This window comes from Schistocerca cancellata, chromosome 8 (assembly GCF_023864275.1).
Source record: "Schistocerca cancellata isolate TAMUIC-IGC-003103 chromosome 8, iqSchCanc2.1, whole genome shotgun sequence".
Lineage (NCBI taxonomy): Eukaryota > Metazoa > Arthropoda > Insecta > Orthoptera > Acrididae > Schistocerca > Schistocerca cancellata.
The window spans coordinates 232,016,115-232,592,830 of NC_064633.1; the positions used below are offsets into that span (position 1 = coordinate 232,016,115).

At 43.4% G+C, this 576,716-nt stretch overlaps 1 protein-coding gene across 1 annotated transcript; it reads right to left on the bottom strand.

The window, feature by feature from the left end:
- Positions 1–13,779: 13,779 nt before the first annotated feature.
- Positions 13,780–320,526, bottom strand: LOC126095192 (tetraspanin-2A). The gene is made up of 4 exons (XM_049909926.1): positions 320,334–320,526; positions 32,842–33,018; positions 22,936–23,121; positions 13,780–15,401 (listed from the first exon to the last, which is right to left on the bottom strand). The coding sequence occupies exons 1-4, from the start codon at positions 320,514–320,516 to the stop codon at positions 15,327–15,329; spliced, it is 621 nt and encodes a 206-aa protein (XP_049765883.1). The 5' UTR covers positions 320,517–320,526; the 3' UTR covers positions 13,780–15,326.
- Positions 320,527–576,716: the final 256,190 nt, after the last annotated feature.

Here is a 576,716-nt window from a genome sequence, read left to right on the forward strand (position 1 = left end):
GTTTATAAGTGAAGTTACATTTAGGTTTGCGTATTGGATACTCCGCAGAAGGATAAGCCTATTTAACGTTTTACTAATTGTTGTTATTTGAAAACTAAAGATAGGAGACAGTTATAGACACAGAAGCATGTTTCAGAGTACGGTACTTTATGTTGGACAAGCTACGTATACCGACAGGGTGTGTCTGTGGAATTTGCAGATGATATATTTTAGCTAAATAGACGTCAAAGTTAGACATAGCCGTGTCAAAGACACAAAGATATTCAGTTGTAGAACGAAAAGGCGTAATTTGCTAGATACTTCAGGTCTTAATATGACAGCTATGTTTACATTGCGACCATAATGTTTCAGTTTCTTCGAAAAAGCTGACCAATACGAGATTAAAATTAAGAAATCTTAGATTTTAGTGTTGCAGGGTCGGAAACCTACCGAACTGATAGAACAGTGGTAGCAAGTGTTAGCAGAGGTATCTCTGCACGGTACAACTGTTTGTAAACATTTAATATACACGTTTAAAAAAGACCATTCATCAACATTTTATTTCCTCTACAGTAATATTGTTAAGACGTTAGATATGTTTACGTTGCAACATTTACGTTTCAAAGGCCTCCTCGGAAAAATTTGGCCAACACGTGACAGCACTGTAACATTCAGAATCGAATTAAGGCACATTGGAAACAGTCAAACCGCACACAAACATCTATCTTGTATCACCACTAAAATTAATCTAGAGAATTGAATTTAATATGATGTACTGTTCACCACAGAAAGGAAACGATTGCGTTATCACACAGCCTGCACACAAAGCTTCCATGACGTAAAAATTATAGTTCGTTGCCAGTGGAATATTAACACAGGAACTGTGGGAATCTATGTGGTCTACATCCATAGGTCAGAACCCTTTTCAATCTCACTTCATTAATACATATGGCAAATGCACATATGGTAAATGAATCACAAATGGCAATACGCTACTTACACGAAATATAAAGTTCACATGCTTAAAAAATCAAAAAGATACACATAGAAAATAAGGGATCAGATCCACATTGGCATCCTAATTTAAGCTAATAAAGCAGCTTCTAACTATCACAGAAACATAAAAATCAGGCATATTCACTCGTGCATAAGCTCCCAAAATGTCACAACTTGATAGCAGTGTACTATTAGGACAGCAGAATTGTGAGTTAAAAAGCTCTGTAGCGTTGGGTCAGAGCCCTGTGGATAAAAAGTGATGTATGTATTGTTAACGCCTAAGTATAATGTGTAAGCTGATTAGATGTTGTTGCTTTTTTCAGGAATCTAGGCAAAATTGCACGTTTCTCACGTCTCATAACTTAACTTAAATTTCTTCAGGGATGGTTAGCCCATTATTAAGTAACATGCTGCAACAGTCATTACAGTAAAATCCAACAGAACACCTATGAAGAACCTTACTTAATGGTGAGGGTAGATGTGTCAGCTATATATTTTTTGGTTTTATACGATTTATCCTACATCTGACATTTGCTTGTCTCACAGGTGAGGTTCACTGAGAAGATAGTTTAGTAGGCTTACATGTTTTACCATCACACTCCTGCTGTGGCCTAGAGAGACTATGACACATCTCGATGTCAAAAAGGTAGGATTTCAGGTAGGATAGCGAATAGGTGGTTGTAATTCTAAGAAAAAAATAGCATAGACAATAGGAAAAGATTTGTAATAAGCGATATGTAGAAGGACCTATAGAGAATTATAGGAATCTAGTCAGTAAAATGCTTCTGGGTTTGAAGCCGCATTGTCAACTATAAAATTCCGACGTTTCGGCGACTGTTGCAAGACGCCTTCCTCATGGTGTACAGTTAGCAGTACACCCTGAGGAAGGCGTTTTGCAGAAGTCACCGAAACGTCGGAATTTTATAGTTGACAGTGCGGCCTCAAACCCAGAAGAATATTACTGACTGTGGCAACGGCAGCGGGAGTCTACGTTAACATAAGAATGTAATTCCAAGAGAAAATTTGTCGGATTGAAACAGGCTGGGACAAGCATACGGTCCTACTCTATTGCAGTTGAACTTGTACATCGAGGAACGAAGTGTGGTTATTTCGTAGGGTCTTAAACTCTATAAAAAACAACACCTGACAACAAGCACCACAGTTTCACTGGCACTGCGAAACAACTACAATTTTTAACAATAATTTAGAGTCTTCTGGAATCCGGGTCAGATTCTGTACAGAATTTGCCGTTGACTTAGTTGCCAGGTTAACTACAAAGTTTCATCATCTGTCTGTCTACAGCTTAAGCATATAGCTCTAAATTATGTGGAAATCATTCTCAAAATACGTAGATATCAGCACTTTTGCTTAAGAATCACAATGTGTTCTGTATCTCCACTTGAAAATGAGCCATATCACATCTACATCTACGTCTACATCTACGTGATTACTCTGCTATTCACAATAAAGTGCCTGGCTGAGGGTTCAATGAACCACCTGTCGTTCCACTCTCGAACGGCACGCGGGAAAAACGGGCACTTAAATATTTGTGTCAAGCCCTGATTTCTTTTATTTTATCGTGATGATCATTTCTCCCTATGTAGGTGGGTGCCAAAAGAATGTTTTCGATATCAGAGGAGAAAATTGGTGATTGAATTTTCATGAGAAGATCCCGTCGCAACGAAAAACGCCTTTGTTTTAATGATTGCCACTCCAATTCACGTATCATGTCTGTGACACTATCTCCCCTATTTCGCGATAGTACAAAACGAGCTGCCCATCTTTGTCCTTTTTCGATGTCATACGTCAGTCCCACCTGATGAGGATCCCATACTGCACATTAATACTCCAGAATGGGGCGGACAAGCATGGTGTAAGCAGTCTCCTTAGTAGACCTGTTGCACCTTCTAAGTGTTCTGCCAACGAATCACAGTCTTTGGTTTGATCTACCCACAATATTATCTACGCGATCGTTCCAATTTAGGTTATTTGTAATTGTAATCCCTAAGTATTTATTTGAATTTACAGACTTCAAATTTGTGTGACTTATCGCGTAATCGAAATTCAGGTGATTTCTTTTAGTACTCATGTGAATAACTTCACACTTTTCCTTATTTAGGATCAACTGCCACTTTTCACACCATACAGATATCCTATCTAAATCATTTTGCAAGTCGTGTTGATCATCTGATGACTTTACAAGACGGTAAATAACAGCATCATCTGCAAACAATCTAAGACGGCTACTAAGATTGTCTCCTATGTCGTTAATCTAGATCAGGAACAATAGAGGGCCTATAACACTTCCTCGGGGAACGCCGGATATTACTTCAGTTTTACTCGGTGACTTTCCGTCTATTACTACGAACCGTGACCTTTCTGACAGGAAATCACGGATCCAGTCGCTCAACTGAAGCGATACTCCGTAGGCACGCAGTTTGGTTAGAAGACGCTAGTGAGGAACGGTGTCGAAAGCCTCTTGGAAATCTAAAAATAAGGAATCAATTTTACATTCTCTGTCGATAGCACTTATTACTTCATGAGTATAAAGAGCTAGTTGTGTTTCACAAGAACTCGGATGTAAAAGAAAAAGTGCTTTGGGAGCTACCGCCAATGCACCATCAATGCTGCTGGAGAGAGAACAACTGGAATAAGGAAAAGAATCATAATAACTGCCACAAATCAGCAAATTCTGAGCAGTACTGCTAGTTTCTAACCTATGTAATGAAGATTAATTTATATTGCAAGTTCTAAACACGCACACATCCAACAGTACTTTCGGCAGTCAGTGCTAAAAGAGACTGGAGACAGTCAAAAGTGTATTTTATGCGATATCTACTGAATCCACTCGTTGTAATACTCTGAAAGAAATTATCCCAGAAGATTTCATAATTTTGAAGTCGGCAGGATATGTGTTTGATAGTTCTAATGAGAAAGATGGGATTACTGCAAATGCTTGATTCTTGTTTGTGTGGATTAAATCTCAAACTGTTTATACAGTAACATACTCTTTGAAATTTGTAAAGGACGGTAGAAAAGTGCCATAGTTTGAATGCAGGTGATTATATTTTGTCTCCCAAATAACTTCTACCACATATATGTGACGTTTCACACAATTTTGGTAGATGATGTGTTTCAGAATTATGTGTTTATTTCCAAGTATCAATACTTTTTTAAGCATATTAATGTTAATACACGGTCCCAAATTCATGGTGCTCCTGCTACTAAACTTAACTGTATAGGCTGAAAGAAACATTTTTGATGAAACAAAGTGAAATAAATCTGAAGTGTGAAGGGTTCTCCACTTTCATGTTAGAAGAGGCAAAACGATTGTGACCATTGCTGCATAGTTAGTTAGGAATATGGCAGCTTATGTTTTTATAAATATTTCTGGAATAATTACCAACAGTTTGGGCTTGTAATATAGCCAGCCTACTTTTTCTTAAGAGTCTAACACCATACCATCCGAGATATAGCTTCCACACTTCTTTATAACCTGTATCAGCAATATTTCTCTCCACAAATGGATAGCGGTGAAAGAGGATCAAGTGAACAATGCAGTATGTCTGTGGGATGCGGATACCTTCTTTAATATTACGGACTGTCACCACTATACTTTTTTAAAAGCCTACTTGACTACATATTTTAACCACCATAACACTGTCACAAAGTGGCTCGACATTGTATGAAGACGAGCCCAATGCTTTGTTTGTCGTTGTTATTGGAGAACATGTATAATCTTGTTTCTATCATAAATCACACCGAAAACAGCACACTCCTTAGAAGGCATAATTTGAATTTGCTTACATCCACGACAGGACCGGTTTGTGAGAATTTTATTGTGGTTAAAATATGCAATGAAATGGGGTGTCAAGAAAAATTAGAGAAGGGACAGTCTGTAGTATTAAAGAATGATTTATCATCCCATAGACATCCTGTTCTTTGGTGTTGAGTGGGCTCCAGTTAAAATTTCCCTAATGTATGTTCAGTCTGTTTTAAAAATTGCCTGGTAGCTTAATGTTATATAATGGCATGGCGTGCTATAGCCATGCGTGGTTGTGACACTTGTTGTAGTTCTTGTGTGTGTTGCACTCTTCTACTGGCAGGGGAAGAGGCAAGAGTTTTTAGGGGTAGAGAATGCCATGTTGAACGGTACATTCGATTTCACCACCACCAGAGGGCCTTCTTCAGTGGGATACCATGCTCGTGCTGCGAGAGTATGGACGGCACAAAGATGTGATCGCCATGAGTGCTGCTGTGACCGAGCTGGTGGCAGTGTGGGCGGTGGGGATCCGCCAATGGAAGCATGTGAAACTGGCTTCTTCTGGAAGCCAGCTGTATTGCAACAGGGATAGGGGCGGAAAAGACTGCCATGCATCACCAGGGTTGAATGGGCGTGGCGACCCCATATGTCCATAACGGCGGCCTAAGCAAGTAAGTATTCGGGAGGTTTGAGTCACCGCACAGAGATATACGAACGCGTTCTGCACGGAGCCATGCGTGAGGGCCTCGAGAATCTGTTGCGCGATGGTTCTGTCAGCTGGACGATATTATGCTCTGTGTAACCCACGGCCACTAGCCGGGTGAAGCTGTAGGTGTCTTTTCCTATCATGGTGGACTGCGTGCCAACTTTAGGTGAGAAAAGAGCCTTCTGGGTGTTTTAGTAGCTGGCAGTTTAACGTTGCCTGGTTTTATACGTCATAGAGTGCATTGTGTTGGTTATGAGTAGTGCATTGGGTCTATTTCATAGGAAAAATATTCTGTGCAGAAGTCTGGTAGTTGTGCGACAAGTTGTGCTTGTTTACTGGTGGCACAAAGGAGCACAGGTCTGTACCCTGGAGTTAGAGGAGTTCTACGTGTTGACTACATGCCGTAAGTGTGATTCATTTTATTCATCCTAAAATGTTTTGTTTAAACTGCACTGTGAGCATGATGCTAAGAATTCATCTTGTTTATTGTACTTTGTACATAATCACTTGTTAGCGTATCGTATACGATATGATCAAGATATATGTGTATGAAGTTTGATGGAGAGTTGTGCGTTGCTTGTTGCGATAGCTATCTGGTGACAGTAGTAGTAGCTGACCTATGCGCATTTACTGAAAGTTTCTTCTGATGTACAGTAAAGTAATTGTTAAATGGACTCCACGTCTGCACAACCCCCAGCCCCAACCGTTCTCCATATATTCCCAACGCCACAGAAAGCTATCGAATAGTCGCAACGCAGTTCTCCTCACTCACATGAGACCTGACGAAATTAAGTAGTTATGGTTCCACACGTGGCTACAGACGTTATGCCAATAGATGATTTTCAAACACATTTAGCTTTGTTAGCGTTTCTGTATAAGTTATCAAATTACTGTGATCTTCTTGTAAAGATGTAGGCGTACTGAGAAAGTTTGTTGTCATATGTATTTTCTATCAATCAGAGGATATTACGAATGAATTGTTAAGTATTCTGACATAGGTATGTAGGCAGTATGAATTTCGACAGTTGCTATGTTAGTCAGCTAGAGGCAACGTCCGCAGCTAGTGGTCTAGTGGCTAGCCTTGCTGCCTCTGGATCACGGGCTCCAGGGTTCAGTCACCTTACGGCACCCTAGCGACACGGATATCTTGTTTACGTCCTCGCCGCGCAGATCGCTGCCGGAGTTGTTTATCGGATTCTTCCGTCTTAGCGCGCTATATTTCCTTCGACAGAGAATGGCTTATGCCCACAGAAAATCGACACTGATGATTAGCTCTGCACCTGAATATGTCCGACCAAAAGCACTGGAAATCGAACAGTTTATCACAGATGAAGTCAAGATTGATTGCAACGATCTTGTTGGCATCCATCTGTCTATAAGTGAGCAGCGTGGTATACGTGAAATTGGTTAACGAAGACATATGTGACAAAATTCTAGGTCCAACTTGAAGTGGTCTTAAGTTCCGTCACTCTGATGGACACATCGGTGACGTAACTGTGGAACATGCAGGACTTGGACTGCTGACGATACCTGTATTTGAACTCTCTTTCGAGGTGCCTTCAGAGATAGTGGTATCTGCATTCCACCCTTGTGGAAAGGTGATTAGTGATACAGCTGGAAAATAGAGTACGACAGATCCGCATAGAGCTAACCAAACATTACTTATATATTGGTGGCTGCCGTGAAATTATTATTTATGATGGCCATTCGAAGACATGCTCGGGATGTGGCAAAGAAGGACACCTCCGTTCCAGTTGTCTGCAACGCGGAATCACACCGTTACCGCCTGGGGACCTTCCGGCCACGACCACTCCGACGACGCTACCGCTGACGTTTGCCGAAGTTCTCCATAACAACCCCCAACCGCGATCACCAGTGGCTCCTACTACTGCCACATCGTCGTCTCCAGTAATGCCTCAGGCTGTTGAGGACGGACCGACGCCCTTGCCTCCTCCGTCCGACATGTGCAGTTGTGAGCAATCTCACAGACAAGGGATGGCCTTTGACTCCATGGTTGTGCCTACCGATGATTTTGTGCCTGAACATCCGGATCACCAGGCGTCTTCGGACACTAAAGATCACGTGAGAAAGCAACGGTCGCCCAAGATACGTCGGAAACGGCGGATCGCCCCGTCTGACACCTGACGCAATCTCAAGACGATGAGGATCACAACTATCAAGACTCGCATTCGGGAGGACGACAGTTCAATCCCGTCTCCGGCCATCCTGATTTAGGTTTTTCGTGATTTCCCTAAATCGCTTCAGGCAAATGCCGGGATGGTTCCTTTGAAAGGGCACGGCCGATTTCCTTCCCCATCCTTCCCTCACCCGAGCTTGCGCTCCGTCTCTAATGACCTCGTTGTCGACGGGACGTTAAACACTAATCTCCTCCTCCTCCTCCTCCAACTATCAAGATGTTCCCCCGAAGGAAAATTCCGTGGTGGAAGCACCAATCTGCACCCTGTGGGAGGTACAATCATCTTTGCATGCACCAAACGCTGTACCTATGGACGTTGAATAGCAGCTGAGCCAGCACAACTCTTCTACCGCCGACGTGACGCCGCTTTCGGACTCTACAGGTACTCCACTGGACGCCCACCACCCACGCACCTTTGTGTGGTCTGACGATGTAGACGACGAAACACCCACCGTTGAGACAGCAGCGAATATTGCTGCTCCAACCCTCGACTGCTAATCGACAGGGTTACTGGATGGGGATGCGGAGCCTACTGGGACAACATACCTGTTCGCTGCTACTCTTCGTGCCTCCATGATCGTCCCAGTAGTCACAATTCAACGACAGGCTTACAGGATTGGCTCCATCAATGTCAACACCATTGGCAACCCTGTCAAACTACAATTGCTCCGTGAAATGTTGAGGGCGTCGGACCTCGATGTTCCCCTTTTGCAGGAAGTTCGCCTGGCGACGTTTCCTAATATCTATGGCTACGTGTCCTACCTCACGTCGTGTGCTGATGGTGGAAGTTGGGACAGTTATTCTTTTAAAGGAAGGCATTGAGGCAGACGACGTGATTTACCTACTATCGGGTAGGGCTCTTGCTGTGACTTTCCATAGTGTCCGAGTCATCAATATTTACTCTCCCTAGGGCACAGCGAAGCGATGTGAACGGTGGCGATTCTATTCAGAACAGGTCCCTCCTTTGTTTGTAGGCCGCTACAACCATATTACCCTTGGCGGCGACTTCAATTGTGTGTTATGCCAGAAGGATCAACATCCACATTTCACCACATGCCAGGAAGTCAAGCTGCTCGTCGATGAACTGAACCTCACCGATACTTGGGACGATGTGCATGGCGATCGGCCTGGGTATACGTACGTCACCAGCCATTCAGCAAGTCGTCTTGACCGTGTCTACGTTTCACAAGGAATCGTAACTGCCACGCTTGACGCTGGGTTATGGCCTGCCGCCTTTTCCGACCACATCACCTACATTTGCACTGTTTCGCTCCAGAGGCAGAAGGTGTGGTGCGGTCGAGGCCTGTGGACGCTGAATCTCGCTCTTCTCAAGGATCCGGAATGTAGGCAGGTCGTAGAGGCGACGTGGAACAACTGTGTGAGACGCCTTCCAGCGTATCCTTGAACACTCCGGTGGTGGATCGACTGCACCAAGCCTCCTTTACGTCGTTCGATGATGAATTGTGGTCGCGACAAAATACCGTGGCACCGACATACCATGGAATATTATTTCACAATTCTTCGGGAACTCTGAAACCATGACCCTCTGTTCAACGACAGGTTGAAATTCAACGTATTAAGGCGAAGGTAATTTCTCTTACGCGTCACCGCCTTGAAGACACAATAGTACGCGCAAGATGTCACGATTGTGTACTAGGAGCGCCCCCGTCCATGCATCATATTATCCGAGAGAAGCACCGGTGTCGGAGAAAGCTAGTCAACACCCTCGAGACGCCAGATGGTTGTCGACTGACGTCCCAGAATGACATCGTAAAAGACTTTGTGGATCACTACAACCAGTTCTATGCAGCAGAGGACGAGAACATGGCGGTAACGACTGATGTCCTCCGTTCCTTGACAGGTGCCCTGGGCAAGTCTGCTCCCGAGATTCTCACGGCGACAACTACGGCTTGATGATACAGGTTCGTGTCATGGTGACGCTGAGTGTATCTTTTAGCATTATTGCAATAGCACAATTGCGCTGAGAAGCTGCATACTATCTGAAACTTTCGTCATGGTGATGAACCTTCTGACTGCAAAGCAATTTTTGTTGGGTAATCTTGTGACGCCATATGGCCTTGGTCTATGGATGACCTTCGACTCTGCTAAGGGTAATTGCCGATAAGCTAAAGTGGAGGGAGTTTATAGGTTGGTTAAGACCTTTGACTGTGCTTAAGACGGCAGCTTGCTACTACCATGATTCACTCTATCGTACAAGTGTAAGACAGAAATCCTGGTCAGGAATGTAGAGGAGGACATCACAAGGACGGTTTTGTAAATAAAAGAGGAAAACGAAGTAGGATTGGGCTATATTCTGAAATTACGGAATACAAAAGGGTTCAACTGGGGACCGGTGTAAAGAACGACAGCTACTCTGTGTGCATAAGGGAATAGGAAAAGGGAGAGGTGGTGGTTCACGTCAAGTTCTGTTGGTGGCGGGTCGAAGAGCGCAAAGAGCCGGAGGGAAACGGCGCAAATCAGTCCACGGCTGGAACGCTGAGAAAAAAGTGCCTTTCTCAGTACGTGCGTACCAGCTTCTATATTTTCCACGTTGTCTTTCCTAATTTCTGAACGTGTTATTATCTCATTCATTACCATCATGTTTTTAAGTAAAGTATTCCTATCAATAGTAATCGAAATAATGTGGTATTCAAATGGTTCAAATGGCTCTGAGCACTATGTGACTTAACTGCTGAGGTCATCAGTCCCCTAGAACTTAGAACTACTTAAACCCAACTAACCTAAGGGCATCACACACATCCATGCCCGAGGCAGGATTCGAATCTGCGACCGTAGCGGTCGCGCGGTTCCACACTGTAGCGCCTAGAACCGCTCGGCCACTCTGGCCGGCAATGTGGTATTACCCAAAGGTACGTAGAGATACGAAAGTAGGAATGACGGAAATCTATTGCTCTCACCGCTGACTGGCACATCTCATTTTTGCAACGTTCGCACAGTTACTCTTCTCAGATATATATGTCTGGTTCTCATTTGACTGCTCGTTGTACTATAGAAAAACAGAGTGCCTTTAATTGATTAAAGGAAGACAATATTTAAAAAAAAGTCACTTCAGCCAGTTTCTTTTTCTAAAATATCATTGGAATTAATCAATGATGTCGCCTCAGCGCGATAGCTAACCTTTTCATTATCAGTCATACGCAATATAATTATTGAGGTTCAAGTGATATTAATAGTAAAATAAATTTAACTTAAATAAACTCGCAAATTCAAATTGAAGTACGATCTTATTCCGTTATTATTAGACAAAGCGTTAGTTTATGTGGGCTTGTTACGACGTTCGCTCTATGGGGACTTGCTTTACCGTGAGTCGCACCCCTTGGCACACAATTCCGCAGTGGTGGTTTTCAACAGAAATGGCGTCCCATACACGTTTTTCATTATTCGTTGGGTGTCTACCGGTGTTCGTCCTTCGGCAGCCAAGAAAAGAATAACAGTACATTGGTCCTGTTTGGACTTATCTGCTAATAACGTCACGTAGTTTACGTAGTTTACCACAAGCATATCCGAAAGACACGGATGTAAAACAATAAACTTTTAGCCAAGATCGCAGGAATTCTTTTTATTTCATGATTACCGGTTTCGGCGAAACTAAAGCCGCCATCATCGGATCTTAGGACACATACAGGTTACAACACCAAGGCAAACAATGGTGATGTTAATAGTTGTCTGTAACATGCAGGACTTACAAAATTGTCGTAAGTACCACGTAGGCGTCCAAGAGAGATGACATTATAAATGTTAAGTGTACCTAGCTTGCGGTTTAATCTGATGGAGACACTTAATATTTATAATGTCATCTCTCTTGGATGCCTATGTGCTACTTACGACAATTTTGTAAGGTCTGCGTGTTATAGGCAACTATTAACATCACCATTGTTAGCCTTGGTGTTGTAACCTGTATGTGCCCTAAGATCCGATGATGAAGGCTTTAGTTTCGCCGAAACCGGTAATCATGGAATAAAAACAATTCCTGCGATCTTCGCTACCAGTTTGTTGTTTTACAACCATCTATATCGTTTCCACATGAGTACAATGTGCTCCCTACAAGGCAGGAATGTCACAATAATCCCTTCTTACATGTTGGTGCTTATGTACCCCCATCTAATTCGTACTATGTTACATACACGCTTCAGCAAACGTCCTCAAAAGGAAACTTTTTGATATCCCCTGATACATATATTATTTGAAATTCAATTAAGAACACAGTGGAGAAAATTACTTGAAAAAGCAACTTCTTGTACTTTTTCCCCACTAATGTTATTTTTTTAGGAAATGATTGCCTTAAATGTTCTTGTACGGTTAGGCTTATGCGATATCAATGTGGTATAGCTCATCAGAGAGCGGGGAAGTAACAGTGTCATCCGTATTCAAGCCTTATTTCCACAGAAATTACTTTTCTGCTTGTGTCGGATTTCTGGAGATCATGACTGAGTAGCGATGTTCCATTTCATTATAGCTCTTCCTTTACGAATACGTTGCGAAATCAACTTTATGAGAGCGCCCCAGTACAACAAGTACTCACGCCGTCTCAGCGACTTGTTCGTTTATTTCAAAGGAAGACCTGTAAAGAAGAAATATGACAACTCTGGCGTCACAGCCTAAAAGCACAGGAAAGGCGGCGACAACATTTCTCCGCCGCCCCCGCGCCTCTGCTAAATGTTTACCGCAGCCATGACGCAGGTGTTTCGCAGCAGCCAGTGGCGTAATGTATGGAGGGAAATATTTCGACCATTTCGCCAGAACGTTGCTCAGGGGAATATCCGTATTTCTTCATTCTCAGTCGCATTCATTCTTGCTACGAATGGCTGCTGTTAAATGTTCAGCAGAGAAATATAGGGACTGGAAAACTTAAGACGACACTTAAAAGTACGTTACTTCCCTTTTATTTCTCTTTATTAAACAAAATATTCTACGTCACAGATACAAAAACAGTTAAAAATTTGCTTACATAAAACTATACCAGTAGTTATTGATACAAACACAGTCAATGTATTTGAAAACGGGTTGGATACTGAAGTTTTGAAGGAAACATGTGGTGGAGTGGCGTCGCAACTATTACGCTTGTTCGCATTCTGGTATTGTTATTCAGTCAAGAATAATGCAAGCAAAACATTATAAAGAAGTTGATGGAAGAAGGAAAGGAATTTGGTATGGTGTTTAACGTGCAAGTAATGGCGATACCTAAGAGATGAAGAGGATTGGGAAGTCACGGCCTAGGGGATACTGACCACTTACAATTACTGCGTAGTCAACGAGGGACAATAAATGGAAATTAAATCGATTATTTCCGTCGGAAATGCTGTGTTCAGCAGCAATAGGCAGTTACTGGAACACTGGTAGAGCTTAATTTTAAGAAACTAGCTCCTAAAGTTCTACATATGGAGTACTGTCCAGTACAATTGAGACCGTTGCATCTGGAGGAAAAAAGAAAGGTCGATATTTGAATTGTGGGTCGGTGAGTTATCGCAAGAAGACGTACTCAGAATACCACTAAAATGAATGTCAATAATAGCTGTTATCAACAAGGAAGTTTGCTGGTGCAAATAAATTTCGAGCGGAATGTATCTTGAGCTTCACACCAGTTAGAGGACAAATACTGACGGCCAAAGAAGTGAAATGAGCAGTTCTTAGGTCATTTGCCTGAAGGATGTAGTACTTTATGATGAAGGAAGAAGCAGAAAGAGGGGGGAGGGGGGCAATATGTGATGAAAAAGTATTAAAGTATTTATATGAGCATTTCCTGGATCCGCAACTAAGCACACGGTGTGGTAAATATAAAACGTACATGACCAATTAATGTTATCTCATTGTTTATTTCATGAGAAGGTATTTCCTTAATTTTTGTGACGAACACGCTCGGTCTCCATGTTATAAAGCTATGCATTCGCTACAACTGTTGACTTTTTTTAAAGTGTACCAATGTAGAGCGGGAAGCAACTCCGAGCAGAAAAGATGAGTCCAATTTCGGTCTGATTTATTGTTCGAATTGCCAGAAACTGCAGGGCGGTGGCGAGCGACCGCGAACAATCACACTGAGAAACAAAGGAAGGGGCAGTGTGTAACATATCGCAACTGAAAACGAGCGCCCGAGGACCAGTTGCTACCGCAGGGGGGGCGGAGGGGGGGGGGGCGGGGGGGAGAGCTGGGTTAGGAGTGCGAGTGCGCATACCGGTAGCGGCACCGAAGTTATTGGCCCGCTGATTGTAGCCCTGGAACAAGGTGGAATTCAAGTGGCCGTTCCCAGCCAGTTCCGCGCTCGACGAAAATTATTGCGAACGGCGGCGAATGAGGCACCTGAAGGGGCGAAATGGGTATTTGCTGAAACAACAAGGACCTCGCAGTCGTAAAGTGAATGGTATAGGCCGTAAAACAAATGCTCAAACTTGCAGAAATTAGCGTAATTAAAGCGCCGTCCTTCAGGGGGAGTTGTGCTACTATGTGGTTGCAGTAACTCAGACCCACGCTATGTACATATATGTGTCGATGCTGCGGCCGCTATACTGTTGCACTGACTAGGTGGAAGCTATGGGCAGAATTAATTAAGATGGATCTTTCGGACAACCGAAGACTACTACCTAACGACAGAGAAGGTGAAGTGGGTAGTGTATGTGAATGACAACGATGAGATATATCAAGATAAATGCTTTCTTGATGCGAGTATGAGGGAAGATTAGCTTGGATCATTTTCAGTTACATACACCATATCATAAAGGATCACACAAGATGACAGAATAATGGGGAACTATCAGTGAAATGTTCACAGGGAGGAAAACATTTGAAAATGGTGTAGCATTGATTAATGATAATGAAGAGGAATTTAGAGAAGGATATTCTTGGCATAGGATACTACATAATAATAAAGCTAAATGGTGTGGTATGTAGGCTAATTTAATCTCGTAAATAATATGCTGGAATATATGGATGAATTTCTATGCCTTAAAAAATCTGATACAATGAATGGACGTAGGCTTTTTGTTGAAAGAACAACATTCCCTGAATGATTCATACGAAATTACAGTATAAAAAGCCAGACTTCCAAAATACGTCACAAGAAAATTAAGGATGCAATTAATTGTGCCATTCCATTATTTTTACATCAAATATTGTACAGTAATGTGGTGTTACTAAAATTCATTCTTTCCAAGGTCTGTGAACATAGTAAAGGCTAAATGCTTATTGCCTGATGCAATTTTCTCAGTCTGTATCTAGCGTAAAGACTAAAACAAATAACTAAGAGAAAATCTATTTAAGAAAATGTGAAAAGAAATGTAAGCAGATAACATGAATACGTTTTTATCTGTCATCAGACATTATCTGAGCCAGTTACTAAACTATCCTATTCCTAGAAAATTAACTAAAGTGCCTGTTTACACATATTTAAAGAGTAGCGAACATACATGTATTTAAGAATTATCTAAAGTAAATGTTTATACATAGTTAAATTATACGAAACATCTATGTAATTAATAAATTTAGTTACATCCACACACTTGATCCACAATTTAGAAAAGGAAACATGTTATGATTTCATAGAAAATATATGATACGTGAAATACATATGTTAATGGCTGCTAAATAGCACATTTTCTATAACTGACGTATCGATGTGTGTAGACTGCGCCGACCAAACGCTGTATTGGCGCAAGGTTGGTGGATGTCATCTGTTAGCGCTTGAGAGCGTCTTCCTCTTCCTTTTTCAGTGCCTGGATCAGCGTAAGAGTCAAAGCACAGTTCAAAACCTGAAACAGAGAAGATAAAGAGGTTTAGCTGTACTTACTACACCAAAGGAGCAGCTAACTGACGGAGTGCACATTGCATTCAAGCCCGCGAGACTAGTCTATCGATTATGTACATATACCCATATTCAACTCATTCAGTTTGAGAGTATTTTTACTAAATGCTAAGATCCAGAGCAGTTCGTTTATTTGGCAGTAATATTCCCTGAACAAAATATTTATGGGCTGAGGTGGGGAATCACACACTATTTGAAGATGAGTCTTTTATTCATTCTGACAACGTGGTACATTTACAAACATAGTGACCTGTAGCGTGCGTAGACTTTTATTATAGGCAATTAGGTCGTAGAAGCTTATATTTAATGAGGTCTTTACCATTTAGTCTCGGTACTGGGGCAGTCCTATCTGTTACCTTCACAATCATCACACCAAATTGCTGAAGGACACAGACATATTTTTAAGTGGAAAAATAACATGCTGCATGAAAGACAAAATATAAAAATACTTAAATAATAACAAGTTAAATCACACTAAGCCATAACACAAAAGCAGCAAAAGGTCGCAAGGTCAGTAAACCTTTTGGAAGAAGAAATTAATAAAGAGAAATATATCTTTAAATAAACAACGAATAATGTAAAAATGGTCAAATCCGTAAACAGTTTGCTAAAACTCAGTAGCTCGATATTTACATATATATATAATTTTAGATAATACAGATAAAGAAAGCTTAATAAAAGAACACAAGATCACCGCGTTTAAGTACCCAACAAAAACTGTCCAGAAAGTGAATGCAATATTGTTATTTAATATATAGGGTTTCTAGATACTTAATAAAACATCAAAATTCGAAATGTTATAAAAATACTCGATATAAAGCACAGCATTATTATCTGATGCTACAAAAAGTAGGAAAGTCCCCAAAGAATAACCTCTCTACAGTTTGTTACTAGCCTTTTCTCATCTGTTCACATGCAGTAAACTGTAGAAGCAACCCAGAACTATTTGATGAATTATGAAAGAGTCATATATATGGATTTTTCTCAAATTAAATATCTTCTAATGCCAGTCCTGAGGAAGCAATAACTATGTGCCGCAGTACAACGGACCCCTAGAAAATGAGATACAATTAAAATTCTTTAAAACAATGGCAACAACTACAATAATGTATGAGAGCTAAAAAACTGGTTACACACTCATAAGCGTGAATCAAGTAGAAGGCTGCCGAAACTACGATTCAGTGGATTAGGAACTTAACATATAATAGGAACAGCAAATAATGGTGCCAGTTTATAACGTACACAAAAGTTACCAAAATGGATAACTCATCAGGAAGGAATTGATCGAGTAATTAAAGTAGTGTCCTTATGCAACCCAAGAGGCAAGAGTCATGTAGAGAAACCACGCAAAAGACGGGAAGCAGTGGGAAGCCAAAACAGGCACTTATCAAATACCTGTGCTGCAGGAAAGTAGTAGAAGATGAAGGAAAGAGTAAATGAAAAATGTAATGGAAGATTAAACAGGAACAGACGTGCTACAAACTCAAGTAACAGTGAGCTGACATAGAAGCAACATTTAAAGGCGAAGCAATGTAGTTGTAACAGCATTCCACGTTAAAAAGAAAAGACTTTTTTGCCTCAAGGCTGTTTTTATTGATATTTGAATCTAAATTGTTACGATCGTATCATTGTCATCACTGTAAGACATATTTGTTTTCCGAAACATTATCTTCCAAATTACATTGCCCAATAACAAAATAATCCATGGGTCTACTGCAGGGTATAGCTACATAAAGGAAAATTATTTCAGATATCGATTCTGTCGCCATCACCAGGCTCTTGTGGCACGAGCACCGTGTCTGTCCTCTGTACAGCCAGCAGAACACCTGTTACTTATTTTATTATAAAATACACAGCGGGAAGCTGAAGAACTACTTACGTCGCACGTCTTTCCCAGATCGACGAAGGTTGTAAACTTTCTGTTGACTTCAGGTCTGATATCAAAGGATGGAAGCATTGCTATTGCAGTTCCGTTTATTGCTTTGCCTTTCTTGAAGCCGAACGTTTATTCTCAAAAATTCACCGATTTTTTCCCTGGTGGTGTTGATTTATAACAGAATTGGTTTTATTGGCAGTTATTGTGATCACAGTAGTCCACAAGTAGCATCTTTGTTAAAAATGAAAGTGTTGTGTGTGTCAGCTTCGATGCCACTCTGTTTTGAATAAAGATCATCAGCAATGACGGCGTGTACTTCTGGCGTGAGGAGTTACGCTCTGCCCACTGCCTTATCAAAGAAGACGGAAATGTGGACAAAGGTTGAGCGTACCCTCTTCCCTTGGGGTGTGTAACTGCCTCTAAAGGTGGGAGAATTGGCAATGATTAGCGGCATTAGCACACATAAGGTAAGGGAAGCCACTGCATTAGAGACAATGTGTACGCGCAGAATATATGCCAGTCACTGAAAAAGTGTCATTATTATCATTGTATCGCTTGGTAAAGGACTTTGGATTACTTCTCCGTTTGGACCTCTACGAGGGGCTGCCAAGTGGAGGTTATATTGAGCAAAACTTCCAATAAGTAACGAAACTGGAACATTCTACAAGACATATTGTGGAATGGCAGAAATCTGAAAGCAGCAGGGAAGTTAGAAAATATGACTAGAGTAATGGAAAGTCTAAATTTAAATATAGCTGGTGGCCAGTAAAGTGAAGAGCAGTGGAGGTAGGGTGTTCGATTCAGACAAATATAAGGTAATGTCAGCAGTAGAAAATAGTGAAACAGGACTGGGAATCGTTATGAACAGCAACGTAGGTCAGAGAGTGAGATGACTTGAAGAATTCGTGATAGGATTATCCTCATCAAAATCGACAGCAAAGCAGAACCAACAAACATATTTCACGTATACATGACTTCATAAAATAAAGAGGGTGTATGAAAGCACTGAATCGTTAACTCAGTACGTAATAGGTGATAATGTAAAAATCATAAGTGCTGGATCGCTAGGCCAGGGGAAGGAATAGAAGACGGTGTCATGGGACAATATGAGATCGATAGTAGGAAATAGACAGGTGAGAGACTAATAGAGTTTGTAATGTCTCTTGCAGCGGTCTCTCCGCGATATTTTCAGAAATTTTATAAATTATGTAACTCAGTACATACCTCGAAATATCTCTTCTTATCTTACCGATTCCTAAACTTTAATATACGATGATTATCAATGCAAAGCAGTTTCAAGCGCTATTATTCCTTGGAGCGTCCATTTACTCCATGGAATAGCTTCTCTGCTATCTATGTTTTCTCTTATGAAAAAGAATGAGGAGTGCTTGCGGATTAGCCGTAAAAGAACGAAGATGTATATGTATGTATTGTTGAGCTAGTCGCCATCTTGATGAGATTCTGTATGAGAAGGAATGTAATACATGAACTAAACTAACGTAAGTGTGTTCGCGTATTATTTAACTCATTATTATTGACAGTGTCTGCTTACTACGCTGTGTTGCACCGGATCAGTGTGGAACGTCTGATTTACACTGGAGGAACCTGCCATTTTGTATGCTCAAGATATCCAGTTTATTACTTCAAATAAATAGGCTAACACGGTCTTACCAGCAGATCTCCGGTCTTCCCCGTGTGATCACCGAAAGTTAATAATTATTACAAATGTTTTTAGGAGATCGAATGACAATTTTCGTCGCACCGAGACTTCGAAATTGCTTCACTGCCTTATGGAATTTAAGTTAAGCTCAATTTAATCAGGATAGAACAGTATTGAACTGTGTGAATGTGATAAGCCTGCTTTGTGAATGAAAATTCCCTTAATATATGCATGTTTTTTACTATCCTGATCAGTGAAGCTAAATCAGGCCGGTGTGAGAGAGGTTTCTAAATTTTAGATCCCACAAAAGTATTAAAAGTTCTTCAGTAAATTTCAGCTAATAATTGTTAATATAGGGTGGCTCTAATTAAAATTTCGCTACCTGAACCAATGGAGACGAGAAACTAATTACTGTATGCGTAGCCAACAATATAGGAATGATATTCAGACTGTGTGCTGCAGGATTTGCGTAGTTAGTTGATTGGTTTGTTGATTCGGAGGAGGGGACCAAGCAGCGAGGTAATCAGTTCAAAATGGTTCAAATGGCTCTGAGCACTTCTTTCAGTGGTTTATTCGTTACTTCTCTCCAGGTGATCTTACAAATGTTTCGATAAGATTTGATTGCATATTGTTCAAAAATCGCGAAAAGGAGGAGATATAGTAGGAAAAGGCCTGAATATATGGGATGACGCCAGCTGGAGTACATAATGGTGAGACAGAGATTCCGAAAGCAGATAGTGCGTTGTAAAGCGTAAACAGGAGCAGTTATAGACACAAATATCAGATCACAATTTAGTAATGATGAAGAGTAAGACAACAATTCGGAAGAATTAGCGTGGAAGGAAGCGGAAAACTGGAGTACAGAGGAATGATGAAAAGCGTTCGAAGTTGTATGAGGCTGTAGATATTGCGATTATGAACATCACGGGAGCCAGTCTAACTGATGAGGAATATGGCAGTCACAGAAGCTGGACATACAAATGTAGATACAAGAGAGGAAACTATAAAAAATCACTCGATAATTGAAGAAACTCTTCAATAATGGATGATAGAAGGAAGCACAATATATTGAAGAAAAGACAGAAATACTGTAGTATCTGTCACTTGAGACTGAAATAAACAGTAAGTGCAGAGAAGCTAAGGCGAAATGGCTGCAGGAGATATTTGAAGATGTCGAAGGACTGATTCAACATATAGAAAAGTCAGAACGATCAATGGAATTGAAAACAAAGTGGACAACGATAAGAGCGCAATAGCTTTTATACTGTTAAACGCAGAGCAGGGAGGGGATAGGAAGAATGAATATACTGTTGGGCTTCTTCGCGATAGAGAAAATATCTGATGAAATGACAGAAGAAGAAAGAGAAGTCGATTTAGGAAACATAGGTCATCCAGTTTTATTGTCAGAGATTTACAGAGCTGTGGAAGATTTGCAGTGAAATAAGCAAAATGAATAGCTAAGATACCTTCGGAGTTTCTAAAATTAGTAGGGAAAATGACAACCAAACCAATATTGAAGTTGGTATGAATAAGAGTGGAGACATACTGTCAGACTTTCAGAAAATTGTCATCCTCACAGGTCCGAAGACAGCAAGGGTAGATTAGTTCGTGACTTATCGCACACTCACTTTTACAGCTCAGGCATCCAAGATGCTCACGAGGACTGATACAGCAAGACAATGGAAAAATCGTAACCCCTTCGTCGGATTTGTCCATCTTGAAAAATCGTTACATAATATAATACAAATCTGCGAATTTCGCAGAATAACCTGAAGGAAAAACATTGGTAATAATCAGTATTTATAGGATCCAAGAAAGAAAAATAAGACTGGAAGACCAAGAACCAAGCCCTCGAGCCTAAGACAGGAATGCAGTCTTTCGCCCTTATTGTTTAATCTGTACACCGAAGAAGTAAATATGGAAAAAAATTTGTTTTGTAAATAAAACTGCCTTTTCCTGCTGCTAGTTACTTTATTTAACCCATACGCGTTTCGCCTTCTCCTGTTCTAAGGCATCATGAGTAGGATCTATAACGATACAGTTCTGTTAGTTATAGATTATCAAACAGTTCACTTCGCGATTTTTTGTAAAAAAATTAATTACTTACTATATGCTGATCTACGTTTCCTCACATGTGGTCTGGAGGTTGCACTACCATTTTTATCACTACCACACAATCACATTTTTGTGTTCTCGCGTTCCACACAACCACTCGCTAACTGCTAATACACCCCACAACCCCCCAGCCCCACTCAAAAAAAACCTCGCCGGCTCTATCCCTCTCTCTCTCCCACTCATACACACACACACACACACACACACACACACACACACACACACACACGGTATAAACATCATAAATGGAAGTTAGTCTCGAACATATACTTCGTTAGGTTGGCAGCAAATAGGAAAACATACCAAAGAAGATGAAACACGTAATGGAGTCGCAATATTTACGCTGTGAAAAGTAGTGTACGACGAAACAGTTGTGTCGAGTGACAAAAGAAAAATAGTACGCCACAAAAAAGAGTGAGAAACATGGTAAATAGTGTGGGGAAGGCAAGAACACAAATAAATGATTGTGTGGTAGTGATAAAAATGGTAGTGCGACCTCCAGACCAGATGTGAGGAAACCCAGATCAGCAAATCGTAAGTAATTTTTTTTACAAAAAGTCGCGAAGTGAACTATCTGATAATCTATAACTAACAAAACTGTATCATTATAGATCCCACTGATCATGCCTTAGAACAGCAGAAGGCGAAACGCGTATGGGATAAATAAAGTAACTAGCAGCAGGAAAAGGCAGTTTTATTTACAAAAATTTTCAAATGTGTGTGAAATATTATGGGACTTAACTGCCAAGGTCATCAGTCCCTAAGCTTACACACTACATAACCTAAATTATCCTAAGGACAGACACACACACACCCATGCCCGAAGGAGGACTCGAACCTCCGCCGGGACCAGCAGCACAGTCCATGACTGCAGCGCCATAGACCGCTCGGCTAATCCCGCGCGGCTTTATTTACAAAACAAGTATTTATATGCTTGCTGCGGAGGATGGCCACACAAACAAACATGTTATGGAAATAAAAGTTTGAGGAGTGCGATTAAAATTCAGGGTGAAAGAGTAATAGAGATAAGATTCAGGTGACATTGCTACCCTCAGTGAAAGCGAGGAAGAATTACAGGACCTACTGAAAGGAATGAACAATCTACTGAACGCAGTATACGGATTGAGAGTAAACTAAAGAAGGCAGGAAAGTAATGAGGAGTATCTGAAATTAGATAAGCGATACACTTGACAAAAAACTCGGGACCACAATGAAGACGAGGTGAGATGTTTCCATCTCGCAAGTAAAATAACACATTCCGGTCTAGGCAAGGAGGGCATAACAAACAGAGTATGACATGCAAAGCGGAAATTCCAGGCCACAAGGAGTCTTTCAGTATGAAGCTTCGTCCTTATTGTGAAGTAGACATTTCTGACGATGTGAATTTGAACACAACATTGTATTTAAGTGGACAGTGGACTACGACAAGACCGGAAAGGAAGAGATTCGAAGCGTTTGACATGTGGGCTGTAGGTGGATGTTAAAAATTAGGTCGACTGTCAAGAAAAGGGGAGGTTTCACATAGAATCGGCGAAGAGAGAAATGTACCGACATTACCGAAAATAAGACGGGAAAGACTGTTAGGACAATTGTTGAGATATCTATGGAGCTCGAGGGAACTGTAGAGGCTAAAAATTGTGAGGGAAGACTGTGACTGGAATACCTCCGACAAATAATTAAGGAAGTAGAGTGCAAGCGTTATTCTGAGACGGAAAGGTATGCGCAGGAGAGGAATTTGTGGCGGGCTGCATAAAAAAGGAATTAATCTGACGAACAAATTGCCGGCGACAGCGAAGGTGCAGAGCAGTTAGGGGCTGAAGTGAGACTCACGTTGATGAAGCATACGAGCATGGCGAGCGCGCAGATCCAGGCGGCCTTGTCCTGCAAGAACCAGGTGAGCTCGTCGACGCAGCCGTAGAAGTAGACGTTGCCGGTGACGGTGTCCCGACAGCTGCTGGAAAGCGGCTGCTTCAGCGACATGTAGTCACTGGGGCCGTCCGCGCCGCAGCAGCCCACCTGCGAAAACAAGGCGGCGGTCACAGTCTAGGGGTTGCTGGGTATCGCTGAAGGAACCGTTTTTCACTTATACCGGTTTTCTTTAAACTCCAGTTTAACCTGACAGTGAAAACTGCTCAATGTACCGGGTGATCAAAAAGTCAGTATAAATTTGAGAACTTAATAAACCACGGAATAATGTAGATAGAGAGGTAAAAATTGAAACACATGCTTGGAATGACATGAGGTTTAATTAGAACAAAAAAGAAAACAAAGTTCACAAAATGTCCGACAGATGGTGCTGGACAGCAGGTAACTGCTACCGTGACACGTGAGAGTTACGTCGATATGTTACAGAATCGCATCATCCCCAGCCTAGCTGATAAACACCTGCTGGAACGTACGATGTTTATGCAAGATGGCGCTCCGCCCCCTTATTGCTAGATGCGTGAAAGATCTCTTGCGCCCGTCGTTTGGTGATGATCGTGTGCTCAGGCGTCACTTTCGTCATGCTTGGCCTCCCAGGTCCCCAGACCTCAGTCCGTGCGATTATTGGCTTTGGGTTTACCTGAAGTCGCAAGTGTATCGTGATCGACCGAAATCTCTAGGGATGCTGAAAGACAACAACCGACGCCAATGCCTCACCATAACTCCGGACATGCTTTACAGTGCTGTTCACAGCACTATTCCTCGACTACAGCTATTGTTGAGGAATGATGTTGGACATATTAAGCATTTCCTGTAAAGAACATCATCTGTGCTTTGTCTTATTTTGTTATGCTAACTATTGCTATTCTGATCAGATGACGCGCGATCTGTCGCACACTTTTTGAACTTTTGTATTTTTTTAGTTCTAATAAAACTCCATGTCATTCCAAGTATGTGTGTCAATTTGTACCTCTCTATCTACATTCCGTGATTTATTCAGTTTTCAAATTTTTGATCACCCTGTAAATGGTTTCTGAAGTAACCGATACTCGGTTTTAATTTTTGTCAGTTCCTAAGGTAATCGTAAACAGCGGACATAGACTAAAAAATTCTATGGTTCCCTGAGAATTCTGCATTATAAGTTTCAAGATATGTGAAATCAAAATATTAAATAAAATAAGAAAATTTAATAAAACTTAGGCTGTCACTTTTCTCGAAAAGTGGTAAGGGGTTGAATGTTACAAAAATATTATTTTTTTCCTACTGATTCTATTTTTTTATCTCTGCTCTAAAGTCATGTTTTATTTGGACATTACGAACAGCCCCATCAATGTCGTGTGGCTAGGGCCTTCCGTCGGGTAGACCATTCGCTGGGTGCAAGTCTTTCGATTTGACGCCACTTCGGCGACTGGCCCGTCGATGGAGATGAAATGAGGATGATTAGGACAACGCAACACACAGTCCCTGAGCTGGGAAAATGTCCGACCCAGCCGGAAATCGAACCCGGACCCTTAGAATTGGCATTCTGTCGCGCTGACCACTCAGCTGGCGGGGCGAACATTACGACCAGTTACAGCTACAGGATGAAAACAGAGATTGGAAATCTCTGCTATCTGTTTCCAAGGAAGAGAACAGGATAAAAGCATATACATATTCAGGAAGCAGGTCAGCAGTTGTCAATTTTTGTCATAAACTATAAACGAATTGTTAATTTTTGGGTTTCCTACTTGCATGATGTCACAAATTTCATGTGACTCTTTCCGTTTTCAATCTGTTATCAAAACAGAGCGTTTTACTTAATTTTTATCGCGGTTTTTAAAATACTTCCCGGTAAGTGATAGTACCGCTCTGTAATACAACCGATGGGTTCAGCGACGACAACGAGATACTGCCATATTGACCAGGTGGGGCGAGCCTTACACACTACGCATACACACGTATTGTCACGTAGGCCATAACAACAGATACGCTATTGTCTTAGCAATGCTATATCAGTTCTTATGCCATGTGTTCGTGTTTCTGTTCTAACTGCTGGCGCTATTATTAAAATAGCAGTCATAGCTCTTCCCATTCTGGCGGCCCGAGTGGCCGAGCGGTTCTAGGTGCTACAGTCCGGAACCGCGTGACCGCTTACAGTCGAAATTTCGAATCCTGCCTCGGGCATGGATGCGTGTGATGTCCTTAGGTTAGTTAGGTTTAAGTAGTTCTAAGTTCTAGGGGACTGATGACCTCAGAAGTTAAGTCCCATAGTGCTCAGAGCCATTTGAACCATTTTTCTTCCCATTTTATGTAACAAACCAGTATGCAAGCTGAATATGAGGACTACATCCGTTCACTATCCTTCACTCTTACAAATCCCTGATCAGCCCCATCTTCTGCTATGCCGATGTTGCAGTTACATCCGACCCACCCTAGTTCTATAAGTCTCTCCAGATCCTCGAACGACATGCTTTCCGCCTGACTTTCCACATCCGCTTACCTTCCCACCAAAAGGAGCCTTTACCAACTCATCAAATTCCCTCCTCTCTTCTCTCACATAGAACAACTCCGGACAATCTACGCCATCAGCAAACTCCACTCCTGAAATCGTGTCATTTTAGGGTTCTCCCACGCCTCTCCCTACAATATCCCACCAACGCTCGACCTGCACACCCTCCACATCCTCTCCCAAAGAAATTTCAACCATCTTCCTCTCCCGGATCATGAACTCCACCCCAAATTATAACCCTCCAACTAACTCTGAATTCGTCCCACCTCTCCATATCCCTCCCCGACCAGAGGCTCCCTCTTCTTCCTCTCCCCCTTCCCATGCCTCCTCCTTCTTCTCCTCCCAGTCGCTACTCACTCCCTTTTCCTTTCAAATTCACAGATCCCAATGCCATCTACCCCTCTCTCCCCGTCTCTCAACAACCAGCCCTATCTCCCTGTCATTGACACCTCTTAGTAGCCCTCAGTTCCGGTTCCCACCACTCATCTCTCTCCCTCTGTGGCTACTTTCCTTTTCGTCTAACATCACAGGGCAGTTCCCTTAGACTTTCGCTGAAAGTGTGCAGTACTCTGTTTTCTAATTGTCAGTATCTCTTCTGTGTCGTTCGGTGTTGTTCCAGTGTCTTTTCGAGTGTTTTTAGTACTCTTCATGTGGTCTTTAAACTCTGCTGTTTGACCCTTTTTTCATTACTGCTTTCAGCTATTCGTTCATCCAGCGTGATTACGTTAGTCTTTCATAATCGTCATATTTCAACACTGTTTTAAAATCATTGTCATAATGTTTTCATGTTTACAGGGTGTTACAAAAAGGTACGGCCAAATTTTCAGGAAACATTCCTCACACACAAATAAAGAAAATATGTTATGTGGACATGTGTCTGGAAACGCTTAATTTCCATGTTAGAGCTCATTGTAGTTTCGTCAGTATGTACTGCACTTCCTCGATTCACCGCCAGTTGGCCCAATTGAAGGAAGGTAATGTTGACTTCGGTGCTTGTGTTGACATGCGACTCATTGCTCTACAGTACTAGCGTCAAGCACATCAGTACGTAGCATCAACAGGTTAGTGTTCATCACGAACGTGGTTTTGCAGTCAGTGCAATGTTTACAAATGCGGAGTTGGCAGATGCCCATTTGATGTATGGATTAGCACGGGGCAGTAGCCCTGGCGCGGTACGTTTGTATCGAGACAGATTTCCAGTATCAAGGTGTCCCGACAGGAAGACGTTCGAAGCAATTGATCGGCGTCTTAGGGAGCACGGAACATTCCAGCCTAAGACTCGTGACTGGGGAAGACCTAGAAGGACGAGAGGACACCTGCAATGGACGAGGCAATTCTTCGTGTAGTTGACGATAACCCTAATGTCAGCGTCATAGAAGTTGCTGCTGTACAAGGTAACGTTGACCACGTCACTGTATGGAGAGTGCTACGGGAGAACCAGTTGTTTCCGTACCATGTACAGCGTATGCAGGCACTATCAGCAGCTGATTCGCCTCCACGGGTACACTTCTGCGAATGGTTCATCCAACAATGTGCCAGTCCTCATTTCAGTGCAAAAGTTCTCTTTACGGATGAGGCTTCATTCCAACGTGATCAAATTGTAAATTTTCACAATCACCGTGTGTGGGCTGACGAGAATCCGCACGCAATTATGCAATCACGTCATCAACACAGATTTTCTGTGAACGTTTGGGCAGGCATTGTTGGTGACGTCTTGATTGGGCCCCATGTTCTTCCACCTACTCTCAATGGAGCACGTTATCATGATTTCATACGGGATACTCTACCTGTGCTGCTAGGACATGTGCCTTTACAAGTACGACACAACATGTGGTTCATGCACGATGGAGTTCCTGCACATTTCAGTCGAAGTGTTCGTACGCTTCTCAACAACAGATTCGGTGACCGATGGATTGGTAGAGGCGGACCAATTACATGGCCTCCACGCTCTCCTGACCTCAATCCTCTTGCCTCTCATTTATGGGGGCATTTGAAAGCTCTTGTCTACGCAACCCCGGTACCAAATGAAGAGACTCTTCGTGCTCGTATTGTGGGCGGCTGTGATACAATACGCCATTCTCCAGGGCTGCATCAGCGCCTCAGGGATTCCATACGACGGAGGGTGGATGCATGTATCCTCGCTAACGGAGGACATTTTGAACATTTCCTGTAACAAAATGTTTGAAGTCACGCTGGTACGTTCTGTTGCTGTGTGTTTCCATTCCATGATTAATGTGATTTGAAGAGAAGTAATAAAATGAGCTCTAACATAGAAAGTAAGCGTTTCCGGACACATGTCCACATAACATGTGGTGTCACCGCCAGACACCACACTTGCTAGGTGGTAGCCTTTAAATCGGCAGCGGTCCGGTAGTAGACGTCGGATCCGCGTGTCGCCACTATCAGTGATTACAGATCGAGCGCCGCCACACGGCAGGTCTAGAGAGACTTCCTAGCACTCGCCCCAGTTGTACAGCCGACTTTGCTAGCGATGGTTCACTGACTAAATACGCTCTTATTTGCCGAGACGATAGTTTAGCATAGCCTTCAGCTACGTCATTTGCTACGACCTAGCAAGGCGCCATATTCAGTTACTATTGATATTGTGAATCATGTACCGTCAGGAGCGACGTTCATCATTAATGGATAAAAAGTTAAGTATTCCACCAGCTACGTCCGTTTTTCTAAATTCTAATTTCCTTGTCCTGTTCCAGACCTCACGCCAGCCTGCATGAACTGCATTTCGGCCTCCTCTAGTAACACGGTGTTGGCTCTCCTGCCAACCACAACATAACATATTTTCTTTCTTTGTGTGTGAGGAATGTTTCCTGAAAGTTTGGCCGTACCTTTTTGTAACACCCTGTATATGTCAGCGCTTAAGTATGTATAGTCCCCTACCTGAAGAGCCCGTATTGGTGCGAGGAGGGATAAAATCACAATATAGGCTACAACAAAAAGCCTAAGAACACGTCTGCCAGCAAAAATTTTTCAAGGTATGTAAATGTAGTCTCCAGTTCCGTTTCTTTTAGTCTTGCACAAAGAACATTTTCCTCAAATATTACATCATAAATCATCATAGGAGGTATTTCCCATGTTTATGCTCTACGTTACAGACCAGGATATGACAGCAAAGTCTCTCGAAACCGGTTGTCGAAAACAAGTTTTTTGCGATCTTGCTACAGAGAGATTTTTTAGGAATTAGTACAGATCCCTCTTAGTCATTTCTCAACATGAGTGAAACCTGGTCATTAAGAGAGGCAGGATTGGGTTACGATTGTGGACGGAGCCCGAATTAATTACTATTGGTTTGCTTTGCAATTTCACTCATTTATTTTAATAAATAATTTTTTAAAACAAGCCAGTGAGGTCGCAATCAGACTTTTAAGGCAAGTAACCACAATTACGGCTGAAGGCCTTTAACGCGAATAATGGCAATTATTTCAAATTTAACAAATACATAAAATACAGACAGCAAATAATTTCTGAAAACAACCCAATGTGGACGCAATTAGAATTTTTTAAGGCAAGTAACCACTATCATGGCTGAAGGTCTTTAATGCCAAAATGGCAATTATGAAATAATTTAACAAATATACTGTCAAACAGCTAATGGGATGGCAAAAGTTAATTATAAAAAGAAACAACAGATCCCCAAACAGGTGAGGCAAATGATGGTAACTTAATAACACACTAATAAAATAATACACAAGGGCCACTGACAGACGGTGCTCCAGGAATCGACCTCTGAGTAGGTCACGCCAAAAACACGCGAGGAGAAAGGAAGACAAGAGTTGCATTCTGATCACAAGATAGTAACTCAGTCTATTGGCAGTGTAACGAGCGACTAATGATAATCTTGGTGAGGCTACCTTACGTCCAACAAACCCATGCAAAGATGTAAAATTACGCCAAAGCCGGAACCGACAGTCTGGATTCCGCCCGCAGAATACTGTCCTTAGAGCGCCCGAAACAACAAGGAATGACTACCACCAAGGTAGAAGAATCGCCAACCAACCAACAAACACAACTGTCACCTCGCCCAAAGAGTACGTTGAGTTAAACCTGTGGCCCAAAACCACAATACAATAAAACCACAGTCACAGGAGAATCGGGAAATTTCACAAAGGTTTCTCTACGCGAATTGAAAACGCACTCAAATTAGCAGGATCCGGTTCCGACGAGGTCGTGCACCCTCGTGATCACAACCCTCTTCGATGAGGCAGCGCCCGCATCTCGTGGTCGTGCGGTAGCGTTCTCGCTTCCCACGCCCGGGTTCCCGGGTTCGATTCCCGGCGGGGTCAGGGATTTTCTCTGCCTCGTGATGGCTGGGTGTTGTGTGCTGTCCTTAGGTTAGTTAGGTTTAAGTAGTTCTAAGTTCTAGGGGACTGATGACCATAGATGTTAAGTCCCATAGTGCTCAGAGCCATTTGATGAGGCAGTGCATACACGCCCCCAGCCGTCTCGGCGCGTTGTCGCTCTGCCTCCCCAACCGAATACCACACTCAAACCACACGGAAGAAGCACGAGGTCGCCCCAAAGACAGGGCAGTAGAACTACATATCGATAAGCACTGCTGCTGCCACTAACGGCGAGGCAACGCTTACGAAACCGAGTGGTGCCAGTGAACACGAGAAGAAGACAACCATGCCAACTAAACGATACGGTCTGGCAGAAAGCTAAACACGGCTCCTTTTACCGACCTCCCGACTCAGCAGCATTAGTGGCACAACAACTGAGAGAAAATTTGGAATACATTTCACATAAATTTTCTCAGCATGTTATAGTCTTAGGTGGAGATTTCAATTTACCAGATATAGACTGGGACATTTAGATGTTTAGGACGGGTGGTAGGGACAGAGCATCGAGTGACATTATACTGAGTGCAATATCCGAAAATTACCTCGAGCAATTCAACAGAGAACCGACTCGTGGAGATAACATCTTGGACCTACTGATAACAAACAGACCCGAACTTTTCGACTCTGTAAGCGCAGAACAGGGAATCAGTGATCATAAGGCCGTTGGAGCATCCCTGAATATGGAAGTAAATAGGAATATAAAAAAGGGAGGAAGGTTTATCTGTTTAGCAAGAGTAATAGAAGGCAGATTTCAGACTACCTAACAGATCAAAACGAAAATTTATGTTCCGACACTGGCAATGTTGAGTGTTTATGGAAAAAGTTCAGGGCAATCGTAAAATGCGTTTTAGACAGGTACGTGCCGAGTAAAACTGTGAGAGACGGGAAAAACCAACCGTGGTACAACAACACAGTTAGCAAACTACTGCGAAAGCCAAGAGAGCTTCACTCAAAGTTTAAACGCAGCCAAAACCTCTCAAACAGAAGCTAAACAATGTCAAAGTTAGCGTAAGGAGGGCTATGCGTGAAGCGTTCAGTGAATTCGAAAGTAAAATACTAGGTACCGACTTGACAGAAAATCCTAGGAAGTTCTTGTCTTACATTAAATCAGTAAGAGGATCGAAACAGCATATCCAGACACTCCGGGATGATGAAGGCATTGAAACAGAGGATGACACGCGTAAAGCTGAAATACTATACACCTTTTTTCAAAGCTGTTTCACAGAGGAAGACCGCACTGCAGTTCCTTGTCTAAATCCTCGCACAAACGAAAAAATGGCTGACATCGAAATAAGTGTCCAAGGAATAGAAAAGCAACTGGAATCACTCAACAGAGGAAAGTCCACTGTACCTGACGGGATACCAATTCGATTCTACACAGAGTACGCGAAAGAACTTGCCCCCCTTCCAACCGCAAGTCTCTAGAGGAACGGAAGGTTCCAAATGATTGGAAAAGAGCACAGGTAGTCCCAGTCTTCAAGAAGGGCCGTCGAGCAGATGCGCAAAACTATAGACCTATATCTCTGACGTCGATCAGTTGTAGAATTTTAGAACATGTTTTTTGCTCGAGTATCATGTCGTTTTTGGAAACCCAGAATCTATTATGTAGGAATCAACATGGATACCGGAAACAGCGATCGTGTGAGACCCAACTCGCTGTATTTGTTCATGAGACCCAGAAAATATTAGATACAGGCTCCCAGGTAGATGCTATTTTCCTTGACTTCCGGAAGGCGTTCGATACAGTTCCGCACTGTCGCCTGATAAACAAAGTAAGAGCCTACGGAATATCAGACCAGCTGTGTGGCTGGATTGAAGAGTTTTAGCAAACAGAACACAGCATGTTGTTATCAATGGAGAGACGTCTACAGACGTTAAAGTAACCTCTGGCGTGTCACAGGGGAGTGTTATGGGACCATTGCTTTTCACAATATATATAAATGACCTAGTAGATAGTGTCGGAAGTTCCATGCGGCTTTTCGCGGATGATGCTGTAATATACAGAGAAGTTTCAGCATTAGAAAATTGTAGCGAAATGCAGGAAGATCTGCAGCGGATAGGCACTTGGTGCAGGGAGTGGCAACTGACCCTTAACATAGACAAATGTAATGTATTGCGAATACATAGAAAGAAGGATCCTTTATTGTATGATTATATGACAGCAGAACAAACACTGGTAGCAGTTACTTCTGTAAAATATCTGGGAGTATGCGTGCGGAACGATTTGAAGTGGAATGACCATATAAAATTAATTGTTGGTAAGGCGGGTACCAGGTTGAGATTCATTGGGAGAGTCCTTAGAAAATGTAGTCCATCAACAAAGGAGGTGGCTTACAAAATACTCGTTCGACCTATACTTGAGTATTGCGCATCAGTGTGGGATCCGTACCAGATCGGGTTGACGGAGGAGATAGAGAAGATCCAAAGAAGAGCGGCGCGTTTCGTCACAGGGTTATTTGGTAACCGTGATAGCGTTACGGAGATGTTTAACAAACTCAAGTGGCAGACTCTGCAAGAGAGGCGCTCTGCATCGCGGTGTAGCTTGCTCGCCAGGTTTCGAGAGGGTGCGTTTCTGGATGAGGTATCGAATATATTGCTTCCCCCTACTTATACCTCCCGAGGAGATCACGAATGTAAAATTAGAGAGATTAGAGCGCGCACGGAGGCTTTCAGACAGTCGTTCTTCCCGCGAACCATACGCGACTGGAACAGGAAAGGGAGGTAATGACAGTGGCACGTAGAGTGCCCTCCGCCACACACCGTTGGGTGGCTTGCGGAGTATAAATGTAGATGTAGATGTAGCCGCAGCACGGCTCATTAAAAGAAAATTCAATCTAACTTTAACGTAGTCCGGGGTTCGGAGTACAGCTTGATCCGAATTAATATTTTGTGATAATCCATGATCGGCTCCCTTTAAACTGGAATTTAGAAAAATGTCAGCTTCAGCAAGTGTCTGTGTGTACTCACGTTTTCCTGGATCATGTGCAGCGTGGAAGCGCTCCTGGGGTTGTTGGAGTCGGCGATGAGCGACCGCATGGCCTGCCGGATGAGCGGCTCTATCTGGGAGTTGATGGTGCTGAAGTCCAGCAACACGGCCGAGCCCGCCATGCCCAGGATGAAACCGAGCACCTGCGTGGCGATGAACTGCAACACACCAAACAGGCCGCCGTCAGCAGGACCGTTCGCATTTGGATATGAAATATCTTGGGTGAGGATGTCTTAGGTGACTATATTAAGTTTGGTTTCGGGAAAGGTAAAGGCAGCAGAGAGTCATTTATGTCGTTGCCGTTGATAATGGACGCATGACCGCAGAAAAACGAAAACCACTTCGTAGAATCGGTCTATCGACAAAAATCGGTCAACAATGTAAAGCAGGGTTCCCCAAACTATTTTGGACAAGTGACCCCTTTTCCAAAATGAACTGTTACCTCAGACCCCCATGGCCAAATTACCTACTTTTAAGATCAACCCCCTTATTCATAATGCACAAACTTGTCCACAGACTTGCCGAGTTTTTCATCTTGTACGAACTTGAGACTTTACATTACTACAACAATGCTATTTCCTACTAAAATATTAATTATTCTTAGTACACGTAACATAACATAAACAATACAGTACCTACCTATCTTGAAAGTTTTAAATAAGAACTTGTGTTAATTTAATGGGGGTCGATTTTTAGACCTCGTAGACCCCCAAAATCAGTTTTCGTTCATGTCGACCCCTAGGAAACCGATATCGACCCCAAGGGATCGATATCGACCACTTTGGGAATCCCTGGTGTAAAGTTTATGTGCTAATTTCCCGGAATAACCTGTAGCGAAAGTTGGGTATTATTCAGTATTTATAGGATCCAGGTAGGAAAAATAAGATTGCAAGAACGAAGTCCTCGGAGTAAAACGGATGTATGACGGTGTTGTAGTCTTTCACACTTGTTGTGTAATCAGTGCATGGAAGAAGCAATTACGTATATAATAGGTAGGTTCAGAAGTGTAATTTTTATTAACTTTGCTCTTGACTATCAGATCTTTCTGTCCGTACTTCCCTATATACTTTACGAATTTCCTTTACACAAAAAGAACCTATTAGGCGACGGTTGTGACAGAGACATGTCACAATAATTATTTGCTTTTTTAGTTTACTCACAGCGACTCTGAACGTTTCAGGTAACTGACTTAGTTTGTTCCTGCAAAAACCATTCGCTCTACCAAGTGTTATAGTATACTAATTTTTCGAAACGAAAAATTCTTTTCAATATCGTATACACGGCCATCACGCTTTTTGAAGCCTAAACTGTCAGCCCTTGCTGGCAACGTATAGTTTCAATCTTAGTTTTATTACGATTCACGAGACCGTACTTTGAGTCGATTTCAACATTGCTGCCAACCGTTGGTGCTGGTAAATCGTTGGCACACTTTTTTCGCATTTTTAATTGGTTGCTTTGATAGTGTTGGTTGTAAACAGAAAATGTTTTGCTGAACAAATACCCTTAGCAATATTATATAGTCTCATCATGTACTACACCTACATATTTATTGTCTAGGTTAATGTCATTATTTAAATATTTATTGTGGGTTAGAGTCAGATTTCTTACTATAGAGTATCTTTTATTTCGTTATTTCAAAATAGTTTAATATTATAGGATTTCAGAAGTTACCCTCTTCAAACACGCGTTGGCCTTCAGAGATTGGTGACTGCCTACGATTTTATCTTGTAAGGGGTACTCAGTTTTAATTTTAACTTTAGTCACTTTACAGGTAAAACAATCCTACAAATTTTGAAATAGGGATCTCATTTCCGTCCAAAACAAGATTCAGAGCTGAATACATGGTGGAAAAATAGTATTTACCTTCATTATATTAACTTCGTGGAGATAAATATCACTAATAAGATATGTTATTAGTCTCTCAACAAACGAAGAGTTTGAAAACCGCTACAGCAGATTTTTCGTAATATCACCCTGTGTTTCTGTATGAGTGACAGACGTATTCCAAAAGACATTGCACTCCACTATTGTCCCCTTGTACGGTACGTCGCAGTTCATACGAAAAGTGGCCTCTGTAGCAGTGTTTGTCAATCTCTCAGTATAGAATCTCTCTAATGTAAGATGTTTACTTTACGTTGTTTGTGGAGTACTGTAACTCAATGAAAAATGTTAAAAAGCACCTAAACTGCTACATGTTGAAACTGATAAAATATAGCCTACGTGAACAAAATATTACATACCAAAATGGATCATAAAAACATCAAATGAATCTAGACAATGAATTTCTGTTCCAACTTGAAAGAAATTTCAGCTGTAAAAGATTAGAGTATCACTCTAAACGTACAACATGTAACACATATCCCGGGCAGAGTGGCCGTGCGGTTCTAGGCGCTACAGTCTGGAACCGAGCGATCGCTACGGTCGCAGGTTCGAATCCTGCCTCGGGCATGGTTATGTGTGATGTCCTTAGGTTAGTTAGGTTTAATTAGTTCTGAGTTCTAGGCGACTGATGACCTCAGAAGTTAAGTCGCATAGTGCTCAGAGCCATTTTGTAACACACAGAATACTGTAATAATCCTAAGATGCACAAGTACTGTGATGTGCTGCCGTCACTGCGGGAATCGGTCAGCATAGCGTCTTAGTGTCGCTGCTCATTCGTTGACCCCACATACGATGTGCATTATGGTAAGACTAGACTGACAAGGGAGTCCCCAGCCCCCCTGCCGTCAGATTTTGTGGTAAAATGGCCTAGAGGATAGGCCGTCAAAGTCTGAACTCAGATCAAGCATGAACAGTTGAAGAAGGTGTACTGAACAGTGAAAAAAGAAGCATAACAGATACAGCGAACGGTCCAAGCTCAAGATGTGTAACATGGAACGAAACTCCAGAGCCGTGGTGTAGTTGTTGTGTGGTTTCGGTGTTGAACTGCAAAGTGGGAGATCCAGACTTAAATCTCCATCGTGCGCAATTTTTTTTTTTCACAAAATTATGATCTTCCCGTTCGGTCATTGATGTGTCTGTTCTCCTTCTCTACTCTTGGCAATTCTCATACTATACATTGGTTGTAATATGTGAGTCGTCATGTAGTAAGAACATATTATCGCAAGTAAATGTGATAAATAGTGAGAGCAGGAGAGATGCTTCATAGACCTCTCATACAAATGAAAACAACAAATAAACGGTTGTGAATTAAGTTACAACAAAGGAATTCAAGCAGCAAAACTTACAAAACGGAATGCATGTGTCATTACGTGTGGTACTTGTTCAGAACGAATAGGAGGTACGTACGTATATGGAGGTCGCTTCCTCACTCCTCACTCCTCACTGTAGCAAACGAACGTTGCACCGCGACACGGACACAGATTTGAATACAGCGAACAGATGCATCAATGACAGGACGGATAGTTCGTAATTTTCTGGAGAAAAAAAAAGTTGCACGATGGAGACTTCGGTGTTCAGTACCGTGAGCACATAACCACGACGCCGTGACAGATTCAAGTCGCTCGATGTACATCTTGAGCTTGGAACGTTCAGTATTTCTATTTTGCTTCTTTTTTCGAAGTTCAGCATATAGTTGATATGTGCTAGGATTTTGAAGGGCTATCCGCTGAGGAGGCTGCGATGGGGAGCTTCCATTGTGAGTGGAACTGCATTGCACCGGAGGGGCGCAGCACGACACGGCTCTATTCAGTACACCGCATTTGAACTGCAGCAGCGCGACAATACGTAGCAAGAACTGTATGTAAAATGATCGGCAACTTCTAAGCAAAGTGGACGAAAGTGCCATGGATGTCATAATACCTTCTTTGGTAAGCGAGGGAGAAGACTATGACTTCATATATGCCAACTTTAGCGACCTTAGAAAGAATAGCGATGTGTGGATTTCTTCATGATCAGTTTTAAAAACAAAACTGGTTACAAATACTTGAATATACCAGTCCCAAACGAATTACCAGGCCTCAGAATTCGATTGTCTCTCGTGATTCTTAGAGACGATGAGACCTTATCCACATACAATTAGACGACCAATCGAAAAAAGTATACGGTTACATACATAACAACGCGCGAAGAGTTTCAGAAAACGCTCTTGGAATACTGAGCCAAAAATTTAGGGTTTACCATCGCAAGATCTATCTCAGTATGGAACATGCAGGTAACGTGATTTTTGTCACTTGTGTCTTGCACAACTTTCTCAGAAGCTACACAGTGTTGTTTGAAGTAATACAATTACGAGACAGCCGGCCGGAGTGGCCGAGCGGTTCTAGGCACTACAGCCTGAACCACACGACCGCTACGGTCGCAGGTTCGAATCCTGGATCGGGCATGGGAGTGTGTGATGTCCTTAGGTTAGTTAGGTTTAAGTAGTTCTAAGTTCTAGGGGACTGATGACCTCAGAAGCTAAATCCCATACTGCTCAGAGCCATTTGAACCATTTTTTGAATTACGAGACATTTCTCATATAGCAGCCAGTTTCTTAAACAACGCTGTCCTGACACGGGATACTTTCAAAGATTATTTCAATTACAAGCATAGTAGTTTGGTGAGGAAAAGCGACTTGGTAAACGGGGTATGTCGTTGAAGAGAAAATCAGTAGTAAAAATATCTAATAATAGGCACGTAGGTCGAACGGAGAGCAGCGCACTTCGTTACAGGATCATTTAGTAATCGCGAAAGCGTTACGGAGATGATAGATAACCTCCAGTGAAGACTCTGCAAGAGAGACGCTCGGTACCTCGGTACGGGCTTTTGTTGAAGTTTAGAGAACATACCTTCACCGAGGAGTCAAGCAGCATATTGCTCCCTCCTAGGTATATCTCGCGAAGAGACCATGAGGATAAAATCAGAGAGATTAGAGCCCACACAGAGGCATACTGACAATCTTTCTTTCCACGAACAATACGAGGCTGGAATAGAAGGAAGAACCAATAGAGGTACTCAAGGTATCCTCAGCCACACACCGTCAGGTGGCTTGCAGAGTATGGATGTAGATGTAGATGCAGGTACTAAAAAATACAGACCTAATCGTCCGTTTCACAATTTGAAAACATGTTGGTCGGTTGGTTGATTTGAGGGAAGAGTCAAAGAAGCAAGGTCATCGGTCCCACTTGATTAGGGAGGGATAGGGAAGGAAGTCGGCCGTGTCGCCTGGAGCGAATCATGGAAATCACGGAAAACTTAAATCAGAGCGGCAGGTTTGAATCGTCGTCCTCCCGAATGCGGGTCCAGTGTGCTAACCACTGGGCGACCTCGTTCTAAAAACATGTAATTTGTAGGTATTCATACGCTATGTTCCTACCATATAACTCCGCTGCCGCGTATTGGGCTCTGTCTCATCCGATATCATACAAATAATATTTGGTCGCGTCGCGCCGCAGCGCTCTACTGCAGTGCACTTCCGCCCAGTGCGGTCTCACCATTACAGCCAACTATTCGTCAACAAACATATCCGTATGCTTTTATTTTAGTTTTAAAAACCAACAGCCTCAGTTGCACAGTTTACCTAGACTTACCTAGGTTTCAGTCGGGATAACCCAACCTTCTTCAGAATGAAAGTAACTACCATTTGTCAAGCAAAAACTACAAATCCATTAATTATCGCCAGACTGTATGAACTTATCTGAATCTGCCTCGGCCCCAATTCGCAACCGCGATGCGGCAGCCACGAGTGCTGTACTGGAAATGACCGAAGCGTCATGAGGCCCGCCAAGGCCGACACAATACCTTGCACCTGCGCATAAACTGTGTGATGGGTACTTGTTTGGACAAGACGCGAACCTAACTCATGACTTTGAATTTACTAGTAAAGTGAAATAAAAGAAAGTTACAGCTGAGGAAAAGGGTGTATACGTTATCCTGTGAAGAACCTACTTAGGTCGAATGTCCTAAACATTTATGAAGTATTCGTTGGTCATGATATGAAGAAGACATCACGTGCTTACAACGTATGGCCTGTCTAGGAAAATTTTGTGCTGAAGTATGAAGTTTAATCACCTAAATAGAACTTAGGAATGGGAAGGATAATATAAAGCCAACGTCGTCATTATTATGACTAGGCCCAAAAATTTTTTGAGACGTAAATGTCAAGCATTTGCTATTTGCTTAGCTATGGTTACAACGCATAAACATCATACTGACTTGGCACATAAATGGTCGAACTTATGAACAAGTCTACATCTAATCTGTAACATTCGGCAATACGGGACACATAAAATAGATGGTCATTACTCAAGATTAGTATATTAGCGTAGAGTCAATTCAAAATCAACTAATGCACGTGCCTGATTAAGCTTCATGATGAAGATATCGTTATGAGTTACAGAAAGTGGGGCCGAGGCAATTTCAGATAAGTTTTTACAGTCTGAAGATAATTTATGGGTTTGTAGTTTAAGCTTGACGATGTCCACTATGGACAAACTGTAGTTACTTTCATTCTGATGAAGGTTGGGTTATCCCGGCTGAAACCTAGGTAAATCTAGGTAAGCTATGCAACTGAGACTGTTGGTTTTTAAAATTAAAATTAATATTTATACAGTTGTTGACAGGACCGCGAAATGTTGAAAATATTTATATCCGTATGCAGCCCATCACGGTCTGTCGTTTACACAAACATGACGTTATTAAAAACGTAACACAAAATTAACTTTGTCTCTCCCGTACTACACACAGTACGGATACTGGAGGTAACGGAACTCGTCCGCTTGCCGGAGTTGACAGTAAACGAATGAAAATCCAAGGAAAACGAGCACCGGTTATTCAGCCATCGTGTGCGGTTGAAGGTTTGTGGATCACAGAGTCCACCAACGGAGAATGTAAGTTAGCAGAACAGAACTGTAATAAAGTTCTCATATTTAGAGTACGGGTACATGTAGTAGGGCTCCTATCAGGATATCAACCTCTGTAGTTTTCAATAATATAATGTTTACGTGTATGGTACACTGCGATACTTGTTGAAGGGGTATTGAGAAGAAGTGGATTACCGAATAATGAATACAGAGTGCTACGTAAAAAAGGGACATGTTGCTGTTCATATCTTCGTAACAACATATTTACAAGAAAGTCAATCTGATTAAAATTACTTGGTCGTTCATACTTCACGCGTTGGAGCTGGTTTACTCCAATCAGAGCGCTCAACGTCACAGCCGAATCGTTCGCCAAATTGCCACAACAACTGGTCTCTTCAATTCCAATTCCTTGTCTGACATTCTTTCTTGTGTTTGGACCCCGAATCGTTGGTCTGGCACTTTTGTTTCATCATACATACTAAGCACACTACATACACATACAGACACACAAAACGATGCTAATGAAACACGTTTCGCACACAGCACTAACTGAACACTACTCGATATTTCCGCATGAGAGGTGACTCAGCGTTACATATGCCGTTATCACAGTCACAGAGATCGGCTTACGTTAGATAACCTTCGCACGACATTGCGTTTTTAATGCTGCAAATCTTCACTGGGAATGGGTGATCACAGTCAAACATACAACAATGTACTTCACTGTTGTAGTTCAGCGTTATGGTTACCGAATCAAGCTGTAATGGCGAAGGTCATGGATTCGGACCTCGTGAACTATCGAAAATTTCTGTTGAATTTCTAAATCTAATCAAAAGCGTTTGATTAGCATTTTTATTCAGTTAAATGGTTTCAATATTTTTTAATTCTAATTTCTTGCAATTTTCATCATCGTATTGATTTTTCTATGTGTTATTACTTTTCTGCCATCATTCTTTTTCGTCTGGAATCTGCCTGTGACCTCTATAATTTGCAACCGAGGACCACTCATTGGTTGTGCTAAAGCGCAGCTAGTTTTACCAGGGAGAGGATAGTTCGAGGTAACCAATGATAGCAAGAAATTAGTTTGCTGTTAGCGCTGAAACTGAGCTTTTCCTGTCTTGAGTTTGCTGGTAGAGGTTAGCTGTATTAACCGTGAACGAAGTAATAATGATCTTAGTTCTGCCGTAGACTGTTGACTAATGCTTTCTTGGATACATCACACATTACGAGGTTGTGGTTGACTTAGGATATGAGATTAGATTCAGGGCTGCAAAACGTGTCCCCGGCCGCAGTACAATCATAGGTCACTTAAGATCAACTATCACGTAATTTTTAACGGATTATAGTTTGCAAATTTTGGAAATTTGTGGTAAGGTCTTCTGGGACCAAACTGCTGAAGTCATCGGTCCCTAAGCTTACGTACTACTTAAGCTAACTTAAACTAACTTACACTAGGGACAACACACGCACCCATGCACGAGGGAGGACTCGAACCTCCGACAGGGGGGAGCCGCACGGACCGTGGCAAGGCGCCCCACACCGCGCGGCTACATCGCGCAGCAACTATAGTTGTAGGTAATCAAAATTTGCTTCACACATTTCTCGTGAAATGTTTGGTGGAGCGAAAACAAGTTTCTCTAGAAAGTACACAATGGATTTTTTATCACTGTGAGATCTAGCTAAAAAAAGGGCTTGAATGTGATTGATCACCGGCCGTTGTGGCCGAGCGGTTCAGGCGCTTCAGTCCGGAACCGCGCTCCTGCTGCAGTCGCAGGTTCGAATGCTGCCTCGGGGATGGATGTGTGTGAAGTCCTTAGGTTAGTTAGGTTTAAGTAGTTGTAAGTTCTAGGGGACTGATGACTTCATATGTTAAGTCCCATAGCGCTTAGAGCCATTTGAACAATTTTTTGTGATTGATCAGGGAAATTAATGAAGACGTTATTTAGAGATTTGAGGATAACTCTAAGCCGAATTTTCATAGCCAAAATAAGGGTGGAAATTGGGAAAATGGGGAGTCAAACTGACTAAGGTGAAGTTAATTTATGCAAAAACAGCTTTAAATGTTGAAAAATAATCAGAATAATTAGGAAAAATTTAATTAGTGATTCGAGGAAACCATTTTTCCTAATTTTCATACCCAATCGAAGAGTGCAACATGGCCAAATGGGTTATCAAACTGACCATCTTAATGTGTAGCTAACCAAAAACGGTTAATTACTTGAAATTAATGAGGGTTATTAAGAAAAACATAATCAGTGATTTGAGGGAAAACTGAAACATTTCACAAACAGCATCTGATAGCTATGTGAACTAAGGACCTAAAAATTCATCTTTTAAACATCTAAGTATTTTCGCATAAAAGTTATATTCACCTGACTTTTACTCTCAACAACAAATTTTGAATGAAAGGTAGTTTTGAAAAATGATCAAATGTTTCGTGAAATAATTTGTCTAAAATTAAGAAATACAATGCCCAGTCACACCGCATAGGTCGATTTCGACGTGCAATAACGATTCACAGACGGAAGGTGGCAGCACTAGCACTAGAAGGTATGTAAAGCGTGTCGGGGAGACGTGGAAAACAGTGCAGTCGTGGTCCTTATGCGGAAACAGGGCCATTTATCTGATGCCTTACAGAGCATGATCATTGGCCCTTGGACCTAGTGTGGAAGCTTTTCAGAAATGGCTAAGTGTTTAAACTGTTCGCGTAGCGCCATGTTTACAATATACCATTCATGGCAAAATGGCACTTTCCAAAACCGGCGACGTGACAACTGTGTGATGCGTCACAGGCCATAGGTGAAACGTGAAAACTGCAGTCGCGGAGACGTGTACGGGCGAATAGACGTTGAGCCGTTGAATACCAGACCACCCAAATGAACCAAGGGGCTTACAATGTCTTCTCAATGACCGTTCGGCGAACATTGCTGTGTATAGACTCCCTCAGTTTGTGCGCGGTTCATGTACTCATGTAGATCGCTGTTCATAGGCGAATAACGCTGGAATTTACACGCCAGTCTCGGAACTGGTGGTTCACTGAATGGCGACAGGTGACGAATCACGTTTAATGCTCCATCAGACAGGTGACAGTAGGCGTGTATGGCGAGAAGCGTCTGAAAGCAAATAGCCTGCAACAATCGAGGGATCATTACGGGTGATCTCGTAATTCTGGAAGGCACAATGGATTACCACAAGTATGTATCTGTCCTCGGCGACCATTTCAGCCCAGAAATGCAGTCTGATTTCCTCCGGCATGAGGGCATCTACCAGCAGGTCAATGCAACATGACACGCGTCAGAGCGTACGAACGTAGTTCGAACAGTACCATGATTAGTTTACTGTACTCCGCTGGCCACCAAACTTCCCGGGTTTAAATGTAACCTAGAATGTGTGGGTCCATCTCACTCGGGCTGTTCGCCCCATGGATCCTAAGTCGAAAAACCTAGCGGAAGTGGCCACGGCACTGGATTCAACATGTCTTCACTGACTGTCTTCCTGCTGCAAAAGGTGATTACCGAGGCTTTTCACAGGTGGACACATAAAAGTGACTGGACAGTGTTTAACAGATTATGGGAAGATAGTAACATATGACACGTTTGTGAGTGGTGCTCGAAACGATGTACAGGAAATGACTTACCGAATGAGAACTTAAAGTTCATCTTAGAATATTACAATTTTGTACAGTACTGGACTATATATGTCTTGTGGATTGTATAAACCGTGCAGTATTATTTGCTGTATATGATATCGAACACCATTTAAAGACGCGTCAAATAATTCTCTAATCTGCTTTATTTTTTATTTTTACAAGGGTATTGTTGTGACTGAGAATTCGCAATTTTTCACAACACAACTTTTACTGATCTAAGTTCACAAGGTTGATGACGCAACCCAAAGGTAACAATAAAGAAAAAAGTCTCCTAAATGAGGCAAACAAAAGTTCACTTTTTATTTTCCACAAAGGTTCGTGGTAACACACTCTCACACTAGTAACAGTCCAATTCCGAGACGAAGACGTAATCTTCGACGGTTGCAGTACACGAGGTAGGCATCCAGCGTGAACTGAACTTCGGGATTTTTTTTCCTTTATTGGATTTCGATTCCCCCCAAAGGGGGCGGGCTGGCAGCAGCTGAGTACGCCGCTTTTCAGCCTATAGAATTTTTAAAAAATAAGAAGATAAGAAACAATAAAAACAGGCGATATCACGGTGACGTAAAATGTAAAAACGGCGGAAAATTGTGGGATATTAAAACATAAAACTAATGGTGGGCGATGATAATAACAGGAAGCAGAGAGGGAAAAAGTAGACAGGCAATTAAAAAAACACGGCGACAGTCTGAATTCTGTTCGCAACACATATAAAAAAGAATCACACTCTGCGACAGCATGATGTCCGTTCGGAAAAGACGCACAACACTTAACAATCACTAGGAAGACTGCACTAAAATGTCGAACTTCGGGCCTGGTTCTAGCCCGTAAATAGCTGTCTCCAGCCAATCAGATTTCGGCGTACTGATATTTCCTGCAGACCGTAGTTCGAGCTCCCCCTGCAGGAAGTAGTGCTCGGAGTGTCTGTTTCCATTATCTTGTGTGTAAATAGCCGGTGTTTACCATGCAGCTTTTGGGTACGCCTTTGAGCACAGACAACCAGTGGTGTTGCCGGGCCTCAGGGGCTACCTTGTCTCCGGTATAACAGGTATTACCACAAGTGGAGGCCACGTCGTTCGGCTCACGGAATTCCTTCAAACCGCTGTCAGGTACGACAACATTATATGCAAGTAACAAGCCATACTAGTTACACGATGTCGAGAAAATTAGAAGAAAAGTTCTGTGCGAAACAGCGTACCCGTGCTTTGCGACCGTGACCACTATCTGTAGGCGCTCATGTGGTTGCGTTCAAGCCTCGTAGTAGGTGGATCGCTACGCTGGGACCACTCACTTTTTTCTTCTTTACTTTACATTTTTGGAACAATACGCCTAGTCATATGATTTAGTACATACTACATCTGAAAAGTAATACACTGAGGTCATTGGACAACTCCTAATATCGTTTCGGACCACCTTTTGCCCTCAACTCGGCATGGCATGTACTCAAAAAGTCTTTACAAGTTCCCTGCGGAAATATTGAGTCATAGTGCCTTTACAGTTGCAAAAGCGTAGCCGATGCAAGATTTTGTGCACGAACTGACCACTCGATTATGTCCCATATACTTTCGATGAGATTCATGACGGGCGATCTGGGTGACGTAGTCACTCACTCGAATAGTCTGGAACGTTCTTCAAACCAATCGCGAGCAGTTGTTGCACGTTGACATGTTTGAGATCATGAATCGCTGCAAATGGCCTCCATGTAATCGAACATGACCATTGCCAGTCAATGATCGGTTGACTTCCATTTCTTGTAAACACAGCCCACACCATTATGGGGCCACCACCAGCTTGCACAGTGCCTTGTAGACTACTTGGGTCCATGGCTTCGTGGAGTCTGCGTCACACTCGAAATCTACCATCAGCTTTCACCAACTGGTAATCGGGACTTATATGAGCAGTCCACAGTTTTCCAGTCGTCTAGAGTCCTACCGACATGGTAACGAGCCCAGGAGAGGCGCTACAGGCGTCGTCATGCTGTTAGCAAAGGCACGCGCGTTGGTCTTCTCCTCCTATAGCCCATTAAAGCCATATTTCGGTGCACTGTCCTAACGGATGCGTAAGTCGTACGTTCGACATTGATTTCTGCGGTCATATCACACGGGTTTGCTTGTCTGTTATTACTGACAAGTCTACAGAGCGGCGCTGCCTTCGGTCGTTCAGTGACAGTCGTCGGCCACTGCGTTCTCAGTGGTGTGAAGTAATGCCTGAAATTTGATATCGTCGACCCACTGTGGATCTCGGAATATTGAATTTCCTAACGATTTCCAAAATCGAATGTTCCATGCGTCTAGCTCCAACTACCATTCCGCGTTCAAAGTCTGCAAATTTCCGTCGTGCGACCATAATCACGTCGGGAGCATATTCACATGAGTCATTTGATTACAACTGAGAGCTCCGCCAATCCATTGTCCTTTCACACCTTGTGTACGTGATACTATGGCCGCTTGTATACTGCATATCTCTACCCCGTGAGTTTTGTCACCTCAGTGCTTGATGAAAAACATGCATTTGCATAAACGTTTACTGTACCTCCAATGTTATTTCGCTACCTACTAATTTTTATTGTTATAAGATATATTACGTGGCTTTTAATTATATGTGCAAGCGCCTTCATACTTGTTCATATTTGATTGACAACGAACGAGAAATTCCTTCTCGTGAGGTTGCTGTTACACTAAGTTCAACAATACATCACTAAATTTCGGCACCGATATTTCCGAAAACCTTGTGTTACAGATGCCTTGTATGTAAATTGTCGTAAGAAAGAGAATTTTTTTCAAAATCTCAACGATCTTTATTAGAAACTCTGAAGAATCTCTGTGCACTTGAAAAACTGCATTCATTCGATGTAATAGATGCCGTTTTAATTTATGATTTTGGTGCCTGTCTGAAAAATATCATCCTGCAACTTACAATGTCGAAATCACATATTGTAAGTCATAGTATTATTGAATAAAGTTATTTTAACCTTTACAGTTGGCTTTCGGCTGCGAAGCGGAGTAGACGGAACTGTTAACGTCCTCAGCGCGGTCGGCCGCTGTGACCGAGAGGTTCTAGACGCTTTAGTCCGCAACCGCGCTGCTGCTACGGTCGCAGGTTCGAATGCTGCTTCGGGCATGGATGTGTGTGATGTCCTTAGGTTAGTTAGGTTTAAGTAGTTGTAAGTTATAGAGGACTGATGACCTCAGATGTTATGTCCCATAGTGCTCAGAGCCATTTCAGCTATTTTTGAATGCGTCTACGTGACCTTCCCGCTCGCTTTGGACGTCCTGAACGTAGAAAGGGAGCTTTCGACCATCTCAGACCATGTTGTTCATGTGTGAACGATCGACCTCCGACATCATACAATAAGGCGCAGTGGTAACTTAACGTTTTCTATTTACAGGAATGTCGAAGAATGGTGACGACCACACGGAAATCTTGCGAAAGACGCTTCGCACCTTACTCTTCCATTCTTCTGTGGTGGGTACATAGTGTAAATCCAACCCAACGCCACGCACTGGTCCAATATTTAAAGAAATAAGTGGCGCGGGATTAGCCGAGCGGTTTAAGGCGCTACAGTCATGGACTGTGCGGCTGGTCCCGGCGGAGGTTCGAGTCCTCCCTCGGGCGCCGGTGTGTGTGTTTGCCCTTAGGGTAATTTAGGTTAAGTAGTGTGTAAGCTTAGGGACTGATGACCTTAGCAGTTAAGTCCCATAAGATTACACACACATTTGAACATTTGAACAACAAAGAAATAAATGAAATGGCACCGAGACATGATAGGATTTTCTACATGATCATCCAGTACCTTTAAGGAGCACCCGCCATCCACGGAACGTCAGGCAGAGATTCAGCGCGTCAAAGCTAAAATTTTGGTTCTTTTCGACGCCGATTCGTAGTTGTCCGAGCACGATGCCACGACAGCGGCAGCAGGGAGGCACCCTCAATGCATCTTGTTGTCGCAGGTCTCAGATGGCGTCGACAAGCACTGATCCGTTCTTTTGATTCGCCACACGCTTCGAAGCTCACTATAGTAAATTCTATCGTGAAGAAGACCCTATAGTTGAGGCACTTACAGATATCCATCGCACCCTTTATGGCCAAGCGGCGGATTCGCTTGTAGATAACATCTCCACTGAAGACATCACTGATGAACCGCGCGGAGTGGCAGCGCGTTGTGAGGCGCCATGTCACGACTGCACGGACCCTCCCGCCGGACGTTCCAGTTCTTCCTCGGGCATGGGTGTGTGTGGTGTTCTTAGGAGAAGTTAGTGTGTAAGTCTATGGACTGATGACCTTAGCAGTTTGGTCCCTTAGAAATTCACACACATCTGAACATTTGAACATCACTGATGCGCTCGCCAAGCGAGGACTTGATGGACGACCAATAGAGTTTTATAGAATCTTCGGGGACTTAACGTTACCGAGATGGAGATAAATATACCCCTAAGATGCCACCACCACCGGATGTTCTGTGAAGTCTAATAATCCCGATACCCACATCCTCTGGAATCATGAGACCTGACGTCTATCGCCAATCTCTTTTCTCGACTAAGATTTTTATACGCCTCCTCGCTAAGTGCCTCTTTTTTTTTTTTTTTGGTCATTAGTCTACTGACTGGTTTGATGCGGCCCGCCACGAATTCCTTTCCTGTGCTAACCTCTTCATCTCAGAGTAGCACTTGCAACCTACGTCCTCAATTATTTGCTTGACGTATTCCAATCTCTGTCTTCCTCTACAGTTTTTGCCCTCTACAGCTCCCTCTAGTACCATGGAGGTTATTCCCTCATGTCCTAGCAGATGTCCTATCATCCTGTCCCTTCTCCTTATCAGTGTTTTCCACATATTCCTTTCCTCTCCGATTCTGCGTAGAACCTCCTCATTCCTTACCTTATTAGTCCACCTAATTTTCAACATTCGTCTATAGCACCACATCTCAAATGCTTCGATTCTCTTCTGTTCCGGTTTTCCCACAGTCCATGTTTCACTACCATACAATGCTGTACTCCAGACGTACATCCTCAGAAATTTCTTCCTCAAATCAAGGCCGGTATTTGATATTAGTAGACTTCTCTTGGCCAGAAACGCCTTTTTTGCCATAGCGAGTCTGCTTTTGATGTCCTCCTTGCTCCGTCCGTCATTGGTTATTTTACTGCCTAGGTAGCAGAATTCCTTAACTTCATTGACTTCATGACCATCAATCCTGATGTTAAGTTTCTCGCTGTTCTCATTTCTACTACTTCTCATTACCTTCGTCTTTCTCCGATTTACTCTCAAACCATACTGTGTACTCATTAGACTGTTAATTCCGTTCAGCAGATCATTTAATTCTTCTTCAATTTCACTCAGGATAGCAATGTCATCAGCGAATCGTATCATTGATATCCTTTCACCTTGTATTTTAATTCCACTCCTGAACCTTTCTTTTATTTCCATCATTGCTTCCTCGATGTACAGATTGAAGAGTAGGGGCGAAAGGCTACAGCCTTGTCTTACACCCTTCTCAATACGAGCACTTCGTTCTTGATCGTCCACTCTAATTTTCCCTCTTGGTTGTTGTACATATTGTATATGACCCGTCTCTCCCTATAGCTTACCCCTACTTTTTTCAGAATCTCGACCCGCTTGCACCATTTTATATTGTCGAACGCTTTTTCCAGGTCGACAAATCCTATGAAATTGTCTTGATTTTTCTTTAGCCTTGCTTCCATTATTAGCTGTAACATCAGAATTGCCTCTCTCGTCCCTTTACTTTTTCTAAAGCCAAACTGATCGTCACCTAACGCATTCTCAATTTTCTTTTCCATTCTTCTGTATATTATTCTTGTAAGCAGCTTCGATGCATGAGCTGTTAAGCTGATTGTGCGATAATTCTCGCACTTGTCAGCTCTTGCCGTCTTCGGAATTGTGTGGATGATGCTTTTCCAAAAGTCAGATGGTATATCGCCAGACTCATATATTCTACACACCAACGTGAATAGTCGTTTTGTTGCCACTTCCCCCAATGATTTTAGAAATTCCGATAGAATGTTATCTATCCCTTCTGCCTTATTTGACCGTAAGTCCTCCAAAGCTCTTTTAAATTCCAATTCTAATACTGGATCCCCTATCTCTTCTAAATCGACTCCTGTTTCTTCTTCTATCACATCAGACAAATCTTCACCCTCATAGAGGCTTTCAATGTATTCTTTCCACCTATCTGCTCTCTCCTCTGCATTTAACACTGGAATTCCCGTTGCACTCTTAATGTTACCACCGTTGCTTTTAATGCCACCAAAGGTTGTTTTGACTTTCCTGTATGCTGAGTCTGTCCTTCCGACAATCATATCTTTTTCGATGTCTTCACATTTTTTCTGCAGCCATTTCGTCTTAGCTTCCCTGCATTTCCTATTTATTTCATTCCTCAGCGTCTTGTATTTCTATATTCCTGATTTTCCCGGAACATGTTTGTACTTCCTCCTTTCATCAATCAACTGAAGTATTTCTTCCGTTACCCATGGTTTCTTCGCAGCTACCTTCTTTGTACCTATGTTTTCCTTCCCAACTTCTGTGATGGCCCTTTTTAGAGATGTCCATTCCTCTTCAACTGTACTGCCTGCTGCGCTATTCCTTATTGCTGTATCTATAGCGTTAGAGAACTTCAAACGTATCTCGTCATTCCTTAGTACTTCCGTATCCCACTTCTTTGCGTATTGATTCTTCCTGACTAATGTCTTGAACTTCAGCCTACTCTTCATCACTACTATATTGTGATATGAGTCTATATCTGCTCCTGGGTACGCCTTACAATCCAGTATCTGATTTCGTAATCTCTGTCTGACCATGATATAATCTAATTGAAATCTTCCCGTATCTCCCGGCCTTTTCCGAGTATATCTCCTCCTCTTGTGATTCTTGAACAGGGTATTCGCTATTACTAGCTGAAACTTGTTACAGAACTCAAATAGTCTTTCTCCTCTTTCATTCCTCGTCCCAAGCCCATATTCTCCTGTAACCTTTTCTTCTACTCGTTCCCCTACAACTGCATTCCAGTCGCTCATGGCTATTAGAGTTTCGTCCCCCTTTACATACTGCATTACCCTTTCAATATCCTCATACACTTTCTCTATCTGTTCATCTTCAGCTTGCGACGTCGGCATGTATACCTGAACTATCGTTGTCGGTGTTGGTCTGCTGTCGATTCTGATTAGAACAACCTGGTCATTGAACTGTTCACAGTAACACACCCTCTGCCCTAACTTCCTATTCATAACGAATCCTACACCTGTTATACCATTTTCTGCTGCTGTTGATATTACCCGATACTCATCTGACCCGAAATCCTTGTCTTCCTTCCACTTCACTTCACTGACCCCTACTATATCTAGATTGAGCCTTTGCATTTCCCTTTTCAGATTTTCTAGTTTCCCTACCACGTTCAAGCTTCTGACATTCGACGCCCCGACTCGTAGAACGTTATCCTTTCGTTCATTATTCAATCTTTTTCTCATGGTAACCTCCCACTTGGCAGTCCCCTCCCGGAGATCCGAATGGGGGACTATTCCGGAATCTTTTGCCAGTGGAGCGATCATCATGACACTTCTTCGATTACAGGCCACATGTCCTGTGGATACACGTTACGTGTCTTTAATGCAGTGGTTTCCATTGCCTTCTGCATCCTCATGTCGTTGATCATTGCTGATTCTTCCGCCTTTAGGAGCAATTTCCCACCCCTAGGACAAGAGAGTGCCCTGAACCTCTATCCGCTCCTCCGCCCTCTTTGACAAGGCCGTTGGCAGAATGAGGCTGACTTGTTATGCCGGAAGTCTTCGGCCGCCAATGCTGATTATTTATCAAAATTTAGGCAGTGGCGGGGATCGAATCCGGGGCATTTTTGATTATGAATCAAAGACGCTACCCCTAGACCACGGGTACCCCTCATAAGAGTCCTATTCCAGGTCCTGTCGGCTGCACAGACGTTCTTGGGCGGAGAGATACACAGTCACGCTGTTTACTATCTTTTATTATTACAACAAATATTACGCGGATTTTATTTCTATATACAAATTAAAAAGTTCATGGAATTCCTTCAAATTTGTCCATATTTCATTAACAAGGAAGTAGAAATTTCTTCTCGTTAACATGCCATTAAAGTACATTCAACAGTACACAGCTAAATTTCGGCACCGAAATTTATGAAAATGTGGCGTTATGCGTGGTTTTTCAAAATGTTAACGAGTTTTGTTTCTCCTTAGAGACTCTCAATATTCCGTGTTCATGCGGGAAAATTGCCTTCATGCGGTGTAAGAAATGCCGTTTTAATTCATGTTTTCTGTGTCTGTATGAAAAATATCATCCTGCAACATGTAATGTCGAAATCTCATCCGATGATTAATCGCACATTACCCTCATATTGTGGCTTATTTTAACTTTTTTGTATTGTTGAGTAAAGTTATTCACACTTTTATTTGTCAATGATAGACTTAGCTTTTCTAAGTCTGTTCCTCGTCCTTGAAACCTATGTCTGCAGATCGAAGCGCCCAATTGCAAAGCAGTTATTGGCACTTCACCAGATTGCAGGTATAATGAATTTCGAAAACCACGACAGGCATACATTTTCAAGAAAAGTTTATGGTATAGGTCGTTTACTTGTCGATAGTTACAAATACATTTTTTATAATAAAAATTAGATAACAACCAAATAACTTTGTAAAGATAACAAAAGTTCAAACAAATACATGTGCGACCCTCAATGGAATGGCAGTGACAGCCAGGTAGTTGCAAAATACAGGTTTATTGAACCTTGAGCATGCTTTCGAAAGTTTTAAAACTACTATCTTCAGAAGAAATTGTATATAGAATCACATATTATCTATATCCGATGTGTGTGTGTGGTTGGCTCTGCCTAAAACATGAAAGTATCATCCACTCAAACGCCATCTGAGAAACATGATTTAAAAATAATAGCTATCTACTATAGGCCGGCTGGTGTGGCCGAGTAGTTCTAGGCGCTTCAGTCTGGAACCGCGCGATCGCTACGGTCGCAGGTTCGAATCCTGCCTCGGGCATGGATGTGTGTGATGTCCTTAGGTTAGGTAGGGTGAAGTAGTTCTATGGGACCGATGACCTCAGATGGTAAGTTCCATAGTGCTCAGAGCCATTTGAACCATTTGAGCTCTCTACTATAGGACAAAGTTCTGCAGCAGAAAGCTACTATTCTTAAATCATGTATTTTAAATGTTGATTAGGTGGATGACACGCACACATGCACTAGACAGAGTCAACGACTCCCAGATCGGATATAGATAACACGTGAGTTTACCTACAACACCTTCTGAAGAAGACTTTTAAAAGTGACGAATCTATGGTCAAGATTAAATAAATACACTCCTGGAAATTGAAATAAGAACACCGTGAATTCATTGTCCCAGGAAGGGGAAACTTTATTGACACATTCCTGGGGTCAGATACATCACATGATCACACTCATAGAACCACAGGCACATAGACACAGGCAACAGAGCATGCACAATGTCGGCACTAGTACAGTGTATATCCACCTTTCGCAGCAATGCAGGCTGCTATTCTCCCATGGAGACGATCGTAGAGATGCTGGATGTAGTCCTGTGGAACGGCTTGCCATGCCATTTCCACCTGGCGCCTCAGTTGGACCAGCGTTCGTGCTGGACGTGCAGACCGCGTGAGACGACGCTTCATCCAGTCCCAAACATGCTCAATGGGGGACAGATCCGGAGATCTTGCTGGCCAGGGTAGTTGACTTACCCCTTCTAGAGCACGTTGGGTGGCACGGGATACATGCGGACGTGCATTGTCCTGTTGGAACAGCAAGTTCCCTTGCCGGTCTAGGAATGGTAGAACGATGGGTTCGATGACGGTTTGGATGTACCGTGCACTATTCAGTGTCCCCTCGACGATCACCAGTGGTGTACGGCCAGTGTAGGAGATCGCTCCCCACACCATGATGCCGGGTGTTGGCCCTGTGTGCCTCGGTCGTATGCAGTCCTGATTGTGGCGCTCACCTGCACGGCGCCAAACACGCATACGACCATCATTGGCACCAAGGCAGAAGCGACTCTCATCGCTGAAGACGACACGTCTCCATTCGTCCCTCCATTCACGCCTGTCGCGACACCACTGGAGGCGGGCTGCACGATGTTGGGGCGTGAGCGGAAGACGGCCTAACGGTGTGCGGGGCCGTAGCCCAGCTTCATGGAGACGGTTGCGAATGGTCCTCGCCGATACCCCAGGAGCAACAGTGTCCCTAATTTGCTGGGAAGTGGCGGTGCGGTCCCCTACGGCACTGCGTAGGATCCTACGGTCTTGGCGTGCATCCGTGCGTCGCTGCGGTCCGGTCCCAGGTCGACGGGCACGTGCACCTTCCGCCGACCACTGGCGACAACATCGATGTACTGTGGAGACCTCACGCCCCACGTGTTGAGCAATTCGGCGGTACGTCCAGCCGGCCTCCCGCATGCCCAATATACGCCCTCGCTCAAAGTCCGTCAACTGCACATACGGTTCACGTCCACGCTGTCGCGGCATGCTACCAGTGTTAAAGACTGCGATGGAGCTCCGTATGCCACGGCAAACTGGCTGACACTGAGGGCGGTGGTGCACAAATGCTGCGCAGCTAGCGCCATTCGACGGCCAACACCGTGGTTCCTGGTGTGTCCGCTGTGCCGTGCGTGTGATCATTGCTTGTACAGCCCTCTCGCAGTGTCCGGAGCAAGTAAGGGGGTCTGACACACCGGTGTCAATGTGTTCTTTTTTCCATTTCCAGGAGTGTATGTATTCTGTACCTGGTTAACTGTTAGTATCAATCCATTGAAGCTGCTGCATGCACAGTTGCTGAAGCGCAGTCGAGTTTAAAATCGTAAAGTACAGTGTACTTTCATTATATTACTTTTCAAAATATAAATTTCAAAAAAGGTGAAAGGGACTCGATCCTGCGATCCACGGAATCAGAGCTTAGGGTCGCAACGCACCGGTACATGACTTACGCGTGAAATTTCTCTTGTGATTTTCTGAAGATCGTGTAAGTAGTACGCCTTACTACTTGCACATTATGTTGTCCTAATCAGGTACTAAAAGAATGTGCCAAGTTAGAAGTAAATCAGTGATCCGAATATGGTAGCCTCTCCTTGCTAGACCAATGATTTGACAAAACGTTTGAGGATGATTTTTTTTTAATTTGTTTCTGGACGAGCAGTGATTTGCAGCGGTCAACACAAACGGGGCAGACAGCGCCCGTGTCGACTCTGCGCGAGTTCCCTGCAGCGACAAGTGCGGCGCCCCGCGCAGCCGCAGCGCCTGCACGGGACGCCGAGCAGCCCGGCGCCGCCGTCTGGTCCGGTGTCGGCGCCGCAGCGTCGCGACGCCCGCCGCCGCGTGTTTGTCTTGGCTGCGGAACTTGCCGGGCTGCGCTCTCCCGGCAAGTGGATATCCGACCGGAGAGCCAGCAACTGGGACAGACCTAGGCCACCCCGCCGTGCCGTACCTACTGCGATGGGAAGCCTGACCCAGATATTCTGCAACTTTCTGCGTCAACTGTTGAAGTCCTAAGGGGACCCGACCCTGGGTGCGCTGTGTTCTTATAGTCTATTCTCCCTCGCAGGACAGGCTGACTCAAAGAAAGTTTATATTTGATGTGGCGAAATGAAATAGAGGTTGAAATCTATCCACAAAATCTTTATTTTGAAATGTACTGTTTCGGAATTTATTAATGAAAAGTTATGTAAATGCAATCCAGCATGCCTACGGCACTTATTTAAGGGGGGACGACAGGGTGACGGTCGAAAAACATCGAGTGTTTTTATTGCTGAATTCGAACGTGTATACATTGAAGAACTACTGCCCAAAATATTATGCGGGAACCCCAAAAAGTAACGATTCTGTGAGCGTCTGAAGCCGAGCGTGTACGACACGCCATGCCGTTAGATAACCAGTGCTACAAGTCATTATCGATGTCATTTCCCCTATTTATAAAGATTTGAGTAAACCTGATTTGCTGGAGAGTTGTCTGGGCGGTTTTACTCAAAATGTGATATGCTCCAAAAATAAAACCTAGCCGAAAAGAAACCGTCAACATTGCTTCAAATTTGGTCGTATGCCTATGATTTTATTCAAATGCCTATAATTTCCCCCAAAAAAGATTGCTTTTACAAATCCCTACGAATAATTAAAATTACATCTGTAAGGTAAAGGGTGATATATTAATTTCATGTTTCAGACAACCACATCCGGAGTTTCAACGCCAACCGTCGATGTACCTCCTTTCAGAGCTACCTCGGGAAAATCCCAATTACACAGTGAAGATATTAATATTTTTCAATAAGGGAGTATCAATAAAAACTTCAATGTAATCTTTATTTATCGCAGCAAACCTCGCTTGTTAACTACATTCTAGTACTGAGAAAAAATCCTGAATTTGAGCACTATTTTCGTCCCTCACCCTGCCGTTCGCCCTTAAGGGGACCCGTCTCTGGGCAGGCTGTGTTTAACATTATCTTCCTCCTCACAGTTCGGGATATTTCGAAGAAAGTTTATTTTTGATGCATATGAATAAAGTAGGGGTTGTGGTGGTTAGTGGTGGTTAGTGTTTAACGTCCCGTCGACAACGAGGTCATTAGAGACGGAGCGCAAGCTCGGGTTAGGGAAGGATTGGGAAGGAAAACGGCCGTGCCCTTGCAAAGGAACCATCCCGGCATTTGCCTGAAACGATTTAGGGAAATCACGGAAAACCTAAATCAGGATGGCCGGAGACGGGATTGAACCGTCGTCCTCCCGAATGCGAGTCCAGTGTGCTAACCACTGCGCCATCTCGCTCGAAGTAGGGGTTGAAGTCTATCAACGTAATCTTTATTATTGAAATGTACAGTTTACGAATTTACTACGTAAAAATACGAGACACTGGTATGGCTACGGATATTTTCTTTCAATTGTTCCAGAGAAGTCAGACCCATCAGAAAAAAAATCCATGAGGCTCAAATATGGACTGCATGGTAGCCTATTTATGTCACCTATCTTGAAAATTCATTTGCCAGGGAAACTTTCACGGTATAGACGCAATGGACTTGCGGTGCTGCGGCTCCATCTTGCTGAAACCGTATTCTTTGGTTATAAACAGGAAAGTTTTGCAATTCAGGCACCAAAAAGTCATTTAACATCGTCACGTGACGTCACGGACTCACTGAAACTTTACGACCATTCTAGTCCTCGATAAAATACGGGCCAGTTATTCCTCGAGCCGACATCGAAGACCATACAGTAACTTCTGGCAATTGAAGGGGTTTCTCGTACTTCTGTTTAGAATTCGTTACACTCCAGTAGCAGCAATTTTTCTTATTGATATGCCGGTTCAGGTGAAACTGATCGCTGTCAAAAAACAAGATGTTGCTAAACGAAAGGCACTCAGTCACAACATCAACGAAATGCTGCCGACGTCTGGGATTCTGAGGCTTTAATTCTTGCCCTAAATGGATTTTGCAAGGGCACTGATTAAGGTCTTTTTGCATATTTCGGTGCAGTGACGATCTATGCACATTTAAACAACTTGCACGCTTACGAATGGAGAGAATGGAGACGTTAGTATCGTCACAAATAGACATATTTACACTCGCCAAGGATTCGTCTGTCCTTGATCACCATGGTCGCCAGAAAATCGGTTTAACCAGTGTTAACCCAAACATTTTGATCAATTCCCGGATGAGGGGAACATTTAGAGCATCAGTTACATTATACATTCTACGACCACTGCAAAATTGTCTCCATGCTAGAGTCGCCAAATCATTGTACAAAATTCTCGCACACTGAAGGCGCGGTTCGCTCCCGAGAAGCACTCCATATCGACTGAATTCCTAAGGGACAAGCAAGCGATGAACGTATCCCCACATTAATCCGATTTGCTGCGCTTGGGCAGAGTGCTCTTCAAATATAAACTTTCTTCTAGACACCACGTATTACTGATCTATGACGCAGAAGCTTCTCAAAATTAGTACAAACAATTAGCGTCATTAGTCGAAATATTTCTGAGAGAATTAGTTAGATATTGTAATATATTGTGATGGTGACAACAACATTTATAAAAGCTTAAAAAAAAGGACACTGTTTAACTGGGAAACGATTTTTGGTCATACTGACTGCAGAGCTTAGAAAAACAGCCAGGCTACAGACAACATCAAAGAAGTGTGTTTTGTTTCCATTTTCCGCTTCTGTTGCTAACCTGTGAAATGTATGCAAAACTTATTTTACCAAGAGACAAATTTAGTGCGGGAAAGAAAAACTGCAACATTAAGAAGGATTTTAAGTTTCCTTTAATTTTCATCTATGGTCACAAACTTTTAGTTAACAGATCTGCAGCAAAAAGGGGAAAAAACATAAATACACTCGCAGATTGTCTACAGCTTAAAAAGAATAAATAGACTATAATGAAAAGCACTACTGACAAATACACTCCTGGAAATGGAAAAAAGAACACATTGACACCGGTGTGTCAGACCCACCATACTTGCTCCGGACACTGCGAGAGGGCTGTACAAGCAATGATCACACGCACGGCACAGCGGACACACCAGGAACCGCGGTGTTGGCCGTCGAATGGCGCTAGCTGCGCAGCATTTGTGCACCGCCGCCGTCAGTGTCAGCCAGTTTGCCGTGGCATACGGAGCTCCATCGCAGTCTTTAACACTGGTAGCATGCCGCGACAGCGTGGACGTGAATCGTATGTGCAGTTGACGGACTTTGAGCGAGGGCGTATAGTAGGCATGCGGGAGGCCGGGTGGACGTACCGCCGAATTGCTCAACACGTGGGGCGTGAGGTCTCCACAGTACATCGATGTTGTCGCCAGTGGTCGGCGGAAGGTGCACGTGCCCGTCGACCTGGGACCGGACCGCAGCGACGCACGGATGCACGCCAAGACCGTAGGATCCTACGCAGTGCCCTAGGGGACCGCACCGCCACTTCCCAGCAAATTAGGGACACTGTTCCTCCTGGGGTATCGGCGAGGACCATTCGCAACCGTCTCCATGAAGCTGGGCTACGGTCCCGCACACCGTTAGGCCGCCTTCCGCTCACGCCCCAATATCGTGCAGCCCGCCTCCAGTGGTGTCGCGACAGGCGTGAATGGAGGGACGAATGGAGACGTGTCGTCTTCAGCGATGAGAGTCGCTTCTGCCTTGGTGCCAATGATGGTCGTATGCGTGTTTGGCGCCGTGCAGGTGAGCGCCACAATCAGGACTGCATACGACCGAGGCACACAGGGCCAACACCCGGCATCATGGTGTGGGGAGCGATCTCCTACACTGGCCGTACACCACTGGTGATCGTCGAGGGGACACTGAATAGTGCACGGTACATCCAAACCGTCATCGAACCCATCGTTCTACCATTCCTCGACCGGCAAGGGAACTTGCTGTTCCCAAAGGACAATGCACGTCCGCATGTATCCCGTGCCACCCAACGTGCTCTAGAAGGTGTAAGTCAACTACCCTGGCCAGCAAGATTTCCGGATCTGTCCCCCATTGAGCATGTTTGGGACTGGATGAAGCGTCGTCTCACGCGGTCTGCACGTCCAGCACGAACGCTGGTCCAACTGAGGCGCCAGGTGGAAATGGCATGGGAAGCCGTTCCACAGGACTACATCCAGCATCTCTACGATCGTCTCCATGGGAGAATAGCAGCCTGCATTGCTGCGAAAGGTGGATATACACTGTACTAGTGCCGACATTGTGCATGCTCTGTTGCCTGTGTCTATGTGCCTGTGGTTCTGTCAGTGTGATCATGTGATGTATCTGACCCCAGGAATGTGTCAATAAAGTTTCCCCTTCCTGGGACAATGAATTCACGGTGTTCTTATTTCAATTTCCAGGAGTGTATATGCATTTGTGTGCTTTACAGACTTCAACTACTGTATCCACCTTTATTTTATACTGTTCGATTAATTATTGGAAGCTAGTGTATGCCGACATTAGCGACATCTGGTGAACTTACAGCACAAACATCTTGCGGCTACTGTACGGCAGCTTGTTCCGAACACTTGTGCTATTGACAACATTCATGCATATGATGTTATTTTTATATATTTGACGATGCTGCTGCTGGTTTTGGATTTAACATTGGACGATGCCACTACGACTGCATTAGGTCTTTGTTTTTATAAAACAGGTACGCGTCTTCATACTTAAAGGGCACAAATGCATATATTTGTCAGTAGTACCTTTCTTTATGGTCTATTTATTGTTTTCGAGCTGTAGACAATCTGCGTGTGTATTTATGTTTTTTTTCCATTTTATGCTACAGATCTGATGATGGTGATTATAGACCGAAACCGGTAATCTGTTAAGAAAACGTTTGTGAATATAGACGTAAATTATTCGCGACAATGTCGCAGCTTTTGAAAGAAGGATTTCTGCAACATAAACGAAAGTTGGCGGGCGTGTTTCTAAAAAATGGTTCAAACGGCTCTGAGCACTAGGGACTTAACATCTGAGGCCATCAGTCCCCTAGAACTTAGAACTACTTAAACCTAACTAACCTAAAGACATTACACACACTAATGCCCGATGCAGGATTCGAACCTGCGATCGTAGCGGTCGCTCGGTTCCAGACCGAAGCGCCTAGAACCGCTCGGCCACAAAGGCCGGCGGCGTGTTTCTACATCTAAAAACTGATATCTATTGAGATTTCACGTCAGTCGCATCAGAATGGCGCTAGCAGAGTCACTATGAGGATGCAAATCAAGTTTTGCTTTAAATACACGCTGTGACGGTCGTGAGCGTTAATTACCTTTGAGATTTGACTTGGTGAGTTGATTTCAGTCAGGACTGTCTTTAAGGACTTGGTCAACACCTCACTGAGTTTTAACGAGGTCGTGTGAAAGGGCTGCGAGAATCTGGATGCTCTTTCTGCGATATTGCAGACAAATGAGGCAGGAATGTAGCCACTATACGTGGTTTCTGGCAGCGCTGGTCACGATAACGTGCAGTCGCAGAAAGACCGGGCTTTGGACGGCCACGTGGCACTACCAATAGGGAAGACCATTGTGGTTGATGTATGGCTCTGGCGCATTGTGCTGCATCTGCAGCAGCAGTTTGAGCAGCTGTTGGCAACACAGTGACACAATGAAGTGTTACAAGTAGGTTACTTCAAGGCCAGCTGATAGACAGACGCCCTGTATAGGTGTACTGTAGCGTCCCCAAACCACAGCCATTTGCGACTTTAGTGTTGTCGAGCGAGAGTTCATTGGTGGGCAGGCGTGGGATGTGCTGTGTTTTCTGATGGTTCGGAACCAACGATGGCCGTATGTTGGTTAGGAGGCCAGTTGAGGGCCTACAAACGACCTATCTGCGTGCTAGACGCACGGGGCCTAGATCTGGAGTTATGATCTGTGGTGCGATTTCATAAGACAGCCGGAGCATTTTCGTGGTTGACCCACGCACTGTGATGGGGCTTTGCTTTGTGCTTCTTCGTCACCCATTTTTCACCCCCACTGCCTTCCGTACTGTTGGCTGGTGGTTCTTAATCTCACACCACTGCTTATGATCCATTTCTGAGCTATTCTCTCATTCAACTAAAAGTCATGCCCTTTGGTATCTTTTACTTAATACGAAAACCAACTGTCATCTCAGCAACTCTGCCGACATTCGATAAATACGTAACGAACTATTACCAACAATATTTCTAGTAATGCGGAACTAGTTAAGAAGTCCTAAGCTTCGGACAGGTAACGACGTGTTATCATTTCAGGTGGAATACATAATTTATAACGGATATCATTTATTTTTGTTTCTGATGTAAAGAAGTAAAATTGTAAAGGAATTCATGTAAAAGTGTCCAAGGTGACCACCGAAATTCTGTTACGATTCATGACACTCCGCTCTAGCCACTATAGGCATAAGTGTTGTGATGTGCTACACGAAATTAAAGTCGTAACGATCGTAACTAACATTCAAAAACTGAGGTCCCAACTTGACAGTGTTAAGGGGCAAGTGTTTTGTCTTCGAAGGGTTACGGAATTTTCGGAATTGATCATATTAGAGTATTACAGTCGTAATGTGCTGAAAAGGTGAAACTCGTGACTCGATTAGTAGGCATGATACGGTAAGAATCAAATGTATCTGACGTAGTGTTAGCCGAAAATCCTTACATGGACTTCAGCGCACATATGAATCCTCAGGTGTTCTCAAAGCTGCTTACGTAAAGCTCATCCTGATTTCATTTCAAAACGGATAAGTTTAAGCTTTGTGCTGCGCCTGAATTACCGTCATTGTTGCAAAAAGGTTTGAAATTAACGGAAAATTTAACTAAATGAAAGGAAGTTAGCAGAAAGCACACCTCTCTACGCAGCAGCAAAAACGAAGAGAGAGAGAGAGAGAGAGAGAGAGAGAGAGAGAGAGTGTTTGTGTGTGTGTGTGTGAGAGAGAGAGAGAGAGAGAGAGAGAGAGAGAGAGAGAGAGGAACATATAACACCGAGAGGAAGTTAGCCTTTGCATGCAAGAGTAAAATTCAGAGTTTCTCAATTTAAACGGACCTTGGTGCGTTCCGCTGTTAACTCATAAAGGAAATGTATGACACCTGGTGAATCAGTTCGGTGGTTAGGTGGTTTCATTTTACGTACTGCTGGCGTGTTGTTATTAACTGTTGATTAAGATTAGCTTCCGGAAGATTTTCCAAATAATACGTCATTCGCTCTGAAGTGGTAAGGAAATGTGCGTGTGGCTGGCGCCTCCCGTCGGATAGATCAGTCTTTTGGTGGAAGTGTTTTTAGTTGATACCACTAATGATGGGAAACACACGACACTCAGTCCCTGAGTAGAGAAAATTACTTACTCTCCCGGAAATCGAACGCGGGCCCCATGTATGGCACTGTGCCACTCTGTGACTCAGCTATGGAGGCGGACCTGAAGTGTTAAAAAGGCATTTCACACTGCAATATATGGAAGTTAATTGAAGCAGGGAGTCTTGTTGAGCAATGTAATCAATCCTCACGTTGGGGCAGTGAAATTACAGTCCTTAATAAAAACAAAGATTTTTGTTCGTGATATTTTAACGGAGATGGCATGAGAAAATTTTTGGACTTATAGGACGTAGTAGCCTTGTAAAAGGTATAGGGGCTAGTAAAAAAGATTCATTCGATTCCACAAAACTATAATTTGTGCACGAATTAAGGTAGAAACTTTTGGGTGAATTTAAACCTTCACATCAAAACTCAAAGTTTACTTTGGTGCTAGCTGTAAGTTGACTGTCTATGTGGGTGCTGCCAGGCGTCCCCCCGATACAGCAGGCCCGCCCACGCAGCCAGTCAGAGACATGTCTTTGCTGATGAGAGAATCTTTGGCGTATTGTGGCCAGGAGTGACAGGTTCCGGTGGACGGACGGGAGTCGAAGCTGACTTGCAAGGACCAATGTGTTTATTTATTCGGAAGACGCGGCCGTGGTTTCCGGCGCAGGCATTTTTCTGTTGGAATGCTGTGAGCCGGCCTTTCGACACGGAGCGGCGTGGCTGTTGTTGCGGCGTGCTTTCCGATGCTACTGCTGTCCCGGGCTGCATCAAGCCTGTGTCTTTATCGGGTTCCCCGCTCGGAAACAGAGCCCCGAGATTGCCGACACTTACACTGCGGTTAGCATCTTCTGTGAGAATTTTCGAAAAACTCGACTCTGTCGTCGGCAGCTTGCTGTGTTGGAGCAGCTTGATGCCTGCCTTTCTGCGTAGTTTGAAGTTAGCAGTCATACGGCCGCACGGTGATCATTTGGTTTTTTTCAAAAGGAACAGCCAACATGTACTCATCTCTCTCCCGCAGAGCAACTGGTTTGCTTATTAGAGTTTGTTCCTCTTAAGAAAACTGTGGCTGCCCTGTTTAAAGTTGAGATTTAGTAACTGTGACTTCTGATTTGATTTTGAGGCCTAGACGGCAGGGCTCTGCAGTAAGTGGGGTCTTATCTTACAACTGTGTCGGATTGAGAAGAAAGGTCCGTTCTGCCTTGTGGCACCCACCCTGTTTGCACTTAGTAGCATAACCTGTGTTTTAACTGGCCACAGCCACCTTGCAGAACGGCCAGTAGTAGATTCTGTTCAATGCTCTGAAGGTTTTAACATTCCCTACGTTTCTGGTTGAATAGTTCCAGCTGTTCTCTTCTGAGCTGAAGAGCTGAAAACTTGTGTATACTATCTGGTTAGCCTTGAACTGTTCACATAGTGACGTTTAAGGTGCCTGATGGCTTCTTGAGGCTATTTTCTGAAGGCTACTTTTACATTTGTTAACTTAATTCTATTACTTTCTGTGTTTAATGCTTTAATAATTTAGAATTTTGCTGCGTCCACATTTGTATTTGCCTTGAGTGTGGTATCGTTGAGATGGGCCAAAGATTTACTCTTTTGGCCTTGCATAGTCTAAGAGACGTCTGCTATGTGTATTGACGTTAGGCCACTACTTTGCTTATCTCGTTGGGCCAGGATACTGGTGCCATAGATCTCCCTCTGGGGCTATCGTGCCGCCAGCGAGCATGCGCCAGGATCCGATGTCGGCGTGACCAATTGTAATTTATTCATGTTTGAAATTGTCGTGTACATAGTTCTGCGTAGTCAGCGCGTACACAAATTTCCCACTAGAGCGAGCCCCGCGAAGCACAACAGCGCAGGCGCAGCGCTCGTCCGTCTCCGCACTACGAGATGGCGCTGCCATAGAGACGGACCAAATTCTGCTTCCGCCTATCCGCGTATTAATATGTAACTTACCCAATGAGATTGCTGCTAACGTAGAAGCTTTTCTCCTCGCAGATCACACTCGCGCAGTGATACATGAATGCGCGAGGTATTATAACAAGTGTACAGACCTCCGATTAGTCAGTCTGCATTTGTCTGCACCAGTCTGTACCAGTCAAGTTTCAGTCTGCGCCTACTAAGATTATCATATTCCTGTACATAGCCATGAAGATCAATGTATAGACACTTTTGCCAAGTATCAGATATATTTGTGAGGATAAGATTAACGTATCAATACCAAAGGAACTTCAGATTGTCAATTATAAATAGCATCCAGAACCAAGTTAAGTAATTTTTATGCTTGTTATTATTTTAATAAATGTGTGTGAAAATTAATCAAGTTCTGTTTAATTTTGGTCACCGGCAATCTGCTACTCTAAGCGTGCAAATGGCATTTCTATCATCTGACCTAACGGCAGAAGATAAACATGCCAGGATAAGACCACGAGACATATTGCTGACACTCGCCTATTTCGTTAGAGCGACAAGTCAAATAATCTGATGGTGTGTGTACTGAAGGTCTTACAGTACGCACACCACAGATATACTTCCTTCTTGCGACAAGATAATCTCGAAACGTGTCTAAAGATTAGACTGAGACGCCAGTAATACTGTATTCCATAAAGTTTGTTGGCTCTAAAGAAAAAGAGACATTTATGGTTGGCGTTCTTTAAGGTTTATATTGTTCCAAAGAAATGAGATGTTTATACTTCGGTTTTTTAAAAGTTTGTATTGTTCTAAAGGAAAAGAGACATGTATGCTTGGACCTTGTAACATATTAGTAAAGAGTTCTAGTGTTCAACTGATTATAAGGATTGCTAAGTAACAAGCAATGTTCAATAAGTTTCTCAGCCCTTTACCTAAGATCTGTCTCTTGATGTCCTTTATCTTCGTATACCTCCTTGTAGACAGTATCACAGTCATCCAACTTATTCCCCAATTCGGAGTAAGCACCGAAAATTTCATTTTTTAATAAGACTGATCATTACCACACTGTCGGAAACATGGCTATTCACCAACGTTTCCTGCTCTTTACCTAAAGGATCTTCTACTATTACTTTATCACCATCACTCTCTGTAATTAATTCTTTCCCAGTTACCTCTAAGTTCATCTGCTTGAAAGTGCATTTCTTAACAACGAGTTGCCTCACCAAAGGATCTGCAGCAAGGGGCACGATAATTTTATACTGTACCACTGGCCTTCAGGGCCGCCTGATCTCAATGTTTAGTGGCCGATAGTGATTTGGATTCCCCAACCAGCCCCAGTATCGATATAGAGGGCAAATGAGAGAAACTAGGGAATTCATACCACGGCCACAGCTTGCCCCTGTGCCCCTGTGCCCCTGACGCGAGAACGGCCACAAATACCATGGCCCCGCAATTGTCAGCCAGTACTCGCTGTTCGATGGAGCCTTCAATACGCGACATTAACAGCAGAGTGTTGGCGTAGCCTGTTTGACATTTTAGTCCGGATTGCTTCCTGGACTGATTGTGCACGCTTACCGCTAGGCGGTCAGTCCTAAATCGAAAACAGACATAGACTGAAGCATTTTAAGTAAAACTGTGCAGAACTCATTAAATTAAGTGGGGTAGGACGTCAAACGGGACGAATTGGAGCAGGAGAGACACCACAGGAACTTTCAATTTCCACTGTCTATACTTTTAAAAACAAATTCATAAAACTTTGTCACAATAACCAGAAAGGATTCAGGAATTACCCTTATAGTGGGGGGAAGTTCAAAAATATAAGAATATAATTTATTTTTTTACATTTGTATTTCACCTTTTGTTCCCTTACCATTGGCTGCATTTGTTGCTATAGGTACACTTTTCTTCATAACTAAGAGAGATTCTTCGATTAATTTTGCGCAGCATACAAACCATACTTACAGGTGTATGGAACTATAGAATTTTCCTAATCTATTAAAAACTGTGGTAAAAATTTAGATAATTAACTATAAAATTTGAGTTTTTTCTAAGCATGAAGTTTAAAATGTAACAGCACATTCATTTTTTCATAAATTAAATAATTTCTAGACTTTCATATACCCGTAAGTATGGTTTGTATGCTGTGCAAAATTCATCGAAGAATCGCTCTTATTTATAAAGAAACGTGCACCTATAGCAACAAACGCAGCCAATAGAAGTGAAAAAATGATGAACTTTCACATGTAAAAAAAATTATTTTATAATTTTTTTGAACTTCCATTGCTACGATTGTGAATCCTGAATCCTTCCTGGTCATGTGGACAAAGTTTTATGAATTTATTCGTAAAAGTATAGACAGTGGAAATTAAAGTGTCCTGTGGCGTCTCTCCAGCTCCAAGACGGCCCGTTTGACGTCCTGCCCCCCTTAATAAGAAAAGGATGGCCTGATACAACACGGTTATGGATCAACCGCTTAGCAATACGTAATTAACAATAGGGATATCATCTAATTATAAACTGAAATAGGTTTCTATATCAAACCAGATTATTGCAGTTCTGTAAATTACAAGATCTATTAGAAGTTAAGAACACGGAATCATGGGCAGTAAAACATGAAAGACACAAAAGTCTTCACAAAGACTTTAAGGCAGTTGAAACATGTCAGATCATCAATTAATAAAATAATTGTGACTGCTGAGTAACTGCGTGATTGCGCCGAAGGAAAACTTAATTAAAATATGCATATTATGTTAAGGGATGAAGTGTGAAAAAGCCCTCATACTCCCCACGAATTTAAAAGGTACCTTATGGTTACTCACTTCCATCACCACACCTACAAATAATTCCTAAAACTGGTCACCTAGCGCGATTTCATCACACTCTGCAATTCGTGGAGCAGAACACTGCATGAGTCGTGATCTAATACTGACTGGTACACCGAGGAAGAATTCCCCACTTGCCGACCGCCGAAGAATCAAGTTCCTTATTCGTCCCTTCCTGTCAAAAGTGTTCGCTTCCAGCGGCCGGACAAGAAGTCTTCCCTCGTTGACCTCCGGTGAAGAAGTGATTCCTGCTGACTCCCCATTGGAGCAATGAACTCTTAACCGCTCTGTCTGGCTTCCGCTCTCTGCAGAAGAGTTTTATCACCAGCCATTGCAATGGACTCTACCTTGAGATTTTCTGGAAACTAATGTTCAACTCCTCTCCTCTGCTAAATTATCACTTCCAACCAGTGATAAGTTTCGTTACAAATTTTCATCAAATGCCTGGGCTCTCTATGGAAGGGCAGGACTTTCTCATTTCTCATCGTGCTGTAAGGCAGCTGACTTCCTACTCCACTCTATTCCAGGAAGGATATCCCGTCTCAGAAGCAAAGTTCTTTCGTCAACGGTAGCCGTCGACTGCATAGGCTGCCTAAATCTGCGAGGCAGCCCAGAGTCCAGAGATTTTCTGAAAAAGGCAGCCAGACCACACATAGCATGAGGTGCGCTACGTGAATCGCTATGCACCCAGCAACAGGACGGACACAAGCCCGCGGAAAATACTGTGGACCTACTGGCTTAGTGCTTAGCGGCATGGGTACAGCTGACCTCCTGGCTCTTACGCAGATAGGGGCCCTCGCCTTCAAGGACTTTACACGATCTCTCACCCGCCATTCATAAACAGAGCCCCCACTGGAAAACACGTACTCAAAGGCAGTTACAGAAAAATTTCATGAAACTTCCACCAGTAGGTACAGAGAGAAGTAAGATATTAATTTACGTCTAAATCCCTTTCTATTAGCGTGAGTACTCATCAGCTAACACGAATCAAACAAAACTCAATGAGACCAGAATGAGATTTTCACTCTGCAGCGGAGTGTGCGCTGATATGAAACTTCCTGACAGATTAAAACTGTGTGCCCGACCGACACTCAAACTCGGGCCCTGTAAGGGAGCTGTGAGGACGGGTTGTGAGTCGTGCTTGGGTAGCTCAGTTGGTAGAGCACGTGCCCGTGAAAGGCAAAGGTCCCGAGTTCGAGTCTCGGTCCAGCACACAGTTTTACTCTCTCAGGAAGTTTCATATCAGCGCACACTCCGCTGCAGAGTGAAAATCTCATTCTGGAAACATCCCCCAGGCTGTGGCTAAGCCATGTCTCCGCAATATCCTTTCATCTACGAGTGATAGTTCTGCAAGGTTCGCAGAAGGGCTTCTGTGAAGTTTGAAAGATAGGAGACGAGGTACTGGCAGAACTGAAGCAGTGAGGACGGGTCGTGAGTCATGCGTGGGTAGCTCAGTCGGTAGAGTACTTGCCCGTGAAAGGCAAAGTTCCCGAGTTCGAGTCTCGGTCCAGCACATAGTTTAAATCCGTCAGGAAGTTTCAAAACCCAACGATTTAACAAGAATTACGAACGTGGAACATTAGATGTGTCAGCCCAGCAATAGACTGCCACATATCATTACAACAATTTCACTACACTCTGGATTTTGCCTTCCGCTACCTGTTCACTTAGTGAACTCTTCCAGCATTGACCTCCCGAATCACGTGTTTCTTTCGGGGGTCTCAGCGCTAACATCACGTTCCATAAATGCAGAATAGGACAGACTACACAGTGCGTTGGTTCCCTATAGGATGCCTCCTAGTCTAAAAATTGTGCATGAACTGGAACACCATATAGCAATAGATGTGAACGCAATGATGCCAGGTATGTTCGCAAAAGTACGAGATGAGCTTAGCTATGATCCATACTTAAGTCATGTCTCCGATGAAATGCGCATTGAATATTTGCTGAAGATAAATGAAAACTTCCATCCTCAATGTAAATGAGAAAGAAAACAAAGCTGTACTGGTACTGTCACACACATTTTTATAATATTGTATGCACATCCTCATACTACATCAACACTGCAGATAATATTTAATGTCACCAGTGACTGCTAAGCTAATTACACCCTCTCTTCCCTCCCCTGCATTACTGTAAAAAAATCTGTTATTTTCTGTAACATTGGACAGTTCTTTCTAGCTGGTTCGCACAACGTAGAAGCTTACTTAAACATCTCAGAAACTGAAAGCTGTCCTCCACAGCATGTAGACAATGCTGAGTTTGCTTCTTCCCATCCTAGATCAACAGTGGGCTCATAGTCAGGGTATCTGCGAGTAGCCTGAAGCAACGTTTTCAGAAAGATAACATGTGAAGCCAGGTGTCGCCGGCAAAGCAGCTGAAGCGTCACGCCACGGCAGAAAGTTCATTTAAAATCCTTGGAATGGCCATTCTGATTCGCTCAAAATAACGATTTCTGTGGAATGCATGCTTTCCTGCATACGTCTGTGTAAGTTGTCTTCTGCCATCCTCTCAACTCTAGACCAATGATGATTGGTTTACCGTTAAAAGATCGGCGAGAGGAGGGGTTTATTTAACGTATTTACAAAAGTTTTATTGGTCAGAATTCTCGTGGTCCACTGTAATTCATCTACATCTACATCAACATGGATACTCCGTAAATCACACTTAAATGCGTGGTAGAGGGTTCATCGAACCATCTTCACAATAATTCCATATTATTCCAATCCCGAACAGCGTGCGGAAAAAACGAACACCTATATCGTCCCGTGCGAGCTCTGATTTGCCTTATTTTATAATGATGATCGTTTCTCCCTATGTAGGTCAGCGTCAAAAAAATATATACTCATTCGGAGGAGGAAGTTGGTTATTGGAATTTCGTGAGAAGATCCCACCGCAACGAAAAACGTCTTTGCTTTAGTGATGTCCACCTCAAATCCTATGTCGCTATAATACATAACGTGCTGCCCTTCATAACGTGCTGCCCTTCTATGAACTCTCTCTATGCCCCGTTGATCCTCTCTGGTAAGGACCCCAGACCGCGCAGCAGTACGACAAGAAAGGACGGACAAGCGTACTAAAGTCACTCTCTTTAGCAGATCTGTGTTACATTTTCTAAGTGTTCTGCCAATAAAAAGTAGTCTTTGGTTTCCCTTCCCCCCCCCCCTCCAACATTGCCTGTATGTTCTTTCCAGTTTAAGTTATTCGTAATGGTAATTCCTACCTACTTAGTTGAATTTACGGCTTTTGGATTTGACTGATTCATCGTGTAACCGAAGTTTAACGGGTTCCTTTTAGCACTCATGTGGATGACGTTACAATTTTCATGATTTACGGTCAATTACCAATTTTCGTACCATACAGATATCGTTATACTACCATGGGGAGAGCCAGAAATCACTTCTGTTTTACTACATGACTTTCCGTTAATTACTACGAAATGTGCCCTGTCTGGCAGGAAACCACAAATACAATCACGTAACTGAGACGGTATTCCATAACCACGCAATTTCACCACAAGCCGCTTGTGTGGTACAGTGTCAAAAGCCTTCTGAAAATCCAGAAATTCGGAATCAATTTGAAATACCTTGTCAATGGCTCTCAAGACTTCGTCTGAGCAAAGAGCTAGTTGTTTTTCAGAAAAATGTTTTTTTTTTCTAAATCTACATTGACTGTGTCAATAGACCATTCTCTTCGATGTAATTCATAATGTTTGAACACAATATATGCTCCAAAATCCTGCTGCATATCGACTTTAATGATATGGGCCTGTAATTTAGTGAATAATCATAAGAACTTAGTACCTTTTTTAAATCTTGGCGTCACTTGCGCAAGTTTCCAGTCCTCGGGTACGGATCTTTCGTCGTCGTAAGTAGCCATCAGTTTCGTATAATTGCAGGAGCAGCCAAATTTCAGAAAGACAAAACATACGTACTGCCAGCGGGTCGATAGGTGAACACATTTTTCGGCCAGATTACGGAGGAGACGGGACTTTATACCGAGAGCCACGTTTGCTGCCGAGGGCGAAACAGAAAGATATCTCCATATTACAAGGGAGTGCAAAGGTTGTTTTCAGCCACTTGTGCCATGGTTCGACTTCATAATTACAGTGTCTTGACCATTTATCATACGTTCCTATCTATATTTCAGTGGATAATTGTTATGTTGATGTTTCATAATAATATACAAATTTATTCTGTGTCTGTGTGTTTCTATTTTAGATGGATGAGGCTTTTCATTAATATATCCACGTGGGCTGTAGAACTCTTATTTTTCATGCTTGATTAGTCCACCCCTATCGATTTTCCTTCAACAAAACTCTATAGTTGAACGACTTCTTTTTTCACAAATTTGCGTGATTATAGGGAAGCTTCCCATCTCTATAAGTCACCAGGCATCAGACTTTAAGCATCTTATGGATATGATAAACTGTTCAACCGGCACCTCACAGTATCTACATTCGTGAAAAGATACTCCACCAACGACCTGTGGTTCTTTCAGAAATAAAAACCTTGCTGTGCTAATAGTAAGTTAAAACTCGCCGAGAACTTTTTCATTCATGCAGGAGACGTTATCACGTAATACTGGATGACACTTTTGAAACGTCCTCTTTAATTGCAGGACTCCAGTAATCCAGCGCTAGTTGGAGGACACAAGATAAAAATGAACGTAAAACATTGCCTGCTTCGTTTAGTTTCATTGGTGGGATTGACTGAAGGCATCTTTTGAAGATTTCTGTAGAGATAATGAGATGATATTATCGGAAAATTGGAATTTCTCAGCAGTGTAAAAATAAGAAGACATTCCATCAACCAGGTACTGAAGTGTGGACATTTAGACATAAAACGGACAGCCTACACTACAAGCCCGAGCAAAAGCTGGTACGTAATAAGGTACCTATTATCACAGTATCTACACCTATACTCCTAAGTCACTGCACTCCATAAATTTTCTTTTCATTGGCTTTATCTCTTATCTTCACGGGGTTGTATGTTAATCTGGTTTTGGCAGTGTTAGTGGCAGTGGGGGACCTTTGTCCTTCCTGTCACCACCATTGCCCCCCTCCCCCCCCCCGCCCCCCTGCCGGGGTATTCTGCGAAGGGATATGTGTACTGTGAGAGTGCAAGAACGTTTTGGAAATGTTTGCAAACCTTGTAACTGAGGCGCAACGTGCTTACCAGCCCACTGTTCACCCAATGGTATGTGCAAAAGCATTTGAGACGATATCAGTTTTCATCGACAATTTGCCGGATGGTTTCGATCCAAGGCCAGCGTGCCTTACTTATTCCGGAAGCGGGGTGTTAACGCGTACGGCTACCTGGGTGTGTCAGGTGTACATTTTATGAATACGAGGGCGTACTGAAAAGTAATTCTTTCGAATTCTTCATTCTGTTCTCAATATCAATTGAGGTATAACATGTCACCCATACTCTGTCTACTTTCGTAGTATACTGAGTGAAAAATAAGTGAAAACCCCTCTGAGCCATAGAATTCCGAATTATTGTGTTCAATATGGCGGTGTGTAAAGCAACTACATCAGTACGTGAGAAACGCCGTGAGGTAATGAATTCGAAGGGTTCGTCCACACATGGAGCACACTCTCCTTTATCGGAATATTGCCAGACTGCACACGAGCACTACGATATCAGTGACAATCCGACGCTTTCGGTTCACTCTCATCGATTATCCTTCACACAGTCTCGAAATGTTATCATCTGATTTTCATCTATTTTCAAAATTTCAACAACAGCTTCGATGCGTTCACATTAATAGTGATGAAGCGATGCAGGGGTAAGTTTGTAGCTCCGTCAACAAAGTCAAACATTCTAGTGTGACGGTATCAACAAACTGGTCCCTCGTTGGGAGAGTTGTGTTCGTTGCCAGGGTGATTGTTTTGAGTAATAAGTATGTAGACATGAAGAGTGACGTTGTAGAATGTTAATAAGTTTTTTAGATGTGAATTGAAGGTGGAGGATGGAGAAAGGAAAGGTTGGGGATTACTGATGTCTGCTCCATCGAGACATTACGTGGAATCAGGGACAATGAATCAAAATTGAACCGGACCAGGATTCGAACCCGGAATCGCTTTCTTACTAGGCAGGTGCGTTAACCATTGTGTCCCGTGTGTTTGGTATCGCAATTTCGCGGAATATCTCGGCACGCCTGACGACCGACCCACATTCCCACCGAGAGTCACCTATTCGCTGTTCCTGTCCATTTCCTCTATGCTCGCTGCATTGACAGGCCCGTAAGAGGGCGGAAGTACTTGTGCATCCACACTGAAGAAGGTGGGTTCATTGCCCATCTTGGTGAATCAGTTATTTGATTGTTCGAAAGAACAGATACCACGCATTCATATCAAGTTTGTTGTATTTAAAAAGCTTTAAGAATATTCAAATAAAACATTCGGAGGAATTACTTTTCAGCAATCCGCCCCTGGTAACTGAGTGGTGCCGACACGGTAGCTCAGCGTGTTCGGTCAGAGGATTAGCAGCCCTCTGTAATAAAAAAACTGAGTGAATGGATTAACGATGAACTTGAACAAGTGTTACGGGACGTCCGTCTCGAGCAAATACAACGACCAATAAAGAAGAAAATGAGATAAAGAAGAAAAAAAGTGGTCAGCGGGACGGAATGTCAAACCTAACGGCCCGGGTTCGATTCCCTGCTGGGTCGAGGATGTTCTCCGCTCAGGGATGGGTGTTGTGTTGTCTTTATCATGATCATTTCACCCCCATCGACAAGCAAGTCACCGACGTGGCTTCAAATCGAAAGAATTGCATCAGGCGAACGGTCTACCCGACGGGAGGCCCTAGCCACACGGCATTCACATTTTTACATTTACTTTTCAGCAAACCTGCGTATTACATAGTAGATCAAAATTTGCAACAAGGAGATTTGGCCCGACTTGTGGTGGGGAAACCGGCAAATATCAAATGGTTCAAATGGCTCTGAGCACTACGGGACTTAACAGCTGAGGTCATCAGTCCCCTAAATTTAGAACTACTTCAACCTAACTACCCTAAGGACATCACACACATCCATGCCCGAGGCAGGATTCGAACCTGCGACCGTAGCGGTCGCGCGGTTCCAGACTGTAGCGCCTAGAACCGCTCGGCCACCGCGGCCGGCCCGGAATATATCCATTGGTTCAATTCGACGTGGTTTAGTTCGACGTAGATGCCACTGGGCAAAACCTAAATCTCCACTGAGATCTAATGAAAGGTGGAGGGTCTCAGGTGGGTGAGTACAGCCGACGTTGACTAAAATTGCGAGTAGGTGGAGTCGCACATATGGATGAATATCAAGTTTTACATGCGTCGAAAGTAAGTTGCTATTAATTTTCCTGTTTTTTCGATAAGTGGCAATAACTTAAATCAAATGTCAACGCATGATTACTATTTCTCTTGGTACAGAAGTGTCTTCACGACTTGTAAGTTACACAAGTTCACAGCCGGCCGTAGTGGCCGAGCGGTTCTAGGCGCTACAGTCTGGAACCGCACGACCGCTACGGTCGCAGGTTCGAATCCTGCCTCGGGCATGGATGTGTGTGATGCCCTTAGGTTAGTTATGTTTAAGTAGTTGTAAGTTCTAGGGGACTGATGATCTCATATGCCCAGTTCCATAGTGATTAGAACCATTTGAACCGTTTTTGATGATTCCGAGACGCCTGGACACGTCCCTTGTTGAGAGCCCTTCCAGGAACAGAGTAACAATGCGGGCGCGATCGAAACGCGGTATTGACCTTCTAGGCATGGGTGAACTACAGACAACATGAGACGTGTACCTCCATCCTAGTGGAAAGACTGGAACTGATCGGCTGTCGGACCCCCTCCATCTCATAGGCGCTGCTCTTGCATGGTTGTTTACACCTTTGGGCGGGTTTAGTGACATCTCTGAACAGTCAGAGGGACTGTGTCTGTGTTACTTTCCTACTAGGTATGGTGTGCATCTTCCTTCAGCATAGAGCATTACACAACGGCATGACCGGCCAGTGTGACCGAACGGTTCTAGGCACTTCAGTCGGGAACCACGCGACCGCTACGGTCGCAGGTTCGAATCCTGCCTCGGACATGGATGTGTGTGATGTCCTTAGGTTAGTTAGGTTTAAGTAGTTCTAAGTTCTAGGGGACTGATGACCACAGCAGTTAAGTCCCATAGTATTAAAAAAAAATTTAAAAAAACTACTTCACAAGGTATTGTTAACAGAGATGATTCGCTGTTCTGAGGCAGATACGAAGAGCATAAGAACTTCTTTCTTTCTTTCATATATAATAACTTCTAGTGCTGGTCCTACCATAGTAGTTTTAATTTGCTTTTGTCAAGCTCCAGAGCTACCAGCTGACTTTCAAGTGGGCTCTTGGATAAACTGTAATGTAACGAGTTGTAGGCCCGGCCGCGGTGGCCGTGCTGTTCTAGGCACTTCATTCTGGAACCGCGTGACTGCTACGGTCGCAGCTTCGAATCCTGCCTCGGGCATGGATGTGTGTGATGGCATTAGGTTAGTTAGGTTTAAGTGGTTCTAAATTCTAGGGGACTGATGACCTCTGATGTTGAGTCGCATAGTGCTCAGAGCCATTTGAACCATTTTTGAACGAGTCATAGAAACGTTTGGAACTGAAAATCAGGTGCCAAGGTAACAAGAAAGCTGTGAAATCCAATACGTAACCAACACCTAACATTTTCGAAGCCCCACGAGATTCAGACACATTCCCCACGTGTGACTGGGAGACCTCTTTTCCGCCGAGACACGGGCAGGCGGGAAGCGGCCACGGCAGGGGCTGAGCCGCGGATGGGCTTCTCCACGCGTCCCCACGCGACGCTTTCGCCGCACCCAGCGTCGCCAGGCGCCGCTCCGCCTCTGAGACTGACAGTCTAATTTGGCTCACGGCCAGCGGACGTGCCTCGTGCTGCGCGTCGGCTCTCCACCGGGCCCCAAACTACTTGCAGTCGGTGGTAATTAATCCAGAAATGAGTTGGGCCATAACTTAAATCACCCAGTCCCTGCAGATGAATTAATTAGGCCGTCGGCGCGATTGCTGTGCGACGCACCGCTGCCGGTCGAACGAGAGGCATCACAGCTGCGAACATTCGAAGTGCGCACTAGGAGTCATCTGTCCTCGACGACTTCCCGGCCAAACAAGTACGTCTTCAAATTATGACTCGTAAGTTGAGTATGTTGTTGTGCTCTTCAGTCTGAAGTCTGGTTTGATGCATCTCTCCACGCTGCTTTATCCTGTGCAAACCTCCTCCTCACAGAATAACTACGGTAGGCTGCATCGTTGTGAACCTGCTTAATGATTTTTCTTTTGGTCTCGCTCTACAATTTTTAGCCCCTAACTTCCAATAGTAAACTAGCGATCCTGTGATCTCTCAGTATGAGTCCTGTCAACCGATAATTTCCTTTAATCAAGTTGATCCACATATTTCTCTTCAAATGTGTGTGACTTCCTAAGGGACCAAACTACCGAGGTAATCGGTCCCTAGACTTACACGCTACTTACACTAACTTATGATAAGAACACACACACCCGTGCCCGAGGGAGGACTCGAAACTCCGGTGGAAGTGGCCGCGCAATCCCTGACATGGTGCCTGAAACCTCGCGGCCACTTAGAGGGGCAATTACTCTTCCTCTCCCCCCCCCCCCCCCCCCCCGCCGCAATTCCATTTGAGTAGCTCCTCATTAATCACTTGATCTGTCGATCTATCTTCTAGCATTCTTCTGTAGCGTCAAATTTCAAAATCTTTTATTTTTGCCTGAACTGCTCAAAGTCCACGTTTCACCTCCATGCAAGATCATACTTGAGAAAAACAGCTTCAGAAATGGTTTCCTAACATTTAAATCTGTATTCGGTTTTAAAAAAATTCTGTTCTTAAGAAACGCTTCTCTTGCCATTGCTGGTCGCTACAATATATCCTCTCATCCTTGGGCATCATCAGTTTTTTAATGCCCAAATAACCAAACCATCTACTAATTTCAGTGACTCGTTTCCTAATCTAATTCCCTCAGAATCGCCTGATTTAATTAGACTACATTCCATTACCCTTGTATTGCTTTTCCTGATGTTCACTTTGCATCATCTTCGTGAAACCTCGTACTTTAAATCCTTCTCCAAATTTTTCATTGGTTTCATTTACTACTTGTTCAACGTTGTGATGGAATACCGTCGGGGATAGCCTGCAACCATGTCTCACACCCTTCTCAACCAATGATTCCTTTTCTTGTGCCTCGACTCTTATAACTGCCGTCTGGTTTCTGTATGCAACCCTTCGCTCCCCATTTTTGACAGCTGCTAATTTGAAGACTTCAAGGAGTGTATTCTAGTCGACATTATTGGAAAGCTTTTTCCAAATCTACAATAGCTGTAAACGTAGATTTGCCTCCTGTTCTCTACTACAAGTCGTAGAGCCAATATTATCTCGCGTGTTCCTACATTTCTCCAGTGTACAAACTGATCTCCCCCAAGATCAGCTTCTACCAGTTTTTCCATTCTCTGTAAATCATTCATGTTAGCATTTGGTATCCATGACTTATTAAACGCGTAGTTCGGTAATATTCACAACTGTCAGAGACTGATTTCTTTGGAATTGGAATTATTACGTTGTTCTTGAAGTCTGAGGGTTTTTAGTACGTCCCATGCATGTTGCATATTACGATGAACGGTTTTGTTATGGTTGGCTCTCACAAGGATGTCAGTAGTACTGAAGGAATGTATCTACTGTCGGGGCCTTCTTTCGACTTGGAACTTTCAGTGCTCTATCAAATTCTTCTCGCAGCATTGTATCTCCTGTCTCATATAGTCCTACATCATCTTTGTCTTCAAGTACATTTCTATTGTATAGACCTTCTACATACTCCTTCCAACTTCCAGTTTTCACTTCTTTTCTTAGGACTATTCCATGTGGGCTCTTAATATTCTCACAGCTGCTTCTCATTTCTTCAATAACCTCTTTAATTTTGCTATAGCTGGTATATATCTTTCCACGTGTTATTTAGGCTTCTATATCCTTACTTTTGTCCTCTAGGCATTCCAGCTAAGCCATTTCGCATTTGCTGTCAGTCCCATGTTTAGCAGTTTTTATTCCCCTTCGCCTGATTCATTTGTTGACTTTTTGTATTCTAACCTCACCTGAATTAAGTTCAGTATCACCCTCGGTATCCAAACATTTCTACTACGACTTGTCTTTTTACCTATTTCATCCTCTGCTGCCTTTACTGTATATGCCAGAAGACATTACAATCACTGCTAAGCACGTGTCTGAAAGTCACGTGGCAGGGTCGCGTGCATGTGACGCGTTAAGGAAAATATACACTCCTGGAAATTGAAATAAGAACACCGTGAATTCATTGTCCCAGGAAGGGGAAGCTTTATTGACACATTCCTAGGGTCAGATACATCACATGATCACACTGACAGAACCACAGGCACATAGGCAACAGAGCATGCACAATGTCGGCACTAGTACAGTGTATATCCACCTTTCGCAGCAATGCAGGCTGCTATTCTCCCATGGAGACGATCGTAGAGATGCTGGATGTAGTCCTGTGGAACAGCTTGCCATGCCATTTCCACCTGGCGCCTCAGTTGGACCAGCGTTCGTGCTGGACGTGCAGACCGCGTGAGACGACGCTTCATCCAGTCCCAAACATGCTCAATGGGAGACAGATCCGTAGATCTTGCTGGCCAGGGTAGTTGAATTACACCTTCTAGAGCACGTTGGGTGGCACGGGATACATGCGGACGTGCATTGTCCTGTTGGAACAGCAAGTTCCCTTGCCGGTCTAGGAATGGTAGAACGATGTGTTCGATGATGGTTTGGATGTACCGTGCACTATTCAGTGTCCCCTCGACGATCACCAGTGGTGTACGGCCAGTGTAGGAGATCGCTCCCACACCATGATGCCGGGTGTTGGCCCTGTGTGCCTCGGTCGTATGCAGTCCTGATTGTGGCGCTCACCTGCACGGCGCCAAACACGCATACGACCATCATTGGCACCAAGGCAGAAGCGACTCTCATCGCTGAAGACGACACGTCTCCATTCGTCCCTCCATTCACGCCTGTCGCGACACCACTGGAGGCGGGCTGCAGGATGTTGGGGCGTGAGCGGAAGACGGCCTAACGGTGTGCGGGACCGTAGCCCAGCTTCATGGAGACGGTTGCCAATGGTCCTCGCCGATACCCCAGGAGCAACAGTGTCCCTAATTTGCTGGGAAGTGGCAGTGCGGTCCCCTACGGCACTGCGTAGGATCCTATGGTCTTGGCGTGCATCCGTGCGTCGCTGCGGTCCGGTCCCAGGTCGACGGGCACGTGCACCTTCCGCCGACAACATCGATGTACTGTGGAGACCTCACGCCCCACGTGTTGAGCAATTCGGCGGTACGTCCACCCGGCCTCCCGCATGCCCACTATACGCCCTCGCTCAAAGTCCGTCAACTGCACATACGGTTCACGTCCACGCTGTCGCGGCATGCTACCAGTGTTAAAGACTGCGATGGAGCTCCGTATGCCACGGCAAACTGGCTGACACTGACGGCGGCGGTGCACAAATGCTGCGCAGCTAGCGCCATTCGACGGCCAACACCGCGGTTCCTGGTGTGTCCGCTGTACCGTGCGTGTGATCATTGCTTGTACAGCCCTCTCGCAGTGTCCGGAGCAAGTATGGTGGGTCTGACACACCGGTGTCAATGTGTTCTTTTTTCCATTTCCAGGAGTGTATAAGGGGAGCGCAAAGGAGTGAGCAATCTCCTAGCAACGATACGGGCCGTAAATGTGGAGATCAATTGACATATAAGACTTTGACAATGGATGGATTGTTATGGTCTGGCTTCTGGGAACGAGAAGCTCTGGAACGGTGAAGTTAGTCCGTTGTTCGCGTGCTGCTATCGTAAGCAAGTGTGGACGCGCAAATGTCGACAAGCAACGTTTAGTAGAGATTCGTGCGTCTGTGACAAGGTCTATACGAGAAGCATACAACAACTACCACCCTGATACCTTAGCAAAAGAGCTGGCAGAGAACCCGAGAAAATTCTGGCCCTATGTAAAATTCCTAAGTGGATCTAAGGATTCCATCCAGTCACTTATTGACTAGTTTAGTGTGGCAGATGAAGACAGCAAACCGTAGAGAAAGTTTTAAATTTCACATTCAAGAAATCGTTCACACAGGAGAGCGGTACGAACATACTGTCGTTTGCCCATCGATCAGATTCCTGTATGGACGACTTGGCGTGGAGAAGCGACTGAAATAGTTGAAAACAAATAAGTCATCAGGTCTGGATAGAATCCCTATTCGCTTTTTCAAAGAGAACTCTACAGCAATGGCATCTTGCCTAACTTGTATTTATCGCGAATCTCTCTCCCAGCTCGAAGACCCAAGCGAGTGTAAGCAAGCGTATGTGAATCCTACATGTAAGAAAGACAACTGAACGGACCCGTAAATTTACAGACCAATATCCGTAACACTGATATTCTGCAGAATCCTTCAACACATTTTCAGTTCGAACATAATAAACCTTCTTGACACCGAGAATCCCATGTTAACGAGTCAGCATAGTTTCAGAAAACATCGTTCGTGTAAAACTTACCTTGCCATTTTCTCACATGATACACTGCAAGCTATGGATTAAGGGCAACAGACAAATTCCATACTTTAAATTTCCGGCAATCATTTGACACAGTGCCCCATTGCAGATTTTTAACGAAGGTATGAGCGTACAGAAATGTTCACAGTTACGTGAATGATTCGAAGACTTCTTAAGTTATAGAAGTCAGTATGTTATCCTCGACGATGAGTGTTCATCAGAGACAAGGGTAGCGTCAGGAGCTCCCCAGGGAAGTCTGATAAAATCTCTATTATTCTGTAGATACACAGATGATTTGGCGGACTGGGTGGGTAGCAATCTGCGGTTGTTTACTGACGAGGCTATGGTGTACGGTAAAGGCGTCGTAGTTGAGTGACTGTAGGACGATACACGATGACGTAGTTGGTACTGTGAGTGGCATCTAGCTCTAAACATGTAAAAATGTAAGTTAATGCGAATGAGTAGTGAAAACAAATTCGTTATGTTCGGATTCAGCATCAGTAGTGTCCTGCTTGGCACAGACATGTCTTTAAAATACCTGAGTGTAATGTTGCGAAGTGCTACTGCCTGGAACGAGCATTCAGGAGTGTGGTAGGGAAGGCGAATGGTCGGTTTATTGGTCGATTTCTAGTGAAGTGTGGTTCATCTGCAATAGAGGCTGCACATAGGATGCTAGTGCAACCTATTCTTGACTATTGCTCGAGTGTTTGGGATCCTTACCAGGTCGGATTGAAGAAAGACATCGAAGCAATTAGAGGCGGCCTGCTAGATGTGTTACTGGTAGTGTCGAACAACACGTGTTACGGATATGCTTCAGGAACTCAGATGGAAATCCCTGGAGGAAAGAGACATTCATTTCGAAGAACACTACCGAGAAAGCCGGCCGCGGTGGCCGTGCGGTTCTAGGCGCTCCAGTCCGGAGCCGAGCTGCTGCTACGGTCGCAGGTTCGAATCCTGCCTCGGGCATGGGTGTGTGTGATGTCCTTAGGTTAGTTAGGTTTAAGTAGTTCTAAGTTCTAGGGGACTGATGACCACAGCAGTTGAGTCCCATAGTGCTCAGAGCCATTTGAACCATTTGAACCCCCGAGAAAATATAGAGAACCAGCGTTTTGAAGCAGATTGCACAACTAATCTACTGCGTCCAACATACTGCGTCCAGCCCTAGATTAGGGCTCATACTGAGGCATACAGATAGTCGTTTTTCCCACGCTCTGTTTGCGAGTGGAACAGGAAAGGAAATGAATAGTAGTATTACGGGATTCAATGCATTAGCAAAATAATATTATGTGGCCGACGTCATTTTGGATAAAAAATTTAGGGTATTTGTAACTACTGAAACAGCTTAATTGCCGAGTTATCGACCGACTTGCTGCGGTCATGAGTGTACCACCCTGAAGAGGATACCAGCAAGTCGGTCGAAATTTTGGCAATTTAGTTGTTTCAGTAGTTACAATGACGCGGCCCGGTAACCAAAATTATTTTATCCAAACTAAAAATTAAAGCTATAATAGCGATCAAGACGGACAATTACAGTGTCTAGTCACCGACTCGTATAATGATTTTATGTCATTTATAGACGAACACATATACCTATCATACCAGAACTAGATGTACCCATCAAACACGCTGACAACCTCATCCATCCGAGTAATTCCCTCTGCCAACTTTTCAGTGTCGTAGATGTAAAACACTTCCTAGTCAATATTCAAAAAAATCCACGAACTCCAAAGAACGCTCGCTAACACACATATCTTCCATGTAGCCCAGTGAAGCCAACTACTCCAAAAACCAAGTACAGTTAGTCTTTAATGGCCTTGACACCTTAGATCAAACCCCCTACCGTTCTTACCTATCATAAAAAGTTCCCAACCTGCATTGTAGGTCGACCACAGTTCCTTCTTTACACATAACTTCTCCCTGTATCAAGTTCTCATCATCGCCTCAACAGAACCCACTTCGAACCCTTTCTTACCATCCGCACTTCACCCAGTACCTTATTGTTTTGGGCTGAGGAGCGACAAATGAAACGCGGGACAGGGAGCGAAAAACGCCGATACACGTCGACCCTTAGTGACATCTTCTTGCTTGAATTTCACGAGGATGTGTGATATTAGTTCCCCGCTGAACATATACATATATGAGATAATGTCTTAACCAATCTGCGGAATATCTGCGCTCTCGTGCGAACATGATTTCTGTCGGGAGGCTACCATTAAACTGAAGGTGAAAAAACTTCCGAAGCTCATTCTGAACACAGGGTACTGTTTCCTTGCATGACAGTTTTAATTCAGTTGTTTCGTGTAGTTCTGGTCATATCTAATTTTTCATTAGTCAGGAATATCCCAAAATAATACGCGACGTTCTTACGTTCTTCCTTTGGAAAATGTCTCCCTTTACACGTATGGCACCTCATAACGTTCCGTTATTCACTGATGCAGTGCAACTTACTGACACTGCTTTTTTGTCTCTTCCGCGAAATTATAAAATTGCTCCAGCCAACAGATTGGAAATCCATAAAGCCGATATTGTAGCAGCAATTTCTCATTTCGTATCGGGGAACTCCATTTGCCATAGCAGAGCTATATTATTTTCTAAAAATCAGTGGTGATCTATTAAAAGCGGATATTGTAAGGCGTATTTCAATCAGAAGATATTTTAGAAGTACAAAAAAAGGAGTAAAAACGATGACTACCTTGAATTACTCGTCTAGGCAGTAGTCATCAATCGTAAATGCAAACGAATCGTCTTGATTGGGGGTTGGAAATCAACTGTTAGCAAAACTTTTAACATACCTTCTGTATCTATATTTCTCAAAGGAAGATTTTACCATGTACACTGGTGTGCAAAACTGAGAAGGAAAGTAACTTTCGAATGACACTTCATTGCCAAGTAACCTAACGATGAAACTTAGAATATACATAGAAAGCACTCCAATAGTATAGTACACAAAATAGCTGATAGAACTGCGCAATGATAAGAACGGCAATTACAATTTCATTCAAAGGCAATAACTACTCTGAGGTCACCGCGATTTATAATGTCCCCTGGACATAACTAAACGCTGGAAATTATTCTGAAAAGGGTGCGGAATCCCCACGGGCAGCATAGACAATGTGCAGCTTGATTTCCACAGGGTTGGTGCGGAATTCTTGTGGTGGTGAAGAATTCCTCCACCATCGCGGTTAACAAGTGGGAATAGTCATTGCTGCACGTGAACTTGCTGCATTATTTCTTCCCAACGTAAATTCCACGTATTCGATAGCATTTAAGTTAGGGGCACGAGTAGGACAGTCCATTCACTCAGTATCCCCTCTTTCCATAAGATACTCCACGTGCCTGTTCGATGAGGTCGTGCATTGTCATCCATGAAAATGAAGTCAGCGTGTAACGCACATCTGGGAAGAGGCATATGGCGAAGGAGTACAGTGTCACAACAGCGTTTACCAGTGAGTGTACCGTGTTTAATGATTTGGAGATCAGTATGTGCACGCAACACGAGAATACCTGGACCACTGTATCGCAGAACGTCCACATGCAGCACCAACCATACAGCAGTTCTCAGCAACGCTGGCAGAGTAATGGAACGCCGTACGACGAGAAATTCTTACCATCCTTGTGGCCAGCATGAGAACACGGCGCAGAGCATGTACTGCCGTCCATGGCGATCATACGCGATATTAAGAATGGTGTCCTGTCTTTTGTAAAGTCCAGGAGACCATTACAAACAGCTGTGACTTCAGAATAGTTACTAAAAAATTAAGTGTCATGTCTGTTCGTCTCATTGCGTATTTCTTTAAGTTATCTTCACTAGTATAGCTATGGGAAATGGGTGCGTAGTTTACGTTTTCACAGTTAGTTGGCACTGCATTCGCATGGGGATTGAAATATACTAAGATGGCGGATAGCGGGATATTATAACATTGTCGGGAAATTCAAAAGTTAAACAGAAATTAAGACACATCAAGGGAGGGTATTCAAAATAAATTTTAAAAATTTAAGGTGGTGGAACTAGCCCAGTAGTATATAGTACCCCCTTTTCCCTGCCCTTCCCCCCCCCCCCCCACCTCTTCTCCAACCAGTCATACAGCAGTATTAAAATCACACTCACACACACACACACACACACACACACACACACACACACACACACATCCGGCATAATGTACCAGCTTCTTCAATCAGAGTATAGTATTTTGTCCACCAATAGTATCCGAAGGACCTGAATTATCTACCAAAAAATACATCACAGACTTAAAAAGTATCTCAGTTGCGTCAAACAACGAAAATATCAAATACATTTTCATTACTGACTTCGAAAAACAGTTTATGGGCTGGCTCGCCAGTTGCATTGATAAATTCCATTGAAATTTCTGAGTAATTCCCCACAGAATACTGGAGCGAGTATATAACATGCCCTCCATAAATACTTAAAAACCAACATTGGCTTATCCATTGTAATTAACTAATTAGCAATATGTAGTTATCAAACATTAACTTTACTTTAAACAGTATCTGAAAACCTTCAAAAATTCGAAATAAAATCAACTGCTGCTTTTATGCTCTTGTTTCTGGTCTTCGTCAAGCCATGGCTGCACTGATGAAACGTTTAGAGTTCGATAGGTGATCTTAGTATAAGGCACAACGAGCCTCAAATTAATTGTTTGCCTTATCTACATACTTTTCTAGTGTCACAATATTCTTCCTAAGTCTGCAAAAATGCACCAACAAAGCAAAAAGTGCAAGGTTTACATAAAGTTAGCGTCAACAACGTGACTGCAAACTCTAAAATAAGTACCTCATGCTTTAAAATATCTGGCTGTTGAAAAGGCAGGTAAAGTTCTTATGGAATAGAGACCAACTTCAAAACATACCTTCCCTAAATTTTTAGTAATTAACGTTTCCTGATGCAATGGAATTAACGAATTAATATTATGTATTTGTCAGACACGAATTTTATTTTAATGCAGTACCTCTGAAATGGGGAACGAAATCAGCTACTGGTTTAAATTCCTGTTGCATGTCATCACCAACACATGGTGCCTTTCATAGTTCAGTTTGAGAACCATGCACGGTTTAAATAAAATACTTTACGCGTATATGCCGCTTTTCAAGTGTCACGATGTTCCCTCTAAGTCGAAAAGTCCTCAAAAATGCGTCGGTAACTTAAAAACTGCAACGTTTATGTCAAGTATTGCAATTTTATTTTCCACATATACACACATATATATGTCAAATGAGTGCCTAAAACGTTGTTGTGAAGTCGACACCAAGTATTCCAAAGCTTTCTTCCTGATAAACTAACAGTTGTTGCCACGGGTTTGGTCTAAAACATCACTGTCGTAAACCTAATTTGACAATGCTTATAATGGCAAAAATACATTTTACAAAATACTACGATAAGCAGGTATCCATACAAATAAATACGCAGTCTGGTTCAGTGGATGAATGCAATTAATCAGACCCACTCTTGGTGTAAGTCGCAATACATTCTCAGATTAAATATTTTCGTATCTAAATCGTTCTCAAGCACCATTTTAGGAGGGATAAAGGTAATGCAACACGTTACATACGAGAAAAACATATTCGGTGACATCTATTGGTAGTTATCGCTTTTATTACAAATGATCAGCCATCAGCTATGGGCGATAAGGCTGTTTGACGGTGCTTGCTGAGGCCATCTAAACGTTTACAGAATGTATTCTGTATATTAAACTATTAAATAATACTGTATACCCAAACTATTAATCACGCAAGTTAACACAGTTGACTCCGGAAAACAATCCTACAATCTTCGGATTCAGTACCAGCAGTGCGATACTTGACATAGTCATGTTGATTAAATTTCTAGGCACAACTTTGGAAAACGACCTGAAACGGAACGAGCACTGAAGGTCGAACGTGGGAGGGCTAGTAGCTGAATTCGGTTTATTGGCAGAAGTCTACGAAAGTGTAGCTCGTCTATAAAGCAGATCACGCAACCGGCCGGAGTGGCCGAGCGGCTCTAGGCGGTTCAGTCTGGAACCGCGCGACCGCTACGGTCGCAGGTTCGAATCCTGCTTCGGGCATGGATGTGTGTGATGTCCTTAGGTTGGTTAGGTTTAAGTAGTTCTAAGTTCTAGGGGACTGATGACCTCAGATGTTACGTCCTATAGTGCTCAGAGCCATTTGAACCATTTGAGATCACGCATAGAAAAACTATGCGACCATTCTTGAGTGCTGGTCGAGTGTTTGGGATTCCCACCGAGTCAGTTTACAGAAGCGATTGAGAAGAAAATGCTTGATTTGTTACTAGTGGGTTAGATCAACGCGTGAACATTACGAGAATGCTCCGTGAATGGGAATATTAAACTCCATCGCGTTTAGTGTCTGGGAGAGATTTATGTGTCTAACGTAAGCTAATAAAAAGGGTCAGAGAGCTTGTGGCCGACACGTCTCATATGTCATTTCTAAAATTTGTAACAGTTGTGTCAAACAATCAATGAAAAATATTTTAAAATGAACATAAACAGCCTCGACCGCGAGAATCCTTTATTTTTGTGGTTACCGGTTTCGGCTAGATTTTGAGCATGCTCAGACCTCATACTGAAATATGAAGAGGGATTTAGAGGGATGTTTGAAAATAGTAGTAAAATACCAAATACATTTTATATAACAAATACTAAAAGAAAACGCGGTGGCGGTGAACGCATGAGGCTCTACGACTCCACGAACGTCAAGGACAACAACGCAGCTGTTGCTTAAATAACCGATGCTCCGCCAACTGCACACCGAATTACATCAGCGATAGTCATTCAGACACTGTACGCCTCAGTCTATTCTGAAAGACGTTATTGGTAGTAAAGGCTATTGTCAAAGCAAAGTGCTTCAGTATAATCAGTCCTAATACAAGCGAAGTAACAGAGTTGACGCTTCTATTCTGGTCGCCAGTCTTGAAGCTTCTGTTCGACTGGACTGCGACCAGTCGCGAGCGGCGCTTATGTCCTCTTCGCATAGAGGCCTCTGTTGTCGCTTTGTCGTCCTGGACTGGAGAACAGTCGGTCAGCGTGTTATTGGCTAACTTCTTCTCACAGACCGCTCTTCTCTATCGTTGCCGGCTGGCGTGTCAGCGATTGACTTAACGCCGTAACAACAATCACGCAGATGGATCTATAAAGAATAACTTAGAAGTTCTTCACAATGCACCTAAAGCATTGTTAACTAACACATTAGAAGAGATAAAAATTTATGTTCACTATAAAAGTAAACCCTTGTGCATACTCAACGAGCAATTAGATATCAGAGAAAAATATTTCTGTGATCTTTACGAAGACTTCCGTTCCTCTTTTATTCTTTGTTTTACTTTTATCGAATATTTTCGTGACTGCAATAAACGTGATGCACTTTGTTTCAAAGTCTTAGCTGCTTATGTTTTTATTATTTATTCATGACTATTTTAGTCGTCGAAGTTTGTATGCAGTGCTACCCTGCATGCAATATGATGATTTTTGCCGTAGGCTAACTAAAGAATGATATTTTACTTCCGTTCGTATTTATTCCTCTTTTATTTTTCCAATTAACAATTGTAATTTCGTGCTTATTTCTATTTTACGGACGTTTGGGACTGTAAACAACTACAGTCGTAGTATCTTTTACCTTATGTTTGCTTATGTGTTTGTTTTACCTTCATGGCTACTTAGATGGGTCCATGATGTGTTACATCGGAGTGATGTGGCCTATATTTCTGTACATCTGACATCGTGTACGTCTGTTTTGTGGAATGATAGTCAACAACTATGTTCACAGTTCTTCTAAACTTCAGTTTCCTTATGCTTGCTATTTTATGTATTTGGCTGCCTCGATGGGTCAATGAGATTTTGTCCCGTAGTTGTTTTGATGTAACTTGTATTTTTTTCATACTTTAGGAACTACGCACCCAATGTTACTTGTTATCTTGTTGGTTACATGGTCAGTGTCATATGGGGGATCTGGCTCATACTGCGACAATCGTCTTACTTGCCAGTATTTTGTAACTAGTCGCTGTAACAACTATGAAATCGTTTCCTATTAAACGTACACATCGACACCTCCAAGTCACTTCGATGGTAAGTAACGGTGCCAGTCAAGCCGTATTGTCACTGTCACTACGATCTAGAAGCAATACACAACACCTGGCACGCGTTTCTACATGTCCACCTGCATGCCACACGTAACGGCCTCACACGTAACATGAAGCCGCTGTCGCAGCACTGAAATCCTCAGCTACTGGATGACGTATATCGATATGACCACACCGTCTCCATGGGAACCATTAGTGTCGCTTAACCACCATTTCTGCTGCCGTAAAATCTACGAGTCTGCGATAAATTTCGACAGATAGCTATCGGTATTCTCACAAGCGATTATGATCGGTTATCTCTTTTCCACATATTTTTATCAGAGTTTGGCGAAATGCTGTTTATAGAAGTTACTTTATATAATACAAGGCACCTATTTCGTCATTTGTTATTAGCTTTCATGTAACCATTATGTATATACTTTATTGCAATCATTTCCCGCCTCACCTGTTGACGTTGATAAGGTCGAAACGCCTGGTCCGTTCGCTGCCGCCTCCTACCATCATGTGTATAACTTCTTCTTTTATTGTTTCTTATGTAAGACGTATTTTATATGTTACTACTATTTTCAGACATTCCTATAAATCCAGTCTGTGTTCCTATTTCAGTATGAGGTCTCAAGAAGGTAACCATAAAAGTAATTCCAAAGTCAATAAAATTCACCAACAGCCGTGTACTTTAAGATATTATTTTGTTTTATTCTGAAGGCTACCAGTTTCGGCATTTCACTGTGCTATCCTTCTGGCTCCATACTCTTCTATCAAAATAAACGAACTTACCGTATAGCGCCATAAATCACTGGATATCGCGAATTCAATCGTTACACAGTTGCTTCGTGCGAAGACATGACAGAAAATTTCAGAATGAAATAAAATAATATCTCAAATGACACGTCTGTTGGTGAATTTAATTGCCATTGACACTTACTTAATCAGGCGATATCCGGTGGCCATGATGGACCAACAGAGAAAAATATAATAGTTTCTTGCGGTCGAGACTGTTAATTTTAAAGTACTAAAATACCGCTGTCCTCCATGAGAAATGTACTAAAAAATTACAATTTTATTTTATTTTAGGAAACAGGAAGGAGTAACAAGGATGCGTATTTGTGAAAACAATGATGTTTGGACAAGTCCAGATGAGGTGTTTACCCAACTTCGTAGGACCAACGGTTGATAATATGGTTAATGTGTTTATGATGGTGACGGAACGACACTGTCACTGGTTTCTGGGGCTCCAGCGTTTTGGGGCCAGCTGCTGTTCTCTTCGCCCTCTCCTCCTCTCCTTCGTTTTTTAATGAAAGCCCAGCGGTCTTTAATACTGGTGTGAGGCCGTTACTGGAGCCGTGCTTCTGACACCTGGAGTGGCGGTGCTGCGCCGGGAGTTTACGCTGTGCCAACTCGTGCAAACCGTGCCGCATGTGGAAAAATTGTGTAGCTACAAAAGTTCAGACAAGCAAATGAAGCAAAATATTTCTTTTTTGTATGACGAAAAAACAGATTATATCGCACGTTAATTTAACTGTAATTACCGGTTTCATGCGAATTAGGACCTCTTCAGTTTCAAAACCAAAGTAGCCTTACAGGAGGACAGTTGCTAATACAGGTTGATGTCTCTTAGCTTTACATCTAAATTTAACCTAATTTAGATGAAAACATTAATTACAGTTAAATTAAACCACGATATGTATATTTTTTAAAAATAATAAAACAAAGCACGTGCTATATCTTATGACACAATGCCGTCATTCTGTCTAATATTCCTGGTTCCACAGTTTCAGCTTATAAAATCGCAATCCATGCAACTACTCACAGTTACACACATAGCGAAATAAATCTACAAGGCCGTTATAATTAATTGTGTGCTATTCTCAGTTTTGCAAATTATTTATGTCTTTGTTCTATTATAGTTTTTCCGCTCTCTAGACGCAGACGTAAATTCATTTCTTACTGGTGATGATTATTTAGTAGAATTCCTTTGAAGACAGCCTATAGTGAACACGCTACAAAATCGTAGAAGTGAAAAGTGTTAGAGAAATGGCTATCAGCTACTAAACTGATGTGGCATTATAACTGGACTTACTGATTTCGAGGACAGTCATTTAAAATTTACACAGCGGCAGGTGATTATGTACGTTGGTAGTGGTCAGTGATCGACTGCACGTGTTCAGACACTACTGGGATAGCTGTATCACAGAATTTCAGAAACCACTGGATTTTGTTGCCTTGGGACAAATTACATTGTCATTTGATGCCTATGATAAATAGAAAATAAAGCAACCAAAAAATTAATCTTAAGTTCTTACTGAAGATCACTGTTTTTTAATACACCTTGATTCATTTTCTGTCTTGAATAGAGGGAAACATTTGCAATTACTTTTTATTCGACACAGTATGCTGTAATATTTTGGGTAACTCATCCGCATGATTCTCAGTCCAGAAAAATGTCGTCAGACTTGTCTTCGCTGTCAGTTCATGAACTTCGTATAGGCAGTTGCGCAGATGTCTCGAAAATCTAACTGTGCAATCCTCATAAATATTTTCACCATGGTATTTTTTGTTGAGAATACTGAGTCATTCAGAAGAAACTGCAGCATTTATTCAGTGAAAAGTGGACAGAAAAACGATATGCACTCGGAACGTACTGCCTTAAACACTGTACAGGAAGGTGTGCACTATGAAGCAGTTTTCATTTGCAATAGTCTTCCAGCAGAAGTGAAAAAACATTGTCGTTGTCCCAAGAATTTCAGTCTATGTAGAGCAGTTCTCTGTTTTCGTGTTTTTCTTTTCTTTTTAAATTCGTTAGTACTTTTGTATATAAATTGGTTAAGCAGCAATCTGTAAACTATGTGCCAACTCACATGACCAAGCGGTTACGACTCGCTTGGTCATACACAACTTAGTAAATAAATAATTAAAATACCCACAAATCTCTCATGAAAACTGAAATTTTCATTTGATAGCACTAAATGTAACGGCCTTGTTGACTAGTATCGGCTCCTGAGCAGGCATGATTTGTACACCTCGGTTACATAAGAATAAGCTGTTTGTACTTTGAGACTCTTGCACATTACATTGTAACAACACTGTTGGAATTCTGATGCTCACTACTTACTAGCTGAGTCCAGCCAACTTTGTCGTTATGTTTAATGGGATCGCCGGCCGCTGTGACCGAGCGGTTCTAGGCGCTTCAGTCTGGAACCGAGCGACCGCTACGGTCGCAGGTTCGAATCTTGCCTCGGGCATGGATGTGTGTGATGTCCTTAGGTTACTTAGGTTTAAGTAGTTCTAAGTTCTACGGGACTGATGACCTCAGATGTTAAGACCCACAGTGCTAAGAGCCATTTGAACAATTTTTAATGAGATCTAGATAATTTTGATGAAAACACATTTAATAAAACACTTCTCGTACCTTTAACGTCACACCTAGCGTATTTGGTGTAGCCTTCATGAGCTTCTCAAAAGTGAATGTACTTCGGCATAACACGCACGGCATAAGATGGGTAGTAGGAGACTGTTCTTGTCCACGACAGAACAGCACAGGTTCGTCTCATTAATCCCATCACGTTGCTTCTTAGAACTCCGGAACGTAGGCTACTCGTCCTTAAGTTTCTTTCACGTGACACATAAATGCTTCCACCTGTGAGGCGGGCAGTCATTCAGTATTGGCACTTTATAAATTATGGAATTTCTTGTTGACAGTTCAATTTATTGATGCTTTTCGGAGCGTCATGATAGCTACGTTAAAAGGAAATGAAGGAATTACAAGATCAAATGCTAAGGAACAATTATACAGGGTGCTACAAAAAGGTACGGCCAAACTTTCAGGAAACATCCCTCACACACAAAGAAAGAAAATATGTTATGTGGACATGTGTCCGGAAACGCTTACTTTCCATGTTAGAGCTCATTTTATTACTTCTCTTCAAATCACATTAATCATGGAATGGAAACACACAGCATCAGAATATACCAGCGTGACTTCAAACACTTTGTTACAGGAAATGTTCAAAATGTCCTCCGTTAGCGAGGATAAATGCATCCCCCTCCCTCGCATGGAATCCCTGATGCGCTGATGCAGCCCTGGAGAATGGCGTATTGTATCACAGCCGTCCACAATACGAGCACGAAAAGTCTCTTCATTTGGTACCGGGGTTGCGTTGACAAGAGCTTTCAAATGCCCCCATAAATGAAAGTCAAGAGGGTTGAGGTCAGGAGAGCGTGGAGGTTATGGAATTGGTCCGCCTCTACCAATCCATCGGTCACCGAATCTGTTGTTGAGAAGCGTACGAACACTTCGACTGAAATGTGCAGGAGCTCCATCGTGCATGAACCACATGTTGTGTCGTACTTGTAAAGGCACATGTTCTAGCAGCACAGGTAGAGTATCCCGTATGAAATCATGATAACGTGCTCCATTGAGCGTAGGTGGAAGCACATACTGACCAAACTAAAATGAGCTCTGACATGGAAAATAAGCGTTTCCGGACACGTGTCCGTATAACATCTATTCTTTATTTGTGTGTGAGGAATGTTTCCTCAAAGTTTGGCCGTACCTTTTTGTAACACCCTGTATAGACATTGGTGAGCCGTTGCATCAGTTCTCAGAAGGAAATAGAAAAACGAAAGACCCAGCCACACATCATTGGCCAAATTAGGTATCGGACACCTTAATACATATATGACGTCTATGATGCCTAGTAAAAAAAGACCAGTAGTGGTGAGGGAAACAACTCGTACCACCGGACTGCGCTCGCAATTAATACAGTGCATAAATGACTATCGAATAATGTAAATAACAGGAGACAATACGCTCAATATCGATTATGTGCTATGCGTTTTGGGAACCACGGAGGAACCACGCAAGTATAGTATTTAAAAATCTATGTAATGCGCAGGAAAAAATAAATAACATAACAAAACATGCAGATTTCGTGAGGAATATTAGCTGATATCCCAGTCTATGTTACTTTTGCCTACGTTGTAATTGGTTTCGGAACTGTTTCATTTCTACGCGTACATTGTAATTTGTATTTGCTATGTCACATTCTACTATTCTCACATTGGAATCATTTGTGAACACTAGCATTATTATTTCTGTATTTTATACATTGGACATTGTTATAATTTACGGCTTAACTGATTCTTGTTCTACGTTTAGTAATAAAAGCGGCTAACAAGCCACGAGAAATCTGTGTATTCTAATACAATAATTGTTTTTATTATTTTCGTTACATAAATTTTTGAAATAATCTTCCTGTACTGTTTTTCCGTGGTTTTAATCGACAATGACTGTGCAGTCTCCTGTTGGCTTCATTTTTCGACAGTCATTAATCGGATGTATTTGTTTACAACGCCATCTGGTGTTGGTAGTTGTTTTTCTCACCGCTACTGACTGGTCTACATATGCGTTCAGTTTGTTATAGGGCTTCATATATGTATGAGGTATTTTCAGTATCTTATTTTCCCACCAGGTGTAGCTGTGTGGCTTATTTCGTATTTCTTTGTCAGTACTGATGCAACGGCCAACCGTTGTGTGTATAATTGTTTGTGGCTTTTCATATTATTGTGTTGATATTTACAAACGTTTCAATAAAATAGATTGGGTAAATACATCCAAAACTTATCAAGTGTCAGTCTCCGTACGTCCGACTGCATTGTGTGTCCAGTAGGAGTTCTTCCTTTGGCAGAGATCAATCACAGAGAAGAAATTCTTTTTTTCTTGCCACATTTCTACGCTCATTTGTCGCGATGTGTTAGTGAGGCAATCTGTTGTGAACAGGGAACTACCCTTCGATATAAGTCGGCAGTGTGCTTTTTGGTATGCAAAGAAGGGGATGGGGCATAAATGTTATCGATTTAGCTTTTTCTTTCTGGGCTGACACCTCGCGTCTGATACTTGGGAGAGCAATACCAGCCAGGCAGCAGGGCTTCTCAATCACTGTTGGTATGAGTCTGCGATAATGCGGCGTGATACACTGAGTGGTATGCCCACTTGTCACAGCACGCGTATACTCCCCAGCTGAGTAGCGCAAGGCTAAAGCTGTTCTGAGTTGCCTTCCGCTTGTAGGGCCTGTTAGTTCAAGCACGATGTGTCTGTCAGCTACTTTGCTACTTTATGATTCATGTTCATGCTGTGAGTGAGTGCTCTATCTGATCTGACACCCATGTTTTGTGGGATCCGTACTGGTAACTGCGTGGTCAGCTCGGCGGATTTGCTAGCTGAAGCGGTCCGGGTTCGATGCTCTGCTCGGTCGGATATTTTCTCCGATCAGACACTGGGTGTTGTGTTGTTCTCACGTTCGTACTCATAACTGACACACTGCCTTTTAAATGGTTGTATAGGCAATCCCGAAAAGCCAGTAGATTAAAAAATGTATTTTGGGGTTGCGCGGTGCTCAAGTGGTATCCTCTAGTGCAGTGGTCGTCAAACTACGCCCCGCGGGCCGCATGCGGCCCGAATCAAGTATTCGTGTAGCCCGCGATTCTCAGCCGTATTTTATAACGATATGCATCTGACAACTAACGTCAGCTTACGTTAAGAGCTGTAGTTTTCAGGCATAGTAACAAAATCAAAATACTTACACAGCCAGTTACTACTTTAAGATGTGCTTAATTTTAATCGATGTTGATGTGTTCGTCCATGAGCTAAGTAAAGTTGGCCGCCTATCTCAGGGGTACAGGGGTCAAATAGCTCGGCCACTGCTGTGTTACAGCGGGAAACGTTTATTGTTTTGTCTTCCAGTACCGGTAACTCACGTGTGCGAGCGTCTCGTTGTGATCTGTTGCGATGAATTTTGAAACGGAAGTAACATGGATTTGTGAATGTACCTTACAGAGACGGTCGTCTTCAAATGTAGTACTTACTTGCAGCAAGAAACATTACATTAAATATCTTATAATACAGTGCAACGAGCTGCAGAAAACTGACATTCAAATCATATGTCAAAGTCTCATATTGAATAATGCTTTGAAACATAAGTACAGTTACTTTTATTAACCAATTAACAATCCGTTCACAAAGACAACACAAGACTTAGGCAGAGCTGTGCTACGACTTTGGGGTCACTGAGGGTGCAGCAATCTGAAATAGAGAACAGCTGACACGAAGTGGTCTGAATGGCACCGATTTTTAAGGATCACTACATGGGGGCCAGCTGCCAACTTATCGCACACTTACGACAACTAGTTTACTGGACGCTTGCAACATAGCATTTGTATAGTTTACTAATTAATAATAAGACTGGTACATATGCGGCCTGAGGTGTCGTCCCTCAGTGTTAAGAGTGGCTCTTCAGCAAAACGCTTTGACGACCACTACAGAAGTGTGTTACTTCTAATGTCTTCGACGCCAATCAGTTTCTCTGGTGAAAAACACGAGTAGGCAAAGGCTCAAATGGCTCTGAGCACTATGGGACTTAACATCAATGGTCATCAGTCCCCTAGAACTTAGAACTACTTAAACCTAACTAACCTAAGGACATCACACAACACCCAGTCATCACGAGGCAGAGAAAATTCCTGACCCCGCCGGGAATCGAACCCGGGAACCCGGGCGCGGACAGGCAAAGGCCGGCATGGTTCCTTCGACAGGGCACTGCCACATTTCTTACCTCATCCGAGTTTGCGCTCCGTCGCTAATGATCTCGTTGTCGACGGGGTGATAAACACCCTCTTAGTTATTTGCTTGGGCTGTAATGCCAGAGACCGCAGTGCATGTAACACTTTGAGTGTCGTCCGTGTCATTAGTATTGATTTTGAAAAAACAATGGAGCCAGCACTCTACCCTGTGGTAATCAGCATGCTATTGGCACAAGGCGGACGCTTCATGCAGCACGAAATAATTCATCGGTATTATAGTAATAACTATTTGCGACAGGACGTGAACTCTTCCCTTATTGCCTCATTAATCAGTAATGAGATCAACCGACTTTATTGCTGCTACTCGTCAAAAATTCTGGTCTCCTTGCGACACAGTGTCGGCGAACGGCGGCCGGGCTGTACGGGCAGTGCGGCCCGCGCCTCGCCCGCGCCACGCCGCCGTATCGGACACGCGACGCCGCCAGCGCCTTTGTGAGGCCCGCAGAAATTACTTAATCAGGTAAATCGACACTCGTTGGCCGCTGCGTTATGCACGAGCCGCCGGCTGCCGTCCTGACGACACACTTCGCGTGTCAGTGACAACTGTAATGTCGCTGCCGAACCATTAATAATTCACAAGGCCATCCCTGCCCGGTGTATGACGCAGTTATCGGCAGAGGCGCTCTATATTTTATGCACTGACGCGTCGTTGGAAGTGTCCAACTATCCCGTGACGGCGGCAGAATTATCTAGAAACGTTTGTTAACCACCGACAGGAGCAAGCTCAGACGCCCGTTAACGCCGTGGGTATACACAGGCTGGAACAATTTTTATACGAGTTCTTAGTTTTTCTATTTGTCCTTATTTCCTGCGTTACTATACTCTTTCCATCCCAACGTAACTGATACAAATTTTCAATCTCCATAGCTGCTCGTTGTCGACACGGTAGCTGAGTGTGTTCTGTCAGAGGCCTTCTTTAAGAAAAAAAAAAATGTGTTGTTGTTGTGGTCTTCAGTCTCGAGACTGCTCTCCATGCTACTCTATCCTATGCAAGCTTCTTCATCTCCCAGTACATACTGCAACATACATCCCTCTGGATCTGCTTAGTGTATTCATCTCTTGGTCTCCCTCTACGAGTTTTAGCCTCCACGCTACCCTCCAATGTTAATTTATGATCCCTTGATGCCTCAGAACATGTCCTACCAAACGGTCCCTTCATCTTGTCAAGTTGTGCCACAAACTCCTCTTCTCCTCAATTCTATTCACTACCTCCTCATTAGTTATGTGATCTTCCCATTTAATCTTCAGCATTCTTCTGTAGCACCACATTTCGAAAGCTTCTATTCTCTTCTTGGCCAAACTACTTATAGTCCACGTTTCACTTCTATACATGGCTACACTCCATACAAATACTTTCAGAAACGACTTCCTGACACTTAAATCTATACTCGATGTTAACAAATTTCCCTTCCCCAGAAATGCTTTCCTTGCCATTGCCAGCCTACATTTTATACCTTCTCTACTTCGACCATAATCAGTTATTTTGCTCCCCTAATACCAAAACTCCTTTACTACTTTAAGTGTCTCATCTCCTAATCTAATTCCCTCAGCATTACCCGACGTAATTCGACTACATTCCATTATCCTCGTTTTGCCTTTGTTGATGTTCATCTTATATCCTCCTTTCAAGACACTGTCCATTCCGTTCAACTGCTCTTCCAAGTCCTTTGTTGTCTCTGACAGAATTACAATGTCATCGGCGAACCTCAACGTTTTTATTTCTTCTCAATAGATTTTAGTACCTACTCCGAATTTTTCTTTTGTTTCCTTTACTGTTTGCTCAATATACAGATTTAATAACATCGGGGAGAGGCTACAACCCTGTCTCACTCCCTTCCCAACAACTGCTTCCCTTTCATGCCCCTCGACTCCTATAACTGCGATCTGGTTTCTGTACAAATAGTAAATATCCTTTCGCTCCCTATATTTTACCCCTGCCACCTTTAGAATTTGGAAGAGAGTGGATCTGACATTGCACGCTCCGATCCGTAGAACGTCAGTTTTCTTTCTCCTGAAAATTAAAAAGTTAACAAAAATTTAAAAAAATAATTGAAGCAATCAACAGTGAACTTGAAACGGTGTCCTGCGACGTCCGCATTGACCAAATGCCCTGAACAATAATGAAAAATAAGGTGGTCATGGTGTCTGACAACTATGCAGCTGTCCTGGGTTCAGTTCCTAGTCGGATGGAGTATTTTCTTCGCTTGGGGACTGAGTGTTGTCCTAATAATCATTTTATAGTCATCGATACGCAAGTCATCCAATGTTGGTCGAATTCGGCGACCGAGCTTCAATACATTGGGACTGCCAGCCATAAATTCCATAAGAACATTTCGTTTTCGTTACTAAAAATATATATGTTTAACAGTGTCTAGAGAAATCGATATTGGTGACGATCTTGGAGCTGTACTAAATTTGTGAAATTCCGCAAATTGAAAACGCGTGGAACTTGATCCACGACAACTTACTTAAACAATTTCAAGAATCATCATTAAGCAAATAACGTAGTTTGTGGAATAACAGGCTGTGTCACAATTCTTACAGAGCTGGTACTTGGGCTGCCCTTTCAAGTATTTTCTGGCATCACGGAAATCTTGTTGGACGGAACGTTCAGATATAACATGTACTCTGGGAAGAGTACAATACTCACGCATTCGGACAATACTAAATACCCTGCTATCCGGAATTATGCGATTAGAAAATAGTCGTTCGTATTCGCTAACAGTGGCCCTGAAAATCCCATTGCAAAACTCGTGAACAAAGGTCATGTCGCAGTAATCGACCTTCCTAAAGACCTGTGGCGTTTTCATTCCACTTACCGTACTGTTTTGACTGTATATGTAACAACATTGTAATACACTGGTGCAACCATTTCACTACTGAGATCTAAGGTAAACAACTTGTACACTTTTTAATTTACTGGCTTTATGGACGTGCTCAAACAGCCATCTCAATAGTGGATTGTCCGTTATGATGACACGAACGTAAGGGCAACACAACACCTAGTCCCCGAGCTGACCACGCAGCTACCGCCGCGGATGAAACATGTGCACTTGTAGGACTTATGATACCACCATGGGCAAGTGAAGTACGAAACGAAATAGTCGATAAACACAACACTACGTAGCCTGGTGTCGCATTGGTAGTTTCGCACGTTAGTGCTGTTGAAGAATGAAATGCAACTGACACCCATGATTTTAAAACAGGTGTATGTCGCATACTGTTAATGAAAGGGCATATTTTCATCTGAAGCTTTTTGTTCCGAATAACCAACGCTGTTACCCCTCAAAGCACAAACCTTATCTCCCGACACCTTCTGCATGCTGAAATTTGTTGGTTTTCTTTTCTCTGTCTTTATTTTTTAAGTCCGGATGCTTGTCGCTCCCTAAATAACTGAAAGTATAGATTTGCTGAAGTACCTCGTTTTCGATAGCTTAGAATGTATTGGGAATTATCCATAGCTGGACATAACTCTTGTAAGCAGCAGATATTTTTATTTTGTAGTGCTTAATTCCCAATTCATACGACATATACACTCAGTTTTGTAAGCGTACTTCTCAATTTTGTATTACAATTACATCATCTGGATACAACATAACTTGACAGCAGTTCCTTTTCAGCTGTGTACCTTCATGGACCTCCTTCTTCCAGTTTCTTACCAGGATTTCAATGTAGATGAGTCAACATAAAAGAATCAGTGAAATGCTACATCCCTATCTGTCACCATGATTTATTACTATCTTACCTGTTTTTGATACTTCTGTGTTTATGATGTTTCTGTGTCTTCATACATGCTTCTGATTACATGCACAAGATGGATGGGGTATCCCCGCCTATCTGTTATTGTCCATGGTATATTTCTAGTGACCTAGTCAAAGGCTTTTTCAAACTGATGAGAGCAAAATGTGTTTCTAAATTGCCTTCTCTTGATAAGAAACGTAGTATCGTTGCATGAACATCATTTCCTAATCCCTGTTTGCTCTTCTCTCAAACATGCACTTGTTATTATTTGCTTATTATCTTTTTGTAAGCTTTATAAACTTTATTCTTGAGGTTTCTGCGCCTATAATTGCATATGCATACCTTTGGGTCCACCTTTTTTTTTTTTTTTTTTTTTAACAGAAGTTACTTCAGAGATTCTCCAAACATAAGAAATTTCATAACTTCGCCATCATTCATTACATAAATGTATCAATCTTATACTAAAGAGCCAAAGAAACTGTTACATCTGCCTAATGTCGAGTACGGCCGCCGCGAGCGCGCGGAAGTGCCGCAGCACGATGTGGCATAGACTCGACTAATGCGTGGAGGGAATTGACATCAGGAATCCTGCAGAGTTGTCCATAAATCCGTAAGATTACGAGTAGGTGGAGATCTCTTCTGAACAGCACGTTGCAAGGCATTCCAAGTGTGTTCAGAAATATTCATGTCTGGGGAGTCTGGTGGCTAGCAGAAGTGTTTAAACTCAGAAGAGTATTCCTGGAGCCACTCTGTAGCAATTCTGGAAGTGTGGTGTGTCGCATTTTTTTTCAGGAATTGTCCAAGTCCGTCGGAATACACAATGAACAGGAATGGACGCTGGTTATCAAACAGGGCCCTTATGTACGTACCACTCGCCAGAATTGTATCTAGACGTATCAGGGGTCCCGTATCAGTCCAACTGCACACGCCCCTCACCATTACAGAGCCTTCGCCAGCTTGAAAAGTCCCCTGCTGACATTCAGGATCCATGGATTTATGAGGTTGCCTCCATACACGTACACGTCCATCCGCTTGATACGATCTGAAACGAGACGCATCCGGCCATGCAAAATGTTTCCAGCCATCAGCTGTTCAATGCCAGTGTTGATGAGCCTATGCAAGGAGTAAAGCTTTGTGTCGTGCAGCCATCAAGGATAGACGAGAGGGCGTTCGGCTCCGAAAACCCCCATCGATGATGTTTTGTTGAATGGTTCGCACGCTGACACTTGTTGATGGCCGAGCATTGAAATCTGCAGTAGCATGTGGAACATTTGCACTTCTATCACGTTGAATGATTGTCATCAGTCGTCGTTAGTCCCGTTCTTCCAGAATCTTTTTCCGGTGGCAGTGATGCCGGGGACTTGTGTGTTATCGGATTCCTGATGTTCATGGTACACTCGTGAAATGACCGTACGGAGAAATCCGCATTTCATAGCCACCTTGAAAATGCTGTGTCCTATCGCTCGTGTGCCGACTGTAACACCACATTCAAACTCACTTAAATCTTGATAACCTGCCATTGTAGCAGCAGTAACCGACCTAACAGCTGCGCCAGCCACTTTTTGTCTTATACAGCCGTTGCCGACCGCAGCATGAATTACATGAATGCTTCCGAAAGGAGAGACATCATGCATTCGTATAACTGATTCACCTCGATACGTAGTTAATCGAAATACCTTCAGTGCGGATGCACATTTACATTCGATCTCCAGTGAGAATCTAAAATTAGCGAACAAGGGGGACATGTACGAGGACTGTGGAAAGGTGGTGCTTGGTGTGAGTGTGAGTCAGCCAGGGAGCGTTCTCAGATAGTCGACGCATTTGCGATAACCACTGTGTCCGGGTGACACACTAGTTAACGCTAGTGCCTTGTCAACAGGAGATCGGGACTGGGTACACATTTTCAGGCGTCGCTGACGATTCCGCATAAAGTCACGACGCAGGTGATATCATTAGTTCCTTCCCTTTCTTTTGCTTCCCTTTCTCCCTCTCCGCCTTCAATTTACATGATATGTACCAGTCTTGGTTCACACAGCGTCCCTCCACGCTTAATAAATTCAGTATTTATTCCAGCTGGGCCAAAACTTCCACGATTTTTCACACTTTTCAAAACATACTGAAAGTCATCTAAGGTTATCGTATCAACGTTCATTTCGTCTTTCCCGGTGTTATTCAATCTGTATATTGAGCAAGCAGTAAAGGAAACAAAAGAAAAATTCGGAGTACGTATTAAACTCCATGGAAGGGAAATAAAAACATTGAGGTTCGCCGATGACATTATACTTCTGTCAGAGACAGCAAAGGACTTGGAAGAGCAGTTGAACGGAATGGACAGTGTCTTGAAAGGAGGATATAAGTTGGACTTCAACAAAAGCAAAACGAGGATAATGGAATGCAGTCGAATTAAGTCGGGTGATGCTTAGGGTATTAGATTAGCAAATGAGACACTTAAAGTAGTAAAGGAGTTTTGCTATTTGTGGAGAAAAATAACTGATGATGGTCGAAGTAGAGAGGATATAAAATGTAGACTGGCAATGGCAAGGAAAGCGTTTATGAAGAAGAGAAATTTGTTGAGTATAGATTTAAGTGTCAGGAAGTCGTTTCTGAAAGTATTTGTATGGAGTGTAGCCATGGAAGTGAAACATGGACGATGAGTAATTTGGACAAGAAGACAAAAGAATCTTTCGAAATGTGGTGCTACAGAAGAATGCTAAAGATTAGATGGGTGGATCACATAACTAATGAGGAAGCATTGAACAGGATTGGGGAAAAGAGGAGATTGTGACACGACTAGAAGAAGGTATCGGTTGGTAGGACACGTTATGAGGCATCAAGGGATCACCAATGTAGCATTGGATTGCAGCGTGGACGGTAAAAATCGTAGAGGGAGACCAAAATATGAATACACTAAACAGATTCAGAAAGATGTAGGTTGCAGTAGGTACGGGGAGATGAAGAAGCTTGCACAGGATAGAGTAGAACGGAGAGCTGTATCAGATCAGTCCCAGGACTGAAGACCACAACAACAACAACAACATGCAGGCAGCCTTCATCAGTGTGTGTCTACGACAGCATACGAAACGTCAGTAGTTTTACCGTATCATCACGTGATCACATACCTCGAACAATTATATTGTATTACGATCAGAATAGTACAGATTATCGGTGCGCTCCAACCGACAACGTCGGTAATAGCTGATTTCTTGTTTCTTACTTTCAGGTCCAAAGATAGCCTAACATGTCCGAAAGCTGTAATATTTAAACAAAAGCACCTGATCTAGACTTTTATCAGTTGAACGCTTTGTTTTACCATCAAGTTCATCAACCCCAACTTGGACGTTTCGAGATATGTGAATCGGACTCGCGCAACCCTGGACATCTTAATCCTCTCCTCAGAGGATTCAAGAGCAACGACTCGAGTTAAAAAACTGTTACATTATTAATCTGACTTTCCATCGGCGTGGTTGGTGGGAACGCAGGCGAACGATGATGTGTAATAGTAAATAAATTAGAATCAGGCTGCATAATCGACTTCAGGTCTGCTGTCCCATTTAATCGATGTTAGATATCATTTTCTGGGATCGCAGCTGCCTGTCATCACCATCCAGCAAAAGTGCCATACTCAAGTTCACAAAGGCACACAAAATGATATCCCAGGGGTCGACAGCAGACTGTATTCTGCAGAGAGGGACAAATATTTGTAAGCTCTACGAAATCGCTAGAACTAACGTACCGGTTTCGATAGAAGGTATCTTATTTTTCCCGGTGTACTTGAATGCTATTCCACTTGCAAACGAGAAAATATGATTTACTACCTCCACTCTCACTTTGATATGGACTAATCCTTAGAGATATATAACTTAAGAGAAAATTGCAAATAACTGTCAGGATGATATATTTGGAAATTCTTCAAAAATCCTAGCAAAACAGTGGGAGAGGGCAGGGAAGAGGAATCGAAATAATGCGAAAAAGGAGTTGCGTTGTACATGCTAGAAATTATTAGATGTATAAAGGATTTATAGGTGTCAATATTCTTATATTGAATATAAACATCGGAAATATGAAGAAATAACCTAGTGTTAGAACCTTTTAGAATGAATGGGCTGAGTAGTTTGTCTTTTCCATTTTTTCAATTTAGGAATGTTCTGAGACATGCTACTGTCACTGAATTCGTTAATAAATGCACATAAAGTTGGGAGCAGCTTGTTTGAATCTCGGTGCTGAGGAAAAAACAAAAAACGCTCGTCGGCATTATTTGGCCAGCGATAGAAGTGGCAGCGGAACACGAAGTGCGAATGCTCGCCCAACAAGAACACAGTCACCCAGGGTGGTTTCTAGCACACACCGTGATTGATCCTCTATCCGAGAGTAAATTTTCGCTGCCTCCATTTGGCACGAAAGGGGAGGAGAATAACTAGACTTTGCGCCATTCTTCTGGTTTGAATACCAAACGTCTCGCAGTCTCTCATGAAGTGAGGGGCATGTGACAATATTGATGGTGATTCGTCAGTCGGTTGGGGTGTTAAGCTTGGCGCCCCCCCCCCCCCTCTCTCATCACCATCATCATGATCATCATACAACAAAAATATTACACACACACACAACACGTAAAAGTAGTATTACAAATATTTAATGGAGAATGTTGCAAGTAAATAAATAAAAAAAGACAGAAAATAAAACTAAGGCAGAGCGGAGTAATTTCTATATGCTCTAAGAACAATAATGACGAAAACAATAAGTAAGGAATCATTTTGCATATCAAGTACAACTGACAGTTTCGCCTTTCGCATACAATTTATGTTCAGATTTGGTGAAAAAGAACATAATAGTAATTACTCGGTTACTTCTCTATCCGGATCCGAACCGAGCGACCGCTACGGTCGCAGGTTCGAATCTTGCCTCGGACATGCATGTGTGTGATGTCCTTAGGTTAGTTAGGTTTAAGTAGTTCTAAGTTATAGGGGACTGATGACCACAGCAGTTACGTCCCATAGTGCTCAGAGCCATTTGCACCATATCCGGATCGCCTAGAAGATTAGTTACGGATTCAAAGCTCTATACGGCGTAATTTGAAATTAATTTTATCACTATATTTTTTAAAACTATAAGAGCAGAAAATAGGTTCAGAAGTAAAATATTTAACATTTGCGCTATATTATTAAATACCAAAAACATTCACTGTAGATAGTACTTTTAGTTTCCCTTCCACAGGTGACAATAAATTGCGTAGTGAACCTGACCCAATGTTCAACAGAACCCTCACGCAACGTACGCAAAGGCATTTCCGGAAGAAACTGTGACTTAATGGTCGTAATCGACAACGAAAGTGTTACTGCAGTATGATGAAGTAAAATTAATTTTACACGTCACTGCGTTTCCACTCGTGTCCATAGATTTGAAACGTCGGTGGATGAGTTACAAATTAGCTTAATGTTTCCGAAAATATGGATCCCATATTAACATAGCTGATTTAAGCTTCTGTATACGTCTCACGCATTTACAACTTGCAATCCAAGGAGTGGCGTACATCCACAAACCTTCTTTCCAGTTAGTAAGTCGTACGAGTACCAGGAACTATTGAAATTGCTCATGGCGTTCTTCATCTGGGAAACACACCCAGCCAACCCCCAACCTACTCTCTCTCTCTCTCTCTCTCTCTCTCTCTCTCTCTCACACACACACACACACACACACACACACACACACACACACACACACACACACACACACACAGAGCAAGAGCGAGAGCGAGAGAGACAAAGAGAGAGAAAGACTGGTTCCATTTTACATATTTACCTAAAATCGTTCAGTAATTTGTCATTTGTTATCTTCCGTCCCTGAGTTCGTTAGATAATTAATCATATTTTAAATCATGTATCAGTTATTATGAAGCAAGATTCTTAATCAAATAAAAATTTTTTTCTTTTATCGTGGATAAATATCTGTAAGCATTTATTTTAATTGCGCGGTGAGATTTCCTTTTTACTGTAGAAATATTTTATACTTATGGAAACACCTCACCTTTTTTTCGTTACCAGAACAAATTATACTCTCTTGTCCTACCGTAACAAAAATAATTTCGTGTTATGTGAACCATTAATGTTCCTCTTATCACCAAAACACTGGTGCAGCGATGCGTTTCTTTCACATGCAGCTTTTTTTTCTGCTTTCATCTAAAGCCGCTCATGAGATGTCGCTTCCCGTTACATGAAAGAATTTATTCCCTACGGAAGCGTGACTTGCTATTCAAACTGTGGCTGCCAAGCAAGCACTTTTTGATGTCGGAGATGCTTTTCTCGTTAGCTGAAACTCTCTACCACTGATGGCAAGTGTGACAGAAACATACCTCTGTCTTTTTGACAACGTTAAGGTGGCAGCTAAGAGAAAATGAACAAATCAGAAATTCTTCAGTATCGAGTAGAATATAGTGGAACTGTTCTTTCCAATGAAATTTGGAGTGATAAGACATCCATGAAAGGTACCTATTAAGTCCTCTGCTCTTTTTAGATGCAAGACGATCATAAAGTAAGCACTGTTTATGCAGTCGACTCAAACTGCATGTCCATACGACATCAAAAGACACTTTTTCTTGTTTTTATTCGTTTCTTTCTACGAGCAGGCTGTTATCTAGTCTCCCTTAAGGTACCATATCCAACCATCACTCTGCTTTGCGCCAATGACCGTCAACATTTCCTCTGCAGCCTCCGGTTTAATAGCCTGGTTCCGCACTCATCGACTTCTAGATTTGTGTCAGTTCCTTGCCAGAATGTTTATGTCTCCAGTTTTCCGAGGAGAATAGGCTACACAGGAATCAGTTGCTTTGTGCTCCCAACTAATTAACCTACCACTATGAAAATGCTTTGCCTCATACAAAATGAAACCATTTTTCATGCGCTTTAGTCTACAAGAGTTTTCCTATGCTCTTACGTAGTAACTAGCCAATTTAGACATATGCAACAGTGCAAGTGCAATTCTGGAAATTGGTAGCAAAGTAACATAAAAAATTACAACATCGAAAATCTACGCAATGGCACTGTGCATGACGAGCGAATCTTTGGAATGCATCACAAGTGGAGACGGTTTCAAACAGGTCACATAACGATAGTAGTAACATAAAATCAAGCTGAATAACAATGCCAGACACTTTTTGAAAAAAAATTAATATGTATTTATGGAGAAATATAATGACTTAGGGCCTATTGTACAGTTCTCTTTATTTTAGACATAATAACATTACACTACAAGAATCATTATGGATATTGGCTCTTAGGCTCTAAATATGTCATCTTCGGAATATATACTTCATAGGAGGAATTGAGGGAAAAAAGGGTTCACAACTTGCATTGTCTAAGACACTATGATTTTGTATTTTACAATTTCAATAATGTGCAGGCGAGATAACCATAAATTCGTTTATACGGATGGATATGATGTAGGAAATGTATTGTTACTTAATGCTAATATTCTCTCTGCTAAACCTTCTCCGTCATCATCACTCTGATATTGTTGAGTTATATGATAAATACGCGTTTTTTAATTGAAAAAGTATTAGCACCAAAATAGATTCAAGCGAACTAAATACAAAAAAAATTGTTCTGATTGTGTACCAATACGAAAATGAATAAATTTAGGGCCTGGTAATTTTCGTTGAAGCAGTTTCAAACAATGTAGATTTGAAAGAAATATCGAGCCAAAGTATGATTATAAACTATATCACAATCATCTGGCATAGAAGTGTAGCTCAGACTGAGCAGAGACATGGAATAAGAACGGTTGAGGTCATAATGCAACAATCACTGCCGCCTTCATCATCTGAATTGGTCTAGAGAAATCACGTTTTTCTTGTTATGGGTTTCAGTTCAAAAACTTGTTTGCAGCAGCTCTCTATGCTACTGATCCTGTGCATCCCTCATCTTCTCCGAAAAACTACTGCATGCAGCTTCCTTTTGGACCTGCTTACTGTATTCGTCTCTTTGTCTCACTCTACAATTTTTACTCCCCACGTTTCCCTCCATTACTAAACTAGTGATCCCTTGATGTCCTAGAATATGTCGTATCAGTCGATCCTTTTCTCCCCAGTTCTTTTCAGTAGTTTCTCATTTTTTACATGATCTAACAATCTAATCTTCAAATTCTTCTGTAGCACAACGTTTCAAAAGTTTCAATTCTCTCCTTGTGTGAACTGTTATAAATCCTAAATTCAAATGGCAAAACGTCCTACTTCATCAGTACATCATGCACATGTAATGAAAATTTTCTAGATACATTTACCGGTACCATTCATTGTAGCAAGAGTCATATATTAGGCGTAAGTGAACAAAAATCTTTTCTCGTAATTCACGCCTGAAGGATTAAAACCGGTGTAAAAATTAAAATATAAATACAAATAGCTTCTTTTGAGGTTAAATCCACGATGTTGGCAGTACAAATCTGATATGGCAAAAATTCCAAATCGAGATTTTAGCTCAGGAGACAGAGCGAAAATGTTGAGAAAACTGTGTTAGGAGGAGAAAAACTGCAATAACCTCCCTGTCCTTTCAGAGGAGACTGCCATTTCTCTTTACCAGAGGTTATAATATGTACAACATTACGACTGCCTGAATAACGGGGTGTTGGTCCCCATATGAAGCGCAGTACGGGTGCGGCTCTGCGAGGCATCAGTGCGACTAGTTCTTGATATGTATCAGGAGGTAAGTGACACCAGATGGCTACGCCCAAGTCAAGAAATTCACGTAAATTATGTGGGATCGGAGGTAGCGTCCGACAGCGTCGCCGTTGTGTTCCATCGCGCTCAGATCAGGTGCATTTTGTGGACATGCTCCTGAAACCACTGTAGCACGATTACGACCTCACGACACTTACCTGCTGGGGAGTGCCATCGGCGTCTGGAAAGACATCGTGCATATGATGATGCACCTCCATCGCAATAGCGCTCGCTTAGTCTAGTAGTTCGATTAAACAGCCGCAGACCCAACAGAAGCGCAGGTGAATGCCCCCTGTAGCATAATACTGCCCCCGTCGTCCATTGTCTGTGATACAGTGCACGTTACAGCCGTCTGCACGGATAGCGGCGTATCCATAGACGGTCAGCGACATGTTTCCGTTGAACTATGGTCCTGTCTCGATACGCTTTGCCGACTGACGATTTCATTAGGTCAAATGGATCAGCAATGTGCGCTAAACAGTTCCGAAACAGTTGCTCCTGCGCTAGCATTGCACGCCGCCGTCGGATCTGTCACAGGTCGTCACCTGTCCTATTTTATAGAACGGGGAAGCCTCCAAGCTCCTCATTCTTTGATGAGATGTGGGCGTCCAACACATTGCGGGCTGCTCATGGTTCACAATCCCTTAATCATTTTTCATAGATGCTCACCAGGCGAACATCTGTCCCCTTTCGCCATTTCCCCGGTGCCCATACTCGGACCATAACAATCTACATTTTCTGAAAGTCCATTATGTCAGTGGAGTTCCGCATTCAGAGCACTATAGTCACTAGAATGATTCGCCACTAATCGCAACTCCGCATTTATACCGGGTGGTTACAATTAAACTGTGTTCTGAGTGCTGCAGTGCGGGCTGTATACATCATACGATGCTGCAACATCGAAGTTATGTCCATTAACCGGTGAACTCACGGAGTATTCTGAAACAGTAGTAGTTCCGCTTCCTACCACCAGGTGAAAAGATAGCGCTGTAAGCAATCTGAATGTAAAATGTTTTGCCAGCCGCTGTGGCCTAGCGGTTATACGCGCTTCAGTCCGGAACCGCGCGATTGCTACGGTCGCGGGTTCCAGTCCTGCCTCGGGCATTGCGGTGTGTGATGTCCTTAGGTTAGTTAGGTTTACGTAGTTCTAAGTTCTAGGGAGCTGATGACCTCAGATGTTAAGTCCCATAGTGCTCAGACCCACTTGAACCATTTTGTAAAATGTTTCCTATTTTGATATGAGCATGTTGTTTGTCGCTTGGCGACAAATGTTCTTCTCTTTTGTGAAGTGACTGCTGGTGTACTGGGTTAAGAGAAAACTGAACTCTGGCCGAACAAGCCACAAAGGACCAACGGTACTGACCGGCCGCCGTGCCTTTCTCATCTCACAGGTGTCACTGGACGCACATGCGAAGGAGCATGTGATCAGCATATAGCTCTCCCTGCTGCATGTCTGCTTACGAGACCGGAGCCACTACTTCTCAGTCAAGTAGGTCCTCTGTTTGCTCTACAAGGGCTGGGTGCACTCCATTGGCCAACAGCACTCGACAGACCGGATCGTCATCTATCCAAGTGCTAGCTAGCCAAGTCCGGCAGCGCACAACTTCGGTGATCTGACGGGAATCGCTTTTACCTCTGCGGAAAGACCGTTGTCAATGGATTAAGAACAATGAAATTTTTCATATAAAATGTAATAGAAGTTGTTTTATCAGAATTGCAGCAATAGGAGCCCTGTATTGCGCGAATGTCTCCAACAGAAACAGCTACGAAGAGGCCTCATGTCAATAAACAGAAAATGATAAAGAAATTTGAAGAAACATTTGAATTGGACTCCCCAGGATAGAGAGGGAGGCTCCACAATCCCATGGAAATTACACTCCTGGAAACTGAAATAAGAACCCCGTGAATTCATTGTCCAGGAAGGGGAAACTTTATTGACACATTCCTGGGGTCAGATACATCACATGATCACACTGACAGAACCACAGGCACATAGACACAGGCAACAGAGCATGCACAATGTCGGCACTAGTACAGTGTATATCCACCTTTCGCAGCAATGCAGGCTGCTATTCTCCCATGGAGACGATCGTAGAGATGCTGGATGTAGTCCTGTGGAACGGCTTGCCATGCCATTTCCACCTGGCGCCTCAGTTGGACCAGCGTTCGTGCTGGACGTGCAGACCGCGTGAGACGACGCTTCATCCAGTCCCAAACATGCTCAATGGGGGACAGATCCGGAGATCTTGCTGGCCAGGGTAGTTGACTTACACCTTCTAGAGCACGTTGGGTGGCACGGGATACATGCGGACGTGCATTGTCCTGTTGGAACAGCAAGTTCCCTTGCCGGTCTAGGAATGGTAGAACGATGGGTTCGATGACGGTTTGGATGTACCGTGCACTATTCAGTGTCCCCTCGACGATCACCAGTGGTGTACGGCCAGTGTAGGAGATCGCTCCCCACACTATGATGCCGGGTGTTGGCCCAGTGTGCCTCGGTCGTATGCAGTCCTGATCGTGGCGCTCACCTGCACGGCGCCAAACACGCATACGACCATCATTGGCACCAAGGCAGAAGCGACTCTCATCGCTGAAGACGACACGTCTCCATTCGTCCCTCCATTCACGCCTGTCGCGACACCACTGGAGGCGGGCTGCACGATGTTGGGGCGTGAGCGGAAGACGGCCTAACGGTGTGCGGGACCGTAGCCCAGCTTCATGGAGACGGTTGCGAATGGTCCTCGCCGATACCCCAGGAGCAACAGTGTCCCTAATTTGCTGGGAAGTGGCGGTGCGGTCCCCTAGGGCACTGCGTAGGATCCTACGGTCTTGGCGTGCATCTGTGCGTCGCTGCGGTCCGGTCCCAGGTCGACGGGCTCGTGCACCTTCCGCCGACCACTGGCGACAACATCGATGTACTGTGGAGACCTCACGCCCCACGTGTTGAGCAATTCGGCGGTACGTCCACCCGGCCTCCCGCATGCCCACTATACGCCCTCGCTCAAAGTCCGTCAACTGCACATACGGTTCACGTCCACGCTGTCGCGGCATGCTACCAGTGTTAAAGACTGCGATGGAGCTCCGTATGCCACGGCAAACTGGCTGACACTGACGGCGGCGGTGCACAAATGCTGCGCAGCTAGCGCCATTCGACGGCCAACACCGCGGTTCCTGGTGTGTCCGCTGTGCCGTGCGTGTCATCATTGCTTGTACAGCCCTCTCGCAGTGTCCGGAGCAAGTACGGTGGGTCTGACACACCGGTGTCAATGTGTTCTTTTTTCCATTTCCAGGAGTGTATTTATGATGTTGCTAAAGCTATAGCTATGTAGCAAATACCTGAAATTCAGCAGGCAGTGCCACGATATTTAGCATCCTGCGATGTATCCACCCACAATGCAGCTCTCGGAACACTGTTAGTTTAATTATAACCACCTGGTTCTTTCCTTACCACGTCGCTTATCCGCAATGCCACAAGGCGGTAATCTGTCTTGCGGTGGACGATGGTCACAATATTCTGGCTGAATATTACATTTACGCTACTCACCGAACCTTTTTGAGGCACTTCTACAGGGCACGAAGACACCGTGGTAAGACGCTGGATTCATATTCGTCCAAATATTCAGATTCAATTCTTCCATGATTTCCCTATACTCCTTAATGCGAATATCGGGCTGGTTTCCTTGAAAAGGCACGCAGATTTCATTCGCCAATCTTAACATGAAACTCCGTTTCTATCGAACTCCTGTCAAGAGGACGCTGAACCCGTATCTTCTTCAATGTTCCTCGTATATTCGCGTCCACATAGGTGTTCGTATTTTTACTACTAATAAGTTGTACTGAAAAGCTCTCACTGGCTGACAATGAGATCGGAGGCCTTTCCACGCAGATTCTCTGAACAGTTTGAGCTACAGGAGGTGGAAGTGAACGCAGGAGAGGGAGAGAGGTAGATAGGATGGAGGAGGGGGAGAAAGAGAGGGTGAGAGATAGAAAGAGAGAGAGAGAGAGTGGGAGGGAGGGAGGCAGAGAACAAGACGTTCGAAGAGCTTGCCAGCGCCGCTAAAACCAATGTTCGCCTCACCCCACTGACGGCGTGGCAGCAGCCGCAAACACCATGGAGACTCCTCTGGACGGCGAGAAGGCGGCGTCAGTAATCGCGCATCCTAAGTGCGCTATTAGGGCGCCTCTGTACATGCTTAATGAGGCGCCGCTGCCGGCTGCCGATGAGGAATGAAACCACTTAATTTGCGCGGAGCTCAGCTGAGCGCAGAAGCCCGTCGAGCGCCCATTAAGCGAGCCGAGTGCGAGAGCGGCTTTCGTCGAAGTAAATAATTAGCCCAGATTTTCATATCGAACGTCACGGGGAAGCAAAGTCTCCAGCTACCAGGCAACTCGCTGACTATGGGAACAGGCGATTTGTTCACGCGCTTTTGGAGGGAACCAACCATGAATCCGACGTTACGCTTCCAAAATAACGCTGCAGCTAAACATCTCAGCGTATCACCCAGCAGCGAAAATATTGTACTGTATATGCACCGAGAAATTGAGCAGTCATAAGAACATTGGAAAAAATACGAGAGCTATTCAGAAAGTAAGTGCCGAATGGGCGAAAATGGTAACCACTGTGAAAATTAGATGAAGCTTTGCACAGATGTGTTTGAAAACGTCTCTACTACGTCCGTCGATTGCGTCACGTGGTTCTTTTCAGTTCTGAGCGCACAGTGAGGACGTAATGATGACTACCACGTAGAGTCTCCCACCAAGTATGAGGGCCTGGTGAGAGATTTCGCCTGAATTCATGCAGCTTAAATAACCAGTCTGTCACGCGTTTTGTTCTTTATGACAATTCTCTGCCGAAATTTGCAAGGACAATAAAAATGGTGGAGCAATGTTTTCGGTTTATCATCCACAATGCAGCCCGTAAATTGCTTCCTCTGAGTTTCTTCTGTGCTTACATGAACCGCTGGCTGTGAAGGCGACATTTTGGCACAGACAACGAGCTGTATACCAGCGTAGAGAGTTGGCGTAAAGCATAGGCGGCTGCCTTTACTGACGAGCGTATTGGAAACTTGGTACGACGCTACGACAAATGTCTAAGTCAGAGCGACTCTTCTATGTAGAGAAGTAGCATTGTTGATTTTCCCACTCATTTCCATTTCACGACCAATTGGACCTTACTTTCCAAATAGCTCTCATACACGCTCTCTCCTGAGTGGCAGAACGCCCATGCCATATTAACGTCGTCTTGATAATGACTTCAGTCCAATTTCTATGCTTTTTGGCCCACTTGTTACGTCTGCCACAGGCGGCCCCTGCCAGGCAGACTACACTCAAGACACTCCTGTGTACCATTTATCATACACAAGCACTTGCTGGCGCAACCAAGAGGAAAAAATTCTTCAAAATAAACAGAACTTGCTAGAAACTAATGCGAACCTTTTTCTGCAGAGGTCGCCTCACAGACACAGGGAGGTTGGAGTACTCTGCCGATCTTCGCCGGCTTTATTAGTCCAGCGCAACAGCAGTACAGCCAGTTCCTCGCCGAGCTAGGACCAGCTCCGACGGACCCCACCGACGCTCTTGATGAATAGTCATCTACTTGTTGTTTGTTTTCTTTGTGTGTATATAGTGATTGTTCGAGAAGTGTAGTTCAGTTTCAATAAACGACATTATACTGAGTGTTCTACAGTACTGAGTATTCTTCACCGCTGAAGACGGGAATCTAGTGTGCTGCTGTTACCAAAGGCATTTCGTGAGATACTCGTTTCACAGCGTCCGCTGCGTGTAGTTTCCATTGCAATGCTCCCTCGGAAAGGCCAGCATTCACTCACGGCGACCATTCCTATCGAATTTGAAATATATTGTAACTGAGAAGGTGTGACACTAAGCCATCTCGATTCGGATCTTTTCCACACCTACTCATATTACACAGCGGTAGGTGGCTGCGAGTGCTGTACCATTCCTTGTAGACACGATGGACAGTTGATAAACGAAAGGACAACTTCATTCTCAAACAAAATCTTGAGCTGGTTGTAGGGCCACGACCATAATGCTCCAAACGTTGTCAGTTGAGGAGAGATCCAGTGACCTCACTGGCCTAGGTTGGGTTTGCGAAGCACGAAGACAATCAGTAGAAACTCTTGCCGTGTGAGAGTGGGCACTATATTACTGAAATATAAGCCCAGGGTTGCTTGCCGTGAAGGGCGACAAAACTCGGCATAGAACTTCGTTGACGTAGCGCTGTGCTGCAAGGGAGCCGCGGATGAAAACGAAGGGGTTTCTGCTATGAAAGGAAACGGCACCCCAGACCATCGCGCCTGGTTGTCGGGCCATATGGCGGCCGAGAGTCAGGTTCGTATCGCACCTCCGTCTAGCGCGTCTACAAACATGCCTTTGATGGCCATCGTGGCTCAAGTCAAAGCGATACTGATCAACGAAGGCAAGTTTACTAGAGTCAATGAGATTAGAGGCCAGAGGTGCCCTGGGAAACGGAAGAATATTAACCCGACAGTCGCCCGACCGAAAGAGGTGATGGTCGAGGATGTCGTTTCATTTCACAACAGGGCCTCTTTGATTGTCATCTCCGGCAGTTTCACAGCAAACCGCGCCGGCCATTGTGGCCGAGCGGTACTAGGCATTTCAGTCCGGAACTGCGCTGCTGCTACGGTCGTAGGTTCGAACCCTGCGTCGGGCATGGATGTGTGTGATGTCCTTAGGTTAGTCTAGGGGACTGATGACCACAGATGTTAAGTCCCATAGTGCTCAGAGCCATTTGAACCACAGCAAACCGCTACGTCGACGATATTGTAGACCGCGTTTTGTTGCCCTTCATAGCAAGCCATCCTGGGCTTACATTTCAGCAACATCATGACCGTCTACGCTTAGAGAGAGTTTCTACTAATTGACTTCGTGTTAACCAAATCCTAGCAAGGTCGCCGGGTCTCTTCCCAATTGAGAACATTGTTAGCGTTATGGGGAGAGCTCTGCTACCTGTTTAATATTTCGGTGATCTAGTGCGCCAATTGGACAGAACCTGGCATGATATCCCTCAAGAGAACACACCTATAACTCTGTCAATTAGAGCCAAGCGGAGTAACTGTTGGCACAAGTGCCAAATGTGTACCAACGCGTTAATGAATTGCTCAATTTATGAAGCTCCTACTCTTGATTAAATCACGCAGTTTGTGAGCAGTTGTTTGCACATGTACATTTAACCTACCGTTTCCGTCCCGTTCCGATAATATCTACATACACATCTACATCTACTTCCATACTCCGCAAGCCACCTGACGGTGTGTGACGGCGGGTACTTTGAGTACCTCTATCGGTTCTCCCTTCTATTCCAGTCTCGTATTCTTCGTGGAAAGAAAGATTGTCGGTATGCCTCTGTGTGGGCTCTAATCTCTCTGATTTTATCCTCATGGTCTCTTCGCGAGATATACGTAGGAGGGAGCAATATACTGCTTGACTCTTCGGTGAAGGTATGTTCTCGAAACTTCAACAAAAGCCCGTAGCGAGCTAATGAGCGTCTCTCCTGCAGAGTCTTCCACTGGAATTTATCTATCATCTTCGTAACGCTTTCGCGATTACTAAATGATCCTGTAACGAAGAGCGCTGCTCTCCGTTGGATCTTCTCTATCTCTTCTATCAACCCTATCTGCTATGGACCCCACACTGGTGACAAATATTCAAGCAGTGGGCGAACAAGTGTACTGTGACATGCTTCCTTTGTGTTCGGATTGCATTTCCTTAGGATACTTCCAATGAATCGCAGTCTGGCATTCACTTTACCGACGATCAACTTTATATAATCATTCCATTTTAAATCGCTCCTAATACCTACTCCCAGATAATTCACGGAAATAACTCCTTCCAGTTGCTGACCTGCTATATTGTAGCTAAATGTTAAAGGATCTTTCTTTCTATGCATTCGCAGCACATTACACTTGTCTACATTGAGATTCAATTGCCATTCCCTGCACCATGTGTCAATTCGTTGCAGATCGTCCTGCATTTCAGTACAATTTTTCATTGTTACAACCTCTCGATGTACTACAGCATCATCCGCAAAAAGAAGTGGTGTGAAGTTCTTTCCTTTTTTGTATCGGAGTGTATATCCTGTTTTTCATTAACTTCCTTGCATATTTCTGTAATAAATATTATCAATGTCATTGTTAGCATTAACATTATTATTTTTGTTATTGTTATGATAATTATGATTCCTGTTTTTATGCTGAGACATAACTTTATAAGCAATCAAAATATGTAACAACTTTAAAAACACTACCTGTTATGTATAGAGACAGTAGGTCTGAAAAAAGCAGTAAATAAAAAAAATTGTTAAAAGCAGTTACTGATGTATCTTTTAAGTGGAGTACCGTAAACACCTAAGAGGTCCTTCTCTTAACGAAGACCGAACCTACAACTTCCAACCTCGTTAGAAACTGAGGCTAAATTAAGAACAGCTCTAGAGGCAAACTTATTGCTTGCTGAGGTTAAAGAAGCGGGAAAATGTCGCCTGTGAGGTGAGAGTCGAGAGTCTTCAGAGGATGCGGCGCTCTTATTTTTGCTTGTTCAGAGCGGCAGCGGGCGTCGCGGGCGGCTGTCATTTCCCGAGTTCCGCTGGCGTCTCGCAGCATCCCGGCCGACGGCGGCGCACAGTAAAAACGCCGCCCCCAGCTCGCGACGGCCGGCGCCCGGCATCCTCGCAGCCGGTTAATTAAGGACTCGCTCGTCGTGGGATGAGCCCACTGCGGGCAGAGCAGCGGAGATCGGCGGGGGCGGCCGGGGGGGACGCGTGGGCGGCGGCGGGGGTGGGGCAGGTCTGTTTAACTTGGTCCGGATTAGCTGGCACCCAGAACACGGCAAAGCTTCTGGCCGCGCCAGGCGAGCGGAGCGGGGGCGTCGGTGGCGTGGGCGGGGCGGGGCGGGGGCGCTTCTTAGCCGGACGGGCGCCCTCCTTCCGCCCGCGGGGGCATGCGTCTAATGCACTTCCCGTGCGCCTCCCACGACTGAGATTTTCGCGGCCGCCGTCGATTGCCTTTGCGTGTACGAGGTTCTGGATCTGCACATCCCATCTCGTCAGTTCAGTCCTAGTTGAGGAGGGTACATCTGCGTGATACTTCGACGTGCAAGGAGAGCCTAAAATAAGAAATAAATGTTGACTGTGTAAGACGTCGTGGTCTCCTCACCTTCATTGCTGAAGTATTCCGCCCTCACAATCATATTCTGCACATCAAGACGCCTCATTCGAATCAAAATTCGATAAGATAAAGTCAATGTTGTATGTATTCATGTAAACGATGTGCAAATAACAAGTAAATCACAAGTGTGCACCGAGGGTGAAATGCTCGGGGCTGGCGTACATACACACATTCAAGACACGGCAGTCACAAAAGCTTTTAGTTTTGGAGAGGCAAACTGCACGCCAGGAGGCCGGTCCCTTCAGAGGACGAGTCAACCTGTCTATGTCGGCCGGCGACTGCCCGTAGAGCAGATGGTGTTTGCCCAAGTGAAAGGGAGACTGACCCCGTGTTCGGCTTAAAAGCAAATTCCACTACATTGTGTGGGAGCGCCCATTCTACGCATTCTTTACACATAGCATGCAGTTTCAGAGATTTTCACAGGGAGACAGCGAACGCCAAACGCCGATGCTACAGATTTATGGATTGGTCGCCTTAAACGACACGTCATTCTCCCGTTTTAGAAGAGCAATACTTATTGGCAGACGATATTCCTGATGCCTTGAGCTGAAGGAGTAATAAAAGAGACCAAAAGATATACCCCTTCACGCCTGGTGTGGAGAGGGGCCGTTCCATTGTTGCTCTTGGAGCAAGAACACATAACGAGAGCGTGTGCGCTCATACGTGATGATGATGATGTTTGGTTTGTGGGGCGCTCAACTGCGTGGTTATCAGCGCCCGTACAATTTCCCAACCTTTGCTCAGTCCAATTTCGCCACTTTCCTGGATGATGATGAAATGATGAGGACAGCACAAACACCCAGTCATCTCGAAGCAGGTGAAAATCCCTGACCCCGCCGGGAATCGAACCCGGGACCCCGTGCTCGGGAAGCGAGAACGCTACCGCGAGACCACGAGCGGCGGACGCGCGCGCGCTCATACGTGTACTCACAGAGCGAGGAACAGGTCTCTCCTCAGTACTTCAATGGGAGAGCACCTCTGTCGAGAGCGAATCGGAGTGCAACTCTATACTGAGTCCTTGTGATTAAACGTTGTTCACTGTGTTGGCCACCACGCTTATTGTGCGGTGTGAATGGACAGAGTTATGGTTAAACGCCTGTGAGCGGATCTTTTAGTGGCATCGCGGTGGACTGGTTATCTGACTAGTGTACCATGCCAATAGTTAGACCAGGGGTGAATAGAAGTCCTTGAATTCATCAAGGCGTAGGGAGAGTTTGATTGGCAAATGTCAGTCCAGATAGAAGGAGAGTTATCTTATTTGTCAGTAGCGAGTGGCACACACAGCAGTCATCGCAGCTCACGGTATTGTGCGGTACAGCTCTTGCGAGCCACATATTTCCTCCACAACAGTACACTTCACTCCATTTCACACGCGACAGCCTCGACTGTACCTATCAACATTCTGACGGATAATTATTCAAGTTGAGTAGGCACGGCTCTCAGCCATTCTGCCAAGTCAATAACAATCTTAAACTTTGTATAGAAACTTCGTTAGCGAATCCTATACTTAAGAGGTAACTTCACATTCCGAAAAGAACCCGGAAATAACTTGTTCAGTTCATAACTAAAAGTGCCATTGTGATTTCTCAGAATTTTTGCAAAAAAAAAAATAATAATAATTTTCTTTAGTTTCATGTTTTTCTTACACTAACTAGCACTACTCCAGTACCCAAGTATCCCACTAGTTATGTAAGAAATTTTGTGAATTTTTGTGTCTTTTCCTTACAGCGGATGACTCCAGAAGATATTTATTCCTTAAAGTTTTTCAGGCAATTCTCTTTAGAACGTTAGGAGCGTCTGTCTCACTTCTGTAGTAGAGTGGGGGTGGAAACTGCATCTTGCAGGAGCCGCAGGGTAAAGGGTACATCTCAGATTAATCCGTTGCGCAGAATGACAGAATAGCACCCACACGCTCACAACTGTACAAATAAAGATTTCGTTAGGGAGAGGTTCCGCGTGGGCTAAAGCTACCGATGTCGAAGGTTAGTTTTGATCCATAAAGTAACGCTGTGGCGCTATACATGACAAGACAGACACAGATCAGAACGACGACAATCCTTATGTTGCTTCTATATAGTTGCGAGTACTATCAAGCATTCACATTAACACCTCATGCATGCACATTGCTGACAAAAAGACACAAATGAACGGAGAAGAAAGTGTAGGATCCGTCTGGTGACTGTTAGCTCGACTATAGGTAAGGTAATGGCATCAGAGGGGCAGTTCCAACTTTGCACTCGACAAAAATCACCAGCAATGGCGGCCGAAAACTTCCTAAATGAGAAGTCACCCTCGCTCTGCTAACGGCCTTGCCGAATAGGGCGGAGGATCGAAGAGAGTTTCAGGGCGGTCCTTTGTCTATTCCAGTGGTAATCTGCCCCTGAAAGGCGGATAAATTAGCAATGATCAACGCCACAAGGATGCAGAATGCAATGTAAACCACTGCATTAAAAACGTATAATGTCTGTCCACATGACATGTGGCCTGTAATTGAAAGAAAGTGTCATGATGATCTCTCCATTAGCAAAAGACTCCGGATTACACCACCTTTTAGATATCCAGGAGGGGATTGCTAAGGGGGAGGTGACCATGAGGAATAAAAACGGAATTAGCAACAAAAGGATGACTTTCTACGAATCGGAGAGTGGAATGTCAGAGGTTTGTATGTCGTTGGTAGACTATATGATCTGAAAAGGTAAATACTAAGGCTCAGTGTTTATATGGTAGGAGTCATCGCAGTTAAATGAAAAGAAGACAAGGGAATCTGTTCAGACGAATATAGCGCAGCAGAGAGTGGTATTACCGGCATAGGATTCTTTATGAATAGAAAGGTAGGAAGAGAGAGTGTTACAGTGAACAGTTCAACGATACGTTTGTTCCCATCAGATTCGACAGCAAACCAACGCCGACATGATAGAGCAGTTATACAAACTTACGTCGCAAGTAGAAAATGGAAAGATAGAAAAAGAATATGAGGATTCTGAATGGATAATTCAGTACGTAAAGGGAGATTAAAATCGTATTAGTGATGGGGGATTGGAAAGCAGTTGTAGGGCAGGGGATAGAAGAAAGGGTTACGGGAAAATAGTGCTTACACAGTAGGAATGCGAGAGGAGAAAGACTAAGTTCTACAAGAAATAGCAGATGGTGACAGCGAATACTCTGTTCAAGAGTTAGAAGGCGAGATGGAAAGACAAGGGGCACATACGAAAATGACCTGAGGTAGATATTGTTAGATAACTTCAAATGAATGAAGAACAATTCGATCAAATTTTATACACAGACATGCCAAATGTAATCAGTGTTGGTATTATTTTGCTGGATTTTTTAAAATCTTGTTCTTAAAAATAATTTACTCAGGTTTACTCACATTTGGTATGTAGTTATGTTTCAATCAAATTCAGGAAATAATTATTTCACTGGACTTTGCATTTATCATAAATACGTATACGTCGTTTAATTTTAATGTCTTTAGCAGCCGGAGAGAAACTGTATAGGCTAGATATGCAAAAATGTAAACTTCCGGAAAGCACAAAATAATAAAATTTTTGAGACGTACCTTGTGCATTTCATTATAGCGGTGACTTGTGGATGCAATAGTACTGCAGACATAACAATCTGAGATTATATTTCTGCGATGTGCGTATAAAATTGCAGCCCGTTTCTAAAGCTTGAAATTTCCACGTTAAGATGTATGTAAATAAACAGCTTCATGTCAACTTATTTCAGACCACTTTCTTTTTTTACCAATAAAAATATAAATAATGTTTCTGCTAGGCATCACAAGACTAATTTCCCATAATCTGTTACATTATCTCTAATACTTAGGAAATACTGCACTGGATGTAAGTTTTCTGTTTCTCTCCTCTGCTCAGTAGCTGGCACACTGTTTATTACAGCTGTGAAGTATATGACTTCTGAGTCGACCTGTCAAAGCCTGTTTTACATACAACAGCTTCGTTCTTTATTGTGAAGTTGCGATACTAATCTGATGTCAGCTATGCTGAAACAGCGTTTCCAGTAACGCTGCTAGCTGTTTATATTTTAGTTAGCTTTGCCGTGCATCTTCATTCATTCTAATAATCATTTTCATGGAAAACTGAACCGTGATTTTGAGATACAAGTTCATTGCAAATAATTTGCCTTTAATCAATTTGTATTTTAATGCTTTCGTACAGTCAAGAAAGAGAAAGCGAGAAAAGAAGAAAAATAATAGAGAAAAAGGTCATACTTTCGGACCTCATCTAAATCACTCATCTCCCAGCTAAATGATAGACTCGTGTTCAAACAAAAACGGAACACCTTGAACGACTTGAGATATGACGTTCACATTGGCAGCAAATGTACATTAGTATGATCTGCAGAAACGATTAGCATTTCAATCACCTTGGTTCAGGATGTGTCCTGTTGCCTAGAACGCACAGGGTCTGCCATGGGCCCTGATAACTTGTTCCATGCGCGATGGCATCGACACTCACAAGACGCGATGGGCTTGTGGTGAAGCCATCCATACTACAGTCACCTTCATGTGTAATGGTTATCATTGGGTCGCAGCACTGGACATGTCGTTTCACTACGTCCGACACGTTTTCGATTGGCGACAGATCTGGTGATCTGGCGGTCCAGTTCAAAAGGCTGATATCCTGTGACACCAAGAAGGCACGTGTTAGTTCAGTAGCATGAGGTAGTGCACCGTCTTTCTGAAAAATGGCGTCTGGGATGTTGTGCAGAGAGTGTATGGCTACAGGTCACAATATGTCATTCACCGTAGGTCATTCTGGTCACAGTGCCCTGGACATACACCAACTGCGATTTACGATTGTACCCAGTAGCACTCTACATCATCAGGCCTTGAGCTGGAACTGTACTTCTTGTGGGAATACAGTCACTGTGATTCCTCTCGCCCTTTCTGTGGTGAACCAAAATGAAGCCGTAATTTTCAGACAGAACCTGGATTCGTCCAGAAACACCATCTGATGCCATTCCTATCCACTCTGACGTCGTTCCATACAACACTGCCGTCTAGCATGGTTCAAAAATGGCTCTGAGCGCTATGGGACTTAACATCTGAGGTCATCAGTCCCCTAGAACTTAGAACTACTTAAACCTAACTAACCTGATGACATCACACACATCCATGCCCGAGGCAGGATTCGAACCTGCGACCGTAGCGGTCGCGCGGTTCCAGACTGAAGCGCCCAGAACCGCTCCGCCACACCGGCCGGCCGTCTAGCATGTTTCTGCACATTCGTCAGAGGTGGATGGAAAAATGGACGACATGCATGTAACACACGCCGTAATAAACGGCGAAGGACTATCAATCATGATAGTATACGATGTTTACACTGTTCCACTGTTGCGATAGAGCCGAGCAGGACGCAGATCTGTCCTTCAGTGCCGTTCGCATAAGGTGTCGATCTTTTTGGGGTCGATCTGGGTGGTACAACCTGACCCGTCTCGTCATGTTCTACGGCCTTCCGTGAATCATTCGGAACCGAGCTGCTGCTACAGTCGCAGGTTCGAATCCTGCCTCGAGCATGGATGTGTGTGATGTCCTTAGGTTAGTTAGGTTTAAGTAGTTAAGTCTATGGAAGTGATAACCTCAGATGTTAAGTCCCATAGTGCTTAGAGCCATTTGAACCATTTTTTTAGGAGCAGCAATTTCCTGGTTGGATGCATCACATTCCCTCATGCAAATAATGTACCCTCATCCATTTGACAGTATGGTTCGCGCATACATCTACGAAGCATCCTACACGTCTGCTCAAGATACACTGACCCCTTACCAGTGACAACGAGACCCGCAGGCACATTTTCCGGTAGGTGGAGTTGATCTTGAACCCTGGAGTGAAAATGTTTCAAATGCAGCACATACTAATGTACATGTGCTGCGAATATGAACGTCCTATCTCTAGTCGTTCAAGCTGTTCTGTTTTAAAGAGGAATCATAATGAGCTCTAAAAAAAAGATGATTTGGCAACATTGACATTCTGGTAGTCTCCACCGTGAAGTGGCGTAACAGACAAACTAAATATGTATTTGCTTCAGGCACTATTTGACACACCGCTTGAACTCGACCCGACGTGGCGAAGTAGCAATAATAGCAAGACACTAGCCTCGTATTCGAGATGACTCTCGACTTTATTCCCGTCCAGCTGTTCTGACGGAGAGCAAGGAACAGTACACGTGTATACAATAAAAAATGTATTATTTGACTTGTCACTCTAACGAAGTAGGCGAGTGTCAGAAATATGTCTCGTGGTCTTATCGTGGCGTGTTTATCTTCTGCCGTTAGGTCAGACGATAGAAATGCCACTTGCACGCTTAGAGTAGCACATTGACGGTGACCAACTTTAAACAGAACTTGATTAATTTTCACACACATTTATTAAATTAACAAAAAGAGTAGACATTACGTAACTTTATTCTGGATACTGTTTACAATTGACAATCTGAAGTTCCTTTGGTCTTGGTTCGTTAATCTTATTCTCACATATCTCTGATACTTGACAAAGTGTGTATTCATTTATCTTCATGGCTATTTACAGGAATATGGTAATCTTATTAGGCGCAGACTGAAACTTGACTATAGACTGGTACAGACTAATGCAGACTGGTGCAGACAAATGCAGACTAATGCAGAATGACTAATCGGAGGTCTGTACACTCGTTATAATATCTCGAGCTTTCAGGTATCACTGCGCGAGTGTGATCCGCGAGGAGAAAAGGTTCTACGTTAGCAGCAATCTCATAGGCTGCATTACATATTAATACGTGGATCAGCGGAAGCAGAATTTGGTCCGTCTCTAAGACAGTGCCATCTCGTAGTGCGGAGACGGACGAGCGCTGCGCCTGCGCTGTTGTGCTTAGCGGGGCGCGCTCCACTGGGAAAGTTGTGTACGCGCTGACTACGAGGACACTATGTACACAAATATATCATCGATCATACTTGCATCTTACAGTTTTCAGGAGGACCCATTTATAAATTCCAGTAATGCGAAAAGTGATACTGAACGTGCCCTGAAACATTTCCTGGAAACGGCATGATATATTCCTTTTTCCATCCTTTACTTTATACTCTGGTGTCGTCTCTTAAGAGCCTCAACAAAACAAAAACAAAACAAAAAAAAAACAAAAAAAAAGTTAAAATGTGTGTGAAATTTTATGGGACTTAACTGCTAAGGTCATTCGTCCCTAAGCTTACACACTACTTAACCTAAATTATCCTAAGGACAATCACACACACTCATGCCCGAGGGAGGACTCAAACCTCCGCCAGGACCAGCCGCACAGTCCATGACTGCAGCGCCTTAGACAGCTCGGCTATAATAATTATTCCTTTATGTTCACTGTGGTACTTTTTACTTTGATAACTTCTATCACCACAGAAAAATATCAGTCAATAATTCCTCATTAATAACCATTAACTGTGAACATTGCGGGACCCTTACAGAAATAATTTCCTTCCGATCAACTGCCCCAACGTTCGCATGCAACTTTAGTTGAGAAAATATTGCACACAAATTGATGGGTTGAGATAGTGTAAAGAGAGAAACAAATAAAATGCGTCCACATAAAGCATACTGGTTCTACTTTAATAGTAGACCGCAGTTTGTGATACAAGGCTACAGTTACTCAAAAAGCACGATTTCCGTCCTTAGTAACGTCTCATATTTCATTAGAATTAGGATTTTGTTCTTCCTTTTCTTGTTACAATTTTATTTTTGCAACTTTTTGTTTTCGGTACTTCTACTGAACTATAATTGCTGCGCTTGAATACGACAGAAATGGCTTAACGCAAAATATAAGCAAAACTTAAATCTGCCGTCCACTACTCAACGGTAGGGGATATACAACATTTCACAAATCGATATCACTCTCTGGTATATTTTTATTGATCTAAAAGCTGATGACATCTTTATGGGAGAAAATGTCACTACTTCAGTCTATGTAAAGAAACCATAATACACTCCTGGAAATTGAAATAAGAACACCGTGAATTCATTGTCCCACGAAGGGGAAACTTTATTGACACATTCCTGAGGTCAGATACATCACATGATCACACTGACAGAACCACAGGCACATAGACACAGGCAACAGAGCATGCACAATGTCGGCACTAGTACAGTGTATATCCACCTTTCGCAGCAATGCAGGCTGCTATTCTCCCATGGAGACGATCGTAGAGATGCTGGATGTAGTCCTGTGGAACGGCTTGCCATGCCATTTCCACCTGGCGCCTCAGTTGGACCAGCGTTCGTGCTGGACGTGCAGACCGCGTGAGACGACGCTTCATCCAGTCCCAAAAATGCTCAATGGGGGACAGATCCGGAGATCTTGCTGGCCAGGGTAGTTGACTTACACCTTCTAGAGCACGTTGGGTGGCACGGGATACATGCGGACGTGCATTGTCCTGTTGGAACAGCAAGTTCCCTTGCCGGTCTAGGAATGGTAGAACGATGGGTTCGATGACGGTTTGGATGTACCGTGCACTATTCAGTGTCCCCTCGACGATCACCAGTGGTGTACGGCCAGTGTAGGAGATCGCTCCCCACACCATGATGCCGGGTGTTGGCCCTGTGTGCCTCGGTCGTATGCAGTCCTGATTGTGGCGCTCACCTGCACGGCGCCAAACACGCATACGACCATCATTGGCACCAAGGCAGAAGCGACTCTCATCGCTGAAGACGACACGTCTCCATTCGTCCCTCCATTCACGCCTGTCGCGACACCACTGGAGGCGGGCTGCACGATGTTGGGGCGTGAGCGGAAGACGGCCTAACGGTGTGCGGGACTGTAGCCCAGCTTCATGGAGACGGTTGCGAATGGTCCTCGCCGATACCCCAGGAGCAACAGTGTCCCTAATTTGCTGGGAAGTGGCGGTGCGGTCCCCTACGGCACTGCGTAGGATTCTACGGTCTTGGCGTGCATCCGTGCGTCGCTGCGGTCCGGTCCCAGGTCGACGGGCACGTGCACCTTCCGCCGACCACTGGCGACAACATCGATGTACTGTGGAGACCTCACGCCCCACGTGTTGAGCAATTCGGCGGTACGTCCACCCGGCCTCCTGCATGCCCACTATACGCCCTCGCTCAAAGTCCGTCAACTGCACATACGCTTCACGTCCATGCTGTCGCGGCATGGTACCAGTGTTAAAGACTGCGGTGGAGCTCCGTATGTCACGGCAAACTGGCTGACACTGACGGCGGCGGTGCACAAATGCTGCGCAGCTAGCGCCATTCGACGGCCAACACCGCGGTTCCTGGTGTGTCCGCTGTGCCGTGCGTGTGATCATTACTTGTACAGCCCTCTCGCAGTGTCCGGAGCAAGTATGGTGGGTCTGACACACCAGTGTCAATGTGTTCTTTTTTCCATTTCCGGGAGTGTACATGCTCCTCTTATTTTTACCTTTATTCATTCTTGCATCCACTCGCGATTTCATAAGAAGTGATGTTCGAAAAAATTGGTCAGTATTGACTGAAGATTACGAGGAAAATATATACCAAAGGGTCAGTGTGTTAGGTTGGCTGTTTAGGTAACCTGCGTGTATAATCGGTGTGATATCTGAAATTAGTTTTTTGAGGACGAATGTAATATATTTTAAACTAGCCTCGTTTCAGTGTTTCAGAAGTAACCACACTGTAATATTTGACTCGTAACTCACCGATGAACGGAAGAAATTTCCAGACGTTCCACTCCAAACGATGTGATAGTGGCATAACGAGCAGCGGACACATTCGTTCCCTATCGATATCGTTGGAATTTAAAACAAAATTTTGAAGCGTTTGTTGACTTCATAAGCAATGCCCTTAGAGATGTATGCTATAAATCATTGATACTGGGAACTGTTCCAAACCATTTTAACTATGCCTTTGTTAAATCCCTTTCTACAATATGTGGCAAGAAAGGCTACTAATTAACACTCAGTTTTTTATAGCCATCTTTTCCAAAATGTTCAAAAAAGTAATTTCCCACATTTAATTAGATTCAAATTTCTTAACTCATCACAGTTTGGTTTTCAGGAGGGTTGCTAAACTGAGAATGCCCTTTACACATTCACTGAGCAAATATTACAAGCCTTAAATAATAAAATACTGCTAGTTGGTATTTTTTGTGATCCAATGCATATTATTGTGCTGATCTTGTTACTCATCATCATCATCATCATTATCATCATCATCATTTAAGACTGATTATGCCTTTCAGCGTTCAGTCTGGAGCATAGCCCCCTTATAAAATTCCTCCATGATCCCCTATTCAGTGCTAACATTGGTACCTCTTCTGATGTTAAACCTATTACTTCAAAATCATTCTTAACCGAATCCAGGTACCTTCTCCTTGGTCTGCCCCGACTCCTCCTACCCTCTACTGCTGAACCCATGAGTCTCTTGGGTAACCTTGCTTCTCCCATGCGTGTAACATGACCCCACCATCTAAGCCTGTTCGCCCTGACTACTACATCTATAGAGTTCATTCCTAGTTTTTCTTTGATTTCCACATTGTGGACACCCTCCTGCCATTGTTCCCATATACTAGTACCTGCAATTATCCTAGCTACTTTCATATCCGTAACCTCAACCTTGTTGATATGGTAACCTGAATCCACCCAGCTTTCGCTCCCATACAACAATGTTGGTCGAAAGATAGAACGGTGCACAGATAACTTACTCTTGGTACTGGCTTCCTTCTTGCAGAAGAGAGTAGATCGTAGCTGAGCGCTAACTGCATTAGCTTTGCTACACCTCGCTTCCAGTTCTTTCACTATGTTGCCATCCTGCGAGAATATGCATCCTAAGTACTTGAAACCGTCCACCTGTTATAACTTTGTTCCTTCTATTTGGCACTTAATCCGTTTATATTTCTTTCCCACTGGCATTACTTTCGTTTTGGAGATGCTAATCTTCATTCCATAGTACATACATTTCTGATCTAGCTCTGAAATATTACTTTGCAAACTTTCAAACGAATCTGCCATCACAACTAAGTCATCTGCATATGCAAGACTGCTTATTTTGTGTTCACATATCTTAATCTCACCCGGCCAGTCTATTGTTTTCAACATATGATCCATAAATAATATAAACAACAGTGGAGACAGGTTGCAACCTTGTCTTACTCCTGAAACTACTCTGAACCATGAACTCAATTTACCGTCAACTCTAACTGCTGCCTAACTATCCATGTAAAGACCTTTAATTGCTTGCAAAAGTTTGCCTCCTATTCCATAATCTCGTAGAACTGACAATAACTTCCTTCTAGGAACCCGGTCATTTGCCTTTTCTAGATCTATAAGGCATAGATACAATTCCCTGTTCCACTCATAACACTTCTCCATTATTTGCCGTAAGCTAAAGAACTGGTCCTGACAACCTCTAAGAGGCCTAAACCCACACTGATTTTCATCCAATGGGTCCTCAACTAACACTCGCACTTTCCTTTCAACAATACCTGAGAAGATTTTACCCACAACGCTGATTAAAGAGATACCTCTGTAGTTGTTATAATCTTTTCTGTTTCCATGTTTAAAGATTGGTGTGATTATTGCTTTTGTCCAGTCTGATGGAACCTGTCCCGACTCCCAGGCCATTTCAGTTATACTGTGTAACCATTTAAGACCTGACGTTCCACTGTATTCGATGAGTTACGACTTAATTTCATCCACCCCAGCTGCTTTATTGCACTGCAATCTATTGACCATTTTCTCCACTTCCTCAAATGTGATCCTACTTCCATCATCCTTCCTATCCTATTCTACCTCGAAATCTAAAACATTACTGATCGTATTTTCACCTACATTGAGCAACTCTTCAAAATATTCCCTCCATCTGCCCAAGGCATCCACAGGATTCCCCAGCAGTTTTCCTGACCTGTCCAAAATACTTGTCATTTCCTTCTTACCTTTCAAAGACTGGTAATTACACTCCAGAATGGTTTTCCAGCAGCTTGACCCATACCCTCCAACCTGTTTCCAAAGTCTTCCCAAGATTTCTTCTTGGATGCTGCAATTATCTGTTTGGCTTTGTTTCTTTCTTCAACATAACTTTCTCTGTCTACCTGAGTTCTAGTATGTAGCCATTTTTGATACGCCTTCTTTTTCCTTTTACAGGCTGCCTTGACTGTGTCATTCCACCAAGCTGTTAGCTTCGTCCTACTTTTACACGCTACTGTTCCAAGACATTCTTTAGCCACTTCTAGTACTGTGTCCCTGTACCTTGTCCATTCCTTTTCCAATGACTGTAATTGACTACATTCAACTAACTGGTACTTTCTAAGAAAAACTTAAGTTTACCAGAAATTATGCGCTCACAAGTAACTGGTTTGAATCATTCTTAGGAACAGTATGGAAACAGTGGTGCACAATAATTCAAAGAGTATTGCAAGGAGAGAAAATATTGGTGACCTGGGAGCAGAAATCATGAAGGTTTCCCAGAGTTCGATATTGGGTACACATCTGTTCCTTCAATATGTGAATGACTTCCGAATGCATGCAGCAGAATGTTCGTTTTGCATCCTATACTAGCCTTACAGTAAACCCTATTGTAGAAAAAACATAAGAAGGAATTGTTGCTGATGTTTTGCTAACAATTATTGAGTAGTTCTCAGGAAATAGTCTCTTCCTTAATTTTGAGAAAACACGCTATATTCAGTTGCTTACAACAAACAGAGTCCAATCAAAACTGGCGCAGCATATGAAGAGGAGCCAGTAAACAGGGTAGATTGTTCATAAATTTAGGGTGTGCATACTGAGGAGAACTAGAACAGGAAGATAAATATTACCATGCTTCTCAAAAATTCACGTTCAGCTACTTTTATTCTATGTATAATCGCTAGTTTGATAATCAGAGACTCAACCTCCTAACATATTTTGCATACTTTCACTGAATAATGTCTTATGAAATAATTTTCTGCACTCGTTAATGTAATTCTTCATTAACGAAACTTAAGAATTTGAGAAGAATAGCGGTGTCCATATCAACAGTAGAAGCAAGAACAGCCCTTGTTACTATTAAAGCTGTCAGTGGCACAGGAGGATGTTTAGTACGCAAATAATTTCGATCATTCGCCCAATATCATAAAACGTGTAACAGGTGTTAAGGCAATGTTTAAATCTTACCTACTATCCCTTCTTCCGAACAACTCCTTCTATTTGAAAGACGAATTTTTATTTAAAACCTGGTAACCTATAAAAAAAGGTAGTTCGAAGTGTAGTTGCATTAGTACTAATGAAAAGCAGTAAGTATATTAACGTTAAATTTACGGCAGTGTGCCTTTTAGGAACTGATAAATGGTCAGCATGTAGACATTCATTAAAACGAATATTCATTAAACTATCTTGTTTCACATCATTTACATTTAAAATTTCTTCAAATGATCCGTGGAACGTCTAAGTAACCATCGCACGTCTTGATAATGATAGCACCAAAAACGTCTTTTGACTTCACAGGTATTGCTGTTGATTACGAACTGGATACTTTGAGCAAACAACCTCTTTCCTCACTTATATTTATCGAGTCTTCCTCAAAATAAAAAAAAAATATCTATAACATCTCCACAATCAACATAGTCCACAGCTCTTTTTTTTATTTTTTTAATATGTGCTGTGTTGCATATGGTAGAAGCAGTCAGAGAGATGAGTTTCACATCCCTACATTTTTCAAACAGGGCTCAACGTAGTTCCCCAGATTCCACTGATAACTACAAAACCATAAAGAATATTTTATGAGATATGTAATGAACATGAAATTAGACTGATAGTAGTAAATACACTCATCCCGAGAGAATCAGACACTGCACTGATATTTAAAAGGATTCTCATTTATTCTTCATTCCCAGGTGCAAATTTTTAATTACGTGACATGTTAAGATGAGTCAGGGTGATTTTCGCATCCAGAGCAAAATAAAACTAATTATATATTCAGTAATATTTTAGAGTATGTATGGAAGAACTCTACACAAATGTAGTAGTTATCTAAGTAGCTGACTTAACGACTTTTCTTTCCTCTTCAGTTCATATCAGAGTTCTGTATTTTGGAGCCGCGGTCAATGTATTAAGTAAATACACTCCTGGAAATGGAAAAAAGAACACATTGACACCGGTGTGTCAGACCCACCATACTTGCTCCGGACTCTGCGAGAGGGCTGTACAAGCAATGATCACACGCACGGCACAGCGGACACACCAGAAACCGCGGTGTTGGCCGTCGAATGGCGCTAGCTGCGCAGCATTTGTGCACCGCCGCCGTCAGTGTCAGCCAGTTTGCCGTAGCATACGGAGCTCCATCGCAGTCTTTAACACTGGTAGCATGCCGCGACAGCGTGGACGTGAACCGTATGTGCAGTTGACGGACTTTGAGCGAGGGCGTATAGTGGGCATGCGGGAGGCCGGGTGGACGTACCGCCGAATTGCTCAACACGTGGGGCGTGAGGTCTCCACAGTACATCGATGTTGTCGCCAGTGGTCGGCGGAAGGTGCACGTGCCCGTCGACCTGGGACCGGACCGCAGCGACGCACGGATGCACGTCAAGACCGTAGGATCCTACGCAGTGCCGTAGGGGACCGCACCGCCACTTCCCAGCAAATTAGGGACACTGTTGCTCCTGGGGTATCGGCGAGGACCATTCGCAACCGTCTCCATGAAGCTGGGCTACGGTCCCGCACACCGTTAGGCCGTCTTCCGCTCACGCCCCAACATCGTGCAGCCCGCCTCCAGTGGTGTCGCGACAGGCGTGAATGGAGGGACGAATGGAGACGTGTCGTCTTCAGCGATGAGAGTCGCTTCTGCCTTGGTGCCAATGATGGTCGTATGCGTGTTTGGCACCGTGCAGGTGAGCGCCACAATCAGGACTGCATACGACCGAGGCACACAGGGCCAACACCCGGCATCATGGCGTGGGGAGCGATCTCCTACACTGGCCGTACACCACTGGTGATCGTCGAGGGGACACTGAATAGTGCACGGTACATCCAAACCGTCATCGAACCCATCGTTCTACCGTTCCTAGACCGGCAAGGGAACTTGCTGTTCCAACAGGACAATGCACGTCCGCATGTATCCCGTGCCACCCAACGTTCTCTAGAAGGTGTAAGTCAACTACCCTGGCCAGCAAGATCTCCGGATCTGCCCCCCATTGAGCATGTTTGGGACTGGATGAAGCGTCGTCTCACGCGGTCTGCACGTCCAGCACGAACGCTGGTCCAACTGAGGCGCCAGGTGGAAATGGCATGGCAAGCCGTTCCACAGGACTACATCCAGCATCTCTACGTTCGTCTCCATGGGAGAATAGCAGCCTGCATTGCTGCGAAAGGTGGATATACACTGTACTAGTGCCGACATTGTGCATGCTCTGTTGCCTGTGTCTATGTGCCTGTGGTTCTGTCAGTGTGATCATGTGATATATCTGACCCCAGGAATGTGTCAATAAAGTTTCCCCTTCCTGGGACAATGAATTCACGGTGTTCTGATTTCAATTTCCAGGAGTGTATCTAGTGGAACTGGGGGCAGGGGAGGGGACAAAGGGGAGATAGGGGCAAAGGGGGAAAATAGAGCGAGGGTGATTTGGGGGGGGGAGGAGATTGGGGAGGGGGAGGAGACGAACAGGAAGGGGGAGCGGTGGGGATGCCATGAGTGTAACAAGGAGGGTCTTGCTAAAACTACAAAAAGTGCAATTATCTTATAGTGTAGAACAATGGGAGTGTAAACTGTAAACGGCATAGAATTGTAGAATCATAAAATAGAATGAGGGGGTGGAGAATGGGAAATGAAGGCAGAGAGAGGAAGGGTGTATTTGTAGTGGGAGAGACGTTAAGGTTTTGGCAAGAGAGAATCTTGTAGTAAAATTGCAAAAAATATCGCAAATAAATTTTTCCGTTTGAAACATAAAAAGTAGGATCGACCGCAGAGACTGAAAATGTTGAAAGTATGGGCAGGTCGTTTTATATTATCGCGCAGTAGGGGAGAAAGTGTCACTGAAATGACATGCAAGTTGGGGTGGCAATAATTAAAAAAAGTCACTTTCTGGTGGGGTGAGATCTTTTCACGACATTGCACTCACCAACTTTTCTCTTTGAATGCAATAATATTAGGCTTCCATATAGAATGGGGAACTATACATTATAATACGAGAATTAAGTGCATTCCGAGCTCACTCGGAAACATTTAGTTACCCAGATTTTCATCATATTTATTCATAAGTACAGATAGTCAGGTAGCAAATGACAAAAAACATTTTTTTTATTGTGATATAATTATAAATTAACAATTTTCGCGGGTTTTTCTTTGCTTGTACTGTGAAGCCTTGCTTCTTGCCAAATTGCATGATTCTAGGCAACGGAAAGTACCCTACAGACTCTGATGAGTGAGTCTGTGTGTATCAAACCATGAGACATAAATAGCCGTAGCTTTCGAGTACATTGGCTTAGAATCTTCAACTTTTTACGCCATCAAGACCTTAATGTGTGAATAAATGTCAATTTGATGCGGCTACTCTTCTTAAGAAAATAGATTTTTATTTATTTATTTATTTTGCAACAGCCGAACAGGCAGAGGAAATTCGTAATGCACGCCATGGCGAAGTTACGGAGCGCATTAGGGGGGCGGGCATATCGGAACGTTTAGATAATTCATTCTCTCCAGACTGTTCTGCATCGATTTAGCTGACGCCTATTGGCATGAAAACCAATGAATCAATTTCCAAAGTGTGCTGCTACCGTCGCTTTTTCATGTGCAGCAGTAGCAGCGTCATTGAACTGCATGCAGGTATTGACAGCTTTAACTGAAGGTGCCTATATTGAGCGCCTGTAGTGTTGTGAATCTGTTTCCTTTACGTATCGCAGCTTTAGAGCAATCGTCTTCTGAAAACTTGAGAAGAACCGTCTAGTGTGAAAGTGATTCTATGAACCCTCTGCAAAACACTGTAGAATGAAATGCTAGCAGTCATGTAGATGTAGATGTAAGAGTGGCGTTCAATATGAAAAGCAACACTATTTTTATCGGCCCCGAAGTGTATGTTGGACATCTTGAAGTACCCCCGCTTCAGCTCCACGCATTTCCGGAACGTGGCGGCGCTACACGCAGCCTTCAAATTGACGTCTCAACAGAGGTGCCGTTCAAACAGAGAGCTGTCCTTGGGTTTCTTTTGGCGCAATTCCAGAGAATCGCAGATATTCATAGGCGCTTATGGAGACCTGACAATGAAGGAAAGTAAGGTGAGTCGTTGGCCGAGGCGTCTGTGATCATTGCAACGAGGTCGTGCACAACTGTCCTACAGCTGAGGCTCCCACAGTGTTTGAACGTGCGGACACTCTCATTCGAGGTGATCGACAGTGAAACTTCTCGTTGGACAATTGGACATCTTTGTTAATAGTGGTGACAACCTCGTCCACCAGTTGGGGTACTCAAAAGTGAGTGCCCGCCATACAGGTCGGTTCTCGGACCTTCCGACTTTCGTCTGTTAGGGACAGTGATGGACGCGTTCCACAAAAGCACGCAGGTGTGGGCATTTTATCGATTGAGCAAGACGTGGGATATGATATCAACCAGCGTGATATCATCCGGGTATACAGACCCTCACACTAAGTTAGGGTAAGGTCATCCCAATAAACGGAGATTATGGCGAAAAATAGGGTTTCGTGGCCAGAAGAGTGAGGACGAATACAGTGTATTGGATGATTGAATAAAACAAAACAAAGGTTTTGCGTTAGTTACTGAAACCCTACTCCGTACTTTACTCGGCACTAGTATGGTTTCGTTCGCTCCAATCCCTCCACGTGTTGTAGCTTTTACGAAAGGTCGGCGACCAATGGCGCTGAGCAGAGGTAGACAGCAGCGGAACGAGTCTACCAGACTTACGAGCTCTCATTAGGCTCCGCTTGTTAAGCCCGCCCCCCGCGACCCCTCCCCATCCAGTGGCCGCCGATTACCTTTAATCAGGCAGACGCCTCCCCTCCTCCCCTCCACCAGGCGTGGGGCAGTTTTTGTAAATCAGCGCCGCACCACTGGCTGACCGGCCGGCCCTCGTCACGGTCAATTTCACCGACTGACCGACCGTCGGGACCTTCCCCCACCCGCACACCCGCACCCCCCAACCAGCCCCCCTCCCCCTCATCAACCCAACCCTTTCTCTCTGTCCAAGACCGGTCGATACTGTTCTACAGTTATTATCGGCACGTGTCGCAGCTAGGACGGCAGTTGTGAAGAGCAGTCGTATTTCATAACCTTCTGCTACTCCACTGCCCGAAACCTAAACTGAGTCTGAAAAAAAAAATTTTCCTTTTTTCTGTCCACCCGAGCAACAGCAAAGTCCTTAGTTGGGTTATCAGAATACCTGCTCAACTGAGAATACCATTTCATCGCACCGTTCACTCACCAAATCTTAAAAACGTCAAAGAGCAAAATAGCACAGGTTGATATTTTCTGCTACCAATGAAGCTCTTTTACTCCGCAAATCACAATTTTTCCCTAGATAAACTGAGGTTTTATGCACTTGATATTGTAGTCAGACATTATCATTTCTAACTAGAAAGGTGCAGACAGTTCTAAATAATTCAGCCAACATAAACAGGGAAGGTTCTTCCGACAGGGAAGAAATCACTTACAGGCCTCCACAATGACCAGTCTTAACTCCACTATCGTTTCTCTTACACCTAAACAACCTTCCGATATTATGTAAACAAAATTTTGGAAAATGATTGCAGTAGTCCACCAACACATAAACATACATGTAGCAACAGAAGGAACGGTTCATAATATTCTTACAAGTGTTACTGAGCGTTTCCTACGAATGTTCTTACTCTCAACTTCAAAAAGACACAACATCCAGACTGAATTTTCACTCTGCAACAGAATGTGCACTGATTTCAAACTTCCTGGCAGGTTGAAATTGTGTACCTCACAGGGACTTGAGCCAGGGAACCTTGCTTTTAGTAGGCAACTGCTCCACTCGCTGAGACATCCATGTGGCCTACGAGAAACACAGGCCCCGTAACGAAATTATGACGTCGTTCTAATACCCTTGCCTGCCATAAATGGCGATGGCTCGACTCCGTGCAGGGCCCACGCGAAATCGGTACGTGTAAAAAGTTAACCATTAAAGATCTTAACTTCGTAGTGTGCTATCGATAGCTTCCATGTATTTAAACGTGGAGGTACGAATTATTAAACTCGTCTGAAAGAGTTACTCACTCCCCGCCGGAGGTGGTTGCTGGCACTCATAAGACCTACAGTGTTGTACATGCCGCGGTCTCGTGAGCCACGGTCATCCAAACATGGCGCACGACCGGTCCTCACAGCTTTGCATCGGGCAGTATTTCATAACCTGTTTTCCAAACTTCACACAAGTTTCCGGCGTACCTTGCGCAACTAGTCTTCCTGTAAAAGAGGATATTTCTGAGACATAGCTTAGCCATGCTATGGAGAATTGCTTCGAGAACGAATTTCCACTGTGCAGTGGAGTGAGAATTGATCAGGGGGTAGGAGATGTGATACTGTCGGAGGTAAAGCTGCGAGAAGATATTGTGAGCCGTGTTTGAATTGTACAGCCGGTTCAGCAATTTCCCTGAACACGCAAGTGTCCGAAGTGCGACTTCCAGTTCGGCTCACAGTTTTAATCTGCCAGAACGTTTCAGGAAACAAAATGTTCAGTTCTCCACATGTAGCATTACTACGCCAATGATAAAGGTAGCACATGGTGCGGAAATATTAACTGGGCTGGATATTTCAAAAATTCGGTCTTCATATTGATGAGAACTTAAGCTGAACACATATTTGAACTCTCAAAACAAATCACTTAAGCCACATTTATACTGTGAATCATTTGCAAATTTAGAGGAGAGAAAAATCAGTAAGTGCACTCATTCTGAGCATTTTATTGCAATAATGTCGTAACGAATAATGCTCTGGAGTAACAACAAGAAATAAAGATTTTATCGTGAAACGACGTGCTGTAAATATATCATATGTCTCTCTATCCCTTTATTTTGTAGACATGTGCTTCAAGGAGTTGGATATGTTGACTATTGTTTCACAGTATATTCATTGCCGCATGAAGTTTGTTGTAAATAAGTGACTACAATTCAAAAGTATCAGTACCGTATATTTTTGCAGTACTAGAAAGAAAAATGACGTTCATTATTTCACATTAACGTTTCGTTAAAGCAAAGTCGGGTGAAGAAAGCTGTCATCAATATTTTTGATCACTTAATCGATGATATCAAATGTCTGACAGGCAGAAAAGCTGAATCTAAAAGAGAATTAAACATGTTCTCATTGACAACTCCTACTCCCTACACAAATTCGTATTTATAAATAATATGGAAGAGAAGGATTGTAGGAGTTACTAATTTGCGCCTGCCCTAAGGGACCAAAATCGTAAATCACCAGCAGGTAGGCATATTTACTTATGAATATTACGTCGTGACATTTACTCGTAGAAGTGATCCGAGGGACACGAAACTAACAGACTGCCACAGTCCCTGTTTGAATATTATGCTCTCGTCCTAGTCACTAAATTATTTTATTATATTTTTTATAACGAGATTAGTATTACAGCTACATCAAATTTTAGAGAAATATAGTGTCTAGTCAAAGTTAAACAGCTTACGCAACATGAGAGACCTCTGATGTTGAACTGTATGCTTCACTAGATATTTTGTATCCATAAGATCTGATGTAGAGTGAAATGCGTTATGAAGAATCTAATAAAAAGAAAGAATTTGGCGACGAAGACCGTAGTACTGCACCAAACATGGTCGCAGATCCAATGAAAGACTTAATGACCAAAGTAATGAAAGAACTTTTGTCATTTTCAGTTTACATATATCACAAAACATGAACAACTTCTTAGTTATAAGGGGCGATCAAAGAGTTTGCTTTTGAGGACGTTTCTTCGGCGAATATGCAGTGTAGCACGACTCATATCCTTTCAACCATATAATCGTCGGAGACGTGTTTGGAGTCAATTTGGTCAAGCTGAACGCCTTAGATACAGTGTCCAGTGAGTGCAGCAAGGTGGAGGTTCTCTTTTGCCTGCTGTTTTGCGGTGGCATAATGTGGGGCCGACGTACGCCACTGGTGGTCGTGGAAGGCGCCGTAACGGCTGTACGATACGTAAATGCCGTCCACCGACCGATAGTGTAACCATATCGGCAGGATAACGACATCACTCGACTAGAGTGGCCTGCATGGTTTCCAGACATGAACCCTATCGAACACGCTCGGGATAGATTGAAATGGGCTGTTTATGGACGACGTGAACCACCAACCACACTGAGAGGTCTACGCCGAATCACCATTGAGGAGTGGCACAATCTGGACCAACAGTGCCGCGATTAACTTGCGGATAGAATACCACTACGAATACAGGCATGCATCAATGCAACAGGACGTGCTACTGGGTATTAAAGGTACTGGTGTGTCAGCAATGTGGACCAATACGTTAGAAGGTCTCGGTGTATGGTGGTACAACATGCAATGTGTCGTTTTAATGAGCAATAAAAAGGCCGGAAATGATGTTTCTGTTGATCTCTACTCAAATTTTTTGCACATGTTCCGAAACTCTCGGAACAAAGGTGATGCGAAACTTTTTTTGGTGTGTGTATAATAGAGCACTGCACCCGCATGGCGAATCCGTGTCAGTAGCATGAACAGCATTCGTCTGTATCACTCGCTAAGCACGCTCATTCCGAAGTCCGCGTCTGACGGTTCACTCACTCGGTATCACGCGGCGCTCACTCAATGGGTGTTCAGCTATATGGCCTTGCCACGCGGTTTGGGAAACACTGATGCTGCAGTCTACACGACTTCGACACAACGTAGCATCAGTAATGGGCCTGACAAGCATAGAAATGCTTTTAGAAATACAATTCCTGTGTAGCTGTCGATTTTCCATGTTTTCTGAGGAGAAGGTGTGTTTCTGTATACCTGAGATACACCACGTGCTACCACAGTATACGGAAAATTAGTATGATGAGTGAATATTGAATGCTACTGAAGGTCATTGTTTCAGCTGTAGAACTGTTTGTCTTTATGTTATAATAGCGGATGAAATAATGCTCGCTTCCAGTCAGCTGCTAAAATCTCACTTGCGTTCAGACATTTTTTGAACAGAAAAAATTTAAAAAAGTAATTATGTCGTGGAGCGTGACAACAGACTACAATTGTAAACTTTGTAATTAAGAGAGAAACTACAATTCAGCTACACCATAGGCCTTCATGGATAAGTCCAACTAATGAACTAAGAGCCACTACAGTTGGTAACATAAAATGAAAGGAAAAAGATGTGTACCGTGTAGTAGTGAAAAGAGACGGGTATAATTCTAAGAGATTTCTACCTGAATAATTATTCGAATAAGTAGAGCAGTCAAACAAATTTATTCACCAATAAATTATCTGTAAAATTAAATAACGAATAACATATAATGCCACCAAATTTTCCTTGTTTACTTCTTGTACAAAATTAGTATTTGTTTCCTTGAATCAGAGCAGTTACTGTGTGAAAAACAACTTATTAATGTTTTATCCAGAAAGATGCCTTGGTGGCTCAGTGACAAAGAGGGTGTAGGGGAGCTGATGTATTGATTTTTAGGTACTTAAGAAATTCTATGAATGCACTGATTTTTAGATTACAGTTTTTGTAGGTCATCTAATACTCTCAGCCAGTGATGTTCAAGTATACTCTGTATTATTCTGAATGCTTGTTTCCCAGCTATTTATATCTGTGCCGGGAAAATGGCGATTTCGACAGGTGGTGTGACTGTTCGTCGAAACTTCCATCTTCTTGAAGAATTGGAACAAGGACAGAAGGGTGGGGGAAATGAAACAATTAACTGAAGATCAGAAAATGATGATGATATGACACTGACTCACTAAACTAGAACGACAATGAAGTTCCCGAATTTACGCCCTCCAGAGAAGTTCTCGCGCTCCAATTATTCTTGGAACTGAGATCTGGCTGAAACCCGAAGTGCCGGCCGGAGTGGACCCGCGCGACCGCTGCGGTGACAGGTTCGAATCCTGCCTCAGGCATGGATGTGTGTGATGTCCTAAGGTTAGTTAGGTTTAAGTAGTTCTAAGTTGTAGGGGACTCACTACCTCAAGTTTAATTCCATTAATTCAATTTTAATTCCAAAGCAAAAATAGTTATGTTAATTATGAAATGTTAGTTACAGAAATGACTGCATGCCACTAGACTCTATTGGATATTGTAAGGCTCAGTTCCTCACTGCAGAATATAAATACAATCTTTCTTAATTGTATTAGTATGGGCCTGTGGTTATTGCTCTATTTCTTTTAAGGAATGCAACTATCATTTGCCTGGCTCTACTACTTTGTTTCAGCAAGTTTTGTATGTAGAATGAAAACTGACGACATTCTCACCGTCACCACTGGTGGAAGGAGGAAAATAAACATTTTGTTTTCCATACAAATGCAATACTTGTTTTCATAATGAATAATACTGCGCCTGGTAACTGAAGACGACGTTTTATTAAAACTTTTATTAAAACAATTTCTTTATTGCTTTAAGTTAGTATGGCAGATGATTTTGTTTAAAGTTCAAGGAGAGCTAGCTAGTTGCACTACGTGATCTGTCATCTTTGCTTGATCAATTAAGTAAGTGTTTTAGTGGCTGCATTTAACTACGCTAGTTGCATAAATAAAAAAAGAGCTTCAGTTCCACACTACCAAATTAAGGGCTTAGCGTTCTATTACGAACTGATCCTACGATTTTCTTTATTATTTATTGCTCCTTTCATCTATAACAATGACAGTAATATCAAGTTACACCATATTTCGGAGTATATGTCGAAAAGTAGTTCCGTTCTAACTCGCTGTATATATATGTTGAGAGGTGGGAGGAAGTCAAGGGCAAACAATATTGCACTGCGGTGCTGAAACGACCTTTAGAGTTCAGCACAGCTTTACTTCATTTACAGTATAAGAAATGAAACATAAAAATACAGACGGACGACCTCAGCAGTGTGGGCTATAGTGCACTTGGTAGCTAAAATGCTGAACAACCAGCTGACGGACTTTCGAGACCGATCAGCCAAGCGAGATGGATGTGGAATATGTTATTCCTTTTCCTCATAACAAACTTACTTCACTATAATTATAAAAATTATCTTTTCCGTCGTTTTACTTGCTTTATGCGTTGCTGATGATAAATTAACTTACGTATATTTCGCAACATACGGCGATTATAGTGACATTTACTTTAAAAAACTTTATATGATAAACACGTTAGTAAAAATATACAAGTATCGGAAAAAAGCCCTATATAAAACAACGCGTCGTTATGGAGGAAAATTCAATGCGTTCTTATGGAGAAAGGGGTTCAATAAACAATGAAAGAACCTTTAACTACCGACTGTCTTGGGCTAGGCGGTGTACAGAAGGCACTGTTGGCAATTTGGCAAATAGTTGGAGAATGGGGAATGGAGAATTTTTTCATCGATCAATGGATGTTTCAGAAGAATTGCCATAATAAATGCTTGCTGTGTTTTACAAAGTAATGTGCCAGGATGAGGTGGCTATAAATCTAGAGACATACTGTACGTCCTCCTAAATTGGAAATTCCCCAGGGTCCTACAAGCTGCCGAAAGTCATCGTGAAATTTGTTTGAGGATGCAAGCAATGCCTGGGTGCTTCGACAAGAGTACATAGACTGAAGGTAGCCACATTCGCTCTCCACAAGATAGCCTACTCACAACTGGCAGCGTGGAGGCAGGAAATTTCAGTGGCCCCGTGAACAGGCTAAGAGTACTTCTTTGTTTTCATTGTCTACTGCAGCCTGGCTGCTTTTTGTGTTACAGCCGTTACACTACCGACTCGGCTTCGTTCGACTGTCTCGGCACCCGCCAATAAGTCTGCCCCTCCCAATGCTAACGTACGCAATAACATCACACGAGCAGCCAATGATGAAAATTCGTCTTGCAGAAACTCTCGATATTCGACACATTTATTAGATTGCTAACACTATTGGATATGCGTGTCTCCTTGATACAGTTACGCAGCTTGTTCGTATTTGTAGTGTTTTTTGTCGTTCAGTGTCACTCAGCTTCATATGCCACTTTAAGTAATAGCCCTTTTCCAGGTATCAGACTACAAGTGTCCACTGCATGCAGTTCCCTGAGACCTGATTTCACTGACATTAGCCGTTACTGACGGGTTTTCAACCAGTTCCAACTGATGAGTCGTGACACTCATGTTTGGTCCCTGTCGACATGATTTATTTTTATAACCACTGTTCTTCTAACGGACTAGACGGTTGAGTGGTATAAGATTTCTTATAGACACGACGGATAATCCAAGTTGACATACCAACAAATCGGGCAAATTCATTCACAGTGTGGTCACGGGTACGTCGAAACACAAAGCTTGTTTCTGTCATGTCTTAGCGTCATTACGTCGACCCATCTTACTGTACTGTTTCCCCACAATCTGCGGGCGCATATCACTACGTACCACTTCACTGCTGTCACTGACGTCACAGATGGTGCAAGACATAGTACCAGATATAAACCGTCTAAAACGCTCCAGATCGACTGGTGAGCTCTTTTAAAACAATTTATTTGTCTGGTGAACTTATATAAGACATTTTGTCACTGTATTTACAGTATGAGGGACAAAATACCATCGACAAATCGTACAGAAGCCAGAGGGCTGTCGCAAGAACTGAAATATGTGAAAGAGAGTCATCAACTGAGAAAAGAGGGTGCCAGGGTGGCAGCTTATCCTACGTGTTGTTCAGTTTGTACGGGGAGCAAGCAATAGTAGGAAGGAAATTGCAGCTCAAGTTGGAAAAATAAAGCCTTTCTGTCCGATTTATAACATCATAATACTGTCAACGTGGTAATGGTCAGGAGATGAACTGAAATGAATAAATAGTGTCCTGAAAAGAGTTTATAAGATGAAAATCAATAGACAACGGTAACAGTGTGTAGCTAAATTAAGGTAAGTGATGCTGACAAAATTATAGTATTAAACGAGACGTTTAAAGTTCTGGCATGTGGTCTGGGAAACAGCAAGTCAGTAGAGGTGAAGAAAACATACAATGTAGCCTAGGAATTGCAAGACAATATAGATAAATATGTGTCGGTAAACATTAGATATAGTTTCAAGTGTTGGCTAGAGTTCACTGAAAGTAACCGTTTGAAATGTGGGACTATAGACGAACTATGAACGATATCTGGATAGAACGAGTAACTGATCAAATCCAATTGAGGAAAGAGGAACCTTACGGCAAGATTTGCCTACACGAAGAGTTTGTTTGCTAGTAGACAGAATGAAGAATCAGAGATTAGTTAATTTGGTAGATGAGGAAAGTATAAAGAGCTAAAATTCAAAAGGGACAACTTGGTTTGACTGAAGTAAGCAGGTTCAAAGGGGTACACGGTGTAGTAGTCACGTAGATATCACAAAACTTGAACAAGACACTGATGGCCACAACATAAAAACCACCAACATATACACATGATATACAGGTGCATCCAAGTACCTGAGTACAAAATTAACCTACAGATACAAACTCTATTAATTAAAAGCACTCCGTCGTCAGGCCACAAGTGGCCCATCTGGGATATCCGACTGCTGTGTCATCCTCAGTCGATGATGCGGATAAGAGGAGCGTGTGGTCAGCACACCGCTCTCCCAGTCGTTATTAAGGTTTCCTTTAACCGGAACCGCTACTATTCGGTCGAGTAGCTCCTCAATTGGCATCACGAGGCTGAGTGCACCCCGAAAAATGGCAACAGTGCACGGCGGACCGGATGATCACCCATCCAAGTGACAGCTACGCCCGACATCGCTTAACTTCGGTGATCTGACGGGAACCAGTCTATTAACTGTTTCCCAGCTCATTTGCTGTGATCACCAAAATACCACCAGTAACCGTCATACCTCACAGACGACTTGTCAGATCCCCTCCTCCCCCCCCCCCCCCCAAATTGATGTAAAAAACACATAAATCATTTACATCTCCTTAATCAGAAACACCGAGCGAGTGACGAAGACAGCACATCAATGAATGAACCTTCGAGAGTCTTTCTTCTTCTTCTTCTTTTGCTTGTGCCTTGTTCCCACAAGGACACAGGGTCGGCATGGTTAATCGAATTTGGCAAGGGTAATTTAAGGGGTGGCCAGATGCCCTTCCTGCCGCCACCCCATACCCCCTGGGTAGAAGTAGTGTACCCCAACTGTCTGCATCCAGTGTAATCCATGGAATAGTGTGAATGTGTTCAGATGTCTGCGAGCCGTGTAACTGAGGCGGGACGTGGGACCAGCTCGGTATTCGCCTAGTGGGATGTGGAAAACCGCCTAAAAACCATATCCAGGCTGGCCAGCACACCGGCCTCCGTCGTTAACCCACCGGGTGGATTCAATCTGGAGACGGCGCGCCTAGCCGAGTCCAGGAAGCAGCGCATTAGCGCTCTCGGCTAACCTGGGGGTTGAACGAACCCTTCGAGAGTAAAGGGACTGAAATCCCCGTTCGGCCATACAGATTCAACTTTTTGCGCTTTCTCTCTAGACGAATACCGAGATACATCCGTTGAGGAAGGGGAGAGGAATTTACTTCCCTATCTTTGTCCTATCTGAGCTTGGGCACTGTTTTTGCTCCTGTTATCGTCGTCATTGACGGTATTTTTGAGCCGAGCCGGCTTTCGTCCTATCGATTCTCCTCCAGAGATTGTACCCCTTCGGCGCCCGTAACGTGGTCGCGAGGTGGCGCGCTTGAGAGAGGTGATCGGCTGAGAACCTGGGTGAGTTGGGGGCAGTTAGTAACGACATGTGATTGGTAGTGGATACAAGAGTCAACCTCGGCAGCGAATGTTGTCGTTTTAAAGCATCCATTTGGACGGCACCGGCTGTATGGGGTGCGTTTTGGGATGGATTTCGCAACGAAGAAGTTTGGTTGTCATTATTATATCATTCCGAATCATGACTCGTGACCTACCTTTCAGATGGTGTTGGACATGTACTTCAACTGACGTCATAAGGTGATATCATTGTATGTACATCATTCGTTGGAGACATACTTCCTGCCGTCCGTATTGCAGGTGTGATGAACCTGACAAATTACTGGTCGGTTCTCAGTCACGAAACTCAGCACAATTTATTTTGTGGTTCGCCCCTACGAAACTTGTTGTGCCATTCTGACTATAGCAATTCGTGTTGGCATCTGACTGCGTCGATATTCTGGCTTACCTTTAGAACTTGAGGCTTGCTGTGTATTATTTCTTAATCTTAGTGTTTGGTCAGTTTCAGAAAGCACTGTGTGTCAACGAACAGACCGAAGCACCAGTGTATGGTCATTCCGCCATATTATTCTGCAGAATCTTGAATGTTAGTGTCCATCAAAGACGTGTAATTATTGTAAAGCTAATTTATCATATTACGCTATTCCTTGAGGTAATCTTACGTTAGTGTGATCTGAACTGCTCGTTTAAAATACCTGGGCTTTGACTATGATTTGATTACTGGTTGGAGGCAGTGACGATTTGTTTGACGTGTTTTTGTACTAATTTGATATTGCTTTATCCAGTACTGTTCTACGAGCACTGGCTTGTGATTATTAGGATAGAATTATTTATTTAAGGGGTTAAAGTTTAGCGTGTTCGCTATCGTATTGGGACGCGTGATTTATTGGATCGTAATTTCTTACGATTTGTTGTATCCCTGAGTTTTGATGGTGGGCTTCACCTACGCCTTCGGCCCCTTGCGTGTCGTTCTTATTTAGCAGACTCTTAACGTTTCGTTTATGCTCCATGTGTTGCCCATAATTTGGCATGTTTCGATGTTAATGCTGTTAGAGGGAGTATGTATGAAACAAAGTCGGATGAGTCTTGTATGCCTCGTACTACTGGTCGAGCCAACAATTGGTGGTCGATCTGAACAAATGGCCGTCATCCAAGCTGCCTGTTGTGTACGTGGTTGGTTCCTGGAGCTCAGATATATTTGTAGGATAAGTGTCGTTTACTGATCCAAGATTCACAAAATTAAAAGGAATTTCTGGATATGCCCTTTTCAGGCGTTGGCTATGTCGTGTTTCAGATGAAAGACTTGAGTGTTTAAAGTTGCTTATTCCACTTATTCAGCTACGAATACGTTTGTCAAGCATGTCATTCACTGTCTATAAGTCAATTTTGTCACTTTTCAGTTTGTCTTCAGTTTAGTCTTCGAGATGCTTAACACTGACGGTATTTGTATAGAATTATAGTGCCAAGGACAAATTTGTGCCTGTTTAGATATCTGTTAACTACTCATTTGGCAAATGTATTCGTTAGAATTGTTATTTGACGTAATTGGTTACATGAGTAAAATATTGTTTGCAATCAAAGGTGAATGAATTTCTCCCTCCCCCAATGTCCAATCTTTCCACTTAGTCCTTTACAGGCGTTCTATGAGGCGCTCATTTATCCCTTATCAATTTTAAACCGAGACTTTTCTCTGTTCCCGCGTTCGCTTAGAGATACTGTTGGGATATAGGGCGAGGAATTTTCAGACAAAGTACTAAATCTGTGTGCCGTGATCTACATGCTCCCATTCTTGTTATAAAAGAAACGCTGTAATATTTTGCCCCACAGACAGAAAAATGCTTGTTATTTGGAGTCTAGTTTCGCACATCTTCTGTTAATTTGACCTGCCACAATATTATCCGAAGACTGTCGCTTTATTGAGCCTTGATTTGTCATTTAAATACTGTCTGGGAGAATTAAATGACAACAGATTATTATCAAATGACTTCTAGTCTATAAAATAATTTAGCTTACCGCTGTCACAAGTCGTGTTAACCGCTCTGTTTCTTTTACCGTTTCTTTTTTGTATCCACAGTCACGTATATCTGTCCTGAGACTATATCATTCCTATATTAACTACATTCACGTCTGAACCGCCCCTATATTCTGTATACCTTATTACGTTCGGTGTCGTCTTTTCTTCTTTGCGCATGCGCTCGCGCACACACACACACACACACACACACACACACACACACACACACACGTGCAAAGTAATCGTCCACGTTCTTTATAAAGCAACGTTTCTAGTATTTGTCTTCTGTGTTGAGCAGTAACAACAGAAAACCTAAATTTGAATGGTGAGACGGAGATATGAAGTTGCGTCCTCCAATTCGAGTTCATTGTCTTGCCACAGCGAAGTACTCTAAGAACCTTGACTCCAACGTCAGAGAGGTTACACGTATCTTCAGTTCCAAACACTGTATAGCTGCTTATCTGCTGCAATAAAAGTTCCTTATAACTATTTCCCTGAATGCCTCACATAATTTGGATGTTCATCATGATACTTTTGGAGTGTGGGAACTGGCTGAAGAATTCAGAAAATGGAGGATTTTTGAGTTCACTGCCATATTAGAAGTAACATTAAGTACTTTGCCGACCCCTTACACTGCCTACAACCTGATGCTCACTCCAGAGATATCTCTCAATGCTCCTTTACCGAAGGGTCACACTACAATTACACGCCTGTAGCTAACGTCTCTTAATTCAATCACGGTATTTGGGATCAGTTTACAAATGAGTTGCGAATACCAAATATTTAGGGGCATGCAGAAAAAGGTTTCCCTTAGTTTCACGCATTTCAAAATCTCCTGTAAGAGCTCTTGTTTTTCATTTTACCAACTGAGTGGTTAATTGAGTTCTGTCTTGCAAGAATGTAAGAGTTTTCTTTCTTTCTGCTCTTAACTCACTCTTTTACTTATGGTTCCAATTCAGTCAGTGTAGAAGCAATTTGATGTATTAGTTAATTCTTGAACTGTTATTTCTTGGTGATTGAAAATAAATTTAGTCAGGCCTGGGTAGCTAAAAGCAAGAGAATGTTAGCAATGGCAACGCCTGGGATGTAAGACGTACGACCGTTTAGAACGCACATCCGTTCCGTTGAGGAGGTAAGTTTCTGTCCCATCGTCCGAACCCTTCGAGCAATGTTCTTCAAGTCCGTACAGCAACTTTTCTTCTGAATGAATTTCAGTATGGCACTCTTACTCACACAGGAGTTTTGTCCCACGATTCGCATAAATATGCATCGACCGAGGAAATTATTCTGACCGTGGTTCCAAACAAACTTCGTAGCCAACTGCTCTGTTGGCCGCTGAGAAGCGGAATAAATGCATCTCGAGTGACGCAGCGTTTTGGTGTAGCCACCCATCTCTGGTACGTTGATGCTATCTGTCTGTGAGTGTATTGGTCTACTTACTAGTTTCAAGTTAATCCTAGATTTTAAATAAATATGTATTCAGTATTTTCTACACTTTTTTCACTCGCAGGTGTCTTTACGCTTAGGTTTCTAATGAACAACAAAATGCAATATTAAAATTCCAACATTTTACTTCAAGCTATGCGACACCATCCACACTCATATATTACTTTTTTGTGTTTCTTTTTAAATCTCACTTGTGATATCACTCAAATATATTCCTCAGAATATGGCTAGAATCGTCATGTTATTCGGTAACTATTCCTTCTCATCAACAAATGTGATTGAGTACGGTTTATCATCGCCCAGTGACATTTCTATTGGTTTACACATACTTCTACATGTACATACATACTTCTTTAAATATTTCTGATCAGAAATTCCCATGATAAAACGGTTCCCATTATAATAAGTTCGTGTATGCATAATATAAGACTCCAATGGCATTAGCGTAGCATGTTATGACACCATTATTTCTCATGCTCAGTCACCATGTATTAGTATTTAAATATCGCGTTCTGTGTCAAGCTGTGCAAAACGCATATTTCTAGAGAAACTTTTTATTCGATAGCTAAATTCAAAACAATGGAGGAATAAGATCACACATAAAACAAAAAGGGTGATACACAAACAAAAACTGTGTAACGCCTATGATGGATTCTGAATATTAGAGCACATCATAAATAGGGAACTCAGAAAGATGGAAATAAACACAGTGGAATCCACTGCGAGGAAGACATTACACTCGAGCCGCCGTTCACCTCGATAACGGCAGTTGTGGAGGTGGCCATCGACTTAGTATGGCAAAAATATGATTTACTCGAAGAGTTTCCATTGATCGACGGTCGAATTCTGATGCTCCCATGCCCACTGCAACTGTAATTGACAATCCCGTTGGGTCAATGTGTGAACACGTAGGGGTGGTCTGCTGCGGAGTTCTATATTCTATATAAGATGAACGGTGTGCTCTGAAACACTTGTGCGTGATTATCTCTTTCGGCAGAGATGCCACAGACCATCATCTATGCTACATTACACGGCAGACCAGCACCCGAACCCCGCGCTCTCCGAAGAATTGTTGACATCCAACCATTTAGCGCCTAGTGGTAGTTCCACTTGTAACAACGACAACGACGCTGTACTATTGTACATATAAGTAAAATTTTTTTCCATCTGATTTTTCGATAAACTAGTGTAATTGATGTTCTGATTTCATTTGTTTTTTGTTTCATGCCATTGTGTTAAGAAAACTGTAAACAAGTTTCAATGTGAAGATTAATGTATATGTCAAATGTCAAGTAATATTGTGATAGAATTGAAATGTAACAAATTTTGAACTGTTGTAAGATGTTTAAAATTGTAATTCTGCGTCTGGTCCATACGTAGGCAATGTGTTAGGATATGTTGAATGCAAAACCTCGGGTGGATACCCGGCCTGTCAGGGAGCGGTAAAAGGTGGTTGGCAGGCGAGCGCGGGGAAATGCACGCGGGCACTGCACGGCACAACGGGCTCAGCAGTAGTAGTTGGAGTTTGGCATTGGTCTGAGCAACACCTTCTGGGGCGAGAAGGCTCTCCTGGAAGACGTAGCTTCACTGAGCCTCGGGTATGCTGTTCCAACGCCCACACAGCATGGCAAAATTCCATAGGCACTAAATGGAAAAGTATTGCGACGCTAAGAAGAATTAAAGTGCCGATACGTCAAGAGCCATAGCTGTGGTTGTATGTGTGCTCTGTGCCTCGCCATCTCGCCGCTCGCCAAACGCCGCATCGATAAAAGCAGGTTGAAATTTTAGTACCGTATTCGTATGGACCTTAGAGTGAACTGTTCAATAATAACCTAAATTTTACCAGAACTTTCCCCTCATGTAATTATCCTCACAACTAACCTAGACAGGGTTCTTTCCAAATGTTGTGCAATCCGAGTGTCCCGAAATGAAAAATTAAATTTTGTGTTAATAATAATTACTTGTAGACCTAGTTATGTTAGAATGGTGTTTAAAGGACTGTTTTGTTAATGAACCAGTAAATGAATAACGAAGGTCTAACGAAGTTGAAAGATAACTTTAATATTGATATAGTAATGACGTTTAATTATCTCGAGACAAATATAAAGGTATTTAAATGAGAAGTAAATAAGATTAAAAGAGTATTAACTCATATACTCGATATCTTGAACGCATGATAATTTCAGTAATCAATTTTTTTTAATATTGTGATCATAACAGTTTCAGGGTCCCCCCGCCCTCTTTTTATTCATTTGAATTCTGAAGTGTTCTAAATTGATTTGACAAGCAAAAGTTAAAGTCAATATAAAAGCCAAAATTTATCAGTGTTTTATCTTTATCAAAATTGACATTTTGTGTGTGGCTCGAAAGTGCTATTTCTAGGGTAACCTTTGCCCGATTTTAATCACATCAATAGACAGTACGAAGTTTTGTAGTATACATTATAGTGTAGTGTTATGTATTCATGGATTTTCCACATCAGTACAAAACGTGAAAATATCAGTTCAATAGATTTTCTGGTTCTAAAATTCTACTATATTATGCAGTGTTACTACTTGTTGTTTTGCATCAATATCTACCAACTTGTACAGGGAAGAAACTCAGTTAATGCCTAATTAGGCTGGCGACCGTATTGTTATCAAACTGGTAGCATCTTCAGTGTTGCTTTTGGTCCATCCTGACGTGTAGTTGCATTTCGGGCTTGCTTGACGGATCATTGTTATTACAGAGTGTGTGTAAGTCTGATTTGCCACCATTTCGGTACACGCGGTCGATATCCGTAAGAAAATCCTTTGTCATAAGGTGAACCCCGCTCAATTACCATAGCACCGGCTTCCACGAGTATTGTGTGCCCCACGCGCACGTTACAAGTGGCTCTCGACGACAGGACATCCAGTTGTTGTCGGTCACAAATTAACGTGAATACCGAACAGTGGATGTTCAGTGGCACGAATTGCAATATTATTCAGTAAAGTAAATAGCAGTGAACGTGAAGTACGGTAGTGAGGTGTAATTTGCGTTCACTATGGACAAAAAGGTGACACAGTAGATGTGCCGAGTGTAATGGAAGATGTGGCTGGCAATGACAGGAGTTTACGCGGCCAGATAACCGATGGCGTTAGTGGTAGACAATTGGCGTACATACAATACATAAAGAGAAAACCGAAAGAAAATTTTGAAGTAGGATCGGAACGCACCGATTCCGTAGAACAAGACAGTGTGAAAATTTTAAGCATGAACGACTTATTTGAACGATTAACCAAACAAATTGCAGGACAGAATGATCAGCTTAAAACATACGTTGACGAGCAGTTTAAAACACAAAGTAATCAGCTCAGAACAGAGAATGATCAGCTTAAAACACACGTTGACGAGCAGCTTAAAACACAAGTTGGTCAGCTTAAAGCACAGGTCGAAGAACAAGGAATTAAAATTAGTTAACAAATAGAACAGATAGAACAAAAATTGGGTAATTTTAAGTTCTGCAGTAAATACTATGAAGTCTGAAATTGACGCAATTAATAAAAATACTAATACTATGCAGAGGGAAATTGACAACATTAACAGTAGGTTTGATGTTGAAATTCTCAACATCCAAGAGAAAGTAGAGCCTCTAGTGGAAACAAAAGTAGACGAAAAAGTTTTCGGTCTTAATACTGAGAACGTAAACGAATGCCAACATGGAATCTCATAGTTGATAAAGGCAGTTTCAGATACTGAAAGAAATTTAGGCGAAAAAGTTATCGGATGTGTGCAAAAATGCGAACAAAATACATCGAAAATTCAAGGCAAAATTTTCGATCTCGAGAGTAAAATCAAAGATAGGCCTGGTGTTGTCTGTAATGGCACGCCACTTACGAAGCTGTTGGAAGGTGAGGAGCGCTTAGATCCCGCCAAGAAACATAACGGATGGCATCCGTTGGATTTCATCAAAAATTGCGAGAGGATGTTTCCTGAACACTTGTCTGGTCAGGAGAAGATAAGCGTAGTAACTAGCGCCTTAGCAGGTGACGTTAAGCGCTGGGGAATTAACTTGAACACCGAACTAATGATGTTCAAAGACTTTAAACAAAAATTTACGGAAGAATATTGGTCCGAACAAAAACAGGATCATTTGTGGCGCGAGTTTATCATGGCCAAACTTCATGATAACAGGGGCAGGAATTCTTTGAAAGATTTCTGCGAATATTGGTACCGAAAGTTGACACACTTAAGAGGGAGAAGATCCGATTCTGAAATCGTATTGGAGCTATATAAAAAGCTTGCAGAAGGTTCGAAGAGATATGTGGGAAGCAATCATCGCACCTTCCAAGCGTTTCTCGAAAGGGTCGAAGACGAAGATCACTGGCGCGAAATTCGTGCTAATTATCAGAATTTTAGTAACAGGAATAACCGCAATAATGACGAGAGAAATGACGGCGACGGGTTTTGCGTCAACATTATACAAAGAGGTAGAGGCAGAGGAAGAGGAAGAGGGGGTTATCCAGGTCGCAGTAGAGGATACACAGCACAAGATAATAACGATGCGGGAAACTGATTTCTGCGATCGTTGCGGGCCAAACGGAAGCGGACAGAACATACCGGCCCCGATTTAAGAAACATTACCGGACTGACAGCAAAGTTATGAGACAGCTTAGAGACAGGCGTGGAACGACGCAACGTGTTGTTGCGAAACAAGCGTCAGGTGCGAGCGCAGATGACTCATCTTCGCCATGCAGAGCGCTACATGTTAACAGGCGAGTGGAGCATCAGAGGGCAACGGCCCAACCTAGCAGAACAGCTGTTCAGAGAGAAGTCGCTAGCAAGGCGGCAGAATTAAGTACAAACATTGCCGTAAGAGCTGGTGAATACATTACGAGTGGTAATTCCGTGATGAAGGAAATAGTAGATGGAACAGTGGATACACAGAGAGGTGCGGTTAGCAGTGTTAGCAATGAAGTAAATGGCGAGAATGAATTAACAGAAGTAACTGATTGGCGTGTGCAGATCGACGATCTGTACAAGGGCCTCAAGCAATGTGAGTGGGAGGATTTTAAGAAGGACTATGAGGCAAGGAGGTTAATTGGTGAAAAAGGAAATAGTAGGGACGTCGATAATGTGACCTGGCCCGCATTTGAAGAGGAGAAAATAAATAGCGTCGCGCAAAGTACGCGTGCTGCCGATAGGGCAATGGTTAAAGATAGGAAGGAATTGGAGGATGAAATCCTAAGCACTGACGAGGAAGTAACTTCTATTAACGATCCGCCAACAGTACAAGCTGTTACCGAAAGGCACCGTGGGGAAGGGGCAGGTAATTACCTAAGAGTAGTTGAAGTCCACGAGGATTACACTAAATATGAAGTAACAGTGGATGTGAGTAAAGCTGATAATGAAGTCGTTTTGCCAAAAGAGGATATTGAGTTAAAATCAAAGCCTGACGAAAATGCAGAGGAAGAACTTAGTGCCTGTCTCAGAAAAGCTTTTATGTTAGAACCTGAAAGCGATCCAGAATGGTCGGATTCTGACGATGTTTCAGATGATGAGTATTTCGGTACTAGTGAAAATAATGGGAATACAACTAATTGCGATAATGTACATACTGATGACGAAGTTTCAAAACAAAACCCAGATGTTGAGACTGAACACAGAAAGAAAGAGCCACCTGACGACTCAGTATCTATTTTGCAAAGAGTTGAAGTAAGCAAAGACTTTGAACTCCAGAAACCGAGGAAACCACCAGATATAAATGGTTGATAGGTCAGGAACGTATCTTGGGACGATGACACAGTCGACCAAGGTGCGTTGTGGAAAAAACAGGAAGGGGCATGAATTAGAGTCTGGGGCAGATTTATGTCGGACTTTGAGAATGTCGTGAACACCTTACATCATGAAACTACTGGGTTCCCACTGGAAGAAATTTTGTTAGGCAGCAGAAGTAAAAGTTTAATTGAGGAAAAACTATAGTTTCCACCTTGTACAAGCTTGCGGTTCAGTCAAAAGAAAGAATTAGTCAGAAAAAGGGCAAAGCAAAAAGCTGAATCTATGTCTAAAAGACATGATAAGAACCTGAACGTTTCAAAATTTAAAATTAGGGATTATGTTCTTTTAAAAACCCACGAAAAATCTAGTGAACTGAACCATGAAATTTCCAAATTTAAATACATTTATAATGGACCGTATATAATACAGAACATTCCACACGATAATGCTTACTACCTGATCTACCCAAAATCCAAGAGACCTTTAGGGGTAAGAAACGTTGTGGACCTGAAACTGTATGTTCCTAGGAGTGAGTAACCTAAGTACAATCAGAACGCAATCTGCAGTAATTGTCCTGTATCTTATGCTGAAACTATTTTATTCTAAATGTAACAAATCCTTGTAAGTGTATGTATACCAGTGTCAGTGTGCTAATGTACTTATGTGAGTTTCAGATTACCGTATGTACTATAAATGTAAAGATGTGTGGAAAACAGTGTTGAAAAGAAAAAGCAAATGCTGCAAGCCAGATAAAAGATGGGACTGCCAAAAATCAAAGTGAGCAGTACGTGAGTCGTGATATAAAGAACTGCCAAACACCAAAGAAGGCAGATAAATAGTCAAAGGAGAATTCTAAGTGTGGTACAGGTGATGTGATAAAATGATGCGAAATGGATTGCCCAAATCTGAATAATAGGCAGCAAATATGTGTAGTGATTTTTCTAAATAGTATTGTGTGTTTATTAGTAAATAAGGAAATGGGCTGCCATTCAATGCAAGCAGCAACAAATTGTTTCATAGTGTATATAGGTATTTGTATCTGCTTTGTAGTTAAGTGTTTGTGTTCCAAATTTTGATTTTTTATTTATCTGAGAAATTTAATAATAATAAGTAATTTCCTATTTAAATCATGTTGTGATAGGAGGTTGGACTCTGCCAAAGGCACTTAAGTAAATGATAGGTAAATATTCTCGATATATTAAAAACTATACACCTATATGATGTGAGTGAAAGGAAGTTTTGTGATATAAAATTTTATGTTGGCACATTCACGCAAAGATTCAGAACCCCTGTATAAATATAAAGTTTAGTGTTGCCATCAAATTTGCACTTAGTGAAATTTACTGGAAACAGGGGCACGTGTAACAACAACAACGACGCTGTACTATTGTACATATAAGTAAATTTTTTTTCCATCTGATTTTTCGATAAACTAGTGTAATTGATGTTCTGATTTCATTTGTTTTTTGTTTCATGCCATTGTGTAAGAAAACTGTAAACAAGTTTCAATGTGAAGATTAATGTTTATGTCAAATGTCAAGTAATATTGTGATAGTATTGAAATGTAACAAATTTTGGAACTGTTGTTAGATGTTTAAAATTGTAATTGTACGGCTGGTCCATACGTAGGCAATGTGTTAGGATATGTAGAATGCAAAACCTCGGGTGAATACCCGGCCTGTCAGGGAGCGGTAAAAGGTGGATGGCAGGCGAGCGCGGGGAAATGCACGCGGGCACTGCACGGCACAACGGGCTCAGCAGTAGTAGTTGGAGTTTGGCATTGGTCTGAGCAACACCTTCTGGAGCGAGGAGGCTCTCCTGGAAGACGTAGTTTCACTGAGCCTCGGGTATGCTGTTCCAACGCCCACACAGCATGGCAAAATTCCATAGGCACTAAATGGAAAAGTATTGCGACGCTAAGAAGAATTAAAGTGCCGATACGTCAAGAGCCATAGCTGTGGTTGTATGTGCGCTCTGTGCCTCGCCATCTCGCCGCTCGCCAACCGCCGCACCGATAATAGCAGGTTGAAATTTTAGTACCGTATTCGTATGGACCTTAGAGTGAACTGTTCAATAATAACCTAAATTTTACCAGAACTTTCCCCTCATGTAATTATCCTCACAACTAACCTAGACAGGGTCCTTTCCAAATGTTGTGCAATCCGAGTGTCCCGAAATGAAAAATTAAATTTTGTGTTAATAATAATTACTTGCAGACCTAGTTATGTTAGAATGGTGTTTAAAGGACTGTTTTGTTAATGAACCAGTAAATGAATAACGAAGGTCTAACGAAGTTGAAAGATAACTTTAAAATTGATATAGTAATGAAGTTTAAATATTTCGAGACAAATATAAAGGTATTTAAATGAGAAGTAAATAAGATAAAAAGAGTAGTAACTCATATACTCGATATCTTGAACGCATGATAATTTCAGTAATCAATTTTTTTTTAATATTGTGATCATAACAGTTTCAGGGTCCCCCCCCCCTCTTTTTATTCATTTGAATTCTGAAGTGTTCTAAATTGATTTGACAAGCAAAAGTTAAAGTCAATATAAAAGCCAAAATTTATCAGTGTTTTATCTTTATCAAAATTGACATTTTGTGTGTTGCTCGAAAGTGCTATTCCTAGAGTAACCTTTGCCCGATTGTAATCAGATCGATAGACAGTACGAAGTTTTGTAGTATACATTATAGTGTAGTGTTATGTATTCATGGATTTTCCATATCAGTACAAAACGTGAAAATATCAGTTCAATAGATTTTCTGGTTCTAAAATTCTACTATATTATGCAGTGTTACTACTTGTTGTTTTGCATCAATATCTACCATCTTGTACAGGGAAGAAACTCAGTTAATGCCTAATTAGGCTGGCGACCGTATTGTTATTAAACTGGTAGCATCTTCAGTGTTGCTTTTGGTCCATCCTGACGTGTAGTTGCATTTCGGGCTTGCCTGACGGATCATTGTTATTACAGAGTGTGTGTAAGTCTGATTTGCCACCATTCAGGTACACGCGGTCGATATCTCTAAGAAAATCCTTTCTCATAAGGTGAACCCCGCTCAATTACCATAGCACAGGCTTCAATGAGTATTGTTTGCCCCACGCGCACGTTACACACTGAGCTCCTACCTCTTTCCGTCGATGCCCACGTTAGTGGCACGTGACCAATTGACCAGCTTCGCCGTTTCCGGCATACACGTTCACAGGATCTGCGTAATAAAACTGCTTATATCAATGGATTTCCCCATTTGCTGACCATATCTGCACTAGGGTGGTCCTTCGTCCGCTTACATTTTTTTCATAGCACCCCAGGTGGCCGCGTTGAAGGTCGATGTGGGTGGTATGTTAATTTACAATAGAAACAGATGTAACTTTGGATTATGGTAATCAGCGTCAACTATGCAGCTTCCAGTAGATTAAAACTGTGTGCTGGACCAAGACTCGAACTCGGGACTTTTGCTTTTCGCCGGTAAGCGCTCTACCGACTGAGCTACCCAAGCACGGCTCAAGATCCCTCTTCACAGCTTCTATTCTGCCAGTACCTGGTCTCGTACCTTCCAGACTTCACTGAAGCTCTCCTGCGAACCTTGCAGAACTAACACCCCTGGGAGAAAGGATATTGCGGAGACAAGGCTTAGCCACAGCTTGAGGGATGTTTCCAGAGTGAAATTTTCACTCTGCATCGGAGTATGCGCTGATATGAAACTTCCTGGCAGATTAAAACTGTGTGCCGGACCGAGAATCCAACTCGGGATCTTTGCCTGACACGGGCAAGTGCTGTATCGCTAGCTGATATTTTGCAGAAGGCTATTTTGCTGTCATGAAACATTATTAATTAGATTCGCTAGTGTGGCAGCTCGTCATCTTTAAGGCAATAGTATGATGCCGTATTTTAAACTTAGCAAAATTAATTTCTGATTTTCATAATAGTTTTTGGTCGTGCGGTAGCGTTCTCGCTTCCCGCGCCCGGGTTCCCGGGTTCGATTCGCGGCGGGGTCAGGGATTTTCTCTGCCTCGTGATGACTTGGTGTTGTGTGATGTCCTTAGGTTAGTTAGGATTAAGTAGTTCTAAGTTCTAGGGGACTGATGTCCATAGCTGTTAAGTCCCATAGTGCTCAGAGCCATAATAGTTTTTGTGGTATAGTTTATTAATTGAAATAGCGCTTGCGGTTCACTCATGGTTAAATACGAGCAGATTTATTTGTTTAAAAGTCTTACTGTCAATTTTGAGGAGACAAACCAGGTTTGGTGGGCTATTTTAAATTCATTTTGTGATGTTTGATGTTTTATAAATCAGTTCCCAGGTATTGTAAAACATGTTCTACGCCATCTGCTCAGTTATTCCATTTTCCTTCTGCTTGTTATCACTTATGATTGTAAGTACAACACTGCTGAAATCGTATTTAAAGTAGCCGATTTATCTTTGGAAATTTTCCTTGAAATATCGAAATAATTAAACTATGAACCTGTACCCTCTTACAATCAATACGCGACACGCAGCTCCACGCAGGTACGCTCGTGTACATAGATCGTTCGCGACGTTACGGTTACTCCCTTCCATGAAGCTTCATGTGCACTTTCCCCGTGGCGCCAATATTGCAATTAACTCTACGTAACGGCGCTTAGCGCATACCAGTCAATATGAAAATGGCGACCTCAGTAACGCCCATCGTGCTTGCAAGCTAACTTCATAGCAGTGCATCCACCTAATTAACAGGATAATTAGCTAATTAGCTACTAATTATAGTTTCATCGGCCCGCGGACATAACTTTATTGCTCGGAATGAGGTTTGAGCTCATGCCGTCCTTTAATGAGTCTCTTGGGAACTGCAAAGGATGGCCGTTAGTACGCGCTGTTTGTTACAGAGAAGTGTTACGTAAACCCAGAAAGCAAGTTTGTCACAGCACCGCTACGTGCATTAAAGACGGCTGTCTCCTAGACTATGCGGACGCCTAACACAGGAACTCAACTGTCTCACGATTGTATCTCTATATTTTCTGCATCCTGTCGCGCCAAGCTAATGATTAATTTCGTATTTCTTTCTCTTTTTTTCTTATTTTCCGTCACTAAGGCCTCGTGAAGTTTTCTTTGATTCCCATAATGTTTTTTATGAATGTAACTGTGTGGAGGTTGTTGACCAGGTAGCTTTCTCTTTCATACACTCGTATTACGTCACAAGGCAATGCCAGTATTGCTATTTTCCAGTTTTTCTCAAGTCCATAATCCATTTCTTTATAGTGTTGCACTCCAAAGGTACATTCTCAGAAATTTCTCTTCCGATTTAAGTCCGGTGTTTGATAGCTATAGACTTCGTTTGGCCAAGAACGGCCTATATAACTGTATTAGTCTGCCTACAGTGTCCTTCTTGCTACATCCAACACGTATTACTTTGCTCCCAAGGTAGTGCTCTTTCGCTTAATATACTTCGTATTTTCCAGTTTTGATTTTAGATTTATTGCTAATCTCATTTCTATTACGCCCCATAGCTCTGTCTTTTTTTCGATTACCCTCAATCCACAGTGCGTGCTCGTGATTTGCAATTTTCTCCTCGGTTTCACGGATGATAGAAAGGTCATCAGCGAATATTATCATTGATATGCTAACACCCTGAATATTAGTCTCACTCCTGAACCTTAGATCTGTTACAATCATTGTTTCTTCGCTGTATAGACTTAACGGTAGTGGCGAAATACTGCTTCCATGCTTTACGCCATTTTTAATCGTAACGTTTCGTTCTAGATCTTCCAAACTAATTTTTCCCTCTTGTTTATTGTGCGTATTGTATATTATCAGTCTTTTTCCATAACTTACAGCTATTTTTCCAGAGATTTTTGAACATTTTGTACCATTTTAAACTGACGACGCTTTCCTTAGCTCGAAAATTCGTATGTAGTGGATTTTAAGCGTTGCTTCCATCATAAAACGCTACGTCAAAAGTGCCTTTTTGGTGCCTTTAATTTTCCTTAAGCCGTATTGATTCTCATGTAACAAACTCCGGGTTTCCTCTTCCATTCTCCTGTATATTATTCTTGTCAGAATCTTAGAAGCATGAACAAATTAGCTGACTGAGCAATAGTTCTCGGATCTATATGCCAATTTTATCTCCAATATTGTGTAGATGAGATCTCTTCGAAAGTCTGATGGCATGGCTCCAGACTCGTATATTCAGCAAACGAATTTGAATAGTCTCTTGGTTATCAGTTCCCACAATGTTATGCCTTATTTAATCCAAAGTTCCTATAACCTCTGGATCAAATAAAATATTGCCTGTGTCATGCACATCGGCTGCCAGTTTTTGTTCTATAAGGCCGCAGACAAATCCGTTCAGAAATCTCAAAAGTTATGCAGGGTTTCACCTGAATAGTACCTGAACTCCATCGCTGCCTAACACTAAATTTGAACTTGAGGGACAGGAACACACGATACAGCGCAGCATTACAGTGTTTAAATTCGATTCCAGTCACAACACCGCCGGGCAGCAAAGTCACTGTCTATGGCGCACTCGAAGGAGCGGCTCTCTTCGGCTCCAGGTTCCGAGCGCTATGGGTGTGTATTCGTACAGTTGTAACAGCTTCTCTGCAGATGCCTGATTCCTGTTAGCGGCCCCCATTAAATTTGAGCGTCACATGCGTCACTTGAAGATCGTAACGTTTCTAGTTTATTTTCGCATGCAGTGGAAGTGATGTAATATTATTTTCAGTCGATGTGTTGCACTTCGCATACGTACACTGTATGTTTTTCAGACAAAAGTCTTCAGTAGACGATATGTTACGTCACAGAGATTCTGAGTACAAGCAATGTTATCTGTGACTATCGTCCGCAGCTCGTGGTCGTGCGGTAGCGTTCTCGCTTCCCGCACCCGGGTTCCCGGGTTCGATTCCCGTCGGGGTCAGGGATTTTCTCTGCCTCGTGATGACTGGGTGTTGTGTGATGTCCTTAGGTTAGTTAGGTTTAAGTAGTTTTAAGTTCTAGGGGACTGATGACCATAGCTGTTAAGTCCCATACTGCTCCGAGCCATTTGAACCAACTGTGACTATCGGTACTATTGTCGTTGCCAGCAGCACTCAGAATGTTGGTCGTGCTACTGGGAGGCCTGGAAATAGCTAGCCGAACACTGAGATGCAAACGCAGTCCATTTTAGAAATATCATGTTGTAAAGATTGATTTGAGAAGTGTAAAGATATTCGATGTTGTTGTTCCGTTACATGCTTACGCGAATTTATGATGTGCTTGATTAAGGTACGGTTTGGAGATTTTTCTTTGTCGGTACGGACTAGTTAGTTTGATCGTCACAACGTGATTAAGCAAACTTATTTGTTCGAATGGCTTTAACTCAGAAGTTATAAATTTATCATTTCTTTACCATTCTAGTAACTAATCTCATTGCATAGTAATATATTTTTGTTTAAGTTATTTTTGTAAAGTTGACAGCAGTTGTTAAGCGATCAGTTTCAGCTGCACTGCACAAAGCTTGCTTTCCTTTTTAGCTAGTTTGCTGCTGCACTGCATTTTATGTTCATCAGTTTTTAAACGGTACCCAGTTTTCGTCAGTACAGGTACGTCATGAAAATTTGTTACGGCCACTTCTACATTACAATCAGGGTAACAAAATCACTCACTGCTGTGCACTGTATTTCGAAAATAAAGTGGCTAGCACACTGGACTCGCATTCGCGAGTACGACGGTTCAAACCTGCGATTCCCTAAATCGCTTCTGGCAGATACCGGGATGATTCCTTTGAAAAGGGCACGGCCGATATCCTTCCCTATCCCTGGCACAATCCAAACTTGTGCTCCCTCTCTAATGACCCCTACGTCGACGGGACGTTAAAACCAATCTTTCTTCCTTCCTTCTTTCAAATTTAATGTGAGGTTCAGTAAATATAAGCTTCTGTTCAGATACCTTTTCTGTTAGACAGTCTTATTCTTAGAGTGCACTATTAAATTTCCGTGAGTATCAGTTACTAAATTTGCAGGGCATCTCCATAGAAACATTTTGATTATTTATTCGTTAAAAATACGATCTGCAATTTTATGTACAATTTTTGTTCTTTTAATTTTGAATGTTGCGAGTACAGGTCAAGGACTGTGACGGCATACACTGTAGCAATGTTCACTGCATTGCACAATACACAGTTTTACAGGGCAGCTTTGGTAACATACGGGGTGATCCAGTATGGATGGTCAATATTCAGGGATATGACCAGACTGATCATTCGAAACGAAAATGTCAAGTACACATGAGCTCTAAACTGCATACCCTAAAAACTATGAGCAGTTCTTGATCTTAGATACTGTGAAACAAATCTCTTCTACTGCAAGCTCATCGGTTTCCACATTTTCCGAAGAGGTAAAATTAGAACATAGAATCACTCAATAAATTGCTTTTATGAAACCAGGCTAATTTGCAAGCAAATCGAACAATTAAGGTAATACAACAAATTGCGCTGGAGGCTACTTAGATGTCGTGCGTCCACGGGACAAAGGTCACAGCTTCATTTCCGTACTGCCCACTGTAATACATTACATAAAGAAATAACTCTGTCCTTATGCAAAATAACAAATATTAGCGGTCATAAAACAACGGATACAGTCCTTATTGTACCAATGTATTTCGCCCAGCCCCACCACAAGACTAGTTACAATAATACAGTGAACTCGAAGTTTCTCTTCAAATAGCGGTAACAACTTAACAACAAGTTTCTCGAAGTTATTATTACATACAATAGGATATGTAGTAACTCACACTGGGCAATTTCAAGATTTAGAAGTTTAATGCGCCTGACAACAATATAATGTCACCGCATGATATCACGATTTCAAAGGAGTTCCATTTATCTTCTAAAACTACTCACAGCGTTCAGGCAGTAACAATCATATAAAAATATTTCTTAAAATACATTCATAAAATTCTTTCCATCATTCTTTGTGGGCACCACTGTGTTTCGTAATATTAGATCAGTCACTACGCTAACTTTAATAGAAAATTTATATAAGCCTATATATTTTTCGATTTTTTGACTTTCACCATAACACTAAACCCACACGCAGTCAAGATATTCGTAAATACAGGCTGCAATGTCTAACTAGCTACATGAGTAACGATCAGTGTCAAAGCCGAGGCGCCACCTGTGGCCTCTGAATCAATAGCTTGTTTCACCGAACCGTAGGGTTAGAGAAACGAACTTCAGATAGCAATAAATGATTGCACCAACTGTATGAAAACAACACTCGAGTACAGGTTATCTAAACCAAGCACTTCAGGTCACTGAAGAAACGCACTACTGAATTTAATATTCCATGTACTGCTGTGGCACCATAAGAAAACGCCTTCACTCCTGGAAGTTTAGGTCTGCTCGTGGAATCCACCACGGTATCGTAGTTGATACCAAGTGCAACAACACTGGGCGGCAGCGACGAGTCTAATACCATTGCCACTCATCCATCAGCTGCAGCAATCATAGGCACGGTAGAGCACAACCTTGTCCATTATAATTATCCGGGCTGTTATGCCGTGGTCGGTTGATGAATTCTGTGTCGATTCCCAACGTTTCGTCTCCGACTGTGGGAGACATCTTCAAGGGGGTCCGTAGCTCAATGGAAGGTCCAACACACTCACTGGCTCGCTACTGACAGTCTACATTTTAGTATCAGAGCACAACCTTGGCACATATTCTGTAGCAGCTTACTCAGCCATTCGCGCGAAGGTCCTTGCGGATCTGTGCTTTCCACAACATACTGCCGGTTTCTCCGGACACCACCCGTTTCCAGTCATTCACTAGCCAACGACAGCGGTCTTTACATAAGGTCGAGCATCACTTAATATTGCCTTAAGATATATCTCAATTGTGAGGAGCTCTCTGATCGTGATACAGCTTTCTTTCTAAATCTCTAGCACAGTCTTTGTGACAGGTAGGCTGCTGGTACCACATTGGAACTCACGAGTTACTCCTTCTGCTGACTTCATGCGATGCTTTACACCCTCTACAACGCTCAACGGTCGCTGCCCATTAGTACATGAGTTGCAGTGGTTACTCCTTCGCGTTCCCTTTTGACAATCACATTGCCAGCAGCCGAATTGGGCAGCCTTAAAAGGGTGTCAACGTCCCTTATGGATTTGTTACTCAGGTGACTTTCAATCGGCCGGCCGGGGTGGCCGAGTGGTTCTAGGCGCTACAGTGTGGAACCGCGCGACCGCTACAGTCGCCGGTTCGAATCCTGCCTGGGGCATGGATGTGTGTGATGTCCTTAGGTTAATTAGGTTTAAGTAGTTCTAAGTTCTAGGGGACTGATGACCTTAGAAGTTAAGTCTCATAGTGCTCAGAGACATTTGAACCATTTTTTTTTGGCTTTCAATGAGAAGTCCACATTCGAAGTCATAGAGTTGCACTGAAGGATCGATTTTGCTGTTACTGCTTCTCTACTGACGACACAATGGTCTCACTTCCTTTTGTGCTTATGGATCCGCCTCTCATGACATGTAGTGATCGATTCCACATTACATAGGGCTGTCCAGGTACTTTTTAACAGGTAATCTACACTCACGTGCTGCACGAAGGTAAACCGGAAGTTGCTGAGAGCAGCTTGGAAGAAATTTGTGTGTTAGATTGGTGTGAATGGCCACTGGATTTCGCGATTGTGTAGTAAAGTAAGCCACTGAATTTGGGACTTACAGTGGCCCCGTAAACATAGATAATGGCTACCAAATATGTTCTGCTTGAGCCTCGCTTGTGGCCTCAATATGCTGTGAGGGGTACCAGGAATTGAACAAGGTCCAAAGGACAGACCTGCATGCCGTGCTACACCACTTATACAGGGTAATTCAGCTGCCTCTCAGTTGGTTGGTTGATTTGGGGGGACCAAACATCAAGGTCATCGGTTCCATCGGGTGATGGAAGGTTGGGGAAGGGAAATGGTTGCGCCCTGTCAAAGGAACCATCCCAGAATTTGTGTCAAGCGATTTAGAGAAATCATGGAAAACCTAAATAAGGCTGGCCAAACCCAAGATTGAAGCGTTGTCCGCTCGAATAAGAGTCCAGGTGCTAACTACTGTGCCACCTCGTTAGGTAGCTGCCCCTATCGGTGGATTTTATGCAACCCACAACACCTTCTAATACCATGTGCAAAATTTTCATATTCTCTCGTAAAGTATAATAGCCCTACAGAAATAATGAACAGGACCTTTTTCGAGAAATTGAATGTAGTTAAGTTTTGTCCTGGATCATATTTTCACTAGAAGCTGTAGTTTTCAAATTAAAAAAAACAAAAACCTACAAAAGTGACTGTCAAACGCGTGTTTCTTGAATAACTTGATTATCACGACCCACAGCAAAACGTATCCCTGTACAAAATTTAACTGCATTAACTTTCCGGCTGTTTAATTTTTCTGTAGGACCAACAGCTTCCACATAGCAAGTAAGAGAATATTAAAATCCTGAATGTGGTTTTTCAAAGTATTGCAGGTTGCATAATACCCATCGGTAGGGGCACCCTGTAAGGGAAAACCAAGAAGCCGTCCCGATAGTCAGCCAGAAGATGATGGAGTCACACTCGTCGGGTTGTCGCACCTCCAGCGAATAATCCACTTGCAAGAAGCCAGAGAACTGTATATTAGTATAAGGAAAGAAACCCTTACATATTATTCAAAACCATAGAATTATTGAAATGCTAAAGCTATGGCATATATATATATATATATATATATATATATATATATATATATTCAAATGTGTGTGAATTCTTAAGGGACCAAACTGCTAAGCCGGCCGCGGTGGTCTAGCGGTTCTGGCGCTGCAGTCCGGAACCGCGGGACTGCTACGGTCGCAGGTTCGAATCCTGCCTCGGGCATGGGTGTGTGTGATGTCCTTAGGTTAGTTAGGTTTAAGTAGTTCTAAGTTCTAGGGGACTTATGACCTAAGATGTTGAGTCCCATAGTGCTCAGAGCCATTTGAACCATTTGAGCCAAACTGCTAAGGTCATCGTTCCCTAAGCCTACGCACTACTTAACCTAACTCAAACTACACTCCTGGAAATGGAAAAAAGAACACATTGACACCGGTGTGTCAGACCCACAATACTTGCTCCGGACACTGTGAGAGGGCTGTACAAGCAATGATCACACGCACGGCACAGCGGACACACCAGGAACCGCGGTGTTGGCCGTCGAATGGCGCTAGCTGCGCAGCATTTGTGCACCGCCGCCGTCAGTGTCAGCCAGTTTGCCGTGGCATACGGAGCTCCATTGCAGTCTTTAACATTGGTAGCATGCCGCGACAGCGTGGACGTGAACCGTATGTGCAGTTGACGGACTTTGAGCGAGGGCGTATAGTGGGCATGCGGGAGGCCGGGTGGACGTACCGCCGAATTGCTCAACACGTGGGGATCCTACGCAGTGCCGTAGGGGACCGCACCGCCACTTCCCAGCAAATTAGGGACACTGTTGCTCCTGGGGTATCGGCGAGGACCATTCGCAACCGTCTCCATGAAGCTGGGCTACGGTCCCGCACACCGTTAGGCCGTCTTCCGCTCATGCCCCAACATCGTGCAGCCCGCCTCCAGTAGTGTCGCGACAGGCGTGAATGGAGGGACGAATGGAGACGTGTCGTCTTCAGCGATGAGAGTCGCTTCTGCCTTGGTGCCAATGATGGTCGTATGCGTGTTTGGCGCCGTGCAGGTGAGCGCCACAATCAAGACTGCATACGACCGAGGCACACAGGGCCAACACCCGACATCATGGTGTGGGGAGCGATCTCCTACACTGGCCGTACACCACTGGTGATCGTCGAGGGGACACTGAATAGTGCACGGTACATCCAAACCGTCATCGAACCCATCGTTCTACCATTCCTAGACCGGCAAGGGAACTTGCTGTTCCAACAGGACAATGCACGTCCGCATGTATCCCGTGCCACCCAACGAGCTCTAGAAGGTGTAAGTCAACTACCCTGGCCAGCAAGATCTCCGGATCTGTCCCCCATTGAGCATGTTTGGGACTGGATGAAGCGTCGTCTCACGCGGTCTGCACGTCCAGCACGAACGCTGGTCCAACTGAGGCGCCAAGTGGAAATGGCATGGCAAGCCGTTCCACAGGACTACATCGAGCATCTCTACGATCGTCTCCATGGGAGAATAGCAGCCTGCATTGCTGCGAAAGGTGGATATACACTGTACTAGTGCCGACATTGTGCATGCTCTGTTGCCTGTGTCTATGGGCCTGTGGTTCTGTCAGTGTGATCATGTGATGTATCTGACCACAGGAATGTGTCAATAAAGTTTCCCCTTCCTGGGACAATGAATTCACGGTGTTCTTATTTCAATTTCCTGGAGTGTAACTTACGCTAAGGACAACATACACACCCATGCGAGAGGGAGGTCTCGAACCACCAACGGGGGCAGCCTCCCGGGCCGTGGCAAGACGGTTTACACCACGCGGCCAGCTATGACTGCATTTGATCCTGAACCATAGCATTAGGTTTCGATTTTTCCACTTCCCTGGAACAATGCCTTATCGTTGGAAAATTCGCTAACCACCCGTTGCACGAAAGGTGCGGTGAGTGCGATAGAGCTGTTAATAAGGGACTCAATTTTTATCTGTCACGTCGCACATCCGTCAACAAGCTGAAATCGAGACCGATTTAATATGGAACGCTTAGTATGGGCTTATATGGCAAAGTTTCGCAGCTAGCAGCTTTTCGGCCGGTCCGCCTCACTTCTGTCGCGCTGCGCCGCGATATTAAACTAAACTCGCTGCAGCGGCAGTAGCAGCCAACTTCGGCGAGAAAATTAGATACCAAACGCCGAAAGCTGTTACAGACGCACGTACAAAGGCGGGATGGAAGTTATTACCAGGGACTATAAACATCCGTATTATTATACCGGCTGCGCGAGCGCGCGGAAATTCATGAGGGTTAAAAATGAGCTCTAAACAGGGAGAGCGCCGGCGCCTCCCTGCCGCGCAGCTGGGGCGCCGCACTTCCCTCTGGATAAAGTTTAAAGCGCCGCGCCGCGCCGCGAGCGCGCGAGTGGCGGGCGGGCACCTCGGCGCGAATACAGACGCAGCTGCTGACGGCGCGGCGTGGGAGGCGGCAGGCGCCCCGCGCAGAGGCGGAGTGAATACAGCGCGCGGCCCGGCGCGACCTAACTGCATTAAGAAGGGGGATCCGCGGCCGTCCCGTATCGCACTGCTCGCGGCCCCGTTCTCCTTCCAGGCCTGCCTCCCGGCTCAAATTGGAATCTGTGTACATAGGAAACAGATTCTCGGCACCAGTCGCTGTCTCTCTAGTCTTGGCTTTGCTGCTGAGTCGGCTGGCTTAGAAGCTAAATAGCCGCAGAAAAATAATTACACTACTGGCCATTAAAATTGCTACACCACTAAGATGACGTGCTACAGACGCTATAACCGACAGGAAGAAGATGCTGTGATATGCAAATGATTAGCGTTTCTGAGCATTCCCACATGGCTGGCGCCGGTGGCGACACCTACAACGTGCTGACATGAGAAAACTTTCCAAACGATTTCTCATACACAAACAGCAGTTGACCGGCGTTGTCTGCTGAAACGTTGTTTTGATGCCTCGTGTAAGGAGGAGAAATGCGTACCATCACGTTTCCGACTTTGATAAAGGTCGGATTGTAGCCTATCGCGATTGCGGTTTATCGTATCGCGACATTGCTGCTCGCGTTGGTCCAGATCCAATGACTGTTAGCGGAATATGGAATCGGTGGGTTCAGGAGGGTAATACGGATCGCCGTGCTCGATCCCAACGGCCTCGTATCACTAGCACTCGAGATGACAGGCATCTGCATGGCTGTAACGGATCGTGCAGCCACGTCTCGATCCCTGAGTCAACAGATGGGGACGTTTGCAAGACAACAACCTTCTGCACGAACAGTTCGACGACGTTTGCAGCAGCATGGACTATCAGGTCGGACACCATGGCTGCGGTTGACGCTGCATCACGGACAGGGGCGCCTGCAATGGTGTACTCAACGACAAACCTGGGTGCACGAATGGCTAAACGTCATTTCTTCGGATGAGTCCAGGTTCTGTTTACAGCATCATGATGGTCGCATCCGTGTTTGGCGACATCGCTTTCAACGCGCATTGGAAGCGTGTATTCGTCATCGCCATACTGACGTATCACGCGGCGTGATGGTGTGGGGTGCCACAGGTTACACGTCTCGGTCACCTCTTATTCTCATTGACGGCACTTTGAACAGTGGACGTTACATTTCAGATGCGTTACGACCCGTGGCTCTACCCCTCATTCTATCCTTGCGAAACCTTACATAACAGCCTGATAATGCACGACCGCATGTTGCAGGTCCTGTACGGGCCTTTCTGGATACAGAAAATGTTCGACTGCTGCCCTGGCCAGCACATTCTCCAGATCTCTCACCAACTGAAAACGTCTGGTCAATGGTGGCCGAGCAACTGGCTTGTCACAGTACGCCAGTCACTACTCTTGATGAACTGTGGTATCGTGTTGAAGCTGCATGGCCAGCTGTACCTGTACACGCCATCGAAGCTTTGTTTGACTCAATGCCCAGGCGTATCAAGGCCGTTATAACGGCCAAAGATGGTTGTTCTGGGTACTGATTTCTCAGGATCTCTGCACCAAAACAGCGTGAAAATATAATCACATCTCAGTTCTGGTGTAATATATTTGTTCAATGAATATCAGTTTAACATCTGCATTCCTTTTTGGTGTAGCAATTTTAATGGCCAGTACTGTATTTGAATACAAATAATTTTGTAATATACAATGGCGCTCCTCCAGCATATGTGCAACGTAACGTGACCCCGATGCGAGTATACAATGACAGATGTGTAGGCAAGGAATTATTGCAGCATTCCTGTCTCTTACGATGATGTGCATCCAGTAAACGTGGAAGCGTGAACTGTGGCGCCGTTACTACCAAATGAGACGAAACAGGACAAAGGTGCTGTTATTATTTTCTTGGATGCCAAAAAACAAACACCGGTATACCCATCGAAGAACAAAGAATGTGTTCGAAAACAAAGTGCTGGTGCTTGTCGCGGTTTGACACAAGACGCCGGTCAATTTGAGAATTCAGCCTCATCACAGAAGCTACTCCAGTTCAAGTGGGAGGCACTCGAGCACTCTCCCCACTATCCCGAACTCTCCTCGTGCGATTGTAGCGTCTTCAGTCCTTTCTGAAAATGTTTTGAAGGGTCGATGGTTTCTGTTGGATGAGGAGGTGCAACAGGCAGTTACGGACTTCTTCTTGCAGCAGGACAATGTCTTTCCTCGAACGGGTATTTTCACACAGGTACGTCAGTGGGAAGATTGCCTCAATGCTCGAGGCAATTTTGTCTCATTCATGTCGATTGTGGACTGTGTGATCTTCGAATGGCAAAGTTTTGATCTCCACTGATATGTTTCTAAATCGGACTGAAAAGTATTAGGTCTCAACTTTGCTTCCGTCCTTTTGCGATAACCGGTAGTAACGGCAAGTCGGGTTCGGGTGGTTGTTCACAGGAGTAATACAATAAGCTTAGGCATCTGTAAAAATAATGCCATAAAAATATTAGTCGATTTGTGATGGTATCATAAGGTTATTCTCGATTAAGTATGTCAACTTACATACCCATTTCTCGCCATTTGTGGGAAGTTTTAATTTTCTACTTTAACATGAAGAAATCTGCCGCTGTGGCTCTTAAAATGCTGGGTAAAGCGAATGGTGAGGGAACCATTAGTAGAAGAACGTGCAGAGAATGTCTGAAGAACGGTGATTTCGATGTCGATGACCAGCATGGCGGTGGAAGACAGAACGTTTTCGTAGCTACTGAAACAGACGAAGACAGTCACAGGACATCATTATCGAAAGCAATTGATGCGTTCGAGCCCAGCACTGAAACACAAACGGCCACAATGCAGCGATAGACATGTAAAGGCAATTTTACTGTAAAATCCGTCAAAATATACATGGAAACGTTGAAATGAGAAGTCCTATCCCTCCCGCCGTATTCTACATAAATTGTTGTCTCTGTCTACCACCTTTTCCGATCAGTGGCATACAGTCTGGCTGACCAGCACTTCCGCTCATATGAACAAGTGCAAAACTGAATCGATTCAAGGATCCCCACAAAACGCCCAGTTCTTCCGCCACGCGATACGTATGCTGTCCGAAAGATGGGAGAATGTAGTGTCCAATGATAGGCAATACAATGAATCATAATATTTTTATAGGTTTTACACAGTAAAGTCCCGAATTTGGAGAAAAAACGGCAGAAGCAACGTTGTAGACCTAGTAAATAAGAATTTTTGCAAGCCTCACACAGATCCCTAGTCTCACACAGATAACGCTAAATCTCTGTGGCTGACATTTTAATAACTATGAAAATGTTTGTAAGAATTATAACGAAAAACATGGGGTGCATGCCAGAGATAATAAATAGGAGGTGAGCTGTCCTTGTATCCAGATTGAAATTTCACTATGGAATCATTCCCCAGGCTTCGGCTAAGCCATGTCTCCGCAATATTATTTCTTCCAGGAGTGTTAGTTATTCAAGGTTCGCAAGAGAGCTCCTGTGAGTTTTGGCAGGTACGAGACGAGGTACTGTCGGAATTAAAGCTGTGGGGACGGGTCGTCCGTCGGGCTTAGATAGCACAGCTGACACGGTAGCCCAGCTTGTGCAGTCACAGGTTTATGTACCCTCTGTAATTAGAAAACTGAGTGAAGGTCAACGACGAACTTGAGTGGGTGTCATGGGAAGTCTGCCCCGAACAAAAGTAACGAACAATAGCGAACAAATTGAGATCAAAAATAAAAAGGTTGTAGAGTACTTACCCGCGAAGACAAAGTTCCCGAATTCGAATCTCGGTCCGGCACACAATTTTAATCTGCCAGAAAGTTTCATATTCGTGTATCAACTACGTAACCCACGTTTTTCATTATAAAGGTACTTCCATAGGTATTAAACATTCAGTGTCTCGTATATCTATATATATTTATGAGCTTATGAATGTCTACAGAACTGTGAGAAATTATTTAATATTTTTTAGTCTGATTTAAAAAACATTTTAAATTAAGAATTTACCTATTGAAATAATTATTACTGTGACTTGAAGGTGACAAGGGTCGGGAATGACTCAAAGAACCTGCAAAAAACGGCTGACTGGCCAAAGGAGATCAAAAGCGGTCAGCTGAGTGGAAACAGGAGGACAACAAGAAGAGAAGACAATCAACAGAGGCAGCACTGCTGAATAACAAAGTGCTAACGAATAATCCAAGAGTGGAAACCTAAGGCATAGTGAAATCTGAGGTAAAACCAGAGGTGTGTCTTAGAACGTTACTAGACTGCAGAAAATACACAAATGAAGGCAGAGCCACATCGCAGCTAGTCCATAGTGTGGCCACAAGCATTAATTATCCCTCAAGATGAACATGACCATGAGGCGCTGCAAGGACAGTGTGGCACACCTGATACTGGTGCTTGCAGGGATGTAGCAGTGCTGTGTAGATGCTGTCGTCAAGTCCCATGTGTACCCCTTCGAATGTATTCCGATACTACCCTCATAACATGCTGGTCCTACAGGGCAGCCGAGATGTCAGGCGTTACCAATGCTTTCCAACCGCCACCCCTATGGGAGCTAAGTTGATCAGACCAACTGGAAAGGGAATTAGCAGTGCATTGTCATCCAGTTCTGAGCTGTGTTGGAAATTTCAAATCTTTAGTCATTGTGAAGTAAGATTGACAGTAATTGCAAAAGTTTGTTGAACAGACGGGCACAAAAGAAAACAAGATCACAAAAGAAAGTTCAAACAAAAAGGCACTGTCAGACAGTTCCACAACTTCTAACATAAGAAAAATACATCACATTTATCTCCAGACAATTACCGTCCAATTTACACTTAAGTATTTGGCAGAGGGTTCAATCTTCGAGACTACTTCTCGACAGTTCCACTCATAAATATTAGATGGGAAAAACGAGCACCTAACTCTTTTTATGCAGTATTTCATTCCTCTAACGTTTTTGCAGTGATCGTTTCTCTCTTTGTAGGCGGTAGTCAACTACGTAATTTACCATGTGGAGAAAAAAGTAAGGGACTGAAATTTCGTAAAAAAATCTCGCCGCTAAGAAAAACATCTCTGTTCTAAAGTTTGCTACTCTAACTCGCTCGTCGTAGCTTTGAAACTCTCTCCTTTACTTCGTGCTAACAAAAAACGAGTTGCCCTTCTTTGAACTTAACCAAAGTATTCTGTCAATCCTCACTGGTAAGAATGCCATACTACACAGCAGTATTCCAGAGGACAGAGAAGTGTAGCGTGGGCAGCCTCTTTAAATGATGAGTTGCATCATAAAGTGTAGATCTCCACAATATTTTGTAAGTGATGGTTCCAATTTAAGTTCTTCGTAATTGTAATCTTTAGGTATTTCATTGGAAAAAAAAGAAACCTTACATTTATGGGATTTATTGTGCAACATAAATTTAACGGAATATTTTAGTACTCATGTGGAGGTTGTCACACAGTTGTTCAGTGTCAACTGCCACTTTCTGCACCAACAGTACATTTTGTGTAAGTTATTTTACAACTACCTTTACGATAGCAACAGGTGCAGACCATCTAAGAGAGCTATTAAGATTGTCTCCCAAATCGTTTATACAGAATCAGCAGAGTACCCATAAAACCTCCTTGGAGAAACCAGATATCACTTGGTGAGCCTGTAACACCTCCTTGGAGAACCATAGATATCACTTTGCTTCACTAGCTGCCTTCTTCTCAGTTCCCAGCAACACTGACCTTTCTGAAAGGAAATTACGAATCCAGTCGGACAACTGAGACGATTTTCCACAGGCACGCAAATTTATCAGGACCCGTTCGTGAGGATCGGGGACAAAGTCTTCCGCAAAGCTGTAAATATTGAATGTACTCGATATACCCATCAATACCACTCATTACTTCGTGTGAACAATGTGCCAGTTGCATTTCACAAAAACGATATTTTATGGGCTGTTCATGTGCCAATAGATCGATTCCTTCGAGATATTTCATAATATTTGAGCCCGGCATGCATACAAATCAATGTCAGTGAACTGGGTCTGTAATTCAGTGTGTTATTTGTATTTCCTTTCTTCTATATTCATGTGATGTGTGCAGCTTTCCAGCTTTTAGGTACGTATCTTCCCTTAAGTGTGTTAGTGAAAGACTGCTAAAAATTGAACAGTTTCATCAGCTTTCTAGGAAACGAAAGTAACTGCCATACATTCTGATCCAGAAGACTTGCCCTTATTAAGGGACTTGTTTCGCTACGCCGAACTGTTCTTGATTCGAATCATATTTACTGCCGTTCATTTGACGAAGGCATTTGTAAGAACCACGTCATGGAACTCTGCTTTTACCATTGCCAGCATGCAGTAATTGTATAAATTTTATCTTGGGTGTCGGCCTCCGTAAAGGGTAATCCAAGTGCACACTGTGTCTCATCAGCTACGAAATTAACTGACAAATGTGATATGGGGTAGTCAGACGATGATTGAGTTATCCTAGAGTTCATGCAATTTGCAGAAATTTTAATTTTTTTAAACCTTTTGAGATATCAAATTTTAACCACAACAATTTTAATCAAAAAAATAAAATGTCACTTATTTCACTCCGATTGAATACAAAAGAAAAGATTCTGGATCGACTGAAGTACAAAAGTGGAACGAATGTGGCCGATGTTAGGAACGTTAAATTGGACTGAAGTCTCTAAGTCCACTTCCAATCTACTGTCCGTCTTTTCAGCCACGAAATTCGCATCACATCTTCATAGAAAGCTAAATGTGTGCCTCCAATACTTCACAGCATTGTTTACGTTGGGACTAACGAAGTTCAGCAAATCGCTTCCTACTGACAGTTACGTGGGATCAACGCAGAAGATACGGGTTTTCACAGCCACTGGGCGTCGTGGCTGTCTCGGGGAACAGGTTGGCTAAGATTGTTCAGCACGCCTGCGAAGACATGCTAGAACTGAAACTTTTATTCGCTTCAACATTTTAAAAATAAATGTATAATTTATTATTTCGTAAGAAATGAACTGTTTGAGTTAGGCGATAAGGTCAAAGAAATAGGGTTACTACTAAATCAGAGTTTCGTACAGATGTGACAAAGGTTTACATGCTCTCCAGAAGAATCAGTGACATTATGTGGTAACTCTTACACATATTTAGCGTTCTATAAAAATATTCTGCAGTGAATTGCTCACCATTCCTCTTACATGTTTAAAACAATAAACAACCGTAGCAGAAAAGCTTACAAGAGTTGGATTTATTGGCTACAGCATGCATATGGACGGGAAGAAAATGTAAATAAAAGTAGCTGCTCCTTGTCTTCGCTTTTTAGCATTGCAAACACTTTATGGTGTCATTTGTAAAAAAATAAAACACGGCCGTTTCAAACAAATAGGAAGATTGCAGTATTATACCAGGAAAGGTTTCCTCTCTTTACGTCTACGGGTAAACAGACGCTGCAAAATATGGACGTCTGAATGACAATATTCAGTACAATTAAGGTTCCCCAAAATTATTCTCTTCTGATGTGAAGAACCATTATCTATCTTTCATTACTTAAATAGCTTCCTAAGCATGACACAAACATTCACCACAAGTGTAACGCATTTGAAGTCTGCTACACATTCTCCGAGCTAAACGTTCCCCGTGGCAGTTTCCGGTACCTGACCACTAATCGATATCGTTCTACTACTTTCTCGATCCAATGAATTCTGAAGCCAGAGTATTTGGACCGTAACACCTTGGTCTGTGAATTATAGATCGAACCACGTAGGTAGTCTGCGGTGGTAATTTCTGAGGTGAACAATGGAGTACCTCCGGGTTTTGTTCTTACAAAGTGTGTCGCAAGAGGACGCTAAAGTATTACTCTGAATTACTATTTCTCAGCTCAGATACCCTAGCTATTTTTTCAGAAATTTCGCAAAATGCTTTTTTTATAGACACTTACACGTTGTTAACGTATGTTCACAAACTAAATTAATTTTTGGGCACTATAATGTTAAACATTTTCTGGCGACATAGAAATAAATACATTTAACTTGTAAGATGCAGACGTGAATCAAATCAGAACAAATTAACCTACTCCAGATAATCTGTTAAGATGGTATATGGTCGATTCGTGGAACAGTCGTCTTACTGGTACTACTTCCATTGCTTAATATCTAATAGCAGAGGTAGCTTGTCTGTTAGGAACTGTAAATATTGATGACTGTTTATAATCCATTCAGTGAAACAGGGACCGAAGATGCAGTTATTGCGCGCCACAAATAAACACCTCTAAGTGGTTTTTTCTCCACGAATCACCTATTCATGTTGCTAATATTGATCTGCGCGTAGTTCATAAACGATGTTTCATTCTTAAGCAAAATTTTTCACACTTAAAGAAATTCACGAAAACGTCGCATCTCTTTGCAGTTTTCATGGACCGCATTCAGATGACTTTAAGATACTTCGTAAGGTATTTCCATTAAGATAAGGAAATTTGCAAAAGACGATATACCTTGGAATCTATTATTCCAGACTGTTCCTTTGATTGAACCCATTAGCACACTCGTACAAGGTACTTCGACCTGTTCCGAGCTTTGCAGCAAGTCCATGAAATCGTTCGATATCTGCTACTGCTACTCACCTAATACAAACAGTGGCGCAGTACTCTAAAAATGGCGGCCCAATAGTTCTGTGTAAAAGCTTCTTTTCATAAAATCCTTTGAAACATTCTAAGTCTTCCACCCGCCTTTAGAAATACTGATTTTACGTATTCATCCCATTTCAAACCGTTTCACAGTATTGCCGCTCAAACAAGGCATATTACAGCAGATCTAGTCACTGTTATTGGTAGCAACTGTCACTTATTATGAATTTTGAACAATTTTAAAGGGTATCAAACAATCAGTGTTGAAATTGGATGTAGTATTCCGTATACAGAATTCGAATTTATGGCAAGAACCCTTATTTAGCTATTCCGTTAACATAGAAGAGTGCAGTAAGTATAATTTTCACATATGACTTCACTCGTCGAGCTGATTTCGGTCTTGGCGATCCAGAAGGCTTCCACTAGGGCAAGTGAACTTTCATTTCGACGTCATATCCGCAAACCCGCGATTCATCATGTTTTGTAACACGTTTCAGTCGTTGTGAATCGTTGTTGATTTTGTCAGCATTGGAGTAAGTTCTTCTGTCACATTTTTCATACGCAAAACACCCACAAATAACTGCGTAGCATGAACCACCTGAAATGGCAACGTTAATGACTTCATTATTTGCGACTCGATTATTCTTCATTGAGCTGTGGCGGCTTATCGGGCGATTCAGCTTTTGCTAGTAGCCTCTCAGATTTGACCACAGAGCTTTGAAACGAGTGTGGTTCTCTCTGGGTGGTGGTGAGGGGCGTGGGGGGTTAGGGGGGGGGGGGGAGGGGGCCAGTGGAGAACTATGGTTTGGTTGTCTTTGGTCGTGGTAGTATGGGCTGTGGAGCGGAATCAGAAACACATTTTCTAGCGGCGTTCGGTCTTTCGGTGCAAGAGGGGAAAAAGGCTCTCAACATCGCGGCCTGAAGGAACCTTGTATTCATCGTCTGGTGTCTTCGAGAAGTGTGGAATTGGTTCCGAGGGTGGTACAGGGCTGTCAGAGGCGTTCTCATCATGTCGGACGGGTGTTTTTCTATCGTGTTTGATTCGTGGCTATTATCATCTTCATGGTAGTAGATTTCAGTGGCTGTCCTATGGTTAGGAGACAGCTGACGTTAAGAGCTGTTAAATTTAGTTTCTGTGAGACTTTCAGGTTGTGTAGTGGAACATTTTTGCGATATGCGGTGTGCATAAATTGTTATTATCTTGTCGCATTACTTTACTGGCCTGTTATTGATGCCAAGTGTTCTTGAAAGGAGGAGGCCACTATGCTACGAAGCTCTGACTGCTATCGTGTTCTTGCATGTGCCATCTTTTTCCTTCCTGGCATTTTGATAACTCAGTTTGGTGTTTATAGGAACTTCAAATTGTAATTCTCGTGCATGTCTGAGGCACGAGGCACGAATTAGCGTAGTAAACTCAAGCCTGAGCCTAATAATTTTAGTGGGTTGAATCTTCATAATGGGCTTCGCTTTGGTTTGTAATGCCGCAACAAAATGATCTAAACTGGTTAATGATATTCTTTAGTGCATGTTTAATGGGTGATCAATAATGGTATACTTTTTCTCTTAAGTGTCAGCCTTAAATTAAAGTTATTGTAAGCTGTGTATTTGCTGCAGTGGCTGAATGTTACGTGCTCATTGTATTACAGTGGCTCACGTAGTAACCAGCATATACATATACCGGTGTCTCAAGGTTTCTCCGCAGAGCTGATTGGATTATGAGGCGCTGAGTCGATTATAGAAGCGTTTCTGCGCCTCCTCCAAATATACTGTGAGATAAAAATTCACTGTTTTAATTGTGAGGTTGTTTTAAGGCTTCAAGTTAAAAAAATGGAAAATAATTATTGGTACTTGCGGGCCCTGTTGAGGCCGTTAGATTATTATTTTCTATTTAAGGGAGACCATTATCGATCTTTTAGAATGACTGTCGTTACAATATATATTTAGGAAGGGGTCACTTGTTAGTATCTTTATAGTAGTCCATAGCTTAAGGTAACTATTCTGTACGGCAGGAACGTGTCATCGGGATTTCTCTAAAGGGATAATCGGTGACAGGGTTCGTATGGAAACGGCCCACTCAACCTAAATCTGCCGTCCAAGGTGGTCCCGCTAGCGTGCTTCCTGGGTGCCTAAACACGGCCGCGGTGTCTGATCTCCTGCCACCACACATCCCTTACATTCTGCGTTGGCCGTGGCGGGACGTCAGCCACAGTTTCGCTAACCCATATAATGCACAAGTCAAGTTTTCGTGATTTAGACATATCGATTTTCCGCCGGCCGGGGAGGCCGAGCGGTTCTAGGCGGTACGATCTGGAACTGCGCGACCGCTACGCTCGCTGGTTTGTATCCTGCCTCGGGCATGGATGTGTGTGATGTCCTTAGGTTAGTTAGGTTTAAGTAGTTCTAAGTTCTAGGAGATTGATGACCATAGAAGTTAAGTCTCATAGTGCTCAGAACCATTTTTTTTTTTATATCGATTTTCCAGGCACTCCCTGCGTGTCAGCTTTCAGGGGTTCCCGAGGTTTCTGACTATTAACTTGTGTAAATGGGTTCTCACCCATTCTTATTGCCACTCTATCACGGCTAAGTTCATTTTTAGTAAAATAATATGTCTTTGAAAGTATCTGTGGGTATTTTCTTTGAGGAAGGGAAAATTGACACAATTCCTTGTTGATTTAAAACTTAAATTTAAGAAGTTATTTATTTAAATCAGACCGAATGTATCTATTCTTATGGCTTAGTTAAAGGACGATTCATGTCTAAATAATACTAAAGTAATTATTTAAATGTGTGTTGGCTATTATTGGGTACTGTGTGTACATGTTATACAGGGGCATTTGCGTTTGGGTAATACATCTGTTCTAAGTTATTGCTCCTTTTAAAACTGTTAATCATTTCTGTTATGAATGCCAGAAATTTTCTTAAAGTAATTTGTTACTTGGGCTTATTGCTCTGCTGGTTACAGTGTTTTTCTTCCCTTATATTAAATTGTATGACAAAGTTCACGTAGTTTGTAAAGAAGACAGCTCCATAAATTTTGTGTATGTATTAAACCAGTTAATGAAGCATTTGGAATCAGTTAGGACCAGTCCTTCCAGTAAAATCTTGTGGCAACTTAAATGCCGTAATTTCCCATTACATTTATAATCATTTCTTTCACTGTTTCTGCGATTTACACCGTTTGGAAATGTGCGAGGTGTCTAGGGCGCTCGACATCTTCAACATATTCGAGGTTTTCTTCGAAACGCATAAATCTGAGGCGTAGTCTCGTGACAGCGTTCTTAGCCTTTTTTCGTCGTGGTACTAAGAGGGGGAGAAGGTGTCGAGTCCTTCGCCTCGGTCACGTTTCACCCCGAAGAAGAACCCCAGAACCCATTTCCAGCAGGCTTAGTGTACCTGGGACCTTCCTGCAGGGACTAGAATGAGGAGAAAGTCCGCTCTTAACCGGAATTGAACCCGGAATATCCAGGGCAAGAGCCATGCGCTCTACATTGTAGAGCACCCCGGCTACCATAAATGGTTCAAATGGCTCTGAGCACTATGGGACTTAACATCTATGGTCATCAGTCCCCTAGAACTTAGAACTACTTAAACCTAACTAACCTAAGGACATCACACACATCCATGCCCGAGGCAGGATTCGAACCTGCGACCGTAGCAGTCACGCGGCTCAGGACTGAGCGCCTATAACCGCTAGACCACCACGGCCGGCCCGGCTACCATACGTAGCCCTTGTTTTACCCGTATAAGAGTCACCTGAAACAATATTTAACGTTTCTAAAAGTTCGCTCCGCTTTAGTTCGATCTTGTAGTAAAATGTAATAGAAATTATGTGATGCCATATACCTGACATTGCACAGGTGTGCAGATAACTCAGGCTTCCATTAGACTATGTCCCTCTGTCCATCACCCACACTCTATCCATTTCTTCCATCACCTCTATCTTTCCACCTTCTCCACCCTCTCTCCCTCTATCTGTCCAAATCCACCTACCGCACTCTGTCTACAGCTCCTCCCTTCTCTCACTGTCCATCTGTTCATCTCTCCCCTGACCAACTGCTCCTCCCCCCTCTGCCCATTTCCTCCTCCTCCTGTCTTTGTCCTTCTCCTCCTCATCTTTCTGTCCATCTTCTCTCTCTGATCGCTCATTCTGTTTCCTCTTTCAACTCTCTCTGTTCATCAGCTTCTTCTCCCTGGTGCCTATCTCTTGTTGCCTCTGGCTCTGTCCATATCCTCATGTTTTCTTTCTCCATTCACCCCTTCCTCTCTCCTCCATCTTCATTTCCCCTTCCGTGTCACTATCCATCTCTGCCTTCCATGTGTGTCTGCGCATCTCCTCCCGTTCTCTCTCCTGATTATCACGCTGGTGCTTCTTATCCCCATTTTTTTCCATTTTGTAACCAATATGTGTACAAAAGTTGGTTAAAATGGTGGCAGGGGTCTAGTATGAGATTTTTACTAGCGGCTTTCGCCACATACGCACGTGTCAAACAAATTTCAATATGTATAACATATTTCACGCATATTTGTACCCAATTTCACCTGCGTCTCTTGCGAATTTCGACAGGCAGTTTCATTTCAACACAGCTCCATGTTTCTGACGTCTTATCTCCTGAACTATGGGTCATAAAATGACATAATTTTGCAGGTACAACCAGTGATAAATGTGAGTACCGTCAGCAAAATGTTTTGTGAATAATTAATAGAAAAGAAGTATAAATTTAAACGTCATGCATGATGCGGTAGTTTTTCACGCATCTCAGCGTTTACGACGTCATACCTCAGAACGATGCGTCGTAGAGTGACATAATTTTGGTGATACGTTTAGTGGTATATGTGAATACTGTCTCAAAAATGTGTCAGGAACCAGTTGTTAGTATAGTAGTAAATTTACACGTCATGCCTGATGCAACAGTTTTACTGCATGAGCTAACATCAGTGACCGAGTGGTTCTAGGCGCTACAGTCAGGAACCGCGCGACCGCTACGGTCGCAGTTTCGAATCCTGCCTCGGGCATGGATGCGTGTGATGTCCCTAGGTTAGTTAAGTAGTTCTAAGTTCTATGGGACTGATGACCTCAGAAGTTGAGTCCCATAGTGCTCAGAGCCATTTGAACCATTTTTTGTTGTAAAGGTTTCAAATTTTGTGTATTTTTATTTAAGTTAAAACGTGCTCTCATTCTCAAATACTAGATGACCAGCGTAAGGTATTCGCGCGTCGTGAGCTGCCATGCTTTTTCACCCCCAGCACTGTGACAGGTAGGTGGTTCTTGTACCTACAGCGATTCTTTGTGATTTTTGTACGACGTGTGGTTAGAATCGGTCCAGTGGTTTATTAGGTGGTGACGTGGAACATACGTAGGTAGCTACATGTACCTCTCTGTTCAAATGTGTGTGAATTCCTAAGAGATAAAACTGCTGAGGTCATCGGTCCCTACACTTACACACTACTTAATCTAACTTAAAACTAGCGTATGCTAAGCACAACAGACATACCCATGTCCGAGGGGGCACTCGAAGCTCCGGCGGGAGGGGCCGTGCAATCCGGAACATGGAGCCTCAGACCACGCGACCTCTCCGAGCAAAGCATACTAAATATCAGATGACGTTAATACTGTACAGATTCTTTTCAGACGGGTTTGTCAAACACACACAAAAAAAAAAGAACGTGAATCTAATACAATTTCGATATTTACATAATTGGAGTTATTCTGCAAATACGCCCCGTACGTCATCTGATTTCGTCTGTGATGTGAGCTGTCGCAGTGTTCGTGCCGCTGCGCACCTTGCGCGCCCTCCGCAGAGACCGCGTGGCCCGCAGTTTCAATCTCGCCTTGCCGCGCCATTACTCAGAGCAGCGGCAGGGGTCGCGCCCAGCAGACGGCGGCGTTCGCCCAGGCTGCGGCTGCAGCGGTGCGCTGCGGCCAGACCGGGGAACGCAGGCAGTCAGTCCCTGGGCCACGGCGCGCCGCGCCTGCGCCCCGCTGTACCGCTGTACCGTGTAATTAGATGCAACTGGTGCGCGCGCTAGACGCCGCGCCGGCAATTAACTGCGCAAATCGCGCGCTAATGTCGCCCGCAAACAACTCGGCGTGCCCTCTGCGCAAATATTTACGCGCACCACCCTACGCCTAATTGAGCATTATTAATACATACTTCCAATATTGACACGCTGGCGTAAATTTATGGTATTTAGTTACGTCTGCGACCGGCATTGCTCGGAATCGGCGAATTTATTCAGTGCCTGTGGTTATGCGGTTGTCATTGCGGCGGCTACTAAAGATTATGGAATGAAGCCCCACGGACGGGTACAGCTTAAACCAGGGCCGGCCAGAAATTCTGCACGCGTGCGGTGCTCCTGCACATGTGCAACTTCCGGGTCACAGCGTGCACGCCGCAGCCGTCAGCGTTCATGTAGTGCATGTTTCTATCCACAGATGTCGCTTTATCCACTTGCTGGGATACTCTGTACCGGCGCATTCTAGTGCTCTTTCCAAAGCTTGCAAGCCAACCATGGGAAGGTATTTCGCGTAATAAACATTTAAAATACTGTCGCAGTCTACTCATTGAGACGTCTACTTTTATGTTAACAATTTAACCCAGTAAGACAAGTAATACAGTTAACAACCGTGGGTTTTTATTAAGGCAGCTTGACTGACGGCATGTAAATACGAGTAATGTTTTTGATCTAGTATTTAAGAAAGAGAGCACTTAGCGACTTCCAACGAACCTTATTCATGATTTCAAATAACATTAAACTAATGCAAGGTTTCCTATAACTAATTCTCGGTGCCCTCAGTTACACCCACAGAATTTCTGTCTCACTGACCTCTGAACAGAATGATAACCGCAGACCTCTCGATGATCACCTGTTATTTCAATACCATTATTGCTACATCTTTCATTAACTCCGTCTGAAATCCTCATAATAACCGACAATTAGATGAATGTCACGTTTTATCGACTTCAGCTGAGCGTAGCCCTTCACACCTAAAAAAAACCCTAAATGTAAGTATACATTGGAACAATCGGTTTAATGACCAACTTTCCTGATAATAAGGTAACATGGAGCAGAATGAGGCACTAATGCACACTTAGTAAACAATAATATTTAATTATGAAAGGAATAAATCCAAACACGTTTATCACTGGTCATGAGAAATGATAATCGAGTTGATGTGTCTCATCCATTTTCTTAAGGACATTTAAATTTGCTTGCCGTTCTTCACTCTTGGGTACACTACACTTGTCTTTGTGATATGTATTGTAGTGTCTTTCAATTGAAAACTTATGCTGGCCGCCTATTATTCAGCGGCATAGCAAACACTGTGAGTTTTCACCAACGGCTACAAAAAAGAATTGCAGTTCCCAGTCATTTTTAAACGACTGAGAACATAGATCTCCCGTCCTTTGCTTTTTCACAGTATCTGCCATTTCTCAGCACTTCTCTGTTAAGGTTACGGTCACCAGGGGTAAACGAGACTGGATATGTTGCGCGCTTGCTTGTTCCACATAAACAGGGAAGGGGAGCCGCCGCCGTTCATTTAGGACCCATGTCTAATAACAGATGTCGCTGTCGCACACGTGCGCACATGTGCAGCGCTTCCGCACGTCTACACACTGTGCAGCGTTTGGCCGGCCCTGGCTTAAACCATAGGCTACTATTATGCTGTACCAGCCTCGTCACTCGTCACTTGAGCTTGTTATGAAGTGAAGTTCAGCCCGGCCCCGCAAAGCGTTGATTTCCCACGGTTAGCACCTGCTACTGGCGAGGAAAACACGACAAGTGGGGGCTGGGTTGTGGGTTGGATTGTTTGGGGAACGAGACCAGAGAGCGAGGTCATCGGTCTCATCGGATTAGGCAAGGATGGGGAAGGAAGGCGGCCGTGCTCTTTCAAAGGAACCACCCCGGCATTTGCCTGGAGCGATTTAGGGAAATCACGGAAAACCTAAATCAGGATGACCGGACGCGGGATTGAACCGTCATCCTCCTGAATGCGAGTCCAGTGTCTAACCACTGCGCCACCTCGCTCGGTAAAACACGACAAGTGCCATAACCTGATCCCCAGAGAATTCGCTGTGTGGTAGAAGAATCAAGATAAGCCAACACGTGTCTCGGCTTATGTTTAGATACTCAGCCGTTTCTGAGAGAACGACCGTCAAAGTTTCTGACATAATTTAAAAAGCATTTAGGAAGCGATTAGCTCAGCCCAACTCGTGGCATAGTGGCTATCTCAAAAAAATGGTTCAAATGGCTCTGAGCACTATCGGACTTTACATCGGAGGTCACAAGTCCCCTAGAACATAGAACTACTTAAACCTAACTAACCTAAGAGCATCACACACATCCATACCCGAGGCAGGATTCGAACCTGCGACCGTAGCAATCGCGCGGTTCCGGACTGAAGCGCCTAGAACCGCTCGGCCACAACGGCCGGATAGTGGCTAGCGTCATGGCTTTTTTTTTCACTTCTGTGTCCCTTGTTCGAGACCTGATTATTGTTCTTATTTACTGTATTTCTTTCATTTCCCTAACTATTCCCACGCAGGTTATTACACAAATTTATCCTGTCAAATGGCTCAAATGGCTCTGAGCACTATGGGACTCAACTTCTGAGGTCATTAGTCCCCTAGAACTTAGAACTAGTTAAACCTAACTAACCTAAGGACATCACACATATCCATGCCCGAGGCAGGATTCGAACCTGCGACCGTAGCGGTCTCGCGGTTCCAGACTGCAGCGCCAGAACCGCACGGCCACTTCGGCCGGCTTTTTCGCATCAAGTTAGGGGATACGAGGACGTTATTTTAATTATAAGATTACAACAGCGTTTCACAATGTTATTATATTGTATAACACATATGTTTATGGTACTTTAGGGAGTAACAGTGTTTTTACATTCCCATATTTTTATATTTCATTCTTAAATAGGTTCTTAATTCTTTTGTTTTATCCTTATGTTTATTCCTTAGGAAGGGTGCGTTCCCTTGGATGATACCGATAGTAGAAACATTCGAAACGTAGAAATTCCGAACGTCACAAACATCATGTGAAAGCAGGCTTGCCACAGCGTCATTTCTACGTAAGAATCTGCACCGGAAAGAAACACTGTTAACATCGCTGAGGATTTCAGGCGTTGGTAATAATTTCGCTGCAAATCACGTATAAAGGATCACTTTTCCGGAAACTGGCGCTTGTAATTATGAATCAAGGTACACTACGGAAATGCACCGAAAACAATAGTAAATAACTTCCCAATCATTTATTTCATGTTTGTTCTTTAAATTAATTCACCAGACATACCATTAGTAAATTAATAAGGTCAAAGTTATTCCTTTACACACTGGGGAACATTCGTGTAGTAGCCTTCTACGAACATGTGTAGATAAATGCAAAACAAAAGTAAAAATTATAATCAGGTTTCGAGCACGGGGCGCAAAAATGTGAAGCCGCGGCGGTATCCACTCCCCAACAGCTTCTGTTGAGCAATTTACTCGCTGAAAACCAGATACCGTATATCGAAAAGTTTTATCGCTGTTTCTTCCAGAAACGATTGAGTATCTACGGACAAGCGGAGTCACATCTTCGATTATTCTGACCCCTTTTCCACTGAGCGAAGTTTCCTCGAAAGTTTGGAAATTTGTGGTAAGGTCTTATGGGACCAAACTGCTGAGGTCATCAGTCCCTAAGTTTCAAAATGGTTCAAATGGCTCTCAGCACTATGGGACTTAACATCTGAGGTCATCGGTCCCATAGAACTTAGAACTACTTAAACCTAACTAACCTAAGGACATCACACACATCCATGCCCGAGGCAGGATTCGAACCTGCGACCGTAGCGGTTCCGCGGTTCCAGACTGAAGCGCCTAGAACCGCTCGGCCACTCCGTCCGGCCCCTAAGCTTAATTTAATATGAACTAACTTACGCTAAGGACAACACACACACTCATGCCCGAGGGGGGACTCCCAACTCCGACGGAGAGAGCCGCGCGGACCGTGACAGGGCGCCCGAGACCGCGTGGCTACTCCGCGCCATATTTTCTCGAGAAACCACTCGTAGCCGAGTATTTATTAGATCTTTACCAACCGAATATTGGGGGTGACTTACGGCACAAATTATTCATTCTCACAGAATGGCGCACCGCAGTAAGGCATCTTTACAGAAAGGTAGTATCAACGTACTTTTAGAGAAAATATTCTACACTGGCAGCAACGTCCAAGAGTACAGTAATAATGAAAATACTACAACAATATTGTCAACATAACATGCTTCCCGTATTGCTCATCTTTGTCAAAAGATGACTGCAGGTAGACGATAAAATGTTCAAAACACACTAAATCCAGAAGATAATATATTCAGTATCCACTATTCACAGCTTACAGAAGTACATGTAACTTTGACACTAACGATTTCACAGTCCCGGAATGCCTGGGAAACCGTCGTGTGAAATCACGTGAGGGAAAAAGTTGCCTACTCCACCGATACGCTCGCTGCCATATGATCCCGGAAAATGCCGAGCTTGTTAACAGCACGTTATGCTTAAAGATTAAGACACACCCCTCCGCGTACATTTGCCGAGCTGGTAATGAAATTCAAGAGAAATGGTACCGAAACTTCCGATAAACTCCACCAAATACTGAAAGTCTCACCCAGGTAGTCGTGCGTGTTAACGGTACCGCTTCTGGGAAGGGGAGGTACACAGTCCTCGGATCAGATCTGCCCACCGTGTTAACGACGGTGTGTCGGTGTGCCGGCAGCGTGGATGTGGTTTTTAGGCAGTTTGCCATATCCGACTACGTGAATACCTGACTGATTCCCGTGTTCCACCTCATATACAAGCTATGCAAACGTTTAGAATGGGGGTGAATAGGAGACTGATAACCTTCACTGTTTGGTCTCCTCGAACACTCAGCCAGAATCAGATAGTGAAACTACCATGACCTTCGGTGTAGACGTTCAGTCCCCCTGTGTTACACACAGCCGAGCGATGTTCTAGGATTGGAGCACGAGATATTTGTAAGTTATCTCCTTCGTAGGCTGATTATATTTCTCTAGAAATCTACCAATGAACCGAGCACTACCAACTGCTTTACCTACGACTGAGCGAACATGATCATTCCGTTTCATACCCCTACAAGCAGTTACACGCAGTTATTGGCATGAGTTGACCAGTTGTGACTCCTTATAATGTAATAACAGGACACTACGTTTTTTCACCTTGTGAAATACATAATTCGACATTTCTGAACATTTAAAGCAGGCAGTATGTACAAAAGTCGCATACTTACAGTTTGGAATATGCAACATTTTTTTTTTTACAAAAAGTGAACTAAAAGCTTTGAAATGTTGGTAGAAAGCACCATGAGCATGATTTTTGACAGGTCGAATTAAACATTACGTTCTTCCCTACGCTCCTAACATCGTATTCCTCAATTTTACCCTTGCGCTCGTAACGCGAGAAGTATATTAAAGGAAGCTTTCTTGCCAAAAAAAATTAAAAAAACAAAAATTAAAAAATTATGAAAACCGCATCAGCTGTTAGTACAACCGGTTTCACAACCTAAAGTTGGAACATCAGGTATGTACTCAAATCATTTACAACAGAAAGTAGAAATTATTGGGCCATTCCCCATCACTTTCAGTCAATTTGCGTAAAAACGTCATAAAAATAAACTACGGCAGCTGAGTCATTGCTTTCCCTATTAATTATCTTCATCTCTTTCACTACTACCGAAACAGCACAGCAGAAACACTTGTTCTCAACAAAGTAAAATCGTTTCTTTACCACTATACAGCACAAACATCTTACCACTTCACGCATCAGGAATCTAACTTTCAAAGTATCTCCCTAAAAATATAGAAGAAATTAAATTTCAAACGTGAGAACACAAATGAGAGTCCACGTATCACAATAGCTATAGCTTCCGTATACAGGGTAACAATTATTGAACAGTATGAAATAAAATCTTCATAACTTCTGAAAGATTTGCGTTGGACGTTCAAACTGCACGGTTGACCGCGGGGCACGATGAGAATTAGTATGGTGTGTATGTTTTGGTTTAGCGACGAAGCCCACTTTCATTTGCATGGCTTCGTCAATAAGCAAAACTGGCGCATCTGGGAGACTTAGAATACGCATTTCGCGATCAAGAAGTCTCTTCACCCTCAACAGGTAACTGTGTGGTGAGCAGTGTCCAGCCATGGACTAATCAGTGCGATAGTCTTTGATGACACGCCAGCTACAGAACGGTGCGTGAAGGTTCTGAAAGATAATTTCATCTCCATTATCAAAAGTGACTCTCATTACGGCAAGATGTGGCTAACGGAAGACGTTGCTCTATCCCATCGAAGCAGGAGAGTGTTTGATGTCCTGGAGGAGCACTTTGGGGACCGCATTCCGGCTCTGGGGTAACCAGAGGCCACTAGCATGGGCCTCGATTGGCGGAAATATTCTCCGGATGTGAACACATACGACTCCTTTTTGTGGGGCTATATTAAATACATGGTGTACAGAAATGACCAGAAAACTATTGCTAAGCTGAAAACAGCCATTCAGGCGGTCATCGACAGCATCGATGTTCCGACACTTCAGCGGATCATGCAGAATTTCGCTATTCGTCTGTGCCACATCATCGCCAATAATGGCAGGCATATCGAACGTATCGTAACCTAAAATATAAATATCTAAGGTGACGTTTACATGTTGAATAAAGTGTGAGTACGCCGTAGTAAATACCTTTTTCTCCATACAGTTCTGTAATTGTCATCGCGTAATTATGTGTAGCGTACTGATGTCAACAAAACATCCGCACTCCCCACCATTTCCCCCGCCTCCTTGCCTTCAGAGAACTATTTTAAAAGTTTGTTCTTTCTGAACACTAACGGACACTGTAATTTCAGTCTTCTTTTTCATTTTCTGTTCCGTTTGTGATAACATCTAACGGTTAAAAACAAATAAACACAACAGCAGCTGTATTACGAGCAGTGTCATTCGTAGAACTTCTTCACATTGCTTGTAGATAAACAAAACAGGAAATTAGATTAAGCTACAGCATATATGGTCTGGTTGTCACATGTTATGTTAAAAACCAAATCCAAAAACAATGATCATAAACATTCTGCAGACCGTCTGGCCGTAACATGGAGCGCAGGCACGTGATGCTGTATAAACTATCAGCTGGAGGCGCCTCACGACAGAGGTAAACGTGTATGCATAGTACTTGGCCTTGGTAGAGAGCGATAATAATGGTTAAAAGCAATGACATGACCTTAACTACAGAGTTGATATTAAAGAGTACACAACTGATTCAAAGAAGTGCAAATAGAAGCAATCAGAAGTAAGCCAATTACGCACAGTAACAAGGGAAGAGGTGACACTACTTAGGCTAAACTACATCATAATTTGAGAGGGATGACAGTGAACTAGACCGGCCGGAGTGGCCGTTCGGTTCTAGGCGCCACAGTCTGGAGCCGAGCGACCGCTACGGTCCAGGTTCGAGTCCTGCCTCGGGCATGGATGTGTGTGATGTCCTTAGGTTAGTTAGGTTTAATTAGTTCTAAGTTCTAGGCGACTGATGACCTCAGAAGTTAAGTCGCATAGTGCTCAGAGCCATTTGAACCATTTTTGAACAGTGAACTACTATAAAAGGTGCGCTAGGGTTCTTGATTGAGCATCCATGGTGCAAACAGCCTGGTGAAGGTAGTCCCACATATTCTGGATAGGGTTTAAATCCGGAGACTTTGGTGGCCTGGAGAGTACGGTAAACTCATACTGGTGCTCTTCAAATCACGTACGAGTGTTGCGAGCTCTGTGAGACGTTGCATTGTCCTGCTGGTACATGACATCGTGCCGAGGCAGAACAAACTACATGTAGGAGTGGACATGGTCCTCAGTGATAGATGCATTCTTGAGTTGATCCATTGTGCCATCCAGAATGACAGGATGATCCAGGGAATGTCATGGAAAGACTACCTAGACCATAATCCTTCCTCCTCCAGCTGTAGTCTGTAATGGGTACTTGTATTCCCTTCACGTCTTTACGCTAATTAACATTTAAGAACCTTTGCGAGATCTAAACGCTCTGTAACGCCCTATAGCAGCCAGGATGCATGTACATCTGACAATTATGCGTCACAAGGAGCATTAACGATAACTTGATAAGAGGCAATGTTGTACAACCTTAGCAGGGACAAGATCTGGCTATTCGGCAGTAGGATCTTACAATCTGAGTCAGTGTTCCGAGACAAACTTCCGTCACACTGTCCGCAAACGTGACGTCAGATCCGCCTGGCAACAGCGATCTGAACGCCCAATGGCTGAGAGGTTTGATTTCTATATGCATAGGAGATGCGTGAAGTGTCCCTATTGGCTCAGGGAGAAAGCTGGGGTCTCTCTTGTGCGTCGGGAAGACGGTGCGAAGCTAGTAGCAAGGCGCCACTCAAAAATGCACAGTCGAGTAACCGGAGGTGGCTCCAAAAGGACGGTCGCGAGTAGGCAATGGCAGTAGCAGAATGCACCACTGACCACAAACACAGATGTGATAAACAAGATATAAAGTTAAAGTGAACGGTATTAATTATCAGTGAACGCCACGTGTCGTGGTCAGTATCTATAACGAGTATTGAAAGTAATAACTGTGTTGTAAAGCGTTGAGTGTAACGGCGTAGCCAAGAGCTGGCATATTGGAAAGTCTGTGACGCGTATTGTAAAGTCTTCTTCATTTAAACGATTATATTACAAAACGTTGTTAACCTTCAACAACTGGCATACCGACACACCCATTTCAGCAGGAGCACAAACCTACATTGAACCTGGCGCCTGAGAGCTATTACTGCGACAAGTGACAACCGAAGCAGCAAGACACCAGGTTAGTAACAAAGAAACCAGAGAAGGAAGGCAGAGTCGCTTCCTTCTCGCTACAATGCCACACAGAAAAAGGAGGGCAATGTAAACCTTCCGACAATTGTTGTAGGGTTTTTGATATCAGACGTTTCACACCGTACACGCAAACGGCCATCTGTTCGATGAATCATAAAAAGGGATTCATCTGAAAAGGCCATCTGTCACCACTGAGTGGACAACCAGTTAAGGTACTGGTGTGCAAATTCCAGCCTTCGTCACCGATGAACAGCAGTCAGCATGGGTGCACGAACCAGGCGCCGGTTGCTGAGGCTCATATGCAACAACTCTGTTTGAGGTAACAGCGTTGGTAGCCCCTTGGTTCGTTTCGGCGCCCAGTTGTTCAACAGTTGCACATCTGTTCACGTGTACACGTCTCCGCAGCCGCCGTTCACCCTTAATGTCTTTGGCGTGTGGTGAATCATAACTGCCTGGCCGATGCTTTTGGACAGCGCCATTCACGGTATGCTTTAACCACGGCGGCCCGCGAACAATGGCGCTTTTGGGAATGCTTCCTCCCTTCGCCCTAAAGCAAATGTTCGCTCCCTTTCCGGATTACGACAACGACTGCGCTGTTTTCCGCGTCCCAAACATGCGCTTTGTACACCGTCCGCTGCTAGTGCTGCGTTTGTGTGTTTGTGTGTGTGTGTGTATGTTTGTGTTTGTGTTTGCGTGTGTGTATGTGTGTGTGTGTGTGTGTGTGTGTGTGTGTGTGTGTGTCTGTGTGTGAATTCCTAAAGGACCAAACTGCTGAGGCCATCGGCCCCACGACTTACACACTACTTAAATTAACTTAAACTGACTTATGCTAAAAACAACATAAACATCCATGCCTGAGGGAGGACTCTAACCTCCGGCGGGAGGGGCCGCGCAATCTGTGAAAGGTGCCTCAAACCGCGCGGTCCCTCCGCGCGTCGCTAGTGCTGCCATCTGCCGTCTGTGAGTGGTTACTTCACGTCGATATCGAACATAGGCAGTGGTCACATTCATGTGACTGTACCGTGCCCCTTTATGCACAGACACTAGGGATGCACCGCAGTTTTCAGTCCCTGTGTAAGTAATTAAAATTAGCAACTCGTTGTGTGTATAGCCTCGATGTTGCGATGCCTTGAACCCTACGCTGGCTGGGAGCGACTTGTGGCGTCTGCCACGGCAGTGACGCATCCCCAGCGTAGCCGCCGCCCTCGCATTAACAGCGACAGCCGAAAAATGCGCCCCCTCCCTCTCTGCCGCCCCCGCGCCCCAGACAAATGCTCGGCCGCAATTTATACCGCGCCTCGCCGCCGCCGCGCCAGCCACCTTAATACTGCCTACTACAGCGATTTATGCCTTTAATAATGTCTCCAGGGACGCGTTAGTTTGTCGCCTAGGCCCGTCGGCCAAGGCAGCAGCCGCCTCCGCCCGGCTCGGCAACTTGCCCTCACTCCCCTTATTCCTCCTTCCAGCTGCTGCCTCCCTTCTCCTCCTCCTACTTTCTTATACCTTTCGCCCCTCATTTCTGCACGCTACAGCTGTTCCTCGCTTGCTCTACCGCACAACCACACACACACACACACACACACACACACACAAACACAGTTAGGGATTTTTCGCCTTACCTGCAGGAGGAGAGGAAATGTAGGTGAAAAGAATAGTGAATTGAGATAAACGTATAATTTTTCGAGACATAAATATCAAGGATGTGGAATTATGTATGGGGGTGTGCATAAAAATTAAAAACGCAAGTAAACATGGCAAAGTATTACTAAATGAATATGTGGATAAAAGATTTGAGTCAGGATTGCTAAAACTTCTGTATTTGATAACTAGTTTCTACTCATTGGCGAGCCATCTTCATATTAATTAAAATCTTATTATTTTGATTCCTCGTATGCCACCTGCCAGACATTACACATTGTCATAATCTATTCAGATGAATCGCGCTTATTGTTCGTCTAAGACAATCTATGAGTAGCCACTACAACGTACTTTAGTATATACATGAGAATATGAGTGGTTCAGCTGAACAGATTATGACGATATATAATACATAGTGGCTGGTATACACAGAATCAAATAGCAAAAAAAATTTTTCTTTATTGAAAGATATCTTGTCAATTAGCTGAAACTAGTCGTGAAATAAAGAAATTTCAACAATTTTGACCTAGGATTTTTCATCCACACATTTTAACGTAACAGGTGGCATATCTCCCGATTTGACAATGTCCAATAACAGCGTATTACTAAATGACTACAATAGTCACCCTGTCACCCATTCAAATTAGCAGGTTGTCTATCTAACAGCTTCCAGGGGCCACAAAAATCTGATTTTCAGTATTTCGTTAAAATACTGACCGAATTCGAAAATTTGGAATGCTGTCATGATCTAGTTATGGAAGGTTTAATGCAAGAAAACAACGATTAATGGAAATCTTCCAAGCCTCACGAGCTGCATATGAAACGGTTATTTTCCAGACTGGTATTCGGGTGTGTAGCCCACAGTCAGTGGCATCTGATGTGGAGGAACAAACTGTTGTACGGAAATTAATTTCGACAACATGACAACAGATGGTTCAGATGGCTCTGAGCACTATGGGATTTTGTGGTGTCACCGCCAGACACCACACTTGCTAGGTGGTAGCTTAAATCGGCCGCGGTCCATTAGTACATGTCGGACCCGCGTGTCGCCGCCATCAGTACTTGCAGACCTAGCGCCACCACATGGCAGGTCTAGAAAGACGGACTAGCACTCGCCCCAGTTGTACGGACGACATTGCTAGCGACTAGACGTACGCAGCCTTCCTCTCATTTGCCGAGAGACAGTTAGAATAGCCTTCAGCTAAGTTAATGGCTACGACTTAGGAAGGCGCCATTTGTAACATTGCATGTATCTTAATGAGTCTCACTTGTATCATGAAGATTGCTGTATTCATCAGAGAATTAAAGTTAAGTATATATTATAAGCTACGTACTTTTCTTGCTACCATTCAATAGTTATCCTGTTCCAGAATTCACGCCCGTCTGCATTACATCGCGTGCCTTTCGGCTACCTCCGAGTGGCGTGGCTCTTGCTACGCCACAACAGTTTGGCGACGAGTCAACGTGTTCTTCCTACTTGTTTTGCTCTGATTTGATTTGCTTGTGTCATGGCTTCGCCACAATCTCCAGATGTACTGTCCGAATTTTATCGCTTGCAGAATCAGCAGACGCAGGCGTTATTGGATGCCCTGGGACAGCTCGTCCAGGGTCAACGTGCGCTGCAAAATGATGCGGCCGCCGCCGCGTCACAGCTACCGCAGCCACAACATGCAGTTGCACCGCCATTCCGACCGTTTGATTCCACTCAAGAGACTTGGGCGGAGTATTCCCGACAGCTGGATTTTCATCTGGCAGCCTACAGAATTCAAGGTAACGAGCGGCAGCCTCACTTATTGTCTTGTGTCGGTGTGCAAACGTACCGTGTGATAGTGAAATTGTTTCCCCGACGCGACGTAGCTACACTGTCCTACGAAGAAATTGTGTCGGCTTTAGATGCCTATTTCAAAGAAACAGTTAATGTGGTTGCAAAAAGGTATACGTTCTTTCGTACAAAACGTATGGCCGGTCAAACTAATAGGGAGTGGGTTGCAACTTTGCAAGGCCTTACTAGGGATTGTGAATTTCAGTGTGACTGTGGCCTTCCTTATTCAGATACAATGGTGCGTGATGCAATAGCACAGAACGTTTCTGATGTTCGCATAAGGGAACAGATTTTGAAACTAGTTAATCCCTCCCTTCAACAAGTGATAGACATATTGGATAGGCAAGACACACTTGACTGTGCTCAGGAATCTTTTGAAACTTCGCCAGCAGTGTGTAACATTAACCGGCCCGCTGGACGCGCTGCGCGGCCCGGTAACCGGCCCTCGCGCACTTCGACGCAGCTGCCGCCGCGCTCTAAACCAGGTGTGCCTCGCCAGCACACAAATGCCGTGAAATCATGCCCGCGGTGTGCAACTAGACATTCGCGTGAACATTGCCCGTCACGCCAAGCTATTTGCTTTTTCTGCAATAGGAAAGGACATGTTCAAAGTGTTTGCCAGAAAAAGCTCAGATCAGACAATCACAACCGTTCCAGGCCCTTTGCTTCGCGCCGGAATCGAACCACGGACACTCAGGCTCGGGAACCTTCGCCCATGGACATTCATGTAGTTAATGCCACTCCGCCCAGTGTTCCTCTCTCTAACTGTGACTGTGTTCGTCCCACAAAAAGTGTGCGTCGACGTCGACGGCAATCCCGTCACGTCGCACGTGATTCTGTACCAGTGTCTGTTCAAGTTGCTCAAAACAGTCGCTCTTGTCGTCAGTAGGACAATAAACTCTTTGTAGATTTGGACTTTGCCGGACAAGTGATATCATTCCAGCTCGATACCGGGGCTGCAGTTTCATTGCTCAATCACGCCACGTACAAACAACTGGGCGCACCGCCGTTGCGTGCCGCAAAAGTTCAGCTCACTAGTTATTCAGGACAGCATATCCCTGTGTTAGGACAGTGCAGCCTTCTTGCAACATACAAGGGACAAACAAAACTTGTGTCGTTTTACGTTCTTCGTTCTTCTGCTGCAGTGAACTTGTTTGGTTTAGATTTATTTCAATTGTTTAACTTGTCTATTGTGAATCAGGTTCTCTCAGTGAACCAGACTGTGCCTTCAGCCAGTGTTTCTAGTCTATGTGAGGAATTTGCAGACATTTTTGCACCGGGCCTTGGTTGCGCTAAGAACTATAAAGCACATTTGGAACTAAAAGTCAACGCGCAACCGAAATTTTTCAGAGCGCGCAATGTTCCCCACGCATTGCGTGATGAGGTCGCAAGAACATTAACAGATTTAGAATCGCAAGGTGTCATTGAACGTGTGCAGGCTTCTCTCTGGGCCTCACCCTTAGTGATTTTGCAAAAACCTTCCGGCAAATTGAGACTTTGCGTGGACTTCAAAGCAACAGTGAATCCACAACTAGTGACTGCTACTTTTCCTTTGCCCCGCCCGGAAGATCTTTTTGACAAACTGTGCCCGGGAAAATATTTTTCAAAGTTGGACCTAGCAGATGCGTACTTGCAACTACCGGTGGACGAAGAATCCCAGCGCGTATTGGTGGTTAACACGCATCTTGGACTATACAGATTCAAAAGACTGCCATTCGGGTGTGCATCCGCCCCTGCATTGTTTCAGCAATATTTACAAACTATTTGTGCGTCGGTCCCTACTGCAGCAAACTATCTGGACGATATAGTGATCTCCGGAAAGACAGAAGCGGAACATTTACAAAATCTCCGAACATTATTTCAGGTCTTGCGACAGAATGGTCTTCGCTTGCGGAAGGACAAATGTGTGTTTTTTTGCTCGTGACTTGCCGTATCTGGGACATGTCATAAATGCCCAAGGCATCAATCCGAGTCCAGAGCACCTCCGTGCCATACAGGACTTGCCTTCGCCGCAGAATTTGAAGCAGCTACAGAGTGTGTTGGGAAAAATAAATTACTACCATAACTTTATTCCGCATGCCTCTTCCATTTCAGCTCCGCTTCATCGCTTACGCCGTAAAGGTGTTCCGTTCGTCTGGTCGACGGAATGCGAACGCGCCTTTCGCCAGTTGAAATCGGCGTTGCTTTCAAATACTTGCCTTACGCCATTCGATCCCCAGAAACCCCTTTTGTTGATGGTAGATGCCTCGGATTTCGGGATCGGTGCTGTGCTTGCTCACAAAGATGGTTCGCATGATCGCCCTATTGCCTTTGCGTCCAAATTGCTCTCGTCAGCGCAAAGAAATTATTCCCAGATAGAGAAAGAAGCTTTGGCTCTCGTGTTTGGTGTTACGAAGTTTCACGATTTCTTGTATGGTCGTCACTTTACCATCATTACAGACCACAAACCTTTGACATCGCTTTTTCATCCGAACAAGCCTGTACCTCCACGTACAGCGCAGAAATTCATTCGCTGGTCTCTTTTCCTCTCGCAGTACCGCTACGATATCTTGTACCGGTCCACTGCTAAGCACGGAAACGCAGATGCGTTGTCCCGTTTGCCTGTTGCCGAGGATAAAGCATTCGATTCTTCCGAACTTGCTTGCATGTTCATTGATGCGGACACTGATGACGTGGTCGAATCGTTTCCGATTGATTTTCGTCGTGTAGCTACAGCCACAGCTGCAGACCCTGTCCTTGCTACCGTTTTGCGTTTTGTTACTACGCAATGGCCCTTGTCAAAGTCACGGATCGAGGATCCGATGGTTCGGCGATTTTTTGCTCACAAGGAGAGACTTTTTGTACGACGTGGTGTTTTGTTGTTGCGTTCTGATAATGATCAGTCTAGGGTCGTGGTCCCACGTTCGTTACAGTCATCTGTCTTAAAGCTTCTCCACCAAGGACATTGGGGTATAGTGCGTACGAAACAACTTGCTCGTCAGCACTGTACTTGGTTCGGAATCGATGCTGCGATTACGAATATGTGCTCTTCTTGCATGGCGTGTGCCGAACAACAATCCGCACCGCCGCGGAAATTCTTTGCTTGGCCGAAAGCCGCTTCCCCTTGGCAACGCTTACACATAGATTTTGCTGGTCCATTCTGGAATGCTCGATGGTTGGTTGTTGTCGATTCCTTCAGTAATTTTCCTTTTGTTGTCCGGATGTCTTCCACGACGTCCTCTGCCACCATCCAAGCGTTGTCTGCTATCTTTTGCATTGAAGGTCTTCCGCAGACTATTGTTTCTGACAATGGTCCACAATTCATGTCCGCAGAATTTCAGTCATTCTGCAAGGCCAATGGTATTCAACATCTGACATCCGCGCCGTTTTCGCCTCAGTCAAACGGTGCCGCTGAACGATTGGTCCGGACTTTCAAGTCACAGATGTTGAAGTTGAAAGAGTCGCATTCTCGGGAGGACGCGTTGTTGCTCTTTTTGTCTTCGTATCGCTCTCAGCCCCGCGATGGTCGCTCGCCGGCTGAGTTGCTTCACGGTCGTCCTCATCGAACCTTGATGTCTTTGCTGCATCCGCCGCATCAGGTTCCTGTGCAGCGGCAGGCTCCTGCTTTTGTTCCCGGCGACGTTGTATTCTATCGCAACTATCGCGGTTCACGGCGTTGGCTCGCAGGGCGAATTCTTCGCTGCCTCGGCCGCGCGATGTATTTGGTTTTGGGGGCCTCTGGTGAGGTGCGTCGGCATCTCAATCAGCTGCGCCTCTGTCGTCGCCTGGGTTCTGCCGCTCCCCGTCTGCTTTCAGCGGCGGAGCCGTCCGGTCAGCGCCCTGGGGACCCATCTACTGGCTCGCCTCATCCCCAGGTGTTACCGACGATGCCTTCCATTTTGCCCCATGGCGTCGCGCCGCCGCCGCCGCCGCCGCCGGTGCCGCCCGCAGAGGACGCTTCGCTGCAGCCGCCAACCGCCTCCCTGGGTCACGCGCCGCCGATCGCTTCCCGTGACCAGCTGTCGTCCGCCCTGGACCTCTGGCCCGCTCCGGACCACATGGCGTCATCGCGTGTCGGATACCCCGACGCAATGGAGGTCGACCCTGTCTCATTACGGGCGCATACGCCGCATGTTGACGTGCCCCCTGGAGTAGGTTTCCAGGCGTTTCCTAGCTCCCCTCGGACCGAATGGCCGGGTGCGGGTGGCACAGCCTCGCCTGTTGTTAGGCTCCCCACCTCATCGCATACGTCAACATGGGGCCCTCCCCACGGCGGTCGGAAGCCTTATAACACGACCGTTCGCCGATTTGCGGGGGAGGAATGTGGTGTCACCGCCAGACACCACACTTGCTAGGTGGTAGCTTAAATCGGCCGCGGTCCATTAGTACATGTCGGACCCGCGTGTCGCCGCCATCAGTACTTGCAGACCTAGCGCCACCACATGGCAGGTCTAGAAAGACGGACTAGCACTCGCCCCAGTTGTACGGACGACATTGCTAGCGACTAGACGTACGCAGCCTTCCTCTCATTTGCCGAGAGACAGTTAGAATAGCCTTCAGCTAAGTTAATGGCTACGACTTAGGAAGGCGCCATTTGTAACATTGCATGTATCTTAATGAGTCTCACTTGTATCATGAAGATTGCTGTATTCATCAGAGAATTAAAGTTAAGTATATATTATAAGCTACGTACTTTTCTTGCTACCATTCAATAGTTATCCTGTTCCAGAATTCACGCCCGTCTGCATTACATCGCGTGCCTTTCGGCTACCTCCGAGTGGCGTGGCTCTTGCTACGCCACAACAGATTTAACTTCTAAGGTCACTAGTCCCCTGGAACTTAGAACTACTTAAACCTAACTAATCTAAGGACATCACACACATCCATGCCCGAGGCAAGATTCGAACCTGCGACCGTAGCGGTCACGCGGTTCCAGACTGTAGCGCCTAGAACCGCTCGGCCTCTACGGCCGGCAACATGGCAACAGTACGCGTATATGTAATAACAGAAATACAAGTCTACTTACCTTATGTATGTGTACAGCAATGGTTTACGCGTCAGTTAATACGATAGGATACGAAATCCGTTCTGTCACACGGTACACAGGGTGTCCTGTATGATATTGCTGTCAAATTGTAGGTAGTGACAATTCTTGATCACGTCTGACACAGCTGTCATACAGCGTAAATATGGAACTGACAAGTCAAGCGGTCTACATTACCTGTCTTGTTATTTCTAAGATCACATTTACATACATCTGTGACACACGTTCACATATATGTAACACAATTTTTGGACAGGTGGTATATGAAGGTAGAATACACAAAAGGTACAAAATTATGAAACAAACCAATATATCACGTCAAATTAGTCAATTTTACATACACAATATGGAGAAATCTTAAAGCTAACTTACTTGGTTAAAACACTATTGAAATTTTGTATATTCTGTCATTGCTATATGGGTAGTAGACTAATGTAAGTACATATATTTCTGCCATTATATACACTGTTGTCATGTTGTAAATACTGATTTACATACAACTGTTTGTTCCACTGTACCAGATGCCACAGACGATGGGGTATACACTAGAATACCCGTTTGGTTAGTAAACGTGTAGAGTGCAGCTCATGGCGTTTAGAAGATGTTCTTTAAGAAACATCTTAAAGCTACAGAGCGCCAAGCATTCAAGATTATTACTAGTATTAAAGTCAGAAGCTGTGTGTACGCCTTCCAGGTGTGCAGTTGACAACGCGCAAACTAACCAGACTTTATTCATCCAGGACCCGAGTAATGAGAGTGTTTAGCGGCTTCCACCTAACTACGCATAACGTCAAACCTCTTAGAACTCTTTTTCGCCAACACCATCCAAGAATGTAACGAAAAGAAATACGTGTATCACGTACTTCACTTCCGCTGTTCACGCAGTAAGTCTTCAACATATGACTTAACGCTTTAATTTGTTAGTTCTTTACTACAAATTCTGTTTGCAACACATTTTGTTGACAGTATCTACCTGCAGATTAATATCATGTTCACTAAATAGTTCAGAAAGCACGACGTCATAAAAAATGAGATGCATAAAAATTTTGCTGCTCTGCTCTTAAAACGGAGCGCAAATTACCCACAGTATACTCGTCCAGTGTAGCGACCTCCCACAAAAGTTTAACATATTTTTAAACTTTTTCCTTTTGAAGCTGTTTTATGCATGGGTGTTCGACTCTTTAAAAACCTCACCCCTAAGCATGTCATAAAAGGTGTTCTCTTTTTCCAGAATGTGCAGAGTAAAAAGTCTTAAGAAAATGAAATTCATTCACGAAATAAGTACAAAGCATATTTAAATTTTCCATCATTTGTGGGATCACGAGAAAGCAGTAGTATAATAAACCCAGAGGAAGAACGCTTTTGCAATACACAGCAATTAAATAATCTTAAATCTTATTTTATTATGATCGAATTTGATGTCTCCGAAATTGAGGCCACAGGTATCGAAATCAGTCATCTTAAAGTAAAATTGAAGATCGAATTTGATGTCTCCGAAATTGAGGCCACAGGTATCGAAATCAGTCATGTTAAAGTAAAATTGAAGATCATTTAATTACAGTGTGCGGTAAATTCTTTCTTAATCTTCACCTACAAAACACTTTTTCAATCTGGTTCTTGATTATTGTTCATCAACCTGGGACCTAAACCAAGTGGAATTAATGCAAGGCATTTCTTCGCGGGACCGTTTTGCTGTGACGAGAGCGTTACGGAATTGCTCAGAAAACTCCAGGGCCAAACATTAAAAGAAAGCCATCCTGCATCTCAAAGAGATTTTACTGCTGGAATTTCAAGAGCGCACATTCCCTGAAGATACGGGCAACATAATATTTCCCTCCCACATATGTCAAGCAAAATGACAAGGACGAAGAAAGAGAAATTAGAGTTCATATTGAGGTTTACCGACTGTCTTCCACGCCTCGTACCATTTGTGAATGGAAAAGGAATTGTTGAAAAGATGATGACACCAGAATTACTCTCCGAAACAAGCAGTAAGGTGACCGCCGGAGTACAGGCGTATTGCAGATGTACAACATACTTCACATGCAAAACCTAAAATAGGGGACGTAAGCTATTTCAGTAAATTCTACGAACACCATGAACTCGATTAAAACAGATGATTAGCTAATTTACAACTGATGGCAATTTGGTCAGCTTTAGCCGGTATAATTCTTTAATAAAGAAATGGTAAAATTCTGTTACAGAGATTACAGGGAGATTGAAGAGTGTCATTGTTTCACGCGTTGGGTAGAAACTACCACAAACATATTTGCAACTGGCTTCGTCCACAACACGCATCAATTAACGAACCGTCTTCAGATATTCTAGCGCAATTTCTCGCTCTGTGTGCGGAAAAGCTCTAAGAGACCAGCTGCACTTTTAAAAAAATGTCTTTGGTGTCTGTGGTGAGATTTTTTTCCCTTCATATTTACATTTGTGATGTTTCTGCAATTCTTGCATCAACTCTTCAGCATAGACATTGCAGAGTGTTAAGGTTAGCTGCTGTTCTTTTGCATAATTCTGTAGTACGAGATTGGTCCCTTAACTTCATGCTATCTTCAGTATTTGACTATAAGGCGCTGTTTCATGTAGCTATACTTATGTTCAGGCAGTGCTAATAACTGTGCAGAATGTCTCTCTAACATCGTTTCTTCTGAGAAAGCAGCTACATGCAGCTCTCTTGTTGTCTAAATTAATGTCTAAATTAACGAATTTGGCAACTAGAGTATATAATGAAACAGTTTTCGATATGCAGTCAAAATTTTCGATTCCAGCTATAGATCTTCATATCTGTCTACCTCGAATGTCACACGGCTGAGTGGTATTCCAAAACAGATCACCTCGAGTTATGCAGGTAGCGTCCATCACAGATAAGTGCCATGTTTTCATTTCTGTTTTCCGTTATCTATGATTCATTCTCAGAAAATAATCATTCTGTCAGCTGCCTTCCCACAGTTTGCTAATCTGCCCTGACGCGCTAGTTATGTATGTCTTACAGAATTTCTCTACGACAATAAAATAGTATCTTAACCACATGCTGCTCTCAGAGTTCAGTACTTCAAGATCTTTTTTATCTTTAAACAGCTAGAACATCTCTCATTGCAACCAAGGAATTCACACAATAAATAATATAATTCAAGTATTAATAATTAACAGTAGGAGAATTCCATGCACTTATTGCGGCAATAGCCACAGACCAGACTTTGCAGCTTGTCGAGGAGTGTGCAAGACAGTGGCCTACGAAATACTGTCGCAGAACGCACAGTACTACCGATTCAGGTAGCAGTAATACCGCAGTAATGGTGGTCTAGGTTTGAAAATTCCGTAGCAAAATGCTGCGCCTTCTGTAGTAACCTAAGTGATTTGAAGCGGATTCGTCACAGCATAGCCGACTAGTGCAGCTACACACACACCCACACACTCACACACACACACACACACACACACACACACACACACGCCGATCACCCCTTACAAGGGTACCGTACGAACATCCATCCACCGATTTGATTTGTATTGGAAGAATGTTTAGGGAACCACTAGGATTTGAACGGTAACGGTAAGACGTGACTCATCGATCGTTTTCGAGAAAATCGAGTTCGAAAATTGTAGGCATGCTTATATAGTTCGTAGGGTCGCTAGTATTCAAGAAGCCCGTAGCCGTGCTAGAAAGCGGGCGGTCGCTAGATCGGATCTCACAGGCGGTATCAGTTTCTTTGTGAGTTATCTGGACGGATATCTGCTGCTGTGCTTCGATATGCGAGGTACGCAGAGTAATTGAGTGGCGGCCGAGAACTGTCTATGAATGAAAATCAAGTTTCTTTTGGAACAGACACATGATAAAAGCATGGCCATGTAAAACTTCGGCGTTCATTGCATGACTTGTATATCACAACAACTATTGTTTTCCATGTTTCTACGATCAGTATCATCCTGATTCAGGCAGTGCTTTATAGGATATATAACGAATAGGAAAAGAAACTGGTATGCATGCCAAATATGGCGTAGGGCCACCGTGAGCCCGCAGTTGCCACAACACTGTGTGGCATGGACTCGACCAAAGTCTGAAGTAGTGCTGGAGGGAAATGACACGATGAGTCCTTCAGGGATCTCCACAAATCCGTAAGAGTACGAAGGGGTGCGGATCCTTCCTCAACAACACGTTCGAAGGCATCACAGAAATGCTCAATAATGTTCATGTCTGGGGCGTTTGGTGTCCAGCGGAAGTGTTTAAACTCAGAAGAGTGTTCCTGGAGCCACTCTGTAGCAATTCCGGACGTGTGGGGTATCGATCGTCCTGCAGGAATTGCCGAAGTCCTTCACAATCCCCAGTGGACATGAATGGATCAGGCAGGACGCTTACGTGCGTGTCACCTGTCAGAGTCGTATGTAGACGTATCAGGGGTCCCATATCACTCCAGCAGTACAGGCCCCACACCATTTCAGAACAACAACAAGTTTGAACAGTACCATGCTGACATGCACGGTCTATGGAATCAGGTCTCCATACCCGTACACGTCCAACAGCTAGATAAAATTTTTAAATGAGCCCCTTCCGACCAGACAACATGTTTCCAGTCATCAGCAGTCCAATGTCGGTGTTGATGGGTCCAGGCGAGGAGTAAATCTTTGTGTCGAGCAGTCGTCAAGGGTACACGAGTGGGTCTTCGGCTCCGAAAGCCCATATCGATTATGTTTTTTTGAATAGTTCGCACGCTGAGACTTGTTGATGGCCCAGCTTGTAAATCTGCAGCAGTTTGTGGAGGGGTTGGACTCCTGTCATGTTGAACATTGTCTTCAGTTGTCGTTGGTCCTGTTCTTGCAGGATCTTTTTCCGGCCGCAGCGATTTCGGAGATTTGATGTTTTACCGGATTCCTGATATTCACGGTACACTCGTGAAATGGTCGTACGGGAAAATCCCCACTTCATCGCTGCCTCGCAGATGCTGTGTCCCATCACTCGTGTGCCGACTACAGCACCACGTACAAACTCATTTAAATTTTGATAACCTGCCATTGTAGCAGCAGTAACCCATCTAACAACTGCGCCAGACACTTTTTGTATATTATAGGAGTGGCCGACTGCAACGCCGTATTCTGCCTGTTTACGTATCTCTGTGTCCGAAGGCCGGCCGCGGTGGTCTAGCGGATCTAGGCGCGCAGTCCGGAACCGCGCGACTGCTACGGTCGCAGGTTCGAATCCTGCCTCGGGCAAGGAAGTGTGTGATGTCCTTAGGTTAGTTAGGTTTAAGTAGTTCTAAGTTCTAGGGGACTGATGACCTCAGATGTTAATCCCATAGTGCTCAGAGCCATTTGAACCATCTGTGTCCGAATACGCATGCATATACAAGTTTCTTTGACGCTTCATTGTATAATATACTTGTCACAAACGTAGACACAAAAGTAAAATGACAATACTGATTTGAATGTTCTCGTGTATACATTCTAAACCCCTTTAGAAAAATATTTTTATCTAGTTTTTTGAGAATGAAGATGAAAGTGGTAAATGAATCATTAAATATACAGAGAAAACAAAATGCTGGAGGCGAAATCCAATAATGAGATCTTTCACTTACCAATCTAGGAGCTTACTGAGTCGGCTGCGGACTCCTTGTATACAAGCGTCCCTACAAACTGCACAAGCAGATCTAATATTTTCAAACTCATTTTTCTGTAAAACGGTTAAGAGTTTCGTCTTCCTGTTTACGTGTGTTGAAGTTCTTGCCGTGTCCTACACACCTGTCCATATAAATAAAATCGTTGAGAGGAAGTTCGTACGGTCCCCTTGTTAGAAGCACTTGTATTTGTATTGCGACTGGTTTCGGGCATTCCAATTGCAACTGACGCTGATGCAGTCTCCATGCCAGCTGTTGGTCCAATGTGGGGCAGAAAAGCTTTAACTTCGCCTCGTTATCTCATCAACTCTGATATATACTCCGTCCATTCATATTAATTTGACCGCCGTCTTTGTTCGACGTTAGCGCGCGATAACCACCCACAAGCGGTAGTTGTCAGCATAAGCAATGACGGCATGTAAAAGAATATGGAAGGAGGAGGGACGCCGGAGCGATTCATCTGGCGTCCAAAAGGGCATGACTATTGGCTTTTGTGCCAAGGATCGAAGCATTTTCGAAACTGCTAAGTTTGTAAACTATTCGCGTGCCTCTATGGTTAAAGTATACGTCTATGGCAAAACTGCGCTGAGGCAAATGTGGTGCACCACAGACGACAGACGACATGGATGAATGACGGCTGTGGAGATGTGTGCGGGAGAATAGACTTGCAACTGTTCAGTAACTGACCGCCTACCAAATGAACCAAGAGGCTGGCGACAGTGTCTCCTCAACGACCGTTCAGCGAACACTGTACACCAGTAACACAACTGAACTTCCACAGAGTAGTGACGTGTGGCAGCTCCAGCTTAGCCTAGCAGTGGCATTAGCTACCCTCTGGCATACAAGCTGCCGCTAAACGTAACGGTTCTCAGTCTCGAGCATGGCCACCGAGTGAAGACGTCCTCTGCTGTGTGTACGTCTGACATTCCTGGTGACTCCGAGGATCCTGGATTCCACACATTTGCACGTCTGAACGCGACTCATACTGCATAAACTAAGTGGCTGCCGTAGACGCCTTTCTTGTGTTAGCACGGTCGCCTCATGGCCCACAGTTCTTCCGGTGACGCAGCACCCGAGTACACAGCATACTCACATCTGACAGACGGCTGGGGTGCCACACACACCCTGGGAACTAACTACCCTAAGAAACAGCCAGCGTCGTGTAGTGGGACGCGAAATTGAAGTGTCACCCATCCACCAGTGTCAGCCCAGTTTGCAGGTGAATATAAGTTTAATTTAGTTTTGTTTATGTATTTTTGTAATATTTGTAATAGCTGTGAATTATCTAAAGTTTTGTATTTATTTTTTATGTTTCACGTACGGAGAGGGCGGCGCAACGAACGGAGACAGCATATTCGCTGCCGGGACCAGAGAGAAAATTGCTGGCCACTATACGTCGCGGGTCGACAGCCAAAGAGCAACAGAAGATCCTGAAACCGAGTTGTTGCGTCGTGCTTCTAAAAATAAAATAATTGAGAATTTGTAATGTTTGTACAACAATAACGTCATAGAAAGTTTAATTCTGTTGTAAATAGTAAGTCCTGTCTTGTCAAGGCTCAGGTTCACGTCTATATGTAGGAAGATAATGAATTAGTGGATGCTACTAAAGTTGAAATACGTGTTCCGAGAATTTATGAAGAATTATGTGAATGAATTAATAATATATTTGACAAGATTATTAATTTTTGACAACGTTCATTGCGAGTTCGAATATCGAAAGTTTATTCAATGTGGTTCTAATATTTATTACATCAGATAACGTGCATTAATATAATTTCTGAGGAGAAACAAACGACATCTAAATTGAAAAATGTACGCAAACCAATTGAACTGAGTGATGTAATTCTACGCATACGACTCAAATGATGTTTTACAGTTTCGTTCAAGAACCATTCTGAGACAATTTAAAAAGAATATAAATAATTTTGAAGTAGGTTGTAACTGACGTAGGTGACGAAGTCTACACATGGTCATATGTCAAAAGAAAATCATTTATAAGAAACTTACGTCGTTACACTACAGTGGCCACCCACGTCACTGGTACGCCAACAACCTCTCAGCACGATGCCTGCGGAATAAGCACTACCTATATTAATCAGTTCTACTGGTAGAAGTCAAATAGGGGTACTGCAGGAGTAGGTTTAATAGTGGATAAAAAAATAGGAATTCGGGTAAGCTACTACAACCAGCATAGTGAACGCATTATTGTGGCCAAGATAGACACGAAGCCCACGCCTACTACAGTAGTACAAGTTTATATGCCAACTAGCTCTGCAGATGACGAAGAAATTGAAGAAATGTATGATGAAATAAAATAAATTATTCAGATAGTGAACGGAGACGAAAATTTAATAGTCATGGGTGACTCGAATTCGGTAGTAGGTAAAGGGAGAGAAGGAAATGTAGTAGGTGATTATGGATTGGGGGTAAGAAGTGAAAGAGGAAGCCGCCTGGTAGAATTTTGCACAGAGCATAACTTAATCATAGCTAACACTTGGTTCAAGAATCATAAAAGAAGGTTGTATACATGGAAGAAGTCTCGAGATACCGACAGGTTTCAGATAGATTATATAGTGGTAAGACAGAGATTTAGGAACCAGGTTTCAAACTGTAAGACATTTCCAGGGGCAGATGTGGACTCTGACCACAATCTATTGGTTATGAACTGTAGATTAAAACTGAAGAAACTCCAAAAAGGTGGGAATTTAAGGAGATGGGATCTGGACAAACTGAAATAACCAGAGGTTGTACAGAGTTTCAGGGAGAGCGTAAGGGAACAATTGACAGGAATACGGGAAAGAAATACAGTAGAAGAAGAATGGGTAGCTTTGAGGGATGAAATAGTGAAGGCAGCAGAGGATCAAGTAGGTAAAAAGACGAGGGCTAATAGAAATCCTTGGATAACAGAAGAAATATTGAACATAATTGATAAAAAGGAGAAAATACAAAAATGCAGTAAATGAAGCAGGCAAAAAGGAATACAAAAATCTTAAAAATGAGATAGACAGGAAGTGCAAAATGGCTGAGCTGGGATGGCTAGAGGACAAGTGCAAGGATGTAGAGGCTTATCTCACTAGGGATAAGATTGATACTGCCTAGAGGAAAATTAAAGAGACCTTTGGAGAAAAGAGAACCACTTGTATGAATATCAAGAGTTCAGATGGAAACCCAGTTCTAAGCAAAGAAGGGAAAGCAGAAAGGGGGAAGGAATATATAGAGGGTCTATACAACGGCGATGAACTTGAGGACAATATTATGGAAATGGAAGAGGATGTAGATGAAGATGAAATGGGAGATATGATACTGCGTGGAGAGTTTGACAGAGCTCTGAAAGACCGGAGTTGAAACAAGGCCCCGGGAGTAGACAACATTCCATTAGAACTACTGACAGCCTTGGGAGAGCCAGTCCTGACAAAACTCTACCATCTGGTGAACTAGATGTATGAGACAGGCGATATACCCTCAGACTTCAAGAAGAATATAATAATTTCAAACCCAAAGAAAGCAGGTGTTAACAGATGTGAAAATTAGCGAACCATCAGTTTAATAAGTCACGGCTGCTAAATACTAACGTGAATTCTTTACAGACGAATGGAAAAACTGGTAGAAGCCGACCTCGGGGAAGATCAGTTTGGATTCCGTAGAAATATTGGAACACGTGAGACAATACTGACCCAACGACTTATCTTAGAAAGCTAGATTAAGGAAAGGCAAACCTACGTTTCTAGGATTTGTAGACTTAGAGAAAGCTTTTGACAATGTTGACTGCAATGCTCTGTTTCAAATTCTGAAGGTGGCAGGGGTAAAATGCAGAGAGCGAAAAGCTATTTACAATTTGTATAGAAACAAAATGGCAGTTCTAAGAGTCGAAAAGGCACGAAAGGGAAGCAGTGGTTGGGAAGGGAGTGCGACAGGGATGTGGCATCTCCCCGATGTTATTCAATCTGTATATTGAGCAAGCAGCGAAGGTAACAAAATAAAAATTCGGAGTAGGTATTAAAATCCATGGAGAAGAAATAAAAACTTTGAGGTTCGCCGATGACATTGTAATTCTGTCAGAGGCAGCAAAGAACTTGGAAGAGCAGTAGAATGGAATGGATAGTGTCTTGAAAGGAGTATATAAGATGAACATCAACAAAAGCAAAACGAGGATAATGGAATGTAGTCGAATTAAGTCGGTTGATGCTGAGAGAATTAGATTAGGAGATGAGACACTGAAAGTAGTAAAGAAGTTTTGCTATTTGGGGAGCAAAATAACTGATGATAGCCTAAGTAGAGAGGATATAAAATGTAGACTGGCAATGGCAAGAAACGCGTTTCTGAAGAAGAGAAATTTGATAACATCGAGTATAGATTTAAGTGTCAGGAATTCGTTTCTGAAAGTATTTGTATGGAGCGTAGACATGTATGGAAATGAAACATGGACGATAAATAGTTTAGAGAAGAAGTCAATATAAGCTTTCGAAATGTGGTGCTACACAAGAATGCTGAAGATTTGATGGGTAGATCACATAACTAATGAGGAGGTATTGAATAGGATTGGGGAGGAGAGAAGTTTGTGGCACAACTTGACTAGAAGAAGGGATCGATTGGTAGGGCATGTTCTGAGGCATCAAGGGATCACCAATCTAGTATTGGAGGGCAGCGTGGAGGGTAAAATTCGTAGAGGGAGACCAAGAGATGAGTACACCAAGCAGATTCAGAAGGATGTAGATTGGAGTACGTACTGGGAGATGGAGCTTGCACAGGATAGAATAGCATGGAGAGCTGCATCAAACCAGTCTCAGGACTGAAGACCAAAACAACAACAACTGGTAGACCGCAACCCGCACTTCCACAGACGCCATTCTGGGATACAAGAGAACAACATTTTTGATTATGGTTGCCGCATCACCCACGAGTTCCAGGAAGCAGTAGAAACAGCCGCCCAGATAGACGACGTGTTATTTGACTTCCAGAAGGCATTCGATACAGTTTCGCAGTGCCGCCCAGTGAACAAAATACCAGCGTACTTAGTATAGTGGCTGGACGAGTTTCTAGAAAGCAGAACACAGCTTGCTATTCTAACGGAGAGAAATGCTCAGATGTAAAAGTAACTTCGGGCGTGCACTAGTGTAGTGTTATACTGGAAGTTCCATGACGCCCCTCGTGGGTGATGTTGCGTAGAGAGAAGTCGCGAAAATTGAAAATAATAGCGAAGTGTAGATGATTGACGCTAGGCGCAGGAATCGCAATTGACGCTTAAGATAAAGAAACGTATCGTACTGCAGATGCATTAACTCTTCATTGTGTGATCACACAATTGCAGAACAACCACTGGAAGTAGTTATTTTCACAAAATACCTAGGAGTATGCGTACTGAGATACCTTAAATGGAACGACTGCGTAAAATTAATCTCAGTTAAGGCAGATGCCAGACTGAGTCATTGGAAGAATCCTCAGGGAATTTAGTCTGTCAACAAAGGATGCAGCTTACAAAACATTCGTTCGATTAATACTTATTGCTCGTCAGTATGGAATCCGTACCGTTTAGAACTGGTAGAGAAAACAGGGAAGATCCAAAGAAGAGCGGCGCGTTTTGCTACAGGTTCATGTAGCAAGCGCGAAAGCGTCACCGAGATTATCAACCAACTCCACTGGTTAACTCTGCAATGGAGGCGTTCTGCGTCACGCTGTGGTTTATTGTTAACCTTCGGATAGCGTACCTTCGTAGAGGAGTTGGAAAAGATTGCTTCCTCCTTACGTGTATAACGCGAAAAGACCATGTAGGTAAAATTAGAGAGATTCTAACTCGTACGGAGTCTTACGAGCTGTCGTTCTTGTTACGAGTAACTCGCGACTGGAAAAGGAAAAGGGGAAGTGACAGTGGTGCACGAAATTTATTCTGCCACACACAGCATGGTGTGCTGCGGAGTATAGATGTAGATGTAGATGTACCATTATACTCCTTAAATGCACAAATCGATAAATACTCGCTAGTTTGAAGCAATGCTTAGAAGCATCGACGTGATAAACAGGTCTGAAGATCCGTGAGAGTGCGACCAAACGGTAATAACACGTGGGATGTCCCCATTCAGAATTTTTTTCACTGCATAATGTCAAACTAGGATTCGCTTTTCCATCGTCTCACGAAGGCCAGCATCACTAATATTCTGTGGCAAATCAAATCAACTACATTTTCGAAAGGTGGCTTGCCCTTCTGGGACCCCCGCAGACTAGTATATACAGTACGCACTGAACACAAAATTCAATGATTACATATCGGAGATCGTTCAAGGATATTTGCTGGGTACTTTGGTACAAAGGAACCATGGTTTACAGTGGCTCGCTGCAGAGAAATAATGTAATCACTGTTGCCACTACGTAAAACCAAAGTTCTGGTAGCTTACGATTAATAATGTTTACCAATGCACTGATATGCAGATGGAACTGTAACATACCTTGAATACTTTCACTCAGTTCTTATGGGACAGTGAAACTAAAAACAATATTCATTCTGCAGAAAGAAGGAAGTGATTATATTATTTAACGGAGGAAGTACCAGTTTTCTTCCTAATTTAATAGGTTACATTCAGAGTACGTAAGCATGAACACCTTTAAGCAATATGTCTATAGTAATAGTTTATTGTTAACCCTCGCAGTACCAGTGGGAGGGGGTCCTTCAAGCCCAGCATCTGAAAATATTGTAATCTAGAACTAGACTATATATATACATACAGGGTGAGTCACCTAACGTTACCGCTGGATATATTTCGTAAACCACATTAAATACTGACGATCCGATTCCACAGACCGAACGTGAGGAGAGGGGCTAGTGTAATTGGTTAATACAAACCATACAAAAGTGCACGGAAAATTGTTTTTTAACACAAACCTACGTTTTTTTAAATGGAACCACGTTAGTTTCGTTAGCACATCTGAACATACAAACAAATACGTAATCAGTGCCGTTTGTTGCATTGTAAAACGTTAATTACATCCGGAGATATTGTAACCTAAAGTTGACGCTTGAGTACCACTCCTCCGCTGTTCGATCGTGTGTATCGGAGAGCACCGAATTACGTAGGGAACCAAAGGGAACGGTGATATATATATATATATATATATATATATATATATATATATATATATATATATATATATATATATATATTGTTTTTACTGAATTATTCAACCTGATATCATAAATGTTTTACATTTTTCAAATAATCTTAACCCAAAATTTTAAATCCATATCTACCTCTACACCTTCACACGTACTTCCCAAGCCACCAAACTGTGTGTAGCGGAGGGCACCCTGTGTCAAAACTAGTCGTTTGCTTTCCTGTTCCACTTGCAGATAGAGCGATGGAAGAACGACTATCTATATGCCTCCGAATGAGCCTTAATATCTCGTGTCTTATCAATGCGGTCCCTACGCGAAATATATGTTGGCGAAACTAGGATCGTTCTGCAGTCAGCTTCAATGCCGCTTCTCGGTAGTGATCTTCTAAATGGATGTCTTCTTCCCTCCAGGAACTCCCACTTGAGCTCCCGAAGCATATCCGCAACACATGGATGCTGATCGAACCTAGCGGTAACAAATCTAGCAGCAGCTTGCCTGTGAATTGCTTCGATGTCTTCTATCAATCTGACCCGGAGCAGATCCCAAACACTCGATCAATACTCGAGAACAGTCGCACAGTCCATGTGCGGTCTCCTTTACAGGTGAACTACACTTTCCTAGAACTCACCCAATAATCCGGAGTCGATCATTCGCATTCCCTTGCACAATCCTCACTTGTTCGTTCCATTTCATTGCGCCTAGATACTTAAAAGATGGGACTGTGTCAAGCAGGACACTACTAATTCTATATCCAAATATTGCGGGTTTGTTTTTCCTACTCATCTGCATTAACTTACATTTTTCTGCCTAACGAGCTAGCTACCATTCATCACAGCAACTACAGATTTTGTCTAGGTCATCTTCTGTCAAGCTACAATCACTCATCTTCGACACCTTCTTGTACACAACAGCATCATCAGCGAACATTCGCAGATAATTGCCTACCCTGTCTGCTAGATCATTTATGTAGTTAGAAAATAGCAACGGTCCTATCACACTTCCATGGGGCACTCCTAATGTTACACTTCTCTCCGATGAACACTCACCGCCGATGGAAACATATAGGTTATGTTACTTAATAAGTCTTTGAGCCACATATCTGGGAGCCTATTCCGTACGCACGTTCCTTCGTTAACAGTCTACACTGGGGAGTCGTGTCGAATGCTTCTCGGAAATCTAGAAATATGGAATCTGACTGATAGTTCGCAGTATCTCATGTGAGAAAAGAGCAGACTGGATTTCGCATTAGCGATGCTTTCTAAAAGTGTGCTGATTCCTGGACATGAGCATCTCTGCCTCTAGGAAATTTATTATATTCAAACCCAAAATATGCTCTAGAACTCTGCAGCAAACCGATGCTAAGAATATTGGCCCTTAATTTTACGAGTCCGTTCTTTTACCCTTCTTATATACAGGAGTCACCTCAGCTTTTTCCAGTCACTTTGCATTTTGCGCTGGTCGAGAGATTCGCGATAAATACAAACTAAGCAAGGAGCCAGTGACATACAGTACACTCTGTAAAACCGAAATGAGATTCCATCTGGACCTGGCGACTTATTTGTTTTCAACTCTTTCAGTTGTTCTCTACACCAGGGAAGCTTGATGCTTAGTTGTAAATGTCATTGTACCCATCGAATGTTGCATTCAATATTTTCAGGTTAAGGACGTTACATATATAATAATACGCCTTTAAAATATACATCGTGAGTAAAGGTTAACTAAACATAATGAAATTTCCATTTTTAAAATTTTTATTACAGTTGGCATAATGCACTTCCCTCCCCTCCTCCCCCCGCCCCCCCCCCCACCCCCCACCCATCCCCGTCAACCTTGGCCGTAAAAGTCACATCGATTATGTTGCTAAGAGTGTACTAAAAGATATTTTCATGTTATGGAACCTTTCTACACATCGGTACCTGCTTAAAAACTACGTTGTTAATATGCGCTTTATAGAAAATGCGACTATACTGCTATGGTTAAAATAGTGTACTGAATCAGTTCATGTATTATTAACGTTTAACTTGCTTCACTCTACATCATTGAAATTTTTTGTTCTTGTTGAAAAATGAATGAATGAATGAATGAATGCCATTGATTCAATTTGTTACCTCAGCTATCTTTGTTTCTACTAAAGTACCAACACAATCAGGAAAGAAACCTTTACCATGCAATCACCGTAACGTACAGCACGAAATTCAAATCAATTGGGTTGGCACCACAGCCTCAGTAAATCTGAAGAAGTGCATTATTTCTACCAGGATTTGTTCAGATAATTCTTATCTAAGCATTACCAGCTAGTTTAGAATGATTCTCATTATATATTGCGCGCTTGAGAGTCAGCAAGCTCGAGAGTATTGCCACTTGGCGTGCTTAATACAGAAACATTAAAAAGAAAGAAAACAGGCTAGTGGAAAACATTTTGTTCTCTACAAAACAGTAATACAACTGTGTCCTGATGCTAAAGCAATGTGATTCGTTTCCCATCGTTGAGGGAACAGCTCACCTTAATGCCAATGTGACACTTTTCCAGTGCATTCTCTCTTTCAGCAAACTTATCCATCACTGTCAACGTAAATGCCACTACCATGCCGTGGCGGAGAAGTGATTCACCTATTTCCAAATGGAAGCTTCGATTCGAAGGAACGAATACGAGTACCAGCATAGTGATTTGAGAGTTATGAGAGGAATAAGAATAAAATGAAAGCTTGTGAACTTCACAGTTCTTAATACTCATATCTGTCGTAAATTAGTGTAGTTTTCTAGTTTTCTGTATTATGCCTACATCAGAAGACAGAAGTTACAGATACCTGTTCATTTACGTAGTTTCGTTTCTAACAAGTTGGATCCAAAATACACAAGTTATAGACTCAAGACAGTAGCATAAAACTTTCTAAGTAGCGGATAGTGATCCTGTTTTGTCATTCACTAACTTTTTGACTTTCAGTTCTTGTTTAATTTTTCCTGACACATCCTCTGAGTGTGTAGTTGTGCCTTTTTTCAGGTCTTTAATATATTGTTGTATAGCACAATTTTCTCTATCTTCCTTTCCAGGAATTTATCGAATTTTTCTTCATCTAGCTTTGACTACAATAATTATGATCTTAAATATAGATTTAACTATTCATTGTTTTTGTCACCAGTGGGTACCCAGAGTGCGTGCATCAAGTTTCGGTTCCAAACATGGCACACAGCGCATACAGTTCGCATTCGAACTTTGGTGTCCATCTTTTAGTCTAACACAGGTATAGAATAAACGAAGAAATCCAATGAAATGTAATTACAAAGTTGCCAACACATTTGTCGTGAGAGTAACCGTTTTGCTGCTCTTGAGATCTACAGGGTGAAAAGTATTTAAACCGATAAACTCTGGGAGGTTGTAGGGGCCATCAAAACAAATATTTATCCCTAATGTCATTTTTTCCTATGAGGAATATTTAGACCGGTAGAGGAAGATTTCTCTGGCGGCAAATTAATTAAACCAACAAACACTTTTCCTTTTTTTATGACCAAGATACAACACATTAACACAACCCAATATCAATTACAGTAGATTTTCAAAAATGCCTCCATTGACACGTAAACAAAGGTTACATCGTCGGGTCGTGTTCTGTCTACAAGGGCATAAGCCCCAGGAGTATCCTGAATTGGTCCTGCTGCTACTATCCGGGCTACCAGATCCTCTTCTGATACAACAGGAGCTGCGTAAACAAGGTTGCGCATCTCTGCCACACAAAAATGTCCAGACAGGACGTATCTGGGGATCGAGCAGGCCATGGTACAGGACCACCTCTGCCAATCCGCGTTTCTGGGAACCGTCGGTCCAGGAATCGACGCACACGACGACTGAAATGTGCCGGCTCTACGTCATGTTTGAACCACATGCACTGTCATGTACGGAGTGGGACGTCTTCCAGCAATTCTGGCAATTTTCTGGCGAGAAAATTGTAATAGTGCCTGCCATTTAATGGCCTACGTAACAGATACGGCCCAATAAAGCAGTCCCCAACAACACCGACCCACACATTAACGAAGAACCGCACTTGATGAGCGCTAGTAACTGTGGCATGTGGTTTATCCTCACTCCAAACATGCGAATTGTGCATGTTGAAGACTCCACCACACCCGAACGTTGATTCATCGGTAAACAACACAGAGGATGGAAATGTAGGATGCATTTCACACTGTTCAAGGTACCACTGCGAAAACTGTGCTCTGGGTGGATAATCAAGTGGTTCCAGATTGTGGACACGCTGTAAGTGAAATGGACGTAACAATTGCTCTCGAAGGACTGCTCTTACATTCGTCTGATTCGTCCTCATGTTACGTGAAATTGCACGAGTGCTGATTGAAGGATCCCGCTCCACATGCTGCAAGACAGCTTCCTCAAATTGCAGCGTTCTTACCGTGCGACGGCGTCCCTGTCCAGGTAATCTGCTAAATGACCCGGTCACACGCAGACATTGGTACACAGCAGCAAAGGTCGTATGATGCGGGATACGGCGATCAGGATATTGTTGTTGATAAACCCGCTGTGAAGCTCCTCCGTTGTGGTGCGCTACATAGAATGCACCAACCATATCAGTGTACTCACTCCAGGTGTATCGCTCCATTAGTAAACAGAGACAATGCACTACTACACTGGACAGCAGTTGCCTACAACTGAAGAGCGTAATACGCCCTCTAACAACTGAAGAGCGTAATACGGCCTCCGCCTGTTTAAATACACCTCATAGGAAATAATGATGTTAGGGAAAAATATTTGTTTTGATGTCCCCTACAACCTCCCAGAGTTGGTCGGATTAAATACTTTACACCCTGTATGTATTTGCCTAAGGAACGCATAATCAGTTGAGATGGCAAAAATAAACGATAAATGTTACAATTGCAATAACTCTGTAACAGGCCAACGGGGATCATGGGTCTCTTGTACGAAAATATTCAGGTAGTTTCCCACAATCATCTTCGAAATTTAGTAGGTGTAGTTAAGATTCGACTTAAAGTTTATAAAAAGACACAACAGAAGTATATCGCAGGACTCTGGGAAAAAAAGGCGTTGCAAGCGTGTAGAAAAAGATAAAAGTCGTTCCCTTTTTCAGGAAAGGTAGTCGAACATACGCACTTGACTATGGGCATGTATTTCTGTTGTAGCTTGTACTTGAGGATTGTAGCCTTTAGGAGAACTTTAATTTCGTGTGTCTTGCTCCGTTAGGAGCCACAAACGTCCCAAAATGTCTGCTTATTCGAGACGCATTTAGCAACCCCAGTCGCTAGAAGGAAAAGCAGATAAATAAAGTTGGAGAAATGAACATTTAGGAGAACTGAATGCATGTCCTCATTAATTTGGTATTATAAGTCTGATAAATAGTTGTTCAGCTCTTCTCTTAGTGAGGTGTAGAATTCCCACCAACCTTCAAACGAAAGTGTGCCGTGTATCCTTGATTCTGCGGTAGTATACGCAAGCCTTGGACCAGAGTAGTTTTTCGGAGCTGTAGAAGCCTCTGTCTGCAGAAACTGTCAACATCAAGGTTACGGAAAAATCAATCGACGTGGAAGCCACTAGAGAGAAGCTAGGGGCTTCGCCAGCGGTCAACGCTCACTTCCACTTCGTCGGCGTTTGAGGGCGATCGCAAGTGCAGCAGGTCAGCACAGGTGAACTTTGGTCAAACGCCAGGCTCTGGTACGTCTCCTCTGAGTAGATCTTTGAGTGCTGCGTAAGTGTTGGAAGTAGCTAAGAAATTCTGATTATCGATTTCATAAAGATTCCGATGTAATTATGTAAACAGATGTCGTTTAATTTCACATTACCACGTATCTGAAGGTCAGTCTGATTACGTTGTAATACCAGTAAATGTTTCCGAACTGCTTTTATTTATTATTAAAAACGTTTAGGAGTATTTTTATTAGTTATTTCAGATGGATTACAATTTAATTAATTGAATTTGTGCTACTTTTTTGTGTATTGAACTGTATAGTCGCAGTTCGTTTGTGCCTTGTTAGTATACAAGTTCACGTTTCGTAACGCCTCTGTGTGCATTACTTTCTGTTTTGCATGCGTCCCTGTAATTCATTAGGTATTATACTTGATTAAGACGTACAACAGATTATCACATATCACGTTTCAGTCCACATCTTAAATGTGTGTTCAGTTAGTGTGATAAATACGAATAGATCTTATGCTATAGCCCTTTTTTTACCTTTTTTCCCAAATATATTTAAATTCATCTTTTATTCCGTTGTTAAAGAAACTATGTGAGAACACGCGCAACCAACGATAACATACCACTTACTACTGGAACGGAGCGTTGCGATCTCTGAAAAACGGAGAGGGCTTACTCCTCGTAGATTTTTATATTATCAGAAAGAGATCTATAATGATTTGGGACTAAAACGGTCTTAGTTTTTGAAGAGCTACATAACGCAATTGTCAGAATATGCGATTGTTGGCGGACATCTTGGTATATTAGTAATTGACAGTATTATCCGATTATGGCCGAGTATTTAACTATGGCTCTGAGCACTACGGGACTTAACATCAAGGTCATCAGTCCCCTAGAACTTAGAACTACTTAAACCTAACTAACCTAAGGACATTACACACGTCCATGTCCGAGGCAGTATTCGAACCTGCGACCGTAGCGGTCGCACGGTTCCAGACTGAAGCGGCTAGAACCGCTCGGCCACATCGGTTGGCTATTTAACTATGATTGTCACTAAAAATTATTATGGATTGTTACGACTGACATTAAGAAAATACGACATTAAGTTACAGGCATATGACCATTGTTTTTCTTACATTTTTCCGAATCTCAGTTCCGATGTTTGAAGATTTAGTTCTATGCAAGTTCTGGCGATGTATGAAGGATTACAGGTTAAACAGAGCTTGCATCTCGGTGTCTGCCTTCTGAGAAAATCATTTGACTAAGTAATTTCATTTCATAGGCATAACTAACAAGTAGCTCATTCATTCCACACGCAGAGCAATGCAATAGCAATAATGCAGACTCAGAACTGGAAAGTGAATGCTTTTGATAATGTTAGGTAATTAGGGCATTTCATCTCTGATGAAGCACAGGTGGATTTGAATGGACAGAACGAAGTTAAATTAGTATTTCATCCCAGTTGAATAACATATATGTCAGAGTATAAAACTGTTATTGCAGATACGCAATAATCTTCACTTTCATTTTAATTACTGATGCTGTGTTCTATTTCGTCTGAATGTGTATAACGTCACTGAATTTATTTCTGGTATATTGTTTCACAAATTCAACGTATGGAACTGCAGTTCCCTGTGCAATAAATACGAGGGTTTCCCAGAAAGTAATGCACCGCACTTTTCTCTTCAACAACTCTTTATTGAACATAATGAAAATTATACAAACGAAAGAATGGTTTTTTATCTACACACCGTGTTTTTCCACGTACTCTCCATCCCGTCCTATGGCCTTCCTCCAGTGCGAAACAAGGGCGTGTACGCTCTGTCGGTACCAGTCCTTGTTCCGGTGCTTGACTGTGTGAATCACCTCCTCAACGTCCTCAATATGACGTCCACGAATGGTATCCTTTAATGGCCCAAACGAATGGAAGTCCGAGGGTGGTAGGTCACGGCTGTAGGGTGGATGGCGTAACACTGTCCAATCCTGTTTAGCGATGTGTTCAGCCGCTCTCAGACTTGTGTGGAGCCGAACGTTATCGTATTGCAGCAAAACATCTCCTGGGTTGCTGTGGCAGTCAGCTCGCCAGAAGCGCGTCTTGAGTTTAATTAATGTGTTGACACAGACTTCTGAATTAATGGTACCGCCTCTTGGCATCACATCAACGAGAATTATACCTTCACACTCCCAGAACACGGTGACTCTGACGTTACAGGCGGATGCAGTTGCTTTGAATTATTTCTTCCGCGGGGAGTGGCAATGGCGCCATTCCATCGACTGTCATTTTGTTTAGGGATCAAAATGGTGAACTCTCTGGGAGACTGCGGGACCCATCTTGCACACTTTAGAATATCCAATAGCGCGGATAACTGCATCCACACTCCCTTTGATGACTGGCAGATACAGTGCCAACTGTCGAGTCGTAATGCGTCTGTCCTCGCGGATCACAACATCAGCTCGCTGTCAGATATGACAGCAGTGAATGGTATCTGTGACCGCTGCAAATCGTGGAGCTCCGCCGAATTGATTTCTGATGACCTTACCCTCCGTGCCTAGTAACTAACCGTACTTCTGTCGACAACTGATGCTCCATAGACTTTGCACAAGCGTTTGTGAATATTCTCATAGTTTCTTTCTCTGCAGTGAGAAATTCGGTAACAGCACGTTACTTGTGAAGTGCATCACCTACAGACACCATTTTGAAACTGTCCTGCAGCTGCGCTATCTGTCGGAAGCGACGGGAACTTGGTGCTCTCACTCAGAGGACTTCACATAATACACTCCTGGAAATTGAAATAAGAACACCGTGAATTCATTGTCCCAGGAAGGGGAAACTTTATTGACACATACCAGGGGTCAGATACATGGCATGATCACACTGACAGAACCACAGGCACATAGACACAGGCAACAGAGCATGCACAATGTCGGCACTAGTACAGTGTATATCCACCTTTCGCAGCAATGCAGGCTGCTATTCTCCCATGGAGACGATCGTAGAGACGCTGGATGTAGTCCTGTGGAACGGCTTGCCATGCCATTTCCACCTGGCGCCTCAGTTGGACCAGCCTTCGTGCTGGACGTGCAGACCGCGTGAGACGACGCTTCATCCAGTCCCAAACATGCTCAATGGGGGACAGATCCGGAGATCTTGCTGTCCCAGGGTAGTTGACTTACACCTTCTAGAGCACGTTGGGTGGCACGGGATACATGCGGACGTGCATTGTCCTGTTGGAACAGCAAGTTCCCTTGCCGGTCTAGGAATGGTAGAACGATGGGTTCGATGACGGTTTGGATGTACCGTGCACTATTCAGTGTCCTCTCGACGATCACCAGTGGTGTACGGCCAGTGTAGGAGATCGCTCCCCACACCATGATGCCGGGCGTTGGCCCTGTGTGCCTCGGTCGTATGCAGTCCTGATTGTGGTGCTCACCTGCACGGCGCCAAACACGCATACGACCATCATTGGCACCAAGGCAGAAGCGACTCTCATCGCTGAAGACGACACGTCTCCATTCGTCCCTCCATTCACGCCTGTCGCGACACCACTGGAGGCGGGCTGCACGATGTTGGGGCGTGAGCGGAAGACGGCCTAACGGTGTGCGGGACCGTAGCCCAGCTTCATGGAGACGGTTGCGAATGGTCCTCGCCGATACCTCAGGAGCAACAGTGTCCCTAATTTGCTGGGAAGTGGCGGTGCGGTCCCCTACGGCACTGCGTAGGATCCTACGGTCTTGGGGTGCATCCGTGCGTCGCTGCGGTCCGGTCCCAGGTCGACGGGCACGTGCACCTTCCGCCGACCACTGGCGACAACATCGATGTACTGTGGAGACCTCACGCCCCACGTGTTGAGCAATTCGGCGGTACGTCCACCCGGCCTCCCGCATGCCCACTATACACCCTCGCTCAAAGTCCGTCAACTGCACATACGGTTCACGTCCACGCTGTCGCGGCATGCTACCAGTGTTAAAGACTGCGATGGAGCTCCGTATGCCACGGCAAACTGGCTGACACTGACGGCGGCGGTGCACAAATGCTGCGCAGCTAGCGCCATTCGACGGCCAACACCGCGGTTCCTGGTGTGTCCGCTGTGCCGTGCGTGTGATCATTGCTTGTACAGCCCTCTCGCAGTGTCCGGAGCAAGTATGGTGGGTCTGACACACCGGTGTCAATGTGTTCTTTTTTCCATTTCCAGGAGTGTACATACGTGATGATGATGATGATGTTTGGTTTGTGGGGCGCTCAACTGCGTGGTTATCAGCGCCCGTACAATTATCCAATCTTTGCTCAGTCCAATTTCGCCACTTTCCTGGATGATGATGAAATGATGAGGACAACACAAACACCCAGTCATCTCGAGGCAGGTGAAAATCCCTGACCCCGCCGGGAATCGAACCCGGGACCCCGTGCTCGGGAAGCGAGAACGCTACCGCGAGACCACGAGCGGCGGACAGTGTACATACGTAACGTTTAGCATTCGTAGTCTTGGTTTCAGGTGAGAAAAAAAAAGCGGTGCGTTACTTTCTGGGCAATCCTCGTATCATAAAACCTCATTATTTTTATAATCACCTTCCACATAAGAACAAGATAAAACTGAGTTGCTAAGTTGCTCTCTTACCATTCCTGCTTCTCAGTACGACCATCTCTGTGGTTATAAAGTGTCCTCTTCTATAAAATGGCAGCTCTGTCTGCGATTTTGTTAGTCCTCTTACGTAAAATGGCGACACGTGGTCTTGTTTCAGAGATTATACTTCTCTAATGAGATGCAATGCATTGGCGAAGCTAAATTTTTTTGGTTACATACTTGGTTCATTTAACCTCTTTGATGATGTACTGAATCAGAGTTGTGATTATAAGTTGTTTTCTTACAGAAACCTAGTATAGCCAGTAAGCGGTTAAGGTGTTTGAGAGATCATCTCCAATGGTGTAGCCTGTTGAAGTGCTGAATTTTAAAGTTTCAGCAGATGAAAAACTACTCAAGACCTTCGGAGACAGTGTATTAATCGTTTCGTTCTTTACTGGGCACAAGAGAATACAGAATACACATTCAGCAGCAGATAAACAGGGCGGCGTTCTCTGGCACCATGGAGACAGCTTTCAGCGTCGCAGAAATAGCAGTGAAAGGGCCGCGCGAGCACCGCTAGGCACCGCCCACACCTCGGCCCGGTCCTCAGTCCCAAACCATCCGGACCAGCCTCCCCCACTAATTAGTCCTGCTTCTCTTTACTAATTTGCTCGTTAATTTCACGCGAGGCAAGAGCGGCCCGCCCGGCCTCGCCTGGGAAATCCAGTCTCGGGAACTAAAGGGTGGGGGTGGTAGTGGGTGGGGTAGGGGAGGGGAGGGTGGATGAGAGTGGTAGCGGGAGGGGCGGAAGGGGTGGCGTTCCAGCCGCGCCTAGAAGCTGAAATTATCTCGCGGAAACACTTGAGTCTCTGCAAATAAACAAGGCTAGCTGGGTGCTGCGTGGCGAAGCCGAGTGGCAACGCAACCCTCTACTGTAATGCCCCTGCGCGATACAGCGAGACCTCAGAACGAGCCCCACCCCCTTCCCCCACCACTACCCCGTACACGGCGCGCGCCCTTTTCGCACGGTGCACGACTGCGGACGACGAAGGCCTTCTCGTTATTTTAATTTAATACGTACCGCGGTGCATTGGTGTGGTGCAGCGAGAGGAAGCGGAAGCAAAAACGGAGAGCAAGTGGGGAAGAAAGAGTCTGATGGAAGCGACAGTGGACGGACGAGAAAGAGAGAGAGGCGGTGGGTTGAAAACCGAAGTGGGAAGTGGGTTATCCGTGTAACACGGGGAGACCGGCGTGAATTCAGATGGCGTGTCAGCCGAACAGGGAGCGTTGCCGGCGCACAGCATCCGGCGAGGTATGAATCGACTGACGTTTACATTCTGTAGTCGGGTCATTACATTACACAAGTCCCGTACAAAGCCGTGAAAGGCAGCCACAGGCATGAAAGCAAAAGGATTTGCTTGTGTGTTTGCAGACAACAAGTGAGTCTGTGTGTCGGCGAGTGGGCGGCAGTCGCAGCTGAGGTTAACAACGGCTCTGTGAAAGCTCACGCGGCGGTGCGTGTACCTGGGAGGCAGGAACGCACTGCGCGCCGTTATTCAGACGTGTGTTCACAGCCGTCGTCGTTGCGAGGGAGAGAGGCTCAGTGAAAACAGCACGTGCAGATTCGTCGTTTTTTCGTCCTGGGTTTTCAGAATAACATATGCTCTGAAAAGATCAGGTACGAGAAACAGATAGAGTCGAATTATTTTCTATGTGCTTAAAATTTCACTACGTTATATAAAACTGGGAAACTAATTAAATAAACGAATACGGTTTCATTTTCCTAAAGAAAATTATTGGCATTTGGCTTAAACCACTCACCCTGCTTATTCTTACATATAATCTACTGGTTTTAATAGATCATTACGGCTGGAATATTTGTCGCTACAGTTCTGTCTTTCCATGCAGTTACACGTATATTGAAACTGTTAAGAATGTAAACGTCTTTGAAAATGTGCATGAAAAGCCACAACCGAATATATTTCTCTTTTTTATGAGGTTACTTTTTTTCCTTTATTGAATATCGATTAGTATGCCGCTCTTCAGCCTACAGATTTTGTTTGAATAAGATGAAGAGAATAAATAATAAAAACAGGCGACAAAATCCGAGACTTAAATAGGAACAGGGATAAAAAATTGTAGAACTTGAAACATAAAACAAAGGGGTGATGATGCTAATAAAATACATACGAAGTAGACAGGTAAAATAATACACAGACAATAAAAAAAAACACAGCGACAGTCTGGTTTCTGCTGGCAAAAGACATAAAAGTCACACCCTGTGACAGCATGGTTTCTGTTCGCAACACTAGAAAGACGAACAACACTGAACATTCACTGGAACACTGCACTAAAAAGTTGGCAAACGTGGCATACTACAGCCGAGAGCAGGTGGGGGGAACTGGACAGATGATGGGAAGATAAAAAAGGGGTGGAGGAGAGGAAAAGCGAAGGGGGGAGGGGGGAAAGGAGCCAATGGAGGATGAGGACCCCTAAGATGGGTGGGGGGTGCTGGGCAGACACGACAGGGAGTGGGGAGGGCAGATGATGGGAATACAAAAGGATTCGGTGGGGGGGGGGGGGAGAAGGGAGGTAGGGAGAGGTTTGGAACGGGGGGAGGAGGGAGCCCAGGGAAAGGACGGAGGAAAGGAGTGGGGTGAGGATCAGAGTTGATAGGAGGGATAAATGGAGGGAGAGAGGGCATCATCCAGGAGGGAGAGTTGATGGAAGCCACCTTGAGAAAGGTGGTGAATGGTGTAGAGATGGAGGGTAGGGAGGACACAATAGTGAAGGCGTGGCAGGGTGCGGGGATGGGAGAGGAGAGGAGCAACCAGGGGGTGAGGGGGATCAAGGCAGCAGGAGGTGTAGAGTATGCGGATATGATCGAGGAATAGGAGCAGTTGTGGGAAAGGAATGAGGTCATAGAGGATCTACGATTTTTACCCACCACTCTGCCCTCCAGTACTAAATTGGTTATCTCTTGATGCCTCAGAAGATGTCCTACCAACCGATCCCTTCTTCTAGTCAAGTTGTGCCACAAGTTTCTCTTCTCCCCAATTCTATTCAGTACATCCGCATTAATAATGTGACCTACCCATCTAATCTTCAGCATTCTTCTGTAGAGCCACATTTCGAAAGCTTCTGTTCTCTTCTTGTCTAAACTATTTATTTTCAGTCCTTATTAAAGCAAATCTAGATTTCGGCTAGTGACTAGCCATTATCAAAGCACGATTTCATAGTTTCAATACATGTCCTAGTACGCCAGGCCTAATAAATCAAATGTAAAAAATGCGGCAAATAATAATCCACTTTAAAAAAATTACTAGAGGCCAACCTCTGCGAGGGATAAATCTTATAATCATCCTGGTTCACATGTACGGCAACATCTCTCTGGAAGACTATCTGCCCTACCCCCTGCCACGCCCTCCTCCCTCAGCAACCGCCACCTGGGCGACTCGACATTCCCGACGTGCCAAACATGAGTTATATTGTGAAGATTGAAATATTCCTATGGTGCCCATCTTTACTTCTTTCTCCCTTTAATCTTATTTGCGATCTAAGACGAGCCCACTGCAATGCTCGTACATCATGAATCATAATGACACACCATGATACTACTATGTACTTTCTAAGACAAACAAAAATGGCTCACAAGAAGGAATAATCTAGATGGGACGGAAATTGGTAGATGTGATGTACATGTACAGACAAAGCAATTACCACAATTTCAGATAAAATTTATGTTTCGTTCAAGGCAAAGAGCTTCCACAAACTGAGCAGAAATGCAGCGCATTGTTCCAGCTCTAGCCTTCATGCAAGCAGTTATTCGGCTTGGCATTGATTGATTGATTTTTCGGTTGGCAGAGTCAGTCCAATCGCAGCGTTAGATCGTCAAAATCACGAGACCATTGGAGAGCTCTGCCTATAACGCTCCAGACTTCCTCCATTGGGAAGGGATCCGGAGATCTGGCTGGCCAAGAGGGGGTTTGGCAATCACGAAGACAAGCAGCAGATTTCTTGCCATGTGTGGGTGAGCATTAGCTTGCTGAAATGTAAACCCAGTATAGAGTGCCATTAAGTGCAACAAAACGGGGCATAGAATTGCGTCGATGTACAGTGTGCTGTAACGGTGCAGTGGATGAGAACAAAAGGGGTTCTGCTATGGAAGAAAATGGCACCCCAGACCACCACTCCTGGCTGTTGGGATGCATGGCTGGTGACAGTTGCATCTCAAGACGCACCTGCACTGGTCATCGGAGCGCAGCTGGGAGTGGGACACATCACTGGAGGCAGTTCTGATCCAAAATGTAGACTTTCACTGCCGGAAATATCATGTCCATTATAATTATCCGGGCAGTTATGACGTGGTCGGTTGATGAATTCTGTGTTGATTCCAAACGTTTCGTCTCCGACTGCAGGAGACATCTTCAAGGGGGTCCATAGCTCGATGGAAGGTCCAACACACCCAATGGCTCGCTACTGACTGCGAGCCAGTCGCCGGCCGCGGTGGTCTAGCTGTTCTAGGCGCGCAGTCCGGAACCGCGCGCCTGCTACGGTCGCAGGTTCGAATCCTGCCTCGGGCATGGATGTGTGTGATGTCCTTAGGTTAGTTAGGTTTAAGTAGTTCTAAGTTCCAGGGGACTGATGACCACAGATGTTAAGTCCCATAGTGCTCAGAGCCCGCGAGCCAGTGGGTGTGTTGGACCTTCCATCGAGCTACGGACCCCCTTGAAGATGTCTTCCGCAGTCGGAGACGAAACGTTGGGAATCGACACAGAATTCATCAACCGACCACGGCATAACAGCCCGGATAATTATAATGGACATGAGTTCTGATCCAGTCAATGGGATTCCAGGCAGAAGCCGTGGCAGGACTCCAGTTAACATAATTTATTTGCGATCAGAGTAATTGCTGCACCGAATGCTAATTCTAAACATTAGAAAAAGCAAAAGATGCAAATGGTCGCATGACGGAAGTCAGTGTTTGAGTCCAGTGGGTGAGAGCTGACAGAAACAGCAGTCGATAGCAGCACTGTAAAGTGTGAACTTTGAGAGCAGCGCTTCGAGTCTTGTTGTAGCTTACCCGAGGCGACACGCAGTTAGCACGCCAAACATCTGACTGAGAACTCTGTCTGCATTAAAAGAGTTGGGTTTTTTAAAGGATTGTGGCAGTGCACTATTTCTCCTTCCCTGTAGTCGGCCGAACAATTCATTGGCACGTTACAGGCTTCAGCCAATCCGACAAGTGACTGTCCACTTCGGAAGTGCCTCCGGCCAACTACATTCAGATTTCTTCGCTTCTTCTACTCGATAGATGCGCAGTTTCTGGCCTTTCATTAACAAACTTCAAGTTTGATAGTAACAGCGTTCACCTGAAAGTCAATAGTCACTGCGCTTCCTATTACGGCTACCAACAACAGTGTTTTACGTCACTTGATCACACCTGAGGCCTCTGTTTTAGCACTCTAACCACTGACGTTGCGTTTCTCAGGGGCAAGTATCAAGCGCATCGTCTCTTTTTTGTGTATTTTCTACTGTGACGCCTTACAATAACGTCTGTGTGGTGGACGGAGTTACCAGTTAATTCACTGAAGCGAAGCTTCTCTTTTGGGACAGCTTCCCGAAGCCTCTGCATTCGCAGGTCTCTAGCGTTACTGTTTACCTCCGGTATCCCAGATGGTAGCACATTTGTCTGCTCTCAGGAATATGACTCTGATTTTCTCATTGGCTTCCAACAGCCATAATCTTCACAATGTACAAGTCAATATATGGCAGTGGGCCTTCTCGTATCCTGTCACAATGATTTAATGGCTTCCCTTGAGTTAGCAAGCCTTGCACTCTCCTCAGAAATAGTCAAGAAATGAGCAGAAAAACAATCAGATATCACTCACTGAAGTGTAAAGATCACATGACAGGGTGTAGAAGAAAGGTTATACTTGGTCACGAAAAATGTTGAATAAATAAGATGGTTTGTGTGTACGGTAACCTGAAAGTGTAGTGGTACGGAAAACGCCCGAAACACCACCGATCCAGTTCCGGCCTCAACTGTGACCTCCATTCACTGCGTGTTTGGGATATTGATGCAGCAACCAGCTTGCGTCATTTGGAAAGAGGCAAAATCGCAGCTCGCCAGACCGTGCTACAGCCAATCAGTCAGCTTCAGTCAAATTTCAGTTTCGTTTGGCCCATTGGAGGCGTAATGGTTAATGTGCTGCTGCGAGCAACAGAATTTCTAAAGGTACTCTGCTCCACCTGTACATTGCACACATTTCCCCCAGGAGTATTCGCAAGGGTTTTAGTTGTCGTAGACCTGCGTTCACTGACAGCACGAATTCACGTTAGATCTGATCCTTTAACAGCAACTACGACATGTTACATGGTTTCAAGTGGTGCAGATTCGTTTGACAATCGTCCGGCAGGGTTACGCTATCCCAGGTTTACACAGGGGGTCACTATCCTTGGTGTCAGTAGTCCATAGCATCAGACAGCTTGTGATGTGTCCATGGTAAGGTGTGCATGACATGTAGTCAGTCATGGAACGCTACTCGTCACAATAGTTGGCACACATGCATTTAATGTATGGGGCGGCAGGATGTAGTGTCCGTAAAGCAGCACGAATGTATACTTACGCTTTCCCAACAGGCGTCGTTCTAATTGGAAGAAGTTTATCTCCGTGAATATCAACTTACAAGAGATGGGGTCGTTCACGCCACAGAGAGTAGGTTAACGTTTACGCCAAGGGCATGTCGCAACACTATACTTTCAGGAGATGGTGTTGAATTGTATGGCCGACCCCCGAACTTGTCCGTGAAATGCATACTTCGAAGGATACAGTCTGGACAGTATTGGTAGAACAGGCGTTACACCCCTACCACACAGACCGTATGCAAGCACTGGAACCAATGGATTTGGAACCCTGCAGTCACGTCTGCCAATGGATTATCTACCACAATGCTGGGTACCGAACGTCGAGCATTTTGTATTGTTCACCGATGAGGCCTCATTCACCAGTGATGGTGTTTCCAACAGCCGCAACAGCCATGTCTGCAGTAAGGAGAATACCCACGCCACCGACATCGGTAGCCACAATCAAGAGTTCTCTGACGACGTACGGGTGGGCTTTGTCGAAGACCGCCTAACAGGATCTTATTTGCTGCCTACCCGTTTGACTGGTCCATGCTGCCTGGTGTTCCTGCGAGATGTGCTGTCACATTTCTTGGATACTTTCTTGGAGACTGTACCCTTATTGTCCGCCTAGGGATGTTGTTTCAAGATGACGGTGCACTGGTCCACTTCGATGATAATGTCCGCCAGCATCTGACCAGGACGTGGCTTCATGGTTGGGATAGAAGAGGAGGTCCTGTTCCATGGCCAGCGCGATCGCCGGATCTAGACATTTTCCTCTGAGGTTACGTCAAGACGTTGGTGTCTAAAACCTCCACAGAAACGGTCGAAGATTTGTCTGCTAGGATCCAAGCTGCCTGTCTCCTGGTACAACAGACACAACGACTCTTCGAAAGAGTGCGGCAGAACTTCATGCGTCAATGCCATGCATGCATTGAGACTGGCGGTCTTCACTTTGAGCAATCACTACGAGTTACGTTGTTGTTACGCGGCGTACGCTGAGTATGCCCATAACACAATAAATATGCATTCCTACCGTTCTTTCCTCGTGTCAGTATAATCGTCTGTGGACCCACTGCCACCTTCTTCAATATGACCCTGTATGCCGACAAATCAGACAACTTTGCTGACGGTGTGGTCTTGGGCACCTGCCGCACGATAGCTCCTTTTTGCCCGCATGTCACGTCTCCACGGCGGCCTATGCAGCTTCATTGATTGTACACAGTAGAGTGGCACAGACTCACCAGTTCACTACCATGGTGAGGCGTCACATGACTGCCTGGTACCAAATCCACGCGATCTATAGTGCAACGAAGCGTCAAGCTCGACAAATAATTTGCCCGGAGAAACTAGATTTATTAGTATTTTGTAATTTGCAACATTATTAAGAGAAGTATAACAAAATTAATAAAAATATCTGAGATGGAATTTAAACATTCTAAAGCAGAATGAAATAAATAAAAGCAATAGCCACTTGATATTCTGTGCTACGTGTTACAAACCGGACACAATAGGAAGGACCAGGCCCCTTTGCTTTTTTCTTTTATCACTCGTTTATTACATCAGAGAGATACACATTTTAAGACAAAATTTAACTACATTAAATATTGCTGCCAGTGAAGGTTAACATTAGCAATGACAAAACTTAGTTCTCTTAAGGGTTTCTGCTGGCAACAAATTTTTAAGGAGGCAATGTAAGGTTTATATCAATTTAGCTCAAACACGTAGCTAGTAATTGAATCACGACATACTTTAACAATTTCGGCAAGAAATAAATAGCGTGAAATTGTACTCACAGTAACCGACTAATCAAGAGCCTTGCCATTGAATAAGTAGTAGGCCAGCTGGAACCGAGCAACTAGGGGAGGTAATACCAACAGTCTTTAAATGTCTTGCACCCCATTAAATAAACAAACTTAGAGTAATTAAATGAATAACAAATCAAACACACTACGCTCCACACAAACTCTTCAGTGGAAGCCAAGCCAAAATGAAGATTCCATTAACTGACTAGCACTGAAGTCACACTAAAACTCATCTCTGTGTTCCCAGACGCACATGGGGCAAACTTATACCAGACAAGATTTTGAAGGGAGCACATCAATAAAACTGGTAGTGGAGCTAACTCGTGCCACTGAAAATTAAGGTACTAGACCGGGGCGCAAGGTGGTATACAATGAGGTTGCCTTAGTGCTATGCTGCGCTCCAAAACATTAATTCAAATGGCCAATTCAAAATTAAGTACACATAAACCAGCGTTAATTAACGAGGAGTGACACCAGGCCGCTCGAAGCGATGACAACACTTAATTGAAAAGACGAATGCCGGAGGCGGCAGTAACATCAAACACCTTCTCCGAGTTTTAACCAGGAGTCACTTCCCGCTATACAATTAAACATTTAACCAAGCACGAAAAAGGAACCCCAAAGAGAAAATTCAAATAAAACCCCCTAAAGATTATAAAGGACAGGTAACCCCAACTATTTAACTTTAAAAGAATTAGCTCTCCCCAAAGGCACTGTAAACGCGAAGGCCACACTTAAGAGGCCACCCAAATTGATTACAAAAATCTTATATACTTGCTCCTTTTCTTCAAAGAAGGGCTGCTTCTGCTGGGCGTCCGGTATGGCTCCTGTAGGATAGACCAGGCAGCAACCAAGCTAGGCGGTGGTGGCAAGGCACGGCGAGCAAATTCAGGAGAGCAGACAGGCAGCCAGCCAACGCATATCCTCCATCCTGAACCGGCAGACCGCGTACAACCAACTCCACATATACGTGGTTGCTTCCCACCTCGTACCTCGCGGTGTCTCAGCAGGTAGCCCTAGCAAACGTCAACTGCACTCGCCACGCGAATGCGGAAAACAAGGCAAGCAAAGATAAGAAACATTTAAGTATCGATAATGGACATCCAAGAGACCGGCGCGCCAGTAACGAGCGCCACGGCTCAATCTGGGACTCTAATAGTTTTCTAGGAGATAATCCATACAAATGATGTTTACGATTGTCAATAGGAAAAACGTATCACCCAGAACATAGTTCTACAGTGCAGTCTTGCACGACCTTAATTTTGTATTAAATGACACACATAAACCGCAACGTGGGCAACTATTACCATTACGAGTCTCGGGGCATTTCGGGGATGAGCGGAAACCGCGCTGCATCTGTGATCTTTTACGAAAACGGTATGAATGCAGCCGAGGAGGAGTTGGCAGTGGCGAAACTTTTTCCTTTCGCCAGTGCTTGCCGGGCGGGACTTCTACAGTGTATGTCTGTGTGTGTGTGTGTGTGTGTGTGTGTGTGTGTGTGTGTGCGTGTGTGTGTGTGTGTGTGTGTGTGTGTCTGTGTGTGCCGTGTGGCGCTGGTTTTCCTCACATCCCTGGCCAAAGTCGAGATGCACCACAGGCCTGCGTCTGCTTTGAATACAAACTTGGCCGCTTCCCCTCTTCGTTGATCTTTCGGGTTATGCGGAGGCAACATTACATATTCTGTCAGCGGTCCTCCCCGATTGATGCGATTCTTTATTCCGGACCCGAGGTAGTTATTCAGAATTCTCGCAGTTAAGCCTTTTTTCACGGATGCTGGCGAAAAATCGTATTTAAGGAATTCGCGGATGAGGAACACGGCGCTTTAGCAAATATGCAAAACGGCGCTCGCGCAGGGTCGGGCGATTGACATCGGCCACGCGTTTTCGGCGTCGCCAAAGATTCGACAATGAAAGCGGCCAATTTGGAACGAAACGTGGGCCTTTTTCTGATGCAAATGTTGACAAAAGGAACGTCGATAGTGAAAGCGTGAGCGTGGAGACCGTTAAAGGGCGGCGAATAGAAATTACTTATTGGAATTTTTTTCACAATTTTTCCGTATTGTCTGCTTGTATTTTTGCGAATACAATAGGCCTTCAGCACTCTGTTTCATGTCATTCGTTAAATGAACTTCCAGTTATACTTTTATTGCCATCCACGTGGTTTTTCTAAATTCTCTTAACACACCTTGGAAGTGTGTAGTCTGGACTGAGGGGATACCATTTCGGATGGATAACCGAAAAGTAATGGTTACCATCTATCAGAAACAAACATGTAGAATAATGCGTTGTACTGTCCACAGTCACATGAGTGACTCTGAAAACTGCTGGTATTACATTCCTAACCAATGAAAGAGACAACAACATTACATGACAAACGACATTTATAACACTGACTCCCGTTATCAGTTGTGAGTCTATTCTTAGTGTTTCTGATGCAGTTCTAGTAAACTACTGACTTTCGTTCGTAAAGTATCAATTGCTTGAACAAAGGCTACAAGTGATTCCTGCAGCTTATAACCCACACCAGCCAACGCTTCGACATCATACAACATGCGCTTCAAACTACATCTAAATTTTACGCGTAATTTTATAATTTCACTGACTATTACTCTCTTGTCAGAAACATAGGCTACATAAACACAGTTTTTAGCCGTGGCCCTAAAAAAGGCCTGTATACGGATCTTTCTGGGGTGAACGAATTAGCCATTATTTCTTGACGCCCGGGGTATGCCTGACAGCTTTATTTCATTGATAACAAAAACAGTAAATACTTACTTTAAACACAGAATACAACATTAAATTAAATATAGTGGGAAAACAGGTCACAGAAAAAGGGGAATGCTTAATGTGGTGTACGACAGTGTCTGATGGTTCCCTTACAGCATTATTACCTGTATATTATTTATCGTGTAAATTCTGTTGTTGAACACGCAGTCTAAGTTAAATTATTCATGATATTGGTTAGAGGTCCGCCCCCCGTGGTCTCGCGGTAGCGTTCTCGCTTCCCGAGCACGGGGTCCCGGGTTCGATTCCTGGCGTGGTCAGGGATTTTTCCTGCCTCGAGATGACTGGGTGTTGTTGTGTCGTCTTCATCATCATCATTCATCCCCATTACTGTCGGAGGAAGGCAACGGCAAACCACCTCCATTAGGACCTTGCCTAGTAAGACGGTGCGGGTCTCCCGCATCGTTCCCCTACGCTCTGTAAAGAAGCATGGGACTTCATTTCCATTTTTCCATTGGTTAGAGATATCCCTAGTTCCAAAATGCTTTGTCCTAGGACAAATAATGTGTTAAATGTGATGAACTTGTATGCCTCAAGTCTAAAGTATGTAAAGTATAAATTGTAGTGTACACCTATTACATTTCATTCCCAGGTTTTTATCACATGCTACCTACGCGCAGAGCTTCGATTTTTATTTCCTGAAAACAGACCTTAGCTATTAACATTAAGTTAATACTTCCGGTGAATTAGCAGTGGGTGAACTGCACTAGAAGACGTGAAACTTTTGGTAACTACACTATCAGGATCAAGTTAGCCCTTGGCACGGTTACTGGTTACAGATTATAGAGCAGCAACGCTTTCTTTCAGTTTTTTGTTCCGCTTTGAAGCACACTGCGATCGACCTCACATGTGGGTGTCAGTTGCAGCTAACTCCACACGGCTGCAGCAATGTTTTAAAGCTTTCCTGGATACAAAACAACACAGCACACGGTAGGACTGCCATCAAAGCATTTTACAGTCGAAACATTTTCCCCTGTATGTATTACTATCTAAATTACAGTAAATTGATTCCATTCCATTTCGATATTGGTCACATGCATATTCATGATATATTCATTGAATTTGTATATTCATTGCATTTCTATATTCGACTTTACCCACATGTGCTTAAATAATTAATCTTAGTCAGATGTGGTTTTGTAATCAGCCTCAGTCAAATGTTTGTGTATTCAACATTAGTCAGATGTGTGTGGATATCAAGCTTAATCAGCTAAAAACTGCAGTCCAGTCTCATAAACTTTTCAACATATCTACTCTCTTTATACCTCGGCCCCGGCAAACCACCCACAACACTCGCGTGGGTTCTGTGAAACGGCTGCTACTAGTTAATAGCTTTCGCCACATATTCCGTCCATTTTCTTCTAGATTTCATTTTGTGGCATGACTCAAAATATATACCCATTCATTCAGTTAGCATCACACTAATCTCTTGTGAAATTACAGTCATGTTCAGTACACTTCTTAAAGAATTTTAAAGAAATTACTGCTTTGTTCTAAACTTCTCCATACATCACTACGCAGTTTGATTCCACGCCACGTTCAGTGATTCTTAGTTTTCTGTTTTCTTACTCTATCGTATGATATACTTATTTTTCTGAGCGAACATTATGTTATTTCGCAAGTTATAATATTTCATCAATTTGGTATTGTGTAAGGTTTGTACCAATAACGTCTTTAATATTATCGCGTCGCAGTCAAACTCAAGTCCAAATCCGGGGTCAATGGAATACAGCACTTAGCATTGAACACATGTTTATTAGGAGCACCAAAGATCAGTTAGTACACAACTGTCCACCTGGATGGAGAATGCCATTATTTATACAATCACTGAAAATCCCAAGAACTAGTATTTAGGCAGTCATAGAATATTCCAGATATACAAACATTTCAACATAAGGTATATAAGAACCTTCCAGAAATGATAACTACAAAATAACAGGTGTCTGCTGTTGGCTAGGTTTCAGCCAGCAACCCTTAGCACACCAAACAGTGAAGCTAACCACCACATCAAACGGATGACACCAGACGTTGCAAAAGTATTTCAGGGTTTAGTATGTGGTTACAGATTAGGTATGACGTCATTTACAGTGAATTTGTTGTTAGCTTTCATTGTCATTCTGCCATATTGCGGGATGATCTATGATTAGTTTTCATGATACAACTGTAAGGTGAAAGTAGAAATAATGCTAAAATAAGTCCAGTTATTCAGTGACCCTTTATTGTGATTTTAAATACAGAATTGACCTACCACGCGAGAGTATTTTTAACTGAGCTACACACGTGGTTGCTTTATGCACTAAAGTAATTATAAATCTATCAACATTCTGTGAGACACATTTGCGAGAAAACCGGTTCTCTGTTTTTTGCGGTTTTATCCAGTAATGCTGAATAAATATGTTATTGACCTAAAGTGTACTACTCTACACTATAACTGAGAAAAGGAAGGAAAGAGAAACAGAAGTATCACGTCAACAGCGAGGACAACACTTTATTTTGTAAGCAAGAAAATTGTTGTTGAGCATATCCAGCATGTTTATTCAATGTAATCATCACTTCATGCTCCTGAAGTAATTATGCTCAACAAAAGAAAACTTAAATGCAAATGCGAATACTGTTCTTCGCAGATGCGAGTCCAGAGTCTGAACTAATGTGTCACCTAGTTCAGCATTTAAAGGACTGAGAGAAAAGACTGACGGAAAGCTGAAGCGAGTCAGGCTGAAACCAGCCTATTTGTTTCGTTTTTAAGTAAGTGTACTAGTTAATCAATCAACTTACAAAATGATTTTATTTCCTTTATCATGTTCATATAATGCGGTTTTTGATATTCAAATGAAATGTACATGATTATTAAGAGAAATCAGAGCTTTCGCCGTGTACTGGCATTCAAATAAATCAATGGTGAAGGTTGAAAATTTGTGCTGGGTGGGACTCGAATCCAGATGCATCTACAACGGTAATCTTAATTGTCTCGGCCATCTGGAAGGAAGCCTGTCCGACTCAAATTCTCAACCTGTGATGCGCAAATAGCGCTCCAATCCATTAGCCCCACTACTTGTAGCATTCGCTAAGTCCTGCAGGGCATCAAAACTTACGTAGCACCTAGAGCTGTCGAACCTTACGTATATACACACATACGACAGAACAGACACAACTAGTATTGCAATGGCCGCATAGAATACATTATTAAGACACATGCGGACTTAAGCAGCCTGCGGGCATTGAATTAAGTCTTTGGTAGAGGTTGAAAGTTTCTACCGGACCATAACAGATACCCAGATGCTCGCTTTCTAGAATAGTTGCTTTAACCACCTGGGCATCCGAACACGCTTCCATCTGATTCAGATTCTCAACCTGTCACGTGAAAGTCTAACAAAACAGACACCAGTTATCTGTACACTCATGAGCAAGGACGGCTGTAGCTACTTTCAGAACAGATGCTACAGAACTTCAATTCCCCGTCGGGACTTGGCGAATGCCGAGAGCAGTGGGGACATAGGATGGAGGTGTTACTTGCACGCGACAGGTTGAGAATTTTAGAGGGACTGAAAGCGTGTAGGGATGGTCGAGGTGGTTAAAGCAACCATTCTAGGCAAGCGGAGCATCCGATTTCGAGTCCTGGTCTGCACATGTTTTCAGCCTTCACCATTTATCTAATTCAATACCTGTAGGCGACTAAAGTCCTGAGTCTTCTTAATCATGCATTCTACGCGGCTGCTGTAACACTAGTGGTGTCTGTTCTCTCAGACATGTCCAACAAAACAGATATCGTATATAAACACACATAATGACAGCAGAGATTACAACTTACATCTAATAAAATATTTTTCTTTCGTTCATGTTATGGGTTTGCAATTGGTATTTGGGTGGTGTATTTGCTGAGTCGTGGCCACGTCAGTGACCTCGAGCTTTTTCTGTTGTGGGGAGAGGTTTTTGGAAGCTGTTAGTGTGACCCTCAGACAGATGTGCCACCATCTCTCTGTAGAACCCTCCCAGCGGCCGCTGATCGTTCGCCGGCTGTCGTGCAAAGTGTCACGGTCGTGAACAAAGTGGACGTTTTCCGGAGTTATTTGGGCTGCAGATAAGATCTTGTGGAGAATGTGGCGGTGCAATCTAACATTCATTAGGCCCACTTCTGAATGTTACTGTCGTGATACACTCTCGCCTAGATTCTGGAGTTACTGACCTCAGATATGACTTGAGAAACGGAGCACATGTTTGGCTGGATGGTGTCTAAAAAATTTGGCAAAGTGGGAGAACTGGTGTCGCCTTTTGAAGAGGAGGAAGCACGATTTTTTTCGCATTTTAAAGTAATCAGAAGCTCTCGTTCTTAAATGACACTTTGTTAGCTGATGGCCTGATCATGACTCACTTACTTGACTTTCCGGCATATAACTTCCTTCATCATGACAGACTGATGCAATAATCATGAACAGTTTGCAACCATATGCCTGATACCTTTAAACTAAACACCGAGTTTTTTTTTTCTTCCCTTCCTTGTGGACTTTGCTAGTTAGTTTCTGTCAGCTGTATTAATTGTGCGAGAGAATTAAAAATTACAGTAGTTTATTATGTTCTGTCTCCGCTGCGGGACAATTTATAATAAGCTGTCGCCTAAGCAACTGATCTTTCCATTCACAATTTACATACCAACCCCGGTATAGCCTTTGTCATTATTAATTTCAACAAAGGCCACAGTCAAGACTCACTTGTCAGGGCCAGCACCTTTCAGTTCGTTTCCTTTCCCTGAAGTTTATCAAATACATCTGATCGGTGGAGACTATCTGCATATCGAGAAGGCTCATTCGATTGACATCGGATTCACTACGTATGTTGAGCCGTAGCCCTGCGACATCCTGCGATTGTGAATTGACAGAAGTTTAGACAGAAATGAGTGTCGTGTTGTTACACAATTGTCATAAGATGATTTGGTTGAGAATTGTTTTAGAACTGTCTGTCTTAGAGCAAGAAGTATATTGTCGTAGGTAAAAAAAAATCCATACGATAAAGTAATGGCTACTGAGGAGGTAACGTTTTTGTTACAGTTTCCTCGTAGTGGAAGTACAAGGATAAGTAACGTTAACGTCCTGTGAGTGATATATTGATATTCATTACTACTCACATACTCTATGTAGACGCGGAAACTGTTTCTCTCCTATAGGTAATGCGCAAATTCTTTATTGAATGCGTTGTGGTACTTGCAGTCTATGGAAGTTGTTACTATCGCTGTTCTTGCTGACGACGACGATAGTGCCGATGATTATATTATGGTCTTCAGTCCAAAGACCGGTTCGATTCAGCTCCCTATAATAGTCTACGCTACGCACATCTTTTCATCTCTGTTTAACTACTGTAGTCTACGTCCAGTTGAATCGCTTCTTGTGGTCTAGCCCTGGTCTTTCTCTGCAGTTTCTATCTTCCAAGCTTCCCTCCATTATCAAATCGTTCAGTCAAGCTGTACCATGAATATCTTTTCTCCACTATTGGCTTCAATACTTCTTCATTAGTTGCTCGACTAACTAACCTAACTGCAGTTTTCTGTTGCATCACTACGGCTTGAAAACAATTTCCTCTTGTCCCTATTGCTTACAGTCCACGTTTAAGAATACATTCCAGGCAAGTAATTTCAGAATAGTCTTCTTAATCTTGAAATTTTTGTTCAATGTTAACAAATTTCCCATTTTCAGTATGCTTTTTTATTCGTATTACGTATGTCTTGGAAACAAAACTATGCTGTGAAGTAATTTGGAATTAGTTGCGTAAACCCTGTAGTCATCGACAGTTATTTTGCGTCAATAGATTGGAGACAATGCGTAAGACCTAAATCAAAGCAGCGGGTTTGCGAACTGAAACCCGAATGGCGAATGTACAATTCTAACCACTCAGCCACCCCTCTTGGGGCGATATTTCGGGCGAAACATTTGTAACTCCTCTTGAACAGCTTTGCCATTGAGCTGTCTGTGTATTTAATAATAACTACTGGTTTGATATCGACGTATTGAACAGTTGTGAAACGAACTGAAATACTTTACGCCGGGAAAGAATTGCACTGATTCGGTGAGACGTATCAGAACTTCATTGCACAGCCTGACAGAAATTACAGTATTGGCTTTTCCGGGGAAGGTTTTTCAGGGAAGCTTTGTGCCGTGTCTCGTAAACAGAACAACAAAAGTCGTGATTGATGAGGCCCGGTGCTCGCTATTCTTTTGTACTTCTGTCGGCTCGCAGATGTACGATGACAAAACTGTGTGAGGCTTGTTTTAATGAAAGCATGGGACAAAAAATGTTCCGAAATGACACTATTCATCCCTCTGTCAACGGTAATGTGGAAATAGGATTACACGCCATATATAAATTTCTGTTAATGAGCTAAAAGCAGAACTCATACGGCCTGTAGATGATGTTTCATGAAATCATTTTTGTTTTATTGAGCAACTTGCAGTGTTAGGCAGAAATACATAGCATCTAAAACTACAATGGCAATGTTTAGCATATTTACAGTTGAACGCAGTCCAAATCATGTCGTTTCACCGCTCTGCAACGTTTCAGTAGTGATATCGCGGTTTCTTAGAAAGTGCTCGGTCTGCTATTTATTTACCCAGTTTTTAAAGCTCTGCGTGAGGTCGGTGTACGACAAAATAGAGACCAAATCTATCTTCGGCATCATTCTGCTAACGTAAAGGAAATTTCCTGACTGATTCACTGACTCATTATCACCCAGTACAACCAGTAAGGAGATAAACTTGAAACTTTGAGAGACAGTTGATCGTATACCGTAGGCACCGTTAAAGAAGAGATATTTCGAAGATTCATTCCTAAAGGGGGATATAGCGAGTGGAAAGTTCTTCGAAACTATATCGCATTAAATTTTGAAACTAGAACCACAAAATTGGTATTTCACCTCTCGGTTAGAAATAAAAAACTAGGTGCTTCACCGTTTTTAAAATTCAAAGACTAAGGGGGTTGAAATATTGGGTGAAAAATTTGTTTGAAAACAGATCATTATTAAAGAAGTAATAAAGCATTTTCAACTATCTATGAAAATTACTATTTTACTACTTGGTTGAACATGAAAAAAATAGTAGGTATTTCCGAGTTTTGGGAACTGAACACCTAAGAGGAAGAAATAGGGGATGAAAAATTTTATAAACTACACTATTGGCAATTAAAATTGCTACACCACGAAGATGACGTGCTACAGACGCGAAATTTAACCGACAAGAAGAAGATCCTGTGGTATGCAAATGATTAGTTTTCAGAGCATTCATACAACTTGCTGACACCTACAACGTGCTGACATGAGGAAAGTTTCCTACGGATTTCTCATACACAGACAGCAGTTGACCGGCGTTGCCTGGTGAAACGTTGTTGTGATGTTTCGTGTGAGGAGGAGAAATGCGTACCATCACGTTTCCGACTTTGATAAAGGTCGGATTGTAGCCTATCGCGATTGCGATCTATCATATCACGACATTGCTGCTCGCGTTGGTCGAGATCCAATGACTGTTAGCTGAATATGGAATCGGTGGGTTCAGGAGGGTAATACGGAACGCCGTGCTTGATCCCAACGGCCTCGTATCACTAGCAGTCGAGATGACAGGCATCTTATCCGCATGGCTGTAATGGGTCGTGCAGCCACGTCTCGATCCCTGAGTCAACAGATGGAGACGTATGCAAGATAACAACCATCTGCACGAACAGTTCGACGACGTTTGCAGCAGCATGGACTATAAGCTCGGAGACCATGGTTGCGGTTACCCTTGACGCTGCATCACAGACAGGTGCGCCTACGATGGTGTACTCAACGGCGAACCTGAGTGCACGGAATGGCAAAACGTCATTTTTTCGGATGAATCCAGGTTCCGTTTACAGCATCATGATGGTCGCATCCGTGTTTGGCGACATCGCGGTGAACGCACATTGGAAGCGTGTATTCGTCATCGCCATACTGGCGTATCACCCGGCGTGATGGTATGGGGTGCCATTGGTTACACGTCTCGGTCACCTCTTGTTTGCATTGACGGCACTTTGAACAGTGGTCGTTACATTTCAGATGTGTTACGACCCGTGCCTCTACCCTTCATTCGATCCTTGCGAAACCCTAGATTTTAGCAGGATAATGCACGACCGCATGCTGCAGGTCCTATATGGGTCTTTCTGGATACAGAAAGTGTTCGACTGGTGCCGAGGACAGCACATTCTCCAGATATCTGACCAATTGAAAACGTCTGGTCAATGGTGGCCGAGCTACTGGCTCGTCACAATACGCCAGTCACTACACCTGATGAACTGTGGTATCGTGTACCTGTACAAGCCATCCAAGCTCTGTTTGACTCAATGCCCAGGCGTATCAAGGCTGTTATTACGGCCAGAGGTGGTTGTTCTGGGTACTGATTTCTCAGGATCTATGCACCCAAATTGCGTGAAAATGTAATCACATGTTAGTTCTAGTATAACATATTTGTACAATGAATGGCCGTTTATCATCTGCATTTCTTCTTGGTGTAGCGATTTTAATGGCCAGTAGTGTATTTCATTACTAAAACATATTCCGAGGCAAATCCATAACAATTATATTTTGATTTCGTTTAGAACTATAAAAAACTCTCATTGCTTTTGGGAATTCAATTTCTTAACGGGTAAAATAGGGATTAAAGTTTTTATTGAAATATTTCATTACGAAAGAATTTTTGAAGCCAAATCTATGAAAAAGTCTATTGGATTCTCGGTTGGACATAAAAAGAGTAACGTTTAAGTATTTTTCGAAATTCAACCCCAAGAGGAGGAAATGGTGGACGAAAATTTTTGTGAAATATTTACTATTGTTACAACGTTTTTAAACTAAATGTATGAAAATGGGTATCTGAGGTCCCGGTTATCAATAATTAAATACGTGTTAGCGCGTTAGGTGATGAAAGTTCCTATGCAGATGTCACCACAAGGCTCAAACGTCAGGATTGACAAAAGCCTCCTCCGACTCGAGTTCCAACAGGGTCAAGTTTTGGTCTGAAACACATTTAGAAAAGGCCATGCTTCTATGGCCTTTATTTGCGTTAAAAGTTTAGAAGGTGTTGCAATTTGTGAACTAATTCAAATTAAGCTATTTAACAGTCACAACGACGCATCAACATTGACAGAATTGCAGAGAAAAAGAAGCGCACCCTTAAGACACTCCTGGAAATGGAAAAAAGAACACATTGACACCAGTGTGTCAGACCCACCATACTTGCTCCGGACACTGCGAGAGGGCTGTACAAGCAATGATCACACGCACGGCACAGCGGACACACCAGGAACCGCGGTGTTGGCCGTCGAATGGCGCTAGCTGCGCAGCATTTGTGCACCGCCGCCGTCAGTGTCAGCCAGTTTGCCGTGGCATACGGAGCTCCATCGCAGTCTTTAACACTGGTAGCATGCCGCGACAGCGTGGACGTGAACCGTATGTGCAGTTGACGGACTTTGAGCGAGGGCGTATAATGGGCGTGCGGGAGGCCGGGTGGACGTACCACCGAATTGCTCTACACGTGGGGCGTGAGGTCTCCACAGTACATTGATGTTGTCGCCAGTGGTCGGCGGAAGGTGCACGTGCCCGTCGACCTGGGACCGGACCGCAGCAACGCACGGATGCACGCCAAGACCGTAGTATCCTACGCAGTGCCGTAGGGGACCGCACCGCCACTTCCCAGCAAATTAGGGACACTGTTGCTCCTGGGGTATCGGCGAGGACCATTCGCAACCGTCTCCATGAAGCTGGGCTACGGTCCCGCACACCGTTAGGCCGTCTTCCGCTCACGCCCCAACATCGTGCAGCCCACCTCCAGTGGTGTCGCGACAGGCGTGAATGGAGGGACGAATGGAGACGTGTCGTCTTCAGCGATGAGAGTCGCTTCTGCCTTGGTGCCAATGATGGTCGTATGCGTGTTTGGCGCCGTGCAGGTGAGCGCCACAATCAGGACTGCATAGGACCGAGGCACACAGGGCCAACACCCGGCATCATGGTGTGGGGAGCGATCTCCTACACTGGCCGTACACCACTGGTGATCGCCGAGGGGACACTGAATAGTGCACGGTACATCCAAACCGTCATCGAACCCATCGTTCTACCATTCCTAGACCGGCAAGGGAACTTGCTGTTCCAACAGGACAATGCACGTCCGCATGTATCCCGTGCCACCCAACGTGCTCTAGAAGGTGTAAGTCAACTACCCTGGCCAGCAAGATCTCCGGATCTGTCCCCCATTGAGCATGTTTGGGACTGGATGAAGCGGCGTCTCACGCGGTCTGCACGTCCAGCACGAACGCTGGTCCAGCTGAGGCGCCAGGTGGAAATGGCATGGCAAGCCGTTCCACAGGACTACATCCAGCATCTCTACGATCGTCTCCATGGGAGAATAGCAACCTGCATTGCTGCGAAAGGTGGATATACACTGTACTAGTGCCGACATTGTGCATGCTCTGTTGCCTGTGTCTATGTGCTTGTGGTTCTGCATTGTGATCATGTGATGTATCTGACCCCAGGAATGTGTCAATAAAGTTTACCCTTCCTGGGACAATGAATTCACAGTGTTCTTATTTCAATTTCCAGGAGTGTACATAAATTTTTCCATAGGCTTAATAGTTACTGGCAATGGCCTTGCCGCAGTGGATACAGCGGTTCCCGTTAGATCACCGAAGTTAAGCGCTGTCGGGCGTGGCCGGCACTTGGATGAGTGACCATCTAGGCCGCCATGCGCTGTTGCCATTTTTCGGGGTGCACTCAGCCTCGTGATGCCAATTGAGGAGCTACTCGACCGAATAGTAGCGGCTCCGTTCAAAGAAAACCATCATAACGACCGGGAGAGCGGTGTACTGACCACACGCCCCTCCTTTCCGCATCCTCATCCGAGGATGACACGGCGGTTGGATGGTCCCGATGGGCCCCTTGTGGCCAGAAGAAGGGTGCATAATAATTACTACGCAAACGTGAGCGAAATCAGCGTACAGTGCGTTAGTTTCTAAATAATGAGACCGACCGAATGCGTTTAAGAGATGTAGTGCTTACGCTACTGGATGGAATCTCACTATGAATTCGTCAGTAATAGTGACTACAACGTGACAAAGATGCACCTCACTTTGGTTTTGTTTCAGCCTGGCATCATACATCGAAACCGACACATTGATAGTTGTTGAAAAATTTGATAAAGCCTCAGTTTTGATGTGCTACCTACCAAATATTCCCTGAGTGGATATATTCCTACGATGAGCTGACTATCCATTCTATTTCCAACTCTCACAAACCTCTTGAAATATTAGCGGAAAATGTACCCAAATCTCATGTTTTGGATGCATTTGGCTTACTCAACTTCTGTGTTTCTGTATCTCCGAACCTATTGCTTGAATTACAAAGTACTCTCCTGCCGAAACATTAACCTACTACCACATCCCATATCCGCATCGCCATCCATCCTTTCTATCTGCCACAGAAGGTAAAGCTCCCTCCTTAACTCGATTCATGCTATATTCTCATTTTTCCGCCATCGCTTCTACTGTCCTCACTAACATTGACCGTCGTTTGCCCTTTTAATTTGACGCATTTAGATCATGACCAGCATTTCCTATCATAGTTATATCATCAGCAGAGGTTGTATGTGCTTTTAACATTCACTTACCACCACGTGATTCTGTAAGCCGTTGCATAACTTATGGGAACGCTGCCGTGTGACATCTTACACAACTGCCGATATTTCGACAGATGAGCTCTCCAGCATTTCCTAGGAGCAAGTAAATTTAGACCCTCAGCAGGCCGGCATAAGCCGACCAAGAACCATAATACGTAATCTGAAGCCTTACTGAAAGCCTTTTCAAACTATAACGCGGCATACGCAAAGAGACAATACACGTTCACACATACACAATCACACAATCACACACACACACACACACACACACAGACGCACGCACGCACGCATACGCCGTAAACAACCAGCATGTGTGTTTTGTGTGTGTGTGTGCGTGAGAGAGAGAGAGAGAGAGAGAGAGAGAGAGAGAGTGAGCGTGTGAATGAGGTTATGTGTGCGGAGGGGGAGGGCACATGCGCTCTAGAGTTGTCTATCTGCACTTCTCGTATTATGGTTCATGGTGGCAACACCCCGCAAGCTGGGGATATATATTTTCTTTCAGGCTTGGAAACGACAGGAGTATTCACGGATGTCGAAGCCGACATCAGGCTGCATTCCCGTAACCTGTTTGAAAATTTTATACGCCGGGAGAAACTCAAGCTTAACTTAATTTGTCATACATATATAGCTTTAAGGCCACAGCTCTCACATCGGTGATCACTGTTTCGTGCTACCTATGTACGCAAATAACACTAGCGCTAGGTGAAAAATTCTAAGCCTGGAAATACAGGGTGATTCAAAAAGAATACCACAACTTTAAAAATGTATATTTAATGAAAGAAACATAATATGACCTTCTGTTATACATCATTACAAAGAGTATTTAAAAAGGTTTTTTTTCACTCAGAAACAAGTTCAGAGATGTTCAATATGGCCCCCTCCAGACACTCGAGCAATATCAACCCGATACTCCAACTCGTTCCACACTCTCTGTAGCATATCAGGCGTAACAGTTTGGATAGCTGCTGTTATTTCTCGTTTCAAATCATCAATGGTGGCTGGGAGAGGTGGCCGAAACACAATATCCTTAACATATCCCCATAAGAAAAAATCTCAGGGGGTAAGATCAGGGCTCCTTGGAGGCCAGTGATGAAGTGCTCTGTCACGGGCTGCCTGGCGGCCGATTCATCGCCTCGGGTAGTTGACGTTCAGGTAGTTACGGACAGACAAGTGCCAATGTGGTGGCGCTCCATCCTGCTGAAATATGAATTGTTGTGCTTCTTGTTCGAGCTGAGGGAACAGCCAAATCTCTAACATCGCCAGATACTGTAGTCCAGTTACAGTAGCACCTTCGAAGAAAAAGGGACCAAAAACTTTATTGGCTGAAATGGCACAGAAAACGTTCACCTTAGGCGAGTCACGTTCATACTGAGTTGTTTCCCGCGGATTCTCAGTGCCCCATATACAGACATTGTGACGGTTGACTCAATAACACAAAAAGCTTTCTGTTGACCGGTCGCCATCTTAGCATCAACTGACGCTGACCTAGTCAACAGCGCCTCAAGCGAACAAATGTACAACTAAATGAAACTTTATAGCTCCCTTAATTCGCCGACAGATAGTGCTTAGCTCTGCCTTTTGTCGTTGCAGAGTTTTAAATTCCTAAAGTTGTGGTATTCTTTTTGAATCACCCTGTAAATAACAGATTTTTTTCATTAACGTAAAATGCACTTATTTTTCGAAGTACAGTCCTGATAGGTCCAGTGAGTTGATTGTACTCCTGGAAGGTTACCCGTTTATGATAGTCATTAACACCTTATTGAACGTAAAACGTTTCCCATCAAACATTTTCCTCAGTTGTTCAATTACGCTGATGCAGAGACAGCCAACAAGATTAATTCCTTTGACTAATAAAATAATTATTGCAGATAGAGGTTTATGACTGGTTGATAGTCCTGTAGTGACGTGACAAAAGTCGTGGGATACATCTTAATATCGTGTCGGACCCCCTTTTGACCGGCACAGTTCAGCAACTCTTCGTGGCATGACTCACCAGGTCGTTGGAAGCCCCTGCAGATATTTTGAGCCATGCTGTCTCCATAGCCGTCTACAACTGTAAAAGTGTTACTGGTCCAGAATTTTGTGCACGAACTGATCTATCCATTGTGTCTAATAAATCTTAGATGGGACTCGTGTCAGGCGCTCTGAGCGGCCAAATCCTTCGCTCGATTTTTCCAGAATGTTCTTCAACCCAATCTCGAACAATTGTGGCCCAGTGACATGGCGCACTGTCATCCATAAAAATTCTATTATTATTTGGGAACGTTCATGAATAGCTACAGATCGTCTCCAAGCAACCGAGCATAATCATTTCCAGTAAATGAGCGATACAGGTGGACCAGAATACCAAGTGCATTCCACGTAAACACAGCCCACACAATTGTGAAGCTACCACCAGCTTGAACAATTCCTTTTTGACAACATGGGTCCGTGGCTTCGTGCGGTCTGCACCACACTTGAACTCCACCATCAGCTCTCACCAACTGAAATCGGGACCTGTCACACCAGGTCACAGTTTCCCATTCGTCTAGGGTCACAAGCGCTGCTGACGACTTCATACAGTTAGCAAAGGTACTCACATCGGTCGTCCGTTACAGTAGCCCATTAACGACAAATTTTGCCGCACTACACTAACGTATACTGTCACCGTACGTTCCACATTGATTTCTGGAGCTATTTCATGCAGTGTTGCTGGTCTGTTACCACAAATAACTCTACACATACGCCGCTGCTCTCGGTCGTTACGTGAAGGCCATTCACCACTGCGTTCTCCTTTGTGAGAGGTAAATAGTGCCGAGAATTCTTCTGGGTTGTATGGCCATGGTCCATGGAACTCTTCTATCCCTGACGTTTCGTCCAAAGCTACGTTGGACATCTTCCGAGGTGTATAATGAGAGGTAAATGCCTGGTATTTGATATTCTCGGCACACTCTTGGCACTCAGGGTCAAGAAATATTGTATTCCGTAATGATTACCGAAATGGAGTGCTCCATGCGTGCAGCTCCAACAACGATACCGCCTTCAAAGTCTGTTAATTTCCGTCTTGCTGCCATAATCTCTCGGAAATCGTTTCACACGAATCACATCAGTGCAATATGTTTCGCCAACGCATTGTCCCTATACTCCTAGCGTGCGCGATACTACCGCCATCTGTAAATATGCATATCGCTATACTACGACCTCTGCCACCTCAGTGTATTTTCTTTTCTTATAACAAAAAACACAAACGCATATCACCAAGTAGTGTCAGTGGTCATTGTCACACTAAAAGCAAACACCTACAGCGGTGAAGTTAAGTAGCCACTGCGTAACGAAAGTTATGTCCCCTCCTGCAGCATGTGCTTTTACTTTGACAATGACCAGTGACTAAACCGGATACTGCAGTGTGAGGTGTTGTTAGTAAAATAATATCATAGGAATTCCTTTTCATTCCATACGAAAAATTCTATACGGTAGATAACGTCAGTTTCGTCTCTCATAGGAAAATCCACATCCTTCCACTTGCTTCCAGATTTTAATTTTTTTGATGTTTTAACTACTGACGACGCCTTTGGCACGATTGTTTTATGTATCTCCACTGCAGGATGTGATTTTAGTGTATTTTACTTCTGATGATGGTATATTTGGATATACCGAAACCGTGGTCAAGGATTTTAATAAATCTTTATCCTGCAACTGTTTGGCTGTTCTCATTTACCGTGAAGCTTCCACTTATATCTTCGACTTCTGCCTTCAGTCTAACATCTAATGACGGGTAAATGTCTCATCTTCCATAAAAACAAGAGGAATTAATCTACTGTATGTTTAGAACTCATCGAACATTTCCCGAGAAATGAGGATTATTCGAAAAAAAAGTCCAAATCGCTGCAGACTAATCGAATATTACGCTAAGGCCGGCCGCTGGTGGCAGAGCGGTTCTAGGGGCTTCGGTCTGGAACGGTCGCAGGTTCCAATCCTGCCTCGGGTATAGATGTGTATGATGTACTTAGGTTAGTTAGGTTTAAGTAGTTCTAAGTTCTACGGGACTGATGACCTCAGTTGTTAAGTCCCATAGTGCTCAGAGCCATTTGAACCATTACGCTAAGACTGAAACACTGGATGCCGCCTGTGCACATACTTTCCGCATCCCTTATTCGTCAAAAGACGCCATTTGCATTGGCATTGTCGCAGTGTTCTGTGTACAGTATCAGCTCCAGGTGTTTAACAGAATTGATCAGCCCATCGACTGTGAAATACGATCGGTGTTTCCGTTTTTGGCAGCAAGGAACGCTACAGCAGCGGAAATTCATGAACAGATACGTGAGGGATATGGTCCCAATGCGATGAGTGACAGAGAAGCGAGTGTGTGAGGGCTTTCAAAGATTAACGGGAAAATGTCCATGATGAACCTCGATCAGGACGAGAATCAGTGATCTCAGAAGATTTGGTCAAAAATTGTGGACGAAAATATTCGTGAAGACTGGTGATTCGTAATTTTACCTTTAGCATTGGAATTTCCGAATGTGGGTAGCAAAACTTTGCATAAAATTTTCCTTGAAAAGTTGCAATTTCGCTAACTGTGCCAACGTTGCGTTCCCAGGCTGCTTACTGAGAAACACAAAGTGGAAAGAATGTTTTACATTCTTGATTTTTTGGAAGACGATCAATTTTTAGAGAACATTGTCACAGGGGACTAGACGTGGTTTTCTCACATGTACACAGAGTCCAAACGTCAGTCAATGGAGTGGCGTCATATGACATTACCATTAAAATCCAAGGCCATGCAGAAAACCTCAACGCGCAAGGTTACGGCAACCGTGTTTTGGAATAAACATGGAGTCTTGTTAGTCGAGTTTATTCAGCAAGGGACACCAAGAAACACAGTCACATACTGCGCTACTCTGACTAAACATCGATGTGGAATACAGAAAAGTTATGTGCACTTCTGGCGTCTGGAGTTTTCTTGTTGCATGACAATGCCAGACCCTTTTCTGCCATTCACATCCAAAATCTGATCAGATCTTTCGGTTGGAAACAGACTGTCGACGCACCATGCTGTCCACACATGCCACCGAGCGATTTTCACTTGTTCCGATACCTAAAGGAGTTTCTCGGCGCTAAGCACTTCGATACAGAAGGCGAGATGAAAGACGTAGTTTTAAGTCTGGTTATCATCAAAGGCGGCAGAAGCCTATGACTTAGGGATACAAAAGCTAGTACAACATTATGAGAGATGTTTAAACAAGTGTGGAAACTATGAAGAGAAATAGGGAAGCATCTAAGGAGTTAAATAAAAATACTGTTTTGAAAAAAAAAATCGATGATGGTTCATGTTTCAAAGTAATCAGACTTTAATTTCCGAATAACTCTCGTAATTTTGTGACTTTCTTTTGATTCTTTATATAAATTACGCCTAAATCGTTCCTCTGACATGCATATGTCCCCAGAAATCTCAGACACCCGTAATCACCAATATCCCAATGATATTTTACGCACTCCATCAATGATTTCCACTGTGGCTTCAGAGTTTCGGTGCGCCCTTCAAGAAAAGCTCTAGATGAACTTCCACTCTCGATAAACAATTCAAAACAATAATATGACGATGTGATGTAGGAGGTTGTCTGTTTGAATGTAAGATATGTAAATGGACTAGTTTGGAAAGGCGTGTAAACCAGATTGCCATGTTTACACCCACGTCGTTAAGGAACTGGTACCAACGAAACAAAACAGAAGTTCCATTGATGCGCCAGGTCGACAACTTTGTTTAGATAGCTAAATGAATTAGATTCTCACCATTACTCGCTGACGCAGCATGCTGCATTTCTGTCAGTGATACAGTTATTTCAGGCAGATGGCGTACACTCCTGCAGCCAAATTTGCGACACAAATGCGGCGGAAAACTGTCGACAGCAGATGCAAGTTCGGTGTAGCCTGTAAGCTGGATGCTCTAAGGGCTAACACCTGTCGCCAGCTCCCTAATGAGCGCACTGTCTGCAGAGACCGTGTTAATTAGCCTAACTAAAACTTGCAAGCGCTCGCAGCAAGTCCTAAAAGCAAGTGCATCGATTCGGCGTAACATTGACATCCCGCCGCTGTGCTGAAGTGAAGCGTTCCTCGTACATTGCTTCCCATGACGCACGAATAGGGTCACATTGCTTGATCTCTATACGAAGACGTGTTAGCACAAACTAAAACCTCAAACTTCTTCGGATACGATTTCATTGATTAGGCTGTAGAGAACATCTATGTGTTGAAAACCTTTTGTTGAGTATGTACGAGGGTGTTGGGATGGGGTGAGGGGGATTGTGATACGACGAACGTCTGTAAAATGCAGTATTATAGCTTTTGCCACTCAGGTCGCAATACATTCTCAAAGCAAGTTCTTACAAGAAATATTTGCATCACGAGCTCTATCACCAAAATGCTTAAATCTAGCGATAATTTTTACATTATGAGTTCCAAGCGCAACTCTGTCTGCAAGATTCTACTGCTCACATTTAGCCAAATATAACCGCAGAGTCTAAAGCAGCGGAAAATGTGTAACAGCAAATCGACATGCTGATGGAATGAACTCTGTAGAACTACCAAAATTGCAAGGCTGGTAGAAATAAAAAAATAATTATCACAAGTGATTATCACCATCTTGTCATCATTTTCCATCTGTGTCATTGAGTGCATTAACAGATATACAATGGGCGTTCAATAAGAATCGCAACACTTTTCTTTGAGAAAGCAGGTAGGTTTTATTTAGGATTCCAATACACCATACTATTTCCCCCTTTTTTGGTTACAAATCACTGTTTTTCAACAAAATCTTCAGGGCGACGGCCTTACGCCACCGTACTGAGAGGCCTATTATGTCCCCTCAACTGATCGATGTCGGGGCCAATGTCGTGCTGCATCAATAACCTCCCCATCATCCACGTAACGATTTCCGCGAAGTGCATCCTTCAAATGGCCAGACAGACGGAAGGTGCGCTCCCGGTAGCTGAGTGGCGACGCTTAAAACCTAACGATTTGTTTTGGCGGGCAGGGTAGTGCCTATACTCTCTTTCATCAGTTTTTGGAGGGAATGTGGAGGCACGCCCTTAAAAAAATTTTTAAAAAATAAAAAGAAGGGTCAATCCTAAGGGTCCGGGTTCGATTCCCGGCTGGATCGGAGATTTTCTCCGCTCAGGGTCTGGGTGTTGTGTTGTCCCAATCATCATTTTATCGCCACCGACGTGCATGTCGCCGAAGTGGCGTCCAATCAAAAGACTTGCACCCGGCGAACGTTCTACCCGACGGGAAGCCCCAGTCACACGACATTTATGTAACATACGGAAGTTGGAAGGTGAGAGATCCGGGCAGTAGGGTGGATCAGGATCAACAGTGCAACGAAGTTTTCTGAACTCTTCTCGGGTGCACAGACTTGTGTGAGGCCTTCAGTTTTTGCGGAGAAGGAGACATTCGATTGCATCTTTGTAGCGACGAACATGCTGAAGTCGGTTTTTCATTTTCGCGATTTTAGCTCAGTACAATTCAGAGTTGATCGTTGCACTATAATGGAGGACATCAAATGAAATAGTCTCTCCAGGATTCCAGAAGACTGGCTGAGGGTGCTGCTTTGAACATTCTTAGAGTAGCTGTTTTGTTTCCGGTTCTGATGAGACCGTGTTACATTGCCTGTGACAATCCTCGCAGTTAGTAAATGGCGAAAAACTTAAAATAAGCGGCGGCGAATTATTAATGCCGAGAGTAGTACAAACTGCCTGCGACAATTGAACGTTCCGTGCTACGGACGCATCTCTCAGGAATAAGTAACCAAAGATGTATATTTGAGGACTCTGTGTGAGGCGATTACAGAGATCGGACGTGTTTATTGTTGGAGAGATTTTGCTATTGTTGTGCTACGCTATTAAGCTCCATTGTTAATATTTAGTTATTCGATGGTACAATAAACAAATTCAAGAAAATAATACGCATTCAAGGTGTGTATTTATCAATTTATAAAAGATTTGATAAAAATTCTTCAGATATCACGTGACGTATGTCGACCGGAGGTTCAGTGTGGAATGATACTGCGAGCCTGCAACTTTTCACGGTCAATATTCTTCGAGAGAATGTCTCAGAAGCAATAAACTTTTCGTTGATAAAAAAGACACATCAATCCATACGCATCATACACCACAGCACCTAGTTTTTGCCGAACGATCTTCGTAGCGAAATTAACATTGTAGAGATTTCATGAGGAGCAGTTCCAACGAGGAGTATCGGCGAAATCGACGCTGCGGGACATATATCTAGCTCTCTTGTGGTATTTAAAACCAAAGACCTATATTCTTTAGCTTTTAAAAAACTGAAGCTAAAACCTAAATCAAAGCACTGGAAATCATAACTAAAAATACGAAAAATAAATAAGAAGCAAAGAATTTTCTTAAACAAATTTTTTTAATAAATAAATAAATTAATCAATTAAAATATAGAAATGGCGTCCGAGTACAGGACGGCCAACAATTGAAACTATTAAATTTGTACATGTTCTAATCCATATACTGTGTGTGTGTTTCATATACAATATAATGGGTGGAGTCCGGTCGTTTGAGCTCAGCAGTCCCGATCCCCACCGCAGAACTTCACATTGCTGTAAGCTGGAAAGGCAAGCACACAAAACTACCTGCAATCTCACCTCAATCTGGTCTTCTAGGCTGAATAGTCTCAATCTTTATAGTGTAATGTAGTCCTATATTTTCACTTCATTTCCGTATTTTCTTCAGAAGCAGTCACAGACACTTATTTGGTACATTCTTTCCAGGAGGAATTTTTGTATGAGACAGTGTAATTAAGTGTGTGCAAACATATAGGTATTTTGCGTTTTCTAATTTTGTTGTGGTCAAAACTAAATCACAATTCAAAATGGATAAAGAGAAAGTGTTAGATGTTCAGGAAATTGATGAAAATACGAGTGCAGAGGAGATAGAGGCTTCGTCTCAACAGGAGACATATCCTATCGCTCAAATCTTAGAATAACTAAGACTTTTGTCATTATCGGTAACGACTATGTCAGGTGTGGTACAGGCAGTATCACAAAAGCAAGCTGACTTGTGTCAAAAGCAAACAGACGAGTCAGATGACATTCAGGCAATAGTTAGCCAGCAACAACAAATCTCAAATGAAATTACCGAGTTGAGTGATGCGCAAAAGCAGTTTCCTTTGGAAATCAAAAGGATTACAGAAGAAATGCAAAACATGAAATCGAAGCAGGAGGAAGCAGTGGAATTAACAGAAACTGTGACAACCATAGCTTCTGGGTGTGATCAATTGATACGAGAGAATTTCAGTAAATATTTCTCAAATAAATTACATAAATGGGCATCCGCTAAGGAAAACCAGATGATGCTATGTGTAGATGCAAGTATATAAGAAGCGGTAAGAAAATTGCCTACTGACAGCTTACCAACTGCAGAAAATATTAAAGAAACATTAAAGAGGTAAAAGATCAATTAGGGGCGAATTTTAAACAATGGAAGGACGAAATAGTCCAATCTGTTGAAAATATGTCCAGAGATATGTAACAGATGGGAGAGGCAGTAAAAGGCTGTAGAAACGAGTTGCGTGAAGTAGAACGAACGCAGGGCTCAAGCCATGAATCATGTTATGCTAACGGACATGCTTCGCCGGAGGGAAATATAAATTTTAACGGAATGTATGTAGAGTCGCAAGCTAATAATGTGTACGTTGCTATGCTAATAGAGGAAAAATTGTTGAAACATAGGCAGTTTCAGACGTTCTCAGCTGACCGAAAATCCACAAACCCAGTGCTATTTTTACGAGGATTTTGTGGAGTACTGCCAAGGGCATGTACTCAAACGCAAAAGAATAGTTACGTTTCAGGATATATTCAAGGTGATGGTGCGTTATGGGCCACGAATATGATGGATACATGCGGAACGTACGAGGAAATTGAGAAGGCGTTTCTTGCTAAGTATTGGTCACAGGGTACGCAAGAACGATTAAGAAAAGAGGTCTTTAACCTGGAGCCATTCTGTGTAAAAACAGGAAGTCTACGGCCATACTACGAGAAGTATTTAAATAAAGAAAGATACTGGGATGAACCTATAACGCACAAGAATATTCTGGGGATTTTGAAGGAGAAACTTCCGGCTGAAGCGAGAGAGAAGTTAATACACGCACCGGCGGAGAATTTAGAAGAATTCATGTCAGTCTTGGACAGACAGACACAGCGCGTACTCGCAGTCGAATAATGCTTAATGCAGCCGAGTGAGCAAACAGCTGATTCAGGAGACAGATGCAAATCGCCCTCCACCGCACTGCAATAATTACAACCAACATCGTAATCTGCGTAGTGGTAATGGAAACAATTTCAGATACGGGAAAAACAGACAGAATCGACAACACAGAAGGTAAAATCCAGGTAATAATGTGAACTCGAATTCTACGAATTGGCAAAACACTAATAGGCAGACGCAATCTTCTGTGCCGATGGATAATGACTGGAGGAACGAACACCAGTTATTACAGAAGTCAGAGGGTGCGGTTCATGCAAATGAATCGCTCTCGGAAAACTGAAAACAACCGAATCGTGCCCCGGAGGAGCGGTCGAGGAAAGGTATAGGGGCTATGAGCAGAAAGTAAATACGATGAGATACAACGAAGGAAGATTGATAGAAGAGGAGCTTTGCGCTGACACAACTAAATGAATGGAGGAATACTCATCGGAACCCACTTCTGAAATGAAAGTTGAAATAGAGGGCATTCCAGCAACGGTAGTTTTGGATACGGGCGCATCAATAAACGCATTTTCAGTGAGTTTATTTAATAAAATAATGGAGAAGACCCCGTTACCGACATTTCCTGCGCAACATTGTATAATACTAGGAGCGTTTGGCACGCGATCACAACCTGAGAAGGCACCGACGATGCTAAAATGGATCTAGGAAATGCAGCGATAACATGCGAGTTCTTAGCAGTGGATAAATTAATAGTCGACTGTGTTCTGGGATTAGGAACTATCTGGGAGAAGGACGCAAAATTAGACTTCTCTACTGGGAAAAAAAAATTTTTAGATCGACAGAGCCCTAGCCCAGGTAGATTTGCTAAGGGAAGAAAGAAAACATGGAAGATAATGCAGAGGGGCAAAGTTGGAACTGATAATGAACGAACGCCGGCAATGCGAAACAAGTTTGATTAAAGTCATCCATGTAGTAGAAATATTCGAGCAGATAAAACAGAAGTTGAGCGAGCCAGAGCACCTTAAGGACGAACTTAGGACACAATTGTCTATCCTATTAAGCAAGTTTGTCAGACTATTTGAAGAACAAACCGGTATCATTAAGGGCTATACATGTCATTTGAATGTCAGGCCACACAGAACTTACTGCCATAGATTCTATCCCCTTTCTTGGAAACAACGCAATGCAGTGGACCAAGAAATACAGAGATCTTCGATTGGAATCTAATTGAACCGTCAAACAGTCCTTACTGCAGTCAGCTTCTCGTTGTGCCGAAACCAAGTGGAAAGGTACGTCTTGTACTCGATGCTCGTGTAAATAAACCAGTCCTATAAGGAAGTGAATGATGTACTGTTTCATCGTCGGAGTAATGTGAGTCAGAATTGGCGTGTATGTGTACCTGTGGAATATGAGGAGAAGTTAATAACGTATACTCACAACACTTGGGGACACTTTGGTGTTGCAAAATGTGCGAACAAACTGAGAATATACTGTTACTTCCCAGGTTTACGTATAAAAGTATGGAGAGTACTGAGAAAACGTGTAAAATGTCAGAAAACAAAACCAAATAACAGAGGCAGTAAAGGCCTGTTACATTCCATTATTCCAGAGAAGCCGCTAGCTGTTTTATCAGTGGATGTATGTGGACCATTACCGAGGGCTGGAAAAAGATGGAAATACATTGTAGCTTTCTTGGACATATTTCCTCCTTTTATACTGGTGTTCAAAATTAAAGCAACGAACGGAAATTTAGCAAGGCTGTATTTATTTTGCCACAAAATACTATAGCCCGCATCTCGTGGTCGTGCGGTAGCGTTCTCGCTTCCCACGCCCGGGTTCCCGGGTTCGATTCCTGGCGGGGTCAGGGATTTTCTCTGCCTCGTGATGGCTGGGTGTTGTGTGCTGTCCTTAGGTTAGTTATGTTTAAGTAGTTCTAAGTTCTAGGGGACTTATGACCACAGCAGTTGAGTCCCATAGTGCTCAGAGCCATTTGAACCATTTGAACAAAATACTATAAACAGATGATACCAAATTAGAAACAGTGTAAAAGATACGGAACGCAAGCAAGTGCTACAAGCATCTTGCATAACGGTAGACAAGAATGTTCTTCCCTTTTTTTTCAACTTAATGGATTTGCACACGCATTCCGACAACTGGTTAATGTGCTCAGTATGGGGTGTGACCATCTCTGGCCTATCTACAGGCCTATCAACGACAGGGCATTTCATCAGCTTCATGTTGAGACAATAACGCCCATTCTTCCTGCATCGCTGATCGCAAGTCTCAGAGAGTGGTAGGAGGATGCTGATGTGATCCCATCCGTCTCCCAAGTGCATCCCAGACATGCTCTAACGGCTTCAAATGGAGAGAATGAGCAGGCCACGCTATGCGTGAAATATCTTACGTTTCCAAGAAAACATCAGCCACACGCGCTTAATGTGGTCGAGCATTATCGTCCATCAGTACGGAGTCTCGGCCCATAGCACCTCGCAACAACCGGAACTCAAGATCTCGTCACGATACCTGACAGCAGTTAAGCCTTCTCGTTTCACCCGTACAACTTCATGAAGAGGTGTTCGAGTGGTCAAGATAATCCCCGGCACACCATTAGGGATCCTCCTTGATATCGGTCTCTTTCCACAATGTTTGGGTCCCGAAACCCTAATCTACGTTCCCTCCATATGCTAATCCGTCGGGAATCACTCTCCAGACCGAATCGGACCTGCGTAAAGAAAATCGCCTTGTATTCTATCGTCCAGATATCATGTTGGCGACTTCACTCTAGACGTTCCCTTCTGTGAAGATGCGTCAGAGGTACACATACGGCAAGTCTCCGACAGTGAAGGGCAATCTGCCGAAACCTTCTCTACACCGTTTGCTTTGATACGACACGTGCAGTGGATGCTGCGAGGTCAGATCCCAGCTGCCGTGCAGTACTAAGGCGGTACTGTCGTGAGCTAACAGCCAAATAACTGCCCTTTCCTTCTAGTGTCACATGTGTTTGGTCTTCATGAACTGTAGCCACATCCGAGAAACAACGTAACTGTGGTGTCACCGCCAGACACCACACTTGCTAGGGGGTAGCCTTTAAATCGGCCGCGGTCCGTTAGTATACGTCGGACCCGCGTGTCGCCACCATCAGTGATTGCAGACGGAGCGCCGCCACACGGCAGGTCTAGAGAGACTTCCTAGCACTCACCCCAGTTGTACAACCGACTTTGCTAGCGATGGTTCACTGACAAAATACGCTCTCATTTGCCGAGACGATAGTTAGCATAGCCTTCAGCTACGTCATTTGCTACGACCTAGCAAGGCGCCATTACCCGTTACTATTGATACTGTAATCATGTACCGTCAAGAGCGACGCTCATCATTAATGGATTAAAGTTAAGTATTCCACCAGCTACGTCCTTTTTTCTAAATTCTAATTTCCTTGTCGTGTTCCAGACCTCACACCCGCCTGCATGAGCTAAAACGCGTGCCTTTCGGCTTCCTCTAATAATACGGTACTGGATCTCCTGCCAACCCACAACAGTAACGATACACATTAAGCCACCGGATCACATTTGTTTCCGACTGTCCTGCTTAAATTCTTCCTTTAACCCTCTACCGGAGAGAGTCTGGTAAGTGTCTTCTCTGTGCCATACTGTACTGTCTGTGACTGTGCGCACAGTGATTGTGGATGTGGGGCTACTCGGCAAACACTACCATGTCATTGTTGGCGTGGTTGTCCGTTGACTGGAGTGCCCTCTTCTGTGCAGAACACGATCGTACGGACGTCTGTTGACAGTCTGTATGATTATAGCGATAATTAGCCACAGGACGAGGAATCAGCGGTTTGTTGCTTTAATTTTGGACACTAGTGTATTATTATTATTTTTAATACGATTACAGTATGATGTAACACAACATATACATACACACTTAACTTACGGGTTAATCTGACAACCAGATCGAAGCACCCAGTGTGACTTTACGATTTACTTTACAAGGATAGAGCGTGCATACTGTGGCCACCAGTTTATAAGCACGTTGGTCCAGTTTTGGAGCGCTTACAACAGCTATTCTGCATGGCATGAAGTCGACAAGTCTTTGGAAGGTTTGCACAGGTTTGTGGCGCGAGATGTCTATGAACATGTCACTTAATTCCCGTAAATTATGATCCCGTGGTTTGTGAGGGCGGAGCTGGCGTCCCATAGCGTCACATCACGGTTATTTGGTGGCAGATTACGTGATTTCACTATCATGTTCTTGAAAACTTTGTAATACATTTCTGGCCTCCTGACACACATTGTTACCCTGCTGGAAGATTAGGACTCTGATGGAGGAGACATCTAGCATGATGGGGCGCAAATGGCCCGCAATAATGTTTACATAGTCCACAGCTGTCACGCTGTCCTGGATTACTACCAGAGGTACCTCGGAAGCACAGACATATGTCCATCACGGCATAATACTGCCCGAAACGGTATGCACAGATTCCGGGAAGCAGTTGTTCGCATAGATGACGGCGTATCCAACAAGAGAATCTATCTGCTGTGACAATAAACCTGATTCAGCTGACTAAGCGACCGTTTCCATTGATCCGCAGTCCATTCACGAAGATTCCATACCTACAGCAATCACAACTGCTGTCATCGTGTCAATGTGGCAACACGTAAGGGTCTTCCGCTGGGGAACCTCATCTCCGACAATGTGCGCTGAACGTGTGCTCTGAACTATTTGTTCCTACAATAGTATTGTATTACGTCTTCAGATCGGCCACAGATCGCCATCTTTAAGAGCGGGCACGCTTTAGACGTTCACGTTATGTAGTTAAGTATGTACGTCCAATAAACAGTCGCGATTTCATCGTCCTTCAGCCACACAGCCATAGATGCCATTACAGTAGCTGGCGAACAGTCGATTAGATTCATTGTTTCCAAGGTGCTCGTTCTTAATCTGCTATTTCTAAAAATTGATTCCTCCATTTCGCTGCAATGATTGCCCATTATTCACTGCTCTGCTTACACAAGGTGATTCAGATGCTCCTACCACGACCTGCTCGAAAGGGTGGAACATACCAATGTTCATGTCGCCTCACGACTGCCACATCTGGCACAGGTACTGCCAATACTAGATGGTACTGCTGACAGGTTAATGGCGGCCTTTAGATACTATGTCAGCCAAGCGATGCTGTTTGAGGTCAAATACCAGACTTAATTTCAGCAATGTGCGGAACAGGGCTCTCATTCTATACCTACGAGCGCCACTGCGGACCTGAAACCAACGGCAACACACCATCACGTCGTCGATCCTTGACGTCTTTCTTCTCAGTCCGTCTAACCGCCGATGACGGTACGCACAGTACCGCCTTCTTTCCCTCAAGTCTCGCGATTCTTGTTACGTTCGGTTACAAATACCTTCTACGAGGATCCCCGCAGTCCGTGAGATATATAGATACCTGAGGCATCATTATGGCAGCGGTGTTGTCGAGCTTAAATACACAACGAGGGACTGATCTGGCGAGCTGTCCATACAACTCTCCTCGATCCGGCAGAGAGATCGTCTTGATATACGTTAACCAGCAGCAAGACGGTCACCCACCGACGAGTGCACGATATTCACATTGTAGATCCTCCATTCTGCCTTGTATCTGGCATACAGAACGCCAGCGAACATTGTCGGCAGTGCGGTGAACCGAAGGATGTTTGGCGGCTGAAGCAACGCGTCATGGCACTCCTCAAACACACGGACGACTCCGCCATCATGACGGACGCTTAATTTTTCTCGGACACGGTCTTATGCCCCTGTTTTATTCCCCTCACAGAGAACGTTGGCAATCCGCTTGATTGGAGGACACGCACCGCTGTACGTGCTCTCGGGTACCGTGATATCGAGCATGGACTATTGGCTCTATCTATAGAACAACATGAGATAGTCCGACGTCACCCTAAATTCAAAACGCACTTCGCGAACTTTGTAAGCACCAGTTTTCATGAGCCCCACGGAGCGATGGGGAGTCCAAGATTTACGTAGTTTCGTGAGCTAGGATATGCCTCCCAGTGTAGTGACGACGATATCATTTTGGCCCTACATTTCCTTCCTTTCTTTTTCATATGTGTTTTGTTTTTTTCGTGGATGTGATTTTTTCTGAGATATTAAAATTAAAATAGAAAGTAAAATATGTAGAACGTGAAAAAAAAAAGAGAATTGGTTAGCGTTCGAACTTCGTAAGGCGAACGTGTTTGAGGCAACGGTTCGGATTCCGCACAAAACTTCATTATTTGCGGGACAAATGTCAATTCCGAGATATTCAAAAAATTTGCACCTACACTATTCGTTCTTGCTACATTAGTAACGTCTTACCGCTAAGCAGATTAACTGCCAAATGGTGCCTACCCATGCATCTCCAGCTCGCAGAGTAGAGGTGCAAAGCTGATTCCATATATAAAGGATTTCGCGAATCACGACAGACATACATTATCAGGAAAACTCTATGCGTTTCTTCATTTACTTGCAGATAGTTATAAATATGTTTGTTCGCATAATTAGCTTTAATTAAATTCACTAAGTAGGTAAATAACATGATTCACTAAAACTTTATGCCAATACAGGTGTTTTTTTTTTAAATTATAATACCTCTCAAATGTCATATAAATCAAATATACGACCAACATACAGGGTGAGTCACTAACTATTGCCACCAAGAATAGCTGCGAAAGTATGATAGGAGCTGAAAAGTTTGTGGGACAGATGTTGCATGGGACTACGGGGGCCATTATATGACGTTGGTTTTTGTTGCTAGGTGAGGTCGCTTCAGAGATATGAAGGTCAACTTTGTTGTTTTTTTTTAATGGGATGGTATAGTTTGGTACTTATTTTATGATAGCGGCTAACGAGACCAATCCAATGATGTGTAACAGTAAAGTCTTTGAAGGCCAACGAAGGTCACAAAGGTGGCATGAACGTCCATTTACAGAAGGTGTTCGAAGTGACGACCATTAGTATCAATGCAGTGCTGCAATGTTTTGATCATGGATTGAGTGGTATTCTTTATCACTTCGGCACTTATCGAAGCACATACTCTGGCATTTATCTCTCGCATATCTTCATGTCTTTTAAGAATCCTCACAATAAAAAATTCAGAGGCGTCAAGTCTGGTGGACGAGCCGTCCACGACACATCTCCTTCGCGTCCAATTCAACGATTTGGGAATTGTCTCTGCAACTCATTTCTAGCAATCAGCGAAAAATGTGCCGGACATCCATCGTGTTGACACCACATTCTTTTCCTTGTTTCTAAAGGTATTTCTTCCAATAACAGACCTAATGTTTCTTGCTAGTGCCACTAAGATTTCCTTCTATGAAATAGGGGCCTGCAATTCTGTCCTCCAGAATCTCACACCGTATATTTAGCGACACGGTTTTTCCTGTGCAACTTGCCGCAGCCAATATGGCTTTTCAGTTGCCCAATAATACATGTTATGTAAATTAATATTTCCATGGTTCATGAATGTAGCCTCGTCAGTAAATTAAAAATCATATTAATAAATGTGTCATCCCTCTGAATCTGAAGTTGAGCCCATCGGCAGACTTCAATGCGACGCATTCAATCCGTACCAGTTAATTCTTGGTGGACATTGATATGGTGGCGATGATATTTATGGCGATGCAGAACACGAACAACACTACTCTGGCTCATGCCAGATTCCCTTGCGATTTGACGCGAATTAACACAAGAATCTCGAACCACAGTTGCAAGAGTAACAGTTTCCGGTTCCTCGTTAGTAACTTTCCTTTACCGGATATGTTTCCGATGCTTTAAAGATCCAGTTGTTCTAAGTTTATCATACACATATTTAAATGTACGACGTGTAGGGTGAGTACGCTGAGGATATCTTTCAGCATATAAGTCTCCAGCACTCAGTGAATTTCGTTAGCATTCTGCATAAATCAGAAGCATATCGACTTTTTCTTCGAAGGAATGCATCATTCACATTCGCTTGATTCGACGACACCAGTCTTACCGGTCATGTTAGTGTTGTATTGCGAAACCGTGGAATGGTGTTCACATATCAATGGCACGTAAGAAGGATACTCCGTATTCGGCGAATATTTACGATTTGCACGATATACGGGAGTGAATTTTCAGAGCATATTCTTGTAAGTGCCGAAGTGATAAGGAATAGCACTGAAACCATGATAAGAATATAGCAGCACTGCACTGATACCAATAGTCATCACTTCGAACACCTTCTGTAAATGGACGTTCACGCCACCGTTTTGACCTTCCATGACCTTCAAAGACCTTACTGTTACACATCATTGGATCCGTCTCGATAGCCGCTATCAGAAAATAAGTACCAAACTATAGCATCTCATTTAAAAACAGTAAGTTGACCTCCTTATCTCTAAAGCGAACCCACCTAAAAATAAAAAAACCAACGTCATATTATGGCCCCGTTGTCCCACGCAACATTTGTCCGACATACTTTTCAGCTCCTATCATACTTTCGGAGTTATTCTTGGTGGCAATAGTTAGTGACTCACGCTGTAGATTAAAAATTACGTCGGAGCGTGAGTCGAACCGTTACCTTTACACGTTCAGTTTAGTAGCTCGAACGGTAACCACTTTTTTATCTCATTTTTGTTCGTTGTCATTCTTGGCCACCGTGAACTGTAAGGTCCAACACCTACGCCAGATACAAAGTTACATAACAGACGAGTAAAATTTCTCTTGCGATTTTCTTGGAATTGAAAGAGCAGTGCCCCTTACTACTTGCACATTACGTTGTTTTAATGGCAAATTAAAGGTGTACAAAGTTTGAAGCAACTCTGTGATCCCAACGTCGTGGCCTTCCCTTGTAAACACCCGGACAGCATTAATCGTACAGGCTTCGACAACACGCAGGACGCTCGCAGCTTCTGTTGTCAGCTGCTATGTTGGTAACAAACACACATGAGCGCGTCCGCTTTCGGTAAGTTTTCCCGGCAGCAAATGCTTCTTAGTTCGGTCACTGGTGGCCCCAAAACAATTAAAATAATTGATCCTGCTAAAAAAGCATCGACAGCTTTCTTTCGGTGGCACCAAAAACAGTTAAAATATTTTTCAGTAGATTTCAGCACACTAATTTCATAAGTTTTCACGACTAATTTTACTTCATTCTTCAGTCACTACAGGACCCAATACATCTTGGACAACATATATGAGTGTCATTGTCTGTAGCCTGACACAGGTTGACAGGGAAATTTTAATCGGTAGATTGATGGCAATTCGTGATTTTAACACAGGTCAATTAAGTTTTTGGAAGCTGTTCCACGTTTCATGGAGATACTCCCCATCTCATTTTCATTTGACTTACTGCTTCACTGTTTTTAATCATGGATCAGTTTCGATTCCTGATTCTATTCTTCCAGTTTTACACATGACATTCATCATTGATGATGGTTTTATCAGTTTGTAGAGGACAGAAAATTTTGTCAGCCCACGCCATCTGTTACTCTGCGGCACGCTGTAACTATTTCCTTTACTCTATGATGTATCATTTGAAAGTAAATTTATTTTGATAAGAAATCAGTACTCTTATTTTACTAAATAGTATAGGCCTGTTCTTTATAGGGCGTACGTAATCAGCACTTAGTTTTCTAACTAGACGCGTAATATTTTCTTCCATATTTAAGTCTGCTCATTCAGTACATTAAGATATTTCAGATACTTTCAATCCTTAGATATCAAAGAAATAATTTAAAAAATTCTGTACAGATATACACCAGAGGAGCCGTCTTAAAAGTTGCGAAACCGGTTGTGTTCATCTCTGATCGACTGATATAAATACAGATACAGCGGACTATTGGACTTTTCTTTCAGTTTTACATTTTAATAGCTTTAACACCTGTATTTTAGGATCTGTTTACTGTATGAACTGTCAATCAATCGTGTCTAGCTGTTTTGGTTGTGACTGGCCCACTATTCAAATTACCTACCTACAGACTTATTGCAACCCTCAACGCCTTCAAATACCACAAGCAAGATTTTCAAGTTCTTCTCACCCTCGCTATGCGCACACTATAACTCCTACAAAAAAAGTTGAAAGTTGAACAGAGCCTTTTTTAGGATATTTCATGAAGTTACAATTAGAACCAGTGTAGGCCTACATTTTCGCTGTTGTTGTGGTCTTCAGTCCTAAGACTGGGTTGATGCAGCTCTCTTTGCTACTCTATCCTGCGCAAGCTTCTTCATCCTCCACTACCCACTGCAAACTACATCATTCTGAATCTGCTTAGTGTATTCATCTCTTGGTCTCCCTCTACGATTTTTACCCTCCACGCTGCCCTCCAATACTAAATTGGTGATCCCTTGATGCCTCAGAACATGTCCTACCAACCGCTCCCTTCTTCTAGTCAAGTTGTGCCACAAACTTATGGTCTCCCCAATCCTATTCTATACCTCCTCATTAGTTATGTGATCTACCCATCTTATCTTCAGCATTCATCTGTAGCACCACATTTCGAAAGCTTCTATTCTCTTCTTGTCCAAACTAGTTATCGTCCATGTATCACTTCCATACATGGCTACACTCCATACAAATACTTTCAGAAACGACTTCCTGACACTTAAATCTATACTCGATGTTAACAAATTTCTCTTCTTCAGAACTGCTTTCCTTGCCATTGCCAGTCTACATTTTCTATCCTCTCTACTTCGACCATCATCAGTTATTTTGCTCCCCAAATAGTAAAACTCATTTAATACTTTAAGTCTCTCATTTCCTAATCTAATTCCCCCAGCATCAACCGATTTAATTCGACTACATTCCATTATCCCTGTTTTGCTTTTGTTGATGTTCATCTTATATCCTCCTTTCAAGACACTGTCCATTCCGTTCAACTGCTCTTCCAAGTCCTTTGCTGTCTGATAGAATTACAATGTCATCGGCGAACCTCAAAGTTTTTATTTCTTCTCCATGGATTTTAATACCTACTCCGAATTTTTCTTTTGTTTCCTTCACTGCTTGCTCAATATAGAGATTGAATAACATATACAACCCTTTCTCACTCCCTTCCCAACCACTGCTTCCCTTTCATGTCCCTCGACTCTTATAACTACCATCTGGTTTCTGTACAAATTGTAAATAACTTTTCGCTCCCTGTATTTTACCCCTGCCATCTCCAGAATTTGAAAGAGAGTGTTCCAGACAACATTGTGAAAAGTTTTCTCTAAGTCTACAAATGCTAGGCACGTAGGTTAGCCTTTCCTTAATCTTTCTTCTAAGATAAGTCGTAGGGTCAGTATTGCCTCACGTATTCCGATATTTCTACGGAATCCAAACTGATCTTCCCCGAGGTCGGCTTCTACTAGTTTTTCCATTCGTCTGTAAAGAATTCGTGTTAGTATTTTGCAGCCGTGTTTTATTAAACTGACAGTTCGGTAATTTTCACATCTTCAACACCTGCTTTTTTTGGGATTGGAATTATTATATTCTTCTTGAAGTCTGAGGGTATTTCGCCTGTCTCATACATCTTGCTCACCAGATGGTAGAGTTTTGTCAGGACTGGCTCTCCCAAGTCTGTCAGTAGTTCTAATGGAATGTAGTCTACTCCTGGAGCTTTGTTTCGACTCAGGTCTTTCAGTTCTCTGTCAAACTCTTCACGCAGTATCATATCTCCCATTTCATCTTCATCTACATCCTCTTCCATTTCTATAACATTGTTCACAAGTACATCACCTTTGTATAGACCCTCTATATACTCTTTCCACCTTTCTGCTTTCCCTTCTTTGCTTAGAACTGGGTTTCCATCTGAGCTCTTGATATTCATACAAGTGGTTCTCTTTTCTCCAAAGGTCTCTTTAATTTTCCTGTAGGCAGTATCTATCTTACCCCTCGTGAGATAAACCTCTACATCCTTACATTTGTCCTCTAGCCATCCCTGCTTAGCCATTTTGCACTTCCTGTCGATCTCATTTTTGAGTCGTTTGTGTTCGTTTTTGCCTGCTTCATTTACTGAATTTTTATATTTTCTCCTTTCATCAATTAAGTTCAATATTTCTTCTGTTACCCAAGGATTTCTACTAGTCCTCGTCTTTTCACATACTTGATCCTCTGCTGCCTTCACTACTTCATCCCTCAAAGCTACCCATTCCTCTTCTACTGTATTTCTTTCCCCCATTCCTGTCAAATGTTCCCTTATGCTCTCCCTGAAACTCTGTACAACCTCTGGTTCTTTCAGTTTATCCAGGTCCCATCTCCTTAAATTCCCACCTTTTTGCAGTTTCTTCAGTTTTAATCTACAGGTTATAACCAATAGATTGTGGTCAGAGTCCACATCTGCCCCTGGAAATAACTTACAATTTAAAACCTGGTTCCTAAATCTCTGTCTTACCATTAAATAATCTATCTGAAACCTGTCAGTATCTCCAGGCTTCTTCCATGTATACAATCTTCTTTTATGATTCTTGAACCAAGTGTTGAATATGATTAGATTGTGCTCTGTGCAGAATTCTACCAGGCGGCTTCCTCTTTCGTTTCTTACACCCAATCGATATTCACTTACTACGTTTCCTTCTCTCCCTTTTCCTACTGATGAATTCCAGTCACCCATGACTATTAAATTTTCGTCACCCTTCACCATCTGTATATTTTCTTTATCATCATACATTTCTTCAATTTCTTCGTCATCTGCTGAGCTAGTAGGCATATAAACTTGTACTACTGTGGTGGGCTTCGTATCTATCTTGGCCACAATAATGCGTTTAGTATGTTGTTTGTAGTAGCTTACCCACGTTCCTATTTTCCTATTCATTATTAAACCTACTCCTGCATTACCCCTATTTGATTTTGTGTTTATAACCCTGTAGTCACCTGACCAGAAGTCTTGTTCCTCCTGCCGCCGAACTTCACTGATTCCTACTATATCTAACTTTAACCTATCCATTTCCCTTTTTAAATTTTCTAACCTACCTGCCCGATTAAGGGATCTGACATTCCACGCTCCGATCCGCAGAACGCCAGTTTTCTTTCTCCTGATAACGACATTCTCTTGAGTAGTCCCAACCCGGAGATCCGAATGGGGGACTATTTTACCTCCGGAATTTTTTACCCAAAAGGATGCCATCATCATTTAACCATACAGTAAGGCTGCATGCCCTCGGGAAAAATTACGGCTGTAGTTTCCCCTTGCTTTCAGCCGTTCGCAGTACCAGCACAGCAAGGCCGTTTTGGTTAGTGTTACAAGACCAGATCAGTCAATTATCCAGACTGTGACCCCTGCAACTACTGCAAAGGGTGCTGCCCTTCTTCAGGAACCACACGTTTGTCTGGCCTCTCAAGAGATACCCCTCCGTTGCGGTTGGACCTACGGTACGGCTATCAGTATCGCTGAGGCACGCAAGCCTCCCCACCAACGGCAAGGTCCATGGTTCATGGGGGGGGGGGGGGGCTGTAGAGGCTGTAATTTCCGAATTATTCGAGAAAAGTATCCAATAGCGATCTCTAAACGCGACTCGAAAACAGTGGCTTCCGGCGAGAACGTATTCCAGAACACAATTTATTTAGATTCAATCTCCTACAAAACGGTCCTATACATTTTTTTATGTGGGACTAATAGTTTACATGTAGCGAGTGACAGAATATGAAAATTTCGCACGTTGCATGTTGTTTTTGAAGTGTTATGAGTTGCGTCAAATGCATAGGGAGAGACAGGTGAATCACCCTGTATACATATAGCGTGACAATTATTGAACTATATGGAAAAATAACGTAAATTATTTACGAACTACGGTGTACACTGACTTTATTCAACATGTAAACGTTACTAAAAATATCGGATTTAGGTAATGACATGTTACATATGCGTGCCATCATTGGCGATTATTTGGCGCAGACAAATATCGCGATTCTGCTTGGCCCGCTGAAGTGTTAGAACATCGAAGTTGTCGATGACCTCCTGAATGCCTGTTTTCAGCTCAGCAATGGTTTTGGAGCTACTGCTGTGCACCTTATCTTTAATATAGCCCCACAAAAAGGAGCCACAAGTGTTCAGATCCCGAGAACATGGCAGCCAATCGAGGGCCATGCCAGTGACCTCTGGATACCCAGAGGAAGAACGTGGTCCCCAAAGTACTCCTCCAGGACATCACCCTCCTGCTTCGATGGGGTTGAGCTTCGTCTTGCATGAACCAAGTCTTGTCGAAATCAGACTCGCTTTCGATAATCGGGATGAAATCACCTTGACGTAACGTTCGGTACTCGCAGTGCCATCAAGGAATATCGCACCTTTTATTCTGTGACTGGAGATTGCACACCACGCGGTCACTCGTCGAGGGTGAAGAGACCTCTCGATCGCGAAATGCGGAATCTCAGTCCTCAAAATGCGCCAATTTTGCTTTTTGACGAACCCATCTATATGAAAGTAAGCTTCGTCGCTAAACCAAACCAGACAGCGTATATTAATTCCTATCATGACCCGCGGCCAATCGTGCTGTTTGAATGTCCTAATGCAAACCGTCCGGAAGTTATGACGATTTTAAATAATTGTCACCCTGTACCTTTCGGCGTCGCTCGCCCGCAACGTCACTAGGTAGCAACACATTTCGCGGTGGGCAATGGACATTATAGTCCGCCCTGATAACTGAGTGGCCAGCGTGACGGATTGCCGTCCTACGGGCCCGGGTTCGATTACCGGTTGGGTCGGAGATTTTCTCTGCTCAGGGACTGGCTGTTGTGTTGTCTTCATCATCATTTCATCCCCATCCGGCGCGCAGGTCGAATGTCATAAGACCAGCACCAAGGCGGCCGGAACTGCTCCGTTAGGGGCCTCCCGACCAATGTCGCCAAACGCTCATTTCCATTTCCAATGGATATTACACTTCGACACCTCACTTTACACACTCTAATTCGCTCTGACACACTCACACACGCACGCACGCACGCACGCACACACACACACACACACACACACACACACACACACACAATGAACAGCACTGACACAGAAACAAAGTGGAAGCAGTTGCAGTTGCTCTAGTTTCCGAAAACTGTCTTCAGACCATTACGTATTTTATCAGGCGAATACCAACATTGGATTTCCCCTCAGAAATACACCCAATGGTGGGTACCTCTGCACATCTCCAAGCTCACTTTAATTAGTCCGAAAAGAAGAAAGTTCTACAGCACTGCAACCTTCCCTCGCGGGAAAAGAAGGGAAAAACGACTGCTCTTTCTCTTTCAATCAAATCTTACGGTGAAGCATCCTAGTGTCATAGGCCTCTTCTTTTTCCAGCGTGAGATTTGATTTTCTAGTCTACATTGAACTGTAATCCCATGTCTCGCTAGATATTTGCCTACGTTTTACGACAAAAAGACCTTGTACGTGCAGTGGAAGACAGATTTACATGGGGAAAGAGTAACTGGGTGACAGAAAAGATTTCTTCCTTCTGTGAACTAGGTTAAATTTTTTTTTCTGGTTAGCCCTGTCAGGAATTTAGTTGTATAAATGTAATCATCAATCTGCCTTGTTCATTACGCAGTAAAGAATTTAGAACAACACCTTACAAATCATTTGCTGCACTGAGTGACGGGATCGTTTCGACTATCTATTGACTTTCGTTGATCATCTTTGTCGTTAGGGCGTCAAAGTATATACATAAGCGGTGATCAAGGGCACCGAATTACGTAATCACGTCTCACATCTTGTTTAAAGTTACTGTAACATTCAGTATTTGTAATGGGCTACTTTTCTCGCGACAGAGCAGGGACAGCCAGTTCCGTTTCGAAGAAGTTTGAACTTTGAGGAGGAGGAGAAGAAGAAGGAGAAAGAAATAAGATGATGATGACGAAAGAAAAAATACGAAGATAGATAACTTTATTAAGAAGGAAATTGTCATAAAACAATGCAAGACAATAAAAAACCGGCCGCGTTTGCAAACATTAACATGTGGTGTGGCGGAACGTACTCAGGAGTACAGGCGCAGTTGTCAGCACTTTGCGGTCAATAAGGTGTCTCGACACAGCCGGAGGAGACGTGACAGTGACGTGACAGCGACATGAGTGTATATCCACGCGGGCTGACCGCTCTGAATATAACATGCGCCACCAGCAAATACGACGAAGTTCGCAGATGGCTTGTCTTGGCAGACCTCTGGCTACACGATCCGCCAACGTGCTGATGCTGAGGAATTCTGTTCGGTTTCTATACGGTCGGGAGACATTTCCGCAAAACTATGTAAGATCAGTGCTGACAAAATGAGGCAACTGGCACTGAGTTATACACTTGATCCTAGATTCCTATTCACAGTAATACCTAGAGAAGTAAAATGCTGTCCGAATCATAATTATTCTCGGCCACAATGGTTATGTTTGTGAATCGTGACTGTGTGGGATAATTATTTATTTCTAATTTCTGCTACCAGTCATTTTTTTATTTTATGTTTAATCTAACATAATACAACGCGTTTCGAACATGTTCTGTTCATCTTCAGGCGTTTCTACGTACAGATAAATATTAGTTAAAAATAAGCAGTCTTAAACTAGATTAATCTAGAACTGTTTGTCCATTGTTTGTTACTGTAGCGGCTGGTGTGGCATTGGGGGTGGGGGAGGAGGAGGGGGCAGTGAATGGCTAGAAACCTGAATCAACTGTGTCTTCTGCTGGTTTTCTTCCTTGTGGTTGACTAAGTGTGATATCACAGCCTGTATAAGATGCAGGTGGATTTGCAATAGTTATGTGTTACGAAAATTGTGTGAAAGACTTTTACATGACAGTTGATCAATTACGATTTCATCATCTTGCTGCTTCGCTTGCATCATTGGTGTAATGGCTTAGCTGTTGATTGACATTACACTATTGCACATTGTATTTTGTCACTGATTGCCAACGTAATTCACTGCAGAAATTGCTTCGACATACATGTAAACAGTATGCACACAACACAAGATGGAGGACTGTAGCAAGTGAGTCTGTATCGATTATCTAGGTTTTGTATCAATATTCTTGGTACTGACAGATTTGTAGTCAATTATTTACATGGACACATTTCGAATCTATTACACCGGTAATGCAAGTGAAGCAGCAAGATGATGATATCATAAGTGATCAACTGTCATATAAAAGCCTTTCACACTATTTTCGTAACACATATCTGACGCAAATCCATCTGCATCTTATACAGGCTGTGATATCACACTTAGTCAACCACAAGGAAGAAAACCAGCATAAGACACCACTGATTTCGATTTCTAGCCATTCACTGCCTCCTCCTCCCCCCCCCCCCCCATCAAATGCCACACCAGCCGCTACAGTAACAAACACAGAGTTCTAGATTAATCTAGTTTAAGGGTGTTTATTTTTAAGTAACATTTCTCTGTATTTATGAATGTATAAACGCCTGAAGATGAACAGAACATGTTCGAAACGCCTTGTATTATGTTAGTTTAAACATAAAATAAAAGAATGACTGCTAGCAGAAATTAGAAATATATAATAAAAATGCTGTCCCTCCTGAATAATCAAAAATCACTCAGAAAAAGTTCACTCATCACGCCAATTCACGTCCTTATTTATACTGTAGTGCCAGCATTCATATAAAGAAAGCTAAACTTATAATTGATAGAAAGAAGATTTAATTACTTAAGACAGCTGAGAGAAGTGATATGCTTAAACGTTTAGATAGTTCAAGAAGGAATGATTCAACATACAGAAAAGTCAACACTGCCGTCGGTGAAATTAAAAGCAAAAGCGTCAAAATTATGAATCCAAAAAGAATTCCTCTATTAAACACAGAGGATAGAGCTTAGGAGGGAAGAATGCATTGAATGCTACCATGACGGGAATGAACGTCATTATGGCGGCTGGACTTTGTCTACTACTCAACCGTCAGAGGAAGCAAGCCAGCTCGAGGAACCTCTGCGTGTCTATATTGTGCACTTTATGATGAGCTATCTTCTGTAACGGGTTATGTTATGTTATCTTATGTTAACCGGGGACCTTGAAACGACGAGAGGATCCGTCCCCGCCGCAGCCGCAGTGGTCCGCAACCCCACGACGACTACCGCAGTCCACTTCACCCCTCCGCCGCCCCACACCAAACCCAGGGTTACTGTGCGGTTCGGCCCCGGGTGGACCCCCCAGGGAACGTCTCACATCAGACGAGTGTATGCCCTATGTTTCCGTGGTAGAATAATGGTGGTGTACGCTTACGTGGAGAACTTGTTTGCGCAGCAATCGCCGTCATAGTGTAGCTGAGGCGGAATAAGGGGAACCAGCCGGCATTCGCCAAGGTAGATGGAAAACCGCCTAAAAACCATCCACAGACTGGCCGGCTCGCCGGACCCCGACACAAATCCGCCGGGCGGATTCGTTGTGGGGACCGGCGCTCCTTCCCGTCCGGAAAGCCGTACGTTAGACCGCAATGCCAACCGTGTAGGCCTCTGTAACGGGTAGTAACTTTGTTCTGAACTGACGTATGACCCACTGCATCCTAGTTAATTTCCGACCTAGTTGGCATTTGTGATCGTTCTTTCGACACGCTGTTGTGAGCAAAATCTCTTGTTTGTATTATTCTACCAGGCTGTGTTTAGCCCGTTTTCTGGACACATATTTGCGATTTGTGGCGAATGTGGACTGTAATTTGGATTATGATTCCTACGTACCACGTTAGTGGGTAGTGTGGCTTGGTTCACGGTGTACGCAAGGCGGCAATTACTGTTACAAATTTTCTTTAAACTACTTTTGTGGTGTATTACCTATTCAGTGCTGTCGGCGTTGTTTTATTTATTGGGGTTTTGTACTGTATTATAATAGTGTTTCATTGCGCTTGTTTTGTGTGTGTGTGTGTGTGTGTGTGTGTGTGTGTGTGTGTGTGTGTGTGTCAACAGGTCAACTGTAGCACGTTTCTGGCCTCATGAAACGGACAGTTAGTAATACTGGAAACTGTCATTTCTGTTGGGAAGATACCATACGTGAAGTGTTGCAGGTGGACAGCAATAATCTTCATGTAGATCACAGCTGTAATGGTGCCTTATATTACCACTGCAGATACCACGGAAGCTCAGGTGGCTGCCCCTACGGCACAATGCTGTCCCTACCAGCCGGCGTCCTGCGGGTGATGCATGCTCCGAGCAGGGTTTCGCCTGGATGACGTAATGTTCCGACGCTGCCTCAGATGGCCGCCTATGCTAAATTGCATAGAGGAGAGAACCCACGCTTGTTCCACGTTCCCTGATGAGGTGTGGACACCCAAAACGTTATCATTTAGTCGTGGCTTCACTGTCCGTCAACAACTTGCCATAAACGTTCCCACAAGTAACTCACAAACAGCTTACCATTTTCACTGTTTCCCGTATGCTCGTTGCCATATCCCAGTTGCCAACCCATAAGAAGCCTCCCTTTCTCAAAGTCTTCTACGTCTGTGTTTTTCTCATTTGGGGCCATTATCACTGATGGACTTACATTGAGGTGACACAAGTCATGGGACAGATAATTCCGCTTATACAAAAAGGAGTAGTACCGCGTACACAAGGTATAAAACGGCAGTGCATTAGTTATGATTCTGGTGATTCGTGTGGAAAGGTTTCTGACGTGATTGTGGCCGTACAACAGGAACTAACAGACTTTGAACGTGGAATGGAGCTAGACGCATTGGACATCCTACTCCTATAGTCGTTAGAGACTTCAGTATCCCGAGATCTACAGTGTCAAGAGTGTGCCCAGAATACCACATTTCAGGCATTACCACTGACCACGGTCAACGCAGTGACCGACAGCCTTCACTGCGCGCCCGAGAGCAGCGGCTTTTGCGTACAGTTATCAGTGTTAACAGACAAACAACGCTGCGTAAAATCAGGTGCGCCAAATTTGGCGTTGATGGGGTATGGCAGCAGATGGCCGACGCGAGTGTCTCTGCTAACAGCACGACATCGACTGCAGCGTCTCTCCTGGGCTCGTGAACGTATCGGTTGGAACCTAGACTACTGGAAAATCAATTTCAGTTGGCAAGAGCTGACAGCAAAGTTCGAGTATGGTCATGGACCCAAGTTTCAACAAGGCACTGTGTAAGCTAGTGCTGACTCCATAGTTATGTGGGCTGTGTTTGCGTGGAATGGACTGGGTCCTCTCATCGAACTTAACCGATCATTGATTAGAAATTATTATGTTCGGTTACCTGGAGACCATTTTCAGCCATTCATGGACCTCGTGTTCCCTAACAACGATGGATTTTTAATGGATGGCAATGTGCCATGTCACCAGACAACAACTGTTCGCCATTGGGTTGAAGAATCTTCTGGACAGTCCGAGTGAACGGTTTAGCCACCCAGATCGCCAACATGGATCGCATCGACGTTTATTGGATATAATCGAGAGATCAATTCGTGCACAAAATCTTGCAGCGGCAACGCTTTCACAGTTCTGATCGGCTGTAGAGGCAGGATGGCTCATTATTTCTACATGTGACGTCCAACGACTTGTTGAGTCCATCCGATGTCGAGTTGCTGCACTACATCAGACAAAAGGAGGTCTAACACGACATTAGGGTGTATCATTTTACTTTGGGTACCTCAATAAATTTCCCAAGTAAGCAAGCAAGAGTAATGACGGTTTTTTCTATAGGTACCTGTGGAGTTCCAGCCTTTAGGGCTGTGCCTTCCTACAGGTTCGAATTTTTATTTTTATGTTCAACATCGTGATGGTGGGCCTGATTCCTCATTGGTCTCTTCTCCGTTTACGTACTTTCCTTACAGCGTTCCCGGAATGCCACCATGCAGCACTGAGTGTGAGTTCTACTAGTCTATAACAAACAAACGTTCTACTTAAGTGCAGTGAATACCCTTAAAATGAAAGAACTGTTTGCGTATGACGTACTCTGAGATGGATTTCTTCATTTTTCACAGTGTTGTGCGCCATGTGAAGTACAGAATCTATTCTGTAGATTAAAACCGAGTCCTATTCTGGCACGTAGTTATAAAGAGGAAGACTCATAAGAACTACGGTTTTGTAATAAGTATCCCAAAAATAGTGGAATACTGAGGAAAACTAGCGGGTTCATTCGTACCTACGTGACCTACTTCGAATGCACAGGGCTGTCGAGATTTAGTGAAGCTACTGGCAGAAACGAAAACTCATGCGGACCCTAGTGAAGAATGGAAAGCAACCATTGACATCTCCAAAGAATAATGATTCATGGCCTAAGAGAAACGGAATTATCAAATGGTTCAAATGGCTCTGAGCACAATGCGACTTAACTACTAACCTAAGGACATCACACACATCCATGCCCGAGGCAGGATTCGAACCTGCGCCCGTAGCGGTCGCTCGGTTCCAGACTGTAGCGCCTAGAACCGCACGGGATTATCATTTGATAAATATAAGTAATGTGTGACGCCATAATGAACCATGAGATAAAACTGCTCATACATTTGGTTACTTGGTGTAGGTGTACGCCCTCATGTTTTTATAAACCCCTTGACAACGATTTTAGCGTTCGACAAAAGACGAACTCCGCTTTTTTGTTAAACGTTCTTAATGCTTGATGCCTGTATCAAGAGCAGCAACATAAGCACGGAACGTTACCATGTTTAATGACTGCTTGGGTTTCACGGAACGACACCTAATGTTGGTTTTGTTTAACTACACTGACAAACAGTAAGTGCTAAACCACGAGACACCTGTCCAGTACAGATTTAAATTTGTCGGGCTATTCATCATATAACGAGTATTATATGATTAAACCTTCATTTTATCGGCATCTGAGTTCCATCATTAACAACGGTATCAGCCGTGACCCGTAGATTGAAAACAGACAGTCTCTAACGTTATCTTAAATTTCTTACCGTGCTAGAAACGTAAGAATGCAGAGTGATGAAGATTGCTGGCTGGAGGTCACCTTTCACATCACAGACAAGCTCTGTGTGTGACAAATTAGAAAGTCGTACAGATCATTCAGGGATATACACAATCGTCGAGGTGTTAGTGGTGTGAACTGGAATTTGAGGTCTTGGATTACCCTTCTATAATATACCATTTGGTAGCCTGGTCATGATGGGTGCGGACCAAGGTATACCAATGCAGCCACAGACAGGTGAGCGTTCAGACTTGATTCAGCAGTTACCTGTCAGTCGTGTTGCAATACCTAGTAGCTCCCAATGCCATAATTCCAGGAGTTCGAGAGGTGTACGTCTCGAGAATCGCTCGTTCCGACTACGGGGCGGGGGGCGGGGGGAGGGGGGTTCAGCATTCTGTGGTGTAGTGTCAGTGGTAAACTGCGCGTGTACAAATCGGGATGTCAACCCAGAATCCAGTACTCTGTTCCATACGATTCGTGGCAACACCCTCCCTGCAACTTCGCTCGAACCCTTACTACAAAGCTGATTCTAATCATAAGAATGACATACGACAGTCAGCAGCCTTGGACCGAGGGAGAAAGCGTATTAGTTGAGGTAAAGTCACCATGATCAGAGACAGATTCAGACCAGTGTCTGACCATCCTAATTCACATTTCCTGTGTAAATTAGATGAATTATATAAAATATGTCCCTTTGATTTTTTGGGGTTTGAGACTTAAGTCTACCTCGAAAAAGTATTTATCCTATTACATAAAACAATTCTTGACTTACACGTAGGACGATTATCGTTCTGCGTTTGAATTCTAACAACGAAACAACACCAACTTGGTCTCATATTTTAAGGAGGAAAACCACTCTTGCATGATATCAACTACAGCAATTGGTTCCGCGCAAAAATTTAAGCCATTATTTTGACAGTACACGGTTATGGCCTTCTGAATATACAGCTTTTAAACATGCGCACTCACCGGTCGTCACTCTTTCCTCCCCACGGCAGCCGCTTAATGTCCGAGAGTCTAGTACTGTACAGTGGAGTCACTGGAAGGTGTGTGAAACACTGTTTTGATATTCGTAACATACTTTGTTCAATGTGTCAGAGTGCGTGGTTTCCATACTGGTGCCAGAAATTCCTTTGCTTCGAATATTTTTATGTTGCAATTCACAAATGCAGTGTAAATGAATGAAACGAATGTGTCATGAAGGAAGTACCGTAGAGAGATTTAATCATTCACATCGCTGTTGTGGATTATTTTCTTTGGATTGTAAAGCTGACGCTGGCAAAGTGAAGTGCGTTTGCAAATGCTGCACTATTCTCGAATTTTGTTGGTATGATTAAATTGCAAACATCATTTTACAATAATTCTCCAGCTGCTTAGGCTTATTTCTTTGGACTATGCGGCGCGTATATATAAACTACTGCAGAATAGCAATGCTAGATATTGTCAAAGGAATATTCAACGTATGTAGGCGTGAGGTTGAGATCTTACGTACTCATATTATTTACTTATTTTTCTCGTAGAATAAGGCGTTCATGAACAAGATTTCAAAACAAGTTGGGAAAATCCGTCCACTTCTGTTTCCTGTTCCCTCGCCTTCAGCATCCCGTGAACAGGAGGGCGGTGATTCTCACTCCGCTACACGGAACGTCGCGCTCGGGCATCAGGCGGTTGCAGTGGTGCGAGCGAGTGACTAACAACCGGTGAGCGCCAAGGTGTAAAAACTGTATATTCAGAAGGTTATCACTGCGTGTTATAGTACAAATTTTCATGCAGTTTCGATTTCTGAGGGCTAGTATCTTGCAGGTGCGTGTTTTCTCTCATTCAAATACGTGATAAAGTTGGTTCTGTTCCCTTCTAAGGTTAGCTAAAACACTGTGTGATCAAAAATTGACTAATGACTATTCAAGTATCATGTACTATTAACTGGATCATAGCCCTCAGGAAAAGTGGTGAAACTCTTCACCTCCGGCAAACTTGTTATTTTATTAAATATGTTATCACTATTTCACAAGGTAGTTGTAAATTTTCTCGTCAGCATTTACCTATGCCACCCACACGAAACGTCACTCTTCAGGAAACAAAGAAAGTCATGAGGACTTAGATAAGCCCACCTTTCCGTCAAAATTATGACGATACGAGATGACTTAGAAAGCAAGTTGTTTGGAGGCCTTCAGCCATGAAAGAATTAGATTTTTAAACTCGTACTTGTAAAGGTTCGGCTGTGTGCCGTTTTGGTTTAAAGATGTTATTAAATTACAATAAATTACAATTTTGAAGTGAAACTGACTGACACCTCATTTGGCCCTTTCCATAATCCTAATCACCTGTTCTGTCCAGCGGGTTTAGCGGCCATTTCAGCTTCCTGATTCTATCTAGGATCCTACATGCCAGCACTATCCAATGCAGTGTACTTACAATTAATAAAATTGTTTTCACAAATGAAAAGCCTTTTAAATTAATAAAAATCAATGATACGGCTGGGAAACGTCATTCACTTAAACAGTCGCAGCGTTATTCTTTAATCAAATCATGAAAAATTGCATGACCCTCCATAATAATGTGTAACTTACTTTTTCACTCCCCTAGCACGTTTACTAATCCTGTTTCTCACTGACAGTGAATCAGAGACGTTATATCCGGAGAAGTGACAGTCGTTCGATATCATGAATCAGTCTCATTATCATTTTTGGTGCCAGAGGCGTCAGACTTTTGGGGTTCTGAGACCCGATCACATGTGAACAACGAAAAATCTTGTATGATTACTTCTACACCTCTACAAGAGTAACAGAGCAACTGACGCGGAAAGGGGCGATATTGGCGGTTTCCTGTTATCCGGTCACCCGCTGCAGCAGCGGCAGCAAAAGCTGTGCAGTTTCGTACTGAATTATTTCGTATACTTTCCGTAATCTGGAGTACTGCGTTTAACTTGCGGCATCGTACGAGTCTGATCGCTTTCCTGCCATTTTTCGCTATTAGTGGCAGTCAGCAGAAAGAAAAAAAAAGATGTGATGAAATTGAAGAACCGCAGTTACTTTAGCGACCGTAATTGTCGTCCACAGAGCGATGTAGCAGCGGAGAACAAAACAGAAGGCACAGTTCAAGTTCGTTCATCTGGTTAGTTATTGCTGTGATATCCCTTTGGTAAACTACTAGCTAGGAAGCACTTTGTTATTCTAATGTGTGTCCAAAGCTAAATTGTAGACTTCTCACTTTCGTTCAACAAGTCTAACAATAGCGATCAATTGGCTGATTTTTTGCCCACTTACCTGCTTTCACGGGGATGTCCTCAATCTGTGAACATAGGAATTCTCTTTCCGATATATAGGTCATGGGCGCTCCCTTTTCCCACTCTGCTTTACCTAAGTTTCTATTTTGTTGTCCGTGATAGCAGCTGTTTTCGTTGACTGGACGCTGTGGTGGACGGACGAAGGAAGGAGATTGGAGTAATCTCTTTCACAACCTCGCTTATCTTGAATGGCTGGGTAAGGGTCGATATGTCAATAGGAGATAGCATATGAGTCTACATGTTAGCGCCTCGCTGTGAGCGGCAGTTAGATAACAGTATTTGTAACTGTAGTAAGCGCATCGAAATCTGCGTTTCCCTCACTACGGCCTTTAAACGCTTACCGTGGAAGCCGAAGTAGCGCCTTTAGTGCGTGCGCGCTCGCGCGCTTATGTGTGTGTGAAACTATTAGTGAATCTGCATCCTGCAGCGGCTACATTCACTAGGAAATACGCAATATTTTAGTTTTATTTTTGGTCAGTTATTTGCAAAACAACACAAGCAAATAACGTCGGAACCACAGAAAAACCGTAGGAGAGCTGTAATTCGTGATCTGAAGTATGAGTAAGAACTGGCTTTTGGTAATAATGGCGTAACAGTGGGTGCTTCAAAAAATTGATTAAATTGTTCTTGGACTTATTAATGATATCTATATGTATGTATGTTATCTGTATAGCAACCTAAATATAATTTTAAAAACAAATGTTTGTATGAGTGCGCGGCATCATGTCCTGAATGACTGGCTAGATTTTAACCGAACTTAGTATCACGTATCACTTGCTATCTGGAAATAGGCCCTCTGGAGATAAGTTCCACGTACTTCCCGTAGGCGTGAGGTTGGGGCTGAAATGCGAATGTCGTGAAGTAAAACTTAATAACGCCTGGAGCTATTTCAACCGAATTCTATATACACACGACTCTTAATTTGTATTATTTTTTGTAATTGCTTGTGTGATGTTAGTAGGAGTGTGGATGGAGATGATAAGATGTGACATGTAAAAACATTCGATAACGATCTGTTGATATTTCTTTCCTGTATTTAATTGACTTCATATGCCCTAGAAGTATGGAGCACACTGTGTCTCTTATTTACGTTGTACAACGTCAATTATTTAGTGAGACTGAGCACTGAGGAGAGCCCAAATTACAGATGCTTTTCCTCACTACTGATATGAATTTGCAAGTCGAATTTCTGTAGAAATAGATATGAAATATGTGTACAATATATGTGAATTATCTTATATAGTTCTATATAAACGGATGAACTTTCTTACAACGACATCGGTTTCAACTCGTCTACACAGTCGTGATTTCTGTGGTGCGGACACGTGTCTCGTAAGAAGCACACGTCTGATACTTCCTTAATACGACTATGTTAATAATGTGTATGAACGTGCCCCATATTTAACGCCGTTTCCAACCTCCATTAGCAAAGAGATTTTCCAGGAATAAATGTACTGTACAAGGAAATCTGCTGCTTTAATGTGGAAACCTGAAGTATTCTTCTCTCTGCCCTTCCGTCAACAACAGGTGTAGTATAGAATACTCACCTCAAGACGAAATTGCAAATAAAGTGACGAATCAGTGCCACAGCGACCATGAAGTGAATGCGGGGGATGAAGGAGAAGGGAAAGAAGAAAGGAATAAAGTGCCTATCCCTAATGTGAGTGGCGCTTTAGAGGCCATTAGAAATCTACACATGTTATATGAAGCTAGGGGTCCGCCTCCGTAGCGTAGGGGTAGCGTTAGCGCCTACAACGCAGGGGGCCCGGGTTCGATTCCCGGCAGGGGACTGGGTGTTCCGTGTCCTTTGACTCGCAAGCCGCCGAAGTGGCTTTAACAAAAGAGGACTTGCAATGCGGCGGCCGAACTGCCCCGGCTCCCGGCCAACAAGGCCATACGATCACTTCATTTCATGAAACTAGGGTAGGGAACAGTGAAATTCCAAAGGAAATAATTAACGTAGAACGTTATTTAGAAAGTGTGTACTGGGCAAATAGACAGCAGAGTAAAATAACTGATTATCACTCCTAAGTAAGAGCTTTGGTGAGTATTCCACGTACTGCTGTATATACTGCATTCATGTTAGCTTGAGAGTGAATACTGTACGTAAAAAAAAAAAAATTAAAAAGAAAAGGCTAAATAAATTTATTCTTTTCCATTTGCCGCCACAGTAGAGTGAAAATACCAATCTCGGTTGCAACGACACTCGTTTATAACAACATTATTTTCAAGGTCCTTTGAATGTTGTTACAACCAGGTTCCACTGTATACGTCTTGCTTGCGGGTAGAGATCTGTAGAGTGATATAATTAAAATGCTCAACAAAGACGCACGAGTAGCAACAAGGGTGTTGCCGACTGGGAAGTCTTAGAAGGATCCTATGCCATTTGTATAAGCTCTCCTAAAAAGCAGTGGAGCTAATATAATGCTACAGAAAGCTGGCTAAAACCCAGGACTCACAGAAGTGAATGCTTTTTGGAAAATTTAACCTTATATTGAAAATACAGGTTAATGGTAGACGGTGGTGTATATGTCATACTAGACGAGAAACTCAAATGAGATAGAAATCGAAACTGCTTTTGAAGTTGTCTGGGTAAGATTTTGTATCAAAGGAAGCCATAAACGTGTTATCATATCTTTCTATCGAACATCAGACTCGATTCCATTTGTAATCGGGAACTTTAGATGTCACGTAATTCCTGCAGTATTATGTTCTCAAATCATACTGCCGTCAATGGACGAGGCTTTAATCACCGAACAATCAATTGGGAAAATTATAGTTACGTAAGCGTTGGGTGCTACAAAACATGTGGCGAAACATTACTAAATATGTTCCCTGAGAACTACCTAGAACACATTTGGAAGCCTATTCAAAATGGAAGTGTATTGATCTAATTGCAAGAAACGCACCTGAACGCTTGAAGAGAACGGTATAGCATATGGTATCGGTGACCACGAGTCAGTTGTAGCAACAATGATTGCCAAACTGCGAAGGGCAACTATAACATGTAGACAAATGTATACGTTCAGGAAACTATCTAGAGCGTTCTATATTATGCTCTCCAAACCTACATGCTTAGAGTTCCGTACAGAATGAACTCCAAGAAAATCAGCATGGTTTCCAAAACCTCCGATCACGTGAAACCCAACTCCAACTTTTCGTACACAACATCCTGTAGGCCAAGGATCAAGGCAGTGAGGTAGATGCATTATTATTCGATTTCCGTAGAGTATTCGACTCAGCACCACAGCTACGCTTATTACCAAAGTAAGCTGGTTCGAGGTATCAAGCGAAATTGACTGAGAGGACACAGTGCGTTCTCTTGGATAGAGAGACATTGACAGATGTAGAAGTAACTTTGGATGTGCCTCAGGCAAATGTGCTGGGCCTCTTGCTGTTCATGCTGTGTATTAACGACCTTGCAGATAATATTAATATAAGGGACGATCAGAAAGTATCCGTTTGAGGGTGTTGCTGCAGCTTTTATGCAAGGTAGTGCGCCTCGAATGCGGGTCCATAAGGATCAACATGTATGCAAGGGAGTTTGTGGCAATGGTGTTTTTCCGACGTGTGTGCGATAAATGCGGAAATGTGAACTATGGCTACGTTATTGTCAAAACGTGATCAAACGGGACTATTATGCTATTATTCTTTCCTTGGTTGCTGAAGAACAAGTTGGCGCCGATTCTGGACTGTAAAGTCATCCATTGGAAACTTTTTGATACCCCCTGACAGCAGACTCATCTTCGCAGATAATTAAGTAGAGTTTGAAACCCTGCGAACATTGTCATTCGAATTCTGGTGAATTTTAAAAGTGGTGCAAGCACAGGTAACTTGCAGTCAGCGTTCAGAAGCGTAAATTGTGCTCTTCGCAAAACAAAAAATTTAGTATCATATGAAAGGAGTGTCTGAAGGTCACATTTCAAATCAGTAAATACCAGACTACTACATGGTTGAAATAATTTTTTGGGTTGTGAAGTAGAACGATCACACGGGCTAGATCGCAGGTAAATCATGTGGCTTTTTTCGGTACATTGGTAGGATAGTAGAGAAGTGGCATCAGTCCACAAAGGAGATTGCTTACAAAACGGTCGTGCGACCCACTCTAGAATGTTGCTCAACTGTCTGAGGCTCATTCCAAATATAACTAACAGGATGTTCTGAACGTCAGTCAAGCTAAGGAAGACTCCTTTAGTCACCCCATCACCACTGACGGGTGCTGGATGTACCACTCTAATAAGGAAATGGTCCAATCCGACATGTCGCAACCTTACCTGAAATTTTTCACACAGGAAGAATATACTGAAAGAAATGAAGAGAACAAATTGTAGCTGCTAAGGTGCGCTGCAAGTATTTAAAAATGTAAAAATTACGCATTTTTGCCACATGAAGAACCACTTATAACAGCGTTTTGTACAGCTCTTCCTGCCTAACACCGAATCGACGAATAAGCAGACGATGCCATGAAATAGCGCCGCCTAGTGTGAAGCCCAAATCGCACAAACGTGAATTTTAAGCACTTAACCGAACCAAACAATCTCTCAAATCATTAACTTTTTGAACAACTTGCAGTTAATATCGACAGCTAAACAGTTGCAGATGTAATTGTTACAGAAGTGACTAGCAAAGGAGAGAAAATCAAAGTAGTGTTTCAAAATAAATCACACACGACTTCACCTATCGGCAGACTTATGACCTCAAATGTTATGCGCCCTACAACAGCAACAAAGCAACTAGTCTGGATTTTATTTTGTTGACATAAAATATTTTATAACATTTTGTGTAGCACAGTTCTTAAAATAATTTTTGAATAATATTATATATTTTGCTAACAATGAGAAAGTTCCTGTTTATTTCCTGTAGTCGCACAAAAATGCGAAGTGCCTATTGGATGACGGAACAGACGTTTTTCCTACACTAGGCACACCTGATAAAAGAAAAATCAATGTATTCCGACACCTCGCATTATTTGCTAGTTGTATTTCAACAGAGCTGGAAGGGGGTAGGAAATGGCAATGGTCATTGTTCGGCAGCTTGTGCTGCATACCAGTGTACCTGATCAAATTCGTAAAATGTGGTGATACAAACTGACAACGCAGAAATGACTGAAGTTTAGCAATACTGTTCCGCTGGTAAATCTGAAATGACAAAGAGTTAACGGAAATAATATTGCAGGGCAATTTTCTGAAAAATGATTTAGATCGTTTTTATATATTTATTTTTAGAGAGACTGTATCATAGCATTAGATCCGTGTGGAATGCGAATTACATTAAGTCTTTTCGTGGTCCTCCTAAAGAAGATGTGTCGTTATCCTTATACCTACACCAACAGTTCAACAGAAAGAATGCATTATTTTCTGCAAATGATAAGAAGACGTTTCGGATGTAACATTGAAAATTATTTCCTCCCATTTTTCCAGAATTTGATACATCGATTACAAGACTTTTTCAAATAAAAAGTTTTTTTTAATTTTTTTCCTAATTTCCCTTGATGTTCAAGTAGACATAAAGAGCTGCGGGAACAGTAATTCCGCTGACACTTTCCACTGTCATTGTTGCATTCAAATGTCTCACGGCATTCATTGACTGTACATTTCGCTCGAAATGACAGAAGTGTGGTTTCCATGAAACTTGAATTACTGGATTTATACGCAGCATTTTAGGGGATAACAAGAAGCTTCTTCTTTATGTCATCAATGAATTTCTCTATAGTATTAAATATTAATGACATATCCTCTACATGTTTGCTTGAGGTATACTGCCAAGTTATATGACGTCCTTTTACGTATAATTTCTTGAATCTGTTTAATCAGGTGAATGAAGACTGGAAATCCGTAATGTTGATTTCACTAGCAATTCAGTGTGTTCAGTATCATATGTCTCCCTCGGTGGTAGTGCAAAGACTCTCACTAGCAGTTCTAAACTTTTCAAATATTTTTTTCTTGTACACATCTGCGAGTTTCATTTAGGAGTCTATTTCGTACTCTGAGTGAATCTTCCTTCCATTTTTACAATTCGCGCTCAGATGTTACGAAACGAAACAGGCTTTGCACATTGCTTTTGTGTAAGAGCCTCTCCTTTCTAAATGAAAGCTGTAACTGTACACGTTTTCCATGGGCTCGGAAGGTAATTTATATTTGTTTTTGGCTGTACTTTAATTTGCATAACAGTCATCTTTCGAACCACAGTTAATGGAATCGTCCGAGCTATTTTCTGTTTCCACAATACCTAACGAAATGTCGACATCATTTGAACGAATGTCCAAGAAAGCAACTAATAAATAACATTTATGTAGGTCTTCAGGAGAAGTAGGCGAAAGCTATTGCATATCACGTTATTGATATTTCATTTTTGGAAGATTGAAAACATTAATTGGATTCCACATTACTGGAACCTGCACAAAGATATATGCTATTAATGAATATTCGAAGAAATCTCAGACAAAGTTAACTGAGTTTTATCACCATTGTTAACACCTAGAGATACCGCAAAGGCAACTGCTAACTGTTGTGGATACGAGAATAGCAAGTGTGAAAAGTTGTGCCAGAGAAACTATCAGTGGACACTGAAATTAGCTTTACAAATTACGATCATGTTGTCCCGTGTTATCTGTTTACTTATGTGCCGTCAAACCAAGGATATCTGCATGGCCCGTTGACTGAAGCGCCTAGAACCGCTCGGTCACACGGCCGGCTGCTAATATTTCTCGCTCGTCTCAGCCCTCAGTGCATTCTTTGGTATCATTCTGTAGCTATTATTTTTAATGGGTATTTTATCATATGTGAACCATGCCACGAAATGCTAGCACTCTTTTTTCACGAATCCTTTGTTTAATATTGATTTTCTTGTTTCTATGTCTTACATGTAGAATACATATACATTAATGAGTCAAATTTGAGCTCCTACCCCTGTTGTGAGTGTGGTACGGCCCTTCCTGTTCGTATACATTCCAGTGATGAGATTTGATTAGTCGATGCGCAAACCGACAGATTGATTCACGCCAGTAAATAACATCGAGTGTGATACTTTCATGGCCACACGGTTCAGCATCACCTACTTTATGTTCCATTTGTCAGAGGATATGGTGGTCTTGCGAGCTGTACCGTCACACCGTCCACGCCATCATACGTCGCGGCCGAGTGACTGCGTTTCAGACGCTCGTTACTGTACAAAGTTCTCGTTTTATGAATGTAACATGCCCTTGAAAGTGCGTGTACGCTACCTGATGAAGAGATCTGGATACTTATTAGTGGATATTAATATGGGGTGCGTCCACCGTCACCATTATCACGCCATTAACTCTAATGGGGACATATTCAGTCAGTTGTCTGATTCTCTGTGGAGGAATGGCATCCCATTTTTCCTCAAGAGTCGAAACCAGAGGAGGTAGTGAGGTTCGACGCTGAGGTCGGGGGCGAAGTCGAATTAGTAACTCGACAGGTCGGCAGTCTGGACAGGCTAGTCCCTTTCAGGAATGTTATTGTAGACGAACCGTTGCGTCACAGATGCTGCTTTATGATAAGGTGCACTATGATTCTGGGACAGTTTTTGTATCATGCACAGTACACCATGTTGTTACGTCTTCACATGTTTCTGCACTTAGCGTTTTATGAGGCGTAATAAGAGGACCACATCTTGACCACGAGAAACGCTCCCATATCTTAACCCCACCATCGTTGTATTTGCCTGTTGCCATTACACATGGTAACGTTCTCCTGGTGTTCGCCAAATCCAAGCCCTTGTATCCGATCGCGATTACGGGTGAGCGTGAGCGTAACTGCAAATCTCTCGTTTCCAGTTATCCACGGTCCAGTGGCGTGGCTCTTTAAGCCAGGTCAAGCGTCGCTTGACGTTGTGTACGTAAATGGGCGGCTGAGGTGGAGCTGCTCGACCATCGTACACCAATCTCCCTAAGCACAGTCATTGTTCTATCTGGTAATACTTTGGAAGTCATTAGTGGTTCTTTCCACTAAATGAATGTAAATGCCGTGTGGCTAGGGCCTCCCGTCGGGTAGACTGTTCGCCTGGTGCAAGTCTTCCGAGTTGACCTCACTTGGGCGGCTTGAGTGTCGATGGGGATGAAATGATGATGTTAAGGACAGCACAACGCCCAGTCCCTGAGTGGTGAAAATCTCCGACCCAGCCGGGAATCGAACCAGGGCCGTTAAGTATGACAGTCCGTCGTGCTGACCACTCTGCTACCAGGGGCGGACGTTCCTTTCACTGACTTCTTGCGATTGTTTACAACCACCATCCTCAATTCCCAAAGGTCCTTGTCCGTCAGTCCATGACGCCTGCCTGGTAGTTATTTGGCTGTGGTTGTTCATTGAAGTCGCCTATTCACAACCACATCACTAAGAGTTTAATTGTGGAGCTCTGGGAAAGTTGAAATGTCTGAGACGGATTTGTTAGGTGGCATCCAATGACTACTGCACGTTCGATGGAACTGATGTCTCCCGAGTGAGCCATTCTGTTGTTACTGCTTCGCTACGAACAACACAGTGTTCCTCACCTCTTTTATACCGGCGAATCCGACTGTAGTGACATCTAGAGATTGCACATTACCTATCGTCCTTCACGAGTTCTCCAGAAACAGTGAAGCGCCAAGAAGACATGATAGGATGCCAGTGTACCTTCTTTCTCGTACATACCATCGGCAAAATTACAATGAAATGAATACCCCTCGCTGCATACAGGCGCTGATATAAGTCAACGGGGACAGTTGAAAATGTGTGCCCCGACCGGGACCCGAACCCGGGATCTCCTGCTAACATGGCAGATGCTCTATCCATGTCCGAAACAACAGATACTACCTGTGACCATGCAGCTCGTTAGAATGAAATTACAATGGAAAGAATACTCCTACCTGCATACAGGCGTTGATATAAGTCAACGGGGACAGCTGAAAATGTGTACCCCGACCAGAGCTTAAACCCGGCGTCTCCTGCTTACATGTAAGACGCTTTATCCACCTTTTTTTCTTTTTCATTTTTTTCGGTATTGTTCGTTGCGTTTGGTCTGGGCGGACGTATCAAGACATCTGTTCAAGTCGATCGTTGATTCCTTTACTCAGTTTTTCATTACAGAGTGCTAGCAGCCCTCTGACCGAACACGCTTAGCTACCGTGTTAGATTTTTTTTTTTTTTTTTTGTTCATTAATGGTCGTTGTATGTCTGCAAAGCATACGTCCCATGACGTTTGGTCAGGTTCATCGCTGATTCATTCACTCAGTTTTTTCGTACAGAGAGCAGTTAACCCTCTCACCGAACACGCTGAGCTATCGAGCCGGCGATCCATCTGAGCCACATTGGACACAGAGATAGTGCGACTGCAGGGGCTTATTTCTGGCACGCCTCCCGTAAGACCAACATTCCCAACATATTGTCCCACATGATATTCATAGTGCCACTGCCCATTATACTCATTACTCGCGGTTGGGTTGGTTGGGTAGTTTTGGGGAAGGAGACCAGACAGCGAGGTCATTGGTCTCATCGGATTAGGGAAGGACGGGGATGGAAGTCGGCCGTGCCCTATGAAAGGAACCATCCCGGCATTTGCCTGGAGTGATTTAGGGAAATCACGGAAAACCTAAATCAAGATGCAGGACGCGGGATTGATCCGTCGTCCTCTCGAATGAGAGTCCAGAGTTTAACCACTGCGCCACCTCGCTCGGTATTACTCGCGCTGTTTTGCCGATTCCCTCAAGAGTTCGGGCACTGTGTGTGCATCCGCACAGAAGAAGATGGTCAACGTTGTTGTGGTCCTCAGTCCTGAGACTGGTTTGATGCAGCTATCCATGCTACTCTATCCTGTGCAAGCTTCTTCATCTCCCAATACGTACTGCACCCTACATCCTTCTGAATCTATTTAGTGTATTCATCTCTTGGTCCCCCTCTACGATTTTTTCCCTCCACGCTGCCCTCCAATACTAAATTGGTGATCCCTTGATGCCTCAGAACTTGTCCTACCAACCGACCCCTTCTTCTTGTCAAGTTGTGCCGCAAACTCCTCTTTCTCCAATCCTATTCAATACTTCCTCATTAGTTACGTGATCTACCCATCTAATCTTCAGCATTCTTCTGTAGCACCACATTTCAAAGGCTTCTATCCTCTTCTTGTCCAAACTATTTATCGTCCATGTTTCACTTCCATACATGGCTACACTCCATACAAATACTTTCAGAAACGACTTCCAGACACTTAAATCTATAATCGATGTTAACAAATTTCTCTTCTTCAGAAACGCTTTCCTTGCCATTGCCAGTATACATTTTATATCCTCTCTACTTCGACCATCATCACTTACTTTGCTCCCCAAATAGAAAATTTCATTTACTACTTTAAGTGTCTCATTTCCTAATCTAATTCCCTCAGCATCGCCCGACTTAATTCGACTACTTTCCATTATCCTCGTTTTGCTTTTGTTGATGTTCATCTTATATCCTCCCTTCAAGACACTGTCCATTCCGTTCAATTGCTCTTCAAAGTCCTTTGCTGTCTCTGCCAGAATTACAATGTCATCAGCGAACCTTAAATTTTTTATTTCTTCTCCATGGATTTTAATACCTACTCCGAATTTTTCTTTTGTTTCCTTTACTGCTTGTTCAATATACAGATTGAATAACATCGGGGAGAGGCGACAACCCTGTCTCACTCCATTCCCAACCACTGATTCCCTTTCATACCCCTCGACTCTTATAACTGCCATCTGGTTCCTGTACAAATTGTAAATAGCCTTTCACTCCCTGTATTTTACCCCAGCCAGCTTCAGAATTTGAAAGAGATTATTCCATTCAACATTATCAAAAGCTTTCTCCAAGTCTTTAAATGCTAGAAACGTAGGATTGCCTTTTCTTAATCTAGCTTCTAAGATAAGCCGTAGGGTCAGTATTGCCTCACATGTTCTCATATTTCTACGGAATCCAAACTGATCTTCCCCGAGGTCGGCTTCTACCAGGTTTTCCATTCATCTGTACAGAATTCGCGTTAGTATTTTGCAGCCGTGACTTATTATACTGACAGTTCGGTAATTTTCACATCTGTCAACGCCTGCTTTCTTTGGGATTGGAATTATTATATTCTTGTTGAAGTCTGAGTGTATTTCGCCTGTCTCATACATTTTTCTCAGCAGATGGTAGAGTTTTTTCAGGACTGGCTCTCCCAAGGCTGTCAGTAGTTCTAATGGAATGTTGTCTACTCCCGGGGCCTTGTTTCGACTTAGGTCTTTCAGTGCTCTATCAAATTCTTCACGCAGTATCATATCTCCCATTTCATCTTCATCTACATCCTCTTCCATTTCCATAATATTGTCCTCAAGAACATCTCCCTTGTATAGACCCTCTATATACTCCTTCCACCTTTCTGCTTTCCCTTCTTTGCTTAGAACTGGGTTTCCATCTGAGCTCTTGATATTCATACAAGTGGTTCTCTTTTCTCCAAAGGTCTCTCTAATTTTCCTGTAGGCAGTATCTATCTTACCCCTAGTGAGATAAGCCTCTAAATCCTTACATTTGCCCTCTAGCCATGCCTGCTTAGCCATTTTGCACTTCCTGTCAATCTCATATTTGAGACGTTTGTATTCGTCTTTGCCTGCTTCATTTACTGCATTTTTATATTTTCTCCTTTCATCAATTAAATTCAGTATTTCTTCTGTCACACAAGGATTTCTACTAGCCCTCGTCTTTTTACCTACTTGATCCTCTGCTGCCTTCACCACTTCATCCCTCAAAGCTATCCATTCTTCTTCTACTGTATTTCTTTCCCCCATTCTTGTGAATTGTTCCTTTATGCTCTTCCTGTAACTCTCTACAACCTCTGGTTCTTTCAGTTTATCCAGGTCCCATCTCCTCAAATTCCCACCCATTTGCAGTTTGTTCAGTTTTAATCTCAGTTCATAACCAATAGATTGTGGTCAGAGTCCACATCTGCCCCTGGAAATGTCTTACAATTTAAAACCTGCTTCTAAATCTCTTTCTTACCATTATATAATGCATCTGATATCTTCTAGTATCTCCAGGGTTCTTCCATGTATACAACCTTCTTTCATGATTCTTGAACCGAGTGTTAGCTATGATTAAGTTATGCTCTGCGTAAAATTCTACCAGGCGGTTGCCTCCTTCATTTCTTAGGCCCAATCCATATTCACCTACTACGTTTCCTTCTCTCCCTTTTCCTACACTCGAATTCCAGTCACCCATGACTATTAAATTTTCGTCTCCCTTCACTACCTGAATAATTTCTTTTATCTCATCATACATTTCAATTTCTTCGTCATCTGCAGAGCTAGTTGGCATATAAACTTGTACGACTGTTGTAGGCGTGGGCTTTGTCTCTATCTTGGCCACAATAATGCGTTCACTATGCTGGTTGTAGTAGCTTACCCGAACTCCTATTTTTTTATTCATTATTAAACTTACTCCTGCATTACCCCTATTTGATTTTGTATTTATAACCCTGTATTCACCTGACCAAAAGTCTTGTTACTCCTGCCATCGAACTTTTTCTAATTCCCACTATATCTAAGTTTAACCTATCCATTTCCCTTTTTAAATGTTCTAATCTACCTGCCCGATTAAGGGAGCTGACATTCCACGCTCCGATGCGTAGAACGCCAGTTTTCTTTCTCCTGATAACGACGTCCTCCTGAGTAGTCCCTGCCTGGAGATCCGAATTGGGGACTATTTTACCTCCGGAAAATTTTACCCAAGAGGACGCCATCATCATTTGTCCATACAGTAAAGCTGCATGCCCTCGGGAAAAATTACGGCCGTAGTTTCCCCTTGTTTTCAACCGTTCGCAGTACCAGCTCAGCAAGGCCGTTTTGGCTAGTGTTACAAGGCCAGATCAGTCAACCATCCAGACTGTTGCCCCTGCAACTACTGAAAAGGCTGCTGCCCCTCTTCAGGAACCATACGTTTGTCTGGCCTCTCAACAGATACCCGTCCGTTGTGGTTGCACGTACGGTACGGCTATCTGTATCGCTGAGGCACGCAAGCCTTCCCACCAACGGCAAGGTCTATGGTTCATTGGGGATATATATATATATATATATATATATATATATATATATATATATATATATATATATATATATATATATATATTAGATGGTAGCTGTTCTTTCGGACATGTCCGAAATACCATCGGTGAATATGTACATGTTTAGAGCTGCGACTCTCTGTGACCGGTAGAACTGCCACCAGAATGAATTAGTGTTACTGGTGTTTAGTTTAGTCACCAGGCCTAGTAGGGCATATAAGAGACCTTAACTGTCTGACGTGTAGAGCATCGAGTGTGAATGAAACAGAGATGGCGCATACACGTAAGAGACTGCATTGTCAACAGCTGACAAAGTTTGACAGGTGTTCGGTTACATTTGATCAGATTGTGTGTATGTGGTAGCCAATATCACACCCGGAAGTACTTTTGGAGTCGCGATCCGGAAGCTCAGGAACTTCTTATTCCACAGTCTCGCCTTGGAGTCGACTGTCACCGCCTACAGCGTCGCATTCCGTCGCCGTCGTGGTGCCGGTGGCCGCCACCGCAGCAGTCGCAACAGCCGCGGGCGAGATTCCGGCGCCTGTTAATAAAACAGCGCCCTGCTGTCTGCGCCCCTCTGTAAGTGTATGGCCGCCACTGTGGTATGTGGGCCGCGTCCCCGGGAGCCGAAACGCTGGCAGGGGAATCGCGACCTATTGGGCCGCCTGCATTCCCACCCGGTTACTACGCAGGCTGCTGCCTGTGGTCGGCTGCCATCCAGCAACAGTAACATCTAATTGCCACGCCTGAGACCTCAGCATGACGAAGGCGTCTCCTTCATGGCATCTCCATTTGCCCCAAATATCACACAACTGATGGGCAGAATCGGGAACTTTAAAGAAAAAATCGAAAAGCATTGCAAGCTTTCAATAACTTCCTACATCATCGTCGTTAGCGGGCACATTTTCAGAGAATTTATTAACAGTTATTTGAAAAACGTCTGTAACAATTTCGCCTGTTGCTTTCTCTCTAATTGGATTTCTTATAAAACTAGTATCGTCTGCAAAGAGCACTAGTCCTGCTCGATTAATGTTAAGTGGAAGACCAGCCACATGTATAAGGACTCTTCTGGAATCCAATCTGCCGATTTTTTTTGTTCCATGTACGCATACATACACGGCATTCTCAGTAAAGCATCCCTTCTGGAATGCAATCTGTTTTGAGCTCAGTAATTTGTTTCTAATTAAATGTGACAATACTTTTGGGTATATAACTGTTCCGAATATTTTTGGAAAGAAAGTCACCATTGAAATCTGACGGTAACTATTCCCGTCTTTCTTGTTACCTTTCCTATAAAGAGGTTGAATCTACCTTAAAAAATTATCTGTCGGTGATTTTACAGAGAGTACTCTACTGCACTGGATCCTTACTTACTTTGCATTTATCGCGAATCTCTTGCCCAACGTAAAGTCCCGAGCGACTGGAAAAAAGCGCAGGTGACGCCGGTATATAAGAAGGGTAGAAGGACGGATCCTCAAAATTACAGACCAATATTGTTAACATAGGTTCGTTGAAGGATTCTCGAACATATTCGCAGTTCGAATATAATGAATTTTCTTGAGACAGAGAAGTTGCTGTCCATGCATCAGCACGGCTTTAGAAAGCATCACTTCTGCGAAACGCAACTCGCCCTTTTTTCACATGATATCTTGCGAACCATGGATGAAGGGTATCAGACGGATGCCATATTCCTTGACTTCCGGAAAGCGTTTGACTCAATGCCCCACTGCAGACTCCTAACTAAGGTACGAGCATATGGGATTGGTTCCCAAATATGTGAGTGGCTCGAAGACTTCTTAAGTAATAGAACCCAGTACGTTGTCTTCGATCGTGGGTGTTCATCAGAGGTGAGGGTATCCTCTGGAGTGCCCCAGGGAAGTGTGGTAGGTCCTCTGTTGTTTTCTATCTACATAAATGATGTTTTGGATAGGGTGGATAACAATGTGCGGCTGTTTGCTGATGATGCTGTGGTGTACGGGAAGGTGTCGTCGTTGAGCGACTGTAGGAGGATACAAGATGACTTGGACAGGATTTGTGATTGGTGTAAAGAATGGCAGCTAACTCTAAATATAGATTAATGCAAATTAATGCAGATGAATAGGAAAAAGAATCCCATAATGTTTGAATACTCCATTAGTAGTGTAGCGCTTGACACAGTCACGTCGATTAAATATTTGGGCGTAACGTTACAGAACGATATGAAGTGGGACAAGCATGTAATGGCAGTTGTAGGGAGGCGCATAGTCGCCTTCGGTTCATTAGTAGAATTTTTGGAAGATGTGGTTCATCTGTAAAGGATACCGCTTATAAAACACTAATACAACCTATTCTTGTGTACTGCTCGAGCGTTTGGGATCCCTGTCAGGTCGGATTGAGGGAGGACATAGAAGCAATTCAGAGGCGGGCTGCTAGATTTGTTACTGGTAGGTTTGATCATCACGCGAGTGTTACGGAAATGCTTCAGGAGCTTGTGTGGGAGTCTCTGGAGGAAAGGAGGCATTCTTTTCGTGAATCGCTACTAAGGAAATTTAGAGAACCAGCATTTGAGACTGACTGCAGTGCAATTTTATTGCCGCCAGCTTCTATTTCGCGGGAAGACCACAAAGATACGATAAGAGAGATTAGGTCTCGTACAGAGGCATATAGGCAGTCATTTTTCCCTCGTTCTGTTACGGAGTGGAACAGGGAGAGAAGATGCTAGTTGTGGTACGAGGTACCCTCCGCCACGAACCGTATGGTGGATTGCGGAGTATGTATGTAGATGTAGATGTAGATGGATAGTATACACTGACCCAGAACGGGAGGAGGAAACGAAATGAAATTTCACCAGTTGAGATGGTACGTGACGTTATTTCAGTGATCACAAATTCGAGACATATTTACAAAGAACTTGGCAGTATGACCCCACTTAGCAGTATGACGCTGCACCTTATCTGACCTGGGTACATGGACTGATTCGATTGGGAATGGTGTGACAAAGCAGTTGCACCGTCTCCTAAGGCAAGCTGGCCAAAAACTGTTATAAATGGTCCTTGATATTCTTCATACTGGCACTGACACGGAGTTGAATTCCAAGCTGATTCCATACATAACCGATTAGAGACAGGTCTGGCGATATTGTTGGCGTTGGCGATACCTCAGCATCAAGCAGGATAGTTCACCGCAAGACGTGCCATGTGTATCTTATTGAAAAACGGCACTATGATACTACCACGTGACAGGCAGCACGTAACGACGCAGGATGTCCGTGCGTATCGTTGTGTAGTCAGAGGTCACTTAGTCACTACCAGCTGTAGCCTGAAGTCATACTCGAAGGTTCCCCACACCGTTTCGTTAGGAGAAACATCGCTGTGCTTCTCCAAAACATTTGAAGATTGGAACCTCTCACAGGTACCCGCTGTTCTCGTCGACGACGGTCATTGGAGTAGTGCAGAACCGCGCTTCCTCGCTGAACACAATGCCACTCCATTCATCAGCAGTCCATGCATCCCGGTCACGACGCCACACCAGGTACAGCTCTATGTTGTGGTGTAACAGCAGCCCATGTGCGGGACTGTAATTCCGTAGTGTGGCTGCTGATAGTCCCGCTGAATGATATGGAATTTATAATAATTTTGTAGGAAGTCCATTAGTTGTTCTGGCATGGCAGTGGGAAAGGTTTCACAAGGTTCTTGGTGCCCAATTCTCCGATCCTCCCTTGTGATGATCAGACGAGGTCGACTGTAATCCTGTCGACAACTATGACTGCCCTCACACTCCAATGCAGTCCAACATCGGGCCACAGCTACATCCAAATGCCCCAGAAATCTGGACAATGCACGATTTTACCACCTGGCTAAATGGAGATGCACAATGAAGCACCTGTCAAACTTTGTCAGCTGTTTACAATGCTGGCTCATACGAGTATGCGGCCTCTCTGTGTCCTTCACATTCACTACTCAACACCCCACACAGTTTAGGTCTCTTATATGCCCAACTACACCTGGTGAATAAACTAAACGCCAGTAACACTGATTCATTCTGGTGGCAGTTCTACCAGTCACAGAGAGTCGCAGCCCTAATCATGTACATATTCACCGACCCATCGTGTCTTCTTGGCGCTTGACTGTTTCTGTAGAACTGCCGTGAAAATGGCTCGCCCTTTTATGCCGTGAGGATGGTATCTGCTGCTGCTGATGATGATGATGTTGTTCGGTTTGTGAGGCGCTCAACTACGCGGTCATCAGCGCCCGTACTAAGTCCCAATTTGTACACAGCACAATTTTTACACAGTCCAATCTTAGCCACTGTCGCGAATGATGATGATGAGGCTGAAATGATGAGGACAACACAGTCCTCGGACCGAGATAATCCCAAACACAGTCCTCGGACAGAGATAATCCCCAACACGTGCGGGAATGGAACCTGAGACCCCGTGATTCAGAGGCAGCAACGCTACCCACTAGACCACGAGCTGCAGACGCGGTATCTACAATAAGTTATAATGACATCAAGGGGATGGTGCATGCCTCCATAGGTTAAGTTTGTGCTCGTTATCCAACTACACTTGCAGCACTACCACTCGTGTCACTTGGTCAACTATGTGAAGGCTTCCCCTTCGGTCCAGCATTGATAAGTGCGTAGCTGATGTTTCTGTTGAAGTTGAAATCATACAGTCTCATTTCTGCTGCTTCCCTAATCACACTGAAGAGTTCGAAGCATGGGGCAGAAGGAATCAGCACTACACAGTCTAATGAATAAACACAAGATTTGTTAAAAATTTAACAGACTGAAGTTGCGTGTGTGAAAAATTGTAATTAATTTATTATTTCTTGAAATAAATGGACCTTGAAGTGGAACTGATTAACATCCGTATCTACGCAAATCTGACTCATGTTGTATAAAGAGCATATTCGACTGATGCTGACTACAAAAACACACCTATCTCTGATTGATAAGCACATGAGACTAATAATGAATATACAGACGCAACGGACTGATAATGATTGAACCAGCGCAAGGCACTGATCATTTGTTCTCCGTTCAGGCCGGCCGTGGTGGCCTTGCGGTTCTAGGCGCTTCAGTCCGGAACCGCGCTGCTGCTACGGTCGCAGGTTCGAATACTGCCTTCGGCATGGATGTGTGTGATGTCCTTAGGTCAGTTAGGTTTACGTAGTTCTAAGTTCTAGGGGACTGATGACCTAAGATGTTAAGTCCCGTAGTGCTCAGAGCCATTTTTCTCCGTTCTGTCGTAAGTCCTTTCTAAGTGCCTAAGGTAATCTAGGTAATCAGTGGTCGCAGATACTACTCTCACTACTCATTTTTCTTACTTAGTCATGAATAACGTGCTCGAGAGTAATGAAAAACTGGTACGGCTCAAGTCAAACGTAGATGCAGTTTGTATCAAAGTTGACACGAGTACTAAAATAAAAATTAGGAGCGTTATTTATTCTCTTTACTAAATAGGAACCTTTCAACGTATTAATAAACGATAATTTTGGTCCATACTTTGGACAAGTGATACTCGGTTGTTTACGAAGTATTATCACAGTATGATGCAAGGGGGCAGCACTACTCTTTTCCAGGACTACGTATTCAGTAAATCAAATTTACTTTCATTAATTATACTTGATACAAAATCTATAACAACTGCTGTAGGACAAGAAGACACAACTACAGCCGAGAAACAATGTACGATACAGTATCTGTCTGTAGCAAGTGCAATCTTGCAATTCTAATTTCATTGCTTCCGGGCCAGTGCAGAAATGAACAAAACGGGAAATCATACGATGCCATGCTTTTCGCTGATTGAGAGTTCTAAAGAAGAAGTATTTCATAGACGTAGATGAATGAATAAATAATTTGAGATGCATTCCTTGTTTTCTTATACAAACATGATTGCTTCCGTTTCCATTCGGTTATACTGTCAAATGAGAATAAATAAAGTAGGGATACACCGACTACGGCACAATTAGTTGCCTTCATATGAATGGAAAAGAAGATTGCTTTAATCTAGGGCAAAGGATTAAATGGATACTTTAAAAACCAATATTATTTGCGGAAAAAGCACGCTATCAACGCTACAATGAATCCGCGTTCCACAATTACTGCGTAAAATGAAATATAACTAAGGACAACAAGTGTATGTTTTAAAATAATTGCATCTTACATTGCTATGCTGCATGTTGCCAAGATCTTAAGGCAGTATCATTATATACGCGATGAGCTGCTTTTAATATACGATGTAAGCCCTTTTCAGCCTCTGAATACTCCGGTCTTTTCATTCTTGAAGGTTCTTGACAGTGAGAGGATTACGGAGTAATGAAAGACGGGGAACGCTCATCCCCTATTAAGAAGTATTACAATGCGAGTCTACTGGGAGATCACTTAACAAGTTATAGCGGGATTTGTCTGGCGCTATTTCGACACATGAAGTAAGCGTTTGGAACGGTAAACCATATCGTATCTATACAGCAGAGAAACGAATAGGTTCATTCCTTTGGATCTCACACAAACTTAACTTTGTGAACCATACCCTATTGTACGGCCGATGTAATGTTCAATCCGTAACAGTAATCTATACCAAACAGCACCAGCTTCCTAGGTTAAATCCCGAAAGTTTGACACATAAATAAGATCAAGATAAGATGGATTGATCCCTATTTTATTTTGATCTTCTCCTGGGAAAAAGAATTTAGAGATAAAAACCTTTGGTTGACGGCGTCAAAAATAATTTTAATCGTACGACCTATGCCCTTTCCAACATTTTGTCCCGTGGGCGAGAATCGGTATAACATATCGAAAATTTGAAGCCACAATTAGACTTCAAATCACAATTGAAAACCTTTAGTTTTCATGTCTCTGTGATAAAAGTTAAGTTAGTCAGTTTGCCAAGTATGTACAGGTAAATAGAAATACCTTAGGTAGGTCCTTCTACCGTCTAGAAAAATGAAGAAAACTTCAATTAGATGATGAAGGGATTTGCGGAGAGTAATTTATTGCGTCAGGCAAATCATTCGGTTCTCTCTGTTGGTCACTCAGGCGAAATGATAAAACTTGGGTAGGAAGCATTAAAGAAAACTTGGAATTTTTGAAGGGGAAAATGTCTATAATCCTGTAAAAATCTGGAAGCTGTGTTTGCCAAGTTACATTTGTTGCTATTGTGCAGGTGTGAGTGAGATACCGCAGTAGAATTTTGGGAACCTTCTGAATTAGGATATCATGTTTTGTGCTCATAAGACTTCATTATATGCATACAGCAACTTCGGACCTTTTTTGTCACACACATACACTAATCATACGGTCAGGCAACATGTAAAGAAAGTATTATCGATCTATTAAATAAGTTATACAACCAAAAATGAATCCTTACTTTCATACGTTACAAAAAACTACTACAGAATAGTACCACAAACTTCATTGGCAAACTAAGGTAGGCACTGACTCGAAAGAAAGAAATACCAGCAAACTTTTACCGATTGATCTGTTTGAAGATACCACCTGCTAACGTCTATGAGAAATTGCTAGTCTGTGGACATTACAGTAAGCCACAAAAGTTTAATATACTCATTCAACAATCACATGCCAGCCCTGTTTTGATGCAGACTTGCAGTCAATTATATCCTCGTAATTATATCATTGTGGCAAGTTAACTTTATCCTATCTAATATGCTAAATTGATATACACGTATTTATATCATAACTACTACAATTTTAGGTTCAATGTTGATCTATAAACGCTTCTTTGTGTACCCTTCGTAACGTTTATGACGACGTAGTGGCTTCACCGATGTTTGTAAGTGCTCTACGAATTCGGTAACTTAAAATTTTGCTTTATGGTAAGAAACGTGAAAGTGAATACTCGACATACGATATCAGTCATTAGTAAATTTCAGTCTTCAAATGAGACTATCTATTGCACGCTAAAAAGATTCTCACTTATGGTGTGAATCGCACCCTAGCTTATTGACTTAATCCTGCAATTACGTGGGACTCGCATGTAGAGAAGAGGATTATGGGCTTTTTATAATATGTACGTCTTAATACCACATCTCTAGTTGTGCATTTATTATAACAAATATGAGATTTTTTCGTATAGCGCTCTTTGTCGGTTTCAGTACTGGAAGAAATTTGTCTACCAACATTGCCTTTAGTGTATTAGTTGAACAATTATGGTCTTTTCGAAGTTGAAATAACTGTTTCATTGCCCATTTGTCAAGACTTTTGGGATTTAGTAATTGTACCACAGATCATTTCAACCATTTTTTATCGCAATGGTGTAAAACGAATAGGCTTACAGGTTACATATCAACGATTATTTCAGTGCAGAGATAGATGCTGGCCTTATAGAAGTTCCTAAGTGGTGCTTTGGCCTAAATTAAAATTTTATCGACATATTGTTTAATCCTGCTCACGTAAACTTTTATTAAATATTTTTAGATACTACCAGTTTTAACTAAAGCTTCATGGAAAAAAGAATATAAGCATCTGTCAAGAAGAAATGATTTTTGGTTGATTTCAAAACTTGCGTTACTATTTTTCAGGCATTTTGTATTATTGGGCAAATGATCAATAATTTGACGGTGCATGTTGAACACATTTCTGAACGATGACAGCTTTAATAATAAGTGATAAATGATATGTTCTAATGAAGTGTTGTAGGTACGGAATTTATTATTCTTTTGAAATTGTAGTGGATTACTTATGATGAAATTCATTAGGGAGTATATATATTGTGAAAGTGCAATTAAAATACCTGACTCCATGTAATGGTTCAGACAGGATAACTGTGGGCATATTGGATATTGGTGACTGAGAGCGGTGTAGTGCATAACATTTCATCAGTACTTGCGTCATTTGCAGACTAATAATTAAAGCGTTTTCAGGTTGAAGGGCATTGCCAAGAACGTGTGACAAGAGCAAGCCATTAATGTTTATTTTCTCCTGGATGGCCGGTCTGGTGTTGCGATGTGGACACGTGGACGCAGAATGGTAAGTTTATACTGACTGACGTGCTGCAATTACGACCGGGCACAAAACATAAAATCATAAAGTTTGTGGTGTGTTTGTGGGAAGACCGTTCGATGCAAACAAAAAACAACCAAAACACTGATCTGGGTAGATATTAAGTACCCAGATACAAATATATCTGCACGTATATGCGTTATACCCTGTATGTTAAGAGGCTGATGCGTTTGTTACTGAGGCTGGTAATCACACTAAGAGTACAATTAGATGAACTTAATTGTTAGAAAAGCTCAGTAAGATGGTTCTTTCTGTTCCAGCTTTCATTAATATTTACACGCAAAAATTTGAAACAATCTACTCGTTTACTGACTCCCATTCATTTGGTTCATCAGTTGTTGGTGTGACTCTACTTGTTGTTCAGCACTGAAGACAGTGTATTTTCCCAAGCGTTACAGGGTCTCCTCATGGTACTAGGCAGCTGTCACGCGGGTTGCAGAGTAATGCGGTGAAGGCGAGGTAATGCCGAGCCTCGCAGCAATCTGCGCACTGCGGAGTGAATTAGCTCCTTGTATTCCATGCGTCGCTCCACTGTACTGTGACGCGTTTCATGGGACGAGACCCGCGGTTTGTCAAGAACGCACGAAACGAGAGAACGGCAGATTCACAGGAATCCATCCCACGGCGCCGTGGTCCCAACTTTGAGGAGACAGCCAGTGGCTATTGGCGCGAGCTAATGTCAAGGAGGAACTGTTTGCAGCTCCGATGTCAAGCTAAAGTGTTCTGACAGAATAAAACAGACTGCCACAGTGTGACTCGAACCAGTGACCTTGCCATTTAACAGTAACCCTCTTACCAGGTGAGACTTGCCTCTCAGCTTCACTTTTGTCAGTACCGTTTGCTTCCTAATAATTCAGCAAGGTGTGCAAAAGAGCTTTTGAATAACTGCAGAAAATGTCGCAAAACGTTCGACAATCTCAAGAAGATAGGTGTCAGCTAGACGGAAACTCGTGATTGCAATGTACTATAACCAAGAGGGAAAAATACACTCCTGGAAATTGATATAAGAACACCGTGAATTCATTGTCCCAGGAAGGGGAAACTTTATTGACACATTCCTGGGGTCAGATACATCACATGATCACACTGACAGAACCACAGGCACATAGACACAGGCAACAGAGCATGCACAATGTCGGCACTAGTGCAGTGTATATCCACCTCTCGCAGCAATGCAGGCTGCTATTCTCCCATGGAGACGATCGTAGAGATGCTGGATGTAGTCCTGTGGAACGGCTTGCCATGCCATTTCCACCTGGCGCCTCAGTTGGACCAGCGTTCGTGCTGGACGTGCAGACCGCGTGAGACGACGCTTCATCCAGTCCCAAACATGCTCAATGGGGGACAGATCCGGAGATCTTGCTGGCCAGGGTAGTTGACTTACACCTTCTAGAGCACGTTGGGTGGCACGGGATACATGCGATCGTGCATTGTCCTGTTGGAACAGCAAGTTCCCTTGCCGGTCTAGGAATGGTAGAACGATGGGTTCGATGACGGTTTGGATGTACCGTGCACTATTCAGTGTCCCATCGACCATCACCAGTGGTGTACGGCCAGTGTAGGAGATCGCTCCCCACACCATGATGCCGGGTGTTGGCCCTGTGTGCCTCGGTCGTATGCAGTCCTGATTGTGGCGCTCACCTGCACGGCGCCAAACACGCATACGACCATCATTGGCACCAAGGCAGAAGCGACTCTCATCGCTGAAGACGACACGTCTCCATTCGTCCCTCCATTCACGCCTGGCGCGACAGCACTGGAGGCGGGCTGCACGATGTTGGGGCGTGAGCGGAAGACGGCCTAACGGCGTGCGGGACCGTAGCCCAGCTTCATGGAGACGGTTGCGAATGGTCCTCGCCGATACCCCAGGAGCAACAGTGTCCCTAATTTGCTGGGAAGTGGCGGTGCGGTCCCCTACGGCACTGCGTAGGATCCTACGGTCTTGGCGTGCATCCGTGCGTCGCTGCGGTCCGGTCCCAGGTCGACGGGCACGTGCACCTTCCGCCGACCACTGGCGACAACATCAATGTACTGTGGAGACCTCACGCCCCACGTGTTGAGCAATTCGGCGGTACGTCCACCCGGCCTCCCGCATGCCCACTATACGCCCTCGCTCAAAGTCCGTCAACTGCACATACGGTTCACGTCCACGCTGTCGCGGCATGCTACCAGTGTTAAAGACTGCGATGGAGCTCCGTATGCCACGGCAAACTGGCTGACACTGACGGCGGCGGTGCACAAATGCTGCGCAGCTAGCGCCATTCGACGGCCAACACCGCGGTTCCTGGTGTGTCCGCTGTGCCGTGCGTGTGATCATTGCTTGTACAGCCCTCTCGCAGTGTCCGGAGCAAGTATGGTGGGTCTGACACACCGGTGTCAATGTGTTCTTTTTTCCATTTCCAGGAGTGTACATTGAAAGTTATGATCTGTTTGATTGGTAGGACGACAACGCATTAAATATTTATTTTTCAGGTGTGTACACAAAGCTCAGTGAAATTAGCATATCATAAATAATTCTCAGACAAATTAACAATGGTACGTTGATACTTTTGTTTTTGGCGTTCAGATACTGTGGTAAACATTCAATTTCAACAGCAACTTGACTTCATCTCTGATTTCCTGGGGAAGTTTATAATAAAATGATAATACAGCTGCTTGCAGTGACTACTTGAGGGAACTACATATACCTGTACATCAAACAAATCTTTAGCACGAATTGTAAGTGGCATAGAGCCAGATCTGCAATGATATAGGTATCACAAAGGCATTACACTGTATGAATTATTTTAAATTTTAGTCTGGATTTTATACTTCAAGGAAACATATCGATCTCTGCATTTCAGTTACCTTGAAATGTTTTAACATGTTTTCCAGTTCTATCAAGTGTACATATTACGAGCTATGTCCAGCTAACTTCAGAATGTTTGATGAAAAACTGCCATACTTGACCATTGCACTATACGCTCCAGTCTGTTACGGTAATTTTTTGATCTGTGCGCATCAGTTACTTTGCATCCTGCTCTGTGTGACAAAGACTAGGAAGTTTCACTGTGAGTAAGAAAAGTTTAAGTGGCACATGTTAATTCAGGGCCTCGCTTCTCAGAATGCTATCGCAATAAATTATAACTCTTTTCAAGAGCACATACAGATTATCACTCATAAGGCCTTTCAAAATTAGGCACTAGAATACAGGGAAACGAATTCGACAAAATCTGTTGTGTCAAACATACAAAGTCTGTCATCAGCCAATTGAAAATCATAAAACTCACATGACACGAAAGCAGCCCATTTACTGAAGGAAATACGAAACTACCAGGACGCCTAAGTGAAAGTTTCATCCTTACTGCGATGTGACTGGCTCTCTCGCACCTCATTTGTGTTTTTATGACAATATTTATGCAGTAGACATTCAAGATGATATAATGTCTAGGCGTATACGATTACAAAACACAAACTGTTTTGCAGCGCGGCATTAGCCGAGTGGTCTAAGGCGCTGCAGTCATGGACTGTGCAGCTGGTCCCGGCGGAGGTTCGAGTCCTCCCTCGGGCATGGGTGTGTGTGTTTGCCCTTAGGATAATTTAGGTTAAGTACTGTGTAAGCTTAGGAACTGACGACCTTAGCAGTTAAGTCCCATTAAATCTCACATACATTTGAACACATACTGTTTCTAAACATTACATTGTTCTGTTTCATTTGTTTCGAAACTGTTATGTGTTTCAGTTAGCCCATCATATTGCAGTAGCGGATGGGTATGTTCAATTGCCGAGCGGTCTGGTGATCAGAGCGGTTGCTGTCCATCACACAACGGATAATGAGTCAGAACATTTTCTGCTGATAAGAAGCATATGGCTTAGGAATGTTCAGTTGCCAAGGCTCTGGTACCGATCGAGGTGGCGCAGTGGTTAGCACACTGGACTCATATTCGGGAGGACGACGGTTCAATCCCGGGTCCGGCCATCCTGATTTAGGTTTCCCGTGATTTTCCTAAATCACTCCAGGCAAATGTCGGAATGGTTCCTTTGAAAGGGCACGGCCAACTTCCTTCCCTAATCCGATGAGACCGATGACCTCGTAGTTTGGTCTCTTCACAGAAGCAACCCAAACTCAAGGGTCTGGTGATTTCGCTGATAACGACGGTTACTGGGCAGCACACTGTTCAGATACCAGGGGTCTGAAGATATAGCTGATTAAGACGGTTGCTGAGCAGGCACTGATGACACTAGTTGAGTTACTATGCAGAACACCAAATGTGACCGCGAGTTTTCAAAAATGGCTCTGAGCACTATGGCACTTAACATCTTAGGTCATCAGTCCCCTATACTTAGAACTACTTAAACCTAACTAACCTAAGGACATCACACACATCCATGCCCGAGGGAGGATTAGAACCTGCGACCGTAGCAGCTTCGTGGTTCCGGACAGACGCGTCTAGAACCGCTCGGTCGCAGCCGCTGGCACTGCGAGTTTTAACAGATGGCCTGCCCACCAAAAAGGCTGGGATGGAACCTACGTGACGTGGGCGAACGAATTCTGGAATAGGCTGCTCACTAGATACCACCGTTCACGTATACGCCCATCCTTGGATACAGGCGGAACCTACTCTTGACAGTGAAGACTACAGAGTGCCATTCTGTTCTACAGTCGATTAATTCATGACACGGGACTAATAATAGTTGGCAGTGTCTTGGTGTCAGCGGTAGCCTGGCCACAGGCAAAAGCGCTCTTAATCCAGCTGCAAATAAACGTTTCCTACAGGTCCCTGATGACACAGCAGGCTCAACGTGTGCCGAGATTTCGTCTGTGGATGATGTTCGGTCGGCCACCGCTGTTCTCACAGTGCGTTGATCGTGACGTGCGTCTGTACTACGCAGATGTCCTGAACGTGATCCACAAATGTGGGAATGTTCCACACATCGCTGTTGAAAGCAGCGACACACCACTGATACATTGTGCCCAACATGTGCAGCATTCCTGCTATACGTCCATCCATCTTCCTGCAGGATTTCAATGCGACCCTTTTCAGATGGCTGAAACTGTTCAGTAGGATTACATACTCGTCTATGGGGCACGGTTGTATCCTGGAATAAATGGTGCAAGCCCTGTTCACCTCTACATCAGTACAGTTCCTGCTTGTTAGAGTCATAACAGAGGGTGCACAAATAGGTCTCTTAAGCGCCATCTGGTCGCGGATGACAGTGGCAAATGAATCACAAACACAACAACCCTTCAGTTTGTACATATTAGGACCTGAGGCCACTGAACTAATTCCCTGAGGCTGCTGCAGTGTTTCTTGGACAGTGTAAAAGTCCCGAAATTCAATTTAACCGTTCAGAGGAAAATCGAAGTGTTCGATCTAACATCGGTGACTATAGTTATGTGGACAATGGACCATTGTCTAAAGCATTTTTCGACCCCTAATTTTCACCTCCTAATGCTGGAAACATCTTCTATTAGTAGAAGACTATCAGTTACACACAACAATCGCAAATGTAGTAAATACGCACTATGTAAAGCACTCGCCTCGTTCATGGAAATTTTCCATATGTTATCTAGCCATTCAGCACTATAAAACAAAATAATTATTAAAATTTGCCATATAGGTCCATCCAATAAACATTAGCGAGTCGAGAAGTTTTCTTTTCCTCTGCAGTGCCGTTATGCATACCTATGAGTTCGCAGAGAAGTTCGGTAGCTGGTGTTTGAAAAGTCCTTTGGATTAAACGACAATAAAAGTGCGAGATCTAATGTTGCGGACGTGAATTGCATGTCTAATCAAATCGCCCTATAATATCCTTTCAAAGCTGCATGTTAGGAAAAACATAGTGAACAAAGTGCGTGTACTTTCGGTAATGAAACTCCGAAATGATAAAGTATTTGTAAGACTGGACTGAGCGAGAAATTCTAAATCAGTAGTATCATTTTAGTTCTGTAACCATGTTCAGTAAGTATAACGGACTGTGTGTTGTTCAGCAAAATCACAGCTCACGACAAACCCGAATGTACAACCATTAACTTTTGGGGCATGCGAAGGGAAATCTTTTAATTAATATTCTTTGACTTAATGATGTGGACAACACCGCCACACAAAACTCAAGCCTTGCTTTAACGAATATACTTGTTAGTAAACATTTTTTTCAGTAAGCAGTCTTCTGACTGTCTTCTTGTCCTGTGCCGATCTCTTCAACTCAAAGTAGCACTTCCAACCTATTTCCTCAATAAGTTGCTGAATGTATTCCAATCTCTGTCATCCTCTACAGTTTTTGCCCTCTACAGCTCCTACTGTTACCATGGAATTCGTTCCCCAATGTTTTAACTTATGCCCCATCATCCTGTCCCTTCTCGGTGTTTTCCACGTATTTCTTTCCTCTCCGACTCTGTGCAGAAGTTCCTCATTCTTTACCTTATCAGCCCACCTAATTTTCAACATTCATCTGTAGCACCACATTTCAAATTCTTCGATTCTCTTCTGTTCCGATTTTCACACAGTCCACGTCTCAGCACCATGCAATGCTATTCTCCAAATTTAAGTTCTCAGAATTTCATCTTCAAATTAAGGGCTATGTTTGATGTTAGTAGACTTCGTTTGGTCTGGGATTTTCTTTTTTCCAGTGCTTATCTGCTTTTGATATCCTCCTTGCTCCGTACGTCATGGGTTATTTTGCTGTCGAGATAGTACAATTCCTTAACTTCATCTACTTCGTGACCATCAATCCTAACGGAAAGTTTCTTGTTGTTCTCATTTCTGCTGCTTCTCATTACTTTCGTCTTTCTTCAATTTTCTCGCAATCGATATTTTGTACTCAGTAGATTGTTCATACCATTCAGCATATCTTGTTAATCTTCTTCATTTTCACTGTGGATGGAAATGTCGTCAGCAAATCTTGGTATCCCTGCCCCTTCGATTTTAATTCCACTCTTGAACGTTTCTTTTATTTCCATCATTGCTTCATCCCTGTATACACTGAACAGTACATCTCTGGCTTACACACTTTTTAATCCAAACACTTTGTTCTTGATGTCCCACTATGATTATTCCGTCTTGGCTCTTGTACATATTGTATATTACGCGTCTCTCCCTATATAGCTTACCGTCTTTTAATTAGAAGTTCGAACGTGTTGAACCATTTGACACAGTCGATCGCTTTTACCACTTCGACAAATTCTATTAAAGTGTGTTGCTTTTTCTTTAGTCTTGCTTCCGTTATCAATCGTAACGCCAGAGCTGCCTCTTGGTGCCTGCACATTTTCTAAATCAAAACAGATCTTTGTCTAACAGATCTTCAATTTTCTTTCTTCTGTATGTTATTCTTGTGAGCAGCTTGGATGCATGAGCTTTATTCCTGACTTTCCGTGAGCAATTTTGCACTTCCTTCTTTCGGCTATCATCTCAACTATTTCTTATGTTACTGACGGTTCCCTCGCAGTTACTTTCTTTGTATCTATGGTTTTTTTCCAACTTACACAACTGCCCTTTTTAGAGACTTCCTCAACTTTAGAGACTTCTTCAAAAGAACTGCCCAATATGGCATCCCTTATCGCCGTATCTGAAGCCATAGGCAACTTCATGCGTACTTTTATTTCCTTAGTATGTCCGTATTTCACTTATGTGGGTATTAACTCTCTGTTATTAGTCTCTTCAACTTCAGTTTACTCTTCATCAGTACTGAATTGTGATCTGAGTCCATATCTACTCTTGGGTACGCCCTACAAACTAGTACCTGATTTCAAAATCTCTTCCTGACGATCATGTGAAGGGCTTATTTCAATAGTGGTACAAGTTCATTTTTCTTCTTATTGAGATACACAGTTCTAAAGTTAAATTAGCGCTGACAAATCTGCTATTGAGATAGCAGAAATATTCAAGCATATGGCTTCTTGCAAGAGATGATGAACCTTTCTTTCTGTTTGCCGACCGTAGTGGCCGTGCGGTTCTAGGCGCTACAGTCTGGAACCGAGTGACCGCTACGGTCGCAGGTTCGAAACCTGCCTCGGGCATGGATGTGTGTGATGTCCTTAGGTTAGTTAGGTTTGATTAGTTTTAAGTTCTAGGCGAAGTTAAGTTCTAGGCGAAGTTAAGTCGCATAGTGCTCATAGCCATTTGAACCATTTCTTTCTGTTTGTTTGGTTCATTCATTTCAGGAGCATTACAGACAGGAAAGTGGAGGTAATGGACTTGTATCACTAGTGAAATAAGCCCTTCATGTAAAGTAAAAGGAATCTTTCCGTATCTCCCAGCCTTTTCTAAGTATACCTTTCCCTCTTGTGATTATTGAAAAAAGTATTCGCATTTACCAGCAGATATCTATTGTAGAACTCGTAGCCCTGTAAAATTTTCTTCTATGCCTTCCCCCACAACTGCATTCCAGTCCCCATGACTGCTAGATTTTCATGTACTGTATTACCCTTTCAGTACCCTCATATACTTTTCTGTCTCATTTTCAGCCTGTGATGTCGGCATCCGTGTCGCTGTTGTTTGCTGTCGACTCTAATAAGAACAACCCTGTCACTGAACTGTTTGCAGTAACTCATTCTCTGCCCAACTTTCCTCTTCATAACGTATCTTATTCCCGTTATACCATTTTCTGCTGCTACAATATACTGATCCGACCAGAAATCCCTGTCTTCTTTCCATTTTACTTCCCTGACTCCTACTATATCTAGATTCAGCATTTGTATTTCCCTTTTAAGATTTTTTAGCTTCCCTACCATGTTCAAACTTCTGACATTCCACGATCCAAGTCGTAGGATGTTATCATTTGGTTGATTATTTAATCCTTTTCTCATTGTTATCTCCCTCGGGCAGTCCCCTCCTCGATATCCGAACATGGAATTATTCCTGAATTTTTTGCCAATGAAGAGATCATCATGACGCTTTTTCAATTAAGGGCCACATGTACTGTAGATACCCGCTGTGTCTTTAATGCAGTGGGTTCCATTGCCTTCTTCATCCTCATTCTGTTGATAATTACTGGTTCTTCCACCTCCAGACGCAGTTTCCCACACTAAGTGCCCTTAACCCCTGTCCGCTCCTCCGACCGTTGGCCGTTGGCAGAACGATGGTGGGTGACTTCTTCGGCCGGAAGTCTTTGGCCCCCAAAGCTGATGATTTTTTTTCGAAATCTAATCGGTTGCAGGATCCGAACGTGGGGCCGAGGACGTTTTGATTCGTAATCGAAGATACTAACCCTATACCTCTGGTGAGAAATCCGTCTTCAGCGAAATAATTGTAGCTTATTTTTGTATATCAGAAGAGTAACAGCGTACATAGTCCAATTTATATGCTTCGTGTTCCACTGTTGGCGAATTTTAAATTAAATTATGACCCTGAATGCATTGATAAGCTTATTGTGAGAGAAATGCTCCTTTCGAAAGTGAGCACAGGTTTGTGAAGCTTTTTCACATGATCCTTGAAATATTAAAATCACAGACGCAGCTGGAAAGACCGAATGCTATTTTCTAGGTTTCTTAAACGTAAACATCTCCGTTCCATATCATCAGCTGACAGCAGTAACTCCATAAATTTGTCCTGGGTTTTAAATATCGTATCTCGAAAAATAAAGCCTTGTAATAAGTGGCGGAAGGATAAGTCCAATAAGCCATCTACTGACCATTTAGCTAGAAAACCTCATCCACTCCATGTAATATCTGTATTCCTAAGTTAATTGCTGAATTTGGCCATCTGGAAGAAGGCAAAAAATACTCGTAGATATTCAACACCAACCGTTTCTCTGCCTTGCGACCGTATTGTGTGTGCCTCCAGAGTTGTGCAAATACCGTGAGCTACCGTAGACCATCATAAGCAAACACAGACTACACCAATTTTCCTAGTAACTTTGGTCGTAAAGTGTACATTAGGTGTCCTGCATACCTATTGCGCTTTAACTCATAAAGATCGCATTCTTCACGTATGTGATCAGTGTCTTACTAGATTTCCCTAAAAACTGGAAGCAGTGATCCATCTACAAACTGTATGAGGATATATAAAGGGTCAGGTAACATGCAGAACATTTTTGTTCTACATATTTATCCTCGTGTCTGTTACTCAAAAGTAAACAGTACTTATAACAAAATTGGAATTGTCAATGTTTAACTCAGGTTTTATTCGAAAATTGTTGATTTATAATGTGAAACAAGATCATATGATCATTAAGAGAACTTTCTATAAAGTCCTATATATATATATAGGATGATTCACGAATATATGCCAATATTTTAATATGTTATTCTACAAGTAAAACTAAAGAAGAAAGTTCATATAAACAAACGTCCGCAAATGTTTAGTTACGGAGTTAAGGCTAATAAAAAATTTTGCATGAAATTTAGTAACTTCGCTAAATAACGATTTCCATTTCTTTTGTTGGTATTGATCTGGTGAATCTGATAAAACATGTCGCAGTCGTGTATCTGCAGTAGTTTTCCAGAACATCCAGACAAGCAAACAAGAAAGGAAGTAATTTCCTAAAATTTTTAATTTGCTAACTACTTGGCCCAACTTGGTTTTTAAATTTCAGAGAGTAGCACAAAGTTTTCAACAGAAGTTGTAGAGAATTTAAGTTTGGAAAAATGGTGGTAATATCGTTAGCTGAAACTGTATGAATGTGTCAGATAATCTGCTTTTATTGATACAATAGCACACGTGAATTCATGTTAAACCGGAAAAAGCAAAGCTCAGTCTTAAGGAAGTTGTACAGTGTACATGCAATTTCACAATACATTCACAATAAATGTTCAAAAATGTCTCCACCGAGTTCAATGCATTTACCTGCACATGTATCAACAGATTTTGTTGCTCGTTTCAGTTACACAGGGTTGTTCTTAATTTCGTCTATTGCATTCATAATGCGTGCAAGTAATGCCTCATGTGTACTGACTGTCATGTTTTATTAGATTCACCAGACCAATAACAAAAATAAATGGAAATCGTGCATTACCTTAACCCCATACAGTTGTGCGATGGTTTCATATTTGCGAAGTTGCCAATTTTCAGACCAAATCTTTTATTAGCCGTACCTCCGTAACTAAACATTTGCGGACCTATGTTTATACGAACTTTTTTCTTTAGTTTTACTTGTAAAATATCATATTAAAATATTTGCATCTCTTCAAAAATGGCTCTAAGAACTATGGGACTTAACAACGGAGGTCACCAATCCCCTAGAACTTAGAACTACTTAAACCTAACTAACCTAAGGACATCACACACATCCATGCCCGAGGCAGGAATCGAACCTGCCACCGTAGCGGTCGCGCGGTTCCAGGCTGAAGCGCCTAGATCCGCTCGGCCACACCGGTCTACTGCATATCTTCGTGACTCACCCTGTATATAATGTTCGTGGATGAAAACTGAACTTACGTCAAAAGTAATTGCTTTGGTTACATAAAATGCAATTTATGTTATGTAAGAATATAAAATGCACAACAGACTAACACTGAATGATATGCAACTCTGTGTTCTAATTAAACAACCAACAAATAAAAAACCACAGAGAAGGTGCCGCCTGCCAGTTTCTCTCTTACACATTGTAACCTCCCCACAAAAATGAAAGAAAGTAATTAAATATAAATGGAACCAAGTGTAATTTCCCAGCAAAACATAAAAACAAAAGTCTATGATAATGAAAACGTGTCAAAAGTTATTTCCCCACAAGATTACTGAATAATAATGACCCAAATGTTGTTGAGCTCCCACAAACCATCGTTAAATTGAAATAAAAGCGACTGTACCATCGCTACAAAAATATTGAAAAATAATGGCCCAATGTAAACTCGACACAAAATTGAGAAATGAACATTCAATTGTAATGATTTTTTTCTTTTTTAATAATGATTGCTTTGAAAAAAAAATTATTATTGGGGCAATTCTTCAACCAGTTAATTACAATTACAATACATTATTAGCTGAGCGCAATGGTGCTTCATTACCTTGTTTAACAATATACCTCGTCCTGAATCGTGATCAGAGACCCATGTCGACCCCCGCCGACTCCTCACACACTACTGTACTGACTGACTACTGCTCTCGAACTGCTAACTCGCAACTGAACTACATGCTTTCGCGACTCGCTACGTACCACTACTGTTCCTGCCGGCTCGCTACACGCAACTGAACTCTCTCGCAGTCAAGCGCAGACTAGCAACGATAAAAAACTCTCTGGTCAGAGGTACAACACCAAGTGAGACAATCTGAAGTTCTTTTCCCATAAGAGTTTATCAGCGTAGCCAAGATACTGTAATATTCCATGTTATCATTTTGGCAGTACATCAGGTGCACCAAACAGAGGGACCATAATAACGTCTCCATCGCTCACGGTGGTGGACAGCATGTCGTGTCAACACCACGCTTTTACAAGGCATACCAACGTAGAATTAGTGCAAAAACCAAATATAGTGCTCCATGATCACGAGGATACACAGGACAAATGGATATTGCAGTAATTCAGGGTAGTCAGGTCAGAAGGTGAAGGACATTAAGTCACATATTAGTCTTCAATGATAATTACACTAGTCTAACAACTGATTTAAGTAATTAGTGGCACTCATCGCCCAGTTACTGAACATTTCTGTACCACGTATGAAGTATTACAGAATAATGTTCATAAATCATCTGATTACAGCGAACAGTGGCAATCAATGGCCAGTTACAAACCAACAGAAGTCATTATTCAAAACAAGAGCTAATGAGTGTAGCATCAAGCTACCAGTATTCATATATATAGCATAAAAGTGACATAATACAAATTTAAAATATACGAAACAGTGGCATTCGTTGGCCAGTTACAAAGCATCATTTTTTTGTATTATTAAGAAGTCATTATTGAAAATCAGAAGAAGTCATTATTGAAAATCAGTTAATTACAGTCATAGCATTAATAATATGGGCATTTACAATAAACAGTGGCATTCATTGTGCGCGAGAGTTCTGCTGTCATTACCTTAAGCTCGTCGCGTAATTGTATTGCTTTTTCAGACCATTGTTTACCGACTGCATTAATTTCTTCTCTAAGTGATTCTGTTGCAGTTGTTTGCATATCTCTTAATTCTTGCGCAACAGATCTAATCTCTTCGCTACTTTTTCTTGAACAAGCCTCAATTTCCTCGCGTAACTGTTCCTTAGTGTCATGACACTGCGCGGCAACGGCTCTAATTTGTTCACTAAGCTGTCTGGAATTGTTGTCTAATTTTTCATTTAACTGTTGTTTGAGATTAACGTTATTTTCATTAAGTTGTTTGAAATTTTCATTAACTTCGTTCTTAAATTGTTTGTTATCTTCACTCTGTTGAAGCAATATTGCCACAATTTGTTCCAAGCCAATATTACCTACTCTATTCTCTGTGCAGTTTGATGGTGTACCTGCAATTGTCACATTTTGTGTAACCATTTGGTCACTCTGTGATTCTTGAAAAGGTTCGCCAGTCGGATGTGCACTGTTATTCACTAAATCGGAATTAAATACATGTGTCCTACTTTGAGTATACTGTTCATTTTCATTAGACAAATTTGTCTGTTCATTACTTAAATCCTGCAAACCGGGTGTGTTAAGCTGGGCAGCACTCATTGCAACAGAGCGTCCCGCGTCATCAATTGTCGTCAAATTAACAGAGGACACAATTGAGTTCGCTTGTTCATCATTTGGATGATTGTCAGTAAACGGTGAATTGTCATCATTATATTGCGTGTCGCAAGTACTATCGGTGAAGTTATTTAATTCGGTTATTTCATTCATAATACCTCGCGATGCACTATTAATAGTCTTTCGCGGCATTTTTACAATAGTCATAATTATTCACAAATGAAATAAGCACAATGCAAAAAGCAACAAACACAAATACAACGGAGCAACGAATTCCCGATGATCTGAGGAAAGAAAGTCACAAAATTAGTAAAAGCGTTGCGCAAAAATGCTAATTATATTTTAGTAAATGAGAGCAGATATCTGGCTACTTTTCAGAAGATTCTCAAAGAAATACGATCCTGGACCGGATGTCGCCAAGTGTAACCTCCCAAGAAATAAATAAATGGAAATGTCTATGATAATGCAAACGTGCCAAAAGTTATTTCCCCACAAGATTACTGATTAATAAGGACCCAAATGTTATTGAGCTCCCACAAAACATCGTTAAATTGAAATAAAAGCGACTGTACCTTCGCTACAAAAATATTGAAAAATAATGGCCCAATGTAAACTCGACACAAAATTGAGAAATGAACATTCAATTGTAATTATTTTTTTCTTTTTTAATAACGATTGCTTTGAAAAAAAAATTATTATTGGGGCAATTCTTCAACCAGTTAATTACAATTACAATACATTATTAGCTGAGCGCAATGGTGCTTCATTACCTTATTTAACAATATACCTCGTCCTGAATCGTGACCAGAGACCCATGTCGACCCCCGCCGACTCCTCACACACTATTGTACTGACTGACTACTGCTCTCGAACTGCTAACTCGCAACTGAACTACATGCTTTCGCGACTCGCTACGTACCACTACTGTTCCTGCCGGCTCGCTACACGCAACTGAACTCTCGCGCGGTCAAGCGCAGACTAGCAACGATAAAAAACTATCTGGTCAGAGATTCTGTCATGCCTCGCCATCGCTGCTACTGAATACATACGTGTTTCAACATTCATTGTGTTTCTTTTGCAACCAATCCTACCAATACCGCCGGTAAACCTAGCATGTTATAGGTCATTTATGTAGTACACCAAAATTACCGAACTGTGATTTTGGTACAGAAAAAGTCCATGTGACATAGGTTACACTGTATGAGACTAATTCATGTTAGCGCCACGTGCCAAATACCTGCCAAGATGTGATATGTATACAAATGTAGCTTCCCCTTGAGTATAAGACACATGTGCACAACAGCGTGTACAGGGACCTGAACCAAATCAGAGACATCATTCCATCCCTAATCTGGTGCTTCGGGAAATACACTCCTGGAAATGGAAAAAAGAACACATTGACACCGGTGTGTCAGACCCACCATACTTGCTCCGGACACTGCGAGAGGGCTGTACAAGCAATGATTACACGCACGGCACAGCGGACACACCAGGAACCGCGGTCTTGGCCGTCGAATGGCGCTAGCTGCGCAGCATTTGTGCACCGCCGCCGTCAGTGTCAGCCAGTTTGCCGTGGCATACGGAGCTCCATCGCAGTCTTTAACACTGGTAGCATGCCGCGACAGCGTGGACGTGAACCGTATGTGCAGTTGACGGACTTTGAGCGAGGGCGTATAGTGGGCATGCGGGAGGCCGGGTGGACGTACCGCCGAATTGCTCAACACGTGGGGCGTGAGGTCTCCACAGTACATCGATGTTGTCGCCAGTGGTCTGCGGAAGGTGCACGTGCCCGTCGACCTGGGACCGGACCGCAGCGACGCACGGATGCACGCCAAGACCGTAGGATCCTACGCAGTGCCGTAGGGGACCGCACCGCCACTTCCCAGCAAATTAGGGACACTGTTGCTCCTGGGGTATCGGCGAGGACCATTCGCAACCGTCTCCATGAAGCTGGGCTACGGTCCCGCACACCGTTAGGCCGTCTTCCGCTCACGCCCCAACATCGTGCAGCCCGCCTCCAGTGGTGTCGCGACAGGCGTGAATGGAGGGCCGAATGGAGACGTGTCGTCTTCAGCGATGAGAGTCGCTTCTGCCTTGGTGCCAATGATGGTCGTATGCGTGTTTGGCGCCGTGCAGGTGAGCGCCACAATCAGGACTGCATACGACCGAGGCACACAGGGCCAACACCCGGCATCATGGTGTGGGGAGCGATCTCCTACACTGGCCGTATACCACTGGTGATCGTCGAGGAGACACTGAATAGTGCACGGTACATCCAAACCGTCATCGAACCCATCGTTCTACCATTCCTAGACCGGCAAGGGAACTTGCTGTTCCAACAGGACAATGCACGTCCGCATGTATCCCGTGCCACCCAACGTGCTCTAGAAGGTGTAAGTCAACTACCCTGGCCAGCAAGATCTCCGGATCTGTCCCCCATTGAGCATGTTTGGGACTGGATGAAGCGTCGTCTCACGCGGTCTGCACGTCCAGCACGAACGCTGGTCCAACTGAGGCGCCAGGTGGAAATGGCATGGCAAGCCGTTCCACAGGACTACATCCAGCATCTCTACGATCGTCTCCATGGGAGAATAGCAGCCTGCATTGCTGCGAAAGGTGGATATACACTGTACTAGTGCCGACTTTGTGCATGCTCTGTTGCCTGTGTCTATGTGCCTGTGGTTCTGTCAGTGTGATCATGTGATGTATCTGACCCCAGGAATGTGTCAATAAAGTTTCCCCTTCCTGGGACAATGAATTCACGGTGTTCTTATTTCAATTTCCAGGAGTGTAGTTTCAGTGTTGCTATCGTTTCAGCAACTGTTATCCACACAATTCGTTTGTTACTCGTTGTTGGCTGTTTCCAGTGGAGCGATATATCTGTACTTACCCCGTACAGGAGCACGGTGTTCTCCATCAGAGCGCCGCAGCAGCCAAGAAAGGCCACCAGCATTATGATGATGCCACCAGCCAGCAGCACGTAGAGGCCGGTGAAGAACTCCTCGATGCTCAGGTCGTTCACCCACTCGTTGAAGCCAGGCTCGGTCTTAAGCCACAGCGTGAGCCCGACCATGGACACGCCCACGAGCTGCAACAATACAAGGCACATGTAAAAATAAGAGCATTCGACAATGCCAACCGGTCCACGATGGTCGACACTCTACGGAAAACAGCTGCCATTTGCAAAGATAGGCGAGTAAAGTACAATGTATACAAGAACCAAGAGGGAAAAATAGGAATGTGAGAAACAATCGCTTCCATTAGCAATTATAAACTGCAGTGCCTGCGTTGTTAAGAAAAACGACGCAGTATTCATTCGGATATCCATGCCTGTCCGAAGGTACAGGCAGTGTGATGACTACAGCCGTTATGGTACACATGACAAGTATTGGCGGCTGCGAATACGAACAACATCAGCTGTTTAAGGGAATGTTGACATCGAAACTTGGTGACAATCCGGGGGTCGAACCCAAATTTCCCGTTTTACGCGAGCGGTCGCCTTAAGAGCTTTGGCTATTTATGCACGAAGCGCATAACTTCCGTATGTTTTCGTTCCTGCAGTCACAACCTCTAATTGTATACATATTACGTAATTCTCGTATCGGAAGGGGGCACGCATGCATGTCCGTGGGAACCATGCTTCCTTCTTCTTCATTCTTAACAACACAGGCCCCGCTATATCGCATTTATCTAACAATGCCAGGCAGCGACTTTCAGTTAAAATACGGGAAATACATTACATGTGTACAGTGCAGGTTGTACGCTGGAACGACAAGATATGGAAATTTCGGGCTGCCTGTGGTCGTTTTCAGGAATAGCCAAAGCAGTTCAGGCGACCGCTCTCGAAAGGTGAAAATCTTGGTTCGAATTCCGGTCCGGCACAAATCTTCATTGTCGTCATTTCCTTATGCAGCTGATGGTTGTTCGTATTCGCACTGCGAGTATATTTCATGTGAAGAAATGGTGCAGTCTGTCTTACCTACTGTTCAGGCTATGCATCGAAGAAGCAGTGACGGATATCCTCGTTGAAAGTGAGGAAGTATTCCAGCACATGTTAATTATAACATTCTACTGAATATAGAATGGTTCAAATGGCTCTGAGCACTATGGGACTTAACATATGAGGTCATCAGTCCCCTAGAACTTAGAACTACTTAAACCTAACTAACCTAAGGACATCACACACATCCATGCCCGAGGCAGGATTCGAACCTGCGATCGTAGCGGTCGCGCGGTTCCAGACTGAAGGGCCTACAACCGCTCGGCCACACTGGCCGGCTTATAAAGTAGACAAAGTGAAACAAGTCTGCTATCTTGAAAGTAAAATAACACGTGATGGATAAAGCAAAGACGATATAAGAAGCAGACTAGCACCTGCAATAACGATATTTCTAGCCCAAAGAAATCTGCTGCTATCAGACATCGGCCTCATCTTGGGGAGAAAATTTCTGAGAATGTGCGTTTACAGCACAGAATTTTAGGGAAGTGAATCATGGACTGCGAGGAAACAGTTAAAGAAGAGCATTGAAGTATCAGACGTGTTGATTCTGAAAATTAGGTGGACTGATGACAAATAAGGAGTTTCTCCACACATACGGCAAATTGAGGAACACATGGAAGAAAAAAGGGGTTACGGCACCGAAAGATAACCTCGACGGAACTACGGCGTGATGGGAGGATAAAAATTGCAGAGGAAAACAGAGACTGGAATACTTCCAAAAAATTATTGAAAATGTTGTGTGTATATCTTTGAAAAACATTAAACTTCCTCTGGGCTGTCATAATGTTACTGTAGTTTCTGTAGAATTCACCGACCGGCACAGCGAATTTGTTTCTGTTGTCAAATACACATTGAGCTAACCTCATAATTACGAAGATGTTTCTATTGATCATATCTTGGTTATTAATCTGCAAATGTGGAAGTTCTGAGAGTCATTCTTACAGAAAAATAACAGCACGTACTCGTACTGTAACTTGCGGAAAAACTTTTGCCATGTCACTATTAAATAAAACGTTGCATCATGAAATTAGTTCTGATTAATAGCAACGCGTCGTCTACAAACATTAGGCGTTACACATCACTATGTAAGCAAAACAACTGACAGCTGAAATTGGTCTACTAGGTAATTAAGAAATATCACCTTTAGCCTGCGTGCTTCAGTAACTGTCTTTTTGTGAATACGTAGTCACACATTTACCAACACGAAAACATATAAAATTAATTTAGCAAGTGGATCAGCTCTAGAGGTACGCTTTGAGACAATTGTCACCAGAGAACAAAATGTTATTTGTTTTCTTTCTTAATTGTATCCAAAACCACAGTGATGTAGTTTTCTTCTTTTCTACTGGGTGATCTAAAATTAACCGTTTTCTACTTGTCACAAAACTTTTTGTTTAAATTCGTGCGAAAACAGCGAACGTGAATCAGTTCGTGTCAAATTATTACTGAAGATTTTTGCCCGGAAACAGACAAAAGCATCCCAATACAGTGTCTGTTGTTTTGTACGAGATGAAAAACAGGCAGTCACGTGCTCTGAGATGTTAAATAATAAACGAAGCACTGACCAAGATGACACAGCACATGTATCGAAATGCTCTCACAAAAATTCTAAGAAAAACAAAAGCATTTCTCCTGATTATTTGCCTGGTCGCCTTTTCGCAGAAATGAGGCCGGAACGTTAAAACGCCGCCTACCTCCATCTCCTGGAATTTCAAATATTGCACTCGAGGAAGCGGCGATGGAAATAACTCACAGAACTCCATGGCGCTGCGGAAAGAGCCATAACGTGAAGCTGGAGGAAACGAACGGCCGCTGAAATGTGATTAGATGTGCGAGAGAAATATGACAGTGAGGTCGTAAAAACGGCAATCAAAATAAGCAGACGAAAGCAAATTCAAGAGTCTGTAGAGGAATATTACAATTACCAAATCCATAAGAATAATATAATCTGCACTACGGCAGCTGATGTTCACCCTCAATGTGAGAGGAAAATATTCTGCTTGACTTACACACGAAGGAATTCTGTGGGTCGGTGTCTGAAGTAAATGGGATGAAACGGAAGAGTGCAATGAAAACTAAATGGAATAGTAAGACGTTGATAGGTGCCTTCCAGAAAGGAGCTTATGCATAGTAAATTAGAAACCCCTTTCATTAGAACATGTAGCACCGACGGTAGTGCAGTCACGAATCTTCTGTAAAGCTATATCGATGGTCACAGAATAGCTACCTACCGTAAAGTGTATTAAACTCCAAGTAGCGGTAAAAGAATATGAACGCGAATGGGCAGAAGCAGTGAAGGGTTGGAAATGACAGTTGCAGCCACAGTCGTCGACGTAATGCTAGGGAGCAATATTTCTGTCTGGGCAACACATAACTGAAACTGGAAAAAAAGGAACTTCAGAGAAAACTGTTATAGAATCTACGACGGCGTTCTGAAAAGTAATGCCCTTGATTTTTGATCTGAAAATTCTTAGAGCTTTTTAAATAAAGCAAACGTTATTAACATTCAATATCTTTAGTCTTCGCGTTTATCTATTTGTTTCTCAACGTAGTCACCCTGGTGACGAATACATTTCTTCCAGCGAGAGACCAGTGTGTTGACACCGTCACTGTATAATCCTTGACTTCGTTGACGGGACAACAACCACAACTCTGCTTGCATCGCTTCATCACTATCAAAACGAAGTCCATGATGTTCTTTACCTTTTTGAAACAAATTGAAATCGGACGGGCCACGTCGGGCCAGTATGGAGGCTGCTCGTCAACAGTGGACCCAAGGCGTCGGGATTGTTGCACATATCGCAGCGCTTGTGCGTGTTGCGGCGCTGCCACGCTGAAGGAGAGGATGCTTCGTGTGCTAACGAATCCTTCGAATTTGGGCTCGCAGTTTTCTGAGGGTCTCGCAGTAACTTCTCACTTTTTTGTTGCGGCCTCTAGGTACGAATTCCAAATGCGCGACTCCTAGAACATCCCAGAACACTGTGAGCGTGACTTTGCATACTGATGGCTTGATCTTGAAACTTTTGGCGTCCGTGATCCTCTGTGGCGGTTCTCCGTTTATGCTCTTTTGTTTTCAGGTTCTGAATGGTGAAATGCACTTTCATCTCATGTCGTAGTGTTGTTGAGATACCCATCGCCATCACGCGCAAAACGCATGAATTTCAATTGTAGGCACATTTATGCAGTGAGAAACTCAACTGCTACACGCTGTTTCACACGCACCGACAATTCACGTTACACACAGCCATGTTACATACTAAAATTCGGAGTCCTTTAGCGGCAGAGGGCTGCAACTAGCTTCAGCTGAGGGAGGAAACTGACCGAGTAACATGGATGACATGCAATACCTTAACCGATATTGAGAAGAGAATAAAAACGCCGGATGCATTTACTTTTCAGCATACTCTTCTATTTTTTATATTACCTTAAGAATATCCAGTAGCTGATACTCTTTTAAAATCTTTGCTTCTTTGGCAAATATGGACACAGCAGACGTCACTAATACAAGACATGACGCGAGGGCTATATCATGTATGCTTCAAAGGATACGAATCAAGAACAGCAACAAATAATTAAGTGCGCGTTGGTATGAGCATATCATTATATACATTTAGGAGCTGTGACAAGTTCTTGGTATCAGCATTATCTCCTAAATCAGTGAACTATATGCACAGTTATTGCTTCCTAGCTACATTAACTAATCTTTCCTTTTTTTACGAAATATCGGACTGAGTCACACAGATATTGACAGATTTTCGGAAGCGTTCTCTGCCTGATGAATTAGACCTTACCAATCTCTGGATCTGAAACATGATTCTGCATATTATTTTGAGGAAGCAGGTAGCAGTAGCAGTAGTTGTAGTAACTATATTCATCGGTGGCTAACACTGAGAAGAATATTCGACGTGTCGTGGTACTAGTGTTCTTACATAATGAATTCTTGTTTGCGCACATTTATCTAATTTTACATGGATAGGACAGGTAGCAAGCCATGGCCGTATAACAGGACCCACCCCAGCATTTGCGTGAAGTAATTTAGGGAAACCATGGAATATCAAAATTTATATGGCCGGATGGAGATTGGATGCCACAACTTACCAAATACAAGGCAAGTTTGTTGAAAACAGCGTATTAACATAGTCTTGTCCTAGCGTGCAGTACTCTTGTAGAGTAAAGTTAATAATGCAAAAAGCTAGTGCTACGCTATTTCCCCATTTCCCTACATGGATGACTGTACACGTTACACAGGCTACGTACACTATACACACATTATTTCATAATGCAACACTGCGCACGCGATCAGCTAATACCAGGACCATTGCAACGATGATTGAATCAAATTTTGTGTACCGCGACTTTCTTTCTTGAGAAATAGAGTCAGTATGTCTCCATAATGGTGAAAGCTGAGCTCAGAAAAAGGATAAGATGTTAGTACTACAAATGGTACGGCTAGAGAGTAGATTTTTCCCAGAAAAGACAAAATACACTATAGTGCAAATATCTGGTGTGAAATGGAAGGTATTTTATTATCATTCTCTTCTAGCCATATTTTTTCACAAAGCCCCTACACCGATTTATCTAAGTAGTTCATCGCTGTGTAGAATGTATTACTAAAAAGAAATTTTTTAACTGTTTCTTCAAATAAGTTTGTTTTACTAATCTCTTTAATCTTCTTAGGGAACTTATTGTACAGTTTCAGTCATTGATAGAATCAGTGTTACGTTTATTCTGCCTTGCTAAGGGAAGTTCAGATTAGATCATATTCCGTGGCCACAGTCGTAGCTGTTTGTAGAGTAATTATGGAAGTTAATTTTTATGCGCAAAATCTGATTAGAAAATGTACTCACATATTATATTTAGAAACTCCAACATCTGAATAGAGCCCGGTCTCTAGTTTTCGTTATTACTCCTATGGACGATTTCTATAGTCTGAAAAATTTGGGGTTGTTCGCCAAAAGGAATACCCTAACTAAGCATTGAGTGTGTGTGTATACAGTATTATATGTGAGTAAAGACACTGGCAGTTGTACATTGATGAGAGGATGGTATTGTGTCTGGAAGTAACTTTGTGTGTCCACGCCACTTCAACAGAGAAACATTACCAATTTTTAGATTTTGTGTTTCTTATGGAGTCTGTAGAGGTACTATGCGCATTTAATTTAATAGCGTCAAATTTAAATTCGTGGAATTTGTAATCATTTAGGTCGATTTAACTACACTGCTATTGATCACTCGTAAACTTCTTTGAGGGTTTCATTTACTTTCTCTTCGAGGCAAACTGGCATGAATTTCCAGGAAAAATGTATTTCATACTGCCACAACGCCTAGGGGAAACTTGAAATTTCAGGTGCCTTAAACCCGGCAAATTCTTGTCAAATTAAACAGTTACACGCTGCATTTGTCTCGTCGAGAAGTACCGCGCTGTAAGCAAGAAATGGCAAAATGTCATTTGAAAATAGACGAAGCTGATGGTATCTCAGTTGCTAATAATACACGAGTGCACACTGGACTTAATTTTATGAACGTGAGATGAGTAGCACAGTTTGTATAAAGAGGTCACAAATAACTTCAACGAAGCGAAGGATATTTGGAGAATAGCAGTTAAACGATACATTTCATCACTTAGTATGACACGAAACCATAAACACAAACAAACACAGTCCGAAGGGCTTGAAGGGACAACGGTACCAACCGACAGCTGTGCCATTCTCAGCCCTTAGGTGTGACGGGATGCAGGTATGGAAGGGCACGTGGTCAGCACACCACTCTCCCTGCCGTCCAAGTGCTAGCCAAGCCAGACGCCTCTTAACTTCGGCGATCTGACGGGAACCAGTGATATCATTGCAGCAAGACCATTGGCAAACCATAAACACATCAACTTAAAAAAGTCTTACTTCGTGACGTCATTGGCGGAGAATGAAAGGGAGGTTAAGATTTAGTGTTCCAACCACGACTAGATTATTAGAGACACGAGCTAGGACCGCGGGAAGATGGGGAAGAAACTCGGTCGTTCCTTTTCAAGAGAACCGATCGGGAACACTCCTCAAGCTCTTTAGAGGAATCACACAATGCGTCAGTCTCGATGGCCAGACGGTGATTTGAACCGTCGTGTTCCCGACAATGAATCCACTGCCCTACCTCTGACCTCCTCGTTCGGTACGTATTTGACAATTTACGGGTTTTACTTGTCTGAAAGCTTACTTTTGTTCCGAAGCTCTACATCAGCGTACTCACACGAATTTATTGATCTTGGGAGTCTCATTTGCCTCGGTTCAATACAATGAGGAATTTCCCTTATTTATTGTTCACTTATACTGCCGAATTTGGAAGTTCACAGTTACGTTGTAATGAATGTTCCAGTTTTGACAACGTGTAAAATAGTTTATAAGGGAATAAACATAATAATTGAAAAAAATTAGTTATCCTACACGGCCGTCTCAATGTCAGGGCTTGTTCCTTTGTTTCGTCGTAACCCATGGGAAGGTTTCGTCATGGGGTTCACCTGCACGACAGAAGCTAAGATGTTGTGAATCTGTTGGCCATCTAGTTTTATTGTTATATGCTTGAATTATGACTTCTGATAACATTGTAAGAAACAGTTCTTCAAAAATACCTTACGGATCTGGTTTCCAGCACAGAGAGAACGCAGTAATTTCAACCTGCAGCGTTAATCATCTGAACCAGTCTGAAGCTGTCTAGCCCTGACTGGCCGTGTCTGACGGTGTGTGTCGTGCTTGGCACAAGTAAATCGTGTGTGTGTTCCGCAACCTTCGAGAACAGGAAAAGGTGCACATTAGTACTAACATGACTTTTTTAATTGACATTGTTCATTTGTTTCCGTTTATACACTGTTTTCGAAAATAATCATTGAAGTTAAGGTTTATAGACCTAATGATTAACAACAAAAGCTGCAAATTTTGGCGTTACGAAAAGCAGAAGCTTCCTGTCGTTTCACAAAATCGACTTCACTATCGAGAGTCAAATTAATGAAATTATAAATGGTAGCAGATATTTTGTTTAAGGATAACAATGAAAAATACACAGCATTTTTTCTAACACAGACTTCATTTCAGATCATATACTTTTAAATTTTTAACTACTAATTTTCATCGTGTAAGATCGATACCCAATAATATATTGCAATACAAGCAGCAAGATATATTTACGGAAAGTTTTATTTCAAAGTTAGGAAGCCCTATAAGCTTTCACAGATAAGAAATTAATAATTTATGTGACAAGGTCAACTGAGGTCTGGCTAAAATTTAAATGGTATCAAAAAATTCATTACTTGAGCAGAAGTTTCGATGAGACTAGATTCATTATCATGCAGAGATTTGAATAATCATATATGGCTCCCGGTCTTGGCTGATCTCCTCAAAGAGCTGCGCTTCATAATTTCCACGGATTGGCGGAATCTTGTCTGAAGCTTGCTTAAGTCTGGCCACCAAGCGAGAAGGCGCAGTATATGAAGAAATATCAGCAAGTGGTGGACAAAAATATGGAAATGTAATAAGTTCAACATATTACCGTGCCTAATAGGGTATAGGAAAACCGTTGGCATTGAAAACAACTTCCAGTCATGTTGAAAAGGATAAATACACGTCCTGTATACAGAGTGAGATTTTCACTCTACAGCGGAGTGTGCACTGATATGAAACTTCCTGACAGAGTAAAACTGTGTGCCGGACCGAGGCTCGAACTCGGGACTCTCGAGTTCGAGTCTCGGTGCGGCACACAGTTTCAATCTGTCAGGAAGTTTCACGTCCTGTATAGTTTACAAGTGAATAATACAAGATATACCCTTCTTCCTACATAACAGGGCCATGTTCTAGTAACGGTGTTGGAGATAGATAGAGATCACGCGCCGTTCTCTTGAAAGTAGACAACAAAGGCTCAACAATACTGAGACCTGGTGATTTTGGTGCCTAGAGAACATGCTCATTAAACCATTCAAGCGAACAGTGTGAACAGGCATCCTATCTGCTTGGAACAGGGCTCCACCATTTGGGAACAAACATTACACCAAAGAATCGATCTGATCAGCAAAAATGGTCACACAATTCCTGGCAGTAATGCTAGCTTTCCCAGTAACCATAGTACCCATGACACACCACGATATGACTGCCCAAACCATCACCGAAAGCCAATAATGTTTCACTCTTGGGATAAAGTCGGACAGATGTTCGAAACAGTATGAATCAAGACTCATCCGGCCAAATGGCGTTTCTCCATTGATCATACCCAAGGTTTTATGGCTTTGACCCCACGTTTTCCTGCGTCACTGATGAGCGGTTCTGAAATGTCAGATCGCCCCGAAATTCCTTGCTTATGGAGGTCCCTTCTTGTTGTTTTTATGCAGCCATGGTTCACGATGGCGACGTTCAACTATGTAGTGACTTCTGCAGTGGTCGACCACTTACTTTTCGTCACAAATTCTCTTCAGTGACTGTTTATCACAACTACTTAATTCGTTCTTCCGGCTTGTGACCTAGTGGATGATGTGTTTTCGCTTTCCCTGTAAGCGGTATAAATCTTCTATATGGTGCCTCTTGGAATGTCAAACGGATTAGTTACTTCTGTTACAGAAGCAACGGTCACACCAACACCAACAATTTTCCAACGTCAGAATTCACTTAGCCCCGACATAATGCACATAACAGCACAGAACGCGGTTTTGGCTAAGACTGACACTTTCAACATATTGAGGACATTGCACAAATGCCGTTCGTAGCCGCGCGGGATTAGCCGAGCGGTCTGGGCGCTACAGTCATGGACTGTCCGGGTGGTCCTGGCGGACGTTCCAGTCCTCCCTCGGGCAAGTGTGTGTGTGTCCTTAGGATAATTTAGTTTAAGTAGTGTGTAAGCTTAGGGACTGATGACACTAGCAGTTAAGTCCCATAAGATTTCACACACATTTGAACATTTTTTTTTTTTTTTTTGCCGTTCTTAGTCAAATACAACAGTAAAACCTGCAGTCGTGTCTAGCATCTGCAATAATGTTCAGGGATGTATTTCTTGCGGTATTTTCATATTTTTGTCCAGTTCCTGTACGCTCCTCAAGCCAGCTTACGGTGGTTGGCGGAGCGTACTTCTGATGCGTTTACCTTTCCTCTCCTTTAATGTTTCCTTCACAACAGGGAACGTGGGAAGAATTATCGTCGATACATCTATGTTTCAGCTCACATTTCACTTATTTTCTCGTTGGGATCATTACATGACACGTATGTGCGAGGAAGTAATATGTTGACCAGCACTTCTTGAACGTACAGTCTCAAATTTCAGCAGTAAACTTACCTCTGTTCAGAACGCCTCTCTTTCAGTGGTTTCCACCTCCGTAAGGTTCTCCCTCTGGCTAAACGATGCCGTGGTGGAGCGTGTAGCTCTTAGCATGGTGTTCTTTAACACTTCTATCAGTCCAATTTGGAAAGGATTTTGCACTGATGAACTGCAGATGAGAATCAATCTCACAAATGTTTTGTTAATCCACTTCCTTCGTGAAACACTTACATTTCCTTAAGACTCACCCAATGAGTCTCAGCCTGGTGTCGGTTTTCCCTGCAATTTCCTTCATTTGGTCATTTCTCTTCAGGTCATTACGGGTGATTATTCCTAGATGACTCGTGACCAACAGCTTAATGGAGCACACTTGTGTACTATACTTCACATATACTTATGTTCAATGTCACTGATTTAGTCGTACATCTTCCACAAGTTTTCCTGCATTTCGATACAGTCTTCTGGCTTTGCAATGTTTCTGTAAACAACGCCATTTACAAAAAGCCTCACGGAGCCCCCACCGTTGTCCACTATATTATTAACGAGCTGAGTTCTCCGCGTTTCCTGCATGTATATTTACTCCAATTCTATTAGTCGTTCTCCATCCCACTCTCTCAGTGCATCACCTGCGTAATCCTCTCTGCCGTTCTCCCACCATGTCCTCATGGCCTCTCTCTGTCCGTCTGCTACTTTCCTGTCTAGCTGTCCATCCTTCCATCTGCTCCTGCCTCCTCCATTCACCTGCTCCTGTCCCCTCTCTCTCTGTCCTCTCCCCCTCCATCTCTCTTTGTGTATCTCCTCCTCACCCTCTGTCCATCTATCCTTCCTACCCCCTCTCTGGTCCACATTCCTTCTCTGTGTATTTCCTCCTCCCCCTTTCTCTGTCCATAACCTCCTCTTCCTCTTCTCTGTCCACTTCCCCTCCCCCCTCTCTATTTCCTCCTACCCCATATTTGTGTCCATCTCCTTCGATATCTCTGTCTGTCCATCACCTCTTCTCCCTTTTCCTCTTCGCTTTATTACCTGCACCCCAGTAGAAGTTTGATGTCTCTTACCGCTCAGTATTTCTCTCCAGATCGTAAGTAACACGTGTACCAAGTTTGCTTGAAATTAATTTAGAGGTTCAAGACAAATTTTTACCCGTGGCTTTGCTCGCATGCATACGTATCACACATATTTCACATGTATTTCATAAATTTACTCATATTTGTAAACATGTTTCACCTGTATCTCTAACGGAGTTCACTCGGCTTTCGTTTTCAAGCAGTTCGATGTTGATGACGTCGTTTTTCCTGAACTATGAGTCGTACAATTTCATAATTTTGGAGACATATTCAGCAGCATATGTGGATACTGTCTAGGAAATTGATTGTGAATAGCTTTTGCACTAAAGAAGTAACAAATTAAAACGTCATCACGACGCGGCAGTTTTTCCCGCAACTCGGTGTTTATGACGTCATATCTCCTGCACTATGTGTCGTACGGTGATACAATTTTGCAAGTACATTCGGTGGAACATAGGAATGCTGTCCAAAAAATTTGTCACGAATACAATCAGTACTAAAGAAGTAATAAATGAAAACATCATGCCTGATGCATCAGTTTTCTGCATGAACAACGGAAATGTAGTAAGGAATAATTTTTTTCCCTTTCATCATTTTGTGGGAAGTATCAACGGGAGAAAGTTTAGTAACTCTTTGAAATTATGTCTAAAGTTTGATGCAAGTCAGTAAATAGGATGAGTGAAGTCTGGGTATTCGTGCGTTGTGGGCTTCTTTTTCATCCCCACCCCCACCCCTTTGATAGGTGGTTCTTACACACATAGTGTACCTTTCTGGACATCAGGGGACATGTGAACCAAGTTTGATCCAATGATTTGGGAGGAAATGTGGAACATAAATTCATATTCGAACATACATACATACGAGGGTTGCCCAGAAAGTAATTTCCGATCTGTTGCTAAACACCACAGTGAAAATCAGAAACATTTTATTTGCGAGAGTTAGCTACACTTTCCAGATACTTCTCTACACACTCACCGCTCTGACTTAGACCTGTGTTGGAGCGTTATACCAAATTTCCAACACCATCGTCATAGAAGGCAGCCGCCTGTGCTTTCCGATTATTCTCTACACTGGTCTATAGCGCGTAGCCTGCGCCCAAGTGTTGCCTTCGTATCCAGCGTTTCGTGTGAACAGAGATGATACTCAGGACGAGCCAATTAGGGCTGTGTTGTGGGTGATCGACCTCTTCCGATCGAAAAGGTTGCAGGAGCGTCTTCACTGCCCTGCAGAGTGCGTCTGAGAATTGCCATGAAGAAGAAAGTGCGTGGCAGTTGGATTAGGTGGGCTGCATTGATGAAGGCGAAGTCTCTCAGCGGGCCCTGCTACTTGGGTGGAGACATCGTTGTTCTAGGCACCTTTACTCGCTCACAACTTAAAAGAGCATCTTGATGCGGTCGACAGTCATACTAGAGATACTACCCAACACACTGTGGTGTCCATTTTGCGACTGATCGGAAATTACTTTCTGGACAACCCTTGTATGTGCATTCACTTTTATAATATGTATAGAGTTCAGTTGTGAACAGTAACTGTCCTTTTTTTGCATCCACACGTAATTACATTTTTGGACTTCTTCCTTTAGGAATAACATGTTGAATTCAGCAAGAAAGTCCTGAATCCAATCAAAAATCCAGTCTGACAGTCGTTAAGCTCGTATATGTTTCACTAAATGACAGTCCGGAATGAAGAAAGGAAGGAAGTCAAAGAATACGGCACCGAAACAGTGACTATGTCTACGGCGCTCTAGATCTCATTGACTACCCTGTTTGCTCAAACAATCCTGATTTTTGTAGAATTTTACAGTTCGTGAGCATAAAACATGTTCCATATATCTGCAACAAATATTACGCGGCATAAGGAATGTATCACTCCAGTTACTCAACTGGAAAATGGGAATAGTGTGAATAATTAATCTGCACGTTTTGCAGTATCTTGTTAGCCATCGTTGCTCCAGCGACGCTTCAATTCAGCCAAAACCCTCAGAAAATAGGCCTATTACTCAACAAACACCAAAATTTGTTTTTCATGAAGTTCGAGGTCAACTTGCTTAATTCCTCGTTTCTCATTTTTCGGCGTTTTTAACTACAAGATATACCAGCAGAGAACAAGGACATTCAATAGGTTGTTTGACACTTCCGTGAACGGTGGAAATGTTCCGTGTTCTCGCAATAGCTGTAAAATTAATTTTAAATTCTAAATGTCTTACAAACTGCTTGCAAACGCGTATGGAGATCAATCAAAACAAGCGTGATAGGTATCATCATCATGTCCTAAAACAGTAAACTACTGATATAACATGATGTCAAAGTTAACACGTCTAGTGGAAGTAATACACAGACAGCTAGAGCAGGGCTAGCTTCGCGCAGGAATAGATCAAGCTGGCAGTCAAAGCGTTCGCGGCCGGATTCGTGTAGTGCGGTCCTAAATTTCTCGGCGACGCTGTTCCTGACAGAGGTCGCGTGTACGATGCGCAATTATCGCCGGAATGCGTTCCACCGGCCGCGCTGCGCAGACCGACAACGCCGTGGCCCTTTGTCTGGTGCTATTGACGAACGGCGCCGCACATCCAACCCTCGTAGAGCTTCCTGGGAACAATAGGGCGGCCATTTTCCTTACGTGCATGTGGATGTGTTTAATTCAGTACACTTATCAGAGGCTAAACAACTTAACACCTCTTTTGTCGTTTTTACGCAGGATTTTGAAATTAAAATGTGCGATATTGTTATTACACAGAAAATCTGATTATTTTTATTTTCTTTGTTTTTCTTCACAGTTTCATCTAATCTTTAATGGCGACTGCCTTCGTGGTTTCGAACCTTTGCGTTCATTTCAAAACCATTGCCTTCATTAGAAGCCAGTACAAAATATAAAACATGTAAATAGTTTTCTAGTATTGGGTAGACAGAGTGCATTATTGCAATACGTTGATAAACTAAATATGTAATAAATAAATTGAGTTGTTGGTCTTTTACGCTAATTTAATGTTGGAACTGTACAAAATCACAAATGATGTCAATCACCTCATTACAGATAATTTCAAAATTATGATCCCACTTGGGTGAGACTTCCAGGATGTGACAAGAAAATCATTAGTAGTAATTTACACAAAGAGAATCGCTAGTAATAACTCACACAGTAAACGAAATTAGATACCGGGAAATGAATATAACCAATGAAGTAGAAATCACTCGAACGAATGCGAACAAGATGCTAGGAAAACATGACTAGTACAATAATTATGTTGATTGAGTGCATATTAAGGTAAAAGCCTTTGTGAAGAAAGCGTATGAAAAATGTCACACAATTTGTAGAATGTGTGATATATTTACCACACCATATTTCAGGAGTTTGTGATCCCATTATCAAGTGCTAGAACTGCTATGCACCTAGGCAGTGTCAAAAGTAAAAAGCCAGCAGTAAACATGTATCAACAAATATAAAAAAAACTTCAAGCTATTTTGTCGAAGACATTCTGAGAACCGTGGCTGTAATGCTGTAAGGTCTATAATTGAAACAACAGTAAGTCAGTCATTTTGTTTATACAGTTTACAAATAAAAGCTAGATAATTATGCGACAGTATAAGTGGGAGAATTTCTTTTAACTCACATATTTCAGATAGATTAGTATTTTCGTGTTTTCGTTATTTTTTAATTATGTTAATGGTTTGTATGTTCAATGGTAAAGTCAATAAGCAGCCTAGCATATAGCACAAACGGTCAACTGAGATATCTCCTTACCACTTGTCGCAAGTTCGACACCAGTTATACGATCAAGAACACAACTGACCTCACAGAGCACATCTAAGACATCAACATACCATCAACAGCTAGATTTCCTCATTAGACATTGTTAACCTTTATTCTACTATCCCAGTAGGAAAAAAGTATTAACATAATTAAAAATAACCTACTAAAATACTAAAAGATTAACCTACCTGTAATATATGATTTAACAGAAATACTTTCAGAATAATCTACTTATAATTACAGCGTATATTATTCAATTATATGTGTTTGATCTGACGCAATTTAATCAAGTTGTGAAGACTTAAGTTTGTGGGACATAATACCATTGTGTATATGTACTCCCTAATGTGCTGGTGCGTGAATCTTTCATCAAATGAAAAAAGGATTGAAGATTAGGGCTTACTCCCAGCCGACATAGGTTATTAGAGAAGGACCAGAAGCTCTTAGTGAGTGAAGGCTGGGAAAGGAAGTCGGCCGTGCCCTTTCAAACGACTCATCCAGGTATGTACCTGGAGCGATTTAGGGAAATCGAGGAAACCTAAATCAAGTTGGCTGGACGCCGGTTTGATACGTGGTCCTTCCGGATGCGAGTCCAGTGTGCTAACCACTGCACCACCTGGCACAGTTTTCAACAAACGACAAGCGTGTAGACAGCGCAACAATATCTGTAAGTACTACTAAACACCTTCGGCTGTGTTTAGTGCTTCATTTTCAGATCACTGCTGGTTTCAGGGCACTAAGAGCAACAAGTTTAGTTGAACATATAACTAAAACATTAGAGCTAGGAAACTCAGAACTTCGTAATTAACATTCGTTGTCCGTCAAGGTAAAACACCTCTAAAAGGCGGTATGTCATTGAATAAAACACCGTATTGGCTTAAGATCCTTGCATCCCGCTGTTTTATTCAATGACATATCACCTCTTAGCGGTGTTTTATGTTGACGGACAGTGGATCTTGAGTACCAAGTTCTGAGCATTTTAGATAATGTTTTAGCTATACATTCATGTAAAGTCGTGGCTCTTAGCACCATGAAACCGGTAGAGATCTAAAAACAAAGGACTAAATACAGGTGATGCGGTTTTGTAATATCCACGAAGCTTTCATCGAGGGGGTCAGCTGTGAATGTTTTGAAGGAGAGAGGAGGTAGCAATGCTACGTCTCATGAAGAAATACAAAGAAACAAATGCTAGAAAAGTACTAAAAACAATAATTGGCCTGTGCCACTTGAGGAACTGGAAAAACTGATAGCAATCATATATGTTCGGGGTGTATTGTGCACAAAGGGTGTGTCTGTGACGAACTCTGGTAGCACTCTTAGGAGCCTGCTTTTATCAAGGACATTATGCCAAGCGACAGATTTCAGGAGCTTCACAGATTTCTCCGTTTTGATGAAAAAATCAACCCGTGCAGAACGCCGGCGGCCAAAAAAATTCGCTCTTGTATCTGAAATTCGGGGAAAGTTAATTGAAAACAGTATTCGCGCTTACCGCCGTGGGGAAAATATAACCGTAGACGAGCAACTGTTACCAACCAAAGCAAGATGCAGGTTCACTCAATTGATGTACAACAAACCGGACGAGGGTCTCAAATTCTGGTTGATGTAACGACAAAGTATATATGTAATTCTTTCCCATACCTCGATTAAAAGGACACGCATAGAGAGAAACAACCACTTGGAGAGTACGTCGTTCAGCGTCTCATGGAGCCATTTGTAAATCAAGGAACAACTTCTTTACGTCTCTTCAACTTGCTAAAAAAACTCAAAGAAAAGGAAGCTTCATTAGTTGGAACAATTATCAAAATCCGCCGTGAAATCCCCGATGAAGGAAGCCGAATGCTGAAATACACTCCACCACATACTGCACAATAGTGGCAACACAGACTGCACCTTGAAGAATGAAAATGTCTTTCTTGTGAGTACGCTGCATGCTGAAGTAGCAACAAGCAAGGAAGGAAAGAAAGAACCTGAAACCGGAATCTTCTACAATGCAACAGAGTACCGGGTGGACGTGGTTGATCAAATGACCCGTAAAATACTACGGAGGTTGCATGAAGGAGATGGCCAATGCATGTCTTCTACAATATACTGAACATGGCGGCAATAAATGAATGCGTTATCTATAGCATAGTAACGAACAAGAAAAAGGAAAGGAAAAAATTCGTACTTCAACTGGCAAATGCACTCAAGGGAATGAAAGAGCAAGAACATCAGGCAGAGGAAGAGGATATGGGACTGAAATCACCTAGAAACCGGAGGAAGTGCCAAATCAGCCTCTGCAAAGGCAATAAGACCAGCGAAAACTGCGTAAAGTGCCACAAAGCCGTGTGCAGAAAATGTGAACTTAAAAAAGACATCACTTGTATTAAGTGCGTCTAGCAGCTTCTAATGACTTAAGTGAAAAGTAATACAGATCTGTTTGTAAAATACATGTGAGAGTAAAATGGATCAAATAACTAAATGTGTCTAGAAGGTTGTATGAATAGTTAATAAGTTAAAATCTGTAATTAAGAAACTTGTTCGCAGTAGCAACAATAAATTTGTATGATATATTGTTGTTCAAATAAATTAGTTATTATTATTTATAATTGTAAATGATTGTTGTGGTTACTAGAAATCAAATCTAGATTAACAAACACTAAAAAAGTACTTGTTTAAGTTAAATATGAAAATATTTTATGTGGGGTCAAAATGAGAACATTCCGCCGTTTAAGGAATGTCAGAAACTCCGCCGTTCTAGTGTTAAGTTGTGGAGCCAGTTAATAATATCATTTATTAGCTTGCGGATGCGCCGCTTTATTTCCACATTAACATCATCCTGTGATGTTACCTGTGTTCTCAGACAGACAAACTCACTAACAGATTCTGTTTACGCCTGGTCAATTTTTAACATTGTATTTAGTTCTGCTACTATTATTCGCCAATATTTACATTTTATTGGTATTCACTTCCAGTCTCTTTTCTTATTGCTGCTGCCACCTTGCCGCTTTAGCAGCTAGTTCTGTTCTTGCAGTAATATCCATCATCTGCATTAGCAAGAACCTTTGAGCATTCTGATATATTTTGTGCCTGTATGTAGATTGCAAAAAGGTGGGAATTTAAGGAGATGGGACCTGGATAAACTGAAAAAACCAGATGTTGTACAGAGTTTCAGGAAGAGCATAAGGGAACAATTGACAGGAATGGGGGAAAGAAATACAGTACAAGAAGAATGGGTAGCTCTGAGGATGAAGTAGTGAAGGCAGCAGAGGATCAAGTAGCTAAAAAGACGAGGGCTAGTAGAACTCCTTGGGTAACAGAAGAAATATTGAATTTAATTGATGAAAGGAGAAAGTATAAAAATGCAGTAAATGAAGCAGGCAAAATGGAATACAAACGTCTCAAAAATGAGATCGACAGGAAGTGCAAAATGGCTAAGCAGGGATGGCTAGAGGACAAATGTAAGGATGTAGAGGCTTATCTCACTAGGGGTAAGATAGGTACTGCCTACAGGAAAATTAAAGAGACCTTTGGAGAAAAGAGAACCACTTGTATGAATACCAAGAGCTCAGATGGAAACCCAGTTCTAAGCAAAGAAAGGAAAGCAGAAAGGTGTAAGGAGTATATACAGGGTCTATACAAGGGCGATGTACTTGAGGACAATGTTACGGAAATGGAAGAGGATGTAGATGAAGATGAAATGGGAGATACGATACTGCGTGAAGAGTTTGACACAGCACTGAAAGGCCTGAGTCGAAACAAGGCCCCCAGAGTAAAGAACATTCCATTAGAAATACTGATGGCCTTGGGAGGGCCAGTCCTGACAAAACTCTAACATCTGTTGAGCAAGATGTATGAGACAGGCGAAATACCCTCAGACTTCAAGAAGAATATAATAATTCCAGTCCCAAAGAAAGCAGGTGTTGACAGATGTTAAAATTACCGAACTATCAGTTTAATAAGTCACAGCTGCAAAATACTAACGCGAATTCTTTACAGACGAATGGAAAAACTAGTAGAAGCCGACCTCGGGGAAGATGAGTTGGGATTCCGTAGAAATATTGGAACACGTGAGGCAATACAGACCTTACGACTTATCTTAGAAGAAAGATTAAGGAGAGGCAAACCCACGTTTCTAACATTTGTAGACTTAGTGAAAGCTTTTGACAATATTGACTGGAATACTCTCTTTCAAACTCTAAAGATGGCAGGGGTAAAATACAGGGAGCAAAAGGCTATTTACAATTTGTACAGAAACCAGATGGCAGTTATAAGAGTCGAGGGGCATGAAAGGGAAGCAGTGGTTAGGAAGGGAGTGCGACAGGGTTGTAGCCTATCCTCGATGTTATTCAATCTGTATATTGAGCCATCAGTAAAGGAAACAAAAGAAAAATTCGGAGTAGGTATTAAAATCCATGGAGAAGAAATAAAAACTTTGAGGTTCGCCGATGACATTGTAATTCTGTCAGAGACAGCAAAGGACTTGGAAGAGCAGTTGAACGGAATGGACAGTGTCTCGAAAGGAGGATATAAGATGAACATTAACAAAAGCAAAACGAGGATAATGGACTGTAGTCGAATTAAGTCGGGTGATGCTGAGGGAATTAGATTAGGAAATGAGAGACTTAAAGTATTAAAGGAGTTTTGCTATTTGGGGAGCAAAATATTTGATGATGGTCGAATTATGTAGAGAGGATATAAAATGTAGACTGGCCATGGCAACGAAAGCGTTTCTGAAGAAGAGAAATTTGTTAACATCAAGTATTGATTTAAGTGTCAGGAAGTCGTTTCTGAAAGTATTTGTATGGAGTGTAGCCATCTATGGAAGTGAAACATGGACGATAAATAGTTTGGACAAGAAGAGAATAGAAGCTTTCGAAATGTGGTGCTACAGAAGAATGCTGAAGATTAGATGGGTACATCACATAATTAATGATGAAGTATCGAATAGAATTGGGGAGAAGAGGAGTTTGTGGCACAACTTGACAAAAAGAACGGACCGGTTAGCGGGACATGTTCTGAGGCTTCAAGGGATCACAAATTTAGCATTGGAGGGCAGCGTGGAGGGTAAAAATCGTAGAGGGAGACCAAGAGATGAATACACTAAGCAGATTCAGAAGGATGTGGGTTGCAGTAAGTAGTGGGAGATGATGAAGCTTGCACAGGATAGGGTAGCATGGAGAGCTGCATCAAACCTGTCTCAGGACTGAAGACCACAACAACAACAACATGTAGATTTGAGCGCTCCATATTACCTTCTCTAGTGCTATGTTGAAAAGCATACACGAGATTGTACACCCCTGTCTCAGTCCACAGTTAGTTTCGAAACGCCTTTTTTCGTGATCTTTTCTCACACCTTGCGCCATTTTACACTGTCGAACGCGAGTGAATAAGACGGCCAACCAGTTTAAATGAATGGTGGTTTTCAATTAACCTTAACCATGGTTTCAATGGATGTAAATCGGTCTTCTGGAGAAGGATAAGAAACAAACTTCACATTAGCAAACTGTCAGTTAGTGAAGCGATCTAATATCTACACATGAAACGCGCCGGCAACGATCTGTACATCCACTTGTAAAAGTTAAGGCCTCTAAAATCGAGGGTTTGTAACATCAGTAAAATCGAAACTTCCGTCGACGTGTAGCTCTTAGCATGGTCCGGCATTTTATGTGACTCACCGTACTGGAGTGACAAGCCCTTGATTTTAGGGGCCTTTGACTTTTACAAATGGATCTACAGATCGTTGCCGACACATTTCATGTGGAAATGTTAGATTGCTTTACTGACTGTTTGCCAATGTGAAGTTTGTTTCTTGTTCTTTTGAAGGAGACGAGTTTAAATTCGTTGAAACCTTGGTTAAGGTTAACTGAAAACCATCATTTATTACAACTGGTTGGCTGCATTATTCATCTGCTATTCTCTAATCGTTGTCCAAGCTCAGCCATCGTCAAACGCTTTTTCAGGATCGACTGATACTATGCGGTGGCCTATAGCAGAGTAATGATAAACGGAAGTTCGACTGGGTCCGTTGACACTCGCTGGCTCAACCTACAAAGACGGTGAGACAATAAAGTGTGTCCCAATCAAACCTTCCTGATTTTAAGGACCCAGGAAAGAAAAAAAAACACAGTATATACGACAGTGAAAAATGCACCACATTGCAGAGCATCTCAAAGAATTTGTATTCCCGCATCAGAAGTGGCAAGTATCGTTGCCAGAGTGCAGTATGGTCCCATGAAGTGAAAATGGCGACTCCACAGCAGCGCGCGCAAGCAATAGTGTGGTTTGCAGAAACAAAATCGCCGATTACTGTGCAAAGAAACTATCGTCGTGTGTATGAATGTGATCCACCTGATGTGAAGACAATTAAGGAATGGTATAGAAAGTTTTTTGCAACAGGACGTGTTCTGAAACATCTTGGCGGTGCACATTACGGAGTTTGAGAAGAGAGAGTGGAGGACATCAGACAAACTTTCGTCGGAAGGCACGTAAGTCAATTCGTCAAGCATCTAGGCAACTTGATGCACCTCGATCAACATTGCATAGTGTAGTTCACTAGCGTTTTCGTATGTATGCTTACAAAGAGAAAATTCTGCAGCATCTGACGCCGAACGACAAACCACACCGATAGCAATTTGCTGCAGATATGCTGCAGCGTATTGATGTGGATGCCAGCTTACTGAAAGATTTTCATTCTCAGACGAGGCAACATTTCATCTATCAGGAGGGGTTAATAGACAAAATGTTCGGATCTGGGGTTCGGAAAATCCGCATATTGTTATTTAACATGTTCGTTCAAATGGTTCAAATGGCTCTGAGCACTATGGGACTTAACTTCTATGGTCATCAGTCCCCTAGAACTTAGAACTACTTAAACCTAACGAACCTAAGGACATCACATACATCCATGCCCAAGGCAGGATTCGAACCTGCGACCGTAAGGGTCGCGCGGTTCCAGACTGTAGAGCCTAGAACCGCTCGGCCATACCGGCCGGCCTAACATGTTCGTGACAGCCCTAAACTAAACGTCTGGTGCGAGCTAATGCACGACAGGATGGTTGGACCGTTCTTCTTTCCGTAACAAACAGTGAATGGGTCAGTGTATCTGGATATGTTGGAGCAGTTTGTGTACCCTCGGATACAAGACTTGCAACCCAACATCATTTTTCAACGAGATGGAGCTCCGCCGCATTGGTCAACGGCTGTTCGCAAGTTCCTGGATAGGAAATTTCACAATCTTTGAATCGGACGCGGAGGACTCATTGCCTGGCCACCACGTTCACCCGACATTACGCCGCTTGACTTTTTCGTGTGCGGATTCGTGAAGGACCGCGTGTATGCGATCAAAGTGGACGATATTCCTACATTGCGACATCATATCACTAATGCGATTGCAACAATAACAGGGGAAACGTTACGAAGAACTTTACAGGAAACTGAATATTGACTCGATAATCTTCGTGCTACAAATTGTTCACGTGTTGAGGTGTATTGAAGATAAATAAATAAATTCTTTGAGATGCTCTACAATGTGATGCATTTTTCATTGTCGCATCTATTGTGTTTTTTGTTCCTGGGTCTTTGAAATCAGGGAGGTTAGAGTAGGACACCCTGTGTTGTGATTCAGAGCTGGCGTACGAGGGTGGACGCAGGCTTGCCATGGGGTGAGGGAGGATGGCAGGCGGCAAGTAGTGCTAGAGCGACGGCTCCCTTTGCTGGCGCAGTCCGTGGAGGCGCGGCTGCCGGCTAAATCGGCCGCTTCCTTCCTTCCGATGGGGGCATTTATTTAATAGCGGCCATTGGGTGAGGAACAGCGCGCCTCGGAAGTGTCCAGATGCGGTCGTAACGCGCCCGACGCCCGGCTATCTGCGTCGCGACATTTCCCGGCGGGCGCGCGCGATACACGACGGAGGCGGCGACGACGGCGGCGGCGGCGGCGGCGGCGGCGCAGGCTGCGGCGTTAGCCGTGATGGCCGCCGCGGACGGGGGAAATCTCTCGCAGGAGCCGTTCCCACCTTGTTGCTCGCCGCTCGCCCTCGCTGTTTGCTCGAAACAGCGGGCAGAGGGGACCTTCACTGAAACGTTTCCCGCACATGGATTACGCACCAAAGATGGCGGCAAAGATGTAGTTGTACAGTTGCAATAGACGTTAGTCAGTGAAACTACGACACCACGAATCATGGTCGGTTATTCATTTCACCAGTCTTCTATTAGAAACGAAAACGAAACAAAAAATGAACTCTATTTGTACTGAATTATCGAAAGAATTCGATTTTCATGTATTCGTAGAAACATCTTTGAAATTATGAAACTGTCGTACAAAGAAATATTCATAGACATAATTTACTAACGTATAAGGACAATATTCAGAATAATAAACATAATCCTTCCAGTTTCTGTAGGCAGAGCACCGGTGTTTCGCGGGTCTACAACGAGATTTTGTAAACGGCTCTACGGCAACCCCTACTGACGGTAAACGTTCTTTCCTACAGCCGTTTGCACTTCGCTGTTGATGGCTGTCAAAGGCGCTAGAAGGTGTCAGAGATTACCTTAATCTGACTATACTACAAGAGTCTCTTAGTAGTAGAGACAAAAATTATTAAAACTTTAGCATGTTATGGCAATTTTTCACTCATGTCAGTGTTTATGACATCGTATCTTTTCAACTGCTTGTCGCACAATGATGCACTTCTGTAAGTAATTCAACGGCATATATTGATACTGTCTGTGAAATACGTTGCGAATAGAAATAGTAGCAAAGGAGTAATATATTCAAACGTCAAGCATGTGGGTTAGTTAATTTGGGAGAGGGGAGTGAACAGCGAGGTCATCGGTCCTGTCGGTTTAGGGAAGGAAACCGGCCGTGACCTTTCAAAGGAACCATCCCAGCATTCGTCTGAAGCGATTTAGAGAAATCACGAAAAACCTAAATCACGATGACCGGATACGGGTTTGAACCGTCGTCCTGTCGTCCTCCCGAATGCAAGTCCAGTGTGCTAATCACTACGCCACCTCGCTCGGTTGAGCATGTCGCGGCAAATTTTCACGCATCTAAGTGTTTATGACGTTATGTATCCTGCACTATGTGTCACAAATGGTTCAAATGGCTCTGAGCACTATGGGACTAAACTTCTCAGGTCATCAGTCCCCTAGAACGTAGAACTACTCAAACCTAGCTAAAGTAACGACATCACACACATCCATGCCCGAGGCAGGAATCGAACCTGCGACCGTAGCGGTCGCGCGGTCCCAGACTGAAGCGCCTAGAACCGCTCGGCCACCAGCGGCCGGCTACGTGTCACACAAACTTTATGGATGCATTTAGTGTCATAGGTGGATACTGTCTACGAAATTCATTGCGGAGAAACTTAATAGCATAGAAGTAATACATTTAAATCTCATAGAAAATGCGGCAGTTTGTCACGCATGTCACTGTCTACATATCTTCTGAACTACATTAGGCACGTAATTCCAGCATTCACAGAGATCATTCCCTGTCAGTAAAGGTTATGTGTTCCAAGGTTGCTTGAAAACTCTCAAGTTGTTTAGGAGGAGATGTAGAGCATACATAGATACATACATACACCCATACACAAACTTCCAATTTCATAATATGTATGGATTTGGAAGAGACGATGACGTAAGTAAAAGAAATGTACAGGAAAGCGGCTAAAAATCAGGGTTGAAGAATCCCCGGCCCATGCTTTTCAGGAAATCATTTTCGTTTTGGCCATCAGGTAATGATAATCCCCTTCCATTTATTCCCAAATGAGAACCTCTTTCGCCCCCTAGTACATCTGTTGCTGTCGTCTGAAAGCCGGCCGTTGTGGCCGAGCGTTTATAGGTGCTTCACTATGGAACAGCGCGACCGCTACGGTCGCAGGTTCGAATCCTGCCTCAGGCATGGATGTGCGTGATGTCCTTAGGTTAATTGGGTTTAAGCACTTCTAAGTTCTAGGGGACTGATGACCTCAGATGTTAAGTCCCATAGTGCTCAGAGCCATTTGAACCATTTTTTTGTCGTCTGAAAACTATTGCATGTCATGATCACTACTGTGAATAACCTTTTAGCTTGTTGAAAATTAATGGTACAAACATCATAACGAGCAGTAGTTTCATTAGTGGCATTAACTAGGATACAGCTACATATCTACTACAGAAATCTAGTTTCGCAGGACAAAGCGGATCAGGTTGTGGAAAGGGGCCAAGATCAGTTACTGTTAATCACACAAGAACACACAACTTTATTCCTCGAAAATCAATGCACAGTTTTCTCTTTAAAACAACAAGGATCAATTCACGGCTGAGGGTCCAAGTAAATTCATAATAATAAGGTTTAAATAATTCCTTTTAAAACACAAGAAATTAGACAAACGGCTAAAGGCCTTACTTAAGTAAAATTAAAATATCTTTTCGACATAAGGCCCCAATAATATTTCAGATCAGCAAAGGAAATTCTTTAAAAGGTAAGCATTTACAAATCTCGGCTAAAAGCCACATTAAGGAAAATTTAAATTAATTCCTCGGCTGAAAGCCCAATTATTTTTCAACATAATAAAGGGCAACCTTTAAAGACAAGCATTTACACAGTACAACAGAATACCACCTTAAGAAAACTTGAAATATTTTGATGGCTGAAGGCCCAAACAATTATTCAAAATAATTGAAGACAAACCTTAAGATAAGCATTTACACAGTATGGCTTAAGGCCATTTTAAGAAGTCAACATAGTTCAAAAGAAACCTTACAGACAGAAATTTACACATTATGGCTGAAAGCCTCAGATTTTAAAACAAACGCAGCTGAAGACCTAAATACAGATCAAACACAAATTTTAAATAAAACACGGCTGAAGGCCTAATCTTAAAATACTTCACATAAGGTTCGGCTGAAGGCAATATACTGAACATAGCACAGACGAAATTAGTACACAGCTAAAGGGGTGGCACATTACTTGTGACAAAGAAGATCACAATCGCAAGAATTAGAACAGTGGTGCTCAGATGTGCTCCAAGGGTCGGCCTGGGGAGGAAACTCTAACAATGGTTTAGGTGAGACAGGCAGCCAAGTGTAATACTAAACAATCAGGTGGCAGCACACGCTAGGGACGGCTGAAGAACCAACCAACCTAATCAATTCCCTTCCACCCGACCAATGACACGACAACCAAAAATGTCAGCGAGGACAAGGATTGCAACAGGACTATGTGCACAATAACCACTCAAAGGAAAGTGGAGAACAACATCAAGCTGTCGGACTACACGCCGTGCCAGACACCATCAACACGGTGAGGAAAAAACACTGCCGGAAAACTATGTTAGTGACCAGGGCAGGTAACCAGAGTGTTAATGGCCAGAAGGCTGAAGATATTGCTGGTGTACTTCACTCATAAATTATAATCATTTCCAAAGTTAAACACCGAACAGGAAGACGGCTGCAAAATTTTGCCAACTGCAGCACAACATCATGTTGCTGCTACTGGGAACAGCCCAGGAAGCAACAACCAGCAATCAGTAAAGACATCTCAGAGCAGTTGAGTTTTCATAACAGGCTCACTGATTACTCAACTCCAGTATGCAGGTTCGATGGACGAGTAACTTTGCAGCTCTCGCAGCAGGTGCCACACAACTCTGACCACGCATGTACGCCGCCAGCGGCCCTGGCCTGACCTCGCTCTGTGAAGACTTCCTCGCTGCTGCGTCGCAACCGACCAACTGCCTGCTGCATGCAGAAACTATTAAAATAGCTGCTCAGCCAAACCACACAAGCTACATAAGGTTCCACGAAAACACTTCCACAAACAACTCAAACGATAATGAAACCAGTGATTGTGGAACAACAAAAACGAATCAAGTCGACACACACGAAGAATCCAGAAGCGGTCAGCGTCCAAATACACGTCGTCCGATGAGACGACCGACTGAATGACCAACCAAGGTCGTGAACCACTCAAATCACGTGTGTCGGCAACTGTCGGGCGAGTCATGGCTGTCCGGACATCACTGGTGCTCCGTCCCGACTCCCTTGATGTCCGTTCGCAACCTGAAGACACTGGCTCGGACCCAACCATGCAGAAGTAACTCTTGCCCATTAGCAACGACATATCTGCACATGGAAGGAACAGACCCACGCCCCGCAAGATGACCATGTGAAGGTGCCCAGAAGCGGTCAGAAGACCAAACACACCTCGCCCGATGACGCGACCGACCGAGGACCAACGAACGGTCGTCCTCGCTCAAGTTTCCTTCCACCGGACAGTGCACGTGTGACACCAGGGGTCGGCGAGTACTGGCTGTGCAGACCTTATTGGAGCCCCATCCCGACTCAACTCCCAACACACAACGATCCGGAAATACTGGTGGTCGCTCCAAAGTTAGTACGACAGTGCTCTTATTGATAAGCGCAGCGGCTGTCACTCACGGGCAGGCAAGCCAGCAACCTAGTGACGATAGTAAATCGAGTAAGAAACGGGACGGCAGTACCGCAAAGACAAGATGTGAAGCAATAAATGGTACGAATACGAGCCGTGATAGGCTCAACTACGTAAATTTTACATGCGTCAAAGGGAATTTGGATGACATTTTATGTATCTGCTACGAATTCATTTTTACGAGGAAGATAAATATTGGCAGCTGGGGAACAACGTTACGTATTCGTTACCGATCTAGACGTCACAGTATAGCAAGTGAAATACACTCCTGGAAATGGAAAAAAGAACACATTGACACCGGTGTGTCAGACCCACCATACTTGCTCCGGACACTGCGAGAGGGCTGTACAAGCAATGATCACACGCACGGCACAGCGGACACACCAGGAACCGCGGTGTTGGCCGTCGAATGGCGCTAGCTGCGCAGCATTTGTGCACCGCCGCCGTCAGTGTCAGCCAGTTTGCCGTGGCATACGGAGCTCCATCGCAGTCTTTAACACTGGTAGCATGCCGCGACAGCGTGGACGTGAACCGTATGTGCAGTTGACGGACTTTGAGCGAGGGCGTATAGTGGGCATGCGGGAGGCCGGGTGGACGTACCGCCGAATTGCTCAACACGTGGGGCGTGAGGTCTCCACAGTACATCGATGTTGTCGCCAGTGGTCGGCGGAAGGTGCACGTGCCCGTCGACCTGGGACCGGACCGCAGCGACGCACGGATGCACGCCAAGACCGTAGGATCCTACGCAGTGCCGTAGGGGACCGCACCGGCACTTCCCAGCAAATTAGGGACACTGTTGCTCCTGGGGTATCGGCGAGGACCATTCGCAACCGTCTCCATGAAGCTGGGCTACGGTCCCGCACACCGTTAGGCCGTCTTCCGCTCACGCCCTAACATCGTGCAGCCCGCCACCAGTGGTGTCGCGACAGGCGTGAATGGAGGGACGAATGGAGACGTGTCGTCTTCAGCGATGAGAGTCGCTTCTGCCTTGGTGCCAATGATGGTCGTATGCGTGTTTGGCGCCGTGCAGGTGAGCGCCACAATCAGGACTGCATACGACCGTGGCACACAGGGCCAACACCCGGCATCATGGTGTGGGGAGCGATCTCCAACACTGGCCGTACACCACTGGTGATCGTCGAGGGGACACTGAATAGTGCACGGTACATCCAAACCGTCATCGAACCCATCGTTCTACCATTCCTAGACCGGCAAGGGAACTTGCTGTTCCAACAGGACAATGCACGTCCGCATGTATCCCGTGCCACCCAACGTGCTCTAGAAGGTGTAAGTCAACTACCCTGGCCAGCAAGATCTCCGGATCTGTCCCCCATTGAGCACGTTTGGGACTGGATGAAGCGTCGTCTCACGCGGTCTGCACGTCCAGCACGAACGCTGGTCCAACTGAGGCGCCAGGTGGAAATGGCATGGCAAGCCGTTCCACAGGACTACATCCAGCATCTCTACGATCGTCTCCATGGGAGAATAGCAGCCTGCATTGCTGCGAAAGGTGGATATACACTGTACTAGTCCCGACATTGTGCATGCTCTGTTGCCTGTGTCTATGTGCCTGTGGTTCTGTCAGTGTGATCATGTGATGTATCTGACCCCAGGAATGTGTCAATAAAGTTTTCCCTTCCTGGGACAATGAATTCACGGTGTTCTTATTTCAATTTCCAGGAGTGTAGTTGGTAACCTATTCGTGACGAGGCAATGTGTTCTATATCCCAAAACAGAACATTTAATTTCAACTGCAATGCCCAGTTAACAATAAAAAAAAAGCATTGAATACAGTAGCAAAGTCCTCCAATACAGATAACACTCTCCGGGCAATGGTCGGTTTACCCGATCACTTCAGCTGAACTTACACTGAAGAGCTAAAGAAACTGGTATAGGCATGCGTATTCAAATACAGAAATATGTCGAAGAAAGAATGCGGCGCTGCGATCGGCAACGCCCATAATGTAAGCCAACAAGTATCTGGCGCAGTTGTTATATCGGTTACTACTGCTGCAATAGCAGCAAACATTTAAGTGAGTTTGAACGTGGTGTTACAGTTGGCGCACGAGCGGTGGAACACAGCATCTCCGAGGTAGCAATGACGTGCTGATTTTCCCGTACGAACATTTCACGAGATACCGTGAATATCAGGAATCTGCTGAAGTAACAAATATCCGGGAGAAAGATCTTGCAACAACAGGACCAACGACGACTGAGGAGAATCGTTCAACGTGCCAGAAGTGCATCCCTTCCGCAAACTGCTGCAGATTTCAATTCTGGCCCTCAACAAGTGTCATCGTGCGAACCATTCAACAAAACATCATCGATATGGGCATTCGGAGTCGAACGCCCACTCGTGTATCCTTGATGACTGCACGACACGAAGCTTTATATCTCCCCTGGGCCCGTCAACATAGACATTGGAGTCTTGATGACTGGAAAAATGTCTGGTCGGAAGAGTCACGTTTCAAATTGTATCGAGCGGATGGAGGTGTACGGGTGAGCAGACAACCTCATGAATTCATGGATCCTGCCTGTCAGCAGGGAAGTGTTCAAGCTGCTGGAGGCTCTGTAATGGTGTGGGGCGTATGCAGGTGGAGTGGCATGGGATCTCTGACACGGCTGGATACGACTCTGACAGGTGACACGTACGTAAGCATTCTGTCTGATCGCTTGCATCCATACATGTCCTATGTGCATTCCAACGAACTTTGGCAATTCCAGCAGTAATAAGCGACCCCCTTACATATCCAAAACTGCTAAAGAGTGGCTCCAGGAACACTCTTATAAGTTTAAACACTTCCGTCGCCACCAAACTCCCCAGACACGAATATTATTGAGCATATGTGTGAAGCCTTGCAATGTGATGTTCAGAAGATATCTCCACCCCTTCGTTCTCTTACCGATTTATGAACAGCCCCCCAGGATTCATGGTGTAAGTTCTCTTCAGCACTACTTCAGACATTAGTCGAGTCGATGCCACGTAGTGTTGCGGCTCTTCTGCATGCTCGCGGGGGCCCTGCACGATATTAAGCAGGTGTACCACTTTCTTTGGCTCTTCAGTGTAGAAGCTTGTAAAGATCTGAAGTGTTGTGCTCTTATGAGTAGCCATTAGGTGAGGACACAAGACAATAATACGAAAGAAAATTAACCACACCTTAACCTGTTTCCCTTTTCTGAAAAACTGTGCTATATGGTGCAGACGCCTTAGTCTCGACGATGGTTCATGGTGAGGTGAATTACACTACTGACCATTAAAATTGCTACACCACGAAGATTACGTGCTACAGACGCGAAATTTAACCGACAGGAAGAACATGCTGTGATATGCAAATGATTAGCTTTCCAGAGCATTCACACAAGGTTGGCACCAGTGGCGACACCTACAACGTGCTGACATGAGGAAACTTTCCAACCGATTTCTCATACACAAACAGCAGTTGACCGGCATTGCCTGGTGAAACGTTGTTGTGACGCCTCGTGTAAAGAGGGGAAATGCGTAGCATTACGTTTCCGACTTTGACAAAGGTCGTATTGTAGCCTATCGCGATTGCGGTTCATCGTATCGCGACATTGCTGCTCGCGTTGGTCGAGATCCAATGACTCTTAGCAGAATATGGAATCGGTGGGTTCATGAGGATAATACGGAACGCCGTGCTGGATCCCAACGGCCTCGTATCACTAGCAGTCGAGATAACAGGCATCTTATCCCCAGGGCTGTAACGGATCGTGCAGCCACGTCACGATCCCTGAGTCAACAGATGGGGGCGTTTGGAAGACAACAACCGTCTCCACGAACAATTCGACGACGTTTGCAGTAGCATGGACTATTAGCTCGGAGACTGGCTGCGTCTACCCTTGACGCTGCATCACATACAGGAGCTTCTGCGGCGGTGCACTCAAAGACGAATCTGGGTGCACGAATGGCAAAACGTCATTTTTTCGATGGATGCAGGTTCTGTTTACAGCATCATGATGATCGCATCCGTGTTTGGCGACTTCGCGGTGAACGCACATTGGAAGAGTGTATTCGTCATCGCCATACTGGCGTATCATCCGGCGTGATGGTATGGGGTGGCATTGGTTACACGTCTCGATCACCTCTTGTTCCCATTAACGGCACTTTGAACAGTGGACGTTACATTTCAGATGTGTTACGACCCGTGGCCCTACCTTTCGAGACCTGCGAAACCCTACATTTCAGCAAGATAATGCACGACAGCATGTTGCAGGCCCTGGTGGCCGAGCAACTGACTCGTCACAATACGACAGTCACTACTCTTGATGAACTGTGGTATCGTGTTGAAGCTGCATGTGCAGCTGTACCTGTACACGCCATCCAAGCTCAGTTTGACTCAATGCCCAGGCGTATAAAGGTTGGTATTACTGCCCCAGGTGGTTGATCTGGGTATTGATTTCTCAGGATGTATGCACCCAAATTGCGTGAAAATGTAATCACATGTCAGTTCTAGTATAATATATTTGTCTAATGAATACCCGTTTATCATCTGCATTTCTTATTGCTGTAGCAATTTTAATGGCCAGTAGTGTACATGGAAACACCACGAAAAATATGTGCTTGAAGATACTAGCCAAGGCTGCAAGCTACACTCTCGTACTGAACAGGAGCAGCGGTACCTTCAATACGTCGCAAGTGTCAGAGTGCTGATATTTGTGCAGATGATCATCACACCCTGGCTCACAAGCGCATTGTGGTAAATGGTAAGTGGAGCTAATAACGAGAATAAGTTATCTTCTAGTCATAAAATACTGTGTAGTTTGTAGGTATTTATTTATTTATTTCATAGTTAGGAGGAAGCAGGCCCAAGTACTACTGAGTTTCCGACGCGGGTGCTGTATTCTAAGAAGCTGTGCATCATTGTCACTCACTCGTCCCGAACACGCCAGCAGAAGTCATTGTGCTCGTTTGCTGTGCCCATTATTAAAATAAGAATTTACGTTGTTATTATAGAAATGAAAAATGTTCTCTTTATGAAATGAAATGATTCTGTGTTAGTATGTAAATGTGAGAGGTTCATATACGTGGTCTTCTGTAACAGTAACAAGTGTTGTGAGATAAAACATAGGGACGGATTCATTATTGGAAATGTATTCAGTTCGATTGCAAAAGTATATACCTTGAAGAATGTACTAACCGAATCAACTGAAACAAGAGGATTTAGTCTGAAGAAGTGATTGATATTTTTACTACCTAAAATTACCGCAACGTGTAACACCCTGAAAAGTACTTCTTTCGAAAACTGGAAATGTGTGTTAGACAGTGATCTTTGTGAAATGGAAACATTTTGGCTGTAAGTTATACTGAAATATTACGTCATAATATACTAAAATGTTATCAGAAGTAATGTGACACTACGCGAGATCAGATACGTTACCGTCGTAGTTACGCTCTTCTCTGGTCTGGGAACAATAGCACTGGAAAAAAGCTTCGAATTTAGGCTAAGATAATTTCTCGAAATTCAACTTAAATGTTGCTCGGTAATACACTACTGACGATTAAAATTGCTACACCAAGAAGAAATGCAGGTGATAAACGGGTATTCATTGGGCAAATATATTATACTAGAATTGACATCTGATTACATATTCACGCAATTTGGGTGCAGAGATCCTGAGAAATCAGTACCCAGAACAACCACCTCTGGCCGTAATAACGACCTTGATACGCCTGGGCATCGAGTCAAACTGAGTTTGGATGGCGTGTACAGGTACAGCTGCCCATGCAGCTTCAACGCGATACCACGGTTCATCAAGAGTAGTGACTGCCGTATTGTGACGAGTTGCTCGGCCACCATTGACCAGACCTTTTCAATTGGTAAGAGATCTGGAGAATGTGTTGGCCAGGGTAGCATACGAACATTTTCTCTATCCAGAAAGGCCCGTACAGGACCTGTAATATGCAGTCGTGCATAATCCTGCTAAAATGTAGGGTTTCGCAGGGATCGAAAGGTATGGCGATGACGAGTACACGCTTCCAATGTGCGTTCACCGCGATGTCGCCAAACACGGATGCGACCATCATGATGCTGTAAACAGAACCTGGATTCATCCGAAAAAATGACGTTTTGCCATTCGTGCACCCAGGATCGTCGTTGAGTACACCATCGCAGGCGCTCCTGTCTGTGATGCAGCGTCAAGGCTAACCGCAGCCATGATCTCTGGGCTGATAGTCCATGCTGCTGCAAACGTCGTCGAACTGTTCGTGCCGATGGTTGTTGTCTTACAAACGTCCACATCTGTTGACCCATGGATCGAGACGTGGCTGCACGACCCGTTACAGCCATGGGGATAAGATGCCTGTTATCTCGACTGCTAGTGATACGAGGCCGTTGGGATCCAGCACGGGGTTCCGTATTACCCTCCTGAACCCACTGGTTCCATATTCTGCTAACAGTCCTCGGATCTCGACCAACGCGAGCAACAATGTCGCAATACGATAAACCGCAATCGCGAATGGCTACAATCCGACCTTTATCAACGTCGGAAACGTGATGGTACGCACTTCTCCTCCTTACACGAGGCATCACATCAACGTTTCACCAGGCAACGCCAGTCAACTGCTGTTTGTGTATGAGAAATCGGTTGGAAAGTTTCCTCATGTCAGCACGTTGTAGGTGTCGCCACCGGCGCCACCCTTGTGTGAATGCTCTGAAAAGCTAATCATTTGCATATTACAACATGTTCTTCCTGTCGGTTAAATTTCGTGTCTGTAGCATGTCATCTTCGTGGTGTAGCAATTTTAATGCCCATTAGTGTACCTTGAAGAAGGTACTAACCTAAACTGAAACAAGATGACTTAATCTGAAGAATTGATTGCTATTTTTACTATATGAAATTACCGCAACGTGTAAAACCCTGAAAAGTACTTCTTTGGAAACTGGAAACGTGTGTTAGACAGTGATCTTTGTGAAATGAAAATGTTGTGGCTGAAAGTTATACTGAAAGATTACGTCATAATATCCTAAAATATTATCAGAATCAAGAGAAAATGGTCATTAAGTAATTTGACATTGCGCATGATCAGATACGTTACCGTCGTAGTTACGCTCTTCCCTGGTGTGGAACTGTGTGAGTGTTCTCTGGGAACCATAGCACGAAAAAAAGAAACCACCGAATTTAGACTACGATAATTTCTCGAAATTGGACTTAAATGTTGCTTGTTAATAAAAATACATGAGTTGGTGCCGGGGATGCGTGGAAGTCAGGATTTGCAATACTAGACCATTTCTCAATATTAGAATGTTTCTCTACAAGAGACAACAGCCATTGCATCTACCAGTGCAGTGCGTAAATAATATACCAAGTATTTACGCTTTACTACTATTCCTCGAAGACATAATTGAAACAAACGATCGTGAGAGGTCACTGGAGGTGACTGGATACGAAAAATTGTACGAATAATCCGATCAGTGGAATTGCATTTAGTCATTATCAATTTATCGGGTGTGTATTATTATCGTGACCGAAGCCAGTGGCGGTGATTATCGTACACGGTACTATCGAGACATAGTCTGCGGTACTGACGCATCTGTCGTGATCAGAACGGTGTTCTCTGTAGTTGTGAGTGAATGCGAACGTCGGCAAATTGTCTGTGATCGAGTGGTGGGTGTTTTCGTAACCAACGGAGCCGAAGTGTTGGGTGTTTCAATATGCACCGTATATAAGATTTATACCGCATAGAGGGAAACAGAAGAACATCATCCACCAGAAAAACATCATCCACTAAGTCAGGGCGCAGACGAAAACGTAAGTCAAGTGCTCATGACACACGGTCACTGAAGTTGATTGGGACGAAAAATAAGAGGGTGACAACTCCAAAAGTCAGTACAGAACTGAATTTTCGCACTCCTGGGCGCTGTCAGTGTCAAAACCACACGAAGGTAGGTCCATAAGAAGGGAGCTGCATGACGAGCATCAGTGATGCAAATGCCCATAACCGGAAAACGTAGTGCCGAAGCCATAGAACCAGGACTACGGAGACAACGTCGCATTACTGCCAACAATTCGTACTGCTCGTAAGGTCTAGTCCGCAAAGGTTATGCTGTGTTCCAATAAGACACTACCTATGTTCACACAATTCTTATCGTTCAGGACTGGTTTTGTGAGCACGAGAAATAATTGTCGCATCTTCCCTGGTGCTCACGATCAACAGATCTCAGTATTACTGAGCTTTTGTGGGCTACTGTGAAGAGAAGCGTGCGTGATCCCTAATAACATGTATCATAAGTACCTGAAATTGAAACTACTTGCGGGAAGAATGATGCAAGACTCGTTTGAAAACCATACGGGATCTTTATATACCGTATCCATTCCGAGATATGCGTTCCGAGAAAAGTGGAAGCTGTTTCGAATGCCAACTGTTTCCCGACACAGTATCAGGCATGAGAAAGTGTGGTGTTTTTGGCGTTTCCATATATTTGTCCAACCCCCGTATTTGCTATTGCTTGAACTACGAATGGATAGAAATTACAATTACAGGTTTAACTCGATATACGTGTGATGCAAATACATTGAGACAAATCGTTTTTCTTTTTCCACAAGCGTAGTACGTAAAGCTGGGAAATTTCGATAGACGGAAACTTATCGTGGTTTGTTTGTTTTATATTCCTGGGATTATTTGTACCATTCATCTTAATTATGTGGAACGAGTTATTTCACATTCATACGTACGTAAATATAACTACGCGCTGATAATTTACAATTCCATTTTATTTATACACATCTGAATTATTTATTCCTACCTACCTTCTTCACACATTACTACGTAAATAGAAACTCTTCAACAGAATTAAAGGAGTCATGGATGAATTTCTTTAGTTTGCTTTAAAGTTTAAGTTCGTCATCTGTCAGACTTTTCGTGTCATTCCGTAAGTAAGAAACTAGTCGCAGCATTGTGCTAAAGGTAACCATAACGTGGAACAATGAGTGTTATTTTCTTTATGGTGTTGTAATTATATACATCTATGTTTCTTTTTGAAGTTCAGGGGTTATTTGCAGCTAACTTCATGGGCAATGAAAATACCTTACTGCTTAAGCAGATTTCTACGATATGATCGTGGGTGAACCCCATATATTATTGGTACAAAACAGTTTTGAACAATGAAAAATTTTTTTCTGAAAGACTAATTACCTCGAATCGTTAAACAATACATTATTCAATGTAGAGCTGCATCAAACCAGTCTCAGGACTGAAGACCACAACAACAACAACAACAAGGTTCAATGAAAATCTGAAAAAATATATTAACTTACAGATTTGCAGCTCCTCAATATTATCAATGATTCTAAGTGCAAATATGGCTGAACTGAGTTTTTTTAGGAGTAAAAAACCGTGTTTTTTTCTAATTTAAATGTCATCAGTATGCAAATCTAAAATATTTGAATTTTAAAACCAACTTATTACTTTGCCGCCACTTATTGTATCTATCACCGACCTCTACATGTGCAGAACTGTATAAATTTGTATCGGCCAACTTACGTACCTAGTTTTACTTCGTGTTAAAATATTAATTACAGATAGACCAATAATTTAGGAATTATCACATAGTTTCTGAGTGATGAGAGCAGGATAGCAAGCGGGTATAAATTTGATTTTTGGAAAAAAAATGTGTCATAGGCAGAGACTTTCAACTTGCCGCTCAGCTTTGAATTTCAGGAAATGCAGTACCAGGAGAACTGAAGTTTAGCGATGGAGACGTGAAAGAATGGTCCAAGAGACCTGCAATACACAAATCGCTGTTGTCGCACCGAAAGCAGAAAATTTTATGATTGTACCAGTCAGTAATTGATTTGTGTTTGTCCTGGACTGATCGAAATACTACTATAACTGACATAATCTTGTTGAGAGATTCCTGTTCACATAATTAAGTTAATTGTCGTTTATTGTTCCGCCTCAGTTGCAACCGGGTCTTTCGCTTCACGTGTCGTACTTCATGACGAAGTAATTCACGGGTGAACGGCGTTCACCCATGAACAGTTTTGTTAGTCAGTTATAAATCTGAGGCGCAATGTAACTAGAGGCTCGAGGAATATATAATTTTCTGACAGTTCTGAGATAAGTCGGTTTTTTTTTTTACACAAAATGAAGTAACGTGGAAGTGAGATCATTTTATTTTCAATCACTTAGCAGGGTGTGCATTTTCTTTAGTTGCTACGTAAACCTGCGATGATGCTGACACTGTTGTGTGATTTAGGGTTTTTTGGTGGTTATCGAGGCCTACGGCGGTGGATCAGTATTGAAAGCAATCGGATGCAAATTCAAGTGCCCTAGTCACAATTTTTATGCTGGTTAATTATTTTTTTCCAGGGTAATTTTATTTTACACCCCTAATAGCACCGCTTCGTCCGAAACAAGCTATATCTTAAATTATATGAATTTCCGTTATCGGGATTCACTTTTCACTATCTTTTTAGAAATTATCATAAACTGCTTGTTTTGAAATTGGGAGTTACAACATTTGCAGAAACCAGACAAGAATAATTTTAAGAGTACTACGTACCATTTCCTCTGTTGTGTTATGTACGTTTGGATTGATTACAATTCTAGAGTCGTCATTAAATGAACTAATTCAACTTGTTGTACAGTAGCCAGACAAACTTACCATGCCTTCTTAGAGTACACTCTGCCTGTTCTGCTAAAATATCTGCCGTTACAAAAGCAAGAAAATATGTACTTCATGCACGATGGAGCTCCTCCTCCAACGTATACAGGGAGTAACAAAAGATTAACAAAATATGTAGCCAACTATTCAGGAAATATTCCTCTCACACAGAGGAAGAAATTATGTTATATCGTGTAAAACAGCCACAAAAAATGTTTCGCACGTTATGTAACACTTTCCTAAATGACGTGTCCAAAACATCCTCCATTAATAAGGATATAATGCATCAACGCGTCGTCACATTCAGTCCCCGATGCGCTGATAAATCCCTTGGGAACTGCATGTTGTTTCACAGTCTTCCACAATACTCGTAAGTGCACGAAGTCTCTGTACATTTTGTAGCATCGTTCCGTACAAAAGAGCTTCCACATGCCCCTCATAAACAAAAGTCTAGTGGGCTTAGGCCCAGAGGAATTAGTCCACATCTACCTACCCATGTGTCACGGGAACTGTTATTCAGAGCACTGCGAACACTAACACTGTATGAGGAGGAGCTCCATCGTGCATGAAGTACACGTTTTGTTGCTTTTGTAAATGCAAATGTTTTAGCAGAACAAACAGAGTATACTCTAAGAAAGCGTGGTAAGTTTCTCCACTGAACCTGGGCGGAAGAAAATGAGACACTAAAAGCGGTCACCAACAATGGCAGCCCAAACATTGACTGCAAATCTTTGTTCATGAAGTGATTCGCACAATGCCGTTAGGATTCTCAGGAGCCCATAATAAGGAATAGGAGTGGACCTTAAATTGAACCTTGTAGGATTCTCCCTCTTGTCACAAAACTTTTTTCTCCTTCGAAAATTGTTTGAATTATTCACCAAAACTTTTAGCATTCTCTTTTTAAGTGTGACTGAAACCCATTGTATTTCCCATGATTAATGTGATTACGAAGAGAAGTAGAAAATGATCTCTAACATGGAAATAAAGTAGTTGTGGAAAGACCGACTGGTTGAAGCAAATATAGAATTTTAGTTTTCAATATCCAGTATTTTTGGGTATTTGTTTGGTCTCACATATAACAGGTTAACAGGTGTATCAGCTTGCCATAGCAGCGGTGCTGAAATTTTTCGTTGTCAAGTAAAACTTTTTTAAAAACGATAATGTTCATTCGTAAATTCTCCATTGCTTTGAAATATTGGATTGTTATAAAAATTTCGACTGCGATGAGCACAATTTTATAACAACGCCTATCGTCGGACACTAAAAAGAAACACATGACCTAAGGATCGGTGCAGTATTGAGACCATAATGCACCTGTTGCTTTGTGGCGTGGCCTGTTAGAAGGTGCATTACGCAGGAATTGCACCTACGTGATCTGTATGGTAGTTTCACAATTTCTTTCTTAGACATCAGCTGTACTGCAGAATGGTATCATCACTAGTTCGAAACTACTTTACGAAGTGTGCCAGCAACGAATTACAGTTGTTCATTTGCTTTAAAAAATTAAAAACGGGAGGACGCACAACAAACTTGCATCACCATATAAGACGAAAACAACCACAATGTTGTATGTATGTATGTATGTTCTGAACTGGGGACCTAGAAACGACGGAGGCGCTTCGTCCCCGCTGTAGCCCTCATTGGTACACAACCCCACCACAGGCTACATCAGTCCACTCACCTCACTGCCACCCCACACCGAACCCAGGGTTATTGTGCGGTTCGGCCCCTAGTGGACCGCCCCCCCCCCCCCCCCCCCCCGCACTTCCCGGGAACGTCTCATTCCAGACGTGTAACCCCAATGTCTGAGTGGTAGAGTAATTATGGTATACGCGTACGTGGAGACAGTGTTTGCACAGAAATTGCCGACATAGTGTAACTCAGGCGCAATACGGGGAACCAGCCCGCATACGACGAGGCAGATGGAAAACCACCTGAAAAACTATCCAAAGGTTGGCCGGCACACCGGACCTAGACAGTAATGCAGCGGGCGGATTCATGACGGGGATCAGCACACCTTCCCGTTCGGGAAGCAGTGCGTTAGACCGCATAGCTAGCCGGGCGGGCTTTTCCACAAGGCTACTCGGAAGAGAAGGTAAATTTAATTCATATAGGTATAATTTTATTGGCATGATATAAACTTGTGATAATAACCGAAGTTGCTGGTCACCATCCAAAAGTGACGATGCAGGAAAGTCATCAACATGTGACCTTTCACTCTCGGTGTCGCAGAGAACCTCTTCTTCACCTTCGTAATCTTTGCTGGAGACCCTGAGACCGATTTCTGCCGTTGACTCAATCCCGTACTGATCGCAGTCTTCTACTCCCTAACCTTCATTAGAATTTTTCAACAATTGTTCAGAGGCTACGTTTATTAGTAAAAATAATAGCAATAAAATCCTGGAAATCGATTATTTCAGAAATCGGTTATTTCTGAGTGATTTAGACGGTCAGGTTAAATTGCAAACGAAAAGAACCGTTGTAACCTAAAATCGGTTGCTTCACCGATGACCGTCGTCTCCAAAACAAAGTCTTTTAGGAACCATGAACATGTAAGACATTTTGTTTCTCTGTATGTGTGTAATGTTTCCTTGAAGTTTGGCCTTACCTTTTTGTTACATCCTGTATGAGACACTATAGTTGAATTAAGTATGAGCCTTGCGAAAATCCACTTATCAATATTAGTATCTAAGGTTTGGAAGGTAATTTTATGTAATTTGCCACCATTACCTCGAAGGACATCTGCGGGCTCCTCTCTAGTAGTGAGGGATGTGGCTGTTGGTTTAAGTTTGGCAGATGGTGTTTTCTGATGACATGATCGGCACAAATTCGGGCGGATTCTTGGCAGCCCATAATGAGGGATAGGAGCGGACCCTAAACTGAACCTAGTTGAAGTATTTTCGTGATTTCTCCCTCGTCACAATTTTTCTCTCTTCCCGACATTGTTTGAATTATTCAGCACAACTTTCTGCATTCAAAAACTGTGTTATTTCGGAAATCAGCCTTATGCAAACACAATTAGTTTATTTTTATATTTCCCCAGACATGTTTCGACACCAATGTCTCATCTTCTGTGGGTTAACTTTTATTTTCTGTAAAGTAAAATATTACATTTGTAATAATTTTACTACTGCATGCCTAAGAAGTACAATATTTGCAATGTGCTTCGTTTTGTTTGGACACTCACCTTAAAATTACATCGATAACTGAACTGTTAATTAATTAATTAATTAATTTTAATAATACAGTTCAATTAGCGATGTAATTTTAAGGTGAGTGTCCAAACAAAACGAAGCAAATTGCAAATATTGTATTGATATTGTACTTTACAGAAAATAAAAGTTAACCACAGAAGATGACACATTGGTGTCGAAACATGTGTGGGGAAATATAAAAATAAACTAGTTGTGTTTGCGTAAGCCTGTTTTTAAATCTCAAACACGGAAGAACGAGTAGAGGAGCTTCAAACCTTAGTAAAATGAGTATTTCTGCATTCAGTTCGTTAAGTGTGGTTCGAACCAGCTGTGTTTTCCGTGGTTAATGTGATTGTGAAGAGAAGTAGAAAATGAGCTCTAACACGTAAAAAAATCATTTCTGGACCAATGTGTATACAGGGTGTTACAAAAAGGTACGGCCAAACTTTCAGGAAACATTCCTCACACACAAATAAAGAAAAGATGTTATGTGGACATGTGTCCGGAAACGCTTAATTTCCATGTTAGAGCTCATTTTAGTTTCGTCAGTATGTACTGACTCGAGACTGGGGAAGACCTAGAACGACGAGGACACCTGCAATGGACGAGGCAATTCTTAGTGCAGTTGACGATAATCCTAATGTCAGCGTCAGAGAAGTTGCTGCTGTACAAGGTAACGTTGACCACGTCACTGTATGGAGAGTGCCACGGGAGAACCAGTTGTTTCCGTACCATGTACAGAGTGTGCATGCAGTATCAGCAGCTGATTGGCCTCCACGGGTACACTTCTGCGAATGGTTCATCGAACAATGTGTCAATCCTCATTTCAGTGCAAATGTTCTCTTTACGGATGAGGCTTCATTCCAACGTGATCAAATTGTAAATTTTCACAACCAACATGTGTGGGCTGACGAGAATCCCCACGAAATTGTGCAATCACGTCGTCAACACAGATTTTCTGTGAACGTTTGGGCAGGCATTGTTGGTGATGTTTTGCTTGGGCCCCATGTTCTTCCACCTACGCTCAATGGAGCACGTTATCATGATTTCATACGGGATGCTCTACCTGTGCTGCTAGGACATGTGCCTTTACAAGTACGACACAACATGTGGTTCATGCACGATGGAGCTCCTGCACATTTCAGTCGAAGTGTTCGTACGCTTCTCAACAACAGATTCGGTGACCGATGGACTGGTAGAGGCGGACCAATTCCATAGCCTCCACGCTCTCCTGACCTTAACCCTCTTGAGTTTCATTTATGAGGGCATTTGGAAGCTCTTGTCTACGCAATCCCGGTACCAAATGTAGAGAATCTTCGTGCTCGTATTGTGGACGGCTGTGATACAATACGCCATTCTCCAGGGCTGCATCAGCGCATCAGGGATTCCATGCGACGGAGGGTGGTTGCATGTGTCCTCGCTAACGGAGGACATTTTGAACATTTCCTGTAACAAAGTGTTTGAAGTGACGCTGGTACGTTCTGTTGCTGTGTGTTTCCATTCGATGATTAATGTGATTTGAAGAGAACTAATAAAATGAGCTCTAACATGGAAAGTAAGCGTTTCCGGACACATGTCCACATAACATATTTTCTTTCCTTGTGTGTAAGGAATGTTTCCTGAAAGTTTCGCCGTACCTTTTTGTAACACCCTGTATAAGATATTTTATTCCTCTATGCGTGGGTAAAGTTTCCTGAAACTATGGTTGCACCTCTTTGTTACGCCCTATAATAGCGGACCTAGGACTGAGCCTCGTGGCAGTACACTTCTTTCAGAATGTTAATACCTACGTTTCGGGACGTAATTTCGCGTCGTTCGCCACCGTTACCTCGAAGGGTAACCACCCACCGCTGGCTGCTGGGAGTGAAGGGCGTGGCCACTAGTTTTAGTTTGACAGCAGGGTAATGGAGCATGGCCGGGCTGCGTCGGCAGTTGCTCCAGGCAGGCAGGCAGGCGGGCGGGCGTGGGCGGCGGACCGCAGGAAATTGAAGCGGGCGGCGGGCGGCGCGCGGGCGTGCTCGCACAATGCGGCTGACAGCGGCCGCGCGCCGCCGACAGCGCCGGCGCCGGCGCCGGCCCGGCCGATAATCGCCGTAATTGCCCCCGCGAACGCGCGCGCCGCCGCCGCCGTGTGTGTGCTGGCCGCGCGATGTATGGGCGCCGGCGGGCGCGCCAATTTCGGCTGTATACGCGCCGCGACAATAGCTCCGCCCGTGGCAGCCGAATAAATATCCACATTATTTGTGTCGGCGCCACTGTGAGGAATTCCCGGACATCCGGCGGCTGATACGCCGCGCTGTGATGTAGGCGGATATTACCCAAGGCAGACTTGTGGTTCGCGGAAGCGCCATTATAAGGAGAAATGCAAATATGACACTAACCTCTCCGACAACGTCACATGTGTTCACGTTTACACTACTACCGATGTGCGTGTAGAAGTGTGTCTGCAAACGTCAGCTGTCGCGTAACTGTTTCCTACTCTTAGGCTTCGCATCCGAATTTTTCCATGCACACTGTCATGGGTTTTATACTTCCTGTTACAGTATTTATCCTCTATAGCAGTAGTATCAGCTGGAAGTACGACAATATGTTTGTGAACTTCTGCAAATGAAATTTAAGTATCCCGCTGCAAGCTGTGAACTATGACGCTAGTGGGTGACAAGTAAATAAAAAATACGAACACGAACGCACAAAAGAGATATCACGATACCCAACTGGCTAGTTGTAAATTCCATACAAATTACAAAAATATTTGTATGTATTTACCTATGTTCCACATCTGCTCCTAAATCACTGGACCAATTTCAAGCAAACTTTGTACACATATCATTTACTGCCTGGAAAGAATCGCTGAAGGGGGAAATAAAAACCCCACCTATTGAAGGGGTGGACGTGAAGAAGCTTTGTACCACCACCCCAATGCGAGAATACCCCTACTTTAGTCAGTCAGTGTTTGACAATGACAGCACTTAGCGACGTGAAACAAACTTTACACGTACTTTCAATCATTCACGAGACTTTTTCTCGCTGGCCGCCCCAACGAAACGATAAAAGGAAGTTTATCGCTTAGTACATTTTCGTTGCTACAGGCAGTAAAATTGCCATATCAAGCATGAAGTTTTAACTTATTACTTCTTGATTACTAACTCTATTCGCAACACAATTGGCACACAGTATCAATGTATGACGCTGAATGCCGGCCGGAGGGGCCGAGCGGTTCTAGGTGCTATGGTCAGCAACCGCGCGACCGCTACGGTCGCAGGTTCGAATCCTGCCTCGGGCTTGGATGTGTGTGATGTCCTTAGGTTACTTAGGTTTAAGTAGTTCTAAGTTCTAGGGCACTGATGACCTCAGACGTTAAGCCCCATGGTACTCAGAACCATTTGACCCATTTTTATAACGCTAAATGTACCTAGAAAAACACATCATTATACGACACTTAGTCCAAGAGACATGACACCATGAACACTGAGATGCATGAGAAACTGCGCACCATGCATGACGTTTTTGTTTGTTGCTTCTTCACTCCTGACTCTATTCACAAGAAATTTCATACCACTGAATGTACCTGCACAATTGCATCATCATACACTACACAGTTCAGGAGCTGAGGGAAATGAAACTGCAGCGTGAAATTCCTTACACGTAGAGGAGTAATATATATATACAAATAATATACAAATATATACAAATAACACCTCTGGTCACAATGACGTCAAATTGCAACGAAATACTATCGGTGAAGGGGGAAAACGTATGGCAGAAGAAAGAAAAATAGTGTGAAAACTGATCAATAGATGGTGCTGTATGTGTCAGAATACGTAAATGAAACCATCTGTCATGCGCACGACACATTGAAGTTGGTATAAACACTCCAGGTACACGGTTTTACCTCCTTTCGCGTCTGCGATGTTCGCCATGACTGTCTCGATGCAGAATAGCGCTCTGCTTGTAAAGCTGTATTACAAGAATGATGGCTGTGCGCACGTTGCTCTGCAGAAAATCCGAACACTGAAGGCTCGGTCCGATGACTGCCGTGGGTTTGGAGAAAATAATTCGGAAATTCGAAAAGATGGGTTCTTTTGGCGTGCAACCTGGTACAGGGAGGGAAGGAATTGATTCGCCATCAGTGGGAGCAGTGGCCACAGCAATGCAGGAGGAGCCGAGTGGCGGTGTGCAAACGTGTAGTGCACGGGGAATTACCCGAACATTGGACATACCCGTGAGCACGGTGCGTGAAGTCCTACGAAACGTCCTTCTTTGTATCCGTTCAAAGTTAACCATGTGCACGAGTTGCTTCCTGTTGACCTGCCAGCAAGGGAGACCTTTACTTTAGAATTTCTTGCTCGCATGGCAGTGGACAGTGATTGTCCGTGGAAGATTTTGTGGACAGGCGAAGTCCACTTACATCTGACAGGAGATGTCAGCACACAAAATTGTCATATATGGGCAACGGAAAATCCACACCCAAATCAACCAGCACTACTTCATAGGTCACTGTGTGGGTTTACTGCATCATTTATCATAGGGCAAAATTTTTTCGAAGAGAAAGGTGCTTCTGGTCCTGTTACGTGTACCGTCACTGGTAAGCGCTATGAGTGTCTTTTGCGCAACCACGTCATTCCAGCTCCCCAACAGCGTGGATGTGTGGATGGGATCACTTTATGCAAGAGGGCGCACCTCCGCACATTGCAAATCCAGTTAAGCAGCTGCTGAAGCGCCATTTCGGAAATGCTACAATTATCAACTGCCATTTCCCTACAGCCTGGCCGTCCCCATCAGGTGATCTTAATTCGTGTGACCTCTGACAGTGGGGTTATCTGAAAGATGTTGTGTTCAGTGTTCTGACTGCAAACATAGCTGCATGGAAGACACGCATTGCCAAACACGTTCTGAACGTGATCTCGGAAACACTTCGATCAGTTGTGGAACATGCTGTTTTCCGATTTCAACTTGTTGCAGAAAACGGTGGACAGCACACTGGACATGTTTTGCGCCAGTCTTACGGAAATTAATAATCCAATTTGATTTAGATTGATGCGTTATATGTGGTTTTTTGGCTTCAAGACAATTAAAAACCGATGTGATTGATGTTTTTATGTGGTTTTTGGACCCAGGACAATGAAAAACGATGTGATTGATGCTTTTTATGTGGTTTTTGGCTTCATGACAATTGAACACCGATGTGAGTGATGTTTTTATGCGGTTTTTGGTCTCAGTACAATTAGAAACCGATTATTCCCATATGATGTGTCCTTGGCGTGGTGGATGGGCTTATGGAACTAAGAGTATCACACCTGTACACACAAGCACCCTGAGTTGTACAATTGGTTTAACGTCAAACGTACACATGAGGCATTGTTGTATGATTCATTTGTCATTTGTAGTCGACCACTATTAAATTACGATGCTTACAGTGACATCTACTGCTAAATATTGTAACTATTTATTTTTCTTCTGTCGTACGTTTTCTGCCCTCTCCGGCAATATTCCGTTTCAATTTGACGTCATTCTGAGCAGTGGTGTTATTTCTACAGCGGTCTGAAAGTTTAATTTTAATTATAATCACCCTGTATGTGAAATATATTTTACTTGCACGTATGAGGGCAGAGTCATGTATAAATGGCTCATCCTTAACCCGTGGAACGATTTCATTCAAACTGGGAACGCATATTAGTTACAATCTGGAAAGAATTACTGTAGAGATAAGAATTACCAGTCTCCTAATGGGGTGAGTGTGATAACAAATAGAGAGAGGAGAACGAAGAGAAGGACAGACAGCGAGGGGTTAAGGAGGAGATAGGCACAGATAGGGGGAGATGAACAGCGAAAAGGGAGAGTAGGAAATGGACACAGAATGGAAAGAGGGGGAAACGGGCAGAGACAGAGGGAGGAAGAGATAGGCAGAAAGATCGAGAGGAGATGTACAGACATAGAAGGTGGATATAGGCTAACAGAAGATAGGAATAAATACATACTCTGGCAACGCAAGCTGTTAAGTAAATAAATATCTTAACATGTTCTTTCTTTAAAATACACTCGAATTTTCCGCCTTGGCTGTGTTATGATCACAGTCAAAAGTTAACACTGTCAGCTGATTTTGGCACTGTGACATTTTCAAACGCGTACACATAACCTCGTAATTTTAAATAGCAACGCTGTGCGGGTGTATAGAGCGTCCATCTGTTATTTGAATATATAAAAAAGACAATGTTCCCTACTCATCAGCGTTGTTTGGGTATATTGCGACTGCAGTTATATAAATGACAGACATACATTGTATACATACAGAAAGGTAGCTATGCAAAATTGCAAATTTATGAGTTGATGCTTGAACCTGGCACGTCACCAATATCAGCTTATGGTACGAAATAATTTATTGTGGTCCTAGTACAGCCAAGGTCGAAAATGGAATAGTCTTTTGTTAGCTCTCTGGTTAGCTCTCTGGCTGGGGAACTTTTATTCTTTAATAGTCGCCGTATACGACCTGTTGTGGGACAAAAGGCTACACATTATTTTATTCTAGTCTACAGCTAGGATTTTGTGAAGCTACACTTTAACATTGCTGGGAAAATCTGAACCTTTGACCTTTTCAGTGAACACACCACTTTCCGTATGACCATGTGAAATATTAAGATAAGGGTCTCCAGTGGAACTTAATTACCATCTGAGTTTAACCAGGGATGGCACAAGCAAACATGAACTATAGGTACCATAGGTCACAAAATTATAATAATACGAACGGATTTTATTGTTCCACAAAATAAAATCAGACATCACAGCCATTTTCTAAGGCAGACTCAGGCAGGTTCACCAACATTATTTTTGTAGCAGGGATGAAGACTCATAAGTGTACATGTGCAGCCGTTTTCACTGATAGAAATGTGGAACCACTCTCATGCAGGCAGAGAAGTTCAAATTTCCTCCCTGCTACAAAAAGAATTTTGTTGAACCAACCTGTATCTGCCTTAGAAAATGGCAATTCACAGGGTGGCGAAAAACGTCTTCAACACTCAATGAGGCTTTTATCTGCACATGGGCAATTGTGTATGACAATGACCATCTGCCCAGAATACTCGCCTTTTCATGACACACTGGACATAGGATGCTTGCACCCCACATGTTCCGACACTCTTCGAACAGGCCCATCTCCCAAAGAAGCACTACATATACCTTTCACTGAAGAGATGTAAAACTGAGGATTACTTATTGTATTTGGAATAATTTGTGTTTCTTTAAGCAATATTTTTATTTTGATGTGTCAGTAGCAACTCGAATTAAATTTGCGTAATTCAGTATGGATAGAGGGCTGTTAATTAGGTCATGGAGCAGTTTTTGAAGAACTGTCCTTTAACAAATTCTCATGAGAAGCATCTTTACTTTTAACTTTCTCCACTTTCACAGATAAATCACTCCAGGATAAAGACATAAATATTAGAAAGTCAACTCAGAACAGCTTGCAATGATATACATACAACAGAAATAGCTCTTTAAAGATATTCATCGAAATTATCTGCATGTGTTCTAAATGTTTTTACCCACTCACGTTTCGGCCATATTTTTTGGAATCCAGCTAAGAAAGTAGTAGGAAGCTTTCCCATTCACTCGACTGGCTGTATGCTCTGTTCATCTTTATTCCATTTTGATTACAGTGACAGTCACGTCGAGACTCCATTTTTTTACCTCATCTATTATTTCGTTCTCTCCTCTCTCCTCTAGGAATCCTCAAAAAGCCTTCCCATTGCTTGCTGAATAAATGTCAGATTTAAATTGTTTAGGAATTTGAACAGAGTGGCTGCCTTGTGCTGCCTGAGCTTCGAATAATCATACATAGGTTCTTATTTTATTCAATTTTATTTTCAGTGTTTTGATTGTCCATTACTTTTGTCTTATTGGAACTGAATTTCTGGCCTCCTTTCGAAGTTTTTCTATAAGTTTTCCATTATTTGTCGAGATTTTTCTGCACTGTATCAGTCATATCATCAGCAAGACGTAGGCGGTACCTCGTACGTTCCATGAAGATGTGAGCCCTCGTTTACAAAATTCAGATTTTGAAAAACGTATTTAGTGATATGAAAACTTCTTTCCTCAAATCTGTTTCCACGTTGAATATCCCATTCTCCTGATGCATTGTGGGTATATTTAAGGCCAACTTAGATTGTGTTTAGAGTGTACGTTGTCTCTAGCAAATGAACTGAAACGAGTAAGATCCATTTGGCCGTCTGGTCGAATTGTGCAGTATGATTTGTGGGACATTCGGATGTGACAGTGGCGCGACGTTAAACTGCATGGTACACGAGGGATACGTGCTAGTCGTCAAGATTTTAATCGACTACGTGTGAGCACCACAACCCTTTGATATCCGAGCGTGACATCCAAGAACAATAAATGGACTTTCTGTACCAATCTGTGTTATCCCGTACCACTGGTCTGAGAATAGCACCATCTAGACTAGGGTTTACACTCCCAGGTATAGGCAGTCATTAACACCACAACACAAACGGCTGCCTTTGGGGTGTTACCCTAAAGAACCATCGTCGGCGATTTAGGTTGTGATCTCATCCTTCCAGTTTTCTAGAGAGGAACAGTATTTCACACCTGGCATCATGCTATAGGGAGCCATAGGGTATGATTTCTGGTCAGCGTCTGAGGGAAGTCTGACAGCGCTCAGCCATCCTGCATCCTGACATGATGCTCTCATACGGCAGTACATTTTTCAGCAGGACAATGTTCGTCCAAAGTTCGGCCTGCGGCATGTTAAGGTACTCCAGTAGCCAGCAAGAGTCCAAAACCTTTCACAACCTAGCTCGGATGCCTGCGACATGTTAAGGTACTCCAGTAGCCAGCAAGAGTCCAAAACCTTTCACAACCTAGCTCGGATGTCAACACCGTCGTAGTGGCCATAGCCAATGTGTCAACGACCAGTTACAACATGTGTGGGGCAGCCTCAGGATCGAACAAAACCTCTTGATGACAACCTGTCCAACTGAATACTTACATAAATCCCGGCCACACAGAGCGCAACGCTGTACTGATAAACGATCTGCCATGTTCTTTCTAAATTTAACTGGGCTTTCTAATTTTTCCAATAACATCAAATACATTCTCAGCCTCTAAAGTTTAATTTCGTTCCCAGCTCCCCATCTGAACGCTTCACTCTGTTTTCCTGGCAGTGTATTTAATGAGATTTTTACAGCTACAGGAAAAATACCACCCACAAATGAGAAATATCTAAAATCGTCAAATGCAGAAAGACTAAATAAAGAAAGAAGTTGTATAAAACAATAACAAGAACAGTTCATTTTAATGCTTCTGAAGATAACGGTATCGAGTATCATGAAACTACACGAAAAATTACATTCGTGAAAGAGTTAGATTAAAGTATCGGAAAACTATTCGAAGATTGTTTTACTCTAACACAGACGACGAACATAATATAGAGAACTGCCAGAGTTAGTGAGGAGACGCTTCTCTGATAAACTAATCCAACCCGATATTGGGAAGGAAAGCGAAAATAGCTGGAATTCAATAGGGAATAATGACGTAGTCTGCGCGAACAGTTACAAAAGCACGGTGCAGATCTCCTCTCGGAAAATGCATAATGGGAGTAAGCGGAACTACGCACGAGTGCAGAAGTCGGAAGCCGGCTATTATTCTCGAAGTTCACTTTGTCTGCGCACTCGTCGCGCGCGGATTTGAGTAGCTCCTTCGTAGTCGTTACAGGGCTGCACTCCGCGATCCTTAATTACAATATCCGCCCGGCCTTATCCTAACGACAGAGCGCCATGATTTGATCAATATCCATTAGGAAAGTTGGCAGTGAGGGCGTTCCTAGCTAGAGTGGCTTCGCTGATGGGTCTGTGTCCGGGCGGATCAGAATTCCAGGCACGGCTGCGAGCGTGGTTTTATCTGGCCGGCGGGGGACCACACCCACCGCTGCCCTTTGTTCTCGGCGCACTTTGCTAATGCCGGCTCGCTGAGAAAGCTTTTTGCAAGTGGAGCGCTTATCTTCTCAAGTCTCTAAAGCTGACTACCACGTGACAAGCCTGTATTGGAGAACAGTCACTGTAAAGCAATCATGGATTATGTGAGCTTCCACGCTTAGCTCCAAGGAATACCTTCAGAGAGCGTGGATTCGTCATTTGTTACGTTTTCCATCTCCTCGACCATTACAACAAATGCTGGAACGTTTTGCAACAAGTCACCTTCGCGTACCGACAGAATTTTTATCGATCAGTCGCTGTCGCGTAAAGACAGGGTTTTTATCGACCAGTGAACTTAATTCTTACTGTTAGTAATGTATCATGCATTCTGTATCTTTCAAATTGCTTCATTAACTACTGCTGTTCATCAGCATCTGTTAGGAAAGAAACAAGAATGACGACATCTTACTTACAATCTTTCAGATGTGGCCGGCCGTGGTGGCCAAGCGGTTAAAGGCGCTACAGTCTGGAACCGCGCGGCCGCTACGGTCGCAGGTTCGAATCCTGCCTCGGGCATGGATGTGTGTGATGTCCTTAGGTTAGTTAGGTTTAAGTAGTTCTAAGTTCTAGGGGACTGATGACCTTAGAAGTTAAGTCCCATAGTGCTCAGAGCCATTTGAACCAATCTTTCAGATGTGAAAGTAATCTTACGTATTTTGTTTTGAAGTGAATTGTGTAAGAGAAAAATAATATATGTGAGTTTCCGTATAGAAAGACATTCAGATTCTGTGAGTATACTACAAACGTCCGACCTAATAGGCCGCAGTCAATATATAAAAAATTTCTCCTAACGTTTCATCTCCAACTGTGGCAGACATCTTCCGAGGTAAAGTGTCAAACTGCAATTAGAACTAGAGGAAGCACTTAATATATAGGCAATGTAGACTTAGAGGAGATCATAGCCCATCACATGACGTCGGCTGCCAGATTTTCTCCGATAATGCCAACATTTTCGATTGAATGTAAGCAATCGTCAGTCTTACGGTGCAACGTTGGTATCCAATTTTACTTTATTTAACAGTTTCCTTAAAATTATAAAGCTGTTTATAAATCTCAATAGTCTCTTTATGCATGCGCGCATAATAATGCGATGTTTTCGATATGACATTCGTCTCACTGAATTTTATTTCATGTTCACCCTCTTGGTAAACATGTTCTGCTACGGCAGAGTTGTCCATATGTTATAGGCAGCAGTTCCTTTTGTGCTGAACCAGACGGTAGTACCAATATAAACCAGTCCACAGCTACAAGGAATGCTCTATATATCCGGAAAAGCCAAATGACGTCGTATATCTTTTGGCAATCTTAAACATTCTTTCTGGTGGGTCAGCAAATAGTTTGCACACCATACCCTCTCAAAGCTTTTCCAATGCAGTCTCTTATGTTACTAATGTTCTTCGCTGATTGCGAGTCTGTCCCTAGAGCGAAGTGCTAGATGTATCTTCTTGCTAGAATAACCGTTCCTCTTGAAAGGCGACCGTAGATGTTCAACCTCATCTTTTAAATAAGTCTGTATTGTATACCCTGTCTACCAAGATTTCAATCACACCTTTTTTGGCTGGGATGGTGGTTAGAACCTTTATGGAGGTAACGGTCAGTATGCGTGGCTTTTCTATACACCCCATGCCCAACGTCTCGTCCCGTCTACTGATAAAAGACACAATGGAGAATGTTGGCATTACCAGAGATAGTCTCGTAGCCTACGCCATGTGGTGGACTTTGGTGCTCTCTACACTGCCAAAATATTCGGCACTCCCTCGAGTTCTGGCTGCAGTTCGCCGATTTACTGCTGAAGATGTCTCCCGCAGTCGGAGATGACTTAGGAGGAAGTTACATACATCGACCAAGCCCTATTACCCAGGAAGATTCAAGCGAAGTCAGTACAGGTCGTAAAAGTTTACGCGTTATGATCTGCAGGTACTTTTCTATTTGGAAGTATGAACAGCCAGGACACGTCACTGAAGATAAAATTTTCCGCATGTTTCCATTACAATAAAGGCACCACAACGACGCAACACTTCACGAACAAAGCAAACAGCACATTTGAGACATCCTAATACCGTAAGAAAAAGTATTTAACAATGGAAATTGGTTACCAAAATACGATGTGCATCAGATAAACGAAATGAATATCGTTACTGAAAGTGAGAGGAAGTATAAAAATGGAAACATGAAACCAGTTTATAGACACCCAGTCAGGTGCATTTCGAATAAGCGTTTATTGTGCACTGCAACATTACAACATCATTCCACAAACTTGCATGTCCAACTGCGGCTCGCAGTGTGGTAGGTGTCGCATAAAGATTGTGAAAATTTGCTAACTGGCGGAAAACAGTAAGTATGTTTGTCGTATGGAATAATTTTGTGCTGTTCGTTTCCAGATTTCTCTGTCTTTGTCCAAACTGATTGATAAAACCAAAAGCAGTATAAACCAATTACCACAATATAAAAGTGTCTTAAAATTACTATAGTATTCTTGTGCAGAAAAAGAAATGCTTGTGCTAAGGAAGCAGACCTGTTACTCAAATAAATCCTCTCGCCGAATTAAGGAATGGATTACTAACAACGGCAACTGCGAAAACTGCATTTCCAGCTCTGTCTACTACTGAAGGGCAGAAAATACTGTGACATTCTTGCTGAACACAAGAAACGATTATTCTCTGGGCCAAAATTGGAGTAACATGTAGCGACCAGTATATACAACGATCTGCTGAAAAGTGATACTTCCGAATTTTTTATGTGAAAACTCTTAAAGATTTTTAATTAAAGCAAACCATATTAACTTTCTACAGCTTTATTCTTCATGTCTGCATATTTATTTCTCAACACAGTCACCCTGGCCATGAATGCGATTCTCCGAATGAGAGACCAATTCGTTGAAATGTACAATGTTTGACTTTGCTGACGGAGCGATAACCTCACCTCTGCTTGCAACTCTTGATCACTATCAAAAGTGAAGTCCTCGAAGATGTTCCTTAAGTTCTGGAAACAAATGAAAATCGGATGGAGAAGTCTGGACCGTATGGAGGACAATCGATGACAGTGAACCCAAGGCGTCGGACTGTGGCAAATGTCGCAGCGCTCGTCTGTTGTCTAACATTGGCAAGGAGAGGGTGGTCCGTGTAAATGGACGAACATTTCGAATTTGTGGTTTCAGTCTTTGGAGGGCTTACAGCGCGCTGTTTCTGACGCACCGACATAGTCAATTTACACACCACCATGTTACCGTCTTACATACTACAATTCAGAGCCCTGTGGCTGTGAAGTGGGAAAGCCGACCGAGTTAATTGCATCACCTCCGTTACTGATAACAGAATAAGAAATTCGGAGGCATTACTATTGAACACAACCTCGTATTTGTACTGAAGTTTGTCAATTCTATTTGCCGACTTCCAGATATTCTATTTATTACGTGGCGACTGCTAATGAGGAACTTCTGCTATTATCTCTAAGCCACTGGTCGACCACCGTATGTGTACTGCGGCGTCTGCCAAGGTAGTTTTCTATGCCGACGTTCTTTGAGGCGAGTGAGGCATCAGCCAATGAGGAGTCAGGGCGCTCAGAAGCTAGGCATGCTCACCGAGTTTTGAACGAGGACGTAGACGTTCTTGTCCGTTCTGCTCCGTTCGAGGCTGTGTCAGACTGAAGGTGTACACTCCTGGAAATGGAAAAAAGAACACATTGACACCGGTGTGTCAGACCCACCATACTTGCTCCGGACACTGCGAGAGGGCTGTACAAGCAATGATCACACGCACGGCACAGCGGACACACCAGGAACCGCGGTGTTGGCCGTCGAATGGCGCTAGCTGCGCAGCATTTGTGCACCGCCGCCGTCAGTGTCAGCCAGTTTGCCGTGGCATACGGAGCTCCATCGCAGTCTTTAACACTGGTAGCATGCCGCGACAGCGTGGACGTGAACCGTATGTGCAGTTGACGGACTTTGAGCGAGGGCGTATAGTGGGCATGCGGGAGGCCGGGTGGACGTACCGCCGAATTGCTCAACACGTATTGCGTGAGGTCTCCACAGTACATCGATGTTGTCGCCAGTGGTCGGCGGAAGGTGCACGTGCCCGTCGACCTGGGACCGGACCGCAGCGACGCACGGATGCACGCCAAGACCGTAGGATCCTACGCAGTGCCGTAGGGGACCGCACCGCCACTTCCCAGCAAATTAGGGACACTGTTGCTCCTGGGGTATCGGCGAGGACCATTCGCAACCGTCTCCATGAAGCTGGGCTACGGTCCCGCACACCGTTAGGCCGTCTTCCGCTCACGCCCCAACATCGTGCAGCCCGCCTCCAGTGGTGTCGCGACAGGCGTGAATGGAGGGACGAATGGAGACGTGTTGTCTTCAGCGATGAGAGTCGCTTCTGCCTTGGTGCCAATGATGGTCGTATGCGTGTTTGGCGCCGTGCAGGTGAGCGCCACAATCAGGACTGCATACGACCGAGGCACACAGGGCCAACACCCGGCATCATGGTGTGGGGAGCGATCTCCTACACTGGCCGTACACCACTGGTGATCGTCGAGGGGACACTGAATAGTGCACGGTACATCCAAACCGTCATCGAACCCATCGTTCTACCATTCCTAGACCGGCAAGGGAACTTGCTGTTCCAACAGGACAATGCACGTCCGCATGTATCCCGTGCCACCCAACGTGCTCTAGAAGGTGTAAGTCAACTACCCTGGCCAGCAAGATCTCCGGATCTGTCCCCCATTGAGCATGTTTGGGACTGGATGAAGCGTCGTCTCACGCGGTCTGCACGTCCAGCACGAACGCTGGTCCAACTGAGGCGCCAGGTGGAAATGGCATGGCAAGCCGTTCACAGGACTACATCCAGCATCTCTACGATCGTCTCCATGGGAGAATAGCAGCCTGCATTGCTGCGAAAGGTGGATATACACTGTACTAGTGCCGACATTGTGCATGCTCTGTTGCCTGTGTCTATGTGCCTGTGGTTCTGTCAGTGTGATCATGTGATGTATCTGATCCCAGGAATGTGTCAATAAAGTTTCCCCTTCCTGGGACAATGAATTCACGGTGTTCTTATTTCAATTTCCAGGAGTGTATTTTACTGATGGTGAGTTAAAGTGAGCAATTAAAATTTAAGTATGGTTGGAAGAAGAGAGACAGGAGTTTGTATTACAGAAGTCCTACATGAAATTATGAAGCTCCAGCTGTGGATCAGAAGGAACATGTTTCTACAGCCAAATGTTTGCTGATCCATACTGGGTTAGCGAAATTTCCTATGCACTGATACTGATGCATACCAGAATGACACTCGTGGTTAAAACCGAGTGGGGATCCAATTCGATTATCAGTCAGGTTTAAAGAAGCCAATTCCTTCACGAAATACGTTTGGTACCTAATACCCCTTTTTCTTCAACCATACGTTCAAATGGTTCAAATGGCTCTGAGCACTATGGGACTTAACATCAATGGTCATCAGTCCCCTAGAACTTAGAACTACTTAAACCTAACTAACCTAAGGACAGCACACAGCACCCAGCCATCACGAGGCAGAGAAAATCCCTGACCCCGCCGGGAATCGAACCCGGGAACCCGGGCGTGGGAAGCGAGAACGCTACCGCACGACCACGAGATGCGGGCTATTCAACCATACGTGTTGAGCCAGTCTTTGAGTTACTGCGCCAGGGGCACCACGTGTTTCAAGCAACCTCAATCGGTTTGTTCTGCGTAAACTTTGTCTGTGGTCGCCAAATCATAAGCAGGAAGTTAAATCAAGTCTCGTATTTTCATTTCAGATTTATCGTTTACCTAGGTGATCATCGTGAATAATAATCTATGAAACCTTGCACATATGCTTCATGTAGAGGTAACTAAATAAATATTCTCGTTATTTTAGTGCCATAGACAGTTCAGTCAGAACCATTACTGCTCACAGCAATTATGCAGCTAGTAAAAATTATTTTTGAAGTAGTAGATCATTTTCAGGTCACAGCAGGTAAGTTTGCCTCTAGTACTTCAGAACCGCAACAACTGAACCATTCTGACACATGTTCTGTGGTACTGTGGCATTAGGAGATCAGAGTAAAATAGTACGATAGAGCTGTGAATAAATGAATACACAGTACAGGGTAAATGTCCTACTGATTAGGTGCAAAGTGTATATTCTTTTTGTTTTCGAACTTGGTTGCATTTCAGATGGTAAAAATATTCAGTTCCGTTTAAGGACGTGCATCTTTAATGAAACACACTTGACAGTAGTCACGTCGCGTGATATTATTTCCTTTCAGGCTCATTCGTTTTGAGGAAGGGAAACTTTTATTTCGAATTTAGCGAATATTGAAAGTAGCAGTATAAGTACAAAATGGCTCTGAGCACCATGGGACTTAACATCTGTGGTCATCAGTCCCCTAGAACTTAGAACTACTTAAACCTAACTAATCTAAGGACATCACACACATCCATGCCCGAGGCAGGATTCGAACCTGCGACAGTGGCGGTCGCGCGGTTCCAGACTGTAGCACCTAGAACCGTTCGGACACCCCGGCCGGCCTGGGTCGGTAGAAAAGTTCTACCGATGGCAATGCGTTTCACGGTATCTTTCCCGAGCTGTCGACCAAAGTCGTTGTCACTGCCAACCGACCGAGTGGTGAAGTGATGCCGTGGCAGGACTTCAGTTAAGTAGTTTTAATTCGACATGGTACCACGGTACTATAGGTTTTAATTTTTATTGTTGACTGTGCTTTACTCTGGTATGTTGCAGTAATTTTATACTTCTGAAGAAGGCTATATTATTCTAGCCGAAACCTGAGTAAAGACCAGAAAATTTGCGCAACTGAAGAGGATCTTTCAATATACAGGGTGCAAAATATTTAAACCGACAAACTCTGGGAGGTTGTAGGGGACATCAAAACAAATATTTTTCCCTGATGTCATTTTTTCCTACGAAGATTATTTAAACCGTTGGAGGCCGTATTACGCTCTTCAGTTTATAGAGGCCGTATTACGATCTTCAGTAGTTCGAGGGCGTATTACGCTCTTCAGTTGTAGGCAAATGCTGTCCACCATTGTAGTAGTGCATTGTCTCTGTTTACTAATGGAGCGATACACCTGGAGTGAGTACACTTATATGGCTGGTGCGTACTACATAGCGTACCACAACGGACGAGCTTCACAGCGGGTTTATCCACAACAATATCCTAATCGCCGTATCCCGCATCATACGACCTTTGATGCTGTGTACCAACGTCTGCGTGAGACCTGGTCATTTAGCAGATTACCTGGACAGGGATGCCGTCACAGAGTAAGAACGCTGCAATTTGAGGAAGATGTCTTGCGGCATGTGGAGCGGGATCCTTCAATCAGCACTCGTGCAATTGCACGTCACATGGAGACGAATCAGGCGAATGTAAGAACAATCCTTCGAGAGCCATTGTTACGTCCATTTCACTTACAGCGTGTCCAAAACCTGGAACCAGTTGATTATAAACCCAGAGCACAGTTTTCGCAGTGGTATCTGGAACAGTGTGAAATGCATCCTACATTTCCATCCTCTGTGTTGTTTACCGATGAAGCAACGTTCGGGTGTGATGGAGTCCTCAACATGCACAATTCGCATGTTTGGAGTGAGGATAACCCACATGCTCATCAAGTGCGGTTCTTCGTTAATGTGTGGGACGGTGTTGTTGGAGACTGTTAATTGGGCCGTATCTGCTACCTAGTTTTTGTCTCTTGGTCATAAAAAAATGGAAAAGTGTTTGTTGGTTTAGTTAATTTGCCGCCAGAGAAACTTCCTCTACCGGTTTAAATACTCCTCATAGGAAAAAATGAGATTAGGGAAAAATATTTGTTTAGATGTCCACTAAAATCTCCCAGAGTTTGTCGATTTAAATACTTTTCACCCTGTATGTATCTTGTTGGGAATACATTTTTTTACAATATCCCCATACTCTCTCGTCGTAACTGGAATTTGGTAGATGCCACACCCAGAAGTCTAAGAATACTGAGTCGGTGCTGACGGAGGCGTGGTTGCGGGATGCCTTTGCGTACAAAGAAAGCGTTCAGCATCTCCGGGTCGCATTAAAATGAGCTAGGCGAACACACGAGTTGGGTCCCAAAGGGGGGCGGGGAAGGGGAGGGGGGGGGGCGTGCTGATCTAAAATGAAAAGCGGCTTAGCGGGATCTGCAAGAGGCTGTGCGCTGTGCGGAAGAGCCCGCCCACGCCTTGGCGCGCCCTGCGAGTCCCGCGTGGTGACAGCGGGGGCGCCAGTGTAAACAGACGGATGTGAGGAGAAGATCGGCGCGTGTATACGTGCGCCCTCGGTCCCGGTGGGGATCCTGCCGGGTGGTAGGCGGCGCCTATAAAAACTTGCGCGGCTTACCGCGAGATGGGGCGAGCTCGGAAATGCGCTGAGGGCGGCGGATATCCGCGCAGTAGGCCCACACAAACCGGAGACCGCAGCGGGACCACATGTTCCGAAACGGGCTGATGCGTCACTATACAGATCCGGCTGCATCGGCGCTCTTATCCGCCTGTAAGACTGACAGCCATCTGATACAGCCACCTTCCATGTAATTATAAATTTCAATACCTAGCTTACTCTGAATTAGTTTAGCAGACTAGGCTTCTGCCATTTTTCTTTATTCTATCCCTACGCTAGGAGAAGGAAGGCATAGGTAAGCATTTTCTATTAATTAATACTGATCTATATTCAAAATGTGCACGAGTTAAAAATGGTTTGTTCCTATTCATTTCGTTGCGGAATAAATGAATATGATGAAACTATCTGGCAGGCTGAAATTTCACATGCAGAGAAATTGGACTGAGCGAACTATATTTAACTTAAAAATAACTTTTACAGCCTAATTCGCATTGATTAATACGATACTGGCCATTAAAATTGCTACACCACGAGGATGACGTGCTACAGACGCGAAATTTAACCGACAGGAAGAAGATGCTGTGATATGGAAATGATTAGCTTTTCAGAGCATTCACACAAGAGTGGCGCCGGTGGCGACATCTACAATGTGCTGACATGAGGAAAGTTTCCAACCGATTTCTCATACACAAACGGCAGTTGACCGGCGTTGCTGCTGAAACGTTGTTGTGATGCCTCGTGTAAGGAGGAGAAATGCGTACCATCACGTTTCCGACTTTGATAAAGGTCGGATTGTAGCCTATCGCGATTGCGGTTTATCGTATCGCGACATTGCTGCGCGCGTTGGTCGAGATCCAATGACTGTTAGCAGAATATGGAATCGGTGGGTTCAGGAGGGTAATACGGAACGCCGTGCTGGATCTCAACGGCCTCGTATCACTAGCAGTCGAGATATCAGGCATCTTATCCGCATGGCTGTAACGGATCGTGCAGCCACGTCACGATCCCTGAGTCAACAGATGGGAACGTTTGCAAGACAACAACCATCTGCACGAACAGTTCGACGACGTTTGCAGCAGAATGGATTATCAGCTCGGGGACCATGGCTGCGGTTACCTTTGACACTGCATCACAGAAAGGAGCGCCTACGATGGTGTACTCAACGACTAACCTGGGTGCACGAATGGCAAAACTTCATTTTTTCGGATGAATCCAGGTTCTGTTTACAGCATCATGATGGTCGCATCGGTGTTTGGCGACATCGCGGTAAACGCACATTGGAGGCGTGTATTCGTCATCGCCATACTGGCGTAACACCCGGCGTGATGGTATGGTGTGCTATTGGTTACACGTCTCGGTCATCTCTTGTTCGCATTGACGGCACTTTGAACAATGGACGTTACATTTCAGATGTGTTACGACCCGTGGCTCTACCCTTCATTCGATCCCTGCGAAACCCTACATTTCAGCAGGATAATGGACGACCGCATGTTGCAGATCCTGTACGGGCCTTTCTGGATACAGAAAAAGTTCGACTGCTGCCCTGGCGAGCACATTCTCCACATCTCTCACCAATTGACAACGCCTGGTCAATGGTGGCCGAGCAACTAACGCGTCACAATACGCCAGTCACTACTCTTTATGTTCTGTGGTATCGTGTTGAAGCTACATGGGCAGCTGTGCCTGTACACACCATCCCAGCTCTGTTTGAGTCAATGCCCAGGCGTATCAAAGCCGTTATTATGGCCAGAGGTGGTTGTTCTTGGTACTGATTCCTCAGGATCTATGCACCCAAACTGCGTGAAAATGTATACACATGTCAGTTCTGGTATAATATATTTGTCCAATGACTACCCGTTTATCATCTGCATTTCTTCTTGGTGTAGCAATTTTAATGGCCAGTAGTGTATTTATTATCGACTACCGGGTTCGGCAGCAAACTGTCATCCTCCGACCCTCAAAAATTTTTTTGTTACATATCGTTTTTCATTATGAGTTTGTTTCAACTTCCTGGGAGATTGTAACTGTGTATCGGACCAGACCTCGAAACTGCGACCTTTGCCGTCCACGGGCAAGTGCCTGTACCGACTGAGCTACCCACGTATGACTCGTGATCCGTCCTCACAGCTTCGCTTCCGCTGCTTCCCACACTTCAGTGAAGTTCTCCTGCTGAACTTGTAGGACTACGTGAAGAACGGGAAGATCAGGCAGACAGTTTTAATCTACCAGGAAATCTCGCATCGGCGCACAACCCGTTGCAGAGTGAGAAATTCATTCTGGGAACGAACATGATGTTTAAAATGCTTTATTAGCTCTCATTTCCTGAAGAGACAAGAATTTTATGATGCGTAGAAATTTTTCTAGTATTGGTAATTTTTTATTGTTCTAAATAAACGGTCCCAACATTCAGTATGCCACATTTTGTTCCTGGAGAAGCCACTGTGTTTACATAAATGTTATTTGCTGTGCTTAGAGAACTTATTTGCTCTCTTTTCCTGTAACTTTCACAGGTAAGTTAGAAAGCAAACACATACTTTTATTTATCTTCAAGTGTGAAAAACATACACTCGTAGGCTAATCTAAATTTTTTAGGCAAATTTATTTTGTTTACATTTCAGGTTAAGTTACTTTAAGATGTCGCGTAAGTGTATTAACAGTTTGAAAAAAGATTTTCCATTTGTGCGGTGAAGTGATTTTTGGTTCTCAGATACTTGAATTTATTCCTTTAATAAGGACAGCATATTGATTATTTCGACTGTAAAATAGATGACAATAAACCTTGAGCACCAAATCTTTGCTGTAACTCATTTTCAGTTAATTCTGCGTTGTTAATTAAACAAAACAGGAAAAGCATGTCACACAAAATTTCTCTAGAATAATTTAGTGAATTAATTCGTGATGTGGAATTATCAAAATGCAGGTTCCAACTTCTTGGCTCTAGATGGCAGCAGTGGAATCTCCTGGAAAAAATGTGAAGCATTTGTGTATAGACATCGAGATGGACACATAAAGAATCCCGTCTTTTAGACAGAAAAAGTGATTTAAATAGTCTGATGGCATCTTGGAGAATAATTCCTAGGACTGGAGACTTTTCATTGACTCCTCTAAGCTTGAAAGCTGTTTCGATTCACAACGGAACCGCACTGCCGTCCGTCCCTGTTGGTCACGCCGAACATATGAAAGAGAGCAAACAAAATTTAAAATTGCTTCTTGAAAAATCAAATCATAAAGTCTATCATCGTCGGAACGCAGTTAGCATATACTAAGTATTGCTGCTCCCTTTGCAAGTGGGAAAGTTGCGATAGGGAAGCACACTACATAAAAATATTTGGCCTAAAAAGTAAATGATGGAACCCGCAAAAAATTATGTATAGTAAACTTCCATACTTTCCCGTGCTGAAATCATATGTCCAACTCTACACATAAAGCTCTTTATTATGAAGAATTTAGTGCAAGCTATGCATCAAGTAGGAGAAGATTTCAAGTATTTAGAGACAAAATTCCCAAACCTCAGTGATGCTAAAATCAAAGATGGAATCGTCGCTGGACCGCAGATTCGAGAACTGTTTAAAGTTGGAACATTTTAAACGGTCTTTGAAGAGAAAGCGGCTTCGGAAGCCTTCACAAATGTTGTTCAAAGTCTCTTCGCAAACGAAAGAGCAGAAAATTACACTCTAGCTGTTCGTGAACTTCGGAGGACGTCATACCAAGAGGTGCGCCGTAAGACACTGTCGGTATCTACATTCTTGGGATCACATTTCGATTCATTTCCAAGCAATGTGCAACGAACACGGAGAGCACTCCCATAGGTACGAAAAAATAACAGATGTGCTGAAGTGAATAATGAAGTAGATAAGAAACCAAGGAGAAAAGTTCCGCGTATCTGAACCAAGAGTTAACAAAACATCTGGTATTATATTCTTGTTCTTTGACCTTATTTGTTTGGGACTGAGTATTTTTTGTAAAGGAGAGAGACAACTTCATTTTTTTGTTTCACCAGTGTTCTTTTTGAGTTTCGCATGAGCAACCTATTTTACAAATTTTCCCTAGCCACCACCATGATTAAGCTCTGCGAAGTGTGAATGTACAAATAATTGGATGTGCACATGTACTAGTAGCGATCGGGGTAGTTTCCATCACGTCTCTTTGAAGAGTCTGGAAAAGTTTTCGTTGATCATGTTCAGTCGTGGTTTGTGGCCTGACGTGGCAGAGAACAAGTACGTCCCGACGCTTTGTAACGTCTGCGACAGGTCAAGCAAGCAAACGCGCGGAGTCGTGAAAAATTTTCACCGACCTCTGTTACAAATTTTGTCTCTCAAATTGGTGTGGACCCAACCAGCATCATTCCAGTTGGGAAAATTCCTGGCACTTCTCTAGCGTCATTGCAGTTGGTCCGCCACCTCCTACACCGTAACGATGTCCTGGACAACAGGCGGTTAACGAGGGAATCTAGAGGGTTTTGTGCTGCGGCGTCCGAACAAGACACTGCCAGGGCAAAAACATCACAGGTATAAATAGGCGAGCTGATGCCAGTGCTTCAGCAATCCACCATTTGCTCGAGTTCCACGAGCGCCACTGGTGACGCTGCGGATGAAGGTATCGATTTCATCTCGGCCAATTGCCGGCCGAAAGATAGAAGAGCAGCTATTGTTCACTTGGTTATATAGGGCTGACATAGACAGGGAACGTCGTTAAGTGAACACTTAGAATGGAATCGATAATTATAAATGCATTTTCTGTGTTCTGTGAAGTTTACCTACGATTATTTACACTTGACCAAAATGTTCAAATGTGAGTGAAATCTTATGGGACTTAACTGCTAAGGTCATCAGTCCCTAAGCTTACACACTACTTAACCTAAATTATCCTAAGGACAAACATACACACACCCAAGGCCGAAGGAGGACTCGAACCTCCGCCGATACCAGTCGCACAATCAATGACTGCAGCGCCTCAGACTGCTCGGCTAATCCCGTGCGGCTACACTTGACCATTGAGGGCCTTTTTTATGTTACATTAAAAGCAGTGTTACAGACTTAATCATTCAACAGGTCACAAAGATAAGTAAACCCTTTTAACTTGAAACGTCACCTTAGAAAAATTAATGAATTATTGTGCCGATAAACCTCTTACATTATTTGATTTTCTGACAGCTGAGCAAAACTGAAAGTACTCAGACATTTCTCTCTTTACTTATTCTGATCATCACCAAACAGACACACAATATCTTTAGCGCAACGTAATCTGACTTTTAACAATCCCTACAAAAGAATGGCCCCGACTATCAGTAACCTATACCTTTCATGATTCACTTACCTCACAAAAATCTTTATTACTCGAACTACTGCCATACAGCGAGCGCCAATACTGCCAGACAAATAAAAGGTTCTAACTACTGAAGTCACTAACTACTGACAGGCATAGTTAGCAAAGGAAAGATTTTGATAGAGAACAAACAATGTATTTACCTTAATAGTGCTCAAAAGTCATTATATATATATATATATATATATATATATATATATATATATATATATATGGACACACGTCCAGATTATCCGCTCTCAAAATTCCGCCATCTCACTCCCCACATCCACCACTGCTAGCGGCTCACCTCCAACTGCGCAACGCTACACGCTGTTAACACCCAAGCGCCCAACACTACAATAGCAAACAACAATGCAAACCAGCCACAGACTGCACACAGCACAGCCAGTGATTTTCATACAGAGTGCTACGTGGCGTTACCAATAAAAAAACCTAAACAGCCTACTTACAAACTCATTTGCGTTACTTTGTTACTAATTTGTTGCAAAGTTGTAGAACCTTCGTTGTCCTCAGGTGCTACCTGACCTTGGGGCATAACTATGTACTAGTAGCAGGGAGGAATTGTCTCAGTGGTGTACTGCACCAGAAGCCGTTTCACGAACTCACAAACTCGGCCTCCACAGCAGTAGCGACGAGGCCCTTACAAAACTGGCGACGAGGGTTTACAAAATTTTGAGAGGTTTCTGTTTCTAGTGACGGCGCGGTGAGTGGGCCGTGCTCTGCAGTGCGCTTAGTTCCCTATAACTTTCAGTTATAATGCTAATGTAATGAAGATTCGGCGCTACCAACACATGTGTAAAATATCTAATAGGGAAACGTTGTTAGCAAGCAGCAGAGTCGAGTTTATGACTTATCGGATAATGATTAGAATACTAGCATGGCATCTGAATTTACAATAAGAATAAAAGAAGCTCAGGGTGAGAGAGGTGGGGCAAGAGGAGATGGACAGAGGGGTGAAAGAAAAATGGAAGGTGGAAAGGAGGAGATGGGCAGCGAGAGTGGACAGGAGGAGATGGAGAGAGAAAGAGAGAGAGAGAGAGGGGGGGGAGGGGGGAGAGGGGCAGATGGCCATAGAATGGGAGAAGGAGGTCGTGGACAGAGAGATGGGAGAAGAGGAAGGAATGGACAAAGAGAGGCAGAGGAGGAGAAGAACAGAGACAGGGGGAAGAAGAAGGTTAGCACGTGTATCAAATTCCCATAGGCTATGTATCAGAAATGTGTGCTCACTCTCTTCTTTCGTTTCCATTTAACCAGAGTGAGCCACAGCAATGCATAGCTAGAAGCAGCTGGTATTTAGTGAAACTTGGATCCCTGCACTGAAGTGCCATGGAAAACAAGCGGCCTAGAATCCAGCGATGAAGTGCGTCAGCGGCAGGGCTGACGCCCATCCTAAATTATACATGTTTGCATTGATTAGCTTCCTACAATCTTTGACAGAAACTCTACCGTTTATTATTTTTACGTATTACCCACAGATGGCAGTACTGGTTACTGTAGCTAATTCATTCTTTTGTCATTTCATTACTAATACGTTTAACGCTTCTTGCGTGTAATACTGATGTATTTTTAATTACTTATTTTAATTTTTTTTAAATTTTTCTATTTAGCTATTTAATTTTCTCGATATATTTACATCCGCTAATATCATAGGCTTCTCACTAGCAACCTCCGCCATCATGCGCGTGACGATGGGTGGAGCGTCACCTGTATAATGCATAGCAGTTTGAAACCCATTTGACCATTTCTCACTCTTCCTTTTGCTCTGAAAACTTCAACAAAAGACCCTTGCGTAATTTACTGGGACTCTTGTTTCCGCTCCGCTCAAATATGTCACCAAAAAACCATTAGCAAACGATACTGAAAAGTCCAAACATTATCACAATAAGCTGCCAACTGTTGCGGTTGGTCTCAACCTGAACCTATATGAAAGACATCGACGTAGCAACGATGACAATTGGCATTTATCAGCAGTGTTGTGAAGTTACTGTACCTCATACATATGTCATTACAAAATAGTAGAAAAAATGGGAAAAGGGAATAAATGGACATATTTATTAAGCGATGTGCCAAACTCTTTAACATGTTCTCATTAGTGGTGGTAGTGGTTATGTGGCTGATGATCACAACAAAATCAATACGTATATTAGAAAAACCGACAGAAAATACAAACAGCTACTTCTGAAATGATATATGTTTAAATTATGTTTTCTGATGAAGCGATTTTAAAGGATGCTAAGTATGAACAATTAAAAGACTACAATAATGCTACAAAGATACCTTGCTGGTAGGTAACACTTTATAGTGCATGCAGTCCACTAAATACTGACAAAGGTTTTAATTATTTTTTAACGTAAAGATGATAAAAATTCTTACTCTTAAAAACGAATTTATTTCTTTGTACCAGACGTGTTCCGCCTATTAATGCTAGGCATCTTCAGTAGTATTCATTTTGCGTCCTGTTCACACAACCATTTCGTGTTCACTAGGTGCTAAGCGCATGTAGTACAGCTTTCTTCCAGGATATATTTCATTGCGCGTAACCTATACTGTACTATATTGCACATGACTGCACTATTTTCATATGCTTTCGAGTTGCAGTTACTACGCAGTGCTGTGTTAGTGGTACGTCACTAGCAGAACTTACTCCCCCACACTCTGACTGGCTTAGGTAACTATTTACCTGACCACAATAAATCCTGACTTTCAATCTTCGAGAGTAGAAATATGCCAACAACTCTAGACAATATGTTTTATCGACCGTTGCCTACTACTCTTTAGCTGCAGTTCTTAATACACGGGATTCCTGTTCTGAAGTTATGGATGCAGCTCTTGATCTAGATCTCCTGGATTAGCTTTTCTTTAATTTCTCTAAATTACTTAATGCAGTGTAGAATTCCTTCCTTCAGTCAATCAAGGCTGATTTCGTTGCCTATATTATTCCCCAATGCCTCCTGTCTAATGACCTATATGTTCACGTGGCGTTAAACAACAACCATCCTTTTTGGCGCTATTCACTTGGATATTCGTATGTGTAGGCAATGGATGAGAGAAAATGTTAGCTGTAAGCTAGTGATCTTTCGGCGGGATGCTCGGGAAAATGTTATTGAACTTATCGTGGAGACACATTGATTTTCTCTTGTACTAGGAGATGCCAGGAGCTGATTAATGTTTAACGTCCCGTCGACAACGGGTTCATTAGAGACCGAATTCATTAGAAACAGAGCACAAGCCGGGCTTGCTGAAGGACGGAGAAGGAAATCCGACGTGCCCTTCCACAGGAACCATCCCGGCATTTGTCTTAAGCTATTTAGGAAAATCCAGGAAAACCTAAACTGGATATTTGGTAATCCATCAGGGAAAGTGGCACTGCAACCGGACACGAAGTACTTCAATAATGATAACAAAACCAGCAGCTTTACTTGAAGCTCGGCTTGTTATTGCCGCGGAAGGTACGTATTCCACTTAATTTTGGCCAACTGCATACGACTATGTTCATTGCACATGAAAACGTTTGTCGATGGCATGTTAACGCTTGGGACCTGAAGATGACGACAACATGTGGTGTTGAAATTAGTACAAATGTTAAAAATAATAAACAACGTTGGATTCAAATACAGCCGCTGTTGTTCTATCATTATTCAAGTACTAAATCTGGATGGCAGGACGCGGCTTGAACCGTCATCCTCGCGAATTTCTCTTGTAGTCACAGCAATTTTATCCGCTCTCCTACTGCCATCCTTCTTGTTGTTTAGAATTTGTTAATATTCATTAATTTTATACTTTAATGTGCAGGATATATTTTAATAGCATACAATGCTATGTGTAATTGAAGCAGTTAGGTAACGTATCCCTTTGATGACTTTTCATTCTTTTTACGAGTGCTGGTTTCTTTGCATACTTTCGCTGTGTCGAAATGGTTCAAACGGCTCTGAGCACTATGGGACTGCTGAGGTCGTCAGTCCCCTAAAACTTAGAACTACTTAAACCTAACTAAACTAAGGACACCACACACATCGATGCCCGAGGCAGGATTCGAACCTGCGACCGTAGCGGTTGCGCGGTTCCAGGCTGTAGCGCCTACAACCGCTCGGCCACCAGAGGCCGGCTCGCTGTGTCGCTTGTAAGATATACTGAATGGAACAGTTTCACAAGTTTTCCCTTGGTTTCAGCCACTTTGTGTCTATGGTGAAAGAAATTGTGCTGTCTTTCATTAACTCAGGAGTAACCAAAAGAAAAAAGCCGCAGTTAGGTTGCACAATTGCCTATGGTACGCCTCCTCGAATTCTTGTGCCTCGTCTGATTTGCACAAAATTGGAAGTTCTTACGATCTTCGCCAGGAGAACGAACTTGGTCTAAATATCTTCTGAGAGACTGTGGGTTATCAGCTCCTGAAGACCATTAAGGCTGTCCCAGAAGCTTTGGGATATTATCAGTGTCTAACACAGCAAAAAATGGAAATATTTTATCCATGACACAAACTTTTTTTTTGTTCTGTGGAAATACAGCTCTATTAAAAGTTCAATACGAGTACTCCAATTACTCTCCCATTGTACTTAGATATCAGTCTCAGTTAAATATAATGAATAGCTTCACTTTGAAGTTACCGTCATACAAAAATGCAAGTATTCATTCTGATTTGTGTGAATACTTATTTCTTAATTTCTTTTGGCTAACGTTAGTCTTTCCATCACAGCCTCGACCACAAGTAGACTCAACCTTCTCTGCAGAAACGCATTTCAGGTTTCCTCAGGGAACTGTTGTGGTTCAAATGGCTCTGAGCACTATGGGACTCAACTGCTGTGGTCATTAGTCCCCTAGAACTTAGAACTACTTAAACCTAACTAACCTAAGGACATCACACACACCCATGCCCGAGGCAGGATTCGAACCTGCGACCGTAGCAGCAGCGTGGCTCCGGACTGGAGCGCCTAGAACCGCACGGCCACCGCGGCTGGCGAACTGTTGTGCACTGATCATAATTTTAATCACACATATGAGAGCTGCTGAACTTGAAGTGGCATTAGAGCTCGAAGGACTTCTGCTGCATTTGCGGCAACTTGCGAAAGTTGCTCCTGTGACATTTCTCCTCAATAGTCAGAACGCAATTCACGTTCTGGCATGGCCATTACTGTCGTAGCACATTTTTCTGTCAACGACCGTCTTGCTTGCAGTCTAATGTTGTACCAATCATTTCTCTTTTATTCTAAAAACACTTTCTAGGGCGATTATTTTGTTATTTCTTAAATCTGAAGTTTCAGGTATGACACACTATGGAATCATATCTTGTTGCGCCGCACCATTATATTTTAGTAATTACATGTTTAGTAATAATATGCATATAGAAAGTGTGTGACATGGAATATGGTTCAGCCACAGCATATATAAAATACAGTAGTAGGTCCTTACTTACAAGAACACTTCCATCACTATTTTCTTGAAACCAGGGAAATTGGATGAAAGGAAATTTTTCATCATTATTCCTAGGATTTATCAACTTCTATTCCAATCCGTTACAAATGGCCTAAAAAATTTAAAAAAAGAGGTACTGCAACAGGTAGTCTGCTTTTTGTTCGAATATGTGCCCACGATTATGAGCTGTGGAATTAAGATAAATAACGATACTAAAATGGTAATCAATTTTTAAGTTTCCGTTGCTATTAGAGCTCACATCTGTTTCGTATTGAGCGAGGCGTACAGCCAGCATCACAATAGGCCCATGTTTCAAAAAGGCAAGGTTTAAACTAATTTACGGTCTTCTGTATAAGCATAACACTTTGTTTAACGATCTTAATAATTATCGCTTGTTTCGATCTTTTTTTCGTCGAAAATAGTCAAAACTGACATCTTCAGAGAAGCTCTGTTTCTCATATCCAGCGTCAGTATAATATCGAGATCTGATTAGCCCCACCATTAAGTGGTAATATGATCGGCGTAACTGAATGCAATTGTATTTTCTACAGTATTCAGTTATAAACCTTTCAGTTGCTGTAACTGGAGTATATTCGGGCTGCGTACCGTCGAAAGTGGATACCCGTCCTTTCGTGTAAAATTGTACGTCTACTCTCCCCTCGAAAGTAATTATATTTCACATACTTCAGAAGGCCTTTGATGAGAAATAAAGAGAAAAAGCCATCTTAAAATAACTCTGCTCATGTTTGTCCATATAATAAGAACATTATAACGAAGTCGTCGGACTTCTTTGATTGACGAGTTAAAGTTCTTTTCGCTTTGAATCTATATCTTTCATAAACTGGTTACCGACTTGTTTCTGAAGTTAAATAATTTGAGCAAACACAGCAACTGTTAATGAGATGAAAACCTTCAAGAGTACGTGCCGGCGCGCTTGAGTGGTTTCGCTGGCCCCCTTGTAGAAACAGCCGGCTGCGAGTTAATTGACTCCACAGCAAAGCAAGGAGAAGTTGCCCGAAAAGACGCTTCCCAATTCGCTGCGTGGCACGGAAGAATTCTGTCATGTTACTAACAGCTTTAAAGATAGGGGGGGAAAACTGTTCCTTCACTCCTGAATGTTTGTACTGCATTGATATATAAAGCGCAGTGCCGCGTTAACGGAACTTTCGTTGCAAAGCCATTAACCCTCGCAATACCAATGGAGTACTTCATGCCCACCATCTCAAAATATAGTAATATAGTCAGTTACTTCATATTTTAAAAGTTTGAAAGAGAAGTATTTGTCTAACGCATTTCTTATCGGATTATATATGTGTTTTGTATTTTTCAGTTGAATTGAACCCAAAAATTTAAGTCAAAGTAGTATATTTCACTTTTCACATTGAATGTTTCAATATTTTCGGGTTGTGGGTCTATATTACAAAAAAAATGTATGTTGTACCTAAAAGTCAAAGAAAAAGAACAAAATTTACTTTTAAAAATTTTGTTGTCAGGCCATAGAGTATCTCCAGGTTGGTTGTACACATTATTGAAAATCCACTGACATTTCTGAGAATGTGGCAAAAGATATTTTCAGGTTCTGTTCCCTAAGAAGATATCACTATTTTTTCAAAAAGTATGTTGTTAATATAATTCAACAACAGTTCAAGAATTTTGGTTTTTTTTTTTTTTTTTACTTTATTAGGGTGGTCGTAAAGTATCCCCCTCTCCTCCCTCTTATGCACTTTGTTAATGCACATTACGGTAAATGCGTTTTACTGCTAGCGTTAACACTGACGGCGATGGAACCTATTACACAACGAACATTTTGACGTTAGGATAAACTGATTCTGCAATATTTCAATGTCAGTCGGATACGTTGATCTTAATTTCATGTTTATGTAAGCTTAAATGCAGCGTTCTGAGAACAGAGAAAAAGCCACTTCGACAAATGGAGTAAGTATGAGTTCATTATAGGTAATGTGTATGGAAAGTAATTGGAACATTTTGAGCCTAGATAGCAAGAGTATGCCAAAGAATGTGGCACTTGCAGCCTATCAATATCTTCCCTTTTTTCAGAAAAGTCGAATTATTGCATGAGGAACTTAAGGACATCGTACCGACATATCGCACAGTGTTGGCTGTAGAATGAGTGACGGCAAGGACTGAGGACAAATCTATGGGACCAGAGGTACGTACTAGTACTTTCAGAAGGTCTACAACACGGGAAGATGGTAGTACCGTTCGACTCGATCTCACGAATAGATGGATGACTACGGCTGAAATCCAGGCAGAGGCTAGGGGCATCCCAAAGCCTTTACTGGAAGTTGCGTTGAGGTCTGGAATTGCTGTAGGTCGTTTACTGCTTATTTCACACCTCAGGAAAAAGAGTTGTGCGGTTAGACACAGAGTCCCTTCAAACACTGCGTCCTCTGGCGACTGGTGACGCGTCTTGCAAGTTCCTTCTTTCTCGCGGTCAGATTGTCGTCTACACGTCCGTACACTACCAAGCGAAAGGTCAAACGAAGTAGCGATTTGTGAAGCCCACTTCCCTCCACCATCTGGATGCAGAGAGACGTGTACTGTTGCATTTGGCATGGTGTGCTACTCGTGAAAAGAAGACTGAATTCTCGCCAGTATGTTGTTAATGTTGTGTCCTGACTACTTGTCGAATATGGGGTGCCTGGGAAACCTGCTTACTCCGATCGCTAGACAACAATTCAAGCAAATCGTATTAACGAAATTTATTTACAGAAAATAAATGGCAATACTTAACTCTGAGAAATTTACAGTGAGGTGTCGCAAGGAATGGGTGACAGACCAAATAAGAAAATCTCTTCAGTACATGCAGTTCCTAATACAAATGAAAATTTACAGTTCCCAAGTCGCTGCTGTAGAGCGGCTAGTCTTCAAGTAGCGCGTATGGCCTTTTCGTGCTGAGGGCGCTGCCGTAGGGTTGTCGTCCTAGAGAGTGGTCGGTCAGCGTGCAATTGGCCCGTCTTCTATACAGCCCTCTCTGCTGTAACGTATCCAACCGGCGTGCCGGAACAATAAATAGCGACCTGTATCACTACTGATATCGTTTGCTAAAATTTTTGACCAAGTGATGTCTTCGGGATATTGTCCCACCTCAGCAAGAGAAATATCCTCAGTAAATCACAGTTACGGCTTCAAAAAATTGCTCAACGGAAAATCCCATTAAGACGTTCAGTCACCGAATTTTACTAGCATTAATTAACAAAACAACAATGGTTGGTATTTTCTGCGACCTGTCCAAGGGATTTGACCGTGTCAATTACAATACTTTCCCGGATATGTACTGAGGTTTTAGGCAATTGGTGGTACAGCCAACCAATGGGTAACGTCATATCTAGCCAAAAACATGCAGAAGTTGTACTTGGTTATACAAACAGTGTAATCAGTCTATATTCTAACGACTGGGGAGATATCACGCACTGGTGCCCCCCAGCTTAGTTGGGTGATAACGTGCTTGCCTCCCGTGCACTAGGCACGGGTTCGATTCCCCGCCACGTTGGAGATTTTCTCCGCTCAGGGACTGGGCGTTGTGTTGTTCTCTTCATATTTCATCCTCATCATTGGCCGCAAGTCGCCCAATGTGGCGCTGACTGAAATAAGACTTGCACTTGGCGGCCGAACCCGAATGGGACCTCACAGCCAACAATGGTTTACGATCATTTCATATACGTACTGGTTTCCCAAAGCTCATTCTTAGGTCCACTATTTTTCCTGGTGTATGCAAATGATCTTTTACGTCTAATATACAACAAGCAGAATCAATTCTTTTCGCGGATGACGTTACTACTGTGATCAGTTGAAGCATACATACAGCAACAGAAGAGATGATAAACAATGTTCTTCATTGAAATTTCAATGAAATCAAGATCTTTAGCTGCTTATAGGCGTTGATAAATATCAACAGGGACAGTTGAAAATGTATGACCTGACTGGGACTCGAACGCGGGATCTACATATATGTTCTTCATTTGTTGGTTTTCAGTGGGCGGTCTCATTTTCACCTTAAAAAAGACACGAAATATTCAGTTCCGTACATATAGAGATACTAGGCCGGTGATAAATGTAACACTTGGTGAGACAATAATAAAGAGTGTGGAAATTTCAGAGACTCTACGTGTCTATATTGTTGAGAATTTAAACTGGAAAAATTACATATTGAAACTCCTAAAACACTCTACATCAACCACGATTGCACTCAGAGTCGTTGCAAATCCTGGGCAGAGACAAGTGAGTTGACATATTTTGAGACGTATCACTTTTGCCCCCTAGCGGACTGAATGCAAACACCCCGCAACAACTGTCGGAGGTGTTCAATCCAAAGAAAGGGCGTTATGATCTAGGGAATGTTTTCTTGGCGTTGACTGGGTGATCTCGTCGTTCTGGAAGTCACAATAGACCGACAGAAGTATGCATCTATCCTGGGGGAACATGTTCAGTCCTACATGCAGCTTTGTTTTTCCTCTGCACGATGACATCTAGCAGCAGGACAGTGCAACATGTTACACAGTTCGAAGTGTACACTGGATTGAAACCGAATCTACAATCTGTGGGATCCTCTCGAGCGTGAAATGGCTCTGAGCACTACGGGACTTAACAGCTATGGTCATCAGTCCGCTAGAACTTAGAACTACTTAAACTTAACTAACCTAAGAACATCACACAACACCCAGTCATCACGAGGCAGAGAAAATCCCTGACCCCGCCGGGAATCGAACCCGCTAACCCGGGCGCGGGAAGCGAGATCGCTACCGCACGACCACGAGCTGCGGACATTCTCTGGAGCGTGTTGTACGCGCCGAGGATCCTCATTCAAGAAACCTAGCGCAGCTGACCACAGCGCTGGATTCGGCATGGCTCAGCTTTCCTGTCGACACCCTCCGCTAACCCAGTGACTGGCTTGGTACACATTTAACCGCGGTCCGTATAAAAGCTGGTTAGTGAGGCTTTTGACAGGTGGCCACATTAATGTGACTGCACTCTGAGTGTATAAGGGGCGATCAGGAAGTTCCCGTTCGAGCTCGTTGCTGCAGCGTATATACTACCCAGCGCGACTTCGATGCGGGTATATAAACACCGTCATGTGGGCAAGGGGTCAATGTGGCTCCGAAAGGAAACTTTTTTGTCAACCCATACAATACTTCTTCAGGTACGGTGATATCCCACAAACTGAAATGTCCTCAAGGCAGCGGACTTCAAATGATTTTTATTTCAGTCTTTGATCACAATGTTAAGTACTTGGACGATGATCGGTTTCAGTCAGTAATGACCATCTTCAGATCTACAACATAAAACTTATATAACTAGTGGGCAGTCTGTCTTTCACAACAATACAGTATGTCCTATCACAATACACTCTAATAGAAACTGGGAATGTACAGATAAAATAAGGTAAAAAGTACCTCTTCTGCAGCGTATCCCAATGTGATAAAGCTGTAATGGCATTGTCAAAACATATAAATACACCCAGGAAAGCATTGTCACGTAGAACGAAAATATGCGTAAAATAGGCCACATCGCCCACACAGTCATTTTGCAACAGGCGTCGGTGTGTAACAAACATAGTGATGTGCAGCAGCTACCAGAAATATGTTTGCCTTTATGCTGTCTTTTGTTCCATACAGTTACTTCGTCATACAGACACTTTATCTTTCATAGGTAATTTATGGAGTGTAGCCATGTATGGAAGTGAAACATGGACGATAACTAGTTTGGACAAGAAGAGAATAGAAGCTTTCGAAATGTGGTGCTACAGAAGAATGCTGAAGATAAGGTGGGTAGATCACGTAACTAATGAGGAGGTATTGAATAGGATTGGGGAGAAGAGAAGTTTGTGGCACAACTTGACTAGAAGAAGGGATCGGTTGGTAGGACATGTTTTGAGGCATCAAGGGATCACAAATTTAGCTTTGGAGGGCAGTGTGGAGGGTAAAAATCGTAGAGGGAGACCAAGAGATGAATACACTAAGCAGATTCAGAAGGATGTAGGTTGCAGTAGATACTGGGAGATGAAGAAGCTTGCACAGGATAGAGTAGCATGGAGAGCTGCATCAAACCAGTCTCAGGACTGAAGACCACAACAACAACAACAGGTAATTTATGGGTTGCTATAGGCAGTGTATTACCTATATTATATTTTTGAGCGTAAATTCACCAAAAGAGTGTCAAAACCAATTACCTTTATACATTTCCTTTAAATAATTTTATATGCTACTGCATTCGTCTTTTATTTTATTACAACTGTTCTCTATATAAATTGTCAAAATTTAAAAGTCTGATATATGTATTTTATCTATTTTCATCATATTGTGGTTCTTACATAAATGAATACACCGAAGTCCACAGTAGCGACATCTATGAAGCATGTAGGTGAACATATTTCTGGTAGCTACTGCTCTTCAGTATGTTTTATTCAGTAACACCAGTTGCAAAATGACTGTGTGGACGATGTGGCCTATTTTACGCATATTTTAGTTCTACGTGACGATGCTTTCCTGAGTGTATTTGTATGGTTTGGTAATGCCATTACGGCTTTATCACATTAGGACATGCTGTAGAACAGGTAGGTTTTACCTTATTTTATCTGTGAATTCCCAGTTTGTATCAAAGTGTATCGTGACAGGACATACTATATTGTTTTGAAAGATAGACTGCCCACTAGTTATATATTTTTTATATTGTAGATCTGAAGATGGCCATTACTGACTGGAACCGGTCATCGTTCAAGTACTTTCTGTTGTGATGAAAGACTGGAATAAAAAACATTTGACAATACCTGGATCACTGTTTGGTATTCGTGACTACGTCGCAGCTCGTGTAACAGCGGACTTCATTCGAGTTAATTTCAGTGATTATTCGCTACTGCAGCTTCACGTACTAGTAGAAAACCGATGCTTTAAGTTTCAAGGACATACTTGTTCATTTATAGCGATCGCACCGTTGTATTTTGTACAACACCTGACTTATTTTAACTGCCGTCGTTTCAGCTTCTCGGAGTATCAGCGTCAGCTAATCGTCGCGACTATCATTTTGCAGCCTGCGCCGTCACACGCCTTTGTTGCGGGTAAGTAGACTATTCACCGTCAGTACATGCCTCGTTGTTGTACGGATTTCAACCCGCCGTTGTTGTTGTTGTTATTGTGGTCTTCAGTCCTGAGACTGGTTTGATGCAGCTCTCCATGCTACTCTATCCTGTGCAAGCTTCTTCATCTCCCAGTACGCCGTTAGAGAGTTATTTATTACGTTTAGTATGATTCGTACCCGTTGTCAGAATAAATCGGGAACATCACTCTAACAACATAAATGGGCACTGAATGTATGCCCTTGGCGATGGGGTAGCCTCACTACGAGTCGCATGGAGATACTTCCCCAATTGTGACTGGTTGCTGTGTACGTATTATTTTTTTGTAACTGAAGTGATACTAGTGACACGTGGAAAATATCAAAAGAACATTCTCCACTTCTTTTTGGTTTTTAGGTATAGAAAAGTCACGGAAGCTTACACAAACGTGGCGTTTTTAGATCTGTAAATACTTCAGCATTACTGTGAAATGTCCGTACCCATCTCTCACCACCTGATGTGAATAGAGACGGATGTGTCACTTTACTGCTTAATGTTTGACGTGGGCTCCAGTATGCTGATCCCGGATTCTATTTCTGAACTGTATCACGATCTTAATTTGCCGTTGCATACTGAATAGATTTAAGCCCTGAACCCAATTACTTGGGGAGAAAAAAGGCGTAAACTGCAAAATCCGGGAAGCCACATTCATAACGTGCCGGCCGCCGTCCGATAGGTTTCTAATTTAAAGCTGCATTACAGGCCGGATAGCCCCGTAAGCTAGCGCTGTCAGAAGGAATTACCGGGCGCACGGCCGCAACATATTTTGATACCCGCGGCGCGCCCTTGTTCTGTGCATTCACCGTGGGTAATGCCCGCTAGACCCGCCGCCTGTGGCGTACAGCAAGTTTATCAACCAGACGGCACAAAGAGCGCTGCCAGCCCTGCTCGATCGCTCTGTATTGAGCATTGCACCGGGGTTATTGGCTTTCCAGCAGAGAACGTTCATACAGTGGCATTCTTTATCTCCGGTATTGAAAAGGGCGCTGCTAATCTGTCCCGCCATCCTCGTCCTGTCAGTGTACGAATCAATATCCACACAGTCAGTACTTAAAATATGGTCTAAGGCCTCAACAACGAGCCACGAATAACAGTGCGGTACCTGAAACTCCTGGGAACACGCGAGATCGGGACAGAACACGAACATGGAATCTCTGCCATTCAGCGAGCTTTACATTTGTAAACGACTATTTCGGATGCGTGTCCGGCACACACTTTCTACCACGAAGTGTCAAATAAATGCACACAGACTGAAAACTCATTCATCTATGCTGTGGCTAGACCATTTCTCTGCAGTTTCCTTTCTTCCAGAAGTCCTTGCCCCTCGAAGTACGCAGAAGCATTTCCATGAAGCTAGTAAACAAGAAGAGATGAAAAGGAGGATGTAAGTATGTGAGGATGGGTTGTGAGTCTTGTCTGGATAGATCATTTTGAAGAGCATTCGTCTGCGAAAGGATACTCCTGTACAGAGAGAAGACTCATTCCGAAGCTCAATACGTATTCTTGACATTGCTCCTTGTCCTGTCGTTATTTTCGCATCAGAGGCCGCAGGAAGCAGATTCGACGGTCTGCTTACTGATTAGATTTCACCAAATGAGTTTTGTATGTGGGCAACTACAGATGAAGATGTGCATAGTCAATTTTTTTTTTTAAATTTGTGTTGTGAATATTCTAGAAAGTTGTAGAATATCCTTGTAGCTGCTAATCCTCGTTTATTGTGTAATCAAGCTACAACTTGTTTCGCGATAATGAATTGCATCTTCAGGTTAAACTTGGGTGGCTTATATTAAGCCATTAGATCAATACGATCCACCACCCAACGTTATATAAGGCACATATCATGGCATCACCAAATGGAATGGATATTGAAAGATCCATCGATAATCTTAGATAATTACAAGTCATCACTTAAGGACTTCGTGAGATGTTGGAAGATCATCATGGTTTAATGGCTTACTGTAATCCAGCTAGATTTAACCTGAAGAAGTGATTTATTATCGGGTAGCCAGCTGTACCTTGATTCCACAACAAATGGAGATTAGCAGTTACAATCGGGTTCTACAAATTTCTAAATGATTTACCAAATGAATTTAAAAAAGAATTAACTACGTAGATTTGATCCTTTAACTGCGGTGATGGCTGGATGGTGTGCCCTCAAGTACAACGAAATCTCTCACACGACCGAGGTCCGCTGTGCAAGGAAATGTGTCAGAGAACGGATGCACAACACCAACCCGGACGCGACGAAATAGAGTACATGTATTACAACTACATTATGGATTCAGGCTCTGGACTATCACTGGCTAAGTTTGATTTATCTATTTCCGTTGGCTGTTTCTTCTAACTTATATAATTTTTCCCATACACTTTTTTTCTCAGAACGCGGCCCACTGTCAGGCAGGGTATCCCGATTCGATTTCCGGTACAACTAGGAATTTTTTATTGGCGGGAGGTTTGGTTGAAAGTACACTCTCACTCGTCTGGTCAACTGAGAGCTTCTCGACTAATTAGCAGCTGTTCCAAGGCCAAGAAGTTCGACAAGGATCTGGATGACGATGTGCCGAGCATAGCACCCTCCATACAGCATCGAATGACGCGACTGACAGAGGATGGTGCGGCGGTAGGTCGGAAGCTGTCGGCCTGTCGGAGCTAGAACACGGAACGTGGGGAGATGGGAGCGGCTTTTCTCAGGTAACACAGAACTAATTTTACATAACAAAAGGGAGAAAATGTTATTACATCCCTGTTCCGAATAATAACATCCAGTTACTATCTTTTAAAAAGAATGCTTTTCCATATTACGTGAGAGATAGTTCTGTTACTATATTTAATGTGTTTTTACTATATTATTGGAATGTTTTTACTTAACACCTGCTTTGCTTAACCTTTAAATCCACAGGGAGTGGAAGGACTGACCCAATAAAGTGAACATTTCAATTCCAGTGTGTTTATTGGCTACCAAAAACAATCTCACATAAAGATTGACAGACGCCACTCAGGCAAGATTATTTACGAACCACTCATTACATAAAATCATAAGCAAGTTAATAAATCATTAGCCAACGGTCTCCCATAAACATTGAGAAACGCCACTAAGGCTGAATTTAACCATAACTTTAACAAAACGACTCTAGTTCAGACATGTTATGTAAGACCCTTTCCATTCCAATAATTTAACATTACATGTAAAATAACAGTGGACACAGAGCCTCAATTTTAACACGAATACTTGGAACATTTATTAAAACGTAACTTGGGCAATCTTGCAAATTACTAGACTAGAGAATGTTGCAGAGCGAAACACGAAATTATTCAAATGCCCATTGGCTTGTAAGATGGGCTCTTAGGGCACAGAAAGCTACAGCTTTGTGCAATCATAAATGTGTAACAACAGAAGTAAGGTCCAAGCTTGTAGGGCCGAAGTTTAACCACGAAATGTGGAGCCGACTGAGGGAAGTACTGCTTAACTTCGAACCAAGACGTGGCTCCGTTTGCAACCCCTCATCGAGTAGGCCACCGAAATGTGAACCCAGCAAACGATACCGAAGAGGAACACACGAGCTCAGGCGAAGCCCTCCGCGCGTAAGCCATACTTTTAATCTAAAGGGAAGATCTGCGCTTCGGTTGCCCGCTGCCTCGGCTCACTGAAACACAGACCACACCCGACAACAGTGGGCCAAAAAAAATTCTTTTAACTTTAATATTCAAGACTGACCAGTAAATTAACACTAAAAAAATCAAAGCTAAACAACAACTAATTTCACTCGCAAGTCCTTGCTATAAGTGAAACAGTACCTGATAAACAAACGCTGAGAGTGGGAAATGAACTGGCTCACGAAACCGAGACTCACTAGAACTTAGTGACACTCATAGTGGCTACCTTAAGTGGGCCTGCAAAGCTCAACACGGTTAACTTTTAGAAATAAAAACTCAGATTGCCAACAGAGGACATATTGACATGTGGTAACCGATATCGTAAGCAAATGAAACACTAGCTAATAATAGCTAATGAACTAAAATTCTGCACATACATCAATATTATGAGGAAGCAGAGCACACGCTTAGTAAGAGTCATCAAATAAAATCAGACACACACAGCATCACTTGTCCGGCAACGTCTTACTATACCAAGTGCGATCACAATCACAGTTAACTGAGTGCTCTTAGTAATTATAGTACTTAACTGGGTGTCATGATGCTGGGGCGATTTTGCAAAGATGTCATACCACCACTTCGCAAGACCTTAACAGCGTGTCCCTGCAAGGAAGCGGGCCCATCCACAGCTCACGAGGTTGCCGGAGAATGCACAGCGCCGGCCAACTCCCGCCGCCTCCAGTATAACCACGTGATAACCGCCGACTGGCCTCAGACACGCCGTCTTCGCTTCTGCCCGGCAGCCAACCGCCCACTCGTGCACCGCCGCCTTCCGTTCTCAAAGCGAGCGTTGTTGTTGTTACTGGCGGTCGGCACTCGCTTATATCCCGAGCCCCAAGCCCCAAGACAAACCTCTGAACTAGGAAATCGATCGTACTGATGTCAGAGATACTACTGGCGCCGGTCCCGCCACGGCTCACTTATGTATATGCTTTGCGGTTTTTGTTGCTGAAATGCTATTATTTCATTTCATTACTAATAACCTATCTCGGACAGAAGAAAAGCTAACAGACATATAACTCGAATTGCATGTTTCAATAAATGTGCATTTGTATATTACTTCAAACAGATCGTCAGAAAATGAAGAACTTAGAGAAAGGCGGAATTGGAACGTTGATTGGCTGGTATGGTACCCGGAGGGCTAATATCTACATGGTGGATGGCGCGGAACAACAGGCCGAACAGCACAGAGACAACAACTCGCTGCCGTCGTTTTGAAAAACAAGGAAAATTTTATCATTGTATTTAGTCAGTCATTGTTTTTTGTCCGTTCTGCATTGGCCGACGTGTATGTGCGCCAACTCTTGCGGTTATTTTTCATTATTTTTCAGTAGTAGTTAGAGAGTCTGTAGTACTAGGTGCAGTGACCACAATGTAATACATGCGGATTTTTGGTTCAATGACTGATTGTTTATTTCACTGAGTGAATATATATGACATTTTGGTGCTGCATGAATCTGAGATTAGCATTTATTCTTTATTATTGATGGATTATTCCTTGGAGTAGAGGCACACTCTGCGCAGCAAAACATTACGCAGCACCAGAGGATGATACTCGCCTAAGGACTTCGGGTGACAAGCCCTTGGTTCGCTGCCAAGGCACTTGAAGTGCTGCAAGCTTTTCAGTCCATTATCTTGCTTTCTTATAGGCCGACTTTTAGTGGTTCAAATGGCTCTGAGCACTATGGGACTTAACATCTTAGGTCATCAGTCCCCTAGAACTTAGAACTACTTAAACCTAACTAACCTAAGGACATCACACACATCCATGCCCGAGGCAGGATTCGAACCTGCGACCGTAGCGGTCACGCGGTTCCGGACTGCAGCGCCTAGAACCGCACGGCCACTAGGGCCGGCCTACTTTTAGTGTTTCATGTTTGTTTACGTTTCAGACATAATAGAAGTTAGTTTCATCGCAGTGTGCTTCTCATTACGACTTCCTGTGTGTATCGCACTCTTTGAATTGCGTTGTAAATATGTTACTCGTATTCTAAGTGTGTTCTTCTTGCATCCGTAATATTGGGTGTCGTAAATGATTCCAAATTTAGTTTTGTTTCTTATAAAACAAAAGTAATTTACGAACTCCCGGTATGCTGTAATAGCGGTGGGTCAGCAGTTACTGTTAATTGTGCAACGAAAAACGAGTCCAAAGTTGCAGTTTCGCGCCGAGACTAATCTTCAAGTCATCCTAACATAGTCAAAAATGGTATTTCCGACAACTGTCTGTATGCGCTGTAACTGTTCGTTGCACACATTTGACATGGTTTCCACGTTTTCGGAAATACCATTTCTTTACTATGTTGTGATGATTAGAAAATGGGTCTCGTACAGAAACTAGTGATCGAGTGAGTAAACAAAAGTAAAATTTGCAACTTTGGACTGGGTCTTCGTTGTATGAAAAGCTGCTTTCGTTGTGTGGTGTTCTACGGTCTCGCGTGTATCTGTTATTGATTATGAAACTGAGTGTGAACTGTCCGATACAAGTGTATTGTAAGTATATTAATCGTATTCTACGTTATTTTTGTTTGCAACCGTTTTCCGTACTTTCTCGCATTTAACAGGGAACTCCATGTTAACAGGTTTTGATAGTACTAGTACTCAGCTTTATTATATCTTTTGAGTGGTGTTGCTTCTACCCACTGAGTACCTTGAATTTGGCAATGACTTGCAAAGTATGGATGTAGATGTAGATGTAGATGAGTAGAAGCTATGCTTTGTCTTGGTGAGTAGAGGATTCTGTCTTGCAAACGCCAAAAATGCGAAATCAGTTACCCTAATGTTTTCACTTTATTAACAGTTGAAGGACTTGCTCTAGGCTGTGGTGCCACACGACAAAATGGTTCAAATGGCTCTGAGCACTATGGCACTTAACATCTGACGTCAGCAGCCCCCGAGAACTTAGAATTACTTAAACCTAACTAACCTACGGACATCACACACATCCATGCGACCGTAGCGGTCCCGTTGTTCCAGACTGAAGCGCCTAGAACCGCTCGGACATACAGGCCGGCCCCACACGACATTTTTCTTAATCGGTACAACACACTGTACATTTTAGCAGAAGTCAATGAAAATTTCGGTGCCATTTGTTAAATGCGAGAGTATGAAAAACGGATGGTACAAAAATAACGTAGAATACGAGGCATGTACTTACAGTGCACACATGGATTCGGAAGCTGAAACGAACATACACACACCAAAAAAAGTTTTGCATCACCAGGGTTTCCAGAACTCCTGAAGATAGACGTTAACTGTGGATATTGTATAATAGACACAGTCCCTTTGACTGTTCACAGATGTCACTAAACCCGCCGAAAGATGTAAAAATCCATGCATGAGCAGCGCCTGTTATACGGAGGGAGTCCGACAGCGGATCAGTTCCAGTCATTCTACCAGGAAAGAGATATACGGTTCTTGTAGTCTGTAGTTGAAACATGCCTAGACGGTCAATAATGCGGTTCGATCGCGACCGCATTGTTACTTTGTGCCAGGAAGGGAACTCAACAAGGGAAGTGTCCAGGCGTCTCGGAGCTAACCAAAGCGTTGTTATTTGGACGTGGAGCTGATACTGAGAGACAGGAACTATCGTTGACATGCCTCGCTTAGGCCGCCCATGGGCTACTACTCGAGTGCATGACTGCTACCTACAGATTATGCCTCGGAGGAACACTGACAGCAACGCCCCATATAGAATAATGATTTTCGTGTTACGACTCAAACTGTGCGCAATAGGCTGCATGATGCCCAACTTCTCTCCCGTCGTCCATGGCGAGGTCAATCTTTGCAAGCACGACACCACGCAGCGCGGTACAGATGGGCCCAAAAACATGCCGAATGAACCGCTCTGGATTGGCATCGTTCTCTTCATCGATGAGTGTCGCATATGCCTTCAACCAGACATTCGTCGCAGACGTGTTTGTAGGCAACGTTGTCACGCTAAACCCCTTAGACTCAATGTCCAACGAGCGCAGCAAGGTGGAGGTTCCCTGCTGTTTTGCGGTGGCATTATCTGAGGCCGACATACGCCGCTGGTGGTCGTGGAAGGCACCTTACCGGTTGTACGATACGTGAATGCGTCCTCCGACCGATAGTACAACCATATCGGCAGCATATTGGCTAGACATTCATCTTCATGGATGACAATTCGCGCCCCCATCGTGCACGTCTTGTGAACTACTTCCTTCAGGATAACGACATCCCTCGACTGGAGTGGCCAGCATCGTCCCCAAACATGAGCCCCATCGAACATGCTTCTGATAGACATGACCCACCAACCACTCTGAGGGATCTACGGCGCGTCGCCGTTGAGGAGTGGCACAAGCTGGATCAACAGTGCCTTGATTAACTTGTGGATAGAATGCCACGACGAATACAGGCATGCATCAGGGCAAGAGGACGTGCTACTCTAAGAGGTACCGGTGTGTACAGCAGTCTGGACCACCGCCTCTGAAGGTCTCGCTGTGTAGTGGTATAACATGCAATGTGTGGTTTGTATGAGCAATAAAAAGGGCGGAAATTATGTTTATGTTGATCTCTATTCCAATTTTCTGCACAGGTTCCCGAACTCTCAGAACCAAGGTGATGCAAAACTTTGTTTGATGTGTGTATATGAGTTCATAGAATACCCTGTGACGAAAACATTTTCTATACCATATGAAACAAAAACAAATATTCAATCAAATACCCTACCAAAAATTAAGCAGAGTACATGAAACATACTTACGTTGCAATTCAGTGTGTGCATTACGCACATGAAGGTCGTAATCAAGAACATAATTTCCAGTTGTAACGGTCACACAGTCGAAAATCCAATGTTGGGTTTTACAAATGATACATTTTGCCACCAGACTATAAGACCCACCCATAAAGTATAAATGAAAAATATGATCGGCTAGCATTTGTATTTCGAAAAGCAGTAATACGAATTTCCGCGCAATATTTCTCGTATTCAAAGTTTACCGCCACGCCACTTGGAGCGCTGCTGTCGTTCTCTGTTTACGTGTTGTAACACAGGCCTGGCACTTGTGAGATTTTCGTGTTTCGTGACTTTCGCAGTCAGATGCTTATTTGATGGCGATACTCATGCTTGCTGTACAGGTTTTTAATATTTTCAGAAGAGTTTCATTTTAGGTCTGTAATAGTGCGGGTTCTTCCGTGATAAACTTTAATTTGCACTACACTCTCTGGAATTGAAGGTTAAAGTAGTTTCAGATAAACTCAGTCATTCATATACTATAGGAACCGTTACATTGGCGACGTTTTCTGCCAGGATCTATTTGGCATTAAGGATGCTAAGAGGAAGGTGTAGATAGCAGAAGTATTACGTGTTTGGAGATGTCTGAATAGCTAATAGACTTGCGCGCGTTGACACGGTGACATGAGGGTTTTCGTGCTGTGAAGAGGTTTATCACTGTTTGGTGGGCCTTCAGTCGACCGGGAAGCTGTGTGGCTAGTCATCGGGGTGAGTCGCTGAAAACCCGTCTCCGACTGTGACACAAAGCTACGCTCTTAATGACTTGTGAGACACGAGATCCTCTGATGTCTCAGTAGCTTCATAAGCGGGGGACTTGCAGGTTCAGCATCTGCATCTAGCAGGTCGCCAGTGGCGTCGGTGTGTTGCTGACCACGGCTGACCCTCTTGGTAGCTGCACCACGGTGCAGTACCAAAGTACAGTTCAGTAAGTTAACTCGAAACACCTTTTATTTAATCAGTAACCAGTAGTTACACGGATAAATCTCCTAGTTGGGAACAGGAAATATTAAACAAATCAACATCTTATAGCAAAGAAGTAACTAAACTAGTACGTATTGCATTGCCTGTGTTGTTCAGGAGTGCGTTGCAATGTTCCTTTGGACACGACCGAAGGTACATGCACTGCGGTGACTACAGCCGTAATGAAAAACATGAAATGTATTCGCAGTTGTGAATGTAGACAACCATAAGCTGCATAATGGAATAACGACAATGAATATTTTTGCAGAACTGGGATGCGAACCCGGATTTCCCACATGTCGCAAGTGGTCACTTTTCATTAGGCTATCACAGCACGGTCGATGACATATAGAAGTCTGGATCTGGCCGTGTGTCGCGCTCGGTCATCGTCGCGGTAGGACGACCGCTCGCGATAAGCGGGAAATCCGGGTTCGAATCTCAGTTCTGCAAAAATTTCCATTGTCGTTATTCCATTATGCAGCTTATGGTTGTCTACATTCATAAGTGCTAACACATTTCGTATGACTTAACTGAGGACAGCTTATAGGAGAGCAAAGAGAAAAATAGTCTTGGAATACTAAATTAAGAAATGGTCTTCAAGAATTCCAAAAGCTACTTTTCAGATACGCCCACAGCATGTATTAGATCAGTGAATGAAGCACAGAGTATTTTTTCGTTTATTGTTGCACACTAATTTTGTTAGCTCATCATTTACAAACGGCCAATCGGGGCAGCAGTGCGGTCTGGGCCTCTTGACACGGTTCGTGTGGCTGCCCCGTCGGAGCTTCAAGTCCTCCTTCGGGCATGGGTGTTGTGTTGTCCTTAGCGTAAGTTAGTGTAAGTTAGTTTAAGTAGTGTGTAAGACTAGGAACCGATGACCTTAGCAGTTTGGTCCCATAACAATTCACACACATATTTACAAACGACGAGCCTCCATTCTGCGATTTTCCGTTTCCGAGTAATCCTGCAACATACAGTTTTTCGAATAAAATTATAAAAATGTAAGTTTAACGACTTACGTCTGTTTTGGGAGATATTTATGATTTTTGTGTCTTGGAGTGTCTTTTGAGATGGTTGCTCATATTCCGTACTGTATATGTTTGTCAGAATGTACATATGACACGATTGTTTTTGTGGTGTCACCGCCAGACACCACACTTGCTAGGTGCTAGCCTTTAAATCGGCCGCGGTCCGTTAGTATATGTCGGACCCGCGTGTCGCCACTATCAGTGATTGCAGACCGAGCGCAGCGACACGGCAGGTCTAGAGAGACTTCCTAGCACTCGCCCCAGTTGTACAACCGACTTTGCTAGCGATGGTTCACTGACAAAATACGCTCTCATTTGCTGAGACGATAGTTAGCATAGCCTTCACCAACATTTGCTACGACCTAGCAAGGCGCCAGTACCAGTTACTATTGGTACTGTAATCATGTACCGTCAAGAGCGACGCTCATCATTAATGGATTAAAGTTAAGTATTCCACCAGCTACGTCCGTTTTTCTAAAGTCTAATTTCCTTGTCCTGTTCCAGACCTCACGCCAGCCTGCGTGAGCTAAAACGCGTGCGTTTCGGCTTCCTCTAATAATACGGTGTTGGCTCTCCTGCCAACCCACAACAGTTTTTATTTGGATCACAATAGATTTCTATGAGACATACTAGTTTAGACTGAATTTACAATTCGTATTCGCTAAATTCCAGTAATAACACCTGCACACAAAGCTGATATTATTCTATGTTTTCATGCATTGTCGAAAGTTATAATTTGTATTGAAACTTCTATTGTTACATTTCTTGAATAAATTAGGCAAGAGGTAGTACTACTTGCTCTGAAACCTATAAGGAGGAAATAAATACAGATTTTCGCGTGGGTTATAAGCACAACATTCGTACCAACGCTGAAACCTCCGTGGTTGAATTGAAAAGGGACCAAAGGAAACCATTTTTCCGGTTGAAGAAAAAGTTTTTTAGCTGAAAGGCTCCTGTGGTATTACACACAAAAATCAGATGCCCACAATCGGCAACGTACGAAGTAGTCTAAGCAGAGTGTGAGGTGATTAAACAAGTTGAAACTGGCGAAAATCGTTATGACAGAAGCAGATGAATTAAAGGTACACATAACTTTGCTGCATATAAACGAGCTGGTGATTTATATTCAGTTATATTTTTAAAAAAATCTTTCTGTGATTTATTCCCTAACGGAGAGCCGGATATAAGGAAAGTCAAGAGATGTTGTGGCCCATCTCAGAGGTGATAGTTCTAAGGAGCGATTGATGACTCAAGATAACTGTCGGACATTTAATAAAATTCATTTACTGTTAGAAAATGAATTTTTACGTTCGCGCGAACTTACAGAGATGTGTGGTAGTCTCAGACCCGGCTTCGAAAGATATGCGAATCTCAACGCGTTTTTGGATGGTCCTTTAAGATGTGAAACCTTGTACATAAATTAAGTTTGGAAATTTTGGTTACTTTTACATATACCAGAACGTATGGTGGCATTAAACTTTATTGTGCAGGTATGTGGAACTGAACGTATATTTGCATGATCCATTAAGTTCTACCCACATGGCACGTAAGTCAACACGTCGACTGCTATTTCCTGTAAGAGAGAAGGTTTTTGGTAGAGATTTCACTGTTGTACACAGTTTACTAAACTACTCAGATCGACTACATGTACATAAAACAGTAGATTGAATAGTCATGATTTTGAAGTGGAAAGTTAAAATGTGTAAATCTCCTGGACCTGAATGGAGGTAGTAATTTTTTCGTGTAGGGGATACCAATAAACTTTACGCATGAAGTGTTCCTCACGGTAACCAGTGACATTAGTGAAAAAGGACTTCATTTTATTTGAAAACTGTTTGTCAATACTTTTTATACACTGTTTCATTTAGTAAGACAAGTTGGCCATGGTTACTTTTTTCTTCCTTTTTGGAAAGAAGGAGATGAATGGGAGATACTTTCGACGCGCCTTTGAATGACACTTTAAGTCACGTACAGCAAATGAGGTTCGTCTATTCTATTTTATTGGTTACCTGACAAGTCATTTCACAAAATACTTGACTGAAATTTTTCAAAAAAATCTACGCATGCATCTACATGTTCATCTATACTCAGCGAATCTGTATACAATACGTGTCAGAGGACACTTTTCATTGAACCACATGTTAACGTTTCTTCCTGATTCACGTACAGTTGGAACGTCGTGAGAATGACTGCTTGCACACCTCTAAGCCAGATGTTATTTGTCGAATTTTACCTATAAAACCTCTACGGACTAAAGAAATACGTAGTTTAAGAGTATATGTTGTTCTGTATCGGAAGACGGCTACGGAAGTTTTCCAGCCACAGTCTTCCGAGAGTCCGGTCGTCTTGCTTCCGGTTCTGGTAATTAATATTTTGCAACATTTCTGTTGTGTTCACTTGCCAGTCATAAAACACTGTGACGATACGTACCGTCTTCTTCTCCTATTGCTCTGATTATCAGGCCAAATAACCGATTTTTATGTAGTGAAGGAAGCAAGTGTTTTTTAAATGCTTTTAACTGACAAGAAATAGATATTCAAGAGTCGCAGTATCTTATAGATACATCAGGATCGTTTTACCTACTTCAGAGTAAGTCGTCATAAACTTCACAAAGCTTTGCGCATCAGTTAATTTCAATATCAGTGTTTTAAAAGAAGTTCATAAAATCAGAAGCGCTGGAAACAAAAAAAGCAATGTAACGAAGTTTCACTGACATGTAAATGATGCATTTTTAAGATCTTGTTACATCTCGTAGATCTGAAAAGAGGTTTTATTGCTTTGAATGAATCTGTAACTTATTTACTGCTTATTATCAAGTTTTTATTTGCAAATATGTGCCGCCAGTAACTGACCAAATACACTGTCATTCTGAGTCCAGTTATGGGCTATGTAAGAGTTCTATATTGTTTTCATTTGTTTGTTACAGAGTTCCCACCTATGCTTCATCTTCAAATTAATGTTCAAAGTTTCATCATGCAGTTTGTCGAATGATCTTTTGTAGCAACAGCCACACCCACATCCGTATATATGTTTTCAAGGCCTTAGATTATTAGGTTTTCTAATACTTTATATTGAAAAAACAAAGCTGTTGGCATCATTTATGTTTTTAAGACCTAAGACTATGCGTCGTTCGTTAAATTTCTCACTCGCAAAAATTACGTTTTGCATGGCCTTATGGATGTCACCGAGTCTCTTTTCACGTGCTCAGATAGTCATATCTGCTATCCGATTGCACTGGATTTATTGTCGTTATCGTCGCCTTGGAAGTACTCACGGAACGAGTTTCTATATCCTATCACCGTAGCATGCCTTCTCTAATACGTTTGTAGGTGGTTTCAACTGTTTTTAAATACAGGTCTGTTTCTTTATTAAGATCTGTAGTACCTTTAACAATAACATTTGGACTGTGACTTGATTCTCTTTTTCACAGTATTGTATACGACACTCATAATGGAGTACCCGCCTTGTGATAGGACAGTTATAATTATATGCATAAATGATCTGATGGACAGCGTGAGTTGCATCTGCGACTGTTTGCTGATGATGGTGTGGTGTATGGGAAGGTGTCGTCGAGTATCTAGGAGGATGCAAGATGACTTTCACAAAATTACTAGTTGGTTCGAAGAATGGAAGTTAGCTGTAGATGTAGATTAATGCAAATGAATTGGACAAACGATCCTGTAATGTTGGAATACACCATTAGCAGTGTGCTGATTCACACAGTAACAGCGATTAAATATCTAGACTTAAAGTTGCAAAGGCTTATGAAATTGAACGAGCATGTACCGATTGTTTTAGGGAGGCGACTATTCCACTACGGATAATTAGGAGAATTTTAGGAAAGTATAGTTCATCTGCAAAGGAGATCGCGTATAGAACGCTGGTGCCACCCATTCTTCAGCAATTCAGAGGAGTGCTGCTTGATTTGTTACAGAAAGGTTGGATCAACAAGCAGATATTATGTACATGAATCGGTATCTCAAAATGAAATCCCTGGAGAGAAGGCGACGTTGTTTTCGAGGAACACTATTGGTAAAATTTACAGAACCGGCATTTGAAGCTGATTGCAGAACGATTCTACTGCCGCCAACGTACGTTTCAAATAAGTACCACGAAGATAAGAGTATTGAGGGCTAGTACAGATGCAAATAGACACGTCGTCTTTCCCTCGCCCTAGTTGAGAGTGGAACGGGAAAGGAATTTACTAATAGTGATACGCAATAATTGCGTACATCTAGGTCCTTTAATTCTGTAGATACAGTTAAATTTCCTTGCCATTTTAAATTTGTCTTTCTTTCCTTCATGCACCACTGGCTCCTTGTCATTGGTTAACTCTGGCTGTTGGCCTGTCATCTGGCCTAGTTACACCGTGCTCCTATTGCTGGTTAGTTTACTTAATTATGCGGTGACTATTTTCCTCGTGTTCTCTACGAGTAAACAAACGAATGGCGTTGTGACGCATTTCGCAACAATGAGGGATCCGTACAGCGGCCCTTGCCGTTGCTTAGCGTCAGTCCGGGACGAGGCGACTGGTGAACAACATGAATGTATCCGTGTATTACAGTAAGAATACGCAGCATCGATAAGCATTTTAGAAGGTAAGCCGTCATCAAAATCTGTATTCTGCCAATTCGCGTCAAAACTTGTCAGATCAGTTCCAATTTTCTGCGTACACGAAACACCAAAGGCATAAGTAGGTAATAAATATGGTAACCTTCGACACAGCAGTTGCACTGATGGTAATTTACTTTTGCAATTCAGCTATGGACACGCATTCGTTATGTCTTGTCTAATGCAGTTACTGTTAGAAAAAGTTGAAATTTAGAAACTTTGATGATCGAAGTGCTACAATTTACAATCTTTTCTACGAAGACTCCATCTAAGTGCATTTCTGCAAACGCTCGTACAGACAAAGTTTGACAATTCGAGCCTATCGTCATGTTGTCTTGAAACTTAAGCTTTACAAACATGTATCATAAGAAATAACTATTTTTATAACAATTTCAAATGCATTGATTTGGGTCAAAGAGCTAAATAACACGTATATATATAGTTCTGAGTGACTCAATTTTCAATTAGAGAATGTGTAAAAGACAGACAATTTACGATATCCATTTTCCTAGAAATGCTAATCAACATGAGAACGCCCTACTTTTTGAAGATTGCTCTGTGGAGAACTAGAAGAAAGGTACTGTGGTAAACGGTTCGCCAACCTGATGAGCTTAATAGAACCGTTAGGATTGCTCTCGAGGTAATGGTCGTGTGGCAAAAATCTGAATCAGAGTACGCGTTCGAAATACGATTTTAGCTTTCCACACAGATGGGAAGAATTCAGTATCCTGTTCTCACTAATGTTATCCTGCACTGTTCGTCAACACGGCATCCAATCGGAGAAGCGTGTTCAGTACAGCTCGGCGTGTTAAATTTTGTGTCACCTGTGTTGCACCCAAGAAAGTGGCTAAATAATTGTGGAAAACCATCTAAAAGTCAGATTTCGTGTTACAAGTGTACTCCCTCCCCCCCCCCCCCCCCCTCCAATAGGCCGTTGATCTGGCAAGTGACGTCGTCCTGCGTATGGTTTACCTCCACGTCCATCCTCAAATCTGTAATCGATGAGTTGTGCTACGCCAACACGTCGGTTAAGAATCTTGACAAAGTAAGTTAGAAAGTGCATGATTAGGGACGTTTCACTGTGTTGTAATAGAGAATGTTAAGAGGTAATAGTCCAATACTTTTCTGGGTTAGCGGGTAGAAACGAAAAACCTTAACATGAAGCACGTCAGGGTATTGAATTTCGGGATTGTTTATCATGAACATATGGCTTTCCATTAATCTGTATGTGCAGGAAGGATATTAACTTAACACCAAAGTAGCTGTTGGTAGACGTATTGTGTGCGTTTACTGGCCGTAGGCAGCCACACAATGCCCTTCCGGCGAGGGCATATTGCTCCGGAAGTGGTGGGGGCCCTGCTCCTGTTAACTGATGGGGGAAGGAGTCTGACGGGACAGAGGGGAGCGACTGGAGAGCAAACTCAGCGTCTCTTTTCTGAAACGTCACTGTCATAAAGTCTTAGAAGGATTCACACAATATTTCGTGCATTTACTTTCAGCTGATTTACTTTGAGGTATCTATCAGTCTATCAGAAAAGAATTCTACCTTTATACAAGTTGTTCAGGTGCGTTGTTGTTTCAGCAATATGGCTGCTCCTGCTGGTACCACAGTTAAGTTCTCTTCTCACTGAATGTGTTACTTTCTGTACTGCAGAAGTCCACATTTTCTCCGGATGACATACACGGGATGTTTCAAAGACAGTTTTACAAAACTTCTATGACAGGTTCCCTACACCAAAACTAGAAAAAAGTCCTTACAAACGTGTGTCTGAAAAATAATAAGTCTATAGCTTAGATGATTAGAGTTCATCAGCATACAAGCTCATCATAAACGCTCGAGATGTACTCCTCTTGCATCTGAACACGAATGTCGTCATCGAATCATGGGCTGTCATAACCTTTCAACTTTCTGACGGTTTCGAATGGTTTCACCGGCTTCCATGTCATGTCAATGAAGAGTTTTTGCAGTGGTGTGTTCTGCTGCATGGACCATTTGCTTAAGATCCTCCCAGAGATAATAATCGGAAGTATTGAGATCGGGGGAACGTGCAATCCATGGAACTGGACCTCATCTACCTGTCCACCTGTCATGGAAGATACCATCCAGTGCATCTCGAACACAAGGACTGCAATCTGATGGAGTTACATCATGTAACTAATGTTTCTGCTCATTTCCAGGGGCACATTTCCCAGCAGGTCTTAGAGAGTGTTATGAACAAAGTCCCGGCAGACAGCGCCTGTAAGACGTGTTAGCAGAATGTATTACCCTATCAGAAGTTACCTACGATTACTTCTATATCTACGTGATTACTCTGCAATTAACACGTAAGTCCCTGGCAGAGGTTTCTTCGAACAACCATCAGAATATTTATCAACCGTTCCACTCTCTAACAGTGTGTGGGAAAAATGAACATTTAAATCTATGTGTACGAGCTCTGATTCCTCGTTATGATGATGATCATTTCTCCATATGTAGGCTGGCGACAATAAAATATATTCACATTTAGAAGTGAAAGCTGGTGATGTAAATGAACAGATATCGCCACAATGAAAAACGCCTTTGCTTTTATGATTGTCAATACAATTTGGATATTATATTCGTGACACTCTGTCTCCTATTTTGCGATAATACAAAACGAGCTACCCTTATTTGAACTTTTTCGATGTCCTCCGTCAGTCCTACCTGGCAATGACCCCGTTCAGCACAGTGATACTGTATCAGAGGACGAACAAACGTAATGGAAGCAGTCTTTGTAGCAGACCTTTAAGTGTTCTGCCAGTAACACATTGGCTTCGGTTTGCGCGGCCCAGAATATTATCTACTTCATCATTCCAATTGAGTTGTTCATAACTGTAATTCCTAGGTACTTAATCGAATTAAGAGCCTTTCAGTTTGTGTCATTTGTCTTGTAATCGAAATTTAACAGGTTTCTTTTTGTACTCATGTGGATGGCCTCACACTTTTCCTTATTGAGAGACAGTTGCCACTTTTTGCGCCATTCAGATATATTATGTAAGTAATTTTGCAATGGGCTTTGATCTGCTGAATACTTAACCAGACCGTAAATTACAGAATCTTCTGTGTACAGTCGAAGAGGAATGCTCAATTATCTCTTAAACCGCTTTGAGGAACATCAAAGGGCCTATAACACTTCCTTGTGGAACGCCGGATGCCACTTCTGTTTTACTTCGTGATTCTCCGTCGATTACTATAACCGGGCCGCTGAAACATGTCACTTCAAGGTCACTCCCTAAGCGCCGTAAAGTTGGTATTATAACTAACAAACAAGTGAGGAAGGGGAGTTGCCGCGTCTTCTGAACCAGTAACAGTACCGACAAAACCGTGTAAACATTTTACGTTAGTGCGCGAACGCCTGCTGTTGTGTTGTGTTACCGCCTCGACTACAGTTTTTGTTTGTTAAACAATGTCTTGAAAACGATGTCGTTCACCAAGCGACAATACGTTACGTCCAGTGCCATTAAACAGTGAGGCTTGGGAATTGCTGCGGAGGACGCGTGAGTTTTACGAGAAAGAAAAAGAATTTGTTTTTGTTCATGGGCATGCGTCGATTCCTGCCGAAAAAGTTTTAGAGCGTATCTCGAAAACTCCAGGACTCAGTGAAAGAACAGTTATAAGGAAACGGGTACTACTTCCAGTAACCTCAGTAACAAGTGTTCAAATGGCTCTGAGCACTATGGGACTTAACATCGATGGTCATCAGTCCCCTAGAACTTAGAACTACTTAAACCTAACTAACCTAAGGACATCACACAACACCCAGCCATCACGAGGCAGAGAAAATCCCTGACCCCGCCGGGAATCGAACCCAGGAACCCGGGCGTGGAGTAACAAGTGTTTCGAACTGGTCACATAAGATGTTTTTCTCGTGCAAGATTTCTTATCATAACGGTTTCATAAGGTCTCATTTATTACCGAGACAGAATCACGGTCCGTTATATACAAAACGTGTAACAATATTCTATTGCTGGTCAAGGCATTTTCCTGAAGAAAAGTATTATGTAAAATATAAATGATTTAGGGATAATGGTCATGCAATGGACATAACCCTTCGTGCAGGTTCATCACCCAAGTATGAAGCATTTTAAACTTCCTTGACTGGTAGCTAATATCGAACACATGCATATCACGGCTACACTGTTACTGATACGTAAATGATTTACAGATTACTATATTTAGGTTCTGCACTTCCTGCAAAAGCAAACAACAAACTTTGCATGATGTACGTAGCATTCCTAATATTTGTGTTTATATTTGCCTTTAGTCTAGTGTAGAAACAGCTGTAAAAATAGCAAGGATTAAAAAAATCACCTGTAGACTAACTTTTTGTCTTGCGTTAGCAAATCTTCTATTTTTTTCGTATCTGCTTTCATTTCTTTACTTCTGTAAAACTACACTTGACGCAAATAAACGAATGAGGCGGAAAAGATTGGCCATACTTTCTCCGTGTATAGCTATATGTGAAGCAGATGTAGGATAACATCAAGCGTCAAAAGTGTACTTGTTTCCACATGCAATGCTTATTGCTGGTGAGAAAAGAAATATTGGCTTGTGAGTTCTAGTGCTTCTGTGAACCTCTTTGTGTATGCGCTGTTGTTTACAGTGCTCTGGCCAGGTTCCGTGTACACTGTCAATTTGAAATTCTAGTCATTTGCCTCTTAAACAATGCTTTGAATATCGTTTACATGATGGCGTGTTGGTTCGACAAACAGTATTATAATATCACGTAAACCGTGTGTGCTCTTCAGCACCTGATAAGCTATTTATCACACAGGGTATCACAACGATGTTGGACGGTAATCCTGCAAAAAGAGACATACTGTATATGTTTCATTCCGCGAGAATACAAATTCTAGGAAACCGAAAGCATAATTTTCGTATCCTTGGTGTTTCATCATTCGCCTTATAAACTTCGATGGCCGGCCGCGGTGGTCTAGCAGTTCTAGGCGCGCAGTCCGGAACCGCGCGACTGCTACGGTCGCAGGTTCGAATCCTGCCTCGGGCATGGATGTGTGTGATGTCCTTAGGTTAGTTAGGTTTAAGTAGTTCTAAGTTCTAGGGGACTGATGACGACAGATGTTAAGTCCCATAGTGCTCAGAGCCATTTGAACCATTTTTAAACTTCGATGGCGTGAAAGGTTGCCGGTGTATAATGCGTCAAAAGGGGCTCATGGTCGGAAAGAAGCCGTTTCGTAGCTAAATGAATAATTAAGTAGTTTAAATTTCCGGAAGCAACAAACAATTCTTGATGTACATATTACACCTAATATTTGTGTTTATAGATGCTTAGTCTAGTATAGAAACTGCTGTACAAATAACAAGAATTAAAAAATCTGCTGTAGACTTACTCTTCGTGTTGCGTTACCTGAATGAAAGTGCAGAAGTAATTCACAATACTTACAGCAATTAGAACGTATGTAGTTAGTCCACTAATGTGAGAACAATGCTCCATGCTAAGGCAGACGTGAAACACAATGTTTTGTCACATTTCGTGCTCTGTTCCTCCCCTTTCCACAATATACCGCATATTGTGCCTCTTATTACTTCACAGGTTAACATTCGACTTCTTCACATTAACCACATAAGAATGTAATAACTCCTTGGTGTCAGAGTAATTTGTACCAAAATGAATCTCTCACTACAAGCAGAATGCACGCTCTTGGGAAATTTCCTGTCAGATAAAAACTGTGGCTCACGTGAGGTGCGAACTCTCACTCCCGGCTGTTCGAGGGAGATGCCATTTACGATTAGATTCTCTACTAATTATTAAGAATCCCTCGTCACAAAATCAGTTCCACCAAAGCGATTCAGTTACTCATCGTCAGATGTGATTTACCTACCTAATTTCCTTAACTGCTTTGTACACCACATTCCAAAAGTTTCTGAACGGTTTATCACCCATATTTCACTTTTATAGAAGGCTACGCTCCAGATATATACCTTGCATAAAAGACATAGTAATTATTAACTTTTTGTTCGTCATTAACGAATTTTTCTGTTTCGGAAATGCTTTCCTTTCCATTGCCATTATGCATTTTATATCCCCTCTACTTCAGCCATTCACAGCTACTTTGCTGCCCAAACAACAAAACTCATCTTCTACTTTTAGTGCCTCATTTCTTAATCTACGTGCCTCAATGAAAAGAGATTTACTTCGACTATTTTCCATTACTATTATTTTACTCCAGTTGACAATTTTATAATCTCTTTTCAAGGAACTAACCATGAAGTTCACCGAATTTCACACGTCCTTTGTCATCTCTGGTATAATTAGAAAGTCACTGGTAAACGTCAGAGAATAAACTTGTTACCTTGTACTTTAAAAATGTTCAAATGGGTGTGAATTCCTAAGGGACCAAACTGCTGAGGTCATCGGTGCCTATACTTTCACATCATTTAAACTAACTTATGCTAAGTACCAGCGTGAGGGCCTTGAACCTTAACTATACCTCCCAGTTTCTCATATGTTTCGTTCACACATCGTTCAAAGTGCATATTGAATAACATCGAGGATCGTTACGGACCATTTTCACTCTCTTCTAGACTACTGTTCCTTTTTCATGTCATCCGAGCCTCAAAATTTGTCTCTGTTGTCTGCTTAGTTTGTAGACTGGGAAATGTGCCAGATATGTTCGTAATATTTATGTGTAGCTTTAGGCATGTTAGAAGCTCAGAACTGTAACAAGCAAGTCCAAAGCGAACACAGCGAACAAACAGAAAATGCGTCTGCTGGATGGGGTGAAACTGAATAAAAGGTGAACGTAAATCTTATTGCAATCGGACGTAAAAGAATTAAAGATAACCTTGACAGACAATGCGTAAGTGTGCCATCACAGAAAGATATATACAGGGTGGTCCATTGATAATAACCGGGCCAAATACCTCACGAAATAAGCATCAAGCGAAAAAACTACAAAGAACGAAACTCGTCTAGCTTGAAGGGGGAAACCAGATGGCGATATGGTTGGCCCGATAGATGGCGCTGAAATAGGTCAAACGGATATCAACTGCGTTTTTTTAAAATTGGAGCCCCCATTTTTATTACATATTCGTGTAGTACGTAAAGAAATATAAATGTTTTAGTTGGACCGGTTTTTTGGATTTGTGATAGATGGCGCTGTAATAGTCACAAACATATGGTTCACAATTTTAGACGAACAGTTGATAATAGGTAGGTATTTTAAATTAAAATACATAACGTAGGTAGGTATGAAGATTTTATTTCGGTTGTTCCAATGTGATACATGTACTTTTGTGAACTTATCATTTCTGAGAACGCATGCTCTTACCGCGTGATTACATGTAAATACCACATTATTGCAATAAATGCTCAAAATGACGTCCGTCAACCTCAATGCTTTGGCAATACGTGTAACGACATTCCCCTTTACAGCGAGTAGTTGCTACCTGGGGTCACGTCAGAGATATGAAGGTCAACTTTGTTTTTTTTTAAATGGGATGCTATAGCTTGTTACTTATTTTCTGATAGTGGCTATCGAGACGAATTCAATGATGTGTAACAGTAAGGTCTTTCCGGCTGGGTCGGAGATATTCTTCGCTCAGGGACTGGTTATTGTGTTGTCCTTATCATCATCATTTCATCCCCATCGACGATCAAGTCGTCAAAGTGGCGTCAACTCGACAGACTTGGATCTGGTGAACGGTATACCCGACGGGAGGCCCTAGCCATACGGTATTCCCATTTTTACCAACATTATGCGATACAATACTGCAAACCACGTCCTATTTCGAATTACGATGTAGTATTTTTCCGCCGACACCTGGCAAGCGACTTTGGGAATACGCATGATGGATGTACGAGATAGACTGTGGACACAAGATCGACAACATATGGAAGTTTGCGTCTGGCCGTGAGTCATGCTCGGGTAACCAAATGATAACGGAAATCCTGGTTCGAGTCCCGGTCCGGCAAAAATTCTCATTGTCGTCATTCCATTATTATGCTGATGGTACTCCATATTCGCAACTGCGAATACAATTCGTGTATGTCATCAATATTAATGCCAAACTAAACTTTAGAATGCAAAAGAATTTTCTTTAAATACTCTTGCTTTTACAATGCCGAAAGATGAATTATACTTAATTTTTTAGGTGTATTATTAAGCCATGGTGTATTTGCGGCAGCTTTTCATGGGACATTTAAGGATATGTGACACATATGCCTCAGTTTTACTCTCACAGGTCGCATGGTACACAGTATAAAATATTTGTGTAGCGGGTCGACTGTGTGAGGAAGTTAATCATATAATCGTTTCGCAAGCTGTAACCTCTATCACACTGTGTCAGACGATAATGAAACAACGCGGTGGGGAAGAAGTATAATTATTCGGAACTTACGTATTCTGTATTACAGTTTTACGAAATACTAGTAATGGATTAGTGGCTAAATTCATACGCTCTCTCCGTAAGTTTAATATACAGAAAACTGAGCGAGGTGGCGCAGTGTTTAGCACACTGAATTCGCATTCGGGAGGACGACGGTTCAAACCCGCGTCCGTCCGTCCTGGCAAGGTTTTCCGTGATTTCCCTAAACTGATTCAGGCAAATGCCGAGATGGTTCCTTTAACAGGGCACGGATGACTTCCTTCCCCATCCTTCCTTAATCCGATGGGACCGATAAGCTCGCTGTCTGGTCCCCTCCCCCAAATCAACCAACCAATCAATAAACACAACACATATTCATAACACAAACTTTAGTCGGGACAAACATATTCAAATTCAATATTTATAACAGTGTGCCAACGCTAGGGTAACTTTTCGATTCCGCTACTATAGAAATCACGGGGTTTTGAGGCAAAGAACTCGTCGAGTCATGTTCTGAGCGCAGTTTCATCCGGAAAGGAATTTCCTTAAGGTTGTTCGATAGAGAGCGGAAAATGTGAAAATCTGAGGACGGAAGATCAGGTGGAGAGGGGTGGTGCGGAATGACTTTCCAAGCCAACTCCTGCAGGAGACCCCTCGCGGGGCGGTTCGGCCGCCGCTCCACAAGTTCTTTAACGCCACTACGGCGACTTTCGAGTGAATGAGGATGAAATGATGCTGAAAGAATCGAACACGGGACCCCGTGCGCGTGAAGCGAGAACGCTACCGAAAGACCACGAGCCGCGGACACTATCTGTTAATTCTGTCTGAAATCACAATATGGCACTTTCATAAAATATTCGCATTAAACCTCTGAACTTATGCTGGCATTGTTCTGCATACAATCAGTCACTGCTCCTGACTATGAATATGAACAGTGGATTGCTCGTCTGCTGTGCAACCTTGTTTTTTTGTTATATAAAATGATGATCTTACCGTTAAAATTAAGTTTCTCTCGCCGAACGCGAGGCGTGCAACGCGAGTCGGAATGTGATCCATACTCAAAAATGTTACTCAGCATACAAGTCGCGCGAGTGTGCATTCAAACAGTAAGATGAATGCAAATGAAAAATCGGGTACTTATCTAATCGACAAAGAGATAACTGAGCTTTAATAAGTCATAGTAACAGTACAACTGTCCACACTTCTCACACATTAACTAATTCGCAAAATGTCTCTTAACGTTTGTCAGTACAGTCAAAGAACCACATAACTTCATTCCATAAACCTTCCAGAAGATCTAAACCGTAAGCACCGTTATAACAACTAGCCTTCTAAGTAATTGCAAATCTAGCAAACCACGTTCCCTTTAAATCTTACGTTTTCACACAATATTATAATCCTTCTGCTTAGTATCTCTATTTAAACATCATACTCCAAATATGCTCCAAATAATGCTGCCTCTTCTCCAGGGCACGTCAGCTTCCTTCCATATCAATCCAAGTACATTACCACACAGTTTGCTACTAACGTACTCTGACTCCTTCCTCGGACATGGATGTGTGTGTGTGTGTTATTCTTAGCATAAGTTAGTTTAAGTAGTGTGTAAGTCTAGGGACCGATTACCTAAGCAGTTTGGTCCCTTAGGAATTAATAATAATAATAATTTTAAAAAAATACTCTGACTCTTATCTGACAAAGTAAAGCTAACCTCTCTGACTAACATCTCTGGTCTCGAACGTACTTCCAAAGTGTGTAAAGGCAATGTTAAAGCGATATTACAAGGATTGAGAACGTTCATCAAATTTATAAATTAACTCACCTTGTGGTCCCTGATGTACATAGAATTATCATACCCAACAGCACAGCCACCTCACAAGCCCCTTCACTTTAGATCACAAGAATATCTTCTGCATATTACAATGGAGATCTACGTTCATAGGCACACCGAATAAAAACACCCAATAATGCTTTTCGACTGCTCAACGTGCCGTATCGGTAATCGTTGCTACCTCGCTGTCGATGGCCTGCTAGCGTCACTGGCGTGATGTACAGCTGTGTGGAACAACGACCTTTGGCCTGTGAAGCCTGTAAAGCATCAGCGGCGTACCTACTTTCAGTCATGCAGTTGAGGTGTGATGCTTTAAATTCACGGCAGTAGAGTTTGACGTATGCAATCCTCTTCCAGCGGGAGGACCAACTGTGTTCGTTGCTTCAAGCGTAGAGGAAACGGAACTCCACAATTGAAATGATTATGTAGTATATTCCGAGAGCAGGATCCCGAATTAATGCACACTCGCAGGATGTGTAAAGCAATGCACCAGCAGTAATTAATTGTGATGGCATAGAGATGCCTGCAACGGTGCATGACTCCCCTGCAGTAACGGTAATTTAATATCGCGTGGAAATTGAATTACGTGACTGGACAGCTAGACTGATGGAAGTCTGCGGAAGGTAACACTACCCACTCGTGTATTCCGACGAGTCACAGCAGAGATATAAATACTTCAGCTGTTCATGCAAGTACGACTACGGCGTCTAACACTTAATGCAAAACCTGGATCTAAAACCAATAGTCTACTAAAGAGCAGTTACAATTTAGGAAGAAGGGCGTATAAGTAAAAGAAACCCAAGATAAACTCTTCTGATCATCTAGATCCTGATTGGCGTATATGAATAGCAGTTTTGGGTTTATTTTACTCGTAATAATCGTATTAAGAGTGATCAGCAAAGAGGTAATGACGTCCTGTGATTAACTGGTGCATCATACGATCCGTTAGTCAACGAAGATTCATTTTCCGATTTCGAACACCTTCTCTCGCTTGGGGGCAGCTAATATGAACGGACAGACTTGTATGCAAGTTTTGGTTAACTTGTTTTGTTCTCAGAAACTTTGCTGTAACAACACTAACACCAAATTCCTTTCCATAGATGATTATGTTTAATTGTGTATTAGTTTGTCCTCGTCATTAAGATTTAAGAATGCAGCAAATGTTTGATAGTAGAGTACTACGTACTGCTTCGATAATCTCGTTTCACCGCGTGGAATTGCTTGTCAATTTTGATCGTATTCCTACTGAAGAACTGGCGATAAACTTATATTCTTTTAGTTAATTGAATGTTTTCTTTGAGGTTCAAGCCTCAGTGGTGATCCTTTATTTATTCTGTTTTTTTTTGTGATTTTACCTTCTTGTTTTCGCTGTGGAGGATACGTTGCCTGAGAGCCCAAAAAAAAAGAAAAAAGAAATCACCATCCGTTCCAAATATTATACTAAAACACAATACTTTCTCGTGGGTGCATCACGGAGAAAGTTATGATATTCCTCACAGACCAGATCCTGGACATTACTGTGTAATCCAAGTTATCTTGTTTTCTTGAAAGACGAATATTAAATCAACTTTTACTTCGTTCAGTATCAGTGATAACATAACAGTGTTTACCTCATTTGTGACATTACGATTCTATATGTAATGGAAGGCCAATTTATTATATGTGCCTACGTACACAGTGGTAGGAACCTAGTCGTAGCTATTTCACACTACAGTTTTAGCTGACCTACAACTAACTACCTATTATTTAATAGAATTTCAGTAGTTTCGTAACAGGTCACTTGTAACTTTACGCAAGAAGATTTGCACTAGTGACATTAATAATGATTATCTCTGCCTGAGTCGAGACACAATAAATTTTACCTCCCAAATACATCTACACTATAGTGATGGCTCTGAGCACTATGGAACTTAACATCTGTGGTCATCAGTCCCCTAGAACTTAGAACTGCTTAAACCTAACTAACCTAAGGACATCACATACATCCATGCCCGAGGCAGGATTCGAACCTGCGACCGTAGCAGTCGCGCAGTTCCGGACTGAGCGCCTAGAACCGCGAGACCACCGCGGCCGGCAAGTCTACACTATAGTAATCTTATATTTGTATTTGTTCATTTACGAGTGGCTGAGTATATATGTGAGAACTTAAGTTTACCTTTTTATAGCAAGAAAAGATCTGAGACTAGGCTACATCTTAGTTCAGAACAGACATAGGTTCAGTTATGACTTAGTACAGTGATAGTCACTCGTGTTTTGATTAAGAATAGTAACTGTTAGTACATTCTTTGTACAAACATAGTCGTGTGACTAGGGCCTCCCGCCGGGTAGACCGTTCGCCGGGTTGAAGTCTTTCGATTTGAGGTCACTTCGGCGACTTGCGCGTCGATGGGAACGAAATGATAATGAGTAGGACAACGCAACACCCAGTCGCTGAGCGGAGAAAATCTCCGACCTAGCCGGGAATCGAACCCGGCCATAAGGATTGACATTCTGTCGCGCTGACCACTCAGCTATCGGGGGCGGACACAAACATAGTGAAAGAACAGTATTGTAGTCTTAGTTGGTCAGGCATGGTATACAACAGTTTAAAGCTTACGTTTTAAGCCCGGTCGAACAAGCCTGGTATACGACTGGTCGACACCTACCTTGTCTTTCACCTCGAAAGACGTATTCTTATAAGTTTATAGGTAATTTTCTTGTTTCTTGTGTGCCTTAGGACGCGCATGTAACATATGTATCGTTTAGCTGTGTGCTCGCACCCTCGTCAGAGACGCTGCGATGTCCAGATACTAGTTAGGTCATCTTCGCTGTGCGAGGATGCGTGGGTGTTAGGTGTTGATCGCGAGGAGAAGAGATAGGAAGTTGTAGCGGGGGTGTCGTGGCAGTCAACTTGTACTGGAAGGGGGCAGAACACGGCAGTTATTTTACTGATGTGATGTGAGATATTACTATTACAAAAGGCATGTTATCATTAAGCATTGAATGAGATGGTTTTGCTAAGACTGATACCATTTTGAGAAGATTGGAATTTTACTTTGTTGTGGCAGCATTTAGTTAGGCATTCTTTGTTCAACACACACATCCAAATCAGGAATTTCTTGCTATTTTGATTAAATTTTGTCACAGTTAGTTTTAAATTATTTGAAGAGGGAAGAGAATTTAATCATTACTATGAGGATTTTGTGTTAGAATAAATTTTCATGCTGAGTTACATTTCTCGATTTTTCCAGTGGTAATTTTACGTAATAGTAACTTGTCATGAAATGTTTTCTAATTGCTTGCTAAACTTTCAATGGTGAAATTTTACAAATAGGACAGTGTTAAGAAAATTATTTGAGATGAATTTTTTAAATACATTTTCTTGAGCCCAGCTCCCATTACACGGTGAACATTCCTTTCTATGGAGATTAATTTTATGAGAACTTAGTTAGCAATACTTGTATTTAAGAAATCGCTCTGCACTACCGTGATTATCTGTATTTATTAGGCCGGCCAGGGTGGCCGAGCGGTTCTAAGTGCTACAGTCTGGAACCGCGCAACCGCTACGGTCGCAGGTTCGAATCCTGCCTCGAGCATGGGTGTGTGTGATGTCCGTAGGTTAGTTGGGTTTAAGTAGTTCTAAGTTCTAGGGGACTGCTGACCTCAGAAGTTAAATCCCATAGTGCTCAGAGCCATTTTTTTTTTTTTTTGTGGTTACTAGCAGCTCGGGAATTGAGACGCGCCTTTTTTTCTTTGTCTAAGAGAGCAGTTGCACAGCATTTTATATTGCAACACACGTAAGCCAAACACAGGAGATACGAATCTTCATTTTCACAGGGTCAATTACCAGTTGAGTTTAATTATTCTCATTAAAGACCAGTAGACTGTGTAAGCTTAAGCACATGTTTCTTTTGTATGAATGGAATTTTTTGGTATACAACAGAAGTAGAGCAAGCGGGTGCAGAATCACATTACCTTCCTTACCTTTTTCTCTTATAAACATAACTTTTGACATGTATCAACAACAGCTGATGTTTTGTGGTCTTTTAAACAAAACCACACGATGCCAATTTCACCAGGGACACATTCAGATCATCTTTGATTTCATGGTACGACGTGTGAAGGGTATAACCGCCACAGGGGTGAAGAGGGGAGCGTTTGAACTTTACACCACGCTCACGTCTCAGAGTCGGATATTTTGTCTTGTATATTATCCTAATCGCTGCTTTTTATATTTACCTAATCTGTGTTGAAGGCATATTTCGATGTCATCTCTAGTAAAAGGTATATTTCGGTGTCACGTTTACTGAACGCTTTGGCATTTTCATAAACATTCCGACGCTTATTAGATTTATTGGTATTCAGTGAAACTTAATACAAGTCAATAGCTTGAAGCTTTTTCTAAAACAGTCTTCGAGCTATTTTCCAGAACACCATTATCGGCGCTACTGAAACTGGAAAACTGGTAATGGAGCCATAACGATGTTTTGGGCGGTTTAGGCGGCCATAAAACCTAACAACTTGTTATACGATCTCCGCGGGCGTGCCTGCCTGCGCTAGCGTGATATACAGCTCGTTAACTCGTCTGCCTCTGAAATTAGCCCCAATTATACAAGGAATCGTACTACATAAACCACTACTGTGCAGGCGTGGCTCACAAGGGTTACCGGTCGTACGTCACCGTGTATAACCTCCATTCGCCATAGTGGTTTAGTCCTCGAGCCTCACCTCTGTGTTTCGTTAGTGGACGTTAGCGGACGGTAATAGGACAAATATACTCTTACTATTGGAAAACGGTAATTTTCATAATTTTATTCATTCGTTGACGCACTATCGAATGGCTAGGCTCTTTTGCTGAAAATTTGGAGAGTCGGTTTTGGTTATGCAAATTAGTTCCTGACATGCTTTCCCTGATGGACTAATTAACCACGTCACATGGATAAGCCAGTCACCCACTCCCTTTCGCCATTCTCATGCCAAATTCCCCTGCGAACAGACAGAAAACTATGAAAATCCTGGCAGATTAAAACTGTGCGCCGGACCGTGACTCGAAGTCTGGACCTTTGCCTTCGCGGGCAAGTGCTCTACCAACTGAGCTACCTAAGCACGACTCACGCCCCGTCCTCACAGCCCTACTTCTTCCAGTACCTCTTCTTCTACCTTCTGAGTCTCGGTCCGGCACACAGTTTTAATCTGACACCGATGTTAATACTGGCTGACATTGCTTTCCTCAGTGAAGGTAAAGGATAACTACAAACTCTGTTGAATTTAATGGGCAGTCTAGGGACCACAAACTGAAACGAAACAGCAGAGAGACGAAAGTAATGACAAGTAACATAAATGAGAACAGCACAAAGTATTCGAAGTTAAGTAATTCTGCTTCTGAGAACAAAATAACCAATGGCGGACGAAGGCAAGTGGACGTCAAAAACAGACAAGGACCGGCATAGACGCCACTCCTGTCAAAAGGACGTCTACTAGTATCGTACAGTGCCCTTAATTTGAGAAAGAAATTTCCAACGCGGAAACACATGATTGCAATTTCGCAAGATCTGTCTTTAGCAAGACTCAGTTAAAAAGTGTTATGTTAACAGTTATGACAGGAAAAATATTAGTTGCTAATGACTCAACATGCGCATCAAGAGGGCGAAAGAAAATGAGTGCCCGGGAGATGCAGAGATCAACATTCAATGCGATGTATGTATTACACTTCACTAAATGGACGGTGTCGACATTCAATAAATCTTCAAAACAAACCATTTACTAGCACCATGAAAACCGAATGGAAAATAGCTTGCACCGTGACTACAAAGGTTCGCACCATCAAGATCGCGGGCAAAGGTCTTGGGAGTTACAAACCGTGCAGGTCTTCAGTCAGGTATCCACTATTGAAGAATGCATATAGGATCATATTGCTGTAATGGGGTGATGAGAACTGATGGAGTGTAATGGCATGCAACCAAATGCAAAGCAGACTGTCGTGGAGTTTATCGTGGAACTGGCTGTCCTTTAAGGTTCAAATGGTTCAAATGGCTCTGAGCACTATGGGACTTAACATCTATGGTCATCAGTCCCCTATCCTTTAAGGCGTAACTGCAGATAGTGCGATAATGTATTTCACAGGCACGAAAAAACAAACATCCAGTGGCTCCAAGTGGTACAAAGTATGAACTGAAAATTCACACACGTGTGGGAGGGACATTTTGCAGCAAAGCAGTATGATTTTTATACCCATACCAGGAATCAAGCAAACGCAAGTTATTGTCACCAGCTATAGACCAATAGTAGAGCTCATTCCATAGATGTAGCTCTCTTACGCCCAATTTCCCAGTCTTGCTTCCTGTGACGTAAATATTCCACACTGCCCATGCAGGATCTCACACATGAAAAAGAACAGTAGGGGACAGAGTATCTCGCAGCACAATAAATACCATTCCAGCCAATTTACCACTCCAGCATTTCGCAACACAATAAATAACATTCCAGCCAATTTACCAATCCAAATTAACAATAGGCGTAGTTATATACGAATGCGTTAAGGGAATGACGTTAGATGATCTTGATACTACTCTCTTGGTACCTCTAATTTTCAGTGTTCCTTTCATATGCATTGCCTCTTCAAATCCCGATTGGTCTAAGTTGAAAACTAATTACTTACTGTACGATGGGATATGTTTGTTTGTGTTGTCTACAAATTTCCCGGCCGATTGCCCAGTTTGCTGTGCATTGTCAAGTTGATGCTTTGTTTAAAATTTCTTCACCTTATGTCTTCTAATTCTGTGGCACTTTTTGGAGTTAACCACCAATCCATTGCATGTGAGCATCCTTGAAACGCGGTAACAACAGTCTGTCCTCCCTGGACGGTCATTTTTTTTCTGTTCTAGGGAGCGGATTGTCTTCAGTGTACGTAAATGTTTGCCCGTTGCTGCGTTTCAATGAAGACTGTATTTGTGCCTTGCAATCCGACAAGGATGGTTAACTACATAGTTCGACACCTGCTTAAATATCACTTTCACTTGTTAGGTATTTATAGTCGTCATTGTACTCCTCATGTATATTGTCCGCACAGCCGAGCGTGTACGGCACCACAAATTCCACTGATTCATCTTGCAGAAACGCAAATTCTTCATCAGCCGCTTCTTTCTCACTCTGCTAAATTTCGTCGGCCGCTGTGACAGAGCGGTTCTAGGCGCTATAGTCTGAAACCGCGTGACCGCTACGGTCGCAAGTTCGAATCCTGTCTCGGGAATGGTTGTGTGTTATGTCCTTAGGTTAGTTAGGTTTAAGTAGTTATAAGTTCTAGGGGACTAATGAGCTCAGAAGTTAAGTCCCATAGTGCTTAGAGCCATTTTTTTGCTAAATTCCTTGTTTCTTTCTTGCGTAATGTCCACTTCGGCAACTTTTGTTATAAACATAATGCGATGTTTGCTCTGTTTATTGTTGCCAATGCTCTGCTTTTTATCAACACCACCTAGTATTGTACCACGGTTGTTACTCGTCGACTAAGCGGTTCAACTACGCTCCGTAACCTCATGCTGTGTTCAAAAAGGGTACCTCGTCCCCCGTCCCCTGTTGCCATTAGCCATCAATATTAGGGTTTGATAGTAGACAATACGAGGAGCGTCGAATGCCGTAAATATCATTGGCTATTTGCGACCTCGCACTCAAGTGGTTCCTTGTAAGAATGTACGCTTGGAGCACAGCGTTGTATGGTAGTGAGTCACGGACGGTAGGAAACCCGTAACAGAAAAGAATGCGATTGTTTGAGATGTGGTACTACAGAAAAATGTTGACAGCTAGGTGGTTCAAATGGCTCTAAGCACTAAGGGACTTGACATCTGAGGTCATCAGTCCCCTAGAACTTAGAACTACTTAAACCTAACTAACCTAAGGACATCACACACATCCATGCCCGAGGCAGGATTCGAACCTGCGACCGCAGCAGCAGTGCTGTTCCGGACTGAAGCACCACAGCGGCCGGCTAGATAAGGAATGAGGTGGTTCTCCCGAGAATCGACGAAGAAAGGAACATATGGAAAATACTGATAAAATAAGGGACAAGATAATAGAATATGTGTTACGACATCAGGGAATAGCTTCCTTGCTATTAGAGGGAGCTGTAAGAGGTAAAAACTGTAAGTAATAACATAGATTCGGAAACATACAACTCATACCTGAGAACGTAGGGTGCAAATACCACTCTAACATCAAGAGGTTAGAGCAGGAGTGGGATTCTTGACGGGTCTCATGAAACCTGTCAGAAGACTGATGATTAAAAAATGAAAATTGAAGAAGAGAAAATAGGTACTTCCATTGCTCCACTCCCTCTGTCATCATAGTCTTATGATAAAATTAACTAGCCGGCCGCGGTGGTCTAGCGGTTCTGGCGCTTCAGTCCGGAACCGCGGGACTGCTACGGTCGCAGGTTCGAATCCTGCCTCGGGCATGGGTGTGTGTGATGTCCTTAGGTTAGTTAGGTTTAAGTAGTTCTAAGTTCTAGAGGACTTATGACCTCAGATGTTGAGTCCCATAGTGCTCAGAGCCATTTGAACCATTTTTTTTATAAAATTAACTGAAATGAATTGATACTCAAGATTTTTGATTACTGATTACTGAACATCTGCTTGTCAACGCCTGCTAGGTGAAGCTGTACCGAGTCACCGATCTGCCTGTAAGCGTATTTACATTTACGCTCGTCTTCACTTGCTGCAGTGGGGTGTATTCCACGGGCCAGTGATCGGGAAGCGAGAACGGCGACCCCCGCGTCACGGATGACAGGTGGGATGCGGACGCCGCCGTATGCGGAAGAAGGCAGGCGGTGGGACTTCCGGTAGGGGAGGGTGGAGGGGGCCGCTTGCTCGCGACAGCCCGTTTGATAAATGAGGTCACACAAGCGCGGGATTTGCTCGCGGGCGCGCGCCCGGATATCTTCCAGACCGCAATAAAGTAGACGCCTCGCGAGAGCGGCATAAATATTTATTGCGTTTGCGGCGCAGCGGCGAGAAGAATGCGCGGCGCCGGTGCCACCGGTCGTACACCTCTCTTGTAGCGCGGCAAAGTAGCGCCGGCTGTCGCTGCCTGCGAAATAATCTGCTCGACCGGGCAGGGTGGGCGACCTCTCCTGCCCGCACGAAGCGCACTGCTGCCAGGACTGGGGGGCGATAAACAAAGCAGCACGCTGATGCGGCGTCTTCACTTTCAGACAAGTGAGCAGCGAAAAATCCTCCTTACCCATTCAGAAGCACTTTTAAACCTCCATCCCGCTGTTTTCTTACGTTACCCGAAATACACTCCTGGAAATGGAAAAAAGAACACATTGACACCGGTGTGTCAGACCCACCATACTTGCTCCGGACACTGCGAGAGGGCTGTACAAGCAATGATCACACGCACGGCACAGCGGACACACCAGGAACCGCGGTGTTGGCCGTCGAATGGCGCTAGCTGCGCAGCATTTGTGCACCGCCGCCGTCAGTGTCAGCCAGTTTGCCGTGGCATACGGAGCTCCATCGCAGTCTTTAACACTGGTACCATGCCGCGACAGCGTGGACGTGAACCGTATGTGCAGTTGACGGACTTTGAGCGAGGGCGTATAGTGGGCATGCGGGAGGCCGGGTGGACGTACCGCCGAATTGCTCAACACGTGGGGCGTGAGGTCTCCACAGTACATCGATGTTGTCGCCAGTGGTCGGCGGAAGGTGCACGTGCCCGTCAACCTGGGACCGGACCGCAGCGACGCACGGATGCACGCCAAGACCGTAGGATCCTACGCAGTGCCGTAGGGGACCGCACCGCCACTTCCCAGCAAATTAGGGACACTGTTGCTCCTGGGGTATCGGCGAGGACCATTCGCAACCGTCTCCATGAAGCTGGGCTACGGTCCCGCACACCGTTAGGCCGTCTTCCGCTCACGCCCCAACATCGTGCAGCCCGCCTCCAGTGGTGTCGCGACAGGCGTGAATGGAGGGACGAATGGAGACGTGTCGTCTTCAGCGATGAGAGTCGCTTCTGCCTTGGTGCCAATGATGGTCGTATGCGTGTTTGGCGCCGTGCAGGTGAGCGCCACAATCAGGACTGCATACGACCGAGGCACACAGGGCCAACACCCGGCATCATGGTGTGGGGAGCGATCTCCTACACTGGCCGTACACCACTGGTGATCGTCGAGGGGACACTGAATAGTGCACGGTACATCCAAATCGTCATCGAACCCATCGTTCTACCATTCCTAGACCGGCAAGGGAACTTGCTGTTCCAACAGGACAATGCACGTCCGCATGTATTCCGTGCCACCCAACGTGCTCTAGAAGGTGTAAGTCAACTACACTGGGCAGCAAGATCTCCGGATCTGTCCCCCATTGAGCATGTTTGGGACTGGATGAAGCGTCGTCTCACGCGGTCTGCACGTCCAGCACGAACGCTGGTCCAACTGAGGCGCCAGGTGGAAATGGCATGGCAAGCCGTTCCGCAGGACTACATCCAGCATCTCTACGATCGTCTCCATGGGAGAATAGCAGCCTGCATTGCTGCGAAAGGTGGATATACACTGTACTAGTGCCGACATTGTGCATGCTCTGTTGCCTGTGTCTATGTGCCTGTGGTTCTGTCAGTGTGATCATGTGATGTATCTGACCCCAGGAATGTGTCAATAAAGTTTCCCCTTCCTGGGACAATGAATTCACGGTGTTCTTATTTCAATTTCCAGGAGTGTAACTTCCCAAAGTAAATTTCGAAACGTAAGCCAATTGTTTTTATGAACTACTTAGACTGTAGCATCCGGCCAGCTTTCAGTTTCTAACGTACAACCTCCGGTGGCGGAGGTAAGTGTAAGTTAATGAAGCTTGTGTACTATTTGAAGTCAGTTCTGAATAAATAACCACAACAATCACAGTGGAATGACTTTCTGTAACACATTGAGGATTGCAAACCTAGGTAGCACAATCACAATGAAACTCACTGCTGTAAACGATCTTCTATAAACTGACCGCCACTTGTAAACAAATCTGAGTACCCGCTGCTTTGGAATAACGCGCCAGTAGTGTTTAAAACGTGACTCTGAAATCACTTGGAATACGCATATGTAATGACGATTATGGATATTTGGATAAATAGTAACACTGAGCCGGCCGGAGTGGCCGTGCGGTTCTAGGCGCTACAGTCTGGAGCCGAGCGACCGCTACGGTCGCAGGTTCGAATCCTACCTCGGGCATGGATGTGTGTGATGTCGTTAGATTGGTTAGGTTTAATTAGTTCTGAGTTCTAGGGGACTGATGACCTCAAAAGTTAAGTCACGTAGTGCTCAGAGCCATTTGAAGTAACACTGACATAGTGTCTGAAGTTTTTAAGTATTTTATTTAATATTATGTATTCACGCAATACTTTTATTAGGGATTTTCAAACCGAACGAGTAGCAATTTCATACCCTAACTATAAAGATATTTTAAATGTCCAAGTTAGGAAAGGGGCTAATATTGCTACCAACCATTACTTAGCGCGAATAAAAGTAAAACTTCTGCCTCAGAAACTCTTCAAGACAAAAAATGGTATCCCAAAATTAGACACTGCTAACATAATCCCAAGTCTAACAAGTGTACTTGACAAAAAAAATCCAGCAATTGGCAAAGACTAAAAGAAAAATTCATCAACACAGCACGAAAGTTAATTCCGCTTCGAAAGAAACAAAAACACCCTTGGTGGAACGCGGATTGTGAAATAGCAGTTAAATCTAGGCATGAGGCATTCGAAAATTGGAATACTAACAAAACTGAAAAAAGGTACAACACCTTACTAACTGTGAGAAAAGGAAACATCTAATTTAATCAGACTAAAAGAAACTGCGAAAATGCGCAACTTTTGGAAAGTGAAAAAGATTTCCAAAAGGACAAAACAAGAAACTTGTATAAACATTCAAAACAAAACTAACTGGTAACCAACCTCAAAGTCTTTGCTTCAAAAATGAAAGTGGCAGTTTGGCTCTTAACAACCAGGAATACTGTAAGGTACTTGCTAATTATTTTGAAAAACTGTTGAACTGACCAGAACCAGCGAATAAATTCCAACCACAGCAAATTAATAACATCAACCTTAAGTCTAAAGAACCTGAAAATCGAAATAACTAAACAAATTAATAACCTCAAAAACAATAAAGCATCCGGAGAAGACGGTGGAACCGCAGAATTATTAAAATCAGCCCTAACGCTATAAAAGAGATCACTCAACTAATAGGACATATCTGGCAAACTGAGAAAATACCTGAGGACTGGAAAACTGCCCTAATTAATACATTGCATAAAAAAGGGGATAGGACCGATGTTAATAATGACCGAGGAATCTCTCTCCTCCCAGTCACATACCAAATTCTCTCGCAATGTTTACTTGATCGAGCCCCAGAACAGCTACAACCTAAAATGTGTAAAAACCAAGCAGACTTTAGACCAAACAGATCCTGTCCGGAATAAATACTTGCTTTAAAATTAATCCTCAGACACCAAAGGATTTTGTGTGACAATATTGTATGTACCATTTGTGGATTTTACACTACTGGACATTAAAATTGCTACACCACGAAGATGACGCGCTACAGACGCCAAATTTAACCGACAGGAAGAAGATGCTATGATATGCAAATGATTAACTTTTCAGAGCATTCGCACATGGTTGGCGCCGGTGGAGACACCTACAACGTGCTGACATGAGGGAAGTTTTCAACCGATTTCTCGTACACAAACAGCAGTTGACCATCGTTGCCTGGTGAAACGTTGTTGTGATGCCTCGTGTAAGGACGAGAAATGCATACCATCACGTTTCCGACTTTGATAAAGGTCGGATTGTAGCCAATCGCGATTGCGGTTTATCGTATCGCGACATTGTTGCTCGCGTTGGTCGAGATCCAATGACTGTTAGCAGAATATGGAATCGGTGGGTTCAGGAGGGTAATACGGAACGCCGTGCTGGATCCCAACGGCCTCGTATCACTAGCAGTCGAGATGACAGGCATCTTATCCGAATGGCTGTAACGAATCATGCAGCCACGTTTCGAAAACTGAGTCAACAGACGAAGACGTTAGCAAGAAAACAACAATCTGCACGAACAATTCGACGACGTTTGAAGCAGCATGGACTATCAGCTCGAAGACCATGGCTGCGGTTACCCTTCACGCTGCATCGCAGACAGGAGCGCCTGCGATGGTGTACTCAACGACGAACCTCGGTGCACTAATGGCAAAACGTCATTTTTTCGGATGAATCGAGGTACTGTTTACAGCATCATGATGGTCACATCCGTAATTGGCGACATCGCGGTGAACGCACATTGGAAGCGTGTATTCGTCATCGCCATACTGGCGTATCACCCGGCGTGATGGTATGGGGTGCCATTGTTTACACGTCTCGGTCACCTCTTGTTCGCATTGACGGCACTTTGAACAGTGGACGTAACATTTCAGTTGTGTTACGACCCGTGGCTCTACCCCTCATTCGAACCCTGCGAAACCCTTCATTTCAGCACGGTATTACAGGACCGCATGTTGTCGGTCCTGTACGGGCCTTTCAGAATACAGAAAATGTACGACTCCCAGCACATTCTCCAGATCTCTCACCAATTGAAAATGTCTGGTCAATGGTGGCCGAGCAACTGGCTCGTCACAATACGCCAGTCACTACTCTTGATGAACTGTGGTATTGTGTTGAAGCTGCATGGGCAGCTGTACCTGTACACGCCATCCAAGCTCTGTTTGACTCAATGCCCAGGCGTATCAAGGCCGTTATTACGGCCAGAGGTGGTTCTTCTGGTTACTGATTTCTCAGGATCTATGCACCCAAACTGCGTGAAAATGTAACCACATGTAGGTTCTGGTATAATATATTTGTCCAATGAATACCCGTTTATCATCTGTGTTTCTTCTTGGTGTAGCCGTGCGGGTAAGACGCCTGTCATCTCAACTGCTAGTGATACGAGGCCGTTGGGATCCAGTACGGCGTTCCGTAATAGCCTCCTGAACCCACCTAGTTCATATTCTGCTAACAGTCACTGAATGTCGACCAATTCGAGATGCAGTGTCACGATACGATAAACCGCAATCGCGATAGGCTACAATTCGACCTTTATCAAAGTCGGAAACGTGATGGTACGCATTTCTCTTCCTTACGCGAGGCATCACAACAACGTTTCACCAGGCAACGCCGGTCAACTGCTGTTTGTGTATGAGATATCGGTTGGAAAGTTACCTCATGTCAGCACGTTGCAGGTGTCGCCACCGGCGCCAACCTTGTGCGAATGATTTGAAAAGCTAATCATTAGCATATCACAGCATCTTCTTCCTGTCGGTTAAATTTCGCGTCTGTGGAACGTCATCTTCGTGGTGTAGCTATTTTAATGGACAGAAGAGTAATTCTGAAATGATGAAACCAATTTCGGCCCAAAGAAAGACCAACAATCAAACGTGACATTGATGGATTGTTCCTCGTGTGGTCGTCGAAAGGCGTATTTCAAAGTAGATCCACGCTTTCCCCTTTGCTGCTTATTAGGTCAGGATTGCGTGCACTGCAAATTTTCGATGGCTTGACGCTCGTCTTGGATGGTAGGGGTAAAACCGTCAAGTGAGTTGAATATTCACCTGATATTAATTTTTATATCACACGACTTTAGAACGAAGTGCTCCGACTAAAAGGGATCTAAGACAGGAAAGTAGTGTCTCGCTCCTACTCTTCAATCTATACATCGAAGAAGCAATCTCGAAAATAAAAGAAACGTTCATGAGTGGGACTGAAATTCAGAGTGAATGGATTTAAATTTTAAGATTCACTGATAACATTGCTATCCTCAGTGAAAGTGAAAAAAACGAATTACAGAATCTGTTGATTGGAACGTAGCGTAATGAGTACAGAATATGGACCGAAAGTAATTCTAAGAAAAACGAAAGTAATGAGAGGTATCATTAGCGGAAACAGCAAGAAACTTAACATCAGTGTTGGTGATCGCGAAGCAGATGAAATTAAAGAATTCTACTACCTACGCAGCAAAATAGCCCATGATAAACGGTGCAGTGAGGACATAGAAAGCAGACTGACCCCGACAAAAAGGACATTTACGGGCAAGAGAATATGCTAGTATCAAACATGGGTCTTAATCTGAGGAAGAAATTTCTGAGAATGTACGGTTGCAGCACAGCACTGTGTGGTAGTGAAACACGGACTGTGAGAAAACCGAAACGGAAGAGAATCGAAACATTTGAGATGTGCTGCTACAGAAGAATGTGGAAAATTAGGAGGACTGATAAGGTAAGGAGTGAGGAGGTTCACTGCATAATCGGCGAGGAAAGGAATATATGGGAAACACTGGCAAGTAGAAGGGACAGGATGAGAGGACATCTGCTAAGATGTCAAAGAACAACTTCTGTGGTACCAGAGGGAGCTGCAGTGGGTAAAAGCTGTAGCTGTAGAGGATGACAGAGATTGGACCGCGTCATACCAATTAAAAGACTGATGATAAGAGAAGAAGATTGGAATTAATAAGAAAGCTACACTGACACTTTAAAGAAAAGTTATATGTGCGATTCTAACGATTCACTTCGGTTTGTATGAAAAAATTAGAGAGCGTGAAAATTTTTCGCAGCTGCTAAATACGTATGGGGCTTTGCCACAGTAGTACCGGTTTCCGTCAGATCACCGAAGATAAGCGCTTTCGGGCTGGGCTAACACTTGGATGGGTGACCATCTGGTCTTCTGAGACCTGTTGGCAAGCGGGATGCAGTCAGCCCTTGTGGGGTAACCTGAGGGGCTACTTGACTGAGATGTAGCTGCTCCGGTCTCGTAAACTGACATATGGCTGGGAGAGCGGGGTGCTGACCACATGCCCCTCCATATCCGCATCCAGTGACGCCTATGAGATGAGGATGCCATGGCGGCCAGTCAGTACCGTTGGGCCTTCATGGGGTGTTCGAAAGGAGGGGAGAGAGTTTAAATATGTACTGAAGTCGGGTATACATCCTGAACTCATTTCCCCCTCTCTCTGATCATCCCCTCCACCCTCCCTGTTCGTGCATCTTCCCTCCTCTTCTCTCTGTGCATCACCTTCTCCCCCTCTCCTTGCTCATCTCATGCTGTCGCTCTCTGTTAGTCCCCGTCCCTCTCTATCCCTCTCTGTCCTGTTACACCTCCCTCTGGCCTTCAGCTTTGTTTATTGGTATTGGGAACGAAACCTTCATTAGACTGGGAATTGATGTCGCTTAAAATGAAGGGAAAATCGGTCAGGATTATTGTCACAAGGGCAATAAGAGAGACATCTCCAGCAGGTGGACCTTTGAGACTAGTAGATTCAGTGACAGTATTTCGCGTCATTTTAATTTGCGACCAGGTACGATTACGAAGTTTCGGATGATTCAGATCCCGATTTTCTTCGAAGCAAGAGGTGCAGGGGCGGTTACAACCAAGCTTCCGTAGGAGATCGCCAAAATATATCCTTGAAGGAACTGATCATCTTGTCTTACAGTGGGATAAGTGTAGTACTAATTACGACGATTACTTTTGAAATAATGACCGATTGACTTACTTTTTCTCCATCTCTCTCGTTTTTATTTGACTGCCCCTTATACATGCAAAATGAATCTCGATTTCCGTCAGTTCGAAATGATCGGCGATTCCGCGGAACAAAACTGTCGCGTATAACGACATTTACTTGTGTATGGGAGAAACAACTGGTCTAATGGTATAAAACAGACTGCAAGAAAGAAAACTAAACGCCGCATTTTCAAACTAAGGCGCAGCTCAGCGTTTTGTTCTCACAGTCTGTTTTCACAGAAAACCTAGAGAGTATCGTATTGTAACGTAGATAGCCTATGTCTGTCAGAACGTTCATCAGGATATCGTGTAAAAATTTGAAGTAAATCGTTCAAAAATTTTTCGAGGCTTTTGTTAATAAGTACTTTTCACTGGCATATATTTGAGAGATATTTATATGTTATGCTAAGAAATTACGGCTCTTGTCCGTTCATGTGATAATTACAGTACCGTTAAAAAAATTTAAAAAATCTGACAGGCACTTTTCGAGATTTTTGGTAACCTTGTTCCCGTTTATATATTCGGTATATGCATTATATGTTATATGTATTTAAAAATATACAGCATATGTCAGTCGGAATGTTCATTAAAGTATCGCATTAAAATTGCAAGAAAATCGGTCAAGTGCCTTTCGTAATTTTTGGTAATAACGTTTCCCACATGTAGCCTATGTCCGCTAGAATGTTCGTTTGAGCAGCGTGTGAAAATCTGAAGTAAACCGGTCAAACACTTTTCTAGTTTTTTGGGGACAGCTTTAAGCAAAGAATTGTCTTCATACAGTGGTACAGATATAAATAAACGAATTCTCTTTGTATGTAGGAATGAAAGTTACGGACAAATTTTGTAAGCGCTTAAAGTTGCTTAATTCTCCAAGATAATGTAGCATAAACCTTCAGAATTGATTCCATGGTTTATTTACTGTCTGTCCGAATTCAGAATTCCAGTCACGAAAACTGATAACGACAGAGAGAGCGGTGTGCTGGTCACATTCCCCTCCATATCAGCATCCTGTGACGCCTATGGGCTGAGGATGACACGGCGTTCGGAAGGTACCGTTGGGCCTTCTGAAACCTGTACGGACGGAGTTTGGGTTTATTTGAGTTCAGCATACAGATCAAGTTCTACAAGGACCGTTGGGTCATCCGCATGAAACCCGTCCATGAAGCCTTCAGTTATTCTGGCACTCCTAATCTGGTGAAAGATTCATCATTAAATCGTTAGACGTTTTGGTCTTATTAAAGTCAATAAAAGGATCCAAAATTTTCATCTAACATATTATGGATCGCTCTTCAGTCAGAATGATGACAAACAGAACACAGAACTTTTAAATTCCACACGGTAAATTGTATTCGTGTAAGGTTTTGTCTATGTTTGATCACCGCACAGACCTCTTTCTGAAACACATTTAAGACTTGTTATAGCGAGCAAGGCACGAGATCTGCAAGGAACTCCACTTAGATTTTACGTGTATACCCTTCAGAAATGCCTCCTTCCCAAGCACATGTTTGCGCAGGGAAAAGTCCCGTTGAAATGGAAATTAGTGCAGTGCATTATTTTTTTAAATAAGGAAAAAAATGGAATGCACTGAAAGGCAGACTTGTATTGCTGACATCCAACTGTCACAAGATCCAAGAGCAAATTCTACGCTCAAAATTTATAACGTTCTTAGAGGAAAATAAGTAAGCTATTGTGGCCTGTCGTTGCTCGTGATTTCAAGATCGTAGTCCTAAACGCCAGTAAGAGTTAATAGTCGCTGAAGCGACGCAGGGATTATTGCATGCCTGATCGGAAACTTGTCAGCAGACATCCAGAATCTCATAATAGGTATGGCCAGCAATGTGAACAGATTCATTGCCATGGAGAAGGACTATAATGGACAACACTTTAGATGACACGTCTGAGACTGGTGGGCATTCCGCATTATACGCTGAAGAGCCAAAGAAACTGTTGTATCTCCCTAATTACTGCGTAGTGTCCACGCGAGCACGCAGAAGTGCCGCAACACGACGTGTCATGGATTCGATGATGCCTGAAGTAGTTCTGAAGGGAATTGACACCATGAATCCTGCAGGGCTACCCATAAATCCGTAAGAGTACGAGGGGGTGAAGATCTCTTCTGAAGAGTACGTTGCAAGGCATCCCAGATATGCTAAATAATGTTCGTATCTCGTAAGTTTGGTAGCCAGCGGAACTGTTGAGACTCAGATGAATGATCCTGGAGCCACTCTGTAGGAATTATGGTCGTTTGGGGTGTCGCATTTTCCTGCTGGAATAGTCGAAGTCCTTCCGAATGCACAGTGGACATGAATAGATACAGGTGATCAGACAGGATGTTTACGTACGTGTCACTTGTCAGAGTCGTATCTAGATGTATCAGGGTCCCCATATCACTCCAAATGGACACGCTCCACACCATTACAGAGCCTCCACCATCTTGAAATTTTCCTGCTGACATGCAGAGTCCATGGATTCATGAGGTTGTCTCCATACCCGCACATGTCCATCCGATGGCTACAATTTGAAACGAGACTCGTCCAACCAGGCAATATGAATCCAGTCATCAACAGTCCAATGCCGGTGTTGACGGGCGCAGGCGATGCTTAAAGCTTTGTGTCGTGCAATCATCAAGGGTACACGAGTGGGCCTTCCTCTCCGAAACCCCATATATGATGTTTCGTTGAATGGTTCGCATGCCGACACATGTTGATGGTCCAGCACTGAAATTTGCAGCAATTTGCAGGAAGGTTGCACTTCTGTCACGTTGAACGATTCTTTTCAGTCGTTTAGGTTCCGTTCTCGCACAATCTTTTTCCGAACGCACCGATGTCGGAGATCAGATGTTTTACCGGATTCCTGATATTCACCGTACACACGTGAAATGGTCGTACGGGAAAATCCCTACTTTATCGCGAAGTCGAAGATGCTGTATCTCATAGCTCGTGCGTCGACGATAACACCACGTTCAAACACCCTTAAATGTTGATAACCTGCCATTGTAGCAGCAGTAGCTGATTTAACAATTGCGCCAGACACTTGTTATCTTATATATGCGTTGCCAATCGCAGTCCCGTATTCTGCCTGTTTACATATCTCTGTATTTGAATACTCATGCCTATACCACTTTCTTTGGCGCTTCAGTGTATGTCAACTGTATGTGATTGTTGGCCTACGTCCCTCATAATCAACTGAAAGACTGCTCTTTCCGAACAAGAAAATGACATCCATCACTTTTCTACTCGATTGAGAAATTCATCTGAAACTTTCCCGTTCTGACGTGGGTAAATGACACTACCACAGTTTCAGGCATTTTATGAGGCGTTTCTGTTGAGAATCCACGTCTTGTTGCTCGTATATGGAAAGAATAAAATCGTCTCCTTATTGCCGACAGCGATCTTAAGCAGCTTCTCCGCTAGACTTTCTTTTGCGTTTTGTGCTGAACGCTTACCATTTTCAGCACACACCTTACAGAAAGTCTGTGATATCCTATCTATTTCGTCATAGTCGTGGGAATGGTGGCATGTCTGGCATAGGAAATTCGTCAGTTAAAGTAGCGTACACCGCTAGCCACACAGATCGTAGTTTTTGGTACACTATCATTGGATAGGATACAGGTCCTGCGTTCCAGTCTCCACCACGCGCATTTATAAGTCAGTTCTTAAAGTCTCGACACCACTGCTTAATCGTTTGCTTTTCTCATTACGGAAGGTCCATAAACTAAGCGCACCTTCCCTAGAGCTGTATTTCCTTTGCACCACCCACTTCGCAACTGCTGGTGGCAATGATTTTCGATGACACTGTGTTTACTTTCACTAACAATCAAAGGTTCACCGTGACTCCTGTTGTTGTTAACCAGTCTACGAACGTCCTGGACTACAATGTAGAATAATAAGCAGTTTGTGTAGAGACTGGCATAGCTGTCGCTGTAGATAGTCACCGATGGCCCGCCCAGTTTCCTTTATTTAATTTTTTCTTTTCTTTTTTTTTTCGGGCGTGTCTGTGCAGGCGTCTCAATAGCATAGTGTCAGTTAGGACATTACCAACTTAAGGACAACACCACACACCCAGGCCCCCTCGAGTAGAGAAAATACATCTCCTACTCGTCCCCTTTGCTTAGCAATTAGCCGCGCTGACTGTGCAGTTACTGAGGTGGACGTCTTCATCAGACTATAAACTTGAACGATCAAGATACTTGATTACCTTAACAGACAGCGGAACCTCAGTGCACAGATTACCAACTGTTGCTCGGAAGCGTCCAGACTGATCTATAGAATGTAGAAAACAGCACTCATTATATTTGACATCCCTTTAGACCACGCAGTAGCTAAGTTCTGAGACTGATAGGGACCTATAAAACAGCACTTTCATAATTTCTGGTAGTGGTCTTCGGTTTTTAATCGATATATTTGAAAATAACACTAGGTAAAAGAAGCATCAGTGAAATGTAAGAGATAGCAGTACACGAAATATGTACCGAGAACGAATTAGATTGTTCAAGTGGCTCTGAGCACTATGGGACTTAACATCTGAGGTCATCAGTCCCCTAGAACTTAGAACTACTTAAACCTAACTAACATAAGGACATCACACACATCCATGCCCGAGGCAGGATTCGAACTTACGACCGTAGCGATCGCGCGGTTCTGGACTGAAGCGCCTAGAACCACTCGGCCACGGCGGCCGGCACGAATTAGATGATTGGATAGGCAAAGAATGACAGAAGACCAGGAACATTCCACTAACTTTCAACAGGTTTATCAGTGATTCCAGGTGAGGAGGAAGGAGGAGGATGAAATAGTAAAGACTAACACTAATAGTAATTAATTACTATATGAGATACCGACCGTACCGTTTACTTAACAGACATTCAAACAGGGACGATATATCAGTTGTCACTGTGAAACTATGGGTACACCTGAATATCCAGCTCACTGTTGTTATGATAGAAGGTCTGTGATTAACAAACACTCTGTAGATCAAAACAGTTTTTAAATCTCAAAGCACAAAAAAAAACAAAAAAAAAACGGATAAATCATCTGCAAAATGTACAGTTACATAGGTGTGGACATAGCTAATAACTGCACTCATTGCGTCATTGAGACACTGGAGATTCGTCATCTCTCTCTCTCTTTCTCTCTCTCTCTCTCTCTCTCTCTCTCCCTCTTTCTCTCTCTCTCTCTCTCGTTCTCTCTCTCTCTCTCTCTCTTAAAAGGAATACATGCAGTTATGTATATAAGGTATACGACACATGACCACAGCAAGATGTATCTTCACAAAGTGTCTGTTTCTCTGTCTTTCTGTTATTGTTTTTCTCTTTTCAAATATGTGTTGGAGATATGCTACTGTAATTTAGTTGTTGCAGTGTAGAGATCGATATTTAGGGGCTAATTTACTTAAGCATAGAAATGTATGTGTTCGCTTCGAAATTACAGACGTTTGTTTCTGTGAAGTACCACTTGCCTTATCTTCTTAGCTTGAGGTGAAACAAGTAAAGAAATAAATCGAAATGAAAGAAGTTGAATTTAAATTCCTAAGTATCATCATGCTAATTTCGGGTTGGTTAATTTGCAAAGGACGCGATCATTTTTCTCACATATTATTCTGCTCCGCCCTAAAAGATCTAGAGGATGAATGAACGTTTATTCCTAGCTTTCCTTTACTGTTTTTCAGCCAACACTTCCACAGCAATTACACCTCATTGTCTGCGACCCGGCATTAAGTCTTTTAGAGCTTTGTGTGTTTAGATACGCTGCCAGTATTCGAAGGCACTGTATATAATGGGAAAGTTGAATGTCGTACCGAACCAGGCTGTAATTACGGAAACGAACTTTCCGTCACTCCCTCGCGTCGTAATTCTCTGGGCCTCCAGCCAAATGAGTGCATTACAGTGCCAGCATACGTATATGATTAACTGCAGTGGGGAGTAGTGCGTAGCAATTAACATGTCCGTTATTGTAGGCTACGTGTATCAACTTTCACGTGATTAAACTAATAAGGGCTAGTTTCATAAATGAAATAGCCAGAAGCGATAATAATTCTGATTACCCAGTCAACGTTCAAACAAACTCACAACATTAATAACGGTCAACATTACATTTTTTGTTGCTTAATTAAGCTTTCGTCAGATAATCATGAAAGTTCAGATGAAGTATCATTAATTTATCAAACGCTAGCCACTAGCACGTGTATACTAATATCAGCATTGAAATTCCCTGTATAAGTTTAGACAGTAGTGGCACCTATTGAAATACTAAATACATATTAAAATGCATTGATGAGCCATAACATTATGATCATTTCCCGCTGTGAGACTAAATGTGTCTTGGAGGCTTTGCAGGCACGCGTCGCGTAAGAAAAGTATGTACACTCAGGTGACAAAAGTCATGGGATAGTGATATACACGTACACAGATGGCGGTAGTATCGCGTATATAAGGTATGAAAAGGCATTACATTGGTAGGACTGTCATTTGTAGTCTGGTGATACACGTGAAAAGGTTTGCGACGTGATTATGGACACACGACGGGAATTAACAGACTTTTTACGCAGACTTCTAGTTAAAGTTAACACATGGGATATTTCGTTTCGGTAGCTCTTGGGGAACTCAATACAGCGAGTTACACATTGTCAAGAGTGTGCCGAGAATACCAAATTTCAGTTATTAAGTCTCACCACGGAATACGCAGTAGCCGACGGCCTTCACTTAACGACTGAGAGCATCAGCGTTTGCCTAGAGTTGTCAGTGCCAACAGACAAGCAACACCGCGTAAACATCGGTAGAAATTAATGTGGGACTCACGACGAACGTGTCCGTCAGGACAGTACAGCGAAATTCGGCGTTAGTAGGCAACGGCAGCAGACTACTGAGGCGAGTGCCTTTGCTGAAAACACGACTTCGCCTGCAGCGCCTCTTCTGGCTTCATGACTATATCGGTTGAAACCTAGGCAGCTGCAAAACTGTGGCCTGGTCAGATGAGTCCCGACATTCTTGGCACTATGGAACTCACTATATTGAGTCCCTAATAGCTTCCGAAACGGAGCGACCCATGTCTTTAGCTCCAGCTACCAATCTGCATTGAAACTCTGTTAATTCCTGTCGTGCGTCCGTAATCACGTCGCAAATCTTTTCACGTGCATCCTTTAATGTATTACCATTTCCAGTCAATGATCGCTTTAGTTGGACTGCAGGACCCAGTCCGTTCTATTTAAACACAGCTCACATTATTATGCAGTCACTAACTGCATGCACACTGCCTTATTGACAACTTGGGTCACTGGCTTCTGAAATATGGTGTCGGAAATGGTAATGTTCGGCTACTTGAAGCCATTTGCAGAAAACAACGATGGAAATTTTATGGATGACTGTTACGCCGTCGCCAAGGTAGCCCCTGCGGGCCGGCAACACATCTAACACCACACAGGACCGAGATTGTCTATACCCAAGGCGTAAGCAACGGTAAACATCGGCTGTTTTTGGAAACAGACATTCCACGTACTACATCCTGCAGAGGGAGTTCGAGGTGGCCTGCAGGAAGTATTAGTACAGAAACTGATTGGCTGGCCAATACTATTTAAAGGCTAGAGCCAACACCAGACGTCCCCACGCGGATCCTCTATGATATCATTCCTTTCCCCCATCTGCTCCTATTCCTCGAACATATCCGCATCCTCTACACCTCCCGCCGTCTTGAACCCCCTCACGCCCTGGTTGCTCCTCTCCTCTCCCATCCCCGCCCCCTGCCACGTCTTCACTGTTGTGTCCCCCCTGCCCTCCATCTCTACACCCTACAACTCCTTTCCCAAGGTGGCTTCCATCAACTCCCCCTCCCGGATGATGCCCTCTCTCCCTCCATTTATCCCTCCAATCAACTCTGATCCTCACTCCCCCTCCTTTCCTCTGTCCTTTTCCTGGGCTCCCTCTCCCCCCTTCCATCTTATTTTTTCCCCACCTCCCCTCTCTCTGCCCCCTTCTTTCCCCCGAGTCCCTTTGCATTTCCAACCTCTGCCTCCTCTCATTCCCTCTCGCGTCTGCCCTGCCCCTCTCCCCCTTTATTAGTCCTCTCCCTCCTTGGTTGCCCCCCCCTTGGTTCCTTCTCCAGATCCCCCCCCCTCCCTATCTGCCTTTGGCTCGGGAGTGTCATCTTTGTGCCGACCTTTTCGTCCAGTGTTTTACAGTGAGTGTTCCGTGTTGTGTTTCTTGGGGAGTGTTGCGAACGGCCATCATACTGTCGCTGGGTGTGCTTTTTATCTCTTGCGAACAGAAACCAGACTGTCGCCGTGTTTTTTAATTGTGTATGGCATTTAATTGTGTATGGCATTTTTCCGCCATTTTACTCTTTACGTCACCGTTTTATCGCCTGTTTTTCTTTTTTCTTTTCTTCTTACGATTTTAAAATAAAAGTCTGTAGGCTGTAGAACAGCGTACTAAGCTGCTGCCAGCCCGCCCCCTTTCGGGGGAACTGAAAATCACGCCGAATCCCGACCTCAAGGAAGTCTCCACGTAGGACTACATCTTCGCCATCGGAATAGGACTTGGAATTAAGTGTGTGTGTGTTGCCTCGGACTCTTGTGGGAAACTTAACCTTTTGTTGCCTCTGGTAGGAAAATCTTACTGGCTTTGTAATTGTGACATTTCGTTGTTATTCAGTCATCTCCGTGTAGACTCACGTAATAAAAGCTGTGTTGAAAAAACTTTCAAATTGACAGTTACAAAAATGACAATCCACCACATCACCGTGTATCAGTTGTTGACGATTGGTTTGAAGAAGTTTCTGGACGATTAGACGGAATGATTTGGTCACCCAGATTAGCCGACGTGAAACCCATCGAACATTTACGGGACATAATCGAAATATCCTGTACTGGTAAAACCTTCGCAATTATGGATCGACGTAGAGGCAACAAGGCTCTATATTTCTGGAGGGGACTTCCAACGACTTGTTGAATCCATGCCACGTCGAGTTGGCTGCACTACGCCCGGGAAACGAGGCCCGACACGACATTAGGAGGTGTCCTATGAGTCTCCTCACCTCTGTGTAAGTGGAGCAGAGACGACTAAGGAATCTTTCTAGAGAAGGTATTAGCCGCAAATGGGGATCCACTTTGACGTAAGTGATAAAGTGCAGATGTCGATGGTTTCTTGCTTGAAAAATACCTCAGAAATGGCGAAGCTAGTATGTTGTTTAAGTGCTACTGTTGTGAACATCTACGGAGATTGATTGAAAGACATTGAAACTAGAAGTACGCGACAAGCTGGTGGACATCCATACCTCATCATAGAACGTGAAGATCGGTCGTTTGCCCTTGCTTAAAGTAGGAGAAGGGTCTGTCTGTGGCTGATCCTACGATGGCGCATGCCCAAGTTTTGGGAGCACACCGTTCAGTGCGCATTGTTGAACTTGGGGCTCCTCGGCAGACACACTCCTATGTGTTGCCCTGTTGACCGAATGACATCATCAACATACACTGTGCAACGCAATTAAATGATCACGTTTTCCAAATGTCGTAATTTTGTAGAATGCCGGAAATAAAGGGTGTCGAAGGGGACGCTGTCCTCAGGTGCTAAAGCAACGCAGTGCTGCTGGATTTGGGGGTCTTATAAAGACCGTTTGCCAATTCATTCACTCATGTGTCAATTTTGAACACACCCTGCCCCACCTCCTCCCACCACCATCACCACCCATGATCACATCATACGGGGTCGAGAGAAAGGAGGGCTGATAAAGCACAAACACCGTTTGCTGGTTCGGCTCACGTTAAAATTTTGTCGAACAGTTTTGAGCGGTCCGTAGTGATTTCATCCCACAACCAAAGGGAAAGCTTCGGTTGCACTACACTGTAAAGATCTCAAGTACGTTCAATGGGGTTGCAGCTCCACGATGTCCTTACAAAGGGAGCGATTCCTCCGACGAGTGTCAGCAGTTCCGACCGTGGTGAAGTGCTCATCGCACTGCGAATGGCCATTTTCGGCCGCAAGTGTGAGAACCAACGTCCCAAGTGAAGGGGAGGTTTCATCGACGTCATTTATGCAACTTCCTGAGGCCTTTTCGTGTCGATTATGAGTAGTGGTGTGTCGTTTCCTCGACCATCCATAAAAAAGCCACCTAATTCCGATGATGGGTTTCATGATTCTGGCCGCCGTATTGGAGGCGTCAGACGAAGAGGTGAAATGTGGTTAAGATGGCGTGGGACGCTTTCTCATCGTGTGACATGTCCACGGTGGCGTTGGGCAGAACTGTGGTGAAAATTGGTGCCAATGTGACATCATTAGTCTATCTCACACCTCTCATGAACTTCTGAGCTCTAGCCTTTTCTCGCATGTGTCGACACCTTGCAGTTTGATGCGCCGTCCAGTGACTTGACGTCGCAGGGCACCACACTTTTCACCATTACAGCGGAAGGTTGTAGACAAATTTCAAGCTTATGCGTTACAATGGAAGACACTTGCGGGGTTCGCAGTGTATTTTCATTGGGCTTGAGAACATAGACATGCTTCTTCTTACACCATGTTAATCGTCGTGTCCGTATACTTTATCAGACAGGCTTACAGCTCCTCGAAAGATGCACCGCGTCACAGACATTACCTGGTAATGAGCAATATTGTGCTATGCTCTTCTTTGGAAGCTACGGTTCTAACTGACGGCAACATGAAAGGTGTGGACTACGAGGAAGGAGGGAAGGTGGGGCTTAACGTCCCGTCGATATAAAGGTCATTAGAGACGAAGCACAATTTCGGATTGTGTCAAGGACGGGAAAGGACATCGGCCGGGCCCTTTCAAAGGAATCAAACCGGCATTTTCCCGCACAGATTTAGGGAAGTCATGGAAAACATACATATCGATGGCCAGACGCGGGTTTGAGCCGTCGTACTCCGGAGTGCGGGTCCAGAATGCCATCTACTGCGCCACCTCGCTCGGTACGTCGACTACGTGACAGTACTGCGAGCTTCCGGAATCCCTTCGTGACTGAACTCTTCCCTGAAGGCAAGGGCATCTTCCAGGAAGATACCTGTCCCAGTTAGAAGGTAAAATAGTGCTACATTTGTTGGAGGAGTGTGATAGTAAACTCCCGTTGATGCCTCGGCCACCTAATTTCCTTGACCTGAATCCGACCTATATGCAGATATGTAGTGCTGCATAGCTCCAAAAAGTCACCAAGGGCTTGGACAATGCGTTCCACGCAATATCTGTACTGAATTGTGTCCTGAAGGAGTACCAGCACGTCATTAAGCATATTGTTTTAACGTTTTTGCTCACCAGTGTGCAGGATGGCCACAAAGTGCCGTCACCCCCAACAGTAACCAACACACACCTCTAAACGTAAATAAACAACATGAACAACAGTTATTTTGAGGAGTTTTAGTGATACATGAATCATTTCTTAGCCAAAAGATCAGTCTGGGTACCTTCATTCTCACGGTAAAGGATATTACACCGCCAGGAGGTTCAAATGGCTCTGAGCACTATGGGACTTAACATCTGTGGTCATCAGTCCCCTAGAACTTAGAACTACTTAAACCTAACTAACCTAAGGACATCACACACATCCATGCCCGAGGCAGGATTCGAACCTGAGACCGTAGCAGTCGCGCGGTTCCGGACTGAGCGCCTTAACCGCGAGACCATCGCGGCCGGCCCGCCAGGAGGTGTGCGACATTTTTCGGAGCGTTGCTGATAAACCTCGAGTGAAAGATTGTCTCATCGCATTCTCAGGTCGCCGGGTTTATCGTAACGGTTTTGTGGAACTACCCTTTACAAGCCCCTTCCCTGGCCGCCACGTAGCCCATACACCTCTCTCTCCCATATGTGACACTCGCTATGGGAGTTCATAAAGTGTGTCGTCTCACAAGACTATTGCAATACCACTGGAAGATGCTCTGAGACAAACTTTCACTAGATTTACATGCCAATGATGCGAAGGCGTATTATTGTTTACCATGAGAATGATGGTGAGCAGACTAATCCTTTGGAAAAGTAATGGATCTTCAAATCGACATGTTCTGCATTTACCAACATTGTAGAGAGGTGGGTGAAAGAAGCTATGACAACAGATGCAAGATTGTTCTCGTAATCGCGTGAAGACTGATTCATGTCTCTCAACTATGCTGTGTTGGCAATTTAGGTATCACGGTAAGAATCGAGATTCGCCATATGACGGAAGAACGTGAACGTAAAACTGTAAGAACATTTCATAAAACAGTTATACGCTTCTGACTGTGGCGTGTTCATAAGCCCAAACGACTTCAAACGATTGTTTGCAGGTATGCGCACTTCTATCCTAGTTGGCTGTCATAAGGCTATAAGGAATTGTCACCGCAAAGCCTGGTATCATTGTTCACCACCTTTATAAATGAGTGAGCTGTACTCACGTCATTAGTGTGGACAGATGGAGCTGTTCAGCGTGGTCATGTCAGGAGGTGTTACCAGGCTACACATAGCTAGTGCTTCCACCCACACTCGATCCCCGTAATACGTTCAGATTACGTGGCACTTTCCATTCTAGGACGGTTATGAACAACTTCCTGTTAGCCTGCGCTGTTACTGTAACTTTACGCTTGCACAAATTAACACAATGTTCACCCCATTTCCGTCTCACAATGTAAAGGTTCAGATGGCTCTAAGCACAATGGGACTTAACATCTGAGGTCATCAGTCCCCTAATGTAAAGGAACTCATTTATTTTACGTCTGTGTTTCATTATATGGATTTCAAAATGCGGTTGCCGACAGCTAAGATATGCAAAAAGCCTCGGTAAAATTACAATACACAAGCGTGAACAAATTAGTTTTCTTGTTTGTTCAGAAGGTTCCGAAGGAAAGTAAGTGAAGCCCTTTATTACAGTGCGGTTCTTAGTACTCTGACAGCGCACAGCACTCGATTACAAGCTCCTTCTCCTCTAATCCTCACCAGAATTTTTGCTAAATAAAATAAAGCTAACAATTGTAGTTTCAACGAAGCCTGTTGATGGCCTCATTTCTCATTTTATTTGATGTTTCCTGTTTCAAACTAAACACCTAGACAGCGTCTCTTTTTATCGATTGCTTTATTGTTCTCATTTCCTTCATTTAACTTTAGAACAATCCGTTTTCCGCTCTTCTTAACAGCGCAAAATCACGAAAGCACGTCCACGCCTCGACGAATTCCAGGCATTTGTGAAGCACGCGATTTTGCTACACGAACTGATTGCGCCGTTACGCCTACCTCTGTATCGTCATATGTCTTCCACAAACCATTGTATTCTCCATGACGACTAGAGCGGTACTTTGTACCCCTATTAGTGACAGTCTGCCTCATGTGATACCAGATTTACAGGACGGGGAAATGACTTATGCATATTTAAATTGCGTTACTCTGAGGCTCACAAGCTAAAATAATTTGTACCAACTGACTCTTTGGTCATTTTGTACAGTACACACAGAAAGATAAATACAAGTCATTCTACGACGTAATAGCATACCTACAGATAGAATTTTGAAAGTACTATAGCGTATGTAATCCAAAAATTTCCATGTGGCAGTATTTCGGAATGGATAAAGCTGTGAAGGGGAACATACTCAAAAAATTTGTGACCCATTAGAGTAAGCGGCTGATGTGTGTTCTCATTCATTTTATTTCTATTTCAAGCTATTTTTTCTGAAAAATTATAAGTATTTTCAATATTAATATGATATAAGACCTGAGAGTAACAGAAACAGAATATACAGTTGGAAGTAAAGCGGCGTTTGTGTATTGTGGAAGAGCGACATTGGAATGTCGTGGTATAAAAAAGATGACGTCACCACTAAAGAGTGACCGCAAAGATACCTACAAATTAAAAGAAGTTGAAGAAACGTCTTTCCTATTGTAATGATGGAAGATGAGTAAAGTCAACACTCTAGGAACGCAGCAATGGCCATTTTTTCATTATGTTGAATGCGAAATGATTATTTGTACTTCAATATGTGTTTGAGAATTTCTCAAAAAATGTGAATGAACAAACATCCTTTGTATCAGTGCTTCAAAATACAATAAGTTAGCAAGAAAAAAAGTGATTAAGCACCAGACTACAGATTCAGAGATCAGGGGTTCGATGAGGGGTCGGTCCTAGGATAAGTGTATCACACCTTTCTCCTCCGTCAATGTTCGATGACGTGGATAAACCTAAGTCCAGCGCTGTTCAGTATCCATGTTAAACTGCAGGTCTTCCTCTATGTAACTGGGTGAATCAGTTCTGACGTGCGACGGCAGGAAAAGTGTATTACCCGTCACCACAAAAGCCCAACGGTGTTCAAATAAACCTTAGAGTTGATGGCAGGTTGAGTTACTATGCACCCTAACCTATTTTATCACATTCTCCCTCCATTTTCTCGAAATGTACGATGTTGGACTCAGAATTGTCGCATAGTCTTAACGAGGTTCCGCGGCCGTAACATCGCGTTTCTTCAAAAGATTATCATTTAAGTTGCTACACTGTTGGGTGGACCTCAACAACCTGTTACCATTATACGAACATAACTTGGAGCCAGTCTGGTGTCTGCTATCATATCTACGTCACCAAGACTCCAGAATTCTTAGCGTTAACGGCTTGTGTGTGGTTTCCATTTCGCAGCTTCTTTCTTAGAATCCTCGTAAGAAATACTTCTTCTTTTCTACTGTCCTTAAATATTAAATCCTTGATGGCTATGATAATGATGTTGGATGTAGGGAACTTAACAGCTGGCTTATCATCGCCATTACTGGATATCAACAAACACATCTCGGAGTTTGAACGATGGAGATCTCACAAGTGAAATTGCTGCGACCGTTCCCGAGGAATACAGATTAGCAGTTTTCTTCACAATGTCTTGCTATGTCTGCTGAAATATGTGGCTCGTAACTCTATAAATATGTTTTATTTTTCAAACAGGTGAGAAGGTAATGGCAAGACCATACTGATTTGACACGCTGTCTTTTATAAGAGGGGGACAAACCATTTACCCAGATCTCACTTACTTCATCTTCCATCAATTTTAGTGAAGCTGTCTGACGCTTTACAAAAACTTGAGATACGCCTTTCACCGTTTCCGTTTCACACTAGGATAGTGGACAGATCTCGAGCAAGCTGCGAGAGGTGGATGTGCCGTCAGAGGCGCTTTGCCACTGTTCGCTCGGGTCCCCCCGTCGGAGGTTCGAGCCCTCCCTTGGGCATGGCTCTGAGCACTATGGGACTTAACATCTGAGGTCATCAGTCCCCTAGAACTTAGAACTACTTAAACCTAACTAACCTAAGGACATCACACACATCCATGCCCGAGGCAGGATTCGAACCTGCGACCGTAGCGGTCGCGCGGTTCCAGACTGTAGCGCCTAGAACCGCTCGGCCATCCCGGCCGGCCCCTTCCGCATGGGTGTGTGTGTGTTGTCCTTAGCGTAAATTAGTTAAGTTAGATTAAGTAGTGTGTAAGCCTAGGGACCGATGACCTCAGCAGTTTGGTCCCATAGGAACTTACCACAAATTTCCAAAATTTCTGAAGATCTCGAGCGAGGCTTATGTTTGCCTTTACGTCTGCACATAAGTGACGTGTAGTCAAAATACGTTTTACCGAAAACGGTACTACGCAAGCCTCAGTTATTCGTGGATCACCCACCGGTAAAGGAATTTGGGTGTCAGTGGAAAGTGTCCAATTTTTATCGTGTTGATTATCGCCTTCTTCAGTCGGCATGGTTGCCGTGAGATGGTCCATTTGACTGGCCGACGTGACATGTTCCAGAAGCTTATGACTGATGTTGTAACCGGATAAAGTCCTGTTCTTTCTCATTATTATAGGCAGAATTTCTCACTCATATTTACAGAGAGCTGCTGGTAAGGATATTAAATGACATTACTTTCTGCCATGAGGTGACAAAAGTAATGAGATACCTCATAATATCGCGTCGGACCTGCTTTTGCCCGGCGCACTGCAGCAAATCGAAGTGGCATGGACTCCAACATGTCGTGGAAGTACCCTGCTGAAATACTGAACCTTCCTGCTTCTATAGCGGTCCATAAAAGCAGAACTGTTTCCGGTGCAGAATGTTGTGCACGAAATGACCTCATGACTATTCCCAATAAATGTTCGATGGGATTCATGTCTGGCGATTTGTGTGGATTAATCATTCTCTCGAACTGTCCAGAATGTTTTTCAAACGAATCGCGAACATTTGTGGCTCCGTTACATGACATAGTTGTTTGGGAACACGAAGTCCTTGAATGGCTGCAAATGGCCTCCAGGTATCGGAACATAGCTGTTTGGAGTCAATGATGGGTTCAGTTGGGCCAGCTATGTAAACACAGCCCACACCATTACGAAGCCACCACCATCTTGCGCAGTGGGTTGTTGACAACGTGGGTCTATGGTTTCGTGGGGTCTGCTCCACACTCGAACCCTACCAACTGAAATTGGGACTCATCTCACCAGGGCACGGTTTTCCAGTCGCTAGGGCCCAACGGATATGGACACAAGCCCGGGAGGTGTGCTGCAGGTGATGTCGCGCTGTTGACAAAGACACTCGCGTCGGACGTCCGTTGCCGTAGCCCATGAATGCCAAATTTCGCCGCACTGTCCTAACGGATATGTCCGCGACATGTCCCTCATTGATTTCTATGGTTATTTCATGCAGTGTTGCCTGTCTGTTAGCACTGACAACTGTAGGCAAACACTGCTGCTTTCGCTCCTTAAGCGATGCCGTCGACCACTGCGTTGACCGTGTTGAGAGATAATGTTGAAATTTTGTATTCTCGGCACACTCGTGACACCATGCATCTACGAATACGGAATTCAGTAATGGTCTCCAGAATGGAATGTCCCATGCGTCTAGCTCGAACTATCATTTCGCGTTTTAACTCTGCTAATTTTGGCCATGTGACCTTAATCACCTGTTCACACGAATCACCTGATTAGAAATGACAGCTGCACCAATGCACTGTCCTTTGATATTTTGTGTAAGCGATGCTACCGCCATCTACATCTGTGCGTATCGCTATTGTAAGACTTTTGTCACCTCAGTGTGTAACTACGAGACCAGCACAGGCAAAGAGGGCATTCCTGGCGAAGAGAAGTCTACTGGTGTCGAACACAGCCCTTAATTTAGGGCAGAAATTTCTGAAAACCTGCTTTCGGAGCACAGAACTGTACGGGAGTGAATCACGGACGGTGAGAAGACCACAGCAAGAGAGTTTTCGAAGCATTTGACATTTGGTACTGCAGGAGATCTTTGAGAATGATAAGATAATGAAAGACAAGGTTTTCCGCAAATATGCAAGGAAAGGAACGCATGGAGAACACTCACAAGAAGAAGTGACACAATGAAAGGACATGTGTTAAGACATCATTCATGGTACTAAAGGCAAATGTAGTGGGTACAAACTATAGAGGACAGAGATTGGAAAAAAAATGGTTCAAATGGCTCTGAGCACTATGGGACTCAACATCTGAGGTCATCAGTCCCCTAGAACTTAGAACTACTTAAACCTAACTAACCTAAGGACATCACACACATACATGTCCGAGGCAGGATTCGAACCTGCGACTGTAGCGGTCACGCGGTTCCAGATTGAAGCGCCTAGAACCGCTCGGCCACAGCGGCCGGATGATTGGAAAACATCTTACAAGTAATTGAGGTAGGAGGTACTGTGAAATGGAGTGCTTGATGCAGGAGAGTAATTCGTGGCAGCGGCATCAGAGCAATCACAAGAATGGTGACTGAATAAAAAAAAAAGATATCGGAAAGTCGATAAAGAAGAGATGACGCTGGCAAAACCTCTAGCGTGCCTTTCATATGCTGGCAGAATATCGTTTAAAATAGCAAGAATCCTACGTAATTTTCAGGTTAAATTGAAAATTTGTACACAGTAATTCAATTTCTGCAGGAAAATCACTTGTATGAGTGTTGCGTACACAGTTCCGTGTAGTCAGCGCGTACACAACTTTCCCACTAGAGCGCGCCCCGCTAAGCACAACAGTTCAGGCACAGCGCTCGTCCGTCTCCGTACTACGACATGGCGCTGCCTTAGAGACGGACTAAATTCTGCTTCCGCCGATCCGCGTATTAATATGTAACGCAGCCTATGAGATTGCTGCTAACGTAGAACCTTTTCTCGTCGTGGATCACACTCGCGCAGTGATACATGAACGCGCAAGGTATTATAACGAGTGTACAGACCTCCGATTAGTAAGTCTGCATTTGTCGGCACCAGTCTGCATTAGTCTGCATTAGTCTATAGTCAAGATTCAGTCTGCGCCTAATAGGATTATCATATTCCTGTACATATCCATGAAGATAAATGTATAGACACTTTGTCAAGTATCAGAGATATGTGAGAATAAGATTAACGTACCAAGACCAAAGGAACTTCAGATTGTCAATTGTAAACAGCAACCACAATCAAGTTACATAATGTCTATGCTTTTTATTATTTTAATAAATGTGTGTGAAAATTAATCAAGTTCTGTTTAAAGTTGGTCACCGTCAATCTGCTACTCTAAACGTGCAAGTGGCATTTCTATCGTCTGACCTATCGGCAGAAGATAAACACGCCACGGTAAGACCAGGAGACAAATTGCTGACACTTGCCTACTTTGTTAGAGCGACAAGTCAAATAATCTGATGGTGTGAGTACCGAAGGTCTTACAGTACGCACACCACAATGAGTGAACGCTACAATGTCTTTCGGTACGTGTTCAGCCGCCCACCGACACCAGTGGGGTTCTCAGTAGAGGGACGGAAACATGGAAGACTTTTACCGTCACTAACAAAACCGCGTTGTAACCGTATGATTTATTTCACTCTGCAACAATTGGCGAGACTATCCGATACACCTGCGTCTATTACTGGAGTAGCGGCTTAACAATGTTGAAACGGCGAGCCGCGCTACTGTGCGAGCACTTTGTGCCCACGCAGCGCTGACGGGAAGGACGGACCAGAGCCGGCAGGAAACGGAGAGTCAGACGCGGCGGGGCGCTCGCAATTTCCGTCGCAGATTAGATTGCCCCTGGGAGCCCCCTAGCACCGCGTCACAACGGGGCTCCGCGTGAGATTAAACGCCCTGCTCTCTACGTGCGCGCGCCGCGCCGGCTGAGGGATTGGTACCGCAGGTACCGCGGCTGCGGCGTTGTCTGCCGTCTCAGTAATGTGCCTCCGTGTGGGCCTTTGCGCGCATTGCGCAGGTTAGCGGAGACAGAGCGAGGTCTGACGTCAAAGACGAGGAGAAAAGGTCACGGATGCCGCAAGGACGTCGAAGGAAATCAGCTGTGTCCTTTTCTAAGGAACTTTTCAGGTATTGCCCTTCCACAGTTTAGTAAAATCACGGGAAACCTAAATGTGGATGGGAATTTGAGCTCTGTCCTTTCCGAATCTGAGAATCTGATTGCTCTGTCCCTACCATGGGGCCAGTTCCTTCGTCTATTGCTCCAGTATCACTCGGAGTACCTTCGCAAATACGTGTTTGGCTCGATGAATATTTGAGTAACAAAAAACATTATTGTATATTTTGGATGTTCTATGGAAACTACAGTAACATTATGTGTGCACCATGGAAGAGTAACAAGACCTCTAACTGCGTAAAATAAAGGTTGAGGGAGGAGAAAGGAAAGGAAAGGGAGGAGACTAACGACGTCAACTGCTTCGGTACTTTATGTGGAATTACCGGCGACGAGTGAAAATGTGTGCAAGACCGGGAATCGGACCCGGAACCTCCCGCTTTTTAACAGATGTGTTAACCACTGTACCACACCGATATATCATTTACAGCCCTCGCACGGACTGCCTCAACGCGCCTCTCGGCCATCCACACTCGCACCTAGCGTCACCTATCTGCGTTGCCCGTCCTTCTCCTCGATAGTCGCTACTTTGAAATTCCCGCAGGAGGTCTGACGTAGTTGTGCATCCGCATTCAGAATAATGCTGTCACTGTATTTCACAGATATATCAGACGGAAACGGCAGCACTGTGTGTTCGCTGACGATTTTTTTTCTCCACAGGAAATATCATCACTGGACGATGGTAAGGAAATCAAGAAGGACTTGGACCAATTGGTGTCATGAACGGCTGCTATTAGCACTCCGTCATGAGGCCACATAGTGAGCAATCGGTACCATCCGACCGCCATGTCATCCTGAGTTGAGGATGCGGATGGGAGGGGTATGTGGTCAGCACACCGTTCTCCTGCTCGTTATGAGCCGCTGCTATTCGGTCGAGTAGCTCCTCAGTTGACAGCACAAAACTGAGTGCATTCCGATAAATGACAACAGCGCGTTGCCGCCTGGATGGCCACCAATCCAAGTGCCGGCCACGACCGAAAGCGCTTAACTTCGGTGATCTGACGGGAACCGGTGTATCCACTGCGGCAAAGCCGTAACGGTATCGGTTGAAGGTAAGGTAATGTCCATAAAAAAGAGGAACAACCAGATGGTATCCAGCAACAAGATCAGTGGTGAATAAGTTGTTCAAAATGTGTGTGAAATCTAAGGTCATCGGTCCCTAAGCTTACACACTACTTAACCTAAATTATCCTAAGCACAAACACAGACATCCATGCCCGAGGGAGGACTCGAACCTTCGCCGGGACCAGCCACACAGTCCATGACTGCAGCGCCTAAGACCGCTCGGCTAGTCCCGCGCGGCTGAATAAGTTGAACACGTAAAAATCTTTTTGTTATACACCCCATCAACAAAAGTAACAACTAACTGATCATATAGCTACTAAAACAACAACGAACAGATGTAGAACATAATCGGACTAAATAATAACACCACAGATGCATGATACAAACTAGAATTATTGCACTTCCTTCCACATGGTAGAGCCCACCGCACACAATAACAAACGCACATACGTAACATATAACAAACGAACGGATAACGAAGTACATTCGGACGTCAGAATACAAGCGAAAGACGAACGGTAAACATTCAGCGACAGTTGGCAACCCTACGTACAGTAAATGCACACAGTGAAAGTGACCTATTCAATGAAATTTGGTCGAAAACACCGAAAATCTGGCACCCCGGTGCACGCTGGACAATTGAAGGGCTTGGACAAACACATTCAAACACATTACCACGCCTAATACATTGCAGGTAACCCGTTGACATTCAAAACAGCTTCCAGTCGTCTCGGTATAGAATAATACGTGTCTTGTGTGGTTGTCAAGGGAACTTTATACCATTCTTGCTGCAGAACAATCGCCAAGTTTAGGTAACTATGATCAGTGTGGATAGTAATCCCACACTCTGGCCTCCAAAATCCAACAAAAAGGCTCAAAAGATCACGTGACTGTGGTGGCCAGGAGAGACGTGATAAGTCATCTTTGTGCTCATAAAACCTGTCCTGAGCGATAAAGCTGTGTGAAAGGGGCCGTGACGTTTTGGGATCACAGCATCTCTATTAGCAAACAAACTTAATACCATGAGGTGGATCTGTGTAGCCGTAATTGTCGCGTAATCCTTGAAAGTAATGATACCCTGCAGAGTAATAATCGGGTCCATGGAATGCCACGATGTGGCTGCCCAAATCATCACCGAACAGCCGCCATGTTTGACTCTCGCGACGTAAGCACGACCGGAAGTTGGAAACAGTGAGAAACAAGACTCATCTGCATTTCTCAGTAGCCCAGGTTTTATTGTTTCAACATCACGTTTTCCCATTGGGTATTTGCATCACTGGTCAGTGGTTTCGAATTCCGATTCTCCTTGCAATTCCCTTCTTATCGAACTCTCTTCGTGTTGTTATGATGCTGACAGGACTCATGAGACTTACATTAGTTTCTGCAGTGTCATTTTTAGCTGTCACCCTTTTCTTTTTCGTCACAATGATCTTCTGTCACCGTCAGTCACGGTCAACACACTTTCCTCCGCGTTGTGACTTACAAGGGGAGGCCGCCAATTGTGAAATTCAGATTCGATTCATATAGCGCATAATAAAAGCTCATGGCCAGAAGTGTAATGTGGCAAAGCACCAAGACGCACTTCTCAGCCGTTGTCGAGAAAATCGACAGTTAAAAGAAACGGTAGCGGTGAAATACTCTCTACGATTAATTATTTTCTACAGCGTCGTGGCGCAGCGGTAAGCGCTCGGGTTCGTAATCCGAAGATCGCCGGATCGAATCTCGCGCCATGTAACTTATTTTTATTATTTGTTTTTTGTAATTCAAATGTACACACACACACACACACACACACACACACACACACGTATATATATATATATATATATATATATATATATATATATACTCCTGGAAATGGGAAAAAGAACACATTGACACCGGTGTGTCAGACCCACCATACTTGCTCCGGACACTGCGGAGGGCTGTACAAGCAATGATCACACGCACGGCACAGCGGACACACCAGGAACCGCGGTGTTGGCCGTCGAATGGCGCTAGCTGCCCAGCATTTGTGCACCGCCGCCGTCAGTGTCAGCCAGTTTGCCGTGGCATACGGAGCTCCATCGCAGTCTTTAACACTGGTAGCATGCCGCGACAGCGTGGACGTGAACCGTATGTGCAGTTGACGGACTTTGAGCGAGGGCGTATAGTGGGCATGCGGGAGGCCGGGTGGACGTACCGCCGAATTGCTCAACACGTGGGGCGTGAGGTCTCCACAGTACATCGATGTTGTCACCAGTGGTTGGCGGAAGGTGCACGTGCCCGTCGACCTGGGACCGGACCGCAGCGACGCACGGATGCACGCCAAGACCGTAGGATCCTACGCAGTGCCGTAGGGGACCGCACCGCCACTTCCCAGCAAATTAGGGACACTGTTGCTCCTGGCGTATCGGCGAGGACCATTCGCAACCGTCTCCATGAAGCTGGGCTACGGTCCCGCACACCGTTAGGCCGTCTTCCGCTCACGCCCCAACATCGTGCAGCCCGCCTCCAGTGGTGTCGCGACAGGCGTGAATGGAGGGACGAATGGAGACGTGTCGTCTTCAGCGATGAGAGTCGCTTCTGCCTTGGTGCCAATGATGGTCGTATGCGTGTTTGACGCCGTGCAGCTGAGCGCCACAATCAGGACTGCATACGACCGAGGCACACAGGGCCAACACCCGGCATCATGGTGTGGGGAGCGATCTCCTACACTGGCCGTACACCACTGGTGATCGTCAAGGGACACTGAATAGTGCACGGTACATCCAAACCGTCATCGAACCCATCGTTCTACCATTCCTAGACCGGCAAGGGAACTTGCTGTTCCAACAGGACAATGCACGTCCGCATGTATCCCGTGCCACCCAACGTGCTCTAGAAGGTGTAAGTCAACTACCCTGGCCAGCAAGATCTCCGGATCTGTCCCCCATTGAGCATGTTTGGGACTGGATGAAGCGTCGTCTCACGCGGTCTGCACGTCCAGCACGAACGCTGGTCCAACTGAGGCGCCAGGTGGAAATGGCATGGCAAGCCGTTCCACAGGACTACATCCAGCATCTCTACGATCGTCTCCATGGGAGAATAGCAGCCTGCATTGCTGCGAAAGGTGGATATACACTGTACTAGTGCCGACATTGTGCATGCTCTGTTGCCTGTGTCTATGTGCCTGTGGTTCTGTCAGTGTGATCATGTGATGTATCTGACCCCAGGAATGTGTCAATAAAGTTTCCCCTTCCTGGGACAATGAATTCGCGGTGTTCTTATTTCAATTTCCAGGAGTATATATATATATATATATATATATATATATATATATATATATATATATATATATATATATATATATATATATATATATATGATGACGGTTCTGCTGCGATGCGATTACTGTTACTAAGTAGGCTTTCAAAATACACCAACGTATCTTTCAATTGTTGTTTCGCCACTTCACTGTGTATAGAATCTTCTTCGATCACATCACTTTCATGCGAAGGGCCCGGATCGCTCTCCAATTGTACCGCCTCCATGTTTCCGTTTGTTTAACAGGGTGTACCAAAGCTCTCACGTTCGCACTAATTTTCGACGATGTTATAAGTTGCGCTAGGGACCTCATCTACCTTCTTTCGAAGTTAGCAGGCAACTACGCTGTTATGCGCTGGCTCGTTTCGGCACATTCAACATCTGTCCTTCAAGTGTAACGAGCGAGTAATGGAGTTTATATTTCATACCTGCCACAGCAAATTTGTGTTCGTGGGATCTCTATTCTAATTCGAACGTTTGACTTACACTTTACGTATTCGTTTCGGAATATCGTTTTTACGTCTTCCGTTAACTATACGTGGTAAACATTATGAAGACAATGAATAACATTTATGAAATACAACTTTGTTTGCGGAAAACATAATGATGTTCAAAGTCGCCAGTTTTTCCACGACAAACGACTTTCAACAACTTATTATATGCATAATTGTTGCAACTGATTGCAGGGGTCTGCAGCTCATGGTCGTGTGGTAGCGTTCTCGCTTCCCACGCCCGGGTTCCCTGGTTCGATTCCCGGCGGGGTGAGGGATTTTCTCTGCCTCGTGATGACTGGGTGCTGTGTGATGTCCTTAGGTTAGTTAGGTTTAAGTAGTTCTAGGATCTAGGGGACTGATGACCATTGATGTTAAGTCCCATAGTGCTCAGAGCCTGATTGCCGGGAAATATATATATATATGTGTGTGTGTGTGTGTGGGTGTGTGTGTATACATTGGAATTACAAAAAACAAATAATAAAAATAAGTTACATGGCGCGAGATTCGATACGGGGACCTTCGGATTACGAACCCGAGCGCTTACCGCTGTGCCACGACGCTGTAAAAGATTATTAATCGTTGAAAGTATTTCACCGTAACCATTTCTTTTAACTGTCGATTTTCTCGACAACGGCTGAGAAGTGCATCTTGGTGCTTTGCCACATTACACCTCTGGCCATGAGCTTTCATTATGCGCTGTATGAATCGAATCCGAATTTCACAATTGGCGGCCTCCCCTTGTTAGTGGTTCATGTTCCAGTTATACCGTATTAATCTTCGGTAAGCGTCTTTTGAAACACCACACGATTCGGTTCCCTTGCTGACGACACCACAGACTGTACGAGAATCAACAATTTGCGCATGTTCAAATTTACTTTACTGTACGAGCATCAACAATTTGCCCATGTTCGAATTTACTTTACTCCGACATAATACACTCATAACTACACTGGTCACTATTCTGAACACTTCTGATAGTTGCAACGTATTGAGGAATTTCACAGGTGCCGTTTATAGTTCAGTTACAACAACACAACCGGAAGTATTGACTGGCATTTGCATTTATACTGAAGCAAGCATTTCACGGGGTGTGTCATTTTTTGCCCAATCCTTGGTAGTACAGCTCCAAGACGACGTCATATGGAATCAGATGACAAAATCGTAAATACAGTCAAATGATAGTTTAACATTATAAAACTTAAGCTCCTGAAAGTATTTCTTCATTAATACTAACATAATAACAGCACATTGTACTATATTAACTCATTTCGAATTATTATATAACTCAGTCATCATATACGTAGAAGAAAGCTCTATTACAGGAAACTTAAGATACTCCACTCATAAAAAGCAGCGAAATGCATAAGCCCCCAAAAAACTGCCTTTTATTTATTTGCTTAGACGAACCATATCTTCAAGAGTACAGATTCCGCTAAGGAAAATTTACGATCGCGGAAGTACTTAGGAGGGATACTAAGAAGCAATATGAAATGTAATTATGCAAAATCAGTATTAGGGTATCTTAGCGGTGCGGGGAGGGTTCAGGAACAGTATGGTGCATCTTTAATGAAACAAAATACTAGAAGCAAGTTTGATCAATTTTAAAGACCTGTTCCAGTGAGTTCCTGTGTCGTAACGTGACAACAGCTAACGGACAGACTCACTGCTAGGATCATAATGCGAAAACGTAACAGAAATTTTCTGGGAACTTAAATGGAAATCCTTGGAAGAAAGATACCGCATTGCTCCCGAAACCTTGTTAGGTAAACCCGGAGGACCTACATTCTAACAAGATTAAGTGATCAGTACATCACACCTGCCGTGTATCTTGCGTTAGGATCACGAGAATAAATAAGAGGGAATAGGACGCTTATAGGCAGTCATTTCCTCCCTTGCACCATATCAGAATTGACGTTCGGGTGGTTAAAATTAAAAAGCAGCTACTAAAGAAAGGTGCATTGTCGGCTGTAATTATTGTATGGCAGCAAAAGTTAGTACATATTCTAATGCGTTAATGTGGAATCGATTTACGCTGAAATAAATTAGTTCCAATTTTGGCCACCAGGTGGAAATCTGACGCTGAAAATAATAGAAAGACGTATAGAAACGTTCACATACGTAATGATTAAGAATGGAACATGGGCAAAAAAGGTAAAACAAGCGAGAAAGGCTTAATGCTGATTTTATTACTAACTGCCGATGGCATAATGTGTTTAGTATCAGCACTGGAGACGTCGAAGGAATGCTTTACTACCAGATTTGCATCTGGTGACAAAACTAGTATCTAATTTTCTTTCCAGCGTAAACAGGTTCCATATTGGCACATTAGCACATTTTCCAAGTCTTCTGTGATACGATAATTACAGCCCTTACTGGACAGAAGTGCAACCCTTCCACAAATTTCTGCAGATTTCAATGCTGAGCCACAACAAGTGTCAGCGCGCGAACCATTCTACGAAACGTCATCGATATGGGCTTTAGTAGAAGAAAGCCCACTCGTATGCCCTTGATGACTGCACGACACAAGGCTTTCCGCCACACCTGGGCCCGTCAACACCGACATTAGACTTTTGATGACAGGAAACATGTTGCCTGGTCGGACGAGTCTCGTTTCAAATTGTATCAATCGGCTGGACGTGTACGAGTATGGAGACAATGTTATGAATTCATGGACCCTGCATGTAAGCAGGGAACTGTTCAAGCTGGCGGGGGCTCTGTAATGGCGTGGGGACTGTGCATTTGGAATGGTATTGGACCCCTGATACGTCTAGATATGACTCTGACAGGTGACACGTACGTAGGCATCCTATCCATGCATTGTGCATTCCGACGGACTTGGGCAACTCCAGCAGGTCAATACGAAACTCCCACACTTCCAGAATTGCTAGAGTGTGGTTGCAGGAACACTCTTCTGAGTTTCAATGGTTCCGCTCGCCACCAGACACCCCAGATATGAGCATTATTGAGGATATCTTGGATGCCTTGCAGTGTGCTGTTCAGAAGAGATTTCCACCCCGTATTACTCCCACAGTTTTGTGGACAGCCCGGCAGTACTCATGGTGTAAATTCCCTGCAGCACTACTTCAGACATTAGTCGAGTCCATGCCACGTCGTGTAGCGGCACTTCTGCGTGTTCGCGGGGGCACCACAAGAAATTAGTTAGGTGTACAAGTTTCTTTGGCTCTTTAGCGTATATCAGTTGACGGTGATGTGGATGCACAGCTTAAGACGACATGGATTCAAAGGAAGTAGCCACGCTTATTTTGTTGGTCGCTTGTACAATAATTCTGAAGATGAGGGCTTCACCTACGAATCGCGTAAATTTTAGTAATTTTACGCTGTAAACAAGTGGTTGAGCCGACATTTTAACATTGATTTTTGCAACCACGACGTCCCATCCGTTATAGAAAAAATGAAAACAAATAATGTCCCCATCATACACACCAAGCTGTGCCAGAGTGTCAATTAATTTGTTATTCTATTCCAAATGTACCATTAGCGCCAGATTCTTTAACCTATGTTTAGTACACCACCTTTCCTTCTGTAGCAGTCCTTCATTTCCCACGAGATCCTAAATGACTGATGAAGTTTAGTCACTTGTCGCAGTTTAAGATCTACCTTAGTGGCACTGGTTCTGCACGCTGAGAATTAAATCACGAAACCTTTGAAGTCATGGAGACATATTACATGAACTCTTTATGACGTTTAAGTAGATTGGGTAATAGCTTACCATTGATACTGTAGATCTACACCTGGATTCGTAGAGGAATTCGATCACCCCACCATGGTTCCCTAGGCTTTTTCGTTAATCATTCCTGATAGCTTACCTGAAACAACAGGAAACAAAAATTGTAACAATTTTGAAAAAATAATGTTAAAGCTTAAATTATAAAATGTTATGTTTCTGGAAACTGCTGCAGTTGAGCTACATTGAATCACGTATGAACTTTTGAGTGATGTTTCCGTTTCCTGTATTTATAAAGTTTCTGCATCTGTTACCAGATAGCCCAAATTTCATCTAAAAATTGAGAATACTATTCTCAATACAGTGCAAGATAATTTATTTCATTTCTCACAACGGTTATTTGGTCTTAGACTCCTCTAGTGTCTGAATGGTGTACCGTAATTCATTATTACTCATTTGTGATACTTGGTGCTCGGAAAATAAGTTAAACTTTGTCGGTTCCTAATCCTTCCAATTTGAAAAATTTGTGTTGTAACCGAACGAATACCGCTTCCAGGCGTGCACCATAACAGCCAACTTGGGGTTGCAATTTCTACTGGCATATTATATAATTATCTTTTCTTTCCGCAGTAAATGTTGAATAGTAGCCGTGCGGGATAGCGTCGAGGTCTGCGGCGCATTGCCACGGGTTCGCCCGGCTCCCCACGTAGGACGTTCGAGTCCCCCCTCGGGCATGGGTGAGTGTGTGTGTGTTGTCCTTAGCGTATGTTAGTTACATTAAGTAGTTGTAAGCCTAGGGACGGCTGACCTTAGCAGTTTGGTCCCATGGGAATTTACCTTAAATTTCCAATTTGAATAGCACACTTACCGTAACATTGTTCTCTCTTAGACTGATTTCTGCTTCTGTTTACCTGCCATTTTTGCGTGTCGACGACACTCTACTCGAACACGTCTCAATAGGAAATAAGCTCTATCTGAAAGGACTACGCAAAATAATCACAGAAGCTTTCCAGCCAGTTAGCTCTTATTTAAATATCGTCTTACTAAACAGGCATCAACAGTGTAATCTTCTAGGTTGTTAGTAAATTGAATCTAATGCCTTGGGATAGATCTTTTTTGTTACAAGGATTGGGCGAACTTACAGGAATCTCAAATTATAAACACCTTAATTTCTGAGAAGGTTTTCATATCAGTTACTCAGTGATACCACGTTTTCTTCCCCCTGGAACTCTGAACGTCGAAAACACCAATGAGCCGCATGTAAGTCAGATGCGGAGTGGTATTGATTCACTATATTCACATTGCTTCCAATTGTTCAACAATAAATGCTTGCTTAGTTTGTACATCCTAGCAACAGTCACAGATTTACTAGGGGTTTCAACAACTGCTCTATCTACTATTGTGAGAACGTATAGAATTCGCGATGTATTTAGGATGGTAGATAATGCAGTAGTAGAAAAATGCGAAGTATGGTAGTGTTATTATAAAAAGAAATCATGCATCTAAAGAGAATATTCATTAAATAAAAGGAAGATAGACTATGAGTGTCACGTAGATGACTATTTAGATAAATATTTGTCCAGAAAAGACAGATTCGACATAAACAGTGTTCCAGAGACTTCATAAATGAAATATCCTTGTCAGAGCAAAACTGTTGTTTCAAAGACCAAAGAAAACTGTAGAGCCCAGTGTTCTTCAATCTGAGAAGCATGGGCAGTGTTATGAGGTGGTTTACTTGGTCATAGCGCGATTACTGAGGGTAGTGTAGTTACAGCCATTGGAAGAACAACTGCCACGAACACTGGAACAATTTAAGAATATAGTGGAACAGATTTTTTTCCCAACGACCGACTGTATCTTTCGAGATGGCAGAGTGCCACTCGCATTTCTGGAAATATCAAAGTTTTGTCTAATGAGCTTTACGTTACTTACTGTTATATGCCGCGCGTATAGTTTCGCAGTTTTGTTGAATAGTACCTGGAGGAGGTCATAGAGTGAGATGGTTCAGTGATCGAGATATTGGTTGCAGACAGTGGATGAACACGGTTCAGAGGGTGTTAGGTCATTTAGGTTTAGGTTCATCATCTTTCAGTAAATCACTGCACACTAATCCTGGAGGGTTGTACCAATAAAATCCACATTCGATTTCTTCCCCTCTTCTCCTAGACCTGAAGTACTGATCCATCTGTGTTTCGAAAAAACGTTGAGTATAAATTTTCCTGGTTGAAGATATGCTTCCGAACTAGAAAATCAACTAAGTTAATTGCATAAGGAAGCAAAATTAAAGTGTTTTCGTCTTTGAACTACTCTGTGTTACATATATTCTGTAACTTCAAAGTACAATTTTATTAAATATATAAAATTTGTGAACTTGGTATGATTGACAATACCAATACAAATGTTCAAATATGGTTATCCATAAGACTGTTATTTGAATAAGCTGTATTCTAGTTACGAATCATGTCATTCTGCATAACTTGTCGTGTATGCTGGAACACAAACAGTAATATACAAATGAAAAGAATTTCTGTCGATGATGATGATGAAATTACCTCCTACATAAACTCATTAAATCAGGCATTCAGCGGTAACTTTATAAGGTCGATCAAGAGGACAAAAGGCTGATCGAGAAAACGACGAAAAGTGCTTACACTGCTCATGGAAACTTAAATCAAAATTTTGTTAATATTTAGTAACAAATTCTCTTAGAAATTTATGACGTATTTCTACAGTACCATATCATGATAAGAAGTGACACAGAATAACTTATCTGTAGCGAAATGAGATGCTATACAGACAAGTGGCAACATCTAGGGAATGAAACTCTAATTTAATCCACTGCTCCACCTCAAGATCATTGTGCATGCTACCGAAACGCATCGTGAAAGAAAAGTAAACTTACTGACACTGATGATTGTTTCAGTTTTTCTTTTCCGTCACATGTCATTGGAGTTCCAAATTGCACTCCAACATTAAGACATATGTGTAAGTTGGAGTATAAAAATACGTGATGTATCATTTTGACCTCCATTTTCTGCTCTGATCTTACGTTTCTGACCATTTCTTGTGTTGATCGATACCGATTACCGCTTTGAAACGTTCAATGTTTACGTCAAACGACAAAGAACGATAGTGTCCTTTCGCTGATGACAAGCAAGTATTCGTAAAATCACTAAAGGAAAAGTTTCAACTGAATGAAATAATGTCAAACGACTTCGCCCGCTGTGCTTCACCGACAGTGGAAAGAAACGCCCGAGTAAACTTTACTGATGGTCACCCAACTGTGTCAACAATTTGTATGGTATCAACGCGACACACACGTCACTTGCGCATTACAATGGCTCGTAACTCGATTACGGCAAAACTATGTTAGGCCTACCAGGCTCGCCGCTCCACTGTTGCGCCCGAGCACAGCGCCAGCTAAAAGCGTCATTACAGCTCATTTGCTGCCGCCAGTAGCATTCCGACCGCTGCACTCTTTTGTTCACCGGCGGAACAAATTACTCAAAGCTGCGGTGGAAATGTTTCTATACACATGAAGTTCTGTAGATGTCCGTTTCCATAGCGTAACTTCTCCGACCAGGAATTTAAAAATAACGAACTCTGTGAAATATTTTATGCTGTCGTAGAGACTTCCTTCCAGGCAGGAAGAAAGGAAATTCTGTTTTCGCCGGAGATACTGAGAATTTAGTGCGCAATCCAGGACGTCCGTAATATGGTTCGCTTGCTGCTTTCTGAATGCATATTTCACGACGCTGCCCTCTTAAATACTGCACGATCGCAGAGAATATTTTTCTCCCTTGTGGATAAATGAAAAATCTTTTCGCTCACTCAGGGAATTTTCGTTCACTTCCAAAACATTTTAAACGTTATCCTTTGTTAACAAGACGTCATACTTTCATCCTTTACTCACATCGTTATATTTTTAAGCTTTTATCATGAAGAGTTAAATAGTCGCTCCCCGTACAGTGCTTAAGCCAAACTGACAACCATTTGAAAAACAAAACCAGCTAGTTAAGTGCCCCAGTTCGAACGGCTTAAACCCGTTCAAAATGATTTTAAAATATGTAAATGTGTCTCTTCTTTCACCCTTCAGCATCATTTACCTGTAAACTCTGCTTCTGAATAGACACGATGCTGTAAGGTTAAATAATTGGGTAATTTTGAAGCATAGATCTCTGAAGAAGTAAGACCCTGCAACAGACATTGTGACCAGGCCGCTCGGAGTGGCCGCGCGGTTTGAGGCGTCATGCAACGAACTGCGCGGCGACTCCCGCTGGAGGTTCGAGTCCTTCCTCGGACATGGGTGTGTGTTGTTCTTAGCATAAGTTAAGTTAATTTAAGTAGTGTGTAAGCAATTTGCCCCTTAGGAATTCACACATTAATTGTGCCCAGCAGATTCACAATTGTATTCTTTGGCAAAAAGCTAAAAATTTACTTGATACCGTATACGGCACACATGCGTTAATTACAAGGGCACCTTCTACGAACAGAAGTTACTCTGTTGTCACATCTTCATCCCTTATTTGACATCAAAGTGGAAATGTGGAGTTCGAATGAAGTGGTTAAAACACAGCTGAAAAAAAAAGTTCAGATGTGTGTCAAATCTTATGGGACTTAACTGCTAAGGTCATCAGTCCCTAAGCTTACATACTACTTAACTTAAATTATCCGAAGGACAAACACACACACCCATGCCCGAGGGAGGACTCGAACCTCTGTCGGGACAAGCCGCACAGTCCATGACTGCAGCGCCCAGACCGCTCGGCTAATACCGCGCCAAAACTGAAAAGGAAACACGTGGAAAAGCTACATAATTTTTAACGCCTAAACGTGGCAGTAGTCCTACATAAAAAAAAACCGCTGCGACCAAATTATTGATTTCTTTCCACGAGTTACGACTGACTTGAAATATACTGACGTGAAAAATAGAAATAGGAAACTGCTTGCTAGAAAGCTACGAAAATTTGTAAGCAGGAAAATTTTGACTAGACGCGATACTATACAACGCAGAGTCACGTAGAGACTACACCTTCTCATGTATGAAAGAGGCATTCAACTGAATTACTTGACCTTTACGAACTTGTACTTGAAAGCATTTTACACTGCTTGTTAGGATGGAGCAAGGACGTCCTTGGAACTACCCGTCGGCAATAATTTTTTTTTTTAAATGGGCGTAACTTGTGAGCTAGGCAGCCCACGATACAGTCCTCGATGTTGTCTTGCAAGTTGTGTTCACGTTTTTCTTCTGTCGTAATAAGTGGTAATGAATATGGCTGATAGCTAGCAGCTAAAAGGTAGGTTACACAGGAAAAATTTCTTCACGAGTGTGACATGCGGAGCAATTAGAGAAATGGACTCGGAGATGTCTCAGACATAGTGAAGTGATTAATAATGTATAAAACATCAGATGGTTCAAATGGGTCAAATGGCTCTGAGGACTATGGGTCTTAACATCTGAGGTCATCAGTCCCCTGGAACTTAGAACTACTTAAACCTAACTAACCTAAGGATGTCACACACATCCATGCCCGCGGCAGGATTCGAACCTGCTACCGTAGCGGTCACGCGGTTCCAGACTGTAGCGCCTAGAACCGCTCGGGCACTCCGGCCGGCCAAAACATCATATGCTTGTAGCTGAGGGAGGTATCACACTTTGGAGCCTGTAAACTTGTCAAATTCAAAGGAAAGTAGGTACAACTCCGTCGCTGAGAATCTCGTCAGATTTATTTCGTTCGTCCCGCGCTAACAGCTTTGAATAAGAAATAAATGTCTTGCTTGTTGATAACACATTTACCACGTGGCCAGTTGGTTACATCTCCAACACAATGAGAAATACAGATTGTCTGCTTCTTAGTGCACACGACGTACTTGACAATAGTAGGGGCAGTCTGGTAACCAGGAAAAGCTCCATTTTCTTTCGTAGTACAAAATGTGATTTCTCCGTGAAGGAATAAGATCAGAACTTTCTACGAAGGAGACCCGTTTATTTAGCTGCGAATGCTGCTTCTTCAAAAGTTAAATAAACTGTCTTGATGACCAAGAAAAAAAAATACGAATTTAGGGCGCGAATTCCAGTTTAAATCATGTAGGGATGAAGTCTCCATTACACCATCTTTCGTCGCGACGTATTCCAAATTTCGTTGATTTACATCGGAATATTCTCATTTTATCGTTAATTAACGTATTGCAAGTGTCTATCTCCCTCAAAAATCGTGCTGAAAGATTTAATCAGGTGTTGAAAGAGAATAGTGTTGAAATCTTCGCCATGTTCAAATGTCCGGGTCGATTATTTAACATACAGGCTTTGAGGTGAACACGGAAGATCGCTGTAAAAGACAGTATAAATAATTTTTCATGAGGTAAAAGATTTGGCAACAAACAAAAACTAATGCATTAGACAACTCATGACTCACAACAAGGAACACCTACAGTGAGAGGTCGCAAAAAGGGCAATGATGTTTATGGCATCCGACGTCCCACAAATTTTCTACCATGCACCGAGCGAGGTGGCGCGGTGGTTAGCGCACTGGATTCGCATTCTGGAGGACGACGGTTCAATCCCGCGTCCAGCCATCCTGATTTAGGTTTTCCGTGATTTCCCTAAATCGTTCCAGGCAAATGCTGGGATGGTTCCTTTGAAAGGACACGGCCGACTTCCTTCCCCAACCTTCCCTAATCCGATGAGACCGATGACCTCGCTGTTTGGTCTCTTCTCCCAAAACAACCCAACCCAATCTACCATGCAACCATAGTAATGGCTGCTAACGGCAAAAGGGAACGGGACTGAAGTATCCAATGCTAAGAACAGCTTGATGCTACGGAGCGTAGTTGACATGGTTAGTCGACGAGTAACTCACAACAAACTACAGCGCTAATGGTGTTCATACATAACAGAGCAATGGCAACGATGAACAGAGTAATCATTGCACATTATTTCCACAACAGTTTCCGAACTCGACATTTTATCGGAAAGGAACCCAAGGAATTTCGCAGAGTGACAAAGAAGTGGCAGATCAAATATTAGCGTTCCTGCAAGATGAGTCAGTGGAATGTGTGCTGCCGTATACGCTCGACTGTGTGGATGATGTATATGAGAAGTTCAATTATGAGATACGTACTTTACAAGTGTAAGTGATACTGAAACAGGTGTCGTGCTATGTAGTTCATCGTCCTTATCGGACAAGGAGCTACAAATGCTGTCTCCAGCGAAACGCAACAAAGGACAGTCGATTTCCAAGGAGCTGGTACTAAACATAATTACGTACATGGAAGATCATCTAGACCATAGTAAGAAAACAATTACCAACACATTTCGAGTAAATCCGCAAAAATATTACCGTGTAGTGTACAAGTGCTCAAGGTAGTACAAGGCGCACTTGTTACGAAAAGTGCTGTTCACTCGTTTCAAGAATGCTCGAAGCTCAAAAGAGGAAAGGCCTCTGGACCTGATGGGATACCAGTTCAATTTTACATAGAGTACGCGAAGGAACTTGCCCCACTTCTTGCAGCGGTGTACCGTAGGTCTCTAGAAAAGCGTAGCGTTCCAAAGGATTGGAAAAGGGCACAGGTCATCCCCGTTTTCAAGAAGGGACGTCGAACAGATGTGCAGAACTATAGACCAATATCTCTAACGTCTATCAGTTGTAGAATTTTGGAACACGTATTGTGTTCGAGTATAATGACTTTTCTGGAGACAAGAAATCTACTCTGTAGGAATCAGCATGGGTTTCGAAAAAGACGGTCATGTGAAACCCAGCTCGCGCTATTCGTCCACGAGACTCAGAGGGCCATAGACACGGGTTCACAGGTAGATGCCGTGTTTCTTGACTTCCGCAAGGCGTTCGATACAGTTCCCCACAGTCGTTTAATGAACAAAGTAAGAGCATATGGACTATCAGACCAATTGTGTGATTGGTTTGAGGAGTTCCTAGATAACAGGACGCAGCATGTCATTGTCAATGGAGAGAAGTCTTCCGAAGTAAGAGTGATTTCAGGTGTGCCGCAGGGGAGTGTCATAGGACCGTTGCTATTCACAATATACATAAATGACCTGGTGGATGATATCGGAAGTTCACTGAGGCTTTTTGCAGATGATGCTGTGGTGTATCGAGAGGTTGTAACAATGGAAAATTGTACTGAAATGCAGGAGGATCTGCAGCGAATTGACGCATGGTGCAGGGAATGGCAATTGAATCTCAATGTAGACAAGTGTAATGTGCTGCGAATACACAGAAAGATAGATCCTTTATCATTTAGCTACAAAATAGCAGGTCAGCAACTGGAAGCAGTTAATACCGTAAATTATCTGGGAGTACGCATTAGGAGTGATTTAAAATGGAATGATCATATAATGTTGATCGTCGATAAAGCAGATGCCAGACTGAGATTCATTGGAAGAATCCTAAGGAAATGCAATCCGAAAACAAAGGAAGTAGGTTATCGTACGCTTGTTCGCCCACTGCTTGAATACTGCTCAGCAGTGTGGGATCCGTACCAGATAGGGTTGATAGAAGATATAGAGAAGATCCAACGGAGAGCAGCGCGCTTCGTTACACGATCATTTAGTAATCGCGAAAGCGTTACGGAGATGATAAACTCCAGTGGAAGACTCTGCAGGAGAGACGCTCAGTAGCTCGGTACGGGCTTTTGTCAAAGTTTCGAGAACATACCTTCACCGAAGAGTCAAGCAGTATATTGCTCCCTCCTACGTATATCTCGCGAAGAGACCATGAGGATAAAATGAGAGAGATTAGAGCCCACACCGAGGCATACCGACAATCCTTCTTTCCACGAACAATACGAGACTGGAATAGAAGGGAGAACCGATATAGGTACTCAAGGTACCCTCCGCCACACACCGTCAGGTGGCTTGCGGAGTATGGATTTAGATGTAGATGTAGATGTAGACATGCGTGCTGGTGACCTACTACATTATGCACGTGAGACTGGACGCAACATAGATTACAGCTATTTCAAGGAAAGCAGTGTACGGTTCATAACTTCAAACAGTGCTACTGTGTTGGAAGAAGTAAGATAACGAAATATCAAACAAAGCGTAAATATTCCCTACTGCCCTCGTAACTTGGAAGATCCCGCGCACGAGAAAGAATCGTAGGGGACAGAGCACTATAATAACGCAGTACTTCAAACCAATGCAAATTTTACGAATACAAATTGCTCCTCTTTTAAAAAAGTGTTGATTTAAAAACTTAAAATTTTGTCTCTGCTGCTATGGCCAATTGATGTTTCGGTTTTTCACTCGGTTGTTAGTCAAAATAAAAGATACGTGCTATAACCGAGACCAAACGAATACATAAAATACTGGTTATTCATTACTAAAATGCTGCTTGTTTAACCGACCGGTTTTCCTCATTCCTATTGCTTATCTGCAAGCGGACCAGTGCCTACTCGAAGTTAAACCACCGCGGACCTCACCTGGGCTATCTCGTCGTGTGTCTTGCCGTGTGTCGTGCTGAGTGCTCAGCCATTAGCCGTTCATCCCAGGCGCGCAGTGAGCTCTTCCGTGCTCGTCTCTACATGGATCCGGATCCTCTGAATCCCGTAGATCGACTTGTATGGCGAGCTAGTTTCCGTCTCAGGGGGTTGTGTTCCCCGGCTATTATCGAGCCATCCTCAGCCTGTTAAGTATCCACTTCCATCGTGTAGTAAAGCTGCGTTGTCACTCCTGTCCAGATACCAAAGTAATGCAATGGCGTCTGATGAGGGAAGGAATGCATACTAAAATTATGAATTCGCAAGTAACCCCCTATGTTACGCTTTCACAACTAAACCACTGAACGGATTTTGATAAAAATTGATATTGAGATAGCTTGGACGTTGTGGAAGAACACAGGCTACTTTGTAAAGTGTGTAGAACTGCATGTTTATTGATGTGAAGAATTAAACACGAAATATGGAACAAATGCTACCCTTTGAAAAAGCTAATTGCTCTTTGACTTTTGAACTTTTTCACATTTCTGAAAATGCTTTTGTTGTTTCCTCTGTTCTGCATAGTACCATTCAATGTAATGAATACAATGTTCATACAGTCCTCTGTGTATTTAATCCGTACTTCCATACTAATATCAATCACAAATCCATCACATTTTAGACAATGGGCGTCGTGCGTCTCTTACAACCTCTCTGTTGATTTCAAATTTACGTGAACAGCTTCTGGCCATGCGGTCAGCGTTACTGTTTCACGATCGTCGGTTGCTGGGTTCAATTCTTCCTCCCCCCGCCCCCCCTTTCGCCACTGTCCTTTTTCTGCTCGCGTCTGGATGTGTGCGTTGTTCTCATCATTTTACCATCATCGTCCACACGACCGTAGTGCCGTTAAATAAAAAGACACTTGCAGCAAGCCACCGGACATCCGAACTGGGGTCTCCCTGCAAATAAAACCACACGCACATTTCATTTCATTTCTCAGATACGCGAGGGTAACCATGAGTAACAGGTAGAATACAATGCTGATGCAATCCTCAACGTGTTTAATCGTTGCTAATCCATACTTTCATACTAATAAGGTAAACCAGAAAGTAACTCTGTCTGTTACGTTATCACGACAAAACCGTGGAACCGATTTCCATGAAATTTAGCGTGAGATAACTTGAACCATAATGAAGAAGATAAGCTATTTTGCAAAGTGTGTAGTACAAGAAATCTATTGATTTGGAGAATATTTCGCAATTTAAGGAAATATTTGTTCTTACACTTTGGAATTTTATCATATTTGTGCAAATGGCTCAAAAATTGCTCTAAGCACTATGAGACTTACCATCTGAGGTCATCAGTCCCCTAGACTTAGAACTACTTAAATCTAACTAACCTAAGGACATCACACACAGCCATGCCCCAGGCAGGATTCGAACAGGTGCTCAGTGACTCTTACCGACGCTAGATTATTTCCTGACAGTGCAAATCCAATGTTATTTGCGCGTGGTTTATGATATTGAGTTCCTATGCCACCTGGCATTTCTGGAGAGTTTTGGTGAGGATACGACGATAAACGTCCGCAGCTCGTGGTCGTACGGTAGCGTTCTCGCTTCCCGCGCCCGGGTTCCTGGGTTCGTTTCCCGGCGGGGTCAGGGATTTTCTCTGCCTCGTGATGACTGGGTGTTGTGTGATGTCCGTAGGTTAGTTAGGTTTAAGTATTTGTAAGTTCTATGGGACTGATGACCATAGATGTTAAGTCCCATAGTGCTCAGAGCCTTTTTTTATTTATCATCAATAAAATCGGACGGTAAGCCAAAGAACCACACTTAAAACTTACTATAAGCCTCGCAAACGTAAGTCTGATGCAGCGTATAATTCTAAGAGTGCTCAAGCAGTGAAAGGTACTAGCCAACAACCCTCAGAGCAATCTCATGTCGAACGGAACTTGGACGCAGAGCGTCATGCGGCCTTAAGACCTACAGAGACATCAGAACAGTCACGAGCCCGTCGCTTTTTAGGCGCTGAGCGTCAGGCGTCTCTTACTGGTTCCAAGACGTTTGAAGACTCACAACGTCTGCGTCATTTAAAGGCTGTACGACAAACGGACATCATACCTCTATATTTCGAATGTTAGAGGCTTTTGACGAGGCTACATGTGATTATGATGTATTATCTGACTACGTTAATAATAAATTAGGCATCACAGTGGGATGGAACAAAAAGTAAGCACCATAAAGCAATAAAATGGAAGGGAGAAACGGTTGGTACGTGTTGCTCTAGTTGCAACCTCACACACCGAGAACTATTTGAGCCTGAGAAACCCCTAAAAACTGTACTTCTGCACGAATGTAATGCATCGAGGCATTCTTTAAATATAATTAGGAAATATAATGTATGCTTGCAGGTTCGACATACAGCTAAATCATAGGAACATATTCATTATGCATCTACGTACCGGCACTGCACACATATTTTCTACTTCAGTCTCTACACGACTATGTACCGCGTCCGGCCATACTGATTTCGATTTTTCGTCATTTCCCTAAATCGCTTCAGGCAAATGTCGGTATGGTTCCTTTGAAAGGACATGGCTGACTTACTTCCGATTCTTCCCTAATCCAATGGGACCGATGACCTCGCTGTCTGGTCCCCAATCAACCAACCAACAACTATGTCCACAGATATCTCGCAAAATTAATAGCTTTCTTACTCACCATCACTGATCATAACAAAACTGCTGATATACAAGGGAAGCAGTGGGTACCATCTAGTACCAAAGAAACCATAGCACCATAAGAAATACACGTTTTTTCAGTCTTCGGCACATTTAATTACACCTTACTTTCAATATGCATTTCGGCTCGCTGGCATCATCGGATATAATACTTTAAAACATCAGTACAATGTATATCGAAAAAACAGCACAGGTTTGTACAAGACGTAGGTGCATCCAACTCCTAAAAACTGTACTATTTGACGATATACATTGTACTGTGTAGTTATATACTTGATGATAAACATTGTATTGATATTTTTTTTATTTGAAACGATGATGGCAGCTACCCGAAATGCATAATCAAAATAATAGAAAATAAACTGAGTTCAAAACAGGAGATCTTTGTTTCTTTGGACACGATTATGGCCGCTGATCGATATAAAGGCGTTCGGACTGCTATTTTGACACTTGTTAAGCCTTTTACCGATGAAAAATGTTGTGTGTGAGGATATTCTATTTGGAATACTTAAAGAAATCTGTATTAGATCTCGACGAAACATCAGCCTGGTTCAATGGGTGGCAAATAGCTCTTGGCAAAGAGCAAAGTAAGACATTTCACCAAACGCGAATACATCTTACAGTCAATCGGGGTAACTTTATATAACTTCGTACCATTTTTAGAAAATGTTGGACATAAGATAAATTACACAGCTCAAAAGACATTGTAAAATTTTATATTTATAGTTATTGAGTGCTTGGAAAAGGGAAAATGTATACTATCCATGCGCTGTTAAACAACAATTTCAGTTTTAATGCTGGCACAGGGTTACACTGTCATTCGGGATAGCTTTAGACCAGTCTTAAAAAACAAAGAATTGTTCCCATGTCGAAGGCTCTGGGTAAATCTAGATCGTGCCAGAAGGTAATCAGGTGTTAATAATAAGAAAAAAAAGCAAAGTTAATTCAGTACTCGAGGTTTACTTTGAAATGTTAGGCATTTGCAGCAACTTGGGATTGTTCAACTTAAATTACTCTCGGTAGGAACTCCCTTCACAGTCAAGGCAATTAAGCTTGTAGAATTAGGATGACATCTGATATACCAAACAGCTATCACATGACGATAAAACTATTACTCTTATTACAAAGTAATGCAAGTAGGTGGAGCTGCACCCATTTGAAACAAAAGTAGTAAGTGTTACAAAGACACTCTGGTTATTAAAAAGCCACCCTGGTTGACTACATCCTTGGAAGACGCCGAATCGAGCTAATGACGGTTTCGGTCACTTTTGTAATCAGTTCTCCTCGGCCGACTAGGAGGCAAATTGTTCCCTACAAGCTCAGACAGATAACATAATCTTTCGTGCAGTGATCGCATAATAAGAAACGAAATGTCCTCGTAAATGATTTCTGGATACTGGTTCTTACAGAATCATTGAGGAATAAAAACTAGGGAAACTCATCTATCTACTGAATTGATAATAATGGTCCAGATTAGCCCCAATTTTATTATCCCTTTGCGAGCGCACACACCAACATAGAGTACACATTAGTGTGATGTAATGAAGACAAAATGAAGATGTAAGCAATGAACAAGAACAGATAATGCAAGACTGCGAGTCACCTCAACAGGCTCCTTCCCTCAGACGCCTAATTCCTGTTGGGTGCGTAATATTTGCTCGGATCCGACCGGAAAAAAGGTATTGATTCCACATGCAAGAATCTAAACCCGCTCAGTTATGGATGAGCCAGCTATTTCAAGACGTAATATCGAGTTGCGTTATTTAATTGGCTCTGAGCACTATGGGACTTAACATCTGACGTCATCAGTCCCCTAGAACTTAGAACTACTTAAACCTAACTAACCTAAGGACATCACACCCATCCATGCCCGAGGCAGGATTCGAACCTGCGACCGTAGCGGTTATCTAATTAACTTCAAAAAATGAGAACACGTAATTATTCTCCTCTCGTGACATCTCTGATTGCAATCTGTTCTCACCAGAACGACGACTAAGAGTGGTAAGATCTGTTTCAGTCTACAGTCTACAGGCAGCAGCTGCTCATCAGCCATCTAGTGAGGAGCAGACTCTCGAAGAAGTGTCTCTATCCATATCTACCAATCAAGTTCGAATGTCTTGTAAATTTTACGTTACCTCTCTGCTTCAGTGTTGCCCACAAAATGTCTACACGAATTGACCGATGGGAAAGCTTGGTCAATTACTACCCAATGAAATGTTAGGAAATTGGGCTCCAAAACGTCCCACCAAGTAAATATTTTTACGCCAACCAGTGAAACGCTTTCCCCCATCCGTAGGGAGTAAATTGTTGTTGTTCTTGTGGTTTTACGTTCGGATGGTGCTATTCCTCGCACACAAAACGGAGAGAAACTCTAACAATAAATGCCAGATAGCTTTCTTATACGAAACTCGTAAGCTAGCTATCTTTGGCCCCTCACACTTCCCTCCAGCTTTCTCTAAGGGCTTTTTGGTGGAAAACCCACCGCAAGATGTTGTTTTAACAGGGACACCGAATTGTGAAACAATTTTGTGTTGCAATGATGTAGACCATCATTACTCCCAAACAGAGTTCTTTTAGAATTTTGTCCCTGCCACGCAGGACGAAAATTGCAATTCTAAAGACATCCCGGCGCCGCAGCGCACAAATCGTCCTGGCCACGGAGTATACCTGGTGTTACACGCTCAGGGTGTTGCCAGTGGCTTCCCTTTAGAATTTGTCCTATCGCTAGAGTCATTTACATCACATGCTAATGACTTCCCACACCACCTGTTTCGTTGCTCATCCACTCCCTCTTTGGAGACGTGCAGCCTATTAAATGAAGAACACGGAACTGAGTAGTTAGGTGGAAAATTGAGATGGGCGTTAGCGCGTAGATATTCGGAATTATTATTATTGTTACCCATTATAGCATCATACAGAATTCTATAAGACGGCGGATAAAAAGAGACATGAAACGTATCATAACAGCTCACGCGTGTCGTTCCTTAACTGCAGAATTTTTAATGTTACGCATATATGTGGTAGTAACAATGAGTTGTATGAACCGGGAAAACATAAGGTTCCGTTTCAAGTAACATGACTTCGATTCATGGTTAAAAGAAAAGAGTGTGCATAAACAACACTTGTAAGGCTCATTCTTCAAAAATATTAAAGTGTAACTATCCCTAGAGTCATTTACGGCACATGCTTATGACTTCCCACACCACGACTAACAGAAGACATAGCGTGTACACTACTGAGCAAACTGAAAAAAGCTTATTATATGGACTGTAAAAAGCATATTGTATGGACTATAAAGTGCCATATAAATGCTGAAATATTTCTAAGGGCTGAAATCCAATGAGAGCTATTGCTCTTCCATTGATCGCTCTATCAACGGAACGGGAAGAAACTCAATAAATCGTGTTTCAGAAGTAATGGTGAATATTTTGTGAGGTAGTTTTGTACACTAATTCGAATCAAAAATTCATTATAACATGTATCAAAAATGTGCGAAATCTTATGGGACTTAACTGCTAAGGTCATCAGTCCCTAAGCTTACACCCTACTTAACCTAAATTATCCTAAGGACAAACACACACAACCATGCCCGAGGGAGGACTCGAACCTCCGCCGGGATCAGCCACACAGTCCATGACTGCAGCGCCTTAGACCGCTCGGCTAATCCCGAACGGCTGTAACATGTATCCAGTTTTTATTAGTTACACTGATACAGTGCTGGCAGGGATTTCATTTCACCTGCCAGTACTTCGGTTATGGTTTTATTTATAGACTATTATTTTTGGTTCAAAGTTTAAGCTGTAAAATTGTGCCTGAGTTTCCATAAAAGAATTTTTTAACGGTGATTGTGATAGTGCCAGGCATGAAAAGAGGCAACGGATGTGAGAGCGGCATGCAGACTGTTAAATACAGCGTAGTCGTCAAATATGGGGTGTCCAGGAAACCTGCTTTCTCGGACCGCTGGGCAACATTCAAACAAATATTATTGATGAGATTTAACTAAACGGTAAAGATTACAATACTTTGTTCATTACACAGATGTGTCGCAAGCATAGGGTGACCTACGAAATAAACAAGCCTTTTCAGTATAAATGATTCCTAAGTTGTTACTATACAAGTCACTAGTCTTCAAGCTACTCTTGAACTGGGCCTCGACCAGTCGGGTGCGGTCCTTATGTTCTCTTCACAAAGGGCCAATTGCTGTCGTGTAGTCGTCCTGGAGAGGGGTCGGTCAGCGTGCTCCATATCAACATACAGTTACGCCTGTCGGCTGAGGATGACACAGCGGTCGGTAGGACCATCCGAGGCCAGTTCGGACGGAGTTTAGGTTTTAGTTTTTGGATTGTAATAGTGACTGTTTGGCCAGTTCTACAAACAGTTCAATGTAAATGCACTCCTGGAAATTGAAATATGAACACCGTGAATTCATTGTCCCAGGAAGGGGAAACTTTATTGACACATTCCTGGGGTCAGATACATCACATGATCACACTGACAGAACCACAGGCACATAGACACAGGCAACAGAGCATGCACAATGTCGGCACTAGTACAGTGTATATCCACCTTTCGCAGCAATGCAGGCTGCTGTTCTCCCATGGACACGATCGTAGAGATGCTGGATGTAGTCCTGTGGAACGGCTTGCTATGCCATTTCCACCTGGCGCCTCAGTTGGACCAGCGTTCGTGCTGGACGTGCAGACCGCTTAAGACGACGCTTCATCCAGTCCCAAACATGCTCAATGGGGGACACATCCGGAGATCTTGCTGGCCAGGGTAGTTGACTTACACCTTCTAGAGCACGTTGGGTGGCACGGGATACATGCGGACGTGCATTCTCCTGTTGGAACAGCAAGTTCCCTTGACGGTCTAGGAATGGTAGAACGATGGGTTCGATGACGGTTAGGATGTACCGTGCACTATTCAGTGTCCCCTCGACGATCACCAGTGGTGTACGGCCGGTGTAGGAGATCGCTCCCCACACCATGATGCCGGGTGTTGGCCCTGTGTGCCTCGGTCGTATGCAGTCCTGATTGTGGCGCTCACCAGCACGGCGCCAAACACGCATACGACCATCATTCGCACCAAGGCAGAAGCGACTCTCATCGCTGAAGACGACACGTCTCCATTCGTCCCTACATTCACGCCTGTCGCGACACCACTGGAGGCGGGCTGCACGATGTTGGGGCGTGAGCGGAAGACGGCCTAACGGTGTGCGGGACCGTAGCCCAGCTTCATGGAGACGGTTGCGAATGGTCCTCGCCGATACCCCAGGAGCAACAGTGTCCCTAATTTGCTGGGAAGTGGCGGTGCGGTCCCCTACGGCACTGCGTAGGATCCTACGGTCTTGGCGTGCATCCGCGCGTCGCTGCGGTCCGGTCCCAGGTCGACGGGCACGTGTACCTTCCGCCGACCACTGGCGACAACATCGATGTACTGTGGAGACCTCACGCCCCACGTGTTGAGCAATTCGGCGGTACGTCCACCCGGCCTCCCGCATGCCCACTATACGCCCTCGCTCAAAGTCCGTCAACTGCACATACGGTTCACGTCCACGCTGTCGCGGCATGCTACCAGTGTTAAAGACTGCGATGGAGCTCCGTATGCCACGGCAAACTGGCTGACACTGACGGCGGCGGTGCACGAATGCTGCGCAGCTAGCGCCATTCGACGGCCAACACCGCGGTTCCTGGTGTGTCCGCTGTGCCGTGCGTGTGATCATTGCTTGTACAGCCCTCTCGCAGTGTCCGGAGCAAGTATGGTGGGTCTGACACACCGGTGTCAAAGTGTTCTTTTTTCCATTTCCAGGAGTGTATATATTATGTACACGGTAGTACAAAACGGCATCGCCGAACTTCGAGGAGCTATAGAGGAGATCTTCAAGAACGAACGGAAGATGGCAACAAGCACCCGGAAACGTCATCCATCGACGCTACAGAGCGTCGAATTTATAGGTGCAGGCACCGGTGACGAACGTGACTTTGTACGCCGACGGACCGTAGAAGGAATGTCTCCCAATGTTGTTTGTTATTCAATGATCGCAACTGATTTCCACGAGTGGCAGTAGTTGAATACGGAGCCAGCTGCGGCATAGACAGTCCCTGTCTTCTATGAATGCGACAATCTGTTACCTCGGTGGATGGTGATTTCGGACACGGGTATTCATCTGCAGTATATTTTTCTTCTGTATGACGTAAAACAATGGAGGTTTTAGACGATTCCAGGAGAAAAATAAGCTGCAAACTGAAACCTATATCCGAAGCCATCATCCACCGGGGCAACAGCGTACTGCATTCATAGGAGATAAGGCCTGCAGTTAGTACCTACCATCTTCTCCACTGGCGATCGTGGCAATCAGTTGCTGTCATTCAATAACAAATAACATTGCGACACGTTTCGCCTATGGTCCATCAGCGTACAAAGTGACACTAGCTGCCGAAGGAGTGGTCTGCTGGCAGACGCCGGCGCTTATAATACCGACTCCCTAGCATCGTTGGATGGCGCATCCGAACACGCGTTCTTATCGTCAATTTGTTCCTCAAGACAACCTCTACAAACCCTCGAAATCGTCGGTGTCGTCACGTAACACCCTATACATTAGCGGGTTCTGTACATCACTATCCGTCACAGTATATGATTCGTGCTGTAAGCTATATTTATTTAGTTAGTTAGTTTCCTGTACCAAGGATCATTTTTGTAATAAGTCGTCCTGATATGGCACGAGCCATTTTACTTTCACATCATAGATTGATTTGCAAATAGGGCTACACATTGAACATTTGCATTTCTAAAAAAATATCTAGACGTGAATTTTTAATAACTTCCCTTAATAATTTGGAATAGTTTTTGTTTCGTGCGACTACAGCTGGTTCTCTACTTCTTCTTGTCGACAGTGTAATTTCCCTTTCGCTTTTGGAAGGTACTTTAAACACTTTATGTTGCTGTTTGAAGTCCTTTCCAAGTAGGTTATGCGGTAACCTATTTTGAAATAATAGTATGAAATAATCATGGCATAGATTAAATTTTATACCAGCATTTAGTTCACTTTAAATCTCATCCCAGAATATTTCCTGTAAATTATTGTTAAAAAAATTCGCTGTGGAGACATTAATTATGCTAACTGATTTCCAATAAGGAGTATAAATATTGAATTACTGCGTGGCAACAGTGACGAATTCATATACTTTATTATCCGACGCCAGTTATTATTTATCACCTAATATGACGTCGTAAATGCTTTTATAAACTGGATGATGGTTGCGGATGGAACTTGGTTGCTAAATAAATACATTTTATCAGCAGATCTTGACGGTAGTCTTGAAGATCTTCAAAGGTTGCATATTTATTTCGAAATAGTGTGGCTCCACTGATGTGCATGTAAATATTTTGTAAGGTAGACGTAATAACCAGACTCACGTCTAACGTAAAGTTTTCGTTGAGAGCCATTAAAAGTTGAAACCATTAGGTCCAAGAAGACTATCTTGAAAAATATCAAGAATACGGGCAGGAGACGAACAGTGAAGCAACGTACAGCCATCTTAAACGGCATTCAAAATAGTCTCCTAGCTATTCAGTTTCAGAAATGGCGAACAGAAAGAAATCGTTTCTTTCACCACAGGAAAAGTCATACCCCTGAAATATCTACTGCCGCTATGGCGGCTCCATTGGCTCCTTCCACTTAACAGGGTGGGTTAGAATACCGGTTACCGTTGAACCGCACAGTTCAAGCGTCATCAAACTCCGAACTGGAATGAGGGCCCAACCCGTAGCAGAATTTCCTCTTGACCCCCGGTTCCTCCGCTTCGGCAGCCGCAGACCGGCCGGGGGCGGAAGGCAGGCAGGACACAAACACGGCCCCCGCTGGCGATAACAAAAGTTGAGCTTTTCTGCAGTCCGCCCACGCAGCCCAGCAGCCCTGCCGGTTCCCAATCGACAATCGCTGCCCAGCGAAAGAAATGGAGCGACTGCTACGAGGAACAAATGGAATGTGAGCCGGAGCGCGCAGTCGCCGAGCTGAGTTTTGTGCTGGCCGGGTGATTGATGCGGGCCCGCGTGGCGCGGCGAGGGGGGCCGGCGACAACAGAGGCCGGCAAGAAGGAGGGCGGCGGCTGCCGGGGGCAGGTGGCCCCCCGACATCTGTCTGCGACTTGTCGGCCGTGTGTTGCTGCGCGCAGCGCCGCGCGCCGGTCCATTAGTCGTCGGCCGGGAACTCCATCCAATACTGGGGACCGCGACGCAGGCGGGCGTATTTTATTTTACGCTGCTCATCAGCTGCAAACAATCGCAACAGGAACTAAGGACCTTTTCTTATACTGGGTGTTCCCAGGAGCAAAACACGTGTTTGGCAAGGTTTCTCGAACTGGTGCAGACATGGTGCTGATCCCAATGAGTTTCAATGTTTTCCTTTTGTGTTCGCTGTGGAATTTTCCGAAACAACGAAAATCGTGGAGAAAACGGATTTGCGGGATGTATTCAGCGCCACAATCTCGTGTTTTCTGCATTTCGTTGAAATGTGTAAGGGTGCGAGGTGCCGGGGCTAGCAGTGTTTTTAACACTCAATTCTTCTAGAATTTACATATGTACATGATGCTCTAAGCCACCCCTATTCTAACTCCAACTTTTGCTGTTGCACAAGGATAAAAAAAAATACGCGAACTGACTCTAATCAACCCTGCCAGTGGAGTAGAAGAGAGTTTGGCCCCTGCAATAATTTAATTTGATAAATAAGTTAAATAAACGAAGGTTTCATTAACATAGTGAGGAATGATGGGGTTGCTCTACCGATTAACAGAATGAAAGTTCTGTCCAAAATAACAATATGATTTATTAAGACTAAACACAAAATAATAAACAAAAACACATGAAACAATACATCAAATTGGCTCAAATTGGATACTCAAACAAACACTGTGAATGTGAAGTTGTCCCTAAACTAGATTGTGAGGATTATGACGAAGTGGTATGTGCAGCCAATTCCTTGCAACTCAAATCTTAGAGAAAACACATAGCCAACCCAACATTAATTGCTGCTACCCCAGTCAGAACAAAGGTAGAAAAAAGACGAACAGGCGCGCTCTGCTGAGCTCTGATTATCACCTAGGAAAATCCCTATCTGCCGGTGCTGCGGACATACATTACCAGACTGTCTTGTTGACTGCCAGGACACGATCTGGCGTACCGGAGCCGTTGGCTGGTTGCTTCGACGTCCTCGACCGAAAGGCGAGAGACGACGACTTACAAGAGCACCCGTACAAAAACCGAACACAGAACATTCCCGCCCCCACGACAGTGGCCGTGGTTAAACGTTCCAATCAGCAACTCGAAAACCGGCGGAAAATTCCACTCCATTGCCGGAACGCTACCATTCCACCAATGGAGATTCTTGGCGCCAATTTCTGCGCCGATCTTGCTACGTCACGGAGCTATGCTCTGAGCAAGCCAATCACAGTTACTATTTTGCAGAAAGTGCGGGAATTTTCCCGCCACAGCTGCCTGGGTACACAAGTCATTCCCACGCCTCGCTGGTAGCCCGCCAGAAAGTGTTTTCGCTAAGTTTCTGCGAAGTAACGGAACCTCTAGCCCAGCCGCTACTTCAGGCTCTGCGGGCATGCCTCTTGACAATGTCGGTGTCTGCAAAGCATTCACTCGACTTCCTCACACCCGTCGGCTTAAAGCTTTCCAGATCAGCAGAGCCCGCCCGTCACCGGACCACCCGGGTGACGAGAGACGCTGCGTGGGAAGTCCGCGTGTGAAGAAATAGCAACTTTCCACCGCATGCAATTAGAGAGGAGAATCGTAAGATAGAAATATGAGAGGGGGCTCATGCCACCTCTCAAGGGTACTTATATACATAGAAAATCCTCGACTGTGTTCGGTGTCTAGTATTAGCGCAGTAACGTAACGAATGTACTAAGCTGCGCTGTTCAATTTGTGCACCGACGTTATCATTGAAATCATTTAACACAGTAGTTTGTATTAAGTTCTCTTATCTGATATTCTTATAATGGGGTGTGTCAGAAACGGGAAAGTACATAAAGTTTTAGAAACAACTGGAATGTGGCTATTAGCGGTCAGAAAGCTGAGAAATGATCCTCAAATTAGAATGTACCGTGCATGGAACCCCTGCGCTAGGTACGTCAACTACAGTTGACATATACTGTATGTTCCATAAGAGCGTGCAAAAATGTAACACGGAACCTGGAGTCAGAGAAGCCAGCTTAAGGATATACGGAAGTAAACTTGTGTACCGCTTTGTCCAGCATCACTGTTTCCCCCCTTATTTGCAACTAACATGCGTACAAGTTTACACGTACTGTGCTGTCTGTTTACGTTTAAATTCTTCATTGCCACGCTGGATTAGCCGAGCGGTCAGTCTGCCTTCGGCAGGGCAACAGAGCGGACGCGTCCGTGTTGACTTCGTGCGGCGCGCGAGCTTGCCTTGTTTACTTTCTGACGGCCGTTGCTTAAGTGCCGGCTTACCTTGTACGATCCATGGCGAACCGTTACCGTAAATCAACACTCCGATTTACTTTCTGCAACGATTATGCCCGACCCAAAGCACTCGAGGTGGAGCGTTTTCTGGGAGAGGAAGTGAAGATACCGGCGACCGATATTATCGGCATACATTTGTCCATCGTGAGCAGCACGGTCTATGTGAAAATCATTAACGACGCGGCGTGCGAACGCATACTACGTGAGACCAAACAGGGGCTCCGCTTCTGTCACGCTGATGGCAATGTGGGGGAGGTAACCGTCGACCACGCAGGCTTAGGTATGCGAACGATACGCATTTTCGAATTGCCATTCGAACTTCCAGCTGAGGAAGTCGTCGCGGCACTACGCCCATACGGCAGAGTCCACGGCCACACTGCGGAGAAGTGGACACAGTTTCGGACGTATCCTGTCCTAAACTGGGTCCGACAGATCACCATAGATCTCCGAAGCTACGTCCCGTCCTACTTACAGATCGGCGGATGCCGTGCCATAATTCTATACGATGGCCAGCCTCGGACCTGTTCCGGGTGCGGCAAAGAAGGCCACCTTAGATCCGAATGCCTACAACGGCGTATTACGCAACTTCCAGCTGCCGAAGAACCACCCACGTCGCAACCTACAGTGCTACCGGTGACCTATGCCGCTGCTCTGGCTTCTCCTACCACTTTGCAACGTCGCCCGGTCACCACAAACGACGCCACCAACGAGCCCGACCGGACACCGACGGAGAGCGCCTCAGACGACCCGCCGCCTCGGCCGGCCATCGACGCCGTTCCGAAGATGCCGGCGCAACCAGACGCTGACCCTGATCTCGGAAACACGATGGAGATCGACTCGCTCATCGTTCCTACAGCGGCCTTTCTGCCAGAACGACGCGACTCCTTTCCGACGTCGGACACGGAGGATCGCACAAGGAAACAACGTTCCCCGAAACGTCGCAAGCGAAGACGTCGCACCGTTTCCGGCCAAGAGGAGACGTTACAAGTCGAGGAGGACGTAACTGTCGACCAACACGAGGCCTCAGAACCCGCTACTGCTGACGATGACGTAATGAGCGCGGAGACATATATCGGTGTGCCTGCGCCCCGTGCTGACGCTGAACTAAATCAAGAACGCATCACAGGCGACACTACACCACGCACAATTACAGCATCTTCTGCAGACGAAATGGACGATACACCAGTGTCCGCTTCCACGGCGTGGCACGAGGAGGAGGTCACGGAGCAGGAGCCGTTACGGGACCTTGCGCCGTCACGGCCGCACCACTAATCATACTCTCCCCAGGCTCCCCTGCGGGCCAGCGGGATAACGTTCCGCTGCGACGCCCACACCCTTGCGCGGACGGCGGAGTGGACCAGCCTCCAGCAATCCGACACCAGGCCTACCGGATGGCAACCATCAACACCAACAACATCCGTTCCAGGGTGGAAATCCGCCTTATGCAGTAGATGTTCTGGGCTTCGGATATTGATTTCGCCCTTCTGCAGGAAGTTCACTTGGCTAGTCTCGCGGATATCAATGGCTATACCGCCCACGCCTCCGCGAGTGATCCTATGGGCCGCGGGTTGGCCATCTACGTCCGCCACGGGATTTCTGTGACCGATGTCGCCTTCCTTCCATCAGCTCGGGGCATGGCACTCACTGCCATGGAGACACGCATCATTAATGTCTACGCTCCCTCAGACACCAACCGACGGCATGAAAGAGCCCAGTTTTATTCCGAAGAAATCGCTCCCCTGTTTTTAGGGCGTTATGATCATTGCCTACTAGGGGGTGATTTTAACTGCGTTCTGCATCCTAAAGATCAGATTCCCCACTATACTACATGCCAGGAGCTACGTATAGTGGTGCGAGACCTCCTGCTTCACGATACCTGGGAAGTACAACACGGCGACGTTTCTGGCCATACCTTTCTTACAAGTCATTCCGCAAGCCGACTAGACAGGATATATGTCTCGCAAACTCTTAGATCTGCGATACGCGGCGCCGAACGCTGGCCGCTGGCCTTTTCCGACCATTGCGCTTACATTTGTACGGTCCTCCTTCCGCCGCAATCAGTATGGCGCAGCCGTGCGCCATGGAAACTCAATACCTCACACTTGCATGACCTGGCGTGTCGCCAACAAGTCACTGAAACGTGGACAGCCTGCGAACGACGCCTTCCCCGCAACCACTCGACATTGACATGGTGGTTGGACTGCGCCAAGCCGGCGATCCGGAGGACTCTGATGAGATACGGGAAGGACATGGCCGACTGGCATCGCACCACTGTTGACTTCTATTACGCGATTCTCCGAGATCTGGATGCCCAGCCGCCAACCACGGACACCCAGTTGGAACGGCAAAGAACTAAGGCGAAGATAATTGCGCTGGCACGCCGGAAACTGCAAGGGGTCGTGATACGGACGCGGCGCCACGATCACGCGGATTTAGAAATTCCATCCATGCATGATATAGTGTCCGACAAACAAAGGCGTCGTCGGCAGATCATCAGCACTCTGACCACGCCTCATGGAACGCAGTTGACCACTCAGAATGACATCGTCCGCGCATTCGTCGTACTCATAGTGATGACGACGCTGCAACTGCAGCACACGACTCCATTTTGCAATACGTCACGCGCACCCTCCCCCACACGGAAGCGGATGCTTTGACAGTGGCGGTCACGCTAGACGAAGTCCACAACGCAATCGCCAAGGGTGCAGTCAACAGATCGCCCGGCATTGACGGCTTACCGATTGAGTTTTACCGTACCTTTCGGGACCTCATGGCTCCACGGTGGACGACTATGTATCAAGAACTGATAACATCTGACCAAGCAATCCCACCCGCCTTTGCTGAGGGCATCATTATACCAGTCCACAAACCAGCCCGTGGTTCGATGGTCACGAGTTACAGACCGCTCACCCTCCTCAATGCCGATTACAAGATTTTCGCGCGCTTACTGGCAATGCGGCTTCGAACTACACTCCATCATATCCTCTCGCCAGAGCAAACGACGCCTGGCGGACAGGTTAACATACAGACTGCCACAGGGGAATGCCGCGACTTAATTGCGATAGCGGCGGCCTGCAGGCTCCGAGCAGCGGTCGTCGCTATAGACTTCGACAGCGCCTTCGATAAAGTGCGTCATCGTTTCCTGTTTTCGGTGGCAGCCCGAATGGGCATCCCCCCTCCGTTTCTCGACGTCATCCGGCGTCTTTACCACAGTGCCAGTTCACATGTCCAAATCAATGGACGTTTAGCAGGGCCGGTACCTATCTGCCGTTCGATACGGCAGGGGTGCCCCCTCTCTACCCTCCTGTATGCCATTGCCCTTGAGCCCCTTATTGGGGGCTTGACGACCAAGCTCTCTGGCCTCACCCTACGCCAACACACTTTTCACTGTCGGGCATATGCTGATGACCTCCTCCTCCTCATTCGCTCCGGCTCTGAGATTCGTGATGTCCTCGAATTGATTACCCGTTATGGGGCTGCCGCTGGCAGTGCCATGAATGTCGCCAAATCTTCTGCAATGCACATTGGACGAGGCCTCCAGGAGGGTGAAGTGGCACCCCTGTCGCTTGTGCGGACTCTCCGGTACCTTGGCATTACCTTTACCCCCACGGTCACACGCACGGCGGCAACGAATTTCCGTCGCCTGTTACACGTCATCCGCAACGACGTCCGCCAGAACTTCTTGCGCCGCCAGGACACACTTCAACTGGTTGAGTTTATTAAACTTTATGTGGCATCAAAATTGGTTCACATCGCGCAAGTTCTCCCTCTAGTCTGGCGTGGGGTCAGTCGCTTGACGGCGCGTTTCGGTGCGGGCCCGCCCGTTGCCGACGCGCCGTAAGGCACGGAAGCTCGCACTGAAGCATATCGCTTTACGTCGAACGTGCCGCGGCAGTCCTCACTCGGGGAAGTGATGCGTCTCATACAGCCTCTCCTTCCCAAGTGGCTCTTTCCGCCTTCCCGTGGTGCCAGACGTCAAGCTTGGCATTTCGCCTTGCGTCAAAAGGGAGAGCTGCGACCCAACCCGATGCGAAAGCGAAGGGTGCGTGGCACAGGGGGAGCTGTGTCGAGGGACCGAACACCAGTCCCTTTCTGTTCGCAGGGCACAGACCAGCAGGTGCTCTGCATGCCGGCGACCTCGTTTGTCGGCGTGGGATCGCGGCGCGAGTCGGCAAGGGTGCTTCGCCGCGCCCCTGGTTAACCGGGGCGTGTTCTGCCAAACCCAGGAGGTGGTGACATCGCCTGGGCTAGGTTAGATGGGCCCAGACCGCCGAACGACTGGGGGACCGACCCACCACCTGAGTAGGAGTGGGTCCTTGGCCTTCAGGTGGAAACTCGGGCTAGTAGGCGGCGAAGGGCGAGGGGTGCATCCGCCTCTCCGGAGTGCGGGGTGCACTTGCCGAGGAGCGTCGAGTGAAATCGTCGACGACGAGGCCTTCGACGGGGACCAGTGCGCTGGCAACGGCGCGCTGAACGCTGCAGCTCTGGAGTGCCCTTGACCTAGGGGCGAGGTCGGTGGGCGAGCTGCATGAGTCCCCCCCCCATGCCAGAGGAGCCGGTCCGGGGCAAGAGACGGGCTCCCACCTCTTTTTATCACTCGTTAATCATGGAGACACCAGAAACGAGTGATTCTAGTGCGCCATCGCGAGCTTCTGTGTTGCCTGTACCTGCTCCACAGGACGAGTCAGGACAGGCGAATGAGGAAAATGTTCTACAGAGACATACAAGAATTACTTTGCTCCTCGAGCAAAATATAAAAAATGGCAAAATTAGCCAGGCGGCATTGACAACAATAAAAAATGAGCTGGCGGCATGGGCCATAGCCAACGCCAAGCTCGAAGGCCGCGTTGAAGAATTACAGAAAGAAAATGAAAGACTGCGTAAACAGCCGGCTAAGACCTGGGCGGGAGTGGTCGCACAAGCGCCACCAAAGCCACAAACCACCAGAGACACAATTGCCAAAGTATCAAAAAGAACAGACACAACGGTGTTCCTAAGGACCCTACCCGGTCAGGACACCAGTGTGAAAAAGATACAGGAACTGCTCACCACCACGATCAACCCAATAAAAGACAAAATCAAGATAAACAAGATCAAACCAAGTAAAAATTCAGTAATTGTAGAAGTGGCCTCTGAAGAGGACAAAACTAAATTACTAAACAACGTCAAACTAAACTCGGTGGTAAAGTGTGAGACACCGAGGAAAAGAAACCCGTTGGTCATCCTTTATGATGTAGCAACAACTATGAACAATGAGGAATTACACGAAACCATAAAAGCTCAGAATTTCGAAGAAATGACAGAAGACGAATTCAAAGAAAACTTTAAACTGAAATTTAAAACAGGGCCTCGGGACCGTGACGTGGTTCACCATGTCGCCGAGGTCTCCTCTCAGATGTGGAAGAGAATAACTACAATGGGCAAAGTCTATATTGGCTTCCACGCCATAAATGCACGCGACTATCTTGTGGTACCGCGTTGCCACAATTGCGGAGACCTCGACCACGTTCTGAGGCACTGTACCAGGGGGTCGGTCTGCTCGAAATGTGGGGAAGATGGACACGTCCGCAAAGACTGTAGGGTTGCAACAGTCTGCATCCCATGCAAAAGAAGGGGCAAAAAACCTTGCGGCGCCACTGGGCGAAACTGCCCCACCTACAAACTCTTAGAGCAACGGCTTATATCTAGGATAGACTATGGCTGATCAGGTCAAAGCGAACAGGATGCCCAAAAGAAAATCCCCGAGCAAAAGAAGGAGGGATGCCATGAGGGCAAGTGCCTTTAAGATATTTCTGAGGTCGCTCGCTGACGCCTCAGTTACCACCAAAGATGCGAGTACCCAAACGGAATCTGCCACAACTGATAGAGGAACTCAGACTGATCCTCTCAAAGTCAAGTCTCCCTCCTCCCAAAGCCGGGAGACAACGCCGACCAAAGAACGACGGCAATGGCATCCTGCAACTGAGACGGCGGCAATCCCAACAGAAGCAAGTGGGAACATCAACCAACCACTCCAGGAAAATAAAATAACTAGCTCTTGCGAACTAAACATGAAAGATCCTGTTGTGAGATTGCCACCCATTGACCCAGTCAGAGTCTACCCAAACCTAGAATTCACTATGCAGTTAGCAAGATTGGAGCAGCCGACTACCCTGACCACTGCCTTAAGACACGTGGTCCGGGTGGGACATGAATACGGTAGGAGAGTCACCTTCTCGGTAATGGAGGCTGTAGACAGAATCCAACTTAAGTCAGTGAATCTCCCCACTGACTTTGGAGCCCTGCGAGACTTACTCAAAAAGGTTTTTGAAAGACGTGGCGAAAAGTTTGACTTGAACGACATATATGAACAAGCAGTTTTAGCAAATGGACGTATCACATTTGACTGGAACAAGACCTGGCCAAATGACAGAATCCATACATACTTTCCGTAAAATCTAATGACAAAAATCACCATCGGACAACTTAACGCCCATAACAGCAGACTTGTGATGCAGGAGCTACGAAAGGAAGTGGAGGAGAGGAGACTGGATCTGATCTGCCTGCAAGAGCCGTACTCCCTAAATGGAAAATTAGTTTTTACAGCCGCGACATGGCAAGTAATAAGTAGAGGAGAAGACCCAAGATCGGCAATAATTATCACTAACAAAATCTTAAGAGCCATAGTTCTGACGCAATTCACTACAAGCCACTGCAACGTCGTGGAGCTGCAAGCCCCATCTGGTAACATTATTCTAATAAATATGTACTTCCAGTATGGGGACGACATTGAAATACACCTGACACACCTTACCACAGTTATCACGGCGTTGCGGGGGCGAAAAGTGATTATAACTGCCGACATAAATGCCAAATCCCCCCTATGGTACAGTGGCACAAGAGACCCTAATGGTGAGAAGGCAGAAGAGGCCATCATGGCCTTGCAGCTAGTGGTGGCAAATAAGCCTGGAAACCCTCCGACATACGTGGCGGGAGGTGGCCAAGGCACAAACATAGATGTGACCTTAACTACACCTAACGCGGCACACCTAATTCAACAATGGAAAGTGGTAGAAAACGCCACCACTAGTGACCACAATCTCATTACTTTCAGTGTGGGAAACAGGGAGAGCTGCTGGACCATGGGGTGGGAGGTGCAATACAATTACACAAGAGCCGATTGGGAGAAGCTGGCTAGGGAGTGCGACATTCCTGCACTACCAGAAGGTGACGGACACCTGGACTATGACATAGACAACAGAGCTGAGGAACTGGTGACGATAATAACTCGAGCGGTGAAGGCTGCCGTTCCAACTAGGAGGAAGGCCATGGCGGCTTCTCCGTCACCATGGTCAGCTGAACTGGAAGAGATGCGCCGGTCTGTCAGACGGCTCAGGAGGCACTACCAGCGCAGTGTCGTCTGGCTAGAAAGACAAAGACGGCTGCAACAATACCGGGAAGCGAAAGAAAATTTCCAAAGACGCCTACGTGAGGTCAGATCTGAAAGCTGGGAACACTTTGTTCTAAATCAACTTGCTTTAGACCCTTGGGGAGTTCCCTATAAGCTTGTCCGGGAAAAAATCCGCTCTCCGATGGAGCTTTCAACCGTCAGGCGCGGGGATGGGATGACGGAGTCTTGGCAGGAAACTGCTGAGGTCCTTCTCCAGTCCCTGCTGCCTGATGATACAGCGGATGGAGAAACAGACGAACAACAGCAGCTGCGGGAGAACTATAATAGCAATGACTATGGAAACAACACGGCAGTCTACCCCTTCTCTGAAGAGGAGGTAGCTGCCCATATAAAATCCCTGAAGATAGGGAAAGCTCCCGGGCCAGATGGCATTGTGGCGGAGGTGGTGCAGTTTCTGGCTCCCCAGATTGTCGCCCCTCTAACTCATCTCTATAACGAGTGTCTTAGGCAACAAAAATTCCCTCGAATTTGGAAGAGGGCAAATGTAGTAATTATCAAGAAAGGAGCTGATAAGGACCCAGCAGAAACGAAATCATACCGACCAATCTGCCTGCTCGATCTGCTTGGGAAGATTCTAGAGAGACTGCTGGCTGACAGACTGGCTGCGCACCGAGTGCTGTGCGGGATGAGCAGCAGACAATTCGGCTTCAGGCCTGGGCGATCAGCATCTGATGCAATCGCCCTGGCGGCTGAGGTCTGTGGCTCTACCCCGTACAAGTACGTTGTCGGCATCATGGTGGACATAAGTGGCGCCTTCGACAACCTGTGGTGGCCTTCGCTCTTCTCCTGTTTACGGGAGAAGGAGTGTCCAGGGCTGCTATATGGGTGTCTGAGGAGCTATTGTGAGGATCGGGAGGTCTGGCTATCATCCCCCAGCACAAGGGTAACAAAAATAATTACCAAGGGATGTCCCCAGGGCTCCGTATTAGGTCCCCTGTTTTGGGACATCCACATGGAACCTCTATTAGACACACTACAGCAAAGTGATGACGTGCTGGAGGTGATAGCCTACGCCGATGACCTCCTCCTACTGGTTGGCGGCCGAAGCCGAGAAGACATAGAACCCAAAATAGAACGTGCAATAGGAACACTTCAACTTTGGTGCCGAAAAACTAAAATGACAATTTCACCAACTAAGTCAACATATCTCCTTCTAAAGGGACAGCTAGTCAGGAACCCAACAGTTAGGATAGAGGGCTCGCCAGTCCTCAGGCGACGTGAGACTCGATACCTGGGCATCATCATTGATGAAAGGTGGTCATTTGGCAGACACATTGAAACCGTAACACAAAGAGCCTTACAAGTACTTAACAACCTCATCTCCATTGGACATAAACGTTTCCACCTCCCACCACACCTTATCAAACTATATCATAACAGCATACTCACCTCCATAGTGGGTTACGGTTCTGGTGTCTGGGCACACAGGCTCACGAGGGTGGTGCCCGCCATGACAGTGAGAAGAATACAAAGAAACATGATTATGAGATCAACGGGGGCTTACAGGACCACACCAGGAGGGGCCCTACTAGTTATAATGGGACTCTGCCCCTTAGATATCAAAATTCGGGAGCAGGCTGCCTGGTACTGGGCAAAAAAGGGGAACGCGGATAAAATAGAAGAAATTTTAGGAAGTAGGACTGAAAATAAAGTTGAGATCAGGCTAAGAGGGGATCAGCTGTGGCAACATTCATGGGAAAACGAAGAAACAGGGCGAAGAACCTTCAACTTCTTACCAGACGTCAGAGAAAGAATGGAAATGAAGTATTTCGAACCAACTAGGGGACTGATTCATCTTCTCACTGGCCATGGACCTTATCCGACATACTTATGTCGATTTGGAAGAAAGGCGACACCCGCGTGTGAATGTGGTGTTCCGGAGGGTACTCCTGACCATGTAGTCTACGAGTGCCCCCTTTTCAATGATGTAGCCTCTGAGTTACGCGACCAACTACCCCATAATGACACATTCAGACTGTTGAGACAACGCGACACTTTTCAGACTATCAACGACCTGGCAAACGCGGTATCACAGAAAGTCTTAAGGGACTATCTGCGAGAACCGAACTAGCACCCTACTAGGACACCTTAAATACCGATGAAGTCAGCGCTCTATTCCCGAACCGCCTGAGCGAGGAAAGGCCGACTTCTTCAGTCGAGAATCCGCCGCGCTCGGGATTGGGGGAGTGGGGTATACTTATAAACTGGATTAGACAACGCACCCAAACTTGACCCTAGGATAAGTTTAGTTGTAGAACCTAGTTTATAGACTTTAGTTATAGGAACCTGCAGCGACTAACACCATGGCCTGCCCAGTGTCAGGGGCACGCTCATTGGGGTTAGCTCAATGAGCAAGGCCTTATAGTAGGTTTATATTTCAGCTGACACAACTGTAACGTTGCAGGCTTTAGTGACTAGTCCATAATTAGTAAGATACCACTTAGTACTTAAGAACATATTACTATGCCCATTGTAGTTCTCACATAGCGCTTAAACTAACTAGTTACTAAGTTATACGTAAAATAGCTGCAATAAGATGAATAAATGTACATATTACGGCCCACTAATCACATAAGGTAGTGGGCTACATTGTATGATTAATATGTATTGGAAATAAAGAATATTTTTTTTTTTTAAAAAAAAAAAAAAAAAGTTCTCCCTCTACCAACTGCAATTCGGCGCAACCTTCAGGCGGCTTTTGGCTATTATCTCACGGCTGGTTCAATGTTTAAAGTCCGTTATGAGACACTTACCCTGCCCTCACGGTATGGTGGCGTCGGGCTCGTCAATGTCCGTATGCGAGCTGCCGCCTTGTACATGAGTAACATGAGAAAACAGTGGACGGGCCGGGGTACATCTCTAACACGCAGCTTGCTTGAGGTCCTCCTACCTGCTTCCACCTCACCACCGGTGTCTGTCGGCCATATCGTGCCTTATTTGTCCCATTTTTCGACCTTTTTCGTCGACTACAGTTACATACATACCAGTCTCCCAGATACACGCCCATCTAGGACTAAGGATTTTTACAGCCTGTTGCTGCGCTGTGTTCCCCGGAATGTGGTGGAGACCAAACACCCCTCCATCCAGTGGCCCATAGTGTGGACTACCGTCCACCAGCCCTTCCTCCCTACGAAAGTTCGGGCACTGTGGTATCACATAGTCAACAGGAAATTCGCCACGAAGCAGCGCCTGCACAACATTGGCTTGTCAGAATCCCCTCTTTGTCTCCTTTGCCAGCAACTGGACACTGATGAACACCGTCTGACATGCGCCTCATCGCAAGATGTATGGCGCTTCGTGCAGCAAATCATTGCCTGCTATCTCCGGGTGCCACCAGACACAGTCGAACCTCGAATGTTTCTATACCCGGAGGACCGACATTTTCCCGCCGCCAAATGTCATGCTATTACGTGGGTCAAAGGGTGGGCGGTCGCCTATCTCTTTCATGAGAGACCTAAATCCCGCCTCGACTTCTGGACCTATTTACGAACAGCCCATGCAGCTCTCGAAAACACGCCACGTTACAGAACATTATTTGCTAACTATCTTCGAGCGGTATTTGTTAGACTTCCACTGAGTTGGGGGGTGCCTGGCTCAGAGGGCACCCACCCCTCCTCCCCCGGCGGTGTCTGAGTTTCAACCGCCTACGATCTATTCTACTTCTGACCTCCGCGGATGGGAGAGCGCGTTGCAGCTTGCGCGGATTTTATTTCTTTTTGCTTTTTTTCCCCTTTCTTTTTCTTTAACCAGAATTTATATTTCTTTTCTCTTTCGCATATGTGTTCCCATAATTTCATGCTATTAGTGAATCTTACAAAAACACATGCAAATAAATAAATAACAACGCCTTCCACTACTGTTGATTCCTGTTTCCCCCACTTCCCTAAGCACCACAGGCTCGGTGGTGGTGAGGGGTACACTGTGGCCAGGCCTCAGGTTTCGACCCCTGCCCACTTTGCCCAACGGTCCCAAAAAAAAAAAAAAAAAGCGGTCTGGGCGCGGCAGTCGTGGACTGGACTGTGCGGCTGGTCCCGGCGGAGGTTCGAGTCCTCCCTCAGGCATGGGTGTGTGTGTTTGTCCTTAGGATAATTTAGGTTAAGTAGTGTGGTGTGCGTACTGTAAGACCTCCGGTACACACACCATCAGATTATTTGACTTTTCGCTCTAACGAAGTAGGCGAGTGTCAGCAATATGTCTTGTGGTCTTATCGTGGCGTGTTTATCTTCTGCCGTTAGGTCAGACGATAGAAATGCCACTTGCACGCTTAGAGTAGCAGATTGACAGTGACCAACTTTAAACAGAACTTGATTAATTTTCACAAATATTTATTAAAATAATAACAAGCATAAATTTACTTAACTGGGTTCTGGATGCTATTTACAATTGACAGTCTGAAGTTCCTTTGGTCTTGGTACGTTAATCTTATTCTCACACATCTCTGATACTTGACAAAGTGTCTATTCATTTATCTTCATGGTTATGTACAGGAATATGGTAATCTTAGTAGGTGCAGACTGAAACTTGACTATAGACTAGTACAGACTAATGCACACTGGTACAGACTGTTGCAGATAAATGCAGACTGACTAATCGGAGGTCTGTACACTCGTTATAATACCTCGCGCTTTCAGGTATCACTGAGCAAACGTGATCCGCGAGGAGAAAAGGTTCTACGTTAGCAGCAATCTCATTGGCCGCGTTACATATTAATACGCGGATCGGCGGAAGCAGAATTTGGTCCGTCTCTAAGACAGCGCCATCTCACAGTTCGGAGACGGACGAGCGCTGTGCCTGCGCTGTTGTGCTTAGCGGGGCGCACTCTAGTGGGAAAGTTGTGTACGCGCTGACTACGCAGAACTATGTACACAACAAGTAATGTGTAAGCTTAAGGACTGATGACCTTAGCAGTTAAGTCCCATAAGAATTCACACACATTTGAACACTTTTTGAAATTCATTTCCTGTAAGGAAACAAGGAAGCCTACTTTGATTACCAGGAATTACTTTACATTTCCTTAGTGTAGCTCTGTTGTATCGTATCTACATTGTTACCTGACAGATTGTGCTATGAATCAACGACAGAGCCATTCATTACTCAGTGCTTTTCACAAACCTACAGTACAATACTACAATACGATGGAGCAGTATGGGTACCGTATTTCATGATCGCTGGATTGGAAGGGAATTTCTATTCCGTGGCCTGCGAGGTCACCTGACCTGAACCCCATTGATTATCTAAAGTCACTTGTGAATGAGATCCCAGTGGATACGGAGATGCAATTAGTTGACAGAATTGTAGCTGCCTCTGATGTGATTCGAAACACACCAGCGATGTGCGTCAGAATCTTGTTCACCGATGTCATACTTGCGTTGAGGTTGATGTCCCTTAGTTTCATCACATTTTGTAGGACAGAGTACACACGGTACGTTCATTGCGTCAAGGATGGTATTTGTAGTTAAATAATGTAAATAAAACAGTACACAGTAATGTCTTTAAACTGACGTCTCCGACTCCTGTTTCCCCACCTCCAATTGTTTAGTGGAGAATCCTCTACGTTCAGTTACATTTTTGCACGCTCTTACAGAAACACCCTGTATGTTGTAGTAAATCTAATTCAGGAGGAGGTCGAGCGGATACTGCAGCATGCTAATAAATTATTAGTAATTTATTAAAACTTTAACGTGGTTAATATTTATCGTGACATGTATCTGATGTTGGCTCTGACAGCTACGACATTTAGTCCTTCATTACGGAATAACAAAAAATGGCTCTGAGCACTATGGGACTTAACATCTATGGTCATCAGTCCCCTAGAACTTGAACTACTTAAACCTAACTAACCTAAGGACATCACACACATCCGTGCCCGAGGCAGGATTCGAACCTGCGACCGTAGCAGTCACGCGGTCCGGACTGAGCGCCTAGAACCGCGAGACCACCGCGGCCGGCTATGGAATAACAGTTTCACATTATAGGTAAACTGTTTAACTGATATAAAGTTCAGATTAACTCTTCTATTTGCACGCAGCCGAATCTGTACTACGACGATAATTTCGTCCTATCCGATGGTTACGACTGATCGCTGATTACATAGAGAGTGGGTGAGTGACAGTACGCTTGGACAGAGATTGCTTTCCGTCTGTGGTACCACGTTGAGATACCAACTTTTGCCTGATACCTCGTTCTGCAGATGATGTGGGACAAAAGTTGCATGGGACAACGGAGGCCATAATATGACGCTGGCTTCTTGTTGCTAGGTGGGGTCGCTTCAGAGATATGGAGGTCAACTTTGTTTTCTTAAATGGGATGATATAGTTTGGTACTTCTTTTCTGATACTTATTTTCCGCACCTAGCGATAAAAAAACAACGTCATATTATGGCCCCGTTGTATCATGCAACTTTTGTCCCACAAACTTCTCAGCTCCTATCAGTAGCATGAAAAATCACAAAAATAATGGCGTTGGTTGCATCGCAATACGTCTATTACATCCCTAGAATTTGCGAAGCGAAGTTGATGTTTGAAATAAATGAAGGGCGCAGCTAGCGCACGTCCTGAGACTCAAGCGTGCACCTCACTCTGCCGGTAATCGTGATGTGATTGACATACTACGTCAGTGGAGTCTTAATGTATGGTGTGGTATTGTATGACAACGCATCATTGGCTCATATTTTATTGACGGCACTCCTAAAGGGGATAGGTTAGCTCCTTCTTGAGCTCTACCTTACTTGAACTGGTCCACCTCTTATAATGAGTCAACTAATGTGGTATCACAATGATATATGTCCTCTGCATAATGTTTATTGTTGCGAAAGGACATCTAGAGGTACAAGTGCTACAAGCGCTAACACACTTCGTTTCACGTTTCTAAGCCTGATAAGTTTTGAAATATGTGGCTTGTAAAGGAAAGCAGCTGCGTCACAGTTTCTGACTTTGTGCATCGCATGTAGTACTGTGCTCAGAGCAGGGGTCACCTGCACTGGAGCCTGTATCCTGCTGTAAACATACCAGTATCACCACGGCAAGCTCTACCTTCAGTGTACAAGTGTCTCCTAAACTGGTCCGCTAAACTATTCTCATACCGTAACATAATTCGCATACGTTGCCACTTTAAAACCGGTTTTCTTGTGGCTTGTTACATTTACCGTCATCTAGTTGATATGCTGGCCTTCAGTAATGAAGAAAATCTAGATACTATTTTAATTTATGGCGAATGTCACAGAAATGCAACCGCAGTTGTGACACTTTATGCTGAATGCTACCCAGATCGGCGGTGTCCGTCACGTCGAACCATTGGCAACATCTGCTAGACACTCACGGAAACAGGAAGCTGGGCTCCCACAAAACGTCGACGTACAACGCCAGAGTCTGGAAATGGAAACGAAATTGCTTGTCTGGCTGCTGTGACGCACAATCCTCAGGTGGGTGTCGAGAAATTGCACGAGGTGTAGGAATAAGCCGCAGTAGTATGTGCAGAATCTTGCATCGGCATCGGTTTCATCCGTTCCATATCTCACTGCACCAAGAACTGTATGGGAATGACTTTGAATCTCGCATTGCATTTGTCGTTTTGAACTTCATCAGTTGCTAGGTAAACCAGTATTCCTAAGCAATACGTTGTTTACGGGCGAGGCTTCATTTACGAATCATGGTAATGTAAATCTGCGGAACATGCACTACTGGTCCTTGCAAAATCCCCATTGTATTCGCCACGTGGCTCATCAACGATAGTGGAGCGTCAATGTTTTGAGCGGTATCATTGCTAACTGTATTGTAGATCCCTATTTTTACCGTGGAACAAAGAATGGACAGCTATATTCTTCAACACACAGTAGCGCTCCTCACACAGGATCTTGCACTGGAAACTCGTCTATCAATGATGGATGTCCCGCACACAATGCAAAAGTTGTCAGAGACATTCTAGATGCGACTTATCCAAATAGTTGGATGGTGCGGGCAGGTACTGTGTGATGGCCAGCACGGTCCCCCGACTTGACGCAATTAGAGTTCTTTCTCTGGGGCGCAGTGAGAGACAGAGTGTACCAAGATCCCCCAACGACAGTAGAGGATATGCAACATCGTATTACTGCGGCATGTGCGGCAATATCTGTAGAAACTCTACAAGCTGTGCAACACACTGTCGTTACCCGTCTGCAGACGTTTATTGATGCAAACGGAGGGCACTTCGAACATATGTTAACGTGACACAGTTTCCTTGGTCAAGATGTGGGTGTCTTTTCTATGCTTGATGTAATACGCAACAACACAGTTTCTCTGGGCGACAGGGCACTAGTAAATGTGCTTAGAAAAGTGAATTCAAGTGTGTTATCTCTAATTGTAGCTCTAGTTGTCATTTCGCTAGAATAACCATACATCTACGATTTGAAAAACGTAACTTTGCGTTGGAAGTGTCACTTGTTTATTTTTGTGGATTGTGCATAGCTTCCCACTGTGTGAGCCCCTGACAAACAGGCAGCATGAGGTGCACGCTTGAGCCTCAGGACGTGCGCTAGCTGCGCAGTTCATTTATTTCAAGCGTCAACTTCGCTTCGCAATCTCTCGGGATGTAGTTGACCTATGGCGATGCAACCGACGCCGTTATTTTTGTGATTTTTCATGTTACTGATTGCATACGAAATAATAGGGGGTGTCCATTTAAAAATACACAAATTTGTGTTGAAAACAGTATTTGTTTACGTTTTAAAATTTAGCATAGTATTTGGTTTCCTAAGCCCCTGCCGTACGTTCATGCTGGTGAAAACCGTTTTTGTATATCTATTGTTGTTCCAGAGATATTTGAGGTGGCAGAGTTAGGTGAGACACCCTGTGTCCCTAAAAGGGATTTACTTCGAGTGAACTTTAATAACTCAAACAAAAATAACAGAAAATACTGGTCACCACCGTTAAAGATGTGCAAAATATCTTCCATCGTCGCAATAAAGCGTCTGCAACTCTGCGTAACAGATCGACGCACGTGTGTTTTGATTGCCATTCGAATGGCCTCTCTCAAGTCACCTTGCATATGTGGTTTTGCGGCGTAGGCGGTGTCCACCTGAGTTGCTAGCAGAAAGAGGCCTAACGGTGTCAGATTGAGAGATATGGATGGAAGCCCAACACTTTCTCATCGGACAGTCCACCTCTCAACGAATGTTTCATCCAGGTATTCTCGTTCGTCACGATGGTAATGCGACATTGCATCAGCTTGTTGACAATTCTTTATTTCGTTTCAGTTAGTCTAAAGCTGGTACAGTTGGTTCATGCAAAACCATAAGGTACTTTACACCTGTCACTGTTCCCCAAAAGAGAACAATGGCCCTACAATTCCTCTGACAGACATACCACACTACACTGATAACCCAGGAAACTTAACAGCTTGTTCTTCCTTAACACGTGTATTGTCTCTTTCCCTGTGCACACATGTATGGCGTTTTGATGGTTCCATTCAATTTAAATGTCGCCTCATTAGACCTCATTAGATATTAGCGATATGTTTATTACCCCAAATCCGTTGACAATATTAGAGGTGCCTTTGCAGATGGTCCTGATGTATCGCGTGAAGCAACCTGGGAATGTAGGTTTTCTGCTTTGCTTGCTTTAAAATGCGTTGAATATTTGATTTGCTTACACATGAATCACGCTGAGCTTGCCGATGGTCTTCTTTGGGAATCTAATTAAAGACTGGCGGCCACTGATCTTTCGTCCACTACTGATTTCTTCCTGCCACAATGTTCCTTCTTCAGAACACACACACTGCCTTCCCTCTCAAGTTTTTCGCGTAATTTCGTTAATGTTACACACGATGGTGGCATAGTATCAAACTCTGCCTTGCAACGTCTCTGCACTTCATTCGTATTTTCACATTTACAATAACAGTTGCAAATCCACTTTCTTTGCACCATGAACAATATTCCATCCATCTTGTTATTTACGTGCAGTTACTAGCAACTTATTAAACAAAAAACAAAAACAAATGAGTGCCTACAGAAATTAGTGACAAGAGCACCACATAATCGCAATGGGATCAGGTTATCGCCAATAATTCTTCCGTTATTAAACTTCAAACATTGTGTAGCAATTTGGGACAACGCATAAGTACAAGACTTTGCCAGAAGATGATGAGAGTAACACTAATCGAAAACAGGATAATCGAAACCTGAAGGAAATTCAACGCAAACACGCGAATGGAACGAGAGAAGGTTTCGTCAAGGCACCCTCTGTATTCAAATAATGATGGAAGGCCTTCTGCGCGACTTTATATCGCAGGTTGGACGCAGACAAATGTCCTGCCTGCCCGTGTAAGAATACACGTGAAAGGAAAAAGGTTTGATAAAAATGTGCCCCATTCTCAAGGGTTTCCGAATGCAAGATAGAAAGACTTGAGTTCGACGGAATCCCAATGTCGAGGTAGTTACGCAGGTAGCAGGACAGGAACTATAAGTGGACATGAACGGGGAAGAAAACCTGCTGCTCCTGCTTAAAAGGAAATTTCTCAGCATTCCTCTGGTGTAGTATTGGGACACTTTAGTAAAGCTAATGCTGGATGGTTGTGCGAGGAATCAGGCACCGCCCTACCTCACTTGTTGCGTTTCGTATTTTGAAGCTGGCAGGAAAGGGGAACGACGCCAACGGCAGTAGTAAATTAACACAATTTTACTTGTGATTTATTTCCTACTCTCCGTAACAAGCCTTTTGTGTGTGGATTGTAAATGGAAACTAACTTAGAGCAACAAATAAGGGTATTCTATATTATCACATCTCGTATTACCATTCAGAACAATTCGCAACTCGGAAACCATAGCGTACGTTCATGAGATATTTTCCGTCCAGAATGACATGTACCATCACTTCATGATATACGTAGGTGTTCTCCCTAAAAATCCTCTATACCGCTTCAGCTAAGGAACAGATATGACAGAAATGGAAAGCAGTTAGTGAAATGCATGTTACAGAGAAATAACTTTTTAAGTAGTTAATTAAAACTGTGTTTCGAATGAGTGAGGAGTTCGCAGTACAGACGATTTTCTCCGTGGCACCACTGACATTTGACCGCTTGCCTAAGCCGTCATTGGATGGCAATATCATGTGGTTAGCACATTACCGGACTGCTGTCCACAGCTACCAACACAAACGATCCGAAAGCCACCGTGCAGTACAACATAAATTCTAATTTTTTCCGATATTTCCTATTTTCACTTCTACTCCGATTGCAGATAGCGCGAGGGGAAAGTTACTTTTTGTACTTGTTCACTACCTAATCTCATTAATTTTATTCGCTTATACGCGGTGGAGGCAGAGGAACCGTCATGAAATATTCCTTGAGTTACAGCTCTGCAAATTTACCCAAGAGTATTCGGCGTGAACACTGCCACTTTATTTCCTAAAATCCCCATTTTACTCTCTTTCGTGTCTATATTGAGGTTTCATATCGGTTGTGGCGACCTATTACGAACCTGGCAGCAGGTATCAAAATTCATTTCATGTCTGGCGTCCTGCCCACACGATAAGGATTTCAAACGCTCTACGAGTACACAAATTCAAATGGCTCTGAGCACTATGGGACTTAACTTCTGAGGTAATCAGTCCCCTAGAACTCTGAACTCCCGGCCGGCCTGAATATACTAGTATTGTTCGCTTTATGATCTTATATACTGAGAGACCCACTTTCACAAGTTGACAAGATTGCTTTGACTATTCAGCAGAAGAGTCGCTTAGAAACCCCTTCCCATCGTCCATACAGTCCCAACCTCTCCCCTTGCGATATCCTTGTTTTTAGGGCATTGAAGGAATACATTCTTGACGGTCTATTTCCTTTGGAAGTAGAGGTGCACGCCCCATTATAATCTTGATTCCATATGCAGCTGCAAACATTTTTCAAAGAATGTATTGATCGTCTTGTCCCACAGCGGTTAAATGTAGTAACCGGAACGGCGATTACTTTTGAAATAAAAGCAATTCACTTAGGTATTTTCCGTCTGTCTCGTTTGTATTTGAGTGCCTCGTTTAGAAGTATGTATGTGAAAGTAACGTTTTTGTAGGCGTATCAGCTTTACTGAGATGCATGAGGAGATAGCTTTGTTAAAAGATTGGTTCTCATAAATCATTTGTTTTGTTTCTAAATCAGTTAGAAACTTTTGGTATAGAGTTGATAATGTTGATGTTTATATGATCTTATGTCCTCACACTGTTTGATGTAGCTCTCCACGTTAATATCTTCTGTGCAACTCTCCCCATTTACGCATAACCAATTCAATATAAATCCATTTAAACACATGGCATCATTTCCCAAAATCAGGAATTACCGCTTGTAGTTCGTCCTCGTGTACAAAGTCGTGCACGATTTCAGAACAAGATTTCATGTTTGATTATTTTCCCCGGAGTAAATGTCATTCTTTGTAATAAACCAGTAATTACAATACTTACCGGCAGGTACCTGCGGATCATACTAGACGAAAGGCAAAATTAGTCAGCAATGAAGCAGTCGTTGTGATGCAAAGGAATATCAATATAGCACAAAATAAATTTAGACTGAGTGTACAAATAACAAGTATATATCATGAATACAGTTTAGCAGACATCACATAATATAAATCCTGCGTATGACCCAAAGATTCAGGATAACACCGACCAGGTAATATGAAGGTATATTGTTATGATTCAGTGAAGCATATCGAACGATACCAAGATACGTTCTTTGCATTACTCTTGACATGTAGCCAGTGGGCTATAACGTAGGTTACAGACATGGAGCGTATAGGCTTAAAAAAGGGACAGATATAATGTTAAAGTCCCTGTAGCAGTATGCCCAATTAGAAAGTCGAAAATAAGCAATAAATTATTAATACAGTGGCAAGGTGCACGGAAAGCCGGCGTTCCTGAGAGAACTATGTATGAAATGTTTCCTAGTAGTGAAGTAATATTGTACATAGCGATGTTTACCCGTCAAAACATTTGGTTCACTTTATGAGTGAACATGACCCATACGCCGTCTACCTGAAAAAGATAAATAGGCGGGAAAATGACTTTTGTATATATGTGTTGACAGGTAGTCTTGAACGCGCTCTCAGGGAGTGTAATATACATACCAATACCACAGATGACGAGAGGTAACTAAAAAGATATAATATTAAACTTCCTGGCAGATTAAAACTGTGTGCCCGACCGAGACTCGAACTCGGGACCTTTGCCTTTCGCGGGCAAGTGCTCTACCAACTGAGCTACCGAAGCACGACTCACGCCCGGTACTCACAGCTTTACTTCTGCCAGTCTCGGTCGGGCACACAGTTTTAATCTGCCAGGAAGTTTCATATCAGCGCACACTCCGCTGCAGAGTGAAAATCTCATTCTGGAAACATCCCCCAGGCTGTGGCTAAGCCATGTCTCCGCAATATCCTTTCTTTCAGGAGTGCTAGTTCTGCAAGGTTCGCAGGAGAGCTTCTGTAAAGTTTGGAAGGTAGGAGACGAGGTACTGGCAGAAGTAAAGCTGTGAGTACCGGGCGTGAGTCGTGCTTCGGTAGCTCAGTTGGTAGAGCACTTGCCCGCGAAAGGCAAAGGTCCCGAGTTCGAGTCTCGGTCGGGCACACAGTTTTAATCTGCCAGGAAGTTTCATATCAGCGCACACTCCGCTGCAGAGTGAAAATCTCATTCTGGAAGATATAATATTGTTCGTAATATACTGAAGGACAGTGTATTATATGAAGTACTAATCAGATTATCTGAAAAGGTGTCACAACGTAAACTGGGAGTTGTATCTGGCACAAGAAGTTACCAGGCTGAACCATCGTAAGTGTGGTGACATCAACAGGACCCTGGGACAGGAAAAACAGTATCTGTGGTACTCAAGATACCGTCAAAGAGAAACAGCAGGTATTACATATCTGAGATCGCAGACGCTTCTTGTAAGATACGCTTCGTTGTAGGAGAAACAGATTAAGTTACATCTCGAAAAAAAAGGCGTTAAACGTGCTCTGAAGTGCATCAAAGAACGATGTTGTCCTTATCATTTCTCAGTTTTAAACCACTATACTAAATATCTGTTATCCCTCTTTCAGAGTAGTGTATAGCTGTAAGTAGTAATGTACTACAGGCTGTATAACATTTGCAATATGGGCGCATGCGAGTGAAATGACAATACTTTGCGGGTCGCTCTAAGTCACCGATCCCTACTAGTTTCAGATATAAATCGAAAATGAGAGCGCTTTCACATTGTGGAAGGAGCCTGCGAGAGTTGGTGTAAACAAAGAGCCCCGTGAGGGAGCCTCGTGTTGGACGCAACGTGTGAGCTCATACCGAGAAGTTATCGTCCACAAAACGTGTAAAACGTACCACTCTAAGTAAGTACACCACTCTAAGTAAGTACAACAAAGTGGTTGTTATACAGGAAGAAGATGTGTGCTGTACTATAATGATGGGCAATGCATCGGGGAATCAGCAGAATGTGTTACGTAAACCAGGGCACAAATTATGCTTTGGTGGAACAAACGTACTGCATAATGCTACCCGGATCAGGTGATCGTATTCATTTGGAATTAGGTTAATTTGAGACTTTTATAAGATAAGTAGCGATTATATTAGTACAATTTATCTAGAATTTATTTTGTCATGTACTTAATCAAAAGTTTTTCTCTTTTTCTTTTTTATAAAATTGTAGTACGAGTTGTGAATTCCGTTTTTGTTTCTGGGTACCAAACCAGAGATACTGTAACAGATAAAATAAAAACAAAAAAATGTAATGACATATTCCAGTGATACTTTTCCTGTTAATCTGCACAGCCTGTAACTCATCCTCTGCAGTTCATTCTTTTTCTCTCGTCATATAGCAAGATAGCCGTCGAATTGTATATAGATGTAAGAGTTGGGTTGGGTGGGTTGTTTTGGGGAAGGAGACCAGACAACGAGGTCATCGGTCTCATCGGATTAGGGAAGGATGGGGAAGGAAGTCGGCCGTGACCTTTCAAAGGAACCATCCCGGCATTTTCCTGGAGCGATTTAGGGAAATCACGGAAAACCTAAATCAGGATGGCCGGACGCGGGATTGAACCGTCGTCCTCCCAATGCGAGTCCAGTGTCTAACCACTGCGCCACCTCGCTCGGTATAGATGTAAGAGTCCTTTCAATCTGTCCATACAGGGGGATAAATGTGTAGAAGAATGTACAATGAAAGGAATACTTTATTTAATTACTTACGTTGGTTTGATGATTAAATGCGGAAAAGTGCTACCATTAGTTGTAAAATCAGACATGGAGTGTCTAATATTATGCAGGCAGTCATTAGACTGTTTTGGAGTAACGGATAAAGCTTCTTCTTATCACATCTTGTATTGTGTGGAAAATCCGAAACTACTACATGCAGATTCATTTTGTCGGCAAGTCGCACTAATCCTCAGGACGATTCCTCGTGATGACGTAACACGTTAGTCTACTTGAATATGGAGTAGAAAAGGTTTCGTTGATTAAATTTTGAGAAATGGCTGCCCACCCGCTCGATACAATGTTTGCAGAACACTTGTGTCATCTCTCCTGAATAGTGCGTCGTGCGTGTGGAATTCCCAACACTTTCGGTAATGAGAAATATCGAACGTGTGGGGGACGATGCGGCATTGATGTTGACTGATGTATTGATTCCAGCACGGAGGGTCACAGAAAAGCTGAACAACACGAGATATCACGCAGAACAGGTACCTCATGGCACACGAAATGTGGATTCGCAAAACGAACTTCGGATAGAAAACTCGACTAATCGTATACGGAAAAGTTACTCACGGCAGAGTTGTAAAGACAATACATAATTTACACCAAAGTACTCGTGTTTATTAGTGGAATAACATGCTAATCAAGTGAAATAAGTAACTGCTTGATAACTTAAGTACCTATCAACAGGATGTTCGGAAATTTCCGTTAAAATCTTCTAGGACTTGAAGAGGAGAGTGAGACCATAATGTTTCGATAGGGAGCCCATGGCTGAAAACGTAATGTTTCCGAGCTGCAGCCGTTCTAAAACTTGTTTGCTAGGTAGGTTGGCAACAGGGTGGTCATGGTGGGAGGTGCTTACGTCGGATTAGCAAATGTCATTTGACGTCTATCGTTCCTCTCGGACCAGATTAGGGCCTCATTCACGTGTCTGTGAGTGTCAGGGCAACATGGTGGAGTACACGTTTTTAGCATACACCGACATGATTCTTCTGTATGGTGAAGCTCACGGTAAGGGAAGAGCTGCTCGTCGTCTTTATCAATATCTTTCTGCGCAGAGTCCGACTGCATCACATGCACTTTTCACCAAAATTACGCAACTGCTTCGAGAAAAGCGTACCCCCGCCGTCAGCAGGTGGCACTATGTGCTCCAAGGACTACACGAGAATTGGAAGAGGCTGTAATGAATCACGTTGAGAACTCGTCAGCGAGTACCCGAGTAATTGCTTGTGCAACGGATGTTTTTCCCATCACCGTCTGGTATGATAGGGGTGACCTATAACTACATCCGTACCACCTCCAACACTCTGTACCACCTCTAACACTCACAGACACGTGAATGAGGCTCGAACCAGGTGAGAGAGCTAGGAAACACGTCAAATGAGATCACACAATCCGAATTAAGTAGCCCTTCCCACTGTGACTACCCTGTTGCAAACCTACCTAGAAAACATGATTAGAACGGCTGTAGCACGGAAACGGTCCGTTTCCAGACATGGGTTCCTATTCTAAATACTGTGTACTTACTATCCTCTGGGAGTCCAAGATGTTTGAAACGGAAATTACTGAACAGCCTTTATACTGTTTTATGTTGTCTGGTACCACTTTCCATATTCTCCCTCCCTTCTTTCACTAAGTGGGAAAGACAACTTTCGATTAACCCCACACGTGCTCTAATTTCTCAGATTTTCTCGTCATAGTCATTTCGCGAGATGAGTATTGGAGGATGCTAAGACGTAGACAAACTCTTCTTGGAGTAAATGCTCTCAGAATTTTAACAGTGAACGTCTCTGTAGTAAATTACTTCTGCGCTAACACTTACGAGGGCCTTCGGAACGTTTTCGCGTCACCTTACGACCCCGTGACGAAACACACCGCTCTTTGTCGGAGTTTTCACAGCTCTTCCATTGATTCTCCCTGAAAATAATCCAAGACTGACGACCAGTACAATAGATAAGGTCGTACAAATATTTCGCAGGCTCCTTCTTTTGTGCATAAGTTATATTTTCTTAAGAGTCTCGCAATGAATCTAAATATGGCATCTGTTGTTCTCACAATTAAAAAAAAATTATTTATTCTTCAAACTACATGATACATGTACACCCAGCACCTAATACATTAGTGGGTCCTAATATGCAGGGTGGTCCACTGATCGTAACCGAGCCAAATATCTCGCGAAATAAGCGTCAAACTAAAAATACTGCAAAGAACGAAACTCGTCTAACTGGAAACCAGATGGCGCTATTGTTGGCCCGCTAGATGGCACTGCTATAGGTCAAACGGATATCAACTGCATTTTTTTATTAGGAACTCCCATTTTTATTACGTATTCGCGTAGTACGTAAAGAAATATGAATGTTTTAGTTGGACCACATTTTCGCTTTGTGATAGTTGGCGCTGTAATAGTCACAAACATATGGCTCACAATTTTAGACAAACAGTTGGTAGCAGGTAGGTTTTTTAAATTAAAATACAGAACGTAGGCATTTTGAACATTTTATTTCAGTTGTTCCAATGTGATACATGTACCTTTGTGAACTTATCATTTCTGAGAACGCATGCTGTTACAGCGTGATTACCCGTAAATACCACATAATGCAATAAATGCTGAAAATGATATCCGTCAACATCAATGCATTTGGCAATACGTGTAACGACATTCCTCTCAACAGCGAGTAGTTCGCCTTCCGTAATGTTCGCACATGCATTGACAATGCGCTGACGAATGTTGTCAGGCGTTGTCGGTGGATCACGATAGCAAATATCCTTCAACTTTCCCCACAGTAAGAAATCCAGGGACGTCAGATCCGGTGAACGTGCGGGCCATGGTATGGTGCTCCGACGACCAATCCACCTGTCATGAAATATGCTGTTCAATACCGCTTCAGCCGTACGCGAGCTATGTGCCGGACATCCATCATGTTGGAAGTACATTGCCATTCTGTCACGCAGTGAAACATCTTGTAGTAACATCGGTAGAACATTACGTACGAAATCAGCATACATTGCACCATTTAGATTGCCATCGATAAAATGGGGGCCAATTATCCTTCCTCCCATAGTGCCGCACCATACATTAACCCGCCAAGGTCGCTGATGTTCCAATTGTCGCAGCCATCGTGGACATTCCATTTTCCGTCGCCTATTAGTGGATTTTATGCCGCTTTACGTGACCGCTGTTGGTGAATGACGCTTCGTCGCTAAAAGAACGCGTGAAAAAAATCTGTCATCGTCCCGTAATTTCTCTTGTGCCCTGTGGCTGAACTGTATACGACGTTCAAAGTCGTCGCCATGCAATTCCTGGTGCATAGAAATATGGTACGGGTGCAATCGATGTTGATGTAGCATTCTCAACACCGACGTTCTTGAAATTCCCGATCCTCGCGCACTTTGTCTGCTACTGATGTGCGGATTAGCCGCGACAGCAACTAAAACACCTACTTGGGCATCATCATTTGTTGCAGATCGTGGTTGACGTTTCACATGTGGCTGAACACTTTCTGTTACCTTAAATAACGTATTTATCCGGCGAACGGTCCGGACACTTGGATGATGTCGTCCAGGATACCGAGCAGCACACATAGCACACGCCCGTTGGGCATTTTGATCACCATAGCCATACATCAACATGATATAGACCTTTTCCGCAATTGGTTCAAATGGCTCTGAGCCCGATGGGACTTAACATCTGAGGTCATGAGTTCCATAGAACTTAGAAGTACTTAAACCTAACTAACCTAAGGACATCACAGACATCCATGCCCGAGGCAGGATTCGAACCTGCAACCGTAGCGGTCGCGCGGTTCCAGACTGAAGCGCCTAGAACCACTCGGCCACCCCAATTGGTAAACGGTCCATTTTAACACGGGTAATGTATCACGAAGCAAATACCTTCCGCACTAGCGGAATGTTACGTGATACCACGTACTTATACGTTTGTGACTATTACAGCGCCATCTATCACAAAGCGAAAAAAGTATATCTTTACGTACTACACTAATATGTAGTAAAAATGGGTGTTCCTATTTTAAAAAACGCAGTTGATATCCGTTTGACCTATGGCAGCGCCATCTGGTTTCCCCTTTCAAGCTAGACGAGTTTCGTTCTTTGTAGTTTTTTCGTTTGATGCTTATTTCGCGAGATATTTTGCCTCGTCACTATCAATGGACCACTCTGTATATACTTGTTTACAATATTGCAGCTCATCTTAATTGTTTTTACAATTTGCTTTATGTGGGCATTCCACTGTAGGGTGCTTCGGATACCTATTCGTATGCATTTTACTTTAGTTATTGTTTGATGTGATCTTTCGCCAATAATGCAGTCGAATGGTAACGGAGCTCTTCGGCTTTGTATGTACAGTAGGTTACATCTGTTTACGTTCAAGGTCAACTGACAGTCTCTGTTTATTTGGCTACAGACTTCTGGCGTCGCAACGTTTCTATTGGAAAGCTTCATCCACGAACCACCTCACAAAGTCACCTACCTCATCTCTTCGATAATAAATATTAATTGCAAGCAGTAACGGCTCCATAAACCTGCCACATGGTACTCCAAAACTTACTGTTACGAACTTTGGATTTTGTTCCGTTAAGAACAACGGGTTGAGTTCAGTCTGCAGGGTTGTGCTGAATCCAATCACAAGTCTGTTGCGATACTCAGTTGAAGAGCAGTATCCTGTGGTGAAGGGTTGTCAAAAAATTACCGTCATCACATCAGAATGCCACTGGCTAGTGTAAGTGTCAAACATGGATGTGTTGTGTCAGATGTATACAGAGCATCGTGAATGACCAAGGAGAACGCCCCGTGAGTATGTGACACAACAATATCAGCACTTAACAGAAAGGAGCATCGTTATCAAAACAAAAACGAAACAGAAATGAATAAACTACCTAGCAGTCCTCACGGAGTTGAACTGTCAGGTTTTCTATCTGGATTGGAAATACATAGAACTATTAAACATTAACTGTTTAACGAATTTGCTCACATTTTTATTTTATATTAAGAGTGGTATTAAAAATGGAAAAATGGCTCTGAGCACTATGGGGCTTAACTTCTGAGGTCATCAGTCCCCTAGAACTTAGAACTACTTAAACCTAACTAACCTAAGGACATCACACACGTCCATGCCCGAGGCAGGATTCGAACCTGCGACCGTAGTGGTCGAGCGGTTCCAGACTGTAGCGCCTAGAACCGCTCGGCCACCCCGGCCGGCAATAATAATCGATTGTGGAGATTTAGGCGACAGTGAGATTTCTGTAGTTTGACATCGTTATATGTGGATTCGTGTTTTAGCATGGTGCTCAAGGTGGTATAATGCCTTTCTCTAACGTGACTGCCATGTCTTAGTGGCAAATGAAAGTGAAGTAGCGAAAACTGATGGACATTCAAAGTGTCAAGTATACATACCGTTATCCAATAGCAAGACAAATCTCCTTTGTTGCTAAGTATAGGCACTATATTCACATTATGCAGCTAGTGTGTTTGTGTTGAGAGTTTTTTCTCTGTCTGTGTTCCTCAACAGTGAAACTTCTTGTACACTGATTCACTTGGGGATTATAGCGAACAACTTTTGCAGATATCATGTAGTAGTTCACATATAGTTCACAATACACTCCTGTATAAGGCAACAAGTGTCTGGTGCAGTTGCTAGATCGGTTACTGCTTCTGCAATGGCATGTTTTCAAGACTTAAGTGAGTTTGAACGTTGTAGTCGCCGCACGAGCGATGGGGCACAGCATCTCCGAGGTAGCGATGAAGTAGGGATTTTCCCTTACGACCATTTCACGCTTGTACCGTGAATACCAGGAATCCGGTAAAACATCAAATCTCCGACATAATCGCGGCCGGAGAAAGAACCTGCAAGAAAGGGACCAAGATAATAGTTTACCGTGACATAATTGCAACCCTTCCGCGGATTGCTGCCGATTTCAGTGCTGGGACATCAACAAGTGTCAGCGTAAGTAACATTGAGCCAAACATCATCGATATGGGCTTTCGGAACCAAAGGGCCACTCTTGTACCCTTGATTGCCACGAAACTCCCCAGACATGAACATTATTGTGCATATCTGGGATGCCTTTCAACGTGCTGTTCAGAAGAGATCTCCACCCCTTCGTTGTCTTAATGATTTATGGACAGCAGTGCAGGATTCATGGTGTCAGTTCCCTCCAACACTACTTCAGACATTAGTCGAATCCATGCCACGTCGTGTTGCGGCACTTCTGCGTGCTCAAGAGGCCTTACACGATATTAGGCAGGTGTATTAGTTTCTTTGGCTCTTCATTGTAAATCACCTCGCTTATTTCCGACTGTTTAGCTTTCTGGAGTGACTTTAGTGTTTTATTAAGGTTGAAGAATGATTCATTGTCACTTAATTGAAAATGTCAGACAAAACATGATTATTTTATGTTCATGGGAGCATATTATAAATCACACAATATCTCACGACATTTTCAACACATTTGTATGTACTCTTACAATATCGACAATACTAAAATTGAAGTACATAGTTCTTCTAACTTCTGCTCTAACGCACAACCGGAGAAAGTGTTAGAACTTCGCCATGGTTACGTCGTGTGTGATGGCAACTTCGTCAACCAGACGTTAAACTGTATACTATTTTCATCCCTTAATTATGACTTGGAATTACACACTTCCGTTCCACCTTCCATCCATCATGTAACTTTCCCGACTCCTTTGTAGACACCGTAATACATTTTGTGTATTTACATGGACGGTACCTTTTATATTCCCGCCTTCAATTTTAAATTATTTTCGCATTCTATCTCAAGAGCTAGGCATCTCAGATACGTTGCAAAGATGTTCCTGTAACCAGTGTCGTCAGCAAACAATCAAAATCTTTGAGGTGGTGTTGTACGATGTTTGGCGGATGCTTTAGTCACGAGTTTCCAGAATATTCGCCAATCAGAGCTTGGGTGAGTCACATGCACGCAGTTGTTCGTCGAAGGACGCTTGGTTCCTGATACTTCTCAGGGACGAAAAAATGGTTCAAATGGCTCTGAGCACTATGGGACTTAACAGCTGTGGTCATCAGTCCCCTAGAACTTAGAACTACTTAAATCCAACTAACCTAAGGACATCACACACATCCATGCCCGAGGCAGGATTCGAACCTGCGACCGTAGCAGTCGCGCGGTTCCGGACTGCGCGCCTAGAACCGCGAGACCACCGCGGCCGGCCTTCTCAGGGACAACTGACTGGTGTTTAATGTGGTTATTGCGGCTTTGCAGTTTTGGTGAGATGGTTGTATTTATTGTGGTTACTCGACAAAATTGTTCATATGCAACTCCATTCGATTGGTGCGCTCATTCCACGGCTAAAGTTTCCACTACTTCCGTGCTGCTGAAACTGATATGAACTGCGGAACTTTAGATGAGTGCCGCCTGGCTTGCAATCGGTTCGCATCTTCTTAAAGTCAACAGACTCAAGTATGACTACAGAATCAAACTTTCGTGATTTAAAAATGAGTTGTAAAGTGAGTTCAGTCACTCTTTCCGTCACTGTCTTTTACTGAATGATCTTCTTTATGTCGTGTATGGATATGAGCTCGTGTAGCACTAGTATTTCTGACTTAGGTTTATAAGTATTTGTGATACCAGTGGGTCATTTGCTACTATGTCCGTTCGGTTCTGAACCAACTATATACTCTAAATTAAAATTCTGTTTCTCATTCCAACTTCCTGATTCATTTACTGAGTATGTAGGTGCAAATCGGTTTCACTTGTTTTGCTGCCATTTTCTGTGTGCGTGTTAAAAGACGCCCCTCTGTCTCAGCTAACTGTTGCACTTGATAAATTTAATGAAGTATTTCACATCTGAGATTCTCTACTCTAGATTTAACGATACAAGGTGCCACCTCCGTCTCAGCCATGTGTTGCATTTATAAATTTCATCAAGTATTTCATATCTCAGATGGTCTCCCTATCTTTAACAGTACTTATCCCCGTCCTAATGCACGAATTTCAGCTAACAAGCAATCGTTTGACGACAGACGTTGGTTGGGAAATCGCTGTGCTCATCCTGCAAAAATGTACATATTCACGTTCCACAAGTCGTATCGAAACGAGTATTATCTCTAGGCGTCTAGCACGACTTAGCAAATCATGCATATTCAGATCTTTCGAATTGCAGCAACATACAGTGGACTTCAAGCCATATTTCTAGCTGCTATTACGTGTTCCATATTTCACTACTGCGACTACAGTTTGGGGTCTACATCCCCAAGGGACAGTGATCAACTATAAGTTGCTCACTACAACACTTCATATATTAATAATAATTTATCATTTTTACTGGTTGTTGAACTCCGTGACTGTGGATTATATTAATTTAAGAAATACAAGAACCAGCCACTTTCTTATGTATTTTTGTTTATGCCACCTTCACTTGACGTAATACATATTTAAATCGATAGTAAGTTCACCAGGTTTGATTCCTTGGGAAAACAGTTGTGTCCAACGAATGTATTCATTTCGTGTACTCAAGGGTCCAAAAATCAGTTACAGTGGTGTTTATTGCATATCCAGATTTCGGTCATTGTGTGGTAATCTTAAGTACCAAAAACACGTGAAGAAGCGGATACAATAAGGTAACATTTGCATAAGCTTTAAATTAAATCAGTCATAAAACGCGTACCATTAAATGTACATGAAAACCTTAAGAAATCTTGTATATGCACATAGTCCCAACTGGACCATTCATCTCAGAAACTGGTTTCACACCGAGGCTGCAGTTTACAATTACAACACAGCTGGCTTCAGTGCACCTTATACCAATCTACGGTCTTTTTACGTGTATGATGCATTGACAACACATAATAACTGTATTTTACATTCATTGTTGACATGTTTTATCATCTTGTTTGTTATGTTTACTTTTTTAAAGGAGTATGTACATAAAACAAATAAGGTGGTTGTAACTAAAAGCATCAACTAATGTTTTACAGTTGTATGTGATATTAACTGTGAACTAGCCAGTGGTGTCAGTTCCTACTGCACATTTTAGAACTGAAAGAAATTTTAAAAATACAAAGCATCTTGTTCAATACCTAAGTTAAGAAAATTTTATTGAAATCTTGCTACATCCTAAATACAGTTAAAGGAATTGGAACAGAAAAGAGAGGTGTTAAAAGTCATCGCACTATCAGCTGTAAGCAGAAATGCCAGGAATCTTCCTGATTTAAAGTGCCCTGTCTTATGAGTTTCGTACACAAATCGGTTATAATTTACACCGATTGGTGTTAAAACTAATAAACCGCCAACTACATTAGGTAATGATGTGGGAAATACACTATTTCTTCTGCAGAAATTTTGTACTATCTAGGAGGAGTGTAAACATAACTAGCTCATTGTTACCAGATAAGTGCGACTGTTGGAATCGGCGCGTAACTGCCTAATCTCAATGATTTTTAAGCAATTCTCAAAACTGACAGTCGCTCGTGGCCATCTGCTCACTAAGCAATGTCATTAAGCAATGTTATGGCAGAATATTTCCAACTCCTGCAGCAGGTCCACACGTCGTCTTTACTAGCGTGGGTGGTGTGCATCCTCACGTTTGAGAACAGAACTGGTGCAGCGTGATCACTTTCAAGAATGTGCGGAGATAAATTACATTTCTCTACAGCGTTTGTACGTTCTAATGCGATATGTTCGCGAACCTGCTTCCACTCGTCTACCAGTTTGTCCCACAGAGGAAGCATTACGCTAGGGACATTCAGTTCTATAGACACCTATCTATGGAATCCAAAAACTGAGGCCAACCTGTCAATGATTTTACCGTCGTATAGTAAACAAATGTGTTTGTTATTGCTATCGTCACCTACTTTGTAACTATTTTCTTTCTGCCATTTGTTCACTGTGCTGTTTTACATGTCGCGAAGTAGTTATGCGGATAGTTATTTTATTGTATTCATTTCAACTTCATACGCTGTTGAAAGTGGAATTTGTAATACCCGATTAATGGCGCAATTGAAATATGCTGTCTTGTGCAGACTGGGGTGTTTAGAATTGCAATTTGTGATACTGTCAGTATAGGGGATTTTCCTCTAAATCCCAAAAGCAAGCTTCTCGTTTAAAATAGTAATGTACAAATCTAAAAAGTTAACTGATCAATTCGACTCAATCTCAAATGCGATTTTGATTTTCCTATGTAGACCGTTGAACTCCTTGACAATTGTTTTAACATCTTCGCATATCACCTCTAACTCGTAACAAGGTATCATCGATGTGTCTGAAGTAGTATATTATTCTAGTTGACACATCTGGATTGTTTAGAAAAATTTATTTTCCAAATGGTTGACAAAAATATCAGCTGAAAGGTCTGAAAGGGGGCCCATACTTAACCCATTTTTCTGTAAGCATATATCCCCACCAAATTTAAGCTACTTATGTTTCAGAATTAATATCAGCAACTACATGCACTTACTTGTTTCACCATTGGACTACCTGTTTTGAATTGTAAAGTTTTGCTTAATGATCTCTATGGTGTCAGTAAAAGAAATGTTAGTATACAATTTAGTTATATCGAACCAAACTAGCTTCATGTCATTTGAAATTGGTAAATCTCCTACTATTTTTCACGTAGTGTATTTAATACGGCAAGCATGTTACCTTATTGTAACTGGTTCTTCATGTTTTTAGCACGGTAGATGACCACACAGCGACCGAAATTTAGATACACAATAAATGAGACTTAGGCTGATTGCTTTGCTACGTGAAGTAAGTGTGTTGTTAGGACATTGACAGCAGTTTGGATGCTGCTACTGACCTGTGAAAAGTAAACAATGATGTTTAGCTACTACACTTGGTGAGCTCTATATTTACGATTTTTTACTGGCTGGGTGAACTTACTCATTTTCTACTCTGGTTTTTGTCATTACGATTTTCGACTTTGTAGATGTGACAAGAACTTTTTCGCTTGTATCTTGCACAAAAACAGCGCAGTGTCGTCCATGTTGTCATGTTATGAAAAACCATAATCCAGTATGTACCTTTCCAATGTATGTACACACATCAAAAAAAGGTTTGTATCACCTCGGTTCCGAGAGTTTCGGACCTATACAGAAAACTGGAATAGAAATCAACATAAACACCATTTCTGCCCTTTTTATTGCTCATGAAAACCACACTTTCCATGTTGTACCACCATGCAGCGAGACCTTCAGCAGTGGTGGTCCAGATTTCTGTACACACCGGTATCTCTAATACCCACTAGCACGTGCTCTTACATTCATGCATGCCTTTATTCGTCGTGGCATACTATCCACAAGTTCATCAAGGCACTGTCGGTCCAGATTGTCCCACTCCCCAACGACGATTCGGCATACATCCCGCAGAGTGATTGGTGGGTCGTCCATGAACAGCCCTTTTCAATCTGTCCTAGGCATGTTAAATACAGTTGATGTCTGGAGAACATCCTGGCCACTCTAGTCGAGCGATGCCGTTATCCTGAAGAAAGTCATTCACAAGATGTGCACGATGGGGGCGCGAATTGTCGTCCATGAAGACGAATGCCTAGCCAATATGATACCGATATGGTTGCACTGTCGGTTAGACGATGGCAGTCACGTATCGTACAGCCGTTACGGCGACTTCCATGACCACCAGCGGCGTACGTCGGCCTCACATAATGCCACCCCAAAACAGCAGGGAACCTCCACCTTGCTGCACTCGCTGGACAGTGTACCTAAGGCGTTCAGCCGCACCGGGTTGCCTCCAAACACGCCTCCGACGGTTGTCTGGTTAAAGGCATATGCTATACTCATCGATGAAGAGAACGTGATGCCAGTCCTGAATGGTCCATTCGGCATGTTGTTGGGCCCATCTGTACCGCGCTGCATCGTGTCGTGGTTGCAAAAATGGGCCTCGTCATTTAGTCGGGAGTGAAGTTGCACATCATGCAGCCTACTGCGCACAGTATGTCCCGTAACACGACGTCCTTGGCTGCTCGAAAAGCATTATTCAACATGGTGGCGCTGCTATCAGGCTTCCTCTGGGTCATAATCCGTAGATAGCGGTCACCCACTGCAGTGGTAGCTCTTGAGCGGCCTGAGTGAGGCATGTCATCGACAGTTCCTGCCTCTGTGTATCTCCTCCATGTCCGAACAACATCACTTTGGTTCACTCCAAGACGCCTCGACGCTTCTCTTGTTGAGAGACCTTCCTAGCGCAAAGTAACTATGCAGACGCGACCGAAACGCAGTATTGACCTGTAGGCATGGTTGAACTACAGACAACACGAGCCATGTACTTCCTTCCTGGTGGAATGACTGGAACTCATCGGCAGTCGGCCCCCCTCCGTCTAATAGGCGCTACTCATGCATGGTTGTTTACATCTTTGGGCGGGTTTAGTGACATCACTGAACAGTCAAAGGGACTGTGTCTGTGATACACTGTCCACAGTCAACATCGGTCTTCAGGAGTTCTGGGAACCGGTGTGATCAAAACTTTTTTTGATGTTAGTATTAGATCTGCATCACGTAGGTCTCATTCTACCCGCTTTGTTTGTAAATGTCCCTCCAACTGTGAGTAATACATGTAATATTAATTCTTCGAAATAAAATATATTACATTATTTTTGTTATGGGAAATACAGTCTAATTTAACGATCACTACTATGATTGTTTAATAACTTTACAGAACACTCAACACTTTCTTGATAAATAATTTCAGTTTTTCCCTTTTAGTCATACAAAAACTTAAACTACAAGTTGTACTTTCAGAATCTGTAAGTAAAATATAAATTGGACAATAGATACAAATTTTCCTATGTAAACGAAGGTATCAGTCAGTAATATAGCAGATTCTGCGCTGCTTCTCTGCAAGAAACAAATGAAAAAGAGTTTGCCTCACAGCTATAAAACTGAAGATCTGTATACAACAACAGAGAAGAAAGTAGGAGCACCTAATCAGTAATATATCGCAAATTTACAACTCGCGAATTGTAAAAGCTAATCAAAACTGTTAATTTTGCGCAAGCCAGCTGCAGCATCCAAACTGCTGTCGATGTTTCAACGATGTAAGTACTGAATATTCAAATATGTGTTACGCCAACTGAAGATAGCTAAAAGTCTGAAACTCATACTGACATTAAGAAAAATACATACAAAGTTGCTGTCTGCTGTATTTGTTAAAATAATAAAAATAAATTTAGATATTATTGGGCTCTACGTTCACTACCATTCAATTTCGGTGACGCGCCTGAAATACATTACGTTGCTTCAATATTGTAAGTGCGTGCTGCTCAGTTAACTTCAGTTACTCCACTAGTCAGGTAGCATTAGTTAATATCCTACTTTGGTCTTTACTGGCGTTATTAGAAGACACAGTTTCTCAATATTAGGGCATTGTAGGTACACTTCGTATTACTAAAATTATTTGCAAAAAGAGCAGATAGGTTACAACCTGTCATTTGACTTTACAGTCCACGAACACAGTAAAACAATAACCTCCGCATAATATGATAAAAACTTGAAACTGTCACAAGTGATCGAAACGTGAGTTTAATGAAAACTACGGTTTTTGTGTTACAAATATGCACCACGCCCTTTCTTCTCATTCCAAAATAAGAAGTGACGCTTGAGACTTTCCTCTTGTAAAATAAAGCGTGACTTCATTCAGTCTTCCTGGTCATTAAAGGAAATAATTTAATTCATCTCATTTTTGATAGGTTTGTATCATCACAATCTTGAAACGAATTGCAAACAGGTGTTCCGATGTAGACCACCACAGACCACCAAATGAATTTTATTATAAAAACATTTTTAGCGGGTTGTGACGGTTTCGCATTAAAATCACTTTTACAAAAGTTGTGCAGCACAACCTAAAGAAGATATTGGGATCACAGATGTGGAGTGAAGCATGATCGATAGAGCCCTGCGGGAAACTGCGGAGGACGTCAATGCCGGCGCATGACGGATGGGGACGTAAATCGTTAACGGGGAGGTTGACGTATTCAGATTGATTGCTCCGCCCACGTATAATTAAGTTCATCTTAATTACTCGTGTCTATGGTCGGTCACCTGCGGCGAACTGTAATATTAAATTGACACAGTCTCGTGTGCGCTGAAATTTAAGACTCATCTAATTTGGATAGCTGCTGCGTACTTCATAACGTAACACGAAACTTTCGTGGCAATTAGATCAGCCAAAACACAAACACTACGAAACTGTTATGGAAATTACGTGTCTCGTAGCGGGGGCATTGTTTCCGGGTTGTCCGAATATTCTGTTCTTTTTCATTTTGAGAGGATTATCATGTTTCGAAATCAGAAAACCGTCAGAGTTTAACTGTTCGTCGTTATCATGATGTTTAGAGATTGAGTACTAGTGAACTGAGCTACGTAGGATGGACACGATATCGGCCATATCCTTTTAAAAAGAACCAACTTGTCAATCAGCTTAATCGATAATGTGTGCTAGATATAACATTTTTGAAATTCTTGGTTTTTATATCCTTTTGTTGTTTCCTTCACTGCCGTCCTCCGTGGCTAAAGGTATGCCAAATTCCCCCATAATCTGATGAGAGATACATAGTGTTTTCCCTTATTCCATCCTACCCAGTACCTCTGCATTCCATACTTTCCCAGTAACTTGTTAAACACCAAAATTCTCTACCAGTGCTGTTACCGTCAGCACAATACTTTGCATAAAAGGTGTATTTCGCTAACTTCTTACTCACATCTGACCACTACCAACAGAGATCGCTATTTGAAGAAACCTTTTTATGGCAGACTCTGTCTCCATTTCATCTGTAATAATACAATAAATATGTAACGAAGTGTGCACGATTTGGAGGCACCGCAAGTTATTTGACAATTGTGACGTTGGGAAGAACTGCTTCGGCATTGATGTCCGATGCTGAAGACAAAAAAGTGTCCGTCGTCGCCTTGTACTTTCTCGTTCACTGTAGGAACACAAACTTTGGTTCTGAACCATCTACTATAAGACAGCGTGGGATACAGACCTTCATTTTGTTATAGTAGGACCTCGCGATTTAATTTTCTCTGCCCTAATCTTGTACAGCTGAGTCTCTTCGACATTCCAATTTCCGTCGCGTCATGTTCCTATTTATCATTCATTGTCCAGCACTCATTTTCAAGCAGCAGCACACGTGATTGCGACCTTCATAATGTACGTTGGTGAATCAAAACATTACAACTGCATGCTTAATGGTGTGTTTGCCCACCTTTGAAACGCATCACATCAGCGATTCGGAGTTGCATGAACTCAACTAGGCCATGATAATTTGGCACCAGACGTGCACACACAGCGAAGCAATGCCTGCAGATTACGGGCAGGTGGGTTATTGGCGCTAACCTGGCGCCCGATAGCGTCACAGATGTGTTCCATCTGGTAATGATGAGGCGATTCTTGTGCCCAAAACATTAAAGCGAGTTCTTCATAAAGCGCCTGAGTCCACTCTGGCGCATGTGTGGCCCTGTGAGACAAACAATTGTCATACTGGAAGTTGCCGTCGCCGTCGGGGAAGACATCCGGCATGAAAGGATGCGTGTGGTCCGTAGTAATCATCACGTAACCCACAACCGACATAATTCCTAGGACTACCACACATGGAAGTCTCTAATGGCATACTACTGTCGCCACAGGTCTGTGCTGATGGCGCGGTGCATCTTTCGAACAGAGGTTCGTCTGGAAGACTGCGTATCCGGCCCAGCTGTGACAATAAACGTGATAAGCTGATCACGCGACACGATCACGTTAACTTTCGCTCCATTCTTGATTATTCTAAGCTCCACGTTCTTAATGGGGGGGGGGGTGGACATCCCACTCCCAGCTTACCATCCATCGACCTCTTTGCATGGATGTTCACGCCAGTAGCAAGAGGCCTAGTGATAAGCTTCGCCGTTTTTGAAATGGCGGCGGGCTGTAACAGGATGCTCTTTGTCAAAGTCGCTTATGCCGTCGAATTTCCCCATTTGCGGACCGTATCGTCACTAGAATTCCCTCTTCCCCACCCCATTCGTCTCGGCTCCTCTAAGGGCTCACATACCTTCTTTACAGTGTAACGTGGCTCCAAACTCACCATGCGGCTTACACTCTGCGGTTTGCAGTTGCCATAGTATTTTGCTCACCAGTGTATATCTTAGCGCTACTATAGAGCACCAACGTTTAGAATTGTGCTTTTTGGTGACTCAATGGTAAGATACCAGACTGCCGATTCGATCTCCAGTCGGTAATAAAGGGTGGCTCAAAAAGAACACCGGATGTCAAGCTGATATAAACAAAGCATATTTATTTCAAAGAAGCAAACAAGACACACTATTCTGTTGAAGACATGTTGAGTGTTAATGGTGAAAAAAATTATAAGACGTATGACCACCTCGCCCCCCCCCCTCCCCCTCCGTCTACTAGCCCAACACGTGATCGCTCGGTCCCTGAAATTGACCATCACCCGTTCACACGTTCCCCATCAACTTGGTCGTGGACACGTCGAATTTCTGGTTTGACTTCCAGTAGAGGAGGGGGTTTGTTGCGGTAATCTCGTTACTTAATGTACCATCACAGGCAGAAGTCTCGATGTGTCATCTCACAAGATCGATGTAGGTAGGTTTCGTCTACTCTTAAAGCGATTAGTCTGTCGGGGAGCTTTTAACGTAACAGGGTGATTGTTTTCTGAAGTGTGATAAGTAGCACCACCGTTTTTATTCTGGCATCCATCATATCCTTCGCCTTTGCCAGTGTTATTTAATGTCAAAGAAATACTAAAAAACTGATTAGCATTGTGATTGGGCGTACAAATTAAACTGTGGCTTTGTACAACTGGACCCGTGGTGTAGGCTGCCGGCACGGTAGTTCAGCTGGTTGCCCTCTGTAATAAACAAACTGCGTGAAATATTCAACAATCAACTTAGAGGGATGTCACGTGATTTCCACCAACACCAAATGAGGAAAACAATAACGAACAACAAGGACCAAAGAAGAAATAAAAGGGAGGTACCGTTTTCGTTTGGTAATCAAAACGTCCTCAGTCCCGGTTTCGAACCCCGCCACAGTTTACATTTTGAATTACAACCATCAGTGGTGGCCGAAGAATTCCAGTATAAGAAGTCACCCTCGTTCTGCCAAAGACCTTGTCAAAGAGGGCAGACGATCGGACAGAGATTCAGGACACCCTCTTGACCTTAGAGTGGGAAACTGTACCCAAAGGTGGGAACAATCAGCAATGATCAAAGGCGAGAGGACGTATACGGCAACAGAAACCACTGCATTAAAGACGCAAAAACGGGTATCCACAGGATATGGGAAACACTGACAAGAAGGAGGGACAAGACGACAGGACATCTTTCAAGACATCAGGGAATAATTTCCATAGTATTAGGGGGAGCTGTAGAGGGTAGAAATTGCAGAGGAAGACACAGATTGGAATACATCCAGCAAGTAACTGAGGACGTAAGTTGTAAGTGCTGCTTTGAGTCGGAGAGGTTGGCACAGGAGAGAAAGTCTTGGCGGGCGCATCAAACCATCAACTGGATCGTTAAATCAGATCGAATATATGAGAAAAGAGCGGCCTAAATCTCGCATGGGTCCATGATTAGTGAAGGATTGTGTTCTTTGCATTAAGAATTATTTCTCACGTTTCATGATTAGTAACTTGTGCTTCATAAAAAGGACAGTGTACATATAGACGTTTGACGCCTCTCTAGCCTTAACTCATTTGTGTGTAAAACGTAACGATGAAAGGAACATTCGCATGATATGCCACTGCCAAGTAACGTAACTAAATTGAACTTGGAACATACATTCGAAGAACAGCCACAGTATAGTACAGAAGATAACCGAAGGAAATGACACGAACGTAAATGACACTTTTACTCAAAGAAAGTAATTACGCTGAAGTCACCGCGATTTTTAAAGATCCCCTCGGTATTATAAAAAGCGGGACAAGGTTCTTAATAGGGTGTGTCACCATAACTGGCAGTCTGCGCTCTGCAACGTCCTCCGATGGTGGACAGAAGGTTGGTAAGGAGTTGTTCTGCTAGGGCGTTTCATTCACCCACCAGTGTGGTTGACAGCTGCTGTAAGGATAGTTGGTGCATGTGGGCAAGCTGCAATGCGTCTCTTCAAAGCATGCCACATGTGCTCGACGGGATTTAAGCCGTTGGAACGAGCAGGCCAGCCCATTCGCAGAATATCCTCTCCTTTCAAGAGCCGCCGTGTTCACAGATTTGGTCAGTACGCCCATGTAACATTATTCCTATCAACTCCACAACACCTGTACCACAAAATCGATGATATAAGACACTGCTGGACATAGTTTCATATGGCAGTAGTTAACATACGTAACACTGTCGAATATGATCGTTTTGGCGTCCAGGTGTTATGGCACGGGAAGGCATAATGATGCGTAGGGGTACTAACCCCAAAAATCTTGTGAACACGGTACACTCAGGGGTTAAAGTTGTTCTGACCCTGTACTGCTTCCACATGTTCGTCTTTTTTGGGGAGCACTGGCTATGACTCCATTTTACGGATGACGGTGCGCGACCGCATCGAACTGAATAATTGATACTGGAGTATTAATACGAAAATAAAAAAAATGGGAGACCTGAATATGAACAATATACAGCGAAGTTTGTATGATGTTAGCTACGTTGATTTGACACTAAACAAAGGAACAGGAACTGTTACAGACGCAACAAACCCTTCCATTTTCAAGGAATTGCTCTGGAGCTCTTACAACGAGAGAACATTCGGCGAATGTGCTAGCCCAACTGTTCCCCCGAGGTAGATCGCATTGAGTACATGTCAGATGCATTGGGGAGACGTAATTTAGCACGTCCTTGAACACTAACGACTACCCAGTTATTGTTATCCTAGCTGGTGGAGGATTGGACGTCCTACCACAAGAACACCTCACCGACGTCCAGGCCAACATGGAACACGTTTCAGAACATTGACTGCTGTTCGTGGTGGTCACAAACACTATTAAGAATACGTCCCGCTTTTTTTAATGACCAGGGGACCATCGTAAATCGCAGGAATCCAGTGTAAATATTGCTGTTAAGTAAAATGTTAAATAAAAATAAAATGTGTAGTTATTTCAGTTACCTTCTGTAGTAAACTGTAGCAGTACCTTTTATCTTTGGCCCAAGTTTCATCGAACTATGTCATTAGCAGTGACACGCCATGTGAAAGCCACCACTGTCACCAAGTTTTGCACTCCAGTGTAATGTGGCAGGTTTTGCGTACTATTTCGTTGAACGCCCAGTGTGGAGTAATTGTTGTCGGTGGTAGCAGCTTCACCCACGCAGCCTCTATTTACCCGCCTGGAGAGCACTCAGCCTGCGTGGGAGCTGTAAACAAGCAGCAGGTGCGCGGCGAACGCAGATTCAGCTCCCCCCACTCTGCTTACATATAAGCCGCAGGATCATACGACATAACACAATGGAAACAGGCAGGTGCCGCCGTGAAACCTATCGTTGTTGCTGTCACATCCCTTAACGATAACAGTGATGGAACAGTATTAACAGAAAAGAGTGGTGCTTAGACCGACACTTCGATGACACAATGCTTGAAATACGGCGGTGCTCGGAACTGGGAAAGCTGGGATACTGGATGCAGAATTCGGGATCGAGTCACGGGTGAGTACCTTACCGTGAAAGTAAGAGCTGTTCTCTCCTTCTTCATCAAAAATTTATAGTCATTCAGGCTCTAATCCAAATACACACAATGGAGAACAAATCAATGTGGAATTAAGACGAGAGAAAGGAACGGAAGCTGGTCGAGGATACCAAAGCTTGTGACGGATCCTTCCAGTATGATGGGAGTCTCTAAAGTTTCTACAAACAGCTCTGGGTGCCGTTAAATCGAGTGAGGAAAGCATAGTGCAGACTCAGGAAGAGATAAATAGTGCGGAGCCTCTAAGAAGACTCGATATGCGACTATAGACAAGTGAAATCCATACAACACACAGACGAGAGCAACGTATTGGGATGGACACAAAATAGACCCCGAAGCTTCTCAACTGTAGCTCTGGACTATCTGGAGAAAATTATTTGCGGAAATTTTTGGCTAGAGACTTTCGCATTTTCCTGTTGATATTCGTTTTTTATGGTTTTGTACCTCAGTCGGTAAAAACGGAACCCGTGAGGATCACTTAGTTATCCGTCTGTCTGTCTGCCTGCCCATCTGTCTACCTATCCGACTGTCAAGAATTCTTTTCCTCAGGTATAAAATATTTAAGATTCTATGTTAATACAATCAAAAGATATAGCCGCTTGCGTCACATGTTTTGATATTCGGAAACGCAGTTATCAGAACTTGTAGGGTATGTCTGGTTGATCTAGAATCATGAAATTTGACAAAAACAAGGTTTCATAGTCGAAATAGGGCAAAAGTTCCGAAAATTGTTAATTTATAGGCATAATTATATCAAAAGAAAAAAGTTTTTGTCATTTGTTATCCGACTGTCTGTCTGACCGTCTGTCAAGATCCCTTTTTCTCAGGAATTGCCACAGCAAATGAGAAATTAAACGAAGAATATAAACTTCAGACTTAGAAATAGAACATTGTCGAAAGTCGTGGAATTCCCGGGACTGATATCTTGCCAGTACTGATATCGATAACAGGAAAAAGTCGTAGATATTCTCGATTCCAGAGGATGGATGAACGATCTCTATACATAATTAAGATTTAACCGAACCCTTAGAAAGCAAGTCCTTCTCCGACTTGGCTAATTTTTATTTGTGTAAATATTTTATCCTGTAAATGTGAGAAGTTTGTTGCTATACAGAATTATAAATCAGTATCATATATCAGTAGTTAGTCCCACGATTATATTTTCATAAGCAATATTTTGCTAGTACAAAACAAAATAAAATATCAGTTTCAGTCCTGCCCTCTTTTATTACGTTACGTCATGAGGATTCTACAAATTATACAGCGTTCTTATTTGTACTTGCTGGTGCCTCAAACGGTGTTGTGGTTGCGATCTTCTCATTATATATACACTGAGAGCATCAGGACAACAATAGACCCGCTGATGAAAATCATAACGTTTCATTTCCATTTAACGTGATGTTAAGCGCATCTTTTTCAAAAGTTACCTCATATACTGCCATTAATAAATAATTAAACGAAAATAAAAGGAAGCTTTTCGTTAACATTTCACTACTAGGTTACATCATTCAACGAATAAATATCTAGCAATCTCTAGCTAGCACTAAAACTACAAGGTACTACATTTTGGTGATTGGCCTTTCTTATAGAGGAATAGCACCTCATGATAGATCTGCTAGTGAAAATAGTTTCTAGTGCTTCTCCATATTTTTATAAACATATCTCTCTGACCTAGTATCGCACTGTATTGATAAGAATGGGAAACGCAGCTAAAGAAATAACTTTTCCATATCACTGGCAAATAGTTATCTTACAAAACTGGTGTAGAATTTGGGTTTTCCTCTCTAAAGAGTTAAGCATTGTCACCTCTTTTACATCTAGACCAATTCGCTCCACTAATTTCCACTACGCCTGCGACGTAATCATGATTACTTACTTTATTGTTATGAATCGAACACAGAGGAGTAACGTAACAAGTGCATGTGATTTCATATGTCTTAAAAATATGTTTGTATATCAGAAATAAGTTACGAAAAGTCGCATCTCACGAGCTCATCAAATTGCACCTGTAAGTTGTGTAAACTTTTGATTATAAATGAGTAAACAAGAAAGCACTCCGTTTTGCTATTGTTTTATTTCTTATTGTAACAGTACTCTAGTTCTAGAATGCTAAATCTGTTTCTTAACAAGTTTCAAAAATTCATGGGAATTGGTAATGAATATACAAATCTAAATTTGCTCGATTTATTCCACGGTGAACCGCCCACAAAGTTTTAGCATTTAGATAGAATTCATCTCGTCAATATTCGAATAAATAACTCACATTGTGTTTACATGTAGCCACGGTAAAATTTCTGTCGAAACTGTGTACTTTATTAAAATGTATAACTTATCGAAACGACAGAACCATGAGAACGGCAAGTAACAAACGTTAAAGTGCCACGACGTATGTTAACTGCTTGGATATGCAAGTAATTAACTTACCATTGCCACCGCATGAATACATAAGAGTAACGCCGTCTGCATTATGGATACAAGGGAAGATTTCGTACCGGGTTTCCGCTTGAGGTATCACATTGAAATTTTGTTTGTGAGTGGACCGTTTAATGCCTCGCGCAAGAAGCACTGCGTATCTGCATGTGACCCAACTGCACAACGACAGGACCGTGGCCTGCCGAGAATGCGCTCTAATGTTACGTGATATTGCTGCTCGTGTGGTCGGGAATGGAATCCATGGTGCAGAAAGGCCATAGAGAGCGCCATGAGGAATCTCGACGCTCTCACGCGACCTACGCTCGAGAGGAAAAATACAAGCGGCATTCGGTAAGAAATCAGCATATTTTTTTCTGAAAGCAGGTTCATTTTATTTAGGATTCTAATGAACCACATTATTCCCTACTGTTTTGGCTACAAAATCCTATTTTTCAACGTAAGCTCCGTTCAAAACCAAGGTCTTCCGCCACCTCTTTGGAAGGCCGTTTATGCTTGCTTGGTATCACTCTGCCGGCCGCTGTGGTCGAACGGTTCTAGGCGCTTCAGTCTGGAACCGCGCGACCGCTACGGTCTCGGGCATGGTTGTGTGTAATGTCCTTAGGATAATTAGGTTTAAGTAGTTCTAAGTTCTAGGTAACTCATGACCTCAGATGTTAAGTCCCATAGTGCTCAGAGCCATTTGAACCATTTTTGGTACCACTCTACTGGTCGACGTCGGAGTAAACGTCTTGCTGCATAAATAACCTCCCCATCATCCACGTACTGCTTCTCGCACACTGCATGCTCCATTGGGCTTAACAGATGGAAATGGGAAGGTGCGAGACCCGGGTTGTAGGATGTATGAGGAAGAACAGGTGAATGAAGTTTGTGGGCTTCTATCACGTGCGCAGACTTGTTTGAGGTCACGCGTTGTCATGCAGGAAGAGAAGTCCGTTTGCATTTTTGTGGCGACGAGCACGCTGGCGTCATTTCTTCAACTTGCTGAGAGTAGCTCAATACATTTCAAGAGTTGATCGTTGCACCATGAGGGTGGACGTCAAACAGAGTAACCCCTGCAGAATCCCAGAAGACGGTCGCCATGACCTTACAGGCAGAGGTTGCGTCTTTGAACTTTTTCTTCGGAAGTGACGACGTTCGTGAAATAATTTTCATCATCACCCTTGCAACCCGCAAGCAATTCCTCACAGGTGGTTACTCGTTGCTCTTTACAGTCTTCTGTTACGCGACGAGGAACCCAACGGGCAAACACCTTTGAGTACCCCAACTTGCGAAAAAGTGTGTCACCACTACCAACAGAGACAACCAGTTGAGCATAGAGGTGTTAGATTGTGATCCATCGATCACCACGAATGAGAGCGTCCTGCGGGAGTCGCAGCTGTATGCGACCGGCCAACGCACGGGACATATGACAGGTTTGCGCGACCTGTTTTCGATTATGACAGACGCCTCACCCAACGACTCACCGTGCTTTTGTTCACTGCCAGGTCTCAGTAGACATTTTGCAAGCACCTATGAATATTGCGATGCTATGTTTTTGCGCCAGAAGAAACTCAGTGACGGCTCTCTCCTTGGAACACACCACCGTTACAGAGTTTTGAAGGCTACGTAGAAGTCTGCCACCTATTGGAACCTCTTGACACTATAGGGACTGAAGTGGAATTACTCCATGGTCTTCGACAGCAAACTCCGCATCGATGAGATGATAAACTCTAGATTTTCCAGAACTGTCAGCCATGTGTCGAAGATCAGTTTTGTTTGTGTATACTGGACAGTGCCACAGGTTACTCCAGAGTGGTAACACATCTCATATTCGATACATTAGTCCACATAAATCCACCTATTGATAGAGATTCAAACCTTGTAAACGTGTTGAGAAATAAATATATAGTAACTGGTAACCGTAGCTTGTTGCTTTATTCCGCAGATTTTTTTTAATTTCACAAGAAAAAGAAACAGAAAAAAATACACGCCCTGGATTTATTAATAAAGCGAGACAGCAATTAGTAAAAGTCTGACATTTAGAGAGACCAACACTAAATGACAGATCTATACGATCTGGATCAAATCACCCTTAGAATCACACACTATCAGCCCTGCAAAACTTAATACTTAGTTTTACACTCATTAACGAATACTGAAAAAAAAGTTAGAAACAATCGCCTTCATCTGTGAAGAGAAGTAACTGGAAAGTGTAACTAAATATTGCAAATAAAGCATTTTTCATTTTAACAAAGACTTCCATTTTGCCGTTGAACGAACCTAGAAACAAACAGCCCCCTTTTATTTAATACCAGAGAACGATATAATTTTCTTACTTCTGTTTTTATGTGTTTGGATGACGTTACAGAGTAAGTATAGAGTACTCCTATATTGGTTTTCAGTTGGACAGTATATCTGACTTCATAATTTGTTTCTCAGAGCCGGCCGATGTGGCCGAGAGGTTCTAGGCGCTTCAGTACTTAACCGCGTTGCTGCTACGGCCGCACGTTCGAATGCTGCTTCGGGCATGGATGTGTGTGATGTCCTTAGGATAGTTAGGTTTAAGTAGTTTCTAAGTCTAGGGGACTGATGACCTCAGGTGTTAAGACCCATAGAGTTTGTGACATTTGAACCATTTTGTTTCTCACGATCACATACACGGAATTAATCATTCTTGATTTTCACGTTCAACTTCATTCAGTGTAACATATCGAGTTTAGGTTACCACTTGATTAAATGGCCTTCTATACCATTGAAATTTAGACTGGCCATCGCATTGCGTTATAGATTACTTGTCTCCAAATGTCAATATTAGTGTCCTTCTGTATAACTTTGATCCTAAAGACTTTAATCTCCCTGTGTACGCACTGTGCAAAGATGTGCCTCATTATATTTATGCATTCAAGTCGCCTGAAAGGTTACATTTTCGATCATTTCTGGCATTTACAATCCGTATGTGTCGGATGGAATAGGCTTTGGGCATTCTTCATACACTGATCAGCCAAAACATTATGACAACCTACCTAATAGGCGGTATGTCCATCTTTGGCACGGATACCAGCGTCGGTTCATAGCAGCATTGAAGCATTGAGGCACTGGCGGATGGCTGTAGGGAGTTAGCACCATATTTACACACACAAATCACCAAATTCCCGTACATTCTGTGGAGGGGTGCGATGAGTTCTGACGCCACGTTCAGTAACATCCAAGAAGTGGTCGACCGGGTTCATATCTGGCCGAGATGGGAGGCCAGCACATCAACGGAACTCGCCACTGTGTTCCTCGAACCACTCCATCACACTTCTGGCCTTGTGACATGGCGCGTTATGTTACTGAAAAAAGCGACTGCCGTCGGGAATCACGATTGTCATGAAGGGATGTACATGATCTGCAACCGGTACACAATACTCCTAGACCCTCACGGTGCCACGCACTGGACACATGGATGCCCAGAATGTTCCCCAGAGCAAGGTGGAGCCGCCGCCAGCTTTCCTCCGTCCCGCAGTACAGGTGCCAATGAGCTGTCCCGCTGGAAGAGGACGGATATGCGTCCTCCCATCGGCATGAAGAGGAAGGTATCTGGATTTATCAGACCGTGCAATGCTCTGCCACTGCGCCGACGTCTAGTGCCGATGAACACTTGGTAAAGTGCCCATTTCAGTCGCAGTTGCCATTATCGTGTTGTTAACATCTGCAGATGCATTGGTCGTCGGCTGTGGAGGACCATCGTTATAAGTGTTCGGTGTACTGTGTGTTCAAGAGACGCTTATACTCTGGCCAGCGCCGGCCGAATTGGCCGACCGGTTCTAGGCACTACAGTCTGGAACCACGCAACCGCTACCGTCGCAGGTCCGAATGCTGCCTCGGGCATGGATGTGTGTGATGTCCTTAGGTTAGTTAGGTTTAAGTGGTTCTAAGTTCTAGGGGACTGGTGACCTCAGAAGTTAAGTCCCATAGTACTCAGAGCCATATGAGCCAACCCTGCACAGCAATGAAGTCTGATGTTAGTTAAGCCTGTTTTATCTGTCTGCACAGCCTACGACGTCCGCCATCTGTAGTGAGCTGTGTTCACAGAGGCCCACGACTTCTGGACATTGGTTTGAGCCATGCGTGGCTCGTGTTAGTGCCATCTCTTATTTAACATCTTGTTTTTACCGTACTACCACCTCGTGATGTTAATTTCAGTTACTGATGTCACTGAGTTCCTGCCTTGGCTGCCCGTGTGCGGCAGCAGCAGCGCTTATACGAGGTGCATTTAAGTTTTAACGCCTCCGATTTTTTTTCTCCTGACTGGAAAGAGATAGAAACATGCGCATTGTTTTAAAATGAGGCTGCGTTCATTGTCAATACGTCCCAGAGATGGCAGCACCGTATGGCAGATGGAATTTTACCGCCAGCGGCGAGAATGAGAACTGTTTTAAATACTTAAAATGGCGACGTTTTCCTTACTTGAACAGCGTGCAATCATTCGTTTTCTGAATTTGCGTGGTGTGAAACCAATTGAAATTCATCGACAGTTGAAGGAGACATGTGGTGACAACAAACTGAAACAACCTCGGGCTCGCACAAGCCGGTCTGACGACACGATCGAGAAAGTGGAGAGAATTGTTTTGGGGGATCGCCGAATGACTGTTGAACAGATTGTCTCCAGAGTTGGCATTTCTGTGGGTTCTGTGCACACAATCCTGCATGACGACCTGAAAATGCGAAAAGTGTCATCCAGGTGGGTGCCACGAAGGCTGACGGACGACCACACGGCTGCCCGTGTGGCATGTTGCCAAGCAATGTTGACGTGCAACGACAGCACGAATGGGACTTTCTTTTCGTCGGTTGTGACAATGGATGAGACGTGGATGCCATTTTTCAATCCAGAAACAAAGCGCCAGTCAGCTCAATGGAAACACACAGATTCACCGCCACCAAAAAAATTTCGGGTAACCGCCAGTGCTGAAAAAATGATGGTGTCCATGTTCTGGGACAGCGAGGGCGTAATCCTTACCCATTGCGTTCCAAAGGGCACTACGGTAACAGGTGCATCCTACGAAAATGTTTTGAAGAACAAATTCCTTCCTCCACTGCAACAAAAACGTCCGGGAAGGGCTGCGTGTGTGCTGTTTCACCAAGACAACGCACCAGCACATCGAGCTAACGTTACGCAACAGTTTCTTCGTGATAACAACTTTGAAGTGATTCCTCATGCTCCCTACTCACCTGACCTGGCTCCTAGTGACTTTTAGCTCTTTCCAACAATGAAAGACACTCTCCGTGGCCGCACATTCACCAGCCGTGCTGCTATTGCCTCGGCAATTTTCCAGTGGTCAAAACAGACTCCTAAAGAAGCCTTCGCCGCTGCCATGGAATCATGGCGTCAGCGTTGTGAAAAATGTGTACGTCTGCAGGGCGATTACGTCGAGAAGTAACGCCAGTTTCATCGATTTCGGGTGGGTAGTTAATTAGAATAAAAATCGGAGGCCTTAGAACTTGAATGCACCTCGTAGATATATGCCCTGCCGTATTAGCTTTGAAGGACTGCTATTACTTCCCGGTCGTTGCGTGTCGTCGGGGGTAGTTGGAAAGCGCCAGCAGTGGAGTTCGGACCTGGCATTCGGGCAGTTGGGACGCGGCAGAAGTTTGGTCGGGTTTGAGCGGTCGGCACACATGGCTTCAGTGGGGACGGTCTCGGTTGATCGTCTTACCAGACGACGTGTATTTGCTCGCCGGTCGTTTATGGGTCGGTGGTCTGTGTCCCGAGGCGTGGTTCGTCCTTGTGATTGCACAGTCACTGCTTTACCATTGGTCACGTTCTTCGTCCAAGTGTTTGTGAAACTGTGTTGCCGCGCGGGTTTAGCCGAGCGGTCTTAGGCGCTGCGGTCATAGACTGTGCGGCTGGTCCCGGAGGAGGTTCGAGCCCTCCCTCGGGCATGGGTGTGTGTGTTTGTCCTTAGGATAATTTAGGTTAATTAGTGTATAAGCTTAGGGACTGATGACCTCAGCAGTTAAGTCCCATAGGATTTTACACACATTTGAACATTTTTGAGATTGTGTGTAGCCTGTGATGTCGACTGCCCAGTTATTTCAGTGCTGTCTCCGTGCTGATTTGTAGCAGTTGGTCGGTTGGCGCAGTCGCGTTGTTGCACCTGTGGGGCATGCAGCGCCAGGGAGGCGCGGATAGGCATCACTCACCGATGATTACTGACACACATGATTTGAATGGGGACGCCTTTGGTTGATCGTCGGTCGGTCGTCTTGTCGGACGTCGTGTATTTGGTCGGCGATCGCTTATGGGTTGACTGTGTGTGCCGACTCGTGATTCGTGCTTCTTATTGCACAGTCACTGAAGTTAGCATCGTCTAGTTCTTCGTGCAAGTGTTCGCGAGACTGTGTGTAGTTTATGTGGTTTTGACTGACAACTTAATTTAAGTGCAGTCGGCGTGCTGGCTCTGAATTGGTTGGTTGGCGTGGAGTAGCGAGGAAGGACACGATACCATCACTCGCCCGACAACTGTCAATACACTCATTTGAGTGGGAACGACCTTGCTTGGGCGTTTGGTCGGTCGTCTGATTAGACGACGTGTATTTGGGTCGTCCACCGCTTATGGGTTGTCTGCGATTCATTCTTGTTGTTGTTCCAGTCTCCGCTGTTGGCATCGTTTGCGTTTTGGTGCAAATGTGAAACGGAACTGATCTTGATCATTGGTCTGTTGACTGTTTGTCGGTTGGGTTGCCGTCGGATTGAGAATGGTTGGACCGGCTGCCTGTCTGACCTAAGCGAGCGTTAGCGTTTGAATTCCACGCCGACCCTCGAACATCTGAGCGCCCCTGGGTGTACTGCCTTTTCATTACTTGTTCTTGTTTGTACTTGTATGGCTTCCCGCCGATTGTTAAATTAAGGTTGTTTTGCCCTTAAAGCATAAGATTCTTTAGGCCTTCAGCCTAATTTAAAAAAAACTGTTTCACGTAATGACTTTGGAATCTAAAAAAAAATTAATGTTATGAAGTTTTAAGTGTTAGGCCTTCAGCCGATTTTGAATTTAACTTGTTTGCTCTTCTTGAGAACTGTTCTAAGATAAGACGTTGCCTTTTCAATTTCTGTTTTGGCTGAGTTTTGCCTAATTAAGAACTGTATTTTTTTAATTTAATGTCGTTTAGCCTTAACTGTTGGGCTTTCAGCCGATCTTGAATTTAAGTTGTTTTGCTCTGAGAATCTCAGATTGCTTGGGCCTTTAGCATAAGTAAAGAAGTGTTGTAAGATAAGGCTTGCCTTTTCAATTTCTGATATGCTTGCGCTTTAAGTTATTGACCTTCAGCCGTTTTTAAATTAAAGTGGCTTTCAACCGGTCCAAAAGATTAAAGCTGTGTGTTTAAAACATTTTTTTTTTGGCTCTCGTAATGTTTGATCAAATAATAAAGTTGTATGTTCGAGTGTAACTGACAGCCCCTTAATTTGGCCCCTTTCCACAATTTATTCTATCTGTCCTGTCCTGCGGGTTACGCAGGGCGTTTCAGGTTTTACCTTGGTTCCGCCACATGCTGAAGACACTCACCCCAGCACTCCTCGAACACAGAGAAGTCGAGCAGCTTCCGCAGTGCTCGTGCAGAGCGTCCGGGTCAACACCGCCTGCCCTCGATCAGACTCAGATGGATTGCACGCCTTCCCCATTCTATACACGGAAGACATACTCATTGATATTGTCTTACCAGCAGTCATTCATCGCTAAGTGACGCTGCTGTCACCTGGACGGCTATATATCGATAGTATGTCAGTGGTCATAATGTTTTGGCTGACAAGTGTGCGTAAAAGGCCAACTGAAACCTATTTGCAACGCCACTCGACTGCAAAATTCGTTTTTCACTTTACTGGCCCGTAAAGCTCACCGCAAACCGCGGAAGGAGGTCGTTTTCTTTGTTTCGCAGTTGACGGATGTATTATCGGAGCAGAGTGCGGCGCAGTATAACGGCGCTCCGGCGGTGGTCCCTGTGGCTGACACAGCAGATTACCAGCGCGAACTCCTCCCTCTGGAGCCGCTGTGCGTGGGGCGAGCAGGACGGGAGCACGTAGGGTGGAGGGGGGGGGGGCGGCACAAACACAGGTCGGCGGCCCCTGGGAATCCCGAGGCGTCCGCCATTGATACCCCGCTCTATCGAATTACCGCTTTCAATTAACACCCCTAATTAAACTGGAGAGTTTGCTGCAGGCGCTGGCGGTTGACAGCGAGGGCGCGCCGTCTGACTGCTGTGCCGGTGGCAGGCCGGGCCGCGCCTGTGCGAACTCCACCCAGCCATTGTCCGCGTCGAGGGTGCGTTCCTCTCGCAACTTCATCTCCCACGGATCCACACTGCGCCGCCGGAGAGCGCTCTTCTGTCAAGCAGCGATGATCCTTCACAGCGATAATCCCTTCAGTTTTCTTTTCCTTAATCTTTTGTGGTGGGAGACGTCTATTCTTTCATCGCCAGAATTTTCTTCTGAGACAAAATATTGTCACATTTGAATCACTAAAAACTGTTAGAATAATCGTGCGTAAAGAGCAAAAAGTGCCAAGCATACAGCCTCAAGCTGCTGACGCAATTACACCACTGGCCACTAAAATTGCTACACCAAGACGAAATGCAGATGATAAACGTGTATTCAATGGCGTGGTGTGCGTGCTGTAAGACCTTCAGTACACACACCATCAGATTATTTGACTTGTCGCCCTAACGAAGTAGGCGAGTGTCAGCAATGTGTCTCGTGGTCATATCGTGACGTGTTTATCTTCTGCCGTTAGGTCAGACGATAGAAATGCCACTTGCACGCTTAGAGTAGCAGATTGACGGTGACCAACTTTAAACAGAACATGATTAATTTTCACGTACGTTTATTAAAATAATAACAAGCATAAAAATTACTTAACTTAGTTCTGGATGCTATATACAATTGACAATCCTAAGTTCCTTTGGTATTGGTACGTTAATCTTATTCTCACATATATCTCTGATACTTGACAAAAGTGTCTATACATTTATCTTCACGGCTATGTACAGGAATATGGTAATCTTATTAGGCACGGACTGATACTTGACTGTAGACTGATACAGACAAATGTAGAACTCGTACAGACTGGTACACGCTCATGCTGAGTGGTACGGACTGATGCAGACTGACTAATCGGAGGCCTGTACACTCGTTATAGTACCTCGCGCCTTCATGTATCACTGCGCGAGTGTGATCCGCGAGGAGAAAAGGTTCCACGTTAGCAGCAATCTCATTGGCTGCGTTACATATTAATATGCGGATCGGCGGAAGCAGAATTTCGTCCGTCTCTATGGCAGCGCCATCTCGTAGTGCGGAGACGGACGAGCGCTGTGCCTGCGCTTTTGTGATTAGCGGGACGCGCTCTAGTGGGAAAGTTGTGTACGCGCTGACTACGCGGAACTATGTACACAACAATTGGACAAATATATTATACTAGAACTGGCATGTGATTACATTTTCACGTTATTTGGGTGCATAGCTCGTGAGAAATAAGTACCCAAAACCACCACCTCTGGCCATAATAACGGGCTTGATACGCCTGGGCATTGAGTCAAACAGAGCTTGGATGGCGTGCACAGGTACAGCTGTCCATGCAGCTTCAACACGATACCACAGTTCATCAAGAGTAGTAACTGCCGTATTGTGACGAGTCAGTTGCTCGGCCACCATTGACCAGACGTTTTTAATTGGTGAGAGATCTGCAGAATGTGCTGGCCAGGGTAGCAGTCGAACATTTTCTGTATCCCGAAAGGCCCGTACGGGACCTGCAACATGCGGTCGTGCATTATCCTGCAGAAATGTAGGCTTTCACAGGGATCGAATGAACGGTAGAGCCACGGGTCGTACCACATCTGAATTGTACCGTCCTCTGTTCACGGTGCCGTCAAAGCGAACAAGAGGTGACCGAGACGTGTAACCAATGGCACCCCATACCATCACACCGGGTGGTACTCCAGTATGGCGATGACGAATAGACGTTTCTAATATGCGTTCACCGCGATATCGCCAAACACGGATGCGACCATCATGATGCTGTAAACAGAACTTGGATTCATCCGAAAAAGTGACGTTTTGCCATTGGTGCACCTTTCTTCGGCGTTGAGTACACCATCGTAGGCGCTCCTTTCTCTGATGCAGTGTCAAGGGTAACCGCAGCCATGGTCTCCGAGCTGATAATCCATTCTGCTGCAAACGTCGTCGAACTGTTCGTGCAGATGGTTGTTGTCCAGCAAACGTTCCCATCTGTTGACTCAGGGATCGAGACGTGACTGCACGATCCGTTACAGCCATGCGGATAAGATGCCTGTCATCTCGACTACCAGTAATATGAGGCCGTTGGGATCCAACACGACGTTCCGTATTACCCCCGTGAACGCACCGATGCCATATTCTGTTAACAGTCATTGGATCTCGACCAACGCGAGCAGCAATGTCGCGATACGAAAAACCGCAATCGCGATAGGCTACAATCCAACCTTTATCAAAGTCGGAAACGTGATGGTACGCATATATCCTCCTTACACGGGGCATCACAACAACGTTTCGCCAGGCAACGCCGGTCAACTGCTGTTTGTGTACGGGCAATCGGTTGGAAGCTTTCCTCATTTCAGCACGTTGTAGGTGTCGCCACCGGAGCCATCCTTGTGTGAATGCTCTGTAAAGCTAGTCGTTTGCATATCACAGTATCTTCTTCCTGTCGGCTAAATTTAGCGTCAGTACCACGTCATCTTCGTGGTGTAGCAATTTTAATATCCAGTAGTGTATCTATCAACCACTGTCCATCAACAGACCAGCATCAGGTTCTTAAAGGTATTACATCTTTACAGTACACGAATATAAGATAATTGCCGCCAGATGATAACACCATGAGGATGTCACTCTTCTCACATAGTAATAGTAAGTACATAGTCATTGTACCATATGTGGTACGCGTCCATTCATAGCGCTAACGCCAATTTCTGCTGCTGCTCGTAGCGTAGTTTATTTATACTGACGACGTGAATTTATATATTGTCCAATCACATTAATGTGACCATGTGTCAAAAGACTTTTGCAGCACTGACCGCTGCGAGGTTTACGTAAAGAGTTTCAGTGAGGTTCCGGAAGGACCGCCAGGGACGTGGAGAAATGGCGACTCCAGTGCTGTAGCCAGCTGCGCTAGGTTTCTCGATGAAGATCCGTGGCGAATTCTCCACAGTTCACCAAACTTTGTTTCTTTCTTTCTTTCGCTTACGCCATAGTCCCACAACGTTCGCAGGGTCAGCGTGGTTAGAACGGATTTGGCAAGGTTAGTTTTAGGGGTGCCCTTCCTGCTACTACCCCGTAACCCAAGGGATTGAATCATTGTACCCCAGCTGTCTGCATCTAGTGTAAATCATGAAATTGTGCGAACGTGTTTCGAATGTCTGCGACGCGTGTAACTGAAGCGCAACGTAGGGACCAGCCCGGTATTCACCTAGCGGAATGTGGAAAACCGCCTAAAAACCACATCCAGGCTGGCCGGCACACAGGCCCTCGTCGTTAATCCACCGGGTGGATTCAATCCGGGTCGGCGCACCTACCCGAGTCCAGGAAGCAGCGCGTTAGCGCTCTCGGCTACCCTGGCGGGTACAGTTCACCAAACTCCCCGGATTTAAACCTAATTGAGAATTTCTGGGACCACCTCGATCTGTACTGCAGAGTGATGCTATCTCCCCGAGGAAAAACGAAATGTATGTTGGGATGGACATAGTCCCCAAGGACACATGCATGCTTGTGTTGATCCATTGTAAGTTCCATAATGAAGAGATCACTCACAGAATACCACATTCCCCAGACCATAACATTCCGTCCTCTGACCTGGACCCTTCTGCGATTGTTGCAGGCCTATACACGGCAACGGTCTTCTGTGAAATGGAGCATAAAACGTGATTCACATGAGAAGACCACCTCTCGCACTCAGCTGATGTCGAGTGGCGGTATGCAAATGCCGCCTTCGTCGCCGATATGGCGGCTACGGAGGGGAAGAAATCCAGTGTGCACTCTGTGTGCATTTCGGGTGGAGTCATTCCTGATGTGGAAAGGGTCCTTCCGGATGCCATGAAGAGCACAGGTTGCAGCCAGCTGTAGGTGGTGGCACATGTCGGCACCAATGACGTGTGTCGCTTTGGATCTGAGGAAATTCTCTCTGGATTCCAGCGGCTATCTGATTTGGTGAAGACTGCCGGTCTTGCTTACGAGATAAAGGCAGAGCTCACCATCTGCAGCATCGTTGACAGAACCGACTGCGGACCTTTGGTGCAGAGCCGGGTGGAGTGTTGGCTGCAGATTCCTTGACTTGCGCCATAGGGCGGTGGGGTTTCGGGTTCCACTGAATAGGTCAGGAGTTCACTACACTCAGCTGGCGGCTACACGGATAGCGAAGGCTGTGTGACGTGGACTGGGCGCTTTTTTAGGTTAGAAGGCCTCGGGAAAGTACGGCGTGGGCTGCAATCTCAAAGGGTGCACGGCAAATACAGGACGTGCTTGGATCAAGGAACAGTCTGAATTGTAGTTGTAAATTGTTGTAGTTTTGCTGGGAAAGTCCCTGAACTTCAAGCGCTAATAGAAAGCACAGAGGCTGAAATCGTTATAGGTACAGAAAGCTGGCTAAAGCCTGAAATGAGTTCTGCAGAAATTTTTACGAAATCTCAGACGGTGATCAGGAACGATAGATTAGGCAGAATTGGTGGTGGAGTGTTTGTGTCTGTCAGTAGTGGTTTACCTTGTAGTGAAGTCGAAGTAGATACTCCGTGCGAATTGGTATGGGTGGAGGTTATACTTAACAGACGAACTAAGTTAATAATTGGCTCCTTCTACCGACCCCCAGACTCCGATGATATAGTCGCTGAACAGTTAAGAGAAAATTTGAGTCTCGTAACAAATAAATACCCCACTCATACGGTTATAGTTGGTGGGGACTTCAACCTTCCCTCGATATGTTGGCAAAAATACTTGTTCAAAACCGGTGGTAGGCAGAAAACATCTTCCGAGATTGTCCTAAATGCTTTCTCCGAAAATTATTTCGAGCAGTTAGTCCACGAACCCACGCGAATTGTAAATGGTTGCGAAAACACGCTTGACCTCTTAGACACAAACAACCCAGAGCTAATAGAGAGCATCATGACTGATACAGGGATTAGTGATCACAAGGTCGTTGTAGCTAGGCTCAATACCGTTTCTTCCAAATCCACCAGAAACAAACGCAAAATAATTTTATTTAAAAGAGCGGATAAAGTGTCACTAGAAGCCTTCCTAAGAGACAATCTCCATTCCTTCCGAACTGACTATGCAAATGCAGACGAGATGTGGCTCAAATTCAAAAATATAGTAGCAAAAGCAATTGGGAGATTCATACCTCATAAATTGGTAAGAGATGGAATTGATCCCCCATGGTACACAAAACAGGTCCGAACGCTGTTGCAGAGGCAACGGAAAAAGCATGCGAAGTTCAGAAGAACGCGAAATCCCGAAGATTGCCTAAAATTAACAGATGCGCCAAATTTGGCACGGACTTCAATGCGAGATGCCTTATTCCCACAACGAAACATTGTCTCGGAATTTGGTAGAAAATCCGAAGAAATTCTGGTCGTATGTAAAGTACACAAGCGGAAAGATGCAGTCAATACCTTCGCTGCGAGTGCCGATGGTACTGTTACTGACGACTGTGCCGCTAAAGCGGAGTTATTGAACGCAGTTTTCCGAAATTCCTTCACCAGGGAAGACGAATGGAATATTCCAGATTTTGAAACACGAACAGCTGCTAGCATGAGTTTTTTAGAAGTAGATACCTTGATACGGGCCAGTCTTCAGGGCCAGATTGTATACCGATTAGGTTCCTTTCAGATTACGCTGATACAATAGCTCCCTACTTAGCATTCATATACAACCGCTCGCTCACCGAAATGGTTCAAATGGCTCTGAGCACTATGGGACTTAACATCTATGGTCATCAGTCCCCTAGAACTTAGAACTACTTAAACTTAACTAACCTATGGACAGCACACAACACCCAGCCATCACGAGGCGGAGAAGATCCCTGACCCCGCCGGGAATCGAACCCGGGAACCCGGGCGCGGGAAGCGAGAACGCTACCGCACGACCACGAGCTGCGGACGCTCACCGATAGATATGTACCTAGAGATTGGAAAATTGCGCAGGTCGCACCAGTGCTTAAGAAGGGTAGTAGGAGTAATCCATCGAACTACAGACCTATATCATTGACGTCGGTTTGCAGTAGGGTTTTGGAGCATATACTGTATTCAAACATTATGAATCACCTCGAAGGGAACGATCTATTGATACGCAATCAGCATGGTTTCAGAAAACATCGTTCTTGTGCAACGCACCTAGCTCTTTATTCGCACGAAGTAATGGCCGCTATCGACAGGGGATCTCAAGCTGATTCCATATTTCTAGATTTCCGGAAAGCTTTTGACACCGTTCCTCACGAGCGACTTCTAATCAAGCTGCGGGCCTATGGGGTATCGTCTCAGTTGTGCGACTGGATTCATGATTTCTTGTCAGGAAGGTCGCAGTTCGTAGTAATAGACAGCAAATCATCGAGTAAAACTAAAGTGATATCAGGTGTTCCCCAGGGAAGCGTCCTGGGACCTCTGCTGTTCCTGATATATATAAATGACCTGGGTGATAATCTGAGCAGTTCTCTTAGGTTGTTCGCAGATGATGCTATAATTTACCGTCTAGTAAGGTCATCCGAAGACCAGTATCAGTTGCAAAGCGATTTAGAAAAAGATTGCTGTATGGTGTGGCAGGTGGCAGTTGACGCTAAATAACGAAAAGTGTGAGGTGATCCACATGAGTTCAAAAGAAATCCGTTGGAATTCGATTACTCAATAAATAGTACAATTCTAAAGGCTGTCAATTCAACTAAGAACCTTGGTGTTAAAATTACGAACAACTTAAGTTGGAAAGACCACATAGATAATATTGTGGGGAAGGCGAGCCAAAGGTTGCGTTTCATTGGCAGGACACTTAGAAGATGCAACAAGTCCACTAAAGAGACAGCTTACACTATATTCGTTCGTCCTCTGTTAGAATATTGCTGCACGGTGTGGGATCCTTACCAGGTGGGATTGACGGAGGACATCGAAAGGGTGCAAAAAAGGGCAGCTCGTTTTGTATTATCACGTAATGAGGGAGAGAGTGTGGCAGATATGATACGCGAGTTGGGATGGAAGCCATTAAAGCAAAGACGTTTTTCGTCGCGGAGAGATCTATTTACGAAATTTCAGTCACCAACTTTCTCTTCCGAATGCGAAAATATTTTGTTGAGCCCAATCTACATAAGTAGGAATGATCATCAGAAATCAGAGCTTCAACAGAAAGGTTTAGGTGTTCGTTTTTCCCAAGCGCTGTTCGGGAGTGGAATGGTAGAGAGACAGTATTATTGTGGTTCAATGAACCCTTTGCCAAGCACTTAAATGTGAATTGCAGAGTAATCATGTAGATGTAGATGTAGATGAACAGCAGTCAGTGTGGGTGAATGAACCAGGCGCTTGCTGCAAAGGCCCATATGCAGCATCGTTCGCCGAACGGTAGTTCAGGAGAGACTGTTCGTAACTCTTTGGTTCACCAGAGCGATCAGTTGTTCAGAAACTGAAATTCTGTTCACCCGTAAAAATCTCCGCTGTTGCCGCTCACCATTGTCATCTATGACCCTTGGTGCAACACAGTTGCCTCGGCGCCCATTTTGGATAGCTCCATTTTGTCATGCGCGTTGTACTTTAGCTACGGCGCAAGTCAACGTTCTACCTACTTAGCCGTTTCGAAAATTCTTCCGCAAATAGCTTGAAAGGCAATGATCATGCTGATTTGGACGTTACATAAACCATCCTGTTTCCGCATTACTACAAGGCAGCACGGTATTTCCGCGTCCCTCAGACACGCTTTATATGCCCTGCACTACTAGTGCTGACACTTACCGCATGTGAGTGGTTGCTCCTCATTGACGTCGAACTTCGGTGGCGGTCACATTAATGTTAGTGCCCCGTGCATTGTGATGTGGCATGTGACAATTTCGTGGCTTTATTATCTGACTTCAATGACTTCATATTCACCTATTTTGTTGTTAATGCTTTTAAGAGCATGGTAATGGTCTGTCGGCCGAAACCGGTTGTTAAATAAAGAATTTTATAAACAGCGCTTGGCTGTAACCATGACATTTTTCAAATGTAGTTGCTAAGTCTTTTGCGGCGAGACCCAGTTAACACAGAGGCATCGCGTCGTTATGTGAAAAACTATATTGGCTCCACTCAAGACCCACGATATGAGCACTATAACCGTGGTCGAAACGTTAGATTCCACAATATTGTTATTAACTTTATGACTGTACCGTATTCAAAGAACCATTATGTCAATATTTTTCAAATACTTACGAGCTGGGTGGCACTAACTCCTGAAAATATAGGGTAAACGATTGTTGACTCCACAACGGATAGATCGACTCTGCAAGTGTTTGTCGGTCAGTTCTTGTTTTGCCTGTCGTATGCATTTGGTTGTTATGAATTTGCTTTTTGTGAAGTTTAGCTTGATGACGAGTTTGGCTAGGTCGTTCATTCTGGTGTCATTGTGAAGAGCTTACGAACCACTCCTAGGATTCAGAGCAAGACCGTTAAAATATTCTTCCCAATATAAGTGAAAATAGTTATTCTACTGAAAATTACGAAATAATGAAAGATATAGTCTGATAAGGGTCGTAAATATACTGGAAAGTATAGGAAACACCCGACAGAGGAAAGGTCACTTTTAAAGGAATACGAGCCGGACGGAGTGGCCGAGCGGTTCCAGGTGCTTCAGCCTGGAACCGTGCGACCCGCTACGGTCGCAGGTTCGAATCTTGCCTAGGGCATGGGTGTGTGTGATGTCCTTAGGTTAGTTAGGTTTAAGTAGTTCTAAGTTCTAGGGGACTGACGACCTCAGAAGTTAAGTCCCATAGTGCTCAGAGCCATTTGAACCATAAAGGAATACGAAAAGCGTAGAAGTCCAGCGCCGACGGATGGGAAAGCTACGGCTGTGTCGAAAGGGGGATGTAGAAGCGGCGCAGAGCTACTACGTAGCTGGCCCATCGGGCATACGGCGGCCAGAGGGAGTCGCAACTAGTTCAAATGACTCTGAGCACTATGCGATTTAACTTCTGAGGACATCAGTCGCCTATAACTTAGAACTACTTAAACCTGACTAACCTAAGGACATCACACACATCCATGCCCGAGGCAGGATTCGAACCTGCGACCGTGGTGGTCGCTCGGTTATAGACTGTAGCCCCTAGACCCGCACGGCCACTCCGGCCGGCAGTCCAAACTAGTGATTTATCTTTTCTGTAACCATTATACAAGAGTGTGTGACCATTGTGTTGCAGAGACCACAAACTAAACAGTACATTAATATGAAACACAAGTTACGACGTTATCCCGACGCTTTCATGAAAAATCAACGGTGCGGACCGAACTGCAAATACAGTTTTTTTAAAGTACCATGAAAGTAATTCTTTAAAGTGTTAACATGTATGCTACAATCTCCTCGCTTCTTCTTGTCAATACTTTCCTTACTGATTCACCGAAAACGTTATCTCTTATCAGTCCACAGAAGTGACAACATTCTTCTGTAGCACCACATCCAAGACGCTTCCACCGTCTTGTTTTCCGATTTTCACACAACTCACTAATCACGTACGATGTTATGCCCCGAACGTACATTCTCACAAAATTCTTTCTCAAATTAAGGCCCATGTTTGATGCTAGCAGACTGTCTTTAGCGACGAGTGTCCTCTTTGCTTGTCCGAATCCGCTTTTCCTGCATTCCTTGCATCGCCCATCATGTATTATTTCGCTGCCATGGTAGTAGAAGTCCTTAGTTTCGTGTGCTTCGTGGGCCCCAGTTTTTACGTTAAGTTCCTCAGCTATCCCATTTCCGCTACTCCTCATTGCTTTCGTCTTTCTTTGGTCTACTCTGATCCATTGAGTATCCCCATTAGAACGTTCATGCCATTCAACACGTCCTTTAATTCTTCCTCACATACACTAATAATAATTATGTCGTAGGGGGAACCTTTTCAGTGATATACTTTCACTCTTATAATCCCTCTCCTGAATTTTTTTCTTTCCGACATTGCTTCCTCGATTTATGGTCATAACAGTAGGGACGAAAGTCTACGTCCTTGACTTACACTCTTTTTAATGATTCCTCTCTTTCATTCTTTGTCATCGACTCTTATTTCTCTCTTGTTACTTGTAAATATTGTGTACTACGGTATCTGTCTTGTCCTATACCTACACCTATTTTCCTCAGAATTTAGAACGTCTTGTGCCGTTTCACATCGTCGAATGTTTTTTATAGGCCAACAAAGCCTATAACCACGTCTCGGTTTCTCTTAATGCTTCCTTTCGTTACCATCCGCAACTTCTGAACTCTCTCTCAAGTGGCTTTACCTTTAAAAAGCCAAACTAAACGTCACTTAACTGCTCCTCAATTTTGTTACCCAAGATTCTGTATAATATTCTTGTCAGGATACAATTAGACGTTACGTTGATTGTTCGACAGTTCTAGCATTCATCAGCTCTTACCCTCTTCGAGATTTTGTGGATGATTTTTTTCCGAAAGGCTGATATATGAACTTAAATAGTCGTATACCTGTAATTTCCCAAATGTTTTTCGAAATTCCGAAGGAATATTATCTATCTATTCAGTCTTATTTGATCGCAAGTCTTCAAAATTTCTGTAAAGCTCATACTCTAACAATAGATTTATTATATCTTCCATATCAATATCCATCACTGTTTCCATCAGGCAGTTAGATAATTCGTCCCCCACGCAGAGACATTCAGTATAATCTCTATATCCTCTGCCTTTAACATGGAATTCCTCTTTCACTCATTACATTTGCAACTTTACTTTTAATTTCAGTAAAGGTTGTTTTGACATTCGTGAATACAAAATTTGTCCTTTTTTTCGATTTCCTCGCATTTTTCCTGCAGCCATGTAGCCTTCTTTCCTTAGCACGTCCTGTTTGCTTCACTGGAAGTTACTTATATTGCCATATTCCTGTCCTCTCCAGAATAATTTAAAAATTCCGCCTTTCGTCAATCAGTTGAATTATTTATTCTGTTACCAAAAAATTCTTCGTAGTTGCTACCTTTAATCTATAACGGGTGGTCAAATGAAACGAGACAGACATCTCGCTGTTGGACAAAACTGACAACGTTTTGACGGCAAAATTTTGGCGGTTACTTATGGACACATGGTTGTACCCATGCGTGCGAAGCAAATCGACGGCCACGAATGTCTTCAATGCTACAAAAATGTGGGTCTTGGTGAGAGATCGGGACTGTATGACATTTGTAGGAGCTTCCCAGCGAAACTTCTGCTGCGTAGTGGAAACAGCCACGCCACAGCTCTAGGAAAGTAAATGATTACTTTTCTGTTTTTGTTGTTTTAGTGCAAGGGTTCCTTTCTCATTGACTTTCTGGAACACGGCGCTACAGTTAAAGCACAGTGGTTAGGTAACACTTTGCAGAAATTGGAGTGCGCCATCAAGTACAAACGCCCAGGAATGTTGACGGACGGCCTCACTCAGTGTCAGAATAATGCCAATTAACATGTTGCCAAGGTTTTTTAGATTACGCTGCTGAAGTTTGGCTGGAAATTCCTTACAAAATGGTTCAAATGGCTCTGAGCACTATGGGACTGAACTTCTAAGGTCATCAGTCCCCTAGAACTTAGAACTACTTAAACCTAACTAACCTAAGGACATCACACTCAGCCATGCCCGAGGCAGGATTCGAACCTGCGACCACAGCGCTCGCGCGGTTCCAGACTGTAGCGCCTTGAACCGCTCGGCCACAACGGCCGGCAAAATTCCTTACACATCCTCCATACACTCGCGATCTCTCCCCATGCGATATCCACATTTTTGGAGCCCTGAAGAGACAATCGGGCTGTCTACTTCCTTTGGACTAAGAGCACGACTTGCGGTACAATCATAGTTACGTAGACAACCGCAAACGTTTCCCCGTGAAGGAACTGGCCGTCTTGTCTCACAATGGAATGTATGTATGAACAGTTACGGCGATTGTTTTTGAAGTAATAAACACGCCACTTCCTTTTCCCCATCTGTCTCGTTTTCATTTCACTGCCCCTTATATATCTGTCTTTCCAACATTTGTGATTGTCCGTGTTAGAAACATCTTCAACGGGACTGTAGTGGCATAAACTATCTCATTCTCAAACTGCCACATTAAAAAAGTTGTCTCTCCTCTGATAGCGACAGAACCTGCCAGAGGTACTGCCACTAAGGTCGCTAAAAGTCTGTAGGATTTTATAATCCAGGTCAAAAAGAAAACGTCGAACGTGTCAAAGTCACCACAGCCGTGGGGAAGGCTACTGATATTTTCCACCCAAGATTAATTACTGAAGTGTTCACAATGCCTCACTCACTGGGTGAGGCATTGAGAAAAAGGATAACAGTGTTAATGATCGCAGCTGAGAGAGGGGCTTGAAGGGAAGGATGTAAAGATGGTATGCATTTATCAGCCCACAGACTTTCATACCATTACAGTACATTGTTTTAAGAGTGGAAAGAAATTCATTAGTTCACGCCGTAAGTAGCTGTAGCTGTATTATGATTTTTTATTTATTTCGTGCTGATATGTCTTCTTACAACGTTTCATTAATAGTTGGTCGCAAATAAGAAAACGCATCTTGTTTCAGCAGCTTTTCATAAACTTTCTAGGAATAATGAAAAGTATTTAAAAATGCTATATACAGAAACGTAAAGAATGACGTATATTCGTTGTGAAAATGTTAGTACTAAATCTGGAATGTATTTAAATGTGAATTATCAATAGTAAAAGTTGACCTCTGGATTTTCAAGCCTTTGCGTGATTCGTCAGTTATCTTTCGATATTCACTAACATTTGTACCTCCGAACTCTAAAATTAAGTTACACAAAATTCTACGAAAAGTTGGTAAGAATTTCTAAATCAATACTTTAAATTGCATTTTACATTTTAACAGTGATATATGCTTCAGTGTAATTAAAACTTCCATAAACACCTCGCGAGTTTGTAGCAACTGGCAATGTACAGTTCCAAATCAGTGTTACGAAGAGCTGTGGTCCGTAAACGTCTGAAGTAATTTGACGCAAAAATGCTTTTATTGTCGTCTTTAGTCCATATAAGAATTTCCGAGGCTCTAAAATCATCCCCTGGTTGAACTAAGTTAACTACGCACAAATTGTGTTTATAATGTGCAGCAGTGAAAATAATTTGAAAGTACTGCATCAGCATATGCATGCTTTTAGTTGTAGAGTGGTCGGGTTTGGACGTTATTTATATAGAACTGGTGTATACAACAAAAGTCTTCAGCTTATAGCATGCTGATGAAGTAGCCACCAGACACTAGAAAACTAGCTGTAGAAAGCTTTCTTGCACATTAGTATTTGGAAGTTAGTACGCGCCTCTCGTACCGGAACGCAGACGTCAGCAATCATGTTAGGTCATTTATTTTCCATAAATAATTTCATAAAACTTCTTCTTCTTCCTCATTTCGTCTTAGGCTGTTTCTATAAGTGCCGCTTAGTCTACCCAGAGTTTGTCGCTCCATCTTTTCCTTGGGCGTCCAGTATCTCTTATACCAGCTGGTGATTTTTTCCTTACGATTTTTACCATGTTCCTTTCATTCATTCATGCTGTCAATTATGTGCCCACTCATTAATGTACTCCACTTGACATCCTTTTCTAGTGCTTTCACTTCTCTCTCTAACTCTTAGAGCCTTCCCTATAATCCTAAGCATAATTTTCATTTCCTTGGTTTCCTAAAGTGCCTTTGTCTTTTTTGTTTCCGGGCTTGTCTCAAGTGTGTATATCGTAATTGGTCTCAGTATTGTTTTGTGTATTCCTGCCTTGATATCTTTGTCTACGCGCTCTTTTTCTAAAGAGTATGATTAAACACTCCTCCACTTGGTTTGCTTTTGCTACATGTTCTTTAATTTCCTTTTCGACATTTGCATCGCTGGACAGTTAAGTATCAAGATATTAAAATGTCCTTACCTACTAGATTATTTTGCTTTCCACTTCCAGTTTGCATCTGATTGGTTCTACAGATGTCGTCATACATTTTTTTTTTTTTTTGAGTGGATATGACTGCCACGTTAAATGTATGTAAAAGTTTTTGTTTGCCAGCAGAACTGCAGCGTCAGCATAACAAATGGTTTTTATTTCTTCGTACCCCGTTCTATAGCCACTACCAGCCTTACTTTCTATACTACCTCGTCCATGATTAAAAAAAAAATACCACTATTAACTGCTACGCAGCTAGTTCTTAAACCTTCTTAGTTGCAATTCTTGTCACGCAGATAAAAAAGGTAATCTACCACACTGATTATCGTTGCTATCAGTGAACGTCATACAAACAAATTTGTTTATTCGGTACTGGGGTTGTTGGTTTTTATTTTTATTTTATCTCAAATTATAGCAGATGTGACACAGGCGTTACGATCACCTCACTCTCGTTGCTGTGTTCATAAAGACGTCGGAGACATCATTGTCGACGAGAGTGTAATACCCTGTGAGCGAGTGTCACTGGCGGGGAAGAGGAGCAGGAGCGGTTTCTCCACCGCTCGCACGGCGGGATTGACGTTCTGTTAGACGTCGACGTGCTCCCGCACCGTCAAGAGAACTGGATGAACGCCGAGAACGCATGTGGACTGAGAAATTAGTCCCTTTGATATTCTTCCCTCCGGCTCGCTAGGACTGCGAGGGCGTGAGGTTGAGCCCAGGTCGAGAGGATAATCGGATTACGCTGCAGAAATACGTCCTTTAGTCTAGATGTACGGGCAGGCCAACGTAATTAGCTAGAGAGGCGAGTTACGGGGCGCTCAGCCTGCTGACGTTGGCAAGTGCTGAGATCGTGACTTATGAATAATACAGAACGAGACACACGATATTCTCGGCCAGAACAGCGAGATAAGGTTTACCATTGTCAGGAAACTACTTGTTCGGTCAGATGTAGTTAAAATGTTGTGTTCACTGGATCAAAGTTCTAACGTAATTAATTTCTCTTCAGTGTTGTACAGTAAACTGCCCACGCACGAATAAATGTTGATTACCAAATCTTTAATTTCTGCATCACGACCAAACAATACCAGAAACATGGGAAACCAGCAAAATAATGATACTCAAACCGAATAAATCATACCGCCTCATACCTCCACTAAACACCATCTCCAACACATATGGCACGGTACCGCCTGAGTGCCTCAGGAAAGTCACAGAAGAAAGACAGACTATCCCCGAAATCCCGTCAGACTTCAGAAAAAGTCACTCGACAACAGATCCCATTTTACTCACTGCAAACGTTACGAGCTCGATCAACAGGGCACATTGCACACTTGCCAAAGTTTTTATTTTTTTGGGTTTTTCTTATTTTTTCCCATCAGTCTTGTGGTTGGTTTGAAACGTACCCTTTGGAAAATTACAAATTATTGTGCTGATAAACCTCTTCCGTTATTTGATTTTCAAAGTGCTGAGCAAAACTGAACGTACTCAGACAGTTCTCTCTTTACTTATTCTGATCATCACTAAACTGACACACAATATTTTTAGCACAACGCAATCTGACTTTCAATAATCCCTACAAAAGAATGGCTCTGACTAACAATAACCTATACCTTTCATGAATCACTTACCTCACAAAAACCTTCGTTACTCGAACTACTGCAATACAGTGAGCGCCAATACTGCCAGGTAAATAAAAGAATCTAACTACGGAACACTACCTACTGATAGGCATAGTTAGCAAATGAAAGATTTTGATAGAGAACAAACAATCTATTTATCCTAATAGTGTTCAAAAGTATATATATATATGGCGAGTCAAAACGATACCTTCATAAGTTGGAAGATAAAAGGGAAAATTGAAATGTGATTTTCGGGACATAGGTTTGATGAGGAGCTGCAACTTTTGGAGTGAATGCCATTCATGGCCACCATCTTGAATCCGCCATTTTGGATTCAAGTCTTTTTTTTTTTAAGTGGAGGGGGGTGTATGGCACATCAAATAACACTCGCTTGAGCTCTGGAATTTAGTGGTGTAATTTGTTTTTGTCTATCTTGTACAGTTTAAAGGTTATTAATGTGCAAAGTTGGGATATTACCTTCATACCGACTGCTACAACACATGTTCTACGTTTTGTCCATCCCGAGACATGAGTTGGTATCAAGGTAACTTTGAACATTAATAATTTCTGAACTGTACAAGGTAGACAAAAACAGATTACACCACTCAATTCCAGAACTCAGCGAATGTTATTTGATGTGTCGTATACCCCCCTTCCCATGACTTGAATCCAAAATGGCGGGTTTCAAGATGGCGGCCATGAATGACATTCACTGCAAAAGATGCGGCCCCACGTCAAACCTACGTCCCCAACATCACATTTCAATTTTCCCTTTAATCTTCCAACTTATGAAGGTGTCCAAGGACTTTTGACTCGCCCTTGATATACAGTCTTACATACACTCCTGGAAATTGAAATAAGAACACCGTGAATTCATTGTCCCAGGAAGGGGAAACTTTATTGACACATTCCTGGGGTCAGATACATCACATGATCACACTGACAGAACCACAGGCACATAGACACAGGCAACAGAGCATGCACAATGTCGGCACTAGTACAGTGTATATCCACCTTTCGCAGCAATGCAGGCTGCTATTCTCCCATGGAGACGATCGTAGAGATGCTGGATGTAGTCCTGTGGAACGGCTTGCCATGCCATTTCCACCTGGCGCCTCAGTTGGACCAGCGTTCGTGCTGGACGTGCAGACCGCGTGAGACGACGCTTCATCCAATCCCAAACATGCTCAATGGGGGACAGATCCGGAGATCTTGCTGGCCAGGGTAGTTGACTTACACCTTCTAGAGCACGTTGGGTGGCACGGGATACATGCGGACGTGCATTGTCCTGTTGGAACAGCAAGTTCCCTTGCCGGTCTAGGAATGGTAGAACGATGGGTTCGATGACGGTTTGGATGTACCGTGCACTATTCAGTGTCCCCTCGACGATCACCAGTGGTGTACGGCCAGTGTAGGAGATCGCTCCCCACACCATGATGCCGGGTGTTGGCCCTGTGTGCCTCGGTCGTATGCAGTCCTGATTGTGGCGCGCACCTGCACGGCGCCAAACACGCATACGACCATCATTGGCACCAAGGCAGAAGCGACTCTCATCGCTGAAGCGACACGTCTCCATTCGTCCCTCCATTCACGCCTGTCGCGACACCACTGGAGGCGGGCTGCACGATATTGGGGCGTGAGCGGAAGACGGCCTAACGGTGTGCGGGACCGTAGCCCAGCTTCATGGAGACGGTTGCGAATGGTCCTCGCCGATACCCCAGGAGCAACAGTGTCCCTAATTTGCTGGGAAGTGGCGGTGCGGTCCCCTACGGCACTGCGTAGGATCCTACGGTCTTGGCGTGCATCCGTGCGTCGCTGCGGTCCGGTCCCAGGTCGACGGGCACGTGCACCTTCCACCGACCACTGGCGACAACATCGATGTACTGTGGAGACCTCACGCCCCACGTGTTGAGCAATTCGGCGGTACGTCCACCCGGCCTCCCGCATGCCCACTATACGCCCTCTCTCAAAGTCCGTCAACTGCACATACGGTTCACGTCCACGCTGCGCGGCATGCTACCAGTGTTAAAGACTGCGATGGAGCTCCGTATGCCACGGCAAACTGGCTGACACTGACGGCGGCGGTGCACAAATGCTGCGCAGCTAGCGCCATTCGACGGCCAACACCGCGGTTCCTGGTGTGTCCGCTGTGCCGTGCGTGTGATCATTGCTTGTACAGTGTCCGGAGCAAGTATGGTGGGTCTGACACACCGGTGTCAATGTGTTCTTTTTTCCATTTCCAGGAGTGTAGCTGTTATGGTACTTCACAATTATTACTCTTAATTGGCTGCTAAAAGCTTGTTGCTCGAATTAGAAGCCATTTTAATTAAGTATTTCTCATCAACATATCCGTCATACGCCATCCTTAACTGTCAACAGCCAACTGCTTTTACTGTATTTATGTTATGTGTTTTAAAATAGAGGAGAGCAGGGGCAGTCTCTTACATCCCTTTTCTGTACGAAGTGCTGCATGTTAATACACTTTGTGATCAAAAGTATCCGCAGACCCCCAAAAGCAGATGTATTTCATATAAGGTGCTTTGTGCTGCCACCTACTGCCAGGTACTCAACATCAGCGACCTCAGTAGCCATTAGACATTGTGAGAGAGCAGAATGGGGCGCTCCGCGGAACTCACGGACTTCGAACGTGGTCAGGTGATTGGGTGTCAGTTGTGCCACTTGTGTCATACGTCTGCACGCGAGATTTCCGCAGTCCTAAGCATCCATAGGTCCACTGTTTCCGATGTGATAGTGAAGTGCAAACGTGAAGGGACACGTACAGCACAAAAGCGTACAGGCTGATCTCGGCTGTTGACTGACAGAGACCGCCGTCAGTTGAAGAGGGTCGTAATGTCCGCCTAGACATCTATCCAGACCATCAAATAGAAATTCCAAACTGCATCAGGTGCCACTGTAAGTACTATGACAGTTAGGCGGGAGGTGATAAAATTTGGATTTCATGGTCGGGAGGCTGCTCATAAGCCACACATCACGCCGGCAAATGCCAAACGTCGCCTCGCTTGGTGTAAGGAGCGTAAACATTGGACGATTGAACAGTGGAAAAACGTTGTGTGGAGTGGCGAATCACGGTAAACAATATGGCGATCCGATGGCAGTGTTTGGGTATGGCGAATGCACGGTGCACGTCATCTGCCGGGGTGTGTAGTGTCAACAGTAAAATTCGGAGGTGGTGGTGTTATGGTGTGGTCGTGTTTTTCATGGAAGGGGCTTGCACTCCTTGTTGTTTATCATGGCACTATCACAGCACAGGCCTACATTAACGTGTTGAGTACCTACTTGCTTCTCACTGTTGAAGAGCAATTCGGGGATGTGATTACAACTTTCATATCGATCGAGTACCTGTTCATAATGCACGGCTGTGGCGGAGTGGTTACACGACAGTAACATCCCTGTAATGTACTGGCCTGCACAGAGTCCTGACCTGAATCCTGTAGAACACCTTCGGAATGTTTTGTAACTCCGACTTCATGTTAGGCCTCACCCACCGACATTGATACCTCTTTTCAGTGAATAATGGGCTGCCATTCCCCAAGAAACCTTCCAGCACCTGATTGAACCTATGCCTGCGAGAGAGGAAGCTCTCATCAACGTTAAAGGTGGGCCAATACCATACTGAATTTCAGCGCTGCCGATGGAAGGCACTACGAAGTTGTACGTCATTTTCAGTCAGGCGTCCGGATGCTTTTGATCACATAGTGTATGTGCAAGTTATATTTTATAGTCGACATGTAGTGTGTGGCAAAGTGTAATTACAAGGGACGAATTAAAATTAAGGCGAATTCGAGGTGAAGGCAATTATCATAGGAAAGTCTTCGTTATTGACTATCATATTAGTCGAATATTAGTCGAAGATCGACGGTACGAAGCCGTGCAAAAGATTATTTTTTGTGTTGAGAGTAAAAATAAAGTTTTCTGTGATTTTACTATCATACAGCACGACAAGAATAATATATCGAAGATTAGGGAAGAAAACTGAGGAACTATAAGACGGAGATCACTTTGGCTTTAAGAAGAATAAACGCCACAGAGAGGCAGTTCTGATGCGGCGCTTGGTTACCAAAGGAAGGCTTCAGAGAAACAAAGATTCACACGTCTTACCGAACAATATAAACGTTCGTAAAAAATGGCAGGCCAAGAAAGAACTGTTCGCATTAAAAACGGTGTACGACAGGAATGCAGTGTTTCGCCCCTTTTGTTCCATCTATGCATTGAAGAAAGTGTGACGGAAATAAAAGAAAGATTCAAGAGTGAGATTAGAAATCAGGTTAAAGGAATATCTAGGACAAGGTTCCCTGGTGTCGTTTCTGTCCTCAGTGAAGTCATACTTGTTGTACGAGATGAAGGGTCCGATAAATACAGGGTTATTACAAATGATTCAAGCGATTTCACAGCTCTACAATAACTTTATTATTTGAGATATTTTCACAATGCTTTGCACACACGTACAAAAACTCAAAAAGGTATTGTAGGCATTCACAAATGTTCGATATGTGCCCCTTTAGTGATTCGGCAGACATCAAGCCGATAATCAAGTTTCTCCTGCAGTCGGTGCATCATGTCCCCATCAATAAGTTCGAAAGCATCGTTGATGCGAGCTCGCAGTTCTGGCACGTTTCTTGGTAGAGGTGGTTTAAACACTGAATCTTTCACATAACCCCACAGAAAGAAATCGCATGGGGTTAAGTCGGGAGAGCGTGGAGGCCATGACTCGAATTGTTGATCATGATCTCCACCACGACCGATCCATCGGTTTTCCAATCTCCTGTTTAAGGAATGCTTCGGCTTTAGCCTTTCCCGTAAGATTTTCCAAACCGTCGGCTGTGGTACGTTTAGCTCCCTGCTTGCTTTATTCGTCGACTTCCGCGGGCTACGCGTGAAACTTGCCCGCTCGCGTTCAACCGTTTCTTCGCTCACTGCAGGCCGACCCGTTGATTTCCCCTTACAGAGGCATCCAGAAGCTTTAAACTGCGCATACCATCACCGAATGGAGTTAGCATTTGGTGGATCATTGTTGGACTTCGTCCTGAAGTGTCGTTGCACTGTTATGACTGGCTGACGTGATTGCATTTCAAGCACGACATACGCTTTCTCGGCTCCTGTCGCCATTTTGTCTCACTGCGCTCTCGAGCGCTCTGGCGGCAGAAAGCTGAAGTGCGGCTTCAGCCGAACAAAACTTTATTAGGTTTTCTACGTATCTGTAGTGTGTCGTGACCATATGTCAATGAATGGAGCTACAGTGAATTTATGAAATCGCTTCAATCATTTGTAATAGCCCTGTACATAATATGTACTGAGAATAAACCAAACGAAGACAGCAATGAGCAGTAGCGGAAATGGGATTAGCACTACACTTAAAATCAAGATTTCCGATACCATAAATGGTGCGAGTGAAGTCAAGTGACACATCACAGACAAAGCAAGGATGACAAAAAGCACGCTAGCACAGTTGAGAACGGTATTCCTGGCCAAATGTAATCTGATAGTATCAAACATCAAGCCTAATCTGAGGAAGAAATTTCTGATAATGTGTGCTTCGAGCACAGCATCGTACAGAAGTGAATTACGAGTGTGCGAAAATTGGAGAACCCTGGAATCAATGCTTTTTGGGTATAGAGCTATTGAAAGATGTGAAATTTCTGTCAATTGATAAATTAAGAAATGAAGTTTTTCGCAGATTCCGAGAAGAAAGGGACGTATGAAGAATATTCTCAAGGAGAAGGAGCGGGTCAATACGACGTCTGTTAGGTCATCAAGTAATAACTTTTGTGCCGTGCCCGCATCTCGTGGTCGTGCGGTAGCGTTCTCGCTTCCCACGCCCGGGTTCCCGGGTTCGATTCCCGGCGGGGTCAGGGATTTTCTCTGCCTCGTGATGGCTGGGTGTTGTGTGCTGTCCTTAGGTTAGTTAGGTTTAAGTAGTTCTAAGTTCTAGGGGACTTATGACCACAGCAGTTGAGTCCCATAGTGCTCAGAGCCATTTGAACCATTTTTTTTTTTTTTGTGCCGTGGATTGCAGCACGTTCGTCTTTTAGCACTGCTAGCGCTACGTGTTCCAATTAATTTGGCGGCGTAACACGCATGAAGTCGTGAGTAGAGCACAGAAAGTGTTCAGAGGGCCACCACTGTCCGGCGAGGGTTGAGCGGAGGTAGTTGGGAATCCGGACCAAAATTAGCAACCTAGAGGGCGACGGCCGCATCCTGGAAAAACAACGCAGGAAACGTGGAACGGTGCAGCGAAGAAGTCTGGGGTACGGATGGCTAATTCTGACTGGCGTTTGTTGTCAACACTGCGCATTCTTCCATCTGGAGCATCGGACTATGCGAGCTTCGCGGATCCAAGGAATGCAGACCAGCCCTTGGTAGAGAAATGGTAGCTGCGACGTGTTTTTGGATACGACTGTTTAGAATGGTGTCCGATTGCTATGACAAGTGCTGGCTGTAGTGTAAATGAGTGAGGTAGGTCTGGCGTAATTAAGTGGACAATAGAATACGCAGTGAAACATACAGACGCTGCTATTTGGTCAAGTGTATTCAGCTGAGAGTATACTACCTGAAAGAAGTGTGTCTTGTCAGATTAAATTGTCGTTGCAATTGGATTTCATTGATTTGCCGTTCTCATATTCAGTACGTAGCAGAGCGTGCTGACAGTGGGTTCCATTGTAAATTTTGTCTCTTTTTTTTGTCTGTTTATAATAAAATAGGGAGCAGAGAGCAGCCTTACGATGGGTGTTTTTGGAATTTGATTTTAGTGTGAGATTTGGTACATTCTTGCACACTGCTTTGTTATTTGTGCATCTTAATTGATGTCCTTGTGCATAACCTCAGTGAACACTTAATATTTCATTTATTGTTATTCCATCTATTATATTAGGTTCTAGCGAGATGGTAATGTGCATATTGTTTGGCGCCCTCTTATTGTAGCGTTTATTCTAATGCAGCAAGTTATTTAAAAGTGCATGGTCTGTATTATTTTGTCATAGTTTGTTTCCTGATCTCTGAGTTCTTTAGTTTATGTTCACTGCAAGCTATTTATACATAATTAGTAAACTGATTTTGTAATTCTCAGTTCTTTGGTAACTTCTTATTCCGTATGCACTCTGTATTTTTTGTACTTATTATTAAATTGAGTTAAAATTGCTTACGAAGTTACGCCAACATTTTATCAGTCCCAATAGTTTCTGCGCCACATTTTGTAGCAGAGCATGATTGTGAGTTTTGTTGACGTTATGTTTGTGGTAGTATTGATATAGTGATATTATGATTCTACATCCTTGTGCTCTTTTGATGTGGTGTTGCAGAAATGGCTCTGAATTTTGTCTCTCCTATTCGTCTGTTTAGATTTATGTAGGTTAACACCTGTTCTTGGTTACATTTGGAGTTTGGATCTGGAGTGAGATCTGGTCTTCATTGTCTTGTGCTCTTTCAATGTACATTGTTATTAGTGTATCTTAATTCATGCTCCTGTGCGTAGTCCAAATGAAGTAAAATAGTTCGATTTGTTGATATTTTGCCTATTGTATGAAGTACATTTTGTATTCATTAGTGCCGCATTATTGTAACGTTGACTGATTCTGGTGGGGGCACGTTAATTGAAGGTGTTATTTTATAAGTTATACTTTATTTTCTGAGAGCTTTGTTCTTTGGTCATAGCTTATTCTGCATGCAGCCTGGATTGCTTGTCTTATTAATAAGCTTGCTGTTACCCGCAGCTGCACTCACTTATCAGTAGCTATGTTAGTATATTTTTACAAGTGGATAGAGCAGTTCAAAAATTGTCGCGACTCAGTTCCAGGTTCAACTCCCTCACTTGAAAGTCCTATTGATGACATTATTCGTGACGACCGCAGTGTGGCTGGGGAAATGATAATTGATAAGGTTCAAGTTAGTACTGGTACAGTCCATAGCAGTATCTGCAATAAGCTGAAATACTACAAAACATGTGCAAGATGGGTGTCAATTGTGTTGATGTGACTACACAAGGGATAAGGTTGAGAGTGTGCGTAGAACTAAAGGAACGATACGAAAGGGAAGGAGAGCCTTTCCTCAACGGAATTTTAAGTTTTCATGAAACTTGGGTTCACTATTATGAGCCAGAATCAAACAGATAAAGCATGGAGTGGAAGCACACCAACTCACCTGTCAAGAAGAAATTCAAAACCCAAGCATCAGCAGGAAAAGTCATGTTGATGGTGTTTTTGGATGCTGAAGGTCATGTTTTTTGTGATTATCTCGAAGAGCAGCATACAATGAACAGCCAATACTAATCGGATTTGCTTTGAAAGAAGGTGAAGCCAGCCATGAGAGAGAGTCTTCGTGGGTCTCAGAGGAGAGGTGTGATTCTCCAGCAAGACAATGCACGTCCTCATATAGCTCAACTAACCCGTGAAACCATCGACAAAATGGGCTGGGAAGTACAGCCTCATTCCCCTTACAGTGCTGATTTAGCACCTAGTGATTTGCATTTGTTTGGTGTACTGAAGGAGTCATTACGGGGGAAGAGGTTCCAGGACAACGAGAAAAGAAAAACTTTGTGGGAAATTGGTTATAACATCAAGATAAAGAGTTCTTTGCAGCTGGAATTAAAGAGCTTGTGGCCCGTTGGAATAAGTGCATAAATGTTCAAGGGGTTAATATTACAAGCAGAAAAGTATTATTTTTAAAAATAAATGCTTTTTTCTCCAGGTCAATTTGTCTTTTTAATTATTGATTGAGTTTTCGTAATATAAATGTTGATAAAGCTTCGAGTTACGTTATCTTTGCCTCTGTGATTCGATTTTGATGAAATAAAGCCTATTCGGTAACCCGCGTTATGCTCAAGGTAGTTGCGGAAATCCCATGAAAATTCGTCTAACAGTTTCCGAGATTAGCGTGTACGTACAGATAGACAGACAACGAAATTTCAGTAATACGTTAAATTAGGGTATTTAGTTTTTTCTAGGCCCGATTTTGATGACATTAAGACTTCAGGATGCCACAAGCTACGCTGAACTTTCCGGTAAAATCCCCATAGTAATCTGTCCAGTCGTTTTGGAGTTTAACGTGTTCATAGACGCACATGATGGTTTACAGTTTTATTATTACAGTTATATAGATATTATAGTTTTATTTATTATAGACGGATGATAGAACTGTATTTGCTTAAGGAAATACGCCAACGCAGCCTTCAGCCTCATACCACCTCTAGCAATGCCTGCACTACACTTATAAGGTACTAAGAAGAGCCGTAGAGAATAAAGCTATAGATGATTAAAGAGAAGACAGAGTTCCAACAAATAATGCAGGAAGTTGAGTAAAACTGATGCTCTGGAAAGAATATGTTCATACAAAGAGGTAGCTGTGATGGGCCGCATCAAGTATGTTGGAAGATTTGGGAAAAAAATTGCCGTATATCAGACCGATCCACTGTCTAATGGAGAAAGAACTGGACAAATAAATACATTCTGCTGTTCTATGCCGTACTGAATACATTGATACTTTGGCAAATGTTTCGTATTTTCCATATTGCTACACTACTGGCCATTAAAATTGGTACACCTCGAAGATGATGTGCTACAGACGCGAAATTTAAGCGACAGGAAGAAGATGCTGTGATATGCAAATGATTAGCTTTTCAGATCATTCACACAAGGTTGGCGCCGGTGGCGACACCTACAACGTGCTGACATGAGAAAAGTTTCCAACCGATTTCTCTTACACAAACAGCAGTTGACCAGCGTTGCCTGGTGAAACGTTGTTGTGATGCCTCTTGTAAGGAGGAGAAATGGGTACCATAACGTTTCCGAGTTTGATAAAGGTCGGATAGTAGCCTATCGCGATTGCGGTTTATCGTATCGCGACATTGCTGCTCGCGTTGGTCGAGATCCAATGACTGTTAACAGAATATGGAATCGGTGGGTTCAGAAGGGTAATACGGAACGCCGTGCTGGATCCCAACGGCCTCGTATCACTAGCAGTCGAAATGACAGGCATCTTATCCGCATAGCTGTAACGGATCGTGCAGCCACGTCTCGCTCCCTGAGTCAACAGATGGGGACGTTTGCAAGACAACAACCATCTGCACGAACAGTTCGACGACATTTGCAGCAGCATGGACTATAAGCTCGGAGACCATGGCTGCGGTTACCCTTGACGCTGCATCACAGACAGGAGCGCCTGCGATGGTGTACTCAACGACGAACCTGAGTGCACGAATGGCAAAATGTCATTTTTCGGATGAATCCAGGCTGTGTTTACAGAATGATGATGGTCGCATCCGTGTTTGGCGACATCGCTGTGAACGCACATTGGAAGCGTGTATTCGTCATTGCCATACCGACGTGTCACCCGATGTGATGGAATTGGGTGCCATTGGCTACACGTCTGGGTGTCCTCTTGTTTGTATTACCGAGCGAGGTGGCGCAGTGGTTAGCACACTGGACTCGCGTTCGGGAGGACGACGGTTCAATCCCGTCTCCAGCCATCCTGATTTAGGTTTTCCGTGATTTCCCTAAATCGCTTCAGGCAAATGCCGGGATGGTTCCTTTGAAAGGGCACGGCCGATTTCCTTCCCCATCCTTCCCTACCCCGAGCTTGTGCTCCGTCTCTAATGACCTCGTTGTCGACGGGACGTTAAACAACACTCACCACCACCACCATCTTGTTTGTATTGACGGCACTTTGAACAGTGGACGTTACATTTCAGATGTGCTACGACCCGTGGCTCTACCCTTCATTCGATCCCTGCGAAACCCTACACTTCAGCAGGATAATGCACGATCGCATGTTGTAGGTCCCGTACGGGCCTTTCGGGATACAGAAAATGTTCGAATACTGCTCTGGACAGCACATTCTCCAGATATCTGACCAACTGAAAACGTCTGGTCAGTGGTGGAGCAACTGGCTCGTCACAATACGCCAATCACTACTCTTGATGAACTGTGGTATCGTGTTGAAGCTGCATGGGCAGCTGTATCTGTACGTGCAATCCAAGCTCTGTTTGACCCAATGCATAGGGGTATCAAGGCCGTTATTACGGCCAGAGGTGGTTGTTCTGTGTACTGATTTCTCAGGATCTATGCGCCCAAATTGCGGGAAAATGTAATCACATGTCAGTTCTAGTATAATATATTTGTCAATGAATACCCGTTTATCATCTGCATTTATTTTTGGTGTAGCAATTTTAGTGGCCAGTAGTGTAATTGCCAGAGATGGCTGTGATAGCTATCTCTTTGGAAATTCCCAGTGTGGACTTCAGATAAACGATATGAGAGGCCACTATACAGGATACAGGAAGATAATATGACCTGCTCTCTTTGACACAGAGTGATCTACGAAGAAAGAGTGTTTGGTCGCAGAGCACCAGACACACAGAGCTGGCATTCCAGTCTGTTTGTCGTTACGGCTGCGGGCGCTTCCCTATGCATGCAGCCGGCTGCAGGTAGCGTCCGCGCCGTGTGTAGGGGGAGACCCATTTGGAGGCGGCCCTGTGGCCCTGCCGCGCTTGTCGGCGGACAGTGGTCCTGCGGCGCAGCGGGCGCCGGAGTCGCTGATAATTTTGTTTGCGCCCGTCTGTACACAGGAGCGCGGACTGGCTGATCAAAGCGCGCCCCTGCCGGACTGCACGGCTAAACGACCCGGCCGCTGCCCCTGCGCCGTGTTTGTCGGCTCGCAAAGTGGGTTAGCCGGTAGCCTTCTGGCGCGGATTACTGCGTTCGTTAGTGATCCGTGGCCCGCTGGACCGGCGGGCTCAGAGGCCATCGGCAGCCCGCGCTGCCGGCGATTGGTTTACCGCTGTTACCTGCAACCTGTTTTTGGCCCACTAATCAACGACGTTTGGTCCACTGGTGACACAGGAGCGCGCCCGCGACCGCTGCCCGCTGCTGTGGGCGCCATGTCTATTGCCTCACTGTGCAAAAGCTCCATTTCCGTGAGAAACTGTTATAATATCGCGTCGCAGGCTCTATACTTTCTGGCTCTTGCAGTCACCATTAGCAATCGAAGCATTCTCTGTGCTGTAGCAGCCAGATGACGTCACTGGAAAGCATTGGTCGATATATGCGATAAAGATCAGAAATGAGCTGTGTGTACTCTCTTTACGCCAGCCAGCGGATCCTACGACGTCACCTCAGAACTCGCTGTCTCTGTATACTTGGAGACTCATTTCGCTTCTCTCCGCCACTACCCGTTTAAATGAAAACTCGTCACCTGATTCTGTTCTCGGGTAGATGTGGACTATATATATATATATATATATATATATATATATATATATATATATATATATATATGATCATTGGATAGAAAGAAGTCAAGTAAACATGGGTTCCAAAATGCATACCTTTAAAGTTATGAGAACTTGTTCACTATAAGGGTTGTGTTTCAAAGTAGCGAAGACGAACAAGTGGTCATAGCACTTACGGTACGCAATTTAGAGTCCATGTTTACTTGACTTTTTTGCTTCGAATGATCATTCCTGTCATATCTGTGACTATTGATGATCACTTCTGAAACACCCTGTATACTTCTCACGTTCATCGTCAATATTTCTTTTGCCCAAATAGGATATCTCGTCAGTTACTTTTCGTGTCTCAGATCCTAACTAATTCTCTCGTCATCCCCTAACTTAATTCGACTACATTCCATTTCCTCGGTTCTACTTGTGCTAATGTTCATCTTAGAACTTTCTTTTCAAGACGCTGTATATGCCGTTCCACTATCTCTCCAGCAGCAAACCGCAAAGTTTTAATGTCTTCTGCATGATCTTTAATTGCATTTTCAGGTTTCTTCTGGGTGATTTTTACTGTTTGTTAAATGTACGGACTGAATACCAATGGAGGTAGGCTATAATTCTGTCTCACATTCTTTTCAATCACTACTACAGAGTTTGAAAAATGTAATTTAGTTCAAAATAGCGAAAGCTTTATTTTTGAATGAGAGTATAAGCTTCCCCTACAAATACTACCACTGTTTCTGTTGTGTACATAGTTCCGCGTAGTCAGCGCGTACACAACTTTCCCACTAGAGCGCGCCCCGCTAAGCACAACAGCGCAGGCGCAGCGCTCGTCCGTCTCCGCACTACGAGATGGCGCTGCCACAGAGATGGACCAAATTCTGCTTCCGTCGATCCGCGTTTTAATATGTAACGCAGCCAATGAGATTGCTGCTAACGTAGAACCTTTTCTCCTCGGGGATCACACTCGCACAGTGATACATGAAGGCGCGAGGTATTATAACGAGTGTACAGACCTCCAATTAGTCAGTCTGCATTTGTCTGCAACAGTCTGTACGAGTTCTACATTGGTCTGTACCAGTCTATAGTCAAGTTTCAGTCAGCGCCTAATAAGATTGCCATATTCCTGTACATAGCCATGAAGATAAATGTATAGACACTTTTGTCAAGTATCAGAGATATATGTGAGAATAAGATTAACGTACCAATACCAAAAGAACTTCAGATTGTCAATTGTAAATAGCATTCAGAATCAAGTTAAGTAATTTTTATGCTTGTTATTATTTTAATAAATGTGTGTGAAAACTAATCAAGTTCTGTTTAAAGTTGGTCACTGTCAATCTGCTACTCTATCATCTGACCTAACGGCAGAAGATAAACACGGCACGATAAGACCACGAGACATATTGCTGACACTCGCCTACTTCGTTAGAGCGACAAGTCAAATAATCTGATGGTGTGTGTACAGAAGGTCTTACAGTACACACAACACAGTTTCCAAGGTACTGGTCAGTTTTGAATTGAAAGTACAATTCCTGTGCTGTTAATCTGGATCTTAACGCATCAGAAAGGCTTTGAAGTTCTGGCACCGTTGCTGCGAACAGTTGTTGCAACACAGTGAAAGGCATAGCTTTGGGTCATTGTCAGGTCCTGTTGGCTGAAATGTATTGCAACTGTAGGCGACTTGGGGTCCAGGCAGTCTAGTATGTGACGCAGTCGAGAATTCAAAAGAGATACCAGTTATTTCATTCATGAAGTGAACGTTGCTTAAAGTAACAAAACCAGTGTCTTACAAAATGTTATTTAACAAATAATGAAGTTATCAATTTTGTCACAGATGCAACACAACGGGGGCCAATCAGAGCACAGGATCGCCCCACAGGTGTCACGACAGCTAAATAATGGCGCCCTTCAAATTATAGTGCCGTATGCAAAGGACAGATGTACTTCAGAGATGAGAAGCGGAGCGGGTGCGAGTCTAATGGCGAGGGCTGCATACAGTAGAAATCAACGTGCCGCTGACACGTCGATGCTATACCAGCTTCCTTCCCTCACGCTATAGTTCCTGGAACGCTGCTAGTCTGGGAACATTGGCGCTGCGGTAGTTTTCTACTCGTCGACTCTTTCTCCGTTACTGAAGTGTGCATGAGTGGAAGCTAGTCGTTACTTGCTAGCAAGGTGACAACATGACAATCTTATTGTTGTATTTTTTTTATATTTATGGTACGTGAGGTTCAGAAGTCAAATACCAGTTCCCCGAAGCAAATAGATACAATTCACAAAAGTTATCAAGGAAATGAATCTGGGTGTCTTCTAACAATCGTAAATAAGCTAACGTAAGGCTAATTATCGACTAGAAATGTGGCCATACGATAAAGTACTTGCCTGTTATGTTGCTGGGCATCGGTTCAAATCCTGCTTAGTAAAAATTTTCAAGCTAAAGTGCATGTTTTATAAGCATTTCAAGTTGAATCTGAATGGAAACGAACCTACAACTACCACATGGGCCTCCATCAAACCAGGAAACTTCCATCTAAGAACTACGCGGCTTGCCGAATAATAGACCCCAACGCTGAAAGCCAGCAAGCCATTTGCCTTGTCTCTATTCTTTCAATACGATAATTAATTCAACTAGAGGATCGTGAGGAAGTCAAATCTAACAGTAATAGTTTTCAACCACAAGTATGATGGCAGTGACCGTACTTGCTGATTCGTTGGTAACTCCTTGTCTTGATTAATGTATTCACGTTATTTTAATCTGGTGCTGGGCCTCTTCTTTGTTTTTCTAAGTGAGCTTGGGAATAGCACACATGGTGGACTCAGGACTCGCAATGCAGTGTCCGGTAGAAAAGAGCGGGCGTTGGTATACAGATGGAACACAGGCGTTCATGGAAACAGGGCCGGGTCACGCCGCATGTAGAGAGAGAAGCGTTATCATGGTGACAACTGCGTCGTCCGGTGGCTCCCTTGCAGCCTCCAGCTGCTGTTCGGTTTTATGACGTGTTGCTTTGTTTGAATACATTAATGTGTGCATTCCAATCTTCTTTTTGCTAGAACCTAAAATATTTTCATTTTTGATACTAGGCAGTTCTGCCTTTTAGGATCCACAACTAGGGCCTTATAGTTTGAGTACAATGGTTTAACTCGGCTCTTAAGAATGTATCTGTCTCATTATTAATTTTATGATTCATGGTATTACAATCCACACACGTGGGGTGTTGCGATGTATCATATTAATAATCGTCGGAGTATTTAAAAATCCACTTTCTGGAGAAACCTGTTTGCCATGTGGTGTCCTTACTAATACTGAAGTTCAGTAATCGATTTTGCTGTTCTAAAGTAGCACTGACAGTACGGAGCGCCAGTTTGTCGGTATCAGGTGACCTCTAACGAAGCTGTTTTTTATGAGACGATAGAGGTTGTAAGACGAAAATTAAGTGATGCAGTATACATAGTTGCATTAGAGGCAGAGTGAATGGAATAAGTTCGATGCCTTAGTTCATATTACACGTGAGATACAAACAAATTTGGTCCAGTTCAGACAAAGCTGTTGTATTGTGTTTATTCCACCTCCACCATGAGTAAAGATATTTACTCCATCATACTCCATCAAAACTGAGCAGAGAGCATGATTCAGTTCTGTAACTTCTGCTAAGGCTACATTAAATTTATTTTATTAACTAGCTGACAAACCCAGCGTTGGCCGCATATCCATTTTGCCTATTTTCTCTTACAAACGTCCGGCCAGTGTGGCCTTGCGGTTCTAGCGCTTCAGTTTGGAACCGCGTGACCGCTACGGTCGCAGGTTCGAATCCTACCTCGAGCATGGATGTGTGTGATGTCCTTAGCTTAGTTAGGTTTAATTAGTTCTAAGTTCTAGGCGACTGATGACCTCAGCAGTTAAGTCGCATAGTGCGCAGAGCCATTTGAACCATTTTTTTCTTACAAACGAAAACAGAAAATGAACTGTATTTGGAGTGTAATAATAAAAAACTTTCACTTCAATGTATTCGTGGAAACAGCTTTGAAATTATGAAACAATAGTAAAGAAATTACATAATGTACAAATGTAAAAGTACAGTATTCCGAACAATTTCTGTACGATGGATGTAGCCGCTTGGCGTGTCTGCAACGCCAGTTTATAACGCCTCTATGACAACGCCTTGTCGTAGTCCTAAAGATGGCTACCTTTTCGCCTACCGCAGTTGAAAGCTGTCAGAAGCACTGTCTGGTGTCTGAGTAGTGAAGAATAAATGTGTTAAGACATCATGCATGATGCGGCATTTTTTCAAGGATCTCAGTGTTTATGATGTCAAATCTCTTGAACTATGTGGCGTACAACGATATATTTGTGTAAGTACATTCAGCAGCATGGGTGGTTAGTGTCTGTGGAATATATTGCGAACAGGGTTAGTATTGATGAAGCAATAAATTGAAACTTCATGCATGATGCGGCAGTTTTTAACGGGTCTCATTACTTACTATGTCGTAGCTTCTGAACTATGATAGGTAGGTTGTTTTTAGCCCCACAGCGATTGTTCTCTACAGTGAGGGATATGTATTGGTTTGGTTGAAATTGGCCCAGTGGTTTAGAAGGAGATGTGGAACATACATAGGCCTACATACACACAAGTACACACTCACACGCATAAATGCATATTTATAATATGTATGAATTGATCATTTACAGAATACATTTCGTCCTCATGTCTTGTTTTCTTGTACTTCCGTCACAGACTTGGTAAGAAAAGTGTGTATATCAATGTTATTGTTAGGCATTCTCTGAACAGAGAGGAATATTAAATAAATTTACAGCCGTCTTCGCATTAATACTCTGGAAAGCCAGCTCTCTGTGTCTGGTGCTCTGCGGCCGAACACTCTTTCTTTGTAGATCACTCTCTGTCAAAGAGAGCAGGTCATATTATCTTCCTGTATCCTGTATACTGGCCTTTCATATACACATGTATACAAACACACATACGTATATATACATAAGTACACAAATGCATACAAGTAAATGAAGGGGCAAACCGATATAGAGGATGAAAATTCACCTAGTGGTTAATTTGGTTAATTCTGATGCAGTTCGCGCTTAAGGAGATTAGCAACTGCTTACCTTGGTGTTTGGATTTCGATTGTCAGGACTATATAGGTGTATATGGTCCTGACGATGGAATTCCAAAAATCAAGGTTATCAGCTAAAATTGCTTATGGGTAGTTGTATCAATGGTTATGGTAATTTGTGAGTGTTTTTGGAGAAGTGCGTGGACTGACATCAGTTTTGAATTAGCCGTGTGCAATTTAAGATTTTCCCCGACTTCTTACCACCTACAGGCGTTCTTGAAAACTGTCTCCACCGCCTCTGTATCCCATGCGCCTCCCCCTCCCCTTTCCCTGCCCCTCCCGCCATTGCCGGTGGCCACTGTCCTAGCCTTTTCGAAGACTAGGTCGCACACTAGGAAAGAGCGTCTGTCGTAAGCGACCCAAACAAATTTGTACGCGCGCATCTCCAGCTAAAAGGTGTCCTACGAACACTGGTATGCAGAACACGCGAAAACTTGGACGAAGACAGTCTTGCAGCCGAGCCTACAGGCTGCGTTTCATATGAATGGTCACAGTAAGCCCCACACAAAACGTGCCTTAAGGCCGCAGAAGCTGAGGCCACAGCTCGATGCGGATGAAGAGAAACCTGAGAGAAACCTCCCACACGTTGGGAACGCATAGGCGAATTTCGGAATTACGGGGACATAACGTCAAGTGTTTATTCAGCCCACCACCCAAGAAAAACGCCTTGTTTTGGGTCAGTCAAGAACGACCAAGGACTCCGGAAATTGGGAATCTACCTCATTTCCTGCCAGAGAAAATGTAGATAGGCC

Coding starts and splice junctions, on each gene's coding strand:
- LOC126095192 (XM_049909926.1), bottom strand. CDS start 320,516: ATGGTCGGGCTCACGCTGTGGCTTAAGACCGAGCCTGGCTTCAACGAG. Junction 33,019..320,333: donor ACACCGTGCTCCTGTACGGG/GTAAGTACAGAT, acceptor GGTGTGTTGCAG/TTCATCGCCACGCAGGTGCT. Junction 23,122..32,841: donor TGCACATGATCCAGGAAAAC/GTGAGTACACAC, acceptor TTGTTTTCGCAG/GTGGGCTGCTGCGGCGCGGA.